The 576,716-nt window shown below is 47.0% G+C and overlaps 5 protein-coding genes and 1 long non-coding RNA gene across 15 annotated transcripts; 3 read left to right on the top strand and 3 right to left on the bottom strand.

Annotated features, from left to right (window-relative positions):
• The first annotated feature begins 139,715 nt into the window (after window positions 1–139,715).
• On the top strand, window positions 139,716–187,731 carry rgma (repulsive guidance molecule BMP co-receptor a). Its single transcript, XM_038813512.1, has 4 exons — window positions 139,716–140,137; window positions 156,983–157,116; window positions 167,621–168,126; window positions 184,472–187,731. Exons 1-4 carry the CDS (start codon window positions 140,124–140,126, stop codon window positions 185,159–185,161), a joined length of 1,344 nt encoding a protein of 447 aa, XP_038669440.1. The 5' UTR covers window positions 139,716–140,123; the 3' UTR covers window positions 185,162–187,731.
• An 11,066-nt stretch (window positions 187,732–198,797) lies between these two features.
• Window positions 198,798–304,564, bottom strand: chd2 (chromodomain helicase DNA binding protein 2). Of its 5 annotated transcripts, XM_038813432.1 has the most exons (39): window positions 304,044–304,561; window positions 303,566–303,821; window positions 279,312–279,522; window positions 275,978–276,064; window positions 273,976–274,034; window positions 270,878–271,033; window positions 264,807–264,947; window positions 262,616–262,749; window positions 261,428–261,653; window positions 256,507–256,607; window positions 252,051–252,095; window positions 250,114–250,295; window positions 246,352–246,476; window positions 243,501–243,717; window positions 241,957–242,046; window positions 241,380–241,570; window positions 240,167–240,355; window positions 235,176–235,338; window positions 232,496–232,648; window positions 229,857–229,928; window positions 228,202–228,351; window positions 226,680–226,828; window positions 225,519–225,615; window positions 224,395–224,487; window positions 224,028–224,201; window positions 222,649–222,827; window positions 222,418–222,459; window positions 221,449–221,591; window positions 219,623–219,761; window positions 218,131–218,281; window positions 215,873–215,995; window positions 214,573–214,704; window positions 213,051–213,188; window positions 211,794–211,925; window positions 209,388–209,566; window positions 207,992–208,088; window positions 206,067–206,274; window positions 204,684–204,927; window positions 198,798–203,555 (listed from the first exon to the last, which is right to left on the bottom strand). In XM_038813432.1, exons 2-39 carry the CDS (start codon window positions 303,622–303,624, stop codon window positions 203,231–203,233), a joined length of 5,496 nt encoding a protein of 1,831 aa, XP_038669360.1. In that variant the 5' UTR covers window positions 303,625–303,821; window positions 304,044–304,561; the 3' UTR covers window positions 198,798–203,230. The 5 variants fall into 5 exon arrangements, 3 of the variants coding, with proteins under 3 accessions (XP_038669360.1, XP_038669362.1, XP_038669361.1); XM_038813434.1 differs by lacking the exon at window positions 214,573–214,704 and having other exon boundaries at window positions 304,044–304,562; XM_038813433.1 differs by lacking the exon at window positions 275,978–276,064.
• A 3,911-nt stretch (window positions 304,565–308,475) lies between these two features.
• Window positions 308,476–428,356, bottom strand: ctc1 (CTS telomere maintenance complex component 1). 5 transcript variants are annotated; one of them, XM_038813639.1, is made up of 24 exons: window positions 428,090–428,348; window positions 425,510–425,700; window positions 401,757–402,021; window positions 400,119–400,348; window positions 396,266–396,407; window positions 394,922–395,257; window positions 393,725–393,853; window positions 389,702–389,928; window positions 379,562–379,739; window positions 377,038–377,238; window positions 362,680–362,815; window positions 361,804–361,918; window positions 347,293–348,025; window positions 341,472–341,555; window positions 341,059–341,202; window positions 340,472–340,563; window positions 338,278–338,390; window positions 337,261–337,426; window positions 335,915–335,992; window positions 334,444–334,621; window positions 333,477–333,541; window positions 327,071–327,236; window positions 324,308–324,437; window positions 308,476–308,986 (listed from the first exon to the last, which is right to left on the bottom strand). In XM_038813639.1, exons 1-24 carry the CDS (start codon window positions 428,129–428,131, stop codon window positions 308,841–308,843), a joined length of 4,287 nt encoding a protein of 1,428 aa, XP_038669567.1. In that variant the 5' UTR covers window positions 428,132–428,348; the 3' UTR covers window positions 308,476–308,840. The 5 variants fall into 5 exon arrangements, 4 of the variants coding, with proteins under 4 accessions (XP_038669567.1, XP_038669569.1, XP_038669568.1 ...); XM_038813641.1 differs by having other exon boundaries at window positions 338,278–338,342; XM_038813640.1 differs by having other exon boundaries at window positions 338,278–338,387; window positions 428,090–428,347.
• On the top strand, window positions 347,867–362,623 carry LOC119974609. The gene is made up of 2 exons (XR_005462533.1): window positions 347,867–347,997; window positions 361,832–362,623. It is a non-coding gene; the product is annotated as an uncharacterized LOC119974609 (long non-coding RNA).
• A 306-nt stretch (window positions 428,357–428,662) lies between the features above and the next one.
• fam174b (family with sequence similarity 174 member B) lies at window positions 428,663–447,429 on the top strand. Its single transcript, XM_038814301.1, has 3 exons — window positions 428,663–428,944; window positions 435,164–435,298; window positions 447,037–447,429. The coding sequence occupies exons 1-3, from the start codon at window positions 428,682–428,684 to the stop codon at window positions 447,038–447,040; spliced, it is 402 nt and encodes a 133-aa protein (XP_038670229.1). The 5' UTR covers window positions 428,663–428,681; the 3' UTR covers window positions 447,041–447,429.
• Window positions 447,430–469,386: 21,957 nt separating this feature from the next.
• On the bottom strand, window positions 469,387–521,208 carry st8sia2 (ST8 alpha-N-acetyl-neuraminide alpha-2,8-sialyltransferase 2). Of its 2 annotated transcripts, none has more exons than XM_038814315.1 (6): window positions 520,991–521,208; window positions 513,001–513,063; window positions 499,712–499,846; window positions 489,160–489,417; window positions 478,829–479,122; window positions 469,387–471,403 (listed from the first exon to the last, which is right to left on the bottom strand). In XM_038814315.1, exons 1-6 carry the CDS (start codon window positions 521,086–521,088, stop codon window positions 471,112–471,114), a joined length of 1,140 nt encoding a protein of 379 aa, XP_038670243.1. In that variant the 5' UTR covers window positions 521,089–521,208; the 3' UTR covers window positions 469,387–471,111. The 2 variants fall into 2 exon arrangements, with proteins under 2 accessions (XP_038670243.1, XP_038670244.1); XM_038814316.1 differs by having other exon boundaries at window positions 499,712–499,814; window positions 520,991–521,185.
• Between the last annotated feature and the right edge of the window lie 55,508 nt (window positions 521,209–576,716).

The raw sequence follows: 576,716 nt of genomic DNA, 5'->3' as shown, positions 1-576,716 counted from the left end.
GGTGACAGGAATTTGGCAAGAAGCACATTTTTTTTGAAGTGAGTCGATTGAGCTGGCACTTTCTTGCAGGTTTGCTGTGAGGGTTCGGTGTGTTGTTTGCATGAAGGAATTCATTTGTGAGACAGAGAGACTGGGGTGGGGTGGGGTTGGGGGGAGGGTGGGGGGGGGGGGGTGGTCAACAAGATCCAGCCCAGGCAGGTTGCCCATCAATCTCCTTTCTTTGCTGTCTACAAAAACGAAGCGAGTTTTAAACAATCTCGAACCTAACGATACTTTGCCCACCTTGAAAACCCCGGGCTTCATGGGTGAGAAAGGTACTTAACTGTTTGTCTCCGGGTGCCTAGACTTGGGAGCATAAGAAATAGGAGAAAGAGTAGGCCATTGTGTTCTTCAAGCCTGCACTGCCGTTCCATAAGATCAAGGTCATTATTTTACCTGAATTACACATCTGGGGCTGGATTCTCCCATTTGGAGACTATGGGCGCGATTCTCCCAGACAGGGAGAAATCGTAAGGCTGGCGTCAAAACCGGCGGGTTTGACGCCAGCCTCCCCCTCCCCAACCGGGAACCGATTCTGGTCCCCGGTCGGGGCTAGTATGCCGCGGCCGTGAACTCCGGCATCGCGGGCTTAACGAATTTCGTTAAGCCCGCTTGCCAGAGTTTGCGATGGCTGACGCGTCACATGACGTCAGCCGCGCATGCGCGGATTGGAAGACTCCAACCCGCGCATGCACGGATGACGTCATCGCGCATTTGCGCGAAACCCGCGCATGCGCGGGCCGGGATGCCCCTCAGCCGCCCCGCGAAGTGATACAGCGGGGCGGCGGAAGGACACAGAGTGCGCGGGAATCGGACCTGCTGCCCGCGGTCGGTGCCCACCGATCGCGGGCCCATGGCACCCTTGGCACGGCCGTGGTACTGCCGTGCCAATCGGTGCCATGGTTGCCAAGATCGGGACTTTACGGACGTTTTTACGAACGGCCAGACCAGGTGTGTTTGCCGTTCGTAAAGAGGCCGTAAAGGGCTTGGAATTCGGCCCATCGGCCAGCTGTGAATCGCTGCTCGCCGTAACAAAACGGCGGCAGCGATTCGTGTCGGGCGTGGGGGGGGGGGGGGAGAATAGCGGGAGGGCGTCGGACTAGCGTGGCCGTAAAAATTTACGACCCCCGCTATTCTCCGCACCGTCGTAAGTGCGGAGAATTGCGCCCTATGTCCCCCACGCCGGTGTGGGGGGAACGGTGGCCTTTTGGAAAACTGGAGCAAAACGGCCACTGATCCCCCGTTCCGCTGGGGGCTAGCAGGGAGGCAGCGCAGTGCACCCGGCTCTCGCTGCCGATACGGCCTGGAGAATTGTCGGGTCCGTGGCCACGCACGCGCATGGTGGCGGCCTGCAGTGGGCGCACCGTGCTTCATGGCGCATGGAGTTTGCGGACCCGGCCCCCCCCCCCCCTTCAGCCAGCTCGCACGCCCCAGACCACTCCACCACAGTGCCCCCAGCCCTGAATAATGTCCCCCCCCCCCCACCCGCGGATCGGCCCTCCCCCCGACTGTGGCACCGCTGGACTGAGTCCGCAGCCGCCACGCTGAGGTCCTGGCGGGTGAGACCATGAGAGACCCATGGCATCAGGAACTCGGCCGGTCGAGGCGGAGCATCGGTTGGCGGGCCTCAGGCCCACAGATACATGGCGCAGTGTACTCTCAGAGTATGCTGCTTTGGAGCGGGCGGAGCCTCGCGGAAGCAGCACCGCCCCCAATTCTGTGGGGAATTCGGATTCTCCGGCCCGTCATCGAACACGATTTCGGCATCGGCAACCGGAGAATCCAGCTTGTGCCGTCTGTCCTACATCCCTTGTTTCCCCCGAGTACTGAAAAATCAATGGATTTCTGTTTCTTCACTCAACAACTGAGCACCCAGAGTTCTCTGGGGCAGAGAATTCCAAAGATTCACAATCCAGTGGGTGAAGACATTTTTTCTAATCTCTGGCTAAATGGCTACCCCCATACATTGAGACTGTGACTTTGCCTTCTAGCCTTCCATGTCTGGGAAATCCATTAACTGCAGCATGGCAGCACAGTTGTTAGCACTGCTGCCTCCCGGCGCCAGGGACCCGGGTGCAATACTGACCTTGGGTGACTGTCAGTGTGGAGTATGTACGCCAACCCCCCCCCCTCCCCCCCCCACCCCCGCGTCTCCGTGGGTTTCCTCCGGGTGCTCCGATTTCCTCTCACAGTCTGAAGGTTAGGTGGATTGGTCATGCTCAATTAACCCTTTGTGTCCAAAATTAAGATGGGGTTCCAGGGATAGGATGAGGGAGTGGGGTGCTCTTTCGGGGGGTTGGTGCGGACTCAATGGGCTGAATGGCCTCTTCTGCACTGTAGAGGATTTATGACATGAAAGTCTTCATACCCTGCTAATATATGACCACAGTCCTGAAAGCTCTAATTTTGTGTGAAAGCCCTTGTGTGGTGCCTTATCAAATGCTATTTTGAAAACCCAAATACATTATATCCACTCCTTTCCCCTTATCAAGACCAGAAGGTACAACCTCAAAAAATCTCAAAGGCAACAGGATTTTTCTTTCATTAAGCGAACCATATTATGAGTTTCTAAGTGACATGATACCACACTCCTAATTATAGATCACAGGATAGCTTTTCCTCTACTATTATTTCCCCCCTCTCCTTCGGAAACCAGACACCACCCCACTGGGAACCAGACCCCGCCCCGCCGTGATATCTTTAGTACTTCTTGAATTACACTTACTGCCTTCCCATCAGCAGAGTCCACCCTAAAATCTAGGGTACCCTGGACGATCAAAACCACTGCATCCACTATCTCGGTAACCACTCTTTTATTGAAGATGTACGCAGTCTGGTCCAGATGATTTTTCAGTTTTTAGTCACGTTCATTCCTGCACTGCGATTCCTTTACCGACAATCATTTATTTTAAGTTCCTTGTTCTTGCTGGCTCCTGACTATTTCCAGAATGTTGTTTTGTATCTTCTATTGTGAAGGTGGATGTAAAGTACTATCTTAAGATCCCTGCTATTTCCTTAATTCCCATTACTCTTTGCCTGAGGGACTCACGCTTATTTTTGCTAATCTCTTCCTCTCTGTTTGTTTACATTCATGTTCCGACTTCTTTCTCTTGATCAATTCTTTGACAATCCTTTACTGAATTCGGACTCCTGGGGCGGAATTCTCCGACCCCCCCTTCACCATGGCAGGGGCGGAAGAGACCCCCTCCCCTGCACATGCGCCGTTATGACGTCAGCAGCCGCTGATGCACCGGCGCATGCGCGGACTTCCGCCGGCCGGCAAAGGCCTTTCGTCCCCGGCTGGCGGGGCGCCAAAGGTGGATCGCGCCGGCAGGCGGAGCGGGAGCCACTTCGGAGCGGGCCTAGCCCCTAAAGATGCGGAGAATTCCGGAGTGGTTCACGCCACTCCGTCCCGCCGAGACCCCCCGCCCCGCTAGGTAGGGGAGAATCCCGGCCCTTATTTTTACTGCTCTCTTTGGCTTAAACTTCTCGTTAGCCACAGTTGGGCCACTATTCATGTGAGGATTTTATTACTTTTATCACAATTAGCAGGATGTTAAATCAACCTGGTTCCTGATATATCCTGCAGATATAGATACCCCAGAGAATATTTGACAGATTCCCTTCAGGCAGGTGCCTGGAAGGCCGACCTTTAGCGCCTTTGGTTGGTCTTTAGAATGACGGAGGTTGAGGGGTGGTCTGATAGAAGTCTACAAGATTATGAGGGGCATGGATGGAGTGGATAGGCAGGCATTCTTTCCCAGGGTGGCGGGGTCAGTCACCAGGGGACATAGGTTTAAGGTCCGTGTGGCAAAGTTTAGAGGAGATGTGCGAGGCAGGTTTTTACACAGACGGTGGTGAGTACCTGAAATGCGCTACCGGGGGGATTGTGGAAACAGATACATTAACGATGTTCAAGAGGCATCTCAACAAATACATGCATAGGATGGGTATAGAGGGATACGACAATAGGAAGTGCTGAGGGTTTTGGACAAGGTTGGTATCATGACCAGTACAGGCTTGCAGGGCCGAAGGGCCGGTTCCTGTGCTGTATTGTTCTTTGTTCTTTTGTTCTTGGACAGGTTGCTTGTAGGAACGCATCAATTGCCCCCGGATGAGGGGCAGTACCATTCCTTCACCACTGTTGACGATTGCCCAAGTACGGACATCAGGCAGGAAGAACTGGGCTCTGTTTTTGTGGCCCCCCATGTACAAATGGACTCCTTACCACCGCTTCAGTCCATTCCTCCTCTCACGATCTACAAGGTTTTGTAAAACCCAAGCTTGGCCAAACCACTGTGTTCAGATTCACCCGATCGCTCCTATTTTTCATACCCTCAATTTCACAACCTCAGCACTTGGGAGCTTCTCAGTAATAATAAGGCAAAAAAAGCACTGTATCAAAAAGCAGCATTATATCCTCTGTGTGTCTCCAACTAAGTTTGATAGATGACTGTGGAGTTGCTTTGTGCTGTAACTATGCAACGCCTGTTCTGTTTCAGGACAAGTTGTTTGAACACTGGCTGCTACGGAGGAGGTCAAGCCTCGCCTACACAGCAAAGTCTGTCTACATCTGTTTAACTACAGTGAGAGTTGATGAAAATCAGGCCACCTGTTCTGCAGCAGTAAAGCTGATATTGCGTTGGACGGGAAATTCCACCAGCCCTCCTGCCAAATTAACCGCATTTGGGTTCTTCTGCTCATGAGAGAGTATGCTTTCCTGTTTTTAGTCTCAGAGCCTCGTACAAGGATCCTTGTCAGCTGATACTAGTTCGTTCCCAGTACACCGTCCGGTCGTTCTCTCTATATTGTCTGACCAGATGGTCAACGGGGTAAACCTCCTGCCCTTCGACCTCTACCCCGAAGACGGGAAAGGGCTGCAATGTCATGGGAATACCGTCACCGCCGAGTTCCCCTCCAAATCATTTGCTGTCCTAACTTGGGACACATGTCGCTCTCCTTCATGGTCGCTGTGTATGGGCGGCACGGTAGCACGGTGGTTAGCACTGCTGCTTCACAGAGTCAGGGTCCCGGGGTTCGATTCCCGGCTTGGGTCACTGTCTGTGCAGAATCTGCACGTTCTCCCCGTGTCTGCGTGGGTTCCCGCCGGGTGCTCCGGTTTCCTCACTCAAGTCCCGAAAGACGTGCTTGTTAGGTGAATTGGATATTCCGAATTCTCCCTCAGTGTACCCGAACAGGCGCCGGAGTGTGACAACTGGGAGATTTTCACAGTAACTTCATTGCAATGTTAATGTAAGCCTGCTTGTGACACTAATAAAGATTATTATTGTTAAATATCCCAAAGATTCTCTTACCTGAGCCCAACGCAAGCCCCAATCGCCACTTGAAATGAATTAAACTACAACTTTGCATTAAGAATTAGACTTAATATTTGGATTCAGTAATCCCTGCAAATCTTTGCTCCTGTACCTGGTCAATTTTCAACATATTTAACCCGGTTATTTAACCCGGTAAAACATTCCAAAGTGCTTCACGGGAGAGCTCTGGAAGAAATAGCTGCCGTTAAGCCACTCAAGGAGATAGAAGCAGCGGTGACCAAAATCTCGGTCAAAGGGGTCAGTTGTCAGGAGTGTTTGAAGGTGGGGAGAGAGGTCAGGATGGGGAGAATTTTAGGGTGGGAATTCCAGAGTTTACACCCGAGGCAGCTGATGGGACGGTCATCAATGGGGATGCACGGGGTTCCCTCATGAAGGGAGCACAGGGAAGTAAAACATAAATGTGAGCATGACACCATATATTCTTCCTGGGCTCACTTACTCTCTGCTAAGTTATAAGGTCAACTCTGAGTCACCATTTGAATATTTATACTTTGTCCAGGTGATTATACTCTTCACATCGACACTCAAGCATAGTGTCTATTGTCTTGGAGTGCCAAAGTGTTGAAATAGAATAGAATTCTATTTGTACTTGTCTCTACAGTCTCAGGTGATAAGGCGATGTAGTTGCCAGATTGACAGTTCTTTGTGCTGTGATACATGCAAACACCCTCCAGTGAAAGCATGTTAGCGTAGACATTCTTCCAAAGGTTGAGTTCCCCTTCACCTGTGCAAACAGAAACAATATTTTGTAACAGGATGAGAACCTGAAACCAACGAGTGATGTTGTCTTTCAACTCCTTGAAAGTGAGTTCAATGCTCATCTGAGTTCATGAACTGCTGCTTAACAGCTTTTTGAAATTCATGGCCCAGTATGGGGGCAGGGAAGAAGACTGACTGTCAAACATGTCTGTTTGTTCAGCTTTCTCTCCTCCTCTGCCAAAATGACTGGCTCCGAGGCTGGAGTAGCCGGCCAGCTGCTCCTGATCCTGTTGACCATTCTACATGGGTGGGCCTAGCCAGAGCTTTGTCGAGTGCTGAGGGTCCAGCACAGCCCAGTACACCTGACCATCACGTACGTCGGTGGCCAGCAGTTAGCCCTCAGTAATCATAAGACCATAATATGTAGGAGCAGAAATATTCCATTCAGTCCAGCGAGCCTGCGCCACCATTCAATGAGACCATGGGGGCAATTCCACACCCGCAACCCCCTCCGGCATTGCACCCGGTGCACCTCCCGCTATACCCGGAGAATCCCTGAACGGGATTCGCGCTGAACGGATCACGATGCTCCAGATCTGTGACGTCCGACACGATCTGGATCACACCCTCGACAGGCATGTACAGACTCGCGTGTTTAAATGAATCTTTAAACTCATGTAAATATTCCCAGCCCGTTCGAGGCTGGAGTCTCCCGGCTTCCGGGATTTGCTGGCTCCTACTGGCGCAGTGTGAGGCCGGCGCAAATCGCAGTTGCCAAAAATGGAATCCAGACGCGATGATGATGCCGGGGAGCTCAGAGGTCGTTGGAGCCCCTGGCTGGTCAGGGACAGTGCCAGTTTGACACAGCCTGGGTGTCAGGTTGGCGTTGCCCATGTGCCCGGTTGGTGCTGCCAGGGTGCCGGGGTAGTGCCAGGGTGTCAAAGTAAACTGTCAAAGGCAGGGCCTGAGGAGGGTTAAGTCCATGAAAGAGAGGTTGAAGGGGGGCATGAAAGTGGTGCATGAGGGGGGGTATGAAGAAAAGGGGCAAAGGGGTTGCTGAAGGGGGGTGCATGGTGGGGGGACTGAAGCAGGCACATGGAGGGGGTCGGGGGGGGCTGCAAGGGGGGGCTGAAAACAAGGGAGGGGGGAATGGCTTAAAGGTGAGGGCCTCCAGCAACACCATAGAGGGGTATGCTCACCCGGGGGAGTGTAATGCCCCAATGTTGAAGAGGATGGAGGGGGGATGAAGCCGGGTCACCCTCATACCTGGATGTGTGTGTGTGTGTGGGGGGGGGGAGCATCCTCATACCTGGATGTGTGTGTGTGTGTGTGTGTGTGGGGGGGGGGGGGGTGAGGGGGGGGGGGAGGGGAGCATCCTCACACCTGGATGTGTGTGTGTGGGGGGGGGGGGGGGAGCATCCTCATACCTGGATGTGTGTGTGGGGGGGGGGGGGGGGAGCATCCTCTTACCTGGATGTGTGTGTGTGTGTGTGTGGGGGGGGGGGGTGAGGGGGGGGAGGGGAGCATCCTCACACCTGGATGTGTGTGTGTGGGGGGGGGGGGGGGAGCATCCTCATACCTGGATGTGTGTGGGGGGGGGGGGGGGGAGCATCCTCATACCTGGATGTGTGTGTGTGTGGGGGGGGGAGCATCCTCATACCTGGATGTGTGTGTGTGTGTGTGTGTGGGGTGGGGGGGGGTGGGGGAGGGAGCATCCTCATACCTGGATGTGTGTGTGTGTGGGGGGGGGGGGGAGCATCCTCATACCTGGATGTGTGTGTGTGTGGGGGGGGGGGGGGGGGAGCATCCTCATACCTGGATGTGTGTGGGGGGGGGGGAGCATCCTCATACCTGGATGTGTGTGTGTGTGGGGGGGGGGAGCATCCTCATACCTGGATGTGTGTGGGGGGGGGGGGTGGGGGGGGGGGGGAGCATCCTCATACCTGGATGTGTGTGTGTGTGCGGGGGGGGGGGGGGGGGGGGGTTCTGGGGAGCATCCAGCAAAGCGGACATTTAGTGATGGGTGGTAGGCACCTCTGGGGTCAAGGATTCAGGGTATTGCCCACGTCTGCGGGGGTCGCGATGTCGGTGGATGGGGGTGTGGGATCTTCCACTTGCTCTGGGCACCCTTTAACAAAGGAAGGTGGTCCAATCCCAGAGGGAGGTGGCCTAGTCACTGGCTGATGTGGAACAGACCCAGAATGTTGTGGCGTGAGGTGGCGCAGTCACAGACAGAGATGGTCCACTCCCTGTGCTCCATGGCCGTGAGCATGCAGACCCTGATGGAGACCAGAACGGGTCTCCAGGACTGGCAGCACCTGATAGCGGGGGAACCTCAGGGGTTAGCTCCGCTCAAATCCCCGTCCCATGGAGTATTCAGGGGGTCATCGGGAACCCCGAGGAAGGAGGAGGAGATGGGGCCCATGCCGGTGACTCCCCCTCTTATCCCTGGTGCATCTGGTGGGCAGTGGGATGAACAGGGAGGCACCATGCCACCTGGGACACCCGAGCAACATCTGGGCCCACCAGGCCCAGTCGCCCTTGAAGACTCCCACCAAAGGGGAGGCAGGTCGCAGGGTGGGAATCACAGCAGGCCTCCTCCACTCTACAGCAGTACCATCTGGATATCCACTCAGAGCCAGCATTAGGGCTCGTGAGGCCAGAAAAGTAGACACCAGCTAAGTTGGCACGGGCTGGCCACAGAGGTGGCTTAGGTGGCGGGGGAATGGACAGACGTTGTGGGTGGACTTGGCTCAGGGACAGCAGCTCAGACAGCACTCACCGCTCCTGTGTCCCCCCCCCCCGTCTCCACCCCCCCATCCAACCATCTCCCCCCCCATCTTCCCCCCTCCCCCATCAGCCACCATCTCCCCCTCCCCCTATCTCCACCCCCCTATCTCCACCCCCCATCTCTCCCCTCCCATCTTCCCCCCCACCCCCCCCCCGTCTCCACCCCCCATCCAACCATCTCCCCCCATCTTCCCCCCTCCCCCATCAGCCACCATCTCCCCCCTCCCCCTATCTCCACCCACCATCTCCACCCCCCATCTCCCCCCTCCCATCTGTCTCCCACTCCCCCCCCCCCCCACCGTCACCACCTGCGCCATCCCAGGGATTCGATGGGACCGTGTGGTGAGATGGCCAGCTCATATGCAGGGATCATCCAGGTGGAAAATGCTACCGTGGGCAGGAATCAGACGTTGTCATAGAATGCGGTGCATCAGGGCTCATTGCAGAGTGGGTTGTCATCATCCTCCATCCCATGGACCAGACCCGCTGTCACTGCCAACCCAGTACCCCCAGCTTGTAGTGCGGGAGGTATATATATCACAGAGGGGGTTGCAAAGGAGGTGGCCGGTGGGGAGGTGGGGCGGTGGGGTTGGGGGGGGGGGTTTGCAGTGTCCATGCCTCTGGCCAGTACCCCCCCTAGTCGGTGAACCTGGAGATGATAGGAGTGTCCGTGCGCGTTGGCCCTGGTGCATACGTCGTGCGGCCTCCCATGCCCATGTCCTGTCCATCCTCACCCTCCCCCTGCATCCTCCTTGCCGGATGATCACTGCCTTAAAACTTACCTGTGCAATATACCTGCTAGCTCAGGCACAGGAAGCAGCACCTGTCAATTCCTGGAAACAGGAATACAGTCAGCTGGGTTTAAACCCCCTCAGACTGTTTTCATGATTTTGGTTCCGGCAAACTGGGAGAATTCCTCTCCTCCTCTTCTCTCTCTCTGCATTCCCCCAATCCTGCTCCCTGGTCTCTCCCCAAATTTCCTCGATTTCATCAGATTGAACTTCCTCCCTTGTGTTGTTCTGGTGCAACTTGAAGCGTTATCTTTTCTGCACTGCTCAAAATCCAGTGTAAGGTTGTCTCCAGCGCATCTCCAGCACATTTGTCTTCCTCTGAGGCTGAGGTCCTCCGTTTTTCCTAATCTGCCTTACAAAGTGCTAATGTGTTTTTGCTCATATTTGTGAAGCACCAAATGATCAGTCCAGCCCCGAGTGACTGTCTGTGTGGAGTTTGCACGTTCTCCCCGTGTCTGCGTGGGTTTCCTCCGGGTGCTCCGGTTTCTTCCCACAGTCCAAAGATGCACAGGTTAGGTGGACGGGCCATGCTAAATTGCCCCTTAGTGTCCAACAAAAGTGTGGTTAGGTGGGGGGGCGGGATTCTCTGATCTTGAGGCTAAGCGTTGACTCCATCGTAAATGCCATCGCGTTTCACAACAGAGTCAACATGGAAATTAAAATCGAGGCAGCACGGTGGCCTAGTGGTTAGCACAACCGCCTCACGGCGCTGAGGTCCCAGGTTCGATCCCGGCTCTGGGTCACTGTCTGTGTGGAGTTTGCACGTTCTCCCCGTGTTTGCGTGGGTTTCGCCCCCACAACCCAAAAATGTGCAGAGTAGGTGGATTGGCCATGCTAAATTGCCCCTTAATTGGAAAAAATAATTGGCTAATCTAAATTTATAAAACAAAATGGAAATGAAAATCACTTATTGCCACAAGTAGGCTTCAAATTAAGTTATTGCAAAAAGCCCCTAGTCGCCACATTCCGGCGCCTGGTCGGGGAGGCTGGTACGGGAATTGAACCGTGCTGCTGGCCTGCCTTGGTCTGCTTTCAAAGCCAGCTATTTAGCCCAGTGTGCTAAACCAACAACTCACAAGCAGGGATTCTGACCCCCTACAGGGGTCCAGCACGGCACTGGAGCGACTCACGCAGCTCCAGCTGCCGATGCCGGTGTCAAATGGGCGCCGCGGGTCTGCACATGTGCACTGCGACCAGCGCCAATGCGCGCATGCGCAGTGGCTCCATTCTCCACGCCAGCCCTGACGCAACATGGTTCAGGGCTACAAGGGGCCGGCGCAGAGTAAAAGAGGCCCCCAGTTGAGAGGCCAGCCCGCCAATCGGTAGGCCCCGATCGCGGGCCAGGCCACAGCGGAGCCCCACCCCAGGGTCAGACCCCACTCCCCCCCCACCAGGCCACCCGGATGCATGTACGCCGAGGTCCTGCCGGGTAAGACAACATGTGGACGCCGCCAGCGGGACTCGAATATTTTGTGCGGCTGCTCAGCCCATCCTGGGCGGAGAATCGCCGAGGGGGCCGCATAGAGCGGCCACCAACCAGTGCCGCGCCGACTGCGCCGGCACCAATGGCGCCGAGTCTCCGATCTCCGGAGAAGCGGCGGGTCGGCATCAGGGCAGCGTTACGCGATTTGCGCCCGGCCCGCGATTCTCCGGCCCGGTGTGGGCTGAGAGAATCCCGCCCGGGGTTACTGGGTTACATGGATAGGGTGGAGGCATGGGCTTCTATCCAAGGGCCGGTGCAGGCTTGTTTGGCCAAATGGCCTCCTTCTGCACTGTAAATTCTAGATTATATGGACCAGTCACTCAACCTGGCCTGGATCAATCATAGAACTAGGGCCTGGATCGATCACTGAACCTGGCCTGGATCAAACACAGAACCTGGCCTGGATCAAACACAGAACCTGGCCTGGATCAAACACAGAACCTGGCCTGGATCAAACACAGAACCTGGCCTGGATCAAACACAGAACCTGGCCTGGATCAAACACAGAACCTGGCCTGGATCAAACACAGAACCTGGCCTGGATCAAACACAGAACCTGGCCTGGATCAAACACAGAACCTGGCCTGGATCAAACACAGAACCTGGCCTGGATCAGTTACAAAGAGCAGTGAATGTGAATGACTGCATTAGGTTCGTTTTGCCTCCAGCTGTGTTGCTACCTGATGTACCAAATTAAAATATAATGAGGTTTTATTTTAATCCATATCCAGTTACATTCCACTAAGGAATGCAGTGCACAGAAAAGATGCAGAGATGGTTGAACCAGGCAGGAAGGATATTTGATGAGGAAACATCTTGACAAAATCTGCTCTTGAAGAATTTTGAGGAAAGTCTAGATGTGTTCTGAACATTGAGACTCACCCCTTGCTCTCAGTATTACTGCTGGATACGTGCAGGGAAAAGGTCACAAACCCACCACTGCTGGTCAAATCAGTTCTGGAATTTATTTATGCCCTTCCCGATAAGAAGTTTTAACAAGAGTTTAATATATGGGCGAGAATAGGCACTCACAAAAGGGCTCACTGACTGATTAATTTCATAGGAATAGTTTTTTTAATACATTTGAAATAAAATAGGATCTCTTGTTTGGGCCGTTTTCTTTCTTTTATGTGTTACTTTTGAAAGAAACGAGCAATGGAAAAGATTTCCCTTACGGACAATAAAATGCGATTGAAATTAACTGCACATTGCCGTATAACTGCCGAAAGATGTGCGGCAGGATTCTACATTCTGGGTCAGCATTCGTCAACTTCCACAACAGCAAAGGTGGCGCAGACCTTGACGGATTCAGCGACTGTTAAGGGGCTAACACGGTGGCACGTTGAACACAATCAATTCCAATGAGAAATGGCCGTGTTCGAGATTCACACTCAGGATCCTGAAATCCTGCAGCCGCGTATACACACTTCACTCCCCACACACACCATCCCCGCGTATACACAAATCACTCCCCACATACACCATACCCGCGTATACACACTTCACTCCCCACACACACCATCCCCGCATATACACAATTCACTCCCCACATACACCATACCCGCGTATACACACTTCACTCCCCACACACACCATCCCTGCGTATACACACTTCACTCCCCACACACACCATCCCTGCATATACACACTTCACTCCCCACACACACCATCCCCGCGTATACACACTTCACTCCCCACACACACAGCGCCGGCCCTAGGGTTGCTGGCGCCCCGGGCAAGCTGAACTTCGGCGCCCTTCGGGTGGGGGCGGGGCCGGGGGGGGCGGGCCGGGGGGGTAGGGGGGCCGGGGGTAGGGGGGGCGGGGCCGGGGGCCGAGGGGGGGGCGGGGCCGAGGGGGGCGAGGGGGCCGAGGCGGGGGGGGGGCGGGCCGGCCCGAGGCGGGGGGGGCGGGCCCGAGGCGCAGGGGCGGGGCCGAGGGGGGGGCGGACGGACGAGGGGGGTGGCCGGAAGGGGGGGGCGGAAGGGGCCACCCTGGGGGAGGGCGACCACCGCGCATGCGCTGGTTGGCACCGGCCCAACTGCGCATGCAGAGACCCGAGTCTCTGGCGCCCCCTAGCACATGGCGCCCCGGGCGACTGCCGAGTTGCCGGTGCCTTGGGCCGGCTCTGCACACACACCATCCACGCCAACAAGATGGCACTGATTGTGCTGGTGTGCATCCATCCCACTAATGGGTTGGCTGCGGCCAGAAAGGGCCTAGGGGTGTGGTCTAGGGGGACACCTATATGACCTGCGACCCTACGTTCACAATGGGCTGTCAGCGGTGTGCGCCGCTGCATGGCCGCCTTTCATGCTGCGGCAATGGTGTTCCATGCCCATCCAACACGGCCCCACAGCCCACTTCTTGGCCGCTCCCCCCCCCCCCGCCCCCCCGGCAGACCCCCCCCCCCCCTCCCCCCCCCATCCTGGCAATGCTGGACGCTGACTTCCCCCCCTTTCTCTCCCACAGCAGCTATGGCGCCTGTTTCACGATTTTTAAAAGCACAAATGAACCGCGCCGTCGGGAACTCGACCCATCGGAGGCAGCGAATTGCAGAGGCCCCGGAGAATGCCGGGTCAGGCCTGCCAATGCCGTTTACAATATGTGCATTCTGGGATGCATTGACGCAATTGGCGAGGCAATGGAGAAGTGCGATTCGGGGTGAAACCGGCGCCCGTCACGGCTTAGCCATCAAAAGCGATTCTCCGCCAAATCGCGTTTCCCGATTCCGGGGTTGACGACAGCTAATTCCACCCATTAGCTTTCCTAATGTTTATTGAGAACCCTGCTGGAAAGTCTATTTGCGGGGAATACTCGGGTTTTATTCTTGTTCCAGACATACTGGCATTGGCATAATGGGCAGAATGGCCTCCTTCTACATTAAGAAGTCTTACAACACCAGGTTAAAGTCCAACAGGTATGTTTCAAACACGAGCTTTCGGAGCACTGCTCCTTCGTCAGGTGAATGGAGAGGTATGTTCCAGAAACATTTATACAGACAAAGTCAGAGATGCCAGACAATGCTTGGAATGCGAGCATTTGCGGGTAATCAAATCATTACAGATCCAGAGATAGGGGGTGATCCCAGGTTAAAGAGGTGTGAATTGTCTCAAGCCAGGACAGTTGGTAGGATTTTGCAAGTCCAGGCCAGATGGTGGGGGCTGAATGTAATGCGACATGAATCCACAGTTTGGTAGTGCCAGGCCACCCATGTCTTTTCTCTTCTGCAGTGTTGATTTGGGGATTCTTGAGTTCTTTACCCCCCCCCCCCCCCCCCCCCCCCCCACACACACATAAACGCCATGATAATTTTTTATCTATGTTATGGAAGAAGGCCTTGGGGATGAAGATCGGTATTGATCTGAATAGGAAGAGGAACCTTGGCAGTACGTTCATTTTGATCGTCTGCATCCTCCCTGCCAGGGAAAGTGGGAGTGCATCCCATCTCTGTCGGTCCTTTGAACTTTCTGCGCCAGGCTGGTCAGATTCCACTTGTGGATCTGTGTCAAGTCCCGGGCTATCTGGATCCCCAGGCAGCGGAACTTGATTTGTGCTAGTTGGAATGGGAGTCCCTCCAGCTCTGTCCCTCCCCCGTTTGGGTTCTCCGGGAACGCCTCGCTCTTGCCCAGATTAAGTTTATAACCCGAGAAGGTTCCGAAGGCTTTCATGATCTGCATGATTGCTCTCAGGCCTTTCTGCGTTTCCGAGACATAGAGCATCAGGTCATCCACATACAGTGAGACTCTGTGCTCCCTGGATGTCCTTCCAGCTTTTCGCGTCTCAAGGAGCGATCGCCAGGGGTTCAATTGCTCGGGCAAACAGGAGCGGGGACAATGGGTAACCCTGTCGAGTGCTTCTGTGCAGCTGAAAGTATTCAGAGCTGCTGGTGTTGGTTCAAACGCTCTCCTTGGGTGCGTTGTACAGGATTTTCACCCAGGAGGTGAATCCTACTCCTGGCCCAAACTGCTCCAATACCTCAAGGAGGTATTTCCATTTGACTCTGTTGAAGGCCTTTTCTGCGTCCAGGGGGACGATCACCTCTGGTGTTCTCTCCCCGGGGAGGGTCATTATTACATTCATCAGCCGCCTGATGTTAGCAGTAAGCTGCCTACCCTTGACAAAGCCCGTTTGGCTCTCTGTGACCACAGAGGACCACAGAGGCTATTCAGCAGCGAAATAGGTCTATATGATTCTCATTCCATCGGGTCTTTGTCTTTTTTGGTATTTCTCAGTTGAGAGCAGTTGGCCACCTTGGTAAAATTGGTGCAGTGCCAGAGAGTGAGTGATATTAAACCTTGTAATATGGACATAGAAAGTTTTATCTGCCCAGTGATAGAATGGAAATGTTGGAAATACACACACACACCGGGCAGTATTTAATCCAGGCCTCAGGGATCAGCAGGAACCCAGTTTGCCTCCTCGAGGGAAGGCCGGCTGTATTAAATGGCCAACAGTCAGCTTTCCCGCGGATCGAGAAAATCCTGGCCCCTGAGATCATCCAACAGGCAGTGCCACCGGATGAACAGTGGTTTCTGCCGGCAATCTGAGAATCGTAGAATCCCTGCAGTGTAGAAGTAAGCCATTCAGCCCATCGAGTCTGCACTGACCCTGAGCCCAGTCCATCACCCTATCCCTGTAATCCCACCTAATCTTTTGGACATTAATTGGCAATTTAGGGTGGCCAATCCACTTAACCTGCACATCTTTGGGTTGTGGGGGCGAAACCCACGCAAACACGGGGAGAATGTGCAAACTCCACACGGACAATGACCCGGGACCGGGATTGCACCCGGGTCCTTGGCGTTGTGAGGCAGCTGTGCTAACCACTGTGCCGCCATGCCACCCCCTTCATTTCAATTTTAGCAAAGTAACAGCAACAACCCGAAATCGCCTACCTCCCCTCAGCCTGAATAGCGTCCCTCCCTTAACCCCTCCTAACCTTCCTGTGTCCAATCCCCCTAACTTCTGGCCATGAACAGGTCCTTAAAGAAACTGATGAACGGCATTCACCTACAACAGATCCTTTCTTCCGACCCTCTCAGGGTATATTTAATCTTCTCCAATTTCAGGCATTCTGCCAGGTCACCCAACCATGCTAAGGCACTGAGCGGTACCGCTGACCTCCATCCAAGCAGGACTCGCCTCCAGGTCATCAAGGAGGCAAAGGCCAAGATGTCAGTCTTCCCCCACCCCCCTCAATGAGCTCTGGGGAGTCTGCCACCCCAAAGATTGCCACCAGCGGACATGGCTCTAGTTTGACCCCAACGATCTCCGACATGATCTCAAAAAACAAGACCGACAACCCAACTAGCTCGGGGGTAGGACAAGAACATGTGTGAGTGATTCACAAGCCCCCTTGAATAATGCTCGCACATGTCCTCCACCCCAGGGAAGGACCCATTCATACGCATCTTAGTTAAGTGCACTCTATGTACTACTTTGAACTGTATCAGGCTCAATCTAGTGCAGGAGGAGGTAAAGCTCACCCTACAGCAGGATCTCACTCCACACCGCTCCCTCTAGCCCGAGGCTCAGCACCCTACAGCAGGATCTCACTCCACACCGCTCCCTCTAGCCCGAGGCTCAGCTCTTCTTCCCACTTCCCCTTCACCTCTCCTAGTGATGGTTTTCCCATCTCCAGCAAACACTCATATATATCGGAGATCTTCCCTTGCCCTATCTCATCCCATGATAGCAGCATCCTATCTAGCAGTGTGCGTCTTGGCAACTGGGAGAACGAAGACAGCTCTTTACGAATAAAGTTCCTCGCCTGCAAATACCTAAACGCGCTCGGCCTCGGAGTTGAAATTTCTCTTCCATCTCCACCAGACCCGCAAACCTTCCTTCCATAAACAAATCCCTGAACCCCTCAACCCTTTTCCTCCCCTCCAGATCCTGTAGTACAATGCGTCCAGCCCTGACGGTGCAAAGCTATGATTTTCGCAAAATGGCCACAGCAAAGGCATGTCCCCCAGTCCAAAATGTTGCCTTAACTGCTTCCAAATTCTTAAAGATGCCCCCACCACCGGGCTCGTCAAGAATCTGGCCGGGGGGAAGACCTACTGGACGCAAGTATCCTACAGAAAGGGAACTGTAGTGACATGTATGACCGACTGGTAGATAGGGACGACACCGTACTGGACGCAACAAGGAGGAAATGGGAGGACGACCTGGGGATGGAGATCGGGTGGGGACTCTGGAGCGAAGCACTGCATAGGGTCAACTCCACCTCCACGTGCGCAAGGCTCAGCCTGACGCAACTAAAAGTGGTACATAGAGCCCACTTAACAAGAACCCGTATGAGTAGGTTCTTCCCGGAGGTGGAAGACAGATGTGAACGGTGCCAAAGAGGCCCGGCCAACCACGCCCACATGTTCTGGTCTTGCCCCAGACTCGTGGAGTACTGGACAGCCTTCTTCGAGGTAATGTCCAAAGTGGTGGGAGTGAGGGTGGAGCCATGCCCGATAGTGGCGGTCTTCGGGGTTTCAGAACAGCCAGATCTATTCCTGGGGAGGAGGGCAGACGCCCTTGCCTTTGCCTCCCTGATCGCCCGCCGTAGAATCCTGTTTGGCTGGCGGTCAGCAGCACCGCCCAGAGCTGCGGACTGGCTGTCCGACCTCTCGGAATCTCTCCAAATGGAGAAAATCAAATTTGCCATCCGAGGGTCGGACGACGGCTTCCACAGAACGTGGGAGCCATTCATGCAACTGTTCCGGGACCTATTTGTGGCCAATGTACAAGAGGAAGAATAGTCGGGGGAAGGTAGCGGGAGGGGGGGGGCTACAGGTTCGTTACGGGGGTTCGATGGCTAGCTAAGGCCCAAAACCAAACTAAATAAACATGTTGAGGGGGGGGGGGGGGGGGGGGCGCAGTTACTACTACGAAGATGCTTACCTGTAAATATGTATGTTAATTTTTGCGTGTTTGTTTCTTTTCTTTTTTCTTTCTCCTAACAATTTGTAATTTGTTCAATATAAAATATGAAAACTGAATAAAAACATTTATAAAAAAAAGAATCTGGCCGGGGGGAACGAAAGAAAGTAACATCTTGAGGAGTAATGTTTGGCAAACCTTTTATTGTTTAACAGTACGTTTGTAAATGCATTGCTCTATCACTGCAAATTATACCATTGTGACAAAAGTTGCATGTTTCTTTGCTTCAAGCAGCAGCCTCACCTCTGGGGTCAGAAGGTTGTGAGTCTAACTCCTACTCCAAAGAGTACAGCTGCATCCGGTTCAGCACTGAGGGTTTGCCGCATTGTTAGAGGAGCTAACCTTCCGACAATATGTCAAATTGATGCCCTGTCCTCCATTCCTGGGGAGGGGGGGGGGGGGGGGGGGTCGTGTCACGGTGCTGCAGTGGTTAGCACTGCTGCCTCACGGCGCCAAGGACCCAGGTCACTGTCCACGTGGTGGAGTTTGTACATTCTCCCCGTGTCTGCGGGGGTCTCATCCCCACAACCCAAAAAGATGTGCAGGCTAGGTGGATTGGCCACGCTAAATTGCTCCTTAATTGTTGTTATTTCTCTGCCGTTAGATGGTTTTGTGGAGCGGGAAGCAAGAAACTCCATGGATGTGATTGTCTCCAGGTTCTGCATGCCCCGACTTGGACATGATTTTACATTGGGTTGGGCGGGGCCTCAAACGGGAAGCCCACCCTTGCCTCAGTTAAGGCCCTTAAATGACCACTTAAGGCACTTTTCCAGCCCTACCTCGATTTTTAGGCTGACAGGCACTGGATAGCTCAAGGTGAGAAATAGAAAAATTTACTTTCCTCGAGTTCGGATAGGAAGCTGGGGGGGGGGGGGGAATATCCATCAGAAGTCCTCTTCTGCCTCAAAGAGTGGACACCTTTGGGTCTCCATCCCCATGTGGCTTATTCCCCAATAATGCAGTCATCCCCTTCACAACCCCCCCTCACGAGACCTGTACCCATTCCCTGCACGAACCCTTCACCACTTACCTGGCCTCCATGGTCATAGACATAGAACATACAGCGCAGAAGGAGGCCATTTGGCCCATCGAGTTTGCACCGACCCACTTAAGCCCTCACTTCCACCCTATCCCCGTAACCCAATAACCCCTCCCAACCTTTTGGACACTAAGGGCAATTTAGCATGGCCAATCGACCTAACCTGCACATCTTTGGACTGTGAGAGGAAACAGGCGCACCCGGAGGAAACCCACGCAGACAGGGGGAGAACGCGCAGACTCCACACAGACAGTGACCCAGCGGGGAATCGAACCTGGGACCCTGGCCCTGTGAAGTCATAGTGCTAGCCAGTTGTGCTACCATGCTGCCCTGATACCTAGTCCCAGAAATGGTGCTACAGTGCCTTTTCCCGCCACTGCAGTGCTCTTCCTGGGTGGCCTGGAGAGCTGCCATCCAATCTAATTGTAAGAGCGGAAGTCGGGCCTGCTGTCAATCAACGCTCGCGAGAGTGTAAAATGGCAGCCAGCCTGTTGGAGTCGGCAGGGATGCGTTCCCCACCTACTCTCTAGATGGTGGAGGTCAGGCCATCTGGATAAGTCAGGCCAAAATGTATAACGTTGTTGTTTCCCCTGACAGTGATATTCTTGTGATTGCCCTGATGAGTGCACGATGAAAACCTTCGACAAAATGGCTCTTTTTTCAACCATACGCGAGTTCCGCGTTACCAAATGACTATTTCCAGAAATCACTGGATAACAATCAGGAACAGGAATATTGGCTGATTTTCCCCATTCCCATTCTGGGTGCTAACGGTCTCATTATCAATCCTCTGACCGTATGATTCTGTTTGTTGCAAGTCCTTATCAGTTCCCTTTTACCCCATGCCTATTGCCTGGTGCTTTATCAGTCTTCGGTCTCGCTAAACTATCTAATGTCCCTTAATCTGAGGTCGTTCTCTCCTTGGAGTTTTCTTATGTTACTCTGCCCTGCCATTCATTTAGTTGCATAAATCTGCGCAATGTCATAAATTAACCTGGCAAATTGGAGCTGGTGATTACAGAAATTCAGTGTGATACACGCATGTAAAAACAGGCCTCCTGTGGCTCAGTGGCCAAGCATTGAATGTAGTAAAACAGACGGATAGGGAAAACCTCACAGGAACCTGCTGGGACAATTTGAAGCAGGAAATGTTTCCTTATTATTGGCAGTGGCAGTCACTCAAGAGTGTAGCCATGGGCTGATTTCTCAATTGGCCAAGCCTTGTTTTCGACAGAGACCATTTTTAATCGCAGATTTTTGTACATAAATTCAAAATAACCAGTGCGTAACTGAAACTCAATGATAATAATTTTTTTTTTTTTAATTAGATTATTTTTGCCGATTAAGGGGCAATTTAGTGTGGCCAATCCACCTACCCTGCACATCTTTGGGTTGTGGGGGCAAAACCCACGCAAACACGGGGAGAATGTGCAAACTCCACACGGACAGTGACCCCCCGAGCGCAGATCGAACCTGGGACATCAGCACCATGTGGCACCACTGAATAATAATAATAATCTTTATTGTTACAGGCCACCCAGGTTTCCCATCGAAGCCATCCCACGGCGCTGGGAAACCCGTGGGTGGGATTGTGCTGTCAGCAGGAACGGAGAATCCCAACGGCCGGAGAATTCCGGCCTTCGTCTCCGTAATTTTGCCTCTCTTCCTGTGCTGGGCCTCCACTTGGAGATGGAAGCAAAATACTGCGAAAGTTGGAAATCTGTAGAAGGGTCATCTGGACTCTTCACAGACGCTGCTGAACCTGCTGAGTATATCCAGCATTTTCTGTTTTTACTCCATGTAAAGATGTTGGGAAGCAGCAGATCTGAGATCAATTTTTAAAAAAGCAGTGTGTAGGATTGGATCATGATTTGTAAACCTGTTTTTAAAAAATTAATTCATGGGTTGTGGGCATGGGTGGCAAGGTGCCAATTGCCCTTGGGAAGGTTGTGGTGAACCGTGATCATGAAAGAACTGCAGGCCATAGAATCATAAAATCCCTACAGTGCAAAAGGAGGTCATTCGGCCCATCGAGTCTGCATCGACCCTTTGAAAGACCACTCTACATAGGTCGAATCCCCGTCCTATTCCTGCAACCCCACCATGAGGGGCAAGCTAGCATGGCTAATCAGCCTAACCTGCACATCTTTGGACTGTGGGAGGAAACCGGAGCACCCGGAGGAAACCCACGCAGACACAAGGAGAGGTACGCCCACAGTGCCCGCTGGAAAGGAGTGCCAGGACTTTGATCTCGTGACAGTGAAGGAACAGTGATTGTCCCAGGTCAGGATGGTGCGTGGCTTTGTACAGATTGTTACACCTCTGCTGTTCCCAAATTTTCTTTAAAAACGCGCTCTCTCATTTTCTTCCGTTCTCTCCTGAGGTTGCTGACCCTTGCCAGAGTCTGATTCTACCGGTTTAGGCCATCCCCCCAATAGCTCAACCATACTAACACAGTAACATTTGGAGAAAGGAGGAGGCTATTCAGCCTCTATGTCTTACTCCTCCATTCAATCAGATCATGGCTAATTTACACCTCAATCTCATCTCCTTACCTTTACACCATGTCCCTCAACACCCTGAGTCATGGAAGCTCCAATTGCACTCTGCATCCACAGACATATGAGAGAGAATATTCAAGATTTCTACTGCCCTGTGTGTGAAAAAGCAATTCCCGATTCTGCTCCTGACCAATCTGCCTGTAATTTTTAAGATGATCTCCCCATTGCTTATCATTTCCCACCAAAGGAAATAGGTTCGCTGTACCAAAGCCCTCAAATCTATTTAACACCTTAAATACCAAGATGGGATCACCCTTCAATCACCTTCACTCAAAGGGACCCAGGTCAGGTTTATATAATGCAGGTGGCCATTCTTCACATGCTGAGTGAGATCCTGTCCGTGCCCAACATTGACACACGTGTACTTTCCAATGAGGATCACTGGCGGTGGGAGCTTGGCTGATACCGCTTCCTTTCCGGGCCTTAATGGCAGTGAGGTCAATTGTTTCATCTGAACTGATGCCTATGGATCCAATTTCTTGACCCAGTGTAGGCCAGTTCTGGAACCAAGTGGCACGGTGGCACAGTGGTTAGCATTGCTGCTTCACAGCTCCAGGGTCCCAAGTTTGATTCCTGGCTTGGGTCACTGTCTGTGTGGAGTCTGCACGTTCTCCCCGTGTCTGCACGGGTTTCCTCCGGGTGCTCCGGTTTCCTCCCACAAGTCCCGAAAGACGTGCTGTTCGGTGAATTGGACATTCTGAATTCTCCCTCAGTGTACCCAAACAGCTGCCGTAATGTGGCGACTAGGGGCTTTTCACAGTAACTTCATTGTAGCGTTAATGTAAGCCTACTTGTGACAATAATAAAGATTTTGTTTTTTTAAAAAGCGACAGAAGAGAGAATCCCGTCGCCTATGAACGGCAAACCTCTGAGAGCCACCCAGCTGGGGGACCGGAGAATCTCTGCCCAGTAATGTCCTTCTCAGGTCAAAGGCTAGCAATCCTTGGCAAGTAACTCACCTCCTGATCCCTCAATGCCTGTCCACCATCTACAAGGCACAATGTAATGGAATTCTCTCCACTTGCCTGGATGAGTGCAGCTCCAATAGGACTCAAGAAGCTCGACACCATCCAGGCTAAAGCAGTCCGCTTGATTGCTCCCCCTTCCACGCACATTCAAACCCTCCGTCACCGACGAACAGTGGCAGCCGTGTGTACCATCCACAAGCTGCACTGCAGGAACTTACCAAGGTTCCTTTGACAGCACCTTCCAAACCCACGGCCACTACCATCTAGAAGGACAAGTGCAGCAGATAACTGGGAACCCCGCCCCCTGGAGATTCCCCTCCAAGCTACTCACCACCCTGACTTGGAAATATATCGCCGCTCATTCAATGTCACTGGGGCAACATCCTGGAACTCCCTCCCTGACAGCGCACTGGGTGTGCCTACACCTCAAGGATTACAGCAGTGCAAGAAGGCAACTTACTACCACCTTCCGAAGGGCACCTAGGGATGGGTAATAAATGCTGGCCTAACCAGCGACGCCCACATCCCGTAAATGAATAATAAAAAAAATCACTTCACCTTTCTCACTCTTCACGGTATTGACCTGGGCCTGAGAAACAGGCCCCCCCAACTCTCGCCTAGATTGCAGTTGGATGATGGAACAACATTTGCTGCTTGACATGAGACTTTATGAGATAACTAGAGTTTAAGCATTCAATTTTCTGTTATTCATGAAATAGAGGAAGGAGTAGTCCCCCGAGACAGCTCTGCAATTCAATGCTATCTTGGCTAACCTTCTGCCTTGACTCTACTTTCTCATCATCTCCCCATATTCCTTTATCCATTGAGGAATCAAAAATCTATCTTTAATACACTGAACGATGCAGCGTGCCCAACCCTCTGGGAGACTGAATTTCCCGAGTTTCCATAATTAATCCAACAACCCCATCGGCAGTTTTACTAATGCCAGCTATTTTCCTTCTGCCGTTCTGAAATAAAATGGGTCCCAAGGAGATCACTGGAGGGATTCTCCGCCGGCGGGATTCTCCATTGCGCCAGCTGTGCGCCCAAGCCCGCGGGTTTCCCGGCGGCCTGGGGTGGCCGCAATGGAAAATCCCACTGGCAGGTGGTGGGCATGGAGAATCCCGCTGCTGGCAAGGTGGCACCGCCCAGGGAAACGTGGCTGGTGAAGCAGAGAATCCCGTCCTACATTTAAGTGAAGGTGCAGCACCAAACCCCCCCAACATTGTCCTGACATAAACCCATGAATCTCCCTCAACTTGGCCGACCAGACCTTTAACCTGACTGGATTCATCTTTCCTTTGAATGTTTTCCATGTTTTTATCTAATTCTCTTTCGTTGCCAACATTTGAACTTGTGATGGAGAAGAGGGAATATTGGCAATTCAAAAAAAGCAAATTGTTCTTTCAAATGAGCACCCCTTTGTCAGTTCTGCTTATTCCCTGTTGCCTTCCCCTTCTCACATTGCTTTAGATCTTGAATCACTAAATTTATATCAAAGAATCTTAGCTGTCATCACTCGCATGTAAAGCATGCATGAGCTATCAAGGGCCCTTGGCACTCGCACTCCCGCACACAGTCATTGTGTCCGGGAGGAAAAAGGCAGGAATCAGTTTATTTTTGTTGCAAGATACTACCTGCTCGGTTTGAAAATTAACCTCTAATAGGGGCAGCGTTAGACAGTTTTTGTTGCAACATCACAGCGGGCTGGTGGACACACAGTGCAAATGTCCAGCTACCCGCTGCTCTCAGTCCCACTGTCCTCCTCCCTCACCCTCTCCCCCTCCTCACAGACAGCTTTTCTTGTCGTTAAAGCGAGAGGCTTGCCTCTGTCATGCCACTTTGAGGAAGGGTCATGGGAATTTGGGGAATTTCCGTTGAGGAATCAAGAGAGGGGAAGAGATCAATTCGAGAACCATGTTGTGGTGATATACACAAGGGATTAATGCAAATACACTACGACTAAATAAACACTGGAGGGAGCACCAGAGACATCATGACACACAGACATTCAACCAATAGGTCAGGAAGATAGGACACGACCAATGGGCACTCAAGACACACCCAGAGGTGACACTACCACAAGGGGGCTACCTATATAAAAGGAGAGGGCACACATGCTCTTTCTCTTTCCATAGGCGACACTCAGAGAGACAGGGGCAGATCAGGAAGCATCACACCCACCGCATGGCTTAGAGCAGACTGGTTAGTTAGATTGAGTTACTGTAGTTAGATTAGCAGGAGAGTCGAACTCAAGTAGGAGAATTGTTAACTGTTCAATAAATGTGTTAAAGCTATCTCCAAGTCTGAACCTTCCTTTGTCACAGTATACATCAAGGAAGCACCTTATACCACGTGAAGAAGCATAACACAACACACGTTACTCACCTCCTGGCAAAACACTCAATGGCCGGGATTCTCTGTGCTCTCCCGTCAGAGGTGAATTGGAACTGACTTGCGCTCCCTCTGGGAGCAGAAATCAGGAAGCAATTCAGTATTCCTCGTCATGCAAATTTATGCATGCCGAGGAATACGGGAGTTTCCCGAGGGAATCCTGTTATCGGGCCACCATTTTGACTAGGTGGCCTGAGAGAGAGGTCCTGCTGCTGTCTGCCCTACCCCATCCCCATCGCAAAGCAACCCCCCACCGCCACCCCTTCTCCCTACTGCAACACGAATCAGCCCCCAACCCCCGATTATTTGGAGCCCCTCCTCTTCCTCCAAGTATGGGGTTGACCCAACACCCCCCCTCCCCACAGAGACCCCATGGATAGCGGGACCCCCCTGAGACCCTTGAATCGGGGTACCCCCCTCAGAGACCCCTGGATAGCAGGACCACCCATAGACCCACTGGATAGGAACCCCCACAAGATTCACTGGATGGGGGGGGGGGGGGGACGCCCAAAGACCATCTAACTAAAGGGGCCCCCCAGAGACCCCCTGGATAGGGGACACCCCACAGAGACCCCCTAACTAAATAGTACCCCAGAGTCCCGCTAAAGGGACCCCCCACAGACCGGCCAGAAAGCTAGAGAGCGGTCTAGACAGTGGTAGTGGAAAGAAAATCACTGCTGTAACACTCACCTGGGCATACACCAGCTGGCTCAGACAGAGGAAGCACCAAGGTGTCCGTTCCCGGAAAGAGAAATCAGTGACCTGTGTTTAAACCCCTCAGATCCTTCAGCTGTAAGCCATTCATTCATTTCTCTTAGTAGGCTGTGATTAACGGCTTCCACATACACAGGTCAGTCTTGCTTCATTCACCTTGCTGCATGGATGAGTAACTCTAAGTGCTGTAATCATAATTTTTACAAACACCAACCACTTCAAAGAGAGCTGAGTGCTGTCAATTTCCAGCTCAGCCTTCAAAATCACTCAAGCATGAAGGAGGCATGAGTGCAATGCACTTAACTCTCTTTGATGTGGTTGATGTATACAACATTGTGGTTACAGCAGAGAAGACAGTTGAGTAGCCCCCCCCCCCTGCTAATTAACAATGTCTTCTTGACACCTCAATGTGTTATAGTTTTGTCACGTGCGAAGCTCAGAATCTTCCACTTCAGTGCTCACCAACGCGACATTTCTGACCATTAGAAAGGGTAAGTGGAAAATTGCATGCTGCCAAGTGTGAAATTGGAAGACTCCGTCAACAGTTTACCCTGTTGCAGGAATGCTATTGCCGTTTCAATGTTCTTCATAACACAGTGGAAATCAATATCAATGTAAGTTTGAAGCTGGTGCAGCATGGCTCCTGGCTGTACTGGGGCAAACCTTCAGCTGAATGAATCAAAATTTGGGACCCAATTTGCTTTTGGAGTGAAATGGAGCGTGTTTTCCTCCTACAGGTGTCCACTTGATCGAATGTAGAATGAAGCTACATTTACATTTTTGCTGAGGCATCGGTGTGCAGCTAAACTGCTTCATACCGGCTTTGTGGTTGCAGCATCAATGCATCATCAGTGGAAGTGCTTAACCCTTGACTACATCGAACTACGTCAGGGTCTCAGGACGTACAAGCACTAAGCAGTGCAGGGACGACATGGGACTGGAGTCTTCATGTCTGAGGCTAAGTGCTGGCACGATGAGAAAATCAACGCGAACCCCACACCGATTCTGGCACCAGCGCCGAGTGAAACTCCCGCGGATCGCGTCGAAAACAGCCGGAGAATGGCCAGGTTCCTGGCTGCGCATGCCTAAGGTTGACGACCTGCACCGGTCGCGCCATAAAACATGGTGCCGGCCATGCGCAAACCCTAACCCGCTAACCGTGACCCCACAGCCCACCCCCTGGCCACTCCTCACCAGTCCCCCCAGCCCTAGCATGAGCCCCCCCCCCCCCCCCTCCCCGGGCCAAGTGTGGCGGCACTATCCGCAGCTGGCACGCTGGATTCCTGACCGCTTGGGACCACACGTGGCTCGCGCCGTCGGGAACACAGCCCATCAGGGGTGGAGCATCACGGATGGGCCGGCCGATGATGCGCCAATGGCATTGAAACGGCGCACGGTGCGTGTCTTGATGCCAGCGGTTCGGAGGGGGCGGAGCATGGCGGACCAGCGTCAAACCGGCGTCGGAATCCATTCACCGCCCAATCGCCGTCGGGCTACGGAGAAACCTGCCAATGAAACATCCCAGGTTGGATTATTGGTCAGAACTGATGGGGACAGTGGGACAGGATGAGTTTCATTCCCACTCAAATAGCGAGCAAAGAAATCTTCTCAGACTTTCCACTTCAGGCCAGTCCCTTTAGAAAGTGAATATGGGATGTTAGGTGAGGAGAGAGTTAAGGTATAATGAAAGGGAAAAGAAAACCCAGCATTTATTTCGTGCTTGCCATGACTACCGGACATCTCAAAGCGCTTTACGGACAAGAAAGTACTTCTGAAGTGTAACCACTGTTGTCCTTCACGGTCATAAAGACCCTCAAGCGCTCGTAACGTAATCATGATAAATGTGTCCCTTGCAAATGTTGGCCAGAGCTACTGACACCTGGGGCACTGGACCTCAGCTTGAGGCAGTGTCTTCGAGAACAAAGGAAGAAAATTAAGAAACCATTCATCCTAAACTTTCACAACATCACCAACTACCTCCAGTGTTGAATTTAATTGGAAATAGGCTTTTTTGCTCGAGAGAAAGAGCTGAGTGTCTCGCCTCAGCTCCGCAATCCAATTAACACTGTTCCTTTTGCACCATTGTGCTGTGCTTGTGCATGTGTTTCCCAAAAGCAGCTGAAGGCATTTACAGTAGCCTGGCATTGAAAGGCCGGCGGAGAGCCCCCCCCCCCCCCCCAAAGCTGTGCCTCAGGCCCGACAGAGGCATCCCATAATATCAGTGATATCATCCATGGAGGAATGTCCCCTTCCCTCAAGTGTCAGAGGGCTTTTGGGGTCAAATGGCAGCTGCTGCAAATTGCTGTCAATCAAACCCCTCAGCTGGCGACTGAGGAGATTTGTGGAAGGACTGGATAGTGAGGTCACAGCTCCCTTTCCGCACAGCTATGAAACCTTCACAAGATCAAATCAGCGTTGACGGCCAATTTAGTCAGGACGGCTGTTTCCTGTAGCGGTCGCCGTGGTGACGCCGCTTTGGCACCAATTATTTTTGACTCGTCGCCCAATTAGCCGTTGCAAATGAGAAGCGGTTTCATTTTTTTTTTTCCACCTTGTGTGGTAATCCGAATCACCTCTTGTACCACTGGAGACCTCAGCCCAGCCCAAACCAAGGATTACCGAGGGAAAAGCGGAAACGGGGGAGAAAGAGAGGTAGCAGCACTCCCCAAAGTCAAAGGACATCTTGTTCTCTGAAAGAAATTCCACTCTCTTTTAAATAAAGTACCAACCTTGAGCAATAATAATTGCAAATAATAATTTACAAATCCTTCCAATTTTCATTTTTTCTAACGATGTGGAGTAACAAACGAGGTTTGTTTATTTTGAAAACTGTGGCAAATTTCTCATCACACGGAGAATTCAAGGTTGTGGTTCCTGCTAAAGGACATTGTACAGTTCCCGACAATGACAAGGAACAGGGGAAAGCGGGGGCGGGGGGGGGGGGAGATAATGTGGAGCCCTGTTAATACTTCGAGAAACACGTTGGTACCCAATGTTGGGGTGGCTCTGTTTGTGTACACAGAATGAGAAAAAACTTTGTTAATGGGCACTCTCATCCACTAACTGATTCCATTCCTGTATGCCAGACTCCCATACAGGGTGGCACGATGACGCATTGGTTAGCACTGCTGCCTCCCGACGCCAAGGACCCGGGTTCTATCCCGGCCCCAGCTCACTGTCCATGTGGAGGTTGCACATTCTCCCCATGACTGCGTGGGTCTCACCCCCACAACCCAAAATGTGTAGGGTGGGTGGATTGACCAAGCCTAGGAGGAACCTCTTCATCCAAAGGGTTGTGAATCTATGGAATTCCCTGCCCTGTGAAGCAGTTGAGGCTCCTTCATTAAGTGTTTTCAAGATAAAGATAGATAGTGTTTTGAAGAATAAAGGGTTATGGTGTTCGGGCGGGAAAGTGGAGCTGAGTCCACGAAAGATCAGCCATGATCTCATTGAATGGCGGAGCAGACTCGAAGGACCAGATGGCCTACTCCTGCTCCTAGTTCTTATGTAAATTGCCCTTTAATTGGAAAGGAAAAGAATTGGGTACTCTAAATTTATTTTTTTTAAATACTCCCACATGTGATGGAGAAGGCAACAAGAGAACATAAATGTTTCCTTCTTGAATGACTGTAATAAATCAGGTTTGACTGTACACTCCAGAGGAATCTCCCAAAGGCCAGACGCTCTAAGAAAAGTGCTGCCTTTGAATGTCCAGTCTTAACCTCGTCCATTTGGACAGATGAGCTCTAGTTCTTTACAATATCCGATTGGGTGGATATTGGCATTCACTGCCTGGGTGAGTAGGTGACAAAACGGATTATCTGCCCCGCATCGATCCAGCTGCCGGATATTATTTGCATCTGCTGCCTCCCAGGCAGTGGGGATTAAAAACCTACTTCTCCATCTTTTCTTTGGGAAGTCTGCACTTTAATAGCAAGTACCTCAATCTACCCCGTCCAAGTTCTCCATCTCTGCAGTGTGCAGGCAAATCGCTGAAGTCGATGTCCAAAAGAGGCTCCATCTGCTTCATGTACTAGTCAGTCACCAGGGAGCGAAGACCAAGTCTAGTCTCCAGGTGAAGCAGCTTTAAAGCTTGAGAAAGGGTTTCCCTTGGGGATACTCGTCAATGCTTCCCATCATGTACCCGCTGCACCATTCTTAGGCGCACAGCTTGTAAATCGAGTGGCCTGACCACGAGACATTCATATTCTCTCTCAGAATTAATAAAATAATAATAAAATAGCCTTATGTTGGTCAGTACACCTGGGAGCATGTGCCTGACTGTAATTTCATCCCATTTGCTGAATATAGCTGTCTGGGGCCAAGCTACTGGAAGATATTGGATTCAATAAAGCTCATCATGATTGTAATTGAACCCAAACCCTCCACAAATGAGGTATTGCAGTACATTTCTGTTCAGATCCAGCACAGTACTATAATCACAGATGTTTCTTGTATTAACCACTTTGAATTGAAGAGAATATCAGTTAACTACAATATTGGGTTGAACCTAAATGGCCAGACTGTGTGCTTGCATGCTTTTAAGTGCAACAATTCAATAATTCCTGTTTTGTGTACAAACAGTACATCTTTTGTTTAAGCAATGCCAAGTGCGGGTGAGCACATGGTTGTCTCGCGCCCACTTTGTGCCCAATGGCCTGCAAGAAGCCTCTCGCATGCCAGCTCAAGTGGGCATCCTTCAGCCTTTCATTGGCTGCCGTTATCTGCAGCCCCGCTCAGCAATGGCCCCAACTGGCAGCCCGAACATTGGATTCTCCATTGTCCCTTGTACCCTGTGACATTTACTCTCCCAGACACTGTAACGCCGAGAAACCACCTTGAAAATCAAATCGCGGCCTATTTCCTTTCCTTGAAACATTCACTGACTGGGTGCAAAAATATTGGAGGCGGGCTGATTAAAAATCCAGCGAAGATTTCAGTAGGAATTTCTTTACCCAATGATGCACGATCAATTGCACAGAGACGAGAGTTGAATACAACTGAGGCTTTATTACTCTAAGATGTGTGGCCTCCCACAGCAGCTGGCGAAATGGCTGCTGTACAGGGAGCACACATATTTATACTCCGCCTACTGGGTGGAGCCAGCGGGCAGGGATCTACCCCCGTACCTGTAGTACAGGGTCTTACCACACATCTCCTAATATACACAACAGTGGTGATTACCACACCCAAAGATGTGGAACTTGCTACCCACGGGGAGTGGTTGAAGAGAATAGCGCACAGGCATTTAAGGGGACGATAAACACTCATATGAGGGAGTAGGGAATAGAGGGTTACGAGGGTGCACATCTCTGGACTGTGGGAGGAAACTGGAGCACCCGGAGGAAACCCACACAGGCAAGGGAAGATTGTGAAAACCCCACACGGACAGTCACCTGAGGCCTGAATCGAACACGGGTCTCTGGTGCTGTGAGGCAGCAGCACTGTTAAGTTGGGCGCCACAGTAGTACATTGGTTAGCACTGTTGCTTCACAGTGCCAGGGACCTGGGTTCAATTCCCGGCTTGGGTCACTGTCTGTGCGGAGTGTGCACGTTCTTCCCCCTGTCTGCGTGGAGCCAGGGGAGGAAACTACAGCACCTGGCAAAATTTTCAGACAATGATTTATTGGAAAATTCAGTTCTGATAATCAAAGATGGAAGATAGGCTAAATGGATTTCCTGAACTGAATTTTGAGGGGGCTGGGCGAGGGAAGGCAGGGGGCACATTACCGACCATGCTGTGCCCGAAAAGCAGCTCGCTGTGGCATAATATGGCCAGTAAATGCCGGGAGACCCCATTCCCAGGATCTACCCAGCTTTCCACGCATCGCGGGATCTAACGCGATTACGGGAGATGTCACGACATGAAGTCCGCCCACTGTGAGCGGAATCACTTTTTGGAAAATCTGCATATTAGAGTGAGACAGCTAATCTCACTCTATTTTTCTTTTATTTAAAGTACCCAGTTCATTTTTTTCCCAATTAAGAGGCAATTTAGCCTGGCCAATCCACCTACCCTGCACATCTTTGGGGTTGTGAGGGTGAGAACCACGCAGACACGGGGAGAATGTAGACTTTCGGTGATGGCGGGCGGGAGGCAGCCGCACACTGGAGGGCTCCCGTCCGGGATTAGAAATTTCGGAGCTTTAACACCCGGTCCCGGGGGCAACGGAGGTTGAAAAGGCTATAAGAAGGCACAGGGAGGAAAAATGTCCAAGTTTGGGAGAAAAATGGCTGTGAAAAAGGGGGTTAACGAAAGTCCGCCAGTGAGTGGAAAAGTCAGCGCAAGAACTGTAAGGGAAGTGGAGGCTGGAGCACCAGGGGAGGCCGCATCGCTCACAGCAGAAGAAATGACCAAGGTGATGGCTGTGGAGCTGAAAAACAGTTCACAAAGCACAAGGAAGCGATGAAGAAGGAGATGGGGGCGGTATTGAAAGTGCTGGTGGAGGAGGCAATTGCCCCGGTGAGGGGGGCGGTATCAAGCGCAGCGGCGGAGGTGCGGGAGCAAGGTGAGACACTGAAGGAAGCGGAAGAGGCATTATCGCAGCACAGTGATCAACTCACCTCGATGGGGAAGGAGCTGCGGAGAGTGATAGAGACCAACAAGGGTCTGCGAGCCAAAATGGAAGACCTGGAAAACAGATCCAGGAGACAGAATCTGAGGATTGTGGGTCTGCCCGAAGGGGTGGAAGGCCCGAGGCTGATGGAATATTTTGCCAAGGTGTTGGCAAAGCTATTGGGGGAGGGGGACGATCCCTCGCGATATGAACTGGATCGGGCTCATCGGTCGTGCAGGCCTGTACCAAAGACGAGTGAGTTGCCAAGAGTAGTGACTCTGTGCTTCCGTAGGTACAGTGTAAAGGAGAAGGTCCTGTGCTGGGCTAAGCAGAAGCGGGTGGTGCAGTGGGCTGGAGCTGGTATTCACATACCAGGACTTTACGGTGGAGCTGGCGAGTAGGGGGGCTGCCTTCAGCCGGGTGAAGAAGGCACTGTACATCAGCAAGGTGCAGTGCGGCATAGTATATCCAGCTAAGTTGAGGGTGACCTACAAATCCAAGGACTTTTATTTTGGGACGGTGGAAGCAGCGGAGGAGTTGGGAAGGCAGAAGGACCGTGGCAGAATTGAGAAATGGTCGTGTACCGATGTAGCCTCATGTAACTTTATTTTTTCACTGCGTGTTGGTGTATGTACTAAATGAGTCGACGCTGTATATTTGGGCAAGGGAAGAGTTGGGACTTTCATTTGCAATGATGGTTCTATGGGGCTTGGGTGTGTATGCGGGGATTGTGTGCTAAAGTGGGTTTTCTTGGTTTTCCTGGGACCGGGCAAGGGGGAAGGAGACTCGGGCGGGGGCCTCGACGCTGGCTGGTTTAAGCCGGCCAGTGAACAGGAGTGAGGTGGGGGGGGGGAGGTGCGGCCATCGGAGCCGGGTAGAACAGGTTTCGGTGAGTCTAGCCGGGGTGTAAAGTTGGGGGAAGGAACCGAGGTTGGGGGGAGGAGTTTACAAGAGGAAGTGGAGGGGAGGAGTCTGGGAGGGATGGGTGGTGGCGGTGTCTACAATTCATCGGTATCATTCACGGTACTCTTTCGGGGATTGGATGACGTTGAATATTAGGGGTGGGGGGGAGGGGGGTGGACTATATATGTCAATGGTGACCATAGGTGATTCCTGATTCCTTTTTCTTTTTTCCTCTTTTTTCCACCTTGGAAGGGTTTGTTTTATTTGATGCTTATATTGTCAGGCAGGCCGTTGTTTGGGGGGGTTGGAGGATGGGAGCGTTGTTGTTGATAAGGGGATTGACGTTGTATTCGTTACCATTTACTGTTTGTTGGTGGGGTGTAAATTCTGAAGAAAATGTGAAAGTGGAGAATAAAAATATTTTAAAAAGAGACACGGGGAGAATGTGCAAACTCCACACGGACAGCGACCTGGGTCCGGGATCGTACCGGGGTCCTCCACGGCGTGGGGCAGCAATGCTAACCACTGTGCCACGTGCCGCACCGACCTAGTCTCACTCTAATATGCAGTTTCACACATTCTCCCCGTGTCTGCGTGGGTTTCGCCCCCACAACCCAAAAATGTGCAGAGTAGGTGGATTGGCCACGCTAAATTGCCCCTTAATTGGAAAAAATAATTGGGTAATCTAAATTTATAAAAAAAAAAAAAAAAAATAATATGCAGTTTCCTGAGGTAACCAAGGTATTGGGATATATCCCCTTTGCCTCAGAGACCTTGGACGAGCGCCGTTCAGCACTGGCCCCCACAAACGAGGACCAAATGGAACGGCACTTATGGGGGTCTCCCAGGGGGTCGGAAGCTCCCAGGTGTTTGCACTCTGGGCAGGGCGGCACCCTGGCCCTGCTGGTTCCAGCCTGGTACCCTGGATGCCAACCTTGCACTGCCAATGTTCACAGGTTCCAAGGTGCCATGTTGGAATTTTTTGCACGGCGGTGTTCGGGCACGGGATGCCCTGTACACATGAGGTGGGGTGGGGGAGGTGACTGAACACCCCCTTATAGGTGGGTTGGTGCTTTTGGGGGGGGGGGGGGGGGTGGTTTGGGGCCACGTCCGGAGGTAGAGAGATCGGGACACCATTTTTAAATGGCCTCCCGATCTCTCCCTACGCTGAGGAGTTTCGGCGAGCGGGGCTCCTGAGTGCATGAAGCCGGAGTAAGTGCGGCCTGGGCGGCCCTTTCCCCGCTGAGGCCCCGTATCTAACCGGAGTCACGTTAGATAGCGTTGTGTTTCTCGTCGCTGCAAGCGCTGGGAAGCACGCGGCTGATCGTACCCACTGCTGTGGACATAGTTCCCATTTGGTTCGATCGCATCCACCGCGTCAGCTTGAAGAAGATAAACACAGCAGCCTCAATAAGCCTTGTAGGGATAATCTGGGCAATGAGTGCTGGCAACCATTCAAAAATGCTTCTGCTCAAAGGCTGGCATGGCTTCAAAACCCATCTTCATAAATTATACAATTAATTGACTAAAATTATAGGCAAGAATGAATTAATTGGCTAATTATGTAGGTGACAGCCTGGAAGCAGTAAGTTGCCACCCCCCCTCCCCCACCACCCGCACCCACCCCCACCTAGCCTGTGCTGAATGCTGCTAAACATCAATAGGGGGCTTTTGTTTATCCTCATTTAAGCTACACGTAATCATAGCAATTATATCCAATTACACAGAATTTATAGCAAGGAACATGACATTCAGCCCAATAGGTCAATGCTGGTATTTATGATACAAAAGGAGCTTCCTTCTTTGTTAAATCTGATTCTTATACTAAAATAATCTTCCAGCATGCTGAAATGTTCCCTTATTTTAAAATTCCCCCCAAAACAACATCATCATTTGTTGGAGCTCCGTTCCGATGTTCGGCGACACCACACTTGTACGGCGCCAGATCCTTAAACAAGTAATGGAAAATAATGGGCGGGATTCTCTGCGAACCGGCGCAGCGGGCCACTCCGGCGCCGAGGGGTGGCGTTAATCATTCCGCGTCAGGGCACCCCGAAGGTGCACAATCCTACGCGGGAGCGCCAGCGTGTGCTGGCATCATCCCAGCGCATGCGCAGGGGGGGGTCTTCTCCCCACCGGCCATGGCGGAGGTTGACAGCGGCCGATGCAGAGGGAAAGAGTGCCCCCACCCCACAGGCCCGCCCGCGGATCGGTGGGTCCCGATCACGGGCCAGGCCACCGTGGGGGCAGCCCCCAGGTCCAGATCTCGCCGTGGCCCCCCCCCCCCGAGGACTCTGCAGACCACCCGTGGAGCCAGGTCCAGCCGGTAAGGACCTGTTGTGATTTACGCCGGCGGGACCTGCCGAAAGCGAGCGGCCACTCGGCCCATCGCGGGCCGGAGAATCGCCGGGGTGGGGGGGTCGCTGCCAGCAGCCGCCGACCGCCGCCGACCGCCGCGCCACGACTCCCACCCCTGCCAAAACCCCGGCGCCGGAGGATTAGGTACCCGGTGGGGGCGGGATTACGCCCCCCCCCCCGCGATTCTCCGCCCTGGCGGGGGGTCGGAGAGGCCCGCCCAATGAGCGGGATTTTGCAGTAGCCGCGCATTTCTCGGCAGCACGCTGTTCACCAGCAGCGGGATTCCTTCTTCCCGCAGCTTGTCAATGGGATATCCCATTGAAGTCACCCCACACCATCCGGAAACCCTCGGCCGGGGGTGCGGGTTGCACTGCCGGCGGGAAAAGGGAATCCCCACGTCCGGAGTGACTCAACTCCATCTGTGGCGTAACACAGACATGGCATGAGGACCGGTGCGATGGCTGAATACCGCTCTGGGTGCAGAGGTCATCCCATCTTTATACATTGACGTAACACATGAAAGAAACGCCAAAGCGGAGACAGTGCCGGACGGTGCATATTTTGACCAATCTGATTTAACACTAAAATCCAATCACTTCAAAAAAAAAAAAAAAAAATGCTTCACAGCTCCAGGGTCCCCGGTTCAATTCCCGGCTGGGTCACTGTCTGTGTGGAGTCTGCACGTTCTCCCCGTGTGTGCGTGGGTTTCCTCCGGGTGCTCCGGTTTCCTCCCACAGTCCAAAGATGTGCAGGGTAGGTGGATTGGCCAGGCTAAATTGCCCTTAGTGTCCTAAAAAAAAAATAATGTTAATGGGGGTTGTTGGGTTACTGGTATAGGGTGGATACGTGGGCTTGAGTAGGGTGATCATTGCTCGGCACAACATTGGGGGCTGAAGGGCCTGTTCTGTGCTGTACTGTTCTAATTCTAATTCTGCCCAGATGCCGAGTATCGTTTAAGGCAGAGCGAGGCAGCTTCTTGAAAACCTTGGAGGGAGGGGCTGACAGGTTATAGGGGGTTGGTGGGAATGTGGAGTTCAGGTTACAATCCGATCACCCATGATCTTGTTGAATTCGCGTTTGCATGTGGCCCTCTATCAGGGGTGGGGTGGGGCGGCGGGGGTTGGCGGGGTGGGGGGAGGGGGTGATTACAAATGGGGAACAAACGGAGATAAGCAACCCAGAAAAAAAAAAGGCAGACAAATCAGGAGATCCAGATAGGGAGGCCAAGAGGGAAGAGAGAAATAGATTGTTGTACAGATGGAGTTGGCAACCCTAGCCTCCTGTTTGGCTGATTTCCAGACCCAAGCAGTTTCTAAACTGGAATTGCACAATTTATTTGCAACAATCGTCACTGGATTAGCTGGGCAGGTCAGATTTTTTTCATGCCTCGATGCAGAGTCGAGGGGCCGAAGGGCCTCTTCTGCACTGTAGTATTCTGTGATTCTGGAGAAAGTTAGAACATTAAAAGCTTTCATTTAAGAAAGCACTGGAGGTTTGGAAAACTGAAAAGTATGTCAGAACTGCGGGAAAGTTCCAAATAAGATTCTGAAACCCTGACAAGGTATCTGCTTTCCTGCCCTCGCAACAGGTGCACAGAGAGACTTGATCCCCATTAACACTGGTGCTGATATTTCAGGCTCACTCCCACACTTCCTTGTGGCCTAGTTTTAAAAGAAAGCTGATCTGAGCCAATTCCTGCAGCCTCACACAAGGTATTAGTTTGAAATGAAATGAAATGAAAATTGCTTATTGTCACGAGTAGGCTTCAATGAAGTTACTGTGAAAAGCCCCTAGTTGCCACATTCCGGCACCTGTCCGGGGAGGCTGGTACGGGAATCGAACCGTGCTGCTGACCTGCTTGGTCTGCTTTAAAAGCCAGCGATTTAGCCCAGTGAGCTAAACCAGCCCCTTTGAGAGCTTCAGTTCACAATCAGTATCTCGCAGTGGCCTACTTTGGTTGGGCATATTCCTGGAGTTTTCATCAGATGACATGACTCCAACTACCCTGGACCCACATTTTGGCCATTGTTTGCTCACCATGATCGCCCTCATGGTGCGCCACCTTCCGCGACCAATCAGAATGAATAAACTCTGCATTGTCCAACTGGATGATTTTTGACTGTCAGTCAACCAACCCTTTTTTACCCACGCCTGATTTTTGTTATCACTAATAAAAGTGGCCATTTTTAAAAAAACGCACCATTTATTCACTTCAACTTGTTTTCCTCGTGGGTTGTTTGCTGTTGTGTGTTGGGGATTAATCTTTAATGTTTAGGGAAGTCCAGAGAAATACTAGAGCGTTTCAATCCCATACACACATGACCATGACCACAAAGGAATCATGCCACACTCACTGAAGCTGGATGCTTGGAAGATTTGATAAGTGGAACCTGCACATTAGAAACCGAGGATGTAAGCACATGCTTAAGGCGTGTGTAACGTAAAAGCAACTATATTTAGAACAGTAGAGCCATTCTGCAGCTTCTCTCCTTTTTTGTTATAAATTTAGACTACCCAATTAATTTTTTCCAATTAAGGGGCAATTTAGCGTGGCCAATCCACCTACCCTGCACATCGTTTTGGGTTGTGGGGGCGAAAACACGGGGAGAATGTGCAAACTCCACACGGACAATGACCCAGAGCCAGGATTGAACCTGGGACCTCGGCGCCATGAGGCAGCAGGTCTAACCCACTGCGCCACCGTGCTGCCCCTGCTGCTTCTCTCCTGGAAACAGATTCCACCCCCTTTGACTGTGAACAGCCTCCAGCTTCACAGCTGAAGGCTATTTCAAAGGAGGGGTTATCCTTGATAGTTGTGAGAACACTTCACGCTCTTGAACTCCGTAGTGCCTCCTCGAAGGATCAGGAGCCCTGTCTGAGAGGGTCATTAGTGGACTAGATGTCCGGCCTCCTTTGGTGCCTGCACAGAATGCCTGTACTCCAGAAGCATCAGCATTATAGAGGCAGCTGCCAACAATCAAGTACTAAAGAACAAGGCTTCACCATTGAGGACCCTCTCACAGCCAACCATTAAGGGCGGGATTCTCCGTTTCTGAGACTAAGGGCTAGATTCTCTGCCCCGCCGCGCCACATTTCTGCTTTACCCCTCCGGCGGGATGCTACATTACTGGTCAATGGTCAATGGGTTTTCCCATTGTGGGGCAGCCCCACGCCGTCGGGAAACCCCCAGCTGCCGGCAAAATGGAGCATCCTGATGGCGGAGAATCCAAGTGTTGAAGCTGGCGCAGAATTTGTGGACTCTCAAAACTGACGCCGAACCTGGATGGATTCAGTGACTGTGGAGGGGCTAGCACCGGCACCACGTGGAACACAATCAATGCCAATGAAAAATGGTGCGAGATTCGGCAGGTCCGTGATTGACACTCGGGTGGCTGACAAGCTGCAGCCGCACATACACATTACCCTCCTCACTCACACTTATCCCAGCCAACAAGGTGGCACTGGTTATACTGGAGCACGCCCATAGAGCTGATGGGTCGGTTGGGACTGGAAGGCACCTAGGGGTTGGCCCGGGGGGATACCCATAGGACCCGTATTCACAGTGGGCTGTTAGTGGCGTGCGAGACTCCATGGCTACATTGCCGGCTGCGTGCCCGTCCACCCCAACCCCACAGCCCACCCCTTGGCCACCCCGGCTAATCACCCCGGCCCTGGCAGAAGCCCACCAGCCAGCAGCACAACTGTCAGCACACTATGGCGATGTTGGACACTTTCCGTACCCCCTTTCTCTCCCTCAGCAGCCGTGACGCTGGTTTCACGATTTTTAAAAGCAGAAGTGAACCCCGTCATCGGGAACTCAGCCCATCGGAGGCGGAGAATCGCCGAGGCCCCAGAGAATACTGGAATACTGTCGAGGTGACGGGGAATAGCAACTTGTCGTCACATCGGCGGCCGCCACGATTTTAGCGTCGGAACCTATTTTCTGCCCAGTCACGTTTTGCGATTTCGGCGTCAGCCAATGGAAAATCACGCCCTAAGTGTCTGGATGAGCGGAGGACATCTGAGCAAGGCCTTCCAAATGTTGCTGGCAGAGGTCTGGGTTCTAGGGGTTGCTGTTCTGCTCAGGAGTGAGTGTGTAGGGTGAGGTTTGCCAGCATAACTGGCTCACTGGATGGCACTCTGAGAGCAGGCGAGACAGTCATGGAGGCGAGATATGAGGGCCCTGGGCGGAAGTCCTAACTGATGGTCGGTTTCTCTCCACTTCCAATTCCTTCCAGACACAAAACTGTTTGCTGGAGTCAATCCCGCGAAGGTTCTCCTCGCTGTGCTTATTGCAGCCGAAGAGGTCAGACCCCAAAGGAGGCAGAAGGCCGACGCAGGCTGGAGGCGGCTCCACATATACGGGGTACTGCCGCACACCCTCTGACGGACAGCATATGCCGCATAAATAGGAAAGATTGGAACCAGAGGGCACAATCTCAGACTAAAGGGAACATCCTTTAAAAGAGAGATGATGAGGGGCAGCACGGTGGCGCATTGCTGCCTCACGGCGCTGAGGTCCCAGGTTCGATCCCGGCTCTGGGTCACTGTCCGTGTGGAGTTTGCACATTCTCCCCGTGTTTGCGTGGGTTTCACCCCCACAATCCAAAGATGTGCAGGATAGGTGGATTGGCTACGCTAAATTGCCCCTTAATTGGAAAAAATGAATTGGATACTCAAATGAAAAGGAAACAAAAGAGAGCTGAGGAGGACTTTCTTCAGCCAGAGGGTGGTGAATCTGTGGTACTCTTTGCCGCAGGAGGCTGTGGAAGCCAAATCACTGAGTGTCTTTAAGACAGAGATAGATAGGTTCTTGATTAATAAGGGGATCAGGGGTTGTGGGGAGAAGGCAGGAGAATAGGGATGAGAAACATATCAGCCATGATTGAATGGCGGAGCAGATTTGATGGGCTGAATAGCCTAATTCTGCTCCTATATGGTCTTATGTGTGTGGGAGAGGAAGCACGGTGCTGCATAATTAGAAGGAGATCAAAACGAGGAACCAAATATTCGGCGGTACGTAAGGACAGGCAGGAAGAAAATGGTGTTGGGGTAGCTTTTGTTAGTACGAGATGGAATAAGTACACTGGTAAGAAATGATCTTGGATTGGAGGATGTAGAATCCATATGGGTGGAGGTAAGTAATAAAAAGGGGAAGAATAAATTGCTGGGAGAAGCATGTAGGCCCCTAACAGGTGCTATACAGGACAGAGAATAAATCAGAAGATAATGAGAGCATGTAGAAAAGGTTAATCATTGGTGACTTTAATCTTCATGTGGATTCCATGGTTACACACTCTGGTGCGCACCATCAGGGTGTAGGTACCATGGGCACGAGGCACCTTGACCTCACTCCAGGTGCCATGGCCCCTGCAGGAGCCATGCCGAGCCTCTCTGGCACCACAGGGAGAACGAGTGTGAGCTGGATACCCCCGGAGACCCCCACTCAGGACACTGCGAGGGTGTGCGGCCACTCAGAGACCCTCTGCACGCGCCTGCAGTAATGCCTGTCTGTGTGTGTGTCTCCCAATGATTGAATGACAGCCGAATGTTTGACCTTGCATTTTTCCCATTTTTCTCGGGTTTAGTGGTTTACAAATTTGCACCGTGAGAAAATCTTGTTTGATTGGTGCATGCTGCTCACAGCTGAGAGAGTTAAATACATTTTGATTTGGAAAAGTCATATCCTCAAGAAAATGACCTCAGGCCGCGATTCTCCGGCCTGGTTGCGCTCTCGCTCGAGCAAATCGAGGCCGGTGAATAGCGGGAGAGGCCAAAAACGAGAACCGCGCCAAGCGGCAAAGAGTTTGCGATGCAACCGGCCCGCTCCCGTAGGCGAAATCGAGATCTCGCCGTAGAGGGGCGAGAAACCAATTCTCACCACTTAAGCCCTATTTCCATACAATTAACGGGAGCCACCACATATCCACGGCCTCCTATCATTCAGCGGCCTCCCCAGCAAGTGCTCACACTGGCCCCGATTAGTACTCCTTTTGAATAACGCGAACGTGGCAGAAGGGCTTCTGTGGGGAGTAGAGGAGGTTGGTAGCCATCTTTGCTCACAGGCAAAGAGCCCGGGGTGTACTGGGCTTGCCTCCTCAGTGCTCGGCGGGGGATGGCGGACCCTCGGCTGGGGATGGGGGAGCCTCGTCAGGGGTGGGGTACCCTCCGCTGGGGTGAGCCGGGATGGGGGGTGCTGGAGGGGCAACCTCGGGGCAACCACGCACAGCACCACCATGACAACCCTGGATCGTATGCATGCATTCCGGGGCAACCCTTGCCCTGGCCCATCTGCCCCACCAACCACCCATGTCCACCAAGTGCTGTGGCCTCTGGCCATATGGCTGAAGAGTATTGCTAACAGAGAATTGGCAATCGTGGCGAAGTGACCACTTCAAGCAACTCCAGTCGATTCCCCTGGGTGGGTGGGCCATGTAGCATGTGGGAGCCATTGCCTAGCATCCGAATCAGACTGCGATGCCTGGACACTGTGCCTGAACACTGCGGGAGGCAACATCACACGCAGCAGCCAACATCCGAACACCCAGGCGATGGGGCACAGCTCCGGTGACATGTCCACGGCCGGAGGGTGGGTGAGTGCCATGAGGAGGGGGAGATGCCTGGAGAGATAGACCAATGGTTCAGAGGTCAGCCCGCATTGCGGAAGGAAGTGACAGAGGCATCGTACTAGTTGTGCATAAAGGTGTTTATTGTGTGTAACAACTCCCTACTCTCCCAATGTGCCGCGCCCCCCACCCCCACCCCCACCCTCGCTCACACTCTACCTACCCCGCCTCCCACAGTTCCCTCAGTGATCCTCGATGTGCTTGGCCTTCCTAGCTCTACAATTACATCCAGGTGTCTCCCCAGAATGCACATCTGAGGTGGAGGCAGCCAGCTGTTTACCACATCCCGTGGCCTTTGATGCCCCTGGCGGGTAAACTCTGCGGCTCTGGGGCCGGAGACCATGGCTCACTTGTCGGTGGCACATGAACAGCCGTGCCAGCCTGCCCCCGCGTGCTGGCTGTGAGATGTGGCCCCATCAGGGGGGGGTGGAACTTAGGGGAGCTGGTGGCCACTGTTACCACTCCATGGGACGGTTCTGGGTTGGCACCCAGCACTCCACCTCCTGCTCGGTGCCCGTAAGGCCCTGGGTTTCACCTTGGGACTTAGGGGCAGCTGGTTCGAGCCATGGCTACTCCTGCGTCCATGGCTCTGCCAGCCATGGCGGTTCCCCATGGTCCGCAGCATCGTGTTAAAGCCCTAGACGATGCTCCTCAGTGTTTGGGCCATGCACTGTAGAGCTTCGGCAATGCCTACCAGTGACTGGGACAAGCTCCGCAGTGCCTTGGCTATTCCCATCTGAGAGCGGGACATGTCCCGCAGAACCTCATCAAAGTCAGCCTGGTACTGGGTGATATCCCCTAGCAAGTCGGACATTTTGCTGAGACCCTCAACCATGGCCGTCAACGACTGTGTGATGCCTTCAACACCTTCACTCCTGGTGCCAATGCCGTGCACAAAGCTCTCCACTGCGGTCGCCACCCTAGCAGTTTTGGCCTCGGTGCCAATCATTGCAGACGCCATCCCTGTGCCCGTAGCCTCTGGGACTCCGCCAATTGGCTATGGACCTGCTGGAGTGTTGCTGACATCTCCCTCTGAATGCCCTGGCTGCTCTATATCATCTCCATCAGCTCCGGGATAGCCTGTTCCACAGGCTCAGCATTAGGCTTGGACCCAGCTAGGTCCATGGATCCAGCAGACCTCCGACTGCTGTCTCACCTGGGGCTTCCTGCCTCCACCAGATGTGCATCACCAGCAATGTGGTGCTCACTAGACTGTGCCCCAGAATCCTGACTACTTACGGTTCCACCAAGGTGCATGTATCTGCGCTGGTGGAGGGTGGGGATGACAGCTGTGTTGCCTCGATCGTGTCTTCCTCAGAGTTCCCCTTTGAGGTATTCTACTGGGAGGCAGGAGAGGGGGCCAACCCGGATGGGCCGGCACCGCCGGCTGGAGGACCTGCCAGAGAATGGACATGTGTCAGTGGGAGGGATGGGTCAGTCAGTTAGGCAATAACCACTCACGTTTGACAGCTCCTTTGGCTGGAGCCCGATGGTTCTTCACCTCTGCGGCATCCACCAGCCTTCGTGTTGGTGACCGCTCTGTTCTTGGCCACCCCAGTCAACTCCAGGGCACGCTCCTCGAAGGTGGTGAGGATTCTTAGGTCCGGCAGACTGGGCCCTCTCCCGACGGTTGTGGGAGAGTTTTTCCTGAGGAGACACAGTGAGGGTATCATTAGTCACACGCGTGGTTCACAGTGGTGAGAAGGGGGTTGAGTAAAGGAAGGGATGGGAGCACTTGAAGGGAGAGGGGGGTGAAGGGAGGGTTGCATGGAGAGTGGGGGGGTGGACGCTCCTGTGGGGGTGGAAAGGTCTTGGAGGTTCGCGAGGGGGTGGTTGATGTCTACTCACTCGTGCTGCCCCGTCTAGGTTGTTGACGTTTTTCCTACACTGAAGGACAGTCCTCCTGGCCACACTCTGGCATCAGAGCCGTCGCCATCTCATCCCAGGCGGCACTGGCTCACCCTCCAGGACCCTCGGGGGAACAGGACATCCCTCCTGGTCTCCACTGAGTCTGGCAGCCTCCCCAGATCCGAGGGTGTGGTGGGGAGGGGGGCTGGCAAGCACGATCCTGGTGAACCAGCTGGCGAGCCTTCATTTGCAGTGAGAAATCGGTGTGGCCTCGTTATGATAGAGAAGATAGAGAAATACAGCACAGAACAGGCCCTTCGGCCCACGATGTTGCGCCGAATTTATGTCCTAGGTTAATCATAGAATTTTGGACAATTTTTCATGGCCAATCCACCCAACCTGCACATCTTTGGACTGTGGACCAATTAATGTTGAATAGCTTTGCCGGCCTCGCTGGGCCATGCTCCAGGAATCTCATGGCAATTCCTGCTCACTACAATACTTTGAAATCTTTCCAGAGAATCGTGTCCTTAAACCTTTGCCGGGACTACCTGAGGTGGTTGAATAGATGGGAGCCAGTTCGCCCATCCTCACCTGATCGCAACGCTGGACAATGGGATTGCAGCATCATCATCATAAGAACATAAGAACTAGAAGCAGGAGTAGGCCATCTAGCCCCTCGAGCCTGCTCCGCCATTCAATGAGATCATGGCTGATCTTTTGTGGACTCAGCTCCACATTCCGGCCCGAACACCATAACCCTTAATCCCTTTATTCTTCAAAAAACTATCTATCTTTACCTTAAAAACATGTAATGAAGGAGCCTCAACTGCTTCACCGGGCAAGGAATTCCATAGATTCACAACCCTTTGGGTGAAGAAGTTCCTCCTAAACTCAGTCCTAAATCTACTTGCCCTTATTTTGAGGCTATGTCCCCTAGTTCTGCTTTCACCCGCCAGTGGAAACAACCTGCCCGCATCTATCCTATCTATTCCCTTCATAATTTTAAATGTTTCTATAAGATCCCCCCTCATCCTTCTAAATTCCAACGAGTACAGTCCCAGTCTACTCAACCTCTCCTCATAATCCAACCCCTTCAGCTCTGGGATTAACCTAGTGAATCTCCTATGCACACCCTCCAGTGCCAGTACGTCCTTTCTCAAGTAAGGAGACCAAAACTGAACACAATACTCCAGGTGTGGCCTCACTAACACCTTATACAATTGCAACATAACCTCCCTAGTCTTAAACTCCATCCCTCTAGCAATGAAGGACAAAATTCCATTTGCCTTCTTAATCACCTGTTGCACCTGTAAACCAACCTTCTGTGACTCATGCACTAGCACACCCAAGTCTCTCTGCACAGCGGCATGCTTTAATATTTTATCATTTAAATAATAATCCCTTTTGCTGTTATTCCTACCAAAATGGATAACCTCACATTTGTCAACATTGTATTCCATCTGCCAGACCCTAGCCCATTCACTTAACCTATCCAAATCCCTCTGCAGACTTCCAGTATCCTCTGCACTTTTCACTTTACCACTCATCTTAGTGTCATCTGCAAACTTGGACACATTGCCCTTGGTCCCCAACTCCAAATCATCTAGTAAATTGTGAACAATTGTGGGCCGAACACGGATCCCTGAGGGACACCACTAGCTACTGATTGCCAACCAGAGAAACACCCATTAATCCCCACTCTTTGCTTTCTATTAATTAACCAATCCTCTATCCATGCTACTACTTTACCCTTAATGCCATGCATCTTGATCTTATGCAGCAACCTTTTGTGTGGCACCTTGTCAAAGGCTTTCTGGAAATCCAGATATACCACATCAATCGCCTCCCCGTTATCTACTGCACTGGTAATGTCCTCAAAAAATTCCACTAAATTAGTTAGGCATGACCTGCCCTTTATGAACCCATGCTGCGTCTGCCCAATGGGACAATTTCTATCCAGATGCCTCGCTATTTCTTCCTTGATGATAGATTCCAGCATCTTCCCTACTACCGAAGTTAAGCTCATGACCAAGATGGGCCAAATGGTCTTCCATGGGTTGAGCTTCCTCTATCTGTGCAGTCAGTCACAATGAAGGCTGTGACCTGTGGGCCTAGTCTAACCCGTTTTTGATCATGAAAAGCCTTTTCTTTCTAAGTGTGGGGAAGTATAGTCATGTACTTTTTTGATGTGTTCACATTAACAAGGTGTTATTTCATAAAGTACATGAGCAGGAGAGGATTAATTGACAGGCGCTGAACTGGGCTATTTCAGGGATGTGGGGAATGCTGGACTTTGAAAAACGAGTGAAAGAAATGAAGCCAAGGGTAACGAAGAACCACGCAGGATGAACACATTCTGTACCTTTTATGATAATTGAATAGAAACAAAAAGGACTTTGACAGAAATCGAGGCCTTCAGTGAGACAAACCGTCAGATTATCACCAAGACGGATGCTGACGTATCAAGGTTATTTTCCGAGACTTGTTTGAACTGAAAAGGTCACTCTCGAGGTTTGGAGCCAAGTGCCATGGGAACGGGAGACGGGCAAGGGCCCGGCTTTCTCCTCATAGCACCAAAAAGAAGTGCTTTTTTTAATGCTGTTTGTTTGGCACAGCTACTTTGAGCTGTGAAAGGAAATTGTTCCCCCTGCTCCATTGTATCCATCCTGCCTCAGCTGACAGTCGCGACTCAATGAAGTGTTTTGTGGCCCTTTGTGTATCCGCCTGGCATTGTGTGCCTGGGTTTTCGCAGGTGCACTCCCGGGGCCTTTCTTGTGCAAAGTACGAGGAGGGACTCTATCTGAAGGCCGTGCGCGAGGGGGGGAGAGCTGAACTGAAGGGATCTTTTTTTGGAGGGTTTCTTTTTGGTCTCTTTTTAGAAAAGTGTCCCTTTCAAAGCAAGTCTAAATTTGGAGCAGCTGTTGCTAGGCGTTGCCGCGGAGATATGTTCCTTAAACAGAATGGCTGAGAGACACTTTGAAAAGATGTCTTCCAGCTACAAAACAGCGATAGTTACTCTCTGCAATGTAAAGAACTGCAAACACTTTATACTGTAAGAGAAACCTTTGATGTTCCTTTAAACGCTTTCGTAATTCTTTTCTGCCCTTTTCACCTTGAAGCAAGCCTGTTTTCAGCTTCTGAAATTAAAACTCCGGAGATATGAAATGAAAATCGCCTCTTGTCGCAAGTAGGCTTCAAGTGAAGTTGCTGTGAAAAGCCCCTAGTCGCCACGTTCCGGCACCTGTTCGGGGAGGCTGGTACGGGACTTGAACCGTGCTGCTGGCCTGCCTGGGTCTGCTTTCAAAGCCAGTGATTTGCCCCTGTGCTAAACAGCCCCATATGAAATTAGACTTACACTTACACTGTGCGTTCATGTCAAGCTATTTCTCAAGGTGGTGCCTTGCAGGATTACTGAATCATTTCTCATGCCACTAGTGCCTCCAAATGAGGCCAACCAGAATTCGGGCACAAGTATTTTTTAAAAATAAATTTAGGGTACCCAAATTTCTTTTCCCCCAATTAAGGGGCAATTTAGTGTGGCTAATCCACCTATGCTGCACATCTTTGGGTTGTGGGGGGGTGAAAACCACACAGACACGGGGAGAATGTGTAAACTCCACACGGGCAGTGACCCGGGGCCGGGATTGACCCCAGGTTCTCGGCGTCGCAAGGCAGCAGTGCTAACCACTGCGTTACCGTGCCGCCCTCTGCCGCAAGTATTTTAAAGCTGCAAATGGGGCTTGAATAGTCTAGCAGGGGGCACGGGATGTTGTGGATTTGCACATTCCGACCTGTTGGTCAGCTGCAGTGGGATTGCACCCATTTTCTGCGATCTTATCACAAACCAAAGGGGGACTTTCTGCAATTGCCTTTTCCATCTCTCCTGCCGGCAATGCAAATTGAATTTGGGAAGGATGCGAGTGAGGCCGCTGACTCACTATGCCCCGCGCAGTGGGAAAATGCTGGTGTACTGTTAATGTCACTAGGACTAGTTATCCTTGAGGCTAAAGTGTTCAGGGACATGGGTTTGAATCCCATTAAGGGAGCTAGTGGAGCTTGAATTCAACTAATAAACCTTGAATATAAAATTGTTCTCATGGGGAAGAAATAAAGCTGAGGGTTTAATCAGGTGCCCCACAGGATGAGGTTTTTTTTTTGTACCTTTATTATAATTGAATAGAAACAAATGATCTTAGTTGAAATAGATTCTTTCAGTGAGTCAGGCTGTCAGATAATTCACAAGATGAAAGTCTGTATCGACGTTATTTTCCGAGACCTTTTTGAATTGAAAAGGCCACTAGTAGATGCAGGGTTCCTGATGATGGAGGTGTCCAGAACGAGGGGGTCACAGTCTGAGGATAAGGGGTAGACCATTTAGGACAGCGATGGGGAGAAATTTATTGTCCAAAAAACGTGGCTGGTGGACCTGGGAATCGGCTCTGTATGTTTCCAAGGAGCAGTTAGATATGGCACTTGAGGGCAGAGCGGTGGCGCAGTGGTTAGCACTGCTGCCTCACGGCGCCGAGGTCCCAGGTTCGATCCTGGCTCTAGGTCACTGTCCGTGTGGAGTTTGCGCATTCTCCCCGTGTCTGCGCGGGTTTCGCCCCCACAACCCAAAGATGTGCAGGGTAGGTTGATTGGCCACCGTTAATTGGAAAAAATAAATTGGGTACTCTAAATTTATTTTTTAAAAAGATATGGCACTTGGGGCAAAGGGGATCAAAGGAGATGGGGGGAAAGCCGGGTCAGGCTATTGAGTTGGATGATCAGCCATGATCATAATGAATGGGCGGAGTAGGGGTGAAGGGTCAAATGGCCCCCTCCTGCTCCTATTATCAATGTTTCTATGGTTCGAATATTATTGATTGAAGTCATCTAGTTCACTAATGTCCTTCAGGAAGGAAATCTGCCATCCTTACCTGGCCTGGCCTACACCTGACTCTGGATCCACAGCAATGTGATGGACCCTTAACCGCAATCTGAAATGGCCAAGCAAGCCACTCCATTCAAGGGAAATTTGGGAACGGGCAACAAATCCTGGCCTTGTCAGCCATGCCCAGGAAAAGAAGCGTGCATTTATATAGCACCTTTACCCTTTAACATCCCGAAGCAGACAGGAATGCTATCAATTGGAAAGTGACACGGGGCCACAGGACAACAAAGATCAGGGGCTGGACTCTCCGCCTCGCCGCCCCACATTTCTGCCCCGACCTGCCGACGGGATTCTCCATTACGCCGGCCGGTCAATGGGGTTTCCCATTGTGGGGCAGCCCCACGTCCTCGGGAAACCCCCGGGCGTCGGCAAAATGGAGCACCCCGCCAGCGGACAATCCCGGCCCAGGTCAACAAAGTAGGCTTCACGTAACGCCTTAAAGGAGGAAAGAGCGAAATCGAGATGGCGTGTTTAGTGAGGAGATTACTTACGGCCTTGGCAGCTGAAGCACCACCACCGGTGGTGTACCAATCAATCGCGAGCATGTACGAGAGGCCAGGATTGGAGGGGCACAGAGATCTCAGAGGGTTATGGGGCTGGTGGGAGTTAGAGAGATGGGGAGTGATGAAACCATGGAGAGATTTCAAAGTCAAGATGAGAATTTTAAAATCAAGCAACTGCGGTCCAGGAGTCAATGTGGGTCTTTCAGCGCAGGGTGAACGCCACTCGGTCTGAGCTGGGATACGGGTAGCACAATTTTTGGATGGGTTCAAGTTAAACAATGGCACAGTTGCCCTCGGTCAAATATCACCCTGTAGAATTTTGTTGACACACCCACTGGCAAACATGATAAAGGTGCAGCATTAATTGTCCCAGTCAGACCAACGGGAAACCAGTTTTGATCCCCAATCATATTTGCGTTTGCTCATCTCAATCGAAGCAGGAGTTGGGAGCACCAGAACGGAGAGAGGGGGAAACCACTTCTGTTTCCGAATGGCAGAAAGTGACTGCTGTTGTGGACCGGAGCACGTTTGACTGCGGTAGCCTGGCAGTGCTCATCATTTATGGGCAGCACGGTGGCACAGTAGTTAGCACTGTTGACTCGATGCGCCAGGATCCCGGGTTCAATTCCGGCCTTGGGTGACTGTGTGAAGTTTGCATGTTCTCCCCGTGTCTGCGTGGGTTTCCTCCGGGCGCTCCGGTTTCCTCTCACAGTCCAGAGAAGTGCAGGTTAGGTGGATTGGCCATGATCAATGGATGGGGTTTGAGGGATACGGCGGGGAAGTGAGCCTAGGTAGGGTGCTCTTTCGGAGTTTTGGTACAGACTTGATGGGCCGAATAACCTCTTTCTGCGCAGTAGGGATTCCACAGAATGGCACAAACAATATGTACCTGGGCAAAGTACTGGAAGACAGTTGGCACCCAGGGGGCCATGTCGTGACACAGGCTGATCCCAGGAAAGGAGTGGGGAGAACTGGTCCGTCCTTTAATGAGCACCACGTGCCCGCGGACTTGGCATAAGAAGGCACTCCAGCCAGTACCCCTTCTAGAGGATGTCATAATGTCAATCTACAATTTATTTTGGAGGACGTCAACTCTTTTTCTTTTATAAATTTAGTGTATCCAATTCATTTTTTCCAATTAAGGGACAATTTAGTGTGGCCAATCCACCTATCCTGCACATAGAACATAGAACATAGAACACTACAGCGCAGTACGGGCCCTTCGGCCCTCGATGTTGCGCCGACCTGTGAAACCATCTGAAGCCTATCTGACCTACACTATTCCATTTTCATCCATATGTCTATCCAGTGACCACTTAAATGCCCTTAAAGTTGGCGAGTCTACTACTGTTGCAGGCAGGGCGTTCCACACCCCTACTACTCTCTGAGTAAAGAAACTGCCTCTGACATCTGTCCTATATCTCTCACCCCTCAATTTAAAGCTATGTCCCCTCGTGTTGGTCATCACCATCCGAGGAAAAAGACTCTCACTGTCCACCCTATCTAACCCTCTGACTATCTTATATGTCTCTATTAAGTCACCTCTCAGCCTTCTCCTCTCTAACGAAAACAACCTCAATTCCCTGAGCCTTTCCTCGTAAGACCTTCCCTCCATACCAGGCAACATCCTAGTAAATCTCCTCTGAACCCTTTCCAAAGCTTCCACATCCTTCCTATAATGTGGTGACCAGAACTGCACGCAGTACTCCAGGTGTGGCCGCACCAGAGTTATGTACAGCTGCAGCATGACCCTGTGGTTCCGAAACTCAATCCCCCTGCTTATAAAGGCTAGCACACCATATGCCTTCTTAACAGCCCTATTAACCTGGGTGGCAACTTTCAAGGATTTATGTACCTGGATGCCGAGATCTCTCTGTTCATCTACACTACCAAGAATCTTGCCATTAGCCCAGTACTCTGCATTCCTGTTACTCCTTCCAAAGTGAACCACCTCACACTTTTCCGCATTAAACTCCATCTGCCACCTCTCAGCCCAGCTCTGCAGCTTATCTATGTCCCTCTGTATCCTATAACATCCTTCAGCACTATCCACAACTCCACCGACCATCTTTGGGTTGTAGGGGCGAAACCCACACAAACACGGGGAGAACGTGCAAACTCCACACAGACTGTGACCCAGAGCCGGGATCGAACCTAGGACCTCGGCGCCGTGAGGCAGCAGTGCTACCCACTGCGCCGCCGTGCTGCCTTGTCAACTCTTTTTTTAAAGTAACTGTAATCAATTTCCAATTTATCATGTTGCGAAACATTTTTATTCTCAAGCTCACGTAGTGGATCCTGGGCATTTAATGTGGTATTAGATATTTGCTTGACTTCAATCCAGCAATCCTGGACTCTCTGCCTTGAGCTGGCTATGCTCCACACATCTCCCTGGTTCAGTTCGTTTCTGAACAGCTTTTCTGGCTCCTTTTGGTGATTAATCAATTTCCCAGCTCAAGTTTACTGTGAGTAAGTTTCTTTGACTCAGTTGGGTGTCTAAACTATTCTCCTGCCTCCATTAATCTGTCTCTTTCCCTCGACTGGTATTGTTCCATTTGCAGGCTGTTTATTCAGATTCTTTCTGTTTATTTCCTGCCTTCCCCTTCCGTTACCTTTCTTCCCCAATCCCCCTCGCCCCTCCTTGAAACTTGGTTTACAACGAGCGCACTTCAGTAACTCGGCCAAAGCGCCCATTCTTTTCCTCGAACAGTGAGTGTCTGCAATTAAGCTATTCAACTGGCAGGACTATGTCAAAGAATAAACTGATCCTCTCAAAAACCTAACTGATTCCCCTATCTAGCCCAGGGGCATTAAGACACACTAGTATCCGTCTTGCCACTCCAGTTTGGATCTGTTAACAGAGAACAGATCACAAGTTGATTTCTCCACAGATGGTGCCAGATCTGTTGGGCGGAATCTTATCATAATCCTTCAAAGTGTCGGTTCCGGTGGGAAAATCGGGGAGAATCCCACCCGCACCAACAAAGGGAAACCTCACCAAATATTCAAAAAACAAAGAAAAGTACAGCCCTTCGGCCCTCCAAGCCTGTGCCGACCATGCTGCCCGTCTAAACTAAAATCTTCTGCACCTCCGGGATCCGTATCCCTCTATTCCCATCCTATTCATGTATTTGTCAAGATGCTCTTAAACGTCACTATCGACCCTGCTTCCACCACCTCCTCCGGCAGTGAGTTCCAGGCACCCACTACCCTCTGTGTAAAAACCTTCCCTCGCACATCTCCTCTAAACCTTGCCCCTCGCACCTTAAACCTATGCCTCCGAGTAATTGACCCCTCTACCCTGGGAGAAAGCCTCTGACAATGCCCCTCATAATTTTGTAAACCTCTATCAGGTCACCCCTCAACCTCCATTGTTCCAGTGAGAACAAACCAAGTTTATTCAACCTCTCCTCATAGCTAATGCCCTCCAATACCAGGCAACATCCTGGTAAATGTGTTCTGCACCCTCTCTAAGGCATCCACCTCCTTCTGGTAGCGTGGCGACCAGAATTGAACACTATACTCGAAGTGTGGCTAAACTAAGGTTCTATACAGCTGCAACATGACTTGCCAATTCTTATACTCAATGTCCCGGCCAATGAAGGCAAGCATGCCGTATGCCTTCTTGACTACCTTCTCCACCTGTGTTGCCCCTTTCAGTGGCCTGTGGACCTATACACCTAGATCTCTCTGACTGTCAATACTCTCGAAGGTTCTACCATTCACTGTATATTCCCTACCTGCATTAGACCTTCCAAAATGGATGACCTCACATTTGTCCGGATTAAACGTCATCTGCCTCCTCTCCGCCCCAGGCTCCAAATGATCTAAATCCTGCTGTATCTTCTGACAGTCCTCATCGCTGTCCGCAATTCCAGCAACCTTTGTGTCATCTGCAAACTTATTTATCAGACCAGTTACACGTTCCTCCAAATCATTTGTATATACTACGAACAGCAAAGGTCCCAGCACTGATCCATGCGGAACACCACTCGTCACAGCCCTCCAATCAGAAAAGCACCCTTCCGTTGCTACCCTCAGTCTTCTATGACCTAGCCAGTTCTGTATCCATTCAGCCGCTTTAACAACGTGTCCCCCCCCCTCCCCCGCTCCACGTGATGCCTCTGATTCGCTCGCCCCGGGAAAACTTAATCTATGTAATTGGTGGGGAGCTCCTTTTAAAGGAGCCAGCGCTTGTTCCAAGTCCAGTCAGGGGTTGGGGGGGTGGAGGGGTGGCTGGCAGGTAGACAGCACCACGGTTCACGTGGGGGGGGGGGGGGGGAACGCGCACCAAACACCTGGATGGTGTGGAGCAGAGGCGAGACATCCTCTTGATATCCTCTTCCCTTGATCGCACCAACGTCCAGCGAGCAAGGTCACCACCCCCGCCTGGGAGGCTGTGGCCACGATAGTGAGGGCCAGCTCACTCCAGAACAGGACGGGGCTACAGTGTTGAAAGAAGATGAATGACCTTCTTCGTGGAAAGCCTGCCTCCTCAAGCCTCCCGTTGCACCCCTTCACACACCCATCACACCTCCACGGTGATCTCTCTCTCTCTGCTACATGGAGTCCCAACGCTTGTCACGTTGCCCTCCCCCACTCCCCATGGTCTACCCAGTAGATAATCTGGTCCTCACATCCCCTCTCCCACTCACCTCCCACACATGCCAGACTTAATCCCCATCTGACCCGGCAGGACACCCCCCCTACACTCTCCCCATGTGTATCTCATTGCAAGACAAACTAGAAAACAACTGGCGTGAGCGGGCGCAGCCTGCCGGAGTCATGCCCAAGCTGAGAACCCTCACGCCTTTTGGGGAGAGAGGCCTTGAGCTGGCCGGCAAGGAGGGGAACTGCACCTGTGCAGAGGGCGAGACGGGGGCAAGAGACAAACCACAGACATGAAGGGTCACTAAGGCCTGTGGGCGAACCCATCCCCTGAGATGCCGATACTTAAATGAGGGTCCTGGCCTCCGTGGCGTTTATCTCGTTACACCACCGGCGAGGGGCCTCGTAAATCTGGTTTTCCTCTTCTCGACAGATTTCCTGCCCGCTTTGATATTCTCGCTGACAGTTTTCCAGAATCCGCACTATTTTGACTTTGCCTTGAGCCCTCGCTGGTCTGCAGGCTTCACTGTTTTAACCACAGGAGCTTTAACCTTGTTAAAAAAAAGCTTTCAGAACAGGAAAAGAGCAAATAGACCCAACAGGCCTGACACATTTTGATAGATCAACCTCACCACCACTCCATTTCTGCCTCCATAAAACAAATCCAATAGTCTCTTGGTCCCATTTGTGCTGCCTGCAACAATGTCTTTGCTTCGTCGCTCATTCATAACATGAAATACCCCTCATTGAAAAAGCTCCCCCTGACTTCCATTCTTACTGCTCACGTCCACATTTTTAACCTGCCTCCTGGGGTCCTCATTTCTAACCATCGTGCACAATTTGCCTGGATCAGTTTGTCAATCTTCTTCACAACCTTGAAATTGTCTTTCAAATCACGTCAGATTTGAAGAGAGCCAACATTATGATTTGAAATTCTTGCTTGTTGTCTCTCAATATTGTCCTCACTCCGGAGGTACAACTCCACGTGATTAGATGACCAGAAGTGCACACAATGCTTCTGATAAGCCTTGTTTAATATCTTAACAAGTAATGCAACCTCCTCAGATTTGTTCTCAGAAAATCAACAGACTAGAAAAAAGAATGAAACTATTTCATACAATATTAACTATTGCATCTATCATTTATGTTTCAAATGACCATTTCTATTGTGACTGCACACAAGACTGTGCGGCCGCGTAAATACTAGGATTTGACTTTTCAGGTGGCCTAGTGGTTAGCACTGCTGCCTCAGCGCCAGGGACCAGGGTTCAATTCCAGCCTGAGGTGTGTAGAGTCTGCACTATCTCCCCGTGCCTGGGTGGGTTTCCTCCCGGTGCTCCAGTTTCCTCCCAAAGTCCAAAGGTGTGCAGGTTCGGTGGATTGGTCATGATAAATGTTCCCTTAGAGTCCAGGGATGTGCAGGTGAGGTGGGATTATTGGGAGGGAGAGTGGGCCTCAGTCGGGTGCTTTTAGAGTGGGTTGGTGCTGACCCAATAGGGGAAATGGCCTCCTTCTACATTGTAGGGATTCTATTCTATTTTCAATGGTGACCCAATTTATTCCACTTGGCACTTCTGGCTAAAGATTATTGTGAATGCAATGAGGGTATTTTACTGATAACCATTCATGAGGAAAATATTCCTTCATTTTTAATGTGAAATTTGTGTTTCTCAAGGCGTGAGAAATTGATGATGAGGAAAAACGTTCCATTTTTGGGTGTCTGCTGTCAACATGAAGCTCTCTCTCAACGTTGATTTGTTGGAAATAGAAACAGAAAATGCTGTTTAAAAACTCAGCAGGTCAGGCAGCATCAATAGAGAGTGAAACACAGTTAATGTTTTTGAGTCCATATGACTTCCTTTCATGCATTCAGATTTCTTGCATCCGCAGTATTTTGCTTTTATTGTAGATTTGGTAACTTTGTTTTTAAGCTTTTGCAGAGGTGGTCTTTTGTTGTGGAGCAGAATTGGTATTTCAAAGATGTGTAAGGGGTCAGGATTCTCCGCTTCAGGGACTATGCCCCCACGCCGTCGTGAAAACTGTGGCCTTTCATGCCATGAAAGCTGCCGTCAAAAGTCCACAGGTTCACAGCCCTGCAGGGGCCTAGCAGGGAGCCAACGTGAAGCTCGCAGCTCCAGCTGCAGATACGGGCTCCCGCACTTCCGGGTCAGAGGCCGCACATGCGCACGGCGGCGGCCTCCAGCGACCGCGCCGTGCTCCATGGCGGACTCAGACCACGGAGCTGGACTGCGTAAATAGTGCCCCCGATCGGCTGCACGCCCGACCCGAACCACCCGCTCAAAAATAGCCCGATCCCGTATGAGTCACCCCTGCCCTCCGACCGGCCTACCCCAGACCATGGCAGCCGTGGATTGAGTCCGCAGTCGCCATGCGAGTATCCCAAACGGCTGGGACCATGTTAGATCCACGGCGTCGGCAACTTCGGCCAGCCGGGGATAGAGAATAGCGGGGCGGGCCTCTGGCAATGGCCGCAGGTAGGGGACACGCGGCGCGGCGCTTTTCGGAGGCCAGAGAATCAAGGAACCGGCGCCGATCCCGATTCCATGCACGGAAATTGATTCTCCGCCCAGGCGCCGGCAGCGATTTCAGTGTCGGGTCCGGAGAATCCAGCCCAGGGTATTTCATTAAAACCTAATGGGCATTTTATTTTGTAAGTCACATGACAATCACAACGGCGGTTCCAAAGCATTAATCCAATGGACTGGGATTATCAGTTGACAGGAAGAACAAAAATATACACCATGTATTATCGCCTATTGTATAAATCTCAGGTATATCTCATCAAACATCACCTCAATCATTAATCAAGTTCTGACATCTTCTGGTGGAGAGAGATTCTTATCTAGCTGCTGCCCTCTACGATACTCCTGTGCAGAGAACATTTATAAAGATCTAACCTGAAGGTTCTAATGAGCGTTCAGTTGAAGAATTTCTCTCTTTTTCTTTACACACGGTGCAAAAATCTCCCTGTCAACAAATCAGAATAAGGAATTCAATCAGGAGCAGTTAGGTATGAAACCTTTCAATGGACTTCAGGCACTTGGTTTGTGATCCGATCTTTAAAAAATTGTTTTGCATTTCTGTGGACAGCAAAGGTGAAATGATTCTGTGTGACAGCAGTAAGAGACACATTGAAAAACCAGTTTTGAAACTGGTTAACCTCTTTTTACAACAGCAGATGGGGACACTTGTGTCTAGCAGCACAACTTCATTGGGCTGTGAAGGGGATTCAGGAAAATACTTCAGGCAAATTTCTTCAGGAATGGGAAGCAGTGCTGGGCTCAAGGAGTAATTAGATGCGTTTCTGGAGGTTTAACCGTCCATTCTTTCTCCTGCAGCATCGGACTGCCACAGTCTTTCCCGAATTTGCCGTTGCCCAACTCTGCAGTCTACAACTATGGCTGGAGGACGAACCACGCCCATATGTTTTGGGCGTGCCCAGCGCTGGGGGAGTTTTAGAAGGGGGTAGCAAGGACGGTGTCGAAGGTGGTGGGATCCAGGGTCAAGCCAGGCTGGGGACTCACAATTTTTGGGGTTGCAGTGGAGCCGGGAGTGCAGGAGGCGAAAGAGGCCGGTGTTCTGGCCTTTGCGTCCCTAGTAGCCCGGCGGAGGATCTTGCTCCAATGGAAGGATGCGAGGCCCCCAAGCGTGGAGGCCTGGATCAATGATATGGCGGGGTTCATCAAATTGGAGAAGGTGACATTTTCCCTGAGGGGATCAGTACAAGGGTTCTTTAGGCGGTAGCAGCCTTTCCCCGACTTCCTGGCGGAAGGGGGTGGGGGGGTTTGGTTCGGTGGGAGGGAGAACTGTGTATATGGGTTTGTGGGATGTGGCGGGTGTTATCTCTTTCCCTGTTGTTGTTTTTTCTCTCTCTTTTGTTTTCAGTTGTTTTTGTAGTTGGGTGGGTGCTGTTCTTGGGTTTTTTCCATGGTTGTTTTGTTAATATTGTTTTGTTGTTTATATTTTGTGAAAATGTTAATAAAAATTATTTTTTTAAAAAGCTATGGCTGGAGGACTATTAGTTCAGCGAAGGATGCTCTTTGATCTGAAGCTTGCTGGTCTTCCAGTGCAAAGAGGTGTCCATGGCCAAGTGTTGCAGACTGGCACATTCTAAAATTTGGCACCACCTACTGAGGGATGCACTAAAAGCTTGGGACAGCCGTCACAAAAGCGCAGTGGGGTCGCCCACAGTCTACGGCCCTTCAGCCAAGGGGTTGAGCAGCCCTGAATATATGTACGTCTGACGTCTAAGGGGTGTGGTAAATATTAAGTGCTGTTGTAAATGTAGTGAGTAACGTACTGTATTGGAAGGAACTGATTTGGTTTGCACCTTATATAGTGTCAACTTTGAAGAGCCATGTAAATGTACTTTGTAAACCTTATGACGAAAGTCTATTTTTGGAAAGAAATGTGTTTCTGAAGAAAGAAGGGGCTGGAGCAGGAGGTGAGGTGGACCCACTCATGATGACTTTATTGGACACATGATTTTTTTTCCCTTCTCCTAAAAAGAATGAACATTTTGCTCTTACCAGAAATCGTGAAGAATCATTTAGACCATTTTGCACGCCTGTTTGATTTCCTTTCCTGAAATTAAAACAAAGAATTCTGGAACCACACATCAGCTGAGGCGGTGGCTGACTGAGAGAAGGCAGCCGGTGACAGTTTAGGGTGTGCACGCACGATCAGATATCATTTCCTTGCTATTTCGTGCCTTTTAAAAATATTTTCCGAAACACTGCTTTCTCCTAACGAGTTCAGTTTCGTTCCGATAATGTAACTTTCACGGGAATAGCTGAGGTGACAGTGATTCATTTAAGGGGAAACTAACTCAGCATGTGAGGGGGAAGGAAACAGAGGGTTATGCTGAATGAGGTAGATGAGGGAAGTTGGATGGAGTTTCGATTGCCAGCCGAATCGAGGCGTTGCATTTTCAATGCAATCCTGACCAATGTAAGCCATGCCTTCACCGCACAAGGACGTACATAGAACATACAGTGCAGAAGGAGGCCATTCGGCCCATCGAGTCTGCAGCGATCCACTTAAGCCCTCACTTCCACCCTGATCCACTTAACCCAATAACCCCTCTAACCTTTTTGGTCACTTAGGGCAATTTATCATGGCCAATCCACCTAACCTGCACGTCTTTGGACTGTGGGAGGAAACCGGAGCACCCGGAGGAAACCTACGCAGATACGGGGAGAACGTGCAGACTCTGCAGACAATGACCCAGCGCGGAATCGAACCTGGGACCCTGGCACTGTGAAGCCACAGTGCTATCCACTAGTGCTACCGTGCTGCCCCAAATTGCACCACCTGTAGTGGCGGGATTTGAACCTGGGTCCCCAGAGCATTACTCTGGGCCACTAGTCCAGTGACAATACCACTACGCCACCACCTCGCCATAAACGTACATGCTGGCATTCCCTCCTGAAGGCCATTCCATGAGATCATTTGTTTAATTAATCATTTACAGGTCGTTGGCATCACTAGCTAGGCCTAGCATTCACTCCCCAACCCCAGTTGCCCTTGAGAAAGTGGTGGTGAGCTGCCTTCTCGAACTGCTGCCGTCCACTTCATGTAGGTACTGTGCTATTTGGAGTTCCAGAATTATGACCCAGCGACAGCAAAGGAACTGTGATTTATTTCCACATCAGGATGGTAAGCGACTTGGAGGGGAACCTCCAGGTGGTGGTGTCCCCATGTATCTGCTGCGCTTGTCCTTCTAAATAGTGGTGGTCATGGGTTTGGAAGGTGCTGCCTAAGGAGCCTTAGTAAGTTGCTACAGTGCATCTGGAAAATGGTACACACGGTTGCTACTGTTCATCGATGGTGAAGGGGGTGGGGTGAATGTTTGTGGAAGGGGTAACAATCAAATGGGCTGTTTTGTCATGGATGGTGTTGAGCTTTTTCCATAGTGTTGGAGCTGTATTCAAGAAAGCGGAGAGTATTCCATCACATTTCTGACATGTGCCTCGTAGTTGGGGAGTCAGGAGGTGAGTAATTTGCTGTAAGATTCCGACCCTTCAATCATAAGATCATAAAAAATAGGAGCAGGAGTACTCCATTCAGCCCCTTAAGCCTGCTCTGCTATTTGATAAGCTCTTGGCTGACCCGATTGTGGCCTTAACTCCACTTTCCTGCCTGTACCCCATAAGCCTTGGCTGCATTGTTGGTCAATACTCTGTCTACCTTTTTGCCTGTCTATCTCTCCCTCCTCCTTTAAGATGCTCATTAAAGCATATCTATGACCAAGCTTCAGGCCTAAGATCTCCTCAAGTGGCTCCTTGTCAAACTTCAGAATGTTCCTGAGAAGCTCTTTGGAATATTGTATTGTGTTCAAGGCGTTACATAACAAGTTGCTGTCATTTTAAGCTCAGCTCCTTACAAATGTTTGGAACACAAGCAGCGGAATTCTACGTCGCCAGGATCCTTCGGTCTGCCAGCAGCCCACCCACACCCGCGAGTTTCCCAATGGGAAACCCCATTGGTCAACCATGGGAACGGAGAATCCCACTGCAGGCGGGAGCACATCGCACAGGAAAACTTGTCTGGAAGAGTGGAGAATCCCACCCAATGCATCGTGCCTGTCTCGATTTCTCCTCGCATATCCTCCATGGTTCTACACCCTATCTATAGTTGTAATGAATGGAGGAATTTCAGATGTATTGTATTATAGGCATTTGGTGCATTAAGGGTTAAAATCCTGGGTTAGAGCGTGTGTGACTGCTGCAGGCATGGTTTTTTTTTTAAAATCCTGGTGTGAAGGTTGGGAGCGAGGGGTACAATTAAGGATTGAGGGGCCTTCCCTGTCTAGTTAATTAGATTTCAGCTTGGTAAAATTATGTAGTTTCTGGATGGAGCGAAGGTGTCGGGCATTCTGAAGAAAAGCAGAGTTTCAGTTGAACATTAGCTGAAGATATGAGCAGAAGTCAAGCATCCCAGTTCAATTAAAAGATACGTCTGTAGCTAGACTAGCAAGCAGTTCAGAAGAGTGTGTGGGTGGAAACAAGCTAGAGCAGCTTCTGAAAGAATACAGCCAGAGTTTCTGCATGATTCTGACAGGATTCAGTTTTTTTTCTTTAAAGCAGTGGCATAAGATCTCTCTTTCTCAAAGAGCACCTCAATAAAGCAGGTATTCCTGAGTGCGAGTTGTGTTTACCAGTGGATTGAGAGCTGAGATGTCTTTTCGTTGTTTAAGTGAGAATAAATATGGTTGTTATGTGTTACTGTGTCACTGCATTGATTAGCATTGTTTAAGGGATAATTGTACGTTATTTGCTGGTCTGATGTTATTTTTCAATATTTTTTATTGCCATTTGAATTTAAGACAAAAAACAGAGCTTTGCAGACAGAAAACAATACAAGAACAATGGTAATAATAGTTACCACAATAAAAACGACAAAACATGAGCCGCACGCTGTCACCATGTCCGTGACTGAGGTCCCAGTACTATGCTACATTATTTCCAATAGTGTTTATATAGTATCTGGAGGGTACTTACTGGGACTTTTACCACTAAATGGCAGGAATTGCATCCAGCGTTGCCCACATTTTATATTGCTGGGATCCTCCCTCTCCCTTGCCAATTGTCTTTGTTTTACTGGTGGGGGGAAGTCCCATTTCCCCCCCTTGCATTTTTGAGGGAGAGCATATCAGTCCGTTTTCCCGGTTTAGCCTGTGTGTGAGGGATTTGTGTTCCCCCCTGTGGGTGGCCCTCCTCCCTGTTCCTTCTCTGCTGTTTGTGAGCTCCCTTCAATCCAGGCGATATTCCCTGCCACCCCTTTCTGCTCTCCATACCCCTCCATACCCCTCTTTCCCTAACTGTCCCCGTCCACCCCTGGTTAGCTGCTGGTTGTGAACAGGTCTGTGAAGAGGCTGATGATCTATTTCCACGGGTCGTGGAAACTCTCCCTCTTATTGCAAACGTTATTTTTTTTCTAGCCTCAGGAACTCGGCCAGATCAAAGAGCCATTCCAAGGCCCTGGGTGGCGCTGCCAACCCCCAACCGAGCAGAAGTCTACGCCTTCCGTGTCCAGGGGTCTGACACCCCACAGACTGCAACAGATGGGCACGGCTCCATCTCGACGCGTTCACCCTGGACATAGCCTTGAAAAAGGCCATCCAGAACTCCCCGAGTCTGGGGCAGGACCAGAACATGTGGGTGCAGTTGGCCGGGCCTCTCTGACACCGCTCGCACATCCTCCACTTCCGGAAAGAACCCGCTCATACACGTCTCAGCGAGGTGGTCTGCTTTGAGCTGCATCAGCCTTCGACCGGCGCAGGAGGCGGTAGAGTTGATCCGGTGCAGCGCCTTGACCCAGAGTCCTCACCCTGTCTCCATGCCCATTTCCTTCCCCCATTTCCATCTGGTCTGATTCTGTGGGGTCCTGATCTTTTCCATCAGTCGTCTGTCCAGATGTCGCCACACTTGTCGGCCCCTAACCAGTTCAGCTCTATCATTGTGTCCAGGAATGTGTGTCCGGGACTCTGGGGGAATGTCTTTGTCTCCTTACGGAGAGAGTCGCGCAGCTACAGGTAACTAAGCTCATTCCCTTCCGGGTGTTGGAGCGTCTCTGAGGATTCCCCCTGGGTCGCCAGTCTGTTGTCCACATGCATGTCCTCTACTGTCAGCGTCTCTCTGTCCTCCCTCCATGCCCCAAATCTGGCATCTATCCTCGCCAGTGTGAACCTGTGGTTGTTGCAAATGGGGCCTTTATGGACATCACGCCCAGTTCGAAGTGGCGCCAGAACTGGTTCCATGACCTTAGGGTGGCTACTACCACTGGGCTCCTGTAGTGTGTGTGTGTGTGTGTGTGTGTGTGTGTGTGTGGGGGGTATGGGGTGGGATGGGGTGGGGTGGGGACAGGAGTGTTGTGGTGGCCAGCACCCGGAGAGACATCCCATGCAGGAGGCCTCCTCCCTTCAGACCCAGTTCCCATAGCCACTCCTTACCCTCTTCGTGTTTGTAGATTCTATAGGCCTCCCACGTGCAGCCCCCACTGTAAAATAGTCTTAAATATACTAGGAACCTTCCCCCACCCCTCGCCCCAGACAAAGGCCATGATTAACCTGTGGACCCTGGTGAAGAAGGATTTGGGGATGAAGATCGGGGGTGATCTCAAAACGAAGAGGAACCTCGGCAGCACCTTCTCTTTGATTGGCTGTACCTTTCCCGCCAGCGAAAAAGGGAGCGAGTCCCATCCATTCACGTCCCTCTTCACCTCCTCCACCAGGCCACAAGAGAGGTTCTATTTGTGAGCCATTTTGATCCTCCAGCTCAGCTCCTCCCTGCCGGGGGTTTACCGGGAAGAGTTTGCTCTTTCCCAGGTTGGGTTTGTAAGCTGGGAAGGCGGCAAACTCCCTAAGGAGTCCATTATCTTTCCCATGTTGGCTAGGAGGTTTGAGACATAGAGGAGCAGGTCATCCACATAGAGCGAGACTCTATGCCCACTGCCCCCACTCCGAAGGCCTGTCCACCAACCCGCCGATCTGAGGGCGATAGCCAGTGGCTCAACTGCCAGCACAAACAGGAGGAGGGATAGCGGAAACCCTTACCTCGATCCCCTGTGCAGCTGGAAGTATTGGGAGCTGGTGGCATTTGTCCGTACGCTCGCCGTAGGAGGGTTGCTGGAAGAGCTTCACCCACGTGACGAACCCTGCTCCAAACCCAAACCGTTCAAACGCCTCCATGAGGTACCTCCATTCTACTCGATCGAAGTCTTTCGCAGCATCCAGGGAAACAATCACCTCTGGCGTCCTCTCCCTGGATTAGGTCATTATTACAATAAGCAGGCGTCTGATGCCCAAAAAACTCAAAAACTAAAACAGTTAGTTTTTTAAAATAAATTTAGACGACTCAATTTTTTTCCCAATTAAGGGGCAATTTATCGTGGCCAATCCACCTGCCCTGCACATCTTTTTGGGTTGTGGCGGTGAGACCCATGCAGACGATGTTCACTGTTAATTGCCTGCCCTTAACAAACCCGGTCTGAGCTTTCATGATCACTTCTGGCGCTTCGTTATTTAAGAGAGAGATGGGTCTGTATGATCCATGCTCTGTCGGGTCTTTGTCCTTGTTGGGGATCAATGAGATTAAAGCCTGGGCGGGTGTGGGCGGCAGGGCCCCCTTCAACAGGGAGTCGCTGAACATCTCCCACAGGTGCGAGGCCAGCGATGCTGAAAATTTATTGTAAAAGGCTACCGGGAACCCATCCGATTCCAGCGTATTCCCTAACTGCGTGGAATTAGTACATTCCACGATTTCTCCCAGCCCTAGCGCTGCTTCCAGCCCTTGTTTCCTGTCCTCCCCCACCGCCGGTATCTCCAGCCTGTCGAGGAACTGTTCAGTCCCAAGTGCCCCTCCAGGGGCCCGGAGGTGTGTAGCACTCGGTAAAAGTTTGTCACGACGTTGTTAACCTCGTTTGGGTCCGCTACCATCCTACCGTCCCTGTCCCTAACTTGAACTATCTCTTTCGTTACTGCCTGCTTTCTCAGCTGGTGTGCCAGCACGTGGCAGGCCTTGTCTCCATGTTCGTAGAAGGCCTCCCTTGCCTGGGGGGCAGCTGGTAGACTGTCTTCAGTGAGGAGAGCAGTCAAATTCCACCTGCAGCTTTTTCCTCTCCGCCAGCAGTGCCACAATTGGGGCAGTGGAGTATCGCCAATGCACCTCCAGTATGGAGTCGATCAGCCGCTGCTGGCTGCCCTCTCTTTCCTGTCCCTAAGGGCCGTCGCATAGGCTATAATTTCACCCCAGATCACCACCTTCAGTGCCTCCCAGAATGTGGAGGGTGAGAGCTCTCCATTCTGGTTGCAGGCCACATAATGGTTGATGGCTGGGGATATTTTAGTACAGAATTCCTTATCAGCAGGGAGAACTGCATCCAGCCTCCATGGGGATCCATGTAATGTGGCGCGTGGTCGGAGATTACAATTGTGGAGTATTCCGCGTTTGTTATCCCTGGAAGTACCACTTCCCCTCTATATATGAGTAGATCTTGTGCACGGGGAGAAGAAGTTGAATTCTCTTTGTCTCGGGTTGTGAAACCTCCATGAGGTTTATCCACCTCCATCCTTCTGCTCCATAAAAGCAATGAATTCTTATGTCATGTCTGACATCTTACCTGTCCTGTGGTTGGATCTGTCCAATGCCGGATCCTGTACACAGTTGTAGTCCCACCGCCGTGTCCAACCTCAAACCCCCCCCACCCCCGGATAAGTGGGTGGGTTTCCAGTCCAGGATTTCAGTCATCGTTTTCCTGTTGACCTCAGCGCGTCCCACTTTGGGGCGTATTTATTTACCAATACTATTGGGGTTCCTTCCAGAGTCTGGTTGGCCATCATGTATTGCACCCCGCCACCCCACTCCACCTCCCACGGACAGGGCATGTCCAGGCCCAATCAAAGGCGCAGGCACAATGCCAGCCTGGCAGTGTCCAGATGGCACCAGCAGTGCCAGGGTGCCACCCTGCCCAGAGGGCAACCACCTGGGGGCCCGGGCTGTCCTGGGAGATACCTCACATGCCATTCTGTCTGGTCCCTATTTGTGGGACCGGTATTGAACAACACGCTCCTCAGGCAAAGGTGTTAGATTCCAACACCTCGGGTAGATACGGCGAGCTGCATATTAGAGTGAGACTAGCTATTCACTCTAATATGCAGATTTCCAATAACAGATCCCACCCACAAAGGGTGGGATTCAGATCACGACATTTTACAAGATCCGGTTAGGTCTTGTGAGGTGTGGCAAGCAGGTCCCAGAAGAGGCCTCTCCTGGCATCTACCGGCCGTGTCGCACCTCCATTCACCCAACTGAGGGCGCGATGCAGCCTGTAGATCTCGCCCTCTATTCCCTTGTCCTGATTCCCGCCCACCAGGGGAAATAGTTTCCCTCCGTCCACCTTAGAAAATCTTTTAATCATTTGAAACACTCAGTTTGATCAGCGCTCAATGGCCCAGGCTCAAGGGAATACAGAAAAACCTAGATTCGTAATTTAGCTGGTATCATTTCTTGGAACCTTGCAAAGTGAATACATTCTTCCTGAAGTGCTGCCAAAGATCCAGGCCAGCAGACATTCAGAAGAAGGATCTATCACAAAGATTTTCCTGAGGATTTGAGGCTACCAGATGGCTGTCCCAAGCATGGATCAATACTCAAATGTCGGTCGCTGCCTTCAGAGAACATGGGAGAAGAGTGGTGTTAACTTTTATCCATGCACTGGAACCTACTGCGAAGCCATCAGCTGTTCAGTGGGTGGGTGGTTGTTCAAACAAAAACAGGCAAAAGTCTGCTCCAAATATGTGGCGAATACGTACAAAGTTACGACTGCAAGTCTGGAGGGAACCCAGTTCCCTGTCATTCTCCCAGTAACTTATATATAGTTACAATAAAGCTCTACAGTTGTAACTGATATTGTGTTTACTGCAGGTACGAAGTGCTTACGTTAAAACTATTTCTGTTCTTGGTCGGACTCCAAGCACTGTAATAACTCACTGCTGCACCCTCGACTGAGTCACTCTCAAATCGGCTCAGATTGGCTGCCAGCTACCTGGTTCCCTCAGCTTTTTTGACCCTGCATTTTTTATTTTGAGACAGCCAACGCAGGTTGTCCCATGACCAAGTCTTGCTTCCTCTCAGCTTGTTATTTTCCAATATGGCAGCAGATTGCACAGCTTCTGTCACTGTCAGTGCTCCAGAAAGAAGGACATTGGCTGCGACGTGCTCCTGGGACATTCTTAGGCCGTGAAAGGCATAAACCAGGGGTGGGCAAACTACGGCCCGTGGGCCGCATGCAGCCCGCCAAAGGTCTTTATACGGCCCACCAAGATCAAGTCATTAAAAAAAAAAATTGTTTTTTTTAAAAAAAATTATATTTTTTTTATAAGGTTAATGGAGGGGGGGGGGGGGGTGTTGGGTTACTGGTATAGGGTGGATACGTTGACTTGAGTAGGGTGATCATTGCTCGGCACAACATCGAGGGCTGAAGGGCCTGTTCTGTGCTGTACTGTTTTATGTTCTATGTTCTATATGAGGCGCCCAGAATCATAACCGGGTGAAGCGCCATTTTTGAAAAGTAGAGAAAAAGAGGGCCTAAGGCAGGATGCCGCCGGGGGAAGCCCTGAGGTATATGCCGCACGCTAATTGGTTACAACCGGGACTATTAATTAATATACTATGCGGCCCTTTAAAATTGTGAATTTCTGAATGTGGCCCTTGCACGGAAAAGTTTGCCTACCCCTGGCATAAACGCAAGTCTGCAGGTCTTTCCCTTTTCCCTCCTTGCCACCCTCGTGGCTGCAGTGAGCGCCTAAAAACGGCCCCAGCTGCCAGGCTCTTTATGCTAACTCCGGCCTAGTGGGTGTTGTAACCACTGGGCTGGGAATTGCTCTTATTCACGCCGACAGAGCGCAGGCCATTTGAATGTCCTGACTCTCTTACCGAATTGCACCCCCAATGGGAATGCGAATCGTACACAATTCAGTCCGGGTATCAACACTAAGGGCTGGATTCTCCGATTTTGAGGCTATGTCCGGAGCATGTATCCAGTATTATGACCAAAAAGTCGGCACCGGGCACGCACCAATGCTCCGCCCGGTGTGGGGATGGCAGCTACACCACGTAAAACCCCTGGCTTTACCTGCAGATATGAACAGAGTATTTCTGGGTCAATCCAGTACTTAGTGTACCAAACGGAGAATCCTGCCCCTTGTCAATTTCCTTTGCTCTTCCTCTTGCTTGCATTCTGTCTGTTGAAAGGAAGTCTTGTCTCCATATCTCCTATTTAATCTATTTCCTTCCCAGGACCTCACCACTACAGGGCTCAGCGTTTGTGGTTTTTGTCAGGTTAGTTTTGTCACTTGCTGTGGACAGATATTTAGTCCTCAGAGTTCCCCGCACTGGTGTAAAACCATGATCAAAGACACCCAACTACAGTGCAGCAAATCTTCACAATGCCATTTGTAAATGGCAAAGTGCCTGTTGTCAGGTGTCACAGGATGTCCACATTGACTCCCACAAATTTTTACAGATGCACCATAGAAAGCATCCTATCTGGCTGCATCATAGCCTGGTATGGCAACTGCTCAGCCCAAGACTGTAACAAACTACAGAGAGTCGCGAACACCGCCCAATCCATCACATGAACCTGCCTTCCATCCATTAACTCTGTCTACATCTCCCGCTGCCTTGGAAAAGCGGGGAGCATAATCCCTCCCACCCGGCTTACTCACTCTTCTAACTTCTTCCATCGGGCAGGAGATAAAAAAAGTCTGAGAACACTCATTAACAGGCTCAAAAACATCTTCTTCCCCACTGTGACCAGACTCCTGAATGACCCTCTCTCTTATGGACTGATCTGATCTCTTCACACATTCTCTCAACTGAGTAGTACTACACTCCTGTATGCTTCACCCGATGTCTGTCTCAAAGTATTTACATTGTGTATTTTATCTTTGCCCTATTATGTATTTTCTTTTCATGTACGGAATGATCTGTCTGAACTGTACACAGAACAATACTTTTCACTATACCTCGGTACACATGACAATAAACAAATCCAATCCAATCCATTGCATGATCAGATAACGCATAATCAGTCCTTCCAGAATATGTCCAATAAGAGTTGTCAACATTACACCAGTGCCAGAGTTGTATATTCAGTCATGGCATGGATGAAGTTGTTACATAATTGATTCAAAATGCGGGGCACGGTGGCGCAGTGGTTAGCACTGCTGCCTCATGGTGCCAAGGACCCGGGTTCAATCCCGGCCCCGGGTCACTGTCCGTGTGGAGTTTGCACGTTCTCCCCGTGCCTGTGTGGATCTCACCCCCACAACCCAAAGATGTGCAGGGTAGGTGGATTGGCCATGCTAAATTGCCCCTTAATTGGAAAAAAAATAAAAATAATAATAATTGATTCAAACTAGCATAAATAGAAGGGCCCAGACGGATTGTCTGTTCCGATCGCAAGGGTGTACCCAATAAGATTTTAATCTTCGGCGTTGTGACATCAGGGCTTAAACGTGGAAAGTAACCATTCTTGCAGTGGAAGGGAGCAAGAGAAACAAAGGCTGCAATGAATGGCTTGTGCAGGCAGGAAAACTGTCCCTACGGTTTTCATTGACAGCTTTCGTTGCCACTGCTATTTGTTTTCAGCTCCCCCCCCGGCCTCGACCCTCCCAATCTCTGTTACCCACAACCCTTTGTGACCTCTGTGTTCCTCCAGCTCTGGCCTCTTGTGCATCTGCGGGTCTCATCACTTCGCTTCCGTGCCTTCAGCTGCCTGGACCCTACGCACCCAGAAGAATGAATTCCTCCCTGAACCTCTTTATCCCTCTCTCCTCCTCAAAACCCACCTCTTTGACCAATCAGTTGATCACCTGTCCTAATACCTCCTTCTGTGGGTCAGTGCCAGATTTTGGTTTTCCCCTTGCTTCTGTGAAGCACCTTGGGATGCTTTACAATGTTAAAGGTTCTCGTATAAATGCATCTCGTCAAGGGAACATCCTAATAATAATAATCACTTATTGTCACAAGCAGGCTTCAATGAAGTTACTGTGAAAAGCCCCTAATCGCCACATTCCGGCACCTGTTCGGGGAGGCCGGTACGGGAATTGAACCCGCGCTGCTGTCATTGTTCTGCATTGCAAGCCAGCTATTTAGCCCACTGTGCTAATCAAGCCCCTGGTGCTTGCTTTCATCGTCCAGGGAAGCAATGCACTTGCTGTGAAGAGAGGAGGAAGCAGTGCGAGAGGAGGGGAGAGAGAGAGAGGGGTAAAAAAAAAGGGATAAAGAAAACGTCGCACCTTGAGCTTGCAGGACACAAGAAAATAGGACATAGGAGCAGGAGTTCAGCCCTTAGGGCCTAACCCGCCATTCAACAAGAACTTGATGGATCTGGCTGTGACCTCAGCTCCTCCTTGTCGTCTTCCACCCCCCCCACCCCCACTCCCCCCCCCCCCACCCCCACTCCCTTCCCCCCCCCCCCCCCACACACACACACAATTACCCTTGACTCCCTTGTCTACCAACCTTGAATAAATTCAATGACCCAGCCTCTACTGCCTTCCGTTTGAGGGAAAAAATTCTCCTCATCTCCTTTTGAAATCATCTTTAACATGCGTCTGCTAACGATCGCACCTGTGACTGTCTGCGAGCAGTACCTACTTTACAGACCGGGCTGACATTTCAAGTATTTACAGCTAGATAGGGCATAGAGAAGAAGGGCAAGGGGATTATACTAAACATACCAGTGAGACCTGAGCTGGAATATTGTGTATAGGAAGGATGCGAACACATTGGAGAGAGTGCAGAAGAGATTCACAAGAATGGTTCCAGTGATGAGAATCTTTAGTTATCAGGGTCGACTTGAGAGGTTGGGAGTGTTCACCTTGGCGAGAAGAAGACTAAGAGGGGATTTAATAGAGATGTTCCAACATGAGGGGGCTGGAGAGAGTAGACGGGGAGTAAAAGTGCCCACTCGTAAAAGGATCAAGAACCAGAGGGCACAGATTTAAAGTGATTTTACAAAGAGGCAAAGGTGATGTGAGAATATTTTTTCACGTAACGAGTGGTTGGGGTCTTGAAGTGCGGTGGAGGCAGGTTCAATCGAGGGTATCGAGCGAGCATTGGGGAATAGAAGCAATGTGCAAGCGTGCAGGGAAAAGGCAAGGGAATGATGCTCGTTTGGAGAGCCAGCACTAACACGAGGGGCCGAATGGCCTCCTGCTGCACCGTAACAATTCTGCAATTCATGCAATATCCCTTGTCAAACATACTGACCTGTACATCAAGGCTTCAATGGGACTGCTGAGCAGAATTCCTTGTCTGGCTATTCACAGAGTAGCAGAGTGCAACCGGGTCCCTACATAGGTCACCACAGCTGGAGATACTGTACCTTCAAGATAGAGCATCTTTTTTGAGAAGATGCCCTGTCAAAATAAAACAAAGAGCATCAATCGTCAATAGCATTCATGTTAATTATAGAGGAAAAATACAAAAGTTACATTCTGGTGTGAGTTTGGATAGAAAATAAGGTATTGATGACTAGCACTATGTAAATCTCCTTTGCTGAAGACTGTCAACACATAATCAATAGTCTATTATTACTTTATTGAGTGCTCTGACAGCACAGATCATGTAGTCGATGGAGGACTGGTGCAATGAATTAGTTTTGTTTGGCAAACTCTGGCTTGTTCCTGGAGCTCGCTGTTGTTTAGTCTTTATCTTCCGTGGTCTTGCCGTTTGGAGTTAGCTGAGCTGCAGAGGAATGCCGGAGCCCGCAATCAACTGAGAGCGGTTAATCCTGGAAGAGTTTTCATTCCCACGTTACAAGCAATAGTCAAAAGCTCCGATGAATGATTGAGAGGGAATAACGTGGCTCTTCAGACAGGCCTGGCAACTCTTCTCTCCCTTCCTCAAGTACCCCGGGCGGGATTCTCCGCTTGCCGATAGCTATTTCGTAATCGGCGTTCGGGCGGAGGATCCCTTTTTACGACCAAATCGGAGGGGCCGCCTGTTTTCGGATGTCCCATTCCCTCCAAAACGGCATCATTGAAGGGTACGCCCCACGCCGTTGGGGCGGTCTCAGGATGCTCTCCGGGCCCTCCCCCGATGCTCCGCCCCCGATGGGCCGAGTTCCCGGCCGCGCGGTTGACTCATGGTCTCAGCGGGCGGGAACCCGGCATGGCGGCTGCGAACTGTGTCCAGCGTCGCCCCAGTCAGACGGGAGCCGTGCTGCTGGCCGGGGGGGGGGGGGGGGGGGGGGGTGGGGTGCTTCGGCGAGGGCTGGGGGGACTGGTGGGGGCCGCCTTGGGGTGGCGACGAGGTATCCAGTGGGGCACTATTTGGCAGGTCAGGTCCTCGCGTGGCTGGCGCCACGTTATACGCTGTGACTGCTGCAGGTCATCGGCGTGCGCATGCGCGGCCACGGACCCGGCAATTCTCCAAGCGTTTATATCGGGAAAGCCGTGCATTCTTCATGGCGCAGCTGCTAGCCCCTCACTAGTCGGAGGGTCGGTGCTGGAGCCTCGCCGACTTTTCCCACGTAAAACGCCATGGATCCTCCGGACTTAGCCCCAAAATCGGAGAATCCAGCCCCCCCCCCTCTCCCAACCTGACACACGCCGAATTCATAAGAGCAACAGCCAATCGTCAAGCATCATCCATTAAAAAAAAAATTTAGAGTACCCAATTATTTTTTCCAATTAAGGGGCAATTTAACACGGCCAATCCACCTACCCTGCACATCTTCGGGTTGTGGGGGTGAAACCCATGCAGACACGGGGAGAACGTGCAAACTCCTCACGGACAGTGACCCAGAGCCGGGATTCGAACCCGGGTCCTCAGCGCCGTAGGCAGCAATGCTAACCACTGTGCCACCGTGCTGCCTTCAAGCATTATCCATGACCTGTTCTGATTTAAATGATTCCAGTTGGGGCAGCTGATGCAAGGCTAGGGAAGGAGAAAGAAGGTCTTGCGTTTCTGTAGCGCCTCGCATGAGTTCCCAATGTCCCAATTTTGCCAACGGCGTTCTTTCCAAATGTTCACTGTCGAAATGCTGGGATGATACATGTCTGAGCTGACAAGGAGAAGGCTGAGCTAAGTGGAAAACAGTTCACACATCTGTAGACACCATACTGAGCAACACGTAAACAGGTTTGCTGCAACAAAGTGACGGGCGCAGGAATGTTACTTAGCCACAGCAAAACTCAGCCGGGAGAGGAAGAACTTAACTTTAAAACTGCACCCTTTGCAACTTCAGGATGTCCAAGGATGCATCGCAGCCAATAAAGCACTTTTGAGTTTAGTCAGTGCTGTGATGTAGGAAATGTGGCAGTCAATTTGAACACAGCAAAATCCAACATTCTGATTATGGCCAGATAACCTATTTCAGTGAAACACAGCAATGGTGAGAGAGATCAAAAGTAGTGGCTATGAATATAAAGTAAAGTCGGGGCCATATAATAGTCGTTGGCAAATACAGTTGGAAATTCAAGAGTAATATAATAGCAAAATACCGCAGATGCTGACGACCTGAAATAAAATTTCCAAAGAAGAGTCACATTGGAGGCGTCTGTTTTTCTCTCTCCCCGGATGCTGCCAGACCTGCTCAGGAAAATTCAAGAGGAACTGTCTTTCTTTATCAAGATAGTGGTTAGAACTACCACATGGAATGTTTCGAGGCGAATAGTGTGGATTTATGAAGTAGAAGCTAGAAGAACACATCAAGGAGAATCGAATAGATGGATGCGCGAGTGGGATTTACTGAAAAGGGGTGGGAGGAGACTGTATGGATAGCAGCCTGGATTTGTGTGGGCCGAATGGTGTATGTGCTATGTCATTTATGCAATGATGGGCAGCACGGTGGCCTAGTGGTTAGCACAACCACCTCACGGCGCTGAGGTCCCAGGTTCGATCCCGGCTCTGGGTCACTGTCCGTGTGGAGTTTGCACATTCTCCCCGTGTTTGCGTGGGTTTCGCCCCCACAACCCAAAAAATGTGCAGAGTAGGTGGATTGGCCACGCTAAATTGCCCGTAAAAAAAAAAAAAAAAAATTTATGCAATGATGGTGGTGGGGGTCAGTTTGGTCAGATGGAATGTGATGTGGAATGATGCCAATGGCACCTCTTCAATCTCCATACCATCGATAGTAGCTCATGCAGTCTGGTTTCCTTCCCCTACCCATGCTTGTGGAGTGGATGCCCTCAAGTGAAAGAGAACCAATTGTCTCACTCTATTGTGCAAACTCCACACGGACAGTGACCCAGGGACGGGATGAAACCTGGGACCTCGGTGCCGTGCCGCAGCAGTGCTAACCACTGCGCCACCATGCTGCCCGCCAATGACCTACTTAATGATGTTGGTTTAGGGATAAATATTGGTTAGTTCTCCAGGGAGAAGCCCCCCCCCCCCCCCCCCCCCCCAACTCACACACACACTCTTCTTTGAATAGTGCCATGGGATCTTTTACGTTGCCCCGTGGGAGCAGCCTGGACCTCAGCTTAATGATTGATCTGAAAGACAGCACAGCTGGCAGTAGAGTACTCCTTCAGTATTGCAAGGGTGTGTCAGCCTGGATTAGGAGCTCGAGCCTGAATGAGAGGTGAGAGCGCTCTCAACTGAGCCAAGCACAAACTCAAAATCTGCAATCAGAAACAGAGGCTTGAATTCTCACAGGGACAGAGAGGGTCTCTCGTTTAGCCAAAATGACCCCGATTACATTTTTGGGAGGGGGAGTCGTTGCAGACTGTAGTTTGCATATCCATGGTTTCCAGAGGCAATTGCTTGTGTAAAAGTGCAGCTGCCTTCAAACATCCTATTTTCATTATGTCCAAACATGACTGGTGGGCTTACACTTTTCAGGAGAAGCTCTAAAGCTGCCGAAGTTCTTTGGAAGGATCCAGGGTAACCTTTGGGAGAGGTAAAGTGCCCTTTGGGAAAAATGAAGCGCCCTTTCAAATGTTACAATTAGCCATAAAAGTGCGTAAAATGTGAATGAACTCATTAGAACTGTCAGGCAGCACGGTAGCACAGTGGATAGCTTCACAGCTACACAGTCCCAGGTTCAATTCCTGCCTTAGGCCACTGTCTGTGCGGAGTCTGCACATTCTCTCCATGTCTGCGTGGGTTTCCTCCGGGTGCTGACGTTTCCTCCCACAAGTCCTGAAAGACCTGCTCTTAGGTGAATTGGACATTCTGAATTCTCCCTCTGTGTATCCGAACAGGCGCCAGAATGTGGCGACTAGGGGCTTTTCATAGTAACTTCATTGTAGTGCTAATGTAAGCTTACTTGTGACAATAAAGATTATTTTTAAAAAGTTTTCGAGGCATTTAGAGTCAATTAGAATTGTCAAGCTGTCAATGTATTTAAATCACATTGTAACTACAAATCTGCCAAGGCATTTAAATCTCACAAACTTTAAATAAAAGAACAGTCTGTAGTTTGTAAAGGGACATAAATTGACATGGAGGGTATGAGGGGCCGTGGGGGTGCTTGGATGGCATGGATGGGGCACGGGGAGCATGTGGGGAGGTGATGAGCTATGAGGGTTGATAGCCAGAGGATTGTATTTGGTTTTGTTATTTTCTTTATAAGCACCAAAGCCCCCAGAATGAAAATCAGAAGATACGGGCACTTTTACCCGGGGTCGAGTTTGCGGAATTTGAGAATTTTCCCGTCTCTCTTTTCCTAATCCGGAAGTAAAAAAAACCACACCTGCTGCTCATAAACGCAACACAAAGGCAAGCAGGCATTTGTAATATTGTGGGTTGAATTTAATGAAGATTCTGGGAGCGGGATTTACGGCGGGGGATGGATTTCATTATGTGGGAACAAAAGTTTCAAAATTACAATAGCTGGTTCAGACTGAAAAATTAACTTGGCGGCGTGTTTGCAGCAGGTTGGGCTTCACAATATCCTGTGGCAGGTTCCTATTTATAACACATGTTCATGCCAAGGATACTCATTGTCTTACAACCTTTTGAAAATAAGTCCTACCTTCAGGATCAAGTCAGCGACTCCTTGTGGCTCCTGGTTCACATTGTTTTGAAGGTGTGTCTGGGGTACATGGTTGTCTGTGAGATTGGGGAGGGGTGCAGGAAGATGGTAGCTTGCATATAGAGTTAGGACTGGCAATGACATGGTGGTCTGAGGGGATGTCGTTGGGGTTTGGGTAGGGGCAGAGAGCACTGGAAGAGGGCTACCAGAGAGCACGGCGGGCAGAGTTGGCGAATGAAGGCAGGCAGTGGGAATGGCATGGCAACTTGGGTGTGGTCAGTGGGAGATGAATGGGATGGGAAGATGAACGGAATAATGGACTGAAATGGCGGGAACAATACTATCCAAAGTTGGGTCCAAAGTGCTGGCTGGCAGAGGTAATATTCACAATCACGGCAGGAATTAGATTCGGGGGATGGGGGGGGGGGGGGGGGGGGGGGGGGGATGGGGGGGGGGGTTGGGGGAGTTGTGCGAGGGTGGAGAAGGGGGTTGGTGGGCAGGTCCAATCTGAGGTAGAGATATTCCACCTCACAGGATCTAACAGTGGCTGTAAGGATGACACGGAGAGAATCTAAGGATGAATTTCGGTGCGGATGGTGATAGGCTGATAGGGGGCAGGTGGCACGTTCAATTCCATAATGCAGGGGAGAAGTTCAAGGGTTACAGAGGGAGGGCGCACAGTGATGTTGGGAGGGTCAAGGGTGAAAGGGCAAAATTGAAGATGGTATGGGCGGGGTTGGACAGTCACGGGTTGTAAAGCGAGAGACGTCCTCACAGTGCGACCGACCATTTCCAAAACGTACTTGTGGTTGCCAGGAGTGCAGATGTAAGTCGGGGGGGGGGGGGGGGGGCTCTGTGGGGGTGGTTGGAGTTGGTGGCGCTGACATCGAGAGTACAAATTCTCTCTGCTCATCAGCTGAATGGAGGAAACGTGCAGACACTTGGCTTCACGTATCGCGAGTCTTCCTCAAACAATTCACTCACTAAAATACCTATCTTTCTCATACACTCAATATTCCAACATTCCTGGGAGCAGGAGGGGACGTGACAAAGGAGGAAAACCAGTCAACAACTGTGACCACAACACCAACACCAGCAGCACCACAGGGCGTAAGTGGTCAGGAGGCATTGAGGCGAAGGTTACTGGCGGATTGGCACAGCTTTGGCATGCAGACAACCTGTAATATCCCACATGGAACCTACGGGGTGAGAATGCTTATCTTCCCCGTGCTCTTTGCGGAGTACGAGCTCCCCCATCTTTTTTTGTATAAAAGGTCAGCTAGTAAGGCACCTGTAGTGATCATCTGGTGCTACTGATTACACATTAACCCCTTATGTACATGCACTACAGAGACCGACCTAGAGAGAGGAACCCGATAGGGTTCTACCAGTAGTGTAAATATCTGTGTTAGTAAAGCTTTGCTTCTTATTTTACTCGGGGTGGGTTCCCCGCGTCCTTATTCAACAAACTGCTTCCAGCTGTCTGAGGGGCAAAGACAGCTGCCTCAGGCCATCCTCCTGGGAAGCAGCCACCAAAATTTGCCAGATCCTGCAGCAAAATCTGCAGCCATGTGGATTTGGTAGCAACTCGACGCCTGTGGCCCTCAAAGTGACTACAGTTACACCAGTGCCGGCTGTCAGTTTGGCCTTGCCAGGCACCGGGCCTGGGGGTTCCCTGTTCTTATGAGGTGGGCTGAGGTTCGAGGATCCCTAATAGGTAAACTGGGAACAGGCTCTGGAGTGTGACGACTAGGGGCTTTTCACAGTAACTTCACTGCAGTGTTAATGTAAGCCTACTTGTGACAATAAAGATCCAGAGGCCGCGGTGGGTAGTCTGAGGGGGGGTTACAAGGTCGGGATGACATTTTAAAACGGCGTCCCGATCTCTTCCTGCACTGACGAGCTGAGTTCGGAAACAGGATAAGTGCAGTCTCTGCGAGACCTTCCTCATCGAGGCCAAAAAAGAGTCCCATTTGATAGCGGGTTCGTTCTCGGCTCTGCGGGCGCGAGAAACAGCACGCTAAACGTGCCCAAAACGTTCCCGGTAAATGGCACCGATAGCCAGGGCACAATCAAAGTTCTGTTTTAATATATTACAGAACGCTAATATGAAGAAACGATGTAACAAGCAGATTGAAAAGCCACATACCACCATCTGTAATGAGGTACAATGTCATTAGAACAAAATGCAGCAGATGTAATGTTAATTAATGTGGAAAAGTCCCCCCGTGGCTCTGCTGCACAGAGCCCAACTGGGAAATGGGCAGGGTATGTTTCGTTTCATCGACATCCTGCTGAAATACTCAGGCGAGGAGTTCCGGCTTTCTAGACACAAGTTGAAGCGAGTGAAAGGCTCATTTACAATTGGTGGCAGGAAGCGCTTTTCACAACAAAGAGCGATCAACACACGGAACGGAGTTCCGGATCGGAGGCATAAAAATCTTGGAACCTGTTCAATTGTTTTCAGCTTGCCTGAACTGACCTCCCTGTTGCTCGCTGCAGCCAATTTGAAAGTGGAACTCAGGGGCATGGCTGGCTGGCTGGGGCTAATCCCCTGGGAATGCACGGCCCAATCAGGTGTGGCCTCACAAATCTGCCCGGTGAACGCGCTTTAATTTGAACAACTTTGGCATCAATTAACTTTGGCATTAAGTGTGGCCAAAGATTGCTGCAGAGAAATGTGACTGGTGGCATTCCACAAAACTGCTACGGGAAGTAGGCACAGTGGCACAGCGGTTAGCACTGCTGCCCTACAACGCCAGGGACCCGGGTTTCGATTCTGGCCTAGGGTGACTATCTGTGCGGAGTTTGCACTTTCCCCCGCGTGTCTGTGACGGTTTCCTCCCACAGTCCAAAGATGTGCATTTAAGGTGGATTGGCCATGATAAATTGCCCTTAGTGTCAAAAGATGTGCAGTTTAGGTGGGGTTACAGGGATAGAGCAGGGGAGTGGTGCTCTGGCAGAGGGTCAGTACGGACTCGATGGACCAAATGGCCTCTTTCTGCACTCAAGGAATTCCATAGTCCTAAGTAGGCATGGGCAGCACAGTAGCACAGTGGTTAGCACAGTTGCTTCACAGCTCCAGGTTTGATTCTTGGCTTGGGACACATGTCTGTGCAGAGTTTGCACGTTAGAACATAGAACATAGAACAGTACAGCACAGAACAGGCCCTTCGGCCCTCGATGTTGTGCCGAGCAATGATCACCCTACTTAAACCCACGTATCCACCCTATACCCATTACCCAACAATCCCCCCATTAACCTTACACTACGGGCAATTTAGCATGGCCAATCCACCTAACCCGCACATCTTTGGACTGTGGGAGGAAACCGGAGCACCCGGAGGAAACCCACGCACACACGGGGAGGACATGCAGACTCCACACAGACAGTGACCCAGCCGGGAATCGAACCTGGGACCCTGGAGCTGTGAAGCATTGATGCTAACCACCATGCTACCGTGAGGCCCGTTCTCCCTGAGTTTGCGTGGGTTTCCTCCGGGTACTCCGGTTTCTTCCCACAATCCAAAGATCTGCAGATTAGGTGGATTGGCCATGATAAATTGCCCTTAGTGACCAAAAAGGTTCGGTGGGGTTATTGGGTTGTGGGGATAGGGTGGAGTTGTGGGCTTAGGTGGGTTGGTCTTTCCGGTGTGGACCCGATGGGCCAAATGGCCTCCTTCTGCACTGTAAATTCTATGTCTATGTCTAAGTCTGTGAAAGTGTGCAAAAGATAAAGATGCGTGCAGAAAGAAAACTGATAAATGTCAGATTTCCAGCTTGAGGGTTTTTTAAAATCTCAGTAATAGGTACCTGTCTGTGTTTCCATTGCACAGCCTGTAAATATTATGCCTTGATGAGTTAGAGTAGCAGTTATCAGCTGGGAGCCATCTTATCACCAATCTTGTCATTTTCTTTCAGTATGTACCAGCATCGGCCCAGTTCCACCCATTATCCTTCATTTGCTGTCACTCATGGGGTGAAACTCCAAATCAATGAGCATTTCAACCACAGGCAGGCTTTTCTGTCTTAACTATTTCCTTGGATTAGAAATGATTGTTTTGGTGAGAGAGATCCCAATGATGATCTTCTATCCGCCATGTTAATGCCAATTCATTTTTTCCAATTAAGGGGTAATTTAGTGTGGCCAATCCACCTACCTTGCACACCTTTAGGTTGTGGGGGCAAAATCCACGTAAACACAGGGAGAATGTGCAAACTCCACACAGGCAGTGACCCAGAGCTGGGATCGAACCTGGGACCTCGGCGCTGTGAGGCAGCAATGCTAATCACTGCGCCACCGTGCTGCCCCTTAATGCCGCTGTTTTGCCTACTTATTTTAAGTGGATTTAAACAAAGGAAAGAAAAAAAAAATATCCTCAGGACCACTGCTTAAATTATCAGCTTTTACCTCTTGCGCAGACTGGGAGGGCCGAAGGGCCTGTTCCTGTGCTGTAATTTTCTTTTCTTTGTTCTTGATGAATTCGGCTTTGAATTTCCCTGTGTGGATGGTGAGATGAATGAGGCATAGTGGGAAGGCAAGTTTCAAAACATGGGGCTGGATTCTCCGGTCGCCGACGGCAAAATCATGTTTGGCGATCGGCCCGAGAATCCAAGTCTCCGACCAAATCGGGGGCGGCGCCACTTTCGCGATGCTCCCCCCCGTCCAAAGCAGCATACTTGGAGATTACGCCATGCCACGTATCCACGGCCTCAGGACATTGCCTGAGGCCCGCCACCTGATGCTCCGCCCCCGACCGGCCGAGTTCCCGATGGTGTGGATCGCTCATGGTCTCACCTGTCGGGAACTTGCCGTGGCGGCTGCGAACTCACCAGCGCCGCCACAGCCGGGGGAGGGCTGCTCCGCGGCAAGGGGGGGCATTATTCGGGGCTGGGGGGGGGCGGGGGGGGTTGGTCCAGGGTGCGCGCGCCGGCCGAAGGGCGGGACTATTTCGTGGGCCGGGTCAGCGAGTGACCTCCGCCACGTTGCACGGCACGGCCGCTGTAGGCCACCGCCGTGCGCATGCGCGGCCACGGACCCGGCAAATCTCCGGGGTGTATCGGCAGCTAGAGCCGGGTGCTAGCCTCCAGCAAAACGGGGAATCGGTGGCCATATTGCGGAGGTTATTCCCACCATTCCCACGCCGGCATGGGGACATAGCCCCAGAATCAGAGAATCCAGCCCAAGATCTTAAATTGAAAGAAATGTATGAGAGCAGCTGTCCCAGTCACTAATGGCAGCACGTGGATCGTTATGGTGCCTTAAAAGCATTAAGGATCAACTCCCAGTTTGTGCTGTGTTATGTGTTTAGCTCAGTTGGCTGGACAGCTGGTTCGTGATGCAGAGCGAGGCCAGCAGCGTGGGTTCAATTCCCGTACCGGCTGAGCTTATTCGTGAAGGCCCCGCTTTCTCAACCTAGCCCCCTCACCTGAGGTGTGGTGATCCTCAGGTTAAACCACCACCAGTCAGCTCTCCCCCCTCAAAGGGGAAATCAGCTGATGGTCATTTGGGACTCCGGTGACCTAATCTTACTGTACCTGAGTTAAGGAGGGGGTGAGGTCAGAAAGTCCGATTCCTTAACAACACACCCAAAAATGTGACTTCGGTTGTAACAGTCCCTCTTGTGCCTCACACCCCATGTTCTCTCCCCAGACATGAATAGTTTTCCAAAACGCACCATATAGACTTTGACAAGGATTTGGAAGAGGTTCCTGAGCGGGTCCAGCACCTGTTTAATTGCGGTGTGTGGCATGTTGTCGACTCAGGGAGTCCGAGTTGCTATGGCAATACATACATTCTATGAGAAGGTTTTTCCTCACATCACATTTGCTTCTTTTGCAAGTTACTCTAAACCTGTGCCCTTTTGCTCTCGATCCTTTGGCAAGCGGGAACTATCTTATCTATTCTGTCCAGGCCCCTCATTATTTTGAACGTCTGTTTCAAATCTCCCCCTTAGCCTTCTTCTCTCCAAGGGGAACAGTCCCAACGTGTCCAATCTATCCACAGAATTGAAGTTTCTCATCCCTGGAACAATCCTTGCGAACTTCTTCTGCACTCTCTCCAATGCGTTCGCATCCTTCCTGTGGTGTGGCGCCCAGAACTGTACACAATATTCCAGCTCAGGTCCAATCATTTCCCTGTATAAGTTCAGCAAAACATATAGGGAAGAATTTTCCCAGAATTTGTCAGAGTGCCAGACTCTGACAGAAAACCAGCGTGTATCTCTCCAGATGCACGGTGGAGTTTTCGGACCAGATCTTCAGCCACCCTGACGAAAAAGAATCTGAGGGCGTGGTTTACGCCATTCATCTGGCGGGGCGGGGCCTGATAGAGTGAGTAAGGCTGACTTGGCAAAGATCAGGGCGCCACCTTTAAGGGACTCTGGATCAGAACAGAAGTTAAACTCCCGCCAGCCCAACTACCACACCCCCAACAGACAGACATGGAGGATCAATCCCCCTCAAGCATCAGGGCCAACCACCCTCACACCACGAAGGTATATGGGGCTCTCCCCAACCGCAAAGGTATTGGGGACTCGCCATCCCGCCAACCCCCCCCCACCCCCCCAACAGTAGTATTGTGGATACACTTCCACTTACAGGCAAGTTCCCCCCTTCACTGCGCAAGATCACCCCTGCCCCACTTCAAAGGCATCAGCCTTCCCACCCCACACAGGTAATGGGAGCCCCCCTACCCCCCCCCCCCCCCCCCACACACACACACACACAATGGGTTCCACATTCGCCTACATAAAGTTAAAAATTTGGGTCCACTAGGATCTCTTTCCGAAGGTGGCAGAATAGTTTATGTGAGGTCCACACCACCCTTGCATGACAGAACTGGAATACAGGAATCCGAGTACAGACAGAAGAAGACTAGCTGGCCATTCAGCCCCTCAATCCGTCAAAACTATTCTATGAGATTATGAGGATTCGATGAGATTATGATTGATCATGCTGCCATCAAAACCTTTTATACCCGAGCAAAACATTTTCAATCTCAGATTTCCAATTGAGAATTGCGCAACTATCCGCTGATTATAATAATAATCTTTTTGCCAGTGTCACAAGTAGGCTTACATTAACTCTGCAAAGAAGTTACTGTGAAAATCCCCTAGTCGCCACATTCCGGCGCCTGTTCGGGTACACTCGGGGTGAATTCAGAATGTCCAATTCACCCAACAAGCACGTCTTTCGGGTCTTGTGGGAGGAAACCGGAGCACCCGGAGGAAACGCACGCAGACACGATTAGAACTTGCAGATTCTGCACAGACAGTGACCCAAACCAGGAATCGAACCTGGGACCCTGCAGCTGTGAAGCCACAGTGCTAACCACTGTGCTACCGTGCCACCCATTTTCGTTGGAGAGGGCTCCACACTTCTTCCACCCTTTTCATGAAGGTTTATTTCCTAGGTTTTCTCCTGAATGACCTGGCTCTGATTTTAAGATTATGTCTCCTTGTCCTAGGCACCCTGGAGCAAATGAAACATCTCTCCATCTCCCCAATCAACTCCTTTCAAAGTTCCTAAAATGAAATGAAAATCGCTTATTGTCACGAGTACGCTTCAATGAAGTTACTGTGAAAAGCCCCTAGTTTCCACATTCCGGCGCCTGTCCGGGGAGGCTGGTACGGGAATCAAACCGTGCTGCTGGCCTGCATGGTCTGCTTTAAAAGCCAGTGATTTAGCCTGGTGAGCTAAACCAGCCCCCTAAAACACTCAGCTTCAGAAGAAACAGGTGGTTTGTGTCTGTGGTTCCCAAAGCTGTCCAGCGCTGGGGGTTTTCCTCGCTTCATGTCTCAACTGGTGTGGACTAATCAATAGAGATTGACGGCTATGATGAGGTAACTCATCCATTACTGTTGTCCATGCGACATCCGGGACGACGGAAGGCAAATTAGGTGATCTTTCTTGGGTTTCCTTCATCTTACAATTCCTACATTCCTAAAATCAGAGCTGCACTACCACCCATTTAATCCCACGGATAGAAACTTATTCAGAGGAAACCCATGAGTTTTCAATGGGCTCCGTCTGTATGGAGACCTGCACCAGTGTGGGGCTCCCCAAATTAATCCCGATATCCCAAAAAATGTCTGGCTAAAACCCTGTAAAGCTACAGCAGCACTTCCTCATCAATGCTCATGATATTGTTTATGAGGACCAGACATGTCCTGACAAAGGCTCAAATGAGAGCAATATTAATTCTCAGATGCCTCAAGGGCAACTCAGTGAATTTTTCAGTCATGATGCATGGGTAACATTAGAATTCAGCAATCACTGTTTTAGTGAGACAAGCACTTTGAAAAATGTGATCTCAATTATGTACATCGCACTTCACACACATCTCAGCTCAGAAAAAGCCCAGCTGCGGAATATGGTTTCCATAAACAGCAGATTTCCACAGCTCACCAGCACAACCTCGCTGGAAATCTGACTTTGATTTCCTTTGTTCTGCTGTTACATCACAGCATTGCAAACTCTCGTCGGATCGCTTCGACCTTGTGTTCTTACACGTCGAGCGTCTTTCAGGCAACCGAGGGGATTGGTGCCTGGGCGTGTGTGAGTTTGGTGAGCCAGTTGGACCCTTTGCGCATTGAGCAACCAAATATCTGAGGTCAACGTGGAGAGCCGAAGGTGCAAAATAATCTTAGCGTGTCTGGTCGCGGCAGAAAAGGAAGAAATGTGCCTTTGAAAATGTGATTTTATTCCCAATTCAACAAACAACAAAACAAGTATGAGGTAACAGAGGATCAGAAATTTCAGGACAGAGTGAGACCCATTCTGCTCATTCCACATTGGAAACTCCGGGTGGGATCTCCAGGTCCCAACCGAAAGTCATCATTGTGGCGGATTGGGGGAATTTGGAGAACTGTTAAAAGTCAACAGCTCTCCGAATTTTCCTGCCCCGCCCATGGCGATTCCAACCAATGCCAGGGCCAGAAAATGCCACCCTGAGCCTGTACCCTTAATATTCTTCTTTTTGATTGAAATAAAAATTGAACTCCCTCAGGTTAAGGGAATAATAAAACATGTATGAATTATTAATAGGAGCAAGCATGGTGGCGCAGTTGTCATGAGAATGTCACTTTAAGAAATGTCTGTCTGCTCATGTTACTGCAGTGATGTCAGAGTGTGGGTGGAGCTGAACTCTGGCTCTGCTTTTTAGTTTCACTTTGAGAAAAGCTTGGGTGCATCTGTGCTTTTTTTGGTTTCGTTTTTTCAGTGTTGGAGCTGAAGCCAGACAGAGCAGGTGTACTGTTGTTCTCACTGCCATGAAAAGACTATCTCTTGATCATTTGGTGAATTCAGAATTATAAATGTTCTCAGCAGTGAATGTAAACCTAATGTGCTTCGGTTAAAAGGTGTTTCTTTTCTCTTCTGGATGTTGTTTGGGAAGTTATTAAGGATTACTTAGTGTTGTATTCTTTGGGGGTTATATGTGAATTGATGGTTGCTAAGATGTTCACTGTATGTTTTAAAAAGGTTAACTTGAGTTCATAGAATAAACATTGTTTTGCTTTAAAAAATACTTTTCCATTTCTGCTGTACCACACCTGTAGAGTGTAGAGCTCGCCATACCACAGTCTCGTAAAAGTTGTGGGTCAGGTGAACTCCCTGATACACTTTGGGGTTCTCTAAACCCTGGTCCATAACACAGTGAGTAACACTACTAACTCACGGCGCTGAGGTCCCAGGTTTGATCCCGGCTCTGGGTCACTGTCCGTGTGGTGTTTGCACATTCTCCCCGTGCCTGCGTGGGTTTCACCCCCACAACCCAAAGATGTGCAAGGTAGGTGGATTGGCCATGCCAAATTGTCCCTTAATTTGAAAAAATGAATTGGGTACTCTAAATTTAAAAAAAAAAAATAATTGATAGGAGCGGAGAGTACAAAAGCAAGAAGATCGTGTTAGGGGGCAGCAGGGTATTGCAGTGGCTAGCACTGCTGCCTATGGCGCCGAGGACACGGGTTCGAATCCCGGCCCTGGGTCACTGTCTGTGTGGAGTTTGCACATTCTCCCCGTGTCTACGTGGGTTTCACACCCACAACCCAAAGATATGCAGGGTAAATGGATTGGACAAGCTAAATTGCCCCTTAATTGGAAAAAAATAATTGGGTACTCTAAATTTATTTTTAAAAAGATTATGTTAATTGTGTATAGAACACTGGTTGAGCCTCAACTAGAGTACTGTGTTCTGTTCGGCACGTCACACTTTAAGGAAATTTGAAAATGCAGGAGAGATTCCCAAAAATGGTTCCAGGGATGAGGAACTTTAGTTATGTGGTAGAATGGAGAAGTTGGGATGGTTGTCCTGGGGGAAGAGAAGATTGAGAGGAAATTTGATAGAGGTGTTCAAAATTATGAGGTGTTTGGATAAGGACAAATTGTGCTCACCGACGGCAGAATGGAGAACAAGAGAGCCCAGATATTAGGTGAAAGCAAACCACTCCCCCTGCCTCATGAGGCCTCTCGCGAGATTTAACTGCCTTGTCACATCCCGAGTTGAGCGCGATGAGGCCGCACGATCGCGCCAGAAAATGCTGGAAAAGCTCAATGGGTCTGGCATCATTTGTGGAGAGGGAAAACAGAGTAACGTTTCGGGTCCGTGTGACTCTCTTTCGTTGTCATTAAGGCAAAAGAAGCAATGGCGGCATGAAGACCAGCTTTTACACACAGCGAGTGGTGAGAATGCAGGCCCTGTGACTCTGATGGAGGCAGGGTCCATTAAGTCATTCAGGAGGGGGTTAGATGAAGGAACAATATGCAGGGCCCAGGGGAGAAGGCTGGGGAGTGGCACCCCATTCAATATTGTACATAGTTGATGATGCGACCTCCAACCAGCAGGTGGCGATACAGATCTACCATGCAGTTCAAAGACGTTAGCCAGATGACAACCGGCTACCAGCAGAATGTTGTAGGGCACACGTGAGGACAGTGGTGCATAAGGGTAGTTCTCGGAGAGTCTAATGTAGCTCTATGATAACTTGGTCTGTATCTGATTGTTACCTTACCATGTGTGCATTAATAAATCTTAGTTCTGGCTAAGTCACGCAGTTCTGTAGATTCATTGCTAGACAAGATCACAGAATACAACAACATTCAAAATCCGGATATTAGCATTCTTTGTGCTGATCCTTGTTCCCTGTGTTGTCCTGTTTAAACATTAGGCCTGGCAGTTTGGGTAAGCTTATTTTGAGCACTAGCTGTTACCTCATTGGTCAATATATCCAGACTCGAACACCGAGTCCCCATTGAATCATAGAAAATTACAGTACAGAAGGCAGTACAGTACAGTACAGTATAGTATAGGGCAGCAGGGTAGCATGGTGGTTAGCATAAATGCTTCACAGCTCCAGGGTCCCAGGTTCGATTCCCGGCTGGGTCACTGTCTGTGTGGAGTCTGCACGTCCTCCCCCGTGTGCGTGGGTTTCCTCCGGGTGCTCCGGTTTCCTCCCACAGTCCAAAGATGTGCGGGTTAGGTGGATTGGCCATGCTAAATTGCCCGTAGTGTCCTAATAAAAGTAAGGTTAAGGGGGGGGGGGGTTGTTGGGTTATGGGTATAGGGTGGATACGTGGGTTTGAGTAGGGTGATCATGGCTCGGCACAACATTGAGGGCGAAGGGCCTGTTCTGTGCTGTACTGTTCTATGTTCTAGAAACAGCCCATTCAGCCCATCAAGTGGGTGCTGTTCCCCACGCCAGTCACCTTGCCTGATCCTCTCCTGCTCAATCCCCACGCTCTTTAATGCTGCCAATGTCGGCAGCCTAATGGGAATATGGAGTTAAATTTTATTGTGCCAATTTCCATGTAGCGCTGTAAATCAGTTCAAAACGGCAACAGCTGGTGTGAATCTCACCAGAATACCAGCATGCAAATAGTCCTGAAACCTCGCAAGGCTAGGAAACTCACTTCATTATGCCGAGCTCCCAGTCCACTAATGGCTGGTTGAACAGATCACACAAGAGGGGTGGAAATGGAAGGTTGCTTATATGTCTAATGTAAAGGGGCTGCGGACAATTCAGAGGCAGTAACAAAATTGAGGAGAACAGGACGGCTGGCAGCCTGTGGTGGACTTCATAGGCATCTCAACTCCTTGACAACTGTTTATGAAGGGTGACGGAGAGTGGAGTAAGAGTGGCAAGTAAGACTAAATGGAGCAAGCTCAATATATGGCATGAGTCTGCAGGGTACTTACCAAAACTCCACCACCCAATTCCATACATAGAAACCAACATATTAGGAGCAGAAGTAGACCACTCGGCCCCTCGAGACTATTCCGTCAGAGCATGGATAATTTAATTACCTCAACTTCACATTACTGCCGACCCCCGATAACCTTTCACCCACTTGCTTCTCAAGATTTCTGCCTTAAAGATATTTAAAACTCCCACCCTGTTTGGTGGCTGCTGCAAGGTCCTCAAGTTGCCCAGTCAGCGCAATGGACCTGATTTGAACCCATTCAAAACCCACCCACAGTGCACAGTGTTAAAATTGGGTCAAATGAGCCGCTGGATAGCTAGCAGCACCACATGCAACCCTCACCAGGCAAACTACTATGGGTGCGATCATCCGGCGGCGCTGCAGCGGAAAAGCAGCTCGCCGCAGCGCAGCGTGGCTGTTGAAAGCTGGGAGACCCTGCTCCCAGGATCTACCCGGCTCACAACGCCTCGCAGGATGCAACTCAATCTCGCGAGGCGTTGCAAGGTGAATTCCGCCCACAATGGGTGCAATCACGTTTTGGCAAACCTGCATATTAGAGCCAGGCAGTAAGTCTCACTCTAATGTGCAGATTCCCAGGGATGGCATGTGGCGCAGTGGATAACAGTGCGACTGCGCCTCTGAGGACCTGGGTTCGAATCCCAGCCCTGGGTCACTGTCCGTGTGGAGTTTGCACATTCTCCCCATACTGTTTGGGTTTTGCCCCCACAACCCAAAGATGTGCAGGTTAGGTGGATTGGCCACGCTAAACTACCCCTTAATTGTAAAAAAAAATAATGTGCAGATTCCCGAGTTACCTGAGACTTTGGGATTCAATCCCTTTGCCTTGGGTGAGCATGGTTTGGTACTGGTCACCACAAAAAGGGACCAGACTGAATGGCATTCGTGAGGGACTCCAAGGAGATCTGAGGCCCCCAGCTGCATGCTCTTTGGGTAGGGTGGTGCCCTGGCACTACTGGTGCCACCTGGGTACACTGGCACTACCAAGCTGGCATCAGCACAGTGCCAATTTGGCACCCAGACAGTGCCATCTGGGTGCCAAGCTGGCATTTTTTGCGTGCGATCGGGACGGGGTTGAGTGGCGTGGGTATTGGGGGCTGGGGAGGGGGGGCGGGGGGACCCTCCAGTATTGTGTTTGGGCGAGGTAGGAGGTCACTGGTTCTTTTGGGGCCTCGGAGATCGGGATGCCATTAGAAAATGGCGTCCTGATCTCTGGCTACAATGGGGAGTTCCAGCCAGCAGAGCACCCCCGTTGTAAAAAACAGGCTATGTGCGGCCTCAGCCGACGTTTCCCGTTGAGGCCCCTTATTCAACACGGCTCGCGTTGAACAGCCATGTGTTTCTTGTCACTGCGAGTGCCGGAAACATGGAAACGCACTCGCTTGGGGACTTTTGGGAGAATCGCGCCTTATGTGTCAATGTGAACATATCAACCTAAATTTAACTCATTGGGCTGGCAAAGATATTGGTCACGTACTTAACAATGTTTACCTGACGCCAGCTTGACGCCAAATTAACGGTGTCCTTTTCTGAGATGAGGCATTGATTAGAAACAGGTGGAAGGGCTTTGTGAATTCACTTCGGGTCCCATGACATTGTCTCTCCGTATCAACTTGTCCTTTGAGCAGGCGAGTGGGACCTCCACAAGAAGGAAACAAGATTGTGACACTTGTGACCCAAGCATGCAATCGGGAGAGCTGCAACTTTAAGTGGAGGCCTGAGCAAGGAAAGAATGATGTTGACCCCCATGACCTGGGATTATGGGCCTAAGGAGGCCCATAGTGTTAAATTTTTAGTTTTATATTTGTTTGTGAGCCATGTGGAGCCGGAGCCTCCTTCAGGCTTCACGATGAAGCCTTTGGCCTAGGCCTACCTTAATTGCTCTCGCTCCTGCCGCACTTCAATTATCCCCAGAGCCAAACCCCTTCAATTCAATCAATGGCCAGGGACTATGCGCACAGGTCTGTTCGCAGCCAAACTCTCACAGGGCAGCCAGTGGGACTCCAGGAAGACCTATGCAAGTGAGTCTTGGTGTAAAGTTAGCCTGGCCTCTGGGACCCCTAATTTGCTGTCTGGTTGGAAACTAACATGCACCATGTCCCCGCTCCCCCACCCTCTTTAGAATCGGGAGGTCACAGAACACAAATGCATTGAAGAAATGATTTTGTGATTTCCCTGTTAACTAACAGCTGGGAAAAGCAGAAACTTCCACAGAATCATTACCATAACTAATTTAAATTAAAGCTTGTAATAACCTCATCCTGTTATGGCCTGATGAATTATCGAACAGTCATTCAAGGAATTCAGCGCTAAGCATGGGTATTACCACCTGCAAACACAGAGAACTGATCCACCTCACGTGGGAACGGGTGACCATTCTTTGCTGGAATGTTTGACACTTGAGCGAGGCAGGAAATGGGAAACAAAATGAGATGGGGAGATAGAAGGACAGCGGCGAAGAGTGGTACAGGGATTTAGAAATGGGCCTTTATTTATGTGTCTCTACAAATAGGGTGACAATTTATGTTCTGTGCTATGACCATGGTAATGATGTACACAGAACACCCAGCCTCTGGTAGAATGACTTATTAACAAACACGTGGAAAGATAACTAATGAATATAATTCAGATAATAATGAATCAATGAATTCAGTGAACTCTCCTGGAGCTACTTCTAGTGCAACTATCCTCTTGTACGACTTATTACCAACTGGCGGGTGTTTCGAGTCACATGGTAGATCACTATCGCCACCAGTTGGTTGGATGTCGCATCGGTAACCATATACAAAACTGTATACCTGCATTACACCACAAATCGCAGTTCAGGCAAATAATGGGAACGCACATATTCTGTGCTTCATATTGGAGATTGGGTGCCTGTAAAACACATCATGAAACTTCTTCTTGAATTCAAAGGCAGGTCCAACCCAACCCACAGCACCGTGGGTAGGGCAAGGGGCAGGTCCTGAATCCACCCCAGCTAGAATAGGGATCACACCCCAAGCTGTCAGCACCAATCTGATCCACACCGGTTGCCCGGCCAACACCTAAACCCGCCTCCCCCCCCCACAGACACCTTGGCAACCCATGTTTTGCACGCATGTTGTTGTCTGGATCGTAGGACCATGGTTGACCAGGAACCTCTCCTGCTCTTATCACTTGCCATTGGTGTATGTTGGAAGGATTTGCAAGTTGATACTCAGCCCGTTTTGTGAAATTACAAAGACCACCTTCCTCAGCCATCAGGTCCTGGCGAGGGACTTGAACCCAGCTCTTCTGGCTCAGAGGCAGGTTGCCCACTGCGCCACAAGACTCCCTGAGCGAAAAGTCTGCAGCCCCGGAGAAAGTTCGGGAGGCCGGCCGAGACACCCCCCCCCCCGTGAGAAGCAGAAGGAAGGACACAAAAAAATGTAAGAGAGCAAAGCACTGGTCAAAAAAGGAGTGAGACAAACGGTAATTTCCTGACAGCTGAGAATTGCATTTTCATGGGTAAACAAGTTGCACAGCTGTAGCGCTGATCCACTGTGCAGGAGGCTCACGATATTTGCACATCTAACAGATGTACAAACTATCCAGTTTCCACCAGGCTTAAAGGTCAGGCAAAGAAGGCTGAGATTTTTTTTTCTATTCTGCCACAATCAGCAGTTTGAAGCAGGATGATATTTGGCCTGCGTTATTGTGCTAATATCGCAATTTAAAAAAAGTAACCTGGGACAGCTCTGCTAAACCAGCCCGGGCAAAATAAAAAATCCCGCTTAAAAACTTTGCTCCGTATTATCTCCCGGTGGCTCTGAATCCAGTCAGGGGGCACTGGAGCTCCTCCATGTGTAAGGAAACTGGAATCCCAGATACAGATGAGGCAGTGAATTATGGTCATTCTAGTGGATTTTACAGCCCTCGGCCCTACCCACGACCTCTGCTATTTATATCACATGTTTAAGCTGATCTTTTTCTTTTTAAAAAAAAGACGAACATTTGCGAGGCATTTTTCAAACGGGTTAGCATGGAGTTTATTGTTTTTCCTGTTCTTAATTTCGAGTAGCCTGGAATATTTTCGGCACTGCTCCAGAAACCGCGCGACTCCATGAAAAACATCCACGATGTATTTTAATGCTGAGCGGCTGCACAGAAAATGGCAGCGTTGAGGATTCACACCTGTCGCCTCGCAGTGGACCCTTCTCTCCCAGAGGCTGTTGTCAGTCCCTGGGTTGCACACGTGTAAACAGCGGACGGGACTAGAACTATAATTTCCATCTTGAAGATTGACGCTGGGGGTTGACTTTTATGTGACTGACTGCAGGCCATGTACCATCTGTTTTAAGAGTTCACCACCTGCTTCCCCCTCCCAAAAAAACATGCTATAACCCCCCCCCCCCAACCCACCAGGCCATTCCCTGCCAATTCAGAGGTCCTGGCTCCATCTCTATTTGACTAGGTTGCCACATGCGGCCAGACTGAGGTGCCCAAATCAGGCCTCGGCAGCTGGCAACAAGGCAGGTTGCTGATAGATGGGTCACTGTCATGGAAGGTTCCCGGGTGGCAGCAACGTCGAATATCTTCTTACCTAAAACAATCTGGCTGCACTTGCCATTTGCGGTCCTGTTTGGTTCCATCGGCCGTGCAACTGGTCAGAGAGCAGACCTGATCAGTTCCAATATAAAAGGGCAATCAGGGTTCAATTTCTATCATAAAGCTCCGACCTCCATATTAGAACAAGCTTATCGCCAGAAACGGGCACGGCTTTGGCCACCTGCAGGTGAATCCCACTAATAAAGCTGGTGGCCACTCACGTCTCAGTCCAGATGAGCGTCAATGTATTCAGGGCACCACAAAACATATCTGGTCATTGCTATGCTCCCTTTAATAGGGCTGGTTTAGCTCAGTGGGCTAAACAGCTGGTTTGTCATGCAGAACAATTCCCGTACCAGCTGAGAATTCTGAATTCTCCCTCTGTGTACTGTTATGGGCCAGGGTTTAGAGAACCCCAAAGTGTATCATGGAATTCACCTGACCCACAACTTTTAACAGATTGTGGTATGGGGAGCATACGGCCCACTCTACAGGTGTGGTACAGCAGAAATGGAAAAGTATTTTTTGAAGCAAAACAATGTTTATTCTATGAACTCAAGTTAACCTTTTAAAACATACATCTTAGCAACCATTAATTCAAATACAATCCCCAAAGAATACAACACTAAGTAATCCTTAATAACTTCCCAAGCAACATCGAGAAGACAAAAGTAACACCATTTAACAGAAGCACATTAGGTTTACATTCACTACTGAAACATTTATAATTCTGAATTCACCAAATGATCAAGAGATAGTCTTTTCATGGCAGAGAGATCAACAGTACACCTGCTTTGTCTGGCTTCAGCTCCAACACTGAAAACGAAACTAAAACACACCCTGCAGCAAACAGCCTAAAACGAAAGTAAAAAGCTGACAGACAGCCCAGCTCCATCTACACTCTGACATCACTGATAAACACCCATTTCGTAAAGGTGCATTTCTAAAACACCCATTTCTTAAAGGTACTCTCACATGACAGTACCCAAACAGGCACCGGAATGTGGCGACTAGCGGGCTTTTCGCAGTAACTTCATTGCAGTGTTAATGTAAGCCTACTTGTGACAATAAAAAAAGATTATTTAAATGGTTGCCTTGACCCATTCAGCTGCCAACCCTATGGCAGATTCACGGAATGCAGGCAGGCCACTCAGAATATTCAATAGAGGAATGCTGAGAGATATTCAACAGGGGTCACAGTGCAATCACATCAGTGGGTGGAAGGAAAATATGTCAATCAGATTATTCAATCGCAAGTTGTATCGTGGCTCAGCTGAACCCTGTCCCCGTCTGGCATCCACATCCAAAGTACTTTCCAACAGGTACGACTGGACAGCAATCAGGAACAAGAATATTTTCTCGCTTGGTTCAGTGGCTACGCTCTGGCATCTGAGACAGAAGATTGTGGGTTCAAGACCCATTCCCAGACCTTCAGCAGATAATTCAAGCTGCCATTGAGGGAGTGCCGGACTTTTGAAGCTGCCGTCTTTGATCTGGGACATTAAAATAAGGACCCGCTCCCCCCTCAGATGAACTGTGATGAATTCCAAAGGGGAAAGAAATACTCAACGTGAACACGGAGGCCAGGGCCGTGGAGTTCGGGAACGAGGGCCCAATGGGCCTCAGCAGTGTCTGAGCAAGGACCACCAGCCAGAGAATGACCGCACATTTAAAACATTTTTAAAAATTCATTTACAGCATGTGGACTTCGTTGGTTAGGCCAGCATTTAGTGCCCATCCCCTGTTGCCCTTCAGGAGGTGGTGGTGAGTTGCCTTCTTGAACCGCTGCAGTCCTTGAGGTGTAAGTACACCCACTCTGCTGTTAGGGAGGGAGTTCCAGGATTTTGCCCGAGTGGCAGTGAAGGAACGGCGATATATTTCCAAGTCAGGGTGCTGAGTGACTTGGAGGGAAAACTCCAGGTGATGGGTTTCCCAGGTATCTGCTGCTCTTGTCCTTCTAGATGGTAGCAATAGTGGGTTTAGAAAGTGTTGTCTAAGGAACCTCGGGGAGTTACTGCAATGCATCTTGGAGATGGTACATACGGCTGTCACTGTTTGTCTGTGCTGAAAGGTTTGAATGTTTGTGGAAGGGGGAGCTATCAAGCGGGATGGTGTTGAACTTCTTGAGTGTTGTTGGGGCTGCACTCATCCAGGCAAATGGAGAGTATTCCATCAAACTCCTGACTTGTGCCTTGTTGAGAGTGGACAGGCTTTGGGGGGGTCAGGAGATGAGTTACTGACCGTAGGATTCCTAGCCTTTGACCTGACCTGGTACCCACAGTATTAACGTGTCAGGTCCAGTTCAGTTTCTGATCAATGGTAACTCCCAGGATGTTGATTGTGGGGGATTCCATGATGATAATGCCATTGAATGGCAAGGGGCAATGGTTAGATCCTCTCTTGTTGGAGATGGTCATTGCCTGGCACTTGTATGGTGTGAATGTAACTTGCCACTTGTCAGCCCAAGCCTGGATATTGTCCAGGTCTTGCTGCATTTGGATATGGACTGCTTCAGTATCTGAGGAGTTGCGAATGGTGCTGAACATTGTGCAGTCATCCGCAAACATCCCCACTTCTGTCTTACGATGAAGCAGCTGAAGATGGTTGGACCTAGGTCACTACCCTGAGGAACCCCTGCAGTGATGTCCTGGAAATTAGGTGATTGACCTTCAATCACACAACCACCTTCCTTTATGCAGGTATGACTCCAACCAGCGGAGAGTTTCCTCCTGATTTCCATTGACTCCAATTTAGCTTGGGCTCCTTGATGCCATACTTGGTCAAATGCTGCTTTGATGTCAAGGGCAGTCACTCTCACCTTACCTCTGGCATTCAGCTCTTTTGTCCATATTTGAACCAAGGCTATCGTGAGTTCAGGAGATGAGTGATCCTGGCAGAATCCAAATTGAGCATCTGTGAGCAGGTTTGGTTGAATAAGTGCCGCTTAATAGCACTTTTAAAAAAATTTTTAAAAAATTTTAAAAATAAATTTAGATTACCCAATTATTTTTTCCAATTAAGGGGCAATTTAGCGTGGCCAATCCACCTACTCTGCACATTTTTGGGTTGTGGGGGCGAAACCCACGCAGACACGGGGAGAATGTGCAAACTCCACACGGACAGTGACCCAGAGCCGGGATCGAACCTGGGACCTCAGCGCCGTGAGGCGGTTGTGCTAACCACTAGGCCACCGTGTTGCCCTTTAATAGCACTTTTTAATGACTCCTTCCATCAATTGCTGATGATGGAGAGGGTGGTAATTGACTGGATTGGATTTGTCCTGTTTCTTATGTACAGGACACACCTGAGCAATTTTCCACATTGCCGGGTAGATGCCAGTGTTGTCGCTGTACTGAAACAACTTGGCCAGGGGCGCAAGAAGCTCGGGAGTACAAGTCTTCAGTACTATTGCCGGAATATTGTCAGGGCCCCTAACCTTTGCAGTATCCAGTGCCTTCAGCCTTTTCTTGATATCACATGGAGTGAATCGAATTGGCTGAAGACTGACGTATCTGATGCTGAGGACCCCCGGAGGAGACCGAGATGGACCATCCACTCGGCACGTCTGGCTGAAGATTATTGCGAATGCCTTAGCTTGTCCCTTGCACTCATGTGTTGGACTCCTCCATCATTGAGGATGGGGATACTTGTGCAGCCTCCTCCTCCAGTGAATTGGATAATTGTCCACCACCATTCACGGCAGGATGTGCAGAGCTTAGCTCTGACGTGTTTGTTGCGCAGTTCGTTCTTTCTTTTGACCTTCGGATTCCGTGTATGGGCTGGTTGGAGAATGGCTGCACATGAGCAGTCGGTGCATGTTTACGTCTTTGTGAAAAGAAGACCAGGTGACATGGAGGACGAGCACCATTCTGAAGAGAATCTCTGAGGGAGCAGGGACGGGAGGAGGACAGGGAACGGGTCCCAAAACAAAGAAGAAGGTCCCAAACCAGGGAGTGGGGCAGAAAGCGGTCCCATGAAGACGGTCAATTTAAGGGTGAAAGACAGGAATCTGAAACAAGTCCTGTCAAGCAATATTCAAAGTAAGACACTGAGGAAAAGGATCTGAATTAATGAGACAGAGGTAAAAGGTGAAAGATGTCCCTTCCCAAGCTTCCTTCCATGCCGACTGCCCAACAGATCTCAGCTGCCCCCCCTTCACAACCGCCAATACCTCCTTCCTGGATTCTAAAATCCCTCTGCTCCCTGGAACCTCGGGATTTACCATCTCAGGGTGACTATGTTCCTCTTCGGCCTTCTTCCTGCAGTCCCAGCAGTGCCTGCTCCTCAGCTCTGGTGCTGCCAATCGGATTGTCCAGCAGCTCCTGAGGGCGAGGGGCCCACTGTTCCCCATATTGGGCCAGCCTCACTGTACCTGTGAGGGGGCTGGCACAGAGGGAGACGGTCTCTAGCTGACTTTACTTCTGGGATGTTGGGGAGGGGGGGAGCGGTCCAGCCATCCAGTGCCCCCCCCCTCCCCCGCCTCCCCCCATCTACTGATACTTAAAATGCAGCCCAATATCCCGGTAGGGGCATTTAGGACAGAACATAATCAAATCAAGAGAGAAAACTGGTAAGGGTGTCCAGAACAGGAGGTCATAACCTTTTTTTTAAATTTAGAGTAGCCCATTAATTTTTTCCAATTAAGGGGCAATTTAGCATGGCCAATCCACCTACTCTGCAAAGATGGGTTGTGGGGGGCGAAACCCACGCAGACACGGGGAGAATGTGCAAACTCCACACGGACAGTGACCCAGAGCCGGGATCGAACCTGGGACCTCGGCGCCGTGGGTCAGCGATGCTAACCCACTGAGCCACCGTGCTGTCCCAGGAGGTCATAACCTTAGCATTACAGAATTGTTATGATGCAGCAGAAGGCCATATTGTCTGCACCAATCCTCCAAACATGTCATGCCCCCGGATGCCGGCACATTCATCGAATGCCCTCTTGAATATCTCGATTGAACCTGCCTCCGCCGCGCTTCCTGGCCGTGCTCTCCAGGTCCCAACCACTCGTTGTGAGAACAAAACAATTCTCACATCGCATTTGCTTCTTTTGCAAATCACTTCAAATTTAAAAAAAATAAATTTAGAGGGCAGGATTCTCTCACCCCCCACCGAGTTGGAGAATCCCTGGGGCCCAAATCCCACCCCCACCGAGTTGGAGAATCCCTGGGGCCCAAATCCCGCCCCGACGCCGGCTGCCATTTTCTCTGGCGCTGGTTTTCGGGCGGGGGCAGGGATCACATCACGCCGGTCGGGGGCCTTTGGCAGCGGTCGCCCCGGCAATTCTCCTGCCCCGATGGGCCGAGCGGCCGTCCATTTCTGGCCAGTCCCACCAGTGTGGATTAGACATGGTCCCACACGGCAGGACCTGAGACGTAAGTCAGCTGGTGCGGTCCTCGGGGAGGGGGGGGGGGTGCGCAGGGCAATCCGACCCCGGGGAGGGGGGTGGGGGGCCTGGCCCGCGATCGGGGCCCACCGATCTGCGGGTGGGTCTGTGCCGTGGGGGCACTCCTTCCTTCCGCGCCGCCCCTGTAGGACTCCACCATGGCCGGCGCAGAGAAGACAACCCCCTGCGCATGCGCCAGAATACGCCGGCCGGTCTGCGCATGAGCGGAACCACACCGACAGTTCTGTGCATGCGCGAGATCACGCCAGCCCTTCGCCGCGTGCGCGAACTCACGCAGTCCCTTTGCCGCTGGCTTATGTGGCGCCAACCCCTCTAGCGTCCACCTAGCCCTCGGAAGTACAGAGAATTTCTGCAATTTTCAGGGGCTGGTGACGCCGGAGTGGTTTGCGTTGGTTTTCCCGCTGGCGTGGGGAGTTGGTCCCCGCACAGGAGAATCCCGCCTAGAGTATCCAATTATTTGTTTTCCCAATTCAGGGGCAATTTAGCGTGGCCAATCCACCTACCCTGCACATCGTTTGGGTTGTGGGGGTGAGGCCCACACAGACACGTGGAGAATGTGCAAACTCCACAGGGACAGTGACCCGGTGCCCGGATCGAACCCGGGTCCTCGGCGTCGTGAGGCAGCAGTGCTAACCGCTGCACCAACGTGGCCCCCAAATCGCTTCAAATCTACGTCCTCCCATTTTTGATCCTTTTGGGAGCAGGAACAGTTTCTCCCCGTCTACTCTGTCCAGCCCCCTCATGATTTTGAACATCTCTATCAAACCTCCTCTGAGCCGCCTTCTCTGCCAGGAGACCATTCCCAACGTCTCCAAACTGTGAGACCGAGGCCCTGTCGGGGCCGATGTCAGGATACACTTAATACAAAAGGGTCGTGAAAATCTGGAATTCTCTTCATCAAAGAATCTGCTGAGTCTGGAGGGGAGGGGGTGGGGGGGTCACAGTGCTGTTTACCTTGTTTGGTTTTCAGACTTTGAATTAATTGTGTGCTCCGAGGGAATAGTGATGGTTGTCTGCCAGCTGACCTTCTGGGAGAGTATGGGGCAGGTTCGGTAATTGTGGAATCTAGCCCAACACCTACGCACTTGTCAATCGGAACAGCTTTTGCAAACAAAGGTGTTATTTTTTTTTCCGGGTTCAGTTTGAATTGAGCATGCTACCTTGTTTCGATGTTGTTTTAAGGATCTGGCTCTGTCAGACACCTACGGGTGGGTCCTGCCGGCTCCTTTGGTGAAATAGAGCATCAGAGAAGTTGAAAAAAAAATTAATGCGACCTTTTAAATTTAGGTTTTGGTGTTTTGGAACAACCTCTCATGGTTTATTTATTCTCTAGGATAGCGAAGGCTTTATTGCTCATTGCTGACTGACACCGAGTTAAATGAACTGAAATATTATACTTCCCATAGATGATAGCAACTGTGTGGAGCTCCGAGGCTCTATTTATAAAGCAAGGGATTCCAGATTATTTTCTGAACAGCGTTCTGAACTTGTGCTGTTACTTTCAAAGATGTATGTGAACCTCACCACCCCCCCCCCCCCCCCCTTCTCCAGTTCTCTCTGTTCCTGCACACCCTATAAAATTGTACTATTTTAGTATATATTGCCTCTTCTCATTCTTCCTTCCATCCAGTCACAACTCTCGGTGTTAAATTCAATCCACTACACTGGGGCCCATTTCATCAGTCTGTCTACGTCCTCCCAAAACCTGTAATTAGCCACTTCACATTTCTGAGTTTTGTGTCGTCTGCAAGTTTCAAAATGATGCCCTTTATATCCGAGTCCATGTCATTAATATATGTCAGAAAGAGCAGTGGTCCTAATAGTGCCCCCTAGGGAGTACCACACACGTCCACTTTTAAAAAAAAACACCCCCCAGTACTCTGGTAGCCAATTTCATACTCTTGCTCTCACTGCTGTCTCTAACACCATGGCATTCAGTGTTACTGTCTGTTCAATACTTGCAGTAGCTGGATCGCCATGAGGGTGGGTTATGGAATAGTAGGATCATACGAGTGCCACAGCATAGAAAGAGGCCATTCAGCCCATCTTGCCGGTGCTAGCTTTTTGAAAGAGTCGTTCCATCAGCATGGCATAATTGGAAAAAGTTCATAAGAACCAGGAGCAGGAGTAGGCCAAATTTTGGGCTGACCCAAGGATCCATGGGTCTTCTCAGCTGTCCCTCGTCCATTGCCAACCTTACTGGTCACAGGTCCTTGAAGACACTGGATCAAAATGGCAACAATTTAACATTCTTATCGGCGAAGATTGTGGTTGTTGTTTCCTCTTCCCTCACCTAGTGGTGGGCAAAGGATATTTTCATTTGTTCCCACGGCGAGGTTTTTCCTGCAACAGGTCGCTAGCGATTTGGAGCTTGAGGGGCGCCTCACCGCGTCAAGCACGTCTGACCAGGAATTCTTCCCACTCTCACCACCTGTCACTGGCACGTTTGGAAGGATTTTGCAGGTCGACACTCAGCCTGTTTCGCCGCATTATGAATGCACCTTCCTTGGCCGTAAAGCCTGGGGTGGGACTGGAATCCGAAACTTCTGACTCAGAAGCAGGAACAATTCCACTGCACAACAAAATCCCCTTAGGTCAGCATGGCGGTGCAGTGGTTAGCACAGCTGCCTCAGGGCGGCGAGGTCCCAGGTTCGATCCCGGCTCTGGGTCACTGTCCGTGTGGAGTTTGTACATCTTCCCCGTGTTTGCGTGGGTTTCGCCCCCACAACCCAAAGATGTGCCAGGTAGGTGGATTGGCCACACTAAAATTGCCCCTTAATTGGAAAAAAAGAATTGGGTACTCTAAATTTAAGAACAAAGAACAAAGAAAAGTACAGCACAAGAACAGGGCGTTCGGCCCTCCAAGCCCGTGCCGACCATGCTGCCCGACTAAACTACAATCTTCTACACTTCCTGGGTCCGTATCCCTCTATTCCCATACTATTCATGTATTTGTCAAGATGCCCCTTAAATCTCACTTTCGTCCCTGCTTCCACCACCTCCTCTGGCAGTGACTACCCTCTGTGTAAACAACGTGCCTCGTACTTCTACTGTATACCTTGCCCCTCGCACCTTAAACCTATGCCCCCTAGTAATTGACCCCTCTACCCTGGGGTAAAAAAAAAGAAAATAAAGAAAACAAATGAAAAACAAGATCTTCTTTATTTGTGAAGGTGACAACCCATTTCTTTTACTGAGAAACTTAATTCCAAGGTGCAGAGGGATTGAGGTACTCTAGTATAGGAATCACTAAACATTGGTGTGCAGGTACAACAAGTAATTAAGCAAGCTAATAGAATCCTTTATTGCGAAAGGAATTGAAGATTAAAGTAAGGATGTTATGCGGCACGGTAGCACAGTGGTTAGCATTGCTACCTCACAGCTCCAGGGTCCCCGGTTCAATTCCGGCTTGGATCACTGTCTGTATGGAGTCTGCAGGTTCTCCCCGTGTCTACGTGGGTTCCCTCCGGATCCTCCGGTTTCCTCCCACAGTCCAAAGATGTGCAGGTTAGGTGGATTGGCCATGCTAAATTGCCCTTAGTGTCCAGAAACAGGCTAGGTGGGGTTACTGGGTTACGGGGATAGGATGGAGGTGTGAGCTTAAGTAGGGTGCACTTTCCAAGGGCCGGTGCAGACCCGATGGGCCGAATGGCCTCCTTCTGTACAGTCTACGATTCTATAATTCTACTTCAATTATATGGTGCACTGGTGAGGTCATATATCGAATATTGTGTGCAGTTTTGATTTCCTTGTTTAAGGAAGGTTGTAAATGCGTGGGAGAAAGGTCTTGACATGGAAAGGTTGTTTCCTCTTGTGGGTGAACTGTTTGAAAAGTAAGCTTCACCCTTTTAGGACAGATGTGAGGAGAATTTGCTTCCTGTCAGAGGGAGCTCCTTCTGCTCCTATTTCGCCTGTTTGTATATTCGTAAATTAATGGCGAGACCTTTGGGCACAATATGCCAATTGAGTTAGAAAGGGAGTTGGGGAGGATTCAGGAATTTGTACTTGGATGATGCAGATTCAAAGCTTGTGGATTACAAGAGGAAAGATGGAATTAAGGAGCTCCATAGATGTGGGGTTCTAGGAAAGAATGCATTAGTGTGGGAGATGGTGCAAGAAAACGTGATTTTGTCGCAGTGCGAATACAGGAAGGCGGATTTTGTGTAGGGTGACGGAGTAACATGAGAAGAATGTTCAAAACATATTCACCTCCGATAGAGAGAGAGTGATAAGAAAGCTTGTGACAAAAACATAGCATTGAGGGAGGGGGTAAAAGGTGAGCGAATGATCACCTGAAAAATTATGGGTTCTTTTGTTTGTGGTTTATTGTTCTGGAGGACGAAGGAAGTATTAGAAGAGAATCTTCAGATATCGAGGAACGTTCGAGATCTCATGTAGGCTTACATGGGAAAGGTGAACATTTTTCAATGATGTCAATTCATCTCCACTGGGGCAGTTGAAGCAGAAGAGGAGAATGATGTTACCTCAACTTGCTTATCCCAATTAGCAGACTATTCAACAGGATGTGGTCAGGGCAAGGGTGAAACGGTAGTCACTGTCAAATTTGCTTTGGAATCTATACGTAAGGGGCGTCTGCAGCCCATCCTGAAATTTCCAGTTCCAACTAAAAGGTTTGTCAAGATTAGATGATCTCTCATAGTGTTCTGCATTTCTGGCCTTTAGGGCTGAAGGTGCTGATTCATAAATGACAAATCATGAAGTAACATTAACGGCATTTATCATTAAAAAAAAAATAAATTTAGAGTACCCAATTCACTTTTTTCAGTTAAGGGACAATTTAGTGTGGTCAATCCACCTACCCTGCACATCTTTGGGTTGTGGGGGCGAAACCCACGCAAACATGAGGAGAATGTGAAAAAAGGAAAAAAAAAAAGGAAAATCGCTTATTGTCATGAAGTTACTGTGAAAAGCCCCTAGTCGCCACATTCCGGCACCTGTTCGGGGAGGTTGGTACGGGAATTGAACCGTGCTGCTGGCCTGCCTTGGTCTGCTTTCAAAGCCAGCGAATTAGCCCAGTGTGCTAAACAGCCCCAGGGTCACTGTCCATGTGCAAACTCCACACGGACAGTGACCCAGAGCCGGGATCGAACCTGGGACCGTGGCACCGCGAAGCAGCAGTGCTAACCACTGTGCCACCGTGCTGCCCTCATTTATCATATTTTAACTGCAAGCAGGTTTCTATACATTTCAGTTAGCCAAGAGACCTTGTAACCTATTTCCCCACCCACATTGGGCTGGGTAGGTAGTGCCCCTGCAGAGCCAGATGGCAAAATAAAGCAGATTCGTACGCAAGTGACTAGGGGAGCTCCACTGGAAGCCCACACAAGAGCTGGCGGAAAATGAAAACGGGTTGGCGTTGGAAAATTGGGCCGAGGAAAGAGAGCTGTTCAAAGTCTCTGAAGGTTTGCACAAAGTGAAGCCGTACCCTGACTCTCAGGGTGGACGATATTCCCACATGTGTGGCTGCTCAGGCTGAGCTTTACCCATGAGGTGCTATTAGCCTTTCAGTAAGAAACCAAGACCATTTTATTTACATGCAGGCATTCCGTTTTGAACGGCCACCCGGGTCAGCTGTCACCTGGCTGCCTGTTTATTAGGGATATGATAATGACTACGTGGAGTTTTATTAACATCGTTTGCTACAAAACATGATTGTGCCTGCAAAACTAAAACAGCTGCAGGCGGCAATTCTTGACACTTTGTGCCTGGTGACTAATATTGTGCAGAAGCAGAAATTCGTAATGCTACCCAATTTGTACTTCTCAATCTTGATTAACTCCATTGCTGCGACAATTATGTTTCCATCGTCAAATTTGCCTTCGTAAAAACGCTAATCTCTCAATCCTTGAATTTACTGAACTCTTTCAATTCTGGGTTAAGTTTGTAAGTGGAAGCAATTGCCTGCTCTGTAATATGAAACTCGTCGACACTGTTAGTGAAGTTAGAAAAAAAACACCCCAAGACAAAATATGTCTTCCTACAAAGAAAACGGAAAGACTTGCAATTATCTAGCACCTTTCATGACCTGAGGATATCCCAAAGTGCTTAACAGCCAATGGAGGGCTTTAAATGTAGCCAAAGTTGTAATGTAGAAAATGTAGCACCTCGAGAGTTGAGGGCATGACTGCCACTGGCAATGTGAGGAAAACTGGGGGTGCTCGACAGGCCTGAATTTCAGGGGCTCTGAGAGTTTTGGGTTTGGAGGAGGTTACAGGGGTAGGGGGCGGGATTCTCTGTTTCTGAGACTAAGGGCGCGATTCTCCGCTCCCGGGAAAAATTGTGAAGGGCGTCGTGAACACGGCCGAGTTTCACGACGGCCTCGGAGCCCGCTCCTCTCACCTCTCCTCTCATGCTTGCGTCAAGGCGAGAATGACGCGACGGCGGCGCCTATGTGACGTCAGCCACGCATGCGCAGGTTGGCCAGCTCCAACCCGCGCATGCGCGGTTGACGTCACGACGGCTGACAGCTCGAACCCGCGCATGCGCGGTGGCCGTCTTTCCCCTCATCCGCCCCGCAAGACGTGGCGGCTTGATCTTGAGGAGCGGCGGAGGGCAAATAGTGGGTCCGATTGAGACGCACGCCCGACGATCGGTGGGCACCAATCGTGGGCCTGTCCCCTCCCGAGCTCAGTCGTGGTGCTCATTTCCCACCAGGCCCCCTACAAGCCCCAAAACGGGTATCTCACTGCGATTTCACGACGGCAGCGACCAGGTGTGGTTGCCGCCATCGTGAAGCGGTCGCGAATGGCAGGCCGCTCGGCCCATCCGGGTCGGAGAATCGCCTGTCGCCGTGAAAAACGGCGAGCGGCGATTCTTCCGAGCGGGGGGTGGGAGAATCGCGTGGGGCGCCAGGGGGTCGTGAAATTAGTCGGGGGGCCCTCCCACGATTCTCCCACCCGGCGTGGGGAGCGGAGAATCGCACCCTAAGTGTTGATGCCGGCGCAGAATTCATGGACTTTCACGACAGCAAAACTGGCAGAGGTCGTATAGCCCCTGGGGTTGGAGGGACATGGGCACTGCCCCATAGTACAGTTAGTTGGTCTAATCGGGTTGGCTCTGCCCAGTTGGCAGTGCCCAAAAGGCAGCGAGGCGCCAATAGATGCTGGGAGATCCCTCTTCCAAGATCTACCAGGCTCGCCAGACCTCGCGGGATCTGACGCGATCTCGGAAGACGTCGCGACGTGAATCCCACCCATTGGGACTGGGATCATTTTCTGGCAATTCTGCATAATAAAGTGAGACAGCTAGTCTCACTCTAATATGCATTCCCAAGATCTAACCAAGGCATGGGATCTAACCCACAAGAAGACCTTGGTGAGCGCCATTCAGTGCTGGACTCCACAAACGGGGATTGGAGGCCACCACGTGCTTATCCTCTGGACAAGTGGCACTGCTGGTGCCAGCTTGGCACTCTGCAGCATCACCTGGGTGCCAGGCTGGCATTTTTCATGCGACAGGAATCGGGCCCGGGATTGTCCTGTGCGAGTGCGGAGGGAGGGGAGGGGGCACGGAAGACCCCCTTAATAATAATAATCTTTACTATCACAAGTAGGCTTACATTAACACTGCAATGAAGTTACTGTGAAAAGCCCCGAGTCGCCACACTCCGGCGCCTGTTCGGGTATACTGAGGGGGAATTCAGAATGTCCAATTCACCTAACAAGCACGTCTTTCGGGACTTGTGGGAGGAAACCAGATCATCCGGAGGAAACCCACGCAGGCACGGGGAGAACGTGCAGACTCCACACAGACAGTGACCCAAGCCGGGACTCGAACCTGGGACCCTGGCAGTGTGAAGCAATAGTACACACCACTGTGCTACTGTCTTACAGGTGAGTTCAAGCTTGGGGGAGGTTCAGGGGGTCCCGTCGGGAGAGGTGCGAGCAGAGCTCCTCAGTACAGAAAACGGGACTAAGTACAGCCTCAGCTGCATGTTCCTCGCAGAGGCCCCCAAATCTACCTAAATGCCCGTTAGACAGTGTGGTGTTTTTTTTTGACACTCCGAGCGCTGGGAAACACCCTCTGCGCTATGGGACCCTGTTCCTATTTGGATAGATTGCACCCTATATTTCCTGATTCCAATCAGCTAGTGTAAACGGTGATTAAGAACTCATTGGTCACAGGTGAATGAAACTCAAGGATAGCTGCTTTGATCTCTGTTGTTGTACTAGTTTCGGAATGAGCAACCGTTGCCTCTGCTTCTTATGTAAACTGCGCAATAACCTGACAAAAACCTCTGGTCATTCTGTTCTTCAGCCAGCTGTATTTGCTCATTGGATAGAGCTCAGCCATCCCACACTGCTGTGTGATGTTAACCAACACGAGCCTTCATGCCAAGTTCCTTTATTTACCTTTTACACTGGCCTGCTTGCTGGTCTTAAGCCCTTTTCCTACATTCTCACTCCTTCCTCCCCCACCCCGTTATCCCTTCTGGCTCTTGGCAACTTGGTTTGCAAAACTCTTCGCTGCTGGAGATTTGCTCGTCTTCTTTTGAAGACAAAAATAATTCTTCGGATCTACACATCAAAGACAAAGCCAACATTTATTGCCCATCCCTAATTGCTCAAATTGTTTGATAGGCTAATTCGGGCAGCAGTTAAGAGTGAGTCACATTGCTGTGGGCCAGGAGTTTCATGGAGATCAGACCAGGTTAGGTTAACAATTATGTTAATTGCTGCCTTATCATTCTTGGCATTCTGAGGTTCTTCAGGGTCTTGCAATGTTGCACAGGAAAGGTGGGAGAGTTTCAGCCACAGGTACCTTGAAATCTCGCTACCTTTTTTACTCCCCACTGAACTGTCCCCAGGTCAGGACCAAATGTTGCAATTCACTCCGTCCACGGCTACGGGTGGAGATGGTCACTGATTAATGTCCAGGGCTGACTGAAAATTGTTGCCTGGCAATTAACAGAATTCACTTCCAGTGCAAATGGTAGCGAGCTGTCATTATACCTGTGGCTGAAACTCTCCCCCCACCCACCACCTCCCTGTGCAATGTTGCAAAACTCTGAAGAACCTCAGAATGCAAAGAACGAGAAGACAGCAATTAACATCATTAAACATATTCCTTCTATGTATCATGTACCCATAGCCACCACCCAACCCATTCAATCACCTGAGGGTAACTCCTGAAAATCTTCTTCCTGCTTACCCCCGAAAACCTGTCCAACTGCAACATATATGCTGCATTATACATTGTTGACCAGTTTTCCTTATTGTTATACTTCCATGAACAGGAATCATCGCAGTATACATGATACAGGGGAGGTGGTGGTGTAGTGGTATTGTCGCTACGCTGGTGATCGAGGGTAATACTTGTGTTAGAATCCCACCTCGGCAGATGGTGGAAATTAAACCCAATAAATATCTGGAATTAAACCCAGTAGGTTCACTAATGCCCTTTAGGGCAGTACTCACCTACCTGTGACTCCAGATCCTAACCAAGCTGTTCCAGTACAGCTACAACATCTACCAATGTAGAAAATTGCCCAGGTATGTCTGTACACAAAAGGCAGGACAAATCCAACCCGGCCAATTACCGCCCTATCAGTCTACTCTCAATCATCAGAAAATCATCGATCAACACCGCTATCAAGTGGCTCTTACTTAGCAATAACCTGCTCACTGAAGCTTAGTTTGGGTCCTGCCAGGGTCACTGAGCTCCTGATCTCATTACAGCCTTGGTTCAAACGTGAACAAAAAGCTGAATGCCAGAGGCGAGGTGAGAATGACTGCCCTTGACATCAAGGCAGCATTTAATCGAGTGTGGCATCAAGGAGCCCGAGCAAAACTGGAGTCAATGGGAATCATGGGGGAAACTCTCCACTGGTTGGAGTCATACCTGGCACAAAGGAAGATGGTTTTGGTGGTTGGAGGTCAGTCATCTCAGCTCCAGGACATCACTGCAGGAGTACCTCAGGGTAGTGTCCCAGGCCCAACCATCTTCAGCTGCTTCATCAATGACCTTCCTGCCACGTTAAGGTCAGATGTGGGGATGTTTGCTGATGATTGCACAACGTTCAGCACCATTCGCGACTCCTCATACACTGAAGCAATCCAAGTGCAAAGGCAGCAAGACCTGGACAATATCCAGTTTTGGGCTGACAAGTGCATGTAACATCTGCCACGCAAGTGCCAGGCAATGACCATTTCCAATAGGAGAAAATCTAACAATCACCCATGACATTCAATGGTATTATCATCACTGAATCCCCCATTAGCAATAATCTGGGGGTTACCATTTGCCAGAAACTGAACTGGACTAGCAATATAAATACTATGGCTATAAGAGCAGGTCAGAGGCTAGGAGTTCTGTGGTGAGTGACTCACCTCCTGACTCCTCAAAGCCTGTCAACTACCTACAAGACACAAGCTCAGATAGAAAACTCCCCACTTGCTTGGATGAATGCAGCTCCAACAACACTCAAGAAGCTCAACACATTCAGGACAAAGCAGCCCACTTAATTGGCACCCGTTCCACAAGCATTCACTCCCTCCACCACCGACGCACAGTAGCGGCAGTGTGTGTCATCTACAAGATGCACTGCAGGAATTCACCAAGGTTCCCATGACCACCACCATCTATAAGGACAAGAGCAGCAGATATCTGGGAACCCCATCACCTGGAGGTTCCCCTTGAAGTCACTCACCATCCTGATTTGGAAATATATCGCCATTTTTTCACTGTCACTGGTCAAAATCCTGGAACTCCCTCTCTAATAACATAGTAAGTGTACCAATACCACATGGGCTGCAGCGGTTCCCCCCACCTTCTCGAGGGCAATTAGGGATGGGCACCAAATGTCGGTGATGGCCACATCCATAAAAAAAAGTTAATTTTTAAAATTACACTCTCTCTATCATTGTAAACTCATTGTGATTCCTGTCCCACAGCAATGTGAGTAAACCACAAGATAGAGGAGCAGAATGAAACCATTCAGCCCATTGAGTCTGATCCTCCATTCGATCATGGTTGATATGTTTCTCATTCCCATTCTCCTGCCTTCTCCCGTAACTAGCTACGACCCTTAACTGCTCCCTGAATTAGCCTAGCAAACAACTCAGTTGTTCCCACTGCCTTTCAGAGCAATTAGGAATGGGCAATAAATAAATGTTGGCTTTGTCTTTGACGTGTGATGCACGATCAATTGCACAAAGATGAGAGTTGAATACAACTGAGGCTTTATTGCTCTAAGATGTGTGGCCTCCCACAGCAGCTGGCGAAATGGCTGCTGCACGGAGGACACACATATGTATACTCCGCCTACTGGGCGGAGCCAGCAGGCAAGGACTACCGTCGTACCTGTAGTACAGATCCTACCATACATCACCTAATATAGGTGCAACAGTGGTTTACCACAATGTGTACATCGCATAAATTAATTTTTAATAATCACAAGCAAATCTCCAGCAGTGACGAGTTTTGCAAACCGAAAGGTCCAAGTTGCTAAGAGCCAGAAGGGGTAGCGGGGTGGGGGAGGAAGGAATGCGAAAACTGGAGGGGCGGAAGAAGAATGTTGGAAAAGGGCTGAAGATCAGCAAGCAGACCAGTGTAAAAGGTACATAAAGGAACTTGGCACAAAGGGTAGTGTTGGTTAACATCACACACAGCAGTGTGGGATGGCTGAGGTTTATCCAGTGTATCAATACAACTAGCTGGTCAACAACATGACCATTTGTCAGGTTGTTTCAAGGATGGGCTGGAGTCGTTACGGAAAATGTATTGATCCCATTCGCACAAATCCTCAGAAGTAAATCCTTTGCATGGGAATCCTGCTCCTTTGACTGATTTCATTACAGAGTATCCCAACACAGGAAAAGCTGTATCAGGTGCAGTGTAAGACTCTCTATTGGATGATCAATAAAAGGATGATATACAGGGGTACGTTCATTGATCCTGTACTCTCAGTGGGTAGCCAAGGGACTACATGAATTGGCATTGCAGTGGGACTGCCAGAGTGGTCTGAAATGACCCTTCCACCTCTTTACATTTCAATATGACAAAAGGTGCTTATCTCTGTCTCTATCCTACGGTGTGCTGAACATTATAAAACTCTGGTGAGGTCCCTATTTGCGTTTTGCATCCAGTTCTGGTCACCGCTTTTTAGGATGGTGTAATGCTCCTTGAGAGGGTGCAGAAGAGATTTGCCACAATGGTTCTCAGGTGGGAGGTTTTAGTTATAAGGTCAGGTTAGAAAGGCTGGGTTTATTCTCCTTGGACCAGAGGTGATTGAGGGGAGAATTGAAGGCGTCCAAGCTTATGGAAGGTTTGGATAAGGTGGGCAATGAACAGCTATTCCCAGTTGCTGATAGTACAAGGAGCAGGGCACACAGATTTACGTATTTTGAGGGCATATGGTGGTGCAGTGGTTAGCACGGCTGCCTCACAGCACCGAGGACCCTGGTTCGATCCTGGCCCCAGGCCTCTGTCTGTGTGGAGTTTGCACATTCTCCCCATTGTCCGCGTGGATCTCACCCCCACACCCTAAAGATGTGCGGGGAAGGTCACCTTAAATTGGCCCTTAATTTTTTTTTTTAAGATTTACAGTTTTGGGCAAGATAATGGGGACGGAATGTGAGGAAGAATGTTCTTTTACGCCGAGAATGATCTTGTCCTGGAACTCACTGCCTATGTGAGGGGTGCGAATGGAGACGATCGATAATTTTAAAAGGAAATTGGGGAGACACTTTAAGTAATTAAACCTGTGGCGCAGTGGTTAGCATTGCTGCCTACAGCCCTGAGGACCCGGGTTCGAATGCCAGGCCCAGGGTCACTGTCCGTGTGGAGTTTGCACGTTCTCCCCGTCTCTGCGTGGGTTTCACCCCCACAACCCAAAGATGTGCAGGTTAGGTGCCCCTAAATTGCCCCTTAATTAGAAAAAAAATATTGGGTACTCTAAATTTATACAAAAAAAGTAGTTAAACCTGCAGGAATAGAGGGATAGAACGAGGGAATAGGACTGACTGGATTGTACCACATAGAGCTAGCATGAACTCGATGGGCCGAAGGGTCTCCTTCTGTGTCACAAATGACTTTGTGCTCCCCGCTGACAGCTTAACATTAGTCGTCAGCTTGTCATGTTAACCCATTGTGCATTATGCAACATACCACACATGCACTTTAATCCGTTACTACAGTGACAGAGCCAAGCTTCACCAATCCGCAGAGACAGATTTATCACAACTCAGATTATTCATTTCAACCAGGCTATGAACTAAAATGCTGAAGCATCTCAACCAGAACTGGTTTGAAGCAACCACTGACAGAAAATTGGGTGTGAAATTTCTCCTATGACTAAAACTTGTAGAAAGACTGTTTTTCTCCAAAATTAACAGCCGAATAAAAATCTCAGGAATCTCATTCCACAGTTTCCTCCAATTTGTTCATGAGCCAATGATTCCTGAGACTGACAAAGATTCTTTCTCTTCCCCAGTTTGATTGAAATATTCTATCCCTCTCTCTGAATTTCTCTTCCCCTGAAGATTGGGACTCATTCGCCAATGCAGGAAGAGATCTCTGAACTTCCACCGCGGCATCCGGACCCCTAATTTACCAATGAGGGGTCCTCAGCCATAGGGTGAAGGTGTGGGTTTAAGAGGGGTGCTCTTTCCAAGAGCCAGTGCAGACTCGGTGGGCTGAATGGCCTCCTTCTGCACTGTAAATTCTATGAAAAAAAAATGATCCTCAGTGTGGACACGATGCTACCGGGGCACTGCCAGTCCCAAACTCTGGCAATCCCCTTGCCAGTCTGGCAGTGCCTCCTGGGCACCCTGGCAGTGCCAAGATGGCACCCAGGTTTCACTGCAGGGTGTCTAGGTGGCATCAGGACTGCCAGGTTACCATCCTACCCAGAGCCTGACCATACAGGGCCCCCGATCGCTTAAGAGAGCCCCCTGCAACTGCCTAGTCCACGTTGATGAAGACCAGTGCTAGATGGCACTTGCTCGGGGTCTCTGAGACACGGGCGTTAGATCCCACGCCTTGGCAACTCTGACGTGAGCATATTCAAGTGAGCCTGACTGAACAGTTGAATATGCAAATCTGGATTCCACCTGCAATGGGTGGGATCCAGGTTGCGATGCCTCGCAAGATCTTGTTAGATCGCGCAAGACATAACAATGCCGTTAAACCTCGCCACAGACCTCTTGGGAGATTTAAAGACCTCTTCACATCCCGAGTCGGGCACGATGAGGCCGGTAGATCGCGGACCTGATGAAATGTGTTTTAGTCCAATGGTTCAAGGCAGGCCAGCAGCACGGTTCAATTCCCGTACCAGCCTCCCCGAACAGGCGCGAGAATGTGGCGACTAGGGGCTTTTCACAGTAACTTCATTGAAGCCTACTCGTGACACTAAGTGATTTTCGTGTCATTTCATTTTCATTTCTCAAACTCTTTTGGTTGAAGGACCCCTCCATTTAAATCATAATACTATATAAATTTAATGTTAAGCTTTAAAAAATGCTTTTAAGGGGTTCCCTTGATGTGAGCGCAGGAGCATTTGCGTTTTCCGGAACTCTGGCTCTACTTGTCTTTTTATCTTTTATTTTATCCTCATGCACATCCCATAATAATAATCTTAATAAGAATAATCTTTATTACTGTCACAAGTAGATCTACATTAACACTGCAAGGAAGTTACTGTGAAAAGCCCCTAGTCGCCACATTCCGGCACCTGTTCGGGGACACAGACGAAGAATTCCGAATGTCCAATTCACCTAACAAGCACATCTTTCGGGACATGTGGGAGGAAACCGGAGCACCCGGAGGAAACCCACACAGACACGGGGAGAACGTGCAGACTCTGCACAGACAGTGAGCCAAGCCGGGAATTGAACCTGGGACCCTGGTGTTGTGAGGCAACAGTGCTAACCACTGTGCTACCGTGCCATTTCAGGTTCGACGGAGCACATTGTGTCCGGTCTTCGAGGCCTGGGGTAGGTTGGGGGTCCCGACCACTGGCCTTACATTGTCCTCTCCTCGATGCTCGTTGTGAGAGGTCGGAGGTGGCTGGTCCTGTTGAGTCATCCCCCACTCACCCTGGCCAGGGCCTAGTTTCCCTAGCCGCCTGGGCGCCGGGACAATGGATGGTGGAGGTGATGCTGCTTCATTCAATGGAACATTTGAATGATCTTGAGGGTTGCTCGCCGATCCAAGCGACTTTCCAAGCGACATGGATGGTGTTATTATCCTGCAACTCTTCAATAATCCTGGACTTTATTCCTTTGCGATTGTGCTGTTCATTTCATGTTGTTGTCTTTCCTCCTGACAAGGATGTATGACGTTTGAGCATGAGGGCAAAGGTTGCCTGTTACCTTTTGTGGCAAAAATCATATTGAGTCGGTCGAGTAATATGTGCAGAGTCTTGCCCCTTCTTTTAGGTGCTGTAATCCTGGCATTTATGAGGAGGGAGTGCATTTTAGACACCTCTTACCTCATTTGCAGAGAAGATGAGTAAGGCCACGGCGGGGTGATGGGTGGGCAGTCGGTGTGGTGGTGGGCGGTAGGTTTAGATAAGTCCTCATTTGGATTGAGGATCGACCCCAGTTAGAGCAAATTGTATCGGGTTTTTATTATGTTGACTTTGAATTTTGGACCAATCATTTTTCCTGGAGAGGAACGGGATCCTTGTGATTCTTCCTTGTGGGCGGAGGTTTTGGAGATAATAGAGTCGGGGGAAAATGAGAGGTGCTGCACTCCGGGGGTGGGTTCGGTTAATCCTTGTCCGAATTGTTGAAGTTAGAGTTTGCATGCTGTGCGTTTACGTTGTTGGAGTCCTTCTTCAGTTTGGGGGTAGGCTTGATGGGGGAGTTAGGTGCCCTCCTCCCAGTGATCTTATATAGCGGCTTCCTGGGTGTCCTCCTCATTGTAGCTGGGTTTTCCATGGGGAGGCAGTGTTGAGGCAGTACTGCTCTGTCCTGGAGTTTTCTCCTTGCAGTGGCATACAGCGTTGGTGTGTGCCCAATGTTCTTGGGTTAATTTGGGCGTTTCAGCCATGGCGGGTTCCTTTCTTTGTCGGGGTGAGCAATGTGTCTTTACGGGCCCTGTGTCAGTGGGTTACGGGTGGGTTTCCTTTATCGTACTGGGGGGGGGAATCATCCCCCCCTCCCAAGGTGCCCAATTAATGGGTGTCTTGATGATTTTTCTCCTCTTTGGTAATGGGGTTGGGGTCTCCTCGAGCGAGACTAATGTGATTTCTCAAGTATTGGTGAAGCTGCTGCACAATCCTAGTTGTGGTTAATTGGTTCCGATACTGTGGTTGATATCCTGTTGCTTTCCACAGTCACTTCATTGCAGCCTCAATGTAAGCCTACTTGTGACAATAAAGATTATTATTTTCAAGAATCCTTGATGAGCTCCTACATGGGGTAAAGACGGGTCTGGTATCCGAGGGGAGGGGTGTCATTGGTGCCTCTGGTATTGTTGGAGCTGATGGAGATGTATAGAGATGGGCACCCGAAAGTGGTGCGAGGAGCTTAATGAATTCCTGTGGTCATTGCGGACAATCGCTGCGTGGGAAGCTGTGCTCTTTTTACCTTGTTTTCTTGGCTTAATCCTTTTCCCCTTGTTCTCTGGTGGCGGGTTCAGAGGCTCCAAGTTGAGCCTAATGATTGTACTGAGTCAGCCATCTTGCTGTTCCTCGATACTCCTCTGTAGCCATGTCAATACATTGTGGGCTGAAGGGCCTGTACTGTGCTGTACAGTTCTATGTTCGTTGACTGTTTTGCTGAGCTGACCCATTCCTGTGGGTTTTATTTGCATTATTTGTTCGAGTGACAAATTTCAACAAAAATCCTTTTTAAAAAAAAAACACTTTTAGGAAAACAGTGTTTATTATCGTGACACTCTCAACGTTCCTCCAGTTACATAGATACATAGAACATGCAGAAGGAGGCCATTTGGCCCATCGAGTCTGCACCGACCCCCTTAAGCCCTCACTTCCACCCTATCCCCATAACCCACTCGCTCCTCCTAACCTTTTCGGACACTAAGGGCAATTTATCATGGCCAATCCACCCAACCTTGCACGTCTTTGGACTGTGGGAGGAAACCGGAGCACCCGGAGGAAACCCGCGCGGACACGGGGAGAACGTGCAGACTCCGCGCAGACAGTGACCCAGCGGAAAATTGAACCTGGGACCCTGGCGCTGTGAAGCCACAGTGCTAGCCACTTGTGCTGCCCAAAGGTGTATTCCCTTCCGAGGTAAAATAGCCAACCCACTCCGAGCCACACTCTGCTCTCATCTCCCAGCTCTCACTTTCACCTTATTTCGCAGTCACCCCCCGTCCCCCCCAGTTTGAGAACATGCCATTTCAATCTGCTTGCAGGTGACTTTTCTTTTTAAACACAAGATTGAACATCCAGTAGGATTGAGGGCAATTCCTTTCAATCTTCCCGGTTGCTCACGTGGGAAATGAGCACAATGTAGAGGGTGAATTAATTCTGCTTTCTCCCGTGTGGTGGAATGGCAGCCTGTAATCCGCGACTCTCTCAATGGGTTCTCGGCCTTACAGTATGCCTCACAATAGGAAGGTTAATGATATGGAAATGGCTTTTAACGTGGCTGGCTCACTGCACCTTCTGGTGTCTTCAGCCCGGAACACTGAGAGTCGACGAACCGAGGTAAACGAGGGTGCATATGAAGTGGAGTACGCTTCTGATTAAAGCACAAGCTTGGTGATCACATATTCAAAGCAACCTAGGCCTACATGTACATCCCGAGACAGTAACTGAAGCATTCGACAGATTTAAAGACCAGGCCCTTAGAAGCTGGAACGTGATAAATGTGTATTTCCATACACAAAGCCTGCTGACAGAGGTTATCAGAATCATAGGCGCGCAGGGGCAGCACGGCGGCGCAGTGGGTTAGCACTGCTGCCTCACGCACCGAGGTCCCAGATTCGATCCCGGCTCTGGGTCACTGTCCGTGTGGAGTTTGCACATTCTCCCTGTGTTTGCGTGGGTTTCGCCCCCACAACCCAAAGATGTGCAGGCTAGGTGGATTGGCCATGTTAAATTGGCCCTTAATTGGAAAATATTAATTGGGTACTCTAAATTTATATTAAAAAAAGAATCACAGGTGTGCTTGCTGTGTTAGGAATTCACGGTAAGCAAGTCCAATATTTCCCTATTTATCCTTCAGGCAGACATGCAACATTTGCATTGGGACTGCACATTCACGTAGATACAGGGTGGGATTTTCCCGCCCCCCTCCCCCACCCCCATGGAAGCGACTTGCCATTGGCCGCCAGCAGGGGGTCTCCTTTGGTGGGGCTGGAAGATACTGCCGACAGGAAGGGCCGGAATGTCCCACTCGTAGACTTGAATACAGGAGTTCAATTGCAGCTGCGTCAATGGGTTGTGTAGGCCGGGCACTGAGCTCCTTCCTCGTGTACTCCGGAGCACGGAATCCTGTGCCAAAAGTCAGAAGAAGCTATGAATAATACTGTGTGTATCTCACTTCCTTCCCACGCATGTCCTCACAGCAATAATTGAAAGGCGGAGGGACTGGAGTTGTTGACACCGCACTCTCTACCTGCCCCACCCCTATCCAGTTGCCTTAATAACACGAACCTGAGGTACATTTACATCCAAGAACTGCAATTTGCATATTGGTGTATTTTGATTATTTTTCATTGGGACTTTCGAAGATACAAACCAGCTGAAAAGTTGGTTTTAAGGCTGAGGCAGTCATTGCATTTTGGGTGTGACTTATTTATTTTCCCCTGAAGGTGCTAACTCCTGCTACTTCTCGAAGAACCTGCTCTCATTAGGCTTCACTCCAGGTGGCCATTTTATTTTTTAATTCGGGAGCGTAAATCGGCTTTTGACAATTAAAGAGCACAGTCAAGTCCAGCCTTGCCTTCTTCTTGGGTAGACACACTCGCCCCTTGCACTGAATGTCATGTCCGGTAATGTGGAAATCCTGAGATGTTTTCCACCTTCACTAGGGGATCAAGACCTAAGGAGCCTCAGGCTTCACTCTGACTTTGGTCACAAGTCAGAGATTGCATATTCCTTGGACCTTCCAGGTCAGAATAGCCGAGTCCCTCTTAGTCACTGAGCTACTTAGGGGACGAGCATGAGAAAATTCAAAGGGCTAAATTCTCCGATTTTCAGGCTATGTTCGGAGGATCCGTGGCGTTTTACGTGGGAAAAATGTCGGCGCCCCAGCACCAATCCTCCAATCGGTGAGGGGCTAGTAGCCACGCCAGGTAAAACTCCTGGCTGGAGAATTGCCGGGTCCGTGGCCGCCACATGTGCACGGTGAAGTCCAGCAGCGGTCACACCGTAAAACTGCGCGCCAGCCGTGAGTGGACCCTGCCTGTCAGATAGTTCCCCCCTGGGCACCACCTCGCCACTCCCTCGCCACCCCCCCACCAGTCCCCCCAGCCCTCGCCAAAGGCCCCCCCCCCCCCGGCCAACAGCACGACTCCCGCCCGACTATGGCAGCGCTGGGCACAGTCCGCAGCCGTCATGCCAGTTTCCCACATGGCTGGGACCACACGTCAACCACGCGGTCGAGAACTCGGCCCATCGGGAGCGGAGCATCGGGGGAGGGCCTTCAGGTGACATCCTGATGTGCGGTGAACGCCGCAATTATGCCGTTTTGGAGGCGGTGGAGCATACGAAACATGCGTCAAGCAGACGCCGCCCCCGATTTGGTCGTAAAAATGGATCCTCCACCCGATCACTGATTACAAAATCGATGTCGCGAAACGGGGAATCTCACCCAAGGTTTTGTATTCAAGGTTTTGTATCTATGTAGCTCTTCCTACATCACAACCATGACAACACCTCATTGGCTGAAAAGCACTTTGGGACGTATTGAGGTGTTATATAAATGTAACTCTTTTCTTTCCTTTGTACTTTATGGTAAAAATAGTGATAAACTTCATAACAGATGGGCGATGATGTGTTTTCACAGGTGCTTTGGCTTAATGTTAGCACTATTAGCTCCGAATTAGAAGGACAAGGGTTCAAGCCCTACTCTAGAGAATTGAACACGTAGTCTAGGCTGACATTTCAGTGCCTCGAGGGAGTGCTGCACTGTCAGGGGTGCTGCTTCCCAGGTGAAATGTTAAAGCGAACCACCATCTGTCCCCTCAGGAGAATGTGAATGGTCCCCTGCCAAGTATTTGAAAGAGAGCATGGGGGGAAACCATTGCCAGAGCATCCATAGGCTGCTTATGTCACAGGAAGTAATGCAGGACTACAATGAAGAACAGTGATGTGAGTGGTCCTCCTTCATCTCAGTTGGCCGTTAGATTGAAATCAGGTTCGTTCACTAACCTTGGGCTGGATTCTTCTGCCCCGCCCACTGCAAGATCGCCATGGGTGCGACACGGACATCTGACCTCGGGCAGGAATTTACGGTCGCCGGGAGCATGCGGCCGGAGAATCCCGCACCATGGCACTAGGAATAGAATTAAATATATCTAATACAGGCCGAATATTTCACAAGGAGTCATAGAAAATTCTTACTAATTTATGTATTAATGGAACGATCGTCAACATCAAATGGTAAAAACAATGGAAATATTTCTACTTTGGATGCAGAGGGAGTCCACGGCTCTCCCAGTCAATGTTGTGAGCAATCAGCACATCTTGTCCTTGCTTTAGGTGTGAATCAGTTCAGCCACATCGGCCGGGCAAACACCACACCGTCGGGAATCAGCGGAATGTGGCAACCCTGCTCGCGGGCAACAGTCCACATGCCCAGTGGGCTGCACTGGGTACCCAGGTGGGCCGCATACGGCCTCCGAGCGGTAGGTTGCCCACTGCCGATGAACAGGATAATTTAACTACCAGCATCTATCGAGGATAAAAGAAATGTGACATCCACACCACTGTCAGCAAAGTGTTTGGACAGGTTTGTGCTGCATTCACTGCGACTGAGTTCCTGATGTCCTGGCCAATGTTTACCCTCATCTAACACCATCAAAGCAGTTATCTGGTCATCGTCTAGCGAAATGTTTATGGGACATTGCTGTACACAGATTGGCGACCATGTTTCTCTACATTACAACAATGAGACCGCACTTCAAGAGTGCGTCATTGGCTGAAAAGCATTTTGGATCATGAGGTTGTGAAATGCGGCAAATGTATGAAACTTCAACTTCTCTCTTACACTCTTCTATCTTCAATGCGTTCTTTCTTTCACCTATCCCCCTATCCCTTTCAGCCCTTCTCCAGAATCTTTCTGAAGATGGCTGTACCTGGGTGGCATTCAGTCAGTACCCCCGCATTTTCTCCCCTTCTTTAAGGAAAGCAGTTGTGATCCACTTGATGCCTTGGCTGTGATCTGCCGCTCAGCATGTGGAGGAAGATTGAAGTGAATGTTCCAGTGTGTGTTAGAATCTGGCTGTTTAATGAGACCTTTCATGCTGCCAGGAAGCAAACATGAGTACTCTTGAAACCAGCAAGAGCAGCAAACAACGTAAAACCTCACAACAGCTTCAATCTACACTGTAATAGGAAATAGCCCGGCAGCCCTGACTCGCTGAGTGAACAAAATGCTCTCCTCCTGTTTCCCTTGAAGGCAAATATTTATGGTTTTGTGGATATTTTCCTCTAGCATCCACCTGCACGTAGAACGAATCTCTCATTTATCAACTTGTCTTTCTCGAAAATGATTGGCTTATGCTTGTTGTCTAATTGGAGAGCACAGAGCTTTAAGTGACCCAAGGTCTGCGACCTCTCCACTCCAGCTTCAATCATCCGCTTCTCTAGCTGCGTTTTAATCTGTAAAGTCCCTCACCTCTTTTCCATTCGACTAAAGAATGGCAGACTGTGCAGGGTAGCTGGTGGCATCGTGGTAATGTCACTCCACCGCAGGCTAATGGTCTGGTTGACATGGGTTCAAATCTCCCTGCGACAGGAATTTAAATTCAATTAAATAATAAAAATCAGGAATTGAAAGCGAGCTTCAGTAACACGGATTGTTGTGGATACCCATCTGGTTCACTAACGTCCGTTAGGGAAGGAAATCTGCCGTCCTTACCTGGTCTGGCCTACATGTGACTCCAGACCCACAGCAATGTGGTTGGCTCTTTGCTGCCTCTCTGAAACGGCGGAGTAATCCACTCAGTTCAAGAGCAATTAGGGATGGGCACCAAATCCTATTAAAAGGATTTTTAATGGGGTTGGGGGGAGGGGACAACAGCTGAAACTCCGGGCTGAGACTAAATGCCCGTGGCTGGGGCAAGAATGTGGAGTGTTCCTGTCGGCGGAGAAACACACCAAACGTTCCGGCCCCCGATCTCATTAGTTATGTGCCTGGGGATTTCCGTGCCTGGATGGCACATAGTCTGCCATCATGTTCGAGTGCCCGATGAAGAGGCGCCCAATATCACTGACCCACTATTGAAAAGGAAGTTGGGCCTCCTGAAAATGAAGATAGATCTCCCGGAAGCGCTCTGTGGCCAGAAGATGCATCGCCTGAGAACAAAGATGGATCTTCAGGAACACTCTGAGCCTAGAGATGAACCCCCCCCATCAGGACATGGATTCTGAAATGAAAATGAATGAAATGAAAATCGCTTATTGTCACGAGTAGGCGTCAAATTAAGTTACTGTGAAAAGCCCCTAGTCGCCACATTCCGCCGCCTGTTCGGGGAGGCTGGTATGGGAATTGAACCATGCTGCTGGCCTGCCTTGGCCTGCTCTAAAATCCAGCGATTTAGCCCTGTGCTAAACTGCTCCAGACGCTCCCCTCCCCCACTCACTGTTGTGGTGTTCCAAGGTCCAGGATTGTGGGCAGCCTCCATCCTGAACTTCCAGAGGCAGCCCAGGCATAGTTCAGCTGAGCCCCGACATCCGAACACCACCTTGTTCTATATGTGTTTCACACCGATGTGTTTTCCCGGCAGCATCGCAGACAATCATATGGGGGAGAGCGGAATCGCATTCCATTACCGGGATACAAGCAAGATTCATGTCGGACTCTGGGGGTTTTTTCGATTCACCCTGCACCAGTGGAAGATCCTGCTGTAATTTCAGACCAGCGTAAACCCAATTTCAGGCCCTCCGGCCATATTCTCCCCCCATTCCTGCCATCGAGCACACCGACAAGACTGGGGAGAATTCCGCCCTCAGTACATCTGCAGGTTGTAAGGTTCCTTCTCCAACATGGATGAACCATCAGGAAAAAAATAATGCAGACAGGTACTAAAACTGGTTATCCCACACACAGCGCATACACTATAGATATCCATTAGAATACAGAGGTATGTTGTGTGGGTTCAGTTGGCACACTCTCCCGAGATTAGTAATTCAGGCACATGCTACATTCCTCATCATTAGTTTCAAACAGGTTTTGGTCCCTTAATTTTAAATGGGTCAACACCTACCTAAATATAGTAGAGCGGAATGTTGCAGCACACTTAAGAGTTTGCTTGCGAACGTTGCCTATTGGAAATTGTAACTCATTACTGGGGGAGTTTCACTCCGCCTCTACCCTAGTCGACACATACGTGATATTGACACTGAAAACAGTGTCCAGTTTCCCTTATCTCAATGAGCTGGATTGAACCAAGGTCCTATCTGTCTGCTCGGGCGGATGTGAAAGGACCCATGGTACTATTTTGAAGAAGAGTAGGGGAAGTTGTCCCTGGTCCCCTGGTCAATATTTATCCCTCAGTCAACATCACAATAAAGAAGATTATCTGGTCATTATCATAATGGTATTTGTGGAATCTTGCTGGGTGAAAATTGGCTGATGTGCTTCCTCCATTCCAACAGTGACTACACTTCAAAAGTATTTCATTGACTAAAGTACCTTGGGACTTCCAGTGGTCATGAAAAGTGCTTATATTTGGGCAGCACAGTAGCACAAGTGGATAGCACTGTGGCTTCACAGCGCCAGGGTCCCAGGTTCGATTCCCCGCTGGGTCACTGTGCGGAATCTGCACGTTCTCCCCGTGTCTGCGTGGGTTTCCTCTGGGTGCTCCGGTTTCCTCCTACAGTCCAAAGACGTGCAGGTGAGGTGGATTGGCCATGATGAATTGCCCTTAGTGACCAAAAACGTTAGGAGGGGTTATTGGGTTACGGGGATAGGGTGGAAGTGTGCTGTATGTTCTAAATGCAATCCCATTATTTTGAAAAAGAAATATGGTCAGCCATTTTCTTTGGCAAAATTCCCCATTAGCGTAAAGGATGTTTTTTTTCCTCCCCTCCCTTTTCACTGCGGCAATGAGGTTCTGCCCAGTTGAGAGTAACCAGGTCACAACTAGAGTTCTGAGCTTTAAGCTTTTAGTTCTTCCTAAATTCTGGTTTAAAAACATCAGCTGCAATCAACAGCGTGCAAATCAATGCTTCGCCATGTCATTGGCTGCCACAGAATATTAACAGCAGGTGCTTCAGATTCAATCAAGAAAATAATTTTGAAAGGAGCAGATGTACGGTTTAAGTAATAATGTGTAAACTGTCTTCACAAAGCATAACGCTAAATGGGTTTGGCATATTTCGTTATGAAAGAAAGATTTGCCTTATCAAAACACCCAAGCTCCCCATTTCATCCTCAGCTCCAAGTTATTCACATACATTAAGTGCAGTGACTGCCGTTATGGAGTAACCAATTCATTCCATGCAGTCAGGAGATGAATCGCCATCAAACCTGATTTTGATTGAGGGACGAATGTTGGCCAGAACTCTGGGAGAAATTCCTTTAATGTTGCCATGGGATCTTTCTCTTTTTTAAATTTAGAGTACCCGATTCTTTTTTTTTTCCAATTAAGGGGCAATTCACCTGTACCGCACTTCTTTTTGGGTTGTGGGGGTGAGACTCAGGCAGACACAGGGAGAATGTACAAACTCCACATGGACAGTGACCCGGGGCCAGGATAAGACCTGGGTCCTCAGCACCTTAAGGCAGCAGTGCTAAGCACTGCGTCACCATGCCACCCTGCCATGGGATCCTAAACGTCCTCAATGGGCCAATTTCCATTCCCGTTAATTGTATGTAACCCGAGCCGCTAATCTGATTGCATCTGTTTCCCACTGGCCGGATTAGGCCAAAATTGCTCCCAATAAGCCAACACCTCCTGGAGAGAAGCAAATGAGAAGGATGGGAGGTGGGTGCGGGTGAGTTGGGAGGTGGAAGAGCCCAGTGTTTGTCTGATCATAGAATCCCTACGGTGCAGAAGGAGGCCATTCGGCCCATCGAGTCTGTACCAACCCTCCGATCGAGTACCCTATCTAACACTATCCACATCACATTGAAGGGGCAATTTAGCACAGCCAATCCATCTAACCTGAGCATTGGACCATAGGGAACCGGAACACCCAGGGGAAACCTGGAGGCAGACACGGGCATAACATTGTAACTCCACATGGACAGTCACCCAAGGGTGGAATCAAACTCAGGTCCCTAGAGCTGTGAGGCAGCAGTGCCACCATGCCACCCGTAGAGATGGAGAAGAGAAACTTTCAACATTGTGCAAGATGATTTCATGTATAAGGAACAACCTTTTTTTTTAGCTATTTCTGTCACTGTATTGTGTGTTCTAAATTGATTTAGCTCAGATAAGAAGTGCTCGTCTCCTCTTGCTCCGAACAAGACACAGGCCAGCTATGATTCACAACAATCATATTAGTCAAGGCTATTTTGCTCCTCTGTCCAATGATTTTTCCATTAGAGTTTAGATTGAGAGATAATCTTATGGAGACTTCCTGAGGGGACTTGGCAGGGTGGATGTCAGGGGGCTGTTTCTCCTGATGGTGGAGTCTAGGGCTAGGGGGACACAGTTTATAAATACAGGATTCTCCGCTGTCGGGATTCTCCATTGCACCAGCAGCTGGGGGGGTTTCCGAATGGCATGGGGCTGCCCACAATGGGAAACCCCCATTGGCCAGCTGGCGAGACACAGAATCCTGGGGGCGCACCACCCCAGAAATCTGCTGCGGCAGGAAGGGGAATCCCGCCCCGGGACTGAGGAGAATCTCTCTCTTTCAGAAAGCAGTGGAGGCTGGGAGATAGAATGTATTCGAAGCTGGGTTAGACAGATTGTTGATCAACAAAGGAAGTCAAGGGTTATGGAGGGCAAATGGAAAAGTGGAGTTCAGGACACATGCAGATCAGCCATGATCTTTTTGAATGGTGGAGCAGACCCGAGGGGCCAAATGACCTCCTACTGCTTCTAATTCTTGGCCCTGAACTTCTGTGGAATGGCAAACGGAGTTAGATAGGTAGTCAGTTGCGGATGGTGGGGGTCGGAGGGGATCGGGTAGATTGGGGGTCCCGTGGGGGTCAGGGGAGTTTGGATTGGACTGGATTGGATTTGTTTATTGTCACGAGGTACAGTGAAAAGTATTGTTCTGCGTACAGTCCAGACAGAACGTTCCGTACATGAAGAGAAAATACATAATAGGGCAAACATCAAATACACAATGTAAATGCATAGACACAAGCATTGGGTGTACATAGAGCAGAAAACAGTACAGCACAGTACAGGCCCTTCGGCCCACGATGTTGTGCCGACCATGTACCCTCAGCTAAGATCAACATAAACTCCACCCCTTCAATTTACTGCTGTCCATGTGCCTGTACAAGAGTGTGTGAAGAGATCAGATCAGCCCATAAGAGGGTCGTTTAGGAGTCTGGTAACAGTGGCGAAGAAGTTGTTTTTGAATCTGTTGCTGCGTGTTCTCAGACTTTTGTATCTCCTGCCGTGGAAGAAGTTGGAAGAGTGAGTAAGCTGGGTGGGAAGGGTCTTTGATTATGCTGCCCGCTTTCCACAAGCAGCGGGAGGTGTAGATGGAGTCAATGGATGGGAGGCGGGTTTGTGTGATGGACTGGGCTATACTCTCTGAAGTTTGTTACGGTCTTGGGCCGAGCAGTTGCCATACCAGGCTGTGATGCAGCCAGATAGGATGCGGGGGTTTGAGGGGGTTGTAGTTGGGAGGGGTTTGTGGCATTCCATACGGGGTTGTGGGGAGTATCAGTACTATAGTTACCCAGGAGTTAGAAGTGGTTTTAATTCTTCTAGCCTTTATGGGGTAACTATTGCAGAAAGACAGTCGCAACGATCTGAAATTTGTGATTTAAGTTGTACTTTCAGATGGTTCCCATTTCAGGGCAATTGTCCAACAGAGGCTTGAACCTCTTGGGCAATTGCCATGCAGTCCTTACCTGGGGACCTCCGTGGTGGTGGAGGAAGGAGAAGGGAGAGGTTCCCTGGCGTATGTTTGGAATAACCCACGAGTTACAACACCCAGGAACTTGGGTTGTTGCGTTCTCGTGCTACTGCTCTATTTTTCCGAAATGCTGTTACTCCTAGCTGGAGTACAAGTTTCACGGGCGACGGGCACCCACCCATAATTGCCTATTTTTATGCGTGACCAGACAGTTAGCAGCAGGGCGCCGCTGCCTATAGAACTCTCAAAGCAGAGCCTGTTCTTGTCCTCACCCAATGGTGGTTGGAGAGGGAGCCCCAACGGATATTTTCTGTCCCTCTCCAAGGCCGAAGCCAAGTTTAACCTGGCACGGTCATCTCGCAGAGGCTCAGCACAGGGCTGGAAAGGAACCTGCAAGATAGTTTCCTGCCTTCAACCCCTTGACAAGAATATAGATTGGAAATTCCATCATGCAGTCCGTGCTCGAATGTAGGAGTTGTGTTTCCTTGCAGGGAGCCCAAAGCCAAAGAAATTATCCTCATGTTCATATGGCTCTGCACAATACCACTTGGCTGTAATCATACAAGAACACATTAACTGGGCATGTAGTGACGCTGAATTCAATAACTCTTAACAATAATCATGAAGGCAGCAGGATGGTTGAAAAAGCCAAAGTGGTACTCTGATTCCCTTCAGGACCTACCAACACTGCTTTAGTCCACATAGCACTGCAGTGCCACAGTGACAACTTGCATTTATATAGCATCTATACCATAGTCCGAAGGCAATGCAGAGGATCAGTCAAAATGTCACAGTTGGCCACAAAAGGAAATGATAGGAAGGTGACAAAATTGGTCGGAATGGTGGGTTTTAAGGTGTTGGGATGGCTCAGTGATCCGAGATCCATATGGGTATGTCCCAGGGATGCACGTCTGAGGCTGTATAAGGCTCTGGTCAGACCCCATTTGGAGTATTGTGAGCAGTTTTGGGACCTGTTTCTAAGAAAGGATGTGCTGGCCTTGGAAAGAGTCCAGAGGAGGTGCACAAGAATGATGCCTGGAATGAAGAGCTTGTCGTATGAGGAATGTTTGAGTACTCTGGGTCTGGGTCTCATTGGAGTTTAGAAGAATGAGAGGGGATATGACTTGAAACTTACAAAATACTGCGAGGCCTGGATAGAGTGGATGTGGAGAGGATGTTTCCACTTGTAGGAAAAACTACAACCAGAGGACACCGTATCAGACTAAAGGGACGATCCTTTAAAACAGAGAGGAGGAGGAATTTCTTCAGCCAGAGGGTGGTGAATCTGTGGAATGCTTTGCCGCAGAAGGCTGTGGACGCCAATTCACTGAGTGTCTTTAAGACAGAGATAGATAGGTTCATGATTAATAAGGGGTCAGGGGTTATGGGGAGAAGGCAGGAGAATGAAGTTGGGAAAATATCAGCCATGATTGAATGGCAGAGCAGACTCGATGGGCCGAGTGGCCTAATTCTGCTCCTATATCTTATGGTCTTATGGGTACAAGTGGAGGTGAGTTCGTGCAGAGTTTCTAGCTCAAGTGCATTGGTTACGGCCCCTTTGCCGTTTTCCTCAGTGATGTATTCGTCAAACCCTGTGGTTGTGTGCACCCTTAGGATACGGAAGCAATTTAGGCAACATTTTAAGCTTAGGTCCATGTCATTGCTGGCCCCTACTTGTGATGACCATCTATTTATGCTGTTGAGTTTAGACTCGACATTTAGGTGTTGGGAAAGGAAGGGCCTTGAGAGATTTGGGGATTTGTTTGTGGAAGGACGGTTTGCTGGTCTGGAGGAAATGTCGGTACATTTTAAACTCTTTGGGAGAAACCTGTTCCGGTACCTTCAGACTCGCAATTTTGTGCGTAAGACCTTTCCGTCCTTTCCCCTGGGGCTGTCATCCTCCCTGCTGGGGAGGGTTCTCATGAGCAGGGTCCGGTGGCGGGGGGGGGGGGGGGGGGGGGGGGGAGGGTATTTCCGACATTTTTGGGCAGATCTTATCTTTGGGGTGTAGGGGTGAGACCCACGCAGACACGGGGAGAATATGCTAACCCCACACAGACAGTGACCCAGAGCCTGGATTGAACCCAGGTCCTCGGCGCCGTGAGGCAGCACTGCTAACCGCTGTGGTGCCCACCCCTCTGTCAGCGATTCATATCATCAATATGGAACCTTATCCTTTGGTGGCTAATTTTGTGGTGTTGGTCTCACCGGGGTTGCAGTCGTCGCTTTTGCATCATTAATAACCCGAGGCAAATTCTGCTGGGGTGGAGGTCCGCTATTGTGCCCCGTGTCTCGGTGTGGTTGGGTGACCTTATCGTGTTTTGCATCTGGAGAAGGTCTAGTAGACCGTCAGGGGGTCGGTTGAGGGGTTCTACCTGAGGTGTTAGCTATTCATCGCCTTCTTCAAAGAGTTAATCCCCGTCATCTGTTAGGGAGGGGGTGTTCAGTTTTACAGGGGGGCGGGGTGCTTGTTTGTTTGTTCTATCTGGTTGTTAGGGTGTTTTGTTGGGACTTATTGTGTGATATTGCACAGTAGCACAATGGTTAGCACTATTGTTTCACAGCACCAGTTTCTTTTTTAAAATAAATTTAGAGTACCCAATTATTTTTTCCAATTAAGGGACAATTTAGCACGGCCAATCCACCTATCCTGCAATTCTTTGGGTTGTGGGGGTGAAACTCACGCAGACACGGGGAGAATGTGCAAACTCCACACAGACAGTGACCCAGGGCCGGGATTCGGACCTGGGTCCCCAGCACTGTAGGCAGCAATGCTAACCACTGTGCCACCGTGCTGCCCAAGGGTCCCAGTTTCGATGCCCGCTTGGATCACTGTCTGGGCGGAGTCTGCACGTTCTCCCTGCGTCTGCGTAGTTTTCCTCCGGGTGCTCCGGTTTCCTCCCACACCCGAAAGACATGCTGCTTAGGTGAATTGGACATTCTGAATTCTCCCTCTGTGTACCCGAACAGCCGCCGGAATGTGGGGACTGGGGGCTTTTCACAGTAACTTCATATTAATGTAAGTCTATTTGTGACAATAATAAGGATTATTATTATTTTTTATTATTGTATTATTAGTTTGTTGTAAATTTGATAAATAAATTTTTTTTTTAGAGAAATATTTATTAAAAAGAAGAATGGTGGGCTTCAAAATCCGACTGAGAGGTGGAGAAGCTAAGATGTTTAGGGAGGGGATTGCAGAAGCAAGACAGCTGGAATCCCAAGATACCAATTGGTGTGGCAATAAGAATCAGGACAGTGAGAATCGGAGGAATGCAGAGATCTTGGAGCATTGCAGGGCTGGAGAGGGAAGGTCAAAGACATGTGAAGAATTTGAAAAGGAGAACGAGAATTCAGAAATCAGGGAGTAGCCAGACAGAGAGCCAAGCTTGGTCAATGTATACAGGGGGTGATGGGCTGAATGGAATTCGGGCAACAGAGTTCTTTAATGCCCTCAGGCCAGTCAAGATGGGCAATAAAGGACAACACAGCGGCACAGTGGTTAGCATTGCTACCTCACGGCACTGACGTCCCAGGTTCGATCCCGGCTCTGGGTCACTGTCCGTGTGGAGTTTGCACATTCTTGCAGTGTTTGCGTGGGTTTCACCTCCACAACCCAAAAGATGTGCAAGGTAGGTGGATTAGCCACGCTAAATTGACCCTTAATTGGAAAAAATGAATTGGGTACTCTAAAAATTAAAAAAAAAAGATGGGCAAAAATAGTTAAACAAGAAATTAAAGAAAGCCTTTCATTTATAACAGTAACATGGGGGGCAGCATGGTGGCCCAGTGGGTTAGTCCTGCAGCCTCACGGTGCCAAGGTTCCAGGTTCGATCCGGGCTCTGGGTCACTGTCCGTGTGGAGTTTGTACATTCTCCCCGTGTTTGTGTGAGTTTCGCCCCCACAACCCAAAGGTGTGCAGGGTAGGTGGATTGGCCACGCTAAATTGCCCCTTAATAGGAAAAAATGAATTGGGTAGTCTAAATTTAACAAAAAAATAACAGTAATATTTCCATAATTCAGAACTGCTCTCTCGCTTCCTTTCATTTCCTGGGGCAACACTACTTCCTCTCTCATTTTCCTATCCGTATCTAGAAATGTTCACATTCCTGGAGATGCCATTGAGAGAACGAGAGTGGCCAATGGTTGATAAACTGCACAGTCCATGAAATTAATCCCGTTTATCAGCAGCTCTTTTGATGAATCAGTTAACCGTACCTGCGTAATCAGATGATGACAGCAGTCAGCCAGAGATTCCCGGAGGCTGGCAACTCCCAGAAGGGCAGGGTTTGAAACACAGAGAAGAGAGAAGCAAAACCGAAGGTTGCAGTCAACCTCTCCCCTTCCCCCACCCTCCTCCCCGCAAGAGAACAGAACGCAACAAATGGGAAGACACTCCAGGTCAGATCAATGGATGGTCGGCAATCATTTATTAATTATTAGCAGATTAACCGCCAGGAGGTTGACAGCTGGCAATGATGGCTTAACCTTTGTTGCAGAACAACTTGTCCATGTCCAGGGAAATTGGGCTTGTGAAAACTGCCAGCCACTGTCACCTTTAATAAGAGATTGCACTGAACAGCTAGAAAATAGTTTTGACAAAACCACCGGGAATAGTACGGCAAACAGAAATACCCAGGATCGGGTATATCAACTTGAATATAATGACAGTGCAGTAATAGGCACCAGTAAAGGCTAGGATGCCAATTGATCTCAGATAATAAATTATAATAACTGTGGTAAATAATTTTGTGGCTTTTGTGCTCTTTGAGGTGAAAACTTTTGGCAGTGGGCAATAAAATATGTTCCTATTGAAAGGCACCCAGTGCCCACAAGTACTTGAGGATCAAGTCCTGCTGCAATGCTAAAAGGTTCCTGTAGCCCAGTGGGCAGCACTGTTACTGCACAGCACCAGGGTCCCAGGTTCGATTCCCGGCTTGGGTCATTGTCTATGCGGAGTCTGCACGTTCTCCTGTTTCTACGTGGGTTTCCTCTGGGTGCTCCGGTTTCCTCCAACAAGTCCTGAAAGACGTGCTTGTTAGGTGAATTGGACATTCTGAATTCTCCCTCTGTGTACCCGAACAGGTGCCGGAATGCGGCGACCAAGGGATTTTCACAGTACCTTCATTGCAGTGTTAATATAAGCCTACTTGTGACAATAATAAAGATTATTATTATAAAGTCCTGGAGCTCCCTCCTTTAGAGCACTGTCAGAGCACCTTCACCACACAGACTACAGCGGTTCAAGGAAGTTGGTTGCCTGCACCTTCGCGAGGGCAAGTAGGAATGGACAATAAATATTGACTTTGCTAGTGATGCCTATTTCCCAAGAAATATTTTTTAATATTCCTGGCTGGGTCACTGTCTGTGTGGAGTTTACACGTCCTCCCCATGTGTGCGTGGGTTTCCTCCGGGTGCTCCGGTTTCCTCCCACAGTCCAAAGATGTGCAGGTTAGGTGGATTGGCCATGCTAAATTGCCCGTAGTGTCCTAAAGAGTAAGGTTAAGGGGGGGGTTGTAGGGTTACGGGTATAGGGTGGGTTTGAGTAGGGTGATCATTGCTCGGCACAACATCGAGGGCCGAAGGGCCTGTTCTGTGCTGTACTGTTCTATCTAAAACTTTACCTCACCACCAGCCAGGTACAGGGTCAGAGTCTGAGGGCTGGATTTTATGAAATGAAAATGAAAATCGCTTATTGTCACGAGTAGACTTCAATGAAGTTACTGTGAAAAGCCCCTAGTCGCCACATTCCGGCGCCTGTCCGGGGAGGCTGGTACGGGAATGCTACGGGAATGCAGTGGGTATGCTACCCACTGGCGGGTTTGGGATGGCACAGTGGTTAGCACTGCTGCTTCACAGGATCCCAGGTTCAATACCGGCCTCAGGTGATTGTCTGTGTGGAGTTTACACTTTCTCCCCGTGTCTGCGTGGGTTTCCTCCGGGTGCTCCGGTTTCCTCCCACTGTCCAAAGAAGTGCAGGTTAGGTGGATTGGGCATGTTAAATTGCCCCTTAGTGTCTAAAAGGGTAGGTGTTGCTGAGTTACGGGGATAGGGTGGAGGCAAGGGCCAGTGCAGACTCGATGAGCCGAATGTAAATTCTATAATTCTATGATAAATCCAAAAGATGGCCTGTCAGCCACTTGTCCACCCAGCCGGGCCCCCTATGCAATTTTACCTACAGCAGGGTCCACTTCAGGGCCTCATCCCACCACCGTCTGGATTAAACCAGTGGCAGGAGAGGGCCGTACCCAACAGCCAGCCCGGCAGGTGGCTCCTTGACGGGCCGCCTGTGTCCATCAGGGGGTCTCTTAAGATTACCACCCCAGGTCTCCCTCCCATGGCCTCTGAAACCCAACCCCACCCGACTCACCAGGGCCTGCCAGCTCGGCACCCATCGAGACCCTTCAGTACTTACAACATGATCTGGTCACCTCAAGCCTCGAGTGTGTTACCGGCACTCGTTACCTACCACTCCGAGGCAGGATTACTTGTCCCTGAAGGGAGCTAATTCCACATCCGGTCTGGCCGGGCTTCCTCGGGCGGACCTCATAATATCCAGCCCATACTGTCAGAGGAATAATCAATAGGGAGGGAAAATAAAGATAACTTGTATCGATAGATGGGAGAAGCTGGGGGTGTTCTTTTTGGAGAACAGAAGGTTGAGAAGAAATTCAAGAGATCATCGTGAGGGGTTTGGATGGAGCAAGTCGGGGGTGAAACTGTTCCTACAGGTGGAAGGATCGAGACCAGAGGGCACAGATTCTGTGTAATTGGCAAAAGAAGAAATGGCAATCGTGGTTTTCACGTCAGCAAGGCATCGCCTGAATGTGTGGCGGAGTGGATTCAAAGAGGAATTGGACATGCACTTGGAAAGGACACATTTGCAGGGCTATGGGGAAAGGACGGGGGAGTGGGACCAATTGGAGATATCTTTCAAAGAGCCAGAATAGGCTCCTACTGTGCTGTGAACCCATGACTCTTCAAATCACTGAAATTACTGTCTTTGAACTCAGGAACAACGTTGTCCAGCGTCTGGGACCTGGGAGGTTTCCTATATCAGTGACACACCTGCTCGATGGCTTTGTTAAGCCTATTTTCCAGTCAGACTTTTGTGGTACGGGAAGGGCGTAACTTTCTGAGTTGCAGCTGAGGCGTGTTTTCATGACAGAATAGCTTCACTCCGTATCTAACTTTCTACTGCACTCGAGGTGGGAGATTTGATGCTGACTTTGGGCACTGTGAGTGAGAAAATATTCCATTTCTCAGCAATGCCATCCCTCATCTTGCAGATGAGGGTAACAGTCATTGTCGCAACATATTGCAGCTTACTTAACAGAGAAAAGACACCACCAAAGAATTTCCCACTAAAGTCTTTGCAAAATCTCTGCTTTGGCTCAAGCTCATCTTCGCTTTGCTCCTACTCCGCCACACAATGGTCATCATTTATTCTGTGATGTTACTGTAGGAGACAACAGGAATCATTGTTTCTATGGTTACCAGTGTGAGGTGCATACACAACACTTGGTACGCAGTTGCTGCCAATTGCAGAACACTTGATACCTGGCCAAGATTGTGCTTGGCCCATTCCTGGCTCTGCCTCCCTAAGGTTTGCATCAAATGTGTTAGCACCAAATTGGGGGTTACTTTGAAGGCTAAGCGAGGCAGCATCTATTTCCTAGAGGGAAAAGGAATCGCTTAGAATGCCTTCTGTGGAGACCTTTTGAATGGGGAAGTTCAATAAGCCTAAAGAGACAGGTGGATGTTTAATTGAGAGGAACAGATGGAAAGTCGTTGCGTCCAACAAGGAAGAATCATTAATTCACCACAAACAGCACTAAAATTCTGGAGGACTGTAGCTGTGCAGTTAACCTTCACCACTGGGACCTTGATTCACAGCAAGCTCAGATGGATGGGTTAATTGTGACTTCAAGGATTATGTATGAAATGAACTTTGAGTGTCAAAGAACAAAACTGCCCCAAATTCTGAACATGTGGAGAAACCATAGAATGGCTGGTGTGGGAACTGGAAGTGGTAGCTGTAAAAGTATTTATTTTTCTACATCTAGCTGTACTGTACCTGTCATCGGAGTACTTGATGGAGGGGCGCTTAATCGTGCAACTCACGATATCGACGATAGTCTTTGAAGTGTTTTGATGTGACAAGACATATAAAAAATGCAAGTTTTATTTATTTCATTCACTGAAGCTCCCCAAGATGCCTTTCCTCTATATGGCAACATTGAGGTCAGACAAACTCACTACTGACAATTCAGCTGTAAAATAATCTTTATTGTCACAAGTAGGCATACATTAACACTGCAATGAAGTTACTGTGAAAAGCCCCTAGTCGCCACCTTCCGGCGCCTGGCGGGTACACGGAGGGAGAATTCAGAATGTCCAAATTACATAACAGCAAGTCTTTCGGGACTGGTGGGAGGAAACCGGAGCACCCGGAGGAAACCCACGCAGACATGGGGAGAACATGCAGACTCCGCACAGACAGTGATCGAAGCCGGAATTGAACCCGGGACCCTGACGCTGTGAAGCAACAGTGCTAACCACCGTGCTACCGTGCCGCCCATAATAGACTAATAACAGCAAAACTTTTTGAAAATAAATTTAGAGTACCTAATTATTTTTTTCTCCAATTGAGGGGCAATGTAGCGTGGCCAATCCACCTAGCCTGCACATCGTTTGGGTTGTGAGGGTGAGACCCACGTGAACCCCACACGGGCAGTGCCCCGGGGCCGGGACTGAACCCGAGTCCTCAGTGCTGTAAGGCAGCGGTGTTAACCACTGCGCCACCATGCTGCACTAATTACAGGAAAACTAAGGCAAATAAAGAACTCATCAGGAACATCAGCTGATCCTCATTTGAGGACCAGTGCTGTGTCGACATTCAGATGGCAAAGTCGCAAATACGAATGGGTCATTTTATCTATGTTTTTAAAAATAAATGTAATAATAATAATAATTGCTTATTGTCACAAGTAGGCTTCAATGAAGTTACTGTGAAAAACCCCTAGTCGCCACATTCCGGCACCTATTCAGGGAGGCCGGTACGGGAATTGAACCAGCAATGCTGGCATTGTTCTGCATTACAAGTCAGATGTTTAGCCCTCTGTGCTAAACCAGCCAGATCAATTTTTTTACAATTAAGGGACAATTTAGCTTGGCCAATCTACCTAACCTGCACATCTTTGGGTTGTGGGGGCGAAACCCACGCAAACACGGGGAGAATGTGCAAACTCCATACGGACAGTGACCCAGAGCCGGGATTGAATCTGGGACCTCGGCGCTGTGAGGCAGCAGTACCAACCACTGCGCCATCGTGCTGTCCTTATTGTATCTAAGTCGAACTGTAAAGGATAATTTCTATAAAAGTTGGCTGCCCTGTTATCATAGTTTAGGTTTTGGGAGAGGAAATTGCCGATGCGTGTAATCAGAAGGTTGACCTCCATTCAATTAACTAAAATCTGATAATTATAGGCACTGACAAAGTATCTGTCCAATTAACGAACACCTTAAAATGTCTCTAATTGCGCAGTGGGTTAGCCCTGCTGCCTCACGGCGCCGAGGTCCCAGGTTTGAGCCCGGCTCTGGTTCACTGTCTGTGTGGTATTTGCACATTCTCCCCATGTCTGCGGGGGTTTCGCCCCCGCAACCCAAAGATGTGCAGGGTAGGTCAATTGGCAACATTAAATTGCCCCTTAATTGGAGAAAATGAATTGGGTATTCTAAATTTATTTTAAAAAATGTCTCCAATTGATAGAAATAATCACCTTTGCTGGTCACAAATAATTCTATTCCCTCAGATTGAATTTGTCTTGCTAAATCAAAATTTATAAAAAGGTCACTTATTTTATTCCCATGTTGGAAGTCTTCCTGAATGAAAGAATATTAAAGAAAGTTATAAAGAGATCCGGATGCAGGCTCTCTAATACAAACGTGTTACAAGTGAAAATTAGAGGTTAAGTTAGGTGAATTTTTGTTTAATTTGACAGCAACAAACTTATAAAGTGCACTCAAGTAATAGCTCAGATCTCTGAGTATAAAGCAAACAAATAACCCCATAACAATAACAGAATGCAAGTGTGAGCACGGTGACACTGTGGTTAGCGCTGCTGCCTTACAGCCTCGGTTTGATTCCTGGCTCTGGTCACTTGTCTGTGTGGAGTCTGCACGTTCTCCCCGTGTCTGCGTGGGTTTCGTCCGGGTGCTCTGGCTTCCTCCCACAGTCCAAAGATGTGCAGGTTAGGTGGATTGGTCATGGCTAATGCGCGGGGTTATGGGGATAGGGTGAGGGAGTGGGCCTGGGCTTGGTGCTGACTCGATGGGCCGAAGAGCCTCCATCAGCTCTGTAGGGCTTCTATGGGTTAGCTGAACTAGAACTTCAAGAGAGCAGAGGAAGACAATGATTAGCAGACGGTAACCACAGGCATCCCCAGAAGTGAAGTTGAAGATTCCAGTAGAAGTTACAAATCTATTCAGCAAGTGTGTTTGCCTGTACATCAAAAAGAATAGCTGGAATAATCAATGATACACTGAACAAAACTGCAAATGTAGCAAATGTTTTGGCTGCAAGGCTGTCAATTAATAACCTATACCCAAGTATTTTATGCACTTCTCAATGCACAGCCCTCTGGTGAGTTTAGTTGTGTGATCAGGAATACACCGAATAAAACAAGAATTAATTATATCGTGGCAACGCCCCATTTTGACTTTGCCCAAAAATGTGCATTTAATCACTTCATTCCATGTTGCGCACCATCCTTGCTGGGACAATCCAGTACTGGGAGATGCTGCATTGCTTGAGGTGTCAGTCTTCTAATAACATGATAAAGCCTCTCGCTGCCTGTTTCGGTGAAGTACTGGATCCCTCGCAGCCTTGTGAAGAAGTGTAGCAAGTTCCCTCAGTCCCCTGGCCGATATTTAGCCCTCAAACATTAATGTCAAAAACAGGTTGTGCTGTTCACAAAAGACCGCCTACTTTTGCTGACATGACGACAGCGATTGCCCAGGGTGACATGGTAGCACAGTGGTTAGCACTGGCGCTTCGCAGCGCCAGGGATCCAGGTTCGATTTCCGGCTTGGGTCACTATGGTCTATGCAAAGTCTGCACGTTCTCCCTGTGTCTGCGTGGGTTTGCTCCGGGTGCTCCAGATTCCTCCCACAAGTCCCGAAAGACGTGCTTGTGAGGTGAATTGGACATTCTGAATTCTCCCTCTGTGTACCCGAACAGGCGTCAGAGTGTGGCAACTAGGGGATTTTCACAGAGGCGTCATTGCAGTGTTAATGTAAGCCTACTTGTGGCACTAATAAAGATCATTATTATTATAACTTGCTGGCTTGTGAAAAGCTTTGAGATGCCCAAAAGAATAGCAAGGCACTTTACAAACACTAAAACCTTCTTTACTTTCTTAGGACTTGCAGGCCACCCATGGCCCTCATGTGGCCCTGCTATGCCCCTTCACACGACACAATGGTCCATTTTTACCACAGTACCCATCCTCTTCTAATGCTGCCTCTGATCCTGATCCCACCCAGGCGCATGGTTTTAACCATCGTTTTCTTGAAAACATTCTGCTTTGGATAATAAGGAGAAAGACATATTTACAGTGCTGGCAGTTATCAGCTTGCATATGGTTTGTTTGACTGTTGTGAATTAAAATTCTCGGCGATTAATGTGTCTACGTCTTTTGTGCCCTTTGTTAAATCCGTTGCATGCTTTTGCCCTGTTGCATGGCAAGGGATGTAATTCTTCACCTTGTTGCCTGATGCTATGTCGAATAATCCACTCCAACACAGCTGAGCACAAAATCATTAGCAAGTTAAATTAAAGAGGCAGACTCGACGAGAGAGCAGAGTCTTGCCCAGATGGCAGTGAAAGTTGGAGTTCGTGCTTTACCTCAATGGTTCAATTTTACAAGTCTAGTGGGGGAATCAAATCTCTTAAGTTATAGTGTGGCCTCAGCCAGAATCAGGCTTATAAACATTGGAAGCCCACAGTGAGAATGAGTTATCCAGTGTTGTACTCCTTTTTTTTTTTTTTTTAATTTAGATTACCCAATTATTTTTTCTATTAAGGGGCAATTTTAGTGTGGCCAATCCACCTACCCTGCACATTTTTGGGTTGTGGGGGCGAAACCCACGCAGACACGGGGAGAATGTGCAAACTCCACACGGACAGTGACCCAGAGCCGGGATCGAACCTGGGACCTCAGCGCCGTGAGGCGGTTATGCTAACCACTAGGCCACCGTGCTGCCCCAGTGTTGTACTCCTAAGGTCTGGTGAGCATTTGTAGTCGCAAATGTTATAGCCTCGTCGGCAAGCAGGAGAACCAAGTCTCCAGTGTAGTAATTCTAGCTCTGATAATCAGGGCTCTAGAATTATAGCCCTAAATCCTGCTCAGGGATTTGGGGTTTACAGTAATACAGACGTTTCTGCCAGTGAGGTACAGAGAGCTCTGGTATATGGTCCGAAGGAGAGAACCGGGATTCTTGTTATACTGAATTTGTTTTGACCCAACTCTTGGTTTTGCTGGCAACACCAATGCGTCATATGAAGAGGAAAGCTAAACAATCTCGTAAATGTGAAATTAGATGCACTGGATCAACTGCAGGGCTTTCTATAAATAGGCAACCAATCAATCAACAGCTTGTTGCTGTCCCAGGAACTAATGAATTGGACATTCTGAATTCTCCCCCTGTGTACCCGAACAGGATATGGCTCAGGTAGCTCCTCACCATAATCAACTAATAATAATAATCTTTATTAGTGTTGCAAGCAGATCTACATTAACTGTGCAATGAATCTATTGTGAAAATCCCTCGTCGTGTGGCGACCAATACAAGATAGTGATCACGGTGATATAGTGCGAAACATGAGATAGTGACTAATGTAAGAAAATTACCAATACGAGATAATGACCAAAACGAGACAGTGAGCAACACACAATAGTTACCAACATGAGATTGTGACTTACGCAAAATAGTGATCCACAAAGGATAGTGACCTACAGAAGATAGTGATGAACAGGAGATAGTGACCAACACAGTGGTTAGCACTGCTGCCTCACAGCAACAGGGACCCGGGTTTAATTCCAGCTTTGGGTGACTGTGTGGAGTTTGCACTGTCTCCCTGTGTCTGCGTGGGGTTCCTCTGAGTGCTCCGGTTTCCTCCCACAGCCCAAAGATGTGCAGGTTAGGTGGATTGGCCAAGCTAAATTGCCTCTTAGAGTCCAAAGGTTAGATGGGGTGGCTGGGTTGCGAGGATAGGTCGGGGGAGTTGGTCTGGATGGGGTGCTCTTTCAGAGGGTCAGTGTGGACTCGATGGGCTGAATGGCCTCCTTCTGCACTGTAAGGGATTCTAAGGGTTCTATGAGATAGTGACCAGGGATAGAATCCCCTTCCCTCCTCCCTCCTTTAGCCCATGCACGGGAAGGCCAATAATAGAAGGCCAATCACGATCCTAGCGCTGGCCAACTTTGGCGTTTAACTTCAGAATTTTATGACCTCCCGAAAAACACCTGACCTTTTTCTGCAGGGTTTCCAAGTCTACTAGATTTTCAGTCAATTGGAGTATATTCTCAAATCACAAAAGACCAATATTGATAGTGAAAATTCACAGATGGCAATAAATGGCAGAGCAATGCTGTGGGAGTAAAAAGACACTTTATTGCATGGGCTGGTGTCTGATAAAGTGCCACCGCTGGTAATAGAACATTATTAGCAATGCCAATTTATTATTGCCTATGTTCTTTCCTTTTACCCGAAGGTGCGGATTTTGCTGGGGTCAGGTTCCATGCGTACCAGACATTCTCTTCAACATTTTTTCCAAATGCCACTTCTTCATGTTTGAGTCTGAACTGTTAATGGAGGAAGATTGGCCAGTGGCAGGGAGGGACAATCATATGTAGAGCGTTGACCCTTAATGTTTTGGTGTTATGAATAGCTACTGAGGAACAGCTGGGTTTCCATTGTTTCTCATGGTACAGCTTTTCGTTTGTAAATGCAAGTGGCAACTATCTGCATCTTGGACACTTCTGTGCCCAACATTGTGGAGATATTTGCTGCATTTTGCATGTAACATGCTAACAGCAGAAATGGCACCAGACCTATCACTGAGTACATTTCAAAAACACGGTGGCTGCAAGGCGCTTGGGACTCCCTGCAGGTTGTGACAGGCGCTAGATAAATGCAAGACTTTATTTTTTTTTCTCTTGCAGGCTGGATCCCCTCAAAATGGAACAGGCTCGAGTGGCTGAATGGCCTACTCTTATTTTTATGCTCCTGAAACCCGGTGGTTTGCTACCCTACCCCGCGCACACACTTACTAATTGAATAAGGAATTACATGCAATTAATAAATGTCACAATTTTGTCCTAACCGCTGAGCATAGACAGCAGTCCACGAATTAATGGCAGCAATTAATGATCTCATTTGGAAAATTCATTAGCTGATGTGATCTGTTGACTCTGAAGTTAGCATTGATAAATACATCGATTATATTATTTTCATATTGCAAACGTAGAGTGTTGTTCCACGGTAAAGGCCTCCTCGAACTTTTTTAAAGAGAGAACTTTTGTTTCACATTGGCTAATTTAACTCCAAGCGGGAAAGCAGGCGAGAATACCGCCCATTCCCCTTCAGTTGTGTGCCCTCCTATCATTCCACGCCTGTATCGGAATTAAATGCTCCTCTGGTGTTTGTGAAGCTGTTATTTTTTTTCATTTCCCCCTCCTGTCCCTTTCTCCCATTCAAAACACAAACAATGTGCTTGGATCAAATGAGTTACATTCCCCAGTGGGGGTTGCAGTTTCTCCCTCTCCCGTTTTGCATTTTAACAAAGCTCTTAACACGTGGATGTTGTTGAAAGTCTGTCCATCGCACTCCTTCATTGCACTGCCGTCCCTGTCTCACAGGCTGTGTGCAAATCCCTCCCCAACACAACCCAAAGCCACCTCTGGCCAGAAAAGGGACGATTTCGTCTGAACAAGCTAAACACACACATACACAGAGGGGGGAAACATTTGAAAGAGAGCAACGATCAAAAAAAATAATAATCTCATAAACCCAGTTTCCTTTCCCCAGCCTTAAGGGGGGGTTTGGAGAGGAGAGAGAAACAGGAGGAGCTGTCATCACACCAGCCCGGACAACAGTTACATGCAGCAGGCAAGGTAAGACCAGGGACAAGCGGGGCTGCAAGTTCAGTATCACCCGGAGCATGAAAAATAATATTGAGCACCGCGCGTTAATTTCCAGAAATGTTGTAGCGAGTAAATACTGACAACAGAACCGGCCTGATCGCTGTCTGCTGTCCCAGACCAGATAGATTTCGGTATCTTCCCATGAATTATCTGTCAATCAGTGTATGTGGATAATTATCTCCAAGCTTTTTAAAGATCGCAGTTTTGAGCTTAATCTGGGTCTGTGTGTGTTTTCTCTCTCTTTTGCATTTTCTGTTAATCTCCAGTTTTCCTCACTCCAAACCCCTGCAGTAACTCGGATTTTCCAAGTGGCCTTTTATGAATCGGGGATGTGATCTAATTTGAAATGATTTGAATGAATGCGAGTCTTGCAAATCCTGTCAGCAAACGGATACAAATGTGTTTCATTTGGGGACTTGTTGGAACTGGGGTGGGGAGGGGGGGGGGGGGGGGGCATATTCTGGTGGGTTATCAATTTGTAACAGACAGGCTGAATGTTACAATTGATTTAATGCTGTTTCCCCCCTCTCTTGCTCGTCGTGCACTCGTTTAAACGTGATTTTAAAAAAAAGAAACACAGAAGCCTGCACACACACCAAACTTTAGATTATTGTGTGGATTGGCGGGGGGTGGCATTTGTAAATCCGCCCCGGGCTCTGTGGATATCAACATCAGTCAAGAATAAGGCGATCAAGTTGGTGTTGTGTTTGGGGAGGAATATTTTGCGGTTAGCGAGTTGCATATTAAAGGGGTGGTTATGTTTTGATTGCCGCCCTTAGTGCTATAATTGCTGGAGTGATCCGAAGATCTCTTCCTTTCCCTCTTTCACCGTCCCTATTCCTCAGGACGAGAGGTGCAGGGAGAGGGGCAGATGGATACAGTCAGTGCAAAATGTATCCAAAGCAGGTCCTGTCCCTCTCAGAGACAAACAGCGACACCTTACGGGATGGTCAAGAATGAGGATGGGGATGCAGAGGGGAGTGTGGGGGGGGGGGGTCAAAACATTTGGTTACCCCCCCCCCCCACCACACATTTTAAAAAACACCCCGATATTTCTTGCTGTCAGCCTGACCACCTTGTGTTGGTCCACCTTGCTCACACTGCAGCCTGCGCAGTTGGAAATGGCTCATCATCTGCTTTCTGACATTTTTTGGGGGGTGGGTGGGAATCAGCTCGTGGGAGAATTTGAATCCCAAGACCATTTTCAAAGTTATTCTGCCAATCCAACCCTGGGTGCTTTTAATTGCACCGCCCCCCCCCCCCCCCCCCCACACACACAAACACACTCCCCTCCCCGGGGCCCCTCGCTGCTGCTGGAGGAGACGTAGGGAAATGTGTACCGCACGGTTCACTCAGGTCTGTCTGCACCACCCGTCCAGAAGATTTGAGCCGATTCATCAGTTTTTAGGCGATTAATAAAATACAGTTGGAAGGAGAGGAATCAGCAATATCAAAATAGCTGATGGGTACGGGAGGTGGGTGGGTAATACGGTAATCGACAAACCTGGAGCTTTCCTGGGCTGCAGATGTCACCCTGGCTTGGCTGTTATGCATCATGTCCATTTTTCTTACTTTTAAAACACTTCTATAAATTAGCTGACATGTTAAGCACATTTTTCAAACTGGAAAATATACAGTCGGAGGAAAATTTGATCTGAAAATTATATTCTAATTTAAATAATGAATCAATTATTATTTCATTATAACTATTTATCCCCTATATAATGCACCAAATGTTGGTTTATTTTATTGAACACATGTAGGGAGCCGCATGAGGTCTCTACAGGTTAGCAGGAGCATATTGCACTCCAGTGTTCTTGGACCATTGTTTAGCATTGACCTAATAGGTGTGCAGATCGATTGAGGTAGCAACCTTTACATTATTCCAAACTTTCCTCATTCGAACTAGGTGTTAGGGGTGTAAGATAGTCACTAGCGAAGCCAATAAGGAATTTAAGATAATCTTCTTTACCACACTTCCTACCACATGAAGGAACGGATGTGAAAAGCATTAATGCATTTAAGGTGTAGCGTGGTAAATATATGAGGGTCCAAGGAATAAAAGGATATTTTAGCTGGGTTAGGTGGAGTAGAGTGGGAGGAGGTGTGTGAGCATGAGCCCAGTGACCTGTTCCTGTGCTGTGAATTCTGTATAATTCTACTTATATTCGCTAAATACCCCTCGACAGTGTCGACATTCCCAAAGTACTCAATGGCAGTAAGATGCCTTGGGATTTCATGAAGTTGTAAAAGGAATTTGTACTCTTTCTAGAAAGTGGAATTTTAGAAATTTCCATGCAGCTGACAGAACCAGGCTTCTCTGGCTGGTTAATCTGGAGAGATGAACTATGACACCACCCAATGTGCTTAATTCAGTGTCCATATCAACCGCTGTGTTGTGATCCAAATGCAACATTACATGAGACAGTTCACAACATCAGTGCTTTGATAGCAGCCAGGTCAGGTGGATGGAGTTATGATACTGATCAGCCGTGAGCCCCTTGAATGCTCAAATAGTCTCGAGGGGCTGAATGGCCTCCTCCTTTTTATAGAATCATAGAATTTACAGTGCAGAAGGAGGCCATTTGGCCCATCGAATCTGCACAGGCCCTTACAAAGAGCACCCGACTCAAGCCCATATATCTACCCTATCCTTGTAAACCAGCTTAACCTTTTTCGACATTAAGGGCAATTTTAACATGGCCAATCCACCTAACCCGCACATCTTTGGACTGGGGAAGGAAACTGGAGCACCCGGAGGAAACCCACACAGACATGGGGAGAACGTGCAGACTCCACACAGACAGTGACTCAGCCAGGAATTGAACCTGGGACCCTGGAGCTGTGAAGCAACTATGCTAGCCACTGTGCTGCACTCGCTATGCTACCATGCTGCCCCACTATGCTACCGTGTTGCCCATCCTATCAGGAAGAGGCCATTCAGCCCACCATGTCTGCACTGGCCCTCCAAATGAGCATTATGTAGTGTATGCATGGCACAGTGAATGCCACCAAGTTACATTGCTGGGTATTTTCCTTCCTTCATACTCTGGATTTTTTTACTCTGGGTTTAATCACCCAGATTCATGAAATCCAGCCCCCACCTTCACCAGCCTTCATATTTCAGCTAAACTTTCCTAGTGAAAGGATAACAAATGAATGCGTCCACAAATAATTTTTAATACCAGAATTATCCTATGTCTGCACAGGATTTCTCTGTTTTTCTTGATAAGCAGGCAACTTCATTGTAGATTAAATTATTAAATGCATTGAGTTAACAAAAGGTGAGCATGCAATTAAAAAATAGTAATGTGGTGCATTCTATCTCCCTTCTTGAAAGGTGTAACATAAACATTAACTATTCTATACAGGTAATTTCGAGACAAGTAGCTTTTTTCTCTTGTAATTCATACTAATGCAAAAGCTGTGAGGAGCTGAAACCGAACGTCTTTTAATAATTCCAAACTGACTGTCCAATTCAGCAGCTACATCCCCTTAAATATTCCCAAAGGCTCAGAAATCAACCATGTTGAGAAATCCCTGACGGTCGCGGACACAACTGCACGGTTTGGGCTTGTTAATGGCTAGTTTGTCCCTCCCTCACATTTTTGCAGAGAGCTTACAAAATCTTTCAGTGTTTAGATTGAATGAAAGCTGAGGCAAGATTGGGACTGTTGTGACTTTCCTTGTCAAATTCCGTATGGCTGAATTAGAATTTTCCAAACATGAAAGTGGATGGAACTGCTTCAATTTCTTTCGTCAAATTGTACGCGGCACAAGTGTGGTTCTGCCGTTTGTGATTTTGGCAGCAGGCCGCTCAGGGGATGCTCCCCGTTCACTGTCTAAGCTTGGAAGCATCTGCCGGGTCGATCTTCTGACTGAGACTTGGGCTCCACGTAAAACTTTAAAGTCACTTATGATCTCACAACCGACTTACACCGAGTCCCGTACACCTATCAGAGGATGACCTGCATTGGCTCCTGATCTGGCAATGCCTTCATTTTAAAATGATCATTGCTTTTAAGTCCCTCTGTGGTTGTTATCGTCTCTATCTCTATAACCTCCTTTAGCCCTACGACCCTCCGAGATCTCCGTGCTCCTCCAATTCATAAGGGGCTGGTTTAGCACAGTGGGCTAAACAGTTGGCTTGTAATGCAGAACAAGGCCAGCAGCGCGGGTTCAATTTCCGTACCGGCCTCCCCGAACAGGCGGCGGAATGTGGCGACTAGGAGTTTTTCATAGTAACTTCATTGAAGCCTACTTGTGGCAATAAGCGATTATTATTATTATTCTGCTCACTTGGACATCCTCAATATTATCGTTTAAAAATTGGCAAACGTGCATTCAGGTAGGGCAGCATGGTGGCGCAGTGGTAGCACTGCAGCCTCACGGCGCCGAGGTCCCGGGTTCGATCCCGGCTCTGGGTCACTGTCCGTGTGGAGTTTGCACATTCTCCCCGTGTCTGCGTGGGTTTCACCCCCACAACCCAAAGATGTGCAGGGTAGGTGGATTGGCCACGTTAAATTGCCCCTTAATTGGAAAAATGAATTGGGTACTCTAAATTTATTTTTAAAAACGTGCATTCGGTTGCCTAAGTTCTGGACCCAAGCTTCTCCCCTCCCCTCTCCTCTCCCTCCTTCACTATGCTTCTTAAAACAGAAAATTCTTTGGTCAAGCTTTTTGTCACCTGTCCTAATATCTCCTTATGTGGTTCAGTATCAACTTCTTGAATTAGAGGATGTTTTGTTACATTAAAGGCACTATATCAATGCAAGTTGTCGTTGTTGTCCCCAGTCTCCACATCTTTACCTGTCTGAATATTGGCGAGGATTCATCCTCTTCAGTTTTCACTGGATACTTTCTCCCTGTACAACAGTGACACACTGCCAGCAACAGGCCTCAGGGTCTCGCTCTTTTCTGGACCATCCAAAGCTGATATTTTAGACCACTGATGTAGATTCTAGTTCTCCCATTATTGGACCTTCCCTGATATAAGGAAGAAGTGAACGGGTCAGGAAATGAAGTGCTTGGTTGTAGCCATTGGATGTCCTTGTACCTTTCTCCTAGATGCTCCTTTTCCTTTTCTGTCATTGTTGCTTATTCCACCCACATTTAATCAGGTCAATTCCGGACGATTGACACTGAGGAACTCTCTCCAACCTAAATACATGATAATCGATATTCCCGATAGTCACAGAAAACCAGTTCTGTAAGAAGGTGCATGGGGAATACGTGAGGAACGCGGAATCAAAATCTGATTAACTAAGCCATTGCTGTTTAGAGTGTCTACAAATGGTTTGAACATAAGGATAGAGACAAAAAGCATTCCAAGTTTGCAGATGTTAAGAGCGGATCGGATCGACGATGGTGGTTGGGCTGAAGAATGTCAACATAGAATCATGGAATTTACACTGCAGAAGGAGGCCATTCGGCCCATCGAGTTTGCACCAGCACTTGGAAAGAGCACCCAACTTAAACCCACACCTCCACCCTATGTCCGTAAACCCAGACCCACCTAACCTTTTTGTTTGGACAATAAGGGGCAATTTAGCATGGCCAACCCACCTAACCTGCACATCTTTGGACTGTGGGAGGAAACCGGAGAACCCGGAGGAAACCCACGCAGACACCGGGAGAAAGTGCAAACTCCACACAGACAGACACGCGAGGCCGGAATTGAACCCGGGCCCCTGGGGCTGTGAGGCAGCAGTGTTAACCACCATGCCATGACGCCCATTCAAATGTCGTTCAGTACGGACAAGTGCACAGTTGGTGATGAGGCTGTCTAGGTCCCATCCTTCCAACGCTGGTGGATATGTCCTTCAGGATCACAAAAGAAAAAATACTGAAGCGCTTGCCATATTTCACATCTGGAGAGCCCAGCTCCAGACTCACTTCCTCTCAACAAAAAAAAAATTGTTTATGTAAAAGGCAGTCAGTGGAACATCCTGGGAAACTGAGGAACTTTCAGCAATGTGCATTGATGTCACAGTGAGCCACAGAACAAAATGCTTGCTAAGATCTGACTTCTCTACACCGTATTCCTCCGGAGCTCTCCTACATTACAATGATTTCACTTCAAAAGTATTTCATTGGCTATAAAGTGCTGTAGGATGTCCTGATATCTCTCTTTACACATTAGGATCAGGGTGTATTTTTTTTCTCTCCCAACTTCTCTCCTGCCTTGGATTCTCCGAAATTGCTTTTCTGGGGTTGGGATTAAGACTCGGCGTTGAGCTGGTGTTGAAGGAGCTTTACCCTCTGCATGCTGTACCTGGCTTGGGAATGCTTGATGTGAGGGCAGCTTAACATTACTTGTGTAAAGGATGTCACACCAATGTAGTAGGAGGAATTCTTTGAAGGTTGCCAAATCTCCCAACTGAACAGGAAGCAAGAAAGTGTGCTGGATTTGCTGTGTGTCTAACCAACTCACGGTGAGTTGAATCACCGATTAACCAACAACAGCTGCTGTCTGGAAGAGATTTGTTCCCAGATTCAATTCCTATCTCTTATGTCATTCCCCACTCCCACACAACTTTTCTCCATTTCTCTTTCCTGAAAGCATTGACTAATTCCTGGCCTAACGTTTGCCTAACGCTAACCTAGACACTGGCTGACCTGCTTAATTGCAGAATAGGAGTCAAGTCCGACCCTAACCCCGTCTGAAACACCACACACACGCGCAACTTCCAGGAGGTGTCACTGGTGATGAGTCGAGAAACTGGCTGATTGCTTTTCCCTTTCCCTTTCCGTAGCATGGAGGCACCAAGGGCAAATGCAGTGTCCTTTTTACTGCCTGTATGTTACAGTGCTCGTTGCCGAGGAAGCAGGTGCTCTGTCCTGGTGATATCCAATAGTGGTGCCAACGGGCAAGCACTGGGCATGCGGCAACTCATCGACTGCACAGGATGTTTTAAAGTTGTGGGGCTGGATTCTCCGCCAGCGAGATGCTCCGTTTTGCCGCAGCCTGAGCATTTCCCGACGGGATGGGACTGCCCCACAGTGGGAAACCCCGTTGACCAGCCAGCGTAACGGAACATCCCGCCGGCGGGTGAAATAGAAACGTGGGGCGGAGAATCCAGCCTCGGGTTTGTGACTTGAGTTTTGGCTGTTAGACTTTCTCCGTATAACTGAGGGCAATGTCCAGGCAGCTCATGGGTTGGCCATCTCTAATTGGTCCATGCTTGTATTTATGCTCTGCATGTTACTCTTCCCACTCTGTTCCTTCATCTAACTCTTCTCAACGTATCCTTCGATTCCCTTCTATGTCATGCACTTATCAAGCACCGCCTTAAATACATCTGTGCCATTTACCTCAACCACACAGTGGTGTTCCTGATGGAGATCATAAACATCCCATCACTTTTTGCCTTGTATCATAATTGCAGGGGAGGTAGTGGCGTAGTGGTATTGTTACTGGACTAGTAATCCAGAGACATAGAGCAATGCTCTGGGGACCTGGGTTCGAATCCCACAACAGCAGATGGTGAAATTTTAATTCAATAAAAATCTGGAATTAAAAGTCTAAAGATGACGATGAAACCTTTGGCGCTTGTTGTAACAACCCATCTGTTTCACTCACTAATGCCCTTTGGGGAAGGAAATCTGTTGTCCTTACCTGGCCTACATGTGACTGCAGATTCACAGCGATGTGGTTGACTCTTAAATCTCCTCAGGGATGGGCAATAAATGCTGGTCCAGCATGTGTGAATAAAAAATAATAATAATTGCCGTTATCATTTAATCTTCTCTGCCTTCCACTCCATCAGGCCTTCCCTTTTTTTGACCTTATCTTCATCCTCAGTACTCCCAGCTCTGATTGAACTGAAACTTTGACGCTGATTTTCAACTCTGTGTGAATGAACGGGTTTTGATTGGCCAGCTTTGTGACTTGGTCATGGTGTCAATGTGGCTTTGTGTTTCTGAAGGGTGGGAACTGACGCGATACAGGTTTACCGAGAGGAGGGAGGGACAGAGAGTAGTGGTCAAACAGGACCAGCAGACACTGGGAGGGAGGACAAGAGGAGCAAGCGAGAATGAGAGTGCATGCTGAGGTGTATAGCTGGAGAGACCACTAGTGTGGGAAATGAAGAGGGGGTAGAGGCGATTTGCAGATTCTGGCCTTTTCTTCCCACTGATTCTATCTCCAGCATTTCTTTCTTTCTCTTGTAATATTCCTCAATAAAGGAGTGACCATATTTGCTTCCCTTATTTCCATCTCAGCCCTTGATGGCACAGTAGAGATAGACACCAATTGTCTTACAGACCGTGAACACGCAAGTTAGGCTGACAGTGCCTAATTTATGTTACGGGGGAGCGTTGAATTGCTGCAGGCTGCGGATTGGGTGAGGTATGAAACTGAGGCTCAGCCTGCTGGAAAATTAAAAGATTCTTTTTGGAAATATTTGAAGAAAGTCAATGCCTTGGTCAACATTCCTCCTGCAACCTGCACCAGTATAAACAATACTGTTTATGTATGGCCTTTCATTCAGTTTACTCTATGTGTGATCTTGCTGTGTACAAATCAGTTGCCACATTTACTTACATCACTGACTACATTCCAAAAATAGTTTAAAAATAAAAATTTAGAGTACCCAATTCTCCCCCCCCCCCCCAATTAAGGGGCAATTTAGCCTGGCCAATCCACCTACCCTGCACATAGAACATAGAACAGTACAGCACAGAACAGGCCCTTCGGCCCTCGATGTTGTGCCGAGCAATGATCACCCTACTCAAACCCACGTATCCACCCTATACCCGTAACCCAACAACCCCCCCCCCCCCTCCTCCCTTAACCTTACTTTTTAGGACACTACGGGCAATTTAGCATGGCCAATCCACCTAACCCGCACATCTTTGGACTGTGGGAGGAAACCGGAGCACCCGGAGGAAACCCACGCACACACGGGGAGGACGTGCAGACTCCGCACAGACAGTGACCCAGCCGGGAACCGAACCTGGGACCCTGGAGCTGTGAAGTATTTATGCTAACCACCATGCTACCGTGCTGCCCTTAACATCTTTTTGGGTTGTGGGGGTGAGACCCGCACAGACACGGGGAGATTGTGCAAACTCCACACGGGCAATGACCTGGGGCCAGGATCGAACCCGGGGCCTCAGCGCCGTGAGGCAGCAGTGCTAACCACTATTCCGCCACCAAAAGTAGTTTGTGAAGCTTTTAAGACATTTTCAGGATGTGATAGGTGCCACATAAGTGAAAGCTTACCTAATTCAGGGGAGTCTCACTTGCATTATCACGAGTAGCAGTGCAAATTGGCCAATCCTGGTATTCACCGTGAAAGTATGGGCCTTTTTAACGGTATGCTTTAGTAGAGAGCTTTGATATTTTTGACAGAAGGTGTAACCCAGGCTCAAAAGCTGCATCCAGTTCTCGTTAAGACAAAACACTTACAAATCCCACAACCGGGTGAGCTATAATTTGATTAATAAAAAGAGAATCGAATGTATTGCTATCATTTAGTGGCCTGTGACAGTCGGTGAGGTGATGCGCTTTGACACATTGAACTGTGGCTATGATTATAACGGACGTGACGTGATTCCTCTGGCTCGCTACTGAGAATCTCACACTGGTGAGCCATCCAGTTTGTAACAGTTTTATATATCGGTCGCACAGTAGTTAGCACTATTGCTTCACAGCTCCAGGGTCCCAGGTTCGATTCCTGGCTTGGGCCACTGTCTGGTGCAGAGTCTGCATGTTCTCCCCTTGTCTGCGTTGGTTTCCTCCGGGTGCTCCGGTTTCCTCCCACAGTCCAAAGATGTGCTTATTAGGTGAATTGGACATTCTGAATTCTCCCTCTGTGTACCCGAAAAGGCACCGGAGAGTGGCAACTCGGGGATTTTCACAGTAACTTCATTGCAGTGTTAATGCAAGCCTACTTGTGACGATAATAAAGATTATTATATGACCCCCTCCAGCCCTGAAATTCCGAGAACCCCCGTGCTCCATCAATTCTGCTATCTCTGAATTTCTTTCCTGTGTTATTGAACGCCATGTCATCAGCTATCTGTGCCCGAAGCTCCAGATGCCCCTTCCTGAGCTCTCCAACTCTTGTCCTCCTTCCAGACACCCCTTAAAATCTCTTCATGTCACCCAGCATTAGGTGACACCCCACTGAAATGTTTTACAATGTGAAAAGCGCTGTACAAGTGCCAGTTGTTATGCAGGTTTGTGTGCGCTGTGCAGATGGAATCACAGCTTGTCTGGCCTCCTCGCATTGATACAACAGCCACAGCAAATTGAATATCAAACGCAAACTAAAAAGGAGGGACGGTGTAGCCCACCCACCTCCATATCACAGCCAAACAAAGGCAAATCCAATTTGCTGAAGGAATGGGTTCATAGAATTATGATACCAGTATTGGCACAGTGCAAGCAGGTGCCTGGCCTGGTGCCAACATCAGCCCTTTGATCTCCTCTTGATCCTGTGCCACCTTTATTTGTACCCCACACGTTCACAATTGGGTTTTAACAGATTCCAGGATTGCACTGATGCTGGCCCTGTAACCTCAAACCAGTTCTTCACGTAAGACGACCAAAATACTGTACCACTCTTTTGTTACCCCAGCCCAGGTGTCTGCCCTGTATTCTTGGATGAGAATTGGCTGGGTGACCACAGCTTTATTTCATTTAGACTGCCTTCTTCTACAGCTACATTCTTTTTTAACTGGCTGACAGCCACGGCTAGCACCCTCGCCTCTTGCTCCAGAAGGTTGAGGGTTCAAATCCCACTGCAGCCACTGGAGGACAGAATGAAAGCAGACGCTCCAGTGCTGAGGTGAAATGCTGCACTGTTGGAGGTACCGTCTTTTGGACGAGAAATTTAACCCAGGCCCCATCTGGCCTCTCAGCTGGTGCAAAGGATGCCAGGACACTATTCTAGGAAACGCAGGAATGATCTCCCCGGTGTCCTGGTTTGTATTTATACCTCACAAAATGCCACGAAAGCAGATTATCCGGTCATTGACACATTGCTGTGCACAAATTGGTTTTGCCTTTTGCTAAATTATAGTAGTAAAGTGAAGTGAGGTAAAGTCGCCATGGTCCCAGATGACCATGGGCTGCTTTCCACTTTGAGGGGGGAGAGCTGATTGGTGGTGATTTAACCTGAGGGTCACCACACCTCAGGCAATGGGCAAGGTTGAGAAGGTGGGGCCTTCCTGAATAACCTCAGCTGGTATGGTTTTGTTTTACTATTAACGTAGTAACTCCTGCAAAAGTATTCCATCCTATGCAAAGTGCTTTGGGATGCTAAGGTCATTTATATTTGTACAAATGCATGTATTTCTAGTGAGCGAAGATCTTATTGATGATGATAACTCTCTGTGGGCGACGTTGTTCCCTTATCCTGCTTCCCTCTTGCATTTTCTCCCTTGCTGCCCAGATGCCTATCAGTTCAATCCGAAACAGTTTCACGGTGAACGCTAGCCGCCACGGCATTAGGCAGGAAAGTATCTGTGAACCTTTCAATTGGAGCTACTTACAATCAGGATGGCTGGTGAGGCGGGAGGCGGGGGAGGGAGCAGAATTGGCCCGGACATCCCTGGGCCAAGGGGTATAAAAGTTAACCAGTTTCTCCTCTTCTGATAACACCCAGTGATTGGACATCAGGGAGAGAAGATTAAGCTATGCAGTGATGCTCCTGTGGCGGAATATCCCACTGTCACCCGACTCGCAGTTGGGCGCTGAGGCCTGGTTTCTGTGGGCCAGTGGCATCCAATGGAACTGATTCCTATCAGAGCCAGTGCCTTCACAGCAGAAGAAAAGATCCTGGACTGAATGAACTCATAGATGTCACAGATGTTTACAGTATGGAAACAGGCCCCTTGGCCCAGCTTGTCCATGCCGCCCACTTTCTAACACTAGGCTAGTCCCACTTGCCCGTTTTGGCCGTGTGTAAATAGTGACATCCCAATAGACATTGAAGCAGAAGTAGGCCATTTGTCCCATTGAGCATGCTTGACAATTCCGGGTATTTAAAACTCCATTTTGGATTTATTTTTTTAATTTGCGGCAAAAAAAATTGGAATCCCCCTCCCCACAACATTGAAAAAATTGAAGCTGGAGAGTAACCTGTCTGTCTTCACATTACTTATGATACAGGTTGTTGACTTGCTGGATCAATATATTTAAACTCACATCTCCAATTTTCTTACATCTAGTTTTGAACCGCATTAACTATGTATATTTTTGTTAAATGTATAGAAGTACCCGATTTTATATTTTCCAATGAAGGGGCAATTTAGCGTGGCCAATCCACTTACCCTCACATCTCTGAGTTGTGGGGATGAGACCCACGCAAACACGGGGAGAAGGTGCAAGCTCCACACGTGCAGTGACCCTGGGCCAGGATCGAACCCGGGTCCTCGGCGCCGTGAGGCAGCAGTACTAACCACTGCGCCACCGTGCTGCCCCGCACGCATTAAATATATTTAAAGCATCCATCAAGAGAAATGAAATGAAAGTCGCTTATTGTCACGAGTAGGCTTCAATGAAGTTACTGTGAAAAGCCCCTAGTCGCCACATTCCGGCGCCTGTCCGGGGAGGCTGGTACAGGAATCGAACTGTGCTGCTGGCCTGCTTGGTCTGCTTTAAAAGCCGGCGATTTAGCCTGGTGAGCTAAACCAGCCCCTGAATGTGAGCTTGCTGGAAAAAAACCTTTGGAGGAAACAACAATAATCACTATAACTTGGAGTTCAAACAAAAAACAGTTCAAACTCACTTGAAAAGTTGTGACCCAGTGATGCTCACAAACCCAGAGCCCGTCCCCTACTAATGGGTGCGTCTGGTGGTTTTCTGGCTGGGTGGGCTATTGTACTGTTGAGCAAGGTGCAGGTTCGCTTTCTGATCTGTGGTTGACCCAAATGCCAACTCTGTGTGTGTGTGTGTGTGTGCTTCAAACCTGCTTGAAACCAGTCCCCTGATGGATGAGTGCAGACACCCTGTTAATGTTGCTGTGATTACACAGTGGAACTTCAGAGCCCCGATGTGGAGATCTCCATGGCTGCTGGAACCAGGATCCCGGGGAGCTTTGGGATACCCAAGTGGTAATTCATTTTCCTAACAGCTAACAGGCTCTCCGGTTCAGGTGATGTTAAGTGCCGTGACTCCTAGTCACCCCCTCAACAGGCACCATGAAATATATATATTTTTTAAAAGTCAAAGGGCCAAAGTAGAAAAAAAAACACGACTTTAAAATACAATCTAAGGGAATTAAATTGATTCTCCATTCCTGAGAGCAGTACTGCTCGGCAGATGTTCCTAAATCAAATGATACTGCTCTTGCCAGAACTATGGTCAGAATGCAATGGGGAAATCTCCCATCAATTCTTTCTCCACGCATCTATCATTCTCTCGTTCTGTTTCTCCCTCCCGATCCTCTCGCTTTCTCTTCCTGTCTCCCTCCAAGTCTTTTCCTTCTGTCTTTCTCTCTCAGGACTGTTTTTCCCTGTTGTAGTTTTAAATTTCTACCTTTCACAAGATAATTCTCTCGCTCTATCTCTCTCTCTCTCTTTCTCTCTCTCCCCTTCGCATTCTCTGGAAATAATCTGGCTCTTTTTAAATCTCTGTCAGTTGCTCTCTCTGTCACTGGCAATTTTCACTGTTTTGATTTCTCCCTGGCTATTTCTCTCTCTCTCTATTTTTTCTCTCTCTCTCCAGCTGTTGATTCTTTCGCTCTCTGGCTGGTTGGCTATTTCTCTCTCTGATTCTCTCTCTCTGACTGATTCTTTCTCTCTCTCTCTCTCTCTCTCTGGCTGTTTCTCTCTTTCTGATTCTCTCTCATTGCTTCTCTCTCTCTCTTACTATTCCTCTCTCTCTCTCTCTGACTATGGGCTGGATTCTCCGACCCCCCGCCGGGTCGGAGAATTGCTGAGGGGGGGGGGGGGGGGGGGGTCGGCGTGAATCCCGCCCCGCCGTTCCGACACCGCTGGTTTTCGGGCGGGAATACGCCGCGCCGGTTGGGGGCCTTTGGCAGCCCCGCCATTTCTCCGGGCCTCGATGGGCCGAGCAGCCACCCGTTTTCGGCCGGTTCCGCTGGCGTGAAATGGACATGGTCCATCACGGCGGGATCCGGCTGGTATGCCATCTACCGGAGTCCTGGGGGAGGGGGAAACGGGAGGATCCAGCCTGGGGGAGGGGGAACGGGAGGATCCAGCCTGGGGGGGGGGCACGGGAGGATCCAGCCAGGGGGGGGAGGGGGCACGGGAGGATCCAGCCAGGGGGGGGGGGGAGGGGGCACGGGAGGATCCAGCCTGGGGGGGGGCATGGGAGGATCCAGCCCCGGGGGGGGGGGCACCGTGCCTGGCCCACGATCGGGGCCCACTGATCTGTGGGCGGGCCTGTGCCGTGGGGGCACTCTTTCCCTCCGTGCCGGCCATGGCGGAGCCCTACAGAAGAAACCCCCCACGCATGCGTAAGAACACGCCGGCCGGTCTGCGCATGCATGAACCATGGCGGCCATTCGGCACGGCGCCAACCCCTCCGGCGCTGGCCCAGTTCCCGGAAGTGCGGAGGATTCCACAACTTCCGGGTTGCCCGACGCCAGATTGGTTCGCGCCGTTCTTCGCCCCAGTGTCGGGTCATCCCGCCGAGTGTGGGAGAATCCCGCCCCATGTCTCTCTCTCTCTGGATATTTTACTCTCTCTCTCTCTCTCTGGATATTTTACTCTCTCTCTCTCTCTCTCTCTGGATATTTTACTCTCTCTCTCTCACTATTTCTCTCTCTCTCTGTATATTTTTCTCTCTCTCTCTCTCTCTCTGGATATTTCTCTCTCTCTCTCTCTCTCTCTCTGCCTATTTCTCTATCTCTCTCTCTGCATATTTCTCTCCCACTATTTATCTCTCTCTATTTATTTCTCTCTCAATCTGGCTCTTTCTCTCTCTCTCTCTGGCTCTTTCTCTCTCTGGCTGGCTATTTCATTCTCTCTCTCTGGCTCTTTCTCACTCCCTGGCTCTTTCTCTCTGGCTGGCTATTTCTCTCTCTCTGGCTGGCTATTTCTCTCTCTCTGGCTCTGGCTCTTTCTCTCTCTCTCTGGCTCATTCTCTCTCTCTGGCTCTTTCTCTCTCTCTGGCTCATTCTCTCTCTCTGGCTCTTTCTCTCTCTCTGGCTGGCTATTTCTCTCTCTCTGGCTGGCTATTTCCCTCTCTCTGGCTCTGGCTCTTTCTCTCTCTCTCTGGCTCATTCTCTCTCTCTCTGGCTCTTTCTCTCTCTCTGGCTCATTCTCTCTCTCTGGCTCTTTCTCTCTCTCTGGCTGGCTATTTCTTTCTCTCTCTCTCTGGTTCTTTTTTTAAAATTTAGATTACCCAATTATTTTTTCCAATTAAGGGGCAATTTAGCGTGGCCAATCCACCTACTCTGCACATTTTTTGGGTTGTGGGGGCGAAACCCACGCAGACATAGGGAGAATGTGCAAACTCCACACGGACAGTGACCCAGAGCCGGGATCGAACCTGGGACCTCAGCGCCGTGAGGCGGTTGTGCTAACCACTGTGCCACCGTGCTGCCCTGGTTCTTTTTCTCTCTCTCTGTCTGTCTCTTTCTCTCTCTCTGGCTGGCTATTTCTCTCTCTCTCTCTCTGGTTCTTTCTCTCTCTCTCTCTGGCTCTCTCTCTCTCTCTGGCTGTCTCTCTCTCTGGCTCTTTCTCACTCCCTGGCTCTTTCTCTCTGGCTGGCTATTTCTCTCTCTCTGGCTGTCTCTCTCTCTGGCTCTTTCTCACTCTCTGGCTCTTTCTCACTCTCTGGCTGTCTCTCTCTCTGGCTCTTTCTCACTCTCTGGCTGTCTCTCTCTCTGGCTCTTTCTCACTCTCTGGCTCTTTCTCACTCTCTGGCTCTTTCTCACTCCCTGGCTCTTTCTCGCTCTCTGGCTCTGGCTCTTTCTCTCTGGCTGGCTATTTCTCTCTCTCTGGCTCTGGCTCTTTCTCTCTCTCTCTGGCTCATTCTATCTCTCTGGCTCTTTCTCTCTCTCTGGCTGGCTATTTCTTTCTCTCTCTCTCTCTGGTTCTTTCTCTCTCTCTGGCTGGCTATTTCTCTCTCTCTGGCTCTGGCTCTTTCTCTCTCTCTGGTTCGTTCTCTCTCTCTCTCTGGCTCTGACTCTCTCTCTCTGGCTGTCTCTCTCTCTGGCCCTTTCTCACTCCCTGGCTCTTTCTCTCTGGCTGGCTATTTCTCTCTCTCTGGCTCTGGCTCTTTCTCTCTCTGGCTGGCTTTTTTTTCTCTCTCTTGGCTCTCTCTCTCTCTCTCTCTCTCTGGCTCTGGCCTTTTCTCTCTCTCTGGCTGGCTCTTTCTCTCTCTCTGACTCTGGCTCTTTCTCTCTCTCTCTGGCTCTTTCTCTCTCTCTGGCTGGCTATTTCTTTCTCTCTCTCTCTCTGGCTCTGGCTCGTTCTCTCTCTCTCTGGCTCATTCTCTCTCTCTGGCTCTTTCTCTCTCTCTGGCTGGCTATTTCTCTCTCTCTCTCTGGCTCTGGCTCTTTCTCTCTCTCTCTGGCTGGCTATTTCTCTCTCTCTGGCTCTGGCTCTCTCTCTCTCTCTCTGGCTATTTTTCTCTCTCTCTCTCTCTCTGGATATTTCTCTCTCTCTCTCTGGCTATTTTACTCTCTCTCTCTCTGCATGCTGGCTGCGAGCTGACTCCAGGCGGAGTCAGGCAGCCTCAGTGCTTCAGTCCTATTCGCCCAGAGGAAAGGGAGGAGGGTTGTTCCTGGACATGGTTGATTGATGGGGTTGTGGAGCTCTCGGCGCTCTCTTTCTCTCTGGCTGGCGTGTGTGCTTCTGATTTCTTTATTTTTCTGCCTCTCTCTCACTCAGGGCGAGCAGAGTTGGAGAGTTGGAGTTCTGCGGGATCCCAGTCCGGGCTGGATGGATGGGAATGGGGAGAAGGGGCGACCCATTAGGGCATCGAGTCCTTCGGATCCTGATCGTTGCCCTGTGCCTCCCAGCAGGTAAAACTAAGACATTCCGACGCACAAAGAGAGCTTGGCAAATCTCAGACTATTTCTCTCTCTCTCTCTCTAAAAGTTTGCCTCTTGCGTGGGCTGAGCTCAGAATGAATTCAGTTCCAACAGAACAACCTTTTCAGACAGTCTGTCCTCTGAAAAAGTGCTTTGATTGCTTTTGGCCACAAGAAGTAACTTGGAGAAGTTTTTTTTTAAAGTAAAAAGAAGGCTGTTTAAACTTGAGCAGCAGAAAAGAGACTCAGATATCCAAGGGAAAGTTCGCAGGGAAGTTTTTCAAAGTTGCTTAAAGTTGTTGATTCCTTTCAAAGGAAGAAGTTGATCTGAAGAAGGGAGGGGAAGGAGTTTTAAACTTTTTTTCTTCGCTCGATTGAGGCGAGTTAATCGGGTTAACCGAGGGAATACAATCTAATCCCGACAGTAGTTTTGTTTTAGGCGTCATAAAGTTGGCGATGCTTCAGCAGAAAAATCTGCGTTTTTCCTCCCGGGAGGAAAGTTTGACTTTTAAATACTTTCTTGTTGCTCAGCGTGTGTGTGTGTGAGTGAGAGGGTCTTTTTTTACAAAAGACCCCAACAATAACAAAAAAAAGAAAAGCTGTTTTGTTGGGGGATGGGGAGCGAATTGCAACTAGAAACTTCCCTGAAAGTCTTTCTAAAATCCCAATTCCTCCAGGGTCCTGCTGTGTGATGTGATTTATAGGCACAATTTTAGAACAAACGGGTTTTATCCCCCCCTCAAAAGCTTTGAATTTGTACTCGAGCCACCAGAAAACCTCCCGGGACAGTTTTATGACCGCACTGGACTTGTTGGGTTCAGTTTAAGGGCTAGAGCCCTGTTGCTGAGTGCAAAGATTTGGGGAGTGGGGAAATGACCAAACTGGGATGGTGGAAACACATCAGAAATCCCACCGTCCTTTATAATCTGATTGAAACACCCAGAGGGCTAACATCAGCACGAATCCGGCCAATTGCTCATTAGATGGACCAAGTTAGAATTGGTCTCTATCTTCAATAGCGAAAAAAAATCAAATGGCAAACTAAATCTGCGAGAAAACCGAACATAGACTGCAGCAAGCTGTCTCCCACCCAGGAGATCCTAAAGTAGTTTCTGTTTTCTTTTCAGTGCAACTTCCAGGGTCAGTGTAGAAAGAAATGCAACACTAAAAATATCAGACTGCACTTGTATCTGTCACTTGCAGTAGGCACCATCCACCCAGATTGTATCCGCAAGTGTTTTTGATGGGGCGTTTTACAATTCCCCAGTGTTCAGTTTTTTAAATTCCCCCCCCCCCCCCCCCCCCCCAATATTTTTTTTTTCTGAACAGTCAGCAGTCAGGGGGAAATTTTACTGAAGCAGATTCAGCCTTTTTCCATATCCACACTGAGCTGGGCCAGGAAATGCGGATGGTAATTCGGTTTTGGTGAGGACTGGGAGAAATCAATGATTTTGGTCTGTGCATATCTCGCTGTGTATTGTGTCCATTCAGAGCCTTGCCTTGCGTTTCGAATTCATGAATATGCCACTTTTCAAATCTGTTCTCTCAACCCTTCTCTCTTCTTGAAGTTCCTTTGAGTTTCCATTGTGGGAAAATCTAAGTGGCTTCATTGAAGGCTTTGTAGTGTAAATTGAATGGCCCACAGATTGCCCATTCTTTCATTGTAAGGAGAAAGTAGCAACTGATTTGCATATTGTTATAAATATTTATTTTGAAAAGGGTAATTTTGAATTGTATTCACTGATATTGAGATTAGCCATTTATTTAAAGTCACAACCCCCCCTTTCTTGAATAAATGTGAGATTTTTATTCAATCCATAGTAATATATTCCTTTGCATTTCACAAGTGTTCATTCAGTCAGAATTGCTTCAGAATAGAACTGATTGTTGCTTTGAAGGCTCTTTCCATTTGTTATTTTTAAATGCACAACGTAACGCTATAATTTGTGGTGAAGTATATCGGTGTTGCTTGAGTGGTGTTTGCATGTCCTGACTGCCCTCAAAATAACACAGTTCTGTCCTGGCTCCCATCACAGTGGTGTTACCCTTCAGTATGCAGCCCTGTGTAATACAGAGCAACACAGTCGACTGTCAAGGCCTGTGTTGTGTTGGTGTTAGCAGAGCTAACAATTGGCTTTGGTGTTCCCGGGCTCCCTAGTGAGGTGAGGGGTGTAAATCGGCCAGGGCCCCTGGTCCTTATGGCATTCCAGGATTCCCGCAGCCGAAGTTCAGGCATCAGGTGCAGGGATTGGCTTAGTTGTGAAGCCCCTATTGTTGAATTTCCAGGCAACATCTCGGCTCACGTACATGAGGAACGCCTACTCGGGCGAAGCATCAGAAGGCAATTGACATCAATAGAGTCTGTGCCAAGGGGAGGAAGAAGAATGTAGGAAATGGGAGCGGGGTTGACCGCACAGCCTATTGAGTCTGCTCCGCCATTCAATACGATCCTAGCTGATCTCGGGCCATTTTCCCGGCTGCTCCCTGAATTCCCCAAGAGACCAAAAGTCTGTCTCTCCCAGCTTGAAATGGGGAGCAATTAACTAAGATCTCTCAAAGTAAATTCACCCCAGTTGTCTATTTCTGAAAAGTGATTTTCTCTAAAACCGTAACGCCATAGGCAGGGATCAAGACTTTTACCCTCAAAAGGCAGCATCAAAGGGCGGCACAGTGACGCAGTGGTTAGCACTGCTGCCTCACGTCGCCGAGGACCCAGGTTCGATCCCATCCCCGGGTCACTGTCCGTGTGGAGTTTCCACATTCTCACCGTGACTGTGTGGGTCTGTATAAAATATATACAAAGCCAAACCGTGCTAACTTGCCCCTTAATTGGGAAAATAAATAAAAAGCAGCATCAAGTGAAAAGTTTCATGCAAATTTCAGAAGCATGCCCTTCTTTTATTTACTTCATTTAAAAGAGAATTTCGATTAAAAATGTATTGGTTGGTTTCAATCTTGTGGCCAGTGGATTTAATTAAGTCACAATCATTATCTTCTTTCCCGAAGTCAATTCAGATAATTGAGACATTGTTATCATTAATAATTAAGTAATTGTAGCATCAATGTCCTACTTTGCAGTCGAAGATTTAAGCAAGCATGATTCTCTCCTGTAGTTAAGGACAACTAAATGTGTTAATGTTTGACCAGATGTTCATGTCCTGTTTGCTCCATTGCTTCAGTAGAGGCTTCAGCACCCACTGTGGCACAGAGCGATTATAGAACAGGATAACCCCGGGTTCGACCCCTTTATTGTGCTGGGTCAGCCGATTTCAGCTTTGATGGTGAGGCTGCGAATGACCTAAGCTGGAGAGGAGGGAAAGGTCGGCAAGGGTTCCCTCCTGCTGCTTATATACCCCAACTACAGTGGGAATGCCTGTGTGCCTGGGAGTTCGGGGGAGGGCAGCTTTGACTTGGCTGTGATACCCTGGATGGTCAAATAAACAATCCCCATTAGCCTTTTGGACGAGGCACTGTAACGTACCCATTGAACGCCACCCCAATGAGTGTTGTCCCCTTGAGGGAGAAGTGAGAAAAATTGGAGAAGGCGACACCTTTTAAAAAAAAATACTTTAAATGATGACCCTTTCAATTTCTCATTTATAATTTTTTTTTCTGTTTGTTAGTTTCCATCATTTCATGTCAGGCACCATTCGCGTAGCCCAGCTGTTTCTGCCGATTTATATTTGACAATCCGCTCCTGCAAGTGGATAAAAACAGCCAGATTATCTCCATCCCATTTTGGTTTGCATTCGAGGAAGCTCCTTAACTCCCAACCTGCCACTTACAGCCTGGATTAGGAACAATCCACCTTTAGGGTGGCACGGTAGTGCTGTGGTTAGCATTGTTGCTTCACAGCTCCAGAGTCCCAGGTTCGATTCCCGGTTTGGGTTACTGTCTGTGCGGTAGTCTTCATGCTGTCCCTGTGTCTGCGTGGGTTTCCCCCGGATGCTCCGGTTTCCTCCCACAGTCCAAAGATGTTCAGGTTAGGTGGATTGGCCATGACAAACTGCCCTTGGTGTCCAAAAAGGTTAGGTGGGGTTACTGGGATAGGGTGGAGATGTGGGCTTGAGTAGGGTGCTCTCTCCAAGGGCTAGTGCAGACTTGATGGGCCGATTGGCCTCCTTTTGCACTGTAGATTCTAGGAAATAACATAGATTCTATGAAATAACCACGTCTGGAATTCTGCCAAGCCCCCACAGGTGGGTTCAATGGGAGGTGGGGGGAGAATTTGGCAGGAGGCCCAAAAAATTGGTTTTACGCCGGAATGAATTTCCCGCTGGATCTTCCGCTGGTGCCCGCCACGGAGGATCGGGAAACCTGCTGGCAGCCGCCGTGAAACTGATTTGCATTGCGCTAATGGGATGTGGATGTTGGCCCGACCTCCCACACCTGATTCCGCAAGGCGGGAATACATGTCGCTGTGAATCTCACCTGGAAAAATATGTCATGTGGATGGCAGGACTCACCTAAACAATGCCTGGGGCTGTCTCCGGAGTTCAGGATGGTTACCCCCGGCAACCCTGAACCCCGGAACACCACAGGGTGTGTGGGAGTTAGCATATACAGTTGGACCTTCCTGATTCGGTGGTTCAATCTTTCAGCCTCCCGAGTGCTCCCGGAGATCCATCTTCATTTTCGGGCGGTCCACCTTCTTTCTTCAGCAGTGGTTCAGTGATGTTGGGCACCTTGGCAATAGGACGCTCGGATAGGGTGACGGACTACACCCCATCAGGCCTGCTCTGCCACGGAACATGGCGCAAAACAATCAACTGCATAATTAATGTGGTTGTGGTTGGAAAATTTGACGTATTTTCCCACTGGCCTTCGCATCAGGAAACCCCCCCCCCCTTCCCCCCCGGTGGGTCCCAGGATGGGAGAATTCCGCCCATATGTCTGAGACTCGCTATGGAGCAAGTTGCCGCACATCTCGGTACCCATCAGAAATCTGTTCTCTTATTCCTCTGCTGTTTATGCCTTATGCAAATGGGGCGGCAGGGTGACACAGTGGTTAGCACTGCTGCCTCATGGGTCCCGGGTTCAATTCCGGCCTCGGGTGACTGTGTAGTGTCTGCGTGGGTTTCCTCCGGGTGCTCCAGTTTCCTCCCACAGTCCAACGATGTGCAGGTTAGGTGGATTGGCCATGCTAAATTGCCCTTAGTGTCCAAAGGTTAGGTGGGGTTACTGGGTTACAGGGATAATGTGGATGTGTGGGTTTAAGTAGGGTGCTCTTTCCAAGGGTCGGTGCAGACTCGATGGGTCGAATGCCCTCCTGTCCTTTAAATTCTACGATTCTAGGGCAGCACGGTGGCCTAGTGGTTAGCACAACCGCCTCACAGCGCTGAGGTCCCAGGTTCGATCCCGGCTCTGGGTCACTGTCCGTGTGGAGTTTGCACATTCTCCCCGTGTCTGCGTGGGTTTCGCCCCCACAACCCAAAAATGTGCAGAGTAGGTGGATTGGCCACGCTAAATTGCCCCTTAATTGGAAAAAATAATTGGGTAAAATTCTACGATTCTATGACAATGCATGCTCTCCTCAAAATCCATCCCATCCTTCTGCGGAAGAGTTGAGTCCCTGGACTGTAAAGCCCAGGGATCTGTTCAAATTCCACCTTATTAACGTCCGATGTTCACACCCCCCCCCCCCCCAATGCAGGTTAAAATAATGCAGGTGTCCCCCTGATACTTGTGGTGGGGGGGGAGTACATTACCTGGGCAGTGGATGCCAGTTGAATATTCAATTTCATAGTTGTAGTGCCTGCTGTAATTGACACTTACCAAGGGCCACTGGACTCTGATCAGTGGTGGATTTGCTGGCTGGTTATTCCCTCCGCCCTGGGGGCTGGTTGAAGGCCATTTCGGCATCTGGGCTGACCATTAGAGTGAAAGCAGGGATTAACCCTGGGACCTATATGTTGTGTGTAGTTTTGCACCTCACTAGGCAGTAGGGGCGCTCTGTGCAAATGGTTTATTAGAAGGACTGCTAAGGGCACAGAAAGACCTTTATCGCTGAGGAATACAATTTGCTTTCCTACAAAACCTCGTAAGAGCTTTCCCAAATTGTTGACATAAATCTATTATATACCATAATACAGGTCGTCAGTTAGAGATCAGTTGATGATAAGGCTGCTTTAATCATTTCACAGCCGTTAATCACGCAGTGCGCATACCGCCCCAGAACTCCATCTCCGGATTCAGATGACAGTTATAGGGTGCACTCGCCTTGCGCTGTGATTTGTGACGTTGCCTTGAATCCCTTTGAATTAGATTGTTGCGACCTAATCACTGCCATTTATTGGAGATGTAGCTTTCAAAATGAGAGGCTAAGTGGAAGGGTCAGGACCCATAGTGCAGGCCGTCGCCGGGATTGAAAAGGTGAGGAGAGAATCAGAAGAACAATGGCGCCATTCAGCCCTTTATACCAGGGCTAGCATTTCGAAAGGGCTACCCAGTCAGTTCGACTCCCCTACTCATTCCCCCACTGCTCTGCCAAATTTCCTTTTCAGCTATTTATCCAACTCCCCTTTCCATATTACAATTGAACCTAGGGGCAGCACGGTAGCACAAGTGGATAGCACTGTGGCTTCACAGCCCCAGGGTCCCATGTTCAATTCCCCGCTGGGTCACTGACTGTGCGGAGTCTGCACGTTCTCCTCGTGTCTGCGTGGGTTTCCTCCTTAGGTGGATTGGCCATGATAAATTAGTGACCAAAAAGGTTAGGAAGGATTATTGGGTTACGGGGATAGTGTGGAAGTGAGTGCTTAAATGGGTCGTTGCAGACTCGATGGGCCGAATGGCCTCCTTCTGCACTGTATGTTCTATGTACCTTGAATTTAGGAAGCAATTTGCAACGTTTTAAATGCACGAGGCGGTGGTGCAGTGATATTGTCTCTGGATTCTAGAGACACAGGGTAATGCAGTGGGGACCCAGGTTCAAATCCCACCATGGCAGATGGTGAAACTTGACTTGAATAAAAATTTGGAATTAAAAGTCAAATGATGACTTTGTTGTAAAAACCCACTGACTGTCCTAACCTCTCCTTCCAAAACCCCATTCTGGCAGAATATTAGGCAGAGTAAACTCTGTTTACCCAGCACTCCTACCAACTCGACTTCGCTACGACCGGAATTTCTGCCATTAATATGAATCAGCATTTAAAATTTTTTTTTTTCGTGTATCCAATTATTTTTTTTTCCCAATTAAGGGGCAATTTGGTGTGGCTTTGGGTTGTGGGGGTGAGACCCACGCAGACACGGGGAGAATGTGCAAACTCCACACGGACAGTGACCCGGGGCTGGGATCGAACCTGGGACCTCGGTGCCGTGAGTCAGCAGGGCTAACCACCGTGCCACCCATGAATCATCACTTTTATTAACCAGTGGAAATGGCAAGGTTATCTGGAACCCATACCTATATATATATACCTATATATACTGTATTAATTTATACTTTCATTTATGTTTAATGTACCATTGATGATTAGAAGGAAAAGGAATACCATTCTTTACTGTCTGTATTCATAGATATACAGATACAGAGAAGATAGGAGCAGGAGTAGGCCTTGTGGCCCTTCGAGCCTGCCCTGCCATTCATCACCATCATAGCTGATCATCCAACTCAATAGCCTAATCCTGCTTTCTCCCCATAGCCTTTGATCCCATTTGCCCCAACTGCTGTATCCAGCCGCCTCTTGAATATATTCAAAGTTTTAGCATCAACTACTTCCTGTGGTAATGAATTCCACAGGCTCACCACTCTTTGTGTGAAGAAGTGTCTCCTTATCTATATCCGAAATTGTTTACCCTGAATCCTCAGACAGTGACCCCTGGTTCTGGACACACCTATCATTGGTAACATCTTCCCTGCATCTACCCTGTCTCGTCTGTTAGAATTTTATAAGTCTCTATGAGATCCCGCCTCATTCTTCTGAACTCCAAGCGAGAACAATACTAACCTGGTCAATCTCTCCTCATATGACAGTCCCGCCATCCCTGGAATCAGTTTGATAAACCTTTGCTGCACTCCCTCGAGAGCAAGAACATCCTTCCTCAGAGAAGGAGACCAAAACTGCACACAATACTCCAAGTGTGGCCTCACCAAGGCCCTGTATAATTGCAGCAACACATCCCTGCTTTTATACTCGAAACCTCTTGCAATGAAGGCCAACATACCATTAGCCTTCTTTACCGCCTGCTGCACCTGCATGCTTACCTTATTCCATTGGTAAACAGAACTCCCCATTAATGGGCACCACCCACCTCCATATGCCGGATACTGTACATTTTACTGAACTTAGATCTTTTTTACCAACAATCAATTGATTTTTCCTTCGTGATGTTACTGGGCTCTGCAGTCAATGTAACAAAAGTCTCTTGATCAGCGACTTGCTCCGGCTGGGTCTGTCCATTACTTGTGCGATGTTCTTTATTCGTTCCTTCAGATCTCTCCCGCTGTGTATAACAGATCTGTACTTCCAGCGCTTTCACAGCATTGTGCTGACAAAATGCTCTCTCCTGACACTCAACTCCGTTTGGAAGGGCAGAATCGCTAACTGTGCATCTGGCTGTCTGTAACAGCTGAAGTGGCCTTGGCATGAAAGTTGCACTTGTGATGTTGCACTTTACTGAAATGGCAACATGAGTTATTGCTCTGTCTCCCCCATGCCAGCCCCCCCCCCCCCCCTGCATAATCCCCAAATTCATATCAGATCACAAGCAGAGGCAGGAGATATATCTGCTTTTTCTGGCTCTTCCTCCCAGTCTCACCTCTGCCAATGGAAAGAGACTCACAAGCTTGCCACCCCCACATTGATTCTGTAGGGGCTGGTTTAGCACACTGGGCTAAACAGCTGACTTGTAATGCAGAACAAGGCCAGCAGCGCGGGTTCAATTCCCGTACCGGCCTCCCTGAACAGGCGCCAGAATGTGGCGACTAGGGGCCTTTCACAGTAAGTTCATTGAAGTCTACTTGTGACAAACGATTCTTATTATTATTGTATACGCCTCCTGCCTTATATTGTATACGCTGCCTCAGGAAGGCAGACAGCATTGTCAAAGACCCTTCCCACCCAGGCTTTGCCCCCTTCCCGACCCTTCCATCAGACAGAAGATACAGAAGTCTGAAGACTCGCACATCCAGACATAGAAACAGCTTCTTCCCCACAGCTACAAGACTCCTCAACGACTCCCCCTCGGACTGATCTGTTCCCTGTAAGAACACTATTCACAACGGCCTTTGTTGCTCTTGCTCACGTATTTGCTTTGTTTGGCTCCTTGTTCCGCACTGTAACCAATCACTGTTTGTCGCTGTACCATTGTCAATGTACTCTGTCGATTTTGTTTTTTATCTTCTATGTACGTACTGTGTACGATCCCTTGGCCGCAGAAAAATACTTTTCACTGTACTTCAGTACATGTGACAATAAATAAAATAAAATAAAATAAAGCAAATCATTTATGGGGTCGAGTGCCAATCACCGCAGAGTCTTCACCATTATCTCAGAGCCGTGAGTGGGTGTTCTTTGCTATCTCTATATCACAATGGCAGTGAACATTGAGTCAGTGCTTAATGGGTAAATGTATAGGGATGTTAAACCAGACAGAGGAGAAATGTTCTCGGGCTGACTTCCTGGTTATCTTCGAGCGGGACTAGGGTGCTACAATCGACCTAATTAACTGGGGAGTTAATTAGTAGTAATTCAGAGGCGAATGCTCAAATGGGTTCATCCCACAATGGCAGCTGGTGGGATTTGAATTCAGTTATAAATCTGATCTCAGTAAAGGGTGGCACGGTGGCGCAGTGGTTAGCACTGCTGCCTCACGGCGCCTAGGGTCGCGGGTTCGATCCCGGCCCTGGGTCACTGCCCGTGTGGAGTTTGCACATTCTCTCCGTGTCTGCGTGGGTCTCACCCCCACAACCAAAAAAAAAAAGATGTGCAGAGTAGGTGGATTGGCCACGCTAAATTGACCCTTAACTGGGAAAAACAAAATGAATTGGGTACACAAAATTAATTTTTTTAAAATGATGAAACTGATCTGATTAATGATAACCATCTGGTTCACCTGTGATCTTGAAGAGGGGGAAATTCACCATCCTTACCCGATCTGGTCTACACGTGACTCCAGTTCCACAGCAAAGTGATTGGCTCTGAGCTGCCCTCTAAAGTGGCCAAACAAGCTGCTCATCCTCAGGGCAATTAGGGATGGGCAACAAATGCTGGCCTTGCCAGTCACGCTCCCCTCGCATGGAAGAATAAAGAAAAAGAAGGTAGGAAAATCAAGGCCCTGAGTTTCCCAGGTCTGATCCTATCCCGGTATTCCCTGCTGGGGTTCCTGCTGAACTCTACTGCTCTAATAATCAAACAGCGACTCTAAGTTCTGTGCCTATTGGTCCTCCAGAAGGAGACAGTTACCATCACAAGGAGTCCCTGGAGAGGAGGAATAAGGTGCAAAATTGGGAAGTAAAAGTTAACAATGTTTGTCTTTGTTTCTCCCTGCAGTCAGCTGTCAGTGCAGGATTCTGAAGTGTAATTCCGAATACCTAGCCGCCACGTCTGGGCTACACGTGGATGAAGAATCGGTGGAGTTTTGCATCGCGCTGCGAGCCTATTCCCAGTGCACCAGGAAGACGGCGCGAGCCTGCCGAGGGGACCTGGCCTATCACTCTGCCGTCCACGGCATCGAGGACCTCATGAGCCAGCACAACTGCTCCAAGGTGGGGCCCACGCACCCCCCGCCGCGCACACAGCCCACCTCCCTGGACTTCATGGTGCACTCGGACGCTCCTGAGATGTGCAACTACGAGAAGAGTCTGCAGCAGAAGGCGCCGCACCCTAACTACACGCACTGCGGCCTGTTCGGGGACCCGCATCTCCGCACGTTCACAGACGACTTCCAAACATGCAAGGTCCGCGGGGCCTGGCCGCTCATCGACAACGACTACCTGTTTGTCCAAGTCACCAATGTCGCTGTCGTTCAAGGATCGAGCGCTACCGCCACGAGTAAGGTGAGGACGTTGACCAACGCATAATAGTAAACTCTGTACAGGATGAAGAAAACTCTGGCTATCTTTGAATTTGCACATAAGCATTTTGAGATTGGAATTTCAGAATGAAGCCCGCTTGCATAATTTGATAAACAAACGGGCCTTGGTTGTATTAACCTTGGCAAGGTTAATTTACGTTTACAACAGTGTTTGACAACGCAAGCCACATAGCATCCTTTATCCCGTCTTACTAACATGGTTTAAAAAAAAATAAATTTAGAGTTCCCAATTTTTTCCAATTAAGGGGCAATTTAGAGTGGCCAATCCGCCTATCCTGCACATCTTTTGGGTTGTGGGGGTGAAACCCACGCAAACACGGGGAGAATGTGCAAACTCCACACAGACAGTGACCCAGGGCCGGGATTCGAACCCGGGTCCTCAGCGCCGTAGGCAGCAATGCTAACCACTGTGCCACCGTGCTGCCGTTTACTAACATGGTTGAGGGTCATTGAAAGGTGCCATGGTCCCAGTGATCACAATCTGTCCCCTCCAGATATTTCTGTTATCACCACATCTGAATTTTCTTATGAGTGGAACACTAAAGGAGAACCTTTTTAATTGGTCCACAGAGTGGGTACGTGGTTCCTACAGCAACAGCTGTTATAGCAGCGATGAGCCCAGCCAATGTGGGGTGGAGCTTTGATTTTCAACCTCTGCCAGGCTGTCTGGTTGGAGGCGAGAGCAGCATCTGAAATACTGGCCTTGTGGGCGAGGGGAGAGGAGAAATCAAGACCCAGACTGCCCACTTTTAGGGTAGCACAGTGGTTAGCACGGTTTCTTCACAGCGCCAGGGTCCCAGGTTTGATACCCGGCTTGGGTTACTGTCTATGCGGAGCCTGCACGTTCTCCCCGTGTCTGCGTGGGTTTCCTCCCACAGTTCAAAGACGTGCAGGTTAGGTAGATTGTCCATGCTAAATTGCCCTTGGTGTCCAAAACGGGTTAGGTGGGGTTACGGGGATAGGGTGGAAGTGTGGGGCTTAAGTGGGGTGCTCTTTCCAAGGGCCGGTGCAGACTCGATGGGCCGAATGGCATCCTTCTGCACTGTTGTGTTTTTTTGCGTATAAATTTAGAGTGCCCAATTCATTTTTTCCAATTAAGGGGCAATTTAGTGTGGCCAATCCACCTACTCTGTACATCTTTGGGTTGTGGGGGCGAAACCCAAGCAAACGCTGGGAGAATGTGCAAACTCCACACGGACAGTGACCCAGAGCCGGAAATTCTATGTTTTTCAGTCCTGCTCGAAAAGATTCATGGAATTGTCCTGGCGTGTTAAAGAAAGGAGAGACGACATCTGAATTTATGTAGCGCCTTCCATAAGAACATAAGAACTGGAGCAGGAGTAGATCATAGGGTCCTTCTGCTCTCCCATTCATCAAGACCACAGCTGATCTTGTATCTCAAGTCCACCTTTCCACAGTACGCAATATGCCCTCATTCCAAAAATGTTAGCACCTAAAAATCTGCTAACCTCTAACTCGAATAAACACAAACGACTGAGCACCTGCAGAATTCCACAGATTCCCAATCCCTCGCCACCTCCGAATACCCCTTGAGCTTCACAGCCAGTGAGGTGTATTTCTGAAGTGTTACCGCCGCAACAGTCCAGGAACCCCCCCCCCCCGCCACGCATTTGTGCAAAGTAAGTTCACACAAAACATCGCTTGACAATCAGCAGATCATCTGCTTTGACGTTGCCTGAAGGATAAATGCGGCCAGGACCACGAGGAAGAACCTCCTCTGCTGGGTGATGCCACCCAGGGTCGAATATCCTGTCACCGCTCAGCCGAGTATCGACACATGGGCCCTTTACCTGTGCTGTCGGCAGCTTTGTGGGAGGAAAGTGGAGGGGTCGGGGGGGGGGGGGGGGGGCGTGGAGGTCTGCTTTGTGTTAAACGTGCGATTTGAATTATTTGACGCCGTAGCGAATGCGGTGTTGCCAGCTTTGCAGGGTGGGGACCCGCTTCACTCTTGTGTCCTGTGAAGTGCGAGAGGTGCCGCTTGCTGCCTTGGCAAACCTGCACACACCTTTGGATGAAGTGAAATGAGGCTGGGAGTTCATCAATCGGCCCTGATGCCACACATTGGCTGCGAGTGACGTAATCCTTTTTAAAAATAAATTTAGAGTACCCAATTCTTTTTTTTTTTCCCAATTATGGGGCAATTTAGCGTGGCCAATCCACGCAGACACGGGGAGAATGTGCAAACTCTACACAGACAGTGACCCGGGGCTGGGATTCGGACCCGGGTCCTCGGTGGCAGCAGTGCTAACCACTGTGCCACATGCCGCCCCGGAGTGACGGAATTCTGTCAGTTTGGCTGCAATGTTGGGAAAAATGCTGCGGGGGGAAGTGGATTTAAAACCCCAAACTCCTAAACTCCCCAGAGATAGTAATAGCAGTTTCCTCTATAGTAATGATCACACTTCCGCTTGATTCATTTGAGACACTTGAAGCTTTTATTAAAAGTGTTGAGAGATTGAATTTGAGAAAAGGGGAAGGTGTGGATCCTTGTAACTTAAAAAAAATCATTGCATTGCACGTGAATGATGAGCTGATCATTTGCATTCCTGCATTTTGCATTTCAACAGAAGAAATGTTTTGTAAAATAATTGAGAGGTTTCACTTTGAAAATGTCCAGCTTCTTCAAGCAGGATCAATAAGGATATAAGTAGCCCCTGACTCACTTACCAATGATCTCAATATAGCAGTTCATAGAATCATAGAATTTACAGTGCAGAAGGCGGCCATTTGGCCCATCGAGTCTGCGCCGGCTCTTGGAAAGAGCACCCCTCTTAAGCCCACACCTCCACCCTATCCCCGTAACCCAACTTAACCTTTTTGGACACTAAAGGCAATTTAGCACGGCCAATCCACCTAACCAGCACATCTTTGGGCTTGTGGGAGGAAACCGAAGCACCCGGAGGAAACCCACGCACACACGGGGAGAACATGCAGACTCCGCACAGACAGCCACCCAAGCTGGGAATCGAACGTGGGACACTGGAGCTGCGAGAAGCTACAGTGCTAACCAGTGTGCTACTGTGCTGCCCGAGAGTTCATGCGCTCTCTAATCTTTTCCAATCAGCCCTGTTCCTCAGTGGCATTGTGAAGTTGCAGTCAATGTGTTGATGTTGATGTGAATGCGGAAACGTACCCAGCATTGAGAGTGTGAGCATGTGCCACTGTTGGGGTGCGAGCGCGTGCCACTGTCATAGTGAGAGCGCGTGCGACTGTCGGGGCACACGTGCACGTTTGTGTGCGCGTGCGCATTAGTGTGAGGTGGAGTGTGTGTGTGTTAATGGCTGAATGCAGCTTAACTAGAGTTCTTTCCATTTTCTCTTCTGAAATCTCTGACTTGTGCCTCCGCTCTGGTACTTGTGTCTTTCCGTTTCGATTAGCCCTGGGTTAGTGGCCACAGGCTGTAGTGAATGATTACTGATCCCCCAAGCTTGCCTAACTACAATATGTACATCCAGCAGGGACAACAGTCGAGAATGGGAATCCTTGTTAATTGACTCCTCACCTTTTATATTACAGCAGTGATTACAATTCATTGGCTCTCAAATGCTTTGGGATGTCCTGAGGCCGTGGAGGGTGCTGTATAAATACATGTCTTTTATTTACCAACCTAATGACACTGAACACTAAATGGAATTAATGGCTGGAAGACTTCCATTCAAACCCATTTTAAAATGTCGGGTCCGTTGGCAGATTTACATATTGCCAGCTGGCACCATTTTTAAAAAGTCTCTCATTGTGGCCCCTCATCCCACCACCCCGGTCCCAACTGGTCCTGCCTGGTGCCAGGTGAGTTGGATTTGCAATGTGTCATGTATGCATACTGTTCCGACCCCAGTTGGTGTTGTAACTGGACGGGAAGATCCCAAAATGGAACCTGGCTCAAAAGACAGTGGATTAGATTCTCTGTTCCTGATGCCAAGTGCTGAGGCAACTGAGGATCCATGGTGTTTCATGACGGGACTATCGGCGCGTAACCCTCACCCTTTCTGCCAGCGGTGAGGGGCTAGCACCGGGTGAAACACCAGCAGAATATGCAGAAAGCGGGTGGAGAATCACCAAGTCCCGTGCTGCTCATGAGGGCTGACGAGCTGCAGCAGCGCGTACGCCTCCCCCCCCCCCCCCCCCCACGCACACGCACCGATCAATCCGGACAAGATGGTGCCGGATGCGATGGACCATGCCCGCCCAGCCTGACCCCACAGCCCACCTCCTGGCCACCCCACACCAGTCCCCCCAGCCCTAGCAGAAGCCCCCCCCTGGCTAGCGGCGTGGATCTTGGCCGAGTGTGGCGCCGCTGGACATTGTCTGCACGCCCTCTCTCCGCGGCTGGCACACCAGACTCCCGACCGCTCTGGCCACACGTGGTCTGCGCCGTCGGAAACTCGGCCCCTCGGACGGAGCATTTTGCCATTGGGCAATGTGTGTGTGGGGGGGGGGGGGGGGGGGGGGGAGTGGAGTCGAATATTTGGCTGCAGCTTGCCAGTCTTATCGAGTGCCAATCCCGACCCTGGCGAATCCGACTCCATTTTCCATTGGAATTAATCGTGTTCCACGTGGCGCCGGTGCTAGCTCCTCGATGGTCGGTGAATTGGCCCAGGTGCGGCGCCAGTTTTGCTATTGTAGAGCTCCACTAATCCTGCCCCAGCGTCAACACTTAGACTCAGGAACGGAGAATCTCGCCGGTTGCCTCTTTAGCCTACTGAAACCAACTGCTTCTCGCAGAGCTGTGAGAGCTACCTTCTCTCTCACTCACTACCTATCTCCACCTACAATCAAATTAGAACATAGAACATAGAACAGTACAGCACAGAACAGGCCCTTCGGCCCTCGATGTTGTGCCGAGCAATGATCACCCTACTTAACCCACGTAACCGGTATACCCGTAACCCAACAATCCCCCCATTAACCTTACACTACGGGCAATTTAGCATGGCCAATCCACCTAACCCGCACATCTTTGGACTGTGGGAGGAAACCGGAGCACCCGGAGGAAACCCACGCGCACACGGGGAGGACGTGCAGACTCCGCACAGACAGTGACCCAGCCAGGAATCGAACCTGGGACCCTGGAGCTGTGAAGCATTGATACTAACCACCATGCTACCGTGAGGCCTAAACTAAACTAAAACTTAAAAGATTCTCTAATTACAAGACTGAAGTTGCTAAACAGCCACTGTGTGGTTTATTTACTCTTCATGCCGTAGCCCTCTCTAAGCACAATAGAATCACAGTTGGAATTGAAACCAACCCCTCCGCACATACAAACGCCTTTATCCAGCATTAACCTAACTGTAGGTTTTATCCTTCCAGGCACCGAAACATTAAATTAAACACTTGAAATTATACCCTATTTTTAATGTTTACCGATACAAATATAAATCCCGTAAAACTATCTTTGTTTTCCTAACAATACTGCACTGCACCTTGACAACTGCATTTTTGACTTTCATCCAAAAATGATTAGAGCGAGGACACAGTGACTAAACCTGCCTGTATTTTCACGCTCGATGTATGATGAGATCTGTCCGTAAGCTGACAGCCCAGAGAAAGGTTGATGTTGCAGTTATGCTATTGAAAGGCTGCAACTCACCCAAATGTAGACAACCTGTTAATGTAATTTGATCGGTAAGAATGCTTTTATTTTTCCTTGCTTGCTAGGTGTTACTAAACAGGCAACTAATTCCAGAAATTCAGCCCGGCGTGATATTTATTTTTTTGCCTGGCTTCTCTGCCCCGTGTCTGAAAGGGTTTCTGATTTTCGAATCCCGAAAAGAAAACTGACCATTCTACGAGATTGGACAGATATTTCTGGTTGGAATTCACTTCGCTCGTTCCTGCCCCCACCACCACCACCCCCCTTGGTGGCTCAGTTGGTGAATATACCACCCGGTGTGACATAGATCGTCCCTTGTCCGTATTGGTCTATCACATTCTCTGCTGTATTAGCTGACAGTGGAGGGGCGGGAGGACGCTGGACTTTAAAAAAAAAAAAATGAGTACCCAATTCATTATTTCCAATTAAGGGGCAATTTAGCCTGGCCAATCCACCTAGCCTGCACATCTTTGGGTTGTGGGGGTGAAACCCATGCAAACACGGGGAGAATGGGCAAGTGCCACTCGGACAGTGACCAGAGCCGGGATCGAACCTGGGGCCACAGTGCCGTGAGGCAGCAATGCTAACCACTGCGCCACCATGCCGCCCCGAACGTTTTGCCAACATGAAGGCACTGCTGTGATTTCGAACTCGGTATTGCCTGTTTACTGGACAGGTGCTTTAACCATCTAAGCCACAGAGCCGATCTGCAGGACTGCTGGACTTGAGGGGAGGGAGGGAGGGAGCAGGGTACAAAATCAGCCAGATTTACTTGCTATCTGGTGACTTGTGCTGGAAGGGGTGAGGATGCCGTCAGAGGGATTGAGGAGACCAGGCCTACATTCTCTAGAATTTAGAAGAATGAGAGGTGACCTCACTGAAACATAAACATTTACTGCAGGCCTCGACGCGGTAGATACGCGGAAGATTTTTTTTCCCCCTGGATGAGGTTGTTGAACCTGGGTTTCAGATTAAGAGTTGTTCCAGTTAAGGTTGAGATGGGAAGAAATCTCTTCAGTCAGAGGATGGCAAATCTCTGGAATCCTCTCCCGGGGAGGGGGGAATTGTGGAGGCTCAACCATTGAGTATATTCAAGACCGAGATGGGTAGATTTCTAGATATGAAAGACAACAGGGGATGCAGGGATAGTGCGGAGAAATGGCTGAGCGATAGAGGATCAGCCATGATCTAGTTGAATGACGGAGCAGGCCCGAGGGGCTGAATGGCCCTATTTCCTAGCTTCTTGACAGGACTGGACCCAATGCCTTTGATTTGTTCATGGGTTGGGAGCGTTGTTGGCAAATTTGGCATTTGCGCTTCACCCCCTTGAGAAGGCGCCTGTGTGAATCGACGCAGTCCATGTAGTTGAATAGCTTTGGGTGAGAGGAGTCAAGAAGTTAAGAGTTACAGACAAAGGCAGGTAGATGAAGTTAAAAGTATATATCAGCCATGATCTAATTGATGGGTGGAACAGACTCGAGGGACTGAATGGCCTCCTCTTGGTCCTATCTTTGTTCGTGGCTTTGTCAGCAACCCAAACAGATGGTGTCAAAATGGAAGTTAGGAGAAAGAATTCACCTAATGGTGCTGAACAGCATGGTTCCTCGCTCCCTGCCGATGCGGGACCCTCTAGGGAATGCTGCACTGTGGAATAATGGAATGCACACGGTGAGTTCACAGTGGCGAGGGGGGGAGGGCTGCCACGGGTGCTGGGGAGAGTCCTGCTTCCTTTTACAATTCCTTCTCCCTCTCAGTTTGAGAAGCCATGGTCTCCCCTCATGGTCCACAACCAAATCCAAAGCCTTGTGCAGCAACACGGCTTCGGGTTGAGCGAGGTGGGTCGCAAAATGGGCCTGGGCCTTGTTGGGAGGCACGGTGTCAGCGGAGTAATACTGTGCTTACTTCCGTACACTTTTTCTCAAACTCGGAGGAAGCAAACAAAAATGACATTATTGTGCCTGAAGGAAAGGTTTGTCACGTGATGGTCAGTTTTATTTTGCTCTGCTGTTTTAATAAAGCAGAAGTTTCGATATGTATCAGGTGGAGTCCAGTGAGAGGGTGACTCAACCGGCCCCCGTTTTGCAGGACTGCTCCGTAATTGAGGCCACCGAGGCCATTCATGATGATGCTTTTCCATGTAGTTTGGGTCTTGAAACCTTTTTAAAAAAAATATTTTTATTCTCCATTTTCACATTTTCCTTCAAAATTGACATCCTCCCCAACAAGCAGTAAACGGTAACAAATACAAAGTCAATACCCTTAACATCAACAACGATCCCATCCTCCCACCACCCCAACCAACGACCCACCTGTCAATATTGCATCACATAAAACAAACCCTCCCACGGTGGAAAAAAAAACAAAGGAGAAAAAGAAAAAGGAGTCCGGGATCGTCCATGTTCACCATTAACCTACAGAGTCCCCCCCCCCCCCCCCCGGCACTCAATGCCATCCAGCCTCCGAAAGAGTACCGTAAATGACACCCAAGAGTTGTAAACCCCCCCCCCCCCAACTCCTCCCCTCCACTTCCTCTTGTAAAACTCCTCCCCCCCCCAACCACGGTTCCTTCCCCCCAACTTTCCACCCCAGCTAGACCCATTGGACCCTATTCTGCCAGGCTCCGTTGGTCGCAACCCCTCCCCCCACTTCACCCCCGTTCACTGGCCGGCTTAAACTGGCCAGCATGGAGGCCCCCGCCCGGGTCTCTTTCCCCCTTGTCCGGCCCCAGGAAAACCCAGAAGTCCCCTTCGGCACACAAACTCCGCATGCACACCCAAGCACCAAAGAACCCTCATTCTGACTGAAAGTCCCATTTCTTTCCTTGTCCAAATATACACAACATTGGCTCCTGTAGCCCATACACCAGCACGCAGTGAAACAAAAAAGAAAAAATACAGTCATGAGGCTACATCGGTACACAACCATTTCTCAATTCTGCCACGGTCCTTCTGCCTTTGCAAACTCCTCCGTTGCTTCCGCCGTCCCAAAATAAAAGTCCTTGAACTTGTAGGTCACCCTCAGCTTCGCTGGATATACAATGCCGCACTGCACCTTGCTAATGTACAGTGCCCTCTTCACCCGGTTGAAGGCAGCCCACCTCCTCGCCAGCTCCACCGTAAAGTCCTGGTATGTGAATACCGGCTCCAGCCCACTGCACCACCCGCTTCTGCTTGGCCCAGCACAGGACCTTCTCCTTCACGCTGTACCTACGGAAGCACAGAGTCACTACCCTTGGCGGCTCACTCGCCTTTGGTACTGGCCTCCACGACCGATGAGCCCGATCCAGTTCATATCGGGAGGGATCCTCCCCCTCCCCCAATAGCTTCGCCAACATCGTGGCAAAATTCTCAGTTGGTCTCGGTCCTTCCACTCCTTTGGGCAGCCCCACAATCCTCAAATTCTGTTGCATGGATCTGTTTTCCAGGTCTTCCATTTTGCCTCGCAGATCCTTGTTGATCTCTATCACCTTCCGCATCTCCTTCCCCATCGAGGTAAGTTTTAAAAAATAAATTTAGAGTACCCAATTATTTTTTCCAATTAAGGGGCAATTTAGCGTGGCCAATTCACCTAACCTGCGCATCTTTGGGTTGTGGGGGCGAAACCCACGCAGACACGGGGAGAATGTGCAAACTCCACACGGACAGTGACCCAGGGCCGGGATTCGAACCCGGGACCTCAGCGCCGTAGGCAGCAATGCTAACCACTGTGCCACCGTGCTGCCCTTCCCATCGAGGTAAGTTGATCACTGTGCTGCAAGAATGTCTCTTCCACTTCCTTCAGCGCCTCCCCTTGCTCCCGCACCTCCGCCACGGCGCTCGCCAACGCCGTCCTCACCGGGGTAATCGCCTCCTCCACCAGCACTTTCAAAACCGCCCCCATCTCCTTCCTCATTGCCTCCTCGTGTTTTATGAACTGCCTTTCGAATTCCACGGCCGTCACCTTAGTTATTTCTTCAGCCGTAAGCAATGCGGCCTCCCCTGGCGCTCCAGCCTCCATTTTCTTCACCGACCCCGCGGTGACCTTTCCACTCGCCAACGGACTTTCAGCTGTTTTCACAGCCGGTTATTTGCTGACCCTCGCCATTTCCCTTCCCTGTGCTTTCTCCTGACTTTTACTGCCTTCGCTGCCCCTAGGACCGGGCGTTAACCCCCGACAATGCCGTTCCTGAAGAGAGCCCTCCAACGCACGGCTGCCTCCCGCCCGCCGTCACCGAAAGTCCTGGGTCTTTAAATCTTGTAACTGCTCCCTCCTGCTTTTGCCAGCTCTGACAGGCACCCACTATTGTTCTTACACACCTGGCAGCACCCCCACCACCTCTCCCACCCTCCTCCAACAGCTCTAACTGTGCCTCCCCTCAACCCGCCCCACTTCCCACTCTGACGGACCCCCAGGACAGAGTGACCCTTTCTTTTCTCCATCAGAGTTGGTCACCCTGTGTCCAGTGTGACAGCTGTTGCTCTCACCTCGTGGATCTTCCTTATTACACTCTTAGATGGGGTGTCAGAGGACCATTGAATCCCTACAGTGCACAAGGCGCCATTCAGCCCATCACATCTGCACCGACCCTTCGAAAGAGCACTCTACCCAGGCCCACTGCCCTCTCCTATCCCCATCACCCCACCTAACCTGATCATTGGACCCTTAAGGATAATTTAGCATGGCCAATCCACCTAACCTGCACACCTTTGGAGGAAATCGGAGCACCCGGAAGAAACCCATGCAGACACGGGGTGAAAGTACAAACTCCACAGTCAGTCACCCAAGGCCGGAATTGAACCTTGCCCCCCCCCCCCCCCCCCCCCCCCCCCCCCCCCCCGGCAGCGGTACTAACCACCGTGCCGCCCTTTCACTCTCACCAACTTCAACAGGATCCTGAGCGAATACTGCCCTAGCTCTCTCGACCTGTAGCTGTCGTGTTCAGTGGTTGGATTGATCTGAGTTTGATTGAGTTGGCCTGTTCACTGATCTGTGTTCACTGTACTTGATTGCTTCAGCTTGAATGTGGAGGTAGAGAAATAAAGTAACTGACACCTTCCAGAAGGTTTGCAAATCTGGGCTGAGACCATGTCTGCATAATTCCTCTAGTTGCTGAGATGTAGTAATGCACTGTAAATAAAGCCGTAATGGATTTAGTACTCTTTTAGTCTCAACATTGCTAAGATAAATCAGATGTATGAGACAGACAGCAAACCAGCGAAAATGTGGCAGTAACCATTAAGTCCCATCTTAAACACTGAGGTTGTCTTTTGGTTGAATCCAAACCCAAACACCATGGTCTGGCTTCTCCGATTTTGGGGCTATGTGTCCGGAAGATCCGTGGCGTTTTATGTGGGAAAAATTGGTGTGGCCCCAGCACCGATCCTTCGACCGGTGAGGGACTAGCCGCCACGCCACGTAAAACGCACGGCCTTCCCGGCATAAACGCCTGGAGAATTGCCGTGACCGCGCATGTGCACGGTGGCAACCTGCAGCGGTGGTGCCGTGCACGGACCCAACCTACCAGATAGTGTCCCCCCCCCCCGGCCACCCCCACCAGTCCCCCCCAGCCCTTGCCGAAGCCTCGCCCCAGCCAGAAACATGGCTCCCGCCCGACTGTGGCGGCACTGGACACACTACGCAGCTGCCACGCTGGGTTCCCGACCGCTGAGACCGCACGCCCCCCCCGCGCGCGGTCGGGAACTCGGCCCATCGGGGATGGAGCATCGGGCGAGGGCCTTCAGGTAACGTCCTGAGGCCGTTCCAACAGCGTGTGGCGCGCTTGGCGATGATGCCATTTTGAAGGGGGCGGAGCATCCGAAAATGGGCCTTTCATCGGAAATCGCCGCTGGGGTATGGAGAATGCCGACCCATTTCTCTTTCACCTTCTGTCACAACCTTTCTTTAGATTGTTGATTCTTCTGGGAAACCGGGAACATTTCCTCTGCTTTCCTGTCCTCTTGCATGCGGCTCTGCTCTCTTGCATCAATACTGTGTTCCAGCCAATAGCCATTGCTTTACTTCCTATTTTAACTTGGGGTACAATTTCCAATCCCTTGTCTTACGTTTGCACAGATGGACGGCTCACGATGGTTCTGTACATAGCTTGCGCAGAGGATGGCTTCTCTGGATGCGAAAACAGCACAATTTGTGATCTCTGCTGACAGACCACAATCAGCAGGCTTTTAAAAACCCAAGATTCCCATCATTAAATAATCAATTTCTCATTTATTTTATCTCTTCACTTTCGTCAATCTTGCTGATGACACCTCGGCCCCTATTTTGCAACAAAACCACGCAAAGCAAGAACTAGCTAGGCAATGCTGCCACCTAGCGATTAAAGCAGTAATTGAACGTCTCGCTTATTTTTGTCTTCAGTTGGGTATGGATCGCAGCAGTTCAGAACAATAGACGCGTTAGGGTCTCAGAAAGAGGCCGTTTCGCCCACCATGTCTGCCCCGATCCAAAGAGAGTAAAAATAAGCTAGCCGCTCATTTTAATCCCGCTTTCCGGAACCTTGCAGGTTCCAGCACTTCAGATGCAGATCCTTTCAAATGAGTTGAGCATTTCATCCTCAGCTTGAGCAATGAATTCCAGACTCCCACCATTCTCTGGGTGTAAAACGGCTTTCTGCTAATCCTGCTGCTTCTATTTTGCTACATTCCCAGTTGATACTGTGCCTGGACGGGAGATTCCTGACTTAAAAGAGCATGGGCGGGATTTTGCATTCCCGCAGCCGGCCAATGGGGTTTTCCATTGTGGACACTTCTCACCTTCGGGAAACCCGCGGCCGTGGGTGCGCTACCGGAGGATCCCGTTGGCGGTGAATCCCGCAGTATAACTTCCACTTTTAAAAGAAATAAAATATGGAGCAACAAAGTCTCAGGACTCCTCATTAGTTTCAACAAGGGGAAAAATGTATTAAACATGAAAAAATTGGATTCTGATATAGTACGCCTTTAAGCCCTTAGTTTAACGATTGTACACAGGTTTTAGGATTAACACAGATTACGAAGTACATCTTAATCTACAGTAGTCTCAATAATACAAAGTCCCTTTTAAGCACACAAGATGACTGAGGGCAAATAGACTCTCCATTCTGACCCCAAGTAAATGTTTGTGGATTTCTCCTCAGAATCCCCATAGGTGATTGTCACGTGAGGGTTGCCAAACTCCACTACCAAAAATATAGCTTTAAAAACTTCTTTCCTAAGTATGTTTTCCCGTAGCCGTTTGTATTCTTAAAATCCAGATCAGGTTTTCCAAATGACACTTTTAAACAAAGTTTCCACTCCATTTTTAACAGTGAATTCAGTCCAGGATTTTATACCAGCTCCTTTAGGATATTTTTATCTTGACTGCTGTGCAAACTGTCCACAATTGCTTTAACTCTCGATTCCCAGACTGTACTAAAATGGCACCAAGTGCTCGATTTACCTTTTGAAGTCTGCTGTCCCACTTTAAATCTGATTACTGCAATTGTCTCTTTAACTCAGAACACTTTGTTTACTCTTCTTTGGATTCTTCTGAGCAATACCTTGGTCTCTGTTCACTTAACTCCAGTCATCTTAAACATTCGTTCTGTTCCAGTTCCCTGGTTATCTGGATTATATCTTGCACTTCAGGAATCTTGCATCTTTGTAATTCCCTTGTCTTATCCAGCTTCTCCTGGCAGAGTTCAGAGAACTTCACTCCCCAGTGTCCTGTTTCCAACTCCCAACAAATTCAGCTAAAATTAAAAGCTTTCTTTCTCCTTACAAAGGTCTCAGTTGCAAAGCAACGCTGCTCGTTCTATTTATTCTTCATGCTGTAGCCCTCTCCAAGCACAATAGAAACACATTTGGAAGTTAACAAACCCCCAGACATACAAATACCGTTGTCCAGCATGAATCTAACTATAGATATTACCCTTCCTGGCACAGAAACACTAAATTAAACCTACTTTGGTGACTGGGGGATTTTCACAGTAACTTCATTTCTGTGTTAATGTAAGCCTACTTGTGACAATAATAAATATAAAAAAAATTAAAACTATACCTTATTTCTGATGTTTACCGATAAATCCCTTAAAATTACCTTTGATTTCCGAACAATTTCAATTTCAATCCAGAGATGAAAACTAGCAGTTACGGGAGAATAATATTGAATAACATTTCGGGAAAAGGTGTAGGAGGTTGAACTATTTATTAACCTGGTAAGAAGTATTTTGAAAATTCTTGGCACTTTTACATATTTTCTAAAATGTTTTTTGAATCCGTATCAGGGCAGGTAGTCCTCGGACTTACGTCACAAACAGTTCCTGAAAACCAAGTTGTAAGCCGAAACATCGCTAGTCGGGGCTGATTTTCCCACAGGAGGAAGATTGGTTCCTGATCCAAGACACGATATCCTATTTTCACTGACTAGTGAAATGTTTTTGAGATCTTGCTTCAGTATAATTGTTTAACAATTATCGTAAATTTCCCATGATATAGCAGTGCCGACACTTCCATAAGACATCGGAGCAGAATTAGGCCACTCGGCCCATTGAGTCTGCTCCCCCATTCAATCATGGTTGATATTTTCTCATCTCCATTCTCCTGCCTTCTCCCCATAACCTCTGATCCCCTTACTATATCTGAGAAGTAATTTGCCTGTCCAGTGCTTGTGAAAGGTGGGAAGTAAAGGAACATAAACATTGGTAAAGACCAGGTTTGCTGGCACTATAAAGTCAAATACGGTCGAAACTGGTGTCAATTTCTAAATGTCAGCAGTGCCGTTTGTTGTAACTTGAATGACGCAAAGGCCTGGATCAGTATTTTAATATTTTGGCGGTTCAATTTTTATTTTAAATGGCCACCATTACTGAAATCAGCTTCTATTTGAAGGTAGATTCCTGTGCAACACCTCGTAACCTCACTTGTATTGGAGGTCATCGGAACTATATTCAGAGTAACTACTTGGTCAAGGGAAGCACTGGAGCTCACGTTGCTGGTGACACAGTTTCCTGATGGAAGATGTCAGTGGAGAGGTTGAAATAGCTCTCAGTGCCAACATTGCTTTTACTGAATCTTACATTTATTTGCAGAGCTAAACATTGCAAGCATACGTCTCCTAACTCAAGCACTTCATTTTCATCGGCATTTTTTATACTCTCTTCAAAAAAATAATAAAGCAAAATGATCACTAAATTAACCAAAATGAGAGAGGATGGCAGATCCTGGTGGGGTACTGTAACTTCAAAAAAAAAGGGAAACTTAACTAACTAAACCAAAATGTCATTACTGGCTTTCATGATGCATCCCGGCCCTTGCAGTACCCACCGATCGCGGAAGGGGTGTCTCTTTATATGTGCTGAAGTGAATTCCCAAATAATGCCATCAACTGCATACAATTAAACACAATGAACCTACAATTAACAATCCGGTCAGCGAGTTAGGTTCCAGAATCAGAGCATTGTTGATAATGAGAGCCGTTTCAACCACTTTGTTGACACCTTCCTGCGCATCTCCAGCAAAGTGGGTGCCAGAGTCCTTAAGGTCAAATAAACACTTCAGTATTTAGAAAGCAGCTTCTTGCATGCTGTAACCTTTCTAAGTAACAAATTTCTATTTGCGTGGAGTGACTACAGGTGGAGGGGCCGTTCTCTACCCTCCTGCATCCCACCGATAACAATAGCCAAGAGGATGGGTTAATCTGCTTTGCAGTGGTGGTTGAAGGGTAGAATGTTGGTCAAGGCAAACACACTTTGAATCATGCCAAAGGATTTCTTTTTTTAACATCTACTGGAATTCAGTTTAACACTTTGCTCCAGGGCATTGCCTGTGGCAGTGCAGGGTTCCTTCAGTGCTGCATGGCAGTGACGGCCGAAAGGCGGACATGGTGGAATAGGTGTAATGTCGTTGCAGTGGCAATGCTGAGGCCCAGTCTAATGCTTTGAAGACACGGGTTCAAATCCCACTACGGCAGCTAGTGAAATTTGAATTGATCTGGAATTTTAAAAAAAGCTGGTATGAGTAAAAGCTGGTGGCCGGAAAATCATTGTCTTAAAAACCCAACTGATTGACTAATGTCCTTCAGGGAAGGAAATCTGCCATCTCTACCTGGTCTGGCCTACATGTGACTCCAGACCCACAGCAATGTGGTTGACTCTTCACTGCCCTCTGAAAACAAGTCACTCAATTCAAGGGCAATTAGGGATGGGCATCAAATGCTGTCCTTCCCAACGACAAGAATTTAAAAAAAGTGCTCAACTCCTGGATTGGGACATGAAATCACATAAAACCATGCCTTGTAACCCAGAATCCAGTGTTATCAGCTGATTTAAGCATGTTGTCCAGTTTTTAGGAGATTTAGGAATGATTGGCAGTCTGGTCTGAGTTTTCCTGAAGGGCATTAGTAAACAACTTGTTGTTTTTACAATAATCCAGCAGTTTAATGGTTTTTAATGGACCAGATTTACTGAAGTCCAAAGATGTGCAGGTTAGATGGATTGGCTTCGCTTAATTGCCCTGAGTGCGCAAAAAAGGTTAGGTGGGGTTATTGAGTTATGGGGGGGGGGGTAGGGTGCCCTTTCCAAGGGCCGGTGCACACTCGATGGGCCGAAAGGCCTCCTTCTGCACTGTAAAATTTGCAATTTTCTGTGGTGGAATCTGCAGTTCGGGGGCAGAGAACTCTGGAGCATCGTTGAGTTAAATTGGATGTGTCATTGATTATTGTCTTTTTTTTGTCCCTCCAGCTCACGGTCATCTTCAAGAACTTCCAGAATTGTGTTGATCAGAAAGTCTACCAAGCCGAGACGGATGACCTCCCAGCTGCCTTTATCGACGGCTCGAGAAATGGCGGCGAGAAGCACGGAGCTAACAGCCTGACGGTGACGGAGAAAGCTGCCGGGCAGTACATCGAGATCCAGGCCAAGTACATTGGGACCACCATCCTGGTGCGGCAGGTGGGCCGCTACCTGACCTTCGCGGTCCGGATGCCAGAGTTGATCATGAGATCCTTTGAGGACAACCAGGGCCTCCAGCTGTGCTTGAAGGGCTGCCCTACCAACGAGCGAATGGACTGGAGGCTGGTGGAAACAGAGGGTGGTCACCTCCCGTCACAGGCTTCCGTCGCCCACCCGTCCTTCACGCGTGAAACCGCGACGGCCAAGTGCCGGGAGAAGCTGCCCGTGGATGACCTGTACTTCCGATCGTGCGTTTTTGACCTCTTGACCACCGGGGACTTGAATTTTACGCTTGCAGCTTATTATGCTTTTGAAGATGTCAAGAACCTGCACTCCAACAAAGAAAAATTTCATATTTATGAAAGGACAGCTGATTTCCCACCAGGGAACTCTGCCCCAGGGCCACCCAGTCACCAGGCTCTTGCCATCAAACACTTACTGCTTACCTTTTGGCTGTGGTGCTACCTGACGCGTCTATAGCCACCTTTTATGTGACTTTTTTTCAGACAGTTGATTTTGGTCTGTCCTGTATTCGGTTTGAATCGGCGGTAACTACCTATCTCGTACCTCATTAGTGCTCATTCGTAAATTCACTCACGCTGTCTGGTATTGGACGGATATTGTCATCAACGGTGACATCCCGTTTATGGTCGTGGTTACGTGTTTGTGATGGGTTTGTAGAGCACTCGGAATACTGTGTGGAGCTAACACCAGCATGCAATATCGGTGTAAACCAGGGGCCTGTGTGCCCCTTTCTGTTTCCTTACTCCGTCCTCCACCCCCCCCCCCCCCCCCCCCCCCCACCCCCCCCTCACCGGATCCCCAGTGCCCCTCCTAGAAATGAGAGCGACAGGTCCTGACCCCTGACCCTTCTCGACATCCATTGCCATCCTATCCACCCCTTTTTGTTTCCGGCTGAACAGAAAATGAAACCCGGTTGGAGGTCACAATATTACCGTTTGCACTTTATCTCAGTTCCTGGCACCAGATGTTAGCGTTTATGGAACCCCTGCTGCCTCCCGGTGGCCAATTCCTCACGAGGAAACAATGGGCAAAAGGTTGATCCTCTCCTTCCCAGAACACTAACCCCAGTGGAGTTTCGGATCACTCTGCATGGCATACATCTACTTTCCGGATGTGGGTGTGAGGGAGCCAGTCCTTCTGCAGTTTAGTTTCTCTCTTCCTGCTCCCACAGATTCACCGCCATGGGATGCGGGCACGGAGCAAGTGGCCATTCTCCCTTCCGCTGTGAGTCGGCCGAATGTTTCTCGGCTCGTGACCACACAATCACTGGCAACACGTGGGAGCCAACCCTTCCTGATTGGTCCCCCACCCTCCCTCTCCAACCCGGCGGCGCTGAGGCCAAACCCTTGGATGAAAGCAGCTGGTTCAGTATGGGGCTTTCCCCAACGGTGCCACTCAGTACAGACGAAGGGTGGGATGGAGCCGACAGCATCGGGTTCGCTCCGTGTGCTCAGTAGGCAGGCTCAAATTGCAGGCACATGGAGCTGTGAAACTGCATGTCGCACCCCCCCCCCCCCCCCACATTAACGACCGTGTTGGGTAGTTTGAATCTACCTCCCAGTACCTGACCCTCCCGCGTGCCGTTTCATACCCCCCCCCTTACCTTGTGCCCACACATTGCTTCCTGGTTTGCCCACCTGTTACACTGGTGCCCCGTTTGCCAGATTCACACCGCAGGTGGTTTTGGTTCCTCTCCGCCACTTGCTGCTGTTCAGAAGTTGCGAACACGCGCACCAGTGGTGGCAGCAACGTCCCTGACAGGGCCCCAGGCCGCCCAGAATGAGAGGAGCCAACACTGGTTTGCAACAGCTGGTTATTTTAATGAATAGGCCGCCGCGATGCGCCTTCCAAAGCAGCGCTCCAGGCGGGCGGTGGTATACTCCCCTGCATGAGTTTCAACCTATCTCTGTTTCACCCTGCATTAAACTGCGGGGTACACCAGCTCCCTCCCATTCGTCCCCCCCCCTGTCTATTGAACGTACCTCTTTCAGCAGTTTGCTTTTATTACCCCGTAGCTGCTCAATTCTGTGATCCGGAAGGATTTCTGTTCACTCCCAAGGTCAAGGGTTGAAAGGGTAGACGTTGCATAAGCAGGCTAAGCGAGGAAGAGAAATCCTGCACAGTATTGGGGTGCGGCACAAGACAAAAAATCTTCCCCCCCCCGCCCCGAGGGCCATGTTAGATGCACTGCCCAGTGTGCTGGAGAGGCCCAGGTTTAGTTCTCAGTCTGGGTTGAGGGAGCTGTTTCAGCAGCAGGGTTGTTGTAGAATTGGCCCGAGCGCCTCAGGTGAAGGGCAGAGAGATCAGTCCAGGGTTTCTGCTCCCCTTGCACGCGGATTGGTTTTTCCAATCCGGAGGAGGTGCGACATGGCGGCAGCGGGCGATCTGACCCTCACGTGGCCACCTGCCATAGACTGGGAGATGAGTTCAAGATAGGAACAGATTTTATAGCTGTATATAAACGAAGATTTGTGTTTTTTTTTAAACGCAGCTTTATTATTTATACTGAGGGTAGTGCTCCCAGTTCCTGATTTTTTCACAACACAGGAATCAAATAGACCAGATGGAATAATCGAGTCAGATCAAAATGGGTGTTTGGCATCTCCACAACATTGATGTTAACATGTTTTAAAAATCTGTAGCCAGTCAAGATCACAGTGAGAACAAAATATCCAGGGTTGGAGGGGACAGAACTGTGGCTTCAGTAGGCATTCTGGGGGTGAAATCATGCAGTCTCCCTTCTGTATCACCCGTCAATATGGGGATTGGACACACCTGTAGTTTTGAATGTTTGATTGAAAGGGAGATAGAAGGACAACATCCAGTGCCTTTGCCCCACCCATCCTATTGTTTTCTAAGATCCATTGCCAGGCAAGAAATGTTGCCATACTACTAGCACTGTGTTAATATATAATAATCTTTATTGTCACAAGTAGGCTTACATTAACTCTGCAATGAAGTTACTGTGAAAAGCCGCTAGTCAGCACATTCCGGCGCCTGTTTGGGTTAGCCGGTAGGGGAATTGAACTCACGCTGCTGGCCTTGTTCTGCATTACAAACTAGCTGTAATCTTTATTGTCACAAGTAGGCTTACATTAACACTGTAATGAAGTTACTGTGAAAAGCCCCTAGTCGCCACATTCAGGCGCCTGTTCGAGTACACAGAGGGAGAATTCAGAATGTCCAAGTTACCTAGCCTACACGTCTTTCGGGACTTGTGGGAGGAAACTGGAGCACCCGGAGGAAACCCACGCAGACACAGGGAGAATGTGCAGACTCCGCACAGACAGTGACCCAAGGCGGGAATCGAACCTGGGACCCCTGGCGCTGTGAAGCCACGGTGTTAACCACTGTGTTACCATGCTGCCCCGACTAGTGATAAATGTACAGTGCCTCAATGAAACGCCTCAAGAAATGTTCATTTGGCCTTAATTCTCCCTCTTCCCCCTCAGAATGTGAATTTGGAAGAGGTTGGGGAGATTCTCCGGAAACCACCTGAATCGCGTTGGAGCCAAATTAGCGAGAGGTATTGCGTTGGGAAACTGGCTCATCTCAACAGTCCGAGGCCCACCACCAGGCTCCCTCCCACTGTAAACGTAAACGGCTGAAGAGTTTGTCTCCTTATTTTGCACTTTCTCTTAGGTTGACACTGAGTGCTGACAATCCCCATTACCAACCCTCACCATCTTTCCTCCACCACTCGTTACTTGGTCTTCTGTAACTCGCGTACTCTGGGTACGGGTGTCTCTGAGGGGCAACGTCAGCTACCGTGGTACTTTGCCAGAGTGGCTGACTTTCAACGGTGAGGCTCGACTGCGTGTGTAAGCTGCTGGTCTTTAACCCTGTCCTACAACACCCCCACCCCCCAAAATCACCCACCCACCAACTACACAGATAGTTTGAGCGCGGATCACTAGATGGCGGGTGATCAGGAGTAGGAAACCTGGCGGATGCTGTTTTATCTGCCTCGCATTCGAGACCATGTCCCATAACCTGTTGTTACTAAAAAAGTAAGTCATTTTTTAAGGGCTTGAACAGCGTCTGCTTTATCGAAGTGTCAATTTAAAGGGCCTGTCAGCAAGAGCTGGAACGTGAAACACAAAACTACATTGGCAAACGTAAATCAGAACGGCCCAGAGGTTCACCAACAACTGAACGCAGTAAATGAATCTGACCCCAGTTAAAATGATCCCCCCCCCCACATGGCCTGAAGGCACTTTATCTGGACAGCAAAGTACTGGTGTGATCTCTTGGTGTGGAACTCGCTGCATGGTATGGTGTTGCTACAACAGTGTAAATACAGTGTTGTATATGGTTGGTGTAATTTATCTTTGATATAATATATGGAGATTCATGGTGAACATTTGTGACTGTACATATGGAGTAATGTAATATTTTGTTAAATATTAATGTTTAAAATTTAACCCCCCCACCCCCCCCCGGCAGATATGTTTACCTGTTAATCTGCTCCGGTTGCGTTACGTTGGCGAGGGGAGAAGGATTTGCAAATGCCGGCCTGTTAAGTTTGCTTCGGAATTGAAAAGGGATCGCCCGGCTCGGGATCGCCCGCGAGGGTGAAATGTTTTCGGCGGCACGACATCTGTGCGCGACGGTCTTTAATCCCGCCACAAGCCCCTCTGTTCCGGAGGCAACGGGCGAGATCTCTTTGCCCCGGACAATTGACCCCGCCCCTTTTGAGAGGTTTATAGGAATGGCACTTTATTTCAGTTGTGTTGTGACGAGTTTGACGCTTACTGTTTGTTCCGCTTCGTTTGAACGGTTGAGATTGTAGTTCCAGTGCCCGAGAAGTACCTGGCACTGGTAATTGGTGTTTCCGTGAAAAAATACTTTTTGGGCAAAACTTTAAAAAAAAAGCAGTTATATTCTTTCTGTCTGCTGAGATTCGCAGGGTGACCCTGCGTGTACATACTGTAAATTATTTATTATTTGAAAAATTCCGAGTAAAGTTTTTGACTTAAGAATTTGAACAATTTGGCGTGTCGTGTGTGTGTGTGTGTGTGTGTGGGTTTGTGCTGATTGAGGTGAGTGATGTTAGTACTCGGCAGTAGAATGCTTTTCAGTTTAAGGAATTAGTGTCGGCATCAATGTCGGGCACAGCTCATGCTCAACGTGGTTTCAGATGCAGAATAAAGCTCCCTCGATGCTGTTCTGCCGAGCTCCCCCAGCTGGGACACCAGAAGATGTAGGAGCAGTAGACCGTTCGGCCCATTGAGTCTGCTCCGCCATTCAATGAGATCATGAGTGATCTGTCATCCTCAGCTCCACTTTCCTGCCTTATCCCCTGAACTCCCTTGTTGATTAAACAGTCTTCAATATAATGACTCAGCCTCTTAACGCTCTATAGTAAAGAATGCCACAGATTTACTACCCTCCGAGAGAAGAAATCCCTTCTTATCCATCTTAAATGTCTTAACTCTGATTATCCCCCCTGGTCCTAGACTCTCCCACAAGAGGGAAAACCTCTCCGCATCTACAGCACAATTTAGGTGCAGAGTGATTCTCCCTTGCCACTGCTGCATTAAGTACAGTACAAGATTACTGTGCTTCCAATGACATTTCTCAAATCTCAAACTCTCCACTGCACCACACCACTCAGAATGACTTGCCAATTAAGGGCACTTTTGCGTACTGTTGCCATAGTAACAGGTCTGGGGCAGTCCAGGCTCCACATCTTTGCCCTCACGCTGACTGCTAGCAGTGGGGTGATTGTTGGGGATCACCTGCTCGCACCCCCACCTCCAAATCTGGCCTCCACTTGGTGCTTCGCCTAATGGGAGAAAAGGTGTTTGCCTGTGTTCAGCGTTCTTAATCTTTGGGCTGTGGGTGTTGCTGTTAGCCTGTACTTGGCTATCCCCAGTTACCCCAACAAGGTGATGCTGAGTCACACCCGTGTACGTGGTAAAGGTACATTTACTGCCGATTGGTCAGGTGTTCCAGGATTTGACCCAATGATAAAGCAACAGTGATACAATTCTGAGTCAGGGCGGTGTGACCTGGAGGTGATGGTGCTCTAATACACTTGTCCTTCCAGGTCATAGAATTTACTGTGCAGAAGGAGGCCATTCGGCCCATCGAGTCTGCACAGGCTCTTGGAAAGAGCACCCTACCCAAGTCCACACCTCCACCCTATCCTCTTAACCCAGTAACCCCAGCTGCCCTCTTGGATACCAAGGACAATTTATTATGGCCAATCCGCCTAAGCTGCACATCGTTCGGGACTTGTGGGAGGAAACCGTTGCACCCGGAGGAAGCCCACACAGACACGGGGAGAACGTACAGACTCCGCACAGACAGTGACCCCAAGCCGGGAATCGAACCTGGGACCCTGGAGCTGTAAAGCCACTGTGCTACCGGCTGCCCATGAGGGCAGCACGGATGAAGGCAGTCACCACTCAAGAAATTGACCTCATGCCTTGAACAAAATGAAACACCCAAATCATCTTGCAAAGATGGGCAAAGAGAACCAAGGCCAGGCCTGGGTGACCGTAGGTGCCAGAGTGATGGGTTTGGAACAAAGCTGCGGAAAGATTGAGGCAGCGTTCCGGGTGGTGGGATTGAAGTTGCTGCAGGGTCTCCTAGCAATGGGAGGAGGGGGTGGAATGGGACGTGGGAACGGGACATTCAGGAGGGGATATACAGACTGGGAGACTGACCAGAGTGGTTGAGTCTGTAAGTGACAAAAGTGGGAAAAGAGTCCAATCGGCATTAGGAGGGAAATAACGCAGGGGATGGAGCTAAGCGGTCTCAATGATAGGATGTGGGGTTTAGAAGCACAGCCTGGGGGGGGGGGGGGGGGTCAAACATTAACTGACTGAGATGACGATTGCGAGATAAGAGTATTAATACTAGCTTACTAGCTAGATGAAGACAATATCCAAAATGGCCTCCTCCTGTTCCGTCATGACGACAGGCAGTTGTGCATCAGAAACACTCAATTGGCCACCCCTCCACCTTGAGTGAAGATGTGGGCACACCGAGAGGATGAGGCAGAGATTGGAGGAGGTGTAAAGCAGGGAAGGAGATATGAAGGGAAACAGAATTTGGAACTCGAGGGTGTGAAGGAAGGTACGGGCTTGAGAATAGATTCGAGCTGGACAATCCCAAACGGAAGCTGCTTAGTAGTGTGGCGGATGATAGTGGGTTTCTTAGGGATCTATACCCTAGATTTGGGTAATCTAGGCTAATGAGTGGGCGCAAGATTGCAATGGGGCATGTTCACTAACCATGACCCCATGAATGAGATTAAATACAGATAATCCACGTAGAATATTTCATGACGAGTTACAGAAAATGCTTAATCATTTAAACATTAATAAAATGATCAATTTCAAATTGCAAAAACAAAATAAATATTTACACTTTGGACACAGAGGGAACGCAGGGCTCTCAGTCCACGTTGAGAGCAATGTAGGAAAAACAAAATGGACGGAAATCACCAGAATGTGGCGACCCTGCGCGTGGGCAGTGGTCGACAAAATGTCTGGTGGGCCCCACTCCGAACCCAGGTGGGCCTCAGGTTCCCCATCGCTGATCTATAATCCCGTGTTTGGAAAGGAAACAATGGGATTGGATTTTGCAGTCATCAGCAAGTGAACAAGATCAACCAATCATTCAACAGGCATGCGTCCGATGACTTCCTTTGGGATGATGCACTGGAATCTATTACGTTGCAAAAGTTCTTCTCAGCTCAGTGTTCTCTATACAGAATCGGGGACCTGTGAAGAGGATGCTATCAGGACTTGATGGTCTGAGCTATAAGGAGAGGCTGGATAGACTGGGACTTTTTTCCCTGGAGAGTAGGAGGCTTAGGGATGAACTTATAGAGGTCTATAAAATAATGAGCATAGATAAGGTGGATAGTCAACATCTTTTCCCAAAGGTAGAGGAGTCTAGAACTAGAGGGCATAGGTTTAAGGTGAGAGGGGAGAGAGAGAAAAGGGTCCAGTGGGGAAATTTCTTCACACACAGGGTGGTGAGCATTTGGAACGAGCTGCCAGAGGCAGTGGTAGAGGCGGGTACAATTTTGTGCTTTAAAAAGCAGTTAGACAGTTACATGGCAGGGTGGGTATAGAGGGATATGGGCAAAATGCGGGCAAGTGGGACTAGCTTAGTGATAGAAACTGGGCGGCATGGACAAGCTGGGCCGAAGGGCCTGTTTCCATGCTGTAACCATTTATGATACAAAGTGACACCGTGACCAATCAGATTGAAGAATGGGGGCGGGTCAGGAAGCGTCAGACTATTTAATGTTAAATTTGTGCAGGAGGTGAACTAAAGAAGGAAAGATCGGATTGAGGGACAGAAAAGAAAAAGCAAAAATATAGTAAATTAAAATCACGAACAATTTTTGAAGGAAGCAGATTCCACATTTTGTTAAAAAAAAATGTTTCAGTGCCAGAGAGGTCATCTGTCAATTATTAAGACTTAACATGCTGTTAGAATCTTTACCTACAATGGAATGGACAATCTTCCTGGTAATTTTAGTCTGAGATTAGTACAGTAACGTCACACCTTCCCAAGCATCACAGCAAAATGATTATGGTGCAGTTCCTGGAGATGGTGGAAAACCCAAGGCAGCAACATTGCGATTTTAACTGCACTTGTGCAGTCACTCCCGGATGTTGCGGTCAAATGTGTTCCATAGCGATTGGGTTATTAGCCTTGCCATCATCATAAATCAGTGATACAGCAGAAGGAGGGGGTGTGCCACTTCATTCTATTTTCACTGCTGTCATCCAATCACCCTTGATTTGGTCGGCAGGGGTGGGGGGTGTGGAGAAGAGAGGGGAGGGTTACATCCAAAAGTCATCATGTTCCACGTCCATGTTTTAAGTAATGTTCCTGTTAGAATTGTGACAAATATGAGCAGCACGGTAGCACAGTGGTTGACACTGCTGCCTCCTGCCTCACAGCGCCAGGGACCCAGATTTGATTCCGGCCTTGGGTGACTGACTGTGCGCGGTTTGTACGTTCTCCCCATATGTGCGTGGGTTTCCTCCCACAATCCAAACACGTGCAGGTTAGATGGAGCGGCTATGCTGAAATTGCCCCTTGGTATCCAAAGATTTGTAGGTTAGGTGGGGTTGCAAGGATAGGGTGGGGGAGGGGGCCTAGGTAGAGTGCTCTTTCAGAGGGTCGGTGCAAACCTGATGGGACGAATGGCCCCCTTCCGCACTTTAGGGATTCACAATGGTGAAATTAACTGTTTAGCTCAGAAAGGACACCTGCTGCCTTTAACCAGTCTGGACGATATTTCATTTTTAAAAAGTTCACAAAAGCTTTTGGCAATTAACAATGGGTGATTAATGCTGACTCTGCCAGCAAACATTTTTTAAAAATTCATTTTTACAGGATGTGGGCGTTGTTGGTTAGGCCAGCCTTTATTGCCCATCCCTAGTTGCCCTTCAGAAGGCGGTGAGTTGCCTTCTTGATCCTAGTTGCAGTCCCCGAGGTGTAGGTTCACCCACTGTGCTGTTAGGGAGGGAGTTCCAGGATGTTGCCCCATGCGACAGTGAAGGAGCGGCGATATATTTCCAAGTCAGATTCTGCGAAAGGATTAATAAGAAAGGACCAAAAGACCCACACCCATGAGAAAGAGTATAGTTTCTGGGCAGAATGTTGTTGATAGTCTCAATGGGTCCTCTCTCGAAATGGAAGTGGAGGAACAGAAATGGGGTGAGATTATGAGAAGATTTTCTGCTGCTGAAAGTACATTCCACACTCTTTATTTTTGAATCGCTGACTTGTTCCCGTATACTGCAGCCATCTCACAGTCACCAGTGCGTGACTGATGGGGTGGTATTTATAGAAACATCGCTCTGGGTGGAAATAGCAGCAAGAATTCTGCTGAGCACATGGCACTGACATGAGAGGCTTCTATTTCATGGGACCAGGAACAACTGTGTAACAGGCAATTGGAAAGGTCCAGACAATCACCAGGCACTTCAACTACGTCAACCCACTCTTCATAACATTTTATTTGGACGAGTTCTCTTCTCAATGCATCAGTTCTGGCACCCCCCCCCCCCCCCCCCCCCCCCATCCCACCACCACCAGGTCTTAGTTTCGAGTCCCTCTGTGCACGTGGACAGGGCATTGAGTATAAAAACTGGCAAGTCATGCGACAGTTGTAAGAACCTTGGTAAGGCCGCACTTGGAATATTGTGCCCAATTCTGGTCACCACACTACCAGAAGGATGTGGAGGCTTTGGAGAGGGTGCAGAGGAGGTTTACCAGGATGTTGCCCTGGTCTGGAGGGTGTTAGCTATGCGGAAAGGCTGAATAGACTCGGACAACTGTTTTCATTAGAAAGACGGAGGTTGAGGGGTGACCTTATAAGAGGTCGACAAGATAATGAGGGGCATGGATAGAGTGGATGGGCAGGCACTCTTTCCCAGGATGGAAGGGTCAGTCACCAGGAGGCATAGGTTTAAGGTCCGCGGGGCAGTTTAGAGCAGGTTTTTTACATTGAGGGTGGTGAGTGCCTGGAACGCGTTTCCAGGTGAGGTTGTGGAAGCAGATACATTAATGGTGTTGAAAAGGCATCTTGACAAATACATGGGTTTAGAGGGATACTGCACAAGGAAGTGCTGAGAGTTTTGGCCAAAGGTGATATCATGACCAGTACAGGCTTGGAGGGCTGAAGAGCTTGTCCCAGTGCTGTGTTATTCTTTGTTCACATATTGCAGTCTGGCACTCGAGCGCAGTGTTGACGGACTGCTGCACTGTCAAAGGTGCAGCCTTTCAGATGAAATGTTAAAGCAAAACCCTTATGTGGCTTTTCGAGAAAAAAAGCACTAGTTTGAAGAACACCAGTGGAATTCATAGAAACATTGAAAATAGGAGCAGGAGGAGGCCATATGAGTCTGCTCTGCCATTCATTATGATCGTGGCTGATCATTCAACTCAATTCCACAGGCCGACCACTCTCTGGGTGAAGAAATGTCTCATCTCAGTCCTCAATGGTCTATCCCATATCCTCAAACTGTGACCCCTGTTCTGGACACTTCCCACCATCGGGATCATCCTTCTTGCATCTACCCTGTCTAGTCTTGTAAAACTTTTATAGGGTTCTATAGATCTCGGGTGGGAGCTTGCTGTGCGCAAATTGGTTCCTGCATTTCCTACAACTTTACCGCTTGAGACATCCTGAAAGGCGCTGTGTAAATCCAAGATTCTCTTTCAGTAATTTAACAGGAGCCTGAGGAATTGAGGGAGGCGTAGCTCTCATCTGCATCAAGGTACTCAGCACCTCACTCAAATGGCTCCAGTTCCGATGTGAGCGGAGTGTCAAGGTATTAGATTTTGGGAAGCCACCAATCCTTTTCTGTTCTCCTCAGACATCCACAATTTAATATTTTCAGGCCAACCCCTTTAGTCAGTGATTGGGAGCTGAACCCCTTGGGTGATTTCCTCCTCTCATTAAAGCAGTATCAACTAGGATTTATGTCAAGCCTTGAATGAAACAAAATTTAACACGGCAGGACGTAGGGGGGACAGTAGGTGACCAAAAACCTGATCAGTGATTAATTTTATGGAGGTTATTAAATGAGAGCCGGAGAGCTTCAGGGAGGGAATTCCTGAGCATCAGGTTCCATCAACTAAACCACCAATTAGGGCAGCACGGTGGCCTAGTGGTTAGCACAACCGCCTCACGGCGCTGAGGTCCCAGGTTCGATCCCGGCTCTGGGTCACTGTCCGTGTGGAGTTTGCACGTTCTCCCCGTGTCTGCGTGGGTTTCGCCCCCACAACCCAAAAAATGTGCAGAGTAGGTGGATTGGCCACGCTAAATTGCCCCTTAATTGGAAAAAATAATTGGCTAATCTAAATTTATAAAAAAAAACTAAACCACCAATTGAGGAACAATTTAAGTAGGGGATGTACAAGAGACCAGAATTGGAGGACACAGTTATCTGGAAGGGTTGTCAGGGGTTACATATGTTTGGGGCCATAACCCCAAGGTCAATCGTTATCATGCCTATAATGTCCTGCCTCAAATTGGTTGAGCGAGAACAGGCTGCCGGTCAAACCTGGCACCTTTTCCTTCGGCAAGTCTAGACACTGGGAGTATTGTGGGAATCACTGGAATTCACTTCTCATGAGATTTGCAGCTGTCAGCTCACACCTCAAAACAAACTCTCCTTTCTATCATCCTGCAAAGTCTGCCTCGTAAAGCCTGAAATGTGATCTTCCTGTGACTGCGATGCTGTGGCTATTTTAATGTGTTTATGTAATTCTGTAGAACCGAGCTTACATTTGCTGTGATTGAAGTCTGGGCTGCCACAAAACGTGAGGCAACTCTGCCCTCTGCTGTTCTGCACAGTGCGTGGCATCTGGCAAAAATAGGGCTCAGGTGCTCTATCACCCAGCGGGAGGGAACATGGGATGAATTCCTCTGATTTTTCCCCCCATTGTATCTCCTTGCCCAGCATGACACTCCAGCAAGAGTTCTGGACTGTGAGCGGATGCAGCAGTTTCACCTCATAGCAGCAAACCCCTCAGCAAAATCAGTGCTGGCGCAGTTCGTCCACAGAAAGAGTTTAAGAAATGTTTGACCATTCATCTCCCGCAAGCAGCTTTGCCAGTCTGGGGACGATAGCGGCAGGGTTGATCATTGAAGCCTCCCTCAGCACCCACTGCTTTGTTCAATGCAATGGCCTCATCATCCTCCATGAATACCAGCTCAGTGGGATTGCCCTTGCATGGTTCCACTTATCCAACTTCAGCCAGAGCAGAAGTTTCACTGTTCTCTTCCTAATTCGCCACCATCACCCCCATCAAGAATCTATCCCCAAACCCGAGGCCCTTCTAGTAATAGTAATCTTTATTCATGTCACAAGTAGGCTTACATTAACACTGCAATGAAGTCACTGTGAAAATCCCTGTGTCGCCACATTCCGGCGCCTGTTCGGGTACACGGGGAGAATTCAGAACGTCCAATTCACCTAACAGCACGTCTTTCGGGACTTGGAGAGGAAACTGGAGCGCCCGGAGGAAATCCACGCAGACACGGGAAGGAGGTGCGGACCCAGGCCAGGAATCGAACCCGGGTGCTGAGGCAGCAGTGCTAACCACTGTGCTACCGTGCCACCCCTCGCAGCGATATTCCAACCTCTTGTGCTCCCAACCCGTACCCCAGCAATGTTACTCTCATCCAGCATTCCCTCACTAAACCCTTCTCCCAGTGTTTTGGAGCAGACGCCATGTTCATCACCTCCTGTGGCAATCAGGAACTGGTAACTAATGCAGCATTTCTGACCTCCAACCACCACGAACAGCTCACCCTTAATTGACTCCCTGCCCAATTTTAAAAGTTCTCACTCATTTCCAAATCAGACTCCTCACTTTCTTTGTAACCTCCCCCAGCCCAACAATCATCTTGAGATGACGGTGACCCTCCAATTCTGGCCTCTTGAACATCCCCCCCACCCCCATTTAATCGCTTCATTAGTGACTGTGCTTGCAGATGCTGACACCTTAAACCTTGCTAAATCTTCCAGACGCCTCTCTTGTCTTTGAAGACACTCCACAGCAAACTACCTCTTCGTCCCAAGACTTCAGTCATCATGTGGCTCGGTATGAAATTTTGGTTGGGAATGTTGCTGCGAGGTTCTCTGGACCATTAAAGACCCCATATAAATGGAATAACAGAATTTACAGTGCAGAAGGAGGCCATTCGGCCCATCAAGTCTGCACCGGCCCTTGTAAAGGGCACCCTACTTAAGCCCACACCGCCACCCATATCCCAGTAACCCCACCTAACCTTTCTGGACACTAAAGGCAATTTAGCATGGCCAATCCACATCTTTGGACTGTGGGAGCAAACCCAGGCAGACACGGGGAGAAGGTGCAGACTCCGCACAGACAGTGACCCAAGCTGGGAATAGAACCTGGGACCCTGGAGTTGCGAAGCAACACTGCTAACCACTGTGCTACCGTGCCGTCCAACAAATATAAGCTTTGTTGATGTCACCATGGTCCTAAATATAAAGACATCTCACCAATCCATGCTATGTTACAATAAAATAAGGCAAAACTGACATCTGCACCGTAATAATTAAACAGCAAATTGTTAAGGTGTAGGAAAATTTAATACGTACTATAAACAAAGTATTTACACCAAAATGCACTAACAGTGGCCTTTTCACAAATATAAATTAATATTTACTTTTTAAAGTCATTTTTGTTTTTAAAAAGTCCACAAGTTTTACAGGAACTCTGTACCGACCCTCTTAGCAAGACAAAAATTAAGTGGGACTGTTGGCAGCGTATTTTCTTTTGAATTCTTCCATCACTGACATCCCCTTCATTGTTGCTGTCTCTAGATTTTGAGGCAAGAGCCATTAAAAAAATTAAAACTGGGGAATATATTCTCGCTTCAGCATCAAGCATCTGGCGCATATTGGAAGGGTGACAGCAGTCTGTTACTCATGTGGAAGATCTGAATAATTCAAGGCCAGGAGGCTAGAGAAACACAAAAACGAAATTCTGCCCTACAGAATCTCCTGGAATTTTTTTTTCAGCAATAAAAATGATTAGAAGTTAGTTGCACTTGTGTGTTCGTGCCTGCGTCTGCTACACCAAAACGCTGTACGACTGCAAATAACTCCAGGGACAATGGCACCGTGAGAAAGGCAAACAAAATTCAGCTGAGGTCTGCCATTGACGTTTCCCTCATCACTGACCAACCTTTCGTCAGAAGCAGCTTCACCAGCGGTCTTGCTCCTGGTTGGCATGAACCGACAGGACTACCCACTGTTCATCGTTACAACCCCCTACGTAGAAAAGCTTTACTCTCAAGCCGCACAGCAAGGGGATATTTGCATTGCCCTGATGGCAGTGCACCCCCCGCATGAGCTTTTTCATGCACCAGGCCACTGGGACCATCATCACCTCTGCCACCCAAAACGATTCGCCACGCGCCCATGACTCAGCACGAATTGGCTTATTGGCGCTAGCCACATTTTTGTTGGGTTAGTGTAACCGTGGATTTTCGCACAGCGCTGAATGTAAACCTCAACCCTCGGCAGCTCCTTGACCTCTTCACTCTCAACTCATGATTTTTGCATTGAAAGAAAAAGGGGAGAAACCAGCATGATTATAAAGTGCCTTTATGGATCGTTATAAACCAAGACAACAAACACGCACCCCCCCCAAACCGTCACTCTTCAGTTATGAAGCTCCACCTAGATTCAGAATGTTGACTCTCTCGAATCTGAACAATTCCCAAACTAACCTTGGCCTTCAACAACAGTTGTGTATATATAAGCTCAGTTGCTCTTCCTGTGCCACTGGACTCACCATTCACAGCTTGCTCGGTGGTAGGAGATTGCCCGAGCTGGGATTCAGTGCTATTTTGTCACCTTTGCTCTCAATTCTATGAGCCGAGAGGAATACTCTCGCTCCGATACAGTTGGCAAATAGTCCAGTTAATGGAACTATTGACTCCACCATCGCCCCCACCCCCCGTTTCTTTTTCAACCTTCTCTCTGTGTGGAGAAGTGCCCAACCCAGAGTGGCATGATTAAAATCAGGAGCTCATTGTTAGGAGGAAATAGAGAACACAAACCCGCGTCTTGTCACACTCGGTCAACGTGTTCCAGGCCTGAATGGTCCTGAAACAAGAGGTTACCGGGGACCTGTCCCTTCAGTCGTAAGTAAATTGGGTAACTCGCTGGTCTATATGCACACCACATTCTAGCGCTTAGATGTGGTACAGCAAAGTGACAGAACTCCGCAATTAAATCGGCAACCTGTCCACACTGACACGTTGAAGGAACGTGTGGTATTAGGACATCTGTAACATAAGGTGGAGGAATACTGGCGGAGGCTTTGGGAGAGTTGGGGTTTTCACTGACCTGCCGTCTTGTCAAAGCAGTGGAGAACGGAAAGGCAGAGAACCAAAGAGTTTAAATAACTGGTTGTACAGGGACCAAGCAACAGACCAGGCTATGTATGAGCACACCATTCAGAAGGGGAGACAATTCCTTCAGCCTTCCTGCACCCCAAAATCAGTGTTCCACTTGAGTTTTTCCAAAATAAATTCTCATTTACTAGTTAAAGCAACCAGGAGGCAAGCATTGCAACAGGTCCACCTTTTAAAGGGAATGCCTTCTGGTTCCGTACGCCGGACACATAAGAGGCCTACATCGCAAAAGAACCGTGAGCAGGATTTTTTTTCAAAATTGTTCACTGCAAGTGGACACCACTGGCGAGGGCAACTTCCCTAATTGCCCTCAAGTAGGCGGCCATTTTGAAGCACTGCTGCACAACACCTGTCAAGGCTGTCCAATCCGGCTGCCCCTTCCGTAATAGGGCAGTCCTCAGGAGCAGATTCCATGCACTGAATAACCGAACCGTTCGTTCACACCGAATGGTAAAGTGGAGCAGTGGGGGTTTGCCACAGGCGTTCCCCCCCCTCCTCTTCAAGGAGCAAGCAGCCACTGTGGCACTTGCTGCAGAGTGTTCAACACAAAATCCTCTACCCTTGGGGGGGGGGGGGGGGGGGCGCAAACACAATGTTGAGGGGCCAGCCGAAAGTTGGCACACACTATACAGCCAGAATCTGTGTCCGCATTAAGTTTTATTAAAAAACCCATGGGAATTTTTAATTATAATTTAATTCAAGCCAGAGGAGGCATTTTATTGTTTACAGTGAGATTTGGGGAGAGCCAGTTTCACGCACCCGAGCCTCGCACGTTTTATTCAATCATTGATCGTGACGGTCTGAGCAGTTTGTTCCACAGGACGCAGCCCTGGAAGAAAGACAAGAGAACATGGGACATGTTGAACATCCCGATGTGCAGCTGAAAATGTGCGCATTGGGAAGCAAGATTCCAGAGCTTGTTCGGTTCACCAATACACGGGTGAGTTGATTAACACAGATTAGAGATCATTTTTGTAAAACAAAATGGAACAAGGCCCATCGGAACCCCAAAAAGGGGTTACATTTTTTTGGGGGGGAATACATTTAGCTGGACTGGTCGACTAAGTGGGGCGTCCTCAGTCATGAGTGCGGGCAAGAGAACTGGTTGCTGATTGGATTCGCGCATGCTCGGACACAGATGTGCATGCTGAGTGTGGGTGACAGCAGCTGGATTGAAATTGGGGTGGAGGGGGGGGTGCATAGCTTGCACGATTTGAAACACTGAAAGAAACACCATTAAGGTTATCCCGCCGCCGTTAGCCCCTGTGTTCAGGGATGCAGAAGCCTGAACGCTGACGACTGGCAGTCTCCACGCCCGACCACATAGTCCATCATTTTGAGTCGGGCAATCTCTCTCCACGCTCCCCCACCACCACTGTTCAGCATTTTTTGTTTAAACATACAAATCAACCACTACTGCCTCCCCCCCCCCCTCCCACCCCATCAAACACAGGTTGGAACAAAGTTATAAAAAAATAGGTTATTTTACTTTGTGAGGGTTAACCAATCTACAGTTTCCAAGGTTAAAGGCAGCTTGGGGCAGGCAGGACGAGGGGAAGCAAACAGAACAAAGTGCTTACATTGTGACCAAGTGCAACACACGCAGCTTCTAAAAAAAAAATTGCAGGTTGCGAAGACTGGCCGTTAGAATCGAGATACTGATATTTCCTTTTGAAATTCTTGCGTTCGTAAAGTCCCTAATACTTTTGCTGCAAAATGACAACGCTATATTCTAAAGACGAGATTCCAGAAATGGGACCGAAGGCGCATCAGTATTGACCACAAAGTGCTAATCCTCTGACCGCTCCGCTTTGCCATTCCTTCCCTCCTAGTCAGACACCAAACACGTGTCTGCGGAAGAATTTCCGACCGTCCCGTTTCCCTTTTTTTTTTGGTATTTCTCGGGCAAGTTACGGTAGTGCCAGTAGACAGGGTGACGCGTCCAGCCCCCCCGCCCCGTCTCCACCTCAACACTGGCACCGCTCTCTAGGCATTCAGCGTGGAACTAAAAGTTAGCTCCCCCGCTGAATTTGGAACACTATTTAGAAAAAGAACTGACCTGCCCAACACTACTCAGCACAGAGAGAGTATTCATCACGCACATTTAGGATAAAACAGAGAAATATTTTGGCAGAGAGAGACCATGAACAGACAAAGCTGACAGGAGATATGACATCCTTTGCGAATTGCACTCGCTGCTGACGCCCTCCTTGGGGCAAGTCCTTTAAACTGCATCATTCAAATCACCGCCTGCAATGAAACAAACATTATCTCCCAAAAAGCCCAATCTGCTCCCCGCCCCCTTTCTGACCGGCGAGCTTTTCGGAAGGAACACTCCGGCACGCGTCTGATCTCCCGTGTCGACGGTGCCTTATTTTTTAAAAAAAACACACCCGTGTCTAAGCAGCAGAAACCCTTCCTCGTTCTCCCTAACCTGTTTCACATTCATTGTGCAATTGATATCACAGCAGTCGTTCAGATTATCGTGTGTGGTGAGAATAGGAAAAGCGTGGATTTTGTTTTTAAGTTGATGAAATGGAGAACTGTGGGGCAGCTTCCCATGTCCCTCGGAGCAGACTCTACGTTTTCCTCATATTCCAGTTGTAGTCAGCAGTGTTCTTGTGTTCCAGTGAGCGGTCGAGAGGGGACCGGTGCTCGAGAGGGGATTTCGAATCATGCGGCGATTTCTGAGAGAGCGGCGAGCGATGGTCTGCGGCCGGCGCCTTGTGCTCCATCGGCTTTTCAAGGTGAAAGGGTCTATAGTGTTCAGAAGGTCCCTGGTTGCGGTAGGCCCCAGGGGGTCTGTGGTCGGGCATTCTCCGGAAGTCTGGCTGGTGCCCTAAACTGTGGTGGTCCTGGGGTCTAAACTCGTCTGACCTGCGTCGCTTCAGATCCTGATGGCGCCTGGAAGAAAGCAGAAAGGCTTAAGTGACCAAAGCTGAAAGAATCATTCCAAGTGCAGCCACAAAGATAAGCTGTTATATTCCAGACTGCCCACAGGCGGAGGGAGAGAAATACTGCTGAAGCCCTCAAAATTGATACTTCAGAGACTGCTGCGGGTTTGGAGGTAGAAAGACAAACAAGGAAAGGCTGGAACTGGCCGCAGGAGGAGGTACAATACTTTGCTCAGATGGTCGACGCAGTTACTGGAGGGGGAAGAGCGACAGAAAACACCGGAGAAGGAAGCAGAGGAGAATAATGGATGTATCACAGCCGAGCTGCGCGGAATGTGCAAGGGCACAGTACAGGGCAGGCAGAGGCGGAGATTCCTGGCAGCCAACCTTCTGGGAAGGTGACACCAGCCATCAAATGTGCAGGAGCAAAGGAGAATGGCAAACATGGTAAAACATTATTCAATAATGGAGGGAGAAGTAATTCAAGTAATTACAGATCATGTTAGCTTAACATCTGTGGCAGTGACCAAGGACTGTAATTATATTATGAATAATAGGAGGCTCATTAGTGAATAGAAATTCACATGACATGAAAGAATGGTTAAAAAGTGCACGAGACTCTGGGCTTGCCTCGAGAGCTGTGGAATATAAAAGTTAGGAGGATAATGATGAGTCCGTATCAAACCTTAAGGCCTGATAGAATGCTTTGTGGGACTATTAAGACACCACATCATTAGATGCGCATTGAGGCTTTAGATACTGTACAGCACAAACTTAGTAGGTTGCTGTTTGGTATGGGAAGGACAAATCCAAATAAATATTTGAAAGATCCGGGCCTTTTCGCTACAATTGAAATGCTTTAAATTATGAGTGAATGGGATGAAATAGATAAAAGCGTACTGCCGCTGGGTTCCGAATTACATAGATAAACTTTGGGTTCTCAGAGGCATCAGTGCCCAATTCAAATGCTAAAAGCTTTTGAATTGCCGTTTATTTCTCTCCCCCACAATGGTTTACCGTGCCATCAGATTATGGCACTGCCTCAAAGCTTCAAATATCTGCTCTGCTTTGACCAGACTCACCACTAGACCCTGCATTAGTCGCAAATGCTACTGAGTAAGCAACAAATGAATGGCACCTGTCGTAGTAATCCCGGTGACCTCGGTGGTCTCGTTCGTTGTCGTACTGGTTGTATGGCCTCTTGCGGTGGATGTTATTTGGCCGATAATTGCCAGAGTTCCTGTGGGGATCTCCGCGCGGCCTCCGGTCCCCGAAGTGATGGTCCTTATATCTGTGTTGGTCGTATGGGTGATGTCGGTCGGGTCCCCACTGCTGGTTGTTACTATAGTTGTACATCCGATCTCTCTGGCGGTCTCCCCGATCTGCAGAGGCAACAGACAAGAGAACTCACGGGGAGGCAGTGGCATTGTCATGTCGACACTGGACTAGTTATCCAGGGACCTGGGTAATGGCCTGGGGACCAAGCAGGGCTCAAACAGATGGTGAAATCAAAATTAGATTTAAAAAAAACCCCTGGAATTTAAGTGTGATGGTGACCATGAAACCATTGCCGATTGTCGTAAAAGCGCATCCGGTTCACTAATGTCCTTTAGGGAAGGAAATCTGCCAACCTTGTCTGGTCTGGCCTACGACATTCCAGATCCGCAGCAATGTGGGACTCTTAACTGCCCTCTGAAATGCCCGAGCAAACCACTCCACTAGGGATGAGCACTAAATGTTGGCCCCAGCTAACAATGCCCACATCGCATGAATAAATAGAAAAAAAATAATTCTCAACTTAGTTTGAACAATTTGGCAAATTTCGATAACCCAGTGATATTCATGTGACAGTCCCGGGGGCTCAGCACCTTCCCACCCACACCTCCCCCCTCCCATTCCTGTGACAACCTGCTGCTCCCTGCACATCCAGGACACCAAGCAGATTCAGAGGCAGCAGGGGTCAGGATTCCACGTTGCTTCCTCCCCTTCTATTACTGATTGAGGCCATTCAGCCCATCGTGTCTATGCTGGCCCGGTGAAGGAACAATTTACCAAGAACCATTCGCCTGCCATGGCCCCACAACCCTGCCCATTTTTCCTTTTCAGATGAGAAACCAATTCTCCCCTCGAATGCACCTGCCTCCACCACATACTCGAGAGGTCTGTGTCATCGTTGCCTGTGCCTTCTTGCAGGTTTAAGCAAGATCTGAAACCACAGATCCTGACCAAAAAAAATTACATTTTATGTTTAAATATAAATCCTTTTGAATGTTTATCTCCCAACTTCACCCTTTAATACCACAAACGTACAAGGTTTTCCAGTGAGAGAAAGCAAAGGAAAGATATCAAAATAGAAGTTACACAGCAAAGGAAACCGACCCAATAAAAGTGAAGAAACAGTAGCTTATTTTTTTCTCTGCTTTTCATGAAGGCCTCCACCCGTGTTGGCCGAGTCAATGTACACAATACGGAAACTGTGTGGAAGGAGGTGTGTGTCGGCAGAATGCCACTGATCCCCTACCTGCACCGCTGAAAGGCCACTTGTTGAGCTGATTATAGGGCTCCCGGTGATGGCCATGCTGTTGGTGATGAGGTGGGAGCGGGTGAGGAGCATGGGACCCATGCTGTACATGTGACTGAGAATTCACGGAATCCCGACTTGACCCAGAAGGCTCCGATTTAAACTGACGTTTATTCTCTGAATTATTCTCCTTCTTCTTCTGTTCCTCCTAAAGAAAGTAGCATTGTGAAGAACATCAGGTTGCGTAGGCCAAATGAGGAAGAAACCATTTGTTGCCCCTTTCCCAGCCTGATGTTAGTGCCCCCCCCCCACACCCCCCAACCTCCTGTGAAGAAGTTGAGTTGTCCCAGCAGAAAGCTTCATGGGCACCCCCTACCACCTTGCCCAAGTAGCTGATCTGCATGTATTACCCCACCCCAGTCTGTGCTGATAGACTATTTGGCTCAGTGGTGCATCACAATGAAGCCCGATCCTACTCTTACCGAGCATCCAAATGTCATTATTCTTTTTTTTTTTTTAATTTTAGAGTACCCAATTATTTTTTCCAATTAAGGGGCAATTTAACGTGGCCAATCCACCTAACCTGCACATCTTTGGGTTGTGGGGGCGAAACCCACGCAGACACGGGGAGAATGTGCAAACTCCTCACGGACAGTGACCCAGGGCCGGGATTCGAACCCAGGTCCTCAGCGCCATAGGCAGCAATGCTAACCACTGTGCCACTGTGCTGCCCTAAATGCCGTTATTAAGGAAAGGGAAACACGAGCGATTCATCACGTCCGAGATAAAGATCACTGAACTAACCTGTGCCTGTTAAAGTGGCCTTGGAATCAACAAAGACTAAAATAATTTTTTTTCCAATCACTCCCACTGAGGGGGCTACAGTCTCACTAATTAAAAACATTCAGCTGCACTTCTTGATAAACACACCTACTCTCACATTCCACTTACAATGCCCACCCAATGCTGACCCCTCCTCAGAAGGAAATCCCTCCATATCCGGCATCAACCTAGTGAACCTTCTCTGGACTGTCTCCAATGGCCAGTATATCTTTCCTTAGATAAGAGGACCAAAATTGTTCACAGAATTCCAGGTGTGGTCTGACTTGTGCCTTGTAGAGTTTTAGCAGGACATCCCTATCTTTACATTCCATTCCCATTGAAATAAAGGTCAGTATTCCATTTGCCTTCCCGATTGCCTGCTGAACTTCCTAAAACTCCTGGGGCGCGATCAAATGGCCTCGTCACACCCGATTTGGTGACATGACGAGGCCGTTAAATCTCACGAGATTTGCGACGCCCGGAAAGCCTCGCAAGACCTCACGATCTGGATCTCGTCCTTACTGGGCACGATCCAGATTTACAAATTTAATTGAGCTATTGGGCTCATTTAAATATGTTGGTGTCCGATTTTTCCGATGCCCAGGAACGAAGCCTCACGCCCTGGGAGACCTCTCCACGGCACGGTTTAGCATTAGTCCACACAAACGTGGATCAAGGGTAACTTTGGGAGGAGTGGGGGGCTCGAGGACCCCTAAGGGGCAAAAGAGACATTGGGGGGGGGGGTCCAGAGGCTGCAGTGGGGAGTCGGGGGGAGGGGGGGGGTGTGTGTCAAGTCGAGTGATTGGGACTGCGTTTAAAAATCTCCTTTTGTGCTGAGGAGCTCAGCACATCAGTGCAGGAAGTGGGGTAAGTGCAGCCGCAACGGGATGTTCCTGACTGAGATTTTTAAAAAGCCCCCAAAAGTCCCGTTTGCTTGCGGGGGCTGAGAAACACCCCGCTAGCCTTGCTCGCGCCTCTGGTCACCCCAACTCCTCCAGGGAGGGGAGGAGGGCGGCGAGCCTCAATGTCATTCCTAACTAGTACCGTTCTCAGGAAGTTCATGGGATCCACGCAAAAGGCAAGTGAATGTGAGACACTGTTACCTCTTCCTGGGACCTCCTCTTCTGCGCTAACTTGTACAGTTTGTGCAATTTTCTGGCGTCAAATTCGGTAAACTTGGAGACGAAAATCCAGAGATTTCTGTGGGGAAATACAAGAAAATATTTCTGGGGAAACAAAATGTACCACTTCCTGCATTAAGACGGAGCTTGCATTTTTTTTTTTAAACAGAGAAACCAAGGTGAACGACTAAGGCTCCCTTTGCAGGTCACCAGCAAGGCTACGAGGAGAAGAAAATATTAGATACAAGTTCAAGTTTGGGGTTCAAAAGCATGTTTGCTGATTTTGCTCCCGAGCTGAGCAGGCAGATGGAGCAGAAATGTAACACTTCTGAATTAATCATTAGCAGGATCAGAGGGAAATTGAGCAACCGTTTCACCGTGGTGCAGGAACTTGGTGCCGAGAAGGATGATAGAGGCAGAAACCCGTGTTCCATTTTAAATGTACTTGGTTATGCATCTGAAGTGCTGTAAACTACAATGCTGCAGACCAAGGAAGTGGGATTACGCTGACTAGCTTCTACAACAAGCAGTTACAATGGGCCAAATGGTCTCCTTCTGTGTGTCCAAGCAGGCCAGCAGCACGGTTCGATTCCCGTAACAGCCTCCCCGAACAGGTGCCGGAATGGGGCGACTAGGGGCTTTTCACAGTAACTTCATTTGAAGCCTACTCGTGACAATAAGCGATTTTCATTTTCTTGTTCTAGACTCCACCTTAAAGACAGCCACCTTTGACAATGTAGCACTCCCTCAGTACTTGAGTCTCAGCAGAGCTGACAAGCTAGAGTTGGTCTTGAACTCATGATATTCTTATTAATGTAAGTAACCTACCCCTGCTATCTGTGCAACAGATTACTTACAGAACTGCATTGATAGAATTTACAGTGCCGAAGGAGGCCATTCGGCCCATCGAGTCTGCACCAGCTCTTGGAAAGAGCACCCTACCCAAGCACACACCTCCATCCTATCCCCATAACCCAGTAACCTCACCCAACACTAAGGGCAATTTTGGACACTAAGGGCAATTTAACATGCACACCGTTGGACTGCGGGAGGAAACCCACACACACACACGGGGAGAATGTGCAAACTCCGCACAGATAGTGAACCAAGCCGGGAATCGAACCTGGGACCCTGGAGCTGAGAAGCAATTGTGCTAACCACCATGCTAAGACCAGAATCTTTACATCCGAGATTACAGAGTCGCTATCAGGTGATTTACGATCAGAAAACATGCAACAATCCGCAAAATCCATTTAAATACACAGTCAAGGTCTAATTTACAGCAACTTTCACATTTTTCACCCAAATTCTATGCCACAAATGAGTGAGACTTGACAGGTCATGGATTGATTTTGAAAGCTCAAGCATTAAAATATACCTTCTCCAGATCTTGACATGCTCAGAGTCTGTGTACGCTTTAAGGCACTCGCTAATTCGATCACCGATCTTGAGTAGGCAGCTGCGGGTGTGCTGGAGCTGCTCCTTCTCAGACAGCCCCTCTTCAGGCTTGTCCAGCTGCTTCAGAGCTTTCTTCACCGGCCTCATCCGCTCCTTGCACTGATTGGGAAAGGAGAAAGAATATTCCTTCATGGAAGTGAAGCTATTAGTCAGCCAGTCATGCCCTTTTCGACCCAATCACCATAATGTATCCTGCTCTCTTGGAAATTCTGACTCAGACAGCACCTCACTAAAGCGGCCATCATCCGTTCAGCAGGAAATGTAGATGTGTACGAAGAAGTGATCTCCTGGAGTTGAGCTGCACCGTGACAATCAGATATGCTCACTTCCCAGCCAAGGCTATCGGATGTTAACTGGACACAGGTGCTGGTTGGTGGGGGTCGGGGAGCTTACTTACAGAATGCAATATTACATGTCTGCCTTCCACCGACTAACCCAGTGTCCCAGCAACCTCTCTTTCCAAGTGTCCGGAGTACCTAATTGAGGAGAGCTTACGACGCAGTGGTTAGCGTCCCCACCTCTGGGCCAGAAGCTCCGGCTCACTTCCCACTGGCAGGAGCTGAAGGTCATGGAAAGTATATTCACAGAAAGGCAAACGGGTTGACTATCAACCGATCCTTTCAAGTCACCTGCTGGCAGGTGGGAGAATTTCTTGGCTGAGCCATATCCAGAAAGCAATGGCAAGTCAAGGCCGTACTTTGTTGAGCATGTTCATGGACCAATCTAATGGAAGGTCACCAGTGCCCTCTTGGGACACAATATCGGAAGGAGGAGGACGTACTTAGTTGAACAACGACAGTCACTCTCACCCATCTATCGAGTTCAGCTCTCTTGCCCATATTTGAACAAAGGCTGCAATGAGATCAGCAGCTGAATGGGCTTGGTGGAACACAAAGTGAGCAGGTTATTGCTAAGCAGGTGCCGCTTGATTTCCTTCTTGTTTGCTTGACCTTGCATTCTCCTTGAGAAGAACTGATAAGAGCGGAGATTTCAATAAATTTAGAGTACCCAATTCAGTTTTTTCCAATTAAGGGGCAGTTTAGTGTGGTCAATCCACCTAGCCTGCACACCTTTGAGTTGTGGGGGTGAAAGCCACGCAAACACGGGGAGAATGTGCAAACTCCACACGGACAATGACCCATAGCCAGGATCGAACCTGGGACGCCGGCGCCGAGAGGCAGCAGTGCTAACCACTGCGCGGCCCAAACTTCTTGTTTTAACACAATACTTGTCACAGTCACTCATTCCTGTTATTCCCAGAGTATGGCTCTAAGTGATAGTCCACCAGGGGCACTCACCACTCTTCACTGGCACTACCGCACAGCTTGGCCTGTCGAATGGGACAGCGCAGAAGGAGTTCAACCCTGTATTTAACACAGGCTGACAGTGTTTGGTGTGACAGTGCAGAGGGCGCTTTACACTGTACCTACCCTGACATCAAAGAAACAGAACGAGAATCCCAGGAAAAGACAAGACAACGGAGGAAATTGCTGGAAATAGCTGACAAAGAGAGGAAATGAGTGCCAAACATCAAAGCCAGAAAGATGCGCTACTTCGGTCAAATCATTGCAACACAGTAGACAGGGACAGTTACTGAAGGGAAGATCAACGAAAACGCAGGAGACAGAAGCAGAGGAGAAAATGGATGACAGACATAGTTGAGTGGATGCAGTTGAGCTATGAGGAATGTGTAAGGGCAGAATCTGATGGAGAGGTGAAGATTCATGGCAGTCAACCTTCTTGAAAGAGGATGGCACCAACATTTTATGTAAAAATGAGAAGTGATGGTTCAGTCAGGAATAAAAGAATTACTAAGGTAAGAGTAGGGCCAGTCAAGAACAGTAGTGGGAACATGTGCGTGGAGTTCGAGGAGATAGGAGGTGCTAAATGAGTATTTTTCGTCTGTATTCACACAGGAAAAAGACAAAGTTGTCGAGGAGAATACTGAGATACAGGCTACTAGACTAGAAGGGCTTGAGGTTCATAAGGAGGAGGTGTTAGCGATTCTGGAAAGTGTGAAAATAGATAAGTCCCCTGGGCCGGATGGGATTTATCGAGGGCCGAAGGGCCTGTACTGCGCTGTAATTTTCTATCTGAATGAACCTTCGCTGACAGTGCTTGATAATGACTTGATCTAGAAAAGCTCCATTCACCACCACCAATATCCCTCACATATTAATCAGAACATTCATAAAACCGCCAATGTTCGAGATTAATTTATGCAACTTTGTTTATTCTTGCTTCCCTTATTCAAAGGGTAACTTTAAAATAGTAACTTATACCCCTGGCACACAACGTCTCCTTTTGGCCGGTCATGATTACTTACAACGCTGAATGTTTCCTGGTCCAACTCATCCTCGCCCTCCTCTCCAATCGGCACTGGGTCATTGCCTGCCGTAATATGGACCGGACCCTTGGACACAGACTTCCGAATCTTGTCCTTGGCATCAGGCTTTATCTGTTTGGAAGACAAGGTGAGAAAATGTTGCACAAAATGTGAAGCCTTTCATCTAAACGAACACAATGCAAAATACCGTGGACGCTGGAACTATTGCAATGAAGAATGCTGGAAACACACAGAAGGTCACGCAGTAATCTGGGGGTAGTACACATTTCAGTTTGAGTGGAAGATCATTAATCTGGAGAGTTGATCCTTTTACTCTCCATAGATGTTGCCTGATTTCCTGTTTTTATCTAAACCAACTCTATAGGAAAGTAGGGGCAGGCAATGATTCCAGAGTGCGAGTCTGAATGTGCCAGAGATCTAATGAGTTAGGGTCCAGCCCCCTTCAGTCCAACCAGAGATACTGGCCCAGGATCCTTTCTTCAAACATGAGACATCCTCAAAGTTCAATTGCTGCACAGAGGAGCCCGTGAATCCCCTTCTCATATCAATGTCAAGTTTCTGTGAAGATAGTCCAGTTGTTAGGCTTTCCAGAGCTCCTAGCTTGGCTGTTTTGCCTTCTCTTCCAAACTAAACAACCCCATCACCACCAACACAGGGGATCAATAATTCTTCTCACCCTAAAGAATGCAGTTTTATTCGTGTGGACCTGGCAGAACGTTTGCAGCCAGAAAACTAAGTCACTCGCCTGTACTTTATATGTAGGGAAAATTCTATGCAACAGTAAGTTATATTCAAACAAGAACTCATAAAGCACCTTTAAGATAATAGAACGCCCCCTTGACAGAGTATTGTTCAAAAAAAATAGAGCAGGCCGAGCCACAGAAGATGATATTAGGGCAGAGGACCAAATGTTTGATCAAGGAGTGTCTTGAAAAAGGTAGAGAGGCAGAGATGTATGAGGCGGGGGGGGGGGGGGGGGGGGGGGGGGGGGGGGGGAATTTCAGAACTTAGGGTCCAGGCAGCTGAAGGCATAGCCACCAATCGTGAAGTGTTTAAAATCAGGGAGGCCGGGATTTGAGGAGGACAGGTATCTCAGAGGCCTACCTTGCATCACAAGAGTGACTAAACTTCAGTACTTCGTATGCTCCAACGCACGGTGGGAAGTTTTGAGCTCATGAAAGGTGCTATCTAAATAAATGCCTTTGATCTGGTGACAAAGGCCAATGCCTTTCTTACCTTGTCCTTCTTTGTCTTGGTCTTCTTTTTCCCCCTCTGCCCATCTTTCTCCTTCTTGAGATCACCCTTCTCCTTGTTCTCCTTGTTGTCTTTCTTCTTCAGTTTTTTCTTCACGGGAGCTCGGTCCAAGCCACCGTCCTGCATGGGGAACAAAGTGCCACACCCTTAAATCCAAACTTTTAAACACTGCCCCGATGTTTGGTACCCAACCTCATCACAGCCTCACTTATAGAGTCACACCAGCATAGATGTGGCCATTCAGCCTATCAAGCCATTCAGCCCCCTCCAGCCCTATTCCGCCATTTCATTAGATCATGGCTGATCTGATAATAACCTCAAATCTGCACCCCGATAACCTATCATCCCCTTGCCTACCAAGAATCTATCCACACACTTCTGTAAATATATTCAGGACTCTGCTTCCACCACTTCTTCAGGAAGAGAGTTCCAAAAACTCTCAACCCTCTGAGTGAAACCAAATTATCCTCATCCCTGTTCTAAATGGGAGACTCCTTATTTTTCATTAGAGCCTCCTAGTTCTCAATTCTCCCACAAGAGGAAACTTCCTCTCCACATCCACCTTGTCAAAACCCCTCAGGATCTTAAAGGTACCCAATTCTTTATTTCCCAATTAAGGGGCAATTTAGCGTGGCCAATACACTCAGTCTGCACATCTTTTCGGGTTGTGGGGGTGAGACCCACGTAAACACGGGAAGAATGTGCAAACTCCACACGGACAGTGACCCGAGGTCGGGATCGAACCTGGGTCCTCGGCGCCATGAGGCAGCAGTGCTAACCACTGCACCACAGTGCTGCCCCTTAAAGGTTTCAATCAAGTCGCTTTTTAACTGTTCTAAACTCCGACAGATACAAGCCTAGCCTGTCGAACTTTTCCGTATAACACAACTCACCCATTCCAGGGATTACGTCTGATAAACCTTCTCTCAACTGCTTCCAACACATTTACATCCTCCCTTATAAACTGTAAACAGTACTCCAAATGTGGTCTGACCAGGGCCCTGTACAACTGAAGAATAACCTCCCTAATTTGGTATTCAATTCCCCTTGTAGCAAATGATAACATTCTATTAACTTGCCTAATTATTTGGTGTACAAGGCAAAGAAGGTGAATGACTTTGAAACAATGAAGGGAAGTGATTCATATGCATCGATTTGGTGAGTGGAGTGGCGCCGGGCTTTGTATACTGTCAACACAGGAGAGACTGAAAGTCAAATGTCACACGAGGTTAAGGATTCCAGTACCAGGAACACGCAAACAGGATTCAGCAGATTGTGCGGAAAGGAAATCAATAAACGACTTAACTCCACATGGACTCTGGAAGGAATGGAACCAAGGGGCTGAATGGCCTAGCCTCATCCGATTTTCCGACACATCTATAACTGTTCTTGTGTCTTGGGGAAAGACAGGTTGATAAATTGCCATGACAATCTTTTCCAGTTACATCTTTCTCACCAGTCAACGTCACGAGGAAGCCTTCATTTAAGCACAGCGACAACTCACCTTCATCTCTCCATCGTCCTCGGGAGCATTGTCGGAAATCCGAGGGGATGTGATGTCATTGCCGCTTTCGTCCTTCAATCTGGGTGCCTTGTTCTCTTTCTTCACCCTCGGCTTCCTTTTCTTTGGTTTTGTCTATTTGACAAGAAAGTGATTTTCAAAATTCCGAGGGCAACCAAGGTAAGTGAGTTTCCACATGGAAGCTTGCTCACTGCCCGTCAAGTCAACAGGCAAGTTGAACTCCCCAAAATAACCACACCCACTTCTGCCTTGGGTGCAGCACGGCAGCTAGCACAATTGCTTCACAGCTCCAGGGTCCCAGGTTCGATTCCCGGCTTGGGTCACTGTCTGTGCGGAATCTGCACGTTCTCCCCGTGTGTGCGTGGGTTTCCTCCGGGTGCTCCGGTTTCCTCCCACAGTCCAAAGATGTGCAGGTTAGGTGGATTGGCCTTAGTGTCCAAAATTGCCCTTGGTGTCCAAAATTGCCCTCAGTGTTGGGTGGGGTTACTGGGTTATGGGGATAGGGTGGAGGTGTGGGCTGGGTAGGGTGCTCTCTCAAAGAGCCAGTGCAGACATGATGGGCCGAATGGCCTCCTTCTGCACTGTAAATTCTATAAACGGGAGAGCAGAAACATTCTCCAATATACTTTCCATTTGTGCGTCAGCTTGGCTTCATTGGCAGCACAGTCAGGCTTGGGCAAGGCGCTTGTGGGTTTAAACTCCACTCCACAACCGATGCAAAATAACTAGGTTGACATTTCATTGTGGTCTTGGAAGGACTGCTTCATCCCTGGAAGTGTCAAACTGGGCTAGATGCTGAATCAAAGCCCTCGTCATCATCCCTCAGTGTTTCCAGTGAATAGTGTTAATCCCTTGGCACTATTTGAAAGACCAGGAAGTTAGTCCAGTGACCTCCCCGACATCCATAAATGCCCGAAGCAGATTAATTGACAAATCTTTTTCACGTTTGTGGGATCTTGTGTGTCTGCAAATATATCAGCCAGTGCACGTCAAAGTAATACATATGAAGCCCTTTGAAATCTTTTTGAGATATTGAGGAAGTGCCACAGACAGTTTTCTTCGTAACTCTGTATGGGAAGGGGTAACCTACATAAAACAGAAACCCACATGAGATACCAGAGGAGTTGCCTTAACTGGTCTATGCTGGTGTTTATCTGCCACCCAAATCAGGCTTTCCCCGAAATGCATCTCTGATATTTGCTACCTATTTGCCTAACCTACACCATGCGGTAGCGAGTCTGTACATTGCTCCCCAGTGCCATACCACATCTATTTAACTAACCTCCTCTTCCTGCTTCAAAGTATCGTTCTTGATCATGTCTTTCTTCAGGAGCTTGATCAGATAATCAGCTCGTGACTGGAGATGCTTGGCTTGTGGTTTTCGATCAGGATCATCTGGCAGAATCTGGAGGAGTTAAAACACCCAAGATGTTCAACCAGTTACAGCTTAAACTTCAGGACAAAGATAAAACAATTAAAAAAAAAATGAAAGAATACCAAGTGTTCCATGCGTTGTATCTGTGGGCATTTTTATTCCAGTTGAGAAACTATTGGTGAGACCACACCTGGTATAGTGTGCGCAGTTTTGATCTCATATGAGGAAGGATGCTCTTGCTATAAGAGGGAGTTCAGAGAAGGTTTACTGATCACTGGGGTGCCAGGCAGGATGTATGGCGGGGAGATTGAGTCGGTTAACATTATATGCGCTGGAGTTCAGAAGAATATGGGAAGTCTCATAGAAACCTATAAAATTGTAACAGGGCTAGACAGGGTAGATGCAGAAAGGATGTTCCCGAAAGTGAGGGAATCGAGCAACAGGGTGGGTCACAGTCTGAGGATATGGGGTAGACCATTTAGGACTGAGATGAGGTGAGGTTCCTTCACCCAGAGAGTGGTGAGCCTGTGGAATTCTCTGCCACAGAACGCAGTTGAGACCAAAACATTGTATGGTTTCATGAAGGAGTTAGATACAAGTCTTGGGGCGAAAGGGATCAAAGGGTATGCGGGAGGGAAGACAGGAATAGGCTCTTGAGTTGGATGATCAGCTATGATCATAATGAATGGGGGAGTAGGCTCAAAGGGCCGAATGGCCTCCTCCTGCTTCTTTTTTCTATGTTTCCATTCAGCTCCCCATGACCATGTCTGGGTGTAGCTTCCTGGTAAATGGACCAAGATGTCAGAATATGCGCCACTTATATTCAATTACCAACGTCTTTCAGACATTCTTGCTTTGTACTTCACGGGCAGTAGAAATGCTCAGTCTTTTGCAAGTTTAATTAAATGTGGCGCAGCAGCAGTCTCACTGAGAAGGGCTTTGCACCCTCAACTCTCTATCACAAATACATGGATTTCCAAACAAAACTCTACTCCTGTGAGAGCAAAGGGAGTGGAAAATCAGAAGCATGGATGCTCATGTGGTCTTCATGTGTCTCCTAGTGGTCGGAGTAGGCACAGCACCCGGGGAATTCTGTTACAAGTTCATACCCCAACAGCCCCAAATCCTTCTCTTATTACAGTCATGGGAGCGTCCCTTTAATAAAGGTTTTTGCCTTATCACATGGCTTCAGTGATGTCATTTTTATGAGTGGAGCTGAGCTGTGGCTGTGAGTTTTTATTAGTTTAGCTTTCAGATTTGACTGCTGTGGACTCGGGAGAAGTGTTCTGTTCCTGTCTTTCTATTTTCATTTTAAAGAGTCATTCCAGGAAAAAACCTATTGATTGTAGCTACCTGCTCTAGTAACTTAAAAAAAGTTTGCTTTCCAGAAGGGCTTAAACCTGCTGGTGAGACAGGGTCAGAATCTCAGGAAAAGCCAGCTTTATTCAAGTGAGAATGCAGAGTGCTGAGCCACGCCCTTGAAAAGGTTTTTTTGGTTTTATGGGATTTTGTTTTTGAATTGGAACAGTTAAGGGGGAATTCATTAAGTGTTATACTTAGATTACTGTAGCTGTGGGGTATCTTTATGTTTGTAATTGATAAAAATTATTGCTATTTGTTTATATATAAATGTTAACTAAGTTCTTAGAATAAAGTTTATTTAGATTAAAATGTCTAGGAAGACAATTGAATCACACCTCAAGTGAAGGCTTGCTCGCTTCAGTTATCCAATTATCAACACCAAGCATTCCCCAAGTTAGTTACAGCACAGGTTAGCTGCTGAGTCAAGTTCCTCCAACCACATGACACACTTCCAGTGTGGCATGGTTCCACTTCCCATGCCAGCCATCTTGTGGCTTCTTTGGACAGCGTGCTGGCTGGTTCATGTGGAGTTTGCTCAAACATTCTCCACACAGGACCCGAGCAGCCTGCAAATAGGAGACTACCCAAACCCCCACATCATTCGGAGAAAATCTTGAGTTGCATCCCCAGAAGGTTAAAAAATCCAGCGTTGAAACAACTACATCATCTGGAGACCGATAAGGCCACCTTTAAGGGGGGGAAGAGGCCAGCTAGGAACAGACGCTTAATTGGTTCCCCTTTCCAATTGAGCCTGGATACAAAGCAAGCTGCAGATTTATTAAATGGAACGTGGAGTGGCCTACCTTATTGGTAAGCTGTAGATCTGGGTCCATTTTTATCTGCTCCCAGTTGCTATAACCACACTCATAGATCCCTATCAGCAAATTGGAATCCTCCTCCACACCCCAATCTGTATCGAAATGCACAGCTTTCGCAAGACAGGGTAAGCGGTACCTACACAGCGGGAACAGCATGTAAATCACTGCACTTCGCAAGAGATCAAACACAAATTGAATTGGGTACGCCACAATGTCCATTTAATTGCGTCACAAGCTAAGGGGTCACTTCAGTCCGTCTGTGTGAGGACACTTACTCAATGCACAAAACAAATGAGGAAATTGTTAAAAATGCCCATAAACAGAAACCAGAGGGCTACTTCCTCATCCCATTTCGCAAGGCACCGATTCCTTGCTGGGGTGCAGTGCCCCGGACGTCAGCTAACTTGTGGCGTCTCAACTATCCCTGCAGAAGCCTCAAAAGTTACATGTTCAGAGGCTGTGGGCCAGCATCACAGCTGACCCCAAACCTGCAGTCACCCAGCTCCCACACAATGTTACCCTGAAGCAGCAGGAGGGGGCGGCACCCTCATTGTAGAGTTGGCGGCAACGGGAGCGCTGCATTATTCCCACTTCCTCAAGTCCAGGAACACCAGAGGCCAACACCACTAACTTAAACAATGCCTTGAGATCAGCAAAGTCAGCTTGAGTTGCGTCCCCAGGAAGATGGCTGGCATGGGAAGTTATCAAAATGATGAAACGTAAAAGTGGGCACATGAGCCCCCTTCAATCTGTTCAATACAATAAAATACAATACCATGTTTCCATTCGGTCACACTTACTTATCCTGCAGCAAGCTCAGAATTCCGTGTGACGTTTGAAAAGAATACAATAGCAGCCAATTGGAATCTACAAAGAAACTTGCCAGGAACAGAAACTAACAAACCAGAATATCTGGTGCATCTTAATTGGCCTCACCGGTCATGCCTTGAAATATGTGCAACTAAACTCTAAATAACAACACCAGGTGCTTATTTTACAGGGATTAGTAATCATGGCAGGGGGTTACAGGGATAAAGTGGGCGAGTGGGCCTAGGTAGTGCTGTCCCAGAGGGTCGATGCAGATTTGATGGGCCAAATGCCTCCTCCTGCGAAAGATGGGGGCAGCAGGGTGGCACAGTGGTTAGCACTGCTGCCTCACAGCGCCAGGGACCCGGGTTCAATTCCAGCCTTGGCTGACTGTGTGGAGTTTGCACTTTCTCCCTGTGTCTGCGTGGGCTTCCTCTCAGTCATAAAATGCGCAGATTAAGTGGATTGGCCATTGCCCGTTAGCGCCCAAAGATGGCTTTGAAGAGATGAGAGTTTCCCCTCAGCCACAGAATAATGCATTCTACACCACATTGTTTAATGCTTCTATCTTCATTACATCAAACCCTACTGGCGGTAATGTCACAGAAAATCCACTGTCAGAAAAACAAAGGCCTCATTTATCTCCTGAACCACAAATTATTGAACTCACTTTTTTCTTTCCTCAGGATCGATGGGAATGGCTTTATGTAAAGCCTCAAACTCATCTTCATGAATGAGAATCGATTTGACATTGACCTGGACACCAGAAACCTTGATAGTTGGTCCCCTCTTTTTCCCAGGACCTTTTCCTGCAGCATAACGAGTCCAAAGTACAGTGTATGAGCAACGGTTAGAGAACCTTACACAGCCATGTTGCTCCCCTCCCAAGCCCGTTAATTACTATTATTATACAATGCTATTGCATTGTTACTTTGGATAGCCTCAATTGTTTCACCTTAAGATTGTTAAAGACCGTGTATATCGTGTCAATGTGCTGTGAGCATTCCTTCTTAATGTCCAAAATACTTTAATGTGTGCTCTGACTCCATGAAAAAGCAACACAGCTGATGGACCCGCTAATTCAAAAGCAAATCTCAGGAATCCCACACAGTGTGCCACACACCCAAATGGAAAATATGCTGGTCAATGTTGGGACCTGCATGCAGGAAATGGTTACATTTTGGATAATTTAAAATGAACACAATGCAAAATGGTGAATGCCTTGAGGATGGCTAAGGGTAGGGACAAACTGGCTCAAAAAAGTAACAAGTTCAGTGAGTAAACAGGTTAGAGTGACCCGCAAACTAGGGAACTGCAGCCATCCAGAACAGATGAAGCCAGAATAAAAGCAGCAAAGACAGCAGCTGCGACGCAGTTGCACACAACTAAATTAAGCAATGTTTTGGTAATCTGATTATGAATGATGTGTAACCTAAATTCAATCCCAATGCTGCAAATTGCCATGAGCAGTATCATTTGCATGTCTTCAATGAGGCTTTTACTTGTGAGTATATAGGCATAAAGCTGGCTTCTAGCCTTTGTGTGAACGGTAGCACAGTGGTTAGCGCTGTTGCTTCACAGTGCTAGGAACCCGGGTTCGAATCCCGGCTTGGGTCATTGGCTGTGCGGAGCCTGCACGTTCTCCCAGTGTCTGCTTGGGTTTCCTCCGGGTGCTCCGGTTTCCTCCCACAGTCCAAAGATGTGCAGGTTAGGGGATTGGTCAAACTAAATTGCCCCGTGGTGTCCAAAAGTTAGGTGGGGTTGCTGATTTACGGGGATATGTTGGAGGTGTAGGCTTAGGTAAGGTGCTCTTTTAGGGGCCAGTGTAGACTCAATGGGCCAAATGGCTTCCTTCTGCACTGTAAATTCTATGATTTTATAATAATAAATAGCCAGATGACTAATCTTGTGATAATTAGGGTAGTTTTGACCACAAGGAACTGACCAACCATACGTTATGTTGGCTCCTTATAGCCAGTGATCCTCATCATGCCATGCATCTCTCATTACCGATGGCAATTCCGAAATAATAATAATAATAATCTTTATTATTGTCACAAGTAGGCTTACATTAACACTGCAATGAAGTTACTGTGAAAATCCCCCAGTCGCCACACTCCGGCACCTGTTCGGGTAAAGCTGGGGAGGCACAATCTTCCCGTGTCTGCGTGGGTCTCACCCCCAAACCCCAAAAGATGTGCAGAGTAGGTGAATTGGTCACGCTAAATTGTCCCTTAATTGGGAGAAAAAAAGGATTGGGTACTCTAACTTTAAAAATATATATATATATATTTTAAATAAAGCTGGGGAGGCAGAAAATCTTCAAAGATTCCCCCCCACCGAATTTTGCTGGGATCTGATTTTCAGTGGAACCCCAACGTGGCTCTTCAGCCTTCACCTCGAGCTTCTTGGAAATCACGGAAGCTGGAACATGGGAGCAAAGGGCAGACTAAAAATACAGAACAGGCAACGAGAGCTCAGGGTCAAGTTACTCACCCTCAAGCCCAGGGTTTTCTTTTAGCTGCTCGTCAAATTCCTTGAGGGCCATCACACAGCCGTTATGGATGAGTTCACCCAATCGCTGGAGGTCTGCAATGGACTTGTCTACCAGCTCTGCATCTCGAGCAATACCCTCAAGCCTGCGAAAGGACAAAACGCTGAATTTCTATTTTTCTGGAACATTACTGAATTATATCAAAATACAATACATTAACACACTTTATACAATTACAATATCCACTCCAGCAATGTCTCAATGGACTAATTGGTCAGTACACACCTGAGCCACACAGGTGAGGAAGCTACTCGGGTTAATTTGTGGTCTGTATTGAGTCAGAGCAGTGGTTGTGATTGCTACAACTGGCCTCAGTGTCCTGGCAGTCGTGAAGAAACTATAATCATAATCATCTTTTTGTCACAAGTAGGCTTACATTAACACTGCAATGAAGTTACTGTGAAAAGCCCCTAGTCGCCACATTCCGGCACTTGTTTGGGTACATGGAGGGAGAATTCAGAATTCTCAGCTGGTATGGGAATTGAACTTGCGCTGCTGGCCTTGTTCTGCATCACAAACCAGCTGTCTAGCCCACTGAGCTAAACCCAACTATCAGACCCCAGGTTCCAAGTTCTTCACTCTTCCACCCCTGCTGGAATGCAGATGTGTGGTCATCGCAGGAAGACGGTGTCGAGTTTGACCGCGATGCCTCTCTGAGTCAAACACCATCAACACACTCAGGTCTGGGTTCCACACCGACATTGGCTACGGGAGGGGCATGACAGGGTAGCTGCTTCACACAAGCTTCTTACCCTTATGAAAGAACTAACTCCTTCAGCAGAAACCGGGAGAAAAACGGATGCGTAAGTATCAAGGACCACGTGCAAAGCTTTGCTGCTGGGCTGGGAGAGGATGGAGTGAGGGAAACAGGAGATAATTAAGATATAGGACTACACAGAAAGGAACCTTACCTTTCCAGGGGAGCACCAAACTTCTTATAACTCTTGATGAACCTGTGAGAAAATGACAAGTGTAATGGAATTAGCTTCCTTCAAATCATTTTATTTTTCCCAATTTAGGATTTAAAACTAATTATTCACTTTACAAATCTCCAGATCTATTAAATTCAAATCAGAACATGAGGTACATCTGGCAGGGTAGCTATTCCTGGCCTTGTCTACCGCAACAACACATCCACCTACCTCCTGATTTCGGCATCGGTGAAACCGTCCACCATGTCTCTCCGGACTGTCCGGGGACGGCCTCTCCGTTTGGGTCGCTTCTCCTCGTCATCACTTTCCTCCGTTTCGCTCTCCGATCCGGATGATCTCTGCCGCCTTCGCCGTGATCCAGCATCCGAATCGCTGCCGTTCGCCCGAGCCTAAAACCATCAGCAACGTTAGGTTAAGACACAAGCCCGTTTCTCTCCTTTCCTTTTCTGACGTTGTCGACTTCCTCACCGAGTTTCAACATCAGAGGCGACCCTTCTGTACCGCACACCCAAGTGTGCCCACGCTTGAGTGATAGAACAAGTCAGCAGACTCTTCAACCACAGGGATGTCACGAGGAAGACCGAGTCTTTACACAGCACAATGAGCTCCAAAATAAATTGTGGAGAATTTGATCAGAATTGGGAACATGGTCAAACTTACAGCAGCAGAACCAAAGGGTGGTGCAGTCAACTTGCAACTCCAATGCAGCTGGGCATCAGCCAGCTCAGCACAGACTGTGGGTCGAATATGGGGCTTAGCTGGTCTGTAGGATGCAGTGGAAGCAACTTCATCTCGGGGGTTATCAGGAACCTTAACCAGTTTCACTCTCAAATATGTGAGAGGTGGGGAGGGCAGCTGAAGGCCTGTACCAGGTTTGTCACTGGAAACCTCGCACAATAAAGAGTCTTGTTTGTTTAAAGTCTGAAACATTTTTTTTATGTGAAGTTCAGTATCTTCTCTAAAAAATATCACTGGAAGAATGTTAGTTCTATGGAACAGAACACTTTCTAGGGCATCAGCATCAAACACTCCCAGATCAGATGTAAAGCTCACTGTCATCCACTTGGACAATGTGCATGGGTTCCAAACTCACAAGAGTGCCTGCATCACACCATCGTAATATTTTTCCATTTCTCACACTAGCCATTCAATGCTCTCCCTCGAAGCCGATTTTAATTTGTGAGCAAAAGATCACAGAACTATTACGGGCAACATGGGCTGGATTTGATCTGGGGTCCTGGGTCAAATGTACACGGCATAATCTATCTCGCGAGGGATCTACCCCCTTTCTTAATTAAAACTGAAAACTAAATAAATGGTGATATATAGCCTACTAAAGTCAGAACAACAGTTTTACTAGTAGATCAGTGTTCCTTCATGAACTGAATACTGCCCACAGTCCCCCAGCTGTTCCAATTTGCCTCAAATTTCTGACCAGCATCGACTCTGCATTCGCATTCATTCGAAATGTGTGACCAGCAGGAAAAAGGTGAAATGCAACAGAATAGTACCATCAGGTTTCAGTCCTTGTTCTAGAGAATGAAAGACACTTGACACACGATCACTCTTTCCCGACGGGCACACTTCACCTTTTTAGTTGAACTTCTGCTCCTCGGAAGCATGTAAATTTCTTCCAGCTCTTTCTGCCGTGCCTCTTCTTCGATCTTTTTCCACAGATCTTCTGGGATGATGTCATCCCATTCCTTAATCTGCTTCTCGTCCACTTCGGGTTCGTTCTCCTCCATTGTGGTGAAGTTCGCTACCTGAAATAGGGGATAAGGAACAGCGAGGTCACACATTTCGGCCAGGGGTGCCCGCCCCGTCACGACGTTGCGCCACCTCCTTCGAGCGTGACGCATGACAGAGGCAGCAGGCTGTGGGAACATCTGTTAAACTCCCTGGCATGCAACATCAGCACACCATAACGATGAGCTTACGGTACTTCACCAACCGTACCTTGAATTGAGACAGCAGTTCATCTGTCGGACTCACAGACTGTTCATTCTCTCTCGTTTCTGCGAGGCGCAGGATCTCTTCAATGTCCATTTCCTGAAAATAGAGATGTCTTTTTACCAGCCAACCACTGACAATGCGGATTGAAATTAATCTCCCATCCCTGAAAATATTGACGGGGATGGGGTTTAAACAGCTCTTAGTCGCAGTCATTTTCAGCTGTGCACTTTAGCAAAGAGTTTCAACGAGGTAGAACGTGGTTCCGTCTTTTCCCCTCAAAGTCTACTCAACATGCACCTTCTGGAGTCAATGGACAGCAAATAGGAGCAGGGACTCTGACCCCCCCCCCCCCCGGGCCACATACAGCAACTGATCTGATATAATCCTCAACTCCACTTTCCTGCCTTATCCCCAAAACCCTTGATTCCCTTACTAATTAAAAATCTGTCTCTCTCAGCCTTGAACATACTGAGCAGCACAGCCTCTACAGCTCTCTGTGGTAAAGAATTCCACACATTCAACACCTTCTAAAAGAAGAAATTCCTTCTCATCTCTGTCTTAAATGGGCGATCCCTTACTCTTGCGATTATGCCCTCTGACTCTCCCGCAAGGGGAAACAAGCTCCCAGTGTAGAATTATGCAGCCCAGGAGGCCATTCGCCCCATTGCAGTTGAGCCTTTCAAGGAACTATCCTTTTGATCCCACTCGCCCCGCTCTTCCCCCATAGCCCTTCAAAAGTTTCCAATCCTTCGGAATCCTTTGTGAAAGTTATTACTGAATCTGCTTCCGCCACCACCCTTTCAGGCAGAGCATTCTAGCTCATCATAACTTGAAACCATCTTGTATCATCTCTCTGGTTCTTTCGTCAATTATCTTAAATCTGTATCCTCTGGTAACCAATCCACTTGCCATGGAAACAGCTTTTCCTTATTTCAAAACCCGTTGTACAATTTGCAGCGTCTCAAATTATTTCGAAATGCTCAGCTGTTCATTTGCGAATGTGAAAATGAGTGCCAATTTTTGTTGCACGTTAACAAATGAAATCAAGACACCAAAAATATATGTTAAAGCTGCAGAATGCCTCTAGGTTTTTTTTTTACATTGACCGAGTTTAGATTCTGCAGTACCTGTGGCTCAGACTCCTCCCCCTCTGGCTCTTTGAAGAGTTCCTCGGCTCCAAACTTTAAAATCGCTGTAAGTTCCTCTTTGTTGAATGGCGTTGAACTATAAACACAATCATGAGTCATTGCAATAATCAGTGCTAGGTCAACACTGCACAGTGCGGTCAGCGCATTGACAGGCAGTCGATCTGAGATGCCTTGGAACTTAAAATCATAGAATCTCCACAGTGCAGGAGGCCATTCGGCCCATCAGGTCTGCACTGACCCTCCGAAAGATCACCCTACCTCAGCCTACGCCCACATTCTATCCCCGCAACCCCACCTAATCTTTTTTCATGCATTTTTCTCAAAGCAGTGGCTCCTCGTCTAGGAATGGTTACCGAGAAGTTTGGGCTCCCTCCAGCATCGCAGACAAGAGATTACCCTGTTCATCTAAGACTTACTAAGGGCAGCACGGCGGCCTAGTGGTTAGCACAACTGCCTCACGGCGCTGAGGTCCCAGGTTCGATCCCGGCTCTGGGTCACTGTCCGTGTGGAGTTTGCACATTCTCCCCGTGTCTGCGTGGGTTTCGCCCCCACAACCCAAAAATGTGCAGAATAGGTGGATTGGCCACGCTAAATTGCCCCTTAATTGGAAAAAATAATTGGGTACTCTAAATTTATTTTTAAAAAAATCTAAGACTTACTAACAGGAGGAGTAGGTCATTCAGCCTCTTGAGCCTGCTCCGCCATTCAGCAAGATCATGAATGATCGGGATGTGGCCTCAACTCCACATTCCTTCTGACCCCCTATGCCCTTTGACTGCCTTGTCAATTAAGATTCTATCTAACTCAGTCTTAAAAATATTCAATGACCCTGTCTCCCACACTCTCTGCGGAAGAGAGCTCCACAGAGTCACGACCTCGGAGTCTTCCCCAGCTCTGATGTGCCAATTGTAAAGACCCACCCTTGTGGTCTCATCTGAGAGAGGCAAAAGCAGCATGAGCGTTGGAACCAAGATGGGATCTTCATGGTCTCTCTGGCCATAGAGTCACTTGCAGCTCTCTTTGGCTGAGGGTCATCAGCACCTAGGGCTCCATAGACAGGATGAGGAGCAAAGCTTTGATGATGGCACGTGGGAGGAAAGAAGGAGGAGAAACAAAGCGCATGAAACTGATGTTGCTTACTGTGATGGACGTGCAGAGCTGTCCAGCACTGTCCGCCCTGTGGTGTCCATCCTCTGGATCACGAGATGATCTAGGACCATCTTTTTCTTGGCACGTTCAATGATGTCCTCTTCCACAGTCCCTTTTGTAACCAGGCGGTAAATATTAACCTGAAATATCGAAATTCAAACAGTCTAAACTCGTCAAAGCTTCAGACAGCAATGATATTCACAGTTTAACAACCTTCACTGGGTAAGAGGGGACTAAAGCAGTCAGAGACCCAGCTCTTAGTCACCGTCTAGTGCAGGAAGAGCACAGATGTGTTTGAGCGTGCATCGTCTCTTCGGTTGACATTGGAAGATTAACATCAAAATTATTTCCTTTCCTTTGGCCCTTTCTAAGAGAAACCCGACCCCTGCTTGAATCAGATCTGTGGACACCATTTGGTCTCGAGTCTCAAGCCTAGGTGGTGACTGTCAGCAGTAAAACCAGAAACTTCCGGAAATACTCAGCAGGTCTGACAGCATCTGGAGACAGAAACAGAGTTCAAGTTTCAGAGCCCAGAAGAAAGAAATTTTAAGCCGAAATGTTAATATTGCTTCGCTCCCCACAGTTGCTGCCAGACATGTTGAGTAATTTGAGCATTCTCTGTTTATGTCCAGCATCGGTAGTACTGTATTCTGCTTTTGTTTGGTTGACCACCCACGTGCTGATCTCACTCTCGGTCTTATTTTGCAGCTGTACGCACAAATATGGCAGACGTGTGCACCCAGACACAAGGGGCCATTGTAAAGTGATTAAGGACAGGGACTCCCCTGATCTTCCTCCTCCATAACCCGGGGTACGGAGATCAATTCTGGTGGCCAAGTGAGAGAAAAAAACTATTCTGGTGCGGTTCAGGGATTGAATGGGTGATCGATTGGTCTTTATGACCTCAACAGCACACGGGGGAAGTATTTGCAAGTTACAATTTCATTTCATGAATATAAAATAAAGCATAAACTAAAACAAGAAACATTCAGATGCAACATAAGCTGAAAACCAATCCAATGTGTAGCTTCAAGAGGCAATCAAGAGGCAGCTTGGATATGGGGGAGGGGGGTGAGTGGGAAGAACCCTGTTCACGTGCTCATTGCCATAAATCACAATTTTCCACCTGCATTTCCCTTGGTAGCAACCCACTGAACAGGAACATGAAAGAGCTGGAAACATTTAAGACATAAACATATTCCATTCACAATGAAACACTTGCGCAAAGCGTTCAGCGAGGGGATGTCTCATAGCAATACGTTTAGTTGGTCCAGGAGTTCATGTTTGCCCCCAAATTAGGTCAGGCATTAACAGTGAGATAGATGTGCTCGAGGGTTGGAGAGTCACCTCAAGTCCCAATGATTACTTTAAACTGGAGAGAAACAGTTGGGCCGGGGAGACTGCAAACCAAACGATTCAAGGCAAATATCTCCATCTCCAATAGGCAGAGGTTGAAACGGTCATCCATCATTCCAATCTCCCTTCCCACCCCAAGTCCGGCATACAAACTGACCTGCTTCTTCTGGCCTATCCTGTGAGCTCGAGCCTGAGCCTGCAAGTCGTTCTGAGGATTCCAATCAGAGTCGAAGATGATCACAGTGTCAGCGGAGGCCAGGTTAATCCCAAGCCCCCCTGCTCTTGTAGAAAGGAGGAAACAGAAGTCCTGAGGGCAGAGATGGAAAACAAGTCAAGAACTAGCCCACGCAGAGGACATTTTTTAACGCAGCGGTTACAATCTAAAATACATGGCGAAAAGGGTGGCACAACGTGACTCAATAGTAATTTTCAAAAGCAAACTGGATGAACACTTGAAGATGATAACATTTGAAGGGCGATGGGAAACCACAGGGGAACGCAATTAATTGGTCAATTCCAGACACAGGTTCGATGGGCTGACTGGTCTCATTCAGTCGTCCTACAGGTCCGAGAGCTCATCATGCTTGGAGCATTCTTCCATTGAGAATCCGGATGAAGGGCTACAGCCATAGCACTGAGGTTGAATAGCAGGATGAGCGACGTGGGAACAGACTGAAGTGTGAATCAGTAGTGTCTAGTTTCCAGCCCTGCATGAAATGGGCAAAACCGAGGGAGGTGAGAAATTCACAAATGCGCGGAAAATGGGAAATACATCGAATCAGGGATTGTCGAGGTGGCCCTCTTGTTTGCATGGCCTCAGCGACAGACCAAGTTCGGGTGCCAGGAAGAGGAAGCGTGCGTGGGTGGCCTTCTTTGATCATAAAGGGAACAAGGGAGGAAATTTGAGAGGGACAATGGAGTCAAGTGATTTTGCTGAGAGAGAGCGAGAGAGACAGACAGAGAGAGAGAGAGAGAGCAGAACCTAACTATATTAATTCAAGACCAGTTTAAAATTTCTTTCTTTCGAGTGCCTTTCCGAAAGAAAACCAATATATCAAAAAGAAAGTAGCAGCAAATTGGGAAGGAAGCCAGTTGTGTAGTGCAAGTGCCACGTCCTGCAATGTGAGTCTCTGCCATGCTGACCAATAGCAAATCAACCCTCCCGACTCAAGTTTCCTTCCTGCGAATTCTTGATTCAAAGCAAGAACTGCATGAACTGACCTCCCCCCTCAACCATACCGACACAGGACTACGCACAAGCAGCACATAACTGAAAACTACTGCTAGCACCCCATCCCTTCAACCGATGTGGTGAAGCCCCTGCAGAATCAATATTTACCGATCAGGGGTGGCTGCTGAATAACGAAGATAAACTCTTAAATGCTATATTGTGTAGAAGAAGCGGTATTCGTTGTAAATTCCTAAGATCTGATCTGGCGCGGGGATGTTACAAGTGATAGATAAAGCAGGTGTCAGCAGGAAATTTAAGATGATCAGACAGGAATGTGAGAGTTGGGCGAGGATTCAGCCTCAAACCTGGGATGAAGCAAGCACAGCTTTAGTGAACGACCTCAGAAAGAGCGAGGGATCTCAGAACAATCCAGGAATGAGCAGATTTACTATAGAATCTCAAGAGCGAGTGGGGGTTTACTAAACAAGTCGAGGATGAACTACGGTTTACTGAACCATCCCAGGGTGAAAAAGGGTTTATTAAACAATGCCAAAACAATCACTACATAATTTTAAGCAGTGTCATTTTTTAAAAAGTTGTAGATCTGGTGTCACCAGAGGTTGAAATCAACACTTCCTCACCTCAGATCCTTCTGCATTGAAGTGGTCCAAAGCCTGTTTTCTTAATTCCCCTTTTATAGATCCATCTAAACGCTTCAATAGGATAAAACAGAAACATCTTAACCGTATGCTTGAAGATCAGCCATAAGCTCTGAAGTGCAGATATCCCATCTATTTTTATTCTGTTACCCAGTCCAAAAATAATCCTGCTTTAAGGGGCTGTGCTTAGTCAACAGCTACTGAAGGGTGTGCGTCATTAGGCAACCTCACATAGACGAGTTGCCAGACTAGCCACATAGATACCGACCAAATTTGGCCAACAATTCAGCTTTGCTGTCTACAGATATTCTCCACAAACCTGCAGCCATTAAAGTGATAATGGGCAAGAGCAAGGTGGTGGAGCAGGCTCATCTTTTGACTTTTTGCCTTTGAAACCCATGTTAGCAGGGAAGGCAGGTTGTTTCAAGGAGAGCAAGACAGCAATTGGGTCCTGGCATTTAAAAAAATATATGTTTTTAAAATTTAGAGTACACATTTCATTTTTTTTTCCAATTAAGGGGCAATTTAGCGTGACCAATCCACCTACCCTGCACATCTTTGGGTTGTGGGGGCAAAACCCACACAAACACAGGGAGAATGTGCAAACTCCACACGGACAGTGACCCAGAGCTGGGATTGAACCTGGGACCTCGGCGGCGTAAGGCAGCGCTGCTAACCCACTGCGCCACCGTGCTGCCCCCGAGTCCTGGCATTTAATCAAGATTTGTTTTGGACCTGGATTAACAACAATGAATCGTGTCCCTCAAGGTCATCACCAGTGGATCTCTTGTTGCCCGTCAGAGAGTCAGGCTGAAAGTAAATTTGCATCAGCGAGCACGAATGATGCTGTAGGTATCAAGAGATCCTACCAACTGTCCTGGCTTGAGACAATTCACACTCTTTAACCTGTAATTATCCCTCTCTCCAGTTGCTCCGTCTGGACCTGTAAAGACTTAATTACCTGCAAAGTATCGTATTGCATCTTTGACTTTTTCTATATTTATGTTTCTGGAACTCACCTCTTCATTCACCCGAGGAAGGAGCAGTGCTCCGAAAGCTAATGATTCGAAACAAACCTGTTGGACTTTAACCTGGTGTTGTAAGACTTCTTACTGTGCTCACCCCAGTCCAATGCTGGCATTTCCACATCGTATGTAGAGAGAGGGCAACCTTCGACTTCAAGGGTGCAGCTGTAAGCATGACAGTGCCACAGAATGCTGATGTTCAAGTATGGATCCCCCGCACCGTACAGGACAAATAGTGCGATTGGTTCTGACGCGAGGCCTGATGGGTGACTCGGGCGCTGGCTGGAGAGCCTCGTTTAGGGAAGGCCCATTGTATCTTGTTCCACTTAGGTACTTGACCAGCTAGCAGGAGGCCGTTGCCCGGGATCAAGGCCAAGCGGGACGGAAATCCCACCTGCCATGAGCTGCCAGAACTGCACAATTATCGGGGAGTCTGTGGCTGCCGCCTGTACGACATCAGTTCAAGGTCGAGGATTGTCGCTGGATTCCAGGCCAGAGATGAGTGATGGCGGGGTGGGCTTTGGCAGCAAGGGCGGGGACAGCAGCTCTCAAGTGGGGAAGCACCAGCTCACTGCCCCTCCACATACCTCCCCTTTCTGATGCCGGATCTCTTGAACAGGCCTTTGGATGAGGGGTACACTTGGAAGCCTGCAGGAAACCCCGAATGGTTTGGTTGTTGTGCTCCATTCAGGGCAAGCCCCCTGCCAGTGGTGCCAGGATGAGGCCCATAAGTAGGCACATAAGGGCCCCAATTGGCAGTGGGGGCAGCAAGGTCATCCATGGGTGGAGGAAGGAAAGGGGAGGGATCTGCAACTGTTATCCTGGTGCCTAATTAAAACCTCCACCACGCGAAGGCACAAGATTCCATCCCAGATGTGTAAAAAGGGTAAATTCTTCTGTCTGGCCCTAATGTGTTACGTACTCTGGGATAACACAGGCTGCAACTGGATACAGCTTTAACCAAAAGATACTCCAGAGTTGAAGTTAGTTCAGTCTGATTTATTGACCCAGTAGCACAGTTCTCTATGAGTTCGACTCTGTGCTAACCTAAGTGTGGTTACTCTGTCTGATTGAACCAAGCTAGCTCTTAGCCACGTGCTGGAGGTGTGATACTGTACATACACCCTGACTCACTCTGTAGATGTTCATCAGTGGAAAGAGGCGGAGTGCGAGTGCCTCGTGCCTTTTATAGTGAGATACCACCCGAGTGTCCTGCTTGCTCATTGGTCATGTCCTGTTCTCTGTGTCCATTAGCTGCCCGTCTGTATATCATTATCTGCATGTCTGCATATCATGACAGGCCCGACGCAGGAATCGTTGCTGGTGGGACAGACAATTTAACGGATAACTTAAAGGCCCGTTGACCTCAGGAAATTTCCAGTCTTGGGACAGGTGCGACTGGAAAACACCGCCCCAAGTGTTCCATTCGCCTGCAACAACATTCCTCATGATGACGAGCAAAAAGAGCACTTGCAAGTGAATCGCAAAATGTAACAAAATTTGGAAACGTACTATGGTCCATAAGTACTATCGTCTGTCAAAACTCTGAATGGTTCAATATCTTATTAACATTCCTTCATTCCCCACCAAGCTCACCTGGAATGGGTAGTGTTTGATGGTCAAGTATTCAGCAAGGATATCCAACATTCGGACCATCTGAGAGAAGATAAGCACTCGGTTTCCTCTCTGCCGAAGCCTGGTCATCAGCTTATCCAGCAGAATCAGTTTGCCACTGCTCTTGATCAAGTTCTGCAGCAGGGGGAAAAAAAAATTCCACGTGTTGAGAAACTGATCAATTCGTCCCACACTTGGAGATGTTTTCTACCAGCCAGTTAATACTGAGGGGAGGGGTGTGGGGAAGAGGATTGCTCAGGTGCTGGGTATAGCCCAGCTCTAAATATTTCATTACCCAAAGAAAAAAATTGATGAATTTGACATGCTCAAATGTATGGGGAAAGTTTTCACCCTCAATTACACGGAAACAGGTCATGGATCCCCACCAGCCTACTCTGCCATTCAATTGTATCATGGTTGATGTGCATCTTAATTTCATCGAGCAAAGGAAGTGAGGAACTCAAAAGTTTTAAAATAGTACACTACGAAGATTTAGCTTTTGAACAGAAGAACTGAGACTTTCTGGCACCCAAGAGATCAAAGGGATTTGGTTTGATTGGTTGGCTGGTGGCCAATGGATTGGCGAAGGACTGTATTCTGTCCAGCAACAGACAGTGATTGGGTTCAGCCAGGTGGGGGGTTTCAGAGGTCCTGTACAGAGTTTTTTTTAAACCCCTCTGTGTTTGTCTGTCTTGTGTGTGCAGAGGGTGGCATGAGTTGAAGAGGGGGCGTTAAGAATTAAACAATAGTTAACCAGTTGTATTTGCTGCCTATTTAATTATAGCAATTGTTACTAATAAAAGTTAATAGTGTTTCAATTTTCAAACCTGGTGACTATAGTTATCGGGCAGCCAAAGATCTCGGGTATTAAAAAAAATTAAGTTAATTTCAATTGTATTGCGACTCTGGATCAAGTGGGGCTAGAATTGACTAGCCCAGGGGGTCATTCTGCCAGCTCTGCCTTAAAAATATTCAACGACTGCTTCCACTTCCTTTCAAGGAGGAAAGTTAGAGTTTCGCCACCCTCAGGAAAATAAATTCTCCTCATATGACCATAAGACATAGGAGCAGAATTAGGCCACTCTGCCCATCGAGTCGGCTCCGCCATTCAAACATGGCTGATATTTTTCTCATCCCCATTCTCCTGCCTTCTCCCCATAACCCCATGTCCCCTTATTAATCAAGAACCTATCTAGCTCTGTCTTAAAGACACTCAGTGATTCGGCAGAGTCTTAAATGGTTGGCACCTATTTTTAAGCAGTGACCCCCTAATTCCAGCAACCTGGGAAAGAATGAGGTGGAGGAGATGATGACGCAATGTGTCCTGATTTGCACTACAGGGTTACTTACATAGGGAAGAAGTAACTGGAGGGCAAGAATAATTAGAAACAATCGAGAGATGCAGAATGAAGAGAATTGCATTTATACGGCATCTTTCACAACCTCAGGCTGCCCTAAAGCGTTTTACACGCAATGAAATACATTTGAATGCAGAAATGTGGTATCCAATTTGCACATAACAAACGCCTACAAACAGCAACGTGATAATGACCAGATCATCTGTTTTGTTATGTTGATTTAAGTAGTAAACCTTGACCAGAATACTGGGAGTAACTCCCCTAACCTTTGATCGAAATAGTGCCAGAAATAGTGCCAGGATCTCCACCTATGAGGGCAGGGAGCCTTTGTTTAACAAAGGGTGACACCTTAACAGTGCAGCCCCCCCTCAGCACTGTAGTGTGCATCTGAATCTCTTTCTGCTCAAATGATATCAGCTGAGCCAAGGCAGACACGTTTGCCTCAGTCAAATTCATAAATTAGAGAACTGGAGGCAAAACTGTCAAAGGAACAGAAGGCGGCTATTCGATACATCGAGCTTACTGTGCCATTCAATTAGATCATGGCTGAACTTCTACCTCAATGACACTTTTCCGCACTATCTCCATATCCCCGATGTCAGTAGTCTCCAGAAATCTATCTATTTTGGTCTTCAACATGCTTAATGATCGACTTCCACAGCCCTCTGGGGTAGAGAATTTCAAAGATTCGGCACCCTCTGAGCGAACAAATTCCTCCTCATCTCAGTCCCAAAGGGCCCACCCCTTATCCTGAGATTATGACCCCTGGTTTTAGGCTCACCCGCCGGAGGAAACATTTTTTATCCACACCCAGCTTGTCATGCCCTGTAGGAATTTTTGTTCAGTTTCAATGAGGTCACCCCTCATTGTTCAAAACGCGAGGGAATACAGACCCAATCTCCTCAAACTCTCCTCACAAAACAATCGTGCCACCCCAGGGATTAGTCTGTTGAATCTCTGCTGCACTCCCCTGACCAAAACTGTACACAATATAGGAGGTAAATGAGATCACACAAGGCTCCATCAAGGAGAGGTTTGCTGAATACTCGTGGCGACAAGGAGGAAACAAGTGTTTTGAGGTGACGGAAAACAAGAGTGGGAAGAACAATTTCAACAAATGAAATATGACATTTACTGTGGTTGACGGCACTTCCAGTTGGGTGATAACCAGGGACGCTGAGGATAAATGAAAAGATAACGTAATAAGCCCGTGCTTAGGTTCACTTTTCTGAAACATCTTTAAAGGGCGGGCATGATTCAGTACACCAGTGAGAGAGAGTTCGGAACAAAACGGTTTCACCCACCTGCAGCACTTCCTGGCTTGTCAGGTTCTCATTCTCCTCGCAATGTTTGACCAAGTAGCAGTGATTGCAACATTTCTTCAGCTCCATCATGATGTTGAGGAAGCTCGATGAAGACCCCCTGGTTCCCTTGGTGAGCGCTTTGTAATTTCGCGTCAATATCCATCTGTATCAAGAGAGATCGTGAGTACTCGGCCACCATTAAACTGCAGCACCAGTTCCCCATTACCGCACGCTGCAGCCTCACCATAACCAACACTCTGCGACAAGGAAAAAGTCTAACAGATGCATCAAATCCATTCCATCCAGAGTTCACGCATGACTATTCTGTCATGGGCTCTTCCTTCGCCTCCTGGATAACACCTACCCGTACCTCACTGGGGGGCAAAATATTCAAGCAGTTCTGCTACTCTCAATCCTACTTCCAACCAAAGTAGATACCGCAGCCTTTTAACATATGAACTTCTCTTGCATGACATTGCACAGATCCACTATCCTGCGTCATTACTCATCTCACTTAATGCTATGAATTTTATACTCATCCTAGTTAAGCGGTTTTCCTTCCCACTCTTGTGCAGTCACCTCTGGTACCCCTCAAGGATTTCTCCTTGGCCCCCGCCTATTTCTCATCTGCACGCTTCCGCTCGGTGATATCACTCAAAAACATGGCATCAGTTTCCGCATGCATGCTAACGATATGGAGCTCTATCCCGCCTCCACCTCACTTCTGAACTCTCCATCACCTCAAATCTGTTCAACATTCATAACTGGATGAACAGAAATTTCCTCCAATTAACTACTGGGAAAACAGAACCCATTGCATTTTGTCCGAGTCACAAATTCTTTCTCTTGCTCCTCACTCTGTTCCTCGCCCTGGCAACTGTCGAGACTGTACACAACTTTGGTGCTACATTTGAAGATGAGCTTTGGATCATAGATGAGCTTTGGATCACAAGTCCACACCACCATCGAGATGCCTAGTTCCCCTCCCATAACATCGACATGCCCCTGCTGTAGCGTAACTGCTGCTGAAACTCTCATCTATGTCTTTGTTACCTCTAGACTTGACTATTTCAACTCATTATCGGCTGGCCTCAATAGACCAACCCTGTACAACCCCGGGGCAGCACAGTGGGTAAGCACTGTTGCTTCACAGCTCCAGGGTCCCAGGTTCGATCCCTGGCTTGGGTCAGTCTGTGTCAAGTCTGCACGTTCTCCCTGTGTCTGCGTGGGTTTCCTGCGGGTGCTCTGGTTTCCTCCCACATGTCCCGAAAGATGTGCTGGTAGGTGAATTGGACATTCTGAATTCTCCCTCTGTGTAACCGAACAGGCGCTGGAATGTGACAACTAGGGCCTTTTCACAGGAACTTCACTGCAGTGTTAATGTAAGCTGACTTGTGACAATAAAGATTATTATTATTATAAGCTTATACCCATTCAAAACTCTTGTTGCCCATGTCCCAACTTGAATATTGCCCTGCTCACTCATCGCCCCAGTGCCCTCTGACCTACATTAGCTCCTAGTTGAGCAGCACCTCTACTTTAAAATTCTCCACCCTCATCTTCAAATTTCCATGGCCTTTCCCATCCTATCTCGGGAATCTTCTTCAGCCCGACAGCCACCCTTCGAGTTATCTACACCAATTCCAATCTGGAGCATTCCCAATTTTAATCGCCCCACCAAGAGCGGAGGTGCCCCAAGTTCTTTCACTAAAACTGCCATCACTTTTTTCTCCTTTAACATGTTCCGTAAAACATACCTTTTGACCAAGCTTTTGGGGCATCTGGCCTCGTTCCTCAAGAACACATGATACAGGAAGAGAAGGCCACATGTCCTGTCCTTGTCATGCCTGCTCCACCATTCAATATGGCCATGGCTAATGGGGGGCTTCAACTCCACTTTCCCGCCTGCTATCCTCAGAGACCAAAAACGTGTCCATCCCAGCTATAAATGTGTTCAACGATGGAGCATCCACAATCCTCTGGGGTAGAGAATTCCAAAGATTCACAACCCTTTTGAGTGAAACAATTTATCTTCATCTCAGTCCTTATCCTCATGTAGATTGGCATCTGATTTTCTTGATATTGTTCATGTCTAGCACTTTGGAAAGCTTTAAGTTAAAAGATGCTTTCCTCTCTTCCAGTTAAATAAGCAGAGGCTCTCGTTTACATTACAGCTCCAAGGTCTGGAATTACAGTGGTCAGTCTCTCCCCCCCCCCCCATCACCTTCTGATATATTTATTATTTTATAATAATAATCTTTATTATTGTCACAAGTAGGCTTACATTAACACTGCAATGAAGTGACTGTGAAAATCCCCTAGTCGCCACACTCCGGTACACGGAGGGAGAAGTCAGAATGTCCAATTCACCTAACAAGCATGTCTTTACGGACTAGTGGGAGGAAACCGGGGCACCCGGAGGAAACCAACGCAGACACAGGGATAACGTGCAGACGCTGCACAGACAATGACCCAAGTCGGGAATCGAACCCAGGTCCCTGGTGCTGTGAAGCAACAGTGCTAACCACTGTGCTACCATGCCACCCATATAGACACTAGCCAAAGTGCACGTTATATCAAAGCCAGATTTATAATGATCTCAAGTTCTCCTCCCCATGTGAACAAAAGGCGGTGTCCTCTTTTGAGTCTTGCTCACTAATTTAGTGATGCCGATGACGGTTGGCCTCTCACTAAATGTGCTTGGGGTGGGGGTCGAACAGAGCACAGCACCAAACATAGTGAAGCCGTGACCAGTACCTGAAACAGTGATGGGCAACCTAGGTTGGCCAGTGGGCCGCATTAGTGGCCCTCCTTCATCTAGGTGAGCCGCAAGATTGAAATCAGGCTTCTTTACCCCATGAATAAGATGAAACACCCTTTAAATGACATTGACAACATTTAAAGGGCATTTGGTCAGATACATGCATTGGAAAGGTTTAGAGGGATATGAGCCAAACACAGGCAAATGGGGCTAGCTTAGATGGGCTTTTTGGTTAGCATGGACCAGTTTGGGCCGAAGGGCCTGTCTCCGTGCCATAGATTCTATGACATACATTTAATACATGTCAAATATTTCATAACGAGTTACAGAAAATGCGTAATCAGTTATATGTTAATAGAACCATCAAATAATAAAAACAAATAATTTGCACTCTGGGCACAGCACGGCTCTCACAGTCAATGTTGTGAGCAATCAGCACACACCTCACTTCACTCGCCCTCAGTTTACGTGCGGATCACTTTAGTCATAGCGATAAGAAAAAAATCTACGCGGACGGCAATCACGGAATGTGGTGGACTCTGCACGCTGGCAACGGTCAGCAAAATGCCTCGTTGGCCGTACGCAGAACCCAAATGGGCCGAATGCGGCCCTCATGTTATAGGTTGCCCGCCACTGACCTGATCCAACAGGAATGGGGGCCACAACATCACAAAGTCACTTGGCCTTAAGGTCTTGCTATTTATAAAACTGTTTAATTCCATCGAGACCATAAAACACAAGAAAAAGGAGCAGCGGACCATTCATTCCCCCGAACTGTTCTGCCATTCAATGAGATCATGGCTGATCTGATCGTGGCTTCAACGCCACTTCCCTAACTGCCCGCCATGATCCTCGAATCTAAAACCTTGAATACATTCATAGAATCACAAAATTTACAGCACAGGAGGCCATTCAGCCCACCGAGTCCATGCCGTCCCTTGGAAAGAGCACCCTACCCCAAGCCCACATCTCCACCCTATCCCAGCAACCCCACCCAACCTTTTTATGGGCAATTTATCATGGCCAATCCACCTAACCTGCACATCTTTGAACTTTGGGTGGAAACCGAAGCACCCGGAGGAAACCCACGCAGACACAGGGAGAACATGCAGACTCCGCACAGAGAGTGGCCCAAGCCGGGAATAGAACCTGGGACCCTGGAGCTGTGAAGCAACTGTGCTAACCATTGTGCTACCGTGCTGCCCTAAGGGTTGAGTTAGACAACGGTGCAGCCTCCACTGAGAATTCAAAAGATTATCAATGTATATTCAGAACTCCTTCACAACTCCAGGTCGTAAAAATGCATATTGTCGCAATGTAATTAATGCGGCACTTTAGGAGAGGCCACCCTATTCATTATTTGGCTCCTGTGCTCCATAAACTAACCATTACAATAGTAGAATCCTGGTGGTTACTGAATGATTCAGTAGTCAATTTTATTCACACTTTGGACGCAGAGGGAGCGCATGGCTCAATGTCTCAATACTGAGGCTAGAAAAAAATTGCCAAAATGTCATTACACTGGTCCCTCATCGGGTGACACCAGGAAGTTATAATTAACCTCCATTAGGTGGTCTCAGCAGCAGCAGCTGTCCTCAATGCTGAGTGTCAGGGAGGCAGAGAAAAATCAGCTAGCTATTCCACTCCAGGGTATGGATAAAGGATGAATCAAGATCTGTCTTGACTGTGATGTCCTCCAGAGGTAACATAGCCCTCTAACACTAACTGCCTACACTCAAATCAGCGGGAAGTTTGATATATAGAGTCCAGCACGTGAAAACGGCAAACATTAGTAAAGCAGGTAATCATCATAGAATCACCACAGTGCAGAAGGCTATTCAGTCCTTCATGTCTGTCCCGACCCTTCGAAAGACTACCCTACCATGGCCCACTCCCCCTCAACCCCACCCAACAGTTGGAACCTAAAGGAAAGTTTATCACTGCCAATCCACCTACCCTGCACATCGTTGTACTGTGGGAGAAAACCGGAGCACGCGGAGGAAACCCACGCAGACACAGGGAGAAAGTGCAAACTCCACACAGTCAGCCAGCCAAGGTCGGAATCAAACTGGGGCCCCTGGTGCTGTGAGGCAACAGTGCTAACCACTGCGTCAACCCCAAGCGTAGAAGGTTTGAAAAAAAGACAAAATTAATTTTACAAAACATTCATTAGACCCTGGACTTCCACCTATCTGTGATCTCCTCACCACAACATCAGCTGAGCTCTTACTTATAATACTGCTTCTGTGAGGCTGACATTTCCACCCTCAGAATCTGTTCAACTTTGGCAGGAAGTGATTTTTCAACATCTTTCTTTACTCGGCGCAGCAGGAAGGGTTCCAGCACCCTGTGGAGACTTTGGAAGCCATTTTCTCTTCCCTTCCCGTGTTCCTCTTCAAAGTCCTCCCAGGCATCAAACCTGGAGGGGAAAAAAAATTCAGATGTGAACGGTACATAGAATCACAGAATTTACAGTGCTGAAGGAGGCCATTTGGCGCATCAATTCTGCACTGGCTCTTGGAAATAGCACCCTACTTAAGCACACAGCTCCACCCTATTCCCATAACCCAGTGACCCCACCTAACAATTTTTGGACACCAAGGGCAATTTAGCATGGGCAATCCACCTAACCTGCACATCTTTGGACTGTGGGAGGAAACAGGAGCACCCGGAGGAAACCCACGCAGATACGGGTAGAACGTGCAGACTACGCTCAGAGACCCAAGCCAGGAATCGAACCTGGGACCCTGGAGCCGTGAAGCAACAGTGCTAACCATTGTACTACCGTGCCGCGCACTTCTTAATGCATCAGAAAGGAATAACATGCCCACACAGTATCGCCAGCCAGGCAGCACTCCTTCAGTGCCACACTTTGTGAGAATCTCTGCACTTAATGCAAGACCTTAATGAATCATAGAATCCCAGAAGGCAGCCATTTGACCAATCATGCCTGTGCTAGCTCTGTACAGGCTGCGCACGTTCGCTCTCTCTGTAACCCTGCAAATCTTTCCCAGAGGATGCACAATGAAGGGATCTGGGATGTAATCTGAATCCCGGGGATAATCATAATCTATTCTGCTTACACCACATGTTAGGCAAGTTGGAAACAAAACATAATCACATCGCATTACATCTGACGAAAGGGGCAACAAATCAATCTACCCTCTCACTCCCCACTGCTATCGATTAACATCAGCTCAAAAGCAAATGCGAGGACACGGCCGAGTGTGGTCTTTAATATACTATTCACCCAAAAGGTACATACGGGATGGAGACTGCATGCATTAGGTGATGGTGGGCAGCCTCTACCTGTGGAGCAGTTCTCAGCATCAATGTGGTCAGGCTTATGGGGATGGGGGCGGGTTGGCAGGGGAATTAACTGAGCCGAGTTGTAAATCTTGATCCACGACCGTATTTCTTTCCGCTTTAAGAGGTTGGCTTACTTTTCAGGCATGATGAAGTGCAGGAGGGACCAGAGCTCCTTCAGCGAGTTCTGCAGTGGTGTCCCCGTTATCAGCAGCCGATGGTTGGACCTGAAATCAATCAGAGTCCGGTACAAGAGGGAGTCATCATTCTTCAATCGGTGAGCTTCGTCCACTCCCAGGAAAGCCCAGTTTATGTTCCCCAAAACATTCTGACAAGAAAAACACAAGTCTCGGTAAGAATTGATGACTGAATTTTCAGCACAAATAGAAGCCATTCAGCCAATGGGGCTTGTGCTCCATCGCTCCGTGGTGGGGTTTTCTATTCTAATGTCAGTACTTTTGCTCTTTCCCCATACCCTTTGATTATTTTCTTCTTCCAGTATTTATCTAACTCGCACTTAACCCTTATGACCAACTCAGCTTCCCAACAGCCATTTGTGGTAAAGCATTCCGTAACTTCACAATCCTTTTGAGTGAAAATATTCTTTCCTACCGCTCACTCTGTGCCAATTCTGAAATTACGCCCCTTGGTTACCAGTCCAGTTCCATCTCAGGGTCATCAAATTCCCAGTCAACTTGTCCCAGAGTCTGTTACCTTATCTTTGAGCAGAATTTCGTATGTCGTTATCAACACATTAAACTTCATCTTCTTTGTCTCAGGGTGTAACCAGTCATATTCCCGGATCTGTAACAGAAAATTTTAATGAGCTGTGCACTGGACGTTAATGTTCACCGACAGTCAAGCAATGTCAATAGGCCAAAAGTCCTAGGCCTTGTACAAGTGTGCCTACCAACCAAATGCTGGTTTATATAGTGCACAACAGGGAATGGCCTTCAACCATTAGTAGATCTTATAACCTCAGGCTCTACATCCAGTCAGGAAAAGCCCAATGTCCGCAACACTTGGAAGCAATTTACCAATCTGCTTGAGGACATGTTTGTGACCAGCAATCAATGAGGTGGCAGTGGGCAGTGTGCAGGGAGGGGGAAGCGTGGACCGAAACGAATGAAAGGGGAGGCGGTAAGGAAAAGGGGGGGAGGGGAGACACCACCCAGAGTACAGGGGCAGTAGGGCCCAAAGGGTACCGAGGGAAAGAAAAATACATGGGTGCGGCCACGGCAACAACAACAGGGTGTGCCTTGGTGGCCTCAAACACCCGCCCCTGGTATGTTTTAATACCATGGGGCAACATGTTGGTAGTTAAACAATACGGTTGTGGTAACCGTTTACTGGGAGCTCAATGTTAATATGCCTTGTATCTGTATGTGTGTTTCCTATGTATTCATATTTGTTTATTTCGGCCCTTTAAGTTTTTTTTATTTTTCTGGCAACGTTGTTACAAATAAATGCAAAACCAATAAAAAAAATATATATTTTTTTAAAAAAGGAAAAAGCCCAATGTTAGCTCCTTCATCATTCAACTAGTCAAGGTAGGGAGTGACTGAACCACCAAGAATGGAAAGGTCCCACGTTCTGGTTTGTTATCTCAACTCAGCAAAGTTGCCAAAAAGCAACATTATAATTTGTCTCAAAACATCTTGGGAGGTGTGTGGTGGTGGTGGTGGTGGTGTGGGGGGGGGGGGGGGGGGGAAGAGAGAGAGAGAGAGAGAGAGAGAGAGAGAGAGAGAGAGAGAGAGAGAGAGAGAGAGAGAGAGAGAGAGAGCGAGAGCGAGAGAGAAAAAGAGTATGAAAGGCTAGCTCACTACTCAAATCCTGTTTGCAATCCAACAAACCCTCAAGGGAAACGCGAAGAGACGATAGGAAGGACAATATGATGTTTGACTGGGCTGTCTGCATTGTTAAATAGTTGCTTGGAAACCTAATATAATTTAGACAATTATCCGAGCAGGAACACACCATAGAAGCATATTCCAGGCTGGTAACTGAATAACCTCCAGATCGCACGGAAATGTAGCGGAGCTGGAGTACCAAAAGGCACAATGAGCCCACTGGCCTGCAGGAGAAAAACAAATCATATTTGCAATAAGACTTTTTAAGGGAAGACCCTGCCCAAGACATTAATCAGCCAGCTTCTCAGAAGCCGATCGTTCTGAGCATTTTCCGAATCCGACACAATTTCAAACCCCCACTGTTCCCCGATCGGCGGCAAGCGTTCGTCAGCAGGGCGCCGTACTAACCGTATTGCGGCTCATGACATCGCCAATGTAGACGACCACATTCATGCTGGGCTCCCAGATGTCAAACTCTCGCTGCCAGGAGGTGAGGGTGGACAGCGGGACGACCAGTAGGAAGGGACCGTAGAGCTGATGCTGGTTGAACAAGTTTGAGAGGAATGAGATGGTTTGGATCGTTTTGCCCAGACCCATTTCGTCAGCTAGAATCACACTGTTACACCTGGGGGGGGGGGGGGGGGGGGGGGGGGGGGGGGGGAAAGAAACAAAACACATACAGTGAACTCACCGAGCCAAGACAAATGCGCAGAGTCCAGGAATTAACTATTAAAACACTAAAATTAGAACACCAACTTCCATGGCTTTGCCATATAAAGACACGTCAAGGTGCTTTACAGGGGCATTACAACACAAAATACAACACCAAGTCACGTGAGGAGATAGAGGGCAGATGCGTCACATTCATTTATGACACCGACGGGACCATTCAATTTCAAAAGCTTGGTCACAGAGATAGGTTTTAAAGTAAAGGGGAAAGTCAGGTAAAGGGGTGGCAAAGTTTGGGAAGAGAACTGCAGAGCTTAGGGTAAAGGAAGCTGATGGCACGGCCACCAATAGTGAAGTGATTTTTAACAAATTCATTCATGCAATGTGGACACCACCAACTGGACCAGGGTATGCTGCCCATCCCTAATTGCCCATGAGCTGAGCAGCCATTTCAGGGGTCAACCACTTTGCTGTGGGTCTGGAGTCACGTGTAGGCCAGACCAGCTAAAGATGGCAGATTTCATTCCGAAGGACTAACTAGACGGGTCTTTTCGACAATGGCTTCCAGGTGATCAGTAGACATTTAATTCCAGATTTTTATTGAATTCAAATTTCACCCTCTGCCGTGGTGAGATTCCAACCAGGGTCCCCATTACTAGTCATATGCCGCCGCCTCCCCTGATTAAAATCAGTGACGTTCAACAGGCCAAGATTGGAGGGGCACAGATATTTCTGAGGGTGGTGGGGTTGGAGCCGTTTACAGAGATACAGAAGGGAACAAGTCCAGGAAGTGTTTTAAAAACTAGGATGATAATTTTAAAATAGAGGCATTGTTTAGTTGAGAGCCAGTGTAGGTCAGCGAGCACAGGAGTGATAGGTGAATGGGATTTGGTATAAATTAGGTCAATAAGCTGCAGGGCTTTGGCTGGTTTCAAGTTTATGATGTGTAGAATGTGAGGGGGGAAACCAGGAACACATTGGAATTGTCCTATCTGTGTTTCAGCATGAAACGAAGGGGCAGAGTCAAACAATGCTATGTGGATGGTCTAACTGACAGCATGGAGAAGTGATTGAAGGTCCATCTCTGGATTAAATATGATTCGGAGGTTGCAAGCAGTCTGGCTTAACCTCTGACAGAAGGACGGAGTTGGTGGTGAGGTAGCAGAGCTGATGGCAGGGACTGAAGGCAAGGTCTTCAATATTCCCAATATTTAATCAGGGGAACTTTCTGTTTTTCCAGTACAACATGTCCAACAAGCAGCCTGACAAGTTAGAGATGGTGGAGAGGTAATGGCGAGGTGATGCTCTGTGCCGTCAGCATGCATTAGGAAATTTATGGTGTGTTTTTGGACGATATTGCTGTCGGATAGCACTGAAATGGGAAATAGGAAACCCACCATGGCTAGATCTTTGGGGGACTCCAGAAGGAATGGAAAGAGAAGTTACTCATGGATAGTCTCTGGCTACAATTACATAGATGAGGATGGAACCAGGTGAGTGCAGTCCCACCCAACTGGATGATGGTGGAGAATAGAATCATGAACTCTCTTCAGTTATTTCAACTAAGTAAGCAATTTCATCTTTTTTAAAATCCCAATGAAGCACAACAAATTCCCCCTGAATCAGCCTGCTTTGTTTTTAAAAGGGACTTGGAAAGCTGTAAGGGAAGGGTATCAACTCTGATAGATGGGCTTGTCGCATTCTCCTGGAATGGCTCTTCCTGTATTGCACCTCACCTTCACCCAGTTCTCACCTGTAGCTCCCAAGTAGCTTTCAGCACACAACAGGACCACAACCCGGTGAACCTCTTTGAGGGATCAAATCAGCTGAGGACAGCCAGCGGGTTTGCAATCCGTGGCGACTTAGGGATGTCTTCGCCAGCATGCAAAGACTGACTGAGTGGACTGAGAGAAGGAGACCCTTCTAATTCCAAGCCTCCAGAAGTATGTTGAGCACAGTGTCGTGGAATGCACAGAGCTTGACAAGACACAGATGTTCTTTGGGTCACACACACCGTCCAGATCTATTTCTAGTCATTTGGACACATCTTGCCACTGGGTCAGGACAAGAGAGTGAGGTAGACGGTGCACAACTCTCCCTCACTATAATCTAATTCATGTTCTTCATCTTTCCCTCATCCTCTGTTTCTAAAACAAGGTTGGCTGTGAAAAATAGAAGAGCACCAAGTTCCCACCCCCACTGCGTTTATATTCCAATGAGCCCTGGCCACAGGGGAATGGAAGTCTGAGAATGATCTGTTGTATCAAAACAACATTTTTTTCATCTGCTGACTCTTGGTGGCACCTGCAGGTGTCCACCGCCCACTGGTACTTCACCAAAGTGGTCATTTTCTACATGTGAGTGTTGGTGACCTATTTGACCGACGGGGGACATCACAACTGCTGCCAATCCTGCCCGCAACCAATGTCCTTTCATTTTCCAGCTGGGGTTAATGGAGGACAGAGATTCTGGATAACCCATCCCTCTCCTTAACCCAAAGACATTGGTTGGCACATTGTAAAGTGTTGCCCAGTTGAAATAAATTCAATCGAATTCACAGCAAACTCATTGATTACATCCAAATCCGTACTTGCACCAGGAGTGAGCGAGCCAGTTCACGCCCTCAAGTTGGTAATCCCTCAATTCCAAGCCGTCACTGCCAATGTAGGAGGGCTGCTTCTTCATGGCAACAAACCGAGGTCTCTGTTTCAGGACCTGGAAAAGATTAATTGAGTTTCTGTTTATTTCTTAATACACGAGCAAGCAAAGTCCCTTGTTAATAGACAGAAAGTACAAAACAGTCATTGAACAGATCATTTGATAGATTCGCACAGTAAACATAGCAAACACTCATGGGATATCTGACTTATCTCGAGGCATACACCTCATCAACAGGAAAATAAGCACAGTACCACTCACGCTAATGTAATGATTTTTGGCAGGCACACAAAAAAAGTGCAATAAAGTGCTGGGGAACAAAATATTTGAAACTATTACTTTAGTAAGCAAGTGGTAAATATCGGCTCCCAAGGGAGGAGGTGGAAGGCACAATAAGATTTTGGGATACAGTACAGGAATAACTGGAGACTTAACACATGTTAAATGCAGCAATAGCAGCAGATTTGGATCCATGTTTCCCAAAGTAGGGTTTTCCTCACATTGTCTGAGAGATTGATCACCATGGTTAGTCAACAATTACACTGCTAGTTTATCATGTGACAACCAGGTTGGCAGAGAACAAACCAGACAGGATTTGGCCATTTTTCTGCATTCCTAACCGTTTACAATGGGAAGAGAAGGCCAAGGTGAGGAGTGCAAAATGATGAAGAGCTCTGATAAAGTGAATGGAGAACTTCTCCTCTGGTTGCCAAAGAGTCATCAATTAGAAATTGCCTGGGAGTGAGGAACGAGGTTAGGATAAATCTCTCCTCACGGTTCTTACTGCACGGATTGCTTTGGAAGAGGCATAAAACATCTGAAGAATCAAGGGGCTATACAACTAGAGCAGGATAAAGACTATAGGTTTGGATCGCTCAGATACAATGGGATGATGCGGCCCCTCTTTCCAAGGTATAAACCGCTGCTTCTCTGAAGACACTATCGCCGAGAAATGGGTGAGTCAACAATCAACCGAATTAGATACAATGTTATGGAGTATTGGAAAGTGCCATCAGCTCAACTGATGTCTGAGGAAGCACGGTAGCATTGTGGATAGCACAACTGCTTCACAGCTCCAGGGTCCCAGGTTCGATTCCGGCTTGGGTCACTGTCTGTGCGGAGTCTGCACATCCTCCCGTGTGTGCGTGGGTTTCCTCCGGGTGCTCCGGTTTCCTCCCACAGTCCAAAGATGTGCAGGTTAGGTGGATTGGCCATGAAAAATTGCCCTTAGTGTCCAAAATTGCCCTTAATGTTGGGTGGGGTTACTAGGTTATGGGGATAGGGTGGAGGTGTTGACCTTGGGTAAGGTGCTCTTTCCAAGAGATGGTGCAGACTCGATGGGCCGAATGGCCTCCTTCTGCACTGTAAATTCTATGAAGCTCTCAGGCCAAGGTGATGATAGGGCTCTTATTAAAGCTTCAATGTTTGAAATCCCTACAGTGCAGAAGGAGGCCTTTCGGCCCCTGAAGTTACTGTGAAAAGCCCCTAGTCACCACATTCCCCTACCAGCCTCCCCGAACAGGCGCCGGAGTGTGGTGACTAGGGGGTTTTCACAGTAACTTCATTGAAGCCTACTTGTGACAATAAGCGATTTTAATTTAATTTCATCGAGTATGCACCAGCCTCTGGAGAGAGCAACCGACCTAAGCTGACACCTCCACCCTGCCCCCGTAACCCCACCTAACCTTTTTTCACACGAAGGGGCCACTTAGCCAATCCACCAACCTGCAGATCTTTGGATTGTGGGAGGAAACCGGAGCACCCGGAGGAAACCCACGCAGACGTGGGGAGAACGTGCAGACTCTGCACAGACAGTCGCCCGAGGCCAGTACTGAACCTTGCTCGCTGGAGCCATGAGGCAGTAGTGCCAACCACTGTATCTGAATCAAAGGACATTAAAACCATTTATATTGTGTCACAAAGCTGATTCTAACCATCGTTTTCTTGTGTGTTCACTTACTGTGTAGCATCAAAATGCAACTTCACTTTGTTAAAACAGGGCTGAGGTGCAGAAATCTGTTAATCACGATCTGTCATTCCAAGCTGAATACATGAAACAAACTGTGCAGAAATAGTAGCTCTGAACTGGTGCGATATTGTACAGCAACTAGGAAACCAATTGTGTAAAAGGGCATCACTATCAGCACAATCGCAATACCAGGGGCTGTTTGTAACACTCACACGTCTTAGGCACCGAGGTTGTGTGTTTACTGGGAATTCAACCAAGTAATCTGGGCTGACACAGAAATGGGGCACTATGCGGATTTTGTACTGTCAAAGGTGCCAGTCTTTGTTATTTGGATGACCCGTGAAACCAAGTCACCATCTGGTAGATATAAAAGTACCTGTGACACTTCAGAACAGACCCATGGAGCTCTCCAGCTAATATGGACTAAAAGGAGAATGGAAACTGCTGGAAAAACTTAACAGGCTGGGTAGCATCTGTGGAGAGGGAAATTGCGTTACTGTTTCAAGTCACTGACATTTAATCAACTTGCTCAGTATTCCCAGCACTTTGTTGGGCGGCATGACAGCACAGTTAGCACCGTTGCTTCACACGTCAGGGTCCCAGGTTCGATTCCCGGAGTGGGCCATTTCACCTGTGCGGAGTCTGCACGTTCTCCCTGTGTCTGCGTGGGTTTCTTCCGGGTGTTCCGGTTTCCTCCCACAAGTCCCGAAAGACGTGCTGTTAGGTGAATTGGACATTCTGAATTCTCCCTCAGTGTACTCGAACAAGCGCCGGAGTGTTGCGACTAGGGGCTTTTCACCGTAACTTCACTGCAGTGTTAATGTAAGCCTACTTGTGACAATAATAAAGATCATTGTTATTTTATTTTATATTCCCAGCATCTGCTACATTCTGCTTTTGCATCAAGAATTCTCCCTTTATCCTGACCAACATTTAGTGTAAAATTGGTCATAAATCTCATTACTTTTCTGGGGACTTGCTATTTGTAAATCAGCTACATGTGCCTATGTAACAAAAATTGATAAAATAATTAATTGATTAATGAGCATCCTGAAATTGAGAATAGTACCCCATAATTACAAGTGTCTTTAATCTAATTGACTTTAATTTCCACTGCATCAGTAAAACCACCCCCCTTTGCGACAATCATATTGTTTCTGGGGAAGCGGCCATTTGAAACTGGACTCAAGTGCATCTTTTTCTCCCCCTCTAACGCTGAGCACCCAGTGCGCAAACAAAGCAGGTAGTCCCGGGCTCATCTCTGGTTGATACTGAGTCTGCTGACCTCAACTGAAATAGCAGTAAAGGCTGTCAAACCTCGAAGGCCTCGGGTGGGAAAATGGACAGAAGGAAATGACAAATGTTTGAAGTGCCAGCAAGTACCCAGTGATTCCAGCTGGACGTTACCAGTATACATCGACTCTGGAGGCGGACTTGACTGGGTCGCAGTTGCCAAGTCGAATAGCCAGATCCAACATACAAGAGAATCAGCTATTTGGCTGGAGTACGGGTGTTGGTGGCTCTGACATCCATATTCAAGAATCAATGCCTGGAGGTGGGGGGTGGGGTGGGGTGGGGTGGGGTGCGGGGGGGTAGAATTTGGGGGTATTGCGATTAATGTGGTGAAACAGTGAACATACGACTGACTATGAGTGGAATGTATTTTTTATTTTTTTAAAAAATCACATTTAACACAAACGTGGTACCTTCGCGTATGACAATCACCTTGCAGTCTTTCGAGGGAATAGTTTTGGAATTGTGGCGGTTATGGAAGGCATCAATGCACGCCTGGAACTTTCTGGAAATAAGCGCTCCATCCTCCCAGCTGCAGTCCACGTATGGCAAACCCATCCACTTACACAGGTAGTCGGGCTGGCCAGAGGATGATGTTTTGTGGCTGGAATGTGCTATAGCATAAGGGGCAAATATGAGTCACTACCTCATGTGCTAACATGCACCTTACTGTAAACAGCTACCAATTTATTTAAAAATTGCATTTTCTTGTTGTGGGCATTGCTGGCATTTACCACCCCTCTGTAGCTGAACCGATACAATTGTCTGGCTTGCTTGATTACTGAATTGGGCAGGTTAAAAGTCAACTACATTGAGGTGGATTGGTGCCAATCCTAGTCCAGGAAGGGATAATAGGTGTCCATCGCAAAAGGACATTACTGAACCAAAGAATAGTACAGCACAGGAACCGGCCCTTCGGCCCGCCAAACCTGTACCGGTCATGATACTAGTTGCCGTTTTTCTTTTAAAAGTGTCAATCAGAAACTTACAAGGTGATGCCAGCACCTCCATTCCATAATTTTGAACCAAAATTAAAATTCTCTAACTGGCATGCAGGGATTTAAGCTTATGGTCTGGATCATTGGCACAGTCCTGACTGAGAATGATTAGTCCTGGAACATAACTGCTATAATGTAAAGCACTGGGTTCATTTTCCGTGAAAATTTAATTCTCTGCTCGGTGTGGTATTTAGCCCTATAGATCATCCCCACGTTTGCAGCATGAGCATGGGGAATGGACAACTGGGGATTTACTTGTGTCCCTGTCTTTACACACAGACTTGGGTGGTTTGGAGGTACGTGCATGCAATCTGTAATTCTGCAAATAAATGCTTGCAGAAGAATATAAAGATTGGATCGGGTTACATCCTTCACCAGCTGGCTCTCTAGAATATAACAGTAAGGAAGGACTCTCACTGTCAGTTACCATCTAATCACTCCCTGCTGTGAAGTGCACGCGTGGATGGGATCATCCTCAGCTATGATGAATCCTTCTCCCTAGTCAGATGGCCTGCTGACATTCAAGGTCCAGGTTCACCCCTACGGTACAACTACCTGGGCAAGGTGACAGGGGAGAGGGAATCTTGAAAGGGGGCGCCTTGCCAAGGTTAACATCGTGAGGCACAAAGCAGTGAACAAGAGCCCCTCAGGTGGTTGCCAAGCCGAAAGGTGAGAGTCCCTGCCCCAGGGGATTAACTGCAGAAAAGAGCATGCTGATTCTAAAATGAAGATGAATACATTGCTGGCTGATATCCAACTGGTCTGCATGCTTGGACAGCAACATTGCCAAAACGGCTTTTTTCACAATCTTCATTATCCAGTTACCCAGAGAGTGATTAGAACATGGAACTTCTACCAAATGGAGTAGTTAAGGTGGCATAAGTACACGGAGGAGAAATAAATAGTAGGTTGGATGGAATAGTTTGTTTCATTGTTGCAAAGGCCTGAATTTAATGCTGTTTTTATCAGTAAGTAACCAAAGCAAACCCAAGCCAGAATGTTGGTGAGATTTCTAAAACACCTGATCCAATAACACAGGATGTACATTTTTGAGTATTGCTTCTTTTTCTGACTTGCAAAGTGCTCTCGGTTGGCGCTCGTAAATAGAGGCCTTCACGCCCTACCTGTAGTCTATAGCAGCGCATCGCAATGTCAGCATGTCTAGTCTCGCATTGAAATTGGTTCTTTGGCTTTCAAACTGCCTTGTACAGCAAATAATCACAGGTCCCAATATAAATCAGACGCAAAGGACTGACACTGTGTACATGTCACGCACCCGGCACAGGATTAGCGAGGGACACAGGAATTGAGACAGAAAAGCCACCAGCGGGGGATGTGGTTTACGTGTAAAGAGTTTCAGAAAATGCTTACATGGGAATTCAGAGTGACTGGTTGAAGATTTACTGGTCTTCATAGCTGTGGGGAAGAAAACAAAAATCTGTTCAGTACAGGCCGACTCGTCACCCTTAAAGCTTAATTCAACAGACAGTCAAATCAACTCGGGAAACCTGAAGATAATTGTTACATCACCGATGCACACTATTTTTAGAATGGTTTTGAAAAACATCTCAATACAACTAGTGAGGTATTCTTAGATTTGCAATAACAGTCCCTTGCTCCATTCATAAATTACTTCTACATGGACAGCACACACTGACAGCAGGAGTGATTGTTTCACTGATGACAAACTTTTACAAAAAGGAAGCAACCAAAAAGCCTTTGCTGACACTTGTGACCCAATTCTTTTTGGACCTTGTGACCAGCTCTATTCAGCCAATGTGGTGGGAGGGGCGGCGGTACATGCTGCAAAAAGGCATAGCACACTCAGGAGCCAAGATCTGAAAATGAAGGGGCTGATTGCCCCAGTCCTGGCTGCTGTTTAAAATTACCCGGTACACGTCAGCAAATAAGGCCTTCCACCACATGGACAGAATGGTACCATGGTTGAGGGACTTCGGCCATACGCATAGACCGGTGAAGTTGAGATTGTTCTTCCCAGAGCAGAGACGGCGAGGAACAAATTTAATGGAGGCGTTCAAAACCGGGACCAGTTTTGCCATGAGTAAATGAGAAGTTCCCAGTGACAGAAGGATCAGTAACTTGACAGAATAGACTGGCAATAAAGGAGCGACATTAAGACATTTGGTTATTTTTTGCAACGCGAACTGCTGTGATCTGCAAAAGACAAATGTGCCCTATTACGTATTTTCTTTTCATTTTGATTTCTTTTCATGTACTAAGTGATCCGTTTGAGCTGCTCGCAGAAAAATACTTTTCACTGTACCTCAATAAACAAATCCAATCCAACTGATAAATACCAGAAGGGCCAGAACAGGTGATTGTAACTTAACTGGGTAGTACTTGCAAAACGGCACGATGGGCCAAATGGCCTGCTTCTGTGCTACATCACTCCAACAACGGTGAAGGTGGAGATTAAAGTCAGCTGACCGAGCTGCATTTTATTGCTCACAGCTAGTTTCAGAAATACTGTCATGCGCAATATCGGTGTTCTAACCGAGCTGGTTTGGCAGCTATAGCTATGGACACATTTTACTGACACCAACATGGGAGTGGGATCAGGGGCGATGGAGGGGTGGAAGAACGATAGAGGAAATGAACTACTACAAATAGGCTGGAGAAGAATTTCCATGTCCAAACAGAGTAGCCTCAGGAAGGAAAGAATTGTAAAACAATTTTAAAAAGCAGGTTTGTTCCCATCTGATCAGAAGATCAGAGAGAGAATATATATATATATATATATATATATTATATATACCGTACTTTCCGGACTATAAGCCGCGACTTATTTCACACGTTTCGAACCTCGCGGCTTATACAACGACGCGGCTTATTTATGGATTTTTCCCGCTTTCTTTTCACTAAACCAATGAAATTGCGTAACGGGTCAAGGTAAAACAATGTAACTTTTTAGTTTACTGTTTAGATTAAATCGAGCGCGCTCAAACATCCCATCATTCTGATTACGGTAGTCATTTTGTCACCCTCATCATGGCAAAGACACGGAGAAATGCATATGATGCAGCTTTCAAGTTGAGGGCGATCGATCTGGCTGTTGGGAAAGGAAATAGAGCTGCTGCACTAGAGCTTGGTCTTAATGAGTCGATGATAAGACGTTGGAAACAGCAGCGTGAGGAATTGACTCAGTGCAAAAAGACAACTAAAGCTTTCAGAGGGAAGAAAAGCAGATGGCCCGAACTAGAAAATGAGCTCGAAGACTGGGTCAACATGCAGAGAGCAGACGGCCGAGGTGTTTCAACTGTACAGATCCGACTGAAAGCCAAAACAATCGCCACCGCAATGAAGTTTGAGAATTTTAGAGGTGGACCATCGTGGTGTCTCAGATTTATGAGACGTAAAGGCCTGTCCATCAGGGTACGGACGAGTTTGTGTCAGCAGCTCCCTCCCGACTACGAGGAAAAAATTTCAAACTTCCGCAAATTCACTGATGCAATGATAGCAGAGCATTCCATTGGCCCACACAATATCATAAATATGGATGAGGTTCCTCTGACATTTGACCTGCCTCTCACTCGGACTGTCAACAGGAAAGGTGAATCATCCGTCATGCTGAAAACAACTGGGCATGAAAAAACGCACTTCACCTGTGTTCTGAGTTGCACGGCATCGGGAGAAAAGCTTCCACCGATGGTGATTTTTAAACGCACGACGATACCAAAAGAAAAATTCCCTACAGGAATTGTTGTGAAAGTCAACAAGAAAGGATGGATGACGGAAAGCCTAATGCATGAATGGCATACGGAGTGCTACGGCAAGCGACCGGGAGGATTCTTTCACAGGAACAAGGCATTGCTCGTTTTGGACAGCATGAGGGCCCACATAACAGATTCTGTGAAAGAAGCCATCAAGAAGACAAACTCAATTCCAGCTGTGATTCCTGGGGGCACAACAAAGTATTTACAGCCACTCGACATCAGTTTAAATCGTGCATTTAAGGTGGCGCTTCGTGTTCAGTGGGAGGCTTGGATGACAAGTGGGGAGAAATCCTTCACTAAAACGGGCCGCATGCGAAGAGCAACTTATGGTCAAGTCTGCCAGTGGGTCCTGACAGCGTGGAGCATTGTTAAAAAATCCACTATCATCAACGGGTTTCGAAAAGCTGGATTGCTGCGTGTTGAAGAGGGCAGCATGAGCTCAGCGGGAAATTTGCCTCCGGATGAAAGTGATGAGAGCGACAATGAAAACAATCCAACATCGGATGAAGCAATTCTGAGGCTATTCAACTCTGACACTGAAGGAGATGACTTCAGTGGTTTCAGTGCACAAGAGGAGGATAGTGACTCTGATCACCTGGGTTGGTGATATCTTGATTACGATCAGTAATAAAATACTTCTTTTTACACATGATTTATTTATTTTTAATGTTTCAAACTGATGATTCTATGTTAATCTTAAGAGCTTAATCGGATTGATTTCGCTCCACAGTGACCAATGACTTTCTTGGTAGGCTATTCTTTACCGCTAATTTTTTATTTTTGTTACAAGCCGTATTTCGTTAAAGCCTGTGTAAAGCTCATTTGTTTCAATGTACCGGTAAGCACCTGCGGCTTATATACGTGTGCGGCTTATTTATGTTCAAAATTAAAAAAAATTTCAAAATCAGTGGGTGCGGCTTATAGTCAGGTGCGCTTTATAGTCCGGAAAGTACGGTATATGTATATAAAGCACAGTGTGTGCCTTTTGAATGTGTCCCGGGAACATTCTGTATTTCCCCCCCTCTCTGTGCAATCAGCTTCACCAAAATTCAAAAGGACAAATTTAATGAGCCAATTTCAAGTTGGCCTTTGGTTAATAATCAAAAAAAGTTAAACCAGAGACAAAGTTTTCTGGAATTGATAACTCTTTTTGCACCCTGTAGAAGTCGAATCTTGGATGTGGCGGGTGCTATCTCTTTCCCTTTTGTTGTTTGGGTGATCTGTTGTTTTTTTTTTCTTTTTCCTTTTGTTTGAAGTTGCTCTTGAAGTTGGGAGGTATTGTTCTTGGGGTGTTACCGCGGTTGTTTGTCAAGATGTTTATATTTTGTAAAAATTTCAATAAAAATTATTTTTTAAAAAAGAAGTCGAATCTTGAGGTGGAGCCCTCGCACCATCCACCCCTACCCCAATTCTCCTCCCCCCCCCCCCCCCCCCACCGCCAAAAGCAATTTTGCGTGTTGGGTGTAGCTCCTTGGACACCTGGATTCCCTCTGGTACCTAAATGCCCATTCCTCAATGAGCCCAAAGGTGAGCAGTTTTGACTGTGGGGACACCCCCTACTGATCCTCACATGCATTTTCCAGTCACTGCAGTGACAGCGAGGGGCGATCCAAGATATATATTTCTTAAAATCATCTGTAACCTTGGATGCTGAGGCAGATTCTTACTGCGGGCCCAGCTAGCTCACAAAAGGCGGGGGAAGATTCTGGAACTTTTGCATTCTTGCGGCTGTTATAAGTCACCAAGAAACCGAACAGCAGCCTCTAACCAGTGGCTCCTTGTTGTCTGCATCACAATTTAGTCTCAAGCTGTATTATCCAGCCCATGACTGCATCTCCAAAGAATAACTTGTTTGATGAATTTAAGCTATAAAAAAAAAGGGAGTCTCTTTTCATATAGAAGATTAAAAGTCCGGATCATTTTTAACAGCACTTAACTTTTCAATAAATAAAAGACTATGAGCACAAACTTTCCATGATGTAGTTTCCTTGCTGACTTGCGTTCCCCCTTTGGCTTATTAAAAAACACATTCAACATTTATTACAGTTCTAGTTATTCTTTCCGATATTCAAAAATACCAGCCCATTTCTTACCAATCACTCTCTCTACGATCTGGTATTGCTTATTGAGGTCAAAAGCCATTTCCTGCTGACAATTGTAATACTCTACATCTTCTGGGGATGCTTTAGCCAGCCTGAAATTGAGAGCAAGGAATAAGTTACAGGCAACCTTCAGGTGTACAGCAGGATCACTTGTTATAGGCGACCATAACTGTTCAGATGCCGGGACATTTTGATGTGACCCCAGAACATTTGTCTCTTATTGCACTAGTGGTCAATGGAATCTGATCCAATCTTCAGGCATCAGTACAGACAACTCGAGCACCAGCATCCCAACTTTCACTTGGCAACGCAAAGCGTTTGGCAGTATCTGCCTCATTTGCCCTTAAACAAACAGTTGTCACAGATAAACCTTTCAACTGAAATGCTCGCCATGGAGAGGCTATTACTTGTTCAGAATGTGTTAACAAACAACGATCCAGAACTGCACACGGGTATTCGTGAACACCAGCTACATGTTCTCCTTTAATAGTGACCCACAAGCCGGATGGTTGTTAAGTCTTTCACCACATGGAAGTAGGCTGCCACCGAAGGTTGAATCTTTGCATTACCATTGCCAATTGGATTTCAGTAAAAAGCCGATGGAACAGTGAGCCGATGAAATTTTGTACAAAACCCCACTTCAACCCCACAAATAAATCTAGTGCAGTTCTCGATGATGCCCTTCCAAAGTCTGGCTGCATCTGTGGAATGCCTTTCATGGTGTGGCATTTCAGTCAACCTGGAGACGCAGCTAAGACCCATCATGCAGGCTAAGTGATTTTTATTTTTAAATTTACACGAAATTTAAAAATTAAGCATTGTCAAACTAATTAAACATAATGCCTTAATTACAATTTAGACGGGTGTCTAAGCCAGAGATCGGAGAGTACTATATTTAGCTTTCGCATTTATAGTAGAAATCTAGTGCTGGGAAACATATAGTTAACAGTAACTTTTTTTTCCAAAGTTTTTTAAAAGTTTAATTTACTAATTAATTGACGCAATGTCAATTAGAGGGGTGCAGTGCTCTGACTGTGAGATGTGGCAGGTCCGGGAGGTTTCCAGTGTCCCGGATGGCTTCATCTGCAGAAAGTCCAACTGGAGCCCCTCACAGACCGCATGGTTCGGTTGGAGCAGCAGTTGGATGCACTTAGGAGCATGCAGGTGGCGGAAAGCGTCATAGATAGCCATTATATAAATGTGGTCACACCCAAGGTGCAGGCAGAGAAATGGGTGACCACCAGAAGGGGCAGGCAGTCAGTGCAGGGATCCCCTGTGGTTGTCTCTCTTTCGAACAGGTATACCCCTTCCCTAGGGGGGGATAGCCTATCAGGGGAAAACAGCAGCAGCTAGAGCAGTGGCACCACGGCTGGCTCTGATGTTCAGCAGGGAGGGTCAAAGCGCAGAAGAGCAATAGTCATAGGGGGCTCTATAGTCAGGGGCACAGATAGGCGCTTCTGTGGACGTGAAAGAGACTCCAGGATGGTACGTTGCCTCCCTGGTGCCAGGGTGTCTCCGAACAGGTAGCGGGCATCTTGAAGGGGGAGGGCAAACAGGCAGAGGTCGTTGTACATATTGGTACTAACGTCATAGGCAGGAAGGGGCATGAGGTCCTGCAGCAGGAGTTCAGGGAGCTGGGCCTGTATAAGAAGGACGGGTTGCACCTAAACTGGAGAGGCATAAATATCCTGGCCGCGACGTCTGCTAGTGTCCCACGGGAGGGTTTAAACTAGTATGGCTGGGGGTGGGTGGGTACCAAAGCAATAGGTCAGAAGGTGAAAGCATTGAGGGAGAACTAGGGAATAGGGCCAGTATGGCTCTGAGGAAGAGCAGACAGGGAGATGTTGCTGCAGACAGGGAGATGTTTCTGAAAACAGCGGGTCTGGTGGCCTGAAGTGCATATGTTTTAATGCAAGAAGTATTACGGGTAAGGCAGATGAACTTAGAGCTTGGATTAGTACTTGGAACTATGATGTTGTTGCCATTACAAAGTCCTGGGTTGAGGGAAGGACAGGATTGGCAGCTAAACGTTCCAGGATTTAGATGTTTCAGGCGAACTAGAGGGGGATGTAAAAGGGGTGGCGGAGTTGCGCTACTGGTTAGGGAAAATATCACAGCTGTACGATGGGAGGACACCTCAGAGGGTAGCGAGGCTATATGGGTAGAGATCGGGAATAAGAAGGGTGCAGTCACAATGTTGGGGGTTTACTACAGGCCTCCCAACAGCCAGTGAGAGATAGAGGAGCAGATAGGTAGACAGATTTTGGAAAGGAGTAAAAGCAACAGGGTTGTTGTGATGGGAGACTTTAACTTTGCCAATATTGACTGGGACTCACTTAGTGCTAGGGGCTTAGACGGGGCAGAGTTTGGAAGGAGCATCCAGGGCTTCTTTAAACAATATGTAGATAGTCCAACTAGGGAAGGGGCTGTTCTGGACCTGGTATTGGGGAATGAGCCCGGCCAGGTGGTAGCAGTTTCAGTAGGGGAGCATTTCGGGAACAGTGACCACAATTCAGTAAGTTTTAAAGTGCTGGTGGACAAGGATAAGAGTGGTCCTCGGGTGAATGTGCTAAATTGGAGGAAGGCTAATTATAATAATATTAGGCGGGAACTGAAGAACCTAGATTGGGGGTGGATGTTTGAGGGTAAATCAACACCTGACACGTGGGAGGCTTTCAAATGTCAGTTGAAAGGAATTCAGGACAGCATGTTCCTGTGCAGAAGAAGGATAAATACGGCAAGAAAAAGGAGGCATTTGTCAAGGCCAGAAGGCTGGGAACAGACGACGCCTGTGTGGATAATAAGGAACATAGGAAGGAACTTAACCAACGGGTCAGGAGGGCTAGAAGGGGTCACGAAAAGTCATTGGCAAATAGGGTTAAGGAAAATCCCAAGGCTTTCTACACGTACATAAATAGCAAGAGGGTAGCCAGGGAAAGGGTTGGCCCACTGAAGGACAGGGTAGGGAATCTATGTGTGGAGCCAGAGGAAATGGGCGAGGTACTAAATGAATACTTTGCATCAGTATTCAACAAAGAGAAAGAATTGGTGGATGTTGAGTCTGGAGAAGGGTGTGTCGATAGCCTGGGTCGATAGCCTGGGTCACAATGAGATCCAAAGAGACGAGGTGTTGGGCGTCTTGAAAAATATTAAGGTAGATAAGTCCCCAGGGTCTGATGGGATCTACCCCAGAATACTGAAGGAGGCTAGAGAGGAAATTGCTGATGCCTTGATGGTAATCTTTAGATCCTCACTGCCTTCAGGGGATGTCCAGGAGGACTGGAGAATATCCAATGTTGTTCCTTTGTTTAAGAAGGGTAGCAAGGATAATCCAGGGAACTACAGGCCGGTGAGCCTTACGTTAGTGGTAGGGAAATTACTGGAGAGAATTCTTCGAGACAGGATCTACTCCCATTTGGAAGCAAATGGACGTATTAGCGAGAGGCAGCATGGTTTTGTGAAGGGGAGGTCGTGTCTCACTAACTTGATAAGAGTTTTTCGAAGAGGTCACAAAGATGATTGATGCAGGTAGGGCAGTGGATGTTGTCGATATGGACTTCAGTAAGGCCTTTGACAAGGTCCCTCATGGTAGACTGGTACAAAAGGTGAAGTCACACGGGATCAGGGGTGAGCTGGCAAGATGGATACAGAACTGGCTAGGTCATAGAAGGCAGAGAGTAGCAACGGAAGGGTGCTTTTCTAATTGGAGGGCTATGACTAGTGGTGTTCCGCAGGGATCAGTGCTGGGACCGTTGCTGTTTGTAGTATACATAAATGATTTGGAGGAAAATGTAACTGGTCTGATTAGTAAGTTTGTGGATGACACAAAGGTTGGTGGAATTGCGGACAGCAATGAGGACTGTCAGAGGATACAGCAGGATTTAGATCGTTTGGAGACTTGGGCGGAGGGATGGCAGATGGAGTTTAATCCCGACAAATGTGAGGTAATGCATTTTGGAAGGTCTAATGCAGGTAGGGAATATACAGTGAATGGTAGAACCCTCAAGAGTATTGACAGTCAGAGAGATCTAGGTGTACAGGTCCACAGGTCACTGAAAGGGGAAACACAGGTGGAGAAGGTAGTCAAGAAGGCATATGGCATGCTTGCCTTCATTGGCCGGGGCATTGAGTATAAGAATTGGCAAGTCATGTTGCAGCTGTATAGAACCTTAGTTAGGCCACACTTGGAGTATAGTGTCAATTCAGGTCGCCACACTACCAGAAGGAAGGATGTGGAGGCTTTGGAGAGGGTGCAGAAGAGATTTACCAGGATGTTGCCTGCTATGGAGGACATTAGCTTTGAGGAGCGGTTGAATAAACTCGGTTTGTTCTCACTGGAATGACGGAGGAGGGGGCAACCTGATAGAGGTCTACAAAATTATGAGGGGCATAGACAGAGTGGATAGTCAGAGACTTTTTCCCAGGGTAGAGGGGTCAATTACTAGGGGTCACAAGTTTAAGGTGTGAGAGGTAAGGTTTAGAGGAGATGTACGAGGCAAGTTTTTATTAAACAGAGGGTAGTGGGTTCCTGGAACTTGCTGCCGGAGGGGGTGGTGGAAGCAGGGACGATAGTGACATTTAAGGAGCATCTTGACAAATACATGAATAGGATCGGAATAGAGGGATACGGACCAAAGAAGTGTAGAAGATTTTAGTTTAGACGGGCAGCATGGTCGGCACTGGCTTGGAGGGCTGAAGGGCCTGTTCCTGTGCTGTACTTTTCTTTGTTAGCATCTAAAAATCAAAGCAAGCTCAGCAACCTGTCCAAAATGACATTTAACTTCAAATGCATGTTGATACTAAAATTCAGAAATCCTTTGATGGAGCAAAAGTTAAGTCTCTATCTGCTCTGACCATGAAGCTCCACTACACTAGTTGAACCACAGTTACAATTTAATAAAGAACACATTACCATTGGTTTACTTCTTCCTCCTTTTTCATAAAGTTCTCCAATTTCTTCAGTCCTTTCACTTTCTGCTGTCTCAATGACTCTTCACTCTCCCAAGTGTTGTGGATATATGACCAGCCCTTCCACTTGATCAGATAATGCACCTCCTTCTCGTCCTTCTCTGGATCGAAGTCTGCCCCTGGATTCCCGCCAGCCTCTACAGCGTAGACTGTGGTCGGGGCTCCAACCACTGACAATGGGAGGGGTGGGGAGAAAAGAAAAGAAATGCAACAAACTGATTCCAAACAACCATCTCCCCCAAAATGTTCAATCACTAAATGTGTCACGGTATAGACCCTTTGGGGAGGGGGGGGGGGGGGGGGGGGGGGGGGGGGGGGGGGGGGGGGGTGGGGGGGGGGGGGGGGGGGGGGTGGGGGGGGGAAGAGATGTTGCGGACACGGGTTCAATCCCGAACCCGGGACACTGTCCATGTGGAGTTTGCACATTCTCCCTGTGACTGCATCGGTCTCATCCCCACCCACCCAAAACGATGTGCAGGGTAGGCGGATTGGCCACGCTAAATTCCCCTTTTATTGGTTAAAAAAAAAAAGAATTGGGTACTCTAAATTAAAAACTAGATCCGGTTGTGGGGAGTCAGATTGGGGCAGCTGACAAATGCACGCTTGCACCATTCACACGCATGCGCTGGGACACCACGCACCCACTGACCAGGGCACTACCCACACACATGCGTGCCCAGGGACACACCGACCGGACGCCACCCACACACACCGACCCAGACACCACCTACGCACACGTGTGCACGCAGCGCACACAAACGCAACACCCAAGCACGGACACAGCAGAAAGTATATGTAACCACACACAGCAAATCAATCAATATCGGGATGTCAGTGGGACACTTGACTAGCAGTGATTTATCATGTAAACATTAAATCGCTCTTTCTCCAGCCTATTATTTATTTATGAATTTTGCCGATTCCCAGCAGAGTTTTCCTATTTATCTCATCCCGCAGTGAAACAGAAGTCCTACTTTTCTATTTCCATTCCAACATTTCCACAACCCTCAAGTAACCAGAAGAGTAACCGATCATTGAGGACATTTTGGATTCAGTGGCAGAAGCTTTCCTTCTGCCAGATGGGAGTGTGTGCCATTCTCTACACCAAATCAAGATTCTGCATTCCTCTCACCTCCTTTTTTCCAAATACGGGAGTCAACCACTTTCTCAATGGTTTCACTGTCATCGCTCTCCTCCAGAGCTGGCTCTCCTGTAACTTCGATGAGATCATCTGAATCAGTCTCAAAATCATCGTCTTCTTTATAACTGAAAACATAGCAATAAGTCAAGATTATGAAAAGGCCTTCTCTCCTGCCCCTGGGGCTGCAAATAAATCAGGCGTCAAACAACTGCCTAGCCTCAAATCCATGCCTATTGAGGTGCGTCAGTGAAGGTCTATTCAGGAGAAAGCCAGGAAGATCGCAGGATGGCACAGTGGCTAGCACCGTTGCCTCACAGCACCAGGGACCAGGGTCCGATTGCGGCCTTGGGTGACCGTCTGTGTGGAGTCTGCACGGTCTCCCAGTGTCTGCATAGGTTTCCTCCAGGTGCTCCGGTTTCCTCCCACAGTCCAAAGATGTGCAGGTTAGGTGGATTAGTCATGCTAAATTGCCCTGAGTGTCCAAAAGGTTAGGTGGGGTTCCAGGGATAGGGTGCTCTTTCAGAGGGTTGGCACAGACCTGATGGTCCAAATGGCCTCCTTCTGCACTGTAGGGAGACTATGATTCTATGAAATGACAAGTAACAAAGACCAGCTGAGGCTTGGACCCAGGCCCGCAACAACCAGGAAGAATAAAGCTCCGAATCATTTAAATTGGTTGCTCACCATCCTTGAGCTCTGTAAATTAAAACATTTCCTTTCCTTAATCTTTCTCCCTCAAACCCATGTGGATAAATGTGCAGTTATCTACTTCTGACAGGGACGCAGAATGGCAGAGTATTATTTAAATGGTGTGATTGGGAAATGTCGACGTATTAAGGGCCCTGGGCTGTCCGTCCTAGTGCACCAGTCACTGAAAGCAAGCATGTGGGTACAGCAAGCAATTTGGAAGGCAAATGGTATGTTGGCTTTCATTGCAAGGGGACTTGAATAAAGGAGGAATGATGTGTTACCGCAGCTGTACAGAGCATTGGCAAGACCACACCTGGAGTATTGTGTGTAGTTTTGGTCTCCTTATCGAAGAAAGGATATACTTGCCATAGAGCCAGTGCACCAGACGTATTCCTGGGATGGCAGGATTGTTGTACGAGGAGAGATTTTTTTTTATTCGTTCATGGAACATGGGCGTCGCTGGCTGGGCCAGCATTTACTGCCCATCCCTAATTGCCCTTGAGGGGGCAGTTAAGAGTCAACCACATTGCTGTGGGTCTGGAGTCACATGTAGGCCAGACCAGGTAAGGATGGTAGATTTCCTTCCTAAAGGGCATTGGTGAACCAGATGGGTTTTTACGACAATTGACAATGGTTTCATGATCATCATTAGGCTTTTTTAATTCCAGATTTTTATTGAATTCAAATTTCACCATCTGCCATGGTGGGATTCGAACCCAGGTCCCCAGAGCATTGCCGTGGGTTTCCAGTTTACTGGTCCAGTGAGAATACCACTACGCCAACGCCTCCCCTAAATTGGGTCAACTGGGACTGCATTCACTGAAATTTAGAAGAATGAGAGGGGATCTAATTGCAACGTATAAAGTTCTGACAGGGTTGAGATGACTGGGTGGAATGGCAGAGCAGTCTCCAAGGGCTGAATGGCCTACTCCTGTATCTATTTTCTATGTTTCTTAAAGGGGATGGATGCATTTCCAACTGGGGGTGTGGGTGCAGAAAGAATGACCCTTCAATAGTGTGTTCAAGTAGGCAATTTTTGAACAGTTATCCATTCCACAACTGGAAGGAAAAAGGCACGTAGTGACCAATTTCAACCACAAACTCATTCAAGAAAAAAAACGACGTGGCTCAAATAAGGTGCATCCTGAAATTATAACCGGGCAAGATGCGGAGTAATAATATGAGGAGCTGGTGGCACATTAGTAATGTCACTGGACCAACAATCCAAAAATGCAGGCTAAATAATCTGGGTACATGGGTCCAAAAACCCACCAAAATGGAATTTAAATACAATTAAGAAATTTGGAAGCACGACAACTTTCACCAATTGTTGCATGATTCCACTTTGGCTTTTCCCCCTCAACCCCCATTAATACCTCCACAACAATTTGATTTCACATCACTGACATCTTAAGATGACAAACTCAGTTCACAGTGAGATATTCAACAGCATACAGAATAACTTTCAGACCATGTCATTGACTGCACTAACCTCACATTTTTTGTCACACATTTGCGCGTTTGTCGTTTGGGAGTGTCGTCGTCATCATCGTCATCATCATCAGAAGAATCCCTTCTCCTTTTCTTTCCCCTCCTAGGTGTCTGTCTTTTGCCTTGAGTCCTGGCTGGTGGTCTAGGAAAATTACAATCAACAATAGATAAGAGATCCCAAAGCAATGAGAATTGTCATGGTGCTGATGGAGGCCAGAAGGCCCATGGTGCCTGCACCGGCTCTCCAAATGAGCATGACTTAGTGCCATTCTCCTGCCCTTTCCCCGTACCCATTCTTTCTCTGCTAGTAATCATCTAATGCCTTCCAGTGCCTTGATTGAACCTGCCTCCACCACAAGTTCAGGCAGTGCATTCCTGACCCGAACCACTCGTTGGGCGAGCAAGCTTTTTCTCACATCACATTTGCTTCTTTTGCGTATCACTTCAAACATGTCCCCTTGCATTCTTGATCCTGTTATGAGCGGAAACAGTTTCTCTCCATCATGCCCCTCATGATTTTGATCATCTTTATCAAACCTCTTCTTAGCCTCTTCGGAGAACCGTCCCAACCTTCTCCAATCTGTCCTCATATCTGAAGCTTCTGATCCCTGGAAGCAGTCCCGTAAACCTCTTCTGCACTCTCGCCAATGCATTCACATCCTTCCGATAGTGTAATGCCCAGACCTGTACAAAATACTCCAGCTGAGGTCTAACTAGTATCTTGTATACGTTCAGTTCTTGTACCCCAATGAATAAAGTCCAGAATACTATAGGCTTTATTAACTGCACTCTCCAACCATCCTGTCACCTTTAACAATCTATGCACATACACACCCAGGTCCCTCTGCTCCTGCACCTCATTAATAATAATAATAATCTTTATTGTCACAAGTAGGCTTACATTAACACTGCAGTGAAATTACGGTGAAAAGCCCCTAGTCGCCACATTCCGGTGCCTGTCAAGGATTTTACCTCTCATTTTATATTGTCCGTGTTCTTCTTACCAAAATGCATCACCTCACATTTCTCCGCATTGAACTTTTATCTGCCACCTACCTGCCAACTTGTCTATGTCCTTTTGTAGTTCTACATTGTCCTCCTCAGAGTTTGCAATGCTTTCAAGTTTAAAACTGCCCCCTGCGCACCAAGATTGAGGTCATTAATTTCTGTCAGGAAAAGCAAGGGCTCCAATATCATCCCCTGGGGAACACCAACATAAACCTTCCTCCAGCCTGAAAAATATCTATTGATCATTACTCTGGTTTCCTATTATTCAGCCAATTTTGTATCCACGTTGCTACTGCTGCCCCTTTTATTCCATGAGAAATAACTTGTGCGGTAGTGTGTCAAATGCCTTTTGAAACTATGCACACCGCGTCCTGAGAAAGGACGTACTGGCGCTGGAGGGTGTGCAGAGGAGATTCACTAGGTTAATCCCAGAGCTGAAGGGGTTGGATTACGAGGAGAGGTTGAGTAGACTGGGATTGTACTCGTTGGAATTTAGAAGGATGAGGGGGGATCTTATAGAAACATGTAAAATTATGAAGGGAATAGATAGGATAGATGCCGGCAGGTTGTTTCCACTGGCTGGTGAAAGTCGAACTAGGGGGCATAGCCTCAAAATAAGGGGAAGTAGATTTAGGGCTGAGTTTAGGAGGAACTTCTTCACCCAAAGGGTTGTGAATCTATGGAATTCCTTGCCCAGTGAAGCAGTTGAGGCTCCTTCATTAAATGTTTTTAAGATAAGGATAGATAGTTTTTTGAAGAATAAAGGGATTAAGGGTTATGGTGTTCGGGCCGGAAAGTGGAGCCAAGTCCACAAAAGATCAGCCATGATCTCATTGAATGGCGGAGCAGGCTCGAGGGGCCATATGGCCTACTCCTGCTCCTAGTTCTTACGTCAACAGCATTATCCTCATCAACCCTCTTGGTTACCTCTTCAATACACTTCAGCAGGTTAGTTAACCCAATTTTTTCAATGTGACTACTAATTCTATCCCGAATAATTGTTTCTACAAGCTGGTCTGCAACTGCTGCGCTTTACCATCCAACCTTTTATGAACAAGAGCGTAATGTTTGCAATTTTCCAATGCTCTGGCATCTCCCCTGAATTTAGAGAAGACCGAAATATTTTGGGCAGTGCTCCGGCAATTTCCATTCTCACTTCATAGAGATAAAGAGGTCTACAGCACAGAAAAATCCCTTCGGCCCATCGCATCTGCGACAGTCAAAAACAACCATTGAAGTATTTGTGTTGCATTTATCAACGCTTGCAAGTGCACATCAAAATACTTAAATGTTATCAGCGTCTTTGCACCACCACCCTTTCAGGTAGTGAGTTCGACTCCCACCACTCTCCAGCCCAGGCAACATCCTGGTACATCTCCTCTGCACCCCTTCCGGGGCTATTACATCCCTCCCATAATGTGGATTCCAGAACTGCACATAATACGTGAATAATGACGTAACCAACGTTTTATGCAGTTCCCTGCTCTTGAACTCTATGCCTTGGTTAATAAATAAGGGCAGCATGGTAGCACAGTGGTTACCACTGTTGCTTCACAGCTCCAGGGTCCCAAGTTCGATTACTGGCTTGGGTCACGGTTTGTGCAGAGGCTGTGCTTTCTCCCCGTGTCTGCATGGGTTTCCTCCGGGTGCTCTGGTTTCTTCCCACAAGTCCCTTTATGTACTTTGGACATTCTGAATTCTCCCTCTATGTACCCGAACAGGCACTGGAATGTGGTGACTAGGGCTCTTCTCACAGTAACTTCATTGCAGTGTTAATATAAACCTACTTGTAACAATAAAGATTACTATACTAAATGTCACTTCATTAAATATCCTTGGATGCATTTTATCCGGTCCTAGCACCTTGTTAACCTTTAAGAATTACAGTCTATCCACCACTTCCTCATCAATTTTGACCCCTTCCAGTGACACAAGTTTCCTCCTCTGTCACCATGGCCTGGATAGCATCTACCTCCTTTGTAAAGACGGATGCAAAGTATTTATTTAATACCTCAGCTGTGTTCCCTGCCTCCACATGTAAATTCCCTTTTATGTTCTGAATCGTCTTACTCCTTTGACCACCCGTTTACTACTACTTGCCGACAGAAAACTTTGGAATTCGCCTTTTGTTGGCTGCCAGTCTTTTCTCATAATCCCTTCTTGCTTCTCTAATGAGCTTTTCTATCTCCCATCGGAACCTTCTGTATTCCTCTTGGTTCTAGATTGTCTTTCCTACCTGACACCTGCCAGAAACACATTTTTTCTTCCTCGTCTTAAGTTCTATCTCCATTTTCACCCAAGGAGCACTGGATTTGTTTGCCCTACCGTTGCCCTTTGAGGAAATATAACTTAAAAAAAAAATTTAGAGTACCCAATTCATTTTTTACAATTAAGGGGCAATTTAGCGTGGCCAATCCACCTACCCTGCACATCTTTGGGTTGTGGGGGGGGCGAAACCCACGCAAACACGGGGAGAATGTGCAAACTCCACACAGACAGTGACCCAGAGCCGGGATCGAACCTGGGACCTCGGCGCCATGAGGCTGCGTCACCGTGCTGCCCAAGGAAATATAACTTGACTGTGTCCGAACCATTTATTTTTGAAGGTAGCCCATTGTTCAGATACAGTTCTTCCCATCCACCTTACATTCCAGTCTATCTAGCCCAGCTCCATTCTTGCCCCATTAAAGTCAGCTCTTCTCCAGTTACTCATTGTTATTCTGGATTACACATTGTCTTTTTCTACCATCATCCTAAACGTAACGATACAATGATCACTGTTTCCTAAATGTTCCCATTGACACTTGATCCACTTGGCCCACCTCATTTCCCAAGAACCAGGTCCGACAGTGCATCCTTTTTGATGGACTGGATACATATTGCTGTAGTTTGCTGAACACAACCCAGGAAAGGTTTTTCCCTCTCCGCCCTCTACACTACCACTGTCCCAGTCTCCATTTGGGTAATTAAAGTGCCAAATACCACTGATGCGAAGACAGTCGACTAGCACTGTGTGACCCCAGGGTTAATCCTTTCTGCAGGTTGGTCGGAGGTAAAACCAGCTTGCTGGAGTGCCGGTGGACCCACGTTTCTTTGGTGGCGTTCCCAAAGGGTCTTGGTCGGGGAAGGAAACTTGACTTTTTTTGTTTAACAAAAATGGAACCAGAAAGGGAGATGCCCAATAAAGCGTAATTGAGAGTCTGCGGCAATAAAAAGGACAGTGAAATTTGCGGTCACAGTTAGCTATGGATAGAAAGCAGATAGCATTAGTAAGCAGTTGTGTTTCAGGCTGGACACAAGCTTGCAGGAGCGTTCCCTAGAGGTCAGCGTCACAAACACATTAATTAGGAGCAGGAGCACGTGTGTCACTCAAGCACACTCCGCCATTCAACGTATATGAATGACCTGGACTGAGGCAGGCATAACATAATTCTGCAGATAAAAAAAGTCAAAAAGGTAGCAAATAGCGGAGACAATACTAACAGACTCCGAGAGAACGCAGGCAGACTGATGAACCGCATAGGTAAAATTTAATGCAGAGACATTTGCAAAAATTTGTTCTTGGAATGTGGACATCGCTGGAAAGGCAAACACCTCCAATTGCCTTTCAGGTGGTGAGCTGCCTTCTTGTACCACCGCAGTTCATGTGGTTTAGGTACACCCGCCGTGCTGTAAGGCAAGGAGTTCCATGTCTATAATCCAGTGACGGAACAACGATATAATTCAACATCAAGATGGCGTTGAAGCTGAAGTTCCACCATGACCTAATTGAATGGTGGAGGGGGCTCAAAGGGCTTAATGGGCTAACACCTGCTCCCATTCCTAATGTTATGTTAAAGGTGGTAAAGAGCACGGAAACCTGTTGGTGCCTAGACCAAGGGCGGCATTTTCTGCCGCCCCTGTATTTTCCGATGGCAGAGGCGGCCCGGGAACCTGCGGTCCTGCCGATGTCTACAGGTTCTCCATGTCTCTACCACCCGGAAGCGTGCTGTTGGGGAGGGGGGCCAGAAGATCGCAAGGCGGCAAGGGCTGGAAAATTTTGGCTCGAGTTTTTCAAGACCAGCAGTACAAGTTGAGAAGGTTGTTAACAACGCACACGAATCCTAGGTCTTTGTGAGGCACGTAGTACAAAGAAAAGAAGCTTTGTCAAACCTTTATCAAACACTAATTAGACCCCAGCTAGAGTACTGCAGGCACCTCATTTCAGGAAGGATGTCAGGGCCTTAAGGGGATGCAAAGGAGATGTACGAGAATGGTGCCAGGAATGCAACATTTCAATTGCTTGGAGACACTGGCAAAACTGTGATTGCACCCCGTATGGCACAGAAGGGTACGCGGGGAGTTAATGGAGCTGTTCAAAAATCCTGAGTGGTTTGGACAGAGTAATGAGGAAAAGCTGCTTCAGTGGCAGGTTAGTAACCAGAGGGTGATTGGCAAAAGACCCACGAGGGAACACAAATGGAAGAAAATGTGTCGCGAGTTGTTGTGATCTGAAAGGCACTGCCTGGAACGGTGGGGGAAGCTGACTCAACAACAGCTTTTATTTGCTTGGAGAAAAAAGGAAATTGGATAAATAGCCAGAAGGGAGAGAATCTGTAGGGCTGTGGAGGAAGAGCAATGGAATGGGATGAATTGGATTGCTCTCACACACAGCTGACGCAGGGATAAGGAGCTAAGCAGCCTCCTTCCATGCTTGATCGTATTATGACTCGAGAGAGAGTACAAGAGAAGAGTGTGCGGGAAAGGATGAGAGCCCATGGTTTTTCGCACCACAACTATTTGAATGGGAAAAGTAAATGTGCAGGCCACAAAGCTCCGATGGTTTCAATTTTTTAAATAAATAAGGACCGAATGAGAGCAGGCCGTTTAATGGCACACTGAGAAAATTTCCAAGTCAATTGCAGTCAACAGCAACCTGAAGATGAGGAAAATCTCCAACAACTATTACTGAAAAAAAGTGACATTTATACGAAATGTGTGCAAGCTGTGCGTTGAAGTACAGTTGTCCTGGAGGAGTTCATAGCAACAAGCACCAAAAGGACACTGCCCCCCACACCACCTCACCTTCTGGTAACTGCTCGACGGGCTCGGACCCTTCTTTCCGGCTCACTTTCGGCGCTGCTCACTGCCTTCTCCTCCTCCTCCTCCTCATCTTCTCCCTCCTCCTCCTCATCCTCCTCCTCGTCCTCCTCTTCATTCTCCGACACTGCATTTTTCCAACTGACACACAAACAAAATCAGACACTCAGTTTGATCCGGGAACAGACACAATGGTGTGAAGATATGTGGTGTGGGCGGCATGTGGTGCAGTAGTTATCACTGGGTCTGCGGCGCTGAGGACCCGGGTTCGAATCCCAGCCCTGGGTCATTGTCCGTGTGGAGTTTGCACATTCTCCCCATGTCTGCATGGGTTTCGCCCCCACAACCCAAAGATTTGCAGGTCAAGTGGATTAGTCACACTAAATTGCCCCTTAATTGGAGAAAAAAATAATTGGGTACTCTAAATTCATTAAAAATTTTTTTTAAATATCCCAGTCTCTCATGCCCACGCTAGCGCCGGAAGGGAATGAGGTACAGGGAGGCGAACATCACAGTTTGTAGTTGGCATGGATACATGTCGACAGTGGCACCGTTCCATCTTTGCTTGATTCAGTATGTAAATAATTATGATAATGTGTTTCACTGCTAATGAGGCAACTGGAAAAAATACATTAAAGGATTTGTGACGAGAGAAATTGCTTGAAACACAGAGCTCCCTCAGTCAATGCCCGAGAGACATGCTTCCAATTTTTATGTTTCGCATGTTGGCTTTGAGATTCTGCGTCTCCGTGATTTTCTGTCCATATTCCAAATTGCCACCAGCCTGTAGAATTCCTTAAAAATCGCCGCTCATGGGTGACAAACCACAGTAGAGCTTTGTGAGCGGCAGCACGGAATTGAAAGATGCCAAAGCATTTTTCATTGCTTCCCGTGAAATTTCAGTCAACGGTGATTTTCTTTCCCTCACTTTTTTTTACCATACTGCAGCAGCGACTGCTGCACACTCTTTTGAGACGCAAGAAAAAGTTTTGAAACCTTGCCCAAAGCCATGTTGCTGATGCCAAACCAAACTGCCCTTCATCGTAGAGCTTACACCAACGGGAAAATCAGGAAAGCGTGGCTGAGACACGGCATGTTGGAGCACACCCCTTGCATTTTGCCGAGCACAAATGATGCACATGCTTGCGCCCAGGATTTTCCACGCTTTGCTTCCAGTGCGAGACCCGAGTCATGAGGAAGTTGATAGCCGTTCGGGAAACTGCTTGAATGCACCTCCCCAACGCCTGATTCCTGAGCAACAGCTGGGCACGCATCCACTAACCTCTGATGAAGAACAGTGCAAATAGAAAAAGTGTTCGGCAAACAAAGGTAGTTTTAAGGGATTTATATTTGTATTAGTTAATTAATTAAAAAAAAATTTTTTTTAAGAGCATAGAATTCTTTTACCAATTAAGAGTCAATTTAGCATGGCCAATCCACCTACCCTGCACATCTTTTTGTGCTGTGGGGGTGAGACCCACACAAACACGGGTAGAATGTATAAACCACACGGTCAGGGAACTGGAGCCGGGATTGAATCCGGGTCTTCAGTGCTGTGAGGCAGCAGTGCTAACCACTACATCACTGTGCCGCCCATATTTGGATTAGTAAACATTAGAAGGAAGGTATAGTTCTAAGGGGTTTAAGGTTTCTGTGCTTGGAAGGATAAAAACCTATAGCTAGATGCATGCTGAGTAAATAGAGCTAGCAGGGGTTGCTTAGCAACTGGAGGACCTTGTAAGGATTTAAAAAAAGCTTTTATAAGTTTTAGTTGGATATACTGCAGTTGGAGATAGGACACGGAGGAGCTAACTTCTCTCAACTCTGCCAGGAGAAGCTGGACAGGACAAGGGAACTGCAAAGATGCAGGCTTCCTAAGGAACAAGTCACAGTCAAGACACCAAGAGAATTGGGACAGAAAGAATGACCAATACAACAGAAGCTAAGAGAACAGAGACCACGGTATTGTTCAGAAAAAAAAAATCAAACAAGACAAACAAGGGATCCAAGTTAAAGAGACAATTGCAGTAACCAGATTTAAAGTGAGACAGCAGGCTTCAAAGCTAAATCAAATGTCTGATGCAATTTTAATAGTCTGGGAATTGAGAGTTAATGCAATTGTGAACAGATCAGCAGCAGTCAAGACAAATAAAACCTAAAGGGGTTGGGGCAAATCCTGGACTGGGTTCACTGTTAAAAATGGAATGGAAGCTCTGTTTATGAGAAGCATTTGGAAAACGTGGACTGGATTCAACTGCAAACTACTACTACTAATGCAAAGCATTATTGTGAACAAACATTTTAAAGCATGTTTTTGGGGATGGAGTTTGGAACCTCTCACATGACAATCAATTAGGAGGATTTGGAGGAGAAATCGACACTAACAGGTTCAGAACAGAGTGTATGTATTTGACCAAAGCCAATCAGTGTGCTTGGAAGGGACTGTATGTGTTAATGAGTCCATTGCAGCTTAGGATGTAAATCTTAATATAGAATTTACAGTGCAGAAGTAGGCCATTCGGCCCATCAAGTCTGCACCCTACCCAAGCTCACACTTCCACCTTATCTCTGTGACCCCACCCAACCCTTTTTTTGTCCAATAAGGGCAATTTAGCAAGGCCAAACAAGCAGTGACCCAAGTCAGGAATCGAACCCGAGACCCAGGACCTGTGAAGCAGTGCTACCCACTGTGTTACCGTGCTGCCCTGAGTATGTGTATTCGTTAAGCTAAGAACTTTTCATGTTTAATAAATGTTTTATTCCTTGTTGTTTGCACTAATTATCAACCCTGTGACTCTGTTCCTCTACTTTTTATGAAAAAAAGTCTTTGAGCCAGGTTGCATTATGGAATCGCCCATCCAGTTCTAACACGAATTGAAATTGTAACAGGCAGCTTTATACCCAAGCTTGATGCATACTCTGGCTGCCTGTCATCAAAAGTGCCCCATTCCTCAGAATCAATGCCCAGCACACAAGGGGCGCAAAACTTAGAGAAAATAGAAATTTTGCACGACAAACACACCCAAAGAAATCACATACACTGTGCACAAAGACATCGGTGTGTGCATATCTGAAAGACTCACTTTGTAGCTCTCCTTCTACCTCGTCGCCTTGGAGCCTCATTTTCAGAGTTCTCACTGCTCTGTATTGAAAAAAAATATTTTACATTTGAGTGTTTCAGCCCATTCTTCCTCTAATCATACATACTATCTCTCCCAAACCTGCCCCAGTCATCGCCTCAACAAATCTCAAAAACTGCCCGCAACAATTAAGCAGATCAACTTTTTGCTCCCACCGGACACGTTTGTAGGGGTGGTAGCACCGCTTTTAGACTGGTGCCTCCCACATCCAATCTAGGTACACTGGAAAACCTGTTCATCAATACTATGCACCACTTGCAAATTATTGGCTCTTTCCCCCTCCCCCACCATTTCAGATCATTGGGCCGCCATTGTGTGAAGGGAAAGGGAAGACTCCAGCCAGGGGTGGGGTTCACACAGTGGAAAATCAAATCATAAAGAAGGGGCAAAAATAGGATTTCTTCTGTTCACCTGCTAATATCTTAGTTTAGAAGTAATTCAACTCCAGAAGGATCATATCTCCTTGGAAACAATTGCTGTACACATATTGTACATGCTGTGACATTAAAATTCATGACTGAAGTTTTCACAGATAATTTTGTCAAACTGCTGCATTCTGATTGTAAACCTACCATCCCCTAAAAAAGAACCTTTACAATCCAGCTCAGTTTTAAGGCAGTCGCGTTTGCTTTCAACTCAAAAAGTTGATAGATTAAAAAAAAAACTTTACCAACAAGCAAGTCTCCCCACGATTGGGAACAAGTTATTCAGCCATTGATTCAGGCAGGTCAGATGAACTTGACATGAGATGAGCCCTCAGAAAATTACTTAAGAATTCGCCCAACTACTTCGCTGAAAGGCAGACTGTAAAAGAAGCAGATCTGTGCAGAACGGTAAACTACATAACAGTGACTGCACCTCATCAGTAATTTGGTGCACAGGAAGCTCCTTGGGATGTCCTGAGGTGCAATATAAATGCCACAAAGAAAACGAGGCAAGCATTAAGTGGACAGGATCCACAGGTCCACCTGTCAGTGAGGCAAATTGGCACTTATCAATATAAGGTATTAAAGTTATTAGTGTCCCATACATTTCACAGTGATGAGGAGCTTCAGAGTAGAACTGTATTACTAGGCAGATGTTCCCTCTCTTCCATAAAGAGGTTTACACTTGCTTCCCTTTGGTGTGTTCCATTGATGGCTCACTCAAACAACTGATCACCCACCAAAGGATGACTATGTAATGCTGCACTTACTGGAAGGGATGAGGAGGATTGTAAACTTGCTGGTAGATTAGCTTATCTTCAAATGAGAAACCCAAGTAAAGCCTATATTTAATGATCTGCTTCAGGAATGGTCAACGGCTATTAAAAACCAACTTCTGTTTGCTCTTAGTCTCAACGCGCAAAATAAAGTTCACTATGAAAGTTCAATGACCTGTATCACACAATGTCAATTGCATCGTACAGGCCAGAGGTCTGAGGCTTGATCTCTACCCATGTTGAGGAAGTGGATCACATCGGGCAACCAGTTGGCCTCAGCACCTCCTTCCATCAAGGTAAAGAGAGAAGAAAAATTAGCCAGGCTTCTGGCAGTCAAAGCACACACGATCTAGTTCTACGCAAATAATATGGGAGATAATATCAGAACACAATGCCAGCGAAACAGTTTCCAATTGTGAAAGACAACTACATGAACAAGTTTGGAGGAGTGATGGTGGAAGGGGCAGGGAGAAAAGGGGAAGGAAGAAATTAAATCATCTGCCACGAGAAGAATGGGTGAAAGAAAAAACACAAAGCATTCGGGTACAGGATCAAGGCCACATTATTGCTGCAATTGCTGACTTAAGTATAAACCATTTACGGTGGCATTCTACACTAATTATGTAGCATAGCCCAGACCATTTTAAACATTGCTGCAGGTACAGAACCTTCACAGAAATGTCGGGAATGAAGGTGGTCACTGAATATTTGGTTTTTAAGTACTTTATTTTCTTCACTACTCACCTCAGGTCCAGCGTTAAGTCGTGTCGGTTCCTGTCTGCTGCGGTTTGACCTCCTAACCCCATAAACATCTGGATATTCTTCCCACATCTGCAATATAAACAGACCATCATAAGGCCTGCACCCTCCCACCACTTTAATTATACTAGAATTTAATAGAAAAATTAAAAACATGTCTTAGTTAGAATATTAACAAAAACACGGTTTAAAGTAGGATTTTTAAAAAAAATGGTTGTGAGAAATTCCTATTTAAAACTATTTATATCTTCAAGTAAAACAGTTCTACTATGAAAACTACTGTTGTGCATACGGATATGCTTCTGGGATCCGAATAACTTTAAGAAAATCCACAGAAAGATACACTGGACAAATATTTAAATATTACACCAACATGAGTGAGGGACAGGAACACTTGCCCGAAAGCTTTTATGTTTAACACTGTGTGGTAAAGTCAGAAAATCATGACCATCACAAGTACTTTGTTCAGCTATGATACAGCTTAATGTACCCTCGCCATACACAACCCAAGTTTGCATGATCAAGATCTGCAACTGTATCGGCAACTGGTCACGGTCTAAACCTATCACGCCTGTCGTTACATTTTTCTGTTCTAGCTTGGGAGGCATAGGGAACCATCACTGCGTGTAAATATCACAGCTCTATCACTTACTTCTCTGAAATCCCCCTAGTGATGGCAATAGGACCTATTACTGATCAAAGAAACCAAGAGAGTATCCACTCAAAACATTCCCAAGACTATTTCCTGCTTTAAAAATGGGCAATCTTGGCTTGATGAGCATTCGGGCACACATCAGCAGCGTTGGACCCCCTTTCTAATAACCCCACTCTTGTGTCTGGATCAAACCGATTTTACGGTATCAAATGTGAAACCCAGATAATTGCAGCAGCTTCTTTTCGCATTGCAAGTAGCAAGAAATCCAGATTAGGAAAGCCCACCAGATGAATTAACCTCACCCTCCCCTTCACCCCCACAACAGCTACCCAAGCCCGACAATGCCCGCGATTGCTCAGCGACTGCTCACGCCAACCTTCGGGAAAACCAAGGTGAAGGGTCAAAGATCAAGTGCAGGCACCACCAAAATTAAACGGGGTGGACAATGGGCAGGGGTAGTTAGGTGACACCAAACCTGGGGTTCAATGTCAGAGACAAAGGACGAGCAAACTGACTCCAGTGTCGAATGAAGAGAATCAACCCGTATTGTTCCCACTGAAGCTCTTATCGCGAGTGAAAGTATGGTTGAGATTATTTAGGGTGCAAGCAATGTTTTTAGAAATGTCCACAATGCGACATTTCCCCACTATCACAACCGTGGACGCCTGGTTCGTGATGCGGAGTGATGCCGAGAGCGTGGGGCCAATTCCCGTACTGGCTGCGGTTGTTCATGAAGGCCCCATCTTCTCAACCTTGCCCCCTCATCTGAGGTGCGGTGACCATCAGGAACAATCACCACCAGTCAGCTCTGAAAGGAGAGAGCAGCCTCTGGCCTTCTGGCAACATTTGTGTTACCTGTATTTATATAGAGTCACACAGAATATTAAGTGGTCATTTACCTACATGTGGTTTGGAAAATGTATAGAATAGCTGTGTTTTCCTATGTCATAATGAAATACAAAAAATAAAAGGCCCTAACACTTGTTGGACATTTCAATATAAGGTGATAGAGGTTTCCAGTGTTGTTTTAAGGAGGTTCTTAAGGCTCATTATTCATTCAGGCATTATGCCAGTAAGATCACATTTCAAAAGGACACGTGTAGAACATGAAATACTAGTTTTATTTTGTCCAATTCTGAAGTTAGAATTCTTCAGTATTCAATCTCAAATTAGCACCCGGATTCATCAAAATACTCAAGTTTCACCTGAAGGCTGAGATTTACTGTTATAATCATCGTTGCAAGGTTACTTTACAATATGGCACAGCAAGACTGCCCTGCTTACTTAACAGGATTTTCCATCCCTACCCCATCTCTGGCCCTCTCTTCAAAATGCAAATTCTTGCTGATGTTTCTCCTCCTTAATGGGTTGCAGATGGGTGTGGGTGTGTGGGGGGACGGGAACCGGTCGGAGGGTGTTGTCTCCTCCCGAAATCGGACAAGTGCTTTCGTTTCTTCAGGGTTTACTACTGCTATCAGTGGTCAGCATGCCTGCTGTCAAATGTAATCGCAACACAAGTGTGTGCATGATGGTTATGCTTACTGAGCAAGAACCGAATCAGCTCAAAGTGGCATTGTCACACCACTAAGTTTTCAGCTGCAGTTGGAAGAGAGGGCCTGTAGAACAAAAGATTACAGGTACTGGGAGTACAGAATATGCTTGGGGAAATCAAACTCCTGAACAGTGAACATGGATATTGAGATTCGTCCCTCTCTCCACAGCTCCCAAGAATTAGGGTGTTCATGTTTTTATCTGCAGACCAGACAGGCAATTAGGCCGTCCAGAGATTTCTGCAACATAATGACAACAACGATTTCTCAAATCAAAGTCAATTTTTCCTATTTCCTTCTGTGTCCCAAGATAAGATAGAGGAGTCGAATTAGGCCATGTGGCCCATCAAATCTGCTCCACTATTCAATCATGGCTGATAGGATTCTCATCCCCAGTCTCCTACCTTCTCCCCCTAACCCCTGATCCCCTTATTAATCAAGAATCTATCTAACTCTGTCTTAAAGACACTCACTGATTTGGCCTCCACAGCCTTCTGTGGCAAAGAGTTCCACAGATTTACCACCCTCTGGCTGAACAAATTCCTCATCTCTGTTTTAAAGGATCGTCCCTTTAGTCTGAGATTGTGTCCTCTGGTTCTCGTTTTTCTGACCAGTGAAAACATCCTTTCCATGTCCACTCTATCCAGGCCTCACAGTACCCTGTATGTTTCAATAAGATCCCCCCGCATCCTTCTAAACTCCAACAAGTACAGACCAAGAGTCCTCAATCGCTCCTCATACGACAAGCTCTTCATTCCAGGGATCATTCTTGTGAACCTCCTCTGGACCCTTCCCAAGACCCTTCCTTAGAAATGGGCCCAAAACTGCTCACAATACTCCAAATGGGGTCTGATCAGAGCCGTATACAGCCTCAGTGCTCTTGTATTCTAGCCCTCTATGTGACAATGTTATTGAGATTTCAATGAATTTTCATCACAGTCCTATTGCGCTATCCCAGCTTTTATGGGGATATACCAATCACAGGGGTTCCAAAATTAATATATGGAAAGGCTTTTCTAACCTAGTCCCACACAGGAGGGCAAAACAAGCAACAAGCTCTGCTACTTGAATTACAGTAAAGGAAACAAGCTCCCATCTATTTTCCAGAAGGTACCTTTTTTACATCAGCTATCCTCTCCTTCTTACTCAATGGCTTGTCCTTATTCTCCGCGGCAGCTTGCTGTAACTTGGATCCCGCAGATTCACTTTCTGACTCGGACTGCGACTCCGATGACTCCGAACTGCTATTATTGGACTCACTTCCCGACTGGCTGCCCGATTCCGATCCCGAGGCGGAGTGGTTGGATTCTTCTGAAGCTGAGTTGCTGAGAAACAGAATAAAAAAAGCTGAGCACAGTCAGGTCACTTCACACTCGCCCTCTTTCACCTGCAAACCAGGCAAAGGATAGGTCAATGGGTGGGATAGGTCAATGGAGTAGGACACGCTAACCTTGGAAGAGATTCTCAGATGGCCCCGAATGCAAATTTCAAGAGTTGAGTTCACAAAAGGTGACAGATGGTTCGCTACAATGCAGGTTTCAATACTCATAGCAACAGCTTTCTCATCCAAAAACATGTAAGAGGCTTGGATAAAGTCAAAAGATCGGTTATATAAACCTTGCGGGCGGCACAGAGTAGCACTCTGACAGCGCCAGGCACCCGGGTTCAATTCCCACCTTGGGTGACTGTGGAGTTTGCACATTCTCTCCATGTTTGTGGGGGTTTCCTCCGGGTGCTCCAGTTTCCTCCCACAGTCCAAAGATGTGCAGGTTAGGTGGATGTGCCATGCTAAATTGCCCTCTAAGTGTACACAGACGCACAGGGAGATGGGGTTATGGAGCTAGGGCAGGGGACCCAGGTAGGGTTCTCTTTCAGAGGGTTGGCGCAGGTCCAATGGGCCGAATGGTCTCCTTCTTCTCTGTAGGAATTCCAGGATTCTAACAGTATTAAAGGGTTCAGGAAACAATTACTGGCGAAAGACTAGGTTTGAGGTAGATGGCGCAAAAATAGGGCTCAGAAGGACAAAGGTTTAGTGGGGTCAAATTATCACTGAATTTTCTTCCCCCTCTTTCTCTTCTGAAACTGTTAGGGTTCCACAGGTGCTCAAAGCCCTGCTGGATACCCATTTCTTCTTAAAGAGTGAAGATTAGCTGGCGACTGGATTACAGAAGGCCACCGTGTCTCCACCCAACATCAACCAAAACAAAAAAAGACCCGCTTCAATAAATCAAATTGATTGTAGGATGCAGCAGATACCAACAATACCACAGACACCATCGGGTCAACATCCTGATTACTGGATAAGTGCTTTTCAGTGTCAATCTCTATATCTGGCTACAGTTACATCGTGAAGTGCAAATTTCCTCTCCCAGCAATTTTCATGACGCAACATCAGATTGTATCTTGTAAATGCGCCCGGTGTTGCACTTGATCCTGAATCAGGAAAAGCTTAACCTGAATTGAATCCCAAGTGGAAATGAGGCAACTAACTGTGCTCAAATTTCATATGTGAGTGCAGTTGCTTTCCAGGAAACAAGAAACTCTCACACTGACAAAAATACCTCCTGCAGTTCTAAGGAAGAGACAGGATTGCTGCCGCAGGTTATCAGAGTCCATAGACAAACTGGAGCAAAGAAAAGAAATTAGACATACATGGGAGAGTGTCGGCAAAAGGGAGCGGAGAAGAAACAGAGGGCAGGAGATGGAGGAGGCAGGAAGAGAAAAAGGATGAGCAGACCCAGAGAAAGAGAGGGGGAAGAAAGCAGAAAGTATAGAAAGAAGTAAACATAAATAAATGGAAGACAAATCAAAAGACCAACTGAAACACACGGACTCTTGTTTTTGTTCATCCGCAATGTTACGGGGAAACAAGCAGTTAAAAATTACAAAGCCTTGGAAAGACATTCCTTTCGTCGACAACATAATCCAGGAGTAGAGTAGGAACAAGTCAAACATCGCGTGGTCGCAACAGCAAAATTCTGCAGATGCTGTAAATCTGAAACAATAACAGGAAATGCTGGAGATTCTCAGCAAGTCTGGCAGCAGCATCTGCAGAGACAGAAACCAAGTTAATTGGTGGGTTGACTATGCTAAATTGCCCCCAGCTGGGGTTACGGGTATAGTGTGGGGTATTGGACCTAGGTAGGGGGTTCTTTCAAGAGGGTCAGTGCAGACTTGGTCGACCAAATGGCCTCCTTCTGCACTGCAGGGATTCTATAAATATTTCAGGATGACGATCGCTCATTAGAATGGAGTAAATTGAAGTAATGTAATAGATCAGAGAGAGAGAACAGTACAGCACAGAACAGGCCCTTCGGCCCTCGATGTTGTGCCGAGCAATGATCACCCTACTTTAAACCCACATAACCCGTATACCCGTAACCCAACAATCCCCCCATTAACCTTACACTACGGGCAATTAATAGGTTTTAATCAACTGAAAGGGGGTGGGGGGAAAGAGAGACCCAGATCTGGAAAATAGAGGGGAAGGAGCATGATAGGGAGGAAGACAAGGAGAGATTAAATGACCCAAGGGTTTGTGGTGCAGGGGCAAAGGAAGTGGAGTAATGGGACAAGTGAAGAAATCAAAGATATGTCCAGGGGAGTTGTGAACTGCAAAATAACGAACAGTCAATGCCTGGAAAGTACAAAAACAAAATACATGGCAGTAAAACCAAAACCTCCAAAGGAGGAGTTAACAAAATCGGGGTAGCAGCCAAGGACAGTGAGGTCAGCGTGAGAAGGTGCTGGGTGAATTAAAATACCAGATGAACAGAAAATGTTGAGAGGTGACCAGATTGGGGTCTTAAGATTTAAGAAACGATTTGACTTGATAGACAGATGATCTTTCCAATTATGGGCAAGACCCAAACTAGGGTAAGATGATCCCTAATAAGTCCAATTGTGAATTCAGGAGAAAATTCTTTACACAAATTATGTGGAACTTGCTACCGAAATAATAGTTGAGACGAGCAGCATAAATGAATTTCAATGAAAGCTGGATAAACGTGGAGGCAGATAAGTGAGGACTAGGGGCTTTTCACAGTAACATCATTGCAGTGCTAATGTAAGCCTACTTGTGACAATAAAGATTATTATTGCTGAGGTCAGATAAAGAGGGGTGGGAGTGGATTCTTGTGTAGCCAGAGGTATGGACCAGTTAGGTTAAATACCTTGTTTCCATGCTGTAAATATTTGGCAATATAATGGCTAGCTGTAAAATCCACCGGATACGGTGCATTCACCTCAACTGCTGGGCAGCAATGTAAAATATATTGAGTATGATCAGAGGGCCAACAAAAAAAATGAAGAAAAATGAGACTCATGTGACATTCTGTGCATTTATGAAACTGGTTTGGACACCAAACGCGATGAGGGGCAATGTCCTTTGCTGTCTTAAAGCAGCTCCACTTTGCAGCCAAGTCAGAACCTTAGTTACACTGTCATTTTTAATTGCTTTATCTTGGGTTCGAAGCAACAATTCAGGGCTCGAGCACAGAACCCAGCTTTACAGTGCAATACCGAGGGTGCGCAGCATTGTAGGAAGTGCGGTCATTCAAGCTCCATTTGGTTAAGACATTTTAATTTTGGTGGGACAAAAGACCCAGTGGACCACCTACCTCACCTGCTTCTGCGTACCCCCCACAAAAACACATTAGAATTAGTGGGATTAATGGCTTCATAAAGAACAGATGAGCTATTCCAATCATTCCTGTTTGTGGGATCCTATGTGGACAATATTTGATAAATATAGATGGCGAGCAGGGCTGAACAGTGGCACAGTGGTTAGCATTGCTGCCTCACAGTGCCAGGGACCCGGGTTTGATTCTGGTCTTGGGTGACTGTGAGGAGTGCCTGCGAGGGATTCCTCCGAGTGCTCTAATTTCCTCCCACAGTGCAAAGATGTGCAGGTTAGGTGGATTGGCCCTTAGTGTCCAAAGATATGCAGATTTACTGTGTTACAGGAATAGGGAACCGGGGGGGGGGGGGGGGGGGAATGTAGGATAATCCTTTGGAACGTTGGCATAGACCCGATGGGCCGAATGGCCTCCTTCTGCACTGTAGATATTCTATGGGAAGCAGCTTCCATTAGCAAGACGGTTAGTAACCAAAGGGCATAGATTGAAAATGAAGTCCGGGGTTGTGACTTTTATTTTTAAGAACATAGTTACGGTGATCTTGAATACCCTTCCTGAAAGGTTGCGGGGAAGCAAATTCAACACCATTGTTCAAAAGGGACTTGGATCGATACTTGATTGAAAAAAAGAGTTACAGGGAAAGTGCCCTGGCACGTTGAGTCTGCTTTTCATTCTCTACAGATGCTGTCAAACCTGCTGAGTACTTCCAGCGTTTTCTGTTCTGACCTCAAAATTTCCAGCATGACTTGGCATTCTGCTTTCATATTAGGAAATGGGGCAAATCAGATAGCTCAAAACTGCCAGCACAGACTCGATGGGCTGAATGTCCCCTTTCTCCGCTGTTAACACCGAGTACTCAAGTGCCCCTCTGATGCTGCTGCCCACGGTCTCGAAGCATTCAAAAACGCATTCACTGCGGATAAACCACTGCGCATGTTTGCCAAGTTCTACCTCGAGTGGCGAATTCCAATTGAAGGTGGGGAGAAGCAACCTACTTGCCCAAAGTCATAGACTGGTGGCTTGTATAAATGCTCCCTTGACAGAAAAAAAAACTGCACCAGCTGGTGAAATACCAGGCTGGGGGGTAGAGATCCATTTAGTTGATTGACTCATGCCTGGTGGTTGAGTTACTCTCGAGGGGGCGAGAACTCCAGTACAGCCCCCCACCCCCCGACACACAATTACAAATAAAGTGTGATGCGATTCGGATGCAACCAAGGCAGCGTAACCTGACAAGCAATTTAAGGGGGAAATCACTTTTGCCAGGATAGGATATCCAAATAGGATCCAAACCGTGCCAATTCAGATGCCACCACTCAATTTACAGATGACGAGCCCAATTCCCGGGCAGTGGGGAGGGTGGGAAGGTAATTAATGCTAATTGAGCGGCACTGAGAGATGCACGTGTCATATTTAACCATGAGCTAAGTGTAAGGAGCCGTGTTTAAATCCTTAAAGAGCCAAGCCCCAGAAGACGGGAAATTGTGTCATTATTTTCACTGAAGTAATTTTCCAAATGACAGTGGTGTTGCATGATATGTGGTTTTAAATCTGGATTAGCTAAATGCTCCCTCTAACCACGTAAAGGGAAAGAGTATTCCTATTTTGTATAATGAAGCCATAAGCAAATCACTTTCCTCCACAAGTGTGAGCAGAGGCAGGCTACAGCTTTTAAGGTCAAGATAAGCAGGTGGTGGTGGGGGGAGGGGGGAGATACACCATCCTCCAAGACCCTTTTGTTTGTATTATGAATGCAATTTGCCTCTCTTCACTGATAAGTGGTTTCACTGACTTGGGCCAGTATGATCTGGCTTCGTCAATTGCCTCTCAGTTAAACTTGAGGATCAGAATTGAAAAAAAAACATGAGGATTACAGAGGCAGTGCTGGGCCAGACGAGCCTGATAATTACGAGTTTTATATATATATATAAGGCTCACAAACCGAATCGTTGCTCCAGGACATACTTTTGGTTTCATTAAAATAACAAATACCACAGCATAATTACATTAAAACACACCGTCATAAGTACAAATACCACATCTATATAACCCTGCCGCAGGTTACCACCAAAGTGAAAATCTAAAATAAACACAAATTTACAATCAATCTTAACAACCGAAGTCCAGATTGTTAGGGCCTCCCCCCCCCCCCCCCCCCCCCCCCCATTCAAATCATGTCATATAGGAATGGAAAATATTCTTTTAAAGGAACTTAAATCTTCAATGTTAAAACATTAATGAAAATTAGTGGCAATTAGTTCAAATACCCTGGGACAAACAACAGGAGAAATCAGCCAGTGTTCCTTCTCCTCTTGCTTATTCATGTTTCTCCTGATGCAAGGGAGGAGGTCGGGTCATGAACTGATACAGAAACAGGTTTCAGTCCAAATAATAAAAAATTTAGTTAACAGCCATTTATAAATCACAGACCAACAGACCATCATAAAACTTGGAATGCACATATCTAAAAATAAGTCAGAGTACGACCAAAGCAAGTGCAAGTTTGGTCAAATTCAGCCTTAAAAGCGCAATGCCAAATGCTGTTGTACAGATACATCAGTGTCTCAGAAATGGTTAAATACGGAACAATGTATACAACGTTAAATAATATTTTCGAAAATCAGTATTTACAGTAGATTCTGATCTGTGCATGCAAAAATACTGGAGTTCATCACTAGCCTAAAGAAAATATTTTCAGGCATTTTAATTGCATGGAAGAATTTCAGTATATCAAAAGTTATAAATTGATATAGTACTATTGAAATAACACTCTGGTTTTTAGTTCACAGCACAGTGCAAGACACAACAGAAAATATAACAGCCTTCAGCCACAAACCCTCTGGTGGCAGGAGTATGCACAGCACAGCACTGCGTGGGGCAGCAGATGCTCGACACAGCTCGGAATAGGATTAACTGCTTTTTAGAAAAATCAATTCGTTATTAAAACACCGAATGTGTGGGGAGGTTAATCGTGCTTTCATAAATGTAAAAATTTCAAATCAATCTCCCAAGAAACAAGCTATTAAACCGGTCGCAGACTTGATCTTCTCTAAAGATTTACTACCCGGGCGAAGCCTCACACTGTATGTCGATTGTCTGAATAAAATTGTGATAAACATTTAAATAAGAATTCATGGAAACTGTAATGTTTAAGACAGTTTCACATTTGTCCCTAAATGTCATCCCTGATACTATAAGTCTGGTTGTTTCTTCCAATCACTACAAGATGGCAGCACTGGAACTCAAACTGCTCCAGTTCCAGAAAGTTCTCTGGATCTTGGTATTTTGCCAAGTCCTGTCGCCATTTTAAAGCATTCTGCTTCCACCATTTCAGAGCTCCAACACTACCCCATCAAAAGACTGAGATTCCCCTTGCTTCAAACTATATGGGGCGTTAAGAAACGCTCAATGACTTCAACACCCAACTCGTTGGCCCAACAAGGCATCCATGAATCCTGACATCTATCCCTTTTATTCTTTTTCTTTTGCAAATTACAATTATAGAAGATTTACTTTATTCATACAGCAATAGCCTGACTTCTATCAACAGTCATCTGTGGGAGGAACATGCCCATTGGGTACTGCTTTCGCTTAAAGCTAGGTTTAACACTGCACCCAGTGACCTCATACTCTTGTCTCCCCCTCTCTGGCTTCTGAGGGTGTATGTAAGGCAACTCCTATCTTATTAACCAGATAGGTCCCAGCTAATGTCTCAACAGCAACAAAAAGGAGGCTGATCTCTGATCCTGCGCCTAACTCCATGATGGCAGGGTTGGATGTTTTTGTGTATCTGTGGCAAGATGTCCGAAGCCATTGCGGTAACCAGCGGTGTAAAAGAAGACAACATCCTGGTACCTCATCTCCTCAATCTGTACCTTGCTGCAATGCTTAAGACGGCCACCATAGACATGCCTGCAGGCATAAACATTCAGAGTGTCAATTCAACCACTCCAGAATTGGGCATCTCCAAAATCAGAGGCTGATTACTTTGCCCTGGCTGCCACAACAAAAAAAAAGACATTCAACTATACCAAACAATTTCTCCATTGATGGCAAAAATTCCAAATCAGTGTCTCCAAGTCTGAGGTTACATCACAGTCAGCAACGGTCATGTGCTATAAGCGCCAGACACAACCACTAGTGGCAGTAGTCTCAAAATCAAATCCGACTAGGGCACGGCCTTACCACCTGTTATATGGTTCAAAAGCCTGGGTCTGCTATAGGTACCACATCAAACGGCTAGATCGTTTCCACCAAAGACACCCGAGATCCATCATGGGATTTTAATGATGGATAAGGTCACAAAACAAGAGGTCCTCCATTGTGCTGGGCTCATCAGCAAGGGAGACCCCCGTCCAGACAATCCAATTTGGACGGGTCAGCCAGGTCTCCCACATGGATGATTATAAAATTGCCACGAAGATTTTCTATGGGGGACTCTAGGGGAAACAACATCAAGGTGGTATGAGCAAACATCAAAAGGTAACCTTATAAAAGAGTCTCTCAAATGGCTGCATTGCAGGCCATCTCTCCTGGGGAAACACTGCAGCTCATCGGTCTGTGTGCAGGCAAGCACTGATTTTGGTTCATCGTGCTTTGGGGACCACACTAACTCGCAACATCCAACATGCCCAGAGGGAAGGCACAGTTGCAGGAGCTCCCCCAAACATAACCGGCCATTTCTATGGATACCTACGCCAATCGCGCATCGGACCGTACTGCCGGGAGAGGACCCACAGAAGACAATGAAGTCACTTACAGCTTGGACATAATAGAATAAAGAGTCTAATAACCATTCCCTCTCTGCCACTCCCGAGAATTCACATTTGTCTGAACGGCCCAGCCCCTCTTCCTCATCAATTAAAGATGAACCAGCTCGACAGCTGGAACCACAGGACACAGTTGGGTACACTATCAAAAAATTAAGATTTGAACCAAAGCACGAGGCGTTGCCAACATGGAAGTGAGCTGCACAAATCAGATTTCAGATTCAATCTGGCTCAGTGTTCAGCAAGCAGTACAGGCACAATTTCCCTCACTACCTCCCAGCTTTGAGGTGTTGGGTGTAGGAGGGAGACAAAGTGGGAGAAAACCAAATCATCCAAGGACCCTGCTTCTCATCATTGTCCAGTGAACTCTGCTGGAAAAGGCATAAACATGAACTTTGATGAGTAAGATTGGCCTCTGCTGCCTGTCACTGGTGTTGAACAACAAGCAAACACGCACAGCAAGTCTAGCCACTGGGTGGATCAGTGTCTTCTGATGCAGGGAGGAGAAAGTATTAAAGTTCCATTAATTGTGGAAGAATGAGATAAAAGCCTGAGAACTATTATTTTAGGAATAGTGTAGTGCAAAAATTGAGGTGCATGTCATACACATCAAGGGATAATTTGGGGCCCAGGATCAATCCCTCCTACTCGTACTAATTACTTAGGCACATAAATAAAGCCAGCAAATGGGAGTCTCTAATGACTGTCCAGTCAAAAGTGAAGTTGCATAGGCATGGGTCTCGCCCCCACAACCTGAAAGATGTGCACGATAGGTGGTTTGGCCACGCTAAACTGCCTCATAATTGGGAAAAAAAATTATTGGGTTCTCTAAATTTATATTTTAAAAAGTTGCAGATTGGGGGGGGGGGGGTTGCAAGAGCAAAACAAAATTCAAAAATCGTAACTCGCAAGGGGGAGCAATAAGCCTGCGCGATGGGAATGCTGCTGCCCCTCCACGAGTAGCTTTTGGAGTTGATAATGCTGGAACACTTTGGGCTTCCATCATATTTCACCACAAATTGGTAGAAGGCCTCATTATCGCACAAGGACTTTTTTTTTTGCTGATAGATATTTTATAGAAACACAAAACCCAAGTGGAACTGGAGTAAATTCGAATGGATGCCCAAGTACAGCAAGACAGCTCCCTGAAAGATATTAGCTTACAGACGCCTCCTGCCACCTTTACCATTCAGGATACTCAGATGGCAGTGTTCTGGAGAACCAAAAGTCGATTGCGCAAATGCTAGAAGACTCGCATTTATGCACCACTGTTAACACAGTTAAATAGGTTTAATACAATTAGAAAATAAGTTTCATTTAATTAGAATAAAAAATTTCTGCTCACGAGGCACACTTCAAAATGATCATGAACTTTCCATGCAGATTTAGAAACACATACAAATTCGGGTGAAGTAGCGCAAAGGAGACTGGACATCATGGGCAATCCCAGAATTCGGGAGGAAGGAGACATTACTCACGGGAAACAAAGTTAAAGTCCACGTGAATGTGCATCGGGAGAAGTGATGAATTCTCCTCTCCCACCCCACAGTGGTTGCATTCACTTATCCAGTGTTCCCCGCCTTATTAAACAGTCAATGATTCCATTGTGGATACATCGATACCTCAAGCGTCATCAAAAATTAGACAAATGAAATCGGTTCAGACTAAATCCAAACCTGTTGGAAGAGGAGGCAACAGTAAAAACATTATTTTGCAGTGGCATTCAAAAACAAAAAGCCATAGATGGGTAGGATGGGACTTGGAAAAATGTCACACTAAGGCAGGAGATAAGTCATTGGAGAGAGCACATGAAATGCCCAAATTCAGCCACCACTACCTAAAATGGCAGGTTTTAGAAAGATAGAATATTTAATTTGATTTGTCACATGCACCGAACTACAGTGAAAAGTTTTTTTTCTGCGGGCAAAGGAACGTACACAGTACGTACATGGTAGACAAGAAAAAGAATAATCGACAGAGTACAATGACAAATGGTACATCGACAAACAGCGATTGGTTACAGTGCAGAACAAGGGGCCAAACAAAGCAAATACATGAGCAAAAGCAGCATAGGATGTCGTGAATAGTGTTCTTACAGGGAACAGATCAGTCCGAGGGGGAGTCGTTGAGGAGTCTTGTAGCTGTGGGGAAGAAGCTGTTCCTATGTCTGGATGTGCGGGTCTTCAGACTTCTGTCTGATGGGAGGGTCTGGAAGAAGGCAAAGCCTGGGGCAGGAGTAGGCCATTTAGCCCTTCCGAGTCTGCTCTGCCATTCAATAGGATCGTGGCTGACACTCTTATCTCAATGCCATACGCTCGTGCTCTCCCCATAGCCCCTGACGCCTTTGGGGCACTGAAATCTATTAACATTTCCAGGAGCTCAAAATTCAGGAAAAAGGCTAATACAAAATGAAAATTGTGGAAGTTATTTTTCTGCATAAAATATTTTAAAATCATGGACAAAGCTACATATTTGCATTTGAATAATTTTAGTAATAAATGTCATCAGGTTCTGTAGCCTAAATGAGTTTGGGTAAAGGATGGATAGATTGTTAGGCATGATTTAGATGCAGTATCCATTTTCAAGGCAGTTACAAAGCAAGGAGGTTAGAAACCTACTGCTTCGGACATTTAAATCTCGATTATGAATCAGGTATTGAGTTTCTTCAAGTATATTTGGAATCCTTCTGCCATGGTAGAGTTCAGATCTACTTTAGGACAATCAAGAATGCCACCTACCCTTAAAAATGCTGGCAATTTCACAGTATTTAAACACAGAAGCAGGGGGGCAGTATTTTGTTTCGAATGTTAATCCCATATTTTGTATTATGAATGCTTTTCAGCTGACTGAATCTGACCATTTTTCAGTAAATTCAATTTTCATGATTAAAATTTTTAAGGCATAAATACATGATTCCTGGTATCAAAGTAATGAACACTAGAAATGTCTGCGTGTGGGTCTGGGATGAAGGGGGAGAAACCCTTCTGAATCTGGGACCTTCATTCCAAACCTTTGCTTGTTTTTTGTCTTGGAGGTGCCTGATGAGCATCTTGCAACCATCATTTTTTGACTATAGAGCACAAGGCTTTCTGCTTTGCTGAGGCAGGACGACGACCAGGCTGGCCACTGGAGCATGGTGCAGAGAGCAAATAGGTAGAATCCATCCAAACACATGGCAGACCCAAGCAAAGAATCCCAATGTACAACCTGCTTCCTTTCATTCCCGAGAGCAAGATTTTCAATTGGAAACATTGGGAGTACAGGATAGAGGTGAGGAACTTCGGTATAGGAGGCAGGTCCGTGCCTCTGCTGCTAACGCTCCACATCAGACTCCCCTACTCTATTCCCATTTCACCTCTCCCTTGACCGCCTAATTCTTTTTAAAAACCTGTTTATTTAATCCCCACAAAATGTTGCTCGATTTCAATAGCCACTCGTGGTATGTTGTGTTCTAATCATTCTAAAGCACGGCAAAGTTAATTTGCCCATAGCCAAGCTCCCACAAAAAGTAATGTGACCACCTGTTTCTGTGATGTTGATAAAGGGGTAGATGTCAACAAGGATACAGAGGATAGCGCCTTGGGATCTTTTACACCCACCTGAAGGCAAAATGAACAATGGAATTGCATGGGGGATACACCTTTGAAGAACAGATTAGTGTTTTAGGTGAAACTCTTAAATACTTTGCACCAAAAACATTTGCTTGCTTTTTTGTCTTTCTATTGACTGACGAGCATCTCTTAACCATCATCCTTCTGTGAGAAAAACATTCTGGACTCCTTAATGCTTCTCTTCCTGTCAGGTACATCCCCATGTGAATAAATGTACATCATGTATAAATTCCTATGTACGCAGGTCGGTTTAGTTCAGTTGGCCGGACAGGTGGTTTATGATGTAGAACAAGGCCAGCGGGTACAATTCTCACACCGGCTGAGGTTATTCATGAAGCCCCGCCTTCTGAGCCTCGCCTGAGGTGCGGTGACCCCTCGGGTTAAATCACCACCAGTCATAAAGGGGAAAGCAGCCCATGGTCATCCGAGACTACGGTGACCTTACTTATGGGCAGCTCGGTAGCACAGTGGTTAGCACGGTTGCTTCATAGCTCCAGGGTCCCAGATTCGATGCCCGGTTTGGGTCACTGTCTGTGCGGAGTCTGCACGTTCTCCCCGTGTCTGCGTGGGTTTCCTCCGGGTGCTCTGGTTTCCTCCCACAGTCCAAAGATGTGCAGGTTAGATGGATTGGCTATGATTCATTGCCAAGTGTCCAAAAGGTTAAGTGGTGTTACTGGGTTACAGGGATAGGGTGGAGGTGTGGGCTTGGGTAAGGTGCTCTTTCTAAGGGCCGGTGCAGACTCGATGGGCCAAATGGCCTCCTTCTGCACTGTAAATTCTATGAAAACGAATTTAAGTATGCCGATAGGATTAGATGAAGCAAAGTGGGAGAAGGCATTGTGGAACACAATGATGTTTTGTGCAGCACTCAGGCAATACTGCGTCATTGGAATAGCTGCCTTTTAGCCAAGGTGCTCAACGGAAACAGTCTGTTCTGACGAATGCCAAAGGCTCCACAGCAGTATTTGAAGAGCACGAGATGCAAAAGGGGTGAATATTCCTCCCTCCTTCAAACTACTAGACCAATTCACATTCATATCTGTGGGATCTGCTCCAAAATTAGCAGTGATGCCTCTTTAAAAGTATTTATTTGGCTGAAAAGTAAATGTGATCTCTGGAGATTGTGAAAAAAATGCTTTATAAATGCAAGTTTATAACAGTCCAAATACCAAACATACCAAATTATTTTGGAGGAATACAAACTTGCTCAGATGGTAGCACTCTCCCGTCTGAGCCAGAAAGATGTAGATTCAAGTCCTTTTCCAGCACTTAAGCACAATATCAAGCCTGACATTCCAGTGCAGCTTGGGGCATGGAAGGGAAGTGCCTTTTTTGGGGACGAGACATTAAACCAAAGCACGCTCGTCTTTCCAGTTGACAGTAAACGGTCCCAAGGAGCTGGTTTATCCTCAGTATCCTGGGCAATATTTACCCCTCGATTACTATCACAAAAACAGATGATCGCGTTACTGTTTGTGGGAGCTTGCGGTGGGCAAATTGGCTGCTGCACTTCTACCACTACAACAATGACCACACTTTAAAAGTACTTCAGTAGGTGTGGGATCATCACAGCTGCAAAGGCAGGGACAGCTTTTATTGGTTAGTTTGGCTCCCTTATTTATTTATGGTTGCATGTTTGCTGAAGGGTTGGGGTGGAGTGGATTGTTTACCACAGTATTTTCTATCACTTGTATGGAACAAAAACAGCTGTTTAAACTTGCAGCTTAAAGAGCTGTGACTATACAAGGACATCAAAAATGTCATAAGTGGGTAACATCTTGTGGGCTGTTGCCTCAAATATATCTTTCATCCTGCCAGCACAGTAAAGGTGCTATCGGAAGCATCGACTTGTTCTTCTCCACATCCTCCCTCTATATAGCAACAGGTTGGTCTTTTAAGTCCAAAAATGAAAGTAAAAAATAACGACTGCGAGTAATCTGCATTAAAATTCAAATAGTTTCTGCTCACAAGTTGCTTAAGATCAACTACTCGAGGCTGTGTTTAGATGATGACTGAACGATGGGATTGATACTTCACAGCTTCTAGATCCTCACTCCAAAAGAGTAAAACAAGGGACAGACAACAATTAGATCCCAACAAACAGCAATTTTACACTAAACAGTGAACTGAAAGGAAGTGTGCAATAAAGAGGCAGGTTTTAGCAGAACAAAGAATGGCATCAAGGAGCCCAAGCTAAACTGGAGTCAATGGGGATCAGGGGGGAAACTCCCTACTGGTTGAAGTCATACCCGACACAAAGGAAGATGGTTGTGGTGGTTGGAGGTCAATCATCTCAGCTCCAGGAGATCACTGCAGGAGTTCCTCAGGCTAGTGTCCTCAGCCCAACTATCTTCAGTTGCTTCATCAATGACCTTTCTTTCATTGCAAGGTCAGAAGTGGGGATGTTTGCGGATGACTGCACAACATTCAGCACCTTTCGCGACTCCTCAGGTAATGTAACAGTCCATGTCCAACTGCAGAAAGATCTGGACAATATCCAACTTCGGCTGACAAGTACCAGGCAATGACCATCTCCTTCAAGACAGGATCTAATCATTGCCCCTTGACATTCGATGGCATTACCATCGCTGAATCCCCCACTATCCGTATCCTTGGGGTTACCAATGATCAGAAACTGAACTGGACTAACCATATTAATACTGTGGTTACCAGGGCAGGTTAAAGGCTAGAAATCCCATGGCGAGTAACTCACCTCCTGACCCCCAAAGCCTGTCCACCATCTACAAGACACAAGTCAAGAGTATAATGGATGAGTGCAGTTCCAACAACACTCAAGAGGCTCAACACCATCCAGGAAGCAGCAGCCCACTTGATTGCTCCTCCTTCCGCAAACATTCAAACCCTCCACCGACGCACACTGGCAGCCGTGTGTACCATCTACAAGATGCACTGCAGTAACACACCAAGGTTCCTTAGACAGCACCTTCCAAACCCACGACCACTACCATCTAGAAAGACAAGAGCAGCAGATACCTGGGAACCCCTCTACCTGGAGGTTCCCCTCAAAGTCACTCAGCACCCCAACTTAATATATCGCCGTTCCTTCACTGTCGCTGGATCAACATCCTGGAACTCCCTCAACATCACAGAGGGTGCACCTACACCTCAGGGACTGCAGCGGTTCAAGAAGGCAACTCACCACCACCTTCTGAAGGGCAACTAGGGACGGGCAATAAATGCTGGACTAATCAACGATGCCCACATCCCGGAAATTACATTTTTAAAAAGACCAATGTAACTTTGAGTGGACAGCACAGACTGGATTCGGTGTGGAAAGGATTCATTCCTGCAGTTTTTATTTGAAGGGGTATATGCTTTTTAAAAGGACAAAGTAGAGTCATCATTTATGATCTTCAATACATTGCTGTAAAACCATAACTCTCATTGTTGTACAAAATGTTTCTTCAGCCAAAGCTAAATTTACTAAAAAAGGACAATAGTCTATACAAGGTCCTGTTGTCCAGGAATGTTGCATTAGGTCTCCAAAGTCTTGCTGTACCTGAATGATGTAGTTTTTCAATGGCTGAGTTGATTAAGCGCAAGTACAGAAGGGAATCCTGTTACACAACAAGTGATCCCAAGGTGGGGGACTAATAATCTTGACAGTGCACACTAAATCCTATTGTGGTAATTTGAGAATTTTAATTCAGTTTCAAGGAAATATGGAAATAAAAACAAAAAGCTGCCATCAGTAAACATCATGAAGCAGCTAGACTGAGGCACAAAGCCAACTGATTCACTAACTCCAATGGAAATTAAACCCACCACCGCTACCTGATCTGGTCCATATGTGACCTCCAGTCCCACAATAATATCGTTAACCCTAAACCTCCCCGTTCAGCAACCTAGTCAGCCTTTCAGTTGCACTGAACCACTGTCAGTGGTTTATAATTGCGCCGCCATCTTCTCAGCCAAGTAGCAGCAGGAAATATGCTGCCAATTGCCAGCGATGCCCAAACCTAGACGATAGGTACGACAGCTTAAAAACATAGTTCCTGTTGGCACTTGGCCAGTAGCCTCTCAAAATGATCTGACCAACAGACTACAATGATATGGCCGGCACACTATGATTCAGGCTGATGCGGCACACCGATGATCAGCATAGCCCAACAGAGAGCCGGCATGATGGCTGTGGTTAGCACTGCTGCCTCGCAGCGCCAGGGACCAGTGTTCAATTCCGACCTTGGGTATGTGGAGTTCGCACATCCGCCCGGTATCTGCATGGATTTCCTCAGGGTGCTCCAGCTTCCTCCCACAGTCCAAAGATATGCAGGTTAGGTGGATTGGTCATGGTAAATTACTCCCTAGTGTCCAGGGATGTACAGGTTAGGTTGCGGGGCTAGGGCAGGGTGGAGTGCACATTCAAAGGGTCGGTCGGTGCAGACTCGATGGGCAGAATGGCCTCCTTCTGCATTGTGGGAATTTTATGAAGACGAACTGGCAACACCATTGTGCATTGCACAACTTCAAAATCCTTCGTGGTGCACACTAGACTATTCTGCATAACGGGATTTTACTTATTTTGATGCAATAATAGTTTCAGAATATTGTTGCCAGAAAGTTGCAAATAGCTGATAGAAGGAAGGGCATATGTTTGAAAATGAGAATAATTATTTTAAAAGTAGAGTTGATGCTGGAACTGGGGGGGCCAGTGTAGTTTCGCGCGCACAGGGATGATGAGTGATGGGGAACGTGTTGTCAGCTTAATTTCATTCATTCATGGGAGGTGAGCCTTGTTGGTATGGCTAGCATTTGTTGCCCATCCTCAGTTGCCCCCCAGGATGGTGAGCCGCTTTCTTGAATCACTGTGGTGTAGGCACACCCCTAACGTTGTTAGGGCGGGAATTCCAGCATTTTGATCCCACAAGTGAAGGATCAGTGATATAGTTTCAAGTCAGGATGTTGTGTGGCTTGGAAGGGAACTTCCAGATGGTGTTCCCAAGAATCTGCTGCCCTTCTAAAGTGGTAGAGGTCACGGATTTGGAAGGTTCTATCAAAGGAGGTCTGTTGAGCTGCTGCATTGCATCTTGTATATTTACACACTACTGCTACTGTGCGTTGGCAATGGAGGATGTGAATGTTTAAGGTTGTGGAAGAAGATGCATATCAAGCAAATTGCTTTTTCTTGATGCTTTTAACCTTCTTGATTGCCGTTGGAACTACAGTCATCAAGTAAGTGAGGAGTATTCCATCAAGCTTGTGCCTTGTGGATGACGGACAGGCTTTGGACAGTCAGGAGGGGAGGTACTTACCGCAGAATTCCTAGCTTCTGACGTACTCTTATAGCCCAAGTATTTAAATGCTTGGTTCCATTTAATTTCTGGTCAATGATGACCCCCCAGAATGTTAATGATGGGGTATTTAGTGATGGCAATGGCATTGAATGTCCTTGGGAGATGGTTAGATCTGTCACACATCATCCAAGACGAATGAAGTCCACGTCCAACGAGCAAGGTATACTTCAGTATCTGAGGAATCGTGAAAGGTACTGAACATTGTGCAATCACTAGTGAAGATTCCCATTTCTGATCTCCCGATGAAGGTAAAATCATTGATGAAGCAGTTGAAGATGGTGGGGGCTAGGGCAGTTCACAGAGGAATTCCTGCAGGCATCCTCAAAAGGAACCGATTGGCTGCCAACAACCACAACCACCTTCCTTTGTGCAAGGCCTGATTCCAACCTCCCCTCCCCCCTCTGATTTCAATTATGATGGGGCTGTTTGATGCCGCAGTTGATCAAGCATTGCCATGAACTCACCTTGAGTTCAACTCTTTTGGCCATGTTTGGACCAAGGCTGCAATGAGGCACGGTGGCACAATGGTTAGCACTGCTGCCTCACATCTCCAGGGTCCCAGGTTCAATTCCGGCCTTGGGTGACTGTGGTGAGTTTGCACTTTCTACCTGTATCTGCATAGGTTTCCTCCCACAGTACAAAGATGTGCAGGTTAGGTGGATTGGCCGTGCTAAAAATGCCCCATGGTATCCAAAAGGTTAGGTGTGGTTACTGGATTACGGGGGTAGGGTGGAAGCCTGGGCTTAAGTAGGGTGCTCTTCCCAAGGGCCTTTCAGACTCAAAGGGGCCGAATGGTCTCCTCCCGCACTGTAAATTCTATGAGTCTATGAGGTCGAGGCTGAGTGGAATCCAAAGATGGGGAGCAGGTCACTGCTGCCTAAGTGCCATCGGCATCTTCCATCGTTTGATGATGATCAAGAGTCGACTGATGAGATTTGTCTTGCTTTTTTCCGTCAGGACATAAGTGGGCAAGTTTACACATCATCAGGTAGATGCCATTGTTGTAGTTCTACTGGAACAGCTTGGCTAGGGGTGCAACTAGTTCTGGAGCATGTCTTCAGCACTGCTGCTGCGGTGTTATGACAGCCCCTTTCTTATGTTGTAACCAGTGCCTTCAGCCATCTCTTTTACACTGATGTGCTGGGCTTCCTCCATCATTGAGAATCGGTATAGTTGTGGAGCCATCCTCTCTGGTTAACTGTAGAATTGTGCACCATCCTTCATGGCTGGACAAGGGAGTAAGAAAATGGGCAACGGAGCTTTGGTTGATCAACGTATGCATAAAGTCAGAAATACATTTTATAGACCAACGGTCAAAAGACTCGGCATATATTAATGTACTATTCCCAATCGTACTTATCTCAAAATTTAAGTGCTTAAGTAGCTTCCTGTGAGTACAGCATACTTTTGATGCAAACCTCTGAACAGTTATTTTCATCAGAAACCTTAACGCTGATGTAACAGTAAATGACAGATCAACTACTGTAATTTTTAGCTCCCTTTCTTTGTGCAGGTGTTCAAATCCCTGGACCCCAAAATACAGTTTCACCATCACGACAAATATGAAGTTGTGATTAAAGATCCTTGTGCACTCTAGGCCTCAAATGGGTAAAAGATACCACATATTGTGATATTGTCCCAGAAAAACAATATTGGAGGTCTTATTCCCAAGTCTGTTCCAAGTGATAATAAGGAGCTGACCAGTTTGGACATGGAACAGTATTCAAATGATCAGGTCTCATTAACTGATCTCACCCAGGTTGGCATGAATTTGCTCAGCACTCCTGGAGGAATAGGATATGGGCAATGCTGTCTTCCAAACGATGCCCGTGTTGAAATAGTAAACAAACCGAAGCACAGCAGCTGCCTGTGCTGTCTAGTACCCTTACGTGGGTTGCATAACAAAGAATGGCCACTAGATCCAGGTAGCAGGTGACTGGTGCTGATGGGACCATATTCAAGAATCTCACATCTTCCAAAGAGGGAGAATATAGACAAAAAATATACATTTATTTGATCATTATGGTGAACACAACTGATGGTTCTTTTAAGAAGTAATTGTGCAAAGAGATTTATAAAATGACTAATCTGCCTTAAAAATAGAGTATTCCTTTGCCAGACTTATAACTGGACCTTGTTCGCAAGGAGTGGGTTCAACCAATCTATATTCAGACAATAGCTGGTCACAGGAGGAGATCAGTGATCCAAACCAGCTGTCCAGTTACCCTGAAGAACCATTATATCAAAGAGCACATCTGGATGAAAAGAACTAATCCTAGAAAGCTCACTTCAGCTGACAAAAGGGTTGATTCTAATGTAGGAACTGAGCTGTGAACAGCCAAGGGCCAGAACTGAAGCACGGGTTTGTTTCCTGGCGTAAGGCTAATTATTTTTCTTTTAAAAGTGGAAAAAATAAGCAGTGGTGTACCCCCCCCCCCCCCCCCCCCCCCCAAAAATGAGGTCACCCATTCAAGCATGTTTAAAGGGTTCATTTGAAGTGGGCGATTACGCAGAAAATAAGATTAAATTTAAACCCGAAAATTAAAAAGGTTTTATTAAGAAAATATTTATAAATGCACGTCTTGCAGGAAAATAGCTGATTAATCCTCGTCACTTTTGTTTGCCATGCTGTGTAAGCCTAGCAATAATTCTCACAGCTAAATACAACGGCTTGCCTGACAAGGGAGGCTTTCACAGGCAGCAGTGACGTCAGTTTAGGGCAGAGCTATTCCGAGTGCTCTGCTGCAGGCAGCGCTGTTACTACCCAGAGAGCCAATCACAATCCAGAGCACAACCTTTGAACTCAGCTACATCATCACCAGCTTCCTGTACTTCCTAACTACACTATGCAATGCAGTATGTCTGTCTAGTTATGCAGCGTAAAGCAGAGCCATTTTGTCTCCCTGAAGTTGGCTGTTGCTGACTATAAGCTTCAAAAAGACAGCTACACTTTCCCCCTAAACAATACACCAATGCCTTCACTTTGCACAAAATAGCCTGACACACGCACACAGGCTTCCAGCTAGCCACACAAGTTAATTTAGTGGGAGAAAACTAACAAAAACCCTTGAAGAAATGTTGAAAACAAGCTCTGCACCAGTCATTTCTACCTTCATAAAATGGCTGCCAAATAACTGACTGGATTCCAATGTAAGAAACACGACTGCACAACTTATTTGGACAAATACAGGATCTATCACCAATCACACGTTCCCCAAGTGAAGTATATTACCATGCCGACAATAAAGTAACTCATTGTATAACACTCCATATTTATATTTGGGTCAGTTTTTTCCTGAAACAACCCAGTATACTGCACAATAGAAATTAAACATTTGATTCTCCCGTCACAAGATTTCTAGATGCTCTCAGATGGAACACAAAAAGCCTGATTCCATTCACAAGTGGAATCCGAGAATGTAGTTATCGCTCCCTTTGCCGAGAATATTTTAATCACATCCACATAGAGCCATATTCCTGGGTAGTTATTTTATTGGTAAACATTTATTACCAGCAACTTGACTGAAACAATCTATGCATTGTACTTGGTTAGTTCTCATTTCCAGAAGCACGAGTTCAGTTCAAACTGAATGTTTAACTGTTTTCTTTAACAGTTCGGTATCAAAGTAAAGTAAATCTAATCAAATATCCACACTTTGACATTTATACTGAAACGGTTCATGACTTCCAATCCATGCAATAGCATATAACTCACCATGGACACTGCTGGTTAAGATCAGAATGAGAAAATGAGACGATGAAATTTCAGCACAACTGGTAACCCAGTGGTAATAAACTTAGACGAGCCGCTATAAGGCACCCCCACCACCCCAGAATAAATTGCAAAGTATACAGCAAAACAGCTTATAAAACCACTCACTTTAGAAACATGTTAATGATCAGCAAAACTTTTCTATAAAATTACAAACATTGACAGCTGCAGTGAGGTTTGAACCCACCATTGCAGAATATTCCCAAACAATTTATTCACCACTACCCTTGCAACAAGGGGGTCATAGTTTAAATCCTCCTACTCCAATTCAGTGACAAGTTATATAAAAAGGTAGGTCGATGACCACAGGAATTGGCTAGGTTTTCTTGTACAATTGTGGAACGTGAAAAGCAGATTCCAGCAAGCAAAAGGGTATTTTTTGCTATTATTAATTTCGCCCCCCCCCCCCCCCTTCCACAGCCTTCTTTTGAAAATTAAACCATTTTAACTGAGTAAACTGTCCAGCGTGCAGAATGAAAGCCCTGTTGTGGGTGTTGGATCTTGGAAGTCGCTAATTCTATCCAAACTGTATCCGAATGTTCAAAGATGGAGCTCCTGGAGTTTAGTTCAGCAGTTAAGAAATTACCCATCAATGCTGTGTATTATACTGCGATGTGTTTTAAAAAAAATTGAACTTTCTATTGAAAAGATGGGATGTAACCACTACATTTTATAATTTTCAAGACATTTTGTGGACTTACCAGCAATTTATAACATGCACGTCTATCTCAACTCTGATGACCTAGCTGATCTTCTCACCATAACTCAGAAAAGTGATACAACATTGTGAAATGTTCCACTAGTGATTGTGAATTTCTACACTTACCAAACACAGCAGCATGAGTACCATTTGCATTAAACATTCCAAAGGCAGTGAAAATGTTGGTATCCCCAGAACATGATAAACTACTCGCTGTGACAAATCATCAACTCAAAACATACCAAGGATGGCGAATTGATTTGTCACGATGTACCAGTGATGTGTAAGTGGTCATTTTCTCAGGCCATGTAATGATGACACCAGACCCCAAGGTATGATCGGGCAACTTTATTTACACAAGATCGTCTTTTTTAAACAAGCTTTGTCTGCAAGAACGAACCCACACCTGTAGCTGTTTGAGTGGCAAAATTACACATACATTGGAGCTTCTGGAGTTTGGGGGTGAAGGCTCAGGTTTGGGACACCATTGACTGTGCCTTGTTGGAATGAACAGATGTTTCCATCCCAGATGTTGATCCAGCATGGACAACTTCAATCATCATTCCTTCTGTGAAGCGGAGGAAAGGCAACTGGAAAGAACCTATCTGCCAGCAGCAGATAACACACTTGGGATCTCAAAGCACCCAACAAGCATCTGGAATGGAATTCAAAGCCCTCCAGATATACGTATGCCAAATGACATGCCAAATTCCAGATTACTGGTGGAATTTTACAGCAGGTGGAGTAAATCACAGCAAAGGATCTTCTTTCCATCCAAAACGCTACCCCACAACATCCCAATATTAGATAGAAGGTGGATTGATTGGCAACAGTGCTTCATTAGAAGCCACTGTACATCCATAATTGCAAAATGAACCCACCAAACAGCAAATACCACCTAAACTGGGAAGCTTGGGACTTTTGGTTAACAGCTAATGGTTACAATTGTTCAAGCCACCAGGTTGACCTTAATTCAGCATGAAAGCTCCACACAATGCAACCAATCCAAGATCAATCCCACCATAATAGGGAATGAAACTTAAACCTCAGGTAAAGGTCCACCTGCCCACCTAGAGCAAATTCCAGGCAAGGCCATTGGAGACTAGTTTCACTGAAATCAACAAAAATATAAATATACTCATCTTAAAGGGGAAAAAAGGAATATTGCAACTTTATTACAATATATGGTTTTTGCAATAAATTAACAGCTGACCGCTTCCACCTTTTTGTGAATTATGTTCAATATCAGTTAAAATACCTTCAGTGGGGTATGTTGATGTCAGAGAAACAAAACTCTTCAATGATCACATTAAAAAACAGCAACCAATAAATATTATTTTACTGTGGAACATCTTATAAGGATGACACCATATTACAGTGTTTCACTCAACAAAAGCAACTGAAATTCAAATATTGTCAATTTATTAACTATGCTGACTGAAGAATTTGTATATTTAAAGATGATTTTCATAGGACAAACAAATTTACAAGTAAACAAAATATTCTCAATCCAGGTTAATGTCTTTCAATTAAAACTCCATCTATTGCCAGGTGTCTGTTAGGCAATAGCATCCATTGACCTGTTAAAAGTTCAATTATGAAAAGTTATAGAATCCTTCAGTATAAAGTTTCCCCAGTTTTAATGCCATTCAGAAATATCTTTCATTTTTGCTGTACAAATGCATCATCTGCCCAATGTCATGAAATTAGCTGAGATACATGTCTATAAAATTGGAATGGAATGAAATGTTGCAAAGTAATTAAAACAATTATAATAAAGTTTAAAAAGGTGTATTCACAACAATAAACATCCTCAAGAAAGGCAATAAGTATTTCAGGGACACGGGACATAGAAGCATAGAACAAGCAGCCCAGGCATATAGCACATACATTATTATTCCAATACATAAGATGGGGAAAGAAGCATTGTAAACTTTTCCCCAAATTGTAATAAAAATTTATAAAATACCCTAAGACATACAGTGAAATGGTGTGGTGGTGATAAAAATACAGACAAAGGAGCAACTTTCCAACAGGCACTTCCTAATTTATCTATAAATATGAAATTTTTTTCATTCATGCAACTTTTTGTAGTATATTTACTACAATTTACTTCTATGGGTTTACTATGGGCACCGAATCCTCAAAGTCTCAACCCCGTCTGCATTGTGAGTAAAATGGTGCATTGCAGCAACAGCAACGACAAGGTCATCTTACTACAGCAACGAGAAGGGAAAGAATATAATGGCTAGAATGTGAAATAAACAATAAAAGTGGACTCGACAGCTTTACATTGTACTTGCACTGCTGAATATAGGCCCAAATGGCATATCATAAGTTGGGAGAAACTGCGAGCAGAAAAAAAAACAGGGTGGGGCTTTTTAAAGGAATCTCAAGGTCATCGATTAAAGATTATGGGGGGGGGGGAAAGGGTAAAAAAAGAAGAATCGGTTGGGGGTGTTAGGGTGGCAGGCGTTTTCACCCCAGCGAACGAGGTAGATCAAAGACACCCCCCCCCCCTCCCCCAACAAGAACGGGGACAGAAAGTGGAGCGGGTTCGGTACCTGGAAGCGTTGCTGCGGTCCGACCCGTCTGCTTCGGGGGCTTTATCCTGGCTGGACATCGCGGCAAGGAGGAAGGGTTTTTTTTTTTGGTTTGTTCTGGGGTTGCACGTGGATCGGCGGATCTGCCCTGTCAAAGTTGCTGGAAGGCAGGCTGCTCCGCCGGAGTCAGTCAGTCAGCTGCTGGCTGGTCGAGTTGGAAAGCCCTGACGCAGCATCGACATTGTTCGGGCGCTCAGCAGCACCGCCGTCCCCCTGTCTACAACAAACACACACAAATCATTCTTTTTTTTTGAGGGGGGTAACACAAAAAAAAGAGGGAAAACAAGAAGGCCGAGGTAACCCGAGAGAAAAAACTTGCAACAATGCTTTTTTTCTTTCCCCCCCCCCCTGCCGATGGGGAAAAATAGCTACAGTGTATCCAATTTTAATTCCGTCATGCAGATTTTACATTGTTTTTAAAAAAAGATACAAGACATACCTGTTCCATGTATCTCTCTGCCAGGCTTCAGGGGGAGGGGGGGGCTGCACTCACACACTGGCTCCGTCGACCAAACTTCGCCAAATCGAAAGCGATTGCCTCCCTCTTTCTCTCTCTCCCCACCTCTCTCTGAAGAATCAGTCGCAAAAGATGCAGTTTTTCTTTCTTTTCTTTTCCTCCTCCCCCTTCCTCACTCTTTTGATCGGTGGTCCCACGCGTTTAAAAAAACAAACAAAAACACACACACACAAAAGTCCTTCAAAAATGGAGGTGCGCCATGTCTGCAAAGCTCAAAAACAACGACATCTGGGATCGGTCCGCTTGCCGGAAATTTTTTTCTTTTTAAAAAAAAAACACCCCCTCCCTCAGCTACAAAATATATTTTTTTTGAAAAGGGAGATTTTTAAAAAAAATTCAATTACAAAAAGCCACCGGTTTTCTCTGCACCCTGGCTTTTGGAAGGGGTACACACACACACCTCTGCTAGGAGTTTTCTTTTTTCTTTCTCTCTCTCTTTTCCCCCCCACCACCACACTCTTTCCCCCCCTCCCCCCAAGGAGCGGTCTGGCGGTGGAAGTTGCGAAAAGTTGCATTAGGTGTATTGGAAGTGCAGTGAATCTCGCCCAGCCACCGCCGCCATGGAGCTTCTTCTCAGCTCTGAGGCTCCCTTCCCTCGCCTTTGATTGACAGCCACGACGCTGCGAAATAATTGCAACATTTTTTTTCCCGGACTCAGGTGATGGACCAAGTGGTAGACCCACCCCTGCCACACACACACACACAAATGGGCTTAAAGGTAGACTTGCTTCTTGGAACAGTTAGCCCTCCCCACCCTTCTGTGTTCTACCCTACCCCACACACACTTTTCTCTCTTGTCCATTTGCAACTTCCCTCCCCTTCAAAACAATCTTATTCTTTGTCCTGTCTCCTCCTTTCAAAAAAAATGCATCTATGGATAAAAAATACTTCCTCCCGTGGCCGGAAGTGGACTTACAAGGATATTTTCTTCATTGTATATAAGGGGAATGGATGTAAATGTTTTGGGGGGGGGGGGGGGGGTGTGAAATGGAATCTAAATATTGGGGAGGGTGGAGTTGGGGGGAGAGAAGGGCAACTCCACTCTGACTCATGGTCAGGTCACATGAGCCTCCCTCTTTCTGAATGATCAAGGCATTTTTTTCAACTGTATATCATCTTATGGCTAAATATTCTCCATTTTAGTATCAGCGAATGTTCAAGAAATAATCTAAAGAGTTCAGTCATCTTCCATTTTCTTTTACATTTTAGCAGCACGTCCATTAGGTCCTTTTCTCTGTTCTCTTGCCCCCCCCCCCCCCCCCACCACAAATGATAATTTTTGGTTTTCTTGAAGTTTCATAAATCCAATGCTTTGAACATAAATGCCTGGGTTTCAAGACAAAAAAACTCATCAACAGTCCATCGACCTAGTTTATACCCAATGGATAGATTGGGCACTGGGTGACAATGTTAAAGAAAATCTTCGACCTACATAGTCCCAGAAAAATCCCAACACAAAATTTCAACTGTAATGATTTCCCCAATGACATTCATGGTCCACTGGGTGCAACTTGTTCAACTGGTGTAAAGCAGCTGGCCCATTTTCTTCTTGCCAGCTGAAGATGGACCCTTGAAGGGCTTGCAGGACTGGCCAACAGAAATTTTGCTCTTATGAGTAAATCTGATGGATGCCATAAATGGATAAGTAAGAAATTAGGATAGGAATTTGGTGCCATGCACTTGCTATCATGTTGCAGATGTCCTATTTGAATGGCATGGCTCTTCAAAGCTGCCAGGTTTCAGTTTAAATGAAGTACTTGTTATCAGCTCATCCTTAATCTTCATCAAAACCATCAAAAGTTTTATTCAATCATTTGTAATTATGAAGTTTGTTGAGGTGGCTTGTAATGGTGGATGTCGAAAGACAGGCCATTCATTTTGTTATTTACATAGAATTAGTGGTGCAAGTCACCATCATTTCCGGATGTTCATAGGAATGACATTAGTCCATCAATACTAATTTGGACAATTTGAACACTTCAACTCATCTTCAGGCTGATCAAGATTTCAATTAGCTGCAACCAAATGATTACACTTCCATCTTCTAGACAGTTCTTCACAGACAAGTGGTAAAGGAACAATAGTTTCCTATTATCTTCGAAGTGTCCTTTTTTTAAATTAATTATCAATTTCCCTCCAATGAAGAGAGATTCCTCCAGATGGTGACTGGTGAAAATTGGTGAACACCTTCCAAGATGATTTTGGTCAACTCTTCATGAGAAACATAAAACATTCCACTATTTTTGTGATACAAGTATTTTCCTATGGATAGTCAAATAGTTTTCAATGAAATCACAATTGGCAACAAGTTATTTGCAAGTGAGAACAAAAGCGATTCCTAAATATATTAAAAGCACCAATGGCATAAGTAACTCCAGAAGGCACAACTGGGCAGACACAATGTTTTCATTTCCTTTCCACATCCAGATTCTAAGCATGTACATTGTGTTATTTCCAATAGCTTTCCTTGGAGAAAACACCAAACTTTGTGTCATTTTCTTTTAGAGACCAGAATCATGTAGAACCCCAATTAGTAAACACGTGCACCAAAACGACATGGCAAGATACTTGTCTCTGGTCAAAGAACAAAAGCTGTTGAACCTTTTCTAGTCAGCATTTTTAACAATACTCCAACCAATTCACTCAAATGCACTGAATAGCAACCATTGTAGATAACTTCCAACTCATTACCAGATTTCAAAGTTAGCAATACTCGAGCAAGATAGATTACCAGTTCCTGCACAAGTTATATACTCCTCCATGACAACAAGAACACTTAAATAAAAAGGTACTTAATTGGCAGTAAAACATTTTGGAACATCCATAGGTTGTAAAAGCAATAATATGAATCTAAATGCTTATTGATGTATTAATGTTCAACACGTTCTTTACTTCCATCTTTTCTTTGCCCTTAATAATATTCAGCTACATGCTTTTTCCAAGAGTTTTGGAACAAATTTGTCTTTTTCACCCCTAATTTGGTCTTGTGCAAAGTTTGATCAGGCTACCCGTTTTACATTACAACAGTAATTGCAAGAACCTGGGTAAGCCAGCATCTCTGTAATCATACTTCCATATTATAACATTTAACATTGTGACCTCTGAACACAATACTTGTTCAGAAGCAGCGATCCTCAAAATTTCAAACCTGCCACAACCATGATGAAAGGCAGTATTTTTTTTACCCTGTAAGGATAGTTCTAAGCTGTTCAAAATTATACACAGTTTGCTTTTCTCAGGTTGCATACAATAAAATCAGTTGGTTACACTTTTGTAGCATTGCTGCAATGCACAGGTCTCAACAAAATGCCACCCAGTTTACTTTCACATTAACATGTTGGATGATATTAATCTAAAACTGGCAGGATTGAACTAAAAACAAATCCTAGAAAACACCGCAGTAAGAATTTGGGGTATTATTGCTTACCCCATCGAAGCTGACATCTCACCCAGAATGTAAACAATGTTTCTCTCCAACACATTTTTTCCATTAGGAATCTGATATTTGCCACACTGAATATTACTGTGGGGTAAAATGCAACCATGCAGCACAATCCTCTGTAACAGCCCACAAACACTCCACTGCACAAGCTAATTCATATGAAAAATTAATCAAATAATCTTTCCTTCTGATTACTATTTACCCAAAATCCTACAAGTGGAAAATGAGCAGCACAGCCCTTAAGAATACCAAAGTGTAGGATTTAAAACTTGCATAGATTCAGATATTGTTCTCAGCATTGTCCAGGATATTTCCTACAGAGACCCAGAAATCTCAAATCTACCAGAGGCAGAAAATAACACAAATTGTTCCAAGAATGACAACTGAAAATTATAGATATGTCCACATCGCATTCAAACAGAGAAGTGAGTGTCAAAACTGGAAAACAATTCTGGTCACGAACCGGCATGGTTGCGATAGTCGGTTAATCCAACAAAATTCAACTTCAACATTTGATGACCTCCTGACCTCTATAGAAACAGCAGCATTCCTGAACGGTTCTTGTACAGTTTAATTTCCTCAGAAGGTATGTTCTATGGTAGCTTTATTAGCAAGGTTGGGGGTTAAAACTTTTAGCTGCTGTAAGATAGGAACTGGCCACCAAAAAGGTTGCGGGTAAGCAAAATAACATTAAGCCCATTTATTACAATGAACTCTGTAGAATCATCTTTTACCAAGTATTATCTAGATAGTCATGATTAAGTATTGAGTATTATCTTCCTCAGTCACTAGGCTTGTCCTTGGGATGTTGCAATGCACATAAATAAATTAATGGCTATTCCACACCCAATACTTCCCTTGGAAAATGTTTTTGAAGTAATTTGAAGCAAGATGAACAAAGTACACAACCAGTTAATATTGAAAAAAGTACATTTATTTCAAAATAAAGAGTTATACACAAATATGGAGGTCAGATAGAATGATACCGAAACAAAATTAGAAATTTACTGTCTGAATTTCTCCAAATATTTCAAGATTTAAAAAAATATAAATTATATTACGTAATTTGTAAATACGAGTTGCAGTGGCATATAGTTAAACTAGTCAATTTAAATCAACTTGATAAATAGGCGTTTTTCTCAACAGGCGGTGGTGCATCAATTATTTTCACAGCTTGCAAAGCTTTTGTAAACATCAACAAAGTCAATTCTCTTGATTCACTTGAGGGATTATTTCTTGGTCTATTGTTGCAAAGTTAATGTACTCCAATAGCCTTGCTATTGGATCAGTCTATCGTTTGCTAAGCGGCAAAGCATTCGATAGTCCACTTCCTTTATGTCCAAACAAGTCAAAGACAAGGCAGGTGCCATCTTGGTCACATACTGGTGATCCCCACATGCGACAGTCCTCAGTTGAAAGGTTTCTTTTTAAGAAAGAGAAAATCTTGGTGTTGATACGAAATTAGAATTGCAGGAACAAAACATTTATTTACACTATATTGGCAACATCTAGCTGACATCACACTTCACCAAAGACAAGTTCTAGATTTCCTTTGTTCTATAAGACAACGGTCTTTTCTATTCTGACTGAACCTAACTTTTCTTTGTGTTTGCAATCAACAGATCCAAAACATCAACTATTTATTTTCATAACACTCAAATAATTAAACAGAACATCTTACCTTGTATTGTGAAGTCAACACATTGAATCTCAGGTGATTTCTAATTTTCTTTTACCTCCGGTTATTCCAGTAGGTACCATTTTATATGTTATTTAAATTTCATATCAGAGCAACACAAATACATTGAGCACACAAAACCATTTTTCATTGAGGACAGTCATATTTCCAGAAAATGTGGAATAATCATATATCATATTATGATGCAATGTTCTAAAACACATTGTGGAAACCACAATTATCTTTGTGTGTTATCAAAATTTTAACATTTAGGAGGGAAACAAATCTATTTTACTTCCGAAAAGAAAAACAGCATTCAAACTAGACCAAATCAGATTTGAACGACATCTTAACTTAAACCAGCGGTGTCTACAAAGTCTATAATCTATCATACAAATAATCTAAACATATTGTAACATTTTTGCAAAACACCAACATTTTTTAGCCTCAACAGATCAGCAGTTCACCAACATCTGAGCTTAAAAAATTCAAACAAGCCAAAACTTTTTACATATTGATTTCCGTTATAGGTTTGATGAATACAGTATTACTAAAGTGAGATGTTAACATCTCAAAGATGTTAACATCTCAATGACCACAGCAGAGTTTAGAAATAAATAGCTTCTCACTGAAAATTATTACTGCCAGTCCAATATGCTCTGCTTAAACCTTAATCCATCAGTAATGTGCGATGCGACAGCCCCGGTCCACATATTGGTATATTTCCCACAGTATTTCGGATTTCAAACTGATACAAATTTTGTCTGCACTTGGCAAATTTGCTCAAGTATTCCACATGTGTTTTTTTAAAGAGCGGGGTAGAGGCAAGTGAGATGGTGAGAACATTTTCCATCCCAAACTGAAGATAGAAAACAGCCTCTCAGAACTGTGGCAATGCTGTTCTGTAAACAGGTAAATATGCGCGGGAAGAATACCCCAAGCAAAAGGTATTAAGCGAAATTATCCTACATTCCTTGTATCCAAACATGGTCTTCTTAGGGCGGCACAGTGGTTAGCACTGCTACCTCACAGCGCTGAGGACCCGGGTTCGATCCCGGGTCACTGTCCGTGTGGAGTTTACGTGGGCCTCACCCCCCAAAAAAGATGTGCAGGGTAGGTAGATTGACCATGATAAATTATCCCTTAATTGGAAAATTTAATTGGGCACTAAATTTTTAAAAAAACATGGTCGTCTTTCTGTTCTCCAGTCCCAGTTCTGCAGACATCAGGTACTTGGGAGCTGAAACTTATGGACTTTAATCCAATCTCTGCAGAGCTGTATGTTCATTCTCCAAATGCATTAACCACCAAATCAGTGCTTCTGTACATCTTAAATAATTCTCAGAACATTAATGGCACATAAAATCTACTGTCCTTTCTGTTCGCAGTGATCTTTGTTCTTTTATCTATTTAAAAAACGAATAATTCAGAACCTTTGTGCCTACGTCTCACCTTTTCTCCAATTAAAAAAATCTTCTATGGAGTCTACAGATTTTTAAAGAAGTAAAGTCTTCCTTCGATAAATTGAGTAGTATTTTTGCATGATGGAAGCAAAAGGTTGACAAACCTAAATGAAAAATCCCACATGTAACCGCGAGTGCCAAACCACTGGCTGCTACCTTTGCCAATTCCAAAGAAACCAACCATTTCCATTAACAAGTGATTGCAGATTATTGGAAGAATGCTGAAAAGCACAAGTGAAAACGTATTTACACCACAGCTGTTGACTACATTCCAGCCTGTGTAACACACAATTGAGATGATTTATTGTCAAAGCTACCCCCAGGAATAGCAATTATTCTGTTTCAACAACTGCCATTATTTGAACCCCAAGATTATAGTGGCTTCAACTGTGATTCCTCCATGACTAAAACATATTGAAAAGAAGTCATTTAAATTTTTTTTAAAAGAAAAGATTCTGCAACTGAAAGTTGATCAATACTAAACACAAGGCTGATAAGAATTAATGCAATAAAAGTTCAATTTCCTCTTCCCTTATAACTCTACCAACTTATCTTTTAAAGGAGAATCTATCTGGCCTTTAATATTTTGTACATAACTAATGTATCACTCTTGATTTTGTTTGCTACCCATTAATAATTCTCCTCCATTTTCATTATTTCTCACATTTCCTTTAATTACATTAAACAATTGAAATCATGATTCCCAACTTTAATTTTATATTTCCTTGTGCATCTTTTAATACGCTTCTGCTTGGACCTTGGTGTTTTTTCACCTCCTTATTTAGCCATTGAAGTCCTGCACATTAGAAGGGCGTGGGGAAAAACACTGGCAAATATAACTTGGGAGGTAGCATTTTCAGAGAACTGGTGAAACTGAAATGAGCCTTTGGTCTTGTGCTTCTCCTTAATCCCTCACATTTAAATTTCCCATTTATTATTTTCATAACTCCAAAATGTACTTCTCTGAAGTCCAGTACAATACTAGATTAAACAAAGACTTTCCATTGAAATACATTATAATTGGTCTGAAGGGCATTTTAAAAAAAATAGTGGGACAGTACAGAAGGAAAGCAATGCTGTATTTGCATACACGCTAGGCTAATTAGTAGATGGCTTTGGTGAACTCACAGCCAGGGCATTCAGGCCAAAGAGCTTCCAGGATACATGGATAGGAAGCTATATTCATAAGAAAGACTTGTGATAATGGAACAAGTTCCTCAAGAGAAAAAGAGATAGAGGATTAGAAGTATTAAAATTATGACCTTTGGTAGGATGAACTAAAATAATCTCTTTTTGGGAATCGGTGGTGAGTGGACATGATTTAGAACCAAGACTGTTTGAATATATTGTTGGACAGCTTGGAACATGAAATGCTTTAGCATAGGAAGTACTAAGCAAAAGACCACTTTTTTTTAAGGAAAAAGTTAATGAATGACAAGGATAGATAGATACAGTACAAAGATATGAAGGGACAGCAGGGTGATGAAATTAGTTTTTGATTTGTTTTGCCAAAGAGTAAACACAGACCCAAGGGGATGAACCCCCTTCTGGGTTGTAAATTTATCTAACTTTATGGTCAGTGATCTTGCTAATGTACAATTGGATAATGCATGTGTAAAGGAATATACATTTACACAAATTTAGTAGGCAGCTGACTTCAGAAGTGCATGTTTTGTGTGGAAAATAATTCAAGATTGAGATTCAGGCCAGTTAATAGAAATAGAAAGTTTACAACACAAGAGGCCATTCAGCCGTTCGTGTCTGTACCGTCCACCATCGTAATCCTACTTCTCAGCTCTAGGTCCACAGCACTGTAGGTTATAGACCTCAAATGCATAGCCAAGAATTAAAAAAGATTGCGACAGTACCACTTCTACCACCCTTCAGGCAGCAAGGGATATGTCTGACAAATCTGTTAAGAGTTCTTTGAGGAGGTAACAAGGAAGTTAGACAAAGGAAAACCAGTGGACGGGATTTATTTAGATTTCCAGAAGGCCTTTGACAAGGTGCTGCACAGGAGACTGTTAAGTAAGAGCCCATGGTGTTAAGGGCAAGATCCTAGTATGGATAGAGGATTGACTGACTGGCAGAAGGCAGAGAGTGGGGAGAAAGGGGTCTTTTTCAGGATGGCAGCCGGTGACTAGTGGTGTGCCTCAGGGGTCTGTGCTGGGACCACATCTTTTCAAAATATAAATTAATTATCTGGAAGAAGGAACTGAAGACACTGTTGCTAAGTTTGCAGATACAAAGATCTGCAGAGGGACAGGTAGTACTGAGGAAGCAGGGAGGCTGCAGAAGCATTTGGACAGGCTAGGAGAGTGGGCAATGAAGTGGCAGTTGAAATACAATGTAGAAAAGTGTGAGGTTATGCACTTTGGAAGGAGGAATGGAGGCACAGACTATTTTCTAATGAGGAAATGCTTAGGAAATCAGAAGTACAAAGAGACTTGGGAGTTCTTGTTCACAATCTCTCAAGGCTCAGTCGGCAGTTAGGACGGCAAATGCAATGTTAGCATTCATGTCGAGAGGACCCCATTTGGAGTATTGTGAGCAGTTTTGGGCCCCTTATCTAAGGAAAGATGTACTCGCCTTGGAAAGAGTCCAGAGGAGGTTCACAAGAATGATCCCTGGAATGAAGAGCTTGTCGTATGAGGAACGATTGAGGACTCTGGGTCTGTACTTGTTGGATTTTAGAAGGATGAGGGGGTATCTTATTGAAACCTACAGGATACTGCGAGGCCTAGATAGCGTGGATGTGGAGAGGATGTTTCCACTTGTAGGAAAAACTAGAACCAGAGGACACAATCTCAGACTAAAGGGATGATCCTTTAAAACAGAGATGAGGAGGAATTTGTTCAGCCAGAGGATGGTGAATCTGTGGAACTCTTTGCCGCAGAAAGCTGTGGAGGCCAAATCACTGAGTGTCTTTAAGACAAAAATAGAAAGGTTCTTGATTAATAAGGGGATCAGGGGTTTTGGGGAGAAGGCAAGAGAATGGGGATGAGAAAAATATCAGTCATGATTGAATGGCGGAGCAGAATCGATGGGTCGAGTGGCCTAATTCTGCTCCTATGTCTTATACGTTCCAGACCCCAACGCCCTCCAGGTGAAAAATAAATGAATTCCCTCTAATCCTCCTGCAAATGGATAACTTTTGAATTTATCACAGGGGATAAGGTTTCTTGTCAAGTTACAAGCGTTATTACAGTTGTTCACTGTACGAGGAATGGTCAATGACCCCATGAAAGTGCTGTGATACTAGCTATGTTATAGAAATGTTAAAGTTAGAACAAAGGGAAAAGCCTAAAATACCAGGTATGTATCATTTTCAAACTATAACATGTATATTACTTCCAGGGTCATATTAGGAAATAATGATTGCAAGGTCATGAGTTCTGATGAAAAGATAAAGCCATTTGAACTCATAGATAAATGCACCACTGCCACACCAATGCGATTGATAAATCATGCATTTGAAACCAGAAATTTACTCAATTCTGAATTTTAAAGTACAACCAAATGCAACATTTACAAACACTATAATATCATCAGGCTCCCTCTGCCCAATTATTTGGAGAAGCAATTAAGAGTATTTCTCGAGTGGAGTGTGGACTGCAGGAGTGACAAAGATAAAAACAGAATTACAAAGCCAAGGATGCGAGGAATCTTTTTTCTAAAGCAGGCAAAATGAAAGCACAAGCATGAGGTAGATAAATTCAACAAAAGGAAAGACGAAAATAAAATTTAAAAATAGGAGGAAAAGTATTTAAAAGAATCAAATGAAGGGGTGGTTTAGGAGACACTCGCTGGGATTTAAATCAATTCCGTGTGGCTATTGCAGGGACACTCATAGGGGTCATGCTCAGTGTCTATGAGTTATCCTTCCAAAAATCGATGAAGGAAATACTTGCTGTCAATTTCCACAATAAATGATGGTATCAAAACACTCACTCACACGCCTCCTGTCACTTAGAAGCTCTCAGTAATCTGAGGATGACAGTCTTATTAAAGAGACACTGCAGAAGTAGGATCCAAGGTACATTTAAGCAATGCTAGAATGATTGTGAACGCTATCCCAATATAGTAAACAGAGGCCTTTTTGATTATGCTGGCCCGCTCCTGTGCTGTAATTTTTCTTTGTTCTTTGTTCATAGCCACAGCGCTTTGGAAATGGTCACTCTTAGGGAGAAACGTAGAAAATATGGAGAACTCCAATTTCTCCAATGAATGGCAGCTCCAGTCGGTGAAAGGAAATCATCCATTCATTGCTCCTATCAAGAAATGGGTGCAGTCAATCCATTCCAAAATTATGTCCGCCAGGCATGAAGCATACTAGGCCACTACAAACTCAATTAGTGTCATACTGATGCTTTACAGATCTTTCTTTGGCCCATCACATTTCTCACTGCCCATCTCTGATGAGATAACACACAATAGCTTCAAGTGGACTGGCCGCACCAATGGGAAAGGGGAACACCAATACCAAGCAAGAATTTCTGAAGCAAGTCATGAAAGAGATACACTGGAGGCAATCTGAGAAACCACGAAACAAAATTAGAATGATGCTTGAACAGGAAGCATCTGATGCACCGGTCTTTCCTGTCAGTAATCATCAATGTTCCACTGCACTTGCTTCAGATTCAAGAATTGCATTAAGATTCTGCATTAACAAATCACCATCTTTGAAATGGTTTGGAACCCCCTGAAACATTATTTAGCACAGCAAGGTTGAATGCCCGCAAACAAAGTTGCAACATCACATGTATGTGGTAAGGAGGTACCAAAGAGGGTGAAACAATTCAGGCTAACCACAATATAGGCAAACCAAATTTCCATCAGCACAGACATAGAAAATGCAAATTCAAAACAAATGCTCTTGCCTCATCTTATAGGGTAACTTTATTTATTCACATACTACACAGGTATACAGTCATGTACGCCCTGTTTCTATTACAATTATATTAATGAAGTCAAAATTGTAAATTCTCTCCCCTCCTCGCCATGTTGGTCTATCTAGGGGTGTAGAAAATTCCAAGACAAAGTGATGTGAAAGAAAAATAAGTGTAAAATAAAAGGCTACAGGGGAAACAACCACCTTTGTTCAAAAAATACTTGTTGGCTGCTATTACAGCCGAATTAGTTCCCTGTGCAAGTCATAACTTGCAATTAAAGCAGACTGAAGTTGAACATTAACAAGGTTTTATAAATTTTACTCAGCTCCTCCAATGTCCCAGTAGTGAAAGTTACTATCATGAGTGGCACAAGGCATACTGATGAACAACTGTTGGCTTTGATTGCCAGTTTAATAGTGAGTTAGCTGATCTGCTTTAGCAGCAGCCATGCCACAAATTACACTGAGGGGATCATCATCAGGGAAAGCTCCCTCTCCATGCTGATACTCTGGGATGCCTTCTGCAAAATGCACTCTTGCATATTTTGTGGACAGAATTAGGTGAATGGTTCTTCAACATTATTGTCATAGACTCAGATACGAGGAATTGCGACTTCAAAAATACATGGCCATCAGCATCATTACAATCAAAACTTGAGTCAATGGCTTCAGGAGAAGAGGAAGAAAGAATATTCAAGGAGAAAATCTACTCATCGACTTTTATCTACGTACTCCGGGAAGGGCTGGATCCTAATCTGGTCATGCAAAAGACCACCAGCAACGTGCTTTTGATGTATTTATTTGTGCAGATAAAAGGTTTCTTCCAAAGTATTTGTTTCTCTCTCCACAATGTATCCCAAAGCAGACAACACAAGCATGAATTAACAAGGATCTAACGAATGAGAATGCAGGATGCTGAATGAGGGTGCTGTCCTGTCCAAATAGAGACCAGTTTCAAAGACAAAACCCAAAGACATCAAAAGGGAAGAGTGAAAGTGAGGAAACGGACAGGAGGGCTCAGACTTTATTCAATTGCAGTTCCTCGCCAACCCAGGAATCTCCATTAGGACCCTGTTCTCCAATTATATGACTGATGTGACACAGAAAATGGAGGAAAAATACAGGAGTCAGGGCAGAGACCAGTCAAGGGAATGGGTAGATAAGATCGAAAATGTATTTCAACATAAATACAGCGGAGCAGTACATGCTGGGAAGTGACTGTAAATATATATTTGATTAGTATGGTTCTCATTGGAGTGGAGAACAGAGAGAACCAGAGGTGCAGATATTCAGGTTCTGAAAAATGGGACTGCGTGTAGAGATAGGGCTAAATCGCTGGCTTAGAGAGCCGATCAAGGCAGGCCAGCAGCATGGTTCAATTCCCGTATCAGCCTCCCTGAACAGGCGCCGGAATGTGGCGACTAGGGGCTTTTCACAGTAACTTCATTTGAAGCCTACTTGTGACAATAAGCAATTTTCATTTCATTTCCACTTCATTTCATAAAATAGAAAATGGGATTCTGGATTTTGAAATACCAAAGCCAGGAAATGATATTGAATCTGTCCAATTTCAGCTAAAGCATTTGGTTCCTGCATTATAGGAAGTACATATGGACGATATATTTGCTAGAATGACATCAAAGTTTGCAGAATATGTAATTACAATTAGAGTCAAAAGACTTGAGCAGAAAAGGCTAAAATATCAAACAGAAAAAGTGTTCTACATTATTCATCTTGTCAAAATATTATCGTGAAAAACTATCTTTCATGGTCGTTGAATCAGTAAGGGACAAAAAACAAAGATTAGCACTACAAAAGAAACTGGAGTGCCCAAAGGAACTTTTCCCTTACACCAAGAACTGATAGAAAGCGATTAAATCCAGTATGTCAGCTTGGCTCAGTTGGAAGTAATCTAGTCTCTGAGCTTTAGGACCAAGATTCCAAGATTTGAGTGCCTAAGTTGGCACTTCAGTGCAGTCTCAAGGAAGTACTGCTTTGCCAGATGTTTCATCGTTTGGATGAAATAGTAAACCAAATGTTCAGGCGGACATTAACAATTCTAGGCATTATTTGCAAAAGAACAGGGAGTTCTGATGTTCAATGCAAGACTACTAACTCAACCACCATCAGGAAAGTCATTCATTTCACTGGTATTTGTGCTAGCTTCTGTGCACAAAATGGCTGTCGCATGTGTATACATTAGTGACGCACTCAAGTTAATTGATTGTACATGAAGCAACCAGATACAAGATGTGATAAGCTGCTACATAGTGATTTTCTTTCAAGTCAATATGCCATTTAAGGAAGAATGAGAAAATACAAATAAGGCATTAAAAAAGGTACAGGAAATTAACACAAGTTACACTAGATAGATCCTGAGGAGATGATAGCACTGGTGCAAGCACAATGTACTGAAAGACTTCTTTCTGGATCAAACTTTCTACAAGTTTATCGAAGGGCAATCAGGTAACCTGCTCCATTTGCAAAGATGGTGTGCAGGATTAGCTATAGGATGTCATTCTCTTAATTATTCCTCCCAGTAAAAATACCTGGCCACCTATGGATGATGTTCTCTGCCAACATGTCCAAAATCCAAAACTGAACTCAGCACAAACCGACAACCCAAAATCCCTTCAGTGTCACAATGCTCCAATGTACCACACCATCAAATAGTAACATTTGAGCTAGCAATTTTAGTCAGTTGGCATCTCTAATGTCACTTATTCCTAAAGAAGAAATAACTAGTGCACACAATTTTTGTGAATAATTTAGACAGAAGGAACAAGCCATAGACTTACTTTGTACCATGCAATAATTGTTGCTTTCCTGCCTAAAGTGTTAACCGTGGCTCAGTGGTAGCACGTTCTTTTGGGTCAGAAAGTTGTGGGTTCAACACCCACAATGGAGATCAGAGAACATAAACTAGAAAATCATTTTTCATTTGTATGGTGCCTTTAGCATAGTTAAATGTCCCAAAGCACTTCACAGGAGCATAATCACAAAGAAATAAGGCCAAGCCAATGCTCCCTCTGTGTACCCGAACAGGCGCCGGAATGTGGTGACGAAGGGCATTTCACAGTCACTTCATTGCAGTGTTAATGTAAGGCTACTTGTGACAATAAAAGATTAAAAAAGATTTAAAAATGTAAGCAGTAGAAAAGAGGATATGCTAAAACAAAGGGATAGGTTTTAAGAGCAACCTAAACGAGAGAGGTGCTGGTGTTAAGAGGTTTGGGGAGGGAACTCCATTGAAGCACAGACAATCAAAGGAATAGACAATGATAGTGGCGAGAAATGTACAGATGCGCAAGAGGTCAGAATCGGATGAATGCAGAGTTCTTGGAGGGTTGCAAGGCTACAAAAGGTTGCAGAGATAGGGAGGAGCATGGAGGAATTTAAAACTCAAGAGATAGACCAGTGAACAGAAGGCAATGGGTGACCAGGACCTCTTGCAAGTTAGGTAATGGGCAACAGAGATTCAGAGCAATTCAATTTTATGGAGGCAAGCCAGAAAAACCCTGAAATAGTTGCATTTGGAGGCAATTAAAACATGGATGAGGGTTTCAAAAGACAGGTTGAGGCAGAGATGTATGGCATTATTGTGATGGAAGTAGGCTGGCTTTATGATGAAAAGAATACAGGTTTGGAAGCTCAACTTCAGTTAAATAGAATGCCACGGTTGTGGACTGTTGAGTCTAGGCATAATGGCATGGGATCAGAAGGGAAGCAATTGAAGGAGATTCTCTGGCTACAGTTGCACAGGCAAGAGTAAAATCAGAAAAGGACAGTCCCATTCTGGCCAGTGGAGGAGAATGGTGTGGTCACCTTCAAAGACAGTTGAAATGCTGTGATTTTCTGAAGCATTGTTATGTCACAATGATGGGATGCAGATGTGTCTATCATTTCTCCCTGGTTATGATCAGGGAAGATGCTGAGAATAGGCTTTTTGTTTAATTATGGAAAACAGGATGTAAATAGGAGACTGGGTATTGTTCTCCTGTAGAAACATTGACATAGGCTGAGGAAGGAATCACCTGTTGGGGTGAACCTAACTTTTAATTGTTCCAAACAACAATTTTGCCTATTTCCCTGTTGGTAGTAGTACAGAGTATTTTAAAAAAAATTTAGAGTACCCAATTATTATTTTTCCAATTAAGGGGCAATTTAGCGTGGCCAATTCACTTAATCTGCACATCTTTGGGTTGTGGGGGTGAAACCGATGCAGGCACGGGGAGAATGTGCAAACTCGACACGGACAGTGACCCAGGGCCGGAATTCGAACCCGGGTCCTCAGCGCCGTAGGCAGCAATGCTAACCACTGTGCCACCGTACAGAGTATTTTAAAGAAATTTAGAGTATCCAATTATTTTTTTTCCCAATTAAGGGGTAATTTAGAATGGCCGATCCACCTACCCTGTATATCTGTGTGTTGCGGGGGTGAGACCCACGCAGACAAGGGGAGAATGTGCAAACTCCACACGGACAGTGACCTAGGGCCGGGATCGAACCTGGGTCCTTGGTGGAGAGGCAGAAGTGCTAACCGCTGCGCCACCATGCCACCCATGTAGCAATACTGAGTTAATGAGTATAAAATAATAATAATAACTACTTATTGTCACAAGTAGGCTTCAATGAAGTTACTGTGAAAACGGGCTTTATTTTGCTCTGTTTAACTGGTTTACCTCTCAATTGATTACAGGTATCGCTGCTCCTGATGACTGGCGTCTGAAGTTAACTGTTGGAGATACTCAAAATACTGCTGTAACCCTGAATATTTATGTAGATCTCCTGCTGTTACCTTATACCCGTGGAATTTTACCAGGAGCCTTGGTGGTGTTTTATGGTTTGGAGAGGACCACATCAAGGTTAGTATTCTATTGAGAAGTAAGCCATTCAGTACTTTGAGCCAGCTCTGTCATTCGGTTATATCATTGTTGGTCTGTACTTCAATTCCATTTAGCTGCCGCAGCACCATGTGCCTTCCTACCATTACCATACAAATATCTATTGATCTCAATCGTGAATATTTCAACTGTGCTATAGGTTTATGGAGTAAGTTCTAGATTTTCCCCTACCAATTGCGTGGAAAAAATGCTTCCCGACTAACTCTAATTTTAAGATTAGGTCTCTTTATTCATGCTCCACTAGAGAAATAGTTACTCTTTATGTATCTCATTGAATTCTGTTACTCCGGGTGCTCCGGTTTCCTCTCTCAGTCCAAAGATATGTAGGTTAGGTAGATTGGCCATGCTAAAGTGCCACTTAAGTATCCAAAAGGTTAGGTTGAGTTACAGAGGTAGGGTGCCCGTTCCAAAGGCCAGCGCAGACCTGATGGGCCGAATGGCCTCCTTCTGCACTGTAGAGATTCTATGATTTGTCAGGTTGAGAAGAACATGAAGAGGTGATGATAAGTCAGAGGGTATAATTTATGACTTGATTGTGCCATTTCAATGCTTTTGTAGGGGTTGGCACCTTCGTACAGTATGGAGTACAGCACTGTCAGATATGCTTCATTTCAGATAAAATTTTAAACCAAATTTTAAACCTTCTCAAGTAAAAGTAAAGCTGCACTATCTGATGAAGAATAGGACCCTTCTCTCAAATGTCCTGGCCAACATTTATCTATCAGACCACCATTACAAAGAGAATATCTGATTAATTTAAATCATTATTTAATAATTTATATGTGGGAGCTTGCTGTGAGCAAATTGGCTACCGTGTTGCCTACAACAGCAACCAGACTTCAAAAGTAATTCATCGGCTATGAAGTACCCTGATGAGATGTCCAGAAGTCATGAAAATCACAATTCAAGTGTAAATTCATTCCTTCTTTACCCACAGTTTCTTATTGTTTGAGGTGAAGAGGGAACAAAAACCTCCACTGGACTTCAATTAGCAGAAACCACCCAAATTTCCAAGATGACTTTAAAACTTCAGAGAGTTAAGAACTTCAGAGAGTCGTGAATACCGCCCAGTCCATCACACGAACCTGCCTTCCATCCATGGACTCCATCTACACCTCCCGCTGCCGGGGGAAAGCGGGCAGCATAATCAAGGATCCCTCCCACCCGGCTTACTCACTTTTCCAACTTCTTCCATCGGGCAGGAGATACAGAAGTCCGAGAACACGCACGAACAGACTCAAAAACAGCTTCTTCCCCACTGTCACCAGACTCCTAAATGACCCTCTTATTGACTGACCTCATTAACACTACACCCTGTATGCTTCAACCGATGCCAATGCTTATGTAGTTACACTGTATATCTTGTGTTGCCCTATTATGTATTCTCATGTATTTTCTTGAATTTTGTTTAATTCCCTTTTCTTCCTTGTACTGAATGATCTGTTGAGCTGCTTGCAGAAAAATACTTTTCACTGTACCTCGGTATACGTGACAATAAACAAATCCAATCCAATCCAAAAGAAATTGCATACCCAATCCAAAATAATGCAAATATATCACCAATGTCATGAATACCAAACACAGTCCACCCAGCAATAGGAAAATACAGCTAATTATTTGAATTCAACCATTTACAGAAAAATATATCACTCCAAATGCAGCGAACCTAACCTACAGATTTAATATTCTTTGCCCTTATCCAGTGGACAATTAATTTCCCTTTTTCTAAGCAAGTAAAATAAGATAACCCTACTAAATATTAGTATTTACACAACGATATGATGTCAGACCATTAAATTGTCAATACAAAGTATTCACTGCTGTAATTTGTAAAGGAGCCAAGATAAACTATCACCTCAAAACTGACCATGGATTGTGATTTTTTTCATTTCACACCATACATATATTTTCTCAACAAAATTAGAAGTTTCACGTGCCAAGCATGTGAACAATGCAAAATAAAATAAATATCTACAGTCACTGTCAAATCATTTCACAATCACAGCTCTTCAAACAACTTTAAGCCTTTAAACCCAAGCTAAAATGCTAAAATGCTGAAAATGGTGAACAAATTTCAATCAGTAAAGAAAACCACAACTTAGAATTCCAAAGCAGCCCCAGTAACATTCTCACACCAAGTTACCCCTGTAACCATAGGAACAATCACTATTGAAAGGAAAAGTGGAAAATAAATTAAACGTGTGAAGATGGATGAGTCCTTCACAGGAATTTTTTAATATGGCAAGTTCATGATCTGAATCACGCTTTCTGAAAAGGTGTTTGAAGTGGAGCAATCAAGCGTCCAATTAAAGGAGGGTGACAAAACTTTCCAGGTCAAATCGAAGATAACCCAAAAACCATACTCTCGCGTATGTTTCAACAACCTGTTGAAGAACAGGATGGGTGAAACGTGTTCACAGGCAAATGTGTGAAATGGATGTGCAAAAATAAGGGGTGAAGACAAATCACTTTAGGAAATGAGGTGCAACGGTAGAGAATCTCAGTTCACTGGTTAGAGATGTTAATTCCCCCCCAATAGATGTGGTCATAACTTGTCTGTGAACCGTATTAAGATTACAGACCAAAATAAAGAAATTAACCTTTTCTGAATTACTTCTCTCCCTTTCTGAAGCACCAAATGTTGATAATGCTGCTTCATGGCTGCCCCCTCTCCCACGTGGATCAACTTTCATGCACAAGTTCAGTATTGGTAGACAGCATCATGGCCAGAACAAATTTTGCCCACAAACAAGTGCTTTGCAACTGAGTTGACAAAACACCGATAAAGAATAGAAACTTTGATTTTGCTCCACCTCCCTTGTCGTACTGATCAATTCGATCAGGGAGTGACATGCCCAGGGCAAAAATAGATAGTTGTTGATTCAACAGATCAAGATGCTGTGACAGATGGCACCCCCTAGTCAATACTGACAAGCTCTCTGAAGCTGAAAGGTAACAGCTACACAACAAATAAAACTGTACAGTATCTGTATGCCCAAACATAAAGCAAAGTAATGGGAAATTTGAAATGGTGCACTGCGTAAGATTTGAAATGCAGAACATATCATCAATTCTAGGGTTATGAGTTCCTAGCTTTACAACAGAACTTTTGATAATTTGGTGCCTTGACAAATCACAGGAATCTTAATGTCTCTGGGCTGTACACCCATTTACAAAGAACTAGAATGGACAAATTTACATTAAGTGATAGCTGTATCTGTGTGCTATAATGCACAAAGTATGGTATGCAGCATTTCATGTAGATTCTTCATTAAATGTGCAAAACATCTTTTTATCAGTGATCATGGTGTAAATTCAAGGGATTACTGTGTAATACATCTCAAAACTTTTAGCCAAGTCATATTCTAATGAACAGATGACTGAGCTCATAGCAGGATTATAGTCCAGTGCATTAACGAGTGATTTTGAAGGAATTCTAAATTTCTTATTTTTGAAAGAGCCGAATGTTTGGTAAGTCTTTTTGCTGCACCACAATCGCAACATTGTTACTTACAAAGTTATAACAGCTTTACAGGAAGACCACTTTTGGTTGAGTCAATGGGAAACAAAACAATACCTGTCAACTTCATTTTTAGAAAATGAACAAGAGGTCTAGGATCAGCAAAAATGACAATTTAAAATGGAAGCAGTGAAGTGCAGATCGGCAATACTGCAAGATAATCAACAGAGGTGGACAATGAGTGTTAAGAATTCCTTTTATGGGTAGCATAAATCCACCCATCATTCCAACCCCCTCACAAATCTGCATCCAACAACCATGTAGAAGAATGAGAACAGAGCAACTTACCAGTGTGTCCCAATTTGGGTTTGCCTCGCGATTCAAATCTGAAGGCAAGTTGTATAGGTCGGCAAACAACGGTGCTAGTACAGATTACTCCAAGGTACTGCATGAGGACATCGCCAATAGTCTCTTCGTGCTACAATTTAGAAAAACAAAGAATTAAGCTCTCAATAATCACCTCTTAACAGACTGCCAAGCACTGTGCAGTTAAAATGGCAGCCCAAATTGAAATTCTGATCATTATAGACAATTACACTGAAAACTATTGGTTTGAAAAAAGGGAATGTCATCAACACATTGTACTTTATCGGTATAAATGGCAAAGTACAACAGATTTTTTTCTGTTGGAAAATAACAATGGACCAATTAAACTGGTTAAGCACCACGTTAAAAGTGTAAAACGAGAAAGTAAGACAATGGATGAAGATGAGTGAGAACATAGAACAGTACAGAACAGGCCCTTCGGCCCTCGATGTTGTGCCGAGCAATGATCACCCTACTCAAGCCAACGTATCCACCCTATACCAGTAACCCAACAACCCCCCCCATTAACCTTATATTTTAGGACACTAAGGGCAATTTAGCATGGTCAATCCACCTAACCTGCACATCTTTGGACTGTGGGAGGAAACCGAAGCACCCGGAGGAAACCCACGCACACACGGGGAGGACGTGCAGACTCCGCACAGACAGTGACCCAGCCGGGAATCGAACCTGGGACCCTGGAGCTGTGAAGCATTTATGCTAACCACCATGCTACCGTGCTGCCCTAGAATGGGGAGAAAGGCTGAGAGAGAAAAGTAACAAAGGTTGGAGATGAAAGACTGCCCAAACCACATTTGGGGTCTCAAAGAGTTGTTAGAGAAGCTAACTCAGATACGGGAACAATGTTCAAGGCTTGAGAGAGAAAAAAATTTAACGGCATTTGTATAGCATCTTTAACATTCTCAGGACATCCCAAAGTGTTTTAACCCTAAATGAATTAGCTTTTGAATTGCTGTCACTATAAAGTATGCAAAGGTAAGAATCACTGAAACGCAGAAAACTATTTCCTTTGAGATAGCCTTAGCAAAGGAAATTAAAGATCAATTTGAGATCAAGGGAGGAAGGGCACGAATATTAGTAAAGTAGGACTGGGATTAAGGGTAGAACTGAAGGTGGGAGTGTAAAACAGGTGGTCAGTCCCGCAAGAGATTAATAAACTCTTTCTCACTTGAGAAAAGAAAGAAAGAAGGTCATGGAAATGATCGCAATATACTGTAGTCAACCACAACTTGAGGATTAAAGAGGATGGTGCACTGAGAACATGCAACGATAGGGTGGATGCTGGGGGGGGGGGATAGTATGCAGAATAATATGCAGAATGAATAAAGTGGGAGAGAGGCAAAGCTATGGGTTGATGGAGAAAAAAAAGATGTGCAAGGTGAGCAATCAACTGCACCAGAATGTGATTTGACAGAAAACCAGACTGTCATGTCTGTGGCTTTGGCAAGAGACCATATAATTGTGACTTTTTTTAGAATTACAAAATGCTATATTCTGTTTCAGGAAATGGTGGATGATTCACTATTATGCCCTAGCACAGAGTCCCAGAAGTGAGAAAAATTAAGAAAATTGTTGGAATGACTATGCTGAAACCATTCATGGATTTGGGAAGAACATGCAAAATTAACTGTTTTAAGATAACCAGCTTTCTCAAGTATAAGTGGAACAGAATAAAATTCTCAAGGACTATTTACTTCCAAGGGAATACTCAACGGTTTCAAAATGAGAAAATAGGAAATAGCGTGCCCTTAGTGCTCCACTGCAAAGTTACTTTAGTCAAAATGAAATTAAAATAAAATTTTCATCTTTTAGCAAATAATTTCAACTGTCACTGACATTTATATAGCAACTTTCATGTAGTAGAACTTCCCAATTATCCATCATCAAGCGAGTCCCTAGCCACCATAAATGCAACAACAGTCACCACTGTTGTTGTGATTGATACCTGGAACAAGTGATACTGAAACTCATTGGAGACTGGCACCAACAGGCTTCCTATGACCAGTGTGGTACGAAAAGCTTTCAATTTGGCATTGAATTGTTTCAATATTAGGTCAGACACTGGGGCTGGAATAGTAAAATGAATTTGGACGCATTTTAACCAGAAGACACACTGCTCCACCTTATTTATCTTAATTTGTTGCAAAATGGATATGGAATTCTTTTAATAAGTAATCAGAGATTCCAAAACAAATTCAGCACAAAAATCATGATTTGTTTTTTGAACTACAGAGCAGTAGACAGCTTTAGCTTCTTTCAGAAAGCATGAGTTGCTCTGGATTTAATAGGCCTGGTAAGGATGTTATGTCTTAACATATCTAGTAGTTATGAATTAAGAAATGGCTCAACATTAATTGCAAGACAACTGTAGAATACAGTTTTGGAAGTGAAGACATTCCCATGTCCTGGTTTATATTTCTCAAAAAACACCAAAAATAAATTAACAGGTCATCCATTTCATTTTGGTCTGTGGGACAAAATTGTGCACAAAATGGCTGCTGCATTATCCAATGTAACACTAGCACTTAGATTTAATGGATGTCAAACACCACAAAATCTTTCAAACAAAGGTGACACATCAATACAAGTGTTTGCTCTGATTTGGTGCCATTCCTGTGACTGTACAATGAAAATACAGAGTGAAATTCTGTACCCAAGGAACTAAAGATATAATTGTTTTGAAAGCATATCCCTCATTAAAAAGAGAAAAGGGTGTTCGCTCACCAGTTCATTTCCATTGCGGCCCTTGTACTGAAAGTACACCTTCCCCCTTGGGCCAACGTGTTGTTGTAGTCCTTCCCACTCTGCTGAGCTGAGTGCCAGCAGGTCAGCCACCTGTTTATCTTTACAGTACACCCGTGCCTCTGCAGTTCCATCCTCCACAATAACACTGCAATAAAATGGTTCCCAATATTAGTTCAGGTCAATAAAACTCACGATCACAGGTCACCATAAGTCACTAATGCCCTTTTCCTTGTGCAAATCTCAAACACCCAAAAAGAAAACTTAGTCAGGTTGGAAGTAAACTGAATGGAACAAGTTGGACAGCTTAGTCTATCAAGAAACCCTTCATCCAATATGAAAGCCATGTGGGTTATTAGGGTTTTGGCAAGTGGCATAATTCAGCTTTCAATTTCCTTGTGATACTGATTGTCTATGATTTGCAACCCAAATTTCTGATTCTCACATTTTATTTGGTTATTTCAGAAAAACAAACAGCTTCAAGGTTGCAACATTGGACAACAAACTGATGAAGCAGGGACATCAGTTAAATTGGAAAGGGAAGTGATATTTTAAAGGTGGAAAGTCAGGGGTTATGCTGAAGGATTGTTAATGTAGTTTAAAACTCAGTTCACAGTGTAGAAGTTCATCCAGGCTTATGCACTCAGGTTGATCTTCAACAAGATTTTAGTCAGTGGCAGAATCAGGGGCTTAAGCACAGTTTATCAGGCCAAATAGAATTGCTTATATCTCAGATGTGGAACAGTGAAAATGCCTTTTGTCAGCATACACAAAGCTAACTTATGTTGTAATGACAATGTGGCATGTGCAATTTGGAACATTATTCGTTTCACCAGGTGGCATAATGGTTCAGATTACTTAAAAAAAGAAACAGCGAGAATTGCAAAGACACTATTTTAAAATGGCTGCAGATGTCACCTGACCTACAAATTGGCCAGGTTTTTCAAAGCCTCTGAACTTGGATTACTATCGAACAAGTCTGGGAAGTTTGCATGATTGACTTCACACCTGATATTGTCTGAACTTTCTGCAAAGCATAAGGACAATAGGCCACCAAACCCCAACTACAGAACTGCTAGGAACAAAGAAGTACTTACGGAACTTTATGCAAAGAGGGTGCCTATTTGTTGTGATAGCATCTTGTTAGATTTGTCAATGGGAGATCTAAACTCCTTCATTAAAATGGATTGCCCTTTATTGCGTGCCAAGAGCAGCAGTCAAATGATCAGAACCCGACTTGCGAAAAGCTATGATTATAAGCTTGTCTGCTTGTTCAGCACGAGTCTGCAGAAAGCACCATCTGATGTGTTGGGTACTCTGGATCTGTGAAGACTGCGTTTACCCGAGCAGTAACATAGACAGGCTGCCAACACTTGTAGAAGTACAACTCTATTTTATTTAACTACGAGCTGTTAAACATACTTGCACTGTGGGTCGACACTATGTTAGGTTGACTGAAGACCTATGCCTAACCTGACCAGCCTATACTGCTAGCACATGGTGGAGGTTTGTGCTACTGACTGCGGGCTCTGTCTGTCTCAGAGGCTGCATCCCGAATGAGCGGGAAAACTAGTGCCCTCTGGCTTTATAGTAACCGTGCCCTATCTGGTGATTGGCTGCTGTGTTGTGTGTGTTGATTGGTCTTGCAGTATGTCAGTCAGTGTGTGTCTATGCATCATCATATACTTATCTGTATATTATGATATCAACATCTAGAAAGCATCTACAGAATGTCTATAGAATCCCTAAAGTGCAGGAAACCATTTGGCCTGTTGACTATGCACCAAACCTCTGAAAGAGCACCCTATCTAGGCCCAATCCACCACCTCATCCCAGTAACCCCAGTGGACTTGCACATCTTTGAACACGATGGGCAATTTTAGCATGGCCAACCCACCAACCTGAACATCTTTAGACTGTGGGGGAAACCGAAGCACCCAGAGGAAACCCACAGAGACAAGGGGAGAACCACACAGTCACCCAAGGGCGGAATTGAACCCAGGCCCCTTGTGCTGTGAGGCAGTGCTAACCACTGTGCCACCCTGTCACTGAACAAGCCATCAGCATGTTGAAGATGGATAGGTCAGGGACAATCCTCCTGGATGAATTAGCCAGCGCCTCCGAATGGTTATGGTGTGCTGCGCTGTGCACAACATTACACAACTGATTTGGACCCACAGGAGGAACAAGATCTCCTTCAGATGATGTGATAATACATGGGAAGGACAGCGATGAAAGAAAGGCAGCTGCAGGGTTGGTAGGGGGCTCTAATTAGGGGTTGCACTTAATAGTGTACGGTTATGTTGAACCAGAGAACTGATGTCAGAAATATAATACTCACTCTCCATTCTCATCAATGCCACTAACGGAAAGCTTTCCCACAAACAGCCAAGCAACCCTTGTCCATTCTCCCATTAATCCATGTCAATTAATTCCCATTCATCATCAAGGGAATACAAAGTTCCTTACCACCTAGCAACCAAGAATGGTCAAGGTAGGGAAGTGGTGCAAATAGATAAGATTTATGTGAACTAAACAGAACATTCGTAACAAAACATTCACATATACTAATGCTCATATCCTTGTGCAATTACAAAGCTTCACTTTTCCTTTTGCCAACACTCTTGCATGATGTACACCCTATGGCTTCAGCAGAGGTAGTGGCAACCTGCTCAAATTGCTGCAGTAAGTGCTCAGATGCTCTAGGCCAGTGTCTTCAAACTTTTTTCCCCCCAGGACCCACTTCATTAACCGGCTAGCCTTCACGACCCATACCAGCCGACCTTCGCGACATACTATTTTGCTTAGCTTTAATGCGACAGATGACCTAATTCCAATCAGGTTCACAGGAGGGTAATGCTCAAATCCGGTGCAGAGTTCAGCCGATTCTTTTGAGCCGTCTTCTTCTTTGTGAGGTTGGAAAACCCAACATCGCACATGTAGGTCTTTGAGAAGGGCAACAGCAACAAAATACTTGTTTTACTCAGCACTAGATACTCCTCGGAAACGCTACACCAGAATGATGACAGCTCATGGACTTATGATGTGTTTTTAATGTGCTATCACAGGTGAGGCACAGAAGTTCAGTCTCTTAATTTAGAATCAGCTGCAAGTTAAAAATTGACTCTAGGGGCTCAGGCGCAAAAGGATTTTTCACCCTCACCCAGCACCTCTTCTTTTTCAAAACCTGAAACTTCTCCTTTGGATCGTAGCAACACAAACTGTTGATCAGCGCAATCAGATACGACTGAATAAGGCTTGCCAGTCTATTGACAGTTCCCTTCGATGTGCGTAGGAGTGTTGGGAACATGTAGTAGTTTTAGCTTTGTACTCGCACTTGACAAACTTTTATTTACTTTTGGAAATCATCTATTTCTCGCAAGTAATCATCATCCTTCCCTTGCAATTTGAGGTTCAGTTTGTTTAGAATTGAAAAGATGTCTGCAAGGTAAGACATAGTTAGCTTCCAAGTTTCATCAGCAAATGAATCAGCCAGAGGGGTGATTTCTCAAGAAGGAAAGCGTGGATTTCAGACCTGTTTGTAAACTCCGAAAAACACAAACCCTTGACAGCCAACGTACCTTTGCATGGAATAAATATATGCACTCATCCCCCTATCAGAACACAAGAGCCTCAAAAAGCCTGGTATTGAGTGCGCAGTGTTTAATGAAATTCACAATTCCTTTCAACACCATTTCAAGATCGGATGGAATTCCTTTTGATGCCAATGCATCATGCTGAATAAAACAATAATTCCAAACAATGTCCAGCTGCCTCCTTAATCCTATTATAACTCAGCTGTTTTTCCCAGTCATGTTGGCTGCCTAATCGCTTGTGAATCCTCTACAATGAACCCAGTCAAACCCGCACTTTCCACCCACGCAACTATTTAATGCTTCAAAAATCTCTGTGCCAGTCGTGCTGGTTGGTAATGTCAGACAGCAAATCCTCAATGAATTCATTGTGCCAAACATACTTAACGTAAACTACACTGTTCACAATCGGAAACATCTATACTTTCATCCAGTTGTATTGAGAACTCCTGTGTTGACTTTAAACAAGAAATAAGCTGAGCTTCTAGATTCTCAGCAATATCACAAATTCGGTGAGTCACATCACTAAATGGGATGCATTTCAGTTGACCTCTGATTTGGGACCTTATGAGCTGTGTCTAATGTTGCAGGGGGAATTTATCTCTCTGCTACAGTGTGGGGCATCTCTCTTAAAGAGACTAACTGTGCTTTGTCAATCAATGTAACATTTCTGCTAAGGGAGCTGATGCTTTAATTTCTCGCTGCATCCTTTGAACAAAACCAAGAGGTTTTTCCTCAAACTCGTCATGCTTAGTCTTCAAATGCCTTTGAAGTTTTAAAACTTATGTGCCAGTACATCCCTGTATGTGACACATGGGCATTGCATCCTAATTTGCATTGGCATAATTAACAAAGCCATATCTCAAGAAATCATCTTTGTTCCCGGTTTCAAATTTTTCTTTGTTGGCTGTTCACCAGAGACCCTGGAGCACTGTACAGAGGTAACACTAGCACTGCTTTGTCCTGTTGTGGACTCTCCTCAACAGCTCTTTCCAGCAGATTCAGTTGTGAGATCCTGGCCTGTTTGTTTCTCTTGCCCTCTCTTCCTTAAACAAAACATTCCATCTTTAGTTCTTCACAGTTCTCGTGCCTTGCTTGCTCGCAGCTGGAAAATGGAGCAATCGATCCTCCGTGTTTTTGCGTCAAAAGCATGGGTGTACAGGGCACATGACATCAGTGTACATGCCAGGCATGTGATCTTCTCTCTGCCACCACATCTGGCCAGAAGACTGCACTGTTCCATTTAAAAGCTGGCCACGGCTGGTATTCTCAATTTGAAAGTCGGGCAGGCGGCATTCTCAAATTTAAAAGCTGGTTGCTTCGTGACGCTCCCTATAGCGTCGTCCCCCCCCCCCCCCCCCCCCCCCCCCAACCACCAGTGGATTGCAACCCGCAATTTTTTTTAAAAACCCTGCTCTAGGCCAATGTCCTCGGGTTTCAATTTCATGAGAGCCCCGCCAAAGATAGTTCCAACTGCACCTCTGCAGAGACAGGCTCAGCCGTTTTGTTTTTTATCACCTCTTTCTCCCTGCTATGCTCAAATTTGGACCCATCTCTGTTACTTTTTGAATACATCACAGAGATAGAGAATTTTAATAAATGGAAACTTCAAGTGCCATATCATCCATTTTGGAAAAAAGATGGATTACAGTTTGAAAGAGACGGTTTTAACTTACATTGTTGCAACGCCATTGGAATTTCAATACCATCAAAGAAACATCAAAAGCTTTATTTATTTTCTTACAGACTTCAACACTTTAGCAATTCCACCTCCTCAACTCTGTAACGTGGTCTGTTTTACATGCTAGTGTGTGTGTATGTATGTTGTGGGATTTGGGATATTTTGAGCTTTTTAGCAGTCTGACACCTTTTCCCCAAGTGAGTATTTAAACAGTAAAATTAATTTCTTACTTGTCGTCTCAAGAGATCTGGCTGCTTTATTTCGTCATATAGCTTTGCATACAGTCAAGTAATCTGTTAATTAGTATCATCTTGTTCCCCTAGGTGTACAGAGACTTTGGAACAGATACCTGCATGTTCTTTCAATTGAGTGCATTAAAATCTACCATCAAAAATCACAGCACATTGCTCAGAGCTTCCTTTCCCATCCCTGTCACGTTGCAAGAATCTAACGTTCACAACACATGTTACAGATACCGAAAGTGCTAGTAGCTGTGAAAATTCCTGACAAAAAGCAGCAATCGGACTGCAAAAGAATAGCATTTGGGAAGTGTCTTGCTCACATGCCACAATGAAAATAAATGACTTCCAGCTCCTAATCGAAGAAAGATCACATGGGAAAAGATGATCCAGAAAATGGACACAAAGTTTGAGGTGTGATGGGACAACAAGAAAATATCATTGACATTTAGTAAAGAAGGAAGTCAAAATTAAAGTCCACAGCATGGAGCAACTGTTGTGTTCCTAAACCTAAATGTTTGAATGTTATGATGATTTTGTGGTAAAGGGTCATTTCAACTTGCACATGTTGTCTAATCCTCACCAAGTGCATTAATTTGGAGTTATTAGTTAATAGTTATCTATCACTGGGATAAAGTAACATAGGAAACATTTTAGAACTAATCCTTTGCCTGTGGTTATTTCACAATAATATGAAGCAACATGTGCAAGAACCTGTATAAAATAGGAAAAGATAAGCATGCACAGACAAGACAAATTCCAATTTGTAAAACAATGCTGATCTTTTCTATCTTGCTTTGGCAATGTGGCCACCACAATGAAGCGCAGAATGGTTCTTGAGGTGATCATTTTGGTTCCTAATCCTTGGTGCTTACCTTGCATTAGCACGAAATACAGCAACTGCAGATAGACATGGTCCAGAACTTCTTGTGCATTTTCCCTAACCATAGAAATTACAATAATTATTACAGTTGCATTTCTGTAAATGTATCCACAAGATTTTATTTTTGAAAAAAATAATGCAACTGAACATTTTGCTTTCAAAATGTGTTGTATCTGCACACCATTTTATGGATCACGCTGAAGAACAGAAAAGATTTGGATATATCCAAGTTCATGAAAATACTGGCTTTTTACTTCACTTTATATTTTTGATGCCCCAATCTATGCTTATTTCCAACATAATTTTCTTTGTGATGCAAGTGTTTGGATATATGTACTTTGTGTATTTGGATATGTTTTATCTGTTACACTTATTTTCCTCACACTGGGGAGATAATTTACAGAGAATTCCAGCAAAAAAATCCCCAAGATATTTTTACTCCATCTTGATAACCAGGAATACGTGAAACTGACTTTTTGTAACTGAATTCTACGACAAATTAGACAGTAATAGCTCAATATGATCAAGGTGCAGCAATAAAACAGACTCTTCCTAGTACAAGGCAGGTTAACCCTTTGGCTAGAAATCCCTTACAAGTTAGTTAACTTACATTTTCGTTTAAAGGTGCTGACACTTTTTCCCCCAGCACTTTTTGTTCTACATGGCAATTTGGGTCCAAGTATGTCTAACTGAGACTCCAGTCATTTCTAGTTTCAAAACTGGGCAGCACGGTAGTGCAGTGGTTAGCACTGATGCCTCACGGCACCGAGGACCCAGGTTCAATCCCGGCCCAGTGTCCTTGTGGAATATGCACATTCTTCCCACACATTCTGTGGGTCTCACCCCCACAACCCAAAGATGTGCAGGGTAGGTGGATTGGCCACTCTAAATTGCCCATTATTTGAAAAAAAAAAATTTTGTTTTTGTTTTTAAATTCTGGTCTCAAAATTAAAACATACCTGTTTAAAAATGCTACTGCAACAACTGCAGATCCACTGGAGTTTCAGCCACACAATAGTAACCACATGGCAGCAAACAATTCCCTGTCGGTGATTCTCTCGCCCAGAAATTAAACTTCCAAGATACAACAAAGGCATGTCTGCAATACATGTATTTATTGATAAAGTGGAAGCAGACCTGAAAAAAAGTCCAAACATTCCAGATGAGACAAGTTATTAATCCCACTTTAACTGATTAAATTAGATCACTAAATAACTGCAGATGCTAAATATCCAAAATCAAAAATGTCTGAAGTACAAAAGGCAAAAGGGCAACTGATGCAAGTCCAACATGTCTTTATAGATGGCGACCTTGTTTTTATATCGAATTGCAGTGGCAAATTTTAATTCTTCGTTTAAACAAATCGATAAAAGCTGTTTCCAAAACAGATAAATAATTTCAGACCCAAATGGGACACGTTACCTTTTACGCTTCCAATTTGTTTTCTTTTTGCACAAAGCCAAACAGGCGAACAAATGACATGCTCCCAAGGTTTATTACTTTCCTGACTCAGAAGTTGGAGTGGCAAGGGAGTGACTATCTCCATGTTGCCTTTTGGTGGAACAGATGGCCTCACGAGAAGTGAGCACTTCCTGCTGTTCACACAGGAGACTTTGTACACTTATTGTGGTCTGACTTGTTAAAGCCAAGTTAATCTTTAAATGGTTTTTAAACTGTACTTTAATTTGATCATTTAAAAAGAAAATACAAGTTAAATTTCTCTCCTCTCAATCCTCCCCCGCCCAATTTGTTTTCCTCTCCTTTTCCTTTCTCACAAACACTGCATTGACAAAACTCAACGAGACTCTGGAGCCAAATTTCCATTTGCAGGCATTAATAGCTCTAGATTTTAACCGTAGTGAAATAGACAGTAGCTCTCTTTGATATTTGCAGTAGTATGACTCTATCTCTCTGGATACAGCACAGCAATGGTAGTTAGCTCTCAACTTGGTTTTTTTGAATGGTACACAGCAGGACATGTAGATTGAAAGACAACAGACAAAGATTGTGAAGATACTTTGTTTCACTATGCTGGGCTGTAAGGCACTAGCACAATTCTGTAGTTGTGAGGGGAAACTGGATGAGCTTAAGACATTGAGTCCTTAGAAATTAGTGAGGGCTGGAATTACAAGTCAACATGGAGTTTGAAAAACCCAGGTTAAGTTAAACCCAGGTTAATTCAAAAAGATTTTGTTAGTCATTATGATACGCCAAGTTCAAGAGAATACAATGTGGGAAAAGTAACTTTTTCTGAAAGTGTTATAAAATTATCTACTCTAGATCTTGCGAACTTGAGTAGCAACTATCAAGGTTTGTGATATCATGTTTATCCCCATAGGAAGTCCACAAGAAATACAAAGTTGAATACGGCTCTGAATGTACAGATTCTTCCATTATAGTGCATGACAAAATGAGAACCAAAATACCAACCTTACAGCCTCCAAAGAAGGAATTCGAAGGACAGATGCACTACTGGAAGATACATATTTGCAGTACACATTGTGGTACCTGAAAAACAATTTGGAAGGATTCAACAGATTTGATTCTTTGAAATGTATCTTAACTACAGTTTAAATGACTTCAATTCTGCAACTGGATTTGAGTACGCCTTTAAAATATAATTGCACATACTAAGCATTGATGTTAAAAGCAATAAAACTCAAACAGGAACTCATTTTTCAGTAATAATAGATTCCGAGACTTTCAGCAGTTCAGACAGCACCTATAGAGAAATGAAGAGTGGTAGAACTGAAATGAGAACCTAATTTCCTCTCTCTATCAATGCTCTCTTACCTGTTGAAACTTTCCAGTTTTTTCTGTTTGTGTTTCAGTTTTGCTCTATTTTATGTACATTTTTCTCAGTCACAGGGATTCACCCTAATTGTGCAGCTTCATTGTTTTGAGGGCTGAAGCGGCACAGAGAATTAAGCACTTCTGGACCTGGATCTTCATGCATGCAAATGTTAACACTACGTTGGCTGCATGGATGTTCCAGGAAATGAATTTGCATTAAATAGTGGCAAGGTTTATGACAGATGAGGCATTTTAATACGGGCAAGAGTGGCATCATGAACCAAGAAAGCTGAATTGCAATGTTTGCTAAATGACCAGGAACTGCAAAAGAGTGAATAGATTTGGAAGTCCAAGCACATAAATCATTCAACGCTTTTGGATATGTATGAAAAGCAATAAAAAGGCTAACAGAATATTATCCTTTATCTCAAAATCAGGGGGAGGGGCAGATTACAAAAAGGAGGATGTTATAGAGCCTTAAGAGTTCCGCATTCTGTTTTGGACATCCCAATTCAGGAAGCATTAATTGACTTTGGAGCAGGTAAGTTGAGCTCTAAATACTGGAGCTCAGACATTAAAAGTATGACAGGGTGCATAGATTTGGCTTGTAGTCCTGTCGTTAAAGAAAACTGATCTGATTAAGATGTTTAAAATGTTAAAGGGATTCAATGAGATAAATAAAGAGCAACTATTTCTCTAGTCGAGCAAGAACGAAGGGACCTAATCTCAAAATTAGAGTTAGTCCATTCAGGAAGCATTTTTTCCATCCAAACAGTAGGGGAAAACCTGGAACTTCCTCCCTAAACCTATAGCACAGTGAAATATTCACGACTAAGATCAATAGATATTTGTATGGTAATTGTAGCAAGGAACATGGTGCTACGGCAGATAAATGGAATTGAAGTACAGATCAATAATAACGTAACCGAATGGCAGAGCTGGCTCAAAGTGCTGAATGGCTTACTTCTCAATAGAATACTAACCTTGATGTGGTCCTCTCCAAATCATAAAACACCACCAAGGCTCCTGGTAAAATTCCAAGGGTGTAAGATAATAGCGGAAGATCTATATAAATATTCAAAGTTGCAGCAGTATTTTGAGTGTCACCAACAGTTAACTTCAGACCCCAGTCACCAGGAATAGAAATACCTATAATCAAGCAAGAGGCAAATAAGTTAAGCACAACAAAATAAAGTCACCAGTCAAGTTGGAATAAAAACCTTTTATACTCATCAACTCAGTACTGTTACTAACAGGGAAACAGTTAAAATTGTTGGGGCCTCACGGTAGCATGGTGGTTAGCATCAATGCTTCACAGCTCCAGGGTCCCAGGTTCGATTCCCGGCTGGGTCACTGCCTGTGTGGAGTCTGCACGTCCTCCCCGTGTGTGCGTGGGTTTCCTCCGGGTGCTCCGGTTTCCTCCCACAGTCCAAAGATGTGCGGGTTAGGTGGATTGGCCATGCTAAATTGCCCGTAGTGTAAGGTTAATGGGGGGATTGTTGGGTTACGGGTATACGGGTTAAAGTAGGGTGATCATTGCTCGGCACAACATCGAGGGCCGAAGGGCCTGTTCTGTGCTGTACTGTTCTATGTTCTATGTTGTTTGGAACAATTAAAACGTAGATTCACCCCAACAGGTAATTCCTTCCTCAGCCTATGTCAATGATTCTATACAGGAGAACAATACCCAGTCTCATAATTACATCCCGTTTTCCCACTTATGAAACAAAAAGCTTATTCTCAGCATCTTCGCTGATTATCATATTCCGAATTTCAATCAGGGGGAAATGCTGGACACAAATCTGCACCCATGGCGACTAGGGGCTTTTCACAGTAACTTCATTTGACGCCTACTTGTGACAATAAGCGATTTTCATTTCATTGTGACACAACATCGCTCCAGCAAATCACAGCATTTCAACTGTTGAACATACTAAATTTGACAATACACAGGACATCTAATAGTTTTGATACACAGTGGAATATTATTGTATTCTTACCAGGTGTATTTTTATCAGATGCAACAGCTGCAAAGTTGGTTCTTCTATTAGGTTCATAGCAGCTCCTTTCCAATATGATTGCAGTGAAAGAGACAAGCGATGCTGAGAAACTGCCAAATCATGCAAATATTAGAAGACTTTAATTTAAGCTATAAGTTGTTTCTCAAAAACAGAGTGCTATAATTCTTTTTCTGAAGTTGGTGAAATTACATGCAAAAGCTTTATTAGAATTTCAAAATTGAAACTAAAATTCAAAGTTCACTTCATACACTCATCAAAAGTCAAGCATACAAATATTTTTTTAATTCCTTTACGGGGTAGTGGGTGTAGCTGGTTAGGCCAGCATTTATTGCCAATCCCCAACTGCCCTTGAGAAGGTGTTGATTAGCTGCCTTCACGGAACTACTGCAGTACCTGTATAGGTGAGTTTTGTTAAGAAGGGAATTCCACAATTTTGACCCAGTGACAGTGAAGGAACTGTGATATATTTCCAATTCAGGATGGTGAGCAGCTTGGAGGGGAACTTCCAAGTGGCGGTGTTCCCATGAACCTGCGGCCCGTTGTTCTTCTAGATGGTAGTGGTCATAGGTTTGGAAGGTGCTGTCTAAGGACACTTTTTGGCAAGTTCCTCCAGTGCATCTTGTGGACAGTAAAGCACTGTTGTCACTGTTCGTCGGTGGTGTAAGATTGAATGGTTGTGAAAGGGGTAGTAATCAAGCGGGCTTTGTCCTGAATGGTGTCAAGCTTTTCGAGTATTGTTAGAGCTGCCCTCATCCCGGCATGTGGAAAATACTCCATCACACTCCTGACCTGTGTCTTTCGATGGTGGACAGGCTTTGGGGCTGGTGGACAGGCTTTAGGGAATCAGGAGGTGAATTACTCATCACAGGATTTCTAGCCTCAGATGTCCTCTTGCATGCACAGTATATGACTAGCCAGTTCAGTTTTTGGACAATAGTAACCCCTAGGGGGGATTCAGCAATGGTAATGCTATTGAATGTCAAAGGGCAATGGTTAGATTCTCTCTTGTTGGAGATGGTCATTGCCTGGCACTTGTGGTCTGAATTACTTTCCATTTGTCACTCCAAGCCTGAATATTATCCAGGTCATGCTGCAATTGGACATAAACTGCTGCAGTGTCTGATTAGTCGTGAATGGTGAACTTTGGTCAGTCATCAGCAAACATCCCCATTTCTGAACTCATGATGAAATGAAGGTCATTGATGAAACAGCTAAGATGGGTAGATTGATAACAATCCTTTCAATGCTAAGCAATTTCTTTGCTTCTACTAAATAACGCTCAATCATAAACATATTAGAAGTCATAAACAGCAGAGGCAAAGGACTGTTAACGAAGAAGTAAAAAAAGAATTGGCCAGGATTGTCACTTCATTTGCTGCTGAGTGATCCTGTCCAATGTGCATATGATAAAAGGTTTGGATCGGGCACAGGGACAGAGTTGTTGCAATAGTCCACAGTCCAAACGCCCATCGACACTTGCTGTCTGTCTAAGATTAAGTGTAAAGAATGGCTACTTGGCTATTGGGATTTGTACTTTGTAACCAACCTGCTACATGGCAGCTGACCCTGTTGTCATAGCACAGTGTAGGCAGGCTAAATTAGGCCAATCTGGGACTTCCACTGAACACCTGTTCTCAGACACTGCCAGCCAGATTGAGCGCATTATTGGGCATGGCCAGCACTACAATGATGAAAAAGGCAACCCAGTGGATCACGGAGACCAGCAAAATCCAGTGACTAGAGCAGGGAGGGTTTGGGCAGATTAGGCAGGTGGAGGTTTACTGCAGGAAGCAGGTAGGAAAGAAAGAAGGTGGTGGTGGTGGTGGGGGGGTATCTTGGGCACCATTTACAAAATAGAACGCTCCATCCCGGCAAACGTGGATTTTATTCTTTATTTAGAAATCGGGCTGACTCCAACCCAACTACGTATTATCAGGGGGAAATGGCTTAGTAACAAGACCAATACACCCTTCATATCGAAATATGGCGGTCAGGCTGCCACTTTCAGCATGTGCCTAACCCAAAAACACACCTAGCGGGAGCATGGAAAACGCAGCCCATAGTCTAGCACCAGTCACCAGCATCAGTAGAGGAAGGACAAAGGAACAATCGAAAAAAAGGTTGAGCCAGGGAATGACAGCTATCAACATGTACAAGTGTATTTTGAGCTTACCGGTGAGAGAGTACGTCTTGAACAGAGTTTATATGAGGTATTTCTGAAGTCAATTTTTTAAGGTAAGGCCGGTTGAGCTGACTTTCGGAAAGCTGAAAACAAAATTTCACCAGTAAAAAGCACCTGATACAGACTCTATGTCAAAGACAAAAACACTAACAGAAACCATGACACAAGCTCTATCAACACAAAGCAATGAAAATCATTGGATCTTGCTTATCCCCATCAATATAATTATAAACTGAAAATAGTGGTTCTTTTATTTTCCTATATTGTTACATTAGTTTATTATCTCTCATAGCTGGTTTCAATAGCTGGGATCTTTATCTATCAAGGTGGATCCTACAGTACTCTAACAATGCATAAACAGTAACTTCATTGCAGTGTTAATGTAAGCCTACTTGTGACAATAAAGATGATATATTATTATATATCATACATAAATGCATCCTTTCCTCACAAACCCCCTACTTTCCAATGCTCTAGACATCATTTCTGAAAGTAGTTATCTACGAATAACAAGACCAACATCACATGGAAACTCAATTTTTCTCTACTTTCCCTTGATTTCCAAATTATTAACCTACCTGGGACTGGTGTAAACAGGGCAGAGTGGAAATATACTGAAACTCCCACTCAGGTCGAACAACAAGGTACAGCGGGCAATTTGATCTCTGCAGAGTCTTGCGTGGAACTGAGGAAGAACAGTGTTGTTTGAAAATAGATGTGTCCTGGATAATCAAGGAAAAGATTGCAAATATTCCAAACTAAGAAAAGCAAATATTTTCAGATAGTTGAGTAATAATTGAACATAAAATCAACTTCCTCAACCATTTTCTTCTGCAAGGTAGTCAAAATTCATGCTATTTCTTTGCCTTCACAACCAACTAAAATCCAAAGACAACAGCACACTGACTTCTAACTGTTGTCACAGATTAGCGAGATTTGTGTTTCCTATACTCAAAATATTCCTCACAAGAACAACTTTTGATTTTCTTACCAGCTGTTTTGATGCGATCAGTCTGTACACTCCCCCCTGGCTTATCAGATGGTTCCACTTCACAGCTTTGCCCATGAACAGCATCTGCAACCACATTGTGAGAAAAAAGTGGTTTCAGGAAGGCATTTGAAAAAGCTGTTTTTCATATTACAGAATGCAAGCAAGGAAGAGAAAATTTATCAATGGCAAGAAATTTCCAATAAAACATTAAAATAATGGGGAGAGAGAAAAAAAAAGAGGATTACAAGGAAATTTAAGCATACAAATATTAATTTAAATTATTCATGCCTCTGGTGGCTCCGACTGCTCGCAAGACTGCTGGTAAGAAATGAAAGATGCGCACTGTTTAACAAGGAGCCTTTATTATTTATAATTGTTCCCACTACTAGCATGTGCAATCATGTTTTAGGTGCTTTAGGGGGAGTAAAACCAACAACCAAGTGCCATCTGGGTAACCCTGGCTCTGGGTGTGTTTGAAAATAAGGACGAGAATTTTGAATTTAGTTCTTGACCAGGAGCAAATCTAGGTTCACAGCATAGTGGCAATAGGTGACAAGGACTTGGTGCAAGTAAACAATTTAAACAACTTCCATAATTTAATTCATCTATCAAATACACTTCGGGACAGCATGGTGGCACAGTGGTTAGCACTGCTGCCTCACAGCTCCAGGGTCCCAGATTCAATTCTGGCCTTGGGTTACTGTCTGTGTGGAGTTTGCACTTTCGCCACATGTCTGGTTGGTTTCCTCCGGGTGCTCCGGTTTCCCCCCCCCCAGTCCAAAGAAGTGCAGGTTAGGTGGATTGGCCATGCTAAACTGCCCTTAAATGTCCAAAACATTAGGTGGGGTCACGGGAATAGGGTGGAGGTGTAGGCTTAAGTAGGGTGCTCTTTCCAAGGGGAGGTGCAGACTCAAATGGGCCGAATGGCCTCCTTCTGCACTGCAAATTCTATGATTCCATAACTTATGATCACTGTCAGGCTCACAAAATGGGCAGCTTTACACTTCTTATGCACCCCTTCCTCACAAGGCATAGAGTAGTCAACTACAAATTCTTGTATTTATCAAAAATTTGGTAAAAGCAACCTGTCTGCTATTACTTCAACAGTTGTGATATTTCATGATACAGACTACATTTTGGCCAAGACCATCAGACTTTGGCTATATTTTTCAGCCAAGTGTGTGGGGTGGTGGTGGTCAGTAGTGGGTTAGCAGGGTTGGGGGAAAGTTGCTTCCAAAACCAGTGGCATTTTGTGAATTAAAAATATTGTACTGGTAAGTAAATGCCAATCTATATTGCAACACTTCAAACATTAATTCTACACCGATAACGAATACAACCAAACCATACTGCAAGTTCAACATATTGTGTAAAAGCTTGGGTTCCCTCACTTAGGCCAAGTGCCGCCATTTACATTTAAAATGACTCCTCATATTAGTGACATTAATTGTTCTTAAATCTGCTTAAATTCTTAGTAATTGTAAAAAACATATAAAGTGGTGTTGGTATAGAAGTATAAAGTGGTGTCGGTACAGAGGTATAAAAACTAACATAAGTAGTGGAAATTAGGCACCCTACAGAGAAAACGTGTGATGGAAAAAAACGAGCCTGCACTTGAGACGAACACAAACTTTGGACACAATTCATAAAATTGATCTTTTCCTTGCAAGAATTTTGGAACCCATCCAAATTACTCAAAAGAATTCCTTGATCTGCCCAATATTGGTAATCTGTCTTTTCCCCAGGAGGACTTGGCAGCTACACTAGTATTAACAATAGATTATACTATTAGCCATAAAATATTCTACTTTTTTTTTTAAAGTCAAGATATTGACAAACATAATTTTCATGCTGTTCAATGGTTTCACTAATATCGTATATTTTTGAAGCTTCCAACGTCTTCAGATGAGACGGCATTAACTATTGCATCAATCGGGAATTCGGTTTTGGCTCCCAACCACAAGGAAGTGCACAAAAGGCTTAGAATGGCTCCCTCACATACACTCCTCAACTACATAAAATTACTCTTAGTACACATTCCTTTAGAAAGAAATGTTTTAGACACACAATCAGTATTAACCACATATGACAGTGGAACACTTGTAAATAGACACATTGTCAGCCATTTTAAATTGAAGACTTTTCCATGTGTTGAAACCCTGACTACAAATAATCTGCCAACTAGATCACTTGATATTTTCCTATTGTGGCATCTTTAATCAGATTACCAATAGATCAAAAGGAGATTACACTTTGAAAATTAAGACACATTTTTGGTTCAGGTTCATCTTGAAGGACAAGTTTAATTAATAGATAGATATTACTGTTCAAAGTAATTGCATTAAGGCCGATGCTGCAACATAGATATATTTTTCTAGGATTACAATTCACAGCTGAGAAATCAATTGTAAAATTCTTATTTACGTGAATTGAAATAGCATTATTTGGAGAAAGTTATATTTTCAAAAATGCTAAATGTTCAGCATTAACTCATGGTATACTACGAACTCAAAAATGTAGTAATCATATTACTGAGAGTATATACAATATGTAAATCTTTTCTAAATTGAATATCATTACCACTAAATAGTGTCTGGAAAAACAAGTTATCTCATTGTTTGCTGGTGACAATATTCAACAAAGAAAGCGTGTTGAGAGTCACACATCTTCATGGTTGAAATGACGGTCAACTGTCTCTTCTCCTTCCTCACAAGAAACCAAAAAGCTCCTCGACTTCAAGAAGAATTTAGAACCAGCATCTGCAAACTGCTTGCACTGACAAGCCAGTGATCGGGTTTCAATATATTTCTTACACTAATGTTAAAGAAAAAGTTTTAAGAAACATGTTGACTACAAACTACATTCATAAGTGTGACCCCGTAAGAGACAATGCAAAAGAAAAACTCTAAACTTGGCCGGAATTCTCCAGTCGGTGCGACTCACTTTTCCTGCAGGCAGCCCACCCATGCCCACGGGTTCCCGGCGGTGTCGGTTATTAGAATGGGAAATCCCGTTGACAAGCGGCGGGAAAATAGAATCCTGCCGACACCGAACGGCGCACTGCGGAGAAACACAGCTGGAGGAGCGGAAAATCCAGCCTCATCTTTGAAATTTATTATTTTCCCTACTCGTTTTTGTCGACCATGAATTAAGACCTCAATGTGAATATAAGATTGTTGACATTCCCAAGAAAAGAGATAAGCAAATTTCTCAAACTGCAAACCCATCGGGTATTAAGATACTTCATGTGCAGAGTTCTGTGCAAATTCCTTCTCTGTGCAAACTGCTGTGATAAATTTATATTAGTCACCCTTTATTGTTCCATTAATATCGAGAACTTAATCTCAGCCATCCTCCGCAAACATATAACTCTGAAAGACAGCATTAGGTGGAACTTTTGAAACAAGACAAAAGCTGCATTATTTTTCCAGTAAAATAGGCTATTGGTTTGAGATTATTTAACTTTCAAACTCTGCACTGTGAACAATAATGGCCGTTTGCCAGGACAATTTGTATACAATTTAAAGTTTACAGGGTGCAAATATTCCCCAATACCAATAAATGCAGAATAATAAGCGCTGTGTTTTTATTTTCACCTTTTGATTGCCTCAAGAATGCAAGGGTTAATTTTGCACCCTTTTACTGGGGGACACAAACGAACAATGAAGACACACATTAGGCAAACTGCAGTTTTTACCAGGCCATACAAAGAGCAGTTTCTAGCACAAATAAGTATTTTCAGTATTTTGTGAACCAACCAAAATTGTGTTACTGTAGTTTTTCTCCCACACCTATACAAGTATAGGCATGAATTTGCACAAAAATGGCGCTTCCTCAAAGCTCGTCGTCTTCACTATAAAGATTAGGTGAAGCTGTGCTTACTTCCGGACACCCATAAATTGGCGGGAAATATCACAAGAAACACTTGAAAGTAATTCTCCTAAAGACATAAAAGGATCAAACAAATATTCTGCCCAATACTAATGAGACAATAATCCTGATCGGCACACATTCAACCAGGAAAAATTAAATGCTCTTTTCAGCATTTAACAGGTAATACCCAATTATTATTTTTAAAGCTACTGAGAGAAATTAGAATCATAAAAATAAGTACAAGTTAAAATTTTAATTTTAATTTGCATTTTCTGTTACAGCTTCAATCTGAAAACAAAATGGTGGCAAACTCAAATTAATTTTTAAAACTGACAACAGGTTCAAATATGGGTTTGTGTATATACATACACACACACACATATATCCATAGCATAAGGGTTTGATGCAGTAAACTACAAATACGTAGATTGTAAATTTGACCAGTTCACAATATACTGCAAATGAAAACATGTTTCATATAGCTGAAATTCTGAGTTATTCTCACATGGAAATTTACAGTTATTTTTTTTAACTTATCATTTTAAGATATATTTAAATGTTTCAAACTATCAAATGTTTTGAAAGAAAAAAACTGCAGTTTTACTGCATTTACCTATACTTTCCCCACTCCACTGTAAGTTGACATGGTTAAAAAGGTAACTTTCAGGCTCATAATGAATTAGGCCAATATGACAAGCAAATGGAGTGTTAATCTTTTGAACATAAACTTTCCTGCAAACATACGTTTTCAGTACAATAATCTTAAACTGTGCAACTCTTTCAAAAAGAATAATGCAAGAGGTGTTTTTGTGTCCAACTCTTAATTGTTTTTATCTTTGATTGAGCGTCTCAACCCTTTTGTTTAGAGAGAATCGGAAGTGATTTTGTGAAGCGATCATTTTGCTAACAATTGCACATTTACACTTATTCCCAGTCGTTAGTGATTCAGAAATTACATGGCTAATCCAAACTTGAAAAATAGCAAGAACTTTGACATGCAGATAACCGAATTAACTAATTCCCATAATACTTATTCTGTTTCCACTTTATCATGTGCTTGAACATATCCATGAGACTTATCTGTAAACCAATTTCTCAGTTAAACTTAGGTGCAAAAAGATTTTACTACAAGTCAAATAAGCAGCCAATTTGCAACTTCTCAGTATAGTTCGTGAGGTAAAGATAATTTTGAAACATTTTTACTATCCTCCAATTAGCAACAAAAAGGGGAAAATTTGCAAGATGAAGGGATGAAAAATTAAATTATCAGAAATAAAAAAGTCAAGGTCAAATGACATAAAAGTAGCGACGGTAGCTGAAAAATGCCCCCCACCCAACTCCCCCAAAAATGCAAGCTTAATGCAAAAATTATTACAACAAAACCCATTTAGCGTTGAATTAATCACATGACCTCCTCAGCACAACGAGTTAACAAAGCCAACACCCAAACAAAGAAAGCTTTTTGATAAGTCATGGGTCACTTCTGATTTACTTGTATTCAGTAAACAACTTAAATCGATCACAACATATTCACAACTACAACCTTGTAAGCTAACACGCTGAAGGTCGTTGCTTGTATAAAAATACAAGCATTCCTTTATTATTAACCTTGTGACAAGGTGCAGTCATTAGATCAAGATCATTAGTTTTTTCGGAGGCTTGATCTTTGTCCAGAATTTTTCAGAGATATTCTGTAAAACCAAAAATTAAATGTGAGCTTTTTTGCAAAAAGAGTAACTAAAGGGTTAATGTTGCAGTTTATTTTTGATTTAGGGAATTTATCCAAATAAGGTTTGCAATCGACCAGAAGTTTGTGTCAAATTCATTTCCATTTGAGAGAGATTAGGACAGTTTGTAACAGCCAGAGCTACTATAATTAGGGAGCTGCAATTGTACTGCATCACAGCACTAGTTTTCAAGGACAAAGTTCAATTAAAACAGTACTTACTTGTGTACGGTTTTTGTATTCAGAACAAAGGGACAGGTCTTCTTCCATCTCTGGCAATCCCTCGATTTTTCCTCCATCTTTCCACTGTCTGGGGCTTCCTATGTTGACTGCAGACGCCTGAAAAGCAAGTCCCAGCCCCATTTTAGCTCTCTGGGTGAAAGCCTCTCCAGAGCCATTAGTATGCTCACAGCCTTCCTTTCTGCCATATTGACAGTTCCTCAGCATCAAGGCATCTTTGTGAGTTACTAGTAATAACTGAGTTACGCAGCCCGCACTGCAGGCTCGCCCCTTTCTGCTGCTTGGCCGTGCTGTCGAATGCTCGCTGGAGGTACCTGTGCCTTCGACCAGCTGCTCTTCCTCGCCCTGGATGCCCACAGCTTCTCCGCCACTCCATAATGGGTGTGAACAGACAGTTCTTCTACTTTCACCAACATGGCCTTCTTGCAGCACAACTTCCTCCAGCCGAGGCATTTTGGGAAGGGAAGGGCTACCTTGGTGCTGATTGGATGTGATGCTGTTGACCTCACCGTTTTTGCATGCCTGACTGCAGCTGCTGCGAGTGGCAGTTCTTGCAGCAGAGGACAGGCTGGCTGGCGGTGCAGAGCTGAGCAGGGCTGTTCTTGCAGCAGAGGACAAGCTGGCTGGCGGTGCAGGGCTGAGCAAGGCTGTTCGTGCAGCAGCCGCATGTCTTTTGAGCACTTGCAGGTCAGCCGCGCAGAACTGGGCATAGATCCTGTTAGTACAGCCGGAAAAAACACAAAAATCCAATTACCAATTAAGTGCACTCAGTCAGAGGCTGCATTTTTGTTTTGCAAAAGAGCTCACAGCTGAGGCTAAAATGGAGCCAGCAACAAAAGCGAAGCTGTAGTCGAAACCTGATAGTTTCAGTAACCACAAAAACATCTGCTGCAGAGAGCTACCCCGCCCTCTAACGCTTGCAGCGCAGACCAATCACATTCCCCGGTAAATCCCCAAGGCTTGATAAATGACGTGCATTGCAGATAATCGCCACTAAATGTGCCGTGGTTCTGAAGCAAACAAACCCAGGAAGGGCATTTGTACATTTCTCTACACTGCAGTTTGCTTTAATTAAATTTACGTCGCACTTTTAAAAAATGACACTGGAATATTCACATTTCAGATTCTAGCCTGTTACAAAATCTTCACCCTCCCAACGACAATGAAGCATTCGCTTTCAGCTCAATCCCTTCCCTCTCCCATCATGCCCGACAAGACATGCCACGTCGACAGGCTGTAATGGAAAAATACTGCAGAGCTGCTTAAAGGGAAACTAAATTCTGGACAAGTTCGTTTTCCACATTTGTATGGGGAGGGAAAACTAAGAGCTTTCATTTCGTTTTCCATTTAAAAAACCCACAGGCTTCACACGAACGTCAAATCTATAACCAGTTGAACAAGTATGTTTTCACCACGACTTGGGTACAATGGCGATGCATGGTTCATATAATTATATAACTGGGTATGGGTACGAGACTCATTTTTCCCCCATGTTCATTTGTACAGTTGAAGATTTTTTTCAAAATCATGTTTTAAAAAGCCTAGCATTCGCGATTGCAAGGTAAAATAGTTAGATTTATCAAATTGTTCAAGCACATATGAAGAACAGATTTCTGAAACAGCCATCAACTTTACATCCTAAATCATAGATCATATCATGGAATTTACAGTGCAGAAGGAGGCCATTCGACCCATTGAGTCTGCACCGGCCCTTGGAAAGAGCACCCCACGCCTCCACCCTATCCCCATTACGCAGTAACCCCACCTAACCTTTTGGATACTAAGGGCAATTTAGCATAGCCAATCCATCTAACCTACACATCTTTGGACTGTGGGAGGAAACTGGAGCACCCGGAGGAAACCCACACAGACAAGGGAAGTGCAAACTCCACAGTCAGCCACCCAAGGCTGGAATTGAACCCGGGAGCCTGGAGCTGTGAAAAATGAAATGAAATGAAAATCGCTTATTGTCACGAGGCAGCAGTACTAACCACAGTGCCACCCCAATGTTCTACCTCCTCTCCTGAAAGAAAGACAAGAGCAATAGTGTGAGCTTATTCCCATTTCCCAGAATTATTTTTTTAAATTTGCGCAAGTCTCACCCCAACACAAAGATGCGCAGTGTAGGTGGATTGGCCACAATAAATTGCCCCTTAATTGGAAAAAAATTCATTGATTCATGGGATGTGAGCTTCGCTGGCTAGGCCAACATTTATTGCCCATCCCTCATGGCTTGCTTTAAGAGTCAACCACGGCAGGGAGAGGGGCTCCCGCAAGCGCCAGGAAGGAACCCCCCCGACAGGCCGGACGGCGGAGGAGGAGCGGGCGGCAACGGCAGAGGAGGAGCGGGCGGCAACGGCGGAGGAGCGGGCGACAACGGAGGAGCGGCGGGCGGCAGCGGCGGGCGGCAGCGGCGGGCGGCAGCGGAGGAGAAGCGGAGGAGGAGCGGGCGGCAGCTGAGGAGGAGCGGGCGGCGGCGGAAGGCGGAGGCGAGGAGCGACGGCGACAGGGAGGCCCAGCAGCGGCAGGTCCAACCCCTCTCTCCCCCCCCCCCCCCCCCCCCACGACGCGGGCCGGGAACGGTGCGGTAGCGGCGGGCCCTCTTCCCCCCCCAAACCAGCAGCGGGACACCACCTTCCCCCCCCCAATCAGCAGCGGGGACACCAACTCCCCCCCCCCCAACCAGCAGCGAGGACACCAACCCCCCCCCCCCCCCCAACCAGCAGCGAGGACACCAACCCCCCCCCCCCCCCCCCCCAACCAGCAGCGAGGACACCAACCCCCCCCCCCCCCCAACCAGCAGCGGGGACACAAACCCCAACCCCCCAACCAGCAGCCCCACTCGCCCCTCCCCCTCCCCCCAACTGCAGTGACCACCACGTGGCAAGGACAAAGGGGGACTCTCTCTCTCTCTCTCCTGGGCGAGTGGAGAGAGAAAACAAAAGAAAAAAGAGACTTATATTTCTGTTCTTTTTTTTAAAATAAAAACCCAAAAGAAAACTGGTAAAGAGAAAAGGGGTGAAATAAAGGGGTAAAGGAAAGAAGGGGGGAAATAAATTTTTCATTTAAAAAAAAAAAAATATATACATATATTTTTATATATATATAAATAAAAGTAAAATAGGGTGCGGAAAAGGGGGAAAAGAAGAACAAGGAGAGAAGAAACGATGAAGGGGAAGGGGGAGAAAAAAATGCCAGAAGGGACCCAAGAGAAAGGGGGCACCGGAGGTGGACGGGGCAAAGGGCAAACCAGCTTGGGCGAACGAGTCAACACGCGAAGCAGCGGGAAGAATGTATCGCCGCATCCAAAAGGGCTGGACGGGCGGGCAACCTCTCCCCTGGGGTTAGAGGGGGGCGTGAATTGGAAGGAAGCCATTGCAGAGGTGGTGAGGGAGCAGCTGCAGGCAATCAAGGCAGAGTTAAAAGCAGACACAGAGGCCGCAGCACAGGCAGCAATGACCAGGGCCATGTCAGGGGTGCAGCAGGCTCTGACCAGAATAGAGGAGAAAGTGGATGCCCAAGGGAAGATACTGGAAGCCCAAGGGAAGATACTGGAAGCCCACGGGGCAACCATTAAAGAGCTGGAGAAGGCAGCGACTGACGTGAGCGACCGGGTCATGTCCCTGGAGAGGGAAATGGCGAAACTGAGTGCAACACAGGGGAGCCTGAAGGGCAGGGTAGACGACCAGGAGATCAACTCGAGAAGGCAAAACATTAAGATAGTGGGCCTGCCAGAGGGGATAGAGGGTAGAAATCCCACAACATTCGTGGCTGCGATGCTGGGCTCCTTAGTGGGGCGGGAAACTTTTCCCACCCCACCGGAAATGGACAGAGCTCATCGGTCACTGCGCCCGAAGCCCAAGGAAGGGGAAAAACCGAGAGCAGTTATAGCCAGACTGCACCGGTACCGGGATAGGGAGACAATCCTGCGCTGGGCCAAGGAGAATAGAGCCTGCAATTGGGACGGGCACGCCATCAGAATCTACGAGGATTTTGGAGCGGACATAGCTAAGAGACGGGCGGAGTTCAACAGAGCGAAAGCAGCTCTCTATAAGAACAAAGTACGTTTTGGTATGCTGTACCCAGCAAAACTCTGGGTCACATACCAACACAAGGAATATTTCTTTACAGCCCCTGCCGAGGCGAATAGATTCGTTGAGGAGCACGGGCTGGAAAAACGCCATGGGAAGTAGGGACGAGGGGCCCATGGCAAGGAGATACGTCATGCCGACGGGGGGGTGGGGAGGGGCGAGGCAAAGCCAGCCCCCTCCCCCCTGGCAGGAGCACCCAGGAAAAACAACCCAATGCCCAAGGGCCCGCTCCAGGTGGGAGGCCAGGCCCCGGCACGAGGGAACGGGAGTACTGGAGAGGGGAGAGGGGAAGGGGGACAGCAACCTCCGAGCGGGGAGCCACCGTGCTAGCAGGAAAGCTAGCGAAGGGGGCGCGCAACAGAGCAGGGCCGCAGCGCACCCCCAACAGGGGGGAAGGCGCCAGGCAGGGGAGGGGGGGGATCACCCATCAAAGGTGGGAGAGCAAATGGGGACAGGAATGGGGGAGAGAGGGGCAATGGAGGGGTACACAGGGGTATCCCCGAAAGGGATAGAGCGGGGGGGGGGGGCACTCGGGGGGCGAGAGACCAGGGAGGGGAAATGCAGGGACGAAGGGACAAAAGAGGCCAGAAAGGGAATAGGGCCACAAAGTGCCACAGACAAGGGCTCGAAACAGGGAACTGCTGCAAACACCCACCCAGTACGGTCTGTGGGTGAAGGGGCCCCCCGGAGTGCAGGGGGCTACCCGCGTGGCGGACACACAGTGGACGGCCATGGCGGGTGTCCCCGGGACAAGGGGGAACCCCGGAGCGCAGGGACCCGACCGCATGGGGAGAGCAGTGATAGTGGACATCCTGGACGGCCCCCTAACAAAGGGAAACCCCAGAGGGCAGGGGCGCGTCCACCGGACAAATATGGTTAACCCCACAGGAGCAAGGGGGCAGAAGCCCCCCACCAGAATAGTCACCTGGAACGTAAGGGGACTTAATGGCCCAGTGAAGAGATCTAGAGTCCTCACCCACCTTAGAAACATGAGGGCCGACATAGTCTTCCTCCAAGAGACGCACTTGAGGGAGCAGGACCAACTGCGGGTAAGAAAGGGCTGGGTGGGACAAACCTATCATTCCTGTTATGGGGCAAGGGCCAGGGGGGTGGCGATCCTGATTGGCAAGAGGACAATGTTTAGGGCGACAAAGACGGTTACGGACCCAGGGGGACGGTATGTCATGGTCAGCGGGGCCCTGGATGGGGCGCCGGTAGTCCTAGTTAACGTGTATGCGCCCAACTGGGACGACACGAGCTTCATCCAAAAGACCATGGCAGAAATCCCGGACATAGCGACGCACCGACTAATCATGGGGGGGGACTTCAACTGTGTACAGGACCCAACGACGGACAGATCAAACCCCAGAACGGGGAAAACCTCAAACATGGCAAGGGAACTCAGTCACTATATGGAGCAGATGGGAGCAGTAGACCCCTGGAGATTCGCCCACCCGGGGGAGAAAGAATTCTCTTTCTTCTCCCCAGTACACAACGTGTACACCAGAATTGACTTCTTTGTGGTGGGGAAAACGGTGCTTCCAGAGATAGACAAGGTGGAATACTCCGCAATTGTGATATCAGACCACGCCCCACACTACATGGATGTGCGGCTAGAGACGGGAAGGGCCCAGCGCCCCAAATGGAGGTTGGACGGTGCCTTACTAGCTGACAAGGCCTTCAGCGAAAGGATAGCGCGGGCCATAGCGGAGTACACTGAGATCAACCAAAACGGGGAGGTCTCACCCTCCACGTTCTGGGAAGCGCTTAAGGCCGTACTAAGAGGGGAAATCATAGCCTACAAAGCGCAAAGAGATAGGGAGGAAAGGGTGGCTAGGCAGAAGCTGGTCGACTCCATACTGGAGGTAGACCATAAATACTCCGAGGCCCCGACCGTAGAACTCCTGGCGGAGAGGAAAGAATTACAAAGGAACTTTGACCTGCTCTCCACCAGGAAAGCAGTACACCAACTCCGCCAGGCACGCGGGGCCCTATACGAACACGGAGACAAAGCCAGCCGCCTGTTGGCCCACCAGCTGAGAAAGCAGGCAGCCAGCAGAGAAATTGCGCAAATCAGAGATACCAGAGGCACGTTGGAAACAGAACCAGAGAGGATTAACAAAACCTTCAAGGCCTTCTACCAAGAGCTGTACACCTCAGAGCCCCCAACGGGGAAGGCTGGGATGAACCGGTTTCTTGACGGACTGGACATACCAGTTGTGGGAGAGGGCAGAAAACGGGATCTGGAAGCACCACTAGCACTGGGAGAGATCATGGACAGCATTAGCTCCATGCAGGCGGGGAAGGCGCCGGGACCGGACGGATTCCCGGCGGACTTCTACAAAAAATTTGCGACAGCGCTGGCCCCACACCTGCGGGAGATGTTCACAGACTCGCTAGCTAGGGGCACATTGCCACCCACGTTAGCACAGGCCTCAATCTCGCTGATACCTAAGAAAGACAAAGACCCAACGGAATGTGGGTCATACAGACCCATATCTCTGCTGAATGCAGACGCCAAAATACTGGCCAAAATCCTAGCCAAGAGGCTAGAAGACTGTGTACCTGAGGTGGTCACAGAGGACCAGACGGGCTTTGTCAAAGGTAGACAGCTTACCGCGAACATCAGGCGCCTGCTGAACGTGATAATGACCCCCTCCGGGGAGAGAACACAAGAGGTGATCGTCTCCCTGGACGCAGAAAAGGCCTTCGACAGAGTCGAGTGGAAATACCTCATAGAGGTACTGGAGCGGTTCGGGCTTGGAACAGGGTTCACCGCTTGGGTAAAGCTCCTGTACAACGCACCCATGGCGAGTGTACAGACCAACAATACCAACTCCCAATACTTCCAGCTGCACAGGGGCACCAGACAAGGATGCCCACTGTCCCCGCTGCTGTTCGCACTAGCAATTGAACCGCTAGCAATCGCGCTCAGGGCAGCAAAAAATTGGAGGGGGATCCGAAGGGGAGGTAGAGAGCACAGAGTCTCACTCTATGCGGATGATCTGCTCCTCTATATCTCGGACCCACAAAGCAGCATGGACGGAATCATCGCGCTCCTGAAAGAGTTTGGAGCCTTCTCGGGCTACAAACTCAACATGAGCAAAAGTGAGATCTTCCCAGTACACCCGCAAGGGGGGGGGGGGGCAGCACTAAAGGGGCTGCCGTTCAATCAAGCCCGACATAAATTCCGCTACCTGGGGATCCAAATAGCCCATGACTGGAAAGGGATCCACAAATGGAACCTCACCAGCCTGACGGAGGAAGTTAAAAAGGACCTGCAAAGATGGAACACACTCCCGCTCTCCCTCGCGGGGAGAGTTCAGACGATCAAAATGAACGTACTGCCCAGGTTCCTCTTCCTGTTTAGATCCATTCCGATCTACATCCCCAAGGCCTTTTTCAAAGCGCTGGACAAACTCATCATGGCGTTCGTATGGGGGGGTAAAAATGCTAGGATCCCAAAGAAGGTCTTACAAAAAACAAAAACCAGGGGAGGGCTAGCCCTCCCGAATCTACAATTCTACCACTGGGCAGCAACAGCCGAGCGAGTAAGGGGATGGATCCGGGAGCCAGAGGCTGAGTGGGTGCGTGCGGAGGAGGCCTCCTGCATGGGAACCTCCCTCCGGGCCCTCGCCACGGCAGCACTCCCATCCCCACCCAAAAAACACTCCAGCAGCCCAGTGGTGACAGCCACCCTCCAATCCTGGAACCAACTGCGGCAGCAACTTGGCCTGACCAAAATGTCGAACAGGGCTCCCATCTGCAACAACCATAGGTTCACACCAGCACTGACTGACGCCACCTTCAAAAGGTGGAGGCAGGACGGGGGGACACTGACAGTCAGGGACCTATACACGGACGACAGGATCGCAACACTGGACGAACTGACAGAGAAGTTTCAGCTAGCTGGGGGGAACGAGCTACGGTACCTGCAGCTCAAAAACTTCCTACGAAAGGAGACAAGGACGTACCCACAACCGCCACGACAGACACTACTGGAAGACCTACTGGACGCAAGTATCCTAGAGAAAGGGAACTGTAGTGACATGTATGACCGACTGGTAGATAGGGACGACACCGTACTGGACGCAACAAGAAGGAAATGGGAGGACGACCTGGGGATGGAGATAGGGTGGGGACTCTGGAGCGAAGCACTGCATAGGGTCAACTCCACCTCCACGTGCGCAAGGCTCAGCCTGACGCAACTAAAAGTGGTACATAGAGCCCACTTAACAAGAACCCGTATGAGTAGGTTCTTCCCGGAGGTGGAAGACAGATGTGAACGGTGCCAAAGAGGCCCGGCCAACCACGCCCACATGTTCTGGTCTTGCCCCAGACTCGTGGAGTACTGGACAGCCTTCTTCGAGGTTATGTCCAAAGTGGTGGGAGTGAGGGTGGAGCCATGCCCGATAGTGGCGGTCTTCGGGGTTTCAGAACAGCCAGATCTATTCCTGGGGAGGAGGGCGGACGCCCTTGCCTTTGCCTCCCTGATCGCCCGCCGTAGAATCCTGTTTGGCTGGCGGTCAGCAGCACCGCCCAGAGCTGCGGATTGGCTGTCCGACCTCTCGGAATCTCTCCAAATGGAGAAAATCAAATTTGCCATCCGAGGGTCGGACGACGGCTTCCACAGAACGTGGGAGCCATTCATGCAACTGTTCCGGGACCTATTTGTGGCCAATGTACAAGAGGAAGAATAGTCGGGGGAAGGTAGCGGGAGGGGCTACAGGTTCGGTACGGGGGTTCGATGGCTAGCTAAGGCCCAAAACCAAACTAAATAAACATGTTGGGGGGGGGGGGGGGGGCGGGCGCAGTTACTACTACGAAGATGCTTACCTGTAAATATGTATGTTAATTTTTGCGTGTTTGTTTGTTGTTTTTTTTCTTTTTTTTTTTTTTTTTTTTTTTTTGTTCTTTTTCTCTCCTAACAATTTGTAATTTGTTCAATATAAAATATGAAAACTGAATAAAAACATTTATAAAAAAAAAAAAAAAGAGTCAACCACATTGCTGTGGATCTGCAGGCCAGACCAGGTAAGGATAGCACATTTGCTTCCCTAAAGGATATTGTAGTGAACCAGATGGGTTCTTACGACAACCAACAATGGTTTCATGGGCATCATTTCACTATTAATTCCATATTTTTACTGAATTCAAATTTCACCATCTGCAATAGTGGGATTCAAACCTTTGTCCCCTGGGTTACTTTTTACCAGTGCAAATGACAATACCACTAGGTCACTGTCTCCCTAACAATATCATAAAACAGATTATCCAGCCATTATTACATTGCTGTTTGTGAGAGTTTGTTGTGTGCATTTTGGTTGCCATGTTTTCTACATTGCAACGGTGAATACACTTCAAAAGTAATGCATTGGCTGTAAATTATGTTATGAAAGGCGCTATATAAATGCAGGTTTTTCTTTTGGAAGCATACTTCTGCAGTTGAATAGTGAATATTACTGGGCTCTTTGACAACGAGTTGGTTTTTCAACCCTAGAGAACATCAATGTTCCGCCTGAGCTTGCTGGCGATCCCCATGTGTACTTCCAATAAGATAACTGATCACTCACGCATTTGGGGAGCGATAGCTGACCACAATTCTCTGCTTAGATATGTTCAGCCAATTGCTCCACCCATCAGCCAAGTCAGCTGGAAAAAAATATACCAAAACGTCAGCCTTTTTGTATCAGATGTTGGACTAGTGAGTATTTCCAGCGCTTTCACTAAAACAGATGACGTGGTCATTCTCAGACTGCCGTTTGTGGGAAATTGACCGTTGTATAACACTACATTTCAACAGTGAAAATACTTAAGTACCACATCCGTTGCAATGCACTTTGGGACGTCCAATGGCCAAGAAAGGCATGACATGAATGCAAGTTATTTTATTTTTGCCTCCAGAATTATTTTCTTTTCTTTCATCTCAATACCATAGCATCTATTTAAAAATGGAATTATTAAAAGGGAATAGTGTACAACAATATAGCACAAATCAGATCAGCAGCTGTACTTGGCAACGAGCAGTGTAGACATTGGTTAGACTTTGGTGTTTTTTTCAAATTCTAAACACAGCAACATGTGAATGACTACTTCATGGAGTATAGTTCCAATGATGCTGGCTTTCTTCCAGTACCTTGGCCCAAAGACCACCTCCCCATATTCCAGCTTTGACAGTGAATGTCACATTATTCTTTTGCCAATCAGGTTTCTTCTGCTGACACAGTAGTGAATCAGTCCTAATCAAAGTCACAAACGACATCCTGTGTGTGACAATAGCCTGAACTTGCACAACTGTCTGCAGTCTTTGATATAATTGGCTAAATCATCCTCTTCCAACATCTCTGTTGCTCAGCTGAGTGAGACTGCCCTCACCTGATTCCATTCTTACCGATCCAGTTGAAGGCAGTGAATCTGTTGCAATGACTTTGATTCCCGTCCCTGTGCCTGTTACGTCTGGAGTCTCAAAAAGATTTACCCTTGGCACCCTCCTATTTCTGCTACCCCCCACCAGAGCTATCAGTCATTTTTTTCATTTTTTCATAGGATGTGGGCATAACTGGCTGGGCCAGCATTTATTGCCCAACACACATTGCCCGTGAACTGAGTGACTTGCTTAGCCATTTCAGTTAACCACATTGCTGTGGACCTAGATAGGGTACACTTTGAGAAGATCAGTGAAGATGCAATGGGCCAAATGGCCTCCATCTGCACTGTAGAAATTCTACGGTTCTATGGACACTGCCTTCCTGTTAAAACATATGCTTATGCTTCCACCTGTACATACATAGGCGCAGGGATGGGAAGCAAAGTCATTGCAATAGATGATACTCAGCTCTACCTCAAAAATGACTTAATTCGACTTATATACTGCCTAATTTTGCCAAACTGTTTGACTTTAGTAGGGTGGTCTTTCCAAGGGCCGGTGCAGACGCGATGGTCCGAATGGCCTCCTTTTGCACTGTAGGGATTCTATGATTTTATGACTACATTTAGTCTTGGATGTGTCTTAATTTCTTGCAATTAAATATTTGGAAGACTGAAGCTGTTGCTTTCAGTCCTGTCCACAATCTTTGTTCTCTTGCCCCTGATTCGGTCCTCACCACCATTTCTGACACAGACTATTTGCAACCTCAGTATCCTGCTTCACTGATGTTACGCATATCGGAAGAAAAATCAACTAAATCCCAAATCCCTTTTCCTGCTGTCCGTATTGTCTCTTTTTACTGTAAAGGTTGATCTGCTTTTCTTAATCCCCTTTAGCATGTGGTTGATGACCAGCAGCAAACCAATTAAGATTTACTCACACACTCACCCAGAGTCTAAACACTGTCAATCACTCAGCACTCATGTGCACATACTCTCGAAGAAAATGTATGGTTCAAGAGAAAAGGGCACTTTTACAAGTTGTAAGCAAACGAGTGGGTCATAGTTCACATTTCTAGCTCTTTGTAAGAAGACAGTCTTTGAGGGTCCGGTGAAGAAGGATGTCTTTTCTACACTTTTATTGCAGATTAGATGAGTTCAGACACCTGGAGTCAGATATCAAGATTATTGTAGGATTCCCTTGAGGAGATGAATGTTCAGCAGGTCATGACATTTAGGTACTCGTAGCTTTCGTTTCAGGAGGTCCAATTTCTCTACAGATAGACCTGGATTTAGAAATTAAGCTTGGAGGCTTTTAATGACGTGACAATCCCCAGGTTCTTAAAAGGTGAAGACGACAGAGCCTTTTGCTGCAGTTGCTGTTCCTTTCAATGTTTCTTGCAGATTAGCCAGGACTCTGTGAATCTTTCAATCAAAACTTATCACCAGCCGGTTTTGGTCACATGACCAATACAGTATTGTCCAGATTGGTTTGTAATCTAAAGCCATCACTACACAATGGGAGATAGATGGTGGTCTTTCACACTTAGCTTGAAGGTAACTGATCTCATCTACTGTCTTTTGTTCAACTGCAAACTGCAGGAGTCTATTATTTACTCCAAACACAGGATCAATGAACAATGATAACTGTGAATTTCACAGAGAGGTGGTGTCTGGCATGTCCATTCAAAGAGGGACACCCCACCGTAGATGAGTAAATTGGAACTTTTGGGAAGCTGGATAGTCTGCAAAGGTCACCTAACCCCTTGGCAGCAACTTTTTGGGGTTGCACGGTAGAACAGTGGTTAGCACTGTTGCTTCACAGCACCAGGGACCGTTGTTCGATTCCCGGCATGGGTCACTGTCTGTGCAGAGTCTGCACGTTTTCCCCGTGTCTGCGTGGGTTTCCTCTGGGCACTCCAATTTTCTCCCACACATCCCGAAAGACGTGCTTGTTAGGTGAATTGGACATTCTGAATTCTCCCTCAGAGTACCCGAACAGGCGCCGGAATGTGGCGACTAGGGGATTTTCACAGTAACTTTATTGCAATGTTAATGTGAGCCTACTTGTGACACTAATCAAATATTATTATTATTAGCACTTTATGATACTCCATTTCAACATATAAAAGATATATAAAAGGTATCCACAGGAAAATGGCCCATGTTTGAAGCTATGACTAAGACATGCCTTCACTGGGCATAACATTGAGCTGAGCTTCAGGCACCATGTCTTCTCCATTACAAAGACCACCTACTTTCACCTCCGTAATGATGCCCAGCTGCAGGTGAATCCATCATCTTTGATTTTGTTATCTCCAGACTCAAATTATTCCAATGCTCTCTTGGCCAACTTGCAATCTTTCACTTCTCATAAATATAGGATAATACGAACATATAAATTGGGAGCAGACGGCATTCAGCCCCTCAAGCATGCTCCTGCATTTGATACGATCGTGGCTGATCTGAATGTGATCTCAGCTTTCCTGTCTACCACCTATATACCTTTTGACTCCCTTGTCAGCTGAGAATCCATCATACTCAGACTTGAAATATTCAATGACCCTGCCTCCACTGTCCTCTGGGAAAGAGAATCTCCAAACTAAGGACCCTTTCAGGAAGAGATGTCTTCTAATTTTCATCTTAAAAGGGAGTCCTATCGGTGTTCCCTAGTTCTAATTTCCCCCTTGTTTCCTCAGGATCTTTTATGTTTCAATCAGGTCACCTCTCATTCTTCTAAACTCCAATGAACATTGACCCAACCTGTCCAACCTTTCGTCATGAGACAGCCCCTTCAACCCTGCAATCAACTGAGTGAACTTTCCCTGCATTAATCATAAAAAACTCTCCTGCCCATATCTAAATCAAGTCCCATTCATATATATGCTTGCTGACCAACATTGGCTTCCAATCCACCAAGGCATGGATATTAAAATTTGTATCTTTGTATTCAAATTCCTCCATGGCAGCATACTGTAACTTTCTCCAGCCATGCAACACACCGAATTCTGACCTCATGCACACCTTCTACCTAAATCAGCATCAATAGAGAAACAGTAGTCAACAAACTATTGGGATTGAGGGCAGACAAGTCCCCCGGCCCTGATGGCTTAAATCCTAGGATATTGAAGGAAGTGGCAGCGGAGATAGTGGATCCATTGATTATAATATTCCAAAATTCCCTGGATACGGGAAAGGTTCCAGTGGAAGAGGACGCATCCGCTTCACGTTTACTTTACCTATACCATTATCATCTTATATACTCCAATTTGATACCTGCTCAAAGGGTCGGTGCAGGCTTGATGGGCTGAATGGCCTCCTTCTGCACTGGAGGGATTCTATGATAATAGAATGCCTCGAACTTGTATTACCGTTGATACTGTAATAAGGTGTACAACTAGCCTCATGTCCCACATTTACAATTTGTTCCTGCAGGATGAATGTACACACACGCACACACAAGGTGTGATTACTGATTTACATTACTTGCTTTATAGTTAAGAGGCAAATGATTTCAATATTCACCAACCACAATTTGTATTCTAGAAATCATCAAATAATAATTTACTTTAGCATTGAGCACATCCACAATCATGCTTGCAATTGTCCAGATAATGTCATTCTCCATTCGCCAGGACAAGATCAAGTAGAAACTCCCATTCATTTTAAAAGACCAAACACTTTTAGATACAATCCTGGCTTTACTACATTCTTACCTCACATTTGTAGGAAGCTAATTGGAACTGTAGGAACTAGCATGTCTCCTAGTATTGTTCACTCCTTCCTGGTAATGTTAATAGATTATATGATGCATGAATAATTTGATAAATCACCAATCTTTGATAAATTTCAAACTTTATGACCACAGGGTTCTTGACAGGTTTTTCCCTATTCTCAGTCCATTTATATTCATGCTGGTATAGCCTAGGATTCACATGGACACTGGAATGAAAAATCAGGTCTACAACAGATTAAGAGTTTATAAAATTTTCATTGGCTTTCTAAACTCCTCAAAAGCACTTCACAGTACACTGACCTGGTGTGTTTCTCTTTGATAAATCTAGGGTCATCAAGGTGTTTGGAGGATGGAAACTCACTACATATAAATCGTTCTATAACCAGTTGGTATTTGTGCAGCTGCACCAAACAGCCTGAAAGAGAGAAAAAAAAAAATAGACATTCTATTTCCAGACAGCCAATGCAGGAAATCGTTGGAGAAAGCATTGAAGAGACTCGGGTAATTTAACAGTAACTTTGAGAATGGGAAGGAAGTGATCCTGCTGATGAAATTTCAGCTGCGTTTTTCTTAAGGTTTACAAATTTGTAACAGTTCCATAAATTTATACAATTATTTCTTGTACATATAGTTTCAATTTATAATTGTGCACACTTGTACTCATTTTATTGTACACATAGGAGTAAACCACTTCAAACATTTATTTACTGATGAATCTCTGACAGAATTGTTCATGAATAGATTCAGATCTTAGCTTGGATGTGATATTAATCTGAAGCTCTGTATAATCTAGCTTGCTTCTTTACAGCCACTGTTCAAGAGTCCCCCTGTGGAGGAACGATCTAAATAGGCATGTCAAGAAAACGATAGATGTAAACTCCTGATGCCTCAGAGGTGTCAGTTATATTTGGTTGTAAATTTCAACTGCAGGTCATGAAGAAGCATTCTTTTTTACCCCCACTTTTGTCTCTTGAAATGAAAATGAAAATCGCTTATTGTCACGAGTAGGCTTCAATGAAGTTACTGTGAAAAGCCCCTTGAGAATTCAATTGAAATATACAGATTTATTGATTTTTCATTTCTTTACAAGTTTTAAGATTAAAATGCCATTTATCCTAAATTACCTGTGCATTGCAAAAAAAGTATTACTGTCACTGTAATTGCTCAAGTTCTTACCTATATACAAAGTGTCACTAAAAGCAACTTGGTTCACTTCATCAGAATTGTGCACAATACAGTCCAGTGCACCTGATGTGTCTAGAAGCTGCAAACAACCAGTTTTGGAATTTGCCTGGAAGACGCCACTCAGTATCTGGAAACAAGTAAAATAAACACTAGAAAGTTGAGCATTCTTCATTCCATAAGGACCATATTTGACATGAACGTTGCCATCGTCCCAGAGGACCAAAGTCCTGCTCTCCCCTTTTTGAGAGAGAGCTGACTGGCGGTGATTTAACCTGAGAGTCACCACATCTCAGGGAAAGGTTCAAAAGGCAGGGCCTTCATGAATAACCTCAGCCGATACAGAAATTGAACCAGCGCTGTTGGCGTCTTTCCACATCATGAACCAGCCATCCAGCCAACTGAGCTAACCAACATAGAGATGGTAGAAAACGTGTAACTCAGATCTACTCTGACCAACTTTTCTTTCATTAATAAAAAGGAATGTTACAACTCCTGTTTAAATGAACAGTAGTTATCATTCCCTGGATAAGGAAGCAGTCCTTAAGTAAGATAACTGATCAACTGGGAAGGTATTATTTTGAAAGCTTTATGTTATCAACAGTTTTCAGAAGAGACCAATGTCACCTTGCTATTGGGTATCCGACAGGGGCATCTTCTAAGCACCAGTAACGCAAAGTAAGAGGAGATTCATCTAATTAGTGTAGTTCACCCAGCTGGTAGGGCAGTGGAGGAGTAGTGAGAAACAATTGTTGTAAAGTATTGTTGAATCAAGGAATGTCATACCATGAAGTATTTTTTCTCATTTTCAACATTGCCACTTCGAGAAACCCACAGGTGGGTTTCTGAGATTTCACACATCTACACTGCAGCCATTTATTCTACTAGGATTTCAGCAACAGATCATGGCAATGGCTTTGTGAAATTGTAATATTTTGTCTCAAACTGAGGAACTACACAGCAGAAAAATTACAATTTTGGCTCCTCCATGTCCAGATGAAGCAAAGTTGCGAACAGTAGATTACATAATCTGGAGAAACATTAAACACTTCAGTGTGAACGAAACAGGGAATGGGGATGAGCTGGAACAAAATGCACTCCAGACATCCACGGGATTATACTGGATGGAGATCCAATGCTGGAAATTAGGAAAAAAACACAGGGATGGTCAGTAAAACCTCCAGGTTTCAGTTCTGAAGAGTACACTGTGGTCAGAAAATGTCAATCTGTCTGTTCTTCTGAAGATCTCTGTGCAATTCCCTGTTCTACTTCAGATTCTTAACAATTTTTAAAAATTTGTTCATGGGATGTGGGTTTTGCTGACTAAAACAGCATTTATTGCCATCTTTAAGTGGCCTTCAGAAGGTGGCGGTGAGCTGTATTCTTATACTGAAGTCGTCCATGTAGTGTAGGTACACCCACAGCTCTGTTAGGAACAGAGTTCCAGGTTTTTGACCCAGCAACAGTGAAGAAATGGCAATAAACTTCCAAATCAGGATGGTGTATTGCTTGGAGATGAACTTACAGGTGGTGTTCCCATCCATCCTACAAGAAAATCTTGTCCTTATAGATGCCAGAGTTCGCAGTGATGGAGGGTGCTGTTGATGAGGCTTTTGTGAGTTACTGCAGTACAAATTGTAAGATGGTACAGACTGCTACCCTTGTGTGTCGATGGGGGAGGGAGTGAATGCTTAAAGTGGTGGATGGGGTGCCAATCAACTGGGGTGCTTCGTCTTGGATGGTGATAAGCTTCTTAAGTGTTTTTGGAGCTGCACTAACTCAGACTAGTAGACAGAATTCATTCACATTCCTGACTTATGTTTTATAGAGAGTGGACAGACTTCGGGGAATTAGGGGTTGAGCTACTTGCCACAGAATTTCAAACCACTGCTCTTGCAGCCTCAGTATTTATATGGTCAGTCCAGTTCAGTTCTTGGTCAATGGTAACCCCCAGAATGTTGATGGTGGGGGCTCCAGAGGTGGTAATACCTTTGAATGTCAAGTGGAGATGGTTAGACTCTCTCTCAATTGATCAATTGGTTAATTGACTAATGACAAGTGGTCATTGTCTGACACTTCTGTGGTGCGTAATGTTGCTTGCCACCTGTCAGCCAAAGCCTGAATGTTGTCCAGGTCTTACTGCATATGAACACGGACTGATTCAGTATTGGCGTTGCGGCGAATGGTGCTGAACATTGTGCAATCATCAGTGAACATCCCCACTAATCTTATAATAATAATAATCTTTATTTGTGTCACAAGTGGGCTTTTCAATCCCACTAGGAGCTTTTCACAGTAACTTCATTGAAGCCTACTTGTGACAATAAACAATTATTATTATTATTACTACTACAAGTAGGTTCACATTAACACTGCAATGAAGTTACTGTGAAAGTCATCTAGCTGCCACACACGGTGCCTGTTCGGGTGCACAGAGGGAGAATTCAGAATGTCCAATTCACCTAACAGCACGTCTTTTGGGACTTGTGGGAGGAAACCGGAGCAGCCGGAGGAAACCCATCACAGACACGGGGAGAACGTGCAGACGGTGCACAGCGTGACCCAAGCGTGGAATCAAACCCAGGTCCTGGCACTGTGAAACAGCAATGCTAACCACTGCGCTACCGTGTCACCGTGATGGAGGGAAGGTCATTGATGAAGCAGCAGGAGATGGTTGAGCTGAGGACACCACGCTGAGGAACTTCTGCATTTATATCCTGAGTCAGAGACAACTGACTCCCTACAACCACAATTGTGTTCCTTTGTGCTAGGTATGATTCAAACCAATGGAGAGTGTTCCCCCAATTCCTATTGACATCAGTTTTCTGGAGCTCCTTGATTTCACACTGATCAAATGCTGCCCTGATGTCACCACATTTTGAGGTAGCTGTTTTATCCATGTTTGAATCAAGCCTATAATGAGATCAGCGATAGCAGCAGTGGGGGTTAAAAGCGAAGATACAACGGGATTTTGGCGTGAGAATCACTGAGAGCAGCAGGGGGAGTTAAAAGCAGAGACTTTGAAAGTTGACGGAAACAATGTGAAGGGAGGGAACAGAACCTAGTGTGGAGCAGCGTGGGAGGAAAGCACTGAACCCAGTGTGGAGCAGTGTGGGAGGAAAGCACGGAACCCACTGTGGAGCAGCGCTGGAGGAGATCACGGAACCCAGTGGGAGCAGTGTGGGAGGAGAGCACGGAACCCAGTGGGAGCAGCGTGGGAGAAGAGCACAGAACCCAGTGTGGAGCAGTGTGGGAGGAGAGCATGGAACCCAGTGGGAGCAGCGTGGGAGGAAAGCACGGAACCCAGTGTGGAGCAGTGTGGGAGGAGAGCACAGAACCCAGTGGGAGCAGTGTGGGAGGAGAGCACGGGACCCAGTGTGGCGCAGCGTGGGAGGAGGGCACGGAACCCAGTGTGGGGCAATGTGGGTGGAGAGCACGGAACCCAGTGGGAGCAGCACGGGAGGGGGGCACGGAACCCAATGTGGAGCAGCGCGGGTGGAGAGCATTGAACCCAGTGTGGATCAGCGCGGGAGGAGAGCACGGGACCCAGTGGGAGCAGCGTGGGAGGAGAGCACGGAACCCAGTGGGAGCAGCGTGGGAGGAGAACACGGAACCCAGTGGGAGCAGCGTGGGAGGAGAGCACGGAACCCAGTGTGGAGCAGTGTGGGAGGAGGGCACGGAACCCAGTGTGGAGCAGTGTGGGAGGAGAGCACGGGACCCAGTGTGGAGCAGTGTGGGAGAAGAGCACGGAACCCAGTGGGAGCAGTGTGGGAGGAGAGCACGGAACCCAGTGTGAGCAGTGTGGGAGGAGAGCACGGAACCCAGTGTGGAGCAGCGTGGGAGGAGAGCACGGAACCCAGTGTGGAGCAGTGTGGGAGGAGAGCACGGAACCCAGTGTGGAGCAGTGTGGGAGGAGAGCACGGGACCCAGTGTGGAGCAGTGTGGGAGGAGAACACGGAACCCAGTGGGAGCAGCGTGGGAGGAGAGCACGGAACCCAGTGTGGAGCAGTGTGGGAGGAGGGCACGGAACCCAGTGTGGAGCAGTGTGGGAGGAGAGCACGGGACCCAGTGTGGAGCAGTGTGGGAGAAGAGCACGGAACCCAGTGGGAGCAGTGTGGGAGGAGAGCACGGAACCCAGTGTGAGCAGTGTGGGAGGAGAGCACGGAACCCAGTGTGGAGCAGCGTGGGAGGAGAGCACGGAACCCAGTGTGGAGCAGTGTGGGAGGAGAGCACGGAACCCAGTGTGGAGCAGTGTGGGAGGAGAGCACGGGACCCAGTGTGGAGCAGTGTGGGAGGAGAGCACGGGACCCAGTGTGGAGCAGTGTGGGAGGAGGGCACTGAACCCAGTGTGGAGCAGTGTGGGTGGAGAGCACGGAACCCAGTGGGAGCAGCACGGGAGGAGAGCACGGAACCCAATGTCGAGCAGCGCGGGTGGAGCATGGAACCCAGTGTGGATCAGCGCCGGACTGGAGCATGGAACCCACTGTGGAACAGCGCGGGAGGGGAGCACGGATCCCACTGTGGAGCAGTGTGGGAGGAGAGCACGGAAACCAGTGTGGCGCAGCACGGGAGGAGAGCACGAAACCCAGTGGGAGCAACGTGGGAGGAGGGCACGGAACCCAGTGTGGAGCAGCGTGGGAGGGGAGCACAGAACCCAGTGTGGAGCAGTGTGGGAGGAGAGTACGGAACCCAGTGGGAGCAGCGCGGGAGGAGAGCACGGAACCCAGTGTGGAGCAGTGTGGGAGGAGAGCACGGAACCCAGAGGGAGCAGTGTGGGAGAAGAGCACAGAACCCAGTGTGGAGCAGCGCGGGAGGAGAGCACGGGACCCAATGTGGAGCAGAGTGGGAGGAGAGCACGGGACGCAGTGTGGGAGGAGGGCACAGAACCCAGTGGGAGCAGTGTGGGAGGAGAGCACGGAACCCAGTGGGGGCAGTGTGGGAGGAGGGCACGGAGCCCAGTGTGGAGCAGCGTGGGAGGAGAGCATGGAACCCAGTGGGAGCAGTGTGGGAGGAGGGCACGGAACCCAGTGTGGAGCAGTGTGGGAGGAGAGCACAGAACCCAGTGGGAGCAGTGTGGGAGGAGAGCACGGAACCCAGTGTGGAGCAGCGCAGGCAAAAAGCTGCAAACTAAGTATTAACCAACGCGGGTAGTAGGCCACTTTACACAGAGTGGAGCAGCATGTGTGGAAACCAGTACTTTATGAATCCGAGGGATTATGATTCTGTGGGGAGGAGAAAAGAGTACAGTACAATTATGTGTCCGTCATCAAAGAGGGACTGCAAGGACACATGTATCACCAGCGTCAGGACAGGAGCTGTCAACTGCTGGAAGAACCACCATCTAATCCACTCAGTGATAATCAATGTAGCCCCAAAACAGCAATGGCAATAGAAACAATACTGCAGGAAAATCAACGCTGAGGCACCTAAAGACACTGATAAGAGAGACCTATTCAGCCTGTGCTTCTCTGCATATTTGATAATCTCTCGACGACCCAGAGATGCCGAGTGTCCACAGCGCCTGCTCTGACCTCATGGAATCCACTTGCAAAGAGACACCTGATTACTCAACCAGGAAACACCAGACTGGTTCGATGAAAACAACCAGGAGCTGATAAGCCACAAGCGCAAGGCTTTTCTCAACTTGAAACAGCAACCCAACTCGAGAGCAAGAAAGCAGCTCTATAGATGGCTAAATGCACTACCTAAAGAACAGGTAATGGGTGGAGAAAGCGCAGGAGATCCAGCAGTTAGCTAACAACAATGACACAAGGGTTCTTTAGCGCAGTCAAGACCTCCTATGCCCAAGCACCCAAGGCCCCACCCACTGCTGGTCAAGAACGGGGAGGTGCTCATCAATAAGAGACGTAGTCAGCGCCCACTGGATGGAGCACTTCGAAGATCTTCGTAACAGAGACGGTTTTCAATGCAAGTGTCCTCAACCCCAACCTACAGCATGCTATCCGCCACCACGTCCATACAACCCCAACCTGGCATGAGGTAAAAAAGATTATCTGACAGCTAAAGAACAAGACATCAGGAGCAGATGGAATACCATGGCGGAGAAGCACTATTGGCACGAATACATGACCTAATTTCCTTTACCTGGAAAAACATGCCACGAGATCTGAGAGAAACCATAACCGTGACCATCTTCAAGAAAGACGAGTCCAACTGCAACAACTAAAGAATTTCCTATATTGTCGACCACATCGCAAGGGTCCTTTTTCATTGCCTTCTTCTCTATGGCTGAAGAGCTCCTCCCAGAGTGACCACGCGGATCAGACATGATCTGCGCTGCACAGCAACTACAAGGAAAATGCTGAGAACAGCACCAACACTTGTACTTGGGCCTTACAAAGGCATCTGACACTGTCAACTGTGAGAGATTGTGCAGAGGCCTCCTCTTTTGTGGCTGCCCTCAAAAGTTGTCACTCTCCTCCAACTGCTTCATGATGACATACAAACTCTCATCCTGACCAACGGATTCACCACAGACCCTATTCACGTTTGAACTGGGGTCAAGTAAGGCTGTGTCAATCCCCCCCAACCCGCTTCTTGAACTTCCTTGCAGCATTTAGTGAAAGCAATTGCAATTGCTCCCAATGGTCAACAAAAAGTTTTCTTTGTTATTTTGAACAGTATTTTTCTCTCCAAGACTTCACTTCTTTCACTCTTCATATATTTCCAAGTCAGGAATGTGTGGTGCTTGGAATTAATCTTCTAGGTTGTGGTGTTCCCAGGTGACTTCTGCCCTTGTCCTTTTAGATGGTTGTGAGCTTGGACGGTGCTCTCCAAGGATTAGTAGTGAATTCCAATAATGCATCTTGTAAATGGTTAACACTGCTGCTACTGTCCGTCAGTGAGACAGAGTGAACGAATGTTAGTGATTGGAATGTAAGTCAAGAGGGCCTGCTTTGTCCTGGATAGTGTTGATCTTCTCCAGTTTTGTCAGAGTTGTACTCACTCAAACAAGCGAAGAGTATTCCATCACACTCTAGAATTGTGCCTTACAGTTGTGGACAAGCTTTTGGGAATCAGGAGGCGAATTACTCATCACAGCATTCCTAGCTTCTGACCTATATGTTTTTTGCCACATGTCTGACCAAGCTTAGATATTGTCCAGGTCTTGCTACATTTGGAAATGGAATGTTTCAGTGTCTGAGGAGTCACAAATGGTGCAGAATACTGTGCAATCATCAGTGAACATCCCCACTTTTAACTTAATAATGTAAAGAAGGTCATTGCTGAAGCAGTCGAAGATGGTTGGGCCTAGGACACTATCCTGAGGAACACGTGTAGTGATGTGCTGGAGCCAAGATGTTTGACCTCCAACACCCACAAGCATCCTCCTTTGTACTATGTATGACTCCAACCAATAGAGAATTTCCCCCCATTCCTAATGACTGCAGTTTTTCTAGGAATTCATGATCAAATGCTGCCTTGATGTCAAGGTCTGTGCCTCTCATGTCACCTCACTTTCATGTCTTTTGGTCATGTTTGAACCAAGGCTGTGATGGGGTCAGGAGCCCAGTGGCCCAGGCAGAACCCAAACTGAATGTCATCCTAAAGGACATGAGCGAACCAGATGTTTTTTTTTTAAAATGACAATACCACTAGTGAGACTAGTTTTAATTCCATATTTTGTAAATTGAATTTAAATCCAACCAGCTGCCATGGTGGGATTTGAACCTGTGACCCCAGAGCATTAATTTAGGACTCTGGATTAAGAATTAAATTGCATTATCACTATTTTGGTGCAAAATAAAGAACCAAGTAAACTAAATCAAATGAACTGCGACACAAATTAAAAGGGAGAGCCCCTTAAAGGGACACTGCCTTAAACAAAAACAAATCACAAATGAAACACAAAACATCAAACCAAAATGTGATTAAGAGGTCGATGAGCCACCCAGTCACCTCAGTGCAATTAGTCACAGAAGGCATATTACCACTGCAACACTTCCCCAATTATTATTTAGTTAATTAGAGCAGTGCAAATATATATGCAAAGTACACACTTCAAAGACAAGGCACATTGGAATCCATTTGAAGATAGAACCAGAACTTCATGAACTGGAAGCACCACATCTGATGGTAAGTCCACAGCACATAGTCCAATCTGTGGCATTCTACCTAGTGTATACAGGAATTTAAGGAGCAGTTTTATTGTATATTCAACAACAGATATCTTCCAGGATGGAAAGCTCCCACAGTCAAATCACATGATTTGAAATTAAGTATTTTATATTACCTTAAAAACCTGACTGCAGGTTTTCCATTTTGTATTTACACTGGAATAGTGTACGCTTATTACAATTTGGGGAATGTAAACTTTATCGTGGCCATACAATCTGTTTATTTGACAATGTATAATGTCATAATAACACTAGCATTCATTTGGCTATAGAATATCCAAGGCATCAATATGATGGTATGTTGTAATGTCCACAAGCTAGATTTTTAAAAAAAAAATCATATACTGTTTAAAGAGGCATGGTGTGCAGCACAGGGCACACCTTGCCTCTTTAAACAGTATCTCACAGTAGAAAAGATGACATAAATCAAGAAATACTATGAGGTTTATTATTGTATTCTTTCAAGGGTTGTGGGTGTCACTGGCCAGGCACTATTTATTGTCCATCCCTAATTGCCCTTGAGAAAATGATGGTGAGCTTCCTTTTTGAGCCACTGCAGTCCAGGTGTTGTAAGTACTGTATACCCACAGTGCTGTTAGGAACATCAAACTGATGTTAAAAAAAACATAAAATAGGCCATAGGCAAAAGACCAAGAGAAAGAGGGAGCACCAAAGTTTGAGACAGATATACTGTAGCAGAAATGGTGGCAGGTTCCTATTTCAATGCAGGAAGACCTGACCTAGAGGCAGGCTCATGCCAAATTTACCACTTGGCAGGTACCCAACTCTGCTTATTGTGGGTTACTGGTCCAAAACCAGCATTTAATTAAAGTGATTACTCCCAACAGCGATCAAAAAATGTGTAAATGTTATTTTTAACCACATTTTTCTCTGCAAGACTGCACTTCCTTCACTGTTATAGAATCATAGAATGTTAGCAGCACAGGAGATATCCAACCGGCTTCTCCAGACTATTATTTCCATCAAAAAATATTTTTTTGCTGAGTTGTTGCATGTTGTTGCAAGCTTTTGTGTTTGTGATATTGCAATACCCACATCAAGCATTGGATGGCATTGCACATTAAACAGACTGTTTCTACTGAAACTAGCATGACAACAAATTCAATACAGCTCATCACAGAGCCACCCTGTGGCAAGGATGAATTACTTCAGCAATTTTTATTTCCATCCTTTTTCTCCTCTCAAATTAACTCCTCAGTAGTGTAACAAGCCACAGCAGCTTACAAAACCATGCTCAAGTGGCTATTTTTAACACACTCACATGTTTCTGCAGGAAAATCCACCATGTTGGGGATGCATCTCCAAACCCATTCATGTCCTCAACCAACAACGGCAAAAGAGATTTGTTAAAGGTCTACAAAGTTAGATAAGATAGTGAAGGAAAAACTGCTCCCATTAGTTAATGGTACAATGATTGGGGAGCAAAGAGTCACGGTCCTGGGCAAGGGATGCAAGAGGAATATGAGGCCTTTTTTTCCCCATGCAGCAAGTGATAATGACCTGGAACTCACCAGCCATGAGGGTGGTGGAAGTGGAAACAATCAATGATTTCAAAAGGAAGGTGGAAGTGTTTTAAAAAACGTTCCTTAAAATTTTTCCATCGTAAACAAAACCATTCAAAACAATCAAACATAAATAAATATACTATAGAAGAAACAAAAAAACAACACACATTAACTTTAACACAAAAACTAAACTAAATCCCTCAACAGTTGACGATGACGGACTCTTTAAAAAAGGAAATGAATGGTTGCCATCTTAGGTAGAACCCCTCCACCGACGCCCTGATGGTGTATTTGACCTTTTCAGAATCATAGAATTCTCCAAATGCAGAAAAAGACATGAGGTCACCCAACCAAGCTGAGGTACTAGGTGGAGTAGGAGACCTCCATCCAAGCAGAATTCGCCTCCGGGCTACCAATAAGCCCAAGGCGAAGACATCCACCTTCACCCCAGACTGCAACCCGGGCAAATCCGGCACCCCAAATGTGGCCACCAGCAGACATGGGTCCAAGTCTACACGGAGTATCTCTGACATGGTGTTAAAGAAAGAAGCACAAAAGCTTATCAACTTGGGACAGGACCATGGAACATACAGTGCAGAAGGAGGCCATTCGGCCCATCGGGTCTGCACCGACCCACTTAAGCCCTCACTTCCACCCTATCACCCTAACCCAATAACCCTTCCTAACCCTTTTGGACACTAAGGGCAATTTATCATGGCCAATCCACCTAACCTGCACATCTTTGGACTGTGGGAGGAAACCGGAGAACCTGGAGGAAACCCACGCAACCACGGGGAGAACATGCAGACTCCACACAGACAGTGACCCAGCGGAGAATCGAACCTGGGACCTTGGAGCTGTGAAGCCACAGTGCTATCCACTATGCTACAGTACTGCCCCCTGAACATAGGTGTATGAATAGCCGTCCCCCAAGAGCAGCACTCGCACTTATCTTCAACCGTGGAGAAAAATCCGCACACCCGAGTTCTGGTCAGATGTGTCCTGTGCAAAGCCTTAAATTAAATCAAATTCAGCCGAGTATATGAAGATGTGGAGTTGACCCTGGGAAGGGCCTCACTCCATACCTCACAAATAAGAATGGGATCCATTTCAGCCTTAACTCAATCAATGGATCAGAATCTGTTGAAAGGATCTGGCCAGATATGTCCAAAATAGAACCCCCGCGAGGCCTAACCAGAGGTAGAATCTTCTTCATCAGGAAGAGGGTGGCGCTAAAGGAAAGGAGTGGAAACCTTGCGTGAACAATCCAGAATTGAAATTATCTGAAAAGACTGGAACCACGTGACTGGAATTCCTCAGCCAACTCCTTAAAACTAGCAAACCTCCCATCCACAAAAAGGTCCCCAAACCTCTCCAGGCCCTTCTCCTCCCAAACACGGGTCCAAACCAGCTGATAGGAAAAGGTGGTTATTGCAGATGGGGATTAGCGAAGTCAGTGACCAGAGCTTGAAATGTTACCTGGATGGCTTCCAAACCCTTATTGTGGAGACCACCACTGGATTAGAGGACAATCTCACTGGGGAAACAGGCAACGGTGCAGTAACTGGTGCACGAAAACTAGAAGCAGTGCAGGGGCTCGCTTCCATTTGTCCCCATATGGAACTGGGATCACGAAACCACAACAATATCTTCCGAATATTGGCTGCCCAATAGTAAAACAATAAATTGGGTAGGGTTAGGTCTCCCGACTCTTTTCAGAGTAAAACCCACAAATTCTGGGAGTCTTACCTGCTCAAACAGAGGACACCAATTTGTTGACTTTAACAAAAAAGGACTTGGGGAGAAAAATGGAGAGACACTGAAAGTAAAATGAAAATCTCGGAGCACATTCATTTTCTTAGCCCTATCCGCCAAGGATAGAGTAGATTATCCCACCTCTACAAGTCTGTTTTGATACTGTCCACCAGTGTAATGATTTATGAAGCGAGACCCAGTTGTGGGCCACCCATATCCCCAGATAACAAAAGCCAGTCTTGGCAAGGCGAAAAGGCAACATCCCCAGTTGTGCTCTCCTCCAAAAAACAAAACAGCACAGGAATAGCCCCTTCGGCCCTCCAAGCATGCGCCGACCATGGTACCTGCCTAAACTAAAACAAACCCACCACCTCTCCAGGCATCATACCATCTTAGGGGCTGGTTTAGCTCACTGGGCTAAATCGCTGGCTTTTAAAGCAGACCAAGCAGGCCAGCAGCACGGTTCGATTCCCGTACCAGCCTCCCCAGACAGGCGGCGGAATGTGGCGACTAGGGAACTTTTCACAGTAACTTCATTGAAGCCTACTCGTGAGAATAAGCGATTTTCATTTCATTTCATTTTCATGCTCCATATATTTACCACCCTCTGTGTAAAAAACTTGCCTCACACATCTGTTCTAAACTTTCCCCATGCACTTTAAACCTATGTCCCCTAGCACTTGACTCTCCCACCGTAGAAAAGAGCATCTGACTATCTACCCTGTCCATGCCACTCGTAATCTTGTAGACCTCTATCAGGTCCCCTCTCAAACTCCGTCATTCCAGTGAGAACAGACTGCGTTTATCTAACCTCTCCTCATAGCTAATGCCCTCCATATCAGACAACATCCTAGTAAACCGTTTCTGTACCCTCTCCAAAGCATCCACATCCTTCTGGTAGTGTGCCAACCAGAATCGTACACAATTAAGGAGGGTTGACCGGTCAATGCTCTCTCTCTCCTTGAAGCTGTGAAACTTTACTATTACCGCACACGGTGGATCCTCAGGATGAGACCTCGGCCGGAGTGTACGATGGGCTCGGTCCAACTCAGGAAGGGATGTGAATCCACCATCACCCCCAGCTTACCAAACATACCTGCAAAGTACTCTGTGGGCATGTGGCCTTCCATTTCCTCCAGCAGCCCCACAATTTGAATACTTTGCCTCCTGAACCTATTCTCTATATCATTGATAGAATTTACAGTGCAGAAGGAGGCCATTCGGCCAATCGAGTCTGCACGGGTCCTTGGCAAGGGCACCTGAATTAAGCCCACACCTCCACCCTATCCCCATAAACCAGTAACCCCACCTAACCTTTTTGTTCACTAAGGGCAAGTTAGCATGGCCAATCCACCTAACCTGCACATCTTTGGATTTGAGGGAGGAAACTGGAGCACCCGGAGGAAACCCACACAGACAGGGGGAGAACCTGCAGACTTTGCACAGACTGTGACCCATACGGTAATCACACCTGGGACCCTGGCGCTGTGAAGCAATTGTGCTAACCACTATGCTACCGTGCCGCCCACCTTGGCCTTCAAGGCTTCCTTCGCTTTGGCCACCGAAGATAGTTCCAATGCCAGTGAGGCAATTTTATCACTGTGGTTCGAAAGGGTCCCTTCCATATATTTTTTACATGGGTTCATGGACTCCACTGTTTCTTTGGTTTTCCCCAGTCGCTCGAATGGGGGTCAAGGCCTCTTCCATTGATTCTGGAGATCCTCTAACACAATTCATTGGTTTTTAAATTCCTTCGCCAATATACTAGAAAACACCCAAGCCGTTGGTGGAGTGGCTGGAGCACCAGAGGCTGAACCCGTTATTTTATCTGCCAATGAACTCGAAGAGGCCTCAGACTCCGACGACGAACTTCTGCTTTTCACCTTCTTTCCCCTGACGTGTTTGGGCATTTTAACCATACACAATCCTTATTACATTAATTATTAGGGTTTTCAAGAGAAAACAACCCAGGGTATTAAGAGAACGGGTAAAAAGTGCAGTATTTTAGTGGGAGCCACCTTGTGCATGTCTTTTCCCTACATTATACCACTGGTAAGTCCCAAAGGATATAAAGTTGCAGGTTTGGGAAGACCTAGCAACGATTGGGATAGACTAGATTACTTTGCAGGAGCTGGCATAGATTCAGTGGGCTAAATAGCTCAAATATGCCTAATAAACAGTACTTAACAATAGGGGCACCTTGTTAGTGATCAGAAATAGGAGCTTTACACTGATTTCCACCTCTCTCTACCTCAGTGACACTGAGGCCAACTATAGCATCACAAACACTGCACTAGCTGACATTAGTTAACTTAGCACAGGTCCAACATTAAAACTGAGGCCTTCTCGTCAGTACGGCTCAGTACTTGATCAAACAGTAATGTTCTTGTTTACTAAGAATCAGGGGAGAAAATAGTACTTTTCAACCAAAAACAGTAGGCCTTGTTTCAATAGCATTTTGACTTCAAGTGACCAATTGTGATTAAATTAAATCGTCATATTAACCACAGAGGACTTGTGGCACAGTGGGTATTGTCTCTGTCTCCAGCCAGAAGCTCAGGGTTCAAGTCCCACCTCAGGACTTGATGGCCGAGGAAGGTGCATTCATAACACGGCCAAACAAGATGAGCATCAACCTGCAAAATCTTTCCAATACATGCCAATGACAGGTGGTAAAAGCGGGAGAGATTCCTGGTCAGCCATGCTTGATGTGGAGTGGCGCCCTTTAAGCTACAAGCCTCTTATGGCAATCTGGCGACTCGTTCCAGAGAAAAACTACCTTGGGAACAGATGAACCCTCTGCCTTATGCACATTAGGTGCAGGAAAAGAACCAACAAATAAGCCATTAAAACCAAGAATCAAAACCATTGTAATGATTTAGCAAATCAATGTTATTGCCGTTATTTAAATTGAAAGTAATACTCAAAAGTACCATTTGCGGTTGGAAATCTTCAGGGTATAAAACATCAAACGACCAAGCAAGCTTACTGTTAAGCTGCTGAGCTATCAAGTGTTTGATCTCTGCATCTGGCAACAAGGAGGACAAATCAAGATCTTTCCAAGCTCGTTCTTCAGCAAGAGATAACAATTCTGATAATGACGGACTCTGACATGGAAAATGTGGTTTTGAAATCTAAAGAGAAACAAAATGAAATGAAATCAGTAGATTATCAAATCACAAGAAAAGAGAAGCATGCAGGAGTGGTTCAGTAGGAGCACTCCTCCCCTCAGTCAGGTGACTGGGGGTTCAGATACCACACCAGAGAACACAAAAATCTAATCATAGAATCACAGAATCCCAACTGTGCAGAAGGCCATTCGGCACATCGAGTTTGAACCTACCCTTTGGAACAGCACCGTACCCATGTCCAAACCACCCCCCCCCCCCCCCCCCCAATCTCCATAATCCCATAACCTAATCTGCAAATCCCCAGACAATAAGGGGCAATTTAGCTCAGGGGAGGTGCCAGAGGACTGGAGATTTCCAAATCATAGAATCAAAGAATCCCTCCAGTGCAGAAGGAAGCCATTCGGCCCACTGAGTCTGCACCAATCTCCAAAAGAACACCCCATCCTTGTCCCATCCTCATAATCCCACCTAACCATTGGACAGTAAGGGACAATTTAGAATGGCCAATCCACCTAATTTGCACATCTTTTGACCATGGGAGGAAACCAGAGCACCCAGAGGAACCCCACACAGACACGGGGAGAACTTGCAGACTCCGCACAGACAGTGACCCAAGCCTGGAATCGAACCTGGGACCCTGGAGCTGTGAAACAACAGTGCTAACCACTGTGCTACCGTGCTGCCCAAGAAGAAACCCATGTAGGCACGGGGAGAATGTACAAACTCCACAGAGAGTCGCCCAGAATTGAACCCAGGTCCCCAGAGCATTATCCGGGATCTCTGGATTACTCGTCCAGTGACAGTACCACTACACCACCGCCTCCCCTGATTAACAGATTATCTGGTAAACATCATCACATTGGTATTTATTTGAACTTGCTGCCTTCATTCCTACACTAGAAAGGTGACTATGCCCCCTGTGGATGGAAAGATCATTGTCGTTACCGAAAAATTATATTTAACAATGAACTGAAAGCAAAAAGAGCAGATACATTAACTATTTCAAAAAGATACTGCTAATAAATATGTCTTTAATGTTGAAATATCTCCCAAGGCACTTGAGGGGTGCAATCAAAAAAGAATTGCTAGCCGAAGAGATATTGGAAGGAATGACAAAGAGGTTGGTCAAATAAGTGGTTTGGGCAAGGGTTGAGGAGGTTGACAGGCTAAGGGACAAAGTTCTAGAGGAGGGACCTAGGCTGGTGGAGGTACATCTGCCAGTGACAGGATAAAGGAAGACGATGTACAATACACCACATGTGCAAAGTACTCTCCAGTTTAATAATTTCAATTCATGGAATATCAGCTGCGTCAATGCTCAGTTGATTAGCCTAATGAATAGCTGAACAATACGGCAGATCCTGTCTTACTGACTCAATAAAAGCAATATTAAAATTAGTATAGTCCACAGGTTAGAGGAGATAAAAACTGGCCAGGTTTCTGGTTTCTAATTCTTAAGGCATGTTCAAAGTACGGAGAGGATTGGGCTCAACTCTGATTCTCTCCGACAGGATTCACTTATCTGAGCTCTCTGCTGAAGAGCAGTCACACAGGCAAGGTATTAAAATACTGCTGATATCCGCAGAATTATAGAGAAGAAAATAGTCAGGAAAAGAATTGTGGGGGGGGGGGGGGGGGGGGGGGGAGAGAAAGAAAACAGTGGGGGTGGTAGCTGAGGATATTATAGAATCATAGAATTTGCAATGCAGAAGGAGGCCATTCGGCCCATCGAGTCTGCACCAGCGCTTGATAAGAGCACCCTACCCAAGCCCACACCCCTACCCTAACCCAGTAACCCCAGCCAAATTTTTTGGACACTAAAGGGCAATTTAGGATGGCCAATCCACCTAAACTGCACATATTTGGACTGTGGGAGGATACTGGAGCACCCGGGGGGAACCCACGCAGACATGGGGAAAACGTGCAGTCTACGCACAGTGACCCAAGCCGGGAATCGAACCTGGGGCCCTGGAGCTGTGAAGCAACTGTGCTACCATGCTGCCCCTATCTGGAGCATAAAAATATATTTTTAAAAAGAGTTAAGTATCTTTTCACACAGAGGATGGTGAGTGTCTGGAATGATCTGCCCGGCGCAGTCATAGAGGCAGGTACAATTTTGTCTTTTAAAAAGCATTTAGAAAGTTATATGGGAAAGCTGGGCAGAGAGGATATGGGCCAAATGTGGACAATTGGGATGAGCTTAGTGGTAAAAACTGGGTAGCATGGACAAGTTGGGCTGAAGGGCCTGTTTCATGTTGTAAACTTCCATCAATTAAAACACAATACTTAATATACTGTAACCGAACAAAATTTTAATTATTAACACCTCTTTAAGTGGACAGTGATGTGATTCAGCCAATATCTCCTGGTATATGTCTCTCCTTGGTCTAGCTGCTAAGTTCCACCCGGCATATTTCAGAATAGAGTTGAAAAACATCCCAATAACCCCAGTATCAATATCACACATTAGCATGTAGTGCTTTGTGAGGAAGCAAGGGCAAAATCTGCAACACAGAGGAAAAGAGATGACAGTGACTTCTTACAAAACAAGAACAGCAAGAGGCTTCTTTTAACTTTTCCCATTTAATAATTGTCCCAACTCTCGATCGAATGTATAAATAAAGGAATAGAACGATAGCAAAGGCATTTGTTCTTGCTGCGTATTTGCCAAAACTGTAACCATCAAAGTTAACTATGAGTGTGACCGGTATCTTATATGCAAAAACAATGCTTAAAAGCAGACATTTCAGAACCACTGGAAGACAGGGAGAAGAGAAAGATCATTTATAAAGCCAAATAAACACATCAATAGAGCTTCCTGGATTTAAGGCATACAGGTCTAGTAAAGAGAGACTAAATGAAAATGAAATGAAAATCACTTATTGTCACGAGTAGGCTTCAATGAAGTTACTGTGAAAAGCCCCTAGTCGCCACATTCCGGCGCCTATCCGGGGAGGCTGGTACGGGAATCGAACCGTGCTGCTGGCCTGCTTGGTCTGCTGTAAAAGCCAGCGATTTAGCCGAGTGAGCTAAACCAGCTCACCAGCTCATATAAACATATTGGAAAATTAACATACGCAATTTTAAAAAATACATTTTCACATACATATCAGCACCAAGGTTCACCCAAAGGTAGGAAAGTAGGGATTTTGGGGAAGGATTTTGTACTCGCGGGCTGAATGGATGATGAGGCAGAAATCAATAAATAAAAACTTGGGAATGCACTCAAGGTACCATAACCTACAAGATCAGGAGGATGGGGTTGGATTGCACACTCGTTTGCAGCTAGCATTCACACGATGGGCCAAATGGCCCCCTTTTGTCTGTTTTGAACGGCTTTGCAAAGAATATTTTTATTTTGAAAAAAGGACAACTGGCACATTTGCATTGAAGCAATTGATATGCTTTATGTTTCATATATTTGAACCTCCCATCCCAGAAAAGGGAAAATTAAAGAGAATAAAAGAAATGGGTAAGTCAAAGTGAGAGATGTAAAAGAAAGCATTTTCCTGATTTTATTTTAGATAGCCACTGATACAGTCAAGCATATAACCTAAATGACTCCCATACATTTACATAGTTCATCACTTGATTTTTTCTTATAATAAAACTGGATGACCTGGTCTCTTGTAACATTATTGCTTTTTAAAGTCGCATCTGCCAAAAAGTAGGACAATACAGAAAATACAATAAACTACATAAAACACTCTCCACTAGATCTACCTATAAAATGCTTTCCAGATCAACTGATGGACTAAGTTTCAAGTACTTAAACCATTTCGGAGTCTGAAAGGTAATACTAAAATCCTCAATAAATTGCTGTATGTCACACTCTAGCCAAATAATATTTTATTAAATAACCCATTGCATCTCGGGTAAGGGGCAGTGTGCAAAACACGCATCAGGATCAAGGGAAAGTTAGGGCCTAATATTGTACGGTGATACAAATAGAATAGAGTTAACATAAGAGAAGTGAAGTTAAGAAATGGCAGGGCAGCTCAATCACGTAGAATGAGGATCCCGTATTATGTGTGAAGTCATGGACGACCATGTGGGCAAGAAGTGCAGCCAGCTGCAGGAATTATAATAGTATTTATCACAAGTAGGCTTACATTAGCACTGCAATGAAGTTACTGTGAAAATCCCCTAGTCACCACACTCCAGCGCTTATTCGGGTACACATAGGGAGAATTCAGAATGTCCAATTCACCTAATAAGCACGTCCTTTGGGACTTGTGGGAGGAAACTGAAGCACTCGGAGGAAACCCACGCAGACACAGGGGACAATTGCAGACTCTTAGCTTTGGGTTTCAGTGGCTGGAGTAACTGGCGCATCCATGAGGCAGAGAGCCAAGTATATAGCACTTTCAGAGAAATGGTCACACCGCAGTTCAAGGACCTAGAGGCAGAGAGGGAAAGGTGACCAGCAGACAGTCCAAGAGAACTAGGCAGGTAGTGCCAGAGTTCCCTGAGATCCCACTCAGAAATCGGTTTTCTTTTGGAAGCTGGTGAGGAAGCTGGTTCTTCAAAGTGCAGTCAGAGTAGTTTGGAGACATCACAAGCGGCTCAGCTATACAGGAGTGGAGGAAGAAGGGAAGAGCAATTGTGATAGGGGATTTATTAGTTAGAGGAAAGACATGACTCCAGAATTGTATGTTGCCTCTCTGGTGCAAGGGACAAGGATATCACAGAATGGCTGCAGGATATTCTTCTAGGCAGAGGGTAAACAGCCAGAGGTTGCGCTCCACAGTGGAACAAATTACTTATGTAGGAAGGGAGTGCGGTGCCTGCAATCTGAATTTAGTGAGTTAGGCAGAAAACTAGCAAGCTGGAACTCTAATGTAGAAATCTCTGGATCAAACCCAGTGCCATGCGAAAGTGATCACAGAAATAGGAGGATAAGGCAAGAGGATAAGCCAGGTGAACGTGTGGCTGGAAAGATGGTGCAGGAGGGAGGGTTTTAGATTCCTGGAACACTGGGACTGGCTCTGGGAGAGATGGCACCTGTACAGGCTGGACGGGTAGCACTTGAACAGAGCTGGGACTGAGTTCCTTGCGGAGCGTTTTGTTCTTGCTGTTGAGAGGGCTTTAAACTAAGTTGGCAGGGATGTGGGAACCAAGAGGAAATATTGGAGTAGAATACCAGTATGCACAAAATACTGTGAAGGGGAATAAAGTACAAGTATAGAGAACAGTAAGTTAATGGGCGGGATTCTCCCATGCCGTGCCGTATAGGAGAATCGGCGTTCGGGCCATTATTTCCCGTGACACCGGCAGGCAATTCTCTGAGCGCGGAAACGGCAGAGTCCCACCGGCGCCGTTCACACCTGCTCGCAGTCGGCGGGAACCGGGAACTCTGCGCGTAGGGTCGGGGGTGCCTGTTGGGGGAGGCCGCCTCCGATGGGGTCTGGCCTGCGATCGGGGTCCACAGATCGGCGGGCCGGCCTCTCCAACCCCGGCCCTATTTTATTACGCGGCCGGCCCCTGAAACCCGACGCATGTTGCGTCAGGGCCGACGCGATGAAGAAGTCCCCCGCGCATTCGCCAGTTGGTGCAGCCCAACTGCGCATGCGCTGGTTGGCGTGGCGCCACTGCGCATTCGCGGGTTAGCGCCGCACCCCAGTGCGCGCCAGGTGGTGAGGCTGGAGTGGCGTGAACCACTCCAGCACCAGAATCGCTAGTGCCCACGCCCGTTTCGCGCCGTCATGAAACGCGACAGCGTTCACGGTGGCACGGACACTCTGTCCCACGATCGGAGAATCGCAGCCAATAAGTGAGGTTGAGGTAAAGCAGAAAATAATGTTGTCCAAATAAAGGTTACTGAAGGCACAAAATATAGTAAATAAGACTGGGGAGTTACAGGTACAGATTGTGCTGGGGAAATGTGTTGTTGTGGCAAAAGCAGAGACCTGGTTCAAAAAAGGGCAGGGTTGCTGTTAGATATTCCTGGATGCAAGGTGTCCAGAAAAGATAGGAAAGAAAGGGGAAGGGGTGGCGGTATTGGTTAGGGTTATGAAGGCACAAAATATAGTAAATAAGACTGGGGAGTTACAGGTACAGATTGTGCTGGGGAAATGTGTTGTTGTGGCAAAAGCAGAGACCTGGTTCAAAAAAGGGCAGGGTTGCTGTTAGATATTCCTGGATGCAAGGTGTCCAGAAAAGATAGGAAAGAAAGGGGAAGGGGTGGCGGTATTGGTTAGGGAGAGCATTGCAGTGCTGGAGAAATAGGATGTCCCAGAGGAATCAAGGACAGAATCAATTTGGCTCAGGCTAAGGAAGAAAAAAAAGCAATTACATTGCTCGGTGTGGTCAATAAACCCCAAATAGAAAGAAGGATGTAGAACAAATCTGCAGAGAAATGAAACATTTGTTTTTAAGTTTCGAGTACCCAATTAATTTCTTCCAATTAAGGGGCAATTTAGCGTAGCCAATCCACCTATCCTGTACATCTTTAGGTTGTGGGGACGAGACACATGCAGATATGGGGAGTATGTGAAAATTCCACACGGACAGTGACCCAGGGCCGGGATCAAACCTGGGTCCTTGGTGCCGTGAGGCAGCAGTGCTAACCACTGTGCCACCATGCCGCCCCCCCCAGAGATGCAAACATGATAGAGTAGTTATAATGGGGAACTTTAATTACCAAAAATGTGTAGTGACAGTGGTAGCGTAAAGGACAATGAGGGGCAAACATTCCTAAATTGTGTTCAGAAACAATTTCTTTTTTTAAAAATATTTTTATTTTTCCACATTTTCTCCCGAATTTACACCCACCAACAATAAACAATAATCAGCAACAATTATGTCAATCCCCATAACAATCACAATGATCCCATCTTCCCACCAACCCCCAAACAACAGCCCACATGTTTACATAAACAAATGACAAAAAGGAATCAGGGATAACCCATAGATACGCTTAATACACACAGCCCCCCTCCCCCCAACCCTCCCACCCATCCCCCCAACTAATGTTCGATGTTATCCAGTTCTTGAAAGTGCCTAATGAATAATGCCCACAACTTGTAGAACCCCTCTGTCCTTCCCCTCAGTTCAAACGTAACCTTCTCAAGGGTCAATTATTCCAACAGGTCCCCCGCCACGCCAGGGTGTTTTCCATCCCAGCAGGATTCGCCTTCGGACAATCAACGATGCAAAGGCTACGATATCTGCCTCCGCTCCCGTTTCCAACCCTGGCTGGTCCGACACCCCGAATATGGCCTCCTGGGGACCCGGGTCCAGTTTCATGTGCACCACCTTGGAAATTACCCAAAAAATCTCCTTCTAGTAATTCTCTAGTTTTGGACAGGACCAAAATGTATGAATGTGATTAGCGCCCGCAGCCCCCCCCCCCCCCCCCCCCCCAGCAATGCTCACACACATCTTCTACTCCTTCAAAGAATCGGCTCATCCTCGCCCTCATGAGGTGTGCTCTGTATACCACCTTCAGCTGTATCAGCCCCAACCTCGCACGCGAGGTGGAGGCATTTACTCTCCAGAGCACCTCACACCAGACCCTCTCCTCTTTAACCTCTCCCAACTCTTCCTCCCACTTTGCTTTGATCCCTTCCAGTGGTGCCTTATCCTCTTCCAAAATAGCTCCGTACACCGCTGACCCTACCCCCTTCTCCAGTCCCCTTGTCGTCAGCACCTCCTCCAGAAATCTGCAGGCCGGTTCCTCCAGGAAGCTCTGTATCTCCTTCCTGGCAAAATCCTGAACCTGAATGTATCTAAACATTTCTCCCTGCTCCAGCCCATACTTCGCTTCCAGCTCCCTCAATCCTGCAAACCGACCCCGAAGAAACAAATCTTTTAGCGTCTTAATCCCCTTCTCTTCCCATTTCCAAAAACTTCCATCCCACCTCCCTGGCTCAAATCTGTAGTTCCCCCAAATCGACATTTCCCTTGACCCTGCCCCTAACCCGAAATGTTGGCGAAACTGCCTCCACATTTTCAATGAAGCTATTATTACCGGACTCCCTGAGTATTTCCTCCGGAGTTATCGGGAGCGGCGCTGCTGCTAATGCTTTCAGTCCCGACCCCCTGCACAAACTCTCCTCCATTCTGACCCACTGGGAATCAACCCCTCTGACCCAGCTCCGCACCTTCTCCACATTCACCGCCCAGTAGTAGTACATCAGGTTCGGGAGACCCAAACCCCCTGCCTGCCTTCCCCTCTGTAGCAGCACCTTTCTCACTCTGGCCACCTTCCCTCCCCTCAATCTCCCTGAAAAAAGCCTTTGGCAGGAAAATCAGTAGGCATTGAAAAATAAACAGAAATCGGGGCAACACATTACATAAACAGAAATCGGGGCAACACATTATCAGAAACAATTTCTTTTTTTTTAAACAGACAATTTTATTGAGGTATTTTTGGCATTGTAAACAGTAACAATATGCATTAGTGTGCAGATACCAATTATAAAAAACATAGTGCAAATAACAGTACCACTCTTGCAGATAGACCCGCCTATTCTTCCCCCCCTACTCTACACTATTCTACCCCCCCACCCCTGCTGACGATTAGTTCCCCGCGAAGAAGTCGATGAATGGTTGCCACCTCCGGGCGAACCCAGATAGTGATCCTCGTAAGGTGAACTTGATATTTTCCAAGCCGAGAAAGCTTGCCATGTCCGACAGCCATACTTCGGTCTTTGGAGGCTTTGAGTCCCTCCAGGCCAACAGTATCCGTCGCTGGGCTATCAGGGAAGCAAAGGCCACAACGTCGGCCTCTATCCCCTCCTGTACTCCAGGGTCTTCCGACACCCAAAAATCGCCACCTCTGGACTCATCGCCACCCTTGTTTTCAGTACCCGGGATATGACGTCCGCAAATTCCTGCCAGTATCCCCTGAGTTTTGGACGCGCCCAGAACATGTGGACATGGTTCGCTGGTCCTCCCCCACATCTAGCACACTTGTCCTCCAGCCCAAAGAATTTGCTCATCCGGGCCACCGTCATGTGGGCCCGGTGAACCACCTGGAACTGAATCAGACCGAGCCTAGCACATGTTGCGGTTCCATTTACCCTCCTCAGAGCGTCTGCCTATACACCTCCCACCAACTCCCCACCAAGCTCCTCCTCCCACTTAAGTTTCAGTTCCTCGGTCCCTGTGTCCTCCGCTCCCATAAGCTCCTTATAAATATCCTGGATCCCCCTTGGTGGAAGGCGTGGAAAGGACGGGACCTGTCTACGTACGAAATCCCGCACCTGCAAGTACCGAAAGTCATTCCCCCTCGCCAGCCCCAACTTCTCCTCCAGCGCCCTCATGTTCATGAAGCTCCCTGCCAGGAACAAGTCGCCCATCCTTCCCACCCCCGCCCTCCGCGACGGTCAAAACCTGCCATCCATCTTCCCCGGGACAAATCGGTATTTGTCACATATTGGGGTCCAGACCGACGCTCCCACTTCCCCCGCATGCTTCTTCCATTGGCCCCAAATCCACAAAGCCGCCACCACTACAGGGCTGGTGGAGTACCTGGCCGGTGGAAATGGCAGGGGAGCCGTGACCTGGTGCCAAGCTGGTGCCCCTGCACGAAGCAGCCTCCACCCGCTCCCAAACCGACCCCGTACCCACCATCCATTTCCTTATCATGGCTATGTTAGCCGCCCAGTAGTAGTTGCTGAGGTTCAGCAATGCCAGCCCCACCTCGCTACGGTTCCGTTACAGCATCCCCCCTTTACCCGCGAGGACTTGCCCGACCAAACAAATCCCAGGATGATTCTATTGATTCTTTTAAAGTAGGACCGCGGAATGAAAATAGGGAGACACTGAAAAATAAACAGGAACCTTGGGAGGATCATCATCTTCACTGTCTGTACTCTCCCCGCTAGTGACAGCGGGAGTGCATCCCACCTCCGAAACTCGCTCCTTATTTGCTCCACCAGCCTGGACAAGTTCAACCTATGCATCTTACCCCAGTCGCGCGCCATTTGTATCCCTAGATACCTACAACTTTCCCCAACCAGCCTAAATGGTAGCTCCCTCAGCCTATTCTCCTGACCCCTCGCCTGCACCACAAACATCTCGCTTTTTGCCATGTTCAATTTGTAGCCCGAAAACTGGCCAAACTCCCCAAGGATTTCCATAACCCCTTCCATCCCTGCCGCTGGATCTGACACATACAAAAGCAGGTCGTCCGCGTAGAGCGAGACCTTGTGTTCTATCTTCCCCCCCCGACCATTCCCTTCCATCCCCCTACCGCTCTCAGAGCAATTGCCAGCAGTTCTATGGCCAACGCAAACCGCAGTGGAGAGAGGGGGCATCCCTGTCTTGTCCCGCGGTGTAGTATAAAATACTCAGAGGTCGTCCTGTTCGTCCTTACACTAGCCTCCGGGGCCTGATATAGCAGTTTAACCCAGTCCACAAAGCCCTCTCCAAACCCAAACCGTCCCCAGCACCTCCCATAAATAGTCCCACTCCACCCGGTCAAAAGCCTTTTCGGCATCCATTGCCACCACTACCTCCACCTCTCTGCCCTCCGGGGGCATCATAATCACATTGAGTAGCCTTCTTAGATTGGGTACTAGCTGCCTGTCCTTAACAAACCCCGTTTGGTCCTCCACAATCACGTCCGGTACGCAGTCTTTGATTCTGGACGCCAGGATCTTGGCCAGCAGTTTAGCGTCTACATTAATCAGGGAGATTGGCCTATACGACCCACAGACCTCCGGATCCTTATCCCGTTTTAATATCAGCGAGATGGTGGCTTGCGACATCGTCGGGGGTAACACCCCATTGTCCCTCACCTCGTTAAACACCCTAACCAGCACCGGCCCCAGTATACCCGCAAACTTTTTGTAGAACGCCACTGGATACCCGTCCGGCCCCGGGGCTTTACCCGACTGCATGGCCTTCAGGCCCCCCATTACTTCTTCAGCTCTAATCGGGGCCCCCAGCCCCTCTACCATCCCCCTGCCCACCTTTGGGAAGGTCAGCCCATCTAAGAAGCACCTCATCCCCTCCAGCCCCGTGGGGGGTTCCGAGGTATACAGCTTACTGTAAAAGTCCCTGAATACCCTGATCAGTTCCCCTCTCACCACCGCCTTCAGCGCCTTCCAGAGCACCGCTGCTGAGACTTCCCCTGTAACGTTGACCTGCAGGTAGTCCTGCATGCATTTCCCCACTCTCTCACACACCCTTTCCTCTGCCAATAATCCCACCCCTAAGCTCCATTTTGGGCGCTGATAACTTTCTTTGCAGACCAGCAGGTCGACCCAATGTGGAGCATGGTCCGAAATAGTGATCGGCGAGTATTCAGTATCCCTCACCCCCTCCAAAAAGTCCCTACTCCTAATAAAGAAGTCAATACGAGAATAAACCTTGTGAACATGTGAATAGAAAGAGCACTCCTTCCCCGTCGGCCGGCTGACTCTCCATGGGTCTACCCCCCAGAAACAATTTCTACAGCAGTCTGTGTCTGGCCCAATAAGAAAGGATGCTCTGTTCTTGTTTTTGGTTCTTAGAAATGAAGTGGGCAAAGTTGATCAAGTGTCAGCGATTATTGTATTGTAAGTTTTAGGATGATAATAGACAATCCAGATTAATAATCATTAACTGGGGGACAGCTGACTTCAATGGGCAAGAACAGAGCTGGGACGGTTAAATGGGACATAAAGTTGGAAGGAAAAACTGTCGTTGAATAATTTTTTTTTCGTTCATGGGATGTGGGCGTCGCAGGCTGTGCCAGGCTTATTGCCAACCCCAATTGCCATTGAGGGGCAGTTAAGAATCAACCACATTGCTGTGGGTCTGGAGTCACATATAGGCCAGACAGGTAAGGATGGCAGATTTCCTTCCTAAAGGACATTATAATAATAATATTATAATAATCTTTATCGTCACAAGTAGGCTTACATTAACACTGCAATGAAGTTACTGTGAAAAGCCCCAAGTCGCCACATTCCGGCGCCTGTTCGGGTACACAGAGGGAGAATTCAGAACGTCCAATTCACCTAACAAGCACGTCTTTCGGGACTTATGGGAGGAAACCCAGGCAGACGGGGGAGAACGTGCAGACTCCGCACTGACAGTGGCCCAAGCCGGAAATCGAATCATAGACCCTGGCGCTGTGAAGCAAATGTGCTAACCATAGCTATTTGAATATAAACAATGTGCAGGGGTAAAGGGGAGGGGGGGGGGGGGGGGGGGGGGGGGGGGGGGGGGGGGAGAAGAGAGAAGGTGGAGGAATAGCACTACATCACAATTCTCGCTTGGAGAGCGGGTGCAGAAACGATGGGCCAAATGGTCTCCCTCTGGGCCATAGCCATTCTGTGATTCTTTGATCTTCCCTTTCTTTGTTCTCCACAGTTGAATTGATTACACAGATCAGAAGACAATGAGGAAATAATGAGGGGACATGGACGCATGGTTCAAATTACAGGAAGTTAATATGTGCATTTGCAATTTGATATATACATACAATATGCATGTATAAACACGCATATAAACATGCATGCAGATTTACCTCTTTATAAGTGTTTCCACAATGTGAACGACCCACAAATAATTGGGCAGATCCAGGTCATACTTGAACAGCAGACTGATGTATATATTGCCAATGGAAGAGAAGGGCTGATATTCGGTACTAAGTCTGGAAAATTCTATGACCACCAAAGCACTCCTCAGGCAGCAGCAAAGTATGATGCGTGGAAAGTGGTCAGATTCCTTGAAGTGCAAGTGGGCATCGTGGATCTACAAAAAAAATTCCAAGGCTTCAGACAGAATGAGAAGCATCCAGGTTTTCAGTATCTATTTACTTTGAATAAATGTTTTAAGCTTTACATTATTGTACACTTATTAATAAAATATATTCCACACCCTCCCATACCACAGATTTGGAATGTGAAGCTTTGATATTAATTTTCTCAGACATGGTGCAACCAGGATTTATTATATTGTAGATATTGGTATCAATACCAAAACCATAACCATGAAGAAAAAAACATGCAAGCTAATGCTTTAACATTGTTTGATAGCTTTATCCCGGTCATGTGAGAATACCTTTAAGAAATGGGTGTTTAAGAAATGTATCTTTACGAAATGGGTGTTTATCAGTGATGTCAGAGTGTGGGTGGAGCTGGGCTGTCTGTCAGCTTTTTACTTTTGTTTTAGACTGTTTGCTGCAGGGTGTGTTTTAGTTTCATTTTCAGAGCTGGATAGCTGCAGTCACAGCCAGAAGGGGTATTAGTCTCTCTCTCTCTGTAATCTAAAAACTGTAAATCGATCCTTTGGCGATTTAAAACTAATAACTGCTCTCAGTAGTGACTTTAACCTGATGTGCTTCTGTTTTAAAGTTTTTTAAAAGTCTTATGAATGTTATAAGGACAGCTTAAGCATTACTTAGTGTGGTATTCTTTGGGGGTTGGATTTGAATTAATGGTTGCTAAGATGTTCACTGTACGTTTTAAAAAAGGTTAACTTGAGTTCATAGAATAAACATTGTTTTGCTTTAAAAAATACTTTTCCATTTCTGCTGTACCACACCTGTCGAGTGGGCCATGTGCTCCCCATACCACAATCTATTAAAAGTTGTGGGTCAGGTGAACTCCATGATACACTGTGGGGTTCTCTAAACCCTGGCCCACAACAATCTCCATTAATTGCTTACAGCACAAGTCGTCATCATCAGATCTGTAGTACCAGTATTTTGTCCTTGTGTTATACGGTTTAAAATGTTTATTTTTTTTTAAAATTGATCATGAGATGTAAGCATCGCTGACAAGGCCAGCAATTATTATCCATCCTGAATTATTCTCGAGGTGATGGTGAGCCGCTTTCTTGAATCACTGCATTATTGTGTACGTTTACCGACAGTGCTGTTAGGGAGATACCTCCAGGATTTTGACCCAGTGACTGGGTCCAAGATGGACCCAGTTCCAAGTCAGGATGCCTTGTGGCATGGAATTAGGAGGTGGGGGCATTCCCATGCATCTGCTACATTTGTTCTACTTTATGACACAGGCCGCAAGTTTGGACTGGATTGGATTGGATTGGATTTGTTTATTGTCACGTGTACCGAGGTACAGTGAAAAGTATTTTTCTGCAAGCAGCTCAACAGATCATTCAGTACATGGAAGAAAAGGGAATTAAACAAAATTCAAGAAAATACATGAGAATATATAATAGGGCAACACAAGATATACAATGTAATGACATAAGAACCGGCATCGGATGAAGCATACAGGGTGTAGTGTTAATGAGGTCAGTCAATAAGAGGGTCATTTAGGAGTCTGGTGACAGTGGGGAAGAAGCTGTTTTTGAGTTTACAAGATTCTGTCAAATGAGCCTTGGCGAGTTGCTTCAGTGCATCTTGTAGATGGTATACGCTGCTGGCACTGTGCATGGGTGGTAGAGAGCGCGAATGTTAAAGGTGCTGGGGTGCTGATCAAGCAGGTTCTTTTTTCCTGGATATTGACAAGTTTCTTGAATGTTGTTGGAGCTGCATTCAACCAGGCAAATGGAAAGTATTCTATCACATTCCTGACTTGTGCTTTGTGGATGGTAAATGGGCTTTGTGGAATCAATGAGTTATTTGCTGCACAATTCCCAGCTTAAGGCCTGCTCTTAAAGACACAGTATTTATATTGCTGGTCCAGTTAAGGTTCTGATCAATGGTAACCTCAGGATGTTGATGGTAGGGGATTCAGCAATGCCAATGAATGTCAAAGGAAAAATAGTGAAATTCTCTCAAGAGAGAGAGTCAATGTCTGACACTTGTATGGCACCCATGTTATTTGCCACGCATCAGACCAGACCAGAATGTTGCCCAGGTCTTGCTGCATGCTGGTATGGACTGCTAGAGTGTCTGGAGCTTCAAATGGTACTGAACAGTACATGATTATCAGCGAAGATCCACACTTCTGACTTTTATGATGGAGAGAAGATCGCTGAAGATGTTCGGGGAAATGACTCTGAAGAACTCTTGCAGTAATGTCCAGGTAGTGCTGAAATTTTAAATTTTATTCTTTAATTTGCCTCCAACAACCACATTCATCTTTTTTTTTTGTTATAATTCCAAATGTTGGGACATTTTCTCCGATTGTCAGGATTTCATGCATGCTAGGGCTTCTGGATACCCCACTTGGTGGAATACTGCCTTGATGTAAACTCTTATTGTACCAAACAAACAAAACCCAAGTTTCAAAGGACAAAATCTGTAATTGCATTGCTGGACATTTTAAATATTTGTAATACGGTAGCACAGTGGTTAACACTGTTGCTTCACAGCGCCAGGGACCCCGGGTTCGATTCCCGGCTTGGGTCACTGTCTGTTCGGAGCCTGCACGTTCTCCCCGTGTCTGCGTGGGTTTCCTCTGTGCGCTCCAGTTTCCGCCCACAAATCCCGAAAGACGTGCTTGTTCGGTGAATTGGACATTCTGAATTCTCCTTCTGTGTACCCGAACAGATGCCGGAGTGTGGCGACTAGGGGATTTTCACAGTAACTTCACTGCAGTGTTAATGCAAGTTTACTTGTGACAATAATAAAGATTATTATTATAAAACCTTCACATCCCTGTTACAATTTATTGAAAACCTAATGAGAAAAAAGATAGTGTAACTGCATCAAAATATCAAATATCTACCATCATGCTTTACCAACATCTAATAATGGAGGAAAATGGTCATCAGCTTCACTGGTTCTAATGTTACTTAAAATGTTCAGTATCAGTCTGTTAAAACAAGAGATACATGTTGTTGACTCCGAGCGAGCTAAACAGCTCTTGACTGTCATGTTCTGCTTCTCTCTGGAAACTCCAGGCTGGGCCACAAGATGGAGCATCATGCAGTCTTCAGAGGAATACAAAAGATGGCACAATCAGAACAGAATCCAAGACTTCTGAGCTGATCAACAAGCAGCAACAAGAGCATCCGTGGAGAAATGTGAGCCAGACTTAGTCAGAAAATAATGACCCCCTGGTTTGTTGACAGTTCTTCAAGGCAGCTTTGTTGAATGTTATCCCTCTCTAATACATAAACAAGATAAACATATAAGAATCCCTACCATGTGGAAAGAGGCCATTCGGTCCATTGAATCTACACCAACCTCCGAAAGAGCACTCTACCTAAACTGAAGGCCACAATTGAACAATGTAGAGCTTCAAGTTACTGAACAAAGAATAAATAGCACTGTACCACTTAAGCCTCAAGTTATAAAGTATGACTCAACATTAGCAGGTGATTAATCTTTCAGAAACCCACCACTTTCAACTATCACAATCACACCACACTGTCTTACAGTGTCACTTATATATGTAAAGGTATACTGTGAGACAGGAGGTTTAGTTTAGCATTATTTGATACAGGTGTACAGCAATCCTTTACCCGAACAGTATACATCCTGGACAGTCAGAAACTATCTCCAGTCCAGGATAGCAACAGTTCTTCAAATTACCTTTCCAGATTAAAGAGGATACAGTCCATTAAAAACGAAATGGGAAAATAGAGGAACTGGAGGGAAAATTACATTTTAAAAGTAAAATATTTATACCTCCACTTGTGCTCCAGGCCGCAAGCCACGTCCACAATTTACTACTTGTTGGTAGGCCACACAAAGACCAAATTTTCCATCCAACTCATAAAGGCCTGCTGTAATGTTTAATACCTTACTTATCATACCCTAAAGCAAAAAAAAAAGAGAAATTAATAGACGAGTCAATACTCCACTTACACAATCTTCCCAAGCAATACACAGTTACAACGATCCAAGGAACAGGGCACAAGTTGACACCTGCAACTTGCTCTATCATTGAAAAGCATAGGCAAAAAGAGCCCAAGTATTTCCATACACAGGAATCTATGGGCAATTCTGGCAAGCAGTTACTCTCAGTGGCTGCATCTTCCAATAACCAATTTCACAATAGTGCCGAAGGAGCCATGGATGCAATTCAATCAGCACATTCCCAGCTTTGGCGTCAGAAAATCAAAATCAATATCTTAAAGAGGAGGTCTCATTCCCCCAAGAAACATATTCACTCCCTCCTCTCCATGTATATTTGCACTAAGCAAAACATTTAACAGGGCTCTCCTCACACTTCAGATGGTTAAGGCATGTACATTGGAGCAGCACACACCAGTAAAGTTCCATTCTGATCTTTGCTCACTGGTGTGTCAATCACCAGCAGCAGAGGCAGATATTGGATGTGTGCCTCAGCACTCTTGAATTACGAGGAGAAAAACTGGTTAGGATTCTCACTTTGAACAGCTGTCTGGCACCCACTGCTGTGCCTGCATATCTGAGCACAATAAGGCAGCATTGGGCTCAATTGTGATATTCCCCAGAGTTCCCATTGTCCAGGCACAAATTGAGAGGTGTTCTCAAAGGCACCAAAGAGTTAACTACTTGAGCAGGCTAAGGCAGGGGCAAAGCAGCAAACAAAAACAAGTACACCTCTCCTACAAAGATTCCTCACTTCTTCAGGTTAGGTTCACACTCCATGACTACTAGATTTTAAAAGTCAAATTAAGACAAAGCTCAAAACACCAAACAAAAATAATATAAGATACAATTCAATAGTCAAAAGATTTCCATTCAAAAAAACAGAAGTTAAATTCCTACAGTCGAATGACTTTATCCAAGGGATCATAGACGACATCACTTTGAAAAGACTCCCAAAAAATCTATTTTATGACCTTCGGATTATTCAATCCCCGTATTCATAACCAACACAAAATACTAAGTACTCACACGATAAGAGCATATTTTGGACTCTCTGCTCTCAAACACTTCTTCTATGGTGTTTTGATTCGACCAGTCCGTAAAAGATTTATTTTGGGAAGATTCTTCTTTAGAATCAAGTGAGGTTAGCTCATGATTAACGGTCTCCTTCATATCTGAAACACGCACAAGTTCTACCAGTGTTTGTTCTTTCACAGACACCTCATTATAAAGGTAGAAGTCAGAAGACGATGACACGACAAACATCTTATAACTGGTGCCCTGAAGGCTGGAAACGAAAACCTTTGTTACCACATATTGTTTTGAAACTTCTAAGCAATGGTGCCACATTAGTTTGGTTGGAACCTAAAATAAGAAATAATTGGGGCATTTAGGCTGAAACATCAAGATTTCTATATTGTTACAGCATATAATAATCAGAACAATGAACAAATGATTAGAAAAACTGATGTGTGCAAGAGCTGACCTTTCAACAGCAAACATGTGAAATTATGAGAATTTGTTGTCTATAAAAAGGAAATCTGCTGCATTCTATATTTTCTAATAAGCCTTGACCTTCTCAGTTCATTTTAAAGGATTATTCGAGCACTCAAAGTTGTAAGAGGTAGGGAGGTACAAACATCCACCAGATGGTGCTGTCAGGCATATACTGTATCAATTCTACACAATGTCACAAAAGTCAGAGGTGCCTCCATGCTATTTTACTCAAAGAAGAATAGACCGAAGAAAATCAAATTAAAGCCAAGGAAAGTACACAGATTCACAAAATGGAGTCAATGATTACTCGGTTTCGTGGAGAAGATTGCAGAATTACTGCAAGCCGATCAGTTCAATTTACAGTTGCTGTCTAGAGACTCACAGTTGTTGCACTAAATAGCATAATTTAGGTGATGATTATAGGCCCCGTTTAATATTACATCTGCAGGGAAGACAAAGATCTGCCAAGCATTCTGCTAAGCTAATATGTTTGGATCGAAGTCTGGCTATGCAATATTTGTAACAAATAAAACAAAATGTTTGTGTAGAGGTCCTATGGCAACACTTTGAAGCGTATTAATCTATTTAAAATAGATGAAATGACTTCATAAATAACTTCAGCAAGCTTATTAACTCCTTATTAAAGAAACTGGATAACAGATTGATAGAAATCTGATAAATTTGGTGAACCCTGGCACTTCCTTGAAGGTCTTCAAAATGGGAAGCCTATGGTTAAAGCAAATCACTGCACAAAGTGACAAAACAGCAAATGTCAATTGATTAGCATTCCATACAATAAAACAAGAGTTTATTTCAGATTTGAGGCCAATTACCATACTATTAAAAAGTAGCTCACATTTTTGTTTAAAAACACACCTGAACTACAACTGGAAGACACGTATCAGTTTCAAAGGAGCTGAGAAAGAAGAAGAAGAAGGTTTTTCCTCGGACACTTAAAATCGGACTGAGACGACGGAGTTCTCCAGCTATGTTCAGCTTCACCTTATGGCAACGAAACCTTGACAAGATCAGAATACAATTACTGTCACTTACCATCCATAACAGAGGGTTGCAACACAGCAAAAGGCAATCAATATCTTCCTAAGAGATGGTGACAAGTGACGAGGTCAACGATCGGTCATGTGATTCCATGAGTGAAGATATTGATCACTACACACCACTGAGTCATGCATATTTATACAGCATGCTATACACATAACTGTTCAAAAAGATGAATCCCTTGCAAGTCTCAAGGCACCAATATTTCCCCAGTCTTCAGACCACTTCGCTGGCAGTCAAAAAGTATTCAAGTAATCCTATCAATCAACCTGAACAGTTCATAACATCAATGATCTATTGACTACCCCCATTTTCTAGCTGTTACCTCACATTTACTAAGCACGTGACAAGTAGAGATTAAAGCTGGAGAGCTATTGTTTTAGCAGGTTGGAATGCATATTAGTGTGCACATTATACTGTACCTCAGAATCAAACATGGTTCCAGGTAAAAGAATCTCTCTCCCAATGAAAGGTCAGGCGTCTCAGGGGCGGGATGGGAGATTTTGTGTTTAACACTGCAGCTGAGAGCAAATCCTTTGCTTCCCTTGTCACAGATGTAGTTATAAATAAACTGTCTCATTCATGTAGTCATTCAGAAAAACAGAACTTGAAGATGGCTGGTAAAGAGAGACATATTGAAGCTTTTCATCTTGCACTCAGCAGAGACGAAAAGCTTCAACAGGTCTCTTTTTCAGCAATGTCTCATTCATCTCATTTCATTTTACAATTGGGCCATTGTCAATTTGGAGCCAGTATAGATCAGCAAGAATGGGGGTGATGGGTGAGCAGGATTCAGTGCCCATTAGAATATGGATAGCAGAGTATGGAGAAGTTCAATTTATGCAGTGGAGGATGAGAAGAAGCCAGTTGGAGAAGAATTGGTATAGTCAAATCTGGAGGTGACCAAACAAAAAAAAAAAAAAATCACAAATGAGGGTTTCAGTAGCAGATAGGTTGTGGTTGCGGCAGAGTGAGGAAGTGTTACATAGAGGGAAGTAGACAATCTCTGTGATCGTGAGGATATGGCAGCACAAGGAGGAGACGCATATTTTTTAAAAATTTGCAAAAGGGCCTCAAATGAAACAAGTTGTAAATATCTGAGACGGGGAGGGGGACCAGAATCAGTGGTGAAGAAATTGAGTTTGTGGAGGGGGCCATAGACAGTCAGCTCAGTCTTCCTGATGTTGAACTTAAGGAAATTTGAATTAATTAAATATGAATTGGTATTATGATAAAACTGAGCCTTTATTTTTAATACAATATTTCCAGACCACAAAGCCGGCTTGCTAAACTACTTTTGAATACGTCAAACACCCATTCATTTACTACAGCTCCGCCTTCAACACCATAATCCCAGCCAAGCTCATATCAAAACTCCAAAACCTAGGACTTGGCTCCTCCCTCTGCAATTGGATCTTCGACTTCTTGTCCCACATACCATAAATAAATAAATAAAGGATAAATAACAACACCTCCTCCATCATAGTCCTCAATAGCAAGGCCCTGTAAGGCCCCCTATTGTACTCACTATAGGCATATGACTGTGTGGCAAATTTTGGCTCCCACTCCATCTACAAGTTTGCTGACGACACGACCGTATTGGGTCAAATCTCGAACAACGATGAGTCAGAGTACAGAAGGGAGATAGAGAACCTAGTGACGTGGTGTAATGACAACAATCTTTCGCTCAATGCCAGCAAAACTAAGGAGCTTGTCATAGACTTCAGGAAGCAAAGTATCGTACACGTCCCTATCTGCATCAATCGTGCAGAGGTGGAGATGGTTAACAGCTTCAAATTCCTAGGTGTGCACATCACCAATAATCTGCCCTGATCCACCCACATCGACACTACAACCAAGAAAGCACAACAGCACCTTCTCTTCCTCAAGAAATTAAGGAATTGCGGGATGTCCACATTGACTCTGGCCAATTTTTGCAGATGCAGCATAGAAAGCATCCCATCTGGTTGCATCACAGCCTGGTATGGCAACTGCTTGTCACAAGACCGTAAGAAACTACAGAGAGTCGTCAACATAGCCCAGTCCATCACATGACCCGGTTTCCCATCCATTGACTCTGTCTACACCTCCTGCTGCCTGGATTGTTCTACAACTGGATTGTCCTCCAATTCCTTCCATCGGGCAAGAGATACAAAAGTCTGAGAACACGCATTAGCGGGTTCAAAACCAGTTTCTTCCACTGTTACCCGACTCCTGAATAATCCTCTTATGGACTGAACTGATCTCTCCTCATATTTTCTCTACTGAGTAGTACTACACTACGTATGCTTCACCCGAAGTCTGTGCCTATGTATTTACATTGTGTATTTATCGCATATCCTATGTTTGTATGGAACGATCTGCCGAGATTGTACGCTGAACAATATTTTTCACTGTCCCTCGGTAGATGTGACTAATAAATCAAATCAAAATAAATTATTCACCGGCTTCAGGACAGACAACAGTGGTTAGAATTAGCAAAGTGCTCCTTTGCATTCCACAAGTGCCTTTTAAAAAAAAAAATAGGCTTCATCAGGTTAATATCTACACCAGACTTCATTTTGGGCAAAAGATTTTGAAATTTAAATATCAGTTGATAACGTTATTGGTACAATTTAATAAATTTAAAGGTACATTTTCAAAAACATTTGCTAATGACCACAGAATGTCTTGAATATTTAAACGCAAATGTTTTTTGTTTTAGGGATTAAATGCAAAATTCATCCTGCTTAAGTATTTTGATTACTTTAGTTTTGCAATACTGTGAGGTCTTGATCTTAGCAAGACAAACAGTTATCTCTAAGTTCACTGCCTACTAAACCTTTCATCCTTGAGCTCCAATATTTAGCTGTGAGTCAGGTTCCATTAGGAAGTGGGGCTTCAGATTTTTGCTTTCGATAGTCTATCTTGTTTTTTAAAAAGTTGAAAAATGTGTGGATCTTGTCTATACAAATTAGGAATTATTAATATTTTAAGAATCACATTTAAATATTGGCTCAGGCACATATTCTCACTTCACTCTCCTGTACAGAATTTTGATTTGATTTATTATTGTCACATGTATTAGTATACAGCAAAGAGTATTGTTTCTTGCATGCTGTACAAACAATGCATACCGTACATAGGGAAGGAAGGAGAGACTGCAGAATATAATGTTAGTTATAGCAAGGTGTAGAGAAAAGATCAACTTAATACGAGGTAGGTCCATTCAACAGTCTGATGGCAGTAGGGAGGAAGCTATTCTTGAGTCGGTTGGTACGTGACCTCAAACTTTGGTATCTTTTCCTGACGGGAGAAGGTGGAAGAGACTATGTCCAGGGTGCGTGTGGTCCTTAATTATGCTGGCTGCCTTTCTGAGGCAGCAGGAATTATAGATAGAGTCAACGGATGAGAGGCTGGTTTGCGTGAAATACTGAATACTTTACTTAGGACAAGTTATTAGTTGCTCTGACAACATCAAATTGAAGAGAAACGACACAAAACATAAGCCTTTTAAGCCAAAAAAAAGCATTCTTTTGAAATCAACCAGACAAAATAAATAATTACATAGGCTTTAATACAGGAAAACATGAACAAAATCACAATTTCTCCAAATTAAAAGGAAATAAAAATGTAGCATTTCTTAACTATAAAAACTGTAATTAAACATCTTTCAATAAGTATGTCCTACCCTTTGTCCAGGAGATGGATTGCCGAGTCTGGCAGTAAAACATTTAATGTGCTTGATACCAAAAGGCTTCCAATGAACAATTTTGGAAACACAGGAAATGGTGCTTCGATTATTTCAAGATAGCCAGCTTCGGTCCCAGTGGGTCTCCAAACGGTACCACTCTGTGGAATATAACTCCAGCTTGGAAACAGTACTAAATGCCCCAACCACCGAGCATCCAGTTTGATAATCTAACCAAAAATTACAATATAAAAGAAAAGACAAAAGATAAATAACATTGTTTTGAATTTGCATATCACAATAAAGTTCCATATAAAATAAATCACAAATAAATTGCACGCTAAGGAGAATTACTAATTGAAAAAGTTAATTTTCCCACATTATTATTATTTGAAAATATGTTTAAAGAAAATCTGGCTGTGGGGCCATCTAAACTAAACGTGGAATGTTTTTTAGTTTTCCATGACAGCAATTTATTGATCCAGCAGGTCAAGTAGTTCTGCAGAAGTCCACTGCCACTTATGCAGGTCTGATATTTAACCTACGACCAGGCGACTAGCAGGAATTGGGCTGCCAAGATAGTATTTTAAGCTGGAAATGATCAATATAAATGCACTAAAAGTCAGATTATTTAAGGAGGCCTTTTCATTTTTTGCTAATTTCCACTATGGGATAATGGGTCTCCTCCATTAGGGTACAGTTATTAATAAGACTTTTGATTTTGTTAGGATAGTGAAATTCACTTGTAGTGATCACCCTGAACGTGCTTTTTCTATCACATTGATACATTTCTCATTAGTTGTACTGATCAGGCATGTACTGGAAACCTAACCCTCGTCCTCGCCCCACCCTCATGCAGAATGCACTTCATTATTATTCTGAGCCTAAAACTGGAATTGAGTAGAATGCTCATGCACCAACTTCTGGCGAGTAGCACCAAATGGCAGTTTCAAATCGATGATCAGTAAGTTGAGCAGGAGTTCCAAAGTATTCACCCCCACGTGCCTTTCAGTATCTGGGCAGTATTGCAGATATACAGCAGCTGGCTAAACTGCATTGAAGAGTACTATTGATTTGCATTTTAAGCAGCTGTGCAGAAATCTTGTGTACAACAGCGATTTCAGCTTAGGAACACTCCCTTAGGAATGTTCAGCATAGGAACACTGTGGAACTGTCAATTCTGATTTGGTGACCTATCGAATTTGATAATTCTAACCAGCTTCCACTCCCTTAAAAACTGCATTTTTATTAGAAACTGTGGAACAATTTCATATAAATATGTATCTAGTTTGATGTGCAGTAAGAAGTCTTACAACACCAGGTTAAAGTCCAACAGGTTTGTTTCAAACACGAGCTTTCGGAGCACTGCTCCTTCCTCAGGTGAATCTCCAGCATCTCCACATCATAGTTTGATGTGCACCTCGATATAAATAAAAAATGGATTCTGAAGAAACTGTGATTCTACATTAATTTCACCCAACCTGTTAAATTCTGAATAAATTCTTTGAAGTTGGCCAATTTCCACTCCCGACAGCAAATAACGCTGTCACTTTCCACTGTGCCATTTGAGTAAACTAGTTACAAAGCACCAAAACTAGTCAGTTAAACTTGTCTGTACGTTTATCAATTTCAGTTTACCTCACAAGGGATAAATCCATTCTTGTCCTGCAAGTACAAGTTACCACCACTCTGCTGTTCTCCACTCTCTGTAGCACTTGGAGTAATAGAGATCTTGTCTGTCAGGACACCACATAGCAGCAGGGTTGTGCGACTAAGCACTTTGTGACCGACCAGAAATCTCTCTTCATGCAGGGTCCAATGCTTAAAGTGACTCGTGCTCCATGTTAACTGGCTACAACATGGGGTCTTTTGCTGAGACTGAAGTTCCGTGAGGGATATAAATCTGCAACATAATCATCTTCAATTATTTGGCAGAAAGATGGAGCGTATATGAACTCCAACCATGCTAAATGAACAGATAATCAACATAACAATGACATGTAACTAGTGACAACTGAAATATCGAACGTTCTGGAAATACAATATAATTCTGTCAATATCAGACATAAATGGCCATCAGAATGCTTAAATTTCTTTCAACGGTCACTGAATTAACCAGCATGTCAGGGGCTTGAAAATACACAAAGATAATTACTGCTAACAGCTAATTACTGCTAACAGGGACCATCAGCCCATCTAATTCATCCTCGCACAGAAATCTATTGTCGCTTCATCATGATATTTAACTGCCAGGTGAATGATTTCACTGTTTTGGGTTCCATGGTTCTCATTGGAAGGTTGTGGAACATCATGAAAATAATAGTTTGCATTCGTAGATCACCTTAAATTTAGTAAAACGTCCCAAAGCGCTTCACAGGGACCACTAATCAAGCAAATCTGATGCCGAGTCACATATGGTTGGATTAGGGCAGGTTACAAAAAGCTTGGTCAAAAGCACAGGTTTTAATGAATGTCTTAAAGAAGGAGAGGGCTGGATCCAGATCTTGAGGCATTATGTTTTATAAGTACTGGAACAGAGTGAACACTATACTGTTCCCGAGCAGAATACTGTTTCAATTTGTATATTAGTTATTGACATTCCCAGAAACATTGTATTCGCAAGACGACAAGAAATAATAGGAATAGACCACCCAGTCCATGGAGCCTGCTCTGCCATTCAATACGGGCATGGCTGATATTGGGCTCCAATCTGGGATTGTATAGAGCACTTGTGTGACCGCATCTGAAGTACTGTGCACAGTTTTAGTCCCCTTACTTGAAGGAGAACGTAAATGCATTGGAGGTGGTTCAGAGAAGGAGAAGGTTTGGTTCACCAGATTGATTCCAGGGATGAAGGACTTGTCTTCAGAAGAGAGATCAAGTAGTTTTGGTCTTTTCTCACTGGTGTTTAATAGCTTGAGAGGGAATCTAATTGAAGTGTATAAGATTCCAAAGGAGATTGACAGGGTAGATGTAGAGCAGATGTTTCCCTTGTCGGACATTCTAGAATGTGAGGCCATAGTTTTAGGCGAAGGGGTGTCAGATTTAAAATAGAACTGAGGAGGAATTATTTAACTGAAAGAGGCATGAATCTGCGGAATTCTCTATCCCAGAGTGGTGGATGGTGGAACACTAATCAAATTTGAGGCGATACATAGGTTTTTAATTAGTAGCGGGATGAAGGGATATGGGGAGCGGGCAGGAAGGTGGAGATGAGGCCAAGATGAGATTGTAATGATCATATTGAATGGTGGAGCAGGCTGGAGGGGCTGAACTGCCTACTTATGCTCCTAGTTCCTATGTTCTTAAATCCATTTTTCTGCGTGAGACCATATCCCTTAAATCTGGAGCCAAAATCGATGGCCGGAACCCGGCGCCAAAAACAACGCAAATCACTCCGGCGTCGGGCCCCCCGAAACGGCGCAAATTCTCTGGCCCGGAATGGGTTAGCAGCGGCGTGATGCCGTTCGCGATGGCGTCACCCGTCACAGACGCACGGCGCGCAGCACATAAGGCCCCCCCCCTCCCCCCCACGGAGACCCATCAAAATGGCCACCCGTCGTGCAGCGCCGAGGTTCCAGGAGCAGGACATCGAGGCGTTCCTGGACGCAGTGGAGCAGAGGAGGGAGGCCCTGTACCCCAAACACGGCCGCAGGGCTGCTCCACGCCTCAGCTGGCGCCTGTGGAGGGAGGTGGCATAAGCCGCCAGCACCGTTGCGGTAACAGCAAGGACAGGCACCCAGTGCCACAAGGTCAATGACCTTGTCAGGGCAGCCAGGGTGAGTACCCCTCCCCCCACCTCCGATGTGCGGCACAGCTGCAGGCTGCAGTGGCAGGATGCCCTGTGAACCTCTGCCAACATACACACAACCGCTGATCCGCAAGTATATCTCTGCCTAACACTGTTGCCCTTTATCCCTGCCACCCACCCGCCTGTCACAGGAGAAGCGCGCACACAACAGGGAGCGCGAGAGGACCGGAGGGGGTCCACCTAAATTGTGACCACTCACCGTTCATGAAGAGAGGGCCCTGGAACTTGCCGGCGGACCCGAGGACCGGGAGGTTGCGGATGCAGAGATCAGGGGCGCACCACCAAGTGACATCCCCCATGGCCTGCCCCATATAACCCCTACCCCATATCCCCCGTACCCCATACCCCCCTTGCCCCATATCCCCCTTCCTCCCCGATTCCCGTCTGCGTGTCTCACCATGCATGCTGTATTGTGTATTGCAGGACCAAACATCAACGCACCCGTCCATGCCAACCGCCCCCAGGACAATCCAGGGCGGCCACGAGCCAGGGACAGACCCGGCCCATCAGGCATACCACGTCCCCAGGACAATCCAGGGTGGCAACGAGCCAGGGACAGACTCGGCCCATCAGGCATACCACGTCCCCAGGACAACCCAGGGTGGCAACGAGCCAGGGACAGACCCGGCCCATCAGGCATACGATGCCCCCAGGACAATCCAGGGTGGCAACGAGCCAGGGACAGACCCGGAGCACCAGGGAGACGACGCGCCCATCCCGTGCAAATAAGGCGACGCCAGCGGGCCAGACCCAGCGACGAGGGGGGCAGCCACAGGAACAGGCCCCCGTCGGATGCCTACCCAAGACACCCCTACCCAGGACACCCCTAGCCAGGGCACTGACGCACACGGCACTGACGCACACGGCACTGACGCACACGGCACTGACGCACAGGGGACGGGTGGACAAGAACCACCACTCTAGGGGACCATGGACTTTGGGTCAGATGAGGAGCATGACACTACGCCACTGCTATCTCCTATACCTTCCACCATCGCAGAGACACTCACCTCAGTTGGGCACTTTAGCGATGAGGCATCTGGTACACTAACTGGTGCACATAACACAGACGTACCGGTACAGCAGGTGGAGGCAGGAGCAGCCGAGGGGCCGGGCGGTCGGAGGGCATCCCGGCGCGAGTAACCATCTGCCGCCCAGACAGGTCCCAGGTTCCTGGAGTTACCACACCCACCCATAGACCCGATGCAGTCACGGACCAAGGGACGATCGAAGGGAATGACAGCCGGCTTTCGGCAGCTGCAGACGAAGTCGGAGGAGTCCACCCGCGTGCAGGAGCAAGAAGTGGTGCCGGTCATACGTGCCACCCAGGCCCAAACCGCAAGGATGGCATCTGCGGTGGAGGCAATGGGGGTGACTGTGTCAGAAATGGGAACAGTATGCAAGGCCTGGGCCTTTCCGTGCAGGCCGCAACTATGGCCCAGGACATGGCTGCCCTCTCACAGGAAGCCATGAGCCAGAGCCAGCAGCAGATCGCAGAGGCGCTCAACGCCATGGCCCAGTCTCTGCAGGCCGTGGTCCAGTCTCTGCAGGCCGTGGCCCAGTCTCTGCAGGCCGTGGCCCAGTCTCAGCAGACTATCACTGAGGGCATCGCCGCCATTGCCCAGGTGCTGGCCGGCATCGCCCAGACACGTTTGAGCTTTTTTTGAGTTTGAGCTCCATGGCTGCAAACTTGCAGACCCTTGTTGATACCAGTGCGGGCCTCCAGTCCGTTTGCATCCCCAACGCATGTAGAGGCCCGGGGCCATTGGTGTAGCCACCTAAGATGGACACTGGGCTAACAAAATGGAGAATTGCTAAGACTGCAGGGAAAAAGCAGTTTAGCCAAGACAAGCAGTCTGCAAAGACTGATTAGCATTTTGCAAGCAGCAAAACTAGTTTCTGGCCAGGTTGAAGATCTCAAACCAAAGGTGTTAATAGCAAAACGCTTTGCATATTAATGAGGCAATCCAGATCTGGGCACACACAATGGCAACATTTGGGTTTGAATAGATACTTTAAGTGCATGTCCAGACAGAGCGGCACCAGAAGTATCCACCATAGAGACCGCCCCCTCCATCGAGGAGAGACCCTCACATTGGGGGAATTCAAAAGATATCGATTAGGATCTGGTCCAATCGATACCTGAAGGTGAAAGCCCGCCCCAAAAAAGGCACGGACATTGGGGCCCTGTAAAGATAGACCCCCACACATGGTCCTGTCTGTTGTTTTCGTGCTCCGGCTTTGACTTCGACCCAGAACTTCGACCTGTATCCTGACTCCAGCCGTTGAGCCCCAGCCGCCGAACCGTAAGTGACAATACGACGCTCGCTACGCGAACCAGCCCCACTAGACCCCCAGCAACCAGCACACTCTCTGAAGGTTACAGACCAAGATCGAAACGAAGGCCTCGCTCCCTGACCCTGCCTGTTCCTGTTTAGTTAAGTATTCTGATCGCTTAGTTTAGTTGTAGCTTAGTCCCTTAGCGTGTGCATGCGTATTTATTATATTTGTAATAATAAATACTAATCGTTTGGAACTTACTAATCGGTGTATCGTTTTATTACTTTGAACCTGACCTTGGAATATTTGTGAGGTGTTATACGACACCTGGCGACTCCCGAGCTGAAAATACACACACAGAGCCTAGCAGTGTTAAGCACACGGCCTTTAAATGGAGGCGTGTTAATACACTCCAATAAACGCGAATTACACTCAAGTAAAACGTGCAACATTTAGTGGCGACTCTGGTGGGACACGGTTGTAAGTGGTACCCCCACTCCGTCGAGGACCCTGAAATTTGAATTAGAAATCTGGCAAAGAAAAAGGAAAGAAATCACAAGTATTCAAAGTGTTCAAAGGAATAAACGTAATTCGGAAGTGTGTTTAGTGCATGCGTACTAACAGGGTTGTAAGGAAAACCTGAAAGCATTTTTGTTGCGACAAACTTTCGGTAGTTTTGTGAACGGAACATAGAGTAAGCCTTACCCGTTTCGTGAGACATAACCTCAACACCCCCTGTTCCAAATTTAAAGTGAGTCAGAAAAATGGCCCTGCAGGCAATGGAACGCCTCATGAACCCAGAACGGTTTGTGGTCGCAGCGACCAGCAGTAGCCGAGTAGGTCAGTGTCCCGTGTGGGAGCTGGAACTCCGCAAGTATCTGCAAGGAAAGGGATGGCCCCTTTGGAAAGAGTTTTGTTTGAATGAGGAGACAGGTCCCGGAAATATAGGACATACTTGGTGGGAGAACCTCTCTCAAATTCACAAGAAAAATATGAGTAAAGCACGTAAGCCGATGGCAATTGTGTCCTGTTTGGCACAATTGCGAGGCACAGAGGAGGTCGTTCAGACGCTCCGGGCAGAGTTAGAGGAGAGAAATCGAATGAGTAAAGTGGATGTCAGGGACATCGAAAAGGAAAATATGGATCTTAGAGGGAAGTTGGCAGAGAAAGGTAGAGAGGTAGATGATGCCAAGAGGGCACATCAGTCTTGTCCATCCCATCTCAGCAGTTCCCAGACCCAGTACGAAAAGGCCTATCAGGACGTGCAACGTGCCGTCCTGATAAGAGAAGAATCAGAGAAGCAGGTAGAGGCTTTGCAGAGGCAATGCTCTGACCTTAAAGCAGCTTTGAGAGCACTCCATGCTGCCACCACAGAACAAAGACAGAGTACTGTAGATCATGCGAAATGCAGGAAGCAGATTGCGGAGCTGCAATCGCTGCTTTCAGTACAAAATGGGTTTCAAGGCACCTTTGGAACGCAGTTAGATGAGGAGAATGCCCCAGACTGGAAAGAGTTAAGTGAGACAGCGCAGCGTTATGTTCAGGGAACATGTGCGCCAGCAGCGCAGCAGAAAAGACAAGCACCCCAACCCCCCACAGATCAGATAATTACCGTACCAATGAATCCAGTCACCACCCAACGGAAAGCGACCACAGAAGGCGCACCCGATATTACTTACACCACCCCCTTAACTGTAACCCAACTAAGGGACGCGTGTGAAAAGATCACTCCGTTTCTCCCCACCGCAGACCCCCACCAGTTTTTCGCAAAGGTAAAGCAACAGGAACCATGTACGGCCTGGACGAAAGAGAGCAGGTTAAACTCACAGTTCTGAGTTTAGACCCATCGGTTGTAGCAGCCCTCCCCGACCCACAGAACGTTGGCGGAGGCACCCTAGAGGAAATGCACACCTCCATTTTAGATGCCATAGGGTATAATCGAGGTGACCCCGTAGAAGGACTTAATAAGTGCCGACAGAAGAAAACCAAGCATCCCACAGCATTCGCAGGAAGGCTGTGGATCCATTTTAATGCAGTTTTTGGCGATTTAAATAGAGCCCATTTGAACCGTGAAAACATGGTTAAATGGACGCGCACCATAATTTCTCATGCAACAGAAGCAGGACAGAGCGCTTGCAACAGCTATGACCCCTCAGAGGAGGCCCATAATGAGAAGTGGGTCCTGAAAAGATTGTCCCGCGCTTGGGAGCAATCAGTTCAGGGCAGAGGCAAAGTGAAATCCCCAGAAGAAGCTCAGGCTGCAGCAGACATACAGGCAGTGAGAGCGCACCAAAACCCCGCGTGGGTAAATGAAGGAAAGAGCAGCCCTCCACAGAAGTCGCAGGAATGCTACAACTGTGGCCAGTTAGGACATTGGGCTAAGGAATGTCAGGCACCCCAAAGATCGCAGAGAGGCCAGCAGACAGGCACTCTGAACAGGAATAAAACAAAACCGATCCATAGTATAGGGATCCAGTCAGGACAGACCAATGTGGACGGAACGGACTGACGGTGTTCGGGCTCCCCCACTTGGGTCTGTGACACTCTTTGGGATCAATCCGGAAGACCGGTAGTCACGGCAAAGTTAAGAGGGAAGCCCATAGAGTTACTTTGGGACACAGGAGGGTCCCGCACCACAATTAACTCCACCACCACGGCACAGGCAGACACGTGGCCGACCACCTCCACCATCACACTTAGCGGTTTCACAGGACACTCGCAGCAGGGACACATTACAGCACCCGTAGCAATCCAGCTAGGGAACATTTCCACCAAACACCCAGTAGTATTAGTAAATCTTCCCCGGACAGCAGAACACATCCTAGGGATAGATTCTATGAATGCACATAGCCTGTCGTTCGACCCAGTGAACTAGTGTGTCTGGCGAATGGCAAGATCGGACAGAGCACCCGCTACCCTCACAGTAGGAGACTACGCTAATAGGATTAGCGCAGTAGGAGACTACTCATTTGACTTGACTACACTAAACACGGACAGACAAGTTAAGGCAGTATTAAACAAACATAGGACAGCATTTGCCAGTCACCGGCACGACTGTGGCAGAATGACCGGACAAATTCACGTTACCGGACCTGACCCCAGACCACAGAAACAGTACAGATTTCCCCTAGAAGCAGAGGGAGAAATAGAGAAAGTGATAGGTAGCTTATTGGAGCAAGGTGTGCTTAGAACAGTAGCCTCGACCAATAATGCCCCTATTTGGCCAGTGAGAAAGCCCGACGGATCATGGCGTCTGACCATTGATTATCGGGAACTCAACAAAGTAACCCCCGCAGTAGCCCCCACGGTAGCAACAAGTCCCGAGACTATGCTCAAGCAGGAACTCAACTCCAAATATTTCACGGTATTGGACATTAGCAATGGCTTCTGGTCAATACCATTGGCAAAAGCGTGCCAGTACAAATTTGCCTTCACTTTCAAATCACAACAGTATACGTGGACATGCCTTCCACAAGGATTCCACAATTCCCCCTCCATTTTCCACCGACAGCTGGCGAATGGTTTAGAAAAATTTTCCCGCCCCGAATGTCTGGTACAGTATGTGGACGACCTACTACTGCAGACAGGCACAAAGGCAGAGCACATTACGCTTCTGGCCGAACTCCTGGAACTTTTAACCTCAATTGGCTGTAAAGTTAACCCAAGAAAGGCCCAGATTTTGGAAAATAAAGTGATGTATTTGGGAACAGTCATCACACACGGCAAACGCGAGATCGAATTCAAAAGAATTGATTCGATTGTCAAATTGCCCCTTCCCCAGAATGTTTCAGCCCTCCGGTCGTTCTTAGGACTGGTTGGTTATTGTCGGAACCACATCGACGGATTCGCGACAAAAGCCGCCCCACTCTCAGACCTCCTTAAGAAAGGAGCCCCCTGGGAATGGCTTCCGCAGCATACAGAGGCTGTGGAAGAGTTAAAGAAAGCCCTTAGCGCAGCACCCGCGCTACAAGTCCCAGACCAACTTTCCCCCTATGCAATAGAGGTAGCGAGCACAGATCTGACCCTCTCGGCCGTGTTACTTCAGGAACGGCACGAGCAGCTAAGACCAGTGGCTTATGCCTCCCGACTGTTAGACCCAGTGGAACAAGGATTTTCAGCCTGCGAGAGGCACCTCCTTGCAGTTTTCTGGGCAGTACAATACTTTTCTTACATTACCGGACTCAACCCCATCACCATTTTGACCGAGCACACCCCCACACAGTTACTCCTGGACGGTCGACTGAAGGACGGTTCAGTTAGCCAGATTAGGGCAGCTAGGTGGACACTACTTTTACAAGGACGGGACATTACAGTAAAACGGACCCGCGCACACACATTTTTAGCCGACAACCTTCAATACCCAGGACAGCCCCATGAATGCGAAATTGTAGCCCCCTTACATAACACAGGACCCTTTATAGCGAAGACACCCCCCAGGAAGATAGGGAACCCCAGACAAAGCCCCCAACACACAGACACGTGTGGACCACTACAGATATACGTAGACGGTTCATCCACGGTTTTAGAAGGTGAGCGTATCACAGGATGCGGCATCTATGTCGAGGACGCGCAGGGGCGCGCTCTCGAAGAGATAGCATTAAAATTACCAGGACACTTAGGCGCGCAGGCAGCAGAGCTCGCGGCCATAGCATACATAGTGGACCACCCCGATTCTTTCCCCAGCCCAGCGGACATATATTCGGACAGTCTATATGTCTGTAATAGTTTGACAGATTTTCTGCCCCTGTGGAGGACACGAGGCTTTGTCTCCGCAGATTGGAAACCCCTTCCATCAGCCCCTTTACTCCAACACATTTTAGAGAAAGCGAAGGACAGGACCTTCGGCATTATCAAAGTGAGAAGCCACCATAGGTCATCCCCCCCTGGGAATGTAAAAGCCGACGCACTGGCTAAGGCAGGTTCCAGGCGAGGACACTTGTGGACACCCCCAGCTAGCGCACCAGCTAGCGCCCCTGTGAGCGCAGTTCAAGTCTCACAAACAGATATCAGGGATTTAGCTGAAGCACAGAAGCAGGATGAGGATCTCAGGGAGATTTTCAAAGGCAACTTTGTGCCCCAGTACGACAAGTTCAGACACGCACTGACCACACATGAGGGTGTGATCATAAAGGATCAGCTTTATGTGGTCCCGCAGCAGGACAGGAATGAAATGACTGCTTTGTTCCATGATGGACACGGGCATCAAGGGATCGACGCAACCACGAGGCACCTCAGGCAGCTCTGTTGGTGGCCTAACCTAAGGACAGATGTAAGTCACTACATCGAGAATTGCCTTATTTGCGCCCAGAATAACCCGGAGAGGTATTCTAAAAAGGCACAACTTCGGCATACTCGACCAGTTAATGGCCCCTGGACAAACCTCCAGATCGACTTTATAGGACCATTGCCCCCTTGTAGGAATGGCTATAAATACGTTCTGGTGGTAATCGATAACTTTACCAAATGGGTAGAGGCATTCCCCTCTAGAACGAATACAGCTAAGACAGCTGCAAAGATCCTGACCCACCACATCTTCACGAGATGGGGTTTACCCCGAAGCATTGATTCGGACCAGGGATCTCACTTCACAGGACGGGTCATGAAGAACGTCCTGACAATATTTGGCATAAAACAAAACTTTCATATTGCGTATCACCCACAGTCCAGCGGGATTGTAGAGCGCATGAATCGGACCCTAAAATCCACACTTAGAAAAATGGTACAAGACAACAACTCCACATGGGATTCAGTGCTCCCATTTGCACTCATGTTCATCAGAAATACGGTTTCAACTTCCACAGGATACACACCACACACACTCATGACCGGACGCCCTATGAAAGGTACAGAATTCCTTTTAGGACTGGACATGACTCGCCCCGAAGTGACGGCCCTCACACACGAACAGACAGTTAAAGACCTGGTTGAGACTGTGAGGTCTGCACAGATCGCAGCCGCAGTTCAGCTAGGGAAACGCCGTAGACAACGCACAGCATGCTTTAACAAGACCGTACACCCCACAGAATTCCAGGTTGGGCAACAGGTGATGCTATCTGTATATAACCCCAGCAGTTTTTTGGCACCAAAATATTCCAGCCCATATTCAATTTCGGATAAAATTAGCCCCTCAGTTTATAGGATAAAATATCCTAATGGTAAGACCGCGTGGTTCCATATCAACCAGTTAAAGGCATATGGAACACAGGCCAACCATGCACACCATGTCCTGCTAGACGCAGCAGAACACCTCACCCCACCCACTAGAGACACGTTTCCACCATCCCCCTCACAGACCAGTTCTTCATCGGACTCGCCCACGACTCCGCCCACTGACCACGACAGACCACGCCCCGGAACGCCCACAAGCTGCCGCAGCAGAGACAGCGATACAGACACTGACTCTGAGGACAGCCACAGCACACCACACTACAGCCCACACTGCAGCAACTATGACCCCGACTCCAGTGACCCCATGGAAGTCACTTACATTAAAAACCCAGACCCACCACCCGACCCCGACGACCCCGACAATCCCCATTCACTTTTGGACCCAACACTCTGGCACAGGGACAATTCGTACCGACTTGTCCGCAACGACGAAAGTGACCCCCGGTCACATAATTCAAAGATTTCATGCCTGATCCACACAAGGGTGTGGGATCCGGGAGAGCAGGACGACACGGTGTCTGAATCCCGATACGGCAACCCCTTTGTGACCCTGTTCACAGAGACAGAGGAAAAGTGAGGTGTCCAGATGATGTAAAATAGGAACCGCTTGAGGGAAGCGATGTCCTTTCTGATGGAACCTGCACGTATGTTTTGTTTGTCAGTTTATGTTTGTTTGTTAATATGTTAAGGGTTTGATTGCAGATCTTTTCAGCCGAAAAGATTGTGACCACCTCGCACGCACTTTAGTTTGTCCGCAGATACCTCTGAGAACTTTCTATGGTGAGCAGCTCACCTTATCGTCTACAATATCTGAAGCCCAGCTCATTTTTCAAAAGGAGCATCTTGGCTCCTCCCTTGTTTTTAGGTGCCCCTCTATTCGGCGAATAGAGGCTGCAAATCCACGGTAAACACATTCTTGCCCGTTTACTCCAGGTTACTCAGGCAGTGGACAAACGGCACTGAGGACCCGCCCTGTCTGAGAACCCACTTTGGTCAGCCAAGCTCGGGTATGGCACAGCACGCCCTACCCGGGGATCCCATTCAAATCGTACCCGTAGCGGCCCATACGCAACCCATTCGACCTTTTCTTTCAAATTTGTTTTCATTTTTCGTTAGGCAGCCCTTAGGCCGCCATCCCACATGCTATTTACATCCAGGAACATTCGGATGGTAAATGAGCAAAGCCTGCGAGACGGCTCGCAGGAGGAGAGTTGTTAGGTGTATTGTGTTCATTAAATTCGCTTTTGAAAAAAAAAAATGAGGGGAGTCACAGGGTGTGACTTGGCCAGTCATTTTAATGGGTCAATTGGAATTGAAAGACAGATACACTAACAAGTACGGATATTAAACTGTATTGACAGATACTGTGCTTGATCCCATAGCTTTCGAAGGACGAAAAAGGGTTCACAGCAAGGATCAGCCATACAGGAGGAAGAGAAAAAGAACGAAGAGAAGATGATGGAAGCCTACTTATTGCTCTTAAATGTTGTATTTGTTTATGTGGAAGCAAGACACGTTTCCCCCACAACCCTCGCCGTAAATGTTTCACTCACAGCAACTCCCCCGTGCTCAGCTCTGATCAGTGAGGTTCAGACCTGGTGCACAAAATTATGACATGGTACTCCATGTCATATGTGATTGAATCACTGCTAGTGATTGCAATCCTCTGCATACTCGTACAGACCCTCAGGTTGAGGAAGTGGAAGAGGAGAGCCTCCCGTTCCTGCCCCTCAACCGTCTATGGAGTTCGATCCCCTATTTTTCGGTTTCATCAATCCCCTTTGCCCCTCAATGAATAAAGCACTGTGTGAATAAAATAAAATATACCCATGTATTATATTGTCCTGAACTCGACTGCCGAGTCAGGAAATGTTATGTGATGTGGTATGAATGGATGAGGTTTAGTCTGTAATGAAATGTTTAAAGTAAGATAAGGATAGTTGTGATAGGTAGAGGTTCCCGGTTTTTGGTAATGCATGTCCCCTTTGACATAGCGCCAGGTAGAGATGTCAGGTAAAATTTTTTTCTTCCCATAGTCAAGGACAGAGTAGACGCTCAGGAGCTTGCCGAGGTCAGGGAACACAAAGAAGGCACCCAGAAGCACTCGAAGCAACGTGCATAGGTGATCCTTCACAATATTTTTGATTGTGAGGATCACAAGGAGGGAATGTAGCCACCTAAGATGGACACTGGGCTAACAAAATGGAGAATTGCTAAGACTGCAGGGAAAAAGCAGTTTAGCCAAGACAAGCAGTCTGCAAAGACTGATTAGCATTTTGCAAGCAGCAAAACTAGTTTCTGGCCAGGTGGAAGATCTCAAACCAAAGGTGTTAATAGCAAAACGCTTTGCATATTAATGAGGCAATCCAGATCTGGGCACACACAATGGCAACATTTGGGTTTGAATAGATACTTTAAGTGCATGTCCAGACAGAGCGGCACCAGAAGTATCCACCATAGAGACCGCCCCCTCCATCGAGGAGAGACCCTCACATTGGGGGAATTCAAAAGATATCGATTAGGATCTGATCCAATCGATACCTGAAGGTGAAAGCCAGCCCCAAAAAAGGCACGGACATTGGGGCCCTGTAAAGATAGACCCCCACACATGGTCCTGTCTGTTGTTTTCGTGCTCCGGCTTTGACTTCGACCCAGAACTTCAACTTGTATCCTGACTCCAGCCGTTGAGCCCCAGCCGCCGAACCGTAAGTGACAATACGACGCTCGCTACGCAAACCAGCCCCACTAGACCCCCAGCGACCAGCACACTCTCTGAAGGTTACAGACCAAGATCGAAACGAAGGCCTCGCTCCCTGACCTTGCCTGTTCCTGTTTAGTTAAGTATTCTGATCGCTTAGTTTAGTTGTAGCTTAGTCCCTTAGCGTGTGCATGCGTATTTATTATATTTGTAATAATAAATACTAATCGTTTGGAACTTACTAATCGGTGTATCGTTTTATTACTTTGAACCTGACGACTCCCGAGCTGAAAATACACACACAGAGCCTAGCAGTGTTAAGCACACGGCCTTTAAACGGAGGCGTGTTAATACACTCCAATAAACGCGAATTACACTCAAGTAAAACGTGCAACATTGGACACCCCGAGGAAAGAGGAGGTGCTGAGGCCCGTTCTGGGTCCCCATGTTGGAGAGGTCCTGGAACACCGCGACACCTCGGACTCCCCCACCCCTTCCGTCCCAGGTGCACCTGATGGGCAACGGGCACAGGACAGGCTGGCAGATCGCCATCCCAGTCGCCCGAGCCGCAGCCTGGCCCATCTAGGCCCCAGGAAACGGCCGCCAAAGGGATCCCGAGTCACAGGGCAGGAATCACAGGAGTCCACTGCTGTACCGTCTGGGGAACCACCTAGACATACTCAAAGGGCCCGTAAGGCCAAACAATTAGACACTGATAAATTGGCATGGGTGCAGGGCACAGATTAGTTATGGGGCTAGGGCACGTGTATGAACTGTTTGTTATTAAAATCACTTTCACACCTACAGAAGCTGCCTTTGTACTCTGCCCGATGCGTGCGGGAGTGTGGTGTGAGGTGAGCGCCAGTGTGTGTGAGGGGTGATAGAACGGCGGCCTCAGGTGAGTGTGCACCCCCCCAGTCGCCCATGCCATCCCCCCGGACAGACGGCAGGACCGTACACTGCGGTGTCATGGTCGCATGCAGGGATGGTCCGAGTGGAGGGTGGTACTGTGGCCATGGGTCAGGCATTGTCCAACTATGTAGAGCCCAGAGCTCTTCGCAGAGCGTGTTATCATGCTCCATGGCCTGCAATAGACACGCTTCCACCAGCGACCTTGTGAGCCCGGCCCGTTGTGCCGCAGGTGGATGTGCAATGGAGGGGTGGCATGCATGGGGGTGGGGTGAGGGTGGTTGGTGGTGGGGTGAGAGTGGTTGGTGGTGGGTGGGTTGGCGGGGTAAGGGTGGTTGGCTGGTGCCGTGGTGTGCAGTCTGTGCCCATACTCGGCAATTCCCACGCCCCCTTAGTCAGTGAGCCGGGCGGTTATCAGCCTGTCCGGTGCCTGCTGGCCCAGCCGGTAACGGTGAGCAGCCTCCCGACCATGTCCAGCCCATCTGTCCTGACCATTACCCCCATCCTCCTCATCTGGGGAGGTATGCGCCTCGTCTTGCTGCTCCTCCACTTCCCCTTCCTCTGCCTGCAGCACACTGCCCCTATGCTGGACAATGTTGTGCAGGACGCAGCAGACCACAACGATGCGGCCGACCCTAACGGATACTGGAGGGACCCCTCCAGAGTGGTCCAGGCACCTTAAACGTATCTTCAGCAGCCCAAAGCACCTCTCTATCACACCCCTGGTCGCTGCATGGTCATCGTTTTAGCCGATCTCCGCGCCAGTCTGCGGCCTTCGTATAGGCGTCATCAGCCACGACCACAACGGGTAATCCCTGTCGTCCAGCACCAGCCCCTCAGCCGAGTGGGATGAAAGATTGCGCCAATACGAATGAGTCATGTACACTTCCCGGGTACCGGGCGCAGACGTGCAGGATCATCATGCAGTGATCGCAGACAACCTGAATGTTCATGGAATACGTCACCTTCCTATTCGTGAACACGGCCCTGTTATCCGCAGGTGGCCGCACGGCGACGTGCATCCCATCAATCGCGCCCTGGACCATGGGCATCCCACCCGCCACAGCGAAGCCCACTGCCCGGGAATCCTGGCTGGCCCGGTCAACAGGGAACTAGATGTAGTGGACCGCAATGGCATATTGGACGTCTTGTCACTGCACAGATGCACCGGTGCACTGATGCCTGCGAGATGATGGACAGGACCCTACTCGGCACCTGGAATGACCCCGTGGCATAAAAGTTCAGGGCCACCGCAACCTTGGTGAGGGTGTCCTCCCCCGGGGCCAGGTGTGCCATCAGGTGGCTGATCCGGGCGACAGTTTCTCGGCTCAACCGGCGTCTCGTCCTGCATACCCGGTCCGTGAGGTCCTGGTACGACGAGCGGGGCCGGTACACACGGGGCCTCATCAGGCGTCTTCGTCGCTGTGGCACCACCACCTCCTCCACCCCGGCACTCGCCCAACCCCCTCACCGGCACTCGTTCCCCCCCCCCCCCCCCCCCCCCCCCCCCCTCCCCGGCACTTTTACAAAAAATTTGCATTCAACAAGCAAAAGCAGAAAGATAGCTATGGGCATCAATATACAACAGGTACAGCACAAAATAGTCATTACAGAATTGAGAACAAATAAGACGGATGAATCAGGGACAAAATCCGCCAAATGTTCCTTCCACAAATAAATGACCTGTCTGCACCCAAACAGAATACCCAAACAGATGTACATTAGAGATGTACATCTCACCCAATGCTACAAAACAAAATAACAGAAAAAGAAAACAATACCCGAGGGGAAATCAACCAACTCTTACAACGCAAATGAAACTCTTCTCCAGGTTCAGACCAGAACAGATGGCAAAATGACAAAAACAAAGGCAATGAGAGGACTGGACACAACCAAACCACCTTAATACAGCCCTAGATCAAAGGACAAAACAGATCACCAGGTCACCATCGCCAGTACCGCCCTCAAGAGGACAACAGGACATTGTTGCACCAAGAACCAAGGAATATTGTTGCACCAAACAAGGAATATAAACTTGTCCCAATTGTAAAACTCGGGGGGGGGTTACCCACTTCAAGGTGGGAGGGCTGTCAGAGCAACCCTCAAACTGGGCAGGGCAGACCAGCACCCCCTTGGAACCATAGGACCGCACTCCCCAAAGTAGAATCACTCAAAAAAAAAGCGAAAGGATGAGGACACCCAAAAGCCAGCCTAGATCCATATTTGAGTGTCCATGACACCAAGGCTCACCATCCAACATCACCAGTCTGCCCTCACAGGCACCAGCACAGAGAGAAGTAGAAGCAACGGCCTCAAATCCTCTCAAAGTCAGAAGAAAAGTGAAATAAAGAAGAACTGTCAGAATTAACTCCTCAGACCCACAAACCCTTCCTAAGATGTTACTACCAAACATGAACCGGCCAACCTACCGCCAAGTGGGCTCCCTCCAACTCTCAAGACAAAAGGAATAAGGATAATTACTGGACACAGCCTTTGAACCCTTCCCCAATCTTCACCTCCCCAGATGTGTCCCTGCTCACATCAGACTCCCTCCACGACACCCCCAAGGGAGGTACCCCTATCCAAGGAGCAACAGGATACTAACTGCAATGCCGAGCCTGGCCTAGCCCAGCGCCGCAACAAAGAAAAACGAAAGATCAGAGAGCTGGCTCCATGGACTCCCATGACACCCCAGTCCATGCACCCCTCCAAAGCTAAGTCAGTTAGATCCAGTACAGGACATGGTACCTCTCCTTCCTCCGTACACCATCCAATACACATACCAACAACAGGACCAACATCCCACGCCCCAACAGGAGAAGAGAAGAAAAAAAAAGAACGCCTTTTGGAAGGGACCACCCCACTAGACACACCACCTGAAGGATATTCAGACTGGTCTCACTCAGAGGAACTCTGACAGCAGTTACAACAGTCAAAGAGGAAGGCCCCACATCAAGAGAAATAACTGACCTCTCCCTAAAGGGGAGACGATGATTTACATAGATATAGATTTACATAGAATTTACAGTGCAGAAGGAAGCCATTCGGCCCATCGAGTCAGCTCCTGCTCTTGGAAAGAGCACCCGACCCAAGGTCAACACCTCCACCCTATCACCATAACCCAGTAACCCCACCTAACACTAAGGGCAATTTTGGACACTAAGGGCAATTTATCATGGCCAATACACCTAACCTGCACATCTTTGGACTGTGGGAGGAAACCGGAGCACCCGGAGGAAACCCACGCGCACACACGGGGAGGATGTGCAGATTCCACACAGACAGTGACCCAAGCCGGAATCGAACCTGGGACCCTGGAGCTGTGAAGCAATTATGCTATCCACAATGCTACCGTGTTACTGCTACTGTTGGTATGAGGAATTGAACAAACAAATGTGATATAAAATAGGATTATTAGTTAGAATAATGTAGATATGAGCCAGTCTGATAGTATTGAGTTCATAAACAAAGGACAAAGGGATTCAGAAAGCATGGCCAGGAAGGGGGGAGGGAGCCTCGTGGAGGATGGGGAAAAGGATGCTGGGTAACAAGAGGCCCAGGGTTGAGGAATGCGAAGTGAGCCAATCAGGATATATGGCCAGGTCAGGATGTGTATAGGATGACCTATGGGAATCTTGTATGTGAAACTTGATACCATTTGAATGATATTTGCAGAGATTTCTTTGTCTCCGATTTCACTCGGTTCTGGGGCTTCAGAAGACCGCCTGTGTGTTCTGAACCTCTGTGGAGCGAGTCAGCCTTGCAAGTTGGTTAAAAATAAATAATACTATACCTACAAATCCATCTCGAGTTTTATTGAGGCCAGACTGACGGGTAAAGAACTCAATACAGTAGTCCCCCTTTGTAACGCGGGTGTTGGGGTCCAAGACAGCCACCCGCGTTGCAACCGAGCCGCGGATATCCACGATGGGGGTTTTAAATTTATTTAAAAATCTATGCTAGCGCTTCCCATTGAGAGTCGACGGGGGGCGGGGGGAGAGGTCAGACCCCCGTAGACTCACAATGGGAAGCGCTAGCATAGATTTTTAAATAAATTTAAAACCCCCATCGTGGATCTAATTAAAACAGTGTCAATTTCAGCGGCCGGCTCACTTTGATCCGGAGAGGGAAGCTGCTCTCACTGAAATAATCAGCCGGCCGCTGAAATTGACACTGCCGGCTGCTCTCTCCCTCCAATCCAACTTTTAAGTTTTAATGTTTCTGATTGGAGGGAGAGAGCAGCCGGCAGTGTCAATTTCAGCGGCCGGCTGATTGTTTCAGTGAGAGAGCAGCTTCCCTCTCCGGATCAAAGTGAGCCGGCCGCTGAAATTGACACTGCCAGCTGATTGGAGGGAGAGAGCAGAGAACACAGGAGGAGGTCATACGGGCCTCTGCAAGACCAGCATGGTCTCACATCGCCCCTCCCCTCTGTAGCTGGGGTTCAGGCTGTGGCTGCTGGGGTACAGGCTGTGGCTCCTGGGGTACAGGCCGTGGCTCCTGGGGTACAGGCCGTGGCTGCTGGGCTTCAGGCTGTGGCTGCTGGGGTGCTGTGGCTGCTGGAGTACAGGCCGTGGCTGCTGGGCTTCAGGCTGTGGCTGCTGGGGTGCTGTGGCTGCTGGGGTTCAGGCTGTGGCTGCTGGGGTTCAGGCTGTGGCTGCTGGGGTTCAGGCTGTGGCTGCTGGGGTACTGATTGGAGGGAGAGAGCAGCCGGCAGTGTCAATTTCAGCGGCCGGCTGATTGCTTCAGTGAGAGAGCAGCTTCCCTCTCCGGATCAAAGTGAGCCGGCCGCTGAAATTGACACAACTGACAGTTGGGGTTCATAAGCCCCCCCGCGGTATATCGCGGTATTGCGGAGCGCGGTATAACGGGGGACTACTGTATTGCCATTTGGTGCCGAAAACCTGGGGTTTCTCCAGATGGTCACCGGCCAGCTGCGAAATCAGAATTAGGCTGATGTTGGACAAGGAAAGTGGAAATGGGCCCACAATGTGAGCAGCTGAAAAATGACCACATTGATTTTCCCCTTTTCTCATGAGAGGGGGACTAGAGAGAGGACGGAGCGTGTGAGAAGGGGAGTACAACTAGAACGTAGGTTATCAGGAGATATACTTAATTCATTTAGGACCCAGAATGAGGGAAACCTGGGCAGTATGAATCTCTTCTACCAGATCTACCACCGCTTGTATGGCCAGGGACGGGTTGTCTGCTACCCGAACCCCGTATCGGTGTCTAGGTTATTTTCTGTTTCACCGCTTTGAGGCACTCCCCAAACGGTGGTTCATTGTCAGCGTTCCGAGCCACCGCCCGAGCAAGTCACTCTTCCTTACGATCCGGGTTCAGCACCACCGGCTATTTGCCTTCCCCTCCCTCGGGATAATTCCCACTCACAGTATGATAATCTTCAACGGTGGAGGGCGTATATACCTAGCCACTTCACTCCCAATAGAGACTCCCGGTCGTACGAGAATTGTTTCAGCAGTGACGGGTACAGCTGTTTCCTGGTAGAGGTGGAAACGAATATAACATGTCTGTTCCCCACCTATAGACAGGTGTCACGTCACTCAGGCGTCCGGCCAATGCGTGTGTTACAACACCACCTGCATTCCATTGAACGCTGGCCTCCAGCTCCTTTGTGGCTGGGCGAATGTCTCTCATATCACTGTTGGGACTAGGGCTTTCCGCATTGCTAGGAGGCCTGAATGGGCGTTCCAAAGCTGGATAAACTGGGCTACTGGGGGATCCCTGCTCAACCGATATACTGATTGTGATGCTAGCCTGTACACAGAGCAAGGATCCTATTTTTTTTAATGGCACAGCGACCAATGTTTTGTCACCCCCATTTCCCCGCCAAATTGCTATTGGGACTCTAGTCCCTACCACAGTCCCCTGCCCCTCTGCGTGGATACTGCACAATCAGTTGGCACGCCGGGCAGTCTCAGTCTCTGCGAGAACTGGAAAAAACCTCGGGTTCTAGCACCCAACCGAGGCCACTCAGCCGGATGGGGAATTCTGAGCGTCTTGACACTGGGAGGTATGGGGGGGGGTTCCTTGGCGGTCAGCGATAGGAATTATTTTATTTGTGGCCTTACCATCCTGGGAAACGAAACCTTGGGAGCCCTCGGGGCAATAACCAAGGAATTGTCTCAGCTGCGGTTGTTTTCCATACAGAACTGGTATGCTCTTGACTACCTTCTGGCCCGTGAGGGTGGGGTATGCGCCATAGTGCAGGGCAAGTGTATCATGGGAGTTCAAGACCTAACCGCTAACATCACTAAATTTATGGATCGCATACGGGATCACCTGGACGTATGCAAGACCCTGGCTCTTGGGGTAACTGGGGATTCGGAGGTTGGAAGGACTGGTTGATAAATATTTTCATGTATTTAGCAATGGCACTCGGCTGCATCTTTGTGGGCCTGGCCATCCTTAAATGAGTGATGGGTAAAATGCAGGGTGCACTGGAACAGATAGACGCCCCTAGAATCTTGGATGTTAGGATCCACGAGGGTGCAGCGGATGACGGGGTGCTGCAACAAGAATTGGAAATGCAGCGACGAATCTTCTTAGATGAGGGGCTGTAGCTATAGATTGGACCGATAGGTTATCATGAAATGATAAAAGGAGGGAATGAGGAATTGAACAAACAAATGTGATCAGGGCAGCACAGTAGCATTTTGGATAGCACAATCGCTTCACAGCTCCACAGTCCCAGGTTCGATTCCCCGCTGGGTCACTGTCTGTGCGGAGTCTGCACAACCTCCCCGTGTGTGCGTGGTTTTCCTCCAGGTGCTCCGGTTTCCTCCCACAGTCCAAAGATGTGCAGGTTAGGTGGATTGGCCATGATAAATTGCCCTTGGTGTCCAAAATTGCCTTTAGTGTTGGGTGGGGGTACTGGGTTATGGGGATAGGGTGGAGGTAGTGGAGGGTGGAGGTAGGGTTGACCTTGGGTAGGGTGCTCTTTCCAGGAGCCGATGCAGACTCGATGAGCCGAATGGCCTCCTTCTGCACTGTAAATTCTATGAAAATAGGATTATTAGTTAGAATAATGTAGATCTGAGCCAGTCTGATAGTAGTGAGTTCACAGACAAAGGGATTCAGAAAGCATGGCCAGGAAGGGGGGAGGGAGCCTTGTGTGAGAGTTTGGCTCAAGTTAGAATCAGCGCTTGATGGAAAATGGAATGTCAAGTTTGTATACGTGCCTTGTGAAATGAATTGCTCCTGTGTTCGGCCTGGCACGTCCTTATCACGATCTTGACTGTCTGTGAGAATCTGTGGTGGGAACGAAACGCAGCCGGGGGAAGAGTCACTCCTCGGGTCTTTGATAAAGAATTGCTATGCTATGCAACTAGTGAGCTAACTGTGTGATTAATGATGTGAAGAAATAATTATATGAAGGAGGGGTTCTGATGAGCTAATTGTATGACTAATGATTGGAAGGTTTGAGGGGTTTTGTAATAATATATATTCAACTGTAACTAAGAAAAAATTGCTTTTCATTTGTTGTAACTCAGTTACACTTGTGCAGCAGCCCTGCGGTAAATAAAAGGTTCTTTGAAGTTATCTGGTGTTCGACTGATGATTACCTCCTGACTGAAAATTTAGAATTATCACGTGGAGGATGGGGAAAAGGATTCTGGGTAACAAGAGGCCCAGGGTTGAGGAATGGGAAGTGAGCCAATCAGGATATATGGCCAGGTCAGGAGGTGTATAGGATGACCTATGGCACTCTTGTATGTGAAACTTGATGCCATTTGAATGATATTTGCAGAGATTTCTTTGTCTCAGATTTCACTCGGTTCTGGGGCTTCAGAAGACCGACTGTGTGTTCTGAACCTCTGTGGAGCGAGTCAGCCTTGCAAGTTGGTTAAAAATAAATAATACTATACCTACAAATCCATCTCAAGTTTTATTGAGGCCAGACTGACGGGTAAAGAACTCAATATTGTCAACGACAAACCCGTCCTCAAAAGGATAATACACAGTCTGCCTGCACCTGAAGAGAAAGACGCAGCCAAAATGTAAAGAAAATAACTGACTATGGTGGATCTTCCTCAAACACAGTGAGAAAAAATCTAACCTTACCACCCACACCCTCCACTGCTTCATCACTCCAGCTCTGCTCACCCTCCCCCCAAAAATATATTAGGATAAGGAAACTGCACAAATTCCGAAACCAATATACGGCTGAACATGATAAAATAACCAATGGTGCAGAACCTCATATCTGAGATATTTACTTCCCTAAAAACAAATAAATTGACAACATTAGCAGACAACAACATGATTATCAGGGAGTAAAGTCAAGGATAACAACTGAGGAAGAAGGCAGTCATCAGGATAAAGAATACTCCATTGGCACACAAAGAAAGTAGACATCCAGGGTAAAGCAGGATCTGAAACGGAGAACACGCTTCAGGATCTCCGAAGGATTCGAACAATCGGAACACAAACCTCATTACTTCCAACATGCTAGCCGGCTTAGGCGACCCCAACCTCTCTCGACCAACACAGGAACAGGATCACACACAACCAGAGATTGGAAGGCCAACCCAACCCCAGGCCTCGGAGACAGGACTAAATATGCTCCATTGAATTTGAGCTGCCCAGCCTCCAGCTTGAGATTTCCGAAACATGGCAGCCAGTTCTCAAACTCGGTTGGGAACATCTTCACCACCTCACTGGAGACACCAGGTACAACTGTGCTCCTCATCCAACTCCCCTTCGTCCTCACTGAAATTCCTCAAGATGAACGACAGGCCATGAAACAGGTCAATCATACGGAGGTGGGCTTTTATGATAGACGGTGCTCTCTCTACTACGAGAACCTCCTCGTGTGCAGCCTCCATTAAGATGCCTTGCATCTCTTGAAATTGGGCTTGAACACCCTGCACTGCAGAGTCAAGACAATCAGATGGCTCACCTTCATCACTACCACCCATCATTTGTCAGTGTGCACTGTATCATCTGGGTGGGAAATCTCTCAAAGGCAGCTGCGCCACCAAAAACCAGGCCCACTCCAGCTGCCACAAATCAACCAGAATGAAAGTATGTTGTCTAGACTCAAATGTGCTGAAACATTGACCAACAAATCTCGGTACATAGTAAAAGCCACATAAACTGAAAAAAATATTTTAAAAAAGCAAAGTGAGTGCACAAGGATGAAAACAAAGATTGAATGATGAGCAGAGGCGAGCTCGCGAAGACGCAGCCGCGCCCACGCTCACATCACGCTATCCCAGATTTTATGAATTTGAATTTAAATTCCACCAGCTGCCATGGTGGGATTTGAACCCACGTCCCCAGAGCATTAGCATGGGCTTCTGGATTACTAGTCCAGTGACATTACCACTAGACTATCATCCGACACATATTAGATAAAAAAAGAAAATAAACACAAATGCTGGAATGAAAAATTGCTACAAATACACAAGTCAATTAGTAGCTGAAAGAGAAATATAGGTATTACGTTCAGTTGGCCCCTTTATTAAAACAGCCATGTAAAGAATGTAGATTTGTTGACAGTACCTGTAGCTTAAAGGTAGAATAACTCCATCTTTTCCTTCAGAGCAACAGGGATTACTGCAATTGTGACAAATTCTGCACAGACATTGAAAGAGACAGCTGCTCAATTCTTTGCAGGTAATTTCAGAATCGGCAACAACGGGAAGGATGTTCTCTGCTGTAAATCTGTACAAATTATGTAGCCACTGAACATCCTGCAAATTGAAATGCAAGAAAGAATATCACAGCCAGTATTTCAATGTGTTAAGTTTTTCTAAAGCACACCTAAAAAGAATTAGAGATATCCTGACAAACTACAGATATCCTGTATTTAGGACAGTTAATGAAAAAGACGATATCCAACCATATAGAAGAGAAAATGCTGGTAAATCTCAGCAAGTCTGGCAGCACTTGCTGAGATTTTCCAGCATTTTCTCTTCCGTTTCAGATTCAGCATCCGCAGCAATTTGCTGATATCCAACCATACTCTGTTCTCACACACTTTTTACAACATAAAGCTATTAATATCATCAAAGCAGCAAAAACAATGGTAAACAAAATTCTACAGCATACACATGACTTCAGAGGCTACAATCCCATACTCCGTTCCTATTTGAACTCCACATAAAAGTTATAGATGTCATACAGGCATTTACAGTGCAAGGGGACATTCTGTCCATTGAATTGGTGCCGGCTCTCCTCAGAACAATGCGGTCAATCCCTGTAGCCCTGCTGGTTAATTTCCTTCAAATGCCCACCCCATTTCCTTTTGATGTGGAGATGCCGGCATTGGACTGGGGTGGGCACACTAAGAAGTCTTACAACACCAGGTTAACGTCCAACAAGTTTGTGTCGAATCACTAGCTTTCGGAGCGCAGCTCCTTCCTCAGGCTTAAAGGTAGAATAACTCCATCTTTTCCTTGAGAGCAACAGTGTTTACTGCAATTGTCACAAATTGAAAGACATCTGCTCAATTCTTAGCAGGTAATTTCAGAGTCGACAACAACACCGGAGGAAGGAGCTGCACAGAGACAGAGATAGATAGGTTCTTGATTAATAAGGGGATCTGGGGTTATGGGGAAAAGGCAGGAGAATGGGGATGAGAAAAATATCAGCCATGATTGAATGGCGGAGCAGACTCGATGGACCGAGTGGCCTAATTCTGCTCCTATGTCTTATGGTCTTCTTTCTGGCACCCTATCACACACTTCACGCTCAAGTCTCTTTGCTTATTCCAGAATGTTTTCAGCATGAAACCATCCTCCAAAGCTGGGTGCCCAAAATAAATGAGCCTGGCGACAGACAGCAAATCAAGAACCTTACATAACTAGTGTCACTGTTGTTTAATAATAATTATTATTATTTTTGTCACAAGTAACCTTCAATGAAGTTACTGTGAAAAGCAGGCTTTCGTTTGGTGTGTTGTACTTGTTTGCCTCTTAATCGATTATAGGTACTGCTATTCCTGATGACTGGGGTCTGAAGTTAACTGTTGGAGACACTCAAAATACTGCTGTAACCCTGAATATTCATGTAGATCTCCTGCTGTTACCTTACACCCTTGGAATTTTGCCACATTCCGGTGCCTGTTCGGGGAGGCCGGTACAGGAATTGAACCTGCACTGCTGGTCAATACAAGCCAGCTGTTTAGCCCATTGTGCTAAACCAGCCCCTTTATGAATTCTGCTAAACATATGCAGAAAACACATGTCCTCTGCAGCAGCAAATATCCATTAAGTAGAATCTAATCATGACCCTTAGACATCCAACAGCATTATCATTGCCAAATCTCTCACCATCAAAATTCTGAGGAGTTATTGACCAGAAACCTAAATGGACCAGATGAAAAAAATTATGGATACAAGAGAGGGCGACAAACTCATGTCCTGACCCCAGAGTCGCTGCCTAACAAGAACATTACCAGCACACTACCTCTCCTTTGGTCTAAATGTTGGGAGTAAATCAGAATGCTGACTCTCTCTTTTGGTGTAAATCTGAATGTTGACCCTCTCTTTTAGTCTAAATCTGAATGCTGACCCTCTCTTATGGTCTAAATCTGAATGCTGACTCTCTCTTTTGGTGTAAATCTGAATGCTGACCCTCTCTTTTGGTTGAAACCTGACCCTCTCTTTTGGTCTATATCTGAATCCTGACCCTCTCTTTGTGTCCAAATCTGAATCTTGCTCCTCTCTTTTGGTGAAAAACCTGAATGCTGACCCTCTCTTTTGGTCTAAATTTGAATGCTGACCCTTTATTTTCATTCAGACCCTGGCAATGGATACCAGGGGTTGGTGTAGCACAGTGGGCTAAATAGCTGGCTTTGAAAGCAGACCAAGGCAGGCCAGCAGCACGGTTCAATTCCCGTACCGGCCTTCCTGAACAGGCGCCGGAATGTGGTGACTAGGGGCTTTTCAAAGTAACTTCATTGAAGCCTACTGGTGACAATAGGTGATTTTCATTTCATTTCAACCTGGGGAGCCTCGTGTGGTCAATCCGTTGGCTAGAAAGTGACTGACTGGCGGGATGACTTTGTCAATGTTCAGAAGGTGGACTAATTAATAAATTGAGGTAAAATGGCGGTTATTACAAAGGGAGGTCACTCACAGCAATGCTCAGCTTCCCAAATCCTGACACAAACTCCTCCATAACACTCAGTGCGCCTTAGGGGAAGAGGCATCCACGGTCAATTCGATTCGAAACCCCTTTTAAAAACACACAAATGTAAGCCGTCAAGGCCTCAATCTCCAATTAAATTTTAAACCCCCGCCGATAACGGCACCAACGTTCGGCAGAGCCAACTGTCACTTCATGCCTTCGTCGCTCAAGTCGGCGCAGTGAGAAGCAACTTCCGGTTCTTGCCACCCTCGGGTGCAGTGAGAAGCAACTTCCGGTTCTTCCCCCCACGGCCCATCCGTGTCGACGTCCGGTTCCCTCCGTGCCCCGCTGCCTCTCCCCTCCCCAGCACCCCGCAGCCGCGTCCACATCCGGCCACCCGCGCCCCGCAGCCGCGTCCACATCCGGCCCCCCGCGCAGCCTCCTCCTGTAAACGCTGACTGGACAGACGAGCCGCGCGTCGCAGAAGCTGAGGCGACGGGAGAGAGGGCGAGACTCATTCCAAACAGTGAAACCTACAGCCAGGGCGGCCTCGGGAAGACAGAGGGTGACCCCCCCCCCCCCCCCCCACCCCCCACCGCCGATGTGCCGCTGGGGGTTGTGCGTGTGGGTGCCGCTGGTGCTGCTGCTGGCGGCCGAAACCTCGTCGGTCTTCTCGAAGACACCGGCCGTCTCTGCGCCCCTCAGCCGGAACGGCACCGCCGCCTCCCGGAGCAACGGCACCACCACCGCTTTGGACAACGTCGCCTCCCTGCTGCACAACCTGTCCACCCTCAAGAACCTGGTGCTGGCGGCCTGTGCCGGGGCTTTCCTCCTGATTGTGTGCCTGCTGGTCAGAGTCATCAGGTAACCGCAGGGGGTGTATAAATATCATAAATATCAATCCACACCACTCACCTACAGACAGCGGGTGGGGGTGTCCCCTCCTCTGAAATTAGGCTTAAAAATAATCATTATTATTGTCACATAGGCTTACATTAACACTGCAATGAAGTTACTGTGAAAAGCCCCTAGTCGCCACATTCCGGCGCCTGCTCGGGTACACGGAGGGAGAATTCAGAATGTCCAATTCACCTAACAGCGCGTCTTTCGGGACTTGTGGGAGGAAACCGGAGAACCCACGCTGACCCGGGGAGAATGCGCAAACACCGCACAGTGACCCAAGCCGGGAATCGAACCCGGGTTCCTGGCGCTGTGGAGTAACTGCTAACCACTGTGATACCGCGCGCGCCGCCCACTTTTGAGGAGGGGGTGCGAAGGTGTTGGGGAGGGAGAGTGCAGATTTTGCTATTAGCGTTCCAGGATTGAGGAATTCCACTTAAATCGGTGGATTGGAGGGGTTGGGGCTCTGGAGAGGGGTTTCCGGACAGTGTGGATGGGGAGAAACCTGCCACTGGCAGGAGGATTGAGAAGCAGCGGAAGGGGAGTGGCAAATTTAAGGTGATTGGCAAAAGAAGCAGTGGTTAGCACTGCTGCCCCATGACGCCGAGGACCCAGGTTCCATCCTTGACCCGAGTCACTGTCTGTGTGGAGTTTGCATATTCTCCCTGTGTCCGCGTGGGTCTTATCCCCACAACCCAAAGATGTGCAGGGTAGGTGGATTGGCCATGTTAAATTAGTCCTTAATTGGAAAAAATAATTGGGTACTCTGCAGTTTTTTTTTAAAAGAAGAAAAGCAACATGGGAGGGGAAAACGTTTTCACAGGGCCACCGAATAGTTAGGATCTGGAAAGCAGTCCCTGAGTATGCACGGTGGAGGCAGTCGGTTGAGCCATTCAAGGGGGGAATTGGATTATTTTCTGAAAGGCTAGTTAGTCAAGCCAGCATGCAGGCGACCTCCAGAAAATCCAACTTAAAAGGATGCGCTGTGTCACCCAAATAAATGATTACACAATGCCCAAGCAGCTCTTCTGCAGGGAGAAAGCAGGGGAGTGGCACTAGGTGAATTGCTCAATCAGTGAGCCAGGGCTGAATGGCCACTTTCTGTGCTGTAATTACCGTAATATGTGTGTGTGTGTGTGTATAGAGGCAACTCATTTGGCCAATTTAAGGTCATCAAGATCCTTCCTATTTCCATTCATAAGTTCCTGTGTCAACTTTTCTTGTTGAAACCTATTTGTGACCTCTCTTTGTAATTGCACCTTCCTTCAATTTTATTGTAGCCAGTTTCTATTGTAAATATTGGCATGCAATGCCTGGCAGGGTGTGTGGAGACATGCAGGCTTAAAATTTCATGTCAATGACCAATCAAAAGTTTCTCTGCGGATGCTGCCTGGCCATTTCCTAGTTTTATTTCTAATTTTTGTGATATCTTGCCTACTAAGTAAGTTATGGGAAACGTAGCAGGTGTAAGATTACTTATTGACTGGTTTTACACACGTCGTCAGGACCAGTTGTATAATCTTCACATTTGGTGGGTTAGTGTCTGGCGATAATTTCAAGCGCATGTGCAGATCTAATTTGTATCTAATTTCTATTTGTTCGGGGCTAGTTCAGCACAGGGCTGAAGAGCTGGCTGTTAAAGCACACCAAGGCAGGTCAGCAGCACGGTTCAATTCTCGTACCAGCCTCCCCGAACAGGCGCCGGTATGTGGCGACTGAGGGCTTTTCACATAACTTAATTTGAAGCCTACTTGTGACAATAAGCGATTTTCATTTCATTTTTCATTTCATTATCTATTTTAAAGTCATGCATTCTGTTCTCGTATTTATATTTTCCTTATATTTTCATGTTGGCATTTGTAGTGGAAAACTGCCTGTAATAGTATTACAACACCTTTCCCAGGGAGGTGTAATTACGTTGATGGGTTTCCATTACGCTTTTAGAAAGAGGCATTTATAATGGAAAAAGTGCCAGGAATTACAAATCAATGTATGATTTAGAACAGATCATTAATTTAATTTGATATGCATTCATAATATAAGCTGTTCAGAATGGTCAGGCTTTTTATGTGGTGATAACTGCAGCAGTAAGCTGCTAAAAGAGTTAGGCAAACTAGCAGTTCACCATCACAACTAGAAACATATACAATAGGAGCAGGAGGAGGCCATTTGGCCCCTCGAGTCTGCTCCGCCATTCTTTATGATCATGGCTGATGACCCAACTCAGTAACCTGTTCCCACTTTCCCCCCATATCCTTAAATCCCTTTCACCCAGAGAGCTATATCTAGCTCCTTCTTGAAAACATAAAATGTTTTTGCATCAATTGCTTTCTATGGTAGCGAATTCCACAGCCTCACCACACTCTGGGTGAAGGGATTTCTTCTCATCTTAGTCCTAAATAGTTTACCCTGAATTTTAAACTGTGACCCCTGGTTCTGAACTCCCCTGCCATTGGGAACAGCCTTCCTGCATATATCCATCTCATCCTGTTAGAATTTTCTAGGTTTCTACGAGATCCCCATCATTCTTCTGACTGACTCCTAACCGACTCAATATCTCCTCGGACATCAGTCCTGCCATCTCAGCGATCTGTCTGATAAACCTTCTCTGCACTCCCTCTATAGCAAGAACATATTTCAGAGAAGGAGACCAAAACTGCGCACACTATTCCAGGTGCGGTCTCACCAAGGCCCTGTATAATTGCAGCAAGACATCCCAACTCCTGTACTCAGTTCCCCTTGCTATGAAGGCCAACATACATTTGCCTTCTTTACCGCCTGCTGCACCTGCATGCTTACCTTCAACGACTGGTGTACAAGCAGACCTAGATCTCGTTGCTCATTCCCCTTTCTCAATCTATAGCCATTTCGATAATAATCTGCCTTCCTGTTTTTGCACCCAAGTGGATAACCCCACATTTATCCACATTATACTGCATCTGCCATGTATTTACCCACTCGCTCAATTGTCCAAATCATATTGAAGCATCGTTACATCCTCCTCACAGCTCACCCTGTCATCCAGTTGTGGGTCATCTGCAAATTTGGTGATTTAGATCCCTCATCTAAATCATTAATATACATTGTGAATAGCTCGGGTCCTACCACCGATCCCTACGGTAACCTATTAGTCTCTGCCTGCCATTTGGAAAAATAATCTATAAATATCTTTGTGTCACAAGTAGGCTTCCATTAACACTGCAATGAAGTTACTGTTATTCCTGCTCTTTGTTTCCTGTCTGCCAACCAGTTTTCTATCCATCTCAATACACTGTCCCAATCCCATGCGCTTTCATTTTACACGCTAATCTCTTGTATGGAACTTTGTCAAAAGTTTTCTGAAAGTCCAGATAAACCACTGGCTCCTCCTTGTCAACTCTACTAGATGCATCCTTGAAGAATTCCAGTAGACTTTTCAAGCCTTCGTAAATCCATGCTTTTTCTTAACCTGCCATTGGTTTCCAAGTGCTCTGCTGTTAAATCTTTTACAATGAGCTCTAAAATTTAATCCACTACCAACGTCAGGCTTTTTTCTCTCTATCTCCCTTTTTAAATGGTGGGATTATATTACCTACCCTCTGATCTCTAGGAACTGTTCTAGCGTCTGTAGAATCTTGGAAGATGACTGCCACTGCATCCACTATTTCTAGGGCCACTGAATACTCTGGAATGTAGATTATCAGGCTCTGTGGATTTATCGGCCTTCAGTCCCATTGAGTTACAAGTTTCCTGTGACTGCCTAATAATTCTGCCTCGATTTTGATTGTATTCCGAAACCGGTGAGTTTGTGGATGAGTCTGCCATGTGCGACAGAGGTTTTAGAAATTTGGTGCTGAATTATCCATTTGCGTCTGATCCCAATCTGATCTTGAACTGCGCGAAGTTTCGCCATTCTACACTTCCTATCTGAGTCCTCCTTGTCTCTGTTCTATTTTCACTGCCACGGGCGACTATTATTATGTTACTTTTCTGACTTTTTGGCCTTTTGTTCCACCTTCGATCCAAGCCCACCAGCTGAAATAGACCTCCATCTTACAATTCTGTTTATTGAAATTGGAACTCACGGTTCTGCCCTTCAAGACAGTTCATTTTCCAAAGACTTGGTCATTGGAACCCTGCACCACTCTTTATTCTTCCCTTTCTTCTGAGATGTGCAAACTTCTAAAAGCATCTTTGTCACCTAACCACCAGTAATTAATCTTGGGGATTTTCGCAATAACTCCATTGCCGTGTTAATGTAAGCCTACTTGTGACAAGAAAGATTATTATTTGTCTTGTCTTCATACTTTTATTGATCTTGGTTTTCAATATTGGCCCTGACCTTTCACCAATGTTTCTCAATAAAAATGTGAGAGAACATCTGCTTACAACTAATAAAAGCAAATTACTGCGATGCAGTTCGAAATGTTCGCTCTTTGCTCTCCCGACAGATGCAGCCAGATCCCCTGAGATTGTCCCGCGTTTTCTCTTTACGTATCATCTTCCAACCATGTTTGTTTGTTTCTCATGCATTTAAGAAAAATAAGGTCTGAACTTCCACAGCAACTCGCAACTAACCTGAGGGGCAAATAAATGCCAGTAAAATGAAAACTCCAGCTCAGTTTTTTTTTCTCTTGATGTTTTTTATCAAAGTAGGCAAGTGTCTTGTGAAGACTTACGTAATACTACCAAATCTGTGATGTTCCAGTCTGCCCAGAAATGCTTGAATCTAATTAAGTATACGAGGTACAAATACAATAGGTTCTTTCATTCTGTCATCAAGTTAAATTTATACAACTATTTATGTGCGTTATAAGTAGGCCATGTAAACATATAGTCGAAGTATTTGTTCAAACTTGTAAAAAGCAAACTTCTAAAAATCTGAAATGAAAACAGAAAATGTTGGAAATACAGCGAGCTGGACATTAACTGTGGATGGAGAAAACATCCCTCAGGCCAATTGACGACAAAGAAGACATGCTGTGGAAGCACTGGTATGGAAGGTGGGATTGTCAGAATTGATCCAGTGGAGAAACCTCCCCCTCCTCCCCTCCACCTCTGCTCTCACCCAGAAATGGAAATGGGGAAGTCAGTAAAAGGGAAAGTCGGAGAGGGACTGAGCAAAGGCGAGTGAAGATTGGACATTGGAAGCATATTTGATATTTTCCAGTTTAGTGTGAGAGCTGGAATGGCACCATCGAGGCCATTAGTGTACCAGGAAAATAATCGAGGGAGGGGACTTCGGTGAGCCTGGAACAAGCGTGGTCAAGTTGGTCCCATGGATAGAGTTTTTAAGTTCCAAAGAGAAGCTCTCATAATTTATTTGTTCTAGTTGGTGACCAGCCTAATTAGAGGGAGCTTAAACCAAGTCTCAAGATTTGGGGCTGGTGTAATCAGTTGATTTAACTTGGCCTCTAAGGATAGATGCAGATGCAAATTCAAAATGAATGAGCTTCAAGTCAAAGTAGAGATCAGGAGAATTGTTTCCTACAAAATAATTATGTATGGATCAGAGTCCCAGCAAAGGTCAGTTTAACTCCTTTAGAAAAAGCGATGTATCTAACGTGTAATTGAAAGCTAAAGGAGGGATGCAAACTGACAGTCCAATATTAATGCAACACTGAGGTACTTGTATAGTACTGTGGAAGAGTCCTGGGACATTTAAAATGCTTATTAGAGAATTTGTGTTGCATTACTCGTGAAAATCGCAGTGAAGTTTCAAATTTAAATCTTCAGTGTTCCCTTGCTCTTTGAGCCACTTGGAAGATTAAGTTGATGATGTCTATAGCCTTCATGGAATGTGCAGACTGAGTGGGCAGACAACTTTTATTTTTCTTCTTTTTCTCCTTACACTGTCTTGATTTTCTTCAGCTGTTATTTGAAGGTATCATTACCAAAAGCAAGTTATTTAGAAATAAACTTGGCTCTAAGCCAAGTCTTATCACAATTAGCAACATGAACCTTCTACATAACAGGCTCAATATTGAGATAGGACGTGTGTTTGATGCCAGCTCCTACCATCATTGCTGCTGTTCTGTAAACAGTGGTGAAAGGGACTCTTTTTCTTGGATATCTAAGCTTAATATTCAACTGCCGACACTTTCTTGCATTTCAACATTAAATGGTCCTTGTTTCAGTTGCAATGGACACATCTTTAATAATCACTTTTGTCTTCTGAATACACATATATGTTCTTGCCCTCAGGTCTGGAAGAAAAATCAAGAAAACGAGAAAATATGATATAATTACAACTCCAGCAGAAAAGGTGGAAATGACCCCACTCAATGAAGAAGATGACGATGATGAAGATGCCACAGTGTTTGATGTAAAATACAGCAGGTACATCATGGTTCTTCCCAGATTTCCCCCAAATCTCAGCACTAGTGATTTATAGGACAGTGATTTTAATATTTAAATCGCTCAATGATGTGCATTCTGTACGAATAGAAGTACTTTATACACCAGTCATTGAGAAAATATTCCTTGTGCTTAAATAGCATATTTTGCAATGAGACCTCTAACGGCCCTGTCTATTAAGATCCAGACAAACATACTCACAAGCACAACTCATTGGAGAGCAACCAAGCATTGGGAATCCTGTCAATATCTACCTTCTAGTATTGAATCTGACTAACATTACCTACCTTTGTCGCACCTGAAGTAAATAACTCCTCGGGGATCAAATTTGGGATCCCGTGGCTTGTGCATCTGAGATGCATGTTCCCTTTAATAACTGAGCAATTGGGAAGCTTTCGCTACACCTTTTGTGATCAAAAATTGAATGTACCTAGCTTCCACTAGTGATATTTGGATTGTCCAGATTTTTACGGGAACTTTGTCTGACAAGGTAGTTCTTTTAAGGTGGCGATATAAAATTAGCAATGACAACTCTCATTTATATTGTGCATTTAATATCCCAAGGCACATCACAGAAGTGGTATCAAGCAGGTTCCAATGCCATATAAACAATAGAATGGAAATTGTCTCCCTTCACTCCCAACAAAACACTGTGGTTCCCATAAGCCAATCAGCATATTGTTGAAGCTTTCCGTTCAGCCAGCTGGTAGATATTCATGCTGAAGCAGGACTGCCCAATCATTTTGAATAAAAGCTAAAAATGCTGCACATTTAAGTCAAATTTTGGCCATATCTATACAGTGTTCTCAATTGTACTCATTAAGAAGAACCCCTCATTTAGTCAGGGATATAGATCTGAGCTCCATAAGAGAGTAAACAGTTAACTACTTCAGGTGGATAATCTTGGAAAGTTTGATATAGAATATGCAGGGACATTGGAAAGATTTCACATAGATTAAAGAAATGAGGGACATCTTTTAACTTTTGACAGACCAGATTAACTGCAATAATTTTGTGCAATCCTAGCCTATTTATTTTTGTATCAAATGGGAAACATACAATTTATTAATGTGATGTTGACATAATATAATTCCGAACAGTACTTGTTCATCTCTTAGAAATTAAATATCGAAAATAAATAGCCTTTCAGTCCTCGGAAAGTTAATAGTGGATAGATTAAAGCCTAACGAGGTACATTTGTGGGATACTAAATAAAATAATTTAGCTGATTACTCCTATAATAAATTCTTTGTTGAAGACTTTCAGATATCAATGTGGCAAACAGCATCTATATAATGTGACATTTGTGATGATACTTAATGGATTACGGAAATTAGCTGAATAACATGATGATAAAAAGCTGCCGTATGTACTTTTTAATTTGCACATTGCAGCCATTAGCTGCAACCTTCAACATCCTAATTCAATTTGGTATGAGCTGCTAATTTCATGGTCAAAAACCAGCTGCTGTAATTTTACAGAAGTGTTTTTGTTGGGAAATTTTTGTCCCCTTTCCTAATTCTCATGTAAATCGACAAAGGACCTCTTTGTTTCCGAATCCATGGAAGAAAGGTAATTTCTAGTTGATCAAACAAAACACATTGGGGCTATTCAACAGCAGTCAGTAGAAGAGACTTTCATGGATAGTAATGCATGTTACAGTTCAAGCTTTTTGCCATGATGGTAATCCATGTTGACAACTAGAAGATATTCTATAATTAGACAGAACCTTTGTGAACACAGATTTGTGTCTTTATACTCTAGAAAATAGATTAATCCAAAATTCCAGTAAAAACTTACTGGATATTATGTGGAATGCCCATGGTGATATTCCATTATATAAGAAACCTTTTTTAAAAAACAGCCAATAAACAAACTCACACTAAACTTACTTGACCAGTTTTACTTTATAGAAAAATGTAATACAAAATATAAATGCAAAAGAACGTTCCTAGATACTATTTCGATACAATAACCAAAACTTGTGAGTTTTGTGGTGGACAACAGCAACAAGCCATAAAGCTACCCTGGTAAAATCCCACCAGTTTAGTGATCAGCACCAGTTGGGGAGTATACTTCTTGGGCCTGAGATGGCATGTTCAAGCTTTGCTTTTCAATGTATGGTTCGGAGAGCACCTTTTTAGAAGTATATATCACTAACACAAAAGGGAACTTAAAACCGGCACTTTAGTTTGTCAGAGAAGCTGCGATAAAATGGACAGATATTTTAGAGTTGTAAATGCTTGTTTGGAACTGATGCCAGGAAGAAGTACTCACAAGAAGAAAGGCTTAACTCCGGTTGGGGGGGTGCACCAAATTTTAATATAGTTAACACAAAATGAAGATTGGTCTTGCAGTCTGCCGGTCTAAAACACATTTGAAAATCCCAGCACCTGTTTCTCAGTTCGGTCCAGTCTTCATAAACCTAGCCACTTTGTACAGGATAATGCCGGGCAAGTTGAACCAATGCTCATGGCAAAGATAGAGAAATGGGTAGAATGTAGCAACAGGAGTAGGCCTTTCAATCTCTTGAGGCTGTCTGTCAATTAATTGGATTGAGACCAATCTTCACTTCCAAATAAATTTACGTCCTGTTGCTACATATCCCTTGATACCCTTACCTAATGAACAGAAACTGCAAACTCTCCTCATGAGTCATCTTGGCTGCCAACAATAATGTTGCAAAATATTTCAACCAATAAAAAGGCTTTGTTCAAACTACTGCTGCTCCTGTGAGGTGTGTTACATCAGTGTACCACATCTCCCTGGCATAGAGTCATTGTGTTAACTACAAATTTATGTTAGGTGAATTTTTTAAAAATCACATATCACTGTCATCAAGTTTGGATGATATGATTCCGATAAAAAACAGTTCCTCTTCCTCTTCCTGCAGCACATTTCCATTTCATGCAGCTGCTTCTGATGTCAGCTGCATGCGTTTAGTTTTTGTTTGTTCAGAATTTGGCAGCACCTTGCAGTAAACCAGCCAAACCTGTCTTCTCCTTAAGCACAAACTACTGAGAAGTGGGAGCAGAGAGGAATGAGGGACAGGAAAGTAAGGATATGAAAATGGGTAACGCAGGAAAGAATCATTTGGTTGGATTAATAGAATTGTAGAATGATTATCTACATAAAAATATACCTGTACTGGCATTGCAGGCAGACCAGCAAAGTTTTGTTAGCTTAATCCTCGGTACGGAGGGATTTTCTTATGAGGAGAGGTTGAGTGGGTTGGGCCTGTATTCATTGGAGTTTAGAAGAGTGAAATGTGACATTGAGACATATAAAATTCTCAGTGGGGTTGACCGTACATACTGAGAGGTTTATAGATCATAGAATTTACAGTGCAGAAGGAGATCATTCGGCCCATCGAGTCTGCACCAGCTCTTGGAAAGAGCATCCTACTTAAGCCCATGTCTCCACCCTATCCTCATAACTCTTATGAGGAGAGGTTGAGTGGGTTGGGCCTGTATTCATTGGAGTTTAGAAGAGTGAAATGTGACATTGAGACATATAAAATTCTCAGTGGGGTTGACCGTACATACTGAGAGGTTTATAGATCATAGAATTTACAGTGCAGAAGGAGATCATTCGGCCCATCGAGTCTGCACCAGCTCTTGGAAAGAGCATCCTACTTAAGCCCATGTCTCCACCCTATCCTCATAACCCAGTAACCCCACCTAACCTTTTTGGACACGAGGGTAGTTTGTCATAGCCAATCTACCTAGCTTTCACATCTTTGGAATGTGGGAGGAAACTGGAGCACCCGGAGGAAACCCATGCAGACACGGGAAGAACGTGCAGTCTCCACACAGATAGTGACCCAAGCCAGGAATCGAACATGGGACCCTGGAGCTGTGAAGCAACTGTGCTAACCACTGTGTTACCGTGCTACCCCTTGTGGCAGAGTCTAGAACCAGAGGACATAATCTCCAAGTAAAGGGTCTCCCATTTAAGACAGAGATGAGGGGGAGTATCTTCTGTGGGTACTGAATCTGTGGAATATTTTACCGCAGAGGGCTGTAGAGGCTGGGTTGTTAAGTATGTTCAAGACTGAGATAAACAGATTTTTAATCTTGCAACACCAGGTTAAAGTCCAACACGTTTGTTTGGAATCATTAGCTTTCGGAGCACAACTCCTTCATCACTCACCTGATGAAGGAGCTGCGCTCTGAAAGCTAGTGATTCCAAACAAACCTGTTGGACTTTAATCTAGTGTTGTAAGACTTCTTATTGTGCCCACCCCAGTCCAACGCCGGCATCTCCACACAAGATTTTTAATCAGTAAGGGAATCCAGGGTTATGGGGATAAGGTGGGAAAGTGGAGTTGAGGATTACATCAGGTCAGCCATGATCCTGCTGAATGGTGGAGCAGACATGATGGGCTGAGTTGCCTATTGCTGCTCCTGTGTCTTTAGGAGGCCATTTGGCCCATTGTGTTAATGCCGGCTCTCTGCAAGAGTAATTTAGCTTGCCCCTTCCCATTTCCCCTGAGCCTGGCAAGTTTTCTCATCAGCTGCTTTTACAATTTGGCGTTGAAGACCTCTTCCATCTGCCTCCACCACTCAGTCCACCCAAATAATGAATTTATTTACTGCATAAAAAGAGAAGATCGCTGTTGGTTCTTTATCCAATTATGTCTTTCACTCCACAGACTTCCCCTTTAGTTCTTTAGCACCTTAACCCCCCCCCCCCCCCCCCCAAACCTTTTCACTTGATTAAAACCTATTACATTTCTACCATTATCCAGTTCTAATGAAAGGTCATTTACCTGAAAGGTTAATCCTGTTTCTGCCTTTATGTCCACTGACTGATCTGTTGAGTATTTCCAGTACTTTCTGTTTTTTACTTTGGATTTCCAGCATCTGCAGAGATTTGCTTTTGTAAACCTTACTGTGCAATGCTATGGACCACCAGGCCAGGGTGATTTGGAACTGCAAAATTAAGGAAGAAAGGTGACCAGTAAGATGACCGTAAGCTGTGAAAACACCCTGCATTTGATTTATGACTAACATGAGCAATTTTTTTTTAAAATCACCCACACAATGGTGGGTGAGGTTTTAATTACCTGTAATCTTAATGACATAACTTGAACTGAAAAGGTCACTAAAGCTAAGCAAAACTGCCAGATTTTAATAACACCAACTTTAAGTGCTTCAAAGATTTCATCAGAATGAACTTGAATGTTTGAATATGACTGGGAAAATGGAGTTCCTGCAAGGTAGATCATAGATCATATAATTTACAGTGCAAAAGGAGGCCATTCGGCCCATCGAGTCTGCACCGGCTCTTTGAAAGAGCACCCTACCCAAGCCCACATCTCCACCCTATCCCAGTAACCCCAGTGACTCTGGTCCATTGCACTCAATGTGTACCCATGCAAGGATAAAAACAAAATCCCAAAAGGCTCTCCGACCTGGTTGGGTGGGCAAACAAGCAACTCCAAGAAGACCATAAAAGAAAATGGTGCGAGTGAGAAAATATTTCTGCTTGCAATTTTAAAACGGTATCAGAGTGGCAAAGGTGAACTCTGAATTGGGTGTGGCAAGAGAAACAGCGAGTACTAATTATTTTCACTCCCAAGAAAAACTAGGGCCCAGAGCGGGCCATTAAAATTGGGATTGGGTGGTGGCACGGCGACTGATGGTACACACGTTGCCAAAATGCTAAGTGCGCTCTGTCGCCTCAGGTTATACAGGTATGTTTGAGCTGGGAGAGGAGTTGTAGGGTGCTGTGAAAGTAACTTGTAACAATTCATAATACTGAACCAAGATTGCCAGGCAGTTAGCATAACCTACGGTGAATAAATCTCGCGGTCCGAGATGCACCTGACGTCTCTTGAGGAAATAAGTGAAGAAATTAAAGGAACTCTAGTATAAATCGTCCACAATCTCAGAATAATGGAGAGCTGCCAGGGGACTGAGAAAGACGGGTGTTTACTTTTGTTTTGGTCCGTAAATGTAACAAAAATTACTCTGGCGAAACTACAGACCAGTGCATAGATGTCCGTTTTTTGTAAAGTTCTCAAAATCCTTATTAAAGTGGAATTGCTGGATAACAGTAAAAGCATAACATATAGCCAGTTTCATGAAGAGAAGACCTAGCCAGTTTCATGAAGAGAAGACCGTGCCAATGTATCCTCGCTTTCTTTGAGGATGTGACGAGAGTTTGATGAGTACGGCAGAAGACATGGTGTACTTGAGAATTTTATGAAGGCCTTTTTGAACAGTGCCTTGGTACGGTTGATAATCTAAAAGCAGCAAGAATTCATGAAAGTACTTTACAGTGAGTCACATGAAGAATACAGCATGCCCTTATTGCCTCCAGCACACTCCTGGCCAGCCTCCCATCTTCCGCCCTCTAAACTCTTTCTGATCATGGTATAAGGCAAATTAGATAGACCGTGGCATTGTATTATCGAGTTGTTCCTACATTCTGGCAGAGTTTGTCCAAAACCCTCTTGGGAGCAGGGTTTTCATCCAATGCTTCCAGCAGAATTGCTGCTGATGGTGAATATTATCACTTTACCATTTTGCTCTAACTGCAAGCAGCTTGCTCTGTTCGTTTAGCTGTACAATTGAGCAGTACTCTACTACACTGCTGACGTGCACATATATGGGGAAGTTCGCAAAATCACGCCTGAGATTCCATTGCGATTGTACAGATGCAATTTTTCCCCCACACACTTTCCTGTTATCGCTGAATTTGCATAAATTGGCTAATTCAGCAAAACAACAAACAGCGTATTAATTACAATCTGTTCACAAAAGTAAACTAGGTTTAAAAGGAAAGTTTTATTTTACAGAGATTGGTTTTTATAATTTCTCGACAATTTATTGAATGTAATTACTGATTTAAAGTATGCAAGTACTGTCGTGCAGGTGAAATCCCACCTTCCTTCTCATTGAGAATACCCTTCACTGTATTGTGTGGCACTACCACTGTGCTAAATGGGAGAATTTCAAATCGAACTAGCAACTAAGAAATGGTCACCTATGAGGCACTGTTATCATCAATGGCAGAATTGTTCTCAACCACAAGCTGTAACCTCATAACCCAGCATACCCCCCTCTCTGTCATTACCATCAAGCTGTGTGATCGACCCTGGTTCAATGAAGAGTACAGGATGGCATGCCAGGCCTACCTAAAAATGTGATGTCAACCTGATGAAGCTACAACACAGGACTACTGTCATGCCAAACAGCAGAAGCTGAATGCGATGAACAGAGCTAATTGATCCCACAATCAAAAGATCTGTTTTTAGCTCTACAATCCTGCCACATTCAGTCATAAACAGTGATGGACAATTAAACAACCAACATGAGGAGGAGACACCACAAATATCCCCATCTCAACGAAGGCGGAGCTCAGCACATCGGTGCAAAAGGTTGAAGCAGTTGCCACCATCTTCAGCCAGAAGTGCTGGGTAGATAATGCATCTTGGACTCCTCCGGAGGTCCCCAGAATCACGGATGCCAGTCTTCAGCCAATTCGATTCCCTCCACATGATATCAAGGAATGACTGGAGACTCTGAATACTGCAACGGTTATGGCTCTGCAGGGGGCGAGGCAGATTGGAGTCATGCCTCGCACAAAGGAAGATGGTTGTTGGATGTTAATTATCTCAGTTCCAGGACATTGCTGCAGGAGTTCCTCAGGGTAGTGTCCTGGACTCAACTATAGTTACATGCCTCATCAAGCATCTTCCTTCCATCATAAAGTCAGAAGTAGGTATATTTGCAGATGATTACATAATGTTCAGCACCATTCACAATTCCTCAGACACTGAAACAGTCCGTGTTCGTATGTGGCAAGACCTGGACAGCGTTCCCGCTTGGGCTGACAAGTGACAGGAACATTTTGTGCCTGGCAATGACCACCTCCAACAAGAGAGAATCCAACCGTCTCCCCTTGACATTCAATGGCATTACCATCGCTGAATCCCCCCCCCACTATCAACATCTACAATAAATATTCAAATGAAAGCAAGATACTGCAGATGCTGGAAACCTGAAGAGTGACACAAATTTGAAACGTTAACTCTGTTTCTCTCTCCACACATGCTGCCAGACCTACTGAATTTTTCCACAGCATGTTCGGTTTTTATTATATGCCATCTGCAAATTGCACTGTAGCAACTCAACAGCACCTTTCAAACCCATGACCTCTGCCACATGGTAAGATGTTTTTTCCCAAACTGGGGGGTCAAGTTTCAAGCGTGGGTGTTGGGAGGGTTGCAGAGCAATTGTTTGGGGCTTTTCCAGTCACAGGAGAAGGATCCCAATGGCAGCGACCGTTTTTTCAGAATGCTGGCCGCAACAGGCCTTTAAATGCGAGCGCTGCAATCGTCCTGCTAGAAGCGGCAGCAGTGAGCAGGTCACGCGTCCTGTACATCCATGCTTTGGGCGCAAAATCATTGAGGAGAGATTGCTCCATTTTGTAGCTGTCAGCAAGCAAGTAACAGGACTATGAAGAGCTGAAGATGGGTAATTTTGTAATAAGGACGAGAGCGCCTGAGATACAAATAAGCCAGGATTTTACAACTGAATCTGGTGGAGAGAGCTGCACAGCAGAGTCTATGACAGGACATGGCAGTGCTGGTGTGGGCTGGACACAGAGCTCCAGTACCTCTGGTGAACTTCTCATTAAGAAGAAACTGAAATCGGGTACAAAGACGATTTCTTGAGGTATGGCTTTGTTAATTGTGCCAATGCAAATCAGGATGCAAAGTCCATGTGTGTTATATGCAGGGAAGTGCTGACAAAGAGAGTTGGATGCTAACTGTCTTGCCTTGCAGGCATCTTTTCAATTATAAACAACTGAGAATTGCAACGGAATCATAGAATGTACAGTGCAGAAGGAGGCCATTCTGCCCATCGAATCTGCACTGGCCCTTGGAAAGTGCACCCACTAAAGCCCACGCCTCCACCCCATCCCAGTAACCCCACCTAACCTTTTTGGACACTAGGGGCAATTTATCATGGGAAATTACCTAACCTGCACATCTTTGGAATGTGAGTGGAACCTGAAGGAAACCGACGCAAACACTGGGAGAACATGCAGACTCCGCGCAGACAGTGACCCAAGCCGGGAATCGAACCTGGGACCCTGGAGCTGTGAAGCAACTGTGCCACCGTGCTGCACTATAAGGAAGATGATTGTTTTCAGTCACTGAAAGTTTGGCAGGTGCGAGTACAAAGCCAAAACTACTTCAGGTTCCCCACACTGCTACGACATATTGAAGAAAATAGTGTTAGTAAGGGAATTGTCAATAGACAGATAAGCCTTATTTAGTCACAGCTGGCTCCACTCATCAACCGTTTTTGTCGCTACTTTCCAAAGGAGAAGTTTCAGATTTTGAAAGAGAAGAGGTGGGTGAGGGTGGAAAAAGTATTTTGCATATGAGACCCCAAAGTCAATTATTAACTTACAGCTGACTCCAAATGAAGAGACTGAACTTGTGTACCTCAGCTGTGACACATTAAAAATGTCACAAGTCCATGAGGCTATCAGCATCTGGAGTAGCGTCTCTGAGAAATATCCAGTGCTGAGTAAAACAAGCATTTTGTTGCTATTGCCCTTGCCCTTGCCCTTCACAACGACCAACATGTGTGAGGTTGGGTTTTCATCCTCAAAGATGACACAAAGGAACAGGCTGAACTCTGCACCTGATGTGTGCAATGCCCTCTCCTGTGGACCTGATTGGAGTAAGATCATGCGGACCAAGTAGGCTCACCTGTCTCATTTAAGTTGAGCAAAAATAGTGTGCCGTGAAGGCCAGCGGCATGAGTCGCGAAGGTCAACCGATTGGTAAAAGTGGAAGAAAAGTTTGAAAAGCACTGAAGGTATGGGCAGCAGATATATGAGGGCACCACCTGCTGCCAGTTTCCCTCCAAACCACACCATCCTTATTTGGAGTTGCATTGAAACAGTGACTGTGAACGAATGGCAAATTCCTGGACATCCCTCCCTAACAGCACTGTGGATGTACCTACACCACATGGGCAGGAAGACGGCTCACTCCCTGCACAGTCTCCTTGGGGTTCGCATGGGTTTCATCCTCACGACCCCAAAGATGTGCTGGGTAAGTGGATTGGCCAGGCTAAATTGCCCCTTAATTTAAAAAAAAAAGGCAGATGGCTCACCATCATTTCTTGAGAAAGATAAAGGGTGGGAAATAAAATCTGGCTCAGCCAGCAACATACAATTTTTTAAAAAATTGACAGGATTATGTATCACCAGTTATAGCTTGGAGCAGTGATGCATGAAACAGAATTTGCAATAAGCCTGAACTTAGAAACTGGTGGAAGGTTTAGAGTCTCAATAATTTATTTTGCATAGCGCTGAGCTTTATTCTGTGGTGTATTCATATAATAAACTGATATTTGGAGCTTCACTACTAGTTATGATATTGATCCTTTGATCAGTAGACCGGTCACTGTATAAAACAGAGGCACACAATTCTTGTTTTGATTCGTGATCCTGATATGGAAATGTACGGTAACATTTTAAAATGACATTTGTTTTGCTATCCCAATAAATTGCTGCCAAAGTGTGAGTTTTATTTCTGCTGACTGCATTCGCTTGGAAAATTGGCATAAGGTTAATTTCCAAACATAGAATAACGGTGAGATAGGGCAGCATGGTGGCACAGTGGGTTAGCCCTGATGCCTCACGGCACCGAGGTCCCAGGTTCGATCCCGGCTCTGGATCACTGTCCGTGTGGAGTTTGCACATTCTCCCCGTGTTTGCGTGGGTTTCGCCCCCACAACCCAAAGATGTGCAGGCGAGGTGGATTAGCCACGCTAAATTGCCCCTTAATTGGAAAAAAAAATGAACTGTGTACTCTAAATTTGAAAAAAAAATAACGGTGAGATAGGTTTATCTACATGGTTAAACTGATGGAAGTTTTGGAGGGTCGTCGCTGTATCTCCAACAGACCTGATTGTGTGACAAAAATTAGAATCATAGAATTTACAGTGCAGAAGGACGCCATTCGGTCCATCGAGTGTGCATCGGCCCTTGGAAAGAGCACTCTTCTTAAACCCATGCCTCCACCCTATCCCTGTAACCCAGCAACCTGACCTAGCCTTTTGGTCACTAAGGGGCAGTTTAGCATAGCCAATCCACCTAACCTGCGCATCTTTGTACTGTGTGGTGGGGGGGGTGGTGGGGGACCTGAAGCACCCGGAGGAAACTCACGCAGACACGGGGAGAAAGTGCAGACTCCACACAGACAGCTCCTGGAGCTGTGAGGCAATAGTGCTAATCACTGTGCCACCGTTCCCCCTTCAATTCAGACACAACCCATCCCGCTTATACAGGTCCCATCTGCCCAGAAGCAATCCCAATGATTCAGAGTATTCATTTCTGATTTTTGATTCAAGTCCACTCGCAGGAACTAATCTGAAACATTGGAATCTGATTCCTGTCCTAAATATATTTCAATATAATATTGCAAGCTTTAACTACAACTAATGAAATTAATAATTCAAGTTTGAACTCTAGTGGTTCAGTTTGTTTCATTTCAAATGAGGTGCGATCAGGTCGTCCTATTTGCACGTAAGATCCAAAGTAATTGATTTGAAGCTTCATTGAAAGAAAGGAACAGGCAGTTTGCAATTCCTGCCACAGAATTGGTTTACGGTTTCCAAGAATCCATTAGATTATTTATAGGCTGGATTCGCTGTGATTGATTTTTTTTTCTCTTCTGTCCCTAGGTGAAGATTTGTGTGAAGTGACTGTGTTACACGGATGACCAGTCACACTGCCAACCACCAGCCGCAATAACCTTCTGGATGAAAACTGGGTTTGACTTGTCATCTGTATCAGCTTTCCTTTCAGCTTCGTGCAGATCTCAGACTGCGTATAGCAAAATCTAAATTATCTCTTGTCCAGTTTATCACCAGAGCAATATTCCTGTCTGTTTCCTGTGGACTTTATAGAAAGCTTTTTAAAAAAAAAAAGACTTATTTTATTATGCTTTGAATTGCATCAGATTTGTATGTATGACACTAGTTGTGTGTTTGTACTCTTGTCCAAAGTAGCATTTGTACTGCAAGACTGAGGTGAAGTGGAATGTAGTTTAGCGCTTAAATGGGTTTCCAGGGTGAGGTGTGGTGTTGGGTCTTTGGTTTTGAAATGATACACGCACACACTGTTAGACTGGGACAACACATGGTCACTTTTCAAAATGTGTGATTCCTTCAATATCGATCATTCGTACGCGTCTGCAAGTAAAAGTAAAGTCGCCACACTCCCCAATGACCATGGAATGCTTTCCCCTTTGAGAGGGAGAGCCGACTGGCGATGATTTAACCTAAGGTCACCGCACCTCAGGCGTGGGGTAAGGTTGAGAAGGTGGGGCCTTCGTGAATAAGCCAGTACGGGAATTGAACCCACACTGCTGGCCTCGCTCCGTATCATGAACCAGCTGTCCAGCCAACAAGTATGCAAGTCCAGATTGATCCTTTTCTATATAACAACCTGTGAATGAATTCTACATTTGGGGTGGTGGCCAAATCAATTGATTAGCAGATAGTTGATATGTATTTTGTAGAAAAATTGGCTCTGCATGGTCATGTGGACTAATCATAAGGATCAATACTGCGTGGAGCAGGACCTAATCCGGTGGGTTATCTAAGGAATTGGTAATATAGCATTTATAATTTAACACTTGTTGGAAAAATACATTAACCTGCTTCTGCTTGCAAGAGACAATTGCAAAGTGAAAATTCAAGTATGGAGCAACATAAATTGCTGAGCTGAAAGTTACTAAAATATATGTATCATGGTGGTACAGGGAAGTGCTCTGAAGTACTATTTGGTGGTTTTTTTGGCTGTCGACTTAGTTTGAGCCTCCATTCCCAAGGTTTTATTATAACTGGCTGCACCAGTTGACGCTGTTCAAACTGTATGCAGGAGCTCATATGATTGTATGGTTTAAGCATGGCTGTTGTAAAAATGCTCAACACATCTTTCAGTTTCCTTGTGTTGGACAGACTCTCATTACAAGCACTTTGCCAGACTGCAAGTTTTGAAAACAAAACTATGCTGTGCTCCAGTTGACCACTTTCTGGTTCACGGTTGGGCTCCTGGATTTATTCTTCACAGCGAATAGTGCACCGCATACCGCGTTGTTGCTATTAAGTTTCTATGTGCATCAGTATCATTACACGACGTTCAAATTCACACTTCAATCAATGTTTAGATCATAGAATAGAAGACTATAGAATCCAGAAGGAAGGAAGCCATTCAAGTCTACACCGACCCTCTGAAAGAGCACTCCACCTGGGCCACTCCCCTGCTCTATCCCCATAACCACTTACCTAACCTTTTTTAAATCCTTATTGTCACAAGTAGACATACATTAACACTGCAATGAAATTACTGTGAAAAAGCCCCTCGCTGCCACATTCCGGCGGCTGTTCGGGTGCACAGAGGGAGAATTCAGAATGTCCAAGTTACCTACAACACGTCTTTCGGGACTAGTGGGAGGCATCCGGAGGAAACCCACGCAGACGTGGGGAGAACGTGCAGACTCCACACAGGCAGTTACCCGAGGCTGGAATTAAACCCTGGCACTGAGGCAGCAGTGTCAATACCTTTCATTATTTAATTATCTCAGTCAATCATCTTAAGCACCCAATACTGGCGTTATCACTAACTGACATGCAACCAGTACCTCATCCAAATGTTCCATTATGCACAAAGTTCTTTGCAGTCCCAATCCATGATTGAAAGACACTAATTGTGCATGCAGCAGGAATTTCTCATGCCAATCGCTACGTTTTACTGAAATTTAATGGAGGAAGGGAAGAGGAGTACATCAGTACAGTTGTGTGTATTTCACACATTCAATGTTGCACTTTAAGTAACTGTGAGAACACTGCATTTTTAACATGTATTCCATTTGTTACTAGAAGCTGTTGACTCAACAGAATCATCTAGTGGTAGGATGAAAGTACTTCAGTACATGATAAGAGGACCAGTATTGCTGAGTGTAATTTTTTTTTAAAGACATACCATCGCCAATTACGTGTGGCAGTCCATAGTGATAGGCTCAAAGGAACAGGAACGTTCGCAAACTTGTTTTCCCTCAGAGCGCTAAAAGCAAGGTGGATGTAGACAATGAATTATTGTAAGTATTATCATACTGATTTTAGTTGTCAAAAAGATTGAGAATAAGTCCTCAGCTATACCTCTTTACTGTGCTCTTTTAATCCAAATGCCCTCATTATAAACAGTACAGTCGAGAAAACCAGCAAGGCCCTGCAGTCGGGAGAAGCTGAAAAGGTCTGCTGATTTACCATTTCTACAGAAAGCTACACTCCGGCCCCTAAATGCCACCACAAATTGCACCCTTTCAAGGTATTGCATGTTGAACTAATTAGCCTGTCACATCAGTTAAATTGCTGTTCTGTCAATAACTAGTAAACCAAAGGAGTTTCAATATCTTCACACCACCCAGCTAAAACCCAGGATTTAAATGTCAATACAGGATTGCTAAATCTGAACTAGCAAAGGAGTGCCACTATTTAATTATGTAGATTGCCACAAAGTACTTGACATTTTCATTGCTATCAAGTTGGCATTCTCTTTGCTAAAAGTTGTTTGTGCATGTTTGTTGAGCAAGAGGAGGATGGCCCCATGCTGCGATCCCCAAACAATTTGGTAGCCTACCAATGGAGTTGCGGCAAGAAGGGCCGCTTGGATGAGGTGCCAAAGGGCGAGGGCAGGATTAGACTCTGCCATGATGTTCCCCACACTTGACCATTCTCCCAATACTCCTTGTCAAGGAAAGACTTGTATCGTCTTTCACAGCCCCAGGATATGGCCCAAAGCATTTCACAGCCATTCAGTTGCTTTTTTGGAAATGTTATTTTTGTAATGATTGGGCCTGATGAATAATTGTTTAGATGCGGTATCAATGGGAACCTGATGTCCTTTCCACCATACCCCAAAAATAATCAAAATGTTTTACTTCGTTGGTGGGGGTGGTGATGAGGTGTTAAAATTTGAGACGTAAATAGAACCATTTTAACTGTTGTGTGAGAACTGTCTTTCAAAATAACAAGTTTTACTTAGTCCGTGATGAAGGAGTGGGCTCAAAAAACCCCAAAATCTTTCTAATAGAGGGAGGTCCTGTTATTTAACTTATGAAATGAGCCTGAAAATTTATTTAAACCCAAATACAGATCTATTCGAATTAGAAGATACAAGTACATATGTGTACATTGCCATGCCTGCAAATGTGTGCACCTACTTGTAAATAGTCACCTTTTGTCTGCTGAAAATGAATTGGAAACAATGGGGCATAAACGCAAGATTAGCACCATAAGGAGAAAGGGCAGACATTAGAATTTTTTTACACTAAGGGTTTATTTTATTGTGGCGCAGCTTTATCATGTGGCAATGTGTAGTACATACTTATGCATTATGTTATCAGTTACACATAGGTTTAAACCTTCCCCGTTAAGTGCCATTTTGTATCGTAAATTGACAATCAGCATCTTATTAGTGAGTATTGACATTTTAGTCAATGGTCTTTTATATCTATTGTACAACCAACGAATGTTTGAAGGGAACGTGGAAATGAGAGAAAGAACATGTATTTGAAACTATTTATGAAATTAGTTGATCGTGTCAATTTTATTGATTTTTCTCAATTTTATTATGTGTTACACTACTGGTTTTATGTTTACATCGTGTTTGTACAAAAGGAAAGATTTTAATGTCAAGTGCGTTTTGTTTTTCAAAAATTATGATATTTATTCAGACCTGCAGAACAGTAATTTGAACTTGTTTGTGGAGCAGATTACCATATTCATATTGATGTTGCTTAATTTCTTCAGCGTTCATGGAGCCGAAGTGAAATTAACCCATTATTGGCTTGATGAGGCTATCCCCCCAAGCTAGTGAGTGACTCGTTTTTGTTAAGGTACAAGAGGTGAATGATAGTTATCAGGAAATACAAATTTAAAGGAAGTTAAACTTTTGCTAGAAAAGAAGGGAAGTCGAGATTTATCTTTCACCCATAAGATGGCAGAGTTGTAGGGCAAGTTAACCTGGAAGGGCTTTGAAGCAGCCAGCGTAACCAAATTCAAAAGCCGCATACCCTGTCTCGGGAATGACTGGCTGCAGTGGATCTCTGAAAATAGGGCAGGTATACTGGATGCAAAGGCTTTTTGTTTCCAAACAATTACATTTGTAGCATGATGTGTGCAATTTAAAGCTCTTCAAGTAGTTCTCAACCAACCCTGCCACCCCTTAACCACTGTCAAGTAACAGGGAAAATTGTCTTGCTTTCAGAGGCGCCAATTTCCGGGTGCAGTTGGAATGCTGATTTTGCACTAATGTAAAAGGAGTTTGCATGCACATCATCACACAAGCAGTTGTAGCATTCAAAAGACCACAAACTAAAAGCCCCCAGAACCCCCTGGTGTAAGATGGCCTGAATTGATAACTAGTTCATGCAGGTTGGCAAGTCCCAAACTTTCAGTGGTGCCAATTGTGAAATTATTTTGTTTTCATACTACTTCTATCAGACCCATTGCAAAGATTGACATTCACTTTATGAAAATCGCTTATTGTCACAAGTAGGCTTCAAATGCAGTTACTGTGAAAAGCCCCTAGTCGCCACATTCCGGCGCCTGTTTGGGGAGGCTGATACGGGAATCGAACCGTGCTGCTGGCCTGCTTGGTCTGCTTTCAAAGCCAGCAATTTAGCCCTGTGCTAAACAGCCCCTAAGACAATGTCAGGAGTGGGATTCAAACTCACGCCTCCAGGGGAGACTGCGTTCTGAACGCAGCGCCTTAGACTGCTCAGCTATTTAATTTTCGAATCATTGAATTATTCGACAAACACCATTTTTGGATGTTCCGCCTGCACTTGAAAATAGTGACATTTTGTCTACTGCTGGGTGAATAGGAACCAATGAGGCATAAACGGCAGATTAATATTACAAGTGTAAGGGCAGACATTATGCTCAGGGTTTATTTTAGTGCAGCGCAGTTTAATCATGTGGCTATTGGAAGTTGTCAACCACTATACTTGAAGAGGCAATTAGATAGTCACTTCAAAAAGATATTTGTGTCTGGGGAATGAGCATGGAAGTGAGAGTGTAGATTTTCTGTCCCTGATGAAGGGGCAGCAATTAATTTCAAACCAAAGATCCTAAAGCAAGCGGGATAATTAAAATCCTGCAGTTATTTTAATCATTTTTTTTCTCACGTGCTGTGATGAGAGCGAAATCTTTCAGCTGTAATTTTCCTTAAAAGAATAAATTTGAGCAAAAAAGGCATCTTCATATTTTCATCCATCCTGCCTTCTGGCAGTTGATGGATTTTTGTTCAAGGGTGGGATTGACTGAATTTTAAAAACGCACAGGTAAAGCTTAATGAAACACCAAAAATGATTATCCTTTGAATCTTGTAGCCATGTAGCAAAACCCATGATTAGAAGTGTGTGTTCATTCTGCGGATGTTCGAAACTTGGGTGGTCGATTTGGGGGGGAAATCTGTATTTAATCTTTGGAAAGTCCCTGCCTTTGTGACAATCAATTGGTCTGCTTGAAAGAAGATGGCCTTGATTTGAAACTTTAAAATATTCATTCTATTTGAATGTTATAGTAGATTAATTTTAATACACAATTTTCTATAAACTGGATAACCGTTGCTGTACCAGCCGACTCCCACAAATATGGGGTGACGGTTAAGGACGATGGAAGAGGTCGGCATGGCGGTGCAGTGGTTAGCACTGTTGCCTCAAGGCGCCCAGGACCCGGGTTTGATCCCGGCAGGGTCACTGTCCTTGTGGGGTTTGCACATTCTCCCTGTGTCTGCGTGGGTCTCACCCCCACAACCCAAAGATGTACAGGCTAGGTGGATTGGCCATGCTAAATTGCCCCTTCATTGTAAAAAAAAATGAAATGGATATTCTAAATTTATTTTAAGAAAGGACGATGGGAGAACCTATTTTTTTTAAGACATGTTTTGAGATCTTTAATGCCTACTAAAATTATAGGAACTTTCCGAAGATTGTCCCAACAATACCTCATTTCATCAATACTGTACTGGAGTTTTTGAGGTCCTATCGTGGGGACCAGTCAAAACGTGCCAATTCATGAGCTATTTTTAAAGTCGCAGTCTTTTTATTGTCGTTGAAAACTATGACAAATGTGCACTATAGTGGTGTGCCAGATTTGTAGAAAGGAAAGTTGATAATTCAATTATTCCTGGCCTGATGTATTTTGGTTAGACACGTGTATAATTCCCGAAACCATTGCTATGCTAATTCACACGTGCAAATCCTTTGTTCTACTTTTTCAAGCATCTTTATAATTTCCTACTCAAAAATGTGATTTTTTAAAATATAAATTTAGAGTATGCAATTATTCTTTTTCCAATTAAGGGACAATTTAGCATGGCCAATCCACCTGCACATCTTTGGGTTGTGGCGGTTAGACCCAAGCAGACACAGGGAGAATGTGCAAACTTCACACTGACAGTGGACTGGGATCGAACCTGCGTCCTTGGCGCCGTGAGACAGCACTGCTAACCACTCCGCCACCATGCTGCCCTGTTCAAAGAATTTGTGTGCACCATTTCAAGTTTTTTGATGATAGTCGCACATTCTGCAGTGTAACTTATTTGTCTAACCTCCTATACATTTTATGCCTTCTTATTGCCACAATGTCAGTCACTGGAAACAGCTCCTACAGTTGACCTTATCGCAGCTCCTATCTTGAAAACCTTTTTTTTCTATTTTTAATAAATTTAGAGTACCCAATTTTTTTTCCAATTGCGGGGCAAATTTAGCATGGCCAATTCACCTACCCTGCACATATTTTGGGTTGTGGGTGGTGAGACCCACAGGGAGAATGCGCAAACTCCACAGTGATCTGGGGCTGGGCTTGAACCTGGGACCTCGGCACCTTGAGGCAGCAGTGCTAACCACTGTGACACCGTACCGCCCTGTAATCTTGAAGACCTATCCAGACGCCTTTGACCTTCTCAGCTCTTTCCAACAAAACATATGCTTCAAAAGCCTCTTTGTTGTAATCTTTTGTGGGAATTTCAAGAGCTTTTTTGAAAACCACTAAAAATAGGGCAGACTAAAAATTCTTCAGCTGTTCAGCCTTGATTAGAAGGAACTGAGCCAGGACCTCATTAAGACATGCAAGATAGGTATAGGTTTAAAACACTAAATCCAGAAAATTCTTCACGCTGTATGACTAACAAAAGGGTCTGAAAAATACGATAATTTGGGCAAAATCTCAAAAATAATTTATTGGACTAATGTAAAGGGGCAAACTTGAGATAGATTAATTGAAATCAGCCGAATGAGTCCTCTTGTGAAAGAAACCCTGACAGCCACCTTGAATTTAAAAAAAACGTGCTGGGAAAACCTAGCAGCTCAGGCAGGATTTGTGGAGCAAGAGCAGTTATGTTTCCAATTGATTCTGGCACTTCTTTGGAATAGCCACTAGAGGGTGGTCTCATCAGCCGTTTTGAATTTGGTTCACTGCAGTCAGAGTGCCACTGATCCTGCAGCCTAATCCGCCACTGCCATGTGTAACACTAACCTCAGAGGCAGCTTTCGTTTTTTCGGATAATAATGCTGCTGCCAATGAGAGCAAGAGAATAGGGATAGAATGTACAAGTCTATGTTGATGATTATGCACAGTGAGAGATGGTGAGAAGCCAAACGCCATTCTCCTTTTCTATTAAACCAAAGTGTCTTGGTTTCGGTAAACTGCGCCTTTGACTTTGGCTCCCAGCATTAATCCTTTTAGTAGCTATTTTATGGCTGCCCAAGTTGATGCAGTTGCACACTAAAAGCTTATTTCAGAGCAGTATCTTCTCTCCCTGCTGATCTACCACCTTCTGGTTTTATTATCAATAATGGAAGGTCAGAGTTGTCCTTCAACGACATCACCCTTTGGCCTTGGACCATACCAGAGCGGAGAAGTGCAGTTAAGTTTCTCTAAAGAAGAATCCACTGTCCTTGTTGCATATTTGCAAGAGTATTGAAGTATCGCAGCCAAAGCATGTAGAATGCATGCTTTCTGGGAAAGGTGGTTACATTTGGGGAAATTACCATATTGTTTCAACGATTGAATCTTAAACTAGCAGCCGTAAATAGTCATCTCCAAAAATAAATGGTCACTTTTGCTTATGAAGGATGTCTAAAACTGTTTAAAAAGATACAGCCCCAGCAACTGATTTTAAACAACACTGCATGCAAGCCAATCTCATACAATTATGGTGTCTTATTTGAGTTAGAATTCTAACATGAACATATGCATCAACCTAAAGCACTTTGCATCCATATTTGATGATTTTAATCTTCTCCTAGTGTTATAAACAGAATATGTGTACAAATGCCTATGGTTGTCACCTGTTTCTCGCTCAAGCTGTCCACACATGCAACACTACTTCATTTAACCACGTTCCACAGACTTGAGAAATATTAGTTGCATCAAGAGGCTACTCATTGCACCTAATCCAATTGATGGGTTGGGAGGAAGGAATTTAAATATTGTTTCGCGATTCGAAGTGTTTTAGCTTTTCTCACGGATGACATTCTGTACTTTAAAATCAATGTGCTCAACATGCCAACACCTTACTGAATTTCTATTGCGATGATTATAGGACACTGGTGGTTGAACTGCACTTGATATGCCCCTAATTTATGGTCCGTTTTTTTGTTTGTTACACTGGAGCACTGTTATATCAGAATAAGTTTAAATTGTATGTGTCTCATGTGGTTTCTGGAATTATTCACACTGGATATTTTATGTAGATTTTTAACTTAATTGTCTCATTTTAAAATCATGTGTATGTAGAACAGAAACTGGAATGTTAGCAAATCTGTGATTTGGTTATCTTTTGTGTTGCAACCATGCCCTCTCTGTTATTAATAAATCATTTATATCTTTACCCTGAGAATTCTTGCATTATTTATTTTGGTTCTTGGATATCCAACTTCATTCAATTGACTGGAGAGACTGGGCAATTTTACATGAGCTTCTCTCCCAGAAGAAACCTGAGTCAGCATAGTTTCAACAGTTTGTAACATCCATAGGCAATTTGTTCCATTTCCATACTGGAAATGTCGAATTGCCAGTTGAAGCAAGAAGGGAATTTCACTGAGACGGCTCGCATTATCGAGATATCCAAAATCATAATGAACAATACAATGGCTAATATTTTATTATGTTTTGGAAATGGTGCCGGAGGATAAAATGTTGGCCAGTGGGCAGCATGGTGGCACAGTGGTTAGCACTGCTGTATCACGGCACCGAGGACCCCGCGTTTAAACCCTGCTCCGGTTGTCCACGTGAAGTTTGCACATTCTCCCCATGTCTGATTGGGTCCCATCCCCACAACCCAAAGATGTGCAGGGTAGATGAATTGGCCATGCTAAATTGCCTCCTAATTGGAAAATAAAATTGGGTACCTAAATTGTTTTTTAAATGTTGACCAGGTTACTGACTCCCTTGTGCTGCTTCAAGGACTGAGGAATCTTTTATATCAACCTGTACTAGAAAAACAGGGTTATGGTCTCCTGTAAAAGATGGTTCTTCTCTTTCAGGATCTGGCTAGATTACGTGATTACAAACTCCATTCCTAGAGTGGAGTATGAGCCCTCAGTCTCAGACCCTTGACAGGAGTGCCACCACTGAACCCAACGTCTGCTGACAGGACTCTGGTCTGATGCTGTAGCTACATGTTACCTTTCGGGAATGTGGAAGGCAAATTCTGTGTTCTGTTTCAGGGCATGGGTGTTGGAGTATGAACTAAGTAAGTCTCCCTTTTTAAAAATAAATTTGGAGTACCCAATTAATTGTTTTCCAATTAAGGGGCAATTTAACATGGCCAATCCATCTACCCTGCACATCTTTGGGTTGTGGGGGCAAAACCAACGCAAACGGGGAGATTGTGCAAACTCCAGACGGACAGTGACCCAGAACCGGGATCGAACTGGGTCATCGGTGGCGTGAGGCAGCAGTGCTAACCTCTGTGCCACCGTGCTGCCCCTCTAAGTAAGTCTTCCTTATCCATTGACACCATCCCTCTCTAAGCAAATTTCTGAGGTTGAACCAGATGCTTTGCAACCTTGATACCATATTTGTCTGGAGTTGAGTATCTGCCCACATTATCTACACCATCGATAACATCACCTCCTCAAGAAGCTTGGTATCATTTTGTTTCAATTCTGCCCTTGTGAAGTACCTCAGATGTTTCAATATGTTGGAGGTGGTGATATCGAAATAAATTGTTACCTGAATGCTATTCTAGAGGGCATTGGTGAGACCACTCTTGGACTAGTGTACAGAGTTTTGGCGCCTTATCGAAGGAAAGATACACTTGCCTTAGCAAGGGCACAGCTGAGGGCTACTAGATTAATCCCTGAACTGAAGCGGCTGTCCTATGGTGAGAGATTGAGGAGAACGGACCTATCGCATTTAGAAAAATGAGTGGTAATTTAATTGGGACATATAACATTCTCAGATGGTTTGACTGGTTTGACATGCTATGGGGAGGCATTGGATCTTATCTGGTCCCGAGCTTTATGTTGACAATTAAAACGTTGCTTGAAGCTTTTAAGTAATTTACACCTGTTTGGTGAAGGCAGGGAACCATGAAGAACACTCACTAAACAGCCCAATGTTTTTTTTTTCAATGTGTAGGTAGAAAATAGCATAGAAATGGGCAGCAAGGTAGCATAGTGGTTAGCACCGTTGCTTCACAGCACCAGGGTCCTGGGTTCCATTTCCGCTTGGGTCTGTGTGGAGTCTGCACGTTCTCCCCATGTCTGCGTGGGTTTCCTCCGTGTGCTCCGGTGTTCTCCCACAAGTCCTGAAAGAAGTGCTGTGGTTGATCAGACATTCTGAATTCTCCCTCAGTATATCCAAACAGGCGTCGGAATGTGGCGACTAGGGGCTTTTCCCAGTAACTTCATTGCAGTGTTAATGTAAGCCTACTTGTTACACTAATAGAGTATTATTATTATATAATATTATTTTGCCGACCGTCTTAATAGATTTAGTTAAACTAGCATTTAATTATGGGTGGCACAGTGGTTAGCACTGCTGCATCACAGTGCCAGGGACCGGATTCAATTCCGACTTTGGGTGACACCACTTTGGGCACGTTCTCCCCGTGCCTGTGTGGATTTCCTCCGGGTGCTCCAGTTTCCTCCCACAGTCCAAAGATGTGCTGGTTAGGTGGATTGGCCAGGCTAAACTGCTCCCTCGTGTCCAAAGGTTTGGTGGGGTTATAATATAATGATAACCTTTATTGTCACAAGTAGGCTTACTTTAACACTGCAATGAAGTTACTGTGAAAAGCTCCTAGTCGCTGCATTCCAGCGCCTGTTCGGGTACACAGAGGGAGCATTCAGAATGTCCAATTGACTAGCAGCACGTCTTTCGGGACTTGTGGGTGGGTAGGGGGGGGAGCAATGTTAGCGTGCTCTTTCGAATAGTGGGTGCGGACTCAATTGGCCGAATGGCCTCCTTCTGCACTGTTGGGATTCTATGATTCTAATGCGTGAGGCTTACCAGAATGACGCACTTGTCTAAATATTGCAGGAAAGCATTATTGTGCCAGAAAATTGCTTTCCTGTAAAAGGTCACTTCAAAAGAGTCATTAACCCTGAGTGGCAACGTAGCCCTGTGGCACCAATTTCAACATGGAACTTGGAAAGCCCAGTAAAGAGCTTCCTGAATAAGCCAGAAGATCACTGACTGACTCTGTCACTGTAATCAAACAACTCTTGCAGCGACCTTGGGGGGGGGGGGGGGGGGGGGGGGGTCACAACAAAAAACTGTTGCCAGCAGAATCATCACTTATGAAGCTGCGTGCAAAAAGTGGCTTTCTTTCATCGCTGTTTAACTTGAACTTTCCCATGCAATCTGCGCTATTTATGTGGAATACAATGTGAAAATAATGAAAAAGATGTTACTGGATTAATGTTCCTTCCTCGAGTGAAGTGGGGGTTGAAAACGTGGTGCAGGTTGTGGGGCTGAGTCAGATCTGCCTTTGGACAAAGAACTTTGGAAGATGAGGTAATATTAGTTTTTTTTTTAAACTGACCATGGTGTCACGAGGGTGCCTCTGCTTCAGGGTCATGTTGAGATTTTTTTTTGTCAATGTAGAAAGATAAACGCCAAGCTGGAGAATTTTCCTCTGGCTGCATTAGTGAGTATATTTGCAAGAAAATCCAATCATCTGGTTCATTTTCAAGGAACAGCGAGAAGATTAAAATGAAGGAAAGGAAGTGTGACTGTTTTTAGAATGTGCATTTAAGCATTTGGAAGGGAGGACAAGAACAACCAGCTTTATATCCAGTCATATCTGCTGAAATGTGCATGGGGTGGAGTGGTGATGGGTAACACAGCAATATCCTCCACCCACCTCCTCCTCCAACAGCCCCTTCCCTCAATGAGGAGTGTTGCCTACGATCACTGTCTTGGCTCATCCATTAAGAATGGTCCATTGGGCAACATATTGGAAGCAAGTCTGTGAGCCGTAAGTCAGTAGGAGTCAGCACCTTCAAGCAGGTGGGGAGGAAATAATTAGTTGCATTCAATAACAGGTAAAGTTGCTTATTGTCAAATGAAGTTACTGTGAAAAGCCCCTTGTCGCCACATTCCGGCGCCTGTTCGGGGAGGCTGGTACAGGAATTGAACCTGCGCTGCTGGCTTGCCTTGGTCTGCTTTAAAGCCAGCTATTTAGCCCTGTGCTAAACCAGCCCCTGTCCCTGCTATAGTCCCAGATTACCATAGGCAGCTTTCCCCTTTGAGGAGGGGAGCTGTCTGTGACTGGTGGTGATTTAACCTGCGGATCACCACACCTCAAGTGAGGGGCAAGGTTGAGAAGGCATGAATAACCTCTGCCAGTACAGGAATTGAAACCGTGCTGCTGGCCTTGTTCTGCATCATGATTTGGCTTGATTTTGATTTGATTTACTGAAGTACTGTGAAAAGTATTTTTCTGCGGCCAAAGGAACGTACACAGTACGTACATAGTAGACAAAAGAATAATCAACAGAGAACATTGACAAATGGTACATCGACAACAGTGATTGGTTACAGTGCGGAACAAGGGGCCAAACAAAGCAAATACATGAGCAAGAGCAGCATCGTGAATAGTGTTCTTACAGGGAACAGATCAGTCCAAGGGGGAGTCGTTGAGGAGTCTTGTAGCTGTGGGGAAGAAGCTGTTCCTATGTGTGGATGTGCGAGTCTTCAGACTTCTGTATCTTCTGCCTGATGGAAGGATCTGAAAGAGGGTTATGTCTGGCTGGGAGGGTCTCTGATAATGCTGTCTGCCTTCCTGAGGCAGCAATGGTATATACAGAATCAATGTGGGGGTGACAAGATTGTGTGATGCATTAGGCTGAGTTCACCACACTCTGCAGTTTCTTGCGATCTTGGACCGAGCAGTTGCCATACCAGGCTGTGATGCAGCCTGATAAGATACTCTGTATTGCACATCTAGAAGTTTGTGAGAGTCGATGCAGACATGCCAAATTTCTTTAGCTTCCGTAGGAAGTAGAGACTTTGTTGGGCTTTTTTGACTGTTGCATCAACGTGAGTGGACCAGGACAGACTGTTGGTGATGGTGACCCCCAGGAACTTAAAGCTATCGACCATCTCCACTTCGGAGCCATTGATGCAGACAGGGGTGTGTGTCGTGCCAAGCTTCCTGAAGTTGATGATCATTGTTTGAGATTAGGCCCACCACAGTTGTATCATCCGCAAACTTATAGATTGAGTTGCAGTTAAATCTTGTCTCACAGTCATGTGTGTATAGGGAGAACAGTAGAGGACTGAGCACACATCCTTGCGGGGCCCCGGTGTTGAGGACTATTGTGGAGGAGGTGCTGTTGCCTATCCTGGCAGATTGCGGTCTGTTGGTGAGGAAGACGAGGATCCAGCTGGACAGGGTGGGGTTGTAGTCCAAGATTGCGGAGTTTGGTTATTAGTCTTGTTGGGATAATGGTATTGAAGGCGGAGATGTAGTCAATGAACAGCAGCCTAGCCAACTGAGCTAAACCGCCATTTTGAATGGGTGCCCCAATCTCTAAGTGGGCTTGTGGATCCCCCCACTCATGGGCGATGTCACCCCCCCCCCCCCCCCCCCCCTCCCCACACATGGGCACTATCCGACACCCCCCAAGTGAGGACACCCAGCTACGGGGTCCCTAGAGCTCCCCCCTCTTCAGGCTCCCCAAACCTCCTTACAACACCCCCTACTTTTTAGGACCCCCACCCATCACCCCTCCATCCTCTCGGAGGCCCCTGGTTACCTTGCCCCCTGACCCATGGCAGTGCCACCCTGGCATTCAGGCACCCTTGCACTGGTGCCCAGGCAGTGTTCCTGCCAGCTTGGCAGTGCTATCTGGGCATCTTGGCAGTGCCAGATGGGCAGTGCCAAGGTGCCACGTTCTGGGGGGAGGGCCAAGGCACCACCCTGCACTTACCCTGACAACCCTGGGTCTCCGGTGGTCCGGAAGCCCCCCCCCCCCTCCCCGGATGCCGTTCTGCCTGGTCCACGTTGTGTGGACCAGCAAATGTTCGGTGTCCGGCTGCAGCCCCGCTGGGGAAGACGAGGATTCATGGGACGCCGCTGGATACCGAGCAGGTCGGTTGTAAGTAAGTTTAAGACCTACATCCGCGAGCGCCATTCGGTCCAGCCCATTTGGGGCAGGTTCCGACTCAAACGTCTCGCGAGACTTTGGAGAATCCCGGGACGTGTCGAGAGGCTTGTTGGAGGGCTCTCCCGGCATTCTCCAGCCGCGTTGCGCTCAAGCGCGAGCCCAACGCGACTGGAGATTCGAGCCCCATAGCTCAAGGCTACAACAGGCACAGAAAAGTGTATGCTGCCATAGCAGTCAAGACTCCTTGGGAAAGTGCAGGACCGGGGCGCAGTGGGTTAGCACTGCTGCCTCACGGCGCCGAGGTACCAGGTTCGATCCCGGCTCTGGGTTACTGTCCGTGTGGAGTTTGCACATTCTCCCCGTGTTTGCGTGGGTTTCGCCCCCACAACGCAAAAATGTGCAATTCACCTAACAAGCACATCTTTTGGGACTTGAGGGAGGAAACCTGAGCACCCGGAGGAAACCCACGCAGACATGGGGAGAACGTGCAGACTCCGCACAGACAGTGACCCAAGCCGGGAATCAAACCTGGGACCCTGGCGCTGTGAAGCAACAGTAATTTGTATAAGCGCTCCCCATAACATAACCCCTGAAGTGTAGGTTTCATTCTTGCAAATCTACATTGCTCTCCCTCCAAGGCGAAAATATCTTTCCTAAGGTTTGGTGCCCAGATTTGCTCACTGCACTCCGTGAGGTCTAACCAGGGTTTTGTAGAGCTGCAGCATAACCTATGAGATTTTGTACTCCAATTCTCTTGACATAAAGGCCAGCATTTCATTAGCCTTCTTGATTACTTTCTGCACTTGATTTGTGGCATTTATACACCTGAATCTCCAGATCTCTTTGGCCATCCACTGAATTTAGCTTCATACCATCTAGAAAGGACCCTGATCTATTTTTTTGGTCCAAAATTTATAACCTCACACTTGCTTATATTGAAATCCATCTGCCATAATTTTGCCCATTCACGTATTCTATCAATGTCCCTTTGTCTAGATGACAGCATCAAATTACAGTCTACAATGCCACCCAACTTTGTGTCATCGGCAAATTTGGATATATGACTTTCAATGCCATTATCCAAGTCGTTATTGATTAATGTGAACAATTAAAGCTCTAACACAGATCCCTGTGGGACACTACTAGTCACATCCATTACCCCTACTTTCAGTCACCTGCCACTCAACCAATTTCCGAGCCATGGCAGTCATTTGCCCTCAATCTATTCGGTGCCTAACTTACTTCACAGTCTTTTATATGGAACTTTATCAAATGCCTTCTGGAAGTCCATATAAACAACATCCATAGGCATTCTTCTGTCCACTACCTTCGTCATCTCTTCAAAAAATTCACTGAGGTTTGTCAGGCCTGTCTTACCTGTCATGAATCCATGTTGGCTCTCCCTGATTAACTAAAACATTTTGAGGTGTTCAGTTACTCTACTTCGATTAGAGACTCCAACAATTTCCCCACCACAGATGTTAGGCTAACTGGCCTGTAATTTCCTGGTTTTCCTCTTTTGCCCTTAAGTAATTTTCCAATCCAGAAGGACAGCTCCTGAATCTAGGGAACTCTGAAAGACTATAGTTAGGGCAACTACAATGTGCTCGCCTACTTCCTTTAACCCCCTTGGATGGAAACCATCAGGTCCTGGGGATTTGTCACTCTTTCATTCCATTAATTTCTTCATTATCAATGTTTTACTTACATTAATTTTATTTAGTCCCTGCCTCGATTCACTACTACTGTCCTCGGGGCTTCCAGCAAGCAACCCTCCTTTTCTACTGTAAATACTGAGGCAAAGTAATTATTCAACATGTGTGCGTTTCCCCATAGTTATTAACAATATCCTCACTTTCAGTCTTTAGGGGGCCAATATTGCTCCTGCTCACCGCTTTCCCTTTATGTAACCATAAAACTTCTCATCGATTTTGATGTCCCTTGCAAGTTTCCTTTCATAATCCCTTTTAGTAGCTCTGTGAAGCTGCTTTGTGGTCCTCTGCTGTATCTTTGTGGTCCTCTTCGTATCTTTCCCATTCGGTACGATCCGTGTTGTTTTTTGCATTTTTGTACGGTCTTTCTCTTAGTTTTATACTATTCATTATCTCTTTAGTTGTCCATGGCTGATTTTTCTCCTGAAGTGGAGCTTTTTCCTCTCAGGAGTATAATATAAATGGTTTTGTGTTGCATTAAATGTTTCTTTAAACATCTTCCACTGTTCCTCAGTTGTTTTACCCATTAGCAGATTTTCCCAATTTACTGTAGACACTCTCTGTCTCATCTTATTCGAGTTGGCCTTACCTAAATCTAAAGTTCGAGAAGCTGATTTGTGCTTTTCACTTTCAAACATTACATTGAATTCGATCATGTTACGATCACTATTTGATAAACGTTCTCGCATAATTAGGTTAAATCTGGCTCATTACTAATTCCTATGATGCATCCAGGGCATATTGCTGCAGGAAATTATCCCACACACACACCACCACCTTTCTGATGGGTGCTCGATTGCCTCTCCAAATCTCTTAAAGTTAAAATCCCCCATTAATACTACTTTGCCTTTGCAACACACTGGCCTAACTTCTGCATTTATACAATCTATCCCTTCCGAGCTGTTACCAGGGGGTCTATATACAACACTAATTGCAGTTTTGATCCTTTACTGTTCCTCAGTTCCACTCACAAGATCTGCACTTGATCCTTTCCCCTCATTATATCCTCTCCCACCAATGAAATAACTTTGTTTTTAATCAGTAAGGCTAACCCCCCCCCACCCCAACACCCGCCCCCACCATTTTGCAACAAAACAACATTGGTACCAACAGAATGGGGTTCAATCCCTGTTCTGGCTGGAGTGGCTTTGGGTCCTGCATCCCTGCCCTGCCCATGGTGGAAGTTGTGGCGCTGTGGGTCGGACCTGCCTTTGGGCAGAGAATTCCGGAAGAAGGGATAATCTCAGGAAAAAATTGACCATGGTGTCAAGAGGGCACCTCTGATTCATAATCATGTTGGAATATTTATGTGAAATATAAAATGGAGAATGATAAACTCCACGCTGGAGAAATCGCCAATTTCCTCTGGTTGTGTTGGTGCGCATATTTGCAAGAACATTCAATCATCTGGTTCATTTTCAAGGAGCAGCGAGAAGCTTAAAGTGTAGAAAAGGAAGTGTGACTATTTTTAGAAAATATGCAAAACCACTTTAAACATTTGGAATATATCAAACGAACCTTTACGTAAGTGAAGCACACACAGCAGCTTTGCATATCACAAGTAACTGAACATTAGTTCTTGCCTGAATTATTCATCTGGGTTGAGCATTCACTGAAGCATTGGCCCAGATATAGCTCGAGAGGCGGGTGCATTTTACAGAGATGTTACCGTTGTTTTTTCTGGGAAAGGCAAAAAGCCAGAGAAAACCCCTGGGCCAGTAAGGGGAAAATGCTCTGGAAAATTGCACACACACACGTACACATACATACACAAGTGATCAAAATTAATGAAGGAAATCTGATGAAGGCACTGTTTGTTATCTATCGACGACCTTATCCCAGGTCCACATCAGCACTTCTTAGAGGTACCATGGCAGAGAGCCCCTGCTGTTATTCCAGTGTTCTTATTTTAGCATTTTGTGTTTAATTTACTGATTATATAGGTGTCTAATATCAATGAATTAAAATAAAAAATTTAGAGTACCCAATTAATTTTTTCCTATTAAGCTTGGCCAATCCACCTACTCTGCACATCTTTGGGTTGTGGGTCGAAACCCACGCACACACGGGGAGAATGTGCAAACTCCACATGGACAGTGACCCAGAGCCAGGATCGAACCTGGGATCCCGGCGCCCTGCGGCAGCAGGGCTAACCCATTGCGCCACCGTGCTGCCCTATATCAATGAATTTCTAAAATGTTTTCTTATCTGCAGTTCACAGGCTCCTTGATCCGAGGTAATTTTTATTGGTAAATGTGTTTTGTGTTTAGCCGGGTCTATTGATTCAGCTATGCTCCACGGTGCTACAGTTACAGATGTGGTCAGCGAGTTCCCTTTTCCCAAATTAGGATCGGACTCTCCCCTCTTTTTCCCAAAGCGCCTTCAAGGAAATTAGCAACTCTTATTTGCAATTATTCGGCAGCGTCGACATAGTAACATGTCACAAGACGCTTCGCAGGTGCATTATCGTACAAACTTTGACACTGCCGCGTAAGGAGATATCTGAGTGCTTTGGTTTCATCCCACACCCCAAAGATGTGCAGGTTAGGTGGATTGGCCGTGATCAATTGACCCTTGGTGTCCAAAAGATTAGGTGGGGTTAGGGGGATGGGCGTGGGAGTGAGGGCCTAGGTAAGGTGCTCTTTCAGAGGGTCAGTGCCGATTCGATGGGACAAGTTGCCTCCTTCTGCACTGCAGAGGTTCGATGATTGTATTACTGAAAGCTTGGCCAAAGAGGTAGGTTTTAAATAGCATCTTAAAGGAGGAAAGAGTGGTGCAGAGTGAATAATGGTTCTGTCCATTGAGGAACTGAGTTATACAATCAAAGGAGGTTCCAAATTATATTCCTGGACTACGCCGAGTTATTGATCTCCTCCAGGCAGCAGTTGCAACATTATAATTGGATTCAAATAAAACTGTGGAGGTAGAGAAAAATTCAGTCCTACTCCTAATCATTCTTTTTGCCTTATTCTTTCACGGAATGTGAGCATCTTGCCCATCCTTAATTGTCCTTGCATTGAACCTTGAAGAGCACAGAAAAGAGTCAAGAACTTTGGGTCTGGAGTCACATGAAGGCCAGACCAGGGGTAGGACCACAAATTTCCTACCCTTAAGGACGTCAGTGAACTTGATGGATCTGTACCACAATTGATGATCATTTTGGTCACGGGCGACATGGTGGCAGAGTGGTTAGCACTGCTGCCTCACGGCGCCGAAGACCTAGTTTCGATCACGGCTCCGGATCACTGTCCCTGTGGAGTTTGCCCATTCTCCCTGTCTCTGCATGGATCTCACCCTTACAACCCAAATATGTGCAGGGTAGGTGGATTGGCCAGGCTAAATTGCCTCTTAATTGGAACAAAAATTGGGTACTCTAAATTTACAAAAGTTTTGGTCACAATTACTGAGCCCAGCTTTATATTCCAGATATATTATTTGAATACTGAACTAGTGTCAGGAGCTTTCGGCCTCTGTATTATGAATTGAGTGACATTACCATCATGCCGCAATCTTTCCCCTAAACATGAAAGCAAGATCAGCCTTGCCACTGCTACCTCCCCTCGCTCCATCAGAAGTCTGGATCTCAGAAGGTATACTTACCAGAAAATGCTGAACAGCCTGGGCATCTTTTCGGGTATGTTAAAAGGACCTATAAAAGAGCAGGGAACATACCTGGTGTCCTGGCCAACATTCTTCCCTTAACCATTACCTGCGTACAAAGATTAACCAGTCATCCGTCTCAGTGCTGCGTCTGGAAATCTGTCAATGCAGAGTGACTGCCTGATTTGCCATTAAACATTTGACAGTATGCTTCAAAAGTAACTCACAGTGAAGTATCTTAAGCGATGACCAGCATGTCAACAATTGATTTCTCTGATAGCTTCTGAGGCTCTCACTTAGCATAAAGACCACATGGGGATAGTTGCAGGATACCGTGAGATTTTACAAAAGTGTGAGCCCCCAACTGAGTTTGGAGATGGAGAGATTAGTGAAGGTGGGATTTTTGTTCCTCAGAGCAAGGATAGTGAATGGGAGATTTAATAGAGGTGTTCAAAATTGTGGTAGGATCTCAGTTGACTAATTTTATTTTAAAGAATATATCCATAAATCCAAGTCATTTACTAAAATAATGAGGGCATACAGTGCCACGGTTTGAAACAAAGTAATTCAAAGCAAACACTAAATGCTATCTTAAGTAATCACCTATACTCTATAACCTAGAATCAACAAAAAATAAGCATGAATTAATAGGCAAATTGTGGTTGATTATAGGAATATAGGAGTAGGCCATTCAACCCATCAAGCCTGCTCCACTATTGAATAATCATAGAACAATCATATAATTCCTACAGTGCATAAGGAGGCCATTTGGCCCATCGGGTCTGTACTGACCCTCGAAAGAGCACCCTACCTAGGCCCACTCTATCTCCGCACCCTGTAACCTCACCTAACCTTTGGACACACGTAGGGAAAATTTTAACATTGCCAATCCACCTAACTTGCACGTCTTTGGACTGTGGGAGGAAACCGGAGCACCCGGAGGAAACCCACGCAGACACGGGGTGGGGAGGAATGGACACACTCCACACAGTTACCCAAGCCCGGAATTGAACGTGAGTACCCGGCGCTGTGACACTGTGCCACTGTCATGGCTGATTCTCCACTTAATGTTATTTTCCCCACTCCACCCCCATATCCTTTAAGATGCACAAAGTTCTGAGTGAAATAATTTCTTCTCATCTTGGTCCTAAGTGACATCGTCCCTGTATATCCCTTTACATATTTTATAAATTATAAATTGCATATTAGATGGCAGGAACAACAAAGACAGATCTTACAAATTGGCTCCACAGCCCACTTAGCATTTACTTCATCAACCCCAGTCACAAACTCCTTCAGACTCAGTCTTCCTCATGATGATTTTCAGTTCCACTTCTTCGAGGATTTAGCCAGATTCCAAGATGACAATAGAGTACAGCCACCCTCAGTTCCACACAGTTTTGAGCAAAAAATGGGATACATCTTCAGAACCCCCTCAACTCTGTTTATGATGGATGTGGATCCACCAATGTGATCTTCAAGTAACAGTAACAGCCGCAGCAACTATATATTTGCCTATTCCTGGTTTCGGGATTTAGCCTCCAGCTTCTTCAGCCTGTACTGCACCATTGGAATCATAATCTAAACTCTAATGGCGCTGTGTCCATTTCTAAGCTTTCAACAAGTTTTAGTCTCCACAGAAGTTTTGGTTTCCAATCTCAATTTCAGGGTCTGTTTCCATTCTCGGATTCCCTTTTCAATTATGGTCCGTCACAAAAATACAAGCTCTGAAACAGTGGATTCCATCACAGTTTGAGTTTTATTCGAGGCCACCAGGAGGAACTGTTTCTAGAGGTGAGGTAGATTAGTAACTAGAGGAATTTAATTTAAAATAACTGGTAAAAGCAGTAGCACGCAATGAATTATTGTGATCTGGAATGCATCGTCTGAAAGAGCAGCGGTGGTAGAGTTGGTAACATTAAAAAGAGAATCGGATAAATACTTGAAAAGGAAAACTTTATGTGGGGAAAGAGCAGGGGAGTGGGGCCAATTGGATAGGGCCAGCATAGGTGTGACAGGTCGATTGGTCCCCTTCTGTGCTGTATTGTGTGATAATTCTGATACCAAAATAAGAAGGCTCAGTGCATGTTATAGAAACCATCAGCTTTACTATATGTTAGAAGGAATAGCAAACCTTTGCATTTGATAGAGAATGGTAAAGCAACCCCCAAGATGTATTACAGATAATACCAGCCCCACTGCATAAAACAATTCATTGCAAACCCTGTGTATACTATAAAGAATAGCAGCGCGACTGTATATTTTGCACAGCAGCAAGTCTGTATTTGTTGTTGAGAATTTCACCTCCAGTTACAATGATCAGTTACATACCCTGTTATCAGCTCACTGCTGCATTGTCCATTTCAGAATTGTCTTTCCATTGGTTCTTTTAAGGCTCTCTGGGAGCTTTCAGAATTTCTGCCACCTGAAAGGTATTTTCCCCGTACCGTTGAATGGCGTAGCACCCAATTTTCTGCACCACTAGGGTCCTTGTGAGACCCATGTAGATGAGCACCTGAAGTTATGCTACTGAGGTAACCATAGAGAATCAGAATAAAATAGCAGAGTTCCATATGAGGCAGTTAAAAAGACGCCAATAGTTATATACATTATGATATAGAGAATGGCAAATCCTGTATGTGTTACAGAGGATAGCAAACCCTTTGTGCATTAGAGAAGAGTATATCCTCAGAATAGTGTACAGAATAATAACTCCTTTCTTACAGGTAGTATCTGCCTTGAGTGTATTTTAGAGAATATATTGTACCGTCGAGAAAAACAGCTCTGTGTATTTTATAGAGCATTATAGACCAAGTATTGTAGTGAATTGCTGACCCTGTAACATAGTGAGTTGCACCCCCCAAAATATAGTGAATTATCACCCCTGTATTATAATAAATTGTAGACCCTGTTGTGGACTGAATTGGAGATCCTGCATTATAGCAAATTGTGGATCCTGTCTGTTAAAGAGAAATACATTCTATCTACTGTAGAGAATAGCTGACTCTAGATCGTAGCAAACTGCAGCCCAGCCTTGGAGTTTCAAATAGACTTTGTCCCTTGTATAGAACTGCAGATGCTATATTACAGAACGCAGATCCTTTGAGATAGCAAATAGCAGTTTCCACATAACAGTGATCTGGAGAATATGCATTGAACATTTGATTAAAACTTTTGTTTTTGGAGCATTCACTTGAATTATTCTTAGGTACTTAATAAATGCTGATTTTCAATTAATTTGTTCAAGCTTCTAGACTGATGAGACTTAGTTCCTTATAAAAGAGACAGTAACAGTGAATCTTCCAGCATACATTCCAACTAAGCAGTTTTGCTTTTGTAATTAGGTTCAAACTGTATTTGCTGGCGATAATGTTCTCTGCGCTTTCCTGGAAATCTCTCACAAGTTTTACTGATAAAACAAAATTTCTTGAAATTTAAATGTTAGTACGTTTCAAGTCTCTTATATTAATGACTGCTTTGCAAGGGGGCCGAATTGTGTAAGAAGCAGGTTCCACCTTGACAGATGAAACCCTCCAAATCGCTGAAACTTGCATGCAGGAGTCCAATCCTGTGGTCGTAGCTTCAGGTCCTTTCCTCTTGTACAAAAGGCAACAAAACATATGTATTCCCGTTCTTAGGTTAACGTTCTCAGAGTGTGTCCAGACGTTGATGACTTGTCCACCAGGGACTATTCGCACAGCGATCGAATCCCTCTCTCTGTGAGGTTGGCCGTCTAACCTTCCATTTCTCCTGTGACGCCACAGTGCTGGCCACAAAAGGCAAGTCTCGCTCCTCACTTTGCCTCCTTGCTAGCTCTGCGTTGTCAATTTGCACTCTCCAACATTGAGTTTCAAGGCACCCTGGAGGTGCATGTTTCTCAATGTCTTGAACTCCAGTGGCATTGTGTGGGGAGTAGCCCGTGAGTTGTACTCGTACGTCAGACTGTCGTAGTAGTGATACTTCACCGCATTTCCCTTCTGGTCCTTGGGGAAGGGCCAGAAACCATAGAGGTGGATTTCGTCGCAGAACCGAGTGGCGAGAGTATACATCAAGAGGCCGGTGGTGGGGCGTTTGATCAGAACCCTGTTGGTCAGCCAGTACCTGGGGAAAGGAAATCAGTTATGTTACCAATCCTTATTTGAGACAAAACCACAGTTACAGAAAGGAAATCATTAATATATATCAGGTGGAGCAGGGTTCCTAACACCGATTCCTGGAGACTACCATGATAAACATTTCTCCAGTCCAAAGGCAAACATTCACTGCTATTCTTTGTTTCCTGTCCCTCAGCCATTCTGTATCCATGTTGCTAACGTACCTTTAATCCAGGATCTCCAACTTTGCTCACAAGTCCATGTTGAGGCACCTTATTCAACGTCTTTTGGAATTCCATGCACATCGCATCAACAACTGTACCCTTATCAATCCTCTCTCTAAACTCAAGCAAGTTAGTTAAACTTGATTTCTCTACGTAAATTAGGGGGACTGTGGCATTGTGATTAGTAATTCAAGAACGCAGGCTAATGCCGTCCTGGAGAGACTCTGGTGGAATATAAATTTGATTAATTAAAACCTATCTGGTTCACTGATGTTCTTTAGGGAAGGAAATCTGTTGTCTGCCGTTGCCTACATGTGACTCCATAGAATCCATATCCATAGAATCCCTACAGTGCAGAAGGAGGCCATTCAGCCCATCAAGTCTGCACCGACCCTCTGAAAGAGCAGCCTACCTAGGCTCACTCCCCCACCTTAGCCCCATAACCTCACCTAACATACTCATATTTAGACACCAAGGGGTAATTTTAGCATGCCCAATCCACCTGATATGCACATCTTTGGACTGCAGGAGGAAGCCAGAGCACCCAGAGGGAACCCATGCAGACACTGGGAGAATGTGCAAACTTCGCGCAGTCACCCAAAGCCACAATTGAACCTTGTTCCTTGGCGCTGTAAAGCAGCAGTGCTAACCACTGAGCCACCATGCTGCCCACCGACTCCAGATCCACAGTAATGTGGCTGACTCTTAGCTAGTCACTGAAATGCCCTAACAAGCCATTGAGTATAAGGGCAATTAGGGATGGGCAATGTCTAGACCACACCTGGAGTATTATGTGGAGTTTTGGTCTCCCTATTGATGTAAGGATATACTTGGCATTGAGGCAGTGCAGCAGACTGATTCCTGGGATGCCAGGATTATCGAATGAGGAGAAATTGGGTCGACTATGCCTGCGTTCACTGGAGTTCAGGAGAATGAGAGGGGACCGCATTGAAGCATACAGAGTTCTGCCAGGACTGGACAGACTGGATGCATGGATATTGTTTCCTCTGACTGGGGGTCTAGAACAAGGGGGCCACAGTCTCAGGATACGGGACGGCTATTTTGGAACTGAGATGAGGAGAAACCTCTTCCCTCAGAGGGTGGTGAACCTGTGGAATTCTCTGCCACAGACGGTTTTGGAGGCCAAGTTTCTGGATATATTTAAGAAGGAAACAGATAGATTTCTAAACTCTAATGGTATCAAGGGGTATGGAGAAAGCGCTGAAGTGCGGTGTTGAGATAGAGGATCAACCATAATCATGCTGAATGGCCGAGCTGGCTCAAAGGGCCAAATGGGCTACACCTGCCCCCTACTTCCTATATTTCTATGTTTGCTAGTGATGCCCACATTCCATGAGATAATTTTGAAAAATCATGCTGTCGTTTCTCACTTAACTCATATTTTCTCAAATGACTACTCGACACTCCAAAGATGTGCAGGTTAGGTGGATTGGATGTGCTAAATTGCCCCTTAGTATCCAAAAAGGTTAGGTGGTGATTCTGGGTTACGGGAATAGGGTGGGGGCGTGAGCCTAGGTAGACGCTCTTTCCAAGGGTCGGTGCAGACTGGATGGGCTGAATGGCCTCCTTCTGCACTGTAGGGATTCTATGATATTCATTTTGGCCCAAATTGTCGTTTCTAAAATCTTCCCCACCACCAACCTTAAACTGACTTGTCCTCAATTACTGGGCTTAACTTTTCACCCTTTTTTGAACAAGGTTGTAACGTTTGTAACAGGGCAGCATGGTAGCACAAGTGGATAGCACTGTGGCTTCACAACGCCAGGGTCCCAGGTTCGATTCCCCGCTGGGTCATTGTCTGTGCGGAGCCTGCACATTCTCCTCGTGTCTGCGTGGGTTTCCTCCGGGTGCTCCGGTTTCCTCCCACTGTCCAAAGACGTAGAGGTTAGGTGGATTGGCCATGATAAATTGCCCTTAGTGACCAAAAAGGTGAGGAGGGGTTATATTGGGTTACGGGGATAGGGTGGAAGTGAGGGCTTAAATGGATTGGTGCAGACTCAATGGGCCGAATGGCCTCCTTCTGCACTGTATGTTCTATGTATTTGCAATTCTGCAGTTCCGCTACAGAATATTGGAAAACTATGGATAGTGCCATAATTAATTGGCAGTAAGTGCTTTGGGACGACGTGAGGCCTGGAAAGACATTAGACAAATACAAGTCTTTCTTCCCACCTTATTCTTCATATGAATTAGTCCCATGATCCACTGGTATTCTTGAGGCAGTCTTGTCCAATTTTCCTTTCTCTGTCCCAGTTCTAAGGCCCTTAATGAACTAAGCTGTTGTGTCCAAGCAGATTGATGCAACGATTCACATCATCCCTCTGAGGACATACTCTCAAACTGCCGTGGTTGATCTGCCTGCCTGTCTCTTTTCTTTTCAGCCCCCAGAGATTCACAACCGACGTCTCTCCAAAGACTTAAAACAGCAATGTGCAGTGAAAGATTTCCCGCTGACAGAGTGTCAACACCTCTGGTACGCAGCACTAACCTCTGCAGCAACATGCTGTCAAATCCAAAATGTTGTAGTTAAAAACTGGACGTTGATCTAGGTTACTGGTGTTTCTGGCCTGGGTTGCTAGGCAACTGTATCTTAATGAGGTGTGAAGAGCTTAAACAATCTGATTCCTAGCAAATGCCAATGAAGTTCCTTCAGTTTAGCGTTCTAGTCATTAACTTGGGGGGCGCGGGGGTGGAAAGTTATCTTTAAACAAACCGGAGCAGGAATAAATAGATGAACAAAGGATTGAGGAGGTCGCAATGCGCACTTGCGGGTAAAATCAGGCAGGGTGTACAATGGGCATTTGATCCGAACCTCGCTGTTCCTGAGGGTTATTTCACAATTTCCACTCACGTTGAAAGGCTTTGGTGCGATTAAAATAGAAGGAACAGAATTTGATCCATTCAGGATCAGGAGTCAAACAGACCAGAAAGGACAACAGTGATCGGCAAGTTCGGTTGGGGGCAAAATAGGATAGGGGTGGCAGAAGTTCAGATGAACTGAGATCAACGGAAGATGATTGGAACAATCAAACTAGAACATGACAGTGACATGGATGGTAATTTGAAAAAAACAAATAGATAATTGGCTGTTCAGCAGTTTGGAACGCCCTGAGATAATAGAAGATTAAATATAAATGCAAATCTTATACTGGCTCCTATCCTCCGCCGTCAGGTGTAGTGGAGGTACAGAAGCAAGGGGATTAGGGTGGTGATCCCTTTGTGTGTCCGGGGAGTCGGAGGCATGGTCAACATTTAGCACAGGGCTAAATAGCTGACTTTTAAAACAGACCAAGGCAGGCCAGCAGCACGGTTCAATTCCCGTACCAGCCTCCCCGAACAGACGCTGGAATGTGGCGACTAGGGGCTTTTCACAGTAACTTAATTTGAAGCCTACTTGTGACAATAAGCGATTTTCATTTCATTTCATTTTCATTTCAACGGTGGAACGAAAGGTGGAGATGCACAAGGGGCCAGAATCATGGAGGCTGAAACTGTGGAGTGGGGATTGGGTGGGTGGGGGGGGGGGGGGGGGGGGGGGGGGGGGGGGTGAGGGGCGAGAGCGGCAGGACTGGAGGAGATCACGGGGTTAGTGAGGGCTAAAGAAATCATTTCCTAGGTTTATAAGAGCAGAATTAGGCCATTTGGCCCATCGAGTCTGCTCCAACGTTCGATCTTGGCTGATCTCACCCTCGTCTTAACTCCTCCGTCCTGCCTGTTCTCCATAACCCTTCAACCCATTACCAATTAAAAATGTGTCTAACTCCACTGTTCCTGCATCCACCGCACTCTGGGATAGCGAATTCCACAGATTCACAACCCTTTGGGAAAAGTAGTTTCTCCTGAACTCAGTTTTAGATTTGCTACCCCTTACCCTAAGACTATGACCTATCATTCTAGAATGCCCCACAAGAGGAAGCATCCGCTCCACGTCTACTTTATCCATGCCTTTTATCATCTTGTATACCTCAATTTGATCTCCCCTCATTCTTCTAAACGCTTGAGAGTACGGGCCTAAACTCTTCAATCTCTTCGTACGAAATTGAACAATTTGAACACAAGGATCAGAAACGTGAACTCAAATTGGTGAGGAGGACAAAATAGTGGTAAGAAGGAGAGTTACAGGTTGAACTGGAATAGAGACGGGGTAGAGTGGCAGTATGAACTCGGAGGGTCAGAGGCAGGATTGCACTGGGAAATGTAGGATGTTGAATAAAATACAGCATCTCTGTCAACTGACTCTGCTGATGGGATATGGGAGTGTAATCGTTCCAGTAGCTTTCGGGAATCAGCGGTTGCTTTGATTTTCATTTTTTGAAAACTTAAATGTCTACTAATCGTGAAAAGTAAAAGTGTGTAAAATTAACCCGAGTGTATTTAGGATAGGTGTCCAAAAGCCATCACAATCATTGAATAATTGGATTGCAATTAACAACTCTTTTATTATTGATGAGCCTTCAGCACTCCCGGCTCTTCTAGAATTTTCCTTTAGATGCATAAGCAAATTTGAAAAAAATTTAAACAAAATAAATTCCTGCTAGCATTTAGCAATTCATTTTGTTGAGGATCAACAACAATATAATGTTAGCTATCACAAATATTGGTATGTTCCCCCCAATTAGCTAAGGGTTTTGTGGCCTTTCCTCAGATCAAATTGTTACAAAGCCAAATTTATCTGCCTCGTTACCAAGTCTAATTATGTGCTGAGGCTTTAATATGACTTGAAACTGGAGAAGTGGCTGGTTTTTTTAATGATTTACCTTCTGCATATTACACGTAATCTGCCAATTAAAATACCATACAGGGAAGGCACGGTGACAGAGTGACTCATTACAGCAACGTCCTTATTACTGATAACCAGCCAAACATCCAAATATTTATTCACGGTGCTTGGAAACTGAGGAAAGATGTTCAGTTGTTAGCAAATGCATTTCTTTCAAGGATTGGCACAGGCGAGCTTCCCCTGTGTGTTATTTGGTAACTGTGTTGCTCCAGATATTAGTGACCAGCAGGAGTGGCTCCCTCAGTCACCAAACTGTTGGCAACATCATAGACATAGTAGGAATGTGACCCTACGGAGGCTACAAATGGCAATCAGATGAAAGCCTCCCCAAAAACCCATGCAGGCACAGGGAGAACATGCAAACTCCACATAGACAGTCACCAAGGTCGGAATTGAACCCGGGTCCCTGGCGCTGTGAGTCAGCAGTGCTAACCACTGTGCCACCGTGCCACCAACTTCCCCAATCTATCTTCATAACTGAAGAGTCAAAGCTTTGACAAAGACTCATCCTGACTGTGTGGTGAACTCAGCTCAATGCACCGCACAAGCTTGCCACCCGCAAATTGATTATGTTTACACCTCCCTCTGCCTCAGGTAGGCAGACAGCATTATCCGAGCACCCCCCCCCCCCACCCTAGGCTTTGTCTTCCTCTAGACCTTCCATCAGGCAGAAGATACAGAGGTTTGAAGACCCGCACGTCCGGACATAGGAACAGCTTCTTCCCCACAGCTACTAGACTCCTCAACGACTCTCTCTGACTGATCTGTTCCCTGTAAGAACACTGGGCGCAATTCTCCGACCCCCCCGCCAGGCCAGAGAATCAGCGGGGGTCCACGCAAATTGTGCCACGCCTCCCCAACGCTATTCTCCCACCCATGAAAAACCGGGCGGGCGCGCATGGCGCCAGGCTGCACGGAGAATCACCGCAAACGGCCGTAGCGACGATCCTCCAGCGGTGCCGCGATTTTCTGGCCCGGATGGGCCGAGCGGCTGTCCGAAAAAATCCGAGTCCCGCCGCCGCCGTTCTAACATGCTCTGGGCCAGCAGGACCTCGGGGTTGAAGGGTCCGGGGGCGGCCTGGGGGGGGTCCCAACCCCGGGGAGGGCCTCCGTAGTGGCCTGGCCCATGATCGGGGCCCACCGATCAGCGAGCCGACCTCCCTGGCTGCGGACCAGTGCGCATGCGCTAGTTGGCGCCGGCCCAACTGCACATACATCAACCCCATGGCGCAGGGTCGACCACGGGACAGGCAGCGCCGTGCCGGCCCCCCCAGGACCTGAGAATCGGGTCTCGGAACCAGCGCCAGTGTAAAGTACCCCCCCCGCTTTGGCGCTGGCGCCGGCTCCAGAGAATTGCGGCCACTATTCACGATGTCCTATACTGCTGTTGCAGATATTTGCTTTGTTTGGCCCTTGTCCTCACTGTAACCAATCACTGTTTGTCGATGTACCATTCGTCAATGTACTCTGTCGATTATTCTTTTTTTGTCTACTGTGTACGTTCCCTTGGCTGCAGAAATATACTTTTCACTGTACTTCGGTACATGTCCCAATAAATCAAATCAAATCAAATCTCCGCAGATTCTGTCAGACCTGCTGAGATTACCCAGCATTTTCTGTTTTGTTTCAGGTTCCAGCGTGCGCAATAATTTGCTTTTAACCAAGGAGAACTTAGCTGCTCTTCTTCGAAATAGCACATTGGAGTTTTTTAATGTGCGCCTGAGGGCAGATGCTTTAATGTCACATCTGAAAGCTGGCACCTTTGAGAGTGCGGCACTCCCTCAGGACTACACTGGGGCGGCAGCCTTGATTTTTTACCTGTAATGTCAGAGTGTGGCTTATGAGGTGTAACGTGGGATCATATTTGTCAGAAGGGATCTCTCACTTATGTTCCACAGATTTGGATGAACTTTAATGAAGGAGATTTGTGGTCAATTGACGTAAAAGCAAATACCTAGCGGAACTCAAATTTTGCCTCTTTGGAATGTTTCATCCACTGAGTCACCAAGCTATAGAAATGTGACAGAACAATCTCTGCCGCTGCCACAGCAGGTCGATGATTGAGAGCATTTGTTTTTTACTCTGATACCAGATTCTCCATGAATGGACAATGAGCAATTCATGCCAAATCACTGGAGCACAAATATTTCAAGCGCCTCAATTTTTAACACCTTTGCTTTAATCTCATTATCTCCCTCCGAGACTGTGACCTAATTAACAGGCGGCAAGTTCCAGCTTGTTGCCAAGAACACGGCGCGTGAGACAGAACACAGGCAAGTCTGTCTGAGCAGATAGCGTTCCCCCCCCCCCCCCCCACGGGCGGCAGCGATTCCACAGTGGAAAATTCAGGCAAGCAGTCATGTCACAAGACGCAAGTGGGCTCCTTGTGATCGGAGCTGGAACTCACCCCCGTACAGCGTGCAGGAACCTCAGCGATGGGTAGGCCGTCTGCACGTGGATTTTGTGCTCTATGATGAGCCTGTTTACCCATTCTACTCGCTCTTCTCCCCCTTTGGCCATGAATGCGGGAATCCAGAGAATTCCGCCGTCCAACATTTTTAGTCGGTGAAGCAGTTTCTCTTTCCACGTGTCGTTCTTCAAATCTTCGAAGGCCCGCTGCACCACCGAAGGGTTCATTGTCACTAAATCGGTCTTCAGACCAACGTCTTGTGCATACTCTTCTACTGGGGCGAGATTACATCTTAAAAGGAAATTAAGTTGCAAATTAATCATTCATTATTTCCACAGTAGCATATGATCTAGCCCGGCATTGCGCTGGAACCGAAGAACACAAGTCAGAATGTAGTGAAGAATATTCTTCGCCCCATCTATCCCCTTCTCCCCCCCAAAACATGTACAATCTATAGTGTCAGCTTGCCTTAGTTGGTAATACTGAAGGTTCAAGCTCCATGTCAGGATTCAAGCACCTAATCTAGGCGAATGCTTCATTGCACTACCGATGGAGTGCTTCTGACCACCATTGCTGTTACTGCAAATAAATGTCCCTTTCACCTCATTCAGCAAGTATTTACATGTTACTGTTTGAGGAAGAAACTCAATGCTCTTCTGGGTACCCCGGCTAAACTTTCTCGATCACTGCCACCAAATATTAACTGGTCATTTTTCTCGTTGTTAGTTTGGAATTGCTTTGCGAGGTCACTTCAATATCATTCGCACTTTCAACTTTCTTCCTCCTTCCTTCCTTTTACAAAACCACTTCCCCAGCTGTTTAAAGCCAAGAGCCTTCTTACGAAAAGTGACAGAAGTCACGACTCTTGACTGTTGCCCCACACCCCCTGCTCCCCTCGCACCTGGAAACAGCCTCAGTTCACTTCTCCACCCACATCCTTAGCCTGTCCACTCTCTTTCGAGATGCTGAACAGTTACTGTGAATTTCCAATACACTTGGGGGTCGGTTTGGCTCAGTTGGCTGGTCAGGTGGTTTATGATGGAGAGCAATGCCAGCAGTGCGGGGTCAATTCCCGTACCGGCTGAGGTTATTCATGAAGGCCCCGCCTTCTCAGCCTCGTCTGATGTGTGGTGACTCCACTCAGGCTAAATCACCACCAGTCAGATCTCCCCCCCTCAAAGGAGAAAGCAGCCTCTGGCCATCTGGGACTGCGATGCCCTTACTTATTTCCAATATCATCATCTTTATTTTTATTGACAATAAACATGACGACAGAGGTTGCCGTCAACTCATAGCAACTTAAATGGCTGCAAATGGTGTGGGTGGGGGAGGGACATCAGGTCAAGAGATCAGGACAGTCCTTGTCATCCACAGATACCTATCTTCCAGGATGGGCATGGAGTCACCAGGAATTTAAGATTAATCTTCAAGCAACCCAGGAGTAAAATTACCGGATCATTGAAAAACATCTTTGCTTCATTTTCTTTCAATGTCTTCACTTACTAGTTCAAGAAAATAGCATAGATTGGTGAGGGGGGGAAATGGCTGATTAAAGGACAACATTTATTCATTTATTTATTTTAAATTTAGAGTACCCAATTCATTTTTTCCAATTAAGGGGCAATTTAGCGAGGCCAATCCACCTACCCTGCGCATCTTTGGGTTGTGGGGGTGAAACCCATGCAAACACAGGGAGAATGTGCAAACTCCACACGGATAGTGACCCAGAGCCGGGATCGAACCTGGGACCTCAGCGCTGTGAGGCAGCAGGGCTAACCCACCGTCCTGCCCTTGAAAGACAAAATTAGTCCAATCTGTTAACAAAGTGTTTGGTCACACCCGCATTGACGAGCGGGTTGTGGCAGTGTGGAGATACATGTGTTGGATAACCAATGGAGGGAGTCTAGGTGAGAGGAGGGTGGGTTGGTATTGCTAGAAGTGGGAGATCATTAGGCAGCACGGTGGCGCAGTGGTTAGCACTGCTGCCTCACAGCGCCGATGTCCCATGTTCGATCCCGGCTCTGGGTCACTGTCCGTGTGGAGTTTGCACATTCCCCCCGTGTTTGCATGGGTTTCCCCCCCTCCCCCCCCCACAACCCAAAGATGTGCAGGCTAGGTGGATTGGCCACGCTAAATTGCCCCTTAATTGTTAAAAAAATGAATTGGGTACTCTAAATTTAAAAAAGAAGTGAGAGATCATGTGATGAAACCTCCAGGAATACATCCAACAAAGTTGGCAACTGTAATGTTTTTGCGTGCTGCAGAATATTTTCCCTTTTTTATGGCAGGAAACGTAAGAATTCCCAAAGAAGCCGGAAGAGAAAGATGCTGAGCCGGCAATCCTCTGCAGGGTTGAGGGAAAAACAAAGCACAGAGTCAATCGGAGTTCTGCTTCTCTCACATAGGGTGTAAATAAAAACAATTCAGGTTTTTACACAGAGACCTTCCCGAGGATAGCGGTCAACTGGAAATGATTGCACTTTGAAAACAGAGTCCCTCAAGCCTGCTGTGCACAGGGCCAGAGCAAGAAAATTAGGTGTGTTCGGCGAACCTTCAGCCACGCGCTGTTCCCCCATCCCCACCATTAACTTACAAACAATGTGCATTAGTTATGGATAAAAATTCCGCATTTAATTACAGATTTATTTTTCATAAAAAAGGAGAATAATGATACTGATTGAACATTCTGATTTTTCACAGGATATGTACTTGAAGAACTGCATATTACAACATGTGATATTGTTCACGTGATCTAATTACTATGTGTCCCTGCCACAGTTACTAGATACCTTTATGTGCAATTTACCCAATCAACAAGAGTGGGCTAGATTCTTTGATTTATTTTTGGAAAAATCATGTACATTTACAAATTTGCAAAACTGTGGCATAATTAGAATGAGGAATGCAATATTCAATTCTGGGAACGGCTGTGATGTAAATACATGGAAGTCTATACCTGTGTCAGTATATGTGGACGTATTTCAATAGATTTAGACCTTTCTTTCCTAATGCTGAAGCCTGATTGTTCAGTCGTGTAGTTTCATAAATAGTTCATTCAGTTTTTTGTGACCCCCCCCACATTTGCTGCTCTCGGCGACCACCTAGATTATGAAGGGTTACACCATCCCTAGTTCTACCACCCTATGAAATCATGGCCGATCCAACCTTCAATTTCCATTCAATCATGTCAGAAAAAGAGAAAGCGTGAGAGAGAAAAGAAAAAAGAGGGAGAAAGAAAGCAAAATGTATGTGTGTTTTTTTTTAATGTTCATGGGATGTAGGCATCGCTGGCTGGTCCAGAATTTATTGTCCATCCTGGAGGGCATTAAAGAGTCAACCACACTACTGTGGGTCTGAAATGAAAAATGAAAATCGCTTATTGTCACGAGTAGGCTTCAACGAAGTTACTGTGAAAAGCCCCTAGTCGCCACATTCCGGCGCCTGTCCGGGGAGGCTGGTACGGGAATTGAACCGTGCTGCTGGCCTGCTTGGTCTGCTTTATAAGCCAGCGATTTAGCCTTGTGAGCTAAACCAGCCCCTAGTCTGGAGTCAGGGTCTGGGTCTGGAGTCACATACCGGCCAGACCAGGTAAGGATGACAAATTTCCTTCCTTTAAGGATATTAGGGAACCAGATGGGGTTTTATGACAATCAACAATGGTCACCTTCAGACTTTTTAATGGCAGATTTTTATCGAATTCAACTATCACCATCTGCCATGGTGGGATTCAAACCTGGTTTGCCATAGCATTACCCTGGGTCTCGGGATTACCAGTCCAGCGGCTATACCAATACACTGCCTCCCCCTGTCTGTCTCCGGATGTTGGAGATACACAAGTCAGTCAGCATCTGGGGCGACAGGTGAATGTTTTGATGGAACCCCCCAAAAGAACTGGCACGGTCCAAACACAAACTGTATCCCTTGACATCTAAGATGGGGAAATGGGGAAGATCAAGAACAACAGGCAGGAGTCAAGAGGTCTGCCAGCTACTTTCATAAAAAGGTGTTAATGAGTTTAGTTGACTGCAAACAGAAATTAAGGTGCAGGAAAGAGGTATAAAGGGTGAATGGAAATATCCTGACTTGGAAATATATCACCGTTCCCTCACTGTTGCTGGGTCAAAATCCTAGAATTCCCTCCCTAACAGCACAATGGATGTATCTACACCACATGGACTGCAGTGGTTCACAAAGGCAGTTCACCATCACCTTTTCAAGAGCAATTAGGGATGGGCAACAAATGTTGGCTTGCCAGCGAAGCCCACGTCCCCTAAAAAATGAATTTTTACGGGCGGCACGGTGGCACAGTGGCTAGCACTGCTGGCTCACGGCGCTGAGGACCCAGGTTCGATCCCGGCCCCGGGTCACTGTCCATGTGGATTTTGCACATTCTCCTCGTGTCTGTGCGGGTCTCACCCCCCAAAACCAAAAATATATGCAGGGTAGGTGAATTGGTCACACTAAATTTCCCCTTAATTGGAAAAATAAGAATTAGGCACTCTAAATTTATTTTTAAAAAATGAATATTGAAAAATTTGAAGGTAAATACAGGATGCGCGGGTGAAGATTTGAATTCCCACAGATTCATGAGAACAATTTCTGTGTGATTAGTAGCTAATTCAATTAAATCGCATGATGGAATTTAATCCAACGCTGTCAAAACCCAGCAGCTCGCTCTCTTCTAGACTTAATAATAATAATAATAATAATCGCTTATTGCCACAAGTAGGCTTCAATGAAGTTACTGTGAAAAGCCCCTAGTCGCCACATTCCGGCACCTATTCAGGGAGGCAGGTACGGGAATTGAACCGGCACTGCTGGCATTGTTCTGCATTACAAGCCAGCTGTTTAGCCCACTGTGCTAAGATTTAAGAACATGAGGGCCGGGATTCTCTTACCCTGCGCCGGGTCAGAGAATCCCCGGGGGGAGGTGCGAATCCCGCCATCCCGACGCTGACTGCCCTATTCTCCGGCGCCGTTTTTTGGGGGCCGACGGTATTCCCACCACGCCGGTCGGGGGCCTTTGACAGCGCCCCCCCCCGGAGATTCTGCACGCCCCGATAGGCCGAATGGCCGTAAAGTTTTGTCCAATCCCGCCGGCGTGAATTACTCACCTCACGCACGGCGGGACCTGGCAGGTAAATGTGCAGGGGCGGTCCTGGGGGGGCGGGGGGATCCGACCCCGTGGGGGACCCCACAGTGGCCTGGACCACGATCGGGGCCTACCAATCTGCGGGTGGGCTGGTTCCATGGGGGGCCTTCTTTCCTCCACGCCGGGACCCTGTCGGGCTCCGCCATATTGCCCCGGGGGCTGGCACGGAGAAGGGTCTCACCCCCACAACACAAAAATGTGCAGGCTAGGTGGATTGGCCGCGCTAAATTGCCCCTTAATTAGAAAAAAAGAATTGGGCACTTTAAATATTAAAAAAAGAAGGGAATAACTAAGGAATGAGTAGGGAAAATTAGGGACCAAAACGGTAATTGGTGTGTGGATCCAGAAGACATGGGTACAGTCCTCAATGAATACTTTGCATTGGTCTTCACAATAGAAGAGGAAGATTCACGTGACGATTGTGAAATAATAGGAGAAATGAACAGAGAGAGGGAAGAGGTACCAGCAGGTTTAACAGCCTTGAAAATGGATACATTCACTGGCCCAGATGACATGTATCCCAGGTTGTTGAGGGAGGCACGGGAGGAGATATCAGAGGCACTGGCAGTAATTTTCAAAACCTCCCTGGCCACAGATGAGGTGCTGGAGGACAGCTAACATTGTCCCATTATTAAAAAGGGAGGTAGGGAAAGACCAGGAAATTATCCAGTCTGTCTAACCTTGGTGGTGGGGAAACTACGAGAAAGAATTCTGAGGGACAGAATATATTTGCACTTGGATTAATCAGGGTTAGTCAGCATGGATTTGTTAAGAGAAGGTCGTGTTTAAATTTAATCACATTTTCTGAGGAGGTAGCCAGGATTGTTGATGAGGATAATGAATTTGATATGGTCTATGCGGACTTTACCAAGGCTTTTGATAAGGTCCCTCATGGCAGACTGGTCAATAAAGTAAGGGCCCATGGGATCCAAGGCAAAGTGGCACATTGCATCCAAAACTGACTGAGAGGCAGGAAGCAGAGGCTGACGGTAGAGGGATGTTTCTATGACTGGAAGTCTGTTTCCAGTGGGGTTCGACACGGCTCAGTGCTGAGATCCTTGCTATTTATGGCGTGCATTAACAATTTGGACTTAAATGTAGGGAGTAGGATCAAGAAGTTTGTGGATGACATGAAAATTGGTGGGGTGGTAAATAGTGAGGAGCTGCTTAGTTGCAGACTGCAGGAGGCTATCAATGGATTGGTCAGGTGGGCAGAACAGTGGCAAATGGAATTCAGTTGTGTTAGCATGTGGCTCCTCTCCATATGGGAGGATGGCAAAGGGACCTCTAACATATGCACCCAGAACCTTGGGGGACTCAGAAAGCCCCTATTCTCAGATCGAAAAGGAAGGATTTGGAGGTTCTTTTTGGGGTGAAGAAATTCCACCCATTTGTAAACGGTAGACATTTCACAATCGTAACCGGCCATAAACCTCTGCTGGACCTTTTTGAAGAGGATAAAATCAGTCCCCCCATCGCCTCGGCTCAGGTCCAACGTTGGGCATTGTTGTTAGTGGCCAATGAATACTCTCTAGATTACCACCCAGGAACACACATTCCCAATGCGGATGCCCAGAGTCACCTCCCACTGCCCACAAGCTTGGCCCATCTGCCAACACTGGAGGAAGTCATCATGGCCTTGAACTTCCTGGATACTTTGGCAGTATCCGTGAAGCAGATTCAAGTGTGGACTCAGGAGAACCTATAAAGAGAAAGAAAGCAGGGCAGCACGGTGGCACAGTGGTTAGCATTGCTGCCTACGGCGCTGAGGACCCGGGTTCGAATCCCGGCCCTGGGTCACTGTCTGTGTGGAGTTTGCACGTTCTCCCCGTGTCTGCGTGGGTTTCGCCCCCACAACCCAAAGATGTGCAGGTTAGGTGGATTGGCCACGCTAAATTGCCCCTTAATTGGAAAATAAAAAAATAAAAATAATTGGGTACTCTAAATTTATAAAAAAAAAGAAAAAGAAAGCCGTGGGGCTTGTGGATGTTCATAAGGAGAATTCTGAAAAAGGAACAAAAGTGGAGAATACTACAGGGCAGACTGTAGCATTTGGGTGGGGATAGTGCATTACAGGGATAGGGTGGAGGGTGCTCTTTCCATGGGCCGGTGCAGACCCGATGGGCCTTATGGCCTCCTTCTGCACTTTAAATTCTATTTAAAAAAACACATTGACAAGAGTGTGCCATTTGATCCTCAGTGGCGCAATCCGAGGACACCCCACAGATGACGTGAAGCCCTTCCACTAGAACTGAGTGTAGAAGGTGGCACCAACCTGTGAGGCGCCCAGGTAGTCGCCCTCTGATCAAATCAGCACCCACTCTGACGGAATTACACAAGGGACACCGCAGGGTATCCAAGATGAAAATGTTCACAAGGAGCTAGGTCATGTGCCCCGGGCTCAGTACAGACATTGAGAATCTGGTGAAGTAGTGCACCACCTGCTTGGACAACCAGAAGTTACCACCTTCTGCCCCTTTATACCCATGGTAATGGCCGGGAAGACCATGGATGTACAAGAACTTTGCTGACCCGTTCTTGGAATCGATGTTGATTATTATGGTCATGATGTGGAGATGCCGGCGTTGGACTGGGGTGAGCACAGTAAGAAGTCTTACAACACCAGGTTAAAGTCCAACAGGTTTGATTCAAACACTAGCTTTCGGAGCGCAGCTCCTTCCTCAGGTGAATGGCGAGGTATGTTCCAGAAACATTTATATAGACAAAGTCAGAGATGCTGGACAATGCTTGGAATGCAGGCATTTGCAGGTAATCAAATCATTACAGATCCAGGGAGAGGGATAATCACAGGTTATCACGATTATTATGGTCAATGCCCACTCAAAATGGTTAGAAATACATTGTATATCCTCCACAACTTCTCATGCAGCAATAGAAAAACTCCAGCAAAGCACGGCATACCAGAGGTACTCGTATCTGTTAATGTCACCTCCTTTGCCAGTGGAGAATTTCAGGCATTCATGAAAATGAAATGAAATGAAAATGAAATGAAAATCGCTTATTGTCATGAGTAGGCTTCAATGAAGTTACTGTGAAAAGCCCCTAGTCGCCACATTCCAGCGCCTGTTCGGGGAGGCTGTTACGGGAATCAAACCGTGCTGCTGGCCTGCTTGGTCTGCTTTCAAAGCCAGCGATTTAGCCCTGTGCTAAACAGCCCCTATGATGATGTTGAACACATCAGAACGGTGCCGTATCATCCACTGTCTAATGGTCTGGCCGAACGGGCAGTTCAGGCATTCAAAACCGGAATGAAGAAACAGCCTGCTGATTCCTTGGACACAAAATTGGCCGGGTCCCTCTTTAATTATAGAAGCACACTGTACACGAAGACGGGAGTCGCACCAGCGGAATTGTTAATGGGACAATGACTGCACACCAGGCTCAGCTGCTGTTCCCCGATTTCGGGGGAAGGTGGAGTTAAAGCAGGAGACCCAAATAAGTAGCTATGACACTAGAAGAACCGAAAGGACCTTCGGAATAGGAGATGTTGCCTATGTGCGGAACTTTGGAGATGGCTTTTAATGGATCCCAGGAATTATGCAGAAAAAGACTGGTCCAGTTTCTTACAAAGTCAAAGTCCAAGCGAAGGCCGTGAAACAACAGCTGGACCACCTGAAAAGCAGGGAACCCACCCCACATTGTCAGCAGAGATGGTGTCCTTGATGCTCGTCACGACCACCTCTAGCAGGGGACTCAGCCTATGGGGCACTTGAGAGTCGTTCCCCCTGACGATGAAGATTCGGAGTCCAAAATGGAGACTCCTCCGCAAGGAGGTCAGCACCAAAGATGAGCCTCCGTCTGTGGCCCTTCGGTGCTCAGCAAGGAAGCGACGATCCCCAGTCCCCAATCCACCTCACGTCGTTCAATCCGGCTCCAACTGCCACTGGCCCGAGGCCTTGTGCCAAGTGACGAAAGAGGCGTCATCGCCACGGGAGTGGGGGAGATGATTTGGACTTGAGGGGGAAAGGATGTGATAACCCTCATGAGGACCAGCGGGGGGGGGGGGGGGGGGGGGGGGGGGGGGGGGATCACTGATTGATCTCTCCGTGGGCTTCATCGAGTATGAGTTCCCGATAGTCCTGTGCTGGGACGTTTGTTTTGCGTGCTGCAATTATTTTGAGCTTAAAATTAACCAGTTTGGCCTCCTGGAAATGGAACAGAGTGCACATCCACAGATCCCTGAAGGTGGCAAGATAGGCAGATAAGGTGGCTAAGGAGGCATAAGAGAAACATGCCTTTATTAGCCGAGGCTGAGAATACTGGTTAGGCCACAGCTAGAGTTCTGTGTACAGTTCTGGTCACCACATTATAGGAAGGGTGTGATTGCACTGGAGAGGGTGCAGAGAAGATTTACCAGGATGCTGCCTGGGTTGGAGGGTCTGAGCTATGAGCAGAGATTGGATCGGTTAGGGCTGTTTTCCTTGGAGCAGCGAACGTTGGGTGAGGACCTGACAGAGGTGACTAAGATTATGAGAGGCATAGATACAGTGGGTAGGAAGGCATGCTTTCCATTGGTAGAGGGGTCAATACCAAGAGGGCATTGATTTAAGGTAGGAGGCAAAAGGTTAAGAGGGAAGTTGAGGAGAAACATTTTCACCCAGAGGTTGATGGGAGTCTGGAACTCGCTGCCTGAAAGGGTGCCCCAGATTGCACAAACTGCAAATGGAATAGGTTTTAATGTCAAATGAAGGGGGAACGTCGGTCAGCACAGGATATTAGTTCATAAATAGTGCTACAGGATCATTCAGACCCACCTGAATTAAGCTGAACTCCCTACCTAACGGCACTGTGGACGTGTGCGTCAACACGAAGGCAGCTCACCACCACCTTCTCATGGGTAATTAGAATAGGCAATAAATGCTGGCCTTGCCAGTGACAGCCACATCCCAAAGAATGATGAAGAAAACACCAACAGAATCTGAAATCGTATCTGAGGGGCAGCGTTTTATACAATGCAGCACTGCCCCAGTACTGCTCCAGACCAGTAGAGTTTCAACCCACAGGTTTGTGACTCAGAGTGAGAACGCCGTCATGGAACCATGCTAAGATTTCCTTCAGAAGATTCCCAAGTACCTTCTTTTACAGCTGTAATAGGATTTTCCTTATCGCACTGTCCCCGCACTGCCCCCGCATGCACCCCTGTCTCAGGCATTACCTGATCACAAATTCGTGAGTGTCAATCTCTTGCCCACAGCCACTGTTGAGCAGAATCCCAGAATTTCCTACAATCGCGCACTGTTTGAAATGCTTATTTTTCATTGGCGATGTCCTTGGTAACAGCTCGTACAGGCTATGGGATATATTCAGGGTCCTGTCCCTGTCAAATATATAATGAATAATATCTCCCGCTTTCAGTCTGCCCTTTAAGACCGAAATGTCCTTCTCTGCATCTAGAAATTTTAGTATATCCTTCCTAGGAAAGGGAAAAGAGAACAAAGTACATTTTAAATGACGGAACAATGAAGGTGTTTTAATGATGCTGTTCAGATTTACGCTCCATCCATAATACAGCTGCCAGCAGCAGCCCTGACCCCAGCAGCAGCGCTGTCATCATAAAACCATTCACCGCAAATGGAGGTCATTCAGCCCTCATGGCTGTGCTAGCCCTTTGAAATAACTATCTAATTGGTTTCACTCCTCTCTCTTTCCCCTTGAAGAAAGATTTCCATTGATATAGTCCTTCTCATGGCCTCAGGACATCCCAAAGCATTTTACAGCCAACTAAACTGGGGCAACTGGGCAGCACGGTAGCATGGTGGTTAGCATAAATGCTTCACAGCTCCAGAGTCCCAGGATCGATTCCCGGCTGGGTCACTGTCTGTGTGGAGTCTGCACATCCTCCCCGTGTGTGCGTGGGTTTCCTCCGGGTGCTCCGGTTTCCTCCCACAGTCCAAAGATGTGCGGGTTAGGTGGATTGGCCACGCTAAATTGCTCGTAGTGTCCTAATAAAGTAAGGTTAAGGGGGGTTATTGGGTTACGGGTATAGGGTGGTTACGTGGGTTTGAGTAGGGTGATCATAGCTCGGCACAACATCGAGGGCCGAAGGGCCTGTTCTGTGCTGTACTGTTCTATAAACAGTTTTGAAGTGTGGTTGCTGTTTGATTTTTAGCTTGAGGCTCTGATGGCGGAATTCAAATGGTCAGGATCCTTTTCAAGAACATTCCATTTGTTGGGAAATTTCCGTTAGGTAATTTAAACAGAAGCTCCATCCTGGGTGCAGGGACTCTGGGTTATTTGCCAGTTTCTGTTATCCACCAGAGGACCCTTTAATGGAAGACATGGAGATCCTACAGTACAAATCATAGAAATCACAGAACAGATATGACACAGGGCGCGATTCTCCGGCCTCGTTGTGCTCTCGCTCAAGTGAAACGAAGCCGGTGAATAGCGGGAGAGGCCAAAAACAAGGGGCGGGACTCTTCGGAAACCGGCGGCGCAGGCAACTCCGGCGCAAAGGAGTGGCGTGAACCACTCCGGCGTCGGGCCGCCCTAAAGGTGCGGAATCCTCCGCACCTTCAGGGGCTAGGCCGGCGCCGGAGTGGTTTGCGCCGACCGGCGCAGAAGGGCCTCCACCGGCCCTGATTCACCGAGACCTCACTCACTAGCCCCCGCGAAAAGAGGCTGTTGTTAATTGTATGGAAATGGGACTTAAGTGGTGATAATAGTTTCTCGCTATGGTGAGATCCTGATGTCGCCTACGGAAGCGGGCTGGTTGCATCGCAAACTGTTCGCTGCCTGACGCGGATGATGGGCTGGAGAATTGCAGGGGGGTGAGTTGGCGCATGCGCGGGAGCGCTAGCGTGTGCTGGTGATATTCCAGCGCGGGGGAGGTTCATCTCCGCACCGGTCATCGCAGCACCAGCTGGCGTGTCCCCATGGAATAGGCCCACCCTCGGATCGGTGGGCCGATTGCGGGCCAGGCCACCATGAGGGCACCCCCCGGGGCCAGATACCCCCATGCCCCCCCCCCCCCCCCCCCCCCCCCCCCCCCCCGAGGACCCCGGAGGCTGCCCGCAGAGCCAGGTCCTGCTGGTAAGTACCTGTCGTAACATACGCCGGTGGGACCCGCCAAAAACGGGTGGCCACTCGGCCCATTGCGGGCTGGAGAATCGCCGGGGGGGGCCACTGCCAGCGGCCGCGACCGGCGCGGCGCGATTACCACCCCCGCCAAATCGACGGCACCGGAGAATTCGGCAGCCAGCGGGTACGGGATTCACGCCGCCCCCCCCCTGCGATTCTCCAGCCCATCATCCGCGCCAGGGAGAGAACAGTTTGCGATGCAACCAGCCCGCTTCCGTAGGCGAAATCAGGATCTCACCATAGCGAGAAACTATTATCACCACTTAAGCCCCATTTCCATACAATTAACAACAGCCTCTTTTCGCGGGGGCTAGTGAGTGAGGTCTCGGCGAATCAGTTGGCTTGCCTTCATTTGCGACGAGAAGCCCATGAGGCCTCGTTAAGTGGACGAATTAACGTTGAATTGAGTTGCCGGCCTCGCTGGGCTGAGCGCCGGGAAGCTCGGGGCAATTCCCGCTGGCTTGCCACACTTAGAACTTTTTCCGGAGTATCGTGCCACAGAGTACAAATGCAAGAAAAGTTGTGCTCTCCCTGGGACCTGCGAGCTCCGACTCGCCCCCCCCCACCACCCCTCCTGCCAACGGTCTACCCCATAACGCCTCGATTGCCCCCAGCTGACTCCCCAAGTCATCCAGTGCCGCCAGTTCCGCCGAGCGGAGCTCCCCATTCTAAATAACAGGGCTATGTGTAGCTTTGGCCGCACGTTACCTTTTAGGCTCCTTATTCAACACGAGTAGCGTTGAATAGCCACGTGTTTCTCCTTTTGGACACTAAGGGGCAATTTAGCCAAGGGCCAATCCACCTAACCTGCACACCTTTCGAACTGTGGGAAGAAACTGGAACACCCGCAGGAATTGGGTCCTTGGCGCTGAGAGGCAGCAGTGCTAACCACTGTGCCGCCCTGCCGCTCCCTAATTTCAAAGCGAGAAACTTGCGACTTTTTTTTTTTGCAAGCCTAGCAGCAATTTCAAATTGGGATTTCTCTTTACAACCAGATGACAGGCTTGGGCTAGAATATACAGCCCAGTTACATCAGGAGCACTCTGCCTGTCTGCGCTATCACTGTTGCTTCATCTGTGAACCCTGGGGGTCGTGCTCATCTGGACCATTTGACTGTATCAATAATCCGATCCCCGTCCTTGTCCCCAGCAGCCCACCAGCAGCTCTCCCATACAAGGCGCCACACTACCAGCAAGTAATGTACTGGTGCCCTCAAGCGCACTGGCCAGGAAAGTAGCCAGAATCAGTGCAGGGGAGGCAAAGAGGGCAGCTCCACTAACATCAACCCCAATAACGACGCTGCCAAAAACCAGGCCCAAATTGAATCTGCTGTTGTACTCTTCCAAAAATGAGTTGCGTTTACCTCACAACGTATAATTCAGATCATTTCTTTCCACCTCAGTAAATTGTTCGCCTGCCGAAACTCATTGGCCTTGTTCTTCAGGAGCTCCCTTGTGGAACTCGACATGGTCTTGGTGACACAGGGTCACACATTTGAATTCTTGTCCTGTTCTGTGAAGAACGTTTGATATTTCTCCAGTATCTCCTGCACCAATTTCTCATCCAAAGGAACCTTCATCATCTGGAGTGGTGTTGTGACCTTATTGAGCGTTTCTTAATTGCTTCAGCAAAAAGCTTCCTCTTAGGAAACAGCGGAGAGTCGGGGGGCACTTCATTCGTATCTTTTCGTGCACTGATGGGCAAAGTTCTCAGGACAATTCAAATAATTCATCGACTCGTTTTTGAAAACCACATCCTTGCCTGTCCAATTTCTCTTGGATTTCATGCCGATCTCTATTCCTGGGAAGGGCATTAGGAAGCAGGGAACCTTTGTCAGCAGCGACATTGGATAACTTTTGTTTTAGAGTTCCATTTCTACATTTTCTGGCTAGTTTCTTTCCAGGCCGCTCCCCAAACCTCTCACATCCAACCTAGACTCGAACAAGGTTGTCCAGTTGCTGAATTGGCTCCAGATTGAGAACCTGCCTGACACATTGCGCCACATGGACTAACATCTCCAAATAATCCAGGTCGGCCGGCATAATCTTCAAAGATGTCACCTGATCAATCTATTTCCCAAGTACAACATAGGCCGGAATGCTCCGGCCTTTGGGATTCACTTTTCCTGCTGGCAGCACACTCTTGCCATGGGTTTCTAGGTGGCGTGGGGTGACTTCAATGGAACACCCCACTGACAATCAGTGAAAAGACATAATCCCGCCGCCAGCAAATGGTGAGCCGGCGAGAAACATGCGGAGATCCCGGCCCATAATCTTCTTGCTTCTATAATCAATGCCCGAGTGTAGAAATCCTATTTGCCCTATTGTGTGGCCCTTTATTCTTACACTGCCCCTTTTATAGACCTGATTATGAATCCCTAAACACCTCTGTTCCTTCATTCATCGAGAATCTCGCTAGTTCCGGTGTCCTTTCTTCATTATTCTGTTTCCACAAATGATTTTCTTATATTTGACTACAATAACCTGCATCCGCCCACTATTCGCCTACTCTGCCAATCTATTTACACCATTCTGCTATCTGCCTTTGCCGTGCCTCTAATTTGGTAAACTATCGATCTTTATTAGCCTTCCTTTTTATGCCTACACCCAAATTATTATCCAAAGAGAGGAAATTAAAGCGGTCGCAGGGTAGTTTCTTTGGATGTAACGCTCTTGAATCCTGCCAATTAAAAAAATACCAACATTTTCTTTTTGCATCATCTTTCTGTTCAGCCTTGCTGCACTTAAGGCTCAGTCAACATTACAACCCCATTCCACTCCCCATTCGAATGAATGGCTCCAATTTCGCACATTTCACATTTGCGTACACATTGAAGCCCTGCCACATTATACTCCCCAACCCCACCCCCCCACCGACCTTCCTTTCAGTTCCTCTTCTTCCTGCATAACCTCTGGCAATTTGACACAAGATGCATTTTGTGTTATTTCAGATTTCTGTGGAACTCTGCCATACTGAACCCATCCTCCACTTGCTCCAGGTTTTCCTCTCACCAACCTTGCCAACTGAAGTGCTCCCCCCAGAGAATGAACCAGTCGGGATCCAGGTTCAGCTGTGCCAATGATTCTTGACTGGCTCATCCTTTGCGTAGTGCGTTGGGAGCAACAATTAATATTGCGAAGCTGCAGTCAGACCCTCGCCAGTAATCTGTGAATGCTGACACTTTGTGCCTGTTCTAATTCCTTTGACCATTAATTGAGATCACCGTGTCACTAAAGGGCAAAAACAGCTCGGGCCCAATTAACAGAAATCTCAAAGGAATGAAAAATTTGAACCTGGAGTCGCTACATTGACCGGTTTTACACTCAATCTCCGCACTTGATGACTCATAGTTCAATTCAATGGGTGGAAAGGATTTAAGGGCTTCTGTCACTGCAAGATGACTACGAGAGCTGTAACATGCACTCACAGAAAAACACCTGCAGACTATACCCAAAGGGCAACAACAACTTTTATTTATGTAGCATCGTTAATGCACTGTCATATACAAGGCACATCACAGCAGTATAATCAGACAAAATTTGACACTGAGCCACAGAAAACCAATTGGGCAGGTCTTGGTGAAAGAGGTAAGTTCCGGGCAGCACGGTGGCTCAGTGGTTAGCACTACAGCTTCACAACGCCGAGGTCCCAGGTTCGATCCCGGGTCACTGTCCGTGTGGATGGGCCACGCTAAATTGCCCCTTCATTGGAAAAAAGGAATTGGGTATCTTTATTAGTGTCACAAGTTGGCTTACATTGAGCCTCCTGAGGGGCGGCGGTGTCGTAGTGGCATTGTCGCGGGACTAGCCCAGTGATCCAGAATCCTGCTTTTGGGACCTGGGTTCAAATCCTGCCATGGCAGATGGTGAAATTTGAATTCGATTAAAATCTGGGGTTAAGAGTCTAAAGGTCGCCATGAAACCATTGTCGATTGTCACAAAAACCCATCTGGTTCACTAATGTCCTTTAGGGAGGGAAATTTGTCATCCCTACCCAGTCTGGCCTACATGTGACTCCAGATCCACGGCAATGGGTGACTCTTAAATGCCCTCAGGGATGGGCAACAAATGCTGACCCAGCCAGCGGCGCCCACATCCCATGAGGGACTTTAGCACAAGGGTAATAATTTTAAATTTAAGTTTCAATCATCAGAAAAACTGACAAATTGCAGGAAGTACAACAGTGTGATGACCTTTGACCTGGAAGCAATTTGGAAAATTTGGAATTTCTTTAAAAGGTTTGTGGAGATTAAGAATGTTTGAAAAGAGCTTGGAAGTTTTCATCAATTGTCACGGGATCAAATGTAATTTTCTTGGATAATAAGGAATATTGGTCAATGTGATCGTGTGTCTTGATCTGAAGGCAGTACCAACAAGAAAGAAGTTAAGAATGAAACTTTGTAGCTGGCAGACACAAGGGGCAGAATTTTATAGCCATACCACAATGGGGTCAGGGCCAAAAGAGGGGTAAGCCATTGTAAAGTCCATTGATATCAACCGGACCGGAAAATCCAGCTGGTGATGGGGCTGTACAATTCCACCCAAAAAAGATCTGCAGAGAAAAAGGAGAGTTGCAAGCAGACAAGCTGGAGGGTGAAGACAATTCAGGTACAGATGCAGACTCAAAGAGAAAGCAGAAAGAGGAACATAGAGTATCTTTGTGAGGAGAAGAAGCACAACTCTCAGGAAGAGGTCAGATTTTCTGTTTGGCGGAAAAGGAGACGGAGGCTCTGGCTGGCACTGTGCGAGCTGGCTATGAAGGTCTAAAATCTGGAAAGCTGCATGAAGAGTTCAGTGATGCTGAAGAGCTAGGCGCTTTCCTAGAAATGGCCGTGAACTGGAGTTTTACTCGTTGGTCAGCTGAAAAGGAACTCTGGAAAGCTACATATCAGGACTGCTGTGCCTCAGGGAGAGAGGGATTTGTGGAGCTCCGCCTTGCTGATGATAATTGTACCTGTGAAACGCAAAGGTGAAGGCTCAATAGGACTTCTACCTGCCTGTGTGAATAAAGATTAGCATAGTATGGAACTGTGCAGCTACAACGTGACACATTTTTCCGGTTGGGGGGGGGGGGTGTGTGATGATGCAAATGCTTAGGTTTGCATTTGCATAAGACGCATATTTGTTGTATCAATTATTCGAAGCAAAACTTATGTGAAGCATCATTTGTCTGATAATTTTTTTTTTAAAGTTTTTTTTTAGAGTACCCAATTAATTTTTTCCAATTAAGGGGCAATTTAGCATGGCCAATCCACCTAGTCTACTCATCTTTAGGTTGCGGGGGCGAAACCCAAGCAAACACGGAGAGAATGTGCAAACTCCATACTGACAGTGACCCAGAGCCGGGATCGACCTGCGACCTCGGCGCCGTGAGACTGCAGGGCTAATCCACTGTGCCACCGTGCTGCCCCATTTGCCTGCTAATTGACATGTAATTAGCATTCATTCTGACTCGTGCTCGATTAAAAGCTACAAAAGGTGGAACCTTGTTTGTAGCTTCTTCATTTCCCAATCAGTAGATTTTTCCATTTTGGTTTGTGATTCGCCATGGGGATCGTGACAAAGGTAATTTCTAATCTTTTTTAGGTGGTGGAGTTGATGGTCCATTAAAAAGAAAGAAATATTTGCATTTCTATAGCGGGCGAAATTCTCCGCAGGGGACCGATTTCGTGAAGGCCGCCGTGAACTCGGCCGAGGTTCACGACGGCCTCGGAGCCCGCTCCCCGCCCCTAATTCACCCCCACCCGGGGGGCTAGGAGCGGGCCTCCGTCTTTCTCAGCAGCGACCTTGTCACGCCGAGAATGTGAAGTCATCCGCGCATGCGCGGGTGACTTCATCGTGCAGACGGCAGGAACCCGCGCATGCGCGGTGGCCGCCTTTCTCCTCAGCCGCCCGGCAAGACATGGCGGCTTGATCTTGCCGGGCGGTGGAGGGGAAAGAGTCCGTCCGTTTTGGACGCTGGCCCCTCTCGAGCACAGTCGCGGTGCTCCCGTCCCAATCGGGCCCCTAGATTCCCCAAACGGGCATCTGGCGCCCGTTTCACGAATGCAGCGATCAGGTGTGTTTGCCGCCATTGTGAAACGGGGGTGAAGGGCCGGCCGCTCGGCCCACCGGGCTCGGAGAATCGCCGTTCGCCGTGAAAAAAGGCGAGCGGCGATTTTTCCGAGGGGGGTGGGGAGAATCGTGGGGGGCGCCAGCGGGGTGTAAAAAATGTCAGGGGGCCCTCCCGCGATTCTCCCAGGCCGCGTTGGGGGGTGGAGAATCGCGCCCAGCGCCTTTCATGGCCGTACGACTTTAGAAACCACTTTACAACCAACAATTTCTGAAGTGTAGTAACTGCTGTAGTAAAGTACGCAGCTGCCAGTGGCACACAGTGATCTTCCTTAAAAAATAATGAGAAAGAGCGGCATGGTGGCACAGTGGTTAGCACTACTGCTTCATGGACCCGAGTTCGATCCCGGCCCTTGGTCACTGCCCGTGTGGAGTTTGCACATTCTCTTCGTGTCTACGTAGATTTCACCCCCACAACTCAAAGATGTGCAACAGAGGTGGATTGACCACGCTAAATTGCCACTTAATTGGAAAAAAACGTATTGGGTACTCAAAATTTATATTAAAAAAATTATTGAGAAAATGACTGGAGAATCTATTTCAGTGATGTTGGTGGAGGGATAAGTAATTCTTGCTTCACTGGAATTATCTCCCTCCTGCTGTTCAGCAAATACTGGCCATGGGATCCTCTGCACCCACCAGAAAGGGCGGGCCGGACCTCGGTTTAACAGCTCATTCAAAAGAGGGCAGGCTTGCCTTTGGAGCGGCTCCTCTGTCCTGCATTGGAATGCTATCCAGGACAGCATCATCAGAGTAAAAGCAAAATACTGCAGATGCCTGGAATCTGAAATAAAAACAGTACATGCTGAAACTGCTCAGCAGGCCAGGCAGCATCTATGGAGAGAGAAACAGAGTTCATGATGTTTGACTGGAAACAGTACTGGGTGGGGTTTTAAGCCCCGCCCTCTCCACGGCACGTGTTCCAGTGGCAGGGATGGCTTGCCATGAGCCGGCAGCGGGATTTTCTGCTCCCGTCAATGCTATGGAGTTTTCCATTGTTCGCTGGCTGGCTTGCCGGGGGGGGGGTCACCATTGGTGGTATGACCTGCAGGAGGGCCGGAACGTTCAACCCTCTGCTTCCCTCTCCAGACCTGCTGAGTATTTCCAGCACTTTCTCTTTCTATAGCACCATACTATTGTCCGCTCATTGCCCATTGCTGTTTGTGGGATCTTGCTTTGCGTAAATCATCTGCCAGAATAAACAGCAACACCTCCTCCACGATAGTCCTCAATACCGGACCCACAAGTCTTCGTACTTAACCCCCTACTATACTGCCTGTGGACACAAGACTGTGTGGCAAAATCTGGTTCCAACTCCATCTACAAGTTTGCTGACGACATGACCATAGTGGGTCGGATCTCGAATAACGACGAGCCAGAATACAGGAGAGAGCTAGAGAACCTAGTGGAGTGGTGCAGTGTCAACGATGTATCCCTCAATGCCAGCAAAACCAAAGAGTTGGTCATTGATTTCAGGAAGCAAAGTACTGTACACACCCCTGTCAGCATCAACGGGGCCAAGGTGGAGATGGTCAGCAGTTCAAATTCCTAGACATGCACATCACCAAAAATCTGTCCTGATCCACCCATGTCGATGCTACCGCCAAGAAAGCCTTTACTTCCTCAGGAAACTAAGGAAATTCGGCATGTCCACACTATCTCTTCCCAACTTTGACAGATGCACCATAGAATGCATCCGATCTGGTTTCATCACAGCCTGGTACGGCAACTGCTCGGCCCAAGACCGCAATAAACTTCAGAGAGTCGTGAACACAGCCCAGTCCATCACACAAACCTGCCTCCCATCCATTGGCCATATCTACACCTCCCGCTGCTTGGGGAAAGCGGGCAGCATAATCAAAGAACCCTCCCACCCGGCTTACTCACTCTTCCAACTTCTTTCATCGGGCAGGAGATACAAAAGTCTGAGAACACGCACGAACAGACTCAAAAACAGCTTCTTCCCCGCTGTTACCAGAGTCCTAAATGAACCTCTTATGGACTAACCTGCTTAATACCACACTCCTGTATGCTTGACCCGATGCCGGTGTCTGTATTTATCTTGTGTTACCTTTTTATGTATTTTCTTTTTATTTTATTTTATTTTCATGTACTAAATGATCTGTTTGAGCTATCGCAGAAAAATACTTTTCACTGTACTTTGGTACACATGACAACAAACAAATCTAATCCAATCCACTTTCTGCATTACAATAGTGATTACACTTCAAAGGTATTTTATAAAGTGCTTTGGGATGTCCTGATATCATGAAAGGAATTATATAAATACAAGGTCTACCTCATTTCCTTTTTTTTCCACAATGATAAAGTCGACCATTTGGCAAATGACTGGAGGAGGTGACCAGTTGCTATGGAACTGAAACCTTGTTCGCGCCTCAGTCCCTTTCGGAGAGGAGGATAAATAAAGAAATAAAGATCACAACTAAATTTCAGCCATTCAATTTGCTGCCTGGGGAAGTTCAAAAGATTCATCTGTAGTGAACAGCAGAACTTTACCTTATCCTCGCAGTTAGCGTAGTATTAAGCTTCCATTCCGGTATCTCAAGGAGTCTTGCCTGTCGTTGGATGCTCTCCTTCCTCTCAATCCGCTCCCGGGGCACTGCGGATGAGGCGTTTGTGATCATTTCCTCCCTAGACAATCATAAGCATTGACTTCAAAGAGCTGCACACTGACTGATTTCGAAAATCAACGCACGCGCACACCATGAAACCAATATGCCATTCATTAACAGGCGGCTGAAGTAGGGATTGATTCAGGATTAACCCAATAAAGGAAGCGGGCAAACAGCGCAGAGAACCAGCCCTTTCTAAACCTCCGGGTCCACAGATTTCAGAGTGGAGAATTCAGCAATGAAGAGATATAATTGGGAATGAGCTGCCCGGGGCTTTGTGGGCTGGATTCCCAGGAGAGGGGAGGATTGGAAATTGGACCCTCCTGTCCTGTATAACAAACATCACTCAAAATCAAAACATATTGTCTGAAAGAGGTTGAGAATTTTCAATAGTGCAATGAGGTGTTATAAAGAACAAAGAACAATACAGCACAGGAACAGGCCCTTCGGCCCTCTAAGCCTGCGCTGATCACGTGTCCTATCTAGACCAACAGCCTGTATCCTTCTATACCCCGTCTGTTCATGTGCCTATCCAGATAAGTCTTAAAGGTCACTAATGTATTTGCCTCAACCACCTCACTTGGCAATGCATTCCAGGCCATCACCACCCTCTGTGTAAAAGACTTCCCCCGCACATTTCCACTGAACCTATCCCCCCCCTAACCTTGAAATGAAAATGAATGAAATGAAAATCGCTTATTGTCACAAGTAGGCTTCAAATGAAGTTACTGTGAAAAGCCCCTAGTCGCCACATTCCGGCGCCTGTTCGGGGAGGCTGGTACGGGAATTGAACCGTGCTGCTGGCCTGCCTTGGTCTGCTTTAACAGTCAGCGATTTAGCCCTGTGCTAAACCAGCCCCAGGATTGTGCCCCCTTGTAACTGTCACTTCCGCCCTGGGAAAAAGCCTCCAACTGTTCACCTTATCTACATCCATCATCATTTTATAAACTTGTATCAGGTCGCCCGTCAGCCCCCGTATCTCTAGGAGAACAATCCCAGTTTATTCAATCTCTCCTCATAGCTAATGCCCTCCATACCAGGCAACATCCTGGTAAACCTTTTCTGTACTCTCTCCAATCCCTCCACGTCCTTCTGGTAGTGCGGTGACCAGAATTGGACACAATATTCCAAATATGGCCTAACCAACGTTCTATATAACTGGAACATCTTGCGAGCTTTTATACTCGATACCCCGTCCGACGAAGGCAAGCATGCCATATGCTTTCCTTGCTATGTAAAGAATTATCTAAAGAATGTAAGTGAAGTAAATCAGGCCAAACCTCCTTCATTGAACACAATGAACACAAGCTACCATATGAACTAATTGAGGTGAATGGCATAAATGTACTAAAGGGGAAACTGGATAAGCACAGGAGGGAGACAGGAAATAAAAGATAAACAAAACACTGGTGTACTTTTGTTGCAAACTTTTCCAACTACAGTATGGCATTGAACAGATTGTCCCTCTCTCTCTCTCTCTCTCAGTTCTGAAGAAGAACCAAGTTGGCTCGAAACGTTAACTCTCTTTTCTCTCCCTACAGATGCTGCCAGACCTGCTGAGTTTTTCCAGCATCCTATGTTTGTTGAGGAAAGAAATATTTGTTGATATGGTTACATAAAGAGAGACAGAGAAGGAGGTAGATTGTGTGCAACATAAATGCTAGCATAGACCAGTTGGGCTGAATGGCCTGTTTCTCTGCTTCAGACTCTGTTGCACTAATGTAATCTGGATGTGAGTGCAATGTTTTTAATTTTAATGGAACCCACATAGCTGGAGGAGAGGAGCTTTACATAAAGACAAAATGTAAATAACATTGCATTGCTAATATATTTGTGCGTACTCTTACAGGGAGGTAGACTGATTGATGGGTGTAGGATGTCTTACCGTCTGGATGAGGATCAGCATCAATTTGAGCTGCTTGTAGCTTGTGGTTTGATTGTCAGCGAGGTGCTGCTGGTTTACATTCTGCACGGGCCTGTCAGCAGTGCTGCGTGCTTGAGACAGACAGAGCCTGTCAGGGCACACTGCTGTGCACTAGCACTGTCGGGAATAATTACACACTCAGTGAACCTCCTGAAGCCTCTCTTACCTCTGAAATTCGCTCGGCTCCCCACGAGCTGCTCGTGGGCAATGCCGCCTGGCTTGCGCGGGAAGGAAATATGATGGGCTGGGTTCCCCGGGCTCCCAGCTGCGTGTTTCTTGGAGACACGCCGTTTGTCAATGGGATGTCCCGTTGAAGCCGCCCCACGCCGCCAGTAAACCCGTGGACGGGTTGGATCTGCCAGCGGGAAAAGAGAATCCCAACAGCCGGAGAATTCCGTCCGATATTTTATCGCAGAATCCCACAACTGCATTTCCCTTGAGACTGCGATGAAATAAGTTCAGGGGTCAAAGGATGGCGGGGAGTGTGGGGGTGGGGGGTGTGGAATTTTGATTATAGTGTAAATCAGGTGCTTTGCCCACACTCCAGGTTGACATGGAACCCGATCCATTTCAGGATGCACTGGGCAGCCAGGACGAATGGACGGTACAGCGATCAGCGATGGACAGTACAGGGTAAGGTGTCTCCTCAATGGAGCAAAATTGGTCTGAAGTGGGGACGGGATAGTAAGGGGCTAGTAGGAGGGAGGAAGATTTGTTTCCCCTTTATGGAGCAAGCTTGCAGTGGTTCCTTTAAGAATGGCTCATTTGGCTGCTCAAAGTTCAGAGACAATGCATGTTCTGTCCAATGGAAGATGAGTATCGCACCAGAGTCTTATAATAATAATAATCTTTTATTGTCACAAGTATGAAGTTACCATGAAAATCCACTAGTCGCCACATTCCGGCGCCTGTACGGGGAAGCTGGTACGGGAATTGAATACGCTGCTGGCCTTGTTCTGCATCACAAACCAGGTGTCTAGCCCACTGAGCTAAACCAGCCCAATACTAAACCAGTCCGAAACCAGTCTTAAACGTACCCCTGGATTTAATTATTTCAATTTGGTCTCTTTCAGCTGAGACCTCTGTCTCCCCCTAGTGTTGACTTTTTCTGGTGCCCGAGGTGTCGGCTGCTCTCCAGTATCTCGGTGACCATTACTTATGCACCAGCCACTGAGGGGTGGAAGGATGTTCAACCACAGATGGCATCACGGATGTAGTAGATTCTGTTCTCACGTGTCTACACTTGTGTGTCTGTATACACAAACACATGACCTCCATCAGGATCATTGGGCAGCGCTGAGAAGCATGAAACTGTATTACATTTAAAAAAGATAAATTTAGAGTACCCAATAACTTTTTTTCCAATTAAAGGGCAATTTAGCGTGGCCAATCCGCCTAACCTGCACATCTTTTGGGTTGTGGGGACGAAACCCACGCAGACACGGGGAGAATGTGCAAACTCCACGCGAACAGTGACCCGGGGACGGGATCGAACCTGGGACCTCAGCGCCGTGAGGCAGCAGTGCTAACCACTGCACCACACGTCTTGCATTTTGGCCTTCCTACGCCAAAGCCACTTCCTGCCTACAGATAAAACCAATCAACCTGCATTCAGGCCCCTGACCTTGAATCCCAACTTGACTGGAGTTTCATTTTCCTGGGATCGTCAGTATAAAAGTTATTGTTTAAGTTCAACCAATATTTGGACTAACTTCAAACGACAGCTGGTGTAAGCTGAGATCCCGAGTGGAGGCAGATCTCGGACAAGAATGGGGTTTGCTGAGGTGCACTCAAACAAATCTCCAGGAAATCAGAGCTGGAGGTCAGCCCCAGACCTCAGCACCATCAAACCAAGTAACTGCTCTGGCCCTTTGCTCTGATTGGGCCAGACTCTTGAACCAGAGATAGTCGACTAGTTAAAGCCGGTTTGAGGCGTGTGCAGGCGCAACTCCATCGAATGAACAGACTCAGCAGCTGGGGATAATCCCAGCTGTCAAGTCTTGTATTTTACCATAACAACACGGCAGCACTGTAGCATTGTGGATAGCACAATCGCTTCACAGCTCCAGGGTCCAAGGTTCGATTCCGGCTTGGGTCACTGTCTGTGTGGAGTCTGCACATCCTCCGCATGGGTTTCCTCCCACAGTCCAAAGATGTGCAGGTAAGGTGGTTTGGCCATGATAATTTGCCCTTAGTGTCCAAAATTGCCCTTAGTGTTGGGTGGCATTACTGGGTTATGGGGATAGGGTGGAGGTGTTAACCTTGGGTAGGGTGCTCTTTCCAGGAGCCGGTGCAGACTCGATGGGCCGAATGGCCTCCTTCTGCACTGTAAATTCTATGAACTTTGAAAATGACACATCAGTCATTCTGGCTTCTGGTGCCAGTTCCATTTCTGCACTTTGTTATCTCCTGTTCTTTTTCTCTCCTGTGCTCCTTAGGGTTCTGACCCTTGCTGGGAAATGAGTTCCACGGGAATTCCAGCGCCCCCACTCGAGTGACCATTTATAAGAACAAGGAAGATGAGCAATAGGAACAAGAATAGGCCCAGGCGAGCCTGCTCCGCCATTCAATCACAGAACCTCTACAGTGCAGAAGAAGGCCATTCGGCCCATCATGTCAGACCCTTCAAAAGAGCATCCTACCTAGGCCCACTCCCCTGCCCTATCCCCACCTAACCTTTGGTCACTAAGGGTGATCTAGCATGACCATTCACTTAAATTGCACATCTATGGACTGTGGGGGGAAACCGGAGCACCCGGAGGAAACCCACGCAGACACGGGGAGAACGTGCAGACTCCGCACAGACAGTGGCCCAGCGGGGAATTGAACCTGGGACCCTGGCGCTGTGAAGCCACAGTGCTATCCACTTGTGCTACCGTGCTGCCCACTTCAGTTTTAAATGAGAGACCCTTTATTCTGAAATGATGTTTGCTGGTTCTGAATTCCGCATAAGGGAAAATGTCCTCACAGCGTCTTCCATGTCCGTGCAAGTGATTCCAAAGGGAGGATTGCAACTGTGCCTCTCCCTATCTAAAACCAATGCACTTCCTTTTTTAAATTCATTTATAGGATGGTGGGTGTTGTTAGGCCAGCATTTGTTGTCCATCCCGACTTGCACTTTAGAAGGTGGTGGTGAGAATGCCTTCTTGAACCGCTGCAGTTCCCGAAGTGTAGGTACACCCGCTGTGCTGTTAGGGAGGGAGTTCCAGGAGTTTGACCCAGCAACAATGACTTGGAGGAGAACCTCCAGGAGGTGGTGTTCCAAGGAATCTGCTGCCTTTGTCCTTCTAGATAGTAGTGGTCGTGGGTTTAGAAGGTGCTGCCTAAGGAACCTTGGTGAGTTCCTACAGTGCATCTTGTAGATGACACTTTCTGTCAGTGGTGGAGGGTTTCAATGTTTGTAGAATGGGGAACAATCAAGCGGGCTGCTTTGTCCTGGATGGAGTTGAGCTTCTTGCATGTTGTTGGAGCTGCATTCATCCAGTCAAGTGGAGAATATTCCATTCGATTCCTGACTTGTGCCTTTTCGATGGTGGACAGGCTGAGGGGAATCAGGAGATGAGTTACTCGCCATAGGATTCCTAGCTTTGGCCTACTCTGATAGCCGCAGTATTAATATGGCTAGTCCAGTTCAGTTTTTGATCAATGTTACACCCAGGATGTTGATTGTGGGGGATTCAGAGTTAATAATGTCATATAATGTCAAGGATGATGGTTAGATCCTCTCTTTTAGGAGATAGTCATTACCTGGCACTTGTGTGGCACAAATGTAACTTGCCATTTGTCAGCCCAAGCCTGGATATTGTCCAGGTCTTGCTGCATTTGGATATGGACTGCTTCATTATCTGAGGTGTTGCGAATGGTGCTGAATATTGTGCAGTCATCAGCGAACATCCCCACTTCTGATTTTATGATGGAAGGGAGGTCATTGATGAAGCAGCTGAAGATGGTTGGGCGGAGGACACTACCCTGAGGGCACTATCCGACAGCGATATCCTGGAGCTGAGGTGCTTGACTTCCAACCACCACAACCATCTTCCTTTGTGCCAGGTATGGAGAGTTTTGCCCGTGATTCCCATTGACTCCAGTTTTGCTAGGGCTCCTTGATGCCATACTCGATCAAATGCTTTCTTGATGTAAAGTGATATATAGTGGGGCAGGGGTGGGGGTGGCGGATTGAACTGGACTGGCCATATAAATACTGTGGCTACAAGAACAAGTCAACTAGGAATCCTGCAGCGAGTAATGGACCTCCTGACTCCCCAAAGCCTGTCCTTAACCTACAAGGTACAAATCAGGAGTGTAATGGATTACTCTCCACTTGCCTGGATGAGTGCAGCTCCAACAACACTCAAGAAGCTTGACACCATCCAAGACAAAGCAGTCCACTTGATTGGCACCCCATCCACCACCTTCAACCTTTAATCCCTCCATCACCAATGAACAATGGCAGCAGTGTGTCCCATCTACAAGATGAACCGATAAACTCACCAAGGTCCTTTTCCTTCCAAACCCACAACCTCTACCATCCAGAAGGAGAAAGACAGCAGGCGCATGGGAACACCATGACCTACAGGTTAAACTCCAAGCCACACACCATCCTCATTTGGAACCATGTCATCATTTCTTCATGGTCACTGGGTCACAATCCTGGAACTCCCTTCCGAACAGCAACATGACTGTACTTACACCACATGGTTTACATGATCTACACAGGGGCTGGTTTAGCACACTGGGCTAAATCGCTGGCTTTTAAAGCAGACCAAGGCAGGCCAGCAGCACGGTTCAATTTCCGTACCAGCCTCTGAACAGGCGCCGGAATGTGGCGACTAGGGGCTTTTCACAGTAACTTCATTGAAGCCTTCTCATGACAATAAGCAATTTTCATTTCATTTCATGGGCTGCAACGGTTCCAGAAGGCAACTCATTAACACCTCCTCAAGGACAATTAAAGATGGTAAATAACTGCTGGCCGCGGAAGTGATGCCTACATCCTGAGAACAAATTTTTTAAAAATCAGTCAATATGCCTCAGTCCCACATTAGTCCATGCATTCAGCCATTAAGGACATAGTTCTGATATACACACATGAAGGATAACCATACTGGGGGCCCTTTGGCAGCGCAGCATACATTCTGGTTGCTCATTCCAATGTGCAACACAGGAAGACATGAAATGCAACAGCAAGACACCCTTGTGTTTCGACCCAATTCTTCCCGAATCAGTGGATGCTGTACTAGCTGTGCTTGTTCCAGCAGCTAGGAAATTGTGTGCAGAATAATTATTCATTCCAACACTTGTGCAGGATATTGGCTGAATCTCGGGCCACATGGGACCCTGTTTCAAAGTTGCATCTCTGCAGTTTCTGCACACGGGAGCGGGGAGGCTGCGTCACCTACCCAGAGGCTGGGGAAGGAGAGAGAAGGTGGATGCAGATTGGCAGAGGTCGTGAGTAGTCCATTTTGAACTTTGGACCTGCCCAGGTGGACTGCACTGTTGTGCAGTAAACTCCTTCCTGCACCTGATAAATTATTCTGTTTCTAACGAAGGGGTAATGCACATGGCATTCCCCTTTCCAACTTGCTGCTGCAGAATCCACACTATGTCACAGCAATGTCAGTAATGGATGAACAGCCTTTTTGCGTCATGCGTGCAGTTTTCCCTCTCTGCCCCTGAGGATTAGGGGATCCAATTATGGATGGAGCTTGCTACCTAACCTTCAAAATGGCAGCAACCTATCCATCAAGCTGCTTCATGCTTGGAGTCTCAACATCACCTTAATGATGAGGCAGAATGGTGGCAGGGGAGGAAGGTACAGAAAGCAAATCCGCCGCTCCGGATTCCACTACCACCCCTGCCCCTACATGCCCAAAAGCATGTGGGTCGGGAATTTGGCCTATTCAGACCCCATGTCAGAAACGTGAGACCTTGAGTAGAGGGACCGCCAGCCAAGGAAATGTGCAGTGATGTGGAAATATGAACAGCGACGGGATTCACAACAGGATAGACTTTGCAGACACACAGAATTGTGCTCAAATCGCAATTAAATGTTTTGTGTATGATCAAGCTGTAGACGGGCTGGCAAGAAGGTGTTCCCAGATTGGAACTCAGTGTAAACTGGGTAATGGTACTGCGAATGAAACTAACGGGATATCAGCTGAGAAGCAACCATGTAAATGGTCTATCATTTATAGGGGTGTAATAACTTGCATGGAGCACACGGGGCTGGGCTAATTGTTTTCCCCGTGTGACTCGAGGAGTGTGAGCTCCCCCACTAACTGAAATGAAAATGAAATGAAAATTGCTTATTGTCACGAGTAGGCTTCAAATTAAGTTACTGTGAAAAGCCCCTAGTCGCCACATTCCGGCGCCTGTTCGGGGAGGCTGTTACAGGAATTGAACCGTGCTGCTGGCCTGCTTGGTCTGCTTTCAAAGCCAGCGATTTAGCCCTGTGCTAAACAGCCCCTGTAACTACTGGGCTATTACCATATATATATATATAAGGTCAGCCAGATAGGAACCGACTGAGAGAGAGAACCCAGTGACATCTAATCAGGCCCCTTTGTAAATAGTCCATATTATAAATAAACATCTTCTTATTGTTACTCGTCTGACTCCCTTCACCTTTATTAAACTGGCGACGAAGATAAACTAGAACGGTCGACATGCTGCTCTGGCACCAACGTCATCTCTCAACTCTCCATGACTGTGCTTTATCTGGGATTGAGGTATGGCGTTGAGCCTTCACTGTGCCTTTATTTGGTCTGTCAGATGCTTGTAACACTACGTTTGAGTCGTGGAACCAATACGCAGAATGTTTGCGATGCATTTTCCATTCCAACAACAAAACCGAAAGTGAGTGCCAGACTGTGGTATTGCTAATGATCTGTGGAGCGCACACATTTGGCATAATTAGGGGCCTCATGTTTGCGATGGCACCGGATACGATAGCATTTGACCAGCTCATCGCGCTAGTAGGGAATCATTTCAATCTGACACCATCCATCATTGTGCAACGGTACAGATTTAATACGGCAGAATGGTCGAAAGGGGAGTCAGTTGCCGAGTACGTTTCCCGGTTGCAGAGTATTGTGCGTACGGGGCTGTGTTGGCGGATATGCTTCGTGACCGCTTGGTTTGCAGTATTAACAATCTTGTCGTACAGAAAAGGCTCCTTGGTGAAGCTTCCCTAACATTCCAGCAGGCTTTGCAGATTCCTCTTGCTGCCTGGGGCATGCAGGAGCTCCAAGGTAGAGAGGTTAACTTTGTTCAATGCCAACCCCCTCACCGCCTTTCTGCGACTAGAATGGATCGCAGCACCACAGCAGGCCCGAAGTCTCGAGGACCAAGGCCATGGCGCACATCCTCTCCGGATTTTGGAGCGGCCGATTCAGCTCCCTGTGGGAAGTGTGAATGTTGGGGTTGCTGAAGCTGCCGGCAACGTGAGGGACAGCGCCCTGACTGCTCGGGACGAGATAGACTTCACCCCTGTGCGTGGAGCCTTCATATGGACGGCCCTAAAGAAGCTGGAGACGTGCCCATAGCTAAACTGCATGGCTGCCCAGTGAGTGGCCCCTATTTGCATCCCTGGATGAGTTAATGGCCACTTAATTCAGACGGAATTAGATACGGATGCTGGTCACAGTGGTGCCGCAACTGTGTTTGACTGGATCTGGCGTGGAATGAGTAGATTGTGGTTGGCTCCACGCTCGGTCCGGTGGTTTAAGGACATCAACCTTGGATTCTTCCCCTCATCGTGTGCAGGGCGATGATCCCAACCTGCTGGGTCAGGATTGGCTGCACGATTTACAGCTCGATTGGCAATGTGTCCTCAAGGTTTATATGCATGGTTGCAAAAATTCCCCAATGTTTTCGGGCCCGGCCTTGGAAAACTGAAAGGGGCCGTAGTGAAAATTCAAGTACATTCGCACGCCCGGCCTCGTTTCTTTTTTCCGTCCGCTGCCAGTGACCTGAATGTCCCTGGGCCTGCGTTCTCGCGGATTTCGCTGGCCCATTTTTGGGCTCCATGTTCCTCATTTTGGTGGAAGTGCACTCAAAGCGGTTGGAGGTCCACAAAATGGCGTCCATCACCTCCCGCGCAACCATTGAACGGCTGCACGCCTCGTTCTCCTTCCACGGATTACCCATGTCACGGACAACCGGGCCTCATGTACTAGTGAGGAGTTCGTTGCCTTCATGGAGGTGAATAGAATCCGCCATTTTCGCACCGCACCCTATCATCCCGTATCAAACGGGTTGGCGGAATGTGCTGCCCAGACAGTGAAGTGGGGCCTGAAGAAACAATCCACAGGTTCGATGATACCGGGCTGGCAACCTTCCTCTTCTCGTGTAGGACGCCTCCTAATGCTGTTCCGTGGGTGGCCCCGGCTGAAATCCGATGGGCTGTTGACTCCTGACTCCATTAGGTTTGTTGCTGCCCGACATCGGCACAAAAGTGCAGCTCACACAAGATTTCCAAGGGTGTTGCCCGGATAGGTGTCATCTTCTATGATGTTTCACACCTGATGAGGTCGGTCAGCGGCTGTACCTTTGGTGAAGTTCCTCATTGGTTTCCAGGGGTCATTCATCAAAAAGTTCCAGTTGCATACCAGGTCCGTGTTCAAGGTCAGCCCATGAAGCGTCACCTCGATCGTCTTCGTGCTTGGCAGTCTGCCGCTCAGACAGCTCCTCGGGGGAACTCTGCCCCGCTCCGGCCTGCCGCTCAGACAGATCCTCGGGGGAAACTCTGCCCCGCTCCGGCCTGCCGCTCAGACAGCTCCTTGGGCAAACTCCACACTAGTCCGGTCGGATACTCTGGCTTCACAGTCTGCACTTTTTTATTTTGTGACACCGAAATGGCTGGGGCGGGATTCTCTCAGCCCCGGCCGGGCTGGAGAAGTGCCGGGCTGGGCGCGAATCACGGCACGCCACCCCGACGGCGAGCGGAGAATCGGCACTATTGGTGCCGGTGCAGTCGCCACGCCGCCAGTCTCCGCCCGGGATGGGCCGAGCTGCCACACAAAAAAAGCCGAGTCCCGCCGTCGCCGTTCACGCCTACTGTTACTCGGCAGGACCTCGCCGTGCATGCATCCGGGGGCAGCTTGGTGAGGGGGGGAGGGGGTCCGACCCTGACTGGGTGGGGAGGCCTCCGCTGTGGCCTGGCCCACGGTCCAGGCCTACCGATCGGCGGGCCGGCCTCTCGGGCTGGGGCCTCTTGTGTTCCGCGCCAGCCCCTGTAGCCCTGCGCCATGTTGCGTTGGGGCCGGCACGGAGAAGGGAGCCACTGCGCATGCGCAGACCCGCGGCACCCATCTGACACCAGGGATCGGCTGCTGGAGCGGCGTGGGTCGCTCCAGTGCCGTGCTGGCCCCCTGTATGGGTCAGAATCGCTGCTCCTGAGGGCACGTTGACGCCGTCGAGAAACGCCACGCCATTTATGACGGCGTCAACACTTATCTTCAGGATCAGAGAATCCCGCCCCAGATGCCTGGTCTTCCGATTCCGATATGGACAAACAAACCGCTGGAGTTTCTGACTCGGACATTGTCATTCGACCACCTTCGGATGCTTCTCCGCCCAGGCGGTCCAGCCACAAGCATTCTCCGACCGTTATACCCCCACTGATTCGGTCCCACCGCCAGTCAACGATATGCCACGGCCAAAGTGTCTGCCTCACCCGCTGCCCGGCAGGGCTCCGCCAGTTTCTTCAGAGTCTTCTTTGTTGTCGGTGTTTTCTACTTCATCTTCTACTTCTTTGTCCATTCCTCATCTTCATCATCATGTAACACATGGGGGAGGCTGTTTTCCCTGTGTGGCTCTAGGAGTTTACGTTCCCTCACTAACTACAGGGCTATTACCTTGTCTATATAAGGTTGGCCAGATAGGAACCGACCGCCAGAGAAAGAGAGGAGCCCGTGAAGTCCAACTGGGCTCCCCTGTGTAAATAGTACGTATTATAAATAAACCTCTTCTTATTGTTATTTGTCTGACTCCCTTCACCTTTATTAGAAAGAGAAAAAGAAGACTTGCATTAATATATCACCTTTCACAATCTCTAAATGTCCCAATTTAGCGTCACAGAATCACCAAATTGTTACAACGCAGAAGGAGGCCCATTGGCCGATTGTGTTTGCACCGCCTCTCTAAACAAGTATCATTACTTAGTGCCGTTCCCCTGCCTTTTCCCCCTACACCTGTACGTAAGTAGTCATCTAATGCCCTTTTGAATATTTACATTTTAAGTGAAGTCGCTATTGCAATATAGGAAATACAGCAGCCAACATCCCAGAAATAAATCTCCAGCACTTTGAAATTGCACAGAGTGCCGTTTGAATTGGCTCGTAAAGGCAGCTTGGAAACCAGCATGTTCCACACGGCTTTTCTCATCGGATCGTGCACCCTGTGCATTCTTTGGAAAATTCCGCCCCTTCTCTTATCCTTTCAAGCTGCTGACTGAATCATCCACATGTTGCAAAATCTGCAACCTACTCTTTAACCTTTGATCCCCACCCAGAATGGCTGCCTGTTACTGGCAGCTTTGAAGCGTCGTTCATGGCTTTCTTGGTTTTGGGATGTCGAGCAAGTTGTGATGTTGTGTTTCTTCTCCATTCCTTGCAATCCATTAATGAAAAGCCAGGAAACCATATAGAACCACAGAAAATTCAGTGCAGAAGGAGGCCATTCGGCCCATTGAGTTTACACTGGCCCTGGAAAGAGCACCCTACTTAAACTCACACCTCCACCCTATCCCTGTAACCCAGTGACACCATCTAATCTGTGGACACTCAGGGACAATTCAGCATGGCCAATCCATCTAACTAACCTGCACAGCTTTGGACTGTGGAAGCCGGAGCACCCGGAGGAAACCCACGCAGACACGGGGAGAAACGTGCAAACTCCGCACAAACAGTGACCCAAGCCGGGAATCAAACCCGGGCCTCTGGCGCTGTGAATGTCACCGTGAATCAGGGGCCCACGACAATAGCATTATTGGCCCGATATTTCAGCTATTTATTTTCTTGTGAGAAATGCCTGATTTATACTTCACAATTGCCCAGTGATGTGATTGAACATGGAAGTGTATATATGAGTAAATCACAGGTACAGATCCGGGGCCATCACTTGGGGGTGTAATACGTACAAACTGTCACCCTCACATGCTTTGTGTTGCAAATTTCCCTCAACAGGTTACAAATCCCAGTGTCCTAATTAAAACATAAAGGAAAAGAATGTGCTCTGAACTTACGTACCTACAACATTTGTTCTGTAGAGCATCCTTGGCTGACTTCATAGCCCTCCTTCCTTCTGAAAATCTGCAGGGAGAAAAGGACATATGTTCACAACTCTCGCAGCGTCACTCAGCAATTTGACTGTGAGGTGAAAGAAGCATTCTTTCGACTGATTATTTTAACCTAATTCTTTGTTGGGATGTAAGCGTCACTGGCTGGGCCAGCATGTGTTGCCTATCCCTAATTGTCCTGGAATCGAGTGGCTTGCATGCCCATTTCAGAGGGTAATTAAGAGTCAACCACATTGCTGTGTGTGTGGAGTCATATGTAGGTCAGACCAGGTAAGGACGGCAGATTTCCCTCCCTGAAGAACATTGGTGAACCAGATGGGTTTTTATAATGTTTTTTTGGGTGGGGGGGGGTTATTCAGGAGGCACAACAGAAATTCATCCCAAAGAGGAGGAAACATGCTAAGGGGAGGACAAGGCATCCATGGCTGACGAGGGAAGTTAAGAACAGCATAAAAGCAAAAGAAAAAGCATACAAAGTGGCGAGGATTAGTGGGAAGCCAGAGGATTGGGAAGCCTTTAAAAGCGAGCAGAGGACAACTGAGAAAGCAATAAAACTGAAAGGTCTGAAGGTGGATAAATCACCTGGACCGGATGGACTACACCCAGGGTTCTAAAAGGCGATTGTGGAGGAATTGGTAGTGATCTTTCAGGAATCACTGGAGGCAGGAAGGGTCGCAAAGGACTGGAAAGTGGCTAATGTAACATCGCTGTTTAAGAAGGGAGGGAGGCAGAAGACAGGAATTTATAGGCCAGTTAGCCTGACTTCAGTCATTGGCAAGATTTTAGAATACATTATTAAAGATGAAATTGTGGAGTATTTGGAAGTGCATGATAAAATAGGACTGAGTCAGCACAGCTTCGTCAAGGGGAGGTCAGTCTGACAAATCTGTTAGAATTCTTTGAGGAAGTAACAAGGAAGTTAGACAAAGGAGAACTAGTGGATGTGATTTATTTAGATTACCAGGAGGCCTTTGACAAGGTGCAGCATAGGAGACTGTAAAATATGTTAAAAGCCCATGGTGTTGAGGGTAAGATCCTGGCATGGATAGAGGATTGGCTAACTGGCAGAAGGCAGAGAGTGGGGATAAAGGGGTCTTTTTCAGGATGGCAACTGGACTGCAACCCATCTCCCGCCCCGGAACCTTTCACAATATGCATTAATGATCTGGAAGAAGGAACTGAAGGCACTGTTGCTAAGTTTACAAATGATACAAAGATCTGTAGAGAGGCAGGTAGTATTGAGGAAGCAGGCGGGCTGCAGAAGGACTTGGACAGGCTCGGAGAGTGGGCAAAGAAATGGCAGATAGACTATAATGAGGATAAGTGTGGGGTTACGCACTTTGGAAGGAGAAATGGAGGCAAAGACTATTTTCTAAATGGGGAAATGCTTAGGAAACCAGAAGCACAAAGGGACTTGGGAGTCCTTGGGCTGGATTCTCTGTTTCACGGACTATGGCCCCACGATGTCGTAAAAACTGTGGCATTGCATGCCAGAAAAACTGGCATGAAAAGGCCACTTATTCAAAGTCCTGCAGGAGTTAGCAGGGACCCAGCCGTGCTTATAGCAGCTTTAGCTGCAGATACGGGCCCCCACACTTACGGGTCTGAGGCTGTGCATGCGCAAGGCAGCGGCTTCCAACGGCCGTGCCATGCTCCACGACGGACTCAGACTTCAGAGCTGGACCTCCCAAATAGTGCCCCTGATCGGCCACACGCCCGATCCGGACCGACCACACAATAAAGCCCTGGCCCCTATGAGGCCGCCCCTGTCCTCCGATCGACCCTCCCCCGGCCGTGGCGGCTATGGACTCAGTCCGTAGCCGCCACGACAGAATCCCGGCCTGCAGGACCATGAGTGATCCACGCCGTCGGGACTTTGGCCGGTCGGGGGCGCAGAATAGCGGGGCAGGCCTCCAGTGATGGCCGCAGGTAGGGGATTCGTGGTGCGGGGTACTCGGAGAATACGCCGTTTTTCGGGCCCTGGAGAATCGGGGAACCAGCGCCGGCCCCGATTCCGCGTGGGAAACTGGATTCTCCACCCCGGCGCTGGACGCAATTTCGGCGTCGGTGTTCGGAGAATCCAGCCCCTTGTTCACGATTCTCTGAAGATCAACGTGCAGGTTTAGTCGGCAGTTGGGAGGGCAAATGCAATGTTAGCATTTATATCAAGAGGGCTAGAATACAAGAGCAGGGATGTACTTCTGAGGCTGTATAAGGCTCTGGTCAGACCGCATGTGGAGTACAGAGAGCAATTTTAGACCCCATTTCGAAGGAAGGATGTGCTGGCCTTGGAAAGGGTCCAGAGCAGGTTCACAAGAATGATCCCTGGAATTAAGAGCTTGTCGTATGAGGAACGATTGAGGACTCTGGGTCTGTACTTGTTGGATTTTAGAAGGATGAGGGGGGATCTTATTGAAACTTACAGGATACTGCGAGTCCTGGATAGAGTGGATGTGGAGAGGATGTTTCCACTTGTAGGAACAACTAGAACCAGAGAACACAATCACAGACTAAAGGAACGATCCTTTAAAACAGGGATGAGGAGGAATTTCTTCAGCCAGAGGGTGGTGAATCTGAGGAACTGTTTGCTGCAGAAGACTGTGGAGGCCAAATTACTGAGTGTCTTGAAGACAGAGATAGATAGGTTCTTGATTAATAAGGGGGTCAGGGGTTATGGGGTGAAGGTAGGAGAATGGGGGTGAGAAAAATATCAGCCATGACTGAATGGCGGAGCAGACTCGATGGGCCGAGTGGCCTATTTCTGCTCCTATGCCTTATGGTCTTATGATAATTTCATGGTTACCATTGCTAATTGATCCAGACTTATTCACCAATTGAGCTTAAATTCCACCAGCTGCTGCGGTGAGCTTTGAACCTGTGTCCCCAGGTCATTAGCCTGTGTTTCTGGATTACTGGTCCGGCAATATTACCACCACCACACCATCTCCCCCGATCTCTAACCTTTCTCCTTTCATCAAGCTTCTCTTGTCTCTCTATTTTATAATTGCGAAGACCATTATTCCATTGAATCCTGCTCCCTTCCAAATTCCTGGACCAATGATTTGGAGACATTAGTTCAGACCCCACCACGATTGTTAGGAAACACAGTTAATCCAATTAAATCTGGAATAAAAAAGCTGATATTAGCAATGGTGACCATGAAGCCAATGGATTGTCATGAAACCCATCTGGTTCATGAATGTTGTTTGCGGCAGAACGTGTCCTGTTCATTACAGGTCTGACCTATATCTGTCTCCAGACCCACTTCAGGTTGACTCTCAGCTGCCCACTGCAATAGCCTCACACGTCACTCAGTTCTAAGCAAGACACTGGCACGTCAGCACCTCCTCAAGGGCAGTCAGGGATAAACTATAGCTGCCTGCCTCACTAGCTACACTCACATCTCATGAATGAATAAAAAATAAGTCATCTCATACTCTTTCTTCTCCTGTCCATTCAAGACTCTATGGACATCAGAGACAGACATTGCAATGGACCTTAAGTGTCCAGTGTCCAGAATACAGTTAATCCAAAGCACAGAGGTTACTAATATACAGTAACTAGATAAATTGGACAAAGAAAACCTGTTTCCATTAGCTGATGGTGCAAGTTACAGCAGACACAGGTTTAAGATGTTGGGCACGAGATGCAGGGAGGATGTGAGGAAGAACATTTTTTACTCAACAAATGCTAATGACTTGGGACACGCTGCCTACTGGGTGATAGGTGCAGAGACAATGAATAATTTTTTAAAAATTATATGGCATTTTAGAGAAATAAATTAGCAGGATTATGAAAATAGAGTGGGTGAATGGGGTTGATTGGATTGCTCTATAGAGGGCCAGTGTGAACTTGAAGGGCCAAATGGCCTCCTACTGTGCCTTAACGACCCTATAACTACAAAATTGTTTTAATTTTGCGGGTGAGCTCCTAGTGAGAAGAGTTTCTCTCGCTGATTGGCACAATGAACTACTTTTGAATTACAGCGAATTATTTTAAAGGTAAATGCGGTAGCCATTTTTCATGCAGAAATATTCCATGAGCAGGTCACTGTTCTTCAAACACTGTCTTAAATATACGCCGTGTATGTACAGTAACAAACAATCTCTTGTAGTGGAGGGATGAACTGGGAGACAGGTTGAGAGGATAATTTGGGGCACGATTATTGAGGGACAGTTGAGGAAGAGCCAGCAAGAACTGAGGTGGCAGAGGATTGTAGTAGGAAAGAAAGAGTGAGCTAGGTTGAGGTGAAAGAATCAGAGTGAGAGGAAAGTTCCAGCCTCAATGGAGGAAGGGGTGAAGGATGGGCGCTTTAACTGGGAGAGAGGGAACGAGTGCCAGATGGAACTGGAACATGGGAACAGGGGCGGACCATTCAGCCCTCCGAATCTGTTGCACCATTTTACAATATTCAATGAGAAGACAGGAACTTATGGCAAACATGAATCAGGAGAAAGAAGAGGCGAAGAGGAATGCAGGGAGAAGAGAGCCGGGGTAAATTGAAGGGAAAGAGTAGAAGAATGCCAGTTGGAAATAAGGAAGATGTAAGAACTCTCTCTGTGAACTATGATTCTGGAGTTGTCGATAGGGTTGCCAAATGTGCTTAATATATTCATCCCCCTTCATCACGTGACTTTCCCAACGTTCCAGCCATTAATTGGCCCATATATCCACCCTTGTGATGCACTTCCTCCCAACGTCAATTGGAAAGAAAAACTACTTATTACCTAATTGGATGATGCTTGATTGTCAGCCAAATGGCCTCCAACGCCGCCCCACCCCCACCCTGCTTCATTTTCAATGCTTTCATCTGGTAAAGGAAAATGTTTAAAGGAGATGATGAAAATGAAAGCCCATTCTTTTTAAACGTCTCTAAAATGTTTCTCCAGGTTTGTCAGAGCCGTGTCCTGGATAGTGATCTTAAATCTCTGGAGAAGCCAGGCCAAGGGTTGGCAACCCTACAGGCCGTAGGGTGTGTGGGTGTAATAGGACTGGGCTGCTTTAGAACTACTGTACAGCTGAATTGTTTAATCTGTTAAAGGCTGGTGATGGTGGGAACTGAACTGCAGCTGATGCCTTCGCTCAAATCAGCACTGACTGGAGTTAAAGCACAAATACGGCTGATGCTGAAAATCTGGAACTGCTGGAAATAGCCAGTCGGCCAGGTAACGTCTGTGGAGAAGGAAATGGAGGGTCAATGTTTCAGGGCAATGACCTTCCATTGGATCTTCAGACGAAAGGTCAGCACCCTGTCATTGTCCACTCTGTCTGGTTCAGTACTATATTCACACAGTGTATTTAATAATAATCTTTATTAGTGTCACAAGTAGGCTTACATTAACACTGCAATGAAGTTACTGTGAAACGCCCCTAGTCGCCACATTCCGGCGCCTGTTCGGGACACTGAGGGAGAATTCAGAATGTGCAATTCATCTAACAAGTACGTCTTTTGGGACTTGTGGGAGGAAACCGGAGCACCCGGAGGAGTCCCACGCGGACACGGGGAGAACGTGCAGACTCCGCACCGACGGTGACCCAAGCTGGGAATCGAACCCGGGGATCCCGGCGCTGTGAAGCAACAGTGCTAACCACTGTGCTACTGTGCCAAGCAGGCCAGCAGATCAATGGAAAAGCAGACTTGTTAACCTGTGCATATTCAGCTGTCAGTAATCTCAGCAAGTGACCTGCTGTCAGAGAGATTATGACAATGAGCATGGAAGGGGTCTGGGCAGGTGTGAGGGCTCCTCTGCCGAGCCCAATCGGATTAGTGTCAGCAACAACCAGCTCCCGGGGTATATGGTAGAAAACATTTGTTTTTTACATCCAGCTTCTGTTAAGCAGTTTCTGGAGAGACTTTTCCACATCTGGGTATGTGGCAACCCCTGTGAGACATTTCCATTGTAACACGCCCCTCCGGCAGGGAAATTTCTTCACGCACTCCCTGAGGTGAAGAGAAGGGTGCGGAGCAGCCAATGTGAGGATTGGGCAGGGAACCAAACTGATGATGAAAGAGATTGGATTTTAAGAGGGCTGCAAGTCAGACGGGTGATATAATTGAAAAAAATAAAATGGAATAGCATTGAGATGAGACCTTTTGGACATCCCAAAATGCTTCACATTTAAGCACTTTTGGAGCATAGTCATAGTTGTGACATAAGAAAATGCAACACCAGTCTGCGCACAGCAAGATCCCAGAGGCGGCAATGTGATCATGACCAGCAGCACGATAGCACAGTGGTCAGCACTGTTGTTTCGCAGCGCTAGGGACCCGGGTTCGATTCCCGACTTGCGTCATCGTCTGCGCGGAGTCTGCACGCTCTCCCCGTGTCTGCGTGGGTTTCCTCCGGGTGCTCCAGTTTCCCTCTGTGTACCCGATCAGGCGCCAGACTGGGAGATTTTCACAGTAACTTCATTGCAGTGTTAATGTAGGCCTACGTTTGGCACTAATAAAGATTATTATCAATAATCAGTTTTAGCCATTTTGTCTGAGTGATAAACATTGACGCTGTGGCTAACTCCCCTGCTCTTCCTCGAAATAGTATCGGGGACATTTTAAGCTCACCTGAGAGGACAGACGGAGCCTCGGTTTAATGTCTCCTCGGAAAGACGGGAGAGTTTCCAGGAGCTGAGATGACATTACTGACAATCAGGGAACAGGGAGCTCCCAGAGTCAGGGCTGTGGTGGGGGCGGGTGCAGAGCATAGAGCTGAGGGAAATCATTCGGCTAAAGCTCTGGAGAGAGGGGACAGATCATTGAAGGAACGTGGGATGAGAAAAACAAGAATGTATCAGACATAACAACCGCTGCACAACAATTTTCGCAGGTTCATCCTTCCAGACTGCTGAGTGAAGCAAAGGCTGGAGTCATTCACTTGCCCACTCCACTTTACAATGAAATCCCCAAACTCTCATACCTGCCTCATAGCAGGAACACAACAAAAAACACAAAAATTCTTTCAAATAGGAGGGGAAATCCGGCAGAAGTTTGTTTCTGACAGTCAGAGCCATCCCCTCTCTCGCCTATGACCGAATGTCCCTCTTATAACATGTCATGAGGCTGCACAGATCAGATTGCAATGTAAATTTAGACACAGGCTGTGACTTGAACAGTTTTATTTCACATACGGTACAAAAGTGACACCAGCAATGGTGGTAAACAGCAATAGGGGCAAAACTGGAAACAGATGAGAATTACTCCAGTCAGAGATAAAGAAAGATAAGGTTAGACACAGACATAAATACACACGGACAGAGAGGGGGGGGGGGGGGGGGGGAGAGAATAAACAGACTATATAGGAAAGGCAGAGACAGAGTGAGACAGAGAGGCAGACAGTCACTGGGAGGGAGGTAGAGGCAGAGACTGAAGAAACAGGGAGTGAGGGAGACTGACAAAGATACATTAAAGGACAGGAGACTGAGACAGAAAGATAGTGAGGCAGACAGGGAGGGGGGTCACACACACACACAGACAGGGGGGGGGGGCAAGAGGCAGAAAGAGAATGTTGAGAGAGGTTGAAACAAAGACAAAGGGAGGAGAATGGGGAAGTGTGGAAATCTCACACAAAGGGAATGGGGGAAAGATTGGATGAGGGGGGGCCGAGAGAGAGAGAAAAGACCATATTGAAAAGACAAATGGACCACACTGACCCAGAGCTCTGTATGGATAGGATCCTTCTGACCCTGCAGACAAATTAATTCACTTCCCAACTGATTTAGATTTCCAGAAAAACAAAGAGCAGATAGTGCTCGACACGGGCGGGTGTCTGAACAAAGTACAGACAAAACCAGGCATTTAAAAAAGAAAGTGGGCAAGATAAATGCGAAATAAACGCTGCGCCCCGTATAGATATATATTTAAAACACACACACATGGAGAGGTTAAACTGACACATCGACAAGAGAAAGCAGCGCGTCGCTGATAAATACAGGAAGACATTTACCCGAATTCCATCTCCACTTGGGAAATATCTGCCAGGATCAGAAGAATTGCGAGGACAGTAAGAAGCCCAAACATCCAAGCACTCAATTCCAGGCGCATTCTCTGTCACTTGGAGCTCTTTCACAGACACACTTTTGTAGGGGCAGAGGGAACTGGCAGGGAATGGAAGCCTCGCCTCTCCCCAACAAGTTGTGTTGCTGGTCTGTGTGTGTGTGTGAGTGTGTGTCTGCCTGTGACTATCTCCCATTCAAACGTAGTTCAATCCACTCCGCGCTCCCTCTGCCCAATCCCTCTGTCTCCTCCCTTCGCCTTTCTCAGGCTTTCCCAAGTCAGGAATCCCAGCTGATTTGCATAGAGCAGAAGGAATGCTGGAGGGGGTCGGAATAAAGTTTGGGTTAAACACCCTTTCGCTTTATTTTTCCCCAGTCCCCTCTTCTGAATCCAGATTAACCTTGTCCCCTTTTGCTAATCTCCCTTTGTGAAACCAGTTGAACGCATGGCAATCGATGTTTTTGTTTAATTTAGAGTACCCAATTTTTTTTTGCAATTAAGGGGCAATTTGGCATCGCCAATCCACCTAACCTGCACACCTTTGGGTTGTGGGGGTGAGACCCACACTGACAAGGAGAGAATGCGCAAACTCCACACGGACAGTGACCCGGGGCGGGGATCGAACCCGGGTCCTCAGCACCGTTGGCAGCAGTGCTAACCACTGCACTGGGGTTGGTTTAGCTGGTTTAGCTGGGTTGGGGCTGGGGCTGGTTTAGCACACTGGGCTAAATCGCTGGCTTTTAAAGCAGACCAAGGCAGGCCAGCAGCAAGGTTCAATTTCCATACCGGCCTCCCCGAACAGGTGCCGGAATGTGGCGACTAGGGGCTTTTCACAGTAACTTCATTTAAAGCCTACTCGTGACAATAAGCGATTTTCATTTCATTTTTTTTCACTATCGTGCCGCCTGAATCAATGTTTTAACTTGCACACTGCACCATTTACCCTTCTAACCCAGCCAGTTTATTGAGACGTCTAAAGTGGGGTCAAAGGCTATCGGGATTATTGTCCGGGCAAGCTAGCATCAAGATTGAAAAGAGCGGGAATGAAGACAAGGCATTGGGGTCTGCTGGGAGCTGACTCACTCTCCCCTCAAAGAGGGAGCTGGGCCGGTCTTGACTGGGCCAGAGGTCACCTAGAATTATATACATGAGATCACCTCATACAGAAAGCATTAAGAGTTATTTTACAGATAAAATTTCGTCCATGTGAATGGTTTCAGTTGGCTGAAGGAATTGAACTCGGAGAGGAATTTTCCTGGGCAGTTTTTCTCTTGTTGGTCCCATTTTCATCTCGTTTGCTTTATCCAGATTACACAGCTCATTGCAAGAGCGGTGGGGTGGGAGATGGTGGGTTCTCTGGCAGGGTATGGTGAAGGAGTGGCTGCTCAAGATACCCCAAGCAAACCTTGTAAAAAGAAAATCCAATGTAAGATACAGAAGAGAGGGTGTGGACTGGAGGTGGAACAATACAGTTTGATGTTAGCAGAAAAGAGGACAGTTAACATTTCACATTGAACAAGACTTCCATTTCAGAAGTCACATTGGACTCAAAACATTCAAAATCTGGGCGTGTCATTTTGGGTGAGTTTGGCGGAGTGTTTCCTACTGGCTTTTTGGGTGAAATCCGAATCTGGATTCACCCTCACTTAGGGCGCGATGTAACGGGACAGAAACCAGAGTCCCATTGAGGGTGGGTTTAGCGGGCTGTTTCCTTGTACTTGTAGCACTGGGAGCAACCCCATTATCGAACAGGACTCTTATTTTTATGTGGTCTCGGCGGGACGTACCCACATTCCCTGCACTGACAAACGGCGCGCCATTTTTAACTGCTGCCCCCATCTCTCGATCCCCCAATGTGACCCCTGGACCCCCCCCCCCCTCCCCAATGCCCTAACCTACCTGTCGGAAGTCTATGAGCACCCGCACACAGCCTCATGAGGGCAGGGCACACCCAGGCCCAATCCCTGGAATGGGCAAAATGCCACCTTGCTGCTGCCAGTCTGACAGTGTCCATGCCAGCCTGGCAATGTCACTGTGGTACCCTGGCAGTGCCAGGATGGTGCCCAGGTGCTATTGGCAGTGCCAGGGTGACATCCTGCCCAGATACTGACCACCCAGGGGCCTGCAATCACCTGGGAGACCCCCCCCCCCCAAGAGCCATTCCGCCTGGTCCCTGTTTGTGGAGACCAGTGTTAAACGGTGCTGGGCTGGGGCCTCCTCGGTGAGGCAGTTAGATCCTGGGCACTGGTTAGTTCTGGCATAGACAAAGTTAGGTGTGCCTAACTGCAAACCTAAATATGGAAATTTAAGCCCCGCCCAATGTTGGCAGGATCTAGATCGCAATGCCTCACAAGATCCCATTAGGCGGCACGGTGGCACAATGGTTAGCACTGCTGCCTCACAGATCCAGGGACCCGGGTTCAATCCCGGCCTTGGGTGTCTGTCTGCGAGGAGTTTGAACATTCTCCCCGTGTTGCGCGGGTTTTGCCCCCTCAACCCAAAGATGTGCAGGGTAGGTAGATTGGCCACGCTAAATTGCCCCTTAATTGGAAAAAAATGAATTGGGCACTTTATATTTAAAAGAAAGCAGTGCCAGGGTGCCCAGGTGCCAGTGGGAGTGTTAGGGTACTGCCCTTTCCTGTTCCTGACCTCTGGGGGCTCCAATGGCCTCTGAGACCCCTGAATGGCCATTACATCAGTACCAATCAGCACCCAGTTGAGGCCTCGCTGGCGCGGCCAGTGACTCCCGGGCGCAGGGCAAATGCGGCAGCAACATATTTAAATGAGCCTAATGTTTTATTTAAATATCATTATGCCCAGCGAGGGTGTGATCTAGACCGCGCCGGGTGAAGCAAGGCCAATCTGGGACTTTCCCGGGATTCACCCCTCTTGCCCGGCTCCGCGCCAGGTTAATCACAATGGCTGAATCACGCTCTCTGTTTCTCTCCCACAAATGTCACCAGAGGTGCTGAGTATTTCTAACATTTTCTGTTTTTTTAATACTTTCGTGGGATGTGGGCATTGTTGAAGAGGCTGGCAGCTGTTGCCCATCCCTAATTGCCCTTGAACTGAGTGGCTTGCCAGGCTATGTCAGAGGGTGGTTAAGAGCCAATAGCATTGCTGTGGGTCTGCAGTCACATGTAGGCCCGACCAGGCAAAGATGGACGGACAATGTCTTTCCCTAGTGGCCATTAATGAACCAGATGGGCTTGTACAACAATCAGTGGTAGTTTCATGGTTGCCATTATTGAGACTAGTTTTATATTCCAGATTTTATTAATTGAATTTAAATTCCATCAGTTGCCATGGTGAGATATGAACCCATGTCCCCAGAATATTAGCCTGGGCCTCATGAATTATTAGTGACATTACCACTACTCCACTGTCTCCCTGAACTCACCTCTCTCACCATCTTCAGGTTTTCAGCATCCACTGTATTTTGCTTTTATTATATGATGGTGCGGGATGTCACTGCATGAGGTGCGTTACCCTGTTCACAATCCAGGACACATTCCTGCTGGAAAACAGAGTGGACATTGCCACAAGGCCTCAGACTCTATATGGAATATCAGTGGCTTCTATGTTCTTTGCATTTCTGGGAACATTGGTGCCCAGGAACAGTCCTGTACTATCAAACAAACACATCTCTTTCATAGGGAAGTTGATATCTCTTCCTCAGGGAATACAATGAATATGTTGTCCTTTGTAAATAAGGCCATTTACACTAAGAATTTTTGTTTTGAAAATTTAGAGTGCCCAATTATTTTTTTTCCAATTAAGGGGGCAATTTTAGCATGGCCAAGCCACCTAACCTGCGCATCTTTGGGTTGTGGGAGTGAAACCCACGCAGACATGGGGAGAATGTGCAAACTCCACACGGACAGTGGCCCAGGGCCGGGATTCGAACCCGGGTCCTCAGCACCGCAGTCCCAGTGCTAACCACTGCGCCACATGCCGCCCCATTGACACTAACATGGCACATCTGTGAACAACCAGCTGTTCTGCTATATGACACTGGTGGTACCTGGAAATGAACTGGTGGCTTAAAAATTTATGACTTGAGGAAAAAGCCGTCCCTGGGATAGAAAGTTTCAGGGCGATGATCTTTGTTCTGTGATGACATGGAGACAGTCCTCCTCCAACATGCCCGGAATGGATCAATGACTTAATGCAGGAGAGGCTGGGTGACACCTCTTGTACAAGACACAGCTGCTCCTGCCTGTCTTTTCCAATTATGTACTGACCTTCCACTTCCGAATTCAGGAATAAGAACTACATACGAACTAGGAGCAGAAGTAGACCGTCCGGCCCTTCGAGCCTGCTCCGCCATTCTATAAGATCATGGCTGATCTTTTCGTGGTCTCAGAACCACTTACCCGCATTCTCGCCATATCCCGTAATTCCTTTATTTTTCAAAAAAACATCTACCCTATCTTTAAATATATTCAATGAAGTAGCGTCTACTACTCCTTTCGGTAGGGAATTCCATACTTTAACCACCCTCTGAGTGAAGAAGTTCCTCCTTGATTCAGTCCTAAATCTGCTCCCCCTAATCTTGAGGCTATGCCCTCTTGTCCTACTTTCACCTACCAGTGGAAACATCCTTTCTACTTCTATCTTATCCATTCCCTTCAAAATTTTATATGTTTCTATTAGATCCCCCCTCAATCTTCTGAATTCCAGTGAATATAATCCCAATCTACTCAGCCTCTCCTCATACGATAACCCCCTCAACTCCAGAATCAACCTAGTGAACCTCCTCTGCACCCCCTCTAGTGCTAGCACATCCTTTCTCAAGTGTGGAGACCAAAACTGCACACAGTACTCCAGGTGTGGCCTCACCAGCACCTTGTACAACTGCAACATTACCTCTCTACTTTTAAACTCAATCCCCTTCGCAATGAAGGACAAAATTCCATTTGCCTTCCTAATTACTTGTTGCATCTGCAGACCAACCTTCTGTGACTCATGCACAAGTACACCCAGGTCCCTCTGCATAGCAGCATGCTGCAGCTTTTTACCATTTAAGTATTAAATGCTACTCAATGCTACTCGAATCAGCAAAGTGAGTCCCTATCCTGCCCACTTTGTTTTTTTAGTGGGCATTTCTGACTATACCAGTATTCAGTGCCAACCTCTTGTTGCTCTGGAGAAGATGGTGGTAAGTTGTCTTCTTGAACCGCTGCAGTCCATGTGGTGTAGGTACACCCACAGTGCTGTTTGGAAGGGAGTTCCAGGATTTGGATCCAGTGACAGTGAAGGAACGGCCGATATATTTCCAAGTCAGAATGGTGGGTGATTTGGAGGGGAACCTTCAGGTGATGTGTTCCCACGGTATCTGCTGCCTTGTCCTTTTAGATGGCAGTGGTTGTGGGTTTGGAAGGTGCTGCCGAAGGAGCCTTGATAAGTTCCTGCAATGCATCTTGTAAATGTTTTTAAAAATAAACTTAGAGTATTCAATAATTTTTTTTCCAATTAAGGGCCAATTGGCCAATCAACCTTGCCTAGATTGTGGGGGTGAGACCCACGCAAACATGGAGAGAATGTGCGAACTCCACACAGGCAGTGACCCAGGATTGAACCCGGGTCCTGAGCACCATGAGGCAGCAGTGCTAATCACTGCGCCACCGTGTCGCCCCGCATCTTGTAGATAGTACACTCTGCTGCTACTGTGCGTTGGTGGTGGAGGCAGTGAATGTTTGTGTAAGGGGTGTCAATCAAGTGGGCTGCTTTGTCCTGGATGGTGTCGAGCTTCTGGAGCGTTGATGGGGCTGCACTCATCAATGGAATGCAAGTTCCATTGCACTCCTGACTTATGCCATGTAGATGGGGGGCATCCTTTGGTGAGTCAGGAGACGAGTTACCCAAGACAGCATCTGACCTGCTCTTGTAGCCACAGTTTTATATAGTTAGTCCAGTTCATTTTCTGGTCAATGGTAACCCCCAGGATGTTGATAGAAGAGTGAAAATAAATATTCGTCATAAACTGCAACAAGAAAATCTACCAATTACAATGCAAACAAATGGATAATAAGTAACACAAAATTAACTTTTCCACTCTAATTTTAAAAAATATACAGACCTTATTCCACCTTAAGGAGACTTGCAAAATTAAGGCTTATCTGTAAAACATATTGGGAAATATTGAGACACAGGATGAAGTGCCATGTAAATCAATTTGCCGTTTAAATAGTTATCTTCAAAATCAGGGATTAAATTGATTCAGTGCCTCTGTCAAGTTTTCAATGTAATGTGCAATGCACTCATAATACAGAGCAGTTACTTAGTGGTAACAGTGGGAATTTACGCTCTCTGTCAGTTTAAATTTGTGCTGAGCTGCCTTTAGGATCTAATAACGGGCTGGAGACTCAGTGACCAACAGCAGGTTTGGCTTGTCTGACTGGTTTGACCATCCTGTTGAGCTCGGTTCAAGCTTGAAACTTCAATCCATCCCAAAGTAGCAACAAAAGTGAATTAAATAATCTCAATGCTGTCAATTAAATTTTCTTCACTTCTCAGTTGTTATGTTTTCATTTATCCCCTTGGTACAGTCCCTGTGGAGGGCACTGGAGGCCAATACCGTGAAAGATCTGAACCCAAGCGATTTCGACGGGATAACCTGATGGACAAGATTTCAATTTTTAAAACCTTTTCTGTAAGTCAAGCCAAAATCAACATAATGCAAAGGTGAACAAACAGGCAAATTGTATTCAGTGCAATTCTGCTGCGGTTCGAGAAAGCAGCTCACCACCACCTCCTCAAGGGCAATTAGGGATGGGCAATAAATGCTGGTCTAACCAGCAACTCCCCAAATTCCATAGTATACCCAATCAGGCACCCTAGTCTGGCGACTAATGGCTTTTCACAGTCACTTCACTGCAGTGTTAATGTAAGCCTACTTGTGACACTAATAAAGATTATTGTTATTATTAAATTAATATTTAAAAAATAAACTATACTTTAAATAGCCGATACAGCAAAGGTGAGTCTCATAGACTTCCTAGATAACCTTCTTCTCACATATGTGGAACACTGTGCAAACCCATTGTACCTCACAATTCTATCTTCATCCAGTGGAGTTCAACTGCTCTTAATCACATAGGAACTGATCCTCAGGTAATAAACTCGGTTTGTTCTCACTGGAATGAAGGAGGTTGAGGGGCGATCTGATAGAGATCTACAAAATTATGAGGGGCATAGACAGACTGGATAGTCAGAGACCTTTTCCCAGGGCAGAGGGGTCAATTACTAGGGGGCATAGGTTTAACGTGTGAGAGGCAAGGTTTAGAGGAGATTTATGAGGCAAGTTTTTTACACAGGGGGTAATGGATGCCCAGAACTCGCTGCCGGAGGAGGTGGTGGAAGCAGGGACGATAGTGACGTTAAAGGGGCATCTTGACAAATACATGAATAGGATGGGAATAGAGAGATACGGACCCCGGAAGTGTAGAAGATTTTAGTTTAGATGGACAGCTTGGTCGGCACAGGCTTGGAGGGCCGAAGGGCCTGTTCCTGTGCTGTACTTTTCTTTGTTCTTTGTTCTTTGCAACCTCTGACAATAACTTTACTGCATCCACAGATATGAATATTACCAACTTCTGCAATCCTCTTTCATTCACGTCACAATGGTCCTGATGGCCTGAAGGGGAGCCGGTGGCGTAGTGGTATTATCGCTGGACTAGCAATCCAGAGACCCAGGGTTAATGCTCTGGGGACCTGGGTTCGAATCCCACCAGGGCAGATGGTGCAATTTGAATTCAATAAATGTATGGAATTAAGTCTAATGATCATCGTGAAATCATTGCTGCTTGTTGTAAAAACCCATCTGGATCACTAATGGAAGGAAATCTGCCATCCTTACCAGGTCTAGTCTCCATGTGATCCCAGATCCACAGCAATGTGGTTAACTCTTGAATGCCCTCAGGAATGGGCAGTAAATGCTGGTCCAGCCAGCGACGCCCACATCCCATGAACGAATAGAGGGGAAAAAAAAGGCACAGTTTTCCCGGAGTCACTTTCATCTGACCACCCAATAACACTCCAGTACGAGGCATGGTCATCTCAGATCCTTCAGCCAGCCTAGAGAGCTCACACATCTTTTTAGATTTCAGTTATTTTTGCTGTCTCACACACACAGCCACACTCCTGTACTGTCCACTTGTCCATACTTCAGCATGGTTTATTCTTCCCAATTATCTTCCGTTTCTAAGCAAACTACCAGAGGCTCATTTCTCAGATATCTGATGTCACAGCCAGGAATTCCAGTATGCAAACCCCTCCCGGAAACCTAGCTTTTATGTTTCTGTTTCAGCTGGGGACAGTCTCTAAAAAATACAGGCTTTGAAATCATTTCATTAACCCTTCGGTTATCTCCCTCTGCTTCTGATGGCGGAAGAATAAAAGTTGGCATACTCCAGCTGTAGGTAGGTGGCAAAGGCTGGTTGACACGACAACGCAAACAGATTGAGCACCTTCAGGAGTGAAGGGCGTTAATTGAGGGGTAAATGTAGATACGATTCCTGGGTATTTCAGAATACCAACAGTAACATACTAAACCCAACAAAACTTTGATTTGCAAAGTGCACACTCACGGTGGCACAGTGGTTAGCACTGCTGCCTACAGCGGCAGTGACCCGGGTTCAATTCCAACCTTGGGTGACTTGAGTTTGCATGTTCTCCCCGTGTCTGCGTGGGTTCCCTCTGGTTGCTCAGGATTGTCCATGCTAAATTGCCCCTCAGCATCCAACGATGTGCAGGAGGTGGGGTTGCGGGGATATGGTGGGCCTAGGCGGGATTCTCTTTCAGAGGGTCGCTGCAGACCCGATGGGCCGAATGACCTCTTTCTGCGCTGCAGGGATTCAATGGATTCTAACATGTCCTGGGGGTGTCAAAATAATACTGGATTTGAAGCTAAAATGAAGGAGGAAAACCACTTCCTCATATTGTGGGTATATAAAATGTGCACAGAGAGGGGTTCAGACTGGAGAAAGTGAATGATGGTTCCTTCAGACTGATGTCCTCAATTAGTATTTGACAGCTTGCTCTTTGTTATAGACGCATAATCAGTCTGTTGTTAAGTGACAGATAGGAGTGCCTGTAAACAGATTAAGCTAGCATTGAGCAGCGCACATTGTTGAAATGATTGATACCAAAGTTATTTATTGCTTTCCTTTATTTTCCAATTTTCTCTAGTCCTCTCCGCTAGCTGCTGGCTTGTTTTGATTTGATTTGATTTATTATTGTCACAAGTATTAGTATACAGTGAAAAGTATTGTTTCTTGCATGCTGTACAAACACTGTACACTGTACATAGGGAAGGAAGGAGAGACTGCAGAATATAATGTTGCAGTTATAGCAAGGTGTAGAGAAAAGATCAACTTAATACGAGATAGGTCCATTCAACAGTCTGATGGCAGTAGGGAAGAAGCTGTTCTTGAATCAGTTGGTACATGACCTCAAACTTTGGTATCTTTTTCCTGACGGAAGAAGGTGGAAGAGAGTCTGTCCGGGGTGCGTGGGGTCCTTAATGATGCTGGCTGCCTTTCCGAGGCAGCAGGAATTATAGATACAGTCAATGGATGGGAGGCTGGTTTGCGTGATGGACTGGGCTACATTCACGACCTTTTGTAGTTTCCTGTGGTCTTGGGCAGAGCAGGCTCCATACCAAACTGTGATACAACCAGAAAGAATGCTTTCTATGGTGCATCTGTAGAAGTTGGTGAGGGTCGTATCTGACAAGTCAAATTTCCTTAGTCTTCTGAGAAAGTAGAGTCGTTGATGGGCTGTCTTAACGGGTGTTGGCATGGGGGGGACCAGGACAGGCTGTTGGTGATCTGTACACCTAAAAACTTGAAGCTCTCGACCCTTTCTACCTAGGTACACAGGTAGACAGGGGCATGTTCTCCACTACGCTTCCTGAAGTCGATGACAATCTCCTTCGTTTTGTTGACATTGAGGGAGAGTTTATTGTCGTCGCACCAGTTCACCAGATTCTCTATCTCATTCCTGTACTTTGTCTCACCATTGTTTGAAATCCGACCCACTACGGTGGTGTCATCAGCAAATTTGAAAAACGAGTTGGAGGGGAATTTGGCCACACAGTCATAGGTGTATAAGGAGTATAGTAGGGGGCTGAGGACACGGCCTTGTGGGGCACCGGTGTTGAGGATGATCCTGGAGGAGGTGCTGTTGCCTATCCTTACTGATTGTGGCCTGTGGGTTAGAAAGTTCAGGATCCAGTCGCAGAGGGAGGAGCCGAGGCCAAGACCACGGAATTTGGAGATGAGTTTCGTAGGAATGATGGTGTTGAAGGCTGAGCTGTAGTCGATAAATAGGAGTCTGACAAAGGTGTCTTTGTTATCTAGGTGTTCCAGGGTAGAGTGCAGGGCCATGGAGATGGCGTCTGCTGTGGACCTGTTTCAGCGGTAGGTGAACTGTAGTGGACCAAGGCAATCTGGGAGGCTGGTATTGATTCGTGCCATGACTAACCTTTCAAAGCACTTCATAATGATGGATGTCAGAGCCAGTGGACGATAGTCATTAAGGCACGCTGCTTGGCTTTTCTTTGGTACAGGGATGATGGTCGTCTTCTTGAGCTCATCAGGGAGGGGTGCGTTGGAGGCGACGATTTTACATGCCTTCACCTTGTAGCCCGTTATGTCTTGCAGACCTTGCCATAGACGGCGGGGATCCGCAGCGCCGGCCCTAGGGTTGCTGGCGCCCCGGGCAAGCTGAACTTCAGCGCCCTTTGGGGGGGCGGGGCCGAGGGGGGGGCGAGGGGGGGGGTGGGGGCCGAGGGGGGGGCGGGGGCCGAGGGGGGGGCAGGGCCGAGGGGGGGCGGACCCGGGGGTGGGGCCGGGCAGAGGCCGAGGGGGGGGGGGGGGCCGAGGAGGGGGGGGCGGGCCGAGGAGGGGGGGCGGGCCGAGGAGGGGGGGGCGGGCCGAGGATGGGGGGGCGGGGCCGAGGGGGGGGGCAAGGGGGCGGGGCCGAGGGGGGGCGGAAGGGGCCGCCCTGGGGAGGGCGGCCACCGCGCATGCGCTGGTTGGCACCGGCCCAACTGCATATGCGCGGGACCCGAGTCTCTGGCGCCCCCTAGCACATGGCGCCCCGGGCGACTGCCCGAGTTGCCGGTACCTTGGGCCGGCCCTGGGGATCCGCATGGCTAGCCTGGGACCTGAGCTTGGTCCGGTACTGTCTTTTGGCAGTACTGTCGGTACGGTCGGTACCATCTTTTGTATTTTTAAAAATTCATTTATGGGATGTGTGCATTGCTGGCTATGCCAGCATTTATTGCCCATCCATAATTGCCCTTGAGAAGGTGGTGGCGAGCTATCTTCGCGAACGGCTGCAGTTCATGTGGTGTAGATACACCCACATTACTGTTAGGGAGGGAGCCCAGGATTTTCACCCAGAAACAGTGAAGGAATGGTGATATTTTGGGTTGTTATTCCACACAGAGTGGATGCCAGTAAATACTGTTTTTCAAATACAATATAGTCAGTGGACATAGAAGGAGACAAATCAGTCCATCGAGTTGGCACCAACCCTCTGAAAGAGCAACCCCGCCACCTAACCTGCACATCTTTGGACTGCGGGAGGACATCAGGAGCAGCCGGAGGAAACCCACGCAGACACAGGGAGAACGTGCAAACTCCACACAGTCACCCAAGGCCGGAATTGAACCCGGGTCCCTGGCGCAGTGAGGCAGCAGTGCTAACCACCGTGCCACTGCCCCAGCAGGCAATTTGGCTTTGGAGATCACCATACCTGACCCCAACATATTGCTCACATGTAAAGCCAACACGGGCCACTGGACGGAGAGGTGCCATGTGCCCGACTTAGTGGAGTAACCTGCTCAGTATCAAGGATCACGGGATGCTGAATGGCCATTCACGGTAGGAGGAGGTAACAGAGGGCAGAGGGTAGCCTCAGACTTGCATCCCGGAGAACGTCGGTGATAGAGTGAAGCGAGTGGGAGACAAAAAGTAAACTGTGAATCTATTTGTGTTTAAAACTGGGCCACACCCTGGGCATTGTGAGATGACCCCTGATCCTAACAAGAAGCTGCACTCACAGGGGTCCTGATCCGAGAATTGGAGCTACGACGCGGCACCGTCATCTCTGGTACACGTTCCCTTAGGTCAGGAAGCAGCCTCATTGCTCCCTTGTGTTCAATATTAATTTGTACGTTTGTGTGATAGGCAAGCAATTCGACTCTCCTTTTTCAGCTGCCCAGTCCCAGTTTGTCCACCACTTCAACCGTAGTTCCTCAGCCAGTCCCCAGCCCCAATCTGTGTTGAATTAGCTGAGTTCAGCCTGGGAAGCTGTTACGGCTGCTGCAGTTGACCAGTCCATCCTTGGATTCGCGTTGGGATGGGCGGGAAGCCAGTCGGGGTTGCCACTCCAGCCGTTGACTGCTGTCTCAAAGTATTTTTGCGGAGGTTTTAGATGAGTAACCAGGCTGAACAGCGATGCTTGCTATAGCTGAAGAGCCGACCGTCACTCGCGATCTCAATTGGTATTTTGTTCGAGTAAGATTTCTTACAACACCAGGTTAAAGGCCAACAGGTTTGTTTGGAATCACTAGCTTTCGGAGCACCGCTCCTTCCTCAGGTGAGACACGAGGGCAGCAGGGTAGCACAGTGGTTAGCACAGTTGCTTCACTGCACCAAGGTCCCAGGTTTGATTCCCGGCTTGGGTCACAGTCTGTGCGGAGTCTGCACGTTCTCCCCGTGTGTGCGTGGGTTTCCTCCGGGTGCTCCGGTTTCCTCCCACAGTCCAAAGATTTGCAGGTTAGCTGGATTGGCCATACTAAATTGCCCCTTAGTGTCCAAAAAGGTTGGGTGGGGCCACTGAGTTACGGGGTTACGGGGATAGGATGGAGGTGTGGGTTTAAGTGGGGTGCAGACTTGATGGGCAGAATGGCCTCCTTCTGCACTGCAAATTCTATGATTCTATCTCCACGTCATGGCTCATCATTTGTTTTAGGTACTTGGCTATCTGGGGAATGCCATCCCAGCATAGCTCAGGAGAGGAGGATAGAAAACTAGAAAGAAGCATATTAATGATACAAAAGCATCAATTTATTTTCCAAAATGAGGGAACAAAGAATGAGCTCATGCAAAAAGCTTAGTATCTACCACACTGAAAGATTAAATAGTATAAATTTCAACAATAAAGAAGTCCCTTTAAGAAAGCCCATGGTCATTAATTAAAATTAGACTCTTTTGAAGCAAATTGTATTGGGGATTACTGGCTCTTGTCCAACCAGTCGGCCTACTCTTTTTTAATTAACTACCCACTTATCATATATTAATTACGCTGGTACTGTAAGCACCTCACTTGGCTAGTGGCACTGTCTTAGCCTCTGAAAAGTGCAGGACAAGATAAAATGCTCTCCTGCAACGTCGAAAATGAGTAGCTGCAGTTAGCTGGAGGAAGTACTTGCTGAACTTGTTGAGATCCACTGTTAAATCAAAATGGAAATGGCCAAAAACACTTCAACCACTCAGGAGCATTTGACTATTGCTAAGGCAACTAATGCAATTACCCCAGTCAAAGGTTTGCCTCAAAGAGCTCGATCATCCCTCCTGGTTCCTTTGCCAATGATTCATCCCCACAACATTTTCAAAATTGCAATCTTTTGTTTAAGCTCTCTGCAGAGGGTGACATAAATAAATGATCATCTATTATTTATTGTGAATCATAAGATCAGCATAAGGAACTCAGAATCTTTTCTCTGCTGGCTCTGTTTCTGCTACTGTACTCAAAGGTTTCAGAAGAAGGTGTTTCAGCCCTTTGATCACGTTCTTTTCTCCCATTATTGAGCCTGACTGTTTTTTCTTTAACCAAAGTCTACCTTTGGCTTCTTTGCAAGCGGCAAGGTAGCACAGTGGTTGGCGCAGTTGCTTCACAGTTCCAGGGTCCCAAGTTCGATTATCGGCTTGGGTTACTGCCTGTGTGGAGTCTGCACATTCTCCCCCTGTCTGCGTGGATTTCCTCCGGGTGCTCCGGTTTCCTCCCACAGTCCAAAGATGTGCAGGTTAGGTGGATTGGCCATGCTAAATTGGCCTTAGGTTAGGTGGCATTGCTCGGTTACGGGATACGGCGGAGGTGTGGGCTTGAGTAGGGTGCTCTTTCCAAGACCCGGTGCAGAATAAATGGGATGAATGGCCTCCTTCTGCACTGTAAATTGTATGATTCTTCCAGCTATTGATTATCCGTTGTGCAAAGCAAGTAATTCCTGACACCTGTCCAAAAATATCTCCTCCAGCACTGGAATGAACTTGGAGGCACTATACGCTTCCCAGACCTGCACCCTAACTTGAAGCTAATTGGTAACTTCACTCAGAGATGCTGGAAGATGGCTAGTGTGAGAAGTGAAAATGTAGGAAGCAGAGATTGGGGCATGTAATTAATAGTTTGTAGAAGACGTTTCTTCGTTCCATTTAACCCATGCACTACCCGATCTGGGTGGTGGTTGGGTTAGATCACAAGGAGCTTTAACCTGCGCTTATCTTTATGTTTAATTCTGGAAATTTGGGATAGAATTAATAGTCAAATGGAAAATTTTGGGTTGATTAGGAAGAGCCAGCATGGATTTCTAAATAGGGAAATTGTATTTAGCTAACTTACTGGGGTTTTTTGGAAGAGGTAACAGAAAGGGTCGATGAGGGTAATGCTGTTGATGTGGTACAGATGGACTTTCAAAAGGCATTGGATACAGTGCCACACAACAGTTTTGTGAGATAAGTTATAGCTCATGGAATTAAAGGGACAGTAGCAACGTGGCTGAATAGTAGGAAACATAGAGGAAAATAGAATGGATATTTTTCAAGCTGGAGGAAGTTTTGTAGTGATCTCGATCTTGGTGTGTAGGGGACAATTTCAAAGTTTATGGATGGCATGAAACTTGGAAGCATTGAAAACTGTGAATAGGACAGTGTAGAACTTCAAAAAGACATAGACAAGTTGGTGGAGTGGGCAAATAGGTGGCAGATGAAGTTCAATGCCGAGAAATGGGTAACTCAGTGGACTGGACAGCTGGTTTGTGATGCAGAGAGAGGCCAACAGCGCGGGTTCAATTCCTGTACCGGCTGCGGTCATTCTTGAAGACTTGCCCCCTGCTTGAGATGTGGCGATGTTCGGGTTAAATCACCACCAGTCAGATCTCCCCCTCAAAGGGGAAAAGCAGCGACTGTGACGATTTGCTTTACTTAAGGGCAGCACGGTAGCACAAGCGGATAGCACTGTGGCTTCACAGCACCAGGGTCCCAGGTTCGATTCCCCGCTGGGTCACTGTCCGTGCGGAGGCTGCACGTTCTCCCCGTGTCTGCGTCGGTTTCCTCCGGGTGCTCCGGTTTCCTCCCACAGTCCCAAGATGTGCAGGTTCGGTGGATTGGCCATGATAAATTGCCCTTAGTATCCAAAAAGGTTGGGAGGGGTTAGTGGGTTACGGGGATAGGGTGGAAGTGAGGGCTTAAGTGGGTCGGTGCAGACTTGGTGGGCTGAATGGCCTCCTTCTGCACTGTATGTTCTATGTCTAAATGTGAGATGCATTTTGGTAGGAAGTACATGGAGAGACAATATAAAATAAGGAGTCCAATTCTTAAAGGGGTGCAGGCGCAGAGAGACCTGGATGTATATGTGCTAGGGGCTGGTTTAGCTCACTGAGCTAAATCGCTGGCTTTCAAAGCAGACCAAGCAGGCCAGCAGCACGGTTCGATTCCCGTGCCAGCCTCCCCGGACAGGCGCCGGAATGTGGCGACTAGGGGCTTTTCATAGTAACTTCAGTGAAGCCTACTCGTGACAATAAGCGATTTTCATTTCATTCATTTTTCATTTCATAGATCATTGAAGGCAACAGGAAAGGTGGAGAGGGTAGTTAATAAAGCAAATAGTCAGCTGGGCTTTAATAATAGGGGCATCGAGTACAACAGCTGAATTTATAGATTACACTAATTAGACCTCAGCTAGAATATTGTGTATAGTTCTGGGCCCCACACCATTGGAAGGATGTGAACGTATTGGAGAGAATGGAGTCAACTTTAGAGTCAGAACATTGCAATGATATTTGGTTGTTGTTACTCTATTCTTGCACCTTCTGTAAGTCACACCAATACGTCGAGCAACGCATTAAACTAAAAGAATTCTGACTTAGTTAACAGTCAATAAAATGTGCAGCACAAAAGCAGTAAGACCAGACTGAGTTACTTGCCTGACTACACAAAATCATAATTGTACATTTGATTTGATTTGCTCCTGTTGTTATACTGAGGATCGTGGGGCTACTTGTAGAGCATCAAAATGGGCACGTAATGAATCAGATTCTCTGGTGACATGCATATAAAGAGTTGCTTGAAAGTCTTGTCACTTTTTAAACTGTCACATTTGAAGGAACTGGGGGGTGATGCGTGGTGTGGCGGGGGGGGGGGGGGGGGGGGGGGGGGTTCAGGTTAAAATTTTTGTTTTCCATCTCAGGGACCTGGGTTCCATTTGAGCGCAGACTGAAAGGTTATGAATTCCTCTCTCAGTTGGTTGTAACGTTCCTATTGGAAATGAAAACAGAAAATGCTGAAAGAGTCAGGAAGTCAGACCTGAATCGTTAACCTTTCTCTCTCCCCAGATGCTGCCTATTTCCAGCATTATTATTTCTGATTTCTGGCATTTGTAGTAATGTGCTTTTTGATTTAAATGCTCCCAATTTGAATTGAATCTGGACAAAGCAGTTCCCAGTGTTTTTGAACCCTGAGACAAGACCATTTTGAATCTAGCTTCAATCGGCAATTACATTCAGAGAGACTGCTCGATGTCTGATGCGGCGGGCGCGATTCTCTGGCCTCGTTGCGCTCTCACTCGAGCGTTTCGAGACCGGTGAATAACGGGAGAGGCCAAATACGAGAACCGTGCCAGGTGCCAAACAGTTTGTGATGCAAACGGTCTGCTCCTGTAGGCAAAATCAGGATCTCATCGTAGTGCGGCGAGAAACCAATTATCACCACTTAAGCCCCATTTCCATACAATTAACGAGCACCACTCCTTATCCAAAGGCCTCCCATCATTCAGCGGCCTCCCCAGCAAGTGGTCACGCTGACGCTGATTAGTACGCCTTTTGAAAAATGTGAACCTGGAGGAAGGGCTTCTCTGGGAAGCTGAGGAGGTGAGTAGCCACCTTTGCTCACAAAGAGCTCTGGGATGCTGGGCTTGCCATCCAGTGCTCAGTGGGCGTGGGGGACCCTCGGCTGGGGGTGGGCCACCATGGGAGGGTGGGGGGGTTGCTGGGTGGGGGTGGGGTAACCGGGGGGGGGCAACGGCTCACGGCACAACCATGCCAACCCCTGGATCGTGTGTACCTGTTCCTGGGGCAACGCTTGTCCCTGCCGGTCTGCCCCACTGACCACCCATGGGAGGGCCATGTAGCTTGTGGGAGTAATTGCCTCGCATCCCAATCACATCTTGATGCCTGGACAGTGTACTTGAACACTGCGGGTGACAACACCACGCACGCAGCAGCCAACATCCGAACACCCAGGGGATGGGACACAGCTCCGGGGACATGTCCATGGCTGGACTGTGGATTGGTGCCATGGGGAGGGGGAGATGCCTGGATAAGTGGGCCAAGGGTTTGGAGGTCAGCACACATTGTGGAATAAAGTGACAGAGGCATCAATCTAGGTGCGCACAAAGGTGTTTATTGTGTTTGACAATTCCCCCCCCCCTTGGATGGTGCTGCCTCCTCACCCACAACCACCCCTCGCCCCCCTCGCCCCTACCTACCCCCTACCTCTCCGCCCTCCTCCCCCAGTGCCCTCAGTGAGCCTCAATGTTCTTGGCCCTCCGAGCCCTACCACTATATCCAGCTGTGTTCCCGAGATGGACATCAGAGATGGAGACAGCCAGCTTCTTACCTCGTCCCATAGCCTTTGATACCCCTGCCGGATGTCCTCTGGAGGCTTTGAGGTCAGAGGGCCCCGGCTCACTTTTCGGCGGCACACGCACAGATGTGCCGCCTTGTCCCATTTGCTGGCTGCAAAATGCGGCCTCACCAGAGGGTGGAACGTGGGGAAAGCTGATGGCCAGCATCCCCACTCCATGGGTCGGGTCCGGGCTCATACTCAGCGTCCCGTCCTCCCGTCCGGTGCCCATACAGTCCTGGGGTTCACCTTGGGACGGAGGGGCAGCTGGTCTGAGCCCCGGCTGCCCCTGCATCATCTGGCTCTGCACCATTCTGTCAACACTCTCGGTGATGCTCCTCATTGACTGAGACAAGTTCCGCAGTGTCTCGGCCATTCCCATCTGAGAGCGAGACGTGTCCCACAGAACCTCACCAAGGTCAGCCTGATAATGGATAACATCTCCAGAGAGACAAACATTCTGTTGAGACCCTAAGCCATGGCCGTCACCAACTGCGCGACGCCTTGGTCACCTTCATTAATGGTGCCGACGTCATGCACCAGGGTCTCCACTGCGGTTGCCATTGTGGCAGTGTTGGCCTCAGTGCCATGCATTGCCCGTGACATCTCCTGCACCTGTAGCCTCTGGGGCTCCACCAATCAGCTATGAATCTGCTGAAGTGACGCTAATATCTCCCACTGAATGTCCCAGCCGCTTCCTAACATCTCCTTCAGCTCCGGGATGACCCCTTCCACAGGCTCAGCATCAGGCTGGGACCCAGCTGGGTTCTGGGATCCAGTAGACCTCCAACTGTTATCTCACCTGGGGGGTTCCTGCCTCCACCTGATGTACATCAGCAGCTGTGTGATGCTCATCAGATTGTGCCCCAGAAGCCTGACCATTAACATGTCCCACCGAGGTGTGTGTATCTGAGCTGGTGGAGGGTGGGGAAGACAGCTGTGTCACGACTATTATAGTGGCATCCTTGGAGTTCTCCTCCGAGGTGGTCTCCTGGGAGGCTGGAGAGAGGGCCTCCCAGAATGGGCCAGCGCCATCAGCTGGAGGAGCTGCGGGAGAATGGACAAGTGTCAGTGGGAGGGATGGGTCAGTCAGTAAGGCAATAACAACTCGCGTGGAGCCCGGTTTGTTCCTCCCGGGTAGGGGGTGGGGTGCATGATGTCTACTCACTCGCGCTGCCCGATTTAGGTTGTTGACCTTCTTCCTGCACTGGAGGCCAGTCCTCCTGGTCACACCCCCAGGGCTCACGAGGCCACCTTGTCCCAGGTAGCACTGGCTGCCCTATGGCTAACCCTCCTCGACCCTTGCGGGAACAGGACATCCCTCCTGGCCTCCACTGCGTCTCTGAATCTTGGGGCTGGTCACTTCAGCCATTGTTGCGAGCTGGCTGGAGTTGGCTGAGCAAGGGCTGCTTAAGTACTGCTTGACCTTGTTAGCCGGGGGGGGGGGGGGGGGGGGGGGGCTGGCGAGTGCGGTCCCGGTGAATCAGCTGGCGAGCCGTCATTTGCGGCGAGAAGCCTGTCAGGCCTTGTTAAGTGGCCCAATTAACGTTGAATAGCGTTGCTGGCCTTGTAGGCCAAGAGCTGGGAAGCTCGCGTCAATTCCCACTCACTACAGCACTTAGAAATCTTTCCCGAGAATCGTGCCCGGCAAGTTGCGGATTGTCACATTAATGCATTGGTGTCAAGTCCTTTCTCTGAGTGGGACACAGGGAATCCAGAAATCGTTACATTTCTCAAGTGGGCCTGCTTAATGGTGACACTAAAAGCCGGATTTCAAACGACTTCCACTTACGTGGACTCACAGCTTGATGAGTAGGGGAACTCATTCAAAAGCTGCTCTCATCCTCGTTGCACTCAGCAAATCATAATCTTCCTTTAGACAGTGGTGACTACATCTTATACCAGTGGCAAGCCTTTGGCATAATGGAGGAGAGATCAGTCAGCCACCCAGATTTCAGTCAAAAGGTTTAAAACCGTATCAATTCAGTCAAATTTATTTCTTGTCCCTTATGCTGCTTTTACATTGGCTTACAACTGTGTTCATGTCAGCGGTCAGTGATCCGACTAACGTAAACTTGTCAGATTTACGAAGAAAGAACTCACATTTCTCCAGCTCCTTTCATGACCTCAAAACAGGTCAAAGCACTTTACAGCTAATGAAGCTACTTTTTGAAGAGCAGTCACTGTTGTCATGTTGGAAATGCAGCAGTCAATTTGCACACAGCAAGATCCCAAACCAGCATGGTGATAGTGACCAGATAACCTTATTATGACAATGGCTGGGGAATAAATACGAGCCAGGGCACTGGGGAGAACACCCCTTTTCTTCTCCTCCAAAATAATGTCATAGGATCTTTTACACCCAACCCGGAGGGCAAATGGTGTCTTAATCAACACTATCTATTTCCTCATGCGGATGATACGACTGTGGTGGGTGGTATCTCAGACAACGACAAATCAGACTTTGGAAGGGAGATAGATCACTTGGTTGCATGGTGTACCGAAAATAACCTCTCTCTAAATGTTGGAAAGACCAAGGAACTGATCATCAACTTCAGGAAGCGTAGCTCGACACATGCCCTTGTCTACATCAATGGCTCCGAAGTGGAGATGGTCGATAGCTTTAAGTTCCTGGGGGTCACCATCATCAACAGTCTGTCCTGGTCCACTCACGTTGATGCAACAGTCAAGAAAGTCCAACAATGTCTCTACTTTGTTTGCCCCTTGTTCCGCACTGTAACAAATCACTATTTGTCGATGTATTCTGTTGATTATTCTTTTTGTGTACTGTGTACGTTCTCTTGGCCATGGAAACATATTTTTCACTGTACTTCAGTACATGTGACAATAAATCGATCAATCAAAAAAAATCAATCAATCAGTACCGCACCGGAGTGGCAGGCTAGGTCTTGATGTAGTTGGAAACTAGTGGCACTAGCAAGATGATACAGCAGTGTGTACAAGCACTCAGAGATATATCACTATTTGGTGTTTCACTATTCTGGGAAATACAGTCACAGGATTACCTCACTGCCCGGCAGTATAAAAAAAACAATTCCTTTGTGTCAGTGATTGTACTTGTTTTGATAAAGCTCTTTTTTCTTTTTCAAAATTTAGATTACCCAATTATTTTTTCCAATTAAGAGGCAATTTAGTGTGGCCAATCCACCTACTCTGCACATTTTTGGGTTGTGGGGGCGAAACCCACGCAGACACGGGGAGAATGTACAAACTCCACACGGACAGTGTTGATAAAGCTTTTTAACAATCAAAGAAGCTTCTCAGAATGCTCATCACAATGAGAGGTATATGCCAACACCAATGTATTAACGGACAGTCTGTCTATCCATTCCTGCCTCTCTGTCTCTTTCTTTCTTTCTATTATCTCTGATTATATGTCTACCTTTCTCTCCATCTGCCTACCAACCTATATGTATGTCTAACTTACTTCATGACAGATGGATAGACAGACAAAATAGACAAATCTGTTACTAATCTTTCTACCGACCTGTCTGTATGTCTAATGGTATCTATTTTACCTTCTATCTGTCTCAATGTCAATTTATTATGTCTGTCTATCACTTTTCCTCTTGGCCTTTATTTGTACACTGGTACATATGCAAAAATATAGCATGGCCAAATTAAAAACTTCGGAGCTGAAAATATGTTGACGGCTGACCCTCAAACTCAATGAGTAACATGTCTGAGGTTAAGGCAATGGCATGCCCCGTGTACCCGTTGTCAATATTGTAAGTACCAAAGATTAATCTTTTTTAGTGTCACAAGTAGACTTATATTAACACTGCAATAAAGTTGTTAGCACTGCAGCCTCATGGCGCTGAGGTCCCAGGTTCGATCCTGGCCCTGGGTCACTGTCCATGTGGAGTTTGCACATTCTCCCCGTGTTTGCGTGGAGTCTGCCCCCGCAACCCAAAAATGTGCAGGGTACTTGGATTGGCCATGCTAAATTGCCCCTTAATTGGAAAAAATGAATTGGGTTCTCTAAATTTATGAAAAAAGAAACAAAACCTCTGCAATGAAGTTACTCTGAAAAGCCCCTAGTCGCCACGCTCCGGCGCCTGTTTGGGTACACAGAGGGAGAATTCAGAATGTCCAATTCACCTAACAAGCATGTGCTTCGGGACCTGTGGTAGGAAACCGGAGCACCCGGAGGAAACCCACGCAGACACGGGGAGAATGTGCACAGTGATCCAAGCCGGGAATCGAGCCCGGGTCCCTAGCGCTGTGAAGCAACAGTGCAAACCATTGTGCCGCCCAACTTACGGCAACATCATGGTGTCTCATGGGGGCCAGTTCCGAAATCTTGGAATTTTAAATACAAATTGTTGTCGCTCCTTTTCTCTTGGTGATTGATTCTTCAGCCGTTACGGGCGCGATTCTCCTGAAAGATTTCTAAGTGTGGTAGCGAGCGGGAAATGCTGCGAGCTTCCTGGCGCTCGGCCCAGCGAGGCCAGCATCACTATTCAACGTTAATTGGTCCACTTAACGAAGTCCCACAGGCGCTGCGCCGCAAATGAAGGTTCGCCAGCTGATTCGCTGGCACTGCGCTCACCAAGTCCCGGCTAACAAGGTTGAGCAGCACTCAAGCTGCACTTGCTCAGCCAATCCCAGCCAGCCCGCAACCATGGCATCGGGGAGACCGGCCCTAAGATTCGGGGATACAGACTCGTGGAGGTTGCTGGACGCAGAGGAGGCCAGGAGAGATGTCCTGATCCCCGAGGGTCCCGGGGGGGGTCAGCCACAGGTCAGCCAATGCTACCTGGGACGAGGTGGCAATGGCTGTAAGCTCCGGGTGTGTGACCAGGAGGTCTGGCCTCCAGTGCCAAAAAAAGGTCAACAACCTACACTTGGCAGCACGAGTGAGTAGAGACCAATGACACCCACCCCACACCCCCACCTGAGACCTTTCCGCCCCCACGCGAGCATCCAACCCTTCCAACTCTCCATGCGACCCCCAACCCTCCTTTCACCCCCCTCCCTTTAAACCCCTCTCCCTTTAACACCCCTCTCCCTTCAACCTCCCTAACCCTCCCTTCACACCCCCTCCCACCACTGTGAACCACGCATGTGGATAACAGTGCCCTCTCTGTGTCTCCTCAGGAAAATTACTCCCACAATCGCCTGGAGAAGGCCCAGACTGGTGTTAAGGTGCCAGACCTAAGAATCCTCATCTCCTTCGAGAAGCGGGCCTTGATGGTGACTGGGGTGGCCAGGGCCAGGACGCTCATCAATGCGGAGGCTGGCGGATGCCGCAGAGGTGAGGAACCACCGGGCTCCACTCGGACAACCTGTCAAACGTGAGTTGTTATTGTCTTACTGACTGACCCATCCCTCCCACTGACCACACGTCCATTCTCCCATAGGTCCAGCCGATGGCAGTGGCCTATCCTGGACGGCCCCCTTTCCTGACCCTGAGGAGAACACCTCGGAGGGGAGCTCTGAGGAAGACACGATCGAGGAGTCACAGCTGTCGCCCGTTACCCTCCACCGGAGCAGATACACACCTCGGTGGGAAATGTTAGTGGACAGGCTTCTGACACACCATCTGGTGAGCACCACACTGCTGCTGATGCACATCAGGTGGAGGCAGGAAGCCCCAGGAGAGACAGCCGGGACATTCAGACGGGGATGTCAGCAACTCTCCAGCAGAACATAGTCGCCTGGAAGAGTCCCACTGGCTACGGGCGCAAGAGATGTCGCCGGCAATGAGTGGCACCGAGACCACCATGTTAGGGTGACGACCGCAGTGGAGAGCCTGGTGCACAACATCGGCACCATGAGTGGAGGTGTCCAAGCTGTCGCGCGGTCAGTGTCGGCCATGGCTGAGGGTGCCGGTAGAATGTCCGACTCACTGGGGGCTGTGACCCAGCACCAGGCTGACCTTGATGAGGTTCTACTGGACATGTCCTGCTCTCAGATGGACATGGCCGAGGTGCTGCGGAGCTTGGCCCAGTCACTGAGGAGCATCGCCGAGGGCATTAACATGATGGTGCGGACCATGGGGGACCATCAGGGCTGGCACAGCCAGATGATGCAGGGGCAACCGGAGCCTGAACCAGCTGTCCCTCCGCCCCAACTCTCCATGTGACCCTATGGGCACTGATTGGGCGTGCTGGGTGCCAACACAGACCCGCCCCATGGAGTGGCGACGATGGGCACCAGCACCCCGAGTTTCACCCTTCTGCTGTGACTGTATCTCACAGTCAGCACCCGGGACAGGGTGGCATGGCTGAGCATGTGCTGCTGACAAATGCACCAGAGCAATACGGCCCCAGAGCCTCCAGAGGGCGTCGGTCCTGCAGCCACTGGCTGGTCCTCCGGTTCCTCCCTGGGCTCACCCTCCAGCCCTTGCTGGTCCGGCGCCGCCTCTTCATCCTCGTTCTCCTCCTCTGAAGTGGCCACATGATCCTCATCACCAACCTCCATCTTCTTGCCCCGCTGCTGTGTGAGGTTGTGGAGGACACAGCAGACCACCACAAAGCAGACGACCCTTGTGGCGGTGACTGGAGTGCACCTCCAGAGCTGTAGAAGCATCAGAACTGCATCTTGAGGGGTCATATACACCGCTCGTTGACAGTCCAGGTGGCCGTATGGGCCTCGTTGTAGCGGGTCTCCATTTTGGTCTCCGGCCTCCGTACTGGCGTCATTATCCAGGTCCTCAGTATCTCCCAAGAGCCAACCGCCCATTATGGGGTGGTCCTTGAAGAGGCCGGGGAAGACTGACTGCCTCAGGATGTAGCTGCTGTGGACACTCCCTGGGAAGCATGCACACACGTGCATGAACTTCATGTGGTGGTCGCACATGAACTGTATGTTCAGAGAACCCCTTTCTGTAAACGTAGAGCACTCCCAGATGGCCCGGTGAGCACAAGGCAACATGAATGGCATTCACTGATACTGGGTTACGGAGATAGGATGGAGGCGTGGGTTTAAGCGGGGTGCTCTTTCCAAGTGCTGGTGCAGACTCAATGGGCTGAATGGCCTTTTTCTGCACTGTAAATTCTGCGATTCTAAGTAATTTTAGAGCAGTGTTGGACAACCTGCACGCTGGGGTCACATGCAGCACATCTAGGTTCTGAGTGTGGCCCACACAATGTTTTTATCATTTGAAGTTGATGATAGTTCTGTTAATATATAAATTATTTAATATTTCCTATAACACCTTCTGAAATATTCAGCATGTATTAAATGTATTTAATCTTATGGTTAGTGAACAAACCTGATTTAAATCTTGCAGCCCAATGAGATGAAGGAGAACCACTCATGCGGCCCACTCACTAGTCTAGGTTGCCCATCACTGATATAATAATAATAATAATAATAATAAATAAAAATCTTTATTGTCACAAGTTGGCTTACATTAACACTGCAATGAAGTTACTGTGAAAAGCCCCCAGTCGCCACATTCCGGCGCCTGTTCGGGTACACGGAGGGGGAATTCAGAATATTCAAATTACCGAATAGCACATCTTTCGGGACTTGTGGGAGGAAACCAGAGCACCGGAGGAAACCCACGCAGACACGGGGAGAACGTGCAGACTCCGCAGAGACGGTGACCCAAGCCGGGAATCGAACCTGGGACCCTGGCACTGTGAAGCCATTGTGCTAACCACTATGCTACCGTGCTACCTGGGACCCTGGCGCTGTGAAGCCACAGTGCTAACCACTGTGCTACCATGCTGCACTTAGCACTTGGACCTGGGACATTGTGGCGATGGCAGAGAATCCTGCTGCCTGGGCATCGTGCTGGGCTTGGTTCATGCCAAAGAATGACTAGGGTCAGAGTAGGGCCAGTCAAGGACAGTAGTGGGAAGTTGTGCGTAGAGTCCGAGGAGATAGGAGAGGTGCTAAATGAGTATTTTACGTCGGTATTCAAACAGGAAAAAGACAAAGTTGTCGAGGCGAATACTGAGATACAGGCTACTAGACTAGAACGGCTTGAGGTACAGACGGAGGAGATGTTAGCGATTCTGGAAAGTGTTCAAATAGATAAGTCCCCTGGGCCGGATGGGATGTATCCTAGGATTCTCTGGGAAGCTAGGGAGGAGATTGTTGAGCCTTTGGCTTTGATCTTTATGTCATCATTGCCGACAGGAATAGTGCCAGAAGACTGGAGGATAGCAAATGTTGTCCCCTTGTTCAAGATGGGGAGTAGAGACAATCCCAGTAACTATAGACTAGTGAGCCTTATTTCTGGGGTGAAATTCTCCGACCCCACGCAGGGTCGGAGAATTGGCCGGCGGCGGCGTTATTCCCGCTCCCGCCATGTTTTTAATTTACCGAACCGCCATTAAACGGCGTAGTTCAAAGAAAGGGTTCTGCGCTGTGAATTATCAAGGCACCTTTTCTAATCCTGGGGAGAAACAACCTTTTGAAGAGTCTGAGGAAATAAGCAGGAATTTGGATTAATTCTGTCTCCCCACCCCCTGGGCCTCTTTCTCCTCCCTCCCCCTTTCTCCTCCCTCCCCCTTTCTCCTCCCTCCCCCTTTCTCCTCCCTCCCCCTTGCTCCTCTCTCTCTCTCACATTCTCTTCATCCTGCCCTTTGTTCCAGAGCTATTTGATCCCCCTGTGCACTGGCACAGATTTACAGTGCAGTTTAGGTTCTATGTTTACCCCAGGTGTGGGGGCGGGGAAAAGAGGGAAGGTTCGGCATTCCTCAGGGGCACTGCATTGAACCACCCCCACCCCCCTCCCAAATCATCCTCCATCTAACCTCATCCATCCCTCTTTTCCCCGCCCCCACACCTGGGGTAAACACAGAACCTAAACCGCACTGTAAATCTGTGCCAGTGCACAGGGGGATCAAATAGCTCTGGAACAAAGGGCAGGATGAAGAGAATGTGAGAGAGAGAGAGGAGAAAGGGGGAGAGAGAGGAGAAAGGGGGAGGGGGGAGAAAGGGGGAGGGAGGAGAAAGGGGGAGGGAGGAGAAAGAGGCCCAGGGGGTGGGGAGGCAGAATTAATCCAAATTCCTGCTTATTTCCTCAGACTCTTCAAAAGGTTGTTTCTCCCCAGGATTAGAAAAGGTGCCTTGATAATTCACAGCGCAGAACCCTTTCTGCGCTGTGAATTATAAAGGCAGAACCCAGAAACTTTGCCAAAAGTTGTTCCCTCTCTCTCCGCGTGTTTTTCCTGTTGTTGTGAAACTGACCTGAAATCGCAGAGGCTGAAGCTGAAATAGACAAATCCAGACACCTCTCCCACCCCGGGATCCCAGCATTTCCCTCTGCATTCTAACCAGGCAATATTCCTGGGTTTCGGCAGATTGCAATATACTCACCAAAGCCCTGCTCTCAGCCAGAGGACGGACGGGACTCCCTCTCTCTGTCTCTCTCTCTCTGTCTGTCCCCACAATCTCCCTCTCTCTCTCTCTCTCAAACAAAGACAATGCAGCTGGGAGGAAGGGGAGCCTTGAGGAAGATCTGCTGATGCCCCCATCCAATGGATGCCCAGGGCCAACGCACCGTCGCCCCCCCCCCTGCATGCCGCTGCCCCCTACCCCAACCCCCTACCCCCCCACCCCCACCCCCCCCACACCCCTACCACTACCCCCCCCCCCCCATCCCCTACCCCCCCACCACCCCTACACCCCCACCACCACCCCCTACACCCCCACCCCCCCACCCCCCACCCCCACCCCTACCCCCCCCTACCCCCCCCACCCCCACCCCTACCCCCACCCCACACCCACCCCTACCCTGCACCCACCAACCCTCTCCAACGCCGCTAACCCCCACACAAACACCGGTACTCTCCTCCTCCCCCCCCCCCCACACAAACGCCTGTGTATCTCCTCCTCCCCCCCCCCCGACAAACGCCGGTACTCCTCCTCCTCCCTCCCCCCACAAACGCCGTACTCTCCTCTCCCCCCCCCCCCCCACAAACGCCGGTACTCTCCTCCCCCCCCCCCCCCACAAACGCCGGTACTCTCCTCCCTCCCCCCCACAAACGCCGGTACTCTCCCCCCCCACACAGAAACGGCGGTACTGCTCCTCCTACCCCCCCCCCACAACATGCCAAGCACTCCTCCTCCTACCTCCTCCCCCCCCACACAACCCGGTACTCTCCCCCACCCACAAATGCCAGCACTCTCCTCCTCCTCCCCCCCCCACAAACGCCGGTACTCTCCTCCTCCTCCCCCCCCCCACAAACGCCGGTACTCTCCTCCTTCACCCCCCCCCCCCACAAATGCCAGCACTCTCCTCCTCCTCCCCCCTCACACAAACGCCGGTACTCTCCTCCTCCCCCCCCCCCACAAACGCCGGTACTCCTCCTCCTCCCCCCCCCACAAACGCCGGTACTCTCCTCCTCCTCCCCCCCCACAAACGCCGGTACTCTCCCCCCCCCCCCCCCCACAAACGCCGGTACTCTCCCCCCCCCCCCCCACAATGCCAGCACTCTCCTCCTCCTCCCCCCCCCCCAAAACGCCGGTACTCTCCTCCTCCCCCCCCACACAAACGCCGGTACTCTCCCCCCCCCCCACAAACGCCGGTACTCTCCCCCCCCACAAACGGCGGTACTCTCCCCCCCCACAAACGCCGGTACTCTCCCCCCCCACAAACGGCGGTACTCTCCCCCCCCCCCACAAATGCCAGCACTCTCCTCCTCCCCCCCCACACAAACGCCGGTACTCTTCCCCCCCCCCCCCACACAAACGCCGGTACTCTCCCCCCCCCACAAACGGCGGTACTCTCCCCCCCCCCCACAAATGCCAGCACTCTCCTCCTCCTCCCCCCCCCACAAATGCCAGCACTCTCCTCCTCCCCCCCCCCCCCCACAAACGCCGGTACTCTCCTCCTCCCCCCCCCACAAACGCCGGTACTCTCCTCCTCCCCCCTCACACAAACGCCGGTACTCTCCCCCCCCCCCCCACAAACGCCGGTACTCTCCTCCTCCCCCCCCACACAAACGCCGGTACTCTTCCCCCCCCCATAAACGCCGGTACTCTCCCCCCCCCCCCATAAACGCCGGTACTCTCCCCCCCCACAAACGCCGGAACTCTCCCCCCCCCCAAACGCCATCTACGTCGCCCGACATCAACCGACGCGCCACTTCCGCAGCGGGTGAAACTGACGCGTACAGCGTCACTCCGCTGCTGGCCCTTTCGGGAACGGAGATTTAGGGCTTAAAAGAAGGCCCCGACGCCGGAGTCACCGGCGCCGCTTTTGCCCGCCGGTAATGGGCGTCACGGTAATGGGCGTCACGCAGGTCTTCAGAGAATTTTGCCCCTGTTGTGGGCAAAGTCTTGGAAAGGTTTATAAGAGATAGGATGTATAATCATCTGGAAAGGAATAATTTGATTAGAGATAGTCAACATGGTTGTGTGAAGGGTAGGTCGTGCCTCACAAACCTTATTGAGTTCTTTGAGAAGGTGACCAAACAGGTGGATGAGGGTAAAGCAGTTGATGTGGTGTATATGGATTTCAGTAAAGCGTTTGATAAGGTTCCCCACGGTTGGCTATTGCAGAAAATGCAGAGGCATGGGATTCAGGGTGATTTAGCAGTTTGGATCAGAAATTGGCTAGTTGATAGAAGACAAAGGGTGGTGGTTGATGGGAAATGATCAGACTCGTGTCCAGTTACTAGTGGTGTACCACAAGGATCTGTTTTGGGGCCGCTGCTGTTTGTCATTTTTATAAATGACCTGGAGGAGGGTGTAGAAGGATGGGTGAGTAAATTTGCAGATGACACTAAAGTTGGTGGAGTTGTGGACAGTGCAGAAGGATGTTACAAGTTAAGATGGACATAGATAAGCTGCAGAGCTGGGCTGACAGGTGGCAAATGGAATTTAATGCAGAAAAGTGTGAGGTGATTCATTTTGGAAGGAATAACAGGAAGACAGAGTACTGGGCTAATGATAAGATTCTTGGTAGTGTGGATGAGCAGAGAGATCTCAGTGTCCATGTCCATAGATCCCTGAACGTTGCCACCTAGGTTGAGAGGGTAGTTAAGAAGGCGTACGGTGTGTTAGCTTTTATTGGTAGAGGAATTGAGTTTCGAAGCCATGAGGTCATGTTGCAGTTGTACAAAACTCTGGTGCTGCCGCATTTGGAGTATTGCATGCAATTCTGGTCGCCACATTATAGGAAGGATGTGGAAGCTTTGGAAAGGGTACAGAGGAGATTTACCAGGATGTTGCCTGGTATGGTGGGAAGATCTTATGAGGAAAGGCTGAGGGACATGAGGCTGTTTTCGTAAGAGAGAAGAAGGTTAAGAGGTGACTTAATTGAGGCATACAAGGTGATCAGAGGATTAGATAGGGTGGACAGTGAGAGCCTTTTTCCTCGGATGGTGATGTCTAGCACGAGGGGACATAGCTTTAAATTGATAGATATAGGACAGATGTCAGAGGTAGGTTCTTTACTCAGAGAGTAGTAAGGGTGTGGAATGTCCTGCCTACAACAGTAGTGGACTCGCCAACACTAAACGCATTCAAATGGTCATTGGATAGGCATATGGACGATAAGGGAATAGTGTGGATGGGCTTTAGAGGGGTTTCCCAATCGGCGCAACATCGAGGGCCGAAGGGCCTGTACTATGCTGTAATGTTCTATGTTCTATGTTCTAAAGTTGATGCAGTTTTGCGCCTGGACAATCAGGTCATTCCTGACCTGTCGGATGCACCTGTGGGCTGTGGCCTGCGAGATGTCACACACGTCCCCACTCCAGCCCTGGAATAATCCCGAGGCGTAAGGGTTCAGGGCTGCGCTGATCTTGATGGCAAAACGCAATCAGGTTTCCTCCACCTCCATGTGGTGCCAAGTCCGCGAGGACATGGCACAGACACAGCGCCATCTCCTTGTAGAGGCGGATCTTCATGTGGCACGCGCTGTTCGAATGGCCATCGGTCATAGAATCATAGAATTTACAGTGCAGGAGGCGGCCATTCGGGCCATCGAGGCTACACCGCCCCCTGAAATAGCACCCTACCTCAGCCCATACCTCCACCATAACCCCGTAACCCAGAAACCCCACCCAGGTTTGGACACTATGGGGGCAATTGTGCGTCACCAAACCACCGAACCTGCACATCTTTGGAGTGTGGGAGGAAACCAGAGCACCCAGAGGAAACCCATGCGGAGACGGGGAGAACGTGCGCTGCGCTGACAGTGACCCAAGCTGGGAATCGACCCTGGCGCTGTGAAGCAACAGTGCTAACCACTGTGCTACCGTGCCGCCAGTGTCACCTGTACCCACTGGTCCATTGCGGGACTCCCCCTCTGGGTCGCTCCCTGGCCTGATTGGCGGCTGGGTCCTCAGGGTGCGGCGTCCGGCACATGGTCCGCTGCCTCGAGCACCTGCTGACGCTGCTGCTGCCGTTGTCTCCGGGTCTGACTGCCCTGGCCTAGCAGCAACAGCATCACTAGGGCACATGCTATGGCGTTCAATATATGTAAGGCATTGTGAGAGGGTGTTAGACCGACAAACAGCAGTAGCTCCCAGCCCGGGACTCTCCATTCCCATATTCACCTTCCACACCCACACGTGGAACACCCTTCCCATATTCACCTTCCGCACCCACACGTGGAACACCCTTCCCACACAGCACCGGCTGCAGTGGGCTCCCCTCACTGGACCCCAGACTCTGTAGCCTGGACATCCGCCCATAGCGTTACCTGGACCGGCTGCTGGTTCCCTCCTCCGAGGCATTCACCCACCTTTCGGCCGTGGACATGGCTCCGGAGTTGTGTCCCAGCCCCTGGGTGTTCGGATGTTGGCTGCTGCGTGTGTGTGGTGTTGCCTCCCGCAGTGTTCAGGTACACTGTCCAGGCATCACGGTCTGATTGTGATTCTAGGCAATGACTCCCACATGCCACATGTCCCGCCCACCCATGGCAATCCACTCGGGTTGTGCGAAGTGCTCACTTAACCACGATTGCCAGGCGGCATGGTGGCACAGTGGTTAGCACAGCTGCCTCACGGCGCCGAAGGCCCAGGTTCGATCCCGGCTCCGGGTCACTGTCCTTGTGGAGTTTGCACATTCTCCCTGTGTCTACATGGGTCATACCCCCACAACCCAAATATGTGCAGTGTAGGTGGATTGGCCGCTCTAAATTACCCCTTAATTGGAAAAATTGAAATAAAAAAAAATGATTTTTTAAAAATTGGATAAAAACCCCACGATTGCCAATTCCCTATTAGCAATAGCCTTCTGCCGCACGGCCAGGGGACTCAGCAGTCGGTGGAGGTTGTGGGTGATCAGTGGAGCAGACAGGCAGCGATAAGGGTTGACCCCGGAACAGATTCGCACAATCCAGGGTTTGGCATGGTGCTGCTGTGCGCGGTTGCCCCCCAGCACCTACAACCCTCCCGTGGCGGCCCTCCCCTGTGGAGGGTCCCTGTGCCAAGGGACCCCCCAAACCCCCGCCTAGCACTGGGGTGGCAAGCCCAGCGCCTCCGAGTCTTTTGTCCATGAGCAAAGATGGCTACTCATGTCCTCAGCTCCCCACAGAAACCCTTCCGCCAGGCTCACTTTTTTCAAAAGGTGTATTAATCGGCGCCAGCGTGACCATTTGCTGGGGAGCCCGATGAATCACAGGAAGCTGTTGGATAAAGGGTGGCTCTCATTAATTGTATGGAAATAAAGCTTAAGTGGTCATAATTGATTTCCTGCCACGCTACAGTGGGATCCCGATTTCGCCTACGGCAGCGGGCCGGGTTCAGCGCAAACTGTTAGACGCCTGGCACGGTTCTCGTTTTCGGCCTCTCCTGCTATTCAACGGCCTTGTTTCACTCAAGCGAGAGTGCATGGAGGCCGGAGAATTGCACTCTACATCTTGACCTGGGGCTGGTTTAGCACAGTGGGCTAAACAGTTGGCTTGCAATGCAGAACAAGGCAGCAGCGTGGGTTCAATTCCTGTACCGGTCTCCCCGAACAGGCGGCGGAATGTGGCGACTAGGGGCTTTTCACAGTAACTTAATTGAAGCCTACTCGTGACAACAAGCGATTATTATTATTATTAGTATTATGAACTCTCTAAAATGGGTGGCACGGTACCACAATGGTTAGCACTGTTGTTTCACAGCACCAGGGTCCCAGGTTCGATTCCCGCTTCAAGAGTCTGTGCAGAGTCTGTTCTCCCTGTGTCTGCGTGGGTTTCCTCCGGGTGCTCCGGTTTCCTCCCACAAGTCCAAAAGACGTGCTTGTTAGGTGGATTGGACATTCTGAATTCTCCCTCAGTGTACCCGAACAGGCGCCGGAATGTGACGATGAGGTGCTTTTCACAGTAACTTCATTGCAGTGTTAATGTAAGCCAACTTGTGACAATAAAGATTTTTATTTATTATTATTATTATTATTATTATTATTATAACAGTGATGGGCAACCTAGACTAGTGAGTGGGCTGCATGAGTGGTTCTCCTTCATCTCATTGGGCTGCAAGATTTAAATCAGGCTTGTTCACTAACCATAAGATTAAATACATTTAATACATGCTGAATATTTTAGAAGGTATTATAGGAAATATTTAATAATTTATATATTAACAGAACTATCATCAACTTCAAATGATAAAAACATTGTGTGGGCCACACTCAGAACCTAGATGTGCTGCATGTGACCCCCAGTGTGCAGGTTGTCCAACACTGCTCTAAAATTACTTAGAATCACAGAATTTACAGTGCAGAAAAAGGCCATTCAGCCCATTGAGTCTGCACCAGCCCTTGGAAAGAGCACCCCGCTTAAACCCACGCCTCCATCCCATCTCCGTAACCCAGTAACCCCACCTAACCTTTTGGACACTTAGGGGCAATTCAGCATGGCCAATCCACCTAACCTGCACATCTTTGGATTGCGGGGGGAAACCGGAGCACCCGGAGGAAACCCACGGAGAGAAAGTGCAAACTCCACACATACAGTGACCCTCAGCCAGAATTCAACCCGGGTCCCTGGAGCTGTGAGGCAGCAGTGCTAACCGCTGTGCCACCGTGCCGCCCACTTCTCGCTCTCCCTTCCAAATGCTTCTAATATTGTCTCTTTACAATTGTGCCTTTGCTTTCCTGCCGCTCAAGTCCATCATGGGAACACTCTAAAGCAGGGGTGGGCAAACCTTTCCGTGCAAGGGCCACATTCAGAAATTCACAATTTTAAAGGGCCGCATAGTATATTAATTAATAGTCCAGGTTGTAACCAATTAGCGTGCGGCATATACCTCAGCGCTTCCCCCGGCGGCATCCTGCCTTTAGCCCTCTTTTTCTCTACTTTTCAAAAATGGCGCTTCACCCGGTTATGATTCTGAGCGCCTCATATAGAACATAGAACAGTACAGCACAGAACAGGCCCTTCGGCCCTCGATGTTGTGCCAAGCAATGATCACCCTACTGAAGTCAACATATCCACCCTATACCAGTAACCCAACAGCCCCCCCCCCCATTAACCTTATAAAAAAAAATTTAAAATTAAAAAAAAAATTACAAAAAAAAAATTTTTTTTTTTTTAATGACTTGACCTTGGTGGGCCGCATAAAGACCTTTGGCGGGCCGCATATGGCCCGCGGGCCGTAGTTTGCCCACCCCTGCTCTAAAGTGTCCTTTAATGCAAGGCATCAGCAAACCATTGAAATGGTGTCAGATTGAAATTGGTGCTCAGCTGTTTTCCATTTAATTTCAGATTGCCTTAAAATTGGGGGATTTAACAAGGAACTATTACAGGATTAGCACAATGTGCAAGAATATCTACCACCTACAGTGGGTTGGATTCTTAGACTGTTGACAACCAGGGTGGGCGAAGGGGGTCAATCCTTCAACATAGTTTTGCAAAATACTTTCCATTTTATCGCTCAATTGTTGTAATTTAAATGTATGATGAAGGCCTATTGAGCCGGTGGTTATATAAAAATTATGGTGTGTTAATCAGACTCCAACATTGATTTGATTCCTTCCCCGAACAGGCGCCGGAATGTGGCAACTAGGGGCTTTTCAAAGTAACTTCATTTGAAGCCTACTCGTGACAATAAGCGATTTTCATTTTTCATTTCATTATTAAGATACAATTTTCAATTGTTTTCCAAAGTATTTCAGTTCTGCATGGCTGTCGATAGTCATCCGTGCGTTAGAAATGAACGACGGATCTTTTTTCTGCTCATTTCTTCATGGAATATTTGAAAGATTACACATGGGGATGGCTTTAATTAACCGTGAACTATGAATCTTTCAAACCTGTATTCATGAAAGCAAACAGGGGGAAAGTAGGTTCAACAGGCTGATGAATAACTGACAAGAAAGTAAAAAATATTTACATAGCAACTCAACACATTCTCAATGGACTTCACACACTCTTGACATAAAATGTAGGCAAAAACAGTAGTCACTTTATTCCAATGGTATCCCACAATGGCATTGACTAGTTAAACTATCTATTGATTATATTAATTAATGAAAGATACCAGTAAGATATATTGCACCTCCTCAAAGGTTTCGATTTGATTTATTGTCACATGTACCGAAGTACAGTGAAAAATATTTTTCTGCGGCCAAGGAACGTACACAGTACGTACATAGTAGACGAAAAGAATCCATGGGATCTTTTACATTCACCTGTTTAGGCAATTGGGACTTCTAACAATAATAATAAAGACTTTCTTTATTATTATTGTCATAAGTAGGCTTACATGAACACCGCAATGAAGTTACTGTGAAAATCCCCTAGTCGCCACACTCCGGCACCTGGACACTGAGGGAGAATTCAGAATGTCCAATTCACCTAACAAGCACATCTTTCGGGATTTGTGGGAGGAAACCGGAGCCCCCGGAGGAAGCCCACGCTGACACAGGAAGAACGCGCAGACTCCGCACAGACAGTGACCCAAGCCGGGAATCATAGATCATAGAATTTACAGTGCAGAAGGAGGCCATTCAGCCCATCGGGTCTGCACCGGCTCTTGGAAAGAGCACCCTAACCAAGGTCAACACCTCCACCCATATCCCCTTATCCCAGTAACCCCACCCAACACTAAGGGAAAGTTTGGACACTAAGGGCAATTTTTCATGGCCAATCCACCTAACCTGCACATCTTTGGACTGTGGGAGGAAACCGGAGCACCCGGAGGGAACCCACGCACACACGGGGAGGATGTGCAGACTCCGCAGACAGTGACCCAAGCCGGAATCGAACCTGGGACCCTGGAGCCGTGAAGCGAATGTGCTATCCACAATGCTACCGTGCTGCCCTCAAATCGAACCTGGGACCCTGACCTGTAACCTTTCTTTGATTCTATGTGACATTTAAATTAGGCCAAAGGCAAAAATGCGGGCCCCCTGGGCCCCCGCAACACTTGACCTTAGCCTTAATATTGTAATATCAAGGAAGTCAAATTCAAGTAAGAACTTTAGTAAAAGGAGCAGGTCAAGACAACATGGCCCAACGAGCCTGCTCTACCATTCAATATGACCAACTCTGTCCTTGGGCTTCAATTCCACTTTCCCGCACACTCCCCAGACCCCTTGATCTCCTAGTGACCAAAAATCTGTCTATCTCAGCCTCACTAAATTCCATGATGCCACATCAACACCTCCCTGGGGTGAGAGTCCCAAAGATTCACAACCCTTTAAGTGAAGAAGTATTAGTCCCAAATGCTTGGCCTCTTTTCCTGAAACGGTGCTCCCGTTCTAGATTTCCTAGCCAGAGGAAACATCCCCCGGTGTCTACCCTGCCAAGCATCTTCAGGATCTACAATATTTCCCAGCCAGATCTATTCCTGGGGAGGAGGGCGGACGCCCTTGCCTTTGCCTCCCTGATCGCCCGCCGTAGAATCCTGTTCGGCTGGCGGTCAGCAGCACCACCCAAAGCTGCAGACTGGCTGTCCGACCTCTCGCAATCTCTCCAAATGGAGAAAATCAAATTCGCCATCCGAGGGTCAGACGACGGCTTCCACAGAACGTGGGAGCCATTCACGCAATTGTTCCGGGACCTGTTTGTGGCCAACGTACAAGCGGAAGAATAGCCAGGTAGCGAAGAATCGGGGGAAAGTCGCCAAAGTGTGTGAGGGGGAGAAATAGAACGGGGTGGGGGGGTGTGGGGTGTGGGGGGGGGGGCAGCTAAACCTAAGAGGAAAGAAAGGTGAACCACAGGAGGGGGGGAGGGGGGGAGAGAGGGTAGAGACAGGAAACAAGAGAGGAGAATCAGGGAGGTGGGGGGGAGGCAGGGAAATGAGAGCCGGAAGGAAGGCACGGGATACAATAACGAACATGGCATCTCCAGGAGCAGGGAACGAGGAGAATAAAGACGAAAGACGGGAGGAACGGCAGAAGCGGAGGTGAGCGCGAGATGGCAGCGTGATCCGTCCGGGAGAAGCAAGCGACAACACCAACACCAAACCCATTTGAGTATTGCCCTCTGTAATTGTTTCTCCGGCACCCAAATGTATATCTACCCCCCAGTCTCTACCCCCCCCCCCCGCACCCCCCCCCCCCCCACCCCCCACCCCACCCCCCACCAACAGTCGCCCACTTATTTGTTGTAAATAATTTTGCCAGGTGTACAGAGTTGCTGCTTTTGAGCTGGTGCACAATACCCTACCAGTTATTCTATTTTATTTATTTTATTTGTTTTATTATTTACTATTTTCTTTTCTTTGGTATGTTTGGGTGTGCTCTTCTCTTCTATATATGTGTATATGTCTCTTATCCTGTGTACATATTTTCTTTTCTTTGGTATGTTTGGGTGTGCTCTTCTCTTCTATATATGTGTATATGTCTCTTATCCTGTGTACATATTTTCTTTTCTTTGGTATGTTTGGGTGTGCTCTTCTCTTCTATATATGTGTATATGTCTCTTATCCTGTGTACATATAAGTAAATATACTTTGTTCAAAAACCCAATAAAAAACATTTATGTAAAAAAAGAATCTACAATGTTTCAATGACAACATCTCTCATTCTTCTAAACTGGATGACAAAGGGTCATCCAGATTCGAAACGTTAGCTCCGTTCTCTCTCCACGGATGCTGCCAGTCCTGCAGAGATTCTCCGTCATTTTCTGCTTTTGTAGCAGAGAATATAGGCCCAATTTATTCAGCCTCTCTTCATAGGACAACCCCCTCATCCCAGAGCTTGGGCTTTATTAGCTGGTAAATGTTTGCAGAAAGGCTGGTGAAGATGAGGAACTCGGCAGGGATCCTGGGAAAGAACTTTGGCCCAGAAGACAGTGCTCCAAATCTTTGGTAAGGCTTTAGAAAAAAAAGGCTCAGTGGGGAATCGACACAGTTCAACTGGCAGGCGAAGCTTGTAAAAATAGAAAGAATGTTCGGGAAGAATTGGAATTCAGACTCATGACCTTCAAGCTATTATTTTCTACGAGAACAGCAGAAATGAAAAACAATCAGCTCTTCAAATATTTAGTGTCTTCCAGCCACTTCATTTTAAAGTCACCACAAAGCAAACAGGTTGCTGTTGATTTTTCTAATATTACATCTCTTCTGTTGACTGTTAAAAATTAACAAGCTAAATGACTTCGAGTAGGACTAGGGTTTTCTTAACATTTCTTCGCACTTTTCATGCAACGAAACATCCGGTGAATGGTATTGTTCTTAATGTTCCTCCTTCTTCCCCTCGTGGCACTGATCCTTAGCTGGGCTAAGCAACTAACCCTCACACTCAAGTCCAGGCATTGGCTGCTGTCTAATAGTCAAGAACATCACAACCAGCCGTACCAGCCTCCCTGAACAGGCGCCGGAATGTGGCGACTAGGGGTTTTTCACAGTAACTTCATTTGAAGCCTACTTGTGACAATAAGCGATTTTCATTTCATTTCATTTCTATTTGGACTTACTCAGCTTCCACAGACTTTCCAGAAAGAATACCGACCCCCAGGTGCAGGAGTTCTGGCTGACTTTTCTCAAGTTATACCACCCTAATTGCTGCCCGGCTAAGATCTTACCGGGAAGATTATACTTACCAGGAACATCTGAACTGGCTGTGGCACCTTCCTCTGTCAAGGCAAAAGCTGAGGGGTGACTTGATGGGGTTATTTTTTTTAAATTATGAAGGTGCATGATAGGAATGAAAGATGTTTCTGCTTGTCTGGATTCTAAAAGTTAGGACCATAACAATGAATTAGGTACTAAGAAATCCAGTTGGGAATTCAAGAGAAACCTCATTATTGAGAGAGTGGTTGGGACATATTCAAGAGAAAGTGAGGTAAGCGGTCAGGGAGGGGGTGTGTGTGTGTGTGGGGGGGGGGGGGGGTGTGGGGGGGGGGGGGGGTGGAGGGGGGTGGGGTGGGGTGGGGGGGTGGGGTGGGGGGGGTGGGGGGGGGTGGTGGGGGTGGGTGGGGGGTGGGTGGGGGGGGGGGTGGGGGGGGGGGGTGGGGGGGGGGGGGGGGGTGGGGGGGGGAGGGAACAGAAGGATAAACTGATAGGTGAAGATAAAGAGGGATGAGAGGAGGGTCATCCGCACAGCACTGACTACTGACCTGGGATTGGTTGTGAATGAACTAATCGTGGATTGATTGGGATTGGTACTGATTAGGATTGGTCTAGCATTGACTGGAATTGGCCTAGGACTTGACTGGGATTGGCTGTGGATGGATTGGGATTGGCTGTGGACTGAGTGGGATTGGCAGTGGACTGAGTGGGATTGGCAGTGGACTGAGTGGGATTGGCTGTGGACTGAGTGGGATTGGCTGTGGACTGAGTGGGATAGGTCTAAAATAATAATAATAATAATCACTTGTTGTCACAAGTCGGTTTCAATTAAATTACTGTGAAAAGCCCCTAGTTGCCACATTCTGGCACCTGTTCGGGGAGGCCAGTACGGGAATTGAACCTGCACTGCTGGCCTTGTTCTGCATTGCAAGCCAGCTGTTTAGCCCACTGTGCTCAACCAGCCCCAAAAACTGACTGGGATTGGTAAAGGACTGACTGGGATTGGCCATGGACTGACTGGGATTGGCCACGGACTGACTGGGATTGGCCACGGACTGACTGGGATTGGCCATGTACTGACTGGGATTGGCCATGGACTGGACTGGGATTGGTCACGGACTGACTGGGATTGGCTACGGACTAACTGGGATTGGCCATGGACTGACTGGGATTGGCCATGGACTGGACTGGGATTGGCCACGGACTGACTGGGATTGGCTACGGACTGACTGGGATTGGCCACGGACTGACTGGGATTGGCCATGGACTGACTGGGATTGGCCACGGACTGACTGGGATTGGCTACGGACTGACTGGGATTGGTCACGGACTGACTGGGATTGGCTACGGACTGACTGGGATTGGTCACGGACTGACTGGGATTGGCTACGGACTGACTGGGATTGGCCACGGACTGACTGGGATTGGCCACGGACTGACTGGGATTGGCCATGGACTGACTGGGATTGGCCATAGACTGACTGGGATTGGCCACGGACTGACTGGGATTGGCCACGGACTGACTGGGATTGGCTACGGACTGACTGGGATTGGCCATGGACTGACTGGGATTGGTCACGGAATGACTGGGATTGGCCATGTACTGACTGGGATTGGCCATGGACTGACTGGGATTGGCCATGGACTGACTGGGATTGGCCACGGACTGACTGGGATTGGCCATGGACTGACTGGGATTGGCCACGGACTGACTGGGATTGGCCACGGACTGACTGGGATTGGCCATGGACTGACTGGGATTGGCCATAGACTGACTGGGATTGGCCATGGACTGACTGGGATTGGCCACGGACTGACTGGGATTGGCCATGGACTGACTGGGATTGGCCACGGACTGACTGGGATTGGCCACGGACTGACTGGGATTGGCCACGGACTGACTGGGATTGGCCATAGACTGACTGGGATTGGCCATGGACTGACTGGGATTGGCCACGGACTGACTGGGATTGGCCATGGACTGACTGGGATTGGCCATAGACTGACTGGGATTGGCCATGGACTGACTGGGATTGGCCACGGACTGACTGGGATTGGCCACGGACGGTTCAGGGACAACGCCCTTCCTCATCAGGGGAAGATGTGATCAGTTTCAGTCCTCTGGATTGCTAGAAATGGTGATAGTTGATATTTGGCTTTTTCCCAACGTTGATTAAAATTGTTTGTGTGAATTTCGAGTCTGTGTCGACCACCCAGTGGTTTGAGGGAAACCAGTTGAAGGAAAGACTACAAATTCTAATCTGCCCTATAACAAGGTTAAAGGACAAAATGCCACTGATTCTAGGGTGGTCAAGGATGAAGAATCTGCTCATTTGATTTTCCTCATGTCGTGTAATATCCCTGAGAGCATTAATCATTTAGAATGAGAGGATTTGCTGTTTTGAAATGATTGCTGATAATATCATGTAACATACATTGGATTATTCACTAATAAAGGAGTTTGTTTACCACCCTGATTACCTTTTCCTCATTGAAAAATCTCTCCCCCAGGTGTAATAATGTAGATTTTCATGGTAGTTAATATCATACAATCCTAGAATCCCTACAGTGGAGACAAAGGTCATTCGGCCCATTGAGTCCGCACTGACATTTCAAAAGACCACCCTACCTGGGTCCAATCCCCTTGTAGCCCCACCCTAAGGGGCAATTTGTCATGGCCAGGGCAGCACGGTGGCGCAGTAGGTTAGCCCTGCTGCCTCACGGCGCCGAGATCCCAGGTTCGATCCCGGCTCTGGGTCACTGTCCGTGTGGAGCTTTCACATTCCCCCTGTGTTTGCGTGGGTTTCGCCCCCACAACCCTAAGATATGCAGGGTAGGTGGATTGGCCATGCTAAATTGCCCCTTAATTGAAAAGAAAATTTAATTGAGTGCTCTGAATTTATTTTTAAAAATTGTCATGGCCAATCCACCTAATCTTCACATCTTTGTGGGAGGAAACCAGAGCATCTGGAGGAAACCCACGCAGACACGGGGAGAACGTGCAAACTCCACACAGACACACAGTGATCTGAGGTCGGAACTGAACCCGGTCCCTGACGCTGTGAGGCAGCAGCGATAACCCTGTGCCATCCATGTCGTACAAAGGTATCAGGATATGTTAACACTCACTGCTACATCATACTTGCTGAAACTCCGGCTAATGTTGAGGGCGATATCTGAGGCAAGCTTCCGGATCTGAAATGCTTACTCTGTTTGTCTCTCCACAGGACGCTGCCTGACCTGCTGAGTATTTTCAGTATTTTAATACCAAGAATTATTTCTCTATTGTGCAATGTACAAATGCAAAATTCCCTCAATTTTCTGTGATACCTTTCTCATGGTCATGGCCTTCAGTTAGCCTCGATGTCTCTGGTGCTAAGATCTGGTAAATGGAAGCCAGTTAAGATCAGCCGCGATTTAGATAAATGTGCAGTAAGCTCGAGGGGCTGAATGATCTGCCCCTATCCCTTATGTTTCTATTTATTAAGTTTGAATGTTATGCCAAACCATTTTATGCCATTGTAATGAGTTTATATCACCACAGGTAGCCTTTGCTTTCAACCTGGCTGCCTACATAATTATTTCAATTCATGCTGGTGATTAGATGACTGGTAGCCCGACGTCAATCATTCCTGATTGAGAGAGTAGACTGGTGCCTTTTCTTGTCGGAGGGGGAGAAGGGAATTTCTGTAAAGAACTCATGCATAAATTTCTCGGGGAAAATAATTCCAGGTTTATTTTGTATCAAGCTGCTCGCTGCATGTGACAGGCAGATAATTAAAAATTTGCATGTGCGCTTAAAGTGATAGACAGGATTGCCTGCAGCTAGGGAAAGACAATTGCCAGCAACATATGTCATTGTGGCTGACATTACTGCCGTGTGAGAATTTAATACTAGTCTATTGCATATTCTTTATACACCTGCAGTAAACGCATAACAGGAGAGGACCAAAAGTAGTCTGGAATTTGATTCCCTTTGGGCATCTAAAACTCAAGTATTTGGGTCAAATTAAGTCAGCATCACAGGTTGAATAAAATTACAGCGATCACAGAGCACAGGAACAGACCATTCAGTTCAACTAGTCTACGCTGGCGTCTAGGCTCCACTTGACCCACCTCCTCGCTTTCCTCATCTAAATATATCAGCATATTCTTTCTCCCTCTTCCTTTCCCTTGAGTGCATTGATTATATTCGCCTCAACGACTCGCTGTGGTAGCGAGCTCTGCATTCTCACCATTCCCTGGGTAAAGAAATTCCTTCTGAATTCTCTATTATATTTCTTGGTTTATTATCCTCTTTCGATGACCTCTAGGTTTGTTCTCCCTCACAAGTGGAAACACTCTGCGTCTGTTCCGTCAGAACCTTTGACAATTTGAAAGACCTCTCTTAGGTCACCCCTCAGCCTTTTCTTTTCAAGAGAAAAGAGACCCATTTTATTTTCTCCTGTTTACTGGTTCCTCTAGGATTTAGCACCGTGAACAATTGGAAAGGCTGCTGCTTAAGACAGCACAGCCTTTCTCATGTGCATTCAAAGCATTTTGTTGCATTAAGATGTGATAAGGCAATATTCCTTTCTTTTGTCTATGTAACCATACACTCTGCATTCGAATGATCTGAATACCATTCTGGCAACACTAATGAAGGATAGTCCAGCTAGACTTGGCCATTTACAGCGCCAAGTGCACTAGGTACAGTAATGTAGTAGTTAGTGCACTGGGCTAATAATTCAGAGACCTGGACTAATAATCCAAATTAATCGTCTGGTGTAATAATCAATTTGAACACCAATCTGTTCCAATAATCAACATTGAATTCAGATTGTGACCTTTCTCCTCCATCTTAACCCCCCTTTTTTTAATGCTCCACACATTCATTGTATCAATTCAAAATAATTTCCTTACCCCCCCCCCCCCCCCCCACACCAGATCATTTGTCTTGTGTTCTTAATGTTGCTACATCTTGTTGCAATCTCTCAGTAACAGTTTAATACCCAAGCACATTTCTCCCTCTCTTTAGTTCTGCTGAAACGCCAAATGGACTCGAAAGGCTAACTCTGTTTCTCTCGCTATAGGTGCTGCCAGACCTGCTGAGTTTTTCCAGCATTCTCTGTTCCGTTTGCCAATAATCTAGGATGTGTGTTTAAATCTCCCTGTGACAGCTTGAGAAGCGGTATTCATTTTAAAAAAAATCTCAAAGTAAGAAACCGATTTCGGCAGAAAAGGGATCGAGGGGCTGTCAGGTTGTCATTAAGATCCAACTGGTTCATGAATGTCAATTCGGGATATAAACCTGCTCTCCTTTACCTGGAATGACACCGTCCCTCATCAGTGTGCATGACTCTGAACTCCCCTCTGATGTAGCCAAGCAATCCATTTAGTTCTATCACCACCTTCTCAGGCCAGTACAGTTGGTTGATAAATAGTGTTGCCATTTTACCCCGCCTCCGAATGATTTATTTTGGTCCAGCAAATTTTGCATCAGCGAATTCTGTGCCAAGAAAAACCAGCCAGTATCTTGATTTCAGAAAATTTGTGCCAAGAGTGTTATTTAGCACAATGGTTAGCACGGCTGCTTCACAGCACCAGGGACCCGGGTTCGATTCCCGTCTTGGGTCACTGTCTGTGCTGAGTCTGCACGTTCTCCCCGTGTCTGCGTGGGTTTCCTCCGGGTGCTCCGGTTTCCTCCCACAAGTCCTGAAAGATGTGCTGTTGGGTAATTTTGACATTTTGAATTCTATCATCAAGGAAGAAATAGCGAGGCATCTGGATGGAAATTGTCCCATTTGACAGACGCAGTATGGGTTCATAAAGGGCAGGTCGTGCCTAACTAATTTAGTGGAATTTTTTGAGGACATTACCAGTGCAGTAGATAACGGGGAGCCAATGGATGCGGTATATCCGGATTTCCAGAAAGCTTTTGACAAGGTGCCACACAAAAGGTTGCTACATAAGATAAAGATACATGGCATTAAGGGTAAAGCAGTAGCATGGATAGAGGATTGGTTAAATAATAGGACGCAAAGAGTGGGGATTAATGGGTGTTTCTCTGGTTGGCAATCAGTAGCTAGTGGTGTCCCTCAGAGATCAGTGTTGGGCCCACAATTGTTCACAATTTACATAGATGATTTGGAGTTTGGGACCAAGTGCAATGTGTCCAAGTTTGCAAACCACGAAGATGAGTGGTAAAGCAAAAAGTGCAGTGGATACTGGAAGGGGCTGGTTCAGCACAGTGGGCTAAACAGCTGGCTTGTAATGCAGAACAAGGCAGCAGCACGGGTTCAATTCCCTCCCGGCCACCCCGAACAGGTGCCGGAATGTGGCGACTAGGGGCTTTTCACAGTAGCTTAATTGAAGCCTGCTTGTGACAATAAGTGATTATTATTATATTAAGTCTGCAGAGGAATTTGGATAGTTTAAGTGAATGGGCTAGGGTCTGGCAGATGGAATACAAAGAACAAAGAAAACAATGTTGACAAATGTGAGGTTATCCATTTTGGTAAGAATAACAACAAAAGGGATTATTATTTAAATGATAAAATATTAAAACACGCTGATGTGCAGAGGGACCGGGGTGTCCGAGTGCATGAGTCGTAAAAAGTTGGTTTATAGGTGCAACAGGTGATTAAGAAGGCGAATGGAGTTTTGTCCTTCATTGTTAGAGGGATGGAGTTTAAGACTAGGGAGGTTATGCTGCAACTGCATAAGGTTTTAATGAGGCCACACATGGAGTATTGTGTTCAGTTTTGGTCTCCTTACCTGAGAAAGGGCGTACTGGCGCTGGAAGGTGTGCAGAGGAGATTCATTAGGTTAATCCCAGAACCGAGGGGGTTGGATTACGAGGAGAGGTTGAGTAGACTGGGACTGTACTCGTTGGAATTTAGAAGGATGCGAGGGGATCTTATAGATTCATATAAAATTATGAAGGGAATAGATAGGATAGATGTGGACAGGTTGTTTCTACCGGCGGGTGAAAGCAGAACTAGGGGGCATAGCCTCAAATTAAGGGGAAGCAGATTTAGGACTGAGTTTAGGAGGAACTTCTTCACCAAAAGGGTTGTAAATCTATGGAATTCCCTGCCCAGTGAAGCAGTTGAGACTCCTTCATTAAATGTTTTCAAGGTAAAGATAGATAGGTTTTTGAAGAATAAAGGAATAAAAGGTTATGGTGTTCGGAGGGGAAAGTGGAGCTGAGTCTACAAATGATCAGTCATGATCTCATTGAATGGCAGAGCAGGCCCGAAGGGCCAGATGGCCTACTCCTGCTCCTAGTTCTTATGTTCTTTTGTGTTCTAAGTGGGACTAGCTTAGTGCTAGAATCTGGGTGGCATGGACAAGCTGGGCCGAAGGGCCTGTTTCCATGCTCTAAACATTATTGACTCTATGACTTATGGAACTCAGGGAGAGAGATTGTGAGGTTCTTGCACCAATTGATGTAGGGAGTGACAAGGTAATGGAGGTATTGATGTGCTTAAAAGTGGACAAGTATCCAGGCCCAGATGAATTGTGTCCCAGGAAGTTGTGGGAAGCAAGGGAGGAAATTGCAGGGGCTCTGACCCAAATTTTGAACTCCTCTCTGGCCACGGGGAGGTGCCAGAGGGTGGAGAACAGCTAATGTGGTCCCACTATTGAAGAAAATTTGTAGAGACAAGCCAGGGAACTACAGACTAGTGAGTCTCACGTCAGTGGTTGGGAAACTACTGGAGAAGATTCTGAGGGAAAGAATCTATCTCCACTTGGAGAGGCAAGGTTTGATCAGCATTAATCAGCATGGCTTTGTAAGAGGGATGTAATGCCTAACACATTTGATTCAATGTTTTGAGCATGGAACCAAATGTATAGATGAGGGTAGTGCAGTTCATGTTGTTTACCATGATTTCAGAAAACCCTTTGATAAGGTCCTACATGGGAGACTGATAAAGAAGGCAAATGCACTTTTAAAAGGTTAAGTTGAATTAATGGAATAAACATTGTTTTGTGTTTAAAAACCCACGTGTCCATAATTGTAATACCACACCTGGAGAACAAGCCGTGTGCTTCAAAAGCAACAATCCATTACAGGGAGAGGTTGGTTGAACTTCATGATACATTTGGGGGTTCTGAAAACACCGCTCCCATAACAATATAATTGCACTGAAGGGTGTGGAGAGATGATTCACCAGGATGTTGCCTGGGATGGAACATTTAAGTTACAAAGAGAGGTTGGATAGGCTTGGGTTGTTTTCTCTGGAGCAGAGAAGACAGAGGTGTGACCTGATCGAGGTGTACAAGATTATGAGGGGTATGGACAGGGTGGATAGGGAACAGCTGTACCCCTTTGTTGAAGGGTCAATTACAAGTACAATTAAAGAAGGCACAGCTGGATCTGCTGTGATCTTATTCATATAAGATTCAGGGTGATTTGATAAGGTGGATTCACAATTGGCTTAGCAGTAGGAGGCAGAGGGGTAGATGGCCGCTTTAGTGTCTGGAAGCCAGTGACCAGAGGTGTGGCACAGGGATCTGTGCTGGACCCCCTACTGTTTGTCATTTATATAAATGACAAAGATACGGTGGCATGTGGTGCAGTGGTTAGCGATGGCACTGCGGTGCTGAGGACCCGGGTTCGAATCCCGGCTCTGGGTCACTCTCTGTGTGGAGTTTGCACATTCTCCCCATGTCTGCATGGGTTTCCACCCCACAACCCAAAGATGTGTAGGTTACGTGGATTGGCCATGCTAAATTGTCCCTTAATTGGAGAAAAAAAATAACTGGGTATTCTAAATTTAAAATAAATAAATAAATGACATAGATCAGTGCTTCTCAAAGTGCGGTACGTGTACCGGTGCCGGTACGCGAGCCGTCGTCTGCCGGTACGTGGAGTACTCCCAGAAAAGAAACACTTTCACACTTGCGCAAAGGTGAGTGCTGAGCTGGAGCTGGAGCTGGAGCTGGGGCGTTCCAAGGTTCCGTCCTCGTGCTGAGCGGGGCGGGCGGGCGGGCGGGCGGGCGGGGGGGGGGGGGTGTTGCGTCCTCGGGCCGTGCTGGGGGCTGGGGGCTGGGGGGGGTTGCGTCCTCGGGCCGTGCTGGGGGGGGGGGGGGGGGTTGCGTCCTCGGGCCGTGCTGGGGGGGGGGGGGTTGCGTCCTCAGGCTGTGCTGGGGGGTTGCGTCCTCGGGCCGTGCTGGGGGGGGGGGGGTTGCATCCTCGGGCCGTGCTGGGGGGGGGGGGGGGTTGCGTCCTCGGGCCGTGCTGGGGGGGCTGCGTCCTCGGGCCGTGCTGGGGGGGGGGGGTTGCATCCTCGGGCCGTGCTGGGGGGGGGGGGGGGGGGGGTTGCGTCCTCGGGCCGTGCTGGGGGGGCTGCGTCCTCGGGCCGTGCTGGGGGGGGGGCTGCGTCCTCGGGCCATGCTGGGGGGGGGGGGGTTGCGTCCTCGGGCCGTGCTGGGGGGGGGGTTGCGTCCTCGGGCCGTGCTGGGGGCTGGGGGGGGGGGGGGGTTGCGTCCTCGGGCCGTGCTGGGGGGGGGGGGGGGGGTTGCGTCCTCGGGCCGTGGTGGGGGGGGGGGGGTTGCGTCCTCGGGCCGTGCTTTGGGAGGGGGGGCAATTATATTACATTATATTATATTATTGCAAATATATCCATTATATTTGCAGTAATATAATATAATGTAATATAATTGCCCCTGCAATAAGATATATCTCAAAAAATTTCTGGGGGTTCACAATTCCACCCCCCGAACCCCCAGCTGGATTGGCTTGTTTCACTCACCGGTCCCTGGCACATTGAAAAAAAAAACTGCCCGTACGCCACATCAGATAATTTGAGAAGCACTGACATAGATGACTATGTGGGGGGTAGGATCAGTAAGTTTGTGGATGACACAAAGATTGGCTGGGTGGTTAACAGTGAGGTTGAGTGTCTTGGGTTACAGGAAGATATAGATGGGATGGTCAAATGGGCGGATAAGTGGCAGATGGAATTTAACCCTGAAAAGTGTGAGGTGATACACTTTGAAAGGAGTGATTTAACAAGGAAGTATGAAAGGTCTGACACTCGGAAGTTCCGAAGAACAAAGGGACCTTGACCTGCTTGCCCATAGATCTCTGAAGGCAGAAGGGCAGGTTAATAGGGTGGTGAAAAAGGGATATGGAACACTTGCTTTTATCAATCGCGGCTTAGATTACAAAAGCAGGGAGGCCATGTTGGAGTTGTATAGAACTTTGGTGAGGCCACAGCTGGAGTACTGTGTGCAATTCTGGTCATCACATAAGCAGGATATTGTCATGTGAGAGTACCTTTAAGAAATGGATGCTTAAGCAATGTACCTTTAAGAAATTGAGCAGCTCATATTACTGAAGTGATGTCAGAGGATGGGGGGAGCTGAGCTGGGCTCACTTCTGTTTTAGTTTCAGTTTTGAGGAAAAGAGCTTGGGTGTGTCTGTGTTTGCAGTGAGCTGGATCTGCTGTGATCTCTGCCAGGAAAGACTATCTCTGAATCATTTGGGTGATTTAAACTCATAATAGTAATATCTTTAACCTGATGTGTTTCTGTTGCTAAAGGTGAAGTCTTTTGGAGGTTTGAAGGAACATTTTGAGGGATTATTTAATGTTGCATTATTTTTGGGGTGATCTTTGAAGTAAGGGGTGTTAAGTGATCCAATGTTTATTTAAAAGGTTAAGTTGAATTCATGGAATAAACATTGTTTTGTGTTTAAAAACCCACGTGTCCATATTTGTAATACCACACCTGGAGAACAAACCGTGTGCTTCAAAAGCAACAATCCATTTAGGGAGAGGTTGGTTGAACTCCATGATACATTTTGGGGTTCTGAAAACACCGCTCCCATAACAATATAATTGCACTGGAGGGTGTGCAGAGACGATTCACCAGGATGTTGCCTGGGATGGAACATTTAAGTTACAAAGAGAGGTTGGATAGGCTTGGGTTTTTTTTCTCTGGAGCAGAGAAGACAAAGGTGTGACCTGATCGAGGTGTACAAGGTTATGAAGGGTATGGACAGGGTGGATAGGGAACAGCTGTACCCCTTTGTTGAAGGGTCAATTACAAGGGGACAGAAGTTGAAAGTGAGGGGTGGGAGGTTTAGGCGGGATTTGTGAAAAAACCTTCACCCAGAGAGTGGTGATGGTCTGGAATGCATTGCCTGGGAGGGTGGGAGAGACGGGTTGCCTCACAGCCTTTAAAAAGTACCTGGACAAAATGTGAAAAAGGAGAATAAAAATATTTTTTTAAAAAAGTACCTGGATGGGCACTTGGCACGTCATAACATTCATAATACAATAATAATCTTTACTGTTACAAGTAGGCTAACATTAACGCTGCAATGAAGTTACTGTGAAAAGCCCTTAGTCGTCACATTCCGGCACCTGTTCGGGTACACAGAGGGAGAATTCAGAATGTCCAAATTACCTAACGGCACGTCTTTCAGGACTTGTGGGAGGAAACCGGAGCACCCGGAAGAAACTCACGCAGACACGGGGATAACGTGCAGAATCCGCACAGACAGTGACCTAAGCCGGGAATTGAACCTGGGACCTTGGTACTGTGAAGCAACGGTGCCGACCACTGTGCTACCGTGCTGCCCCATAGCAAGGCTATGGGCCAAGTGCTGTAAAGTGGGATTAGGTGGGGAGGTTACGACCTTTCATGCGTCGGTGCAGACTCAATGGGCCGTGGGGCCTCTTCTACACTGGTGTATTCTGTGATTCTGTGATCTCCCTGTGGGACTCGTCGAGTATGAGCTTCCCTGCTCGTGGGCAGAGGCCTGCCCAGTTGGGGTTCGTTACCTTGGACTTTAAAAGCAGGGTCGGATTGGGACCAGCACTTTTGTTGGTCCCTATCGGGACCTATATCGTTGTACATCGCCCTAATGGCCGCTTCCTTAACCTTTAAAAAAAACACCAGTTAACTTCCCTTCTCGGGCCCCTGGATCTTTACAGTGCCCAATTGGAAGATGAGATGCTGCTCCTCCAGCTTGTGCTGGGCTTCGCTGAAACATTGTGGCAGGCCAAGAACGACATGTGGCCATGAGAACAAGGTGCTGAGTTACAATGGCACAGGAGAGGAAGGTCGGGGTCATATTTGTGGACTGAGTGAAGGTGTTCCGCAAAGCGGGCGCCCAGGCTGTGTTTAGTCTCCCCAATTTAGAGGAGGCCGCACTGGGAGCTGCGGATACAGCGGATCAAATTGAAGGAGGTGCGAGTGAGATGTTGCTTCACCTGAAAGGAATGTCTGGGGCCTTGAGGATGTAAAGGGGCAGGTATGGTACCTGGAGGGGAAGGTGCCATGGGAAGGGGATGGACAGTCGGGCTTGATGGTCGTGTGGACCAGGATCTCATGGATTGAGCGGTCCTGCAGAATACTGACTGGGGGATTGAGGGGAAGATGTGTTTTGTGGTAGCCTCGTACTGGAGTTGGCGGAAATGGCGGAGGGTGATCCTTTGAATGCAAAGGCTGGTGGTTTGAAAAATGAGGACACGAGGGACCTCTTGTTGCAGTTTCTACATTCTCCCTCCATTCAGTTCCGGCGAAGGGTCCATGACTCGCAATGTTAACTCTGTGTCTCTCCCGATGGATGCTGACAGACCTGCTGAATTTTTTCAGCTTCCTTTGTTCTTAGAATCCCTATGTGCAGAAGATGGCCATTCAGCCCATCGACTCTGCACTTACCCTCGGAAAGAGCACCCTACCTAGGCCCAATCCCGCACTCTATCCTGTAACCCCACCTAGGAGCAATTTAGCATGGCCAATCCACCTACCCTGCACATCTTTGGAATGTGGGAGGAAACCGGAGCTCCCGGAGGAAACCCATGCAAACCCATGGGAGAACGTGCAAACTCCCAACAGTCATCTGAGATCCATGATGTGGACGTTGAAACAAACCTGTTGGACTTTAACCTGGTGTTGTAAGACTTCTTACTCATCTGAGATCGGAATTGAACCCGGATCTCTGGTGCTGTGTGGCAGCAGTGCTAACCACTGTGCCCCTTTTTGGGCCTTTAGGTTACTTTTCAGGTTTACACTACTATCAGAATGCGCTACTGTTTTAGCAAGTGCTGAAAGTTCCTTGGTCAGTTGGGTGCTAGATTTGGGGGGAGCTTGCCTTGGATTTGTCTCCTTTCGCGTTTCAATCTTTTGTCCTTCTCTGGTGGATAGAACGATTGCTGCGTGTGAGTTAGAACATGGAGACACTGTGGGGACAGAGAGAGCAGTGACTGCTGGAGAATCCAGGAGCTACTTGACGATCAGGTCTAATGGAGCACGAACCTCAGTGGGTAATCTGATTCTTTACGTGAATAATCTGATTGAACTCATAGTAAAGAAAAGCTGATGCTTATATCTCTGTGCTATTCTTTAGATATGTTTCCCTCAATTTAGTCCCCTAGTATTACCCATCAGCACTCAGGCAGGCAATCTGCTCCCATCTAACCTTGAGCTGATGGCCACACATTAAGAAATGGAAGGGTGTTGAAGAAACTGGTCTGACCTTTTTGCACCTGCGGGGGTGAGGCCTCACTGCTCGGTCTCTTTGCAACATGAGTAGAGGGTGGAAGTTGCATAGGCATGGCAGGGAATAAGGAGGGCATCAGGAAAGTGCGAGCAGACCCCAGTTTGGTGCAACATTTTGGCACAACCCACGCTCCCTTTTTAATGTCTGCAGTTCACAGCCGTACATTTGTCTTGCCATCCCTGTGGAATGCCTCACGCTAGATTTAGCCGCCAGCAGCCGTTTTTGTGATGTGGGTATAAATAACACAATACCGAGCAGAACAAGGACAAGGAAAAGAAAAAAAGAACTTGAACATTAAAGTTTCTACAGTGTCAGGGAAGGTGATTTTGAACATTACTTGCTAGCTAGCAGAATCTGGATGGGATTGCAGTGTAAATTCTTCAAATTACTTACCCTGGAGTTGCTGGGGAACTGGCGGATTTGTATTTTAACCTGCCTGCATGAACACATAGCAAGACCAGCCTCTCACGGTCTTCGATAGGCCAGTTAGATCTGATAATGTAATTTTTTACTCAGAGCCCCATGTCGAAATTAACAGAGGTTCCCGGCAGGCCTGCCCGCTGGATTGAGGGCAAGAGAGGTCCAAAAAGATACATTTAATTTCCTTGTGGAGTCTGGGGGAAGATCAAACCAGGCAACTCCAGCTGCACCACTATCACCTCCTCCCACAGTCCCCATTGACCAGCATGTCTCCCCAAGCTAATGACCTACGGAACAACCAATTTAAGATTAATTTGGAGCTGACAGGTTGCGGCATTAGTGGTGGGTGAGTGACTCGAGGCCGTGCTATATTATCTCATTGTTTTCAATTAATATGATGGATGACAGAGCAAACGGGAAATTCTTCAATGGTCAAATGGACAAAGGTAACTTCTGTACAGAAGGAGATGGACTGGCAGCTAACAGTCCCTTTTCTCTGTCTAACATCAGCTCGTGGGATTAGGATAGGGAGGGAAAGAAAGTTAGCAGGCTTCCCACTTTTAAAAAAAATTTAAATTTAGAGTACCCAAGTCATTTTTTTCCAATTAAGGGGCAATTTTAGCGTGGCCAATCCACCTAGCCTGCACATCTTTGGGTTGTGGCGGCGAAACCCACACAAACTGGGGGAGAATGTGCAAACTCCACGCGGACAGTGACCCAGAGCCAGGATCGAACCTGGGACCTCAGCGCCGTGAGGCAGCAGGGCTAACCACTGCGCCACCGTGCTGCCCTAGGCTTCCCACTTCTGATTGCTGTGCAGTGATGAAATAATTAAGGAAAAAATAAATTTAAAGTGCTCCATTCTTTTATTCAGGGCCAATTTAGTGTGGCCAATTCACCTACCCGGCCAATCTTGTTGGGTTGTGGGGGCGAAACCCACGCAAACACGGGGAGAATGTGCAAACTCCACACGGACATTGACCCAGAGCCGGGATCGAATCGGGGTTCTCGGCGCCATGAGGCAGCAGGGCTAACCCACTGCGTGAAATTATTAAATAAATAAGGAGGGAGAAAGGCAATCAGTCCCACCTGAATTGAAGCACCTGATACATAGAACAGTACAGCACAGAACAGGCCCTTCGGCCCTCAATGTTGTGCCGAGCCATGATCACCCTACTCAAACCCACATATCCACCCTATACCCGTAACCCAACAACCCCCCCCTTAACCTTACATTTATTAGGACACTACGGGCAATTTAGCATGGCCAATCCACCTAACCCGCACATCTTTGGACTGTGGGAGGAAACCGGAGCACCCGGAAGAAACCCACGCAGACACGGGGAGGACGTGCAGACTCCGCACAGACAGTGACCCACCCGGGAATCGAACCTGGGACCCTGGAGCTGTGAAGCATTTATGCTAACCACCATGCTACCCTGCTGCCCCCTACAATTCAACTCTTCTCTGTTGCTGCCACTTGCCCATTCCAAGTGTTGACCGCTCTATGTGGGGAAGAAACCCCTGACATCGGGCGCTATTCAAATGCTAAAGTCCGTTTTGGGCCTATTTAATGGGGTGTTTCTTGCCAGCTGCAGCGCCGAGAGTCACCCCGCTCTTCAACAGCACTTTATCGTTTTGTTTGGCTTCAGGGAGTTTTTCCTCCATTGAGGCCACACTGAGAGAGATTTTTTGCTGCCGAGCTGATCGCGCCAGCGTGAATGGCTGATCACAGATTGGCGCACAATTTTGATCGGCAGCCTCGATCTTTCCACTTCTTTTACCCCCCCCCCCCCCCTCCCCCCCACTTTATTGACCTCCACTCACCTCCCCCAATCTTTGGCAAGCCCTGGGAACTCCCTGGGAACTCCCTCCAGTAGCAAGGCCAACCCCCCCCCCCACCCCCCGGACAACTGGCAGTACCAACCTGGCACATGGGCACCATGGTACTGCCAGCTTTACACTCTGGTGCCAGGCTGGCAGTGCCACAGTGTCCAGATGCCGGGGGAGGCCATGGTACGAGCCTGTCCTGTCCCCAACCACCTGGGAGTCTCCAATGGGCTGTGAGAGCCCTCAGGTGCCTTTATGCCTGGTCCATGTTTGTGTGAACCAGTACTAAATGGCACCCTTGTGAGGCGTTCCCGTTGACTCCTGGGCACCACGTGAGTCCGGCGCCATGTATTTAAATAAGCCTCGTGGTTCATTTCAATATGCAGATCTGGATCTCACCCAGTGAGGGTGAGATCCAGATCATGATGGGCGGAGCGAGTCTACTGACTCGCGATCAGCTCAATGCATGGCGTGGAGCCCAACCTGGGCTCTGGTGTGATTCACCCGTTGCACCCAGATCTGCATCAGGCGCAATGGAGTTGCTGATTACCAAAGTTGAGCTTCATTTATTTCAGTTTAACTTAACCAGTTTTCCAGATTAAGCAGTCTGCATCATCTCCCTCCTCCGAGATCGCCTGGTTTCAACACTACTCAAAGTTACCAAAAGCAGAACTGTCTCCAGATCATGAGCGCTATAGGGATTAGTCATGTTGCCTCTCACTGCATTTCCTCTGGTTTTAAATATCTGTCTCCCAGCCTTCTATACGACAAAAATGGACACAGTTTCCAATGTGTGATCTGTCCGGAATGGACACTGTATCCAATGTGTGATCTAGCCAGAATGGACATTGTATCCAATGTGTGATCTGGCTAGAATGGACACTGTATCCAATGTGTGATCTGGCAGGAATGGACACTGTGTCCAATGTGTGATCTGGCTGGAATGGACACTGTATCCAATGTGTGATCTGGCCAGAATGGACATTGTATCTAATGTGTGATCTGGCCAGAATGGACACTGTATCCAATGTGTGATCTGGCTGGAATGGACACTGTGTCCAATGAGTAATCTGGCCGGAATGGACACTGTATCCAATGTGTGATCTGGCAGGAATGGACACTGTATCCAAT

Source organism: Scyliorhinus canicula, chromosome 12 (genome assembly GCF_902713615.1).
Source record: "Scyliorhinus canicula chromosome 12, sScyCan1.1, whole genome shotgun sequence".
Taxonomy (NCBI): Eukaryota; Metazoa; Chordata; class Chondrichthyes; order Carcharhiniformes; family Scyliorhinidae; genus Scyliorhinus; species Scyliorhinus canicula.
Note: the sequence above shows the minus strand (reverse complement) of the source record. Positions and strands in the feature narration are given on the sequence as shown.

Coding starts and splice junctions, on each gene's coding strand:
- ctc1 (XM_038813639.1), bottom strand. CDS start 428,131: ATGGAGGAGTTTGTGTCAGGATTTGGGAAGCTGAGCATTGCT. Junction 425,701..428,089: donor TTGGGAAGCTGAGCATTGCT/GTGAGTGACCTC, acceptor TTCAATTTGCAG/GATGTTCAGTGGCTACATAA. Junction 377,239..379,561: donor ATCACTGTCCACTTAAAGAG/GTGTTAATAATT, acceptor GTTTCTCTTTAG/ATTTCAAAACCACATTTTCC.
- fam174b (XM_038814301.1), top strand. CDS start 428,682: ATGTGCCGCTGGGGGTTGTGCGTGTGGGTGCCGCTGGTGCTGCTGCTG. Junction 428,945..435,163: donor CTGCTGGTCAGAGTCATCAG/GTAACCGCAGGG, acceptor TCTTGCCCTCAG/GTCTGGAAGAAAAATCAAGA.
- rgma (XM_038813512.1), top strand. Junction 157,117..167,620: donor TGCCCTGTGCCTCCCAGCAG/GTAAAACTAAGA, acceptor TTCTCCCTGCAG/TCAGCTGTCAGTGCAGGATT. Junction 168,127..184,471: donor GCGCTACCGCCACGAGTAAG/GTGAGGACGTTG, acceptor TTGTCCCTCCAG/CTCACGGTCATCTTCAAGAA.
- st8sia2 (XM_038814315.1), bottom strand. CDS start 521,088: ATGCGCCTGGAATTGAGTGCTTGGATGTTTGGGCTTCTTACTGTCCTC. Junction 489,418..499,711: donor ACGCTAACTGCGAGGATAAG/GTAAAGTTCTGC, acceptor TCCCTTTCCTAG/GAAGGATATACTAAAATTTC. Junction 479,123..489,159: donor ACTCACGAATTTGTGATCAG/GTAATGCCTGAG, acceptor TTTCCTTTTAAG/ATGTAATCTCGCCCCAGTAG.
- chd2 (XM_038813432.1), bottom strand. CDS start 303,624: ATGTCCAGCCAGGATAAAGCCCCCGAAGCAGACGGGTCGGACCGCAGC. Junction 271,034..273,975: donor GGTAGAAGGAGAGCTACAAA/GTGAGTCTTTCA, acceptor TTTGTGTGTCAG/TTGGAAAAATGCAGTGTCGG. Junction 203,556..204,683: donor CACCGGGATTACTACGACAG/GTGCCATTCATT, acceptor GCTTTCTTCCAG/GCGCCATCAGGATCTGAAGC.